This window comes from Lepisma saccharinum, chromosome 12, assembly GCF_977018435.1.
Source record: "Lepisma saccharinum chromosome 12, izLepSacc3.1, whole genome shotgun sequence".
In the NCBI taxonomy this organism is placed as follows: Eukaryota; Metazoa; Arthropoda; class Insecta; order Zygentoma; family Lepismatidae; genus Lepisma; species Lepisma saccharinum.
Genome location: NC_139240.1, coordinates 57,771,852 through 58,269,405, shown reverse-complemented (window position 1 = coordinate 58,269,405; position 497,554 = coordinate 57,771,852). Strand labels below are relative to the sequence as shown.

At 38.9% G+C, this 497,554-nt stretch overlaps 9 protein-coding genes and 2 long non-coding RNA genes across 17 annotated transcripts; 4 read left to right on the top strand and 7 right to left on the bottom strand.

The window, feature by feature from the left end:
- Nucleotides 1-32,523: 32,523 nt before the first annotated feature.
- LOC145996497 (uncharacterized) lies at nt 32,524-110,951 on the bottom strand. Its single transcript, XM_083132997.1, has 7 exons — nt 110,674-110,951; nt 100,049-100,200; nt 94,815-94,939; nt 93,954-94,104; nt 40,596-40,708; nt 34,284-34,409; nt 32,524-32,683 (listed from the first exon to the last, which is right to left on the bottom strand). The coding sequence occupies exons 1-7, from the start codon at nt 110,724-110,726 to the stop codon at nt 32,549-32,551; spliced, it is 855 nt and encodes a 284-aa protein (XP_082989123.1). The 5' UTR covers nt 110,727-110,951; the 3' UTR covers nt 32,524-32,548.
- On the bottom strand, nt 63,156-67,464 carry LOC145996496 (E3 ubiquitin-protein ligase sina-like). The gene is made up of 2 exons (XM_083132996.1): nt 67,373-67,464; nt 63,156-64,019 (listed from the first exon to the last, which is right to left on the bottom strand). Exon 2 carries the CDS (start codon nt 64,002-64,004, stop codon nt 63,186-63,188), a length of 819 nt encoding a protein of 272 aa, XP_082989122.1. The 5' UTR covers nt 64,005-64,019; nt 67,373-67,464; the 3' UTR covers nt 63,156-63,185.
- Nucleotides 110,952-114,070: 3,119 nt separating the features above from the next.
- Nucleotides 114,071-250,132, top strand: Idgf4 (Imaginal disc growth factor 4). Of its 4 annotated transcripts, none has more exons than XM_083132431.1 (4): nt 114,071-114,093; nt 224,010-224,127; nt 243,200-243,307; nt 248,779-250,132. In XM_083132431.1, exons 2-4 carry the CDS (start codon nt 224,016-224,018, stop codon nt 249,921-249,923), a joined length of 1,365 nt encoding a protein of 454 aa, XP_082988557.1. In that variant the 5' UTR covers nt 114,071-114,093; nt 224,010-224,015; the 3' UTR covers nt 249,924-250,132. The 4 variants fall into 4 exon arrangements, with proteins under 4 accessions (XP_082988557.1, XP_082988559.1, XP_082988556.1 ...); XM_083132430.1 differs by lacking the exon at nt 114,071-114,093 and adding an exon at nt 222,822-222,925; XM_083132433.1 differs by lacking the exons at nt 114,071-114,093; nt 243,200-243,307; nt 248,779-250,132 and adding exons at nt 222,779-222,925; nt 227,644-229,333.
- Nucleotides 126,926-147,802, bottom strand: LOC145996131 (chitinase-3-like protein 1). Its single transcript, XM_083132436.1, has 4 exons — nt 147,544-147,802; nt 143,493-143,629; nt 137,561-137,701; nt 126,926-128,379 (listed from the first exon to the last, which is right to left on the bottom strand). The coding sequence occupies exons 3-4, from the start codon at nt 137,682-137,684 to the stop codon at nt 127,181-127,183; spliced, it is 1,323 nt and encodes a 440-aa protein (XP_082988562.1). The 5' UTR covers nt 137,685-137,701; nt 143,493-143,629; nt 147,544-147,802; the 3' UTR covers nt 126,926-127,180.
- Nucleotides 187,186-199,328, top strand: LOC145996128 (uncharacterized). Its single transcript, XM_083132435.1, has 2 exons — nt 187,186-187,318; nt 198,771-199,328. The coding sequence occupies exon 2, from the start codon at nt 198,780-198,782 to the stop codon at nt 199,206-199,208; it is 429 nt and encodes a 142-aa protein (XP_082988561.1). The 5' UTR covers nt 187,186-187,318; nt 198,771-198,779; the 3' UTR covers nt 199,209-199,328.
- Nucleotides 207,592-213,548, top strand: LOC145996495 (regulator of G-protein signaling 8-like). Its single transcript, XM_083132995.1, has 2 exons — nt 207,592-207,801; nt 212,823-213,548. Exon 2 carries the CDS (start codon nt 212,832-212,834, stop codon nt 213,261-213,263), a length of 432 nt encoding a protein of 143 aa, XP_082989121.1. The 5' UTR covers nt 207,592-207,801; nt 212,823-212,831; the 3' UTR covers nt 213,264-213,548.
- Nucleotides 250,133-251,280: 1,148 nt separating the features above from the next.
- LOC145996493 (15-hydroxyprostaglandin dehydrogenase [NAD(+)]-like) lies at nt 251,281-274,443 on the bottom strand. The gene is made up of 7 exons (XM_083132994.1): nt 274,311-274,443; nt 266,769-266,907; nt 265,008-265,134; nt 259,548-259,654; nt 257,645-257,818; nt 256,033-256,187; nt 251,281-251,729 (listed from the first exon to the last, which is right to left on the bottom strand). The coding sequence occupies exons 1-7, from the start codon at nt 274,349-274,351 to the stop codon at nt 251,597-251,599; spliced, it is 876 nt and encodes a 291-aa protein (XP_082989120.1). The 5' UTR covers nt 274,352-274,443; the 3' UTR covers nt 251,281-251,596.
- A 23,370-nt stretch (nt 274,444-297,813) lies between these two features.
- LOC145996492 (15-hydroxyprostaglandin dehydrogenase [NAD(+)]-like) lies at nt 297,814-349,222 on the bottom strand. Of its 2 annotated transcripts, none has more exons than XM_083132992.1 (7): nt 349,102-349,222; nt 344,992-345,130; nt 319,530-319,656; nt 317,093-317,199; nt 312,037-312,210; nt 299,996-300,156; nt 297,814-297,990 (listed from the first exon to the last, which is right to left on the bottom strand). In XM_083132992.1, exons 1-7 carry the CDS (start codon nt 349,140-349,142, stop codon nt 297,858-297,860), a joined length of 882 nt encoding a protein of 293 aa, XP_082989118.1. In that variant the 5' UTR covers nt 349,143-349,222; the 3' UTR covers nt 297,814-297,857. The 2 variants fall into 2 exon arrangements, with proteins under 2 accessions (XP_082989118.1, XP_082989119.1); XM_083132993.1 differs by having other exon boundaries at nt 344,992-345,144; nt 349,102-349,198.
- A 4,639-nt stretch (nt 349,223-353,861) lies between these two features.
- On the top strand, nt 353,862-452,812 carry LOC145996129 (uncharacterized). 3 transcript variants are annotated; one of them, XR_014442752.1, is made up of 4 exons: nt 353,862-353,877; nt 372,420-372,545; nt 448,423-448,579; nt 449,729-452,812. It is a non-coding gene; the product is annotated as an uncharacterized LOC145996129 (long non-coding RNA). The 3 variants fall into 3 exon arrangements; XR_014442751.1 differs by having other exon boundaries at nt 448,423-448,601; XR_014442753.1 differs by lacking the exons at nt 353,862-353,877; nt 372,420-372,545 and adding an exon at nt 422,682-422,780 and having other exon boundaries at nt 448,423-448,601.
- LOC145996127 (15-hydroxyprostaglandin dehydrogenase [NAD(+)]-like) lies at nt 368,671-413,423 on the bottom strand. The gene is made up of 7 exons (XM_083132434.1): nt 413,300-413,423; nt 381,575-381,686; nt 380,346-380,469; nt 374,746-374,852; nt 373,799-373,972; nt 370,521-370,675; nt 368,671-369,008 (listed from the first exon to the last, which is right to left on the bottom strand). The coding sequence occupies exons 2-7, from the start codon at nt 381,665-381,667 to the stop codon at nt 368,876-368,878; spliced, it is 786 nt and encodes a 261-aa protein (XP_082988560.1). The 5' UTR covers nt 381,668-381,686; nt 413,300-413,423; the 3' UTR covers nt 368,671-368,875.
- Nucleotides 452,813-464,176: 11,364 nt separating the features above from the next.
- Nucleotides 464,177-478,758, bottom strand: LOC145996347 (uncharacterized). The gene is made up of 3 exons (XR_014442762.1): nt 478,634-478,758; nt 467,149-467,253; nt 464,177-464,685 (listed from the first exon to the last, which is right to left on the bottom strand). It is a non-coding gene; the product is annotated as an uncharacterized LOC145996347 (long non-coding RNA).
- Between the last annotated feature and the right edge of the window lie 18,796 nt (nt 478,759-497,554).

The window sequence follows — 497,554 nt, the reverse complement described above, 5'->3', positions numbered from 1 at the left end:
TTCTTTGCCAATCTGTGCATTACAGTCACCTAACAGAATTTTCATATCATACTCAGAAAATTTATCAAAGACCTGTTCTAACTCTATAAAAATCATCTTTATTATTATCATCTTTATCTTCCGTTGGTGCATGTATGTTTATTAAAATAATTTTACACCACCTACCCTGTAAAACTGCATATGATATCCTATCATTAATAAATTCTACTGTTTTAAGAGCAGAGATAATTCTATTATTTATGAAAAAGCCTGTTCCAAAATTATGATTTTCAGTACCACCATAGAAAAAAGTATAATTTTTAGTTTTACAATTCCCTTCTCCTGGCCACCTAACTTCCTGGACAGCTACTACATCTAATTTATACTTCACTATCTCATTAACTGTACACTGAAATGCCCCAGGCCGGTAAAGGCTCAGAACATTCCAGGTGCCTAATTTAATATCCTTATTCCTAATGAAGATCTTATCCTTAGTCCAGGGACCTCCCAAAGTAGTCCCCACCCGGAGATCCGAACGGGGGACTATTTTACCTCCGGAATATTTTACCTTGGGAACATCCATGGCCTTATATTTCTGTTTCTTGACATGTCTTTTTACAGTGCAGAGTTGTCAGCTCTACGCCTAACCCCCAATATGAATGGAGGAACTACTACACAAGACAAACACAAACATATTAGACAGCACAATTACTACACAAGACGAACACAAACACATCAGATAGCATAACTACTACACAAGACACACACAAACACATCACAACTATAACACAATATAAACATACACACACCACAACTACTACGCAATATAAACACAAACAAACACACACACACACACACACACACACACACACACAAATCATTATTAACAGGAATGAGATGGAAAAAATAATTCTGCCCGACAAAAGCAGTAGGTAAGCAGAAAAAATTGTTCTATATGTACTTATAGATGTGAAAAAAATTCAATTCATACAAAATACAAGTGTGCATCAAGTTGATATAAAAATTACACAATCGGAACCTGGGTCAAAATAAATATATATATATAAAGGTTTACCAATGTTAAAGCAAATATGATATAATGTAAACAAAACATTAAAAACAAAATTGTTGATGCGCAACAAAGGAAAAAAGTACTCAATGAAGTACTATGTAATGAATAGTGTTATGATTAATAATTTGCTTTGCAGGGTGTATTGTTCAATAATGATGTGGAATTGAGGGCTTGGTTGGACAAATTCTTTGCGTCAACACCAGGAGGTTTCTATAATAGAAACCATAGAAAATATCAAACAAAAAGTTCTGGTGGAGATGCAGGAAGTGATATATTGGAGAAGTCGTATTGGAAAGTATAACTTGACTGGACAGTGTTAAAAACGAGAAAATAACATCAGCAAGGAGGCTCTGGAATGGAATCCATAGTGAATCTTGACTAAGGACAAGGTGGAGAGTGAACCGAAGGATGAACAAAACTTGGGAGAAAATTCAAGATGATAATGCAGAACCGTGAACCGAAAAAGGAAATAACAGAAATATGTATATTTAATGCATAGCCCGCTACGATCCTTCCAGCGAAGCAAAATAAAACGAAAGCCAGAAATCAATAAATTAATTCATTCATGCAGCGTTTCGCCACTTCTTTGGAAGTTAAACTAGTGTTTCTAAATAGCTTACTTATTACAGCTGTTCTTGTTTAAACTTGCATTAAGGGAGGTTAGATTTTATCACTTTGTAACAATAGTAAGCATAACTTCGAACGTACGCAACGTAACAATTAAACATCCACTCACTACCAGCGTAAACGCACACAGGTGCACATGAAAACTCCGTCGAGCGCCTCTAGCGGAGAAATGTGGAGATTCAGCCAGCACACAAAACGTATTTGTGACGGTGAGAAGCCGAGGCTGGAAGGATCGTAACTACAAAAGTAAAACGGACAATTGAGATACTTTGAGCCTCAAGATCAGATCGAGAAGAAATCTGGGGTTTAGTTATGAAGATGACATTTGCAATTGGAAACCAAACTGTGCCAATTCTGACTTCGCTATCATCCCCAAATAAAATCAAGTGCATCTTTGCGGTCTCCAGGATACAAGACGACGTTGAAGGTGACTATTACTGATAAGAGGTAGAGAACATCACATAATCGGGAAAGAGAACATAGGACCTCCTACAACGAGCTCACGTATACACCAGGCGCATCCACCTCATCGCAATAAGCGAAACCTCAAGTACTTACCATAGCTGTAAAACCAAACTCCACGAAGCCAATCAACAGCAAAGATCACAACGTTTGATAAATGGTTTGCATGTTACCCTGTTACTATGTACAGTGGGACCTCAATTTTATGCTTTTCAGGGGACCATTCTGAAAAAACTTACAATGTGGTAAAATGTAAAATTAGGAAAATTATGTAGTGTTTTGCAATGTTCAGACCATCAAGATTGAATGAATAATGCAGGAAAATGTAAAATCGGGATTCCACTGTATTCGTGTTCACACAGTTTTCTGTTGAAGGAAATAAACTGCTCGCCATTAAAAATGCAACACCCAGAAGGAGTAATCGGAATCGGACGAAATGTGCACAGTGTGTAGAGGAGAGGTGCAGAAGGAAATGATTAGATGTTTATGTTCAAGGCCGTCATGTGCGCCTGCCACGCCATCTGGTAAGTGGTACCTGTAGCAGGTCAGATAGGTGCAGAAGAGCAGTGAAAGTGCATGGCCGTGAGTGTAGTGTGTTAAAATTGGTCAGCAATGCCACGTCGTCGAATACGGCAGCGATTCCAGCAGGTTTCCCAGTTCGATCGCGGCCGAATTGTTGCATACCGTGAATGCGGATTATCCTACCGTGAGATCGGTGCCCGTGTAGGACGGAATGCATCCACAGTGATCCGTGTATGGAACCAGTGGGTCCAGGAAGGCACTGTAGAGCGACGTAGAGGTCAAGTATGAAGTATGGGATGTTTTACAACATCCAGTGTTCCCACGAACCGTGCTTCGTCGTTTGGCGAACTGGGGATTTTTTTTCCCGGCGCCCACTGTTGCGGATTCCTCTGACGCTAGAGCATAGGCGTTTGCGTCAGATGGTGCCAAGACCGTTGTGCATGGATGGCGGAGTGGAATGCTGTAGTGTTCTCTGATGAATCCCGCTTCTGTATACAACATCATGATGGACGTACATGCGTGTGGCGGCAGCGTGGCACTAGGCTTCATGACCCTGCATCATCACACGGCCTTTATTGGGTATCATGGTATGGGGTGCCATCGCCATAGGTGTTCGTTCGCATCTCGTACGCATTCAAGGTACATTGAACAGCCAACGGTACATCACACAGGTTCTCACCCCTGTTGCTGTCCCATTTATCCATGCACTGCATAATGCCACTTTTCAACAGGATAACGCGTGCCCCCATGTTGCAAGGAATGTCCTCGCATTTATGGAAGCTAACCACGTGCCCCTGCTTCCTTGGCCAGCACGTTTGCCGGATATATCACCAATTGAACATGTCTGGTCCATGGTGGGTCGCCGGCTGGCCCAACTCAGGTTTCCGGCACGTAATGTTGAAGACCTCTGGCACCGTGTGGAAGCCGCTTGGGACGCCATACCGAAAGCAGACATGGATAGACTCATTCTGTCCATGCCTTGCCATGTTGCAGCAGTTATTGCCGCCCGTGGAGGCTGTACACGCTACTAGCTCCTTGGGGTTATGCAACCATGTTCTACGTGTCACATGTCACACCACCGAGCTCTAACTGTAATCATTTTCTTATCTAATATTAGGGGCATGCATATTTCGTTTTTGATGAAAAAACTAAATTTGAAAAAACACATTGTAGTGTTAATTTTTCATGTTTTTGAAAGGTGTGAGGTGCATTTTGTGACCATATTTTGTCACGAAATAATGCGAAATGAACTGTAAGAAGCGAAATTAACTCTTAAATACGAAATTCAGGGTTTATTCACAGATACCTTCTGAGGTCTGAATTATCCTGAGAGTTATGCAATTCCCGGAAAATTGATTAATTCTGCTGTTAATATTGGAGAAGCAAAAATGGACTCCTTTACACAGAAATAACTGTAAACTGTTTGTGTTATGCTGACAAAGTACAAACGTGAGTTCATTTGTGTGCCACGTTTAGTCAGTTGCTGTTGCATTATTAGAACTGTTGATTTATTTTTGAGTTTATAATAGTATCTAATAGTATTGTCAAACAGGATTGCAAAATATTTTTTCACCTCATACCTATTGAAGATATTGCAATGAAACTTGGCGGACTCGTAACGTATAGACCATAGTATTTTTCAAGGTAGATTATAATTGGGTACCTATATCCAGGGCTGGTCCAGGAGGCCTCAGTTACCAAAAGGGATTTTTCGGAGGGAAATTTCCCGAATTTTTCCTGATTAGTATCTAATGTCAAACAGGATTGCAAAATATTTTCCCCCTCATACCTATTAAAGATATTGCAAGAAAACTTTGCGAATGCATTACGTATAGACCATAGTATTTTTCAAGGTAGATTATTATAGGGTACCTATATCCAGGGACGGTTCAGAGGGCCCCAAAGTTACCAAAAGGGATTTTTTCAGAGGGAAATTTCCCAGATTTTCCCTTTCCTCATACTTGATGTACACATGAGAGTGGTACCATTTGAAAACCTGTTCTATTCTGAAGAGAAAAATGTATGAACCTGATACTCGGATGAATTGTGCTGAAGCAGTAGCTACTTAAAAATATTATTACGCAAACTAAGAAAAAAAGTACACAGTACGGGAAACCATTTCGACAGAAAATTTCACAGGGAAGGGGTTAATGTGTCGCAGACAACTAGTATTAGGACCAATAGATCATGGATTCATTAACAAGCTCTCCTAGCATAGCAACAAGATAATGGTGGTATGGATATATCGAGAATAATACCAATATGTGGTTTTAAGTTGCTGTCAAGTGCATTTATGAAGAATAAGCTTTTTTTAAGGTAAAATATGTTAACCACAACTGGTGACTCGGAGTCTTTTGCCAAAATTTGAAGAGCATAGGGTAAATTCCTAGAAAGTCGAAGGTACGAAATAAGTTGGATGGAGCTCAGTTGCATTTTCATAGAAGGGTAGAATTTTCTTGAACACCATCCTACTGCAGCGGGGGTTTTACATAACTAACACTTTTTATGCAAAACTCTACCTCTCAGCCCATGCCTTTTCATTATTAGTAGACAATATTTTTCAAAAACTGCCTCCTGGTGGCCACTAATGCAACTGCATGTTACGGGGAGAGGCGCGCACAAACAATAGCACAGTGGACAAGTGGCAGTGTTGCAAGCTTATGGAAACAATTTCCGGAATCTTGCTTCTGGCGTGACCCTATGGACACTGGATGGAACTAAATTTTTGGGAGAAGCCTGACAAAAGACCACTCTTTGAGGATATGTAATGCCCATCCCCCAATTTGGGGGGGGGGGGGATCTTGCAACATTTTGGAGTTATTTTCAAGAAATTTTGAAAATTGGCCATTTGACCCTGGACCCTTAATTGTTGCACATTTAGTGTTAGTTTCTCATTATTGCATTTAAAAGTGAAATATATCAATCTTGAAATGGATTCTATCATTCAATTTGCCAGAAAGTTTCCCACGATTTTGATCTCGCATGCCTTGTATTCCATTTGAGAAATTTTAGGTTGAATCTAAGATGGAGAATGTTGCGTGCAGTACTAGTCTCATAGATATTGCATGTGTTTCCATTCATGTCCAGTATTTGCAGAAATTATGTAGTTGGTTCCACTCTCTTGAATCATCCTGTATGAACAGGAAAATTTTCAGACCATTGGCAGTGATGTATGCCAAAGTGCCCACTGGATATGGAAGGCCGAGGTACTCTGATTTACCCCTTTCAGGTATTGTGGGAGATACATGAATTTTTGCAAATGCTGTAGAAAATGTGTAAGAGGAGTTTCCCATGCACCATGCTCCATATGTAGATGTGAGGGTAGGGCCCTACACTATCAATCTCTGCCATTTTGGAGGTGGTGATCAGAACCATGCTCCTGTGGCTTTACCCCCAAGGCTGAGAGAGCTCCACACTGCTTTGTGGGGACGAGATCGAAGAATTCCAACCTTAGATTCACCCAGCCTGGGAATTGAACGTGGGTCACCCACGTGGCAGTCTAGCACCCTTCTGATTAGACCACTGTGGAAAGTGGTTTTCAATATTTTGAAAGTGAGCTAAGACACGTCCACTTCCTTCATCTCGCTTAGGAGCATGTGGAACAGTTTCTGCCAGGCTCTTCCCTCAGTCAAATGTTGCCAACTTAGCTCTTTTGGAGCCCGATCTGGCTTTTTCATGCAATCATTTGGCTGTGAACGGGGGCGCCTGCCTCCATACCCCACTGTGATGCCATCACTGGCTCCGGGCCACATAGACCAACCTACCTTTGCCATGAGTATACATTTTGCATGTGATGTAGTTATATTGGCTGCATTGCCTCACCCCCTCTTATCTTCCAAGCTACTTTTTTATAGCACCCTGCAGATGACAGGAATCCTTTATTTTAGATTTTGTATTATTGAGATGGGTGATGCCGCCGTAAAACTTAAATAAATTGTCATTACTTTAAAGTTATCAGTAATAGCAGCACTCCCACCCCTTTGACATCTAAAATTAAAATTACCTAGGTATCTAGCTCCTTGAAAGTCAGTTTTAACTCAATGTGCAATTTAGCTCTTTTTATGTGCATCAGGTTTGGCAACACTACCAGGATGGCCGTAGGAGGCAAGGAGAAATGCATTGTGCTTATGGGAGTATTATTTGATTTATTTTCTTGGTAATATCAAACTTTTGATAGGATAGAGAAAGATGTCGATGGAAAGAGGGCAATTTGACGAAAGCTTTTGACTGGCGAAAAAGTCGAAACTTCCATTTGATTAGCTGCAACTTGAAGTTGAGTTGTTTTTTTCTCCATAAGGAATACATTGGATTCTGAAAATTCTCCCTCGATCATATTTTTCAAGTATCGTGTCTAGCTTAACCCTTGACTGGTGTGGTGGATTTTAGTCACGCTAGTAGTGTGGTGTGGGTCAAAATGTCCCAGGGTTTCTTTCCTTCATTTTGAGAGTATATGATCAAATAATTATAAAATTGCTTTTTTATTGATTACATTAATGTTAATTAAGTATACAAAACATAGTTTTACTTAAAATTCTTCACACTAAAATATTCAAAAAAATTTCAACTATTAAATATTTTTTATTGTTTACACACTAATATTTTTTTAAAATTTTGAACACACTAATGTTCAAGATAATTGTTTAGTATATGGAATTAAGAAAACAAACATGAATAAGAACACTGGCATTCATAAATTGGTTATGAATTGAAAAGTTATTTTTTATTGCATCACTTAACTTTGGTCACAGTACATATGTCACACAGAGGCAGTTTGCACTTAGAAGCTCAGAATCATCACTTGAATTTCCACATTATCATCGGACTTCATTTTCAATCAAACTACATATAGCGTCACAATCGTTGGCCAAATTATTGTTCAAATCTCGCGCCATAGCACCAAACCCCATAAAAAATGATAACTTAAATGATGCGCTGTGGGTCAGATTGACCTGAACTTGCTATTTACGAAAACAAGCAACTGCACATGTCATGTGGCAATACACACTGCAATAAACAGCTACTGAGAAGCAGAGTCCTCTGTTTTGACCTCTACCACACCAGTTAAGGGTTAATAATCGACAGAAAAAACTCTTCCACTTGCAACATGGGGAGAAATTCATACTCTTGCATATGCCCATTATTTTTTATTAGCATTGCCCATTCAGAACTGTGGAAGGAAATATTAAGACAAATTCCATCGGGTGGATGCTTGGCTGTTGTCCTCAGCATTATTGTCATGACCTATGGCAAAGTGGCCGTAACTTGTAGAGTACCATTTGCCCATCTTGGAAAACCAAGTCCCAAATCTCTGTGTTCATTTTCTAAGGAGTTATTCAGTATTTTATCTATTTTCGACTTGCAATGGACATCTTATGAAGTAGCCCTGGAAGCAGTCGTTAATTTTCAGTTACAAAAAAGGAGAGAAATTCAGGTAGTATTCAAACAGAATATCCAAAGTAAAAGATGTGTTAGATGTTCTACCATTTAATCCAAAGAATAAATGGTTCCACAGTTTGCAAAATTCCAGAAATTAGTTCATGTATGTGAGAGGTTAGATAATATAAACTTTTCCCCTAATTTCTAAAGCTTTTTTTTTTAAAACAAGGTGTGCAAAGGTTAACAGAATAACTATGCATTTCAATACACTAAGTGAATGAAATGTAAAGATAATGAAAAACTGTTGTGCTTAATATTCACTCACCTGGTGGATCGAGTAGATCACAATGATGATATGATAGTACAGTTGAACCTGAGTTGTATGTGTGCCAGGGTGAAGAGAAAATAACATGTATAACAGAATTACTTAGACCATATTTAGCAACCATGTCATATCATTATTAAAATAGTGTAATTGTATCTATTGTGAGGACCAACCTCCTTTTAGAAGGACTAAGTGTTAGAAACAGTGTGGACAATCATACCAGCAATTGGCTTGGAGGAGTTTTTTTTCCAATTTCCTTGAATTTTTTTTTGTTTTAGGGGATTAATTATATCAATTTATATTTAATTGAATAATAATTAGAATGTAAAGATATACGTAATACATGTTATTTCTGTCAAAAGTGGTAAATTGACGAATTTGCCACTTTATTAGTGAACACTTGGATACTAAAATACTACACTACAGTTTTACTACTACTGCCTGGGCCTTTCCAATGGCACAGTGGTAACGTCGTTGCCTTGTAACCAAGGGGTCCCAGGTTTGATACCCGGTGGAGCAACATGGTGGTTTGGATCCCACTGTAAACTAGGTCCAACCCGATTAGCCTTGCTGTGCATAAAGTGGATTTAAAACACCAAATCAATCATTCACTCGATGTACTCTAGCCTAAGGGACAAAAAATCTAATTTTTTCACACCACTGAAACATGTTGGTTAAGGCAGCATGTGTACAGGATGATTCAAAAGTTTGGAACCACGCATATAATTTCTACAGATATTACTATATATGAATGGAAACATATGCAATATCTAGAAGACCAAGTACTTGCATCTTTGATGTGTGTTACAAACCTCATTCTTCATCTTGGATTCAACTTAATTTTTTAAAATTGGAATAGCCGCATGTGACATCAAAGTCAAGCGAAATTTTCTGCCAAATGAAATGGTAAATCCAATTTGAGCTATCTTCAGTTGATTTCATGATATTGCGTGTGATAAGATAAGTTAGGTATGGACAGCACCTGATAGAACGTGCTCAATGTGTTCTTTTTCAGCTACACATCTGCAAACATCACTCCCAGTCCATAAGAACACAGTTGAGCTATTCAGGTGTAATGTTGTCACACAAAAATAATGCTGTAACATATATCTTATTGGAGTTGCACAAACATGTCATTTTACATAACCCCCAAAAGTTTAAGGGGAGTTAAATACTGTGAGCAGGTTGGTCATCCAAATGGCCAGGAAATTGGTGGCTGATGCGCACAAACAGGTGAGCGTAATGAGGGGGCATACCATTCTGCTGGAAGATGTCCAGGAAACCACCAGGTTCATTTAAGACACACACTCTTGCAGCAGCAAAGTAACTGATAAAAGTTTCAAAGACTTTTCAGTGCACCATACATCCTATATGATTTAATCCAATGTGGAGTAATGTCAATCCACCACGTAAGGTAGTGCCAGTGCACTCGCTGCAGTACAAGGAACAAACTAGGATGAATGCCATGCAATTAAGGACGACATTCTTATCTTTCACATGGAATAACTTGAAAACAGGGACGTAGCTAGGTATCAGTTTGGGGGACTCAAATGTCAGTAATTTATCGATCAAACCATTAAGAAATTTAACAACAACCAACATTATGTATGTATGTGGGTATATATAGATGCCGGACCCTGTGGCCGAGTGATCAGCACATCGTGCTGCGACGCCAGGGGTCCCAGGTTCGAATCCCGCTTGGGCATGGTTGTTTGTGAATGTCCATTCAATCCATTCATCAATTTCATCACTCACCCCCATCTTCGCAAATTAGCCAAGAGGCACAAAACGCGAAGTAAAATAAAATAAATCAATATATATATGAGAGAGTGAGATAAAGAGAATGAGAGAGAGACAGATGTTGTTAAATTAAAATCTACTCATATATACACGCATGCCACTCACCATCCTACGCAGGATGTATTTCTGTCGTAGGGGGCGGTAGAATTGTAAAAGTGGATAATACACACTCGGGGGGGGGGGGGTAAAATTATACTAAGAAAAAATAATAATCGTGGCTTATTTTAATGGGGGTTTGCTTGATTGAGTTAGCGTTTTAAGACCACTTTATGCACTGGAAGGCTAATCGTGACTGGTCCTACAGTTTAAAGTTTGATCCGAACCACTGTGTGCCTCTGCTGGGATCCAAAACCGGGAACCCTTGATTACAAGACGCGAAGCTACCACTGCGCCATCGATGAGGCCAGTATTTGGGGGTTTGCTTGCTTGATTGATTTTACTTCGCTTTTCTGCCACTTTTGGCTAATTGGGAAGATGAGGATGAGTGGTGATATGATGAAATTGATGAATGAACACTCACAAACACCCATGCTCAGACTGGAATTCAAACGCGGGACCTCTGGCGTCGTAGCGCGATGTGCTAACCACTCCGTCACGGGGGCGGCTAATAGGGGTTTGCATTTGCCACTTTTTTTTTCTTAGGTTACCAGTCCAAATTCTCTGACAGACCGACACCGTACAGCGGCATATTTATTTTATTTGTGAAACAAAGTTTCTACAGATTTCCCGTCATAAACCATTTGTGGAAAGAGTACATTCGTGATTCTATTGTGTTCAAGCTGACAGAGACAAATTTGAGGGTGTACCACCCCGCACACTTGTATTTAGGGTGTGACCAAATTGAGGAAGGATGAAAAGGAACGGACAGACTGTCGGCTAAAGAGAATTCTCTTTGTCGTCGGCATTCAGAGGCAGAAGGTCCACTAGGCTCTTTTCCACTCTCTTGTGTTTACAACCGCAGGAGGGTTTCTCTGACGTCAAGATGAAACTGCCTTCCGAGTGTCATATACTTCAGTACTACAAAGCATGTAGTGCTGTTGTTTCTTAGAGAAATGAGCAGGAGTGTAGATTTATAGACGCTAAAAACTTTTAAAACGGCAGGCAAATAGGAACCCAACATGATGAAAATACACGTACGCACTTGATGGCACAAGTGTTGACTTGATTGTTTTGTATTTTTCTTATATTTGCGACACTTTATTTACAGTCGGCTAATCACAACGAATATGATGAATAGTAGCTAGATGAAATTGATGATATGGAAAATGCTTGATTCAAAGAAAATAATAATAAGAAGAAATGTGAATTGGAGCACATTGGAGGGAAGAACTTTGGGATACATTTACTGCTTTGCTTCATTGTTATCCTCCCCTTTTATACCTACGATAATATCTAGTTCTCAAAACTGTATTTAATCGCGGCGTTGAGGACGAATGATGATAAAATGAAAGGACAATCACGAAGGAACATTGACAAGACAAAACAGAACCCGTCATAGGATTACACTGAGTCCATATACCGGAGGGTCATTAATCTTCAGCAATGTAGTCCACGGTATACTACGTGGAAGAAAGGTTGATACTTGAGCACCCTCCGTAAACATCACTCCCTATTATAAATAATATTGGTGTTTACTGGGATACAGCAAGCGCGGGTGTGTGTGTGTGTGTAACAAAATTAATCATTACGCAATACGCAAAACCATGTTGGTTTTGAGAGTAGAATTTTATAGAAGTGGATGTTGTCTTGTCTGTTATTTCAGTTTTCATAATGTAACATAAACGCCGACATAATCCTTGAGTGGTGTATACTTGCGCCAAGATAACTGAAACATCGGAACTACAGACTTCTCTTCCTCTTTCTTTCACCCTGGCACTTGTATGCTAGGGTTTCAAATGCGATGATTGATCTGTAATATGGGAATATAACTCCAATAAATCCTCAGCTTGACATCTCATATATATATAGTTTATACCAGAATCGAACCTAGCACCTTTAATTTCGAGGTGATCGTGTTACCCACTACTTTCAGGGAGGTCCCTGTCTGTTTTCCAACTGGTTGTGAACTTCAAGAATGATGACGCTGGATAATAAATTTTACATACGTTTATGGTATAATTTCTTAAAAAATAATCTTGTTTGTGACAGCAGAACTAAATATTCGGTGGCACTGGATATAACTGATTTCGCACAGTTATTGGCTAATTTTATTTTTATGCGTTAGCCGAACGTGGTTTTTTTATGCACCCAGGGATGCTACTTTCCTTCAACCCACTTCTACAGTTTTTACAAAATTCCGCTTCTGACATGTAAGCTAGTATGTTATGAAACCACATGCCCCAGGCTCTAACTCTGGTCAGGCATGGGTGTACTATGCTTGTCCCATCACCATTTCTTCAGTTCATCATACATCCTCACCGCCGCGATTAACGAAAGGCAACGAAAAATAACCAACCTAGAAATGGAATTAGAAAACGTTCTCTCAAATTGCACAAGTTGAGTACACTACCCCATGGGAAGAAGATTTCCGCTTCTGTGAGTAATAATTGATTGACTTGCTTTATTTTACTTGGCTTTTTGTGCCACTTTTGGCTAATTTGCGAAGATGAGGATGAGTGATGATATGATGAAATTGATGAATGAACACTCACTCACAAACATCCATGCTCAGGCTAGGATTCGAACTCAGGACACCTGGCGTCGTAGCGCGATGTGCTAACCACTCCGCCATCTTCCTTGAGTAATTATACAAATGATAACAGAAACCGCTTTAGAATTTGAGAAGCTAATGTATCTATAGCGTGTAGATCATTGTTAATAATTTAGTACATACTTCGTTATCTTCCATAAATGAGGGTTAGCTTATTCTTCATTATAGTCTTGTATTAGCGGCAATCCCCCTCTCCCTGAAGTTTTATCTTGCAACATCACGCACCGCACTATGACTGTCTCCGTATTCCGTAATCTGAGACAGGAATGAAAATTGTTTCCAAAGAGCTCCGGAATGAGTAACGTCGATCCCGAGGAACATTTGTTACCGCTTACCAGTCAATCTGCCGAATTTTGACCTGGCAGGGATGAAAAGTACATGTTCAAAAGACCTCCGAATTCCCTTAACGGGACGGGCTATAAAATCATTAGCGGCAGCTCCTGCGTTGCATCTGTTTTCGACAGGTAAGAAGTAGAAAAATGAGTACAAGTCTTGCTTTGGCGTTCATGCCGCGGAAAATTTGGGACCACTGTTTCAAACTGTAAGCAAAATTTACTGAAGAACAATTTTGCAATATTTGCTTTGAAATTAAAATTTCCAATAAAATACAGAAACATTTGCCGGGGCCAGTGCCCCCTCTAACGACGCCCCTGCTTCAAAACGATGCAAGATATCTTAAAATGGATTTCACCATTTGATTTGACAGAACATTTCACGACACTGATATGTTTTATGCCGGTATTTCAATTAAAAAAAAAGGGCAGTGATTGATTGATTAATTTGCTTTATTTTACTTCACTTCTTGTGCCACTTTTGGGTGATTGCGAAGATGGGGATGAGTGATGATATGATGAAATTAATGAATGGACATTCACAAACATCCATGCCCAGGCCAGGATTTGAACCCGGAACCCCTGGCGTCTAGAGCAATGCGTTAACCACTCCATCACGGGGGCCCGTAGCCAGGCAGGGGCCAGGGGGGCTGAGCCCCCCTGGAACTACCGTCAGCTCCCTTGACATTAAGTAAAACTATTTTCTGTAATTTGTTTGCAGTGAAAATGTAGACAGCAGATATTATGTTCCTCACAACTTTGATGAAGGATAACTTCAGGGAGCATGAACAGCAGCTATTACATTCGTTCATCTTATTTATAAGGAGAAGTGTAAGTAGCGGCAAGTATTTAGGAGATTCTCTTCTCTAGACTTCAGAAACTTTCTTCAAAGGGGAGCTTCTTTATCTAAACCTTCGTTGCCCCTGTTGCGACCTCCCATTTATACAAAAATCTGCGACTTTGATGTAACTATGCAAATTCCCTCCGCATCTGCGTCAAAGGTTAACAGCTCCCAAGTTTTGGGAACGAAGGGGAGTTTTATTGTTTCGGGAGGGGAGTGGAATGTATGGTAGGCCCTATGTTTGAATTTTGTCCATCTTTTCTTGTGTAATATAAATATCTGTATCATCAAACGTAGTATGGAATGTGCAGTAAGGGATGATTTCAGTAGCAGCCAATTAACACTTCAAGTGATATTTTAAAGGATATAGAAAATGTAGTATTTGTGTAATGTTTCTAAATTTTATGTAACTTAATGACTCCCTCCCCCCACACACATAATTTACCTTCATTTAACACTGTTAAACTTTTGAAAAATGGACTTGATTTACAAAGCCCCCCTGATAAGCCATGAGCCCCCCCTGGAGATCAATTCTGGCTACGGGCCTGCACGGGAGCCGGCTCAAGGATGCAGTGTTTGTTCTCCTGGATACAGCATGTGGTTCCATTCATGTACGGACAATGAAGGTAGAAATTAGGTGTCTTTTATACAGCATATATTGATACACTTGTACTAGGGACGTTCAATATATGTTTCCCTGTGCTATAAAATATTGTATAAAGCAATGCCATTAAAAAGAAGCACATGGTTGACAAGCGCCATCCTTCGTCTGCAAGGAACAACAATCGATTCGTTATCAGACGTGGAGGCGCATGCGCTCAAGTGCGAAAAGTAAATGCTTGTTCGGAAAACACGGGCTCGCGTCATAAGGAGTTAAGAAGCATGGATGCTAAGGGTATTCTGCTGATGGACTTTTTGGAGCGAGGAAGAACAATTAATGCTGACCGTTATTGTCAAACATTGGATAAACTGAAAAACGCAATTCGACATAAGCGACCAGGTCTCCTGTCAGCTGGTGTCATTCTTCTTGACGATGACGCTCGCCCCCACTCAGCAGTGCAATCACAACACAAAATTGAAGAATTGGGGTGGAAACGGCTGTCCCACCCTCGATACAGCCCCGATTTAGCGCAGAGTGATTTCCATCTTTTTCCGGTGTTAAAGTCTAAATTGCAAGGTTACCGTTTCGAAACAGATGAAGAAGTGAAGCGGAATGTGAGAATAGTGCTCAATAGCCAGAGCCCTGATTTTCTTGCAAAGGGTATGGACAAATTGGTGCAACGGTGGGACAAATGCCTGAATCTCTATGGGGATTATGTGGAGAAGTGAGGAAGGATCCTCCTACACATGTATGTATAGTTTTCTAATGTATCTTAAAAATAAAAAAAATTACAGCATACGGAAACTTATATATTGAACGACCCACGTAGGTTTAATTGTATCTCCTGCAACATGCTGTATAAAGAAACAAACTGCCGGAGTACTAAGTGAGGTGAGTGTACAGTGTTATCTGTAGATATGTAGGTATTATATGGTCGGTTCCACACTTTTGAATCACTGTATATTATATACCCCTAGGACCCTTATCCAGTTAGGGTGGACCCTGTACCTCCACCCAGTTGATTATTTCTGGCACCATTCCTACTACACCACTGGCAAGAAGAAATTAACTCACCTGAAGACGAGAGAGTGGGCTGTGTTAATAAAAATGAGCAGGACCTCCCTGATGGCGTAGTGGTAACGTCATCGCCTTCTAATCAAGGAGACCCGGGCGTGCAAAATCCAGGGGGGGGGTTCCCTCCCACTTAGGCCTCAAAAATCCCCCCCAGGGGCATTCCATGCCAAACCATCTAATGGTGGTTGCATGACCATTTTAGAAAAAAAACACATAAGAAGAGCACCCCCCGTCTAGGGAGAGAAGGAAAAGATAGAGAATCCCTCTTTCTTCCCTCTCTCTCCCCGTCTCTCTCTCTCCTCTCTCTCTCCCCGTCTCTCTCTCCTCTCTCTCTCTCTTTTTCCTCTCTCTCTCTCTCTTTCCTCTCTCTCTCTCTCAGAGGAAGAAAGAGAAAGAGAGAGAGAAAGTGAGTTTCTCCCCCCTCTCTCTTCTCTCTCTCACTCCCTCTCTCTTTCTCCTTCTCCCTTTCTCTCTTCCTCTCTCTCTCTCTTTCTACCTACTTTCTTTCTCTCTCTCTCTCTCTCTCTCTTTGAGAGAAAGAGAGAGGAAGAAGGAAAGAGGAGTCTCTCTCTCTCTCTAGGAAAAGAGAGAGAAGTCACCCCTCCCCCGGAAGGAGAGAGAGAGAGAGAGGGGGGGGGGACCCCTTCCCTGCCCACCCGGGCCGAGAGAGAGAGAACTCTCTCTCTCCCCTCTCTCTCTCTCTCGTCTCCCTTTCACTCTCTCTCTCTCTCTCCGCGAGAGAGAGAGAGGGGGGATTGGAGAGGAGAGAAGGGAAGGAGAGAGAGAGAGAGAGAGAGAGAGAGAGAGAGAGACATACGTTCGGGGAAAGGGGGGAATTCCCCCGACCCCCCCCAGAGAGAGAGAGAGAGAGAGAGAGACTGATCTTTCTTTCTTTCTTTCTTTCTCCCTCTCCCTTTCTCTTTCTTCTCCTTACTTACTTCTTCTCTCCTTATAGAGAGAGAGAGAGAAAAACTCTCTCTCCCTCCCTCTCTCTCTCTCCCCCCTCTTGCACGTCTCTCTCTCTCTTTCTCTCTCTGCCCCCTCCCCCTATCCCCTCCTCACAAAGAGAGAGAGAGAGAGAGAGAGAATGAAAGAAAGAGAGAAAGAAAGAAAGAAAGAAAAAACGAAGGAAGGGACATTTTTAGTACGTACGTTTGTACATGTTTCTAGATATCAAAACCAATGTTAAAAAGAAATTATTGTCTTTAGTTCTCCTGGGGCAGCCATTTTTCCAACATGGCGCATGGCTTTTTTTGCTCATATAGCACTTTTCAGAAACCTTAATATCTCAAGAACTCTAATATTATTGTTATAACCTTGACAGAGGGGCAACCACAATTTTTTTGTCTGGAGGGAGGGGCAAGTAACAGGATAAACGTACCAATAATAATAAATAATAATAATAATAGTAGTAATGGTGGTGGTGGTGTAGTATCAAAGACGTTATTGTCCTCGTAAATCACTCAAAAAGAGGGTAGAAGTCGGTAGGCCCGTACCCAGGATTTTTTTGAAGGGGGGAGGGCAATCCCGTAACCTTGGTTCTATATGTATAATATAAAGTTGTTATGAAATATATGTAATTTATTAAATAATTAATTAATATCTAATGTATTTATATTTATAAACATATATATATTTATATATTTATATATATATATATATATATAAAACAAATTAATGCTACATTTACTATAAACTAGCAAATTAATTACTTTAACGACTGGTTCAAAATGTGAAGAAATTAGAAGATAGGTGAAATGTTTTTAATAAGTGTTGTATATTATTTAATTAATGATTTTTATTAAAAATAACTAAATTTTTATACTTTTATTGTATCATGTTTTTATAATGGTGTAAATCTATGAATGGTCTCTCGAAAGGAAATATTTCCTTATCAGAGTTGTAGCTAGAGATTTCACCGCCCAGGACAAGAATGATTTTCGCACTCCCGGCACCGAATTTGCACCTCCCCCCACCTAGATGTAGCTGGCATACTTAGACATTGTAGATATTTTATGTACTTACTCTTTTCCATTCAATCCGATGAAAGAAAACTTAGCATTCAAGAAATGTGGCTAATAAAAGGGCAATCGATAGTGTATCCCACACCATCTTCATTGAAGCAGTGTGTGTTACTGTTCACATCTGCAAAGTCGATTGCAAATTAAATATAACTAGGTGGAGGGACAAAAAATGAGAAACTTTAAAAATACATTAGTTTCCTATTATATTAACATGTAAGTGTTTTATTCCCGACGAAAGGAGGTGAGAAGAGAGAGAGTACATGAGATGTATGCAACATTCACACACAGTCTGACATCATTCTTTGTTATTCCTTCTTTGTATGTGTTTATGATGTTATTCTTAGTAAAGTATGTTTGAAGTCCAAACTATCTTTGTTGTCATAACACAAACTCTTACCCTCGGAAAATTTTAATCGGGGAAGATTTTTAATACAACAAGATGGTTGCGAATTCGTACCCTGAATGTGACCACCAACGCTATGGAATTATCCTTATAATGAAGAACATGTCTGAATGTGAATTAACCACAAAAGGGACATTTTCTCATCAAATCTGCAGTTCGAAAAAAGTCAAAACCGGGAGTAAATGTGGTGAACTGTCCAGACCAAATTAGAACATTTAGTAGCTTCGCATAAATGGTTATAAAACTAAAATTACTAAATATAGTAGACTGCAGACTTCTGGAGTCTCTCTCCAGAAACAACCCATTCATTTATACAAGACGAAAGTCTAAATTCTTGCAAAATTTTAAAAATTATCCATATTATTTTTGTAGGTTTGCATCAAAATATTTCATGGCTCGAGGAGGGGGGGGGACATGGCCCCTTGGTCCCCCCTCCTGGGAACGGGCCTAGAAGTCTGTGCTAAAGCATTTGTGTTGGAAGAAACGATTTGAAATATTTTTTTTGTTTCAAAACGTCCAATTTCACCGAAAATGATAATCCTTATTATTACAAGTGTATTAGGCCTAACTGTTTGATTTGTGTGTGTGTGTGTGTGAATGAATCCTGCGAATGTCATGTATGAAAATGCATACCCGAGTTCATTAAAAAGCTTGTTCGGTATTTTTTTTTTGTACCATTGATTGGCATATTTTTTTTCGAGCCAATCTCTAGTCCATACTTTTTTATTTTTTTTAATTTTTAATAAGAGCACAAAGCAATAATTCTCCTCGTGGGCGTATATATAGCTCACGTAAGGGGGGGGGGGTTCAACTTTTGGTTCAATTAGGGTTCCTATATTTCATAAGTGATAATCCGGGACATTATTGACCGGTAGCTTGTTAGGGAGCGGGGGGCTGGACAGTGGCGTCGCGTGCGGTTCACATACGGGTGTTCACAATATTTTTTTATACTGAATGGAGATTTACTCCTCTCCCTTGTAACTTCATCTTCAATTGAAAAAGTAAGAATAACAGTTCAACTTATTTTCAACTATTTCCCACAAAAATCACGCTATATTTGAAATAATACATTTTTTTATTCAATTAACACCCTTTTAATTACGCAATTTACAATTAGTAATGGTTAGTGCAACCTAATTAGTATAACATGCAATCTCAGGTATGTACAATGCAAGACTACCATACTTCGCAATCTACTTTCTATTACACCGACCATTGTTAACCAACCACATTCATTCAGCATTGAAAGCACGTGCATCGTTAGCGGGACAGAGGGGAGGAAGCGTCCAGTCCAGAAAAAAAATATTTTGTATGTAAGATATTTGGGAATTATACAGAATGACCTCGCCCCGCCCACAATAACTCGGTTGGGATGCTTATGATCAATGTGACATTCCATATGTTCCTTCTTCCCTCGTGTTTCGTATTTTCCCTCCTAGCATCATTTTGCCATGGTTCAGAGAGATTGATTTTTGACCATTTAATGCAAGGGTTCTCAAATTTCTTTGCTTCGCGGCGCCCTTAGCGTTTCAAGATTTTTCCGCGGCGCCCAGAATGTAGCCCTCTCTAACACTTGCATCAGTCAGTTACTTGTAAGATTGCATGCCTTAAGTTAAAAATTAAACACGTATTTCAAATTCAGAAAAATTTCATATGTAAAAATGTACTAAATAAGCACATATTTGAAACATCCATAGCACTGACTAACAATTCAGTGAAAATATTGGAACATTTCGCAGCGCCCCTGCGCCCCTCAGGATGCCGCGGCACACTCTTGTTATTAACATATTTACCCGTCGTTGCCTTCTAATCGAGGGGTCCTCGGTTCGATACCCGTGGAGGAACTTAGTTATTCGAATCCCACTTAAAACTGTAGGTCCAGTCCCGATTAGTCTTACTGAGCATAAATTGGACTTAAAACTCCAAAAAAATCAATCAAACATATTTACCATCCTTGATCTTATGCATTGCACGAAACTAATCGTTCCAGAGGCAGTCTTTTTGTATAGCTATGTGCAAATGGTAACAAACGCCCAGAATGTGTCCTTTGCCCATCCATGCTTCGAGTGAATTGTTCAATTACAAGAACTGTCCGATGAAAAAAGAATAACAATTCTCTTTTAGATATATTAAAATATTTTTTAAATGTATCTATTACAAACAAGACTACTTACTGATTTGTCCGAATAAGTGGCCAAAGAACACACTCTAAATATGCACTTTCAATTATACATTTGCACATGAACTCCCTCCTGAAGGATAACCGGCAGAAGCCTATAATTGAGCTCTAGATATTACACAGAAAAAAATAAAATTCTCGCTGTGGGTCGAGTAATTGAACGCCACACACCGACGCACAATGCACTTAATAATGATATCAAGAGAAACTAAATTCTACATTATGCTGGCACTTACCTTTATAGAGGATACAGTTCCTTTAGTAATTTCTGTTGCAACCACTGTGGTGAATTTTACTTGTATTCTACCTCTTGTACAATGTAGAGGTCCGGCTGGTGAGGGCCCATCCTTTTTACTTCAGTTCGTTCTGCTTCGCTCATTCGCGAAAATGGAGTTTCTTTCAAACTCTTAACAGTATTCATAGTGTGCAAAACACAACACTACACTACACACACACACACGGCACAACACACACACACACACACGCACGCACGTCTGAAAGCCAATGCACATAAGGTCACCCAACCGCTTGCCAATAGATATCGCGCTCTCCAACAGTCGACACCACTCTAATCGCGTTTTGCCGGTTGCCGCCAAAGAGCATAGGCTTTTTTATTGCCCCGCAAAAGGAAGGGAACTTGACCTTTCCAAAAATAACGTGTCCCTTGCAGGTCTCCCACAGCAACAGTGTTGCCAACAACTGAAACGCAGAAGTTGCTAAATCTTCAACATGCGCTAAAAGTTGCTGAATCAAATTTACTGGTGAAAAATGCAAAATATATTTTTAAAAAGTGCTGTAAAGAACAACTTACATCAGGTTTATTCCAACCAATAAATTAAATTTCAATGTTTGTGCGTTTATATGTACATTAAAAAAATACTTAATTTCAAATGAGAATTTATGAATATTTCATTTTAACTTTCTAACTTCAAAGAAGAAAATATTATGTGTAGCAAAAATGCATCTCTAGTATTCTGAAAGTTATATTTTGTTCTTCACAATAAGCATATTCCAATAACGTAGAGAATAGTAAAAATAATTTACTAACATCAATTAAATTTTTTTACGGTAACAGCTATTTAGGCCTAGGACTCCATACTATTCTGAGTATAGTTACCAGAAAAATGCGCGTTCAATTGATGTAAATGTAGTCGGCACTTTCCTTTGCAATTTAATTCGGTGAGAGTTCTTCTTTTTTTTTGCATTAAAAACGTCGATTACTAAAAAAAAAGGTTGCACAGTCTGAATGGCCCTTAGCCGCACATGCGCAAATCATATAAACCTTGAAAGATATGTAACTCTGCAGACTAGTTTCTAAAGAAAAGTCGCTCGTCACTATTCCGTGAACTTTAGCGCCCACTGGAATTTAAAATCCGCCAGGTTTAGCGACTTCACACTAAAGTTTGCAACTATGTAGTGCAGACCGTCTCGAGTCCCCCTAGGCGTGCCTTGTATATGCTGCACTCTGGTGCCGAATGCAAGAAGTATTGCCGCTTGAATCCGGGCTCCCAGCACCATATGTTCGCACAGCCCAGTGAACACTTCCGCGGTATAGTGGCCAACAGCCCGTTAGCTGCCAGTTCACAACACACAACACAGCAATTGTGTTCATCGCAACCGTGCAACACAGGAGTCAGTGTTACCAACTAACTAAAAAAGTTATCAGACGTGAAAGACGTCAACTCCGAGTAAATTGTGTGTATATTTTCGAACATCAAAAAAGTATTTTTTTCAATTAAATATGTGTGTGTGTGTGTGTATGTGTGTGCATTTAATATGTACGTAATTTAAAACATATACATGAGTGTTCACGTGCTCATGCGAACATTATCACGCGACGCGCCTGGGGCTGGACACGATAAAGTTGTATGTATGTACTACTACTACAACATAATTGTCATTTACATCCACATTGTGTGGGAACTTTATTTGAAAACTGCGGACTGAACAGATAGGCACCCAAGCACTGACTCTTTATAATAAGCAGGTTACTATACAATGGAAGAGAATCGTAACTGAAATTCAGCACTGCTAGCAGACGGCGGCGCCATCGTGAAGTCAAAGATGTTTGAAGTACCGTCCGGCGTCTGTATCTCGTTAACTCTTGTATTATAGAGAGGGACTGGTTCAATGCAGAGTTAGATTGTTTTGTGAAATAAGCATTTTAAAACTGTCCAATTTTACGTAACTAACTCTCTAGCCTTCTTGAACCCAAAGTTTCATGGCTGCAGCAACACAGGCCTTCCATGTGTCCCTATCCTGAGCAAGATCTATATACTATTTTACCATCCCTACTGATTTCCTTTAGGTCCATCTTAACATTATCCCTCCATCTTCGCCTTGGTCTTCCTACTGGTCACTTACCATCAGGTTTCCCAACAAGAATCCTGTAAACTCTCCTTTCCTGTCCCATTCGTCGTACCAATTTTACGTAAAATTTTAAAATATAAATAGAGTTCTTTCCCACCCGATTCCAGGACATTTGTGCATCCCGAAGAAACTATTCGCCACACCGGGACAAATGATAAAATTCCGGGATTGTCCCTGAAAATCCGGGACGTATAGCGTCCCTAGGTATGATCTGGCTATCAAAATTCACTCTGCCACCACATGAAAGGTCACACATTTATTAAATTAAGTCTATCTACGAACGTCTAACTTGTCATACATAAAATGAGCAGAAAATGCTTTGAAATAGCTAATCCCAGCTTCTCTTTAAAAAAGAATTACAATATTGGAATTAGTATCTTCCTCCTTGCTACAAAATTGAAAATAACATCATCGGTGTTATTTTAATATTCGTATGTATGTACACTTAACAGTGCAGGGTTCATTAGTCGAGGATCTCCCGTTGGATTGAGAGGACATTATTTCAACCTCCTTAATGTTAAACACATCCTCTCGGGTGTTGAAGATGAAAGTGGGAGTGTAGTCAAGATCACCAACAATTTGTGCATATTTGAGTACAAGAGCTTGTCACAATTTTCTACTGCCTACTTTGCAAATCCTGGACATGTCTTTTCAATTACGGTTTGCCTCATTTTTGATTCAGATTTGAAAATGTAAAAAATATCAACCAGGCCATCCAACATTTTGACACACTGTTCCAATGAGTGAGGAATAAGCATTTCATATTGGAATAAGTTGTTGCAATTTGTCGACTGTGTTCAGAAAAACTTGGGTTCATTTCTACTACAAAATGGTCCAAAAATGGACAACAGTAAAGTTTCTACTATTCGTGTATACGATTTCACATGTCACCCTACCGAGTATTGATACTTTTCTGTCCATCTTGTGTCAAACAACTCGAGAACGTTACAGAACTTCCTTACATTATTTTACTTTGCTTTTTGTGCCACTTTTGGTTAATTTCCGAAGATCGGGATGAGTGATGACATGATAAAATTGATGAATGGACATCCACAAATGCCCATGCCCATTCCGGGTTTCGAACCCGGGACCCACGATGTGCTAACCACGGGATACTGCTCCTTTGAGAAGACTCGAGTGGAAAAAATTATAACTGATTTGACACTCTCAATATCGCAGAAAATCCACAGAAATGGACAATAGCCAGAGTTAAAATATGAGCTGAACATGTACACAAATTGCTATTGGACACTTCTCTGAAATTATCTATCTATCTCACCCCCTTAATTCTACCACACATTACATCAGCACCATCATATTCTTCACCCACTAAACCCAGAGAGAGTAGAAGTACTAATAGCTGAAGCTAACCCAGATGCAGTTCCAATCTCTAATAGGGACAAGTTTCAAATTCCGATCTATAGTTTGGAAAATGGTTTATCGACTTTCGGGATTATCAAACAGTTGGAAAATTTGAAATATTCAAAAAATTAGAACCTGAGGAATTCTTAAATTTTGAATGGTAACAAACCATATCGGGAACTTCTAATGAAATTATAATTTTCGTGCTATAAGTTCACAAGCAGCTGCTTCGGGTAGAAATTACATGTGTCATTACAGAATTTGTGAAATGTCAGGAGCTTTCTGAGTATTTTCCAGAGAAATTCCGAAACTGTCAGGAAATTGCAGACATTTGCTTTTCAGTCCCATCTGGCGTGTGGAATTAATTTCTTTCCCATCCGTATCCCGTTCTATACGCTTGTAATTTATGACAACAAAATAAGTCTGAAGAAATTTTTACGAACAAGTCTCTGTGCATAGCGGATAGAACAGGTAATCTGGTAATTTTACTGAACCTAAGGGTGGGTTGGACTCGTTGAACCCCCCTTAAATACTCCCATGATTCTCCTACAACATTCTTCAAATTGCTCGTCCATTTTTACAGATTGTCTGCTCTGCTCATTGTCTTAGGGGAACAAAAGTCTATCGACAAGTACGCGGTGACAAGCATCGTGTGAGGCGAAAACTCGCAGATGAATAGTCAGTCCAGCGCCAACTAGGACATTCCTACTGGAATACCAGTTCCGTGTGATTCGGACTTTAGTGAGAATTTAGTGCATGAGATGAGTGTACCTAGACTTTTCGGAGGAATGCTACTGTAAAAGCACAACAAACAGAATGAAAATGTTCATTCGTTTTCCGGGGAAGGGAGCAACCCCCGTCCCCCTTCCCGTGGATACGCCGATGATCCAGCGGGCAGTTCTTTCACTTTGCACCGTTAATATATTTAAAAGCATGGTTGTGCTATTTTGTTGTAAACTTTTACACGCTTAGTTCAAGGAAAAACTGGAAATTTGGGGGATAGTTTAGTTATTGAGTTCACGATCTGCATGCGACTTGCCACAAAAATCTAATTTCTGGGATTTTGGAAAGTAATAGAACCATTTATTCTCTGGATTGAGTGGTAGAATACGAGAAATTTGTTGGTTATTTTATAAGAAACAATGTAAATTCACTACAGAGCAGTGGCGTAGCGTGATAATACGCCCGTACGCCCGGCGTTCCCAGATTTAAAATTTCAAAAAAGCTTAAATGCTGTGATTATAAAGTAAAACGTGACTAATTTCATAAATGTTTGACCTTTATGGCATTATAATAGCTATTTTTCGCGATCCGCTTGCAACGCTCCACTCTCAACACTCGTTCTAGCATCTCTTTTCAATGCCTTTCCCGGCCGGACGCCGAGCAGGTTCGGCGTACAGGATTCTATATTCCTTGCTGCCTTTCTGGAGGGAAAGCTTCGATTTCTACAGCACGCGCGTAAATGCTCTCTCGTACGCCAGCGTACGGTACGGAGCAGAGAGGTCTACCGTGATTGGTTCATGTGACCCCCCTGACTTCTGATGCAGACGACAGCGGTAGAATTCCTACACGGTTCTTTGCTCTTCGCGCTCATGCAACTCGTGCTATGTGATGCTACAATACGCAATATTGACTGACGTAACTTTACCAATCTCAAATGTCAAATATACTGTTTCTTAATGGCCACTGCATTGTATAATTTATCGCACGAACAGCGATGTGCATTAGAAACTAAAAGATCAACACAGTTTTTGTCAAATAAGTTGGTGAAGTCCTCGTGGTAGAAATTCAGCCTGTGGCTGGTCTACAATTTAACCCGCAAAACTATTAATTTTTTTATTGTATTTTTTTCGTTATTATCTAACTACTTAATATTGTGTCAATGGAAATGTTTAGCATTCATTTGAAAACTCTTAACATCGAATGGTCTCTGGACAAAATTATTTTAAAATGTTTATCAGCATTCTCAAGATGTAATAAACAGTGGTCTGAATTACTAATCGGCACTGTTACGTCAGTAGAGTGTACGATATTTGGATCATCCACTCTGCTTTGCACAGTGCGCCAAGACGACAGAGGTCCCTGGTTCGAATCCCGGCGTGAGCACGGGTGTTCTTTGTCAGTGTCCCTTCATCAATATCATCACTCATATTCATATTCGCAATTAGCAAAAGTGGTAGAAAAGCGAAATAAAATAAACCAAATCAATCAGTAGTTGGATCATCCACAACAATGACGTCTGCTGTTGTTCAAAGGCGCTTGTGATTCAGGTAGGTTTTTAATGACTTGCGTCATGCAGAAAGATATTAAAAAAGGTATAGAACACCAGAGTTCAAAACATTTGTGGCATAGTGAGGCATCTAATTTTCTAGCTAAAACCATAGAAAAGTTAGGTTTTCTATGCTAAAACATGCAGTAAAAAAATCCGTCGCGCAACAGCCCATGAAGGGCCTAGGCATACCTACCGACTGCCGGTCTCCCTCCCACGCTTTCCTTCGTCACCTCTAAGCGTGGAGATCTTCAACCAGTATTGGAATAGTCGGGGGGTCAGCCCGACGTATCCCCAGCCTTTATAGTAGGTCTGAAAACCCAGCTGACTTCAGGCAAATAAACAATACCTGTGGCGACTAATACCATAAGTAAATTATTAAGCAAGAAAGGGCCGACTCTTCCTTCGGACTTGGCTTTCCCACCCGAAATGTCCATGCTACGCCACTGCTACAGAGTGTCAAAATTCAATGAAGTGTCAGTAAAAATTAAAGTAGTTGCTTAATTGGATGCACCAGGGTGATATAAACTCGTAATCTGGCGCGCCAATTTTTAATCATATCCGATAACGTTTTGTATCATAATTTTCTTTTGCTAGCTTTGGAGCTTGGGGAGGGGTGTCCCCCGCATCCCCCATTTTCTTTGAGTACTATTTGAGCCTTATTTGGATTGTAAACTTACTTTTTTAAAATGAAATGTAACACAGTCTTATTTATAAAAGTGACTTTTACAGTTTCATTTATCTAAATTATCCCCGATGGCGTAGTCCTCGCCTTGTAATCAAGGGGTTCCGGGTTCGATACCCGGTGGAGGCACAAGTGATTCGGATCCCACTTTAAACTGATCCAGTCCCGATTAGCCTTTTTGTGCATAAAGTAGACTTACAACAACAAATCAATCAATTATCTGGATTATCTATAAACCGTTGAACATGTATTCATGAACTACAAGCGAACTGTCCTTTTTCTTTTATTATTTTTTACAGTTGGGACGGTATAAAATTAACAATAATTTTCAGCAAATTATGATAAACCTCGTATGTTTAAATATTAGGAAGATGTTGAGAGAAGAACTTTCAACACTGGCCTCCGTAGCACAGCGCGGTATGACGCCAGGAGTTCCGCGTTCGAATCCCGACCTGGGCTGGCTGTTCTTTGTGAGTGTTCCTTCACAATTTCATAATATCACTCGCTCTCTTCTTCACGATTAGCCAAAGGGGCAGAAAATCGAAGTAAAAGTAACCAACTCAATCAAAGAAATTTTAACGTAAGGCCTTATGCTTGAAAAATTACGAAGCCCAAAACATTTGCTCATAAAAAAATGCATTTCAATTTTTAAACCATAATGTTGGTCAGTACTGTTCAAACATTTAAAGGAGTAACTGTTAGAGTTGCCGTTTCTCGAAAAAAGTAACTCGTTTCTTCCAGCATTGATTAGAACCTAAATATATTTGTGTCTGGCGTACGTACACTTGACCTACTCTTCCTGTAACAGGTGTTGTTTTGGAACGAACCTCATGCTCTACTGATAGTAAAGCAGCGCCTCCTGGTGATATAACTCGGGTAATCTGACAAGATTTTCGGTGCTGGTTATGTGCGTCTTGTTGTTAACTTGTGTTGTGCGAGTTTTTAGTGTAATATTCGAACTTATGTGGTGGGTATGCAGTACAACACGTTATTTATGTGTTCTTTGCTATGCCTGCAGTATTTTGTGAGAACTTCAGTACGTCAAACTGGTGCATTGGGTGCATGACAAACGCTGAACAGGAATGGACATGTAACGTATCCATTCAACAGGTATGTGCAAGGGCTTTTGTTTATGGTAACGTCAATTAAATAATATCACACAGGGTAAGATGATGATGACAATGATAAATGCACTATTTATGAAAGTAATGAAATGTTAAATTTATAATTTGATACTAAAAAAACAGTTAACGTAACTAGCTACTAATACGTATCTAATCACAGATGTACAGAAGTACGATACAACAAACTTACGTTATGAGTACCGCTAATCCGTTTAAACGATTCTGCTTTGTTACCCTAATGTAGTTCTTTACGATTTTTAGTTTTGTGAAACTAAGTTTCCGTGACGCAACAATAGAAATAGGCCTCTTAAGGATAATGCGGTAGACGATTTCTGAATTGGGGTAGGATGCACACATAGGTTTTAGGAATCTAAGGATTTCCAGTGTTCTTTTTACTTCCTCCAGCATTATTAAACGTAGTTCAGAAAAAATAATATCTTGACAAGGGCGCGTGGTGACATTTGGGGTTAGGCAAGCAACTGAATATGATTTCAATTTCACAGTTACCATTATGATACAACACAAGTCGGTTACGTATCACGTGACCCTAGTTGTTGGTGACATTATTACGAATTTAATGGCAATTTTCCTGCAAAACTATGACAAGGTATGGTCAGTGGCGGATTCAGAAGTTACAGTTGGGAGTGGGATAATTCACCTCACCCAGAATCAGTTCTAACCTACACTTGAACTCTTTTTATAAACAATATACTACCGTACTGCAAACATGAACCAAGTTAGAGATTGGAGTGTAGTTTTGCAAAAATAGGGGGGGGGGCAGAGCTCGAACAGATGGTTATTATGTAGTTACCATAATTCCACACATTCGTACGTTTAACTGAACGATCAGATATGAGAAGTAGCGTGAATAAACCTAGAAAACAAAAACATATTCTCGCTTCATTACCCTTTGGAGGTATTTTTCACAGTGGTTCGGTTCCAAATGTAAACAGTAGGTCCCAATTCAGATAACCTTATCATGAGCATAAAGCGGACTTAAAATCAAACTTTTAATTATTCTTGAGCCTGTTAAACTGGGTGATAAAAGACAGAACATATAAGTCTTCGAATCACAGACGTGCGGCGTTGCCGTGCTCTCCTTGACAAGGCGTTTCGCTCAACCACGCTGTCTCTTTTCCGTGCGAGATTTCGACATGGCACCGGTGCAGTGCGCTGCTATTGGCTATCGCCATATGCAGGAGATTTGACGCGCACTCTAAGCGTAGATTTCTGCACAGCTGCCATTGGATTGGAACAAGCCACGCCGAAAAAAGAAAATGCTGCAGATGGTTTGGTGAACAAGCATTCTGACCAATCACCTTTTGATTTTAGTAGTCCACATTGATATGTTTATAAGCAGGGAACGGGTTTATATGCAGTAAAAATGTGCTAAGTATGTAAATATGTACATATTTAGTTATTTTCAACAAAATGTGGAGTTAAATATGGACTTAAAATTATAAATATTGACCTTTTTAATAATATAAGACGCTACACGAGCTACATGAAATACAGTTTCGGCATTGTAACTATTACCGTGACTGTCTTGAAGAAAAAATCAGAAACGAATCCCGTACCCGTACGTGTGCCACAAAATCGATGCTTCTGGCGAGGCTGTCGGGTTAACAGTGCGCTGCTGGACTTGGGACTCTCTTCCGACGTTGCCAAAATGACAATTTGTAAATAAACAGGAATTTAGCGTTTTACAATAGCAAAAGCAAACAGCTGGGAGGTGTAAAATTGAAGAAGAAAAAATATTGTTCGGATGACAGAAAACTTGAAATTAACGGAATTGGAGGGTACAAAAAAAGTAGTAAACTTTCGTTTGTTTAACGTCGCTTCGGACTTTGTCAGTTATTCGCAAGAAATCCACTCAACTCTTTAGGACACACGGGGGTGTTGAGAAATGGGTACTACTTTACTATAGGGGTGACACCTATAAATAATTCATTTCGCACTTTTTTACATTACTAACGTACTATTCTGGGATGCGGAACATTCCTTTAGGTGAAATAATGAATTTCTAACGAAAATAATGTCTATTTCTTACATTTACGAGTACTTACTGTTGCTCTTTATTTCGATTCTGTAACACACATTACGACGAAAGCGTACTGGTTCATCGCGCGTTTTGAGAGTGTTTTGTCGATTTATGCAGTGCTGCAACCTTGTTCACCGAAAAAACCTACTTTCGTGCCCGGATTTGAAATTATGCTAATATCCCGCAAACCATTGACGTTAGCCTCACAAACCATTGACGTTAGCCCCACAAACCATTGACGTTAGCCACAAAAACCATTCACGTTAGCCCCACAAACCATTTTCCGTAAGGTTAGGTTAGGTTCGGTTAGGTTAGGCATGACTCGACACGTCATGTTCTAGTGAAAACACGGCGAGTTTAAAACACTCACTACGGGGTTTACGTCATCTAACACAGTGGTTTCCAACTTCAAAAGGTCCGAGGGCCAAAATTATATCCAGCAGTTGATAGGCGGGCCGCATTTTTTTTTTGGGGGGGGAAGGTTAAAAATTACAAAAATTGTAAGTACTGAACTGAAAATGTAGTACTTTTGCATGACCTAAATTTCTAAAATGAGGAAATAAAACAATGGAATTACAATTTATAATTACAATTTATTTCACAAAAACCCAATACTTATTGATGAATTGAAAGAAATTAAAACACACCATACAAATAAGAATCCTTCATAGTAAGTGTTCAATGTGAAGATTGAGCCCGATCTGCTTCTTTTATTAAAGTTGTATTTGAATTTCTGTATTTGAAAGGTGAAGCAGTGAAGAATCTGACAGTCTGCTTCTGTAGCGGTTCTTGATGAACTTCATTGAAGAAAAAACACTTTCACACGTGTAGCTATGTGTTGCCCAAAACTACGAAGGTTTGGAAAGCGTTCTTTTGAAAGGTATTTTAAAAACTCTGGCCCCTTTTCTTGCCTATTTTGAAGGAACACATCGCCTTGCAAATCACGCAATTCAAGTTGGAGAGAAGCTATTTTAATTTTCAATCTTACGTTTATTGGAGATATTGCTCATTTCGATATTTGCACAAACTTTAACAATCAGTCACAGTACAATCCGAGTTGGAACACTGGAAATCTCTTCGTACTTCGTGCGTAGTAAAACAGATCTCTATAGCGCCTCTCTGCAGTTTGTTTCTGAACACAAAGAGTGAAGCCTTCCCGGAAGCAGGCGAGTTCATTCCACATAGCGAAGGGATGGAATGCATGTGAAGAGAAAGTTACGTCACTTTAGATTCTTCTGATTATCATTATTCACTGCAAATTCAATTCTACCTGTGATATTGTCTTTCTTCACAGAGCATCCGTTCCTTCAGTAAAAAAATAACGTATTTTAATAAAAATAAATAAAATTAATGTATTTTGCAAACTGGCTTCGCGGGCCGCAGAAAAAGGCAACGGGGGCCGCCAGTTGGAAACCCCTGATCTAACACACGGAACATTGTGCTCTCGTGCAGAAAGCAAATGGCGGCAGCAGAAACAACGAGTCGGACAGAGATTTTCGCAGAAAACAACATGCATTCGCATTAAAATGGATCAAAACTACATTCACGAACTTCCACAACGCTACAGAAAATGATTTGCGTAAGTACTTTCTCCTGTGAAAAGTAAGAAATCCGTCAACCCTATAGTAAAGTGTTACCGAGAAATGTTCTGATGTAATATGTAAAACTAACTAAATTGTAAATAAATATGTAAAGTATGAGCCAAAACCTAATATATGTACAAATATGGAAAATAAAAACTGAATTTTTCGAGTCTACATACAAAATATAACGGATTTCAGCTTCATATATAGTAAATATGTATTTACATATAAATCCATTTCCTGTTTATAAGCATTATGCTACCCAACAGGAACCAATTTATATCGTATCGCTACAACAACAATCAAGAATAAGTATTGTTTTAAAAACAGCAGAGCATTGTTACCTTTTTGAAATACAATTTTGTTTAACTTACAGCTTCAGGAATACCACTATTTTCATAAATATTTGGCATGTGAGCAGTACAATTATCACTTCCCAACTTAAATTAAGGTCTGTTACTAAAATTACCTATGAGAGTACTAAACATTCCCAGAGGAGGAATTTGCCTTTCCCAGGTAAAGAACGAATTTGGATCTTGCGAATGAAAACCCAGAGGGAGGCGAGGAATGGATTTCCTACCCCCTCACCTCTCAGTTCAAACATTGGGATAAAGGTTTAATCTTCAGGATGTTCAAGAAATAGAGCACATCGAGGAAAGACATTGTATTGCCTCATACACAAAATAAGGAACTGTTACATTTTTCGTACATTTCAATTTAGAATGAAATATGTTCCTAGTAGTTCAACATATTTTTCTAAAAACAAGTAGAGTACTTTCTTTTTTAATTATTGAATTCTTCTGAAGTGGCCTGTGAATGATGAATCATCTGCATACCCAGCTATTTCTTGAGGTATGACCGTGCTCTCCTCGACCCCCGTGCAAGGCCGACACATGCATTCTAACGGAGCTTTGGTTACGACCTGAAAACAATACAGACATATTATGGATAACTGTTTAATAATAAAGTTGTGCAACCGTTGAAAATAAAGCACAAGCATAGTTGTTTGATCAAAATGAGCATTCTCATATACAGTACCTTCATTTGTTTATTTTGCCGCTCGAACGCGTGACCTTGTACTGGCCAGAAGCACACCGCTTGCCGGCGAAACAGTTCGTGGCGTTGGTGGCCCGGATTTATATGTGTGGAGGGCCAGGCCTAATATCGTGAGAACCCTTTATACATACAATTTATTGTATGGGTAATGAGTTTTCATAATATTATTATTACCACATTTCAATTTTCGTTTATTTTCTGATATTTCCAAAGACTTTTTCAAGTGGCGGTTCTAACCCCTCTTTGGACCAACTGAGAAGTTAGAATTTATTCAAGGTATGGAAATTTCGTGAAACAGTTTAAAATTATGGTTTAATTTAATGTAAAACGGTTGAAAAGTTGTATCTTTCTTTTTAAATGTGGTTGCAGTTTTATTTAGTTAAAACTTCATTAATTAGACTTCGGCTTGAATGTTACTGAAGTGCAAATTTTCATTAAAAGTTTTCGTAGACAATATAACTAAGTTATACCATTTCAGGGTTTTGAAATACTGATCATGTCTCGTGCCCTTCAGCACCAAAATGTCGCGGACTTTTGAGTATATTATGCGCTTTTTTTAGTATGTGGGCCATTCCATGTCAAATCAACCAATAAAAAATGTTTTTGAACCGTTAGAATTTAGATTTTTAAGATTTTTTAGATTTTTTATTTATTCATAGATAACGAAAACTGCCAAATTTCAGATTTTTTGGGCTCATAGTTGTTGAGGTATTGACTCAAGAAAGCAAAAATCCCAAAATATGACGACATTTTGAAATATTTAAACAGCAATAGATAAAAAACGATTTGACGTAGAGAACTCAAATTGGTGTCATTCTCTTCTGCTTGTAATTTTTCATAAACTCGAAAAAAGATTTATTGAAAATCTAAAAAACACCCCTTTTTTTTTAAAAAAAAAAATATATATGTTTTCAAGACATCAATTGACAATTTGTGTGCAAAATTTCATAATGGGACGGCAATGGGTTCCTAAGGAAACTAATTTCTTTGTGTTGTAATGTGTGTGAAATTTGCTTAATTTGTCGACTTCCATGTTAGAACCATAACTATAAGCTGACTGATGGATGTTCAAGTCTTCATATTAATCTATTTTATATTTTTTGGACTACAAGTAATATCAAAATTTATAATATTTATCACTTTTAATAATAGAGGTACATACATGTTGCATAAAAAATCTCATGGCATAACAATCGTAATATATAAATGTATAATATTATTAATATTTGAGGAGCTTTCAGACCGAAGTGACATGCAACAAGCGACACATGTTGCTTGTCCCTTGCATGTTGCTCGGGTCGTTCTCTCAATAATAAAGTGTATCATGTCGCCTCGGTCTGTTCTTTGCCCAAGCAAAGTGGGGGTCAACAACATGGTTGTTGATTTGTTGTTGCTTTGGTTGATTTGACATGGAATGACCCGTGTGCAAAAGCAACAATGTCGTTTCTTTAATTTGTAGTGCTCACCTTTCTAAACTTACGTTCACCTGGCTTGGCCTTCGGGCAAAATAGAGAAACGCTAGCTTCTCTTTCCCCACTCTCCTGGCAGCACATACACGATCTTTCCATCTGCCATAACTTGGAGCCAGAAACCTGCAATAAACATAAAGTGGCCGTTAGAATTCCTTAATCACAAGTCAAACCAAGTTTGCATACACTATGTAAGTTTTCTATTTAAAGGCTATTGTGGTTAGAATCGAAGGATGTCTTCGCTTCGAAAGACATATTTTTAAATAGAAACATAAGAATGCCGAAGCTTCTTCGTGTGGATGCATGTATGTATCTTTATAATCACTGGCGTAGCAGAAGAGGGGCTGAAGGGGCTACACCCCAATGTTGAGAAAATTAATATTTTCAAATAAAAGCAATGAGGAAAAAGGGAAAAACCAGAGTGATAAATATAAATTCGGCTTAAAGTAACCCCCGATTGAAATTTTTGAGAGTGGAAAGTTTTTAATATACGAAATATCTTATTGTGTAAGTCACCCGCCTAGAAAGCAGGTATGCTCTATCCACCTTTAAAATTCCAGCCCCTCCTGAAAAATCCTGTGTACGCCAGTGTTTAAAATATATATATATTACCTAATAATACTAATACATTGTTATTATGTTCTTATCATTATAGTCATGAATTTATAAGACACGATGGTCCTCCCCAATGAGTTACTGGAGACGAATGCTGTATTGTGATCAAGGGGTCCCGGGTTCGATCCCCAGTGGAGATTCCAATTTAAAATGTAGGCCCAGTCTCGATTAGCCTATCTGAGCATAAAGTGGGCTTAAAACAATTGGCTTTAATAACGATTCTTGGAATTTGTAGCTACGGCTTTCATCACAATTTCACTTTTATCACGGTAAGTTGCGCATAATACTATCGGAACAATGCACACATTTCGGAATTCATGAACGAACTATCCACGACCCAAGATTCTTATAAATAGGACGTTTTCTTTGTCAGATGATGATGCTTTATGAAGGAAAATATAGTATTTTATGCTACAATTCACTTTTTGTGACATAGCACAATTTCTGGTGATTTTTCACTTTGCCTAGCGCTTTTCTGGTAAGTTTTAAGCTGGAATCTAGAGCGTTTGTTCGCTGGCATTTGGCAACACTGTTCGTGTGAGATCCGACCACAGACTACACCAGACGCAGCAGACCGAAAGATCTTCTTAGCTTAAATGAATTTAGCACTTACGTACCTATCAGTAACGGGTTGATTTATCGCACAGGCAAAATAGTTGCAATATTAGTGCGTCATACGGTTACGTGGCTTCCGCTCTTGATACCTTTCAATGTCGATTTCCAGACATTCCGGACACAAAGTCTGCTGTTTTGGCTATAAGGCATTGCATTACTCACTCGCAAAACCCAAACGTATTGTTAATACGTGTGTATACAGAAAGCCAAGCTGAAAGATATGCAGTAAGTAAAATGTATGTGTCATGGTGGCGAGAATTGCACGATGATTCTTTTTAGTACGAGTATATCCTTAAAAACAACGGCATGTTCAACATCTTCCTTGGTATTCTGTTAGCAATCTTGTGAAACATATTCAATTTTGTTGCGTTACATCCCTTTTCTTGTCGAAGTCCTCAGAGACTGACGATGTTTTTGTGGAATCAGGCCCGTAGCGAGGGGTATGGGGGGTTGAAGCCTACGGCGCCATTCAAAGTTTTTTTTTTAAAAAAAGAAGTCAGAATATGCGAGGAGAAATCTACATTTGGCAGAGGTATTTTAAGTTTTCCAAAGTAGTAGTAATAATACGTTTTTAAAGATGTTCTTGCCGGCGCCCTTGGCGGAGTGGTTATCACATCGCGCAACGACGCCAGAGGTCCCGCGTTCGAATCCCGGTCTGGGCATGGGTGTTTGATGGTGTCCATTCATCAATTTCATCATATCGTCACTCATCCCCATCTTCGCAATTAGCCAAAAGTGGCAGATAAACGAAGTGAAATAAACTAAATCAATAATCAATAAATCAATTAAAGACGTTCTTCAGACACTAAGACATAATACTGAAATATTATTTGATATGCTAAACTTTTTTCTTTTTTAAAAAATGCAAATTACCAATCTTTGGTAGCTGGACAATTGCGATGACATATTAAACCTTCTATCAAATTGAAGGGTGACTTAACACCCCGTACAATACCTCTTACAAGAGAATTATGTGAAATATTGATATTTCCAAATGAACACTGATTCCTCTCACACTTTCTCCAGGCTTGAGACTGGGAAGGTAGCTTGTAAACGTACTTGCATTACAACCACTTTGGCGTGTTTAAAACCAGTGTTATTCCACACATCGTCAGTCATCACTATTTTCTCATTCTCGCATTTTTGTTATTACTTTTCTCGCTTCTTTTATTTCTTGTCAGCACGGAAGTGCTTCGTTAAAGTTGGCTGGGAATTTGGTTCAATCAAATTTTTGAACATGGGCTAGAGCCAACAGACACCTTTTGAAGTGACCAGTTTTCTCATATGTGCGAATACGCTTTCTAACTCTCTCGTCGATTTTATTGTCACGCTTCTTCCTTTTCTGACCTTCTAGATTAAGTTCCATCCGCATGTACTTGATGTTGGTGTCTTCTGCTTGGCTCTTGAGGCAGGCCATTTATTATGTTGTTCCAAACCTTCTACAGCATTATTAGTTCTGTGGCGCCTTTGGTTAGGTTAGGTCCTGATCATCGTAATTGTCCTACCATTATTTTGTAAAATGACGTTCACCGTCAAAATCATCGCAATTGTCCGTCATTTTGGCATAATCGCAATTGTTCGCCATCGCAACTGTCGATTCGAATCTTTAAATACAACCTATATTATTTTTAAATGAGTTTTCCTTGTTTTCTGATTTCAAAATTTGTGGGATGTAAATATCACAAACGACAAACCATGGCACAAGAAGAAAATATGGAAGTAGTCACATATGACGTCGGTGCTTGCTAGTGTGGCGCCGAGTGCAGGGGGTGCAGCAAACCACAATCTTGCCTAGGGCACCAAAATATCTAGTTACAGTGGAAGTAAAGTATATACATATATACTTTCTTTGTTGATTGATTGAGCTGGTGTTTTCAGTTTTATGCACAGTAAGGCTAGTCGGGATTGGACCTACAGTTTAAAGTGTGCCTCCACCGGGTATCGAACTCGGAACCCCCTTGATTACAAGGCGAATATAATTAATTATAAGACAGTGTTATAGCATTATTTCAATAATACATTAAGCAATGAACAGCGCTTGAGGTGGAAATTCTTAACTGGGGGGATGCTTGGTCGGCCCTTGGGGGTTAGCTGGAAAGATGCTCCTATGGTTTATCATGACGACAACGAGACAGCTGGGAGGATGCTTTGTGACAATTTTGCTATCTAGGTGGGACGACGACACTACCCCCCTTCCCATCTTACTTTTGAGTACTAGTGATGAGATAAAGCCGCTAAAATATTTCCATATCGAGAACTAAGGACAGTTTTAATCTTTTACACTAAGTACACAGCAAATGCATTATAATTACTATTTTACCCAATATTATAATTGACATACCGGGTGGCCAGAATTAAAGTTACCCAACTCAGAGCCCTCTGTAGCCTGTTTGAGGCAACGTAGAACTCTGAAATTTTGTGAATCCACTATGCAGGCCATGGGGAAGATTTGATTTTTGATTTTTTATTTGATTTAGTTTATTTTACCTCGCGTTTTGTGCCTCTTGGCTAATTTGCGAAGATGGGGATGAGTGATGAAATGATGAAATTGATGAATGGACATTCACAAACAACCAAGCCCGACCGGGATTCGAACCCGGGAGCCTTGGCGTCGCATCGCGATGTGCTAACCACTCGGCCACAGGGTCGGGCGCCATGGGGAAGAGGATGGCGATAAAAAAAAGTTCAATTTTCCACCACCAGGTTGAAATGTGGCGCTGTCCTTCCATGATGGGTTGTAATAATGACGTAAACTGCTCCCATTGGTTATGGATTTGACTTTACCTGGCAATCTTGCAAAAAACGAGAGATTATTTTCTCGCAACTTCCAGCCACTAACAAATGTCTTTCTAATTAATAACTCAGCTAAATCACTTAACTTAAAACACCTGACTCACGTTTTTCAAAATTCATTATTACAGCGCCACATTTCAACCTGGTGGCGGAAAATTGAGCTCTTTTTTATCGCCATCCTCTTCCCCATGGTCTGCATAGTGGATTCAACAAATTTCAGAGTTCTACGATGCCTCAAACAGGCTACTGAGGGCTCTGAGTTGGGTAACTTTAATTCTGGCCACCCGGTAGGTCCTGTTACATTTTTTATTTGAAGCTGCTCTTAGCGTTTTATCAGTAAATTATAATTACATAATTGTTAATATTTTACGTTAATTATTATCACACACACACATAATAGCTGCGTTCTAGGTGAGGCGGGATACACAATGAAATATTTCGTAAATTCCGTTTTAACTTTCATTTTAAAAGTTGTTCAATGACAAAAATGGTAATCGGGGGGGGGGGGGCATTTTACCATTTTTATTTACCCTAATTCTTACTGCTTCCATCGGAAAATTTTGATTTTCTGAAAATTTCGAAATGGGCTGCAACCACATCAGTTCCTCCCTTGTGTACGCCAGTGCACACATTTTTAGAGGAAATCAGTACATTGATACAGATAACTCCAAGTACAAATCGTTGTTGGCACATTATAAATTTTTTGAAGAGCCATCACTGAGAAAATTTTCACGTTTAACATCACGTACTGCTCATAACTCCAGTTGGAATTCCACATAATGTTTCGTAATCGTTTCTCTCTATTTTAAACTGCAAACATTTGATGCAGAAATAGAACATCCCAAGGAATGAACATAACTAAACAAAGCAAATGTATAAGAGTATAATGTTCAGTGTGTGAGTACAGTATGATAGGTACGGTTGCTTGTTTATGCACAGAAAGGCTTATCGGGACTGAACCTACAGTTTAAAGTGGGATACGAACCACTGTGCCTCCACCGGGTATCGAACCCGGGGCCCCTTGATTACAAGGCGACGACATTACCACTACGCCATCGGGGAAGCCCCCTTGAAAGGTGTGTGGACCGTACCATTCAATATAGTCATCTTGTGTTTTGCATAAAAGATGTTATTAAATCTACGTTATAATTATACACATTTATAGTCAGATTTATATAATTATCATAAAGGCAAATCATTTCTCAGTTTTATTGATCTATCCTGATTAACGTAATTGTTTATCTGTGTAGAGAAAAGCACGATACTGTAGGCAAAATAACGCTAACCGTGAAAAAATTTCGTGAGAAAATATTAGTGGGTTTCAATTTTAGAAACATCGTCATTGTTATTCCTTCATATAAAAATTGTGCTTCGTACATCTAACTTGATTTTTTACTATAAATCATAATCTTGTTGTAACAAGAAACTATTACATAATATACAGGGTGTGTGTGAAGTCCCGTTACCATTACAATCAAACATAACTCTAAAACCACATGACATAGAATAGGACGGTTTTTTGCAAAATGTTCTACAGCTCAAAAAGTTTTTTGCTTTTGTTATTTGATAGACATTTCCCTGGGAGATGGACAGTGCGTGACGGACCAATCACCTGGTCCCCGCGGTCTCCTGATATCACCCCCTTGTATTTTTTTTCCTTTGGGGGTACATCAAGGATTGTGTATACCACACCCTTGTTCTATATCTTGTTACACTTCGCAGAAGGATGTTGATATGCTGCAGCGTCAGTGGCGGCGGTTGGGTTCCGAAACGGGAGGGGGGGAAGGTGCCAAAACTGGTGGGGTCAAAGACAGTATATTTTCCTTTGTAGATAAAGTTTAGCATAGTAGGGGGGCAAAAGTGGCGAAAAGTGGGGTGCGCCCCCCCCCCCCCCATCGCCGCCACTGTGCAGCGTGTATGGGTAGAAGTGGAATATCGCCTTGACATCCTGAGGGCAACCAGAGGGGCACACGTTGAGGTGCACTGACGTATATAAAAACGTTTTGAGCTGTTGAACATTTGTAAAAAACCGCCTTGCTCTGTGTCGTGTGGTTTTAGAATTGTTTGATTGTAATGATAACGACACTTTAGACACACCCTGTATAATTAGGGCCCGCTTACAATTATTTCCAGTAAGTGCCACTATCCTTAACTGGCAAATTTGTGCAATGAATTATCACTATGGGAAGTCGGAACTAACATGCTATTTTATCATCCGATATTGATCGATAAATTGCGGTCTCTTTTCCCTAATTATTGTGATGGCTACACCAAAAAAGTGGATACCTGTAAGTAGCTAGTACATCTCCCTGTGCAGGCAAATGATGGTATTGGTTTAGGCACGCAACCTGGGTACTGCAACACGTGGATCACTGGCGTCACTTGACACTCGTCGGCACAGGAAAGATGAACGACGGTTGACAGCAGCAAGATGTATGTGGAACACAGCCGTCGCCATTCTGAAAGAAGATTGCACCATGTTATAATGGCGTCACTATTTAGATCTGCGTTTACTCCACGAAATAGTAATATATAGTAAACACAGAGACGAATCAGTGTTCGGAAAGTTACGTTTTAAAAGTAACAGAGTGACTCCTTTTTGATAACTAACAATAGTTACTCTTTCATGATAAGTGACTGAGTTGCTCCTTCTTGGTAAGTAACCTCTTTTTGATAAGTGACAGAGTTGTTATTTTTAAAAATAAGTGACAGAGTAACTATGGTTTTGATGAGTGACAGAGTAACTCTAATTGATGTGTGACAGAGTTACTATTTTTGAGAAGTGACAGAGTTAATCTTTTTGAGAAGTGACACAGTTACTCTTCTTGAGAAGTGACAGAGTTACTCTTTTTATGGGACAGGGTAACTCTCTCTTGATAAGTGACAGTTACTCATTTTCATAAGCGACAGAGTTTATCTTTCTTGATAAGTGACAGAGTTACTCTTTTTGTGAAGGGACAGAGTAACTCTTTTTAGACGAGTGACAAAGTTGCTCTTCCTTGATAAGTGACAGAGTAACTCTTTTTTGAGATAAGTGACAGAATTACTCCATTTTAGATAAGTGACATAGTTGTTCTTATCGATGAGTGACAGAGTAACTCTTTTTTATGAGTGACAGAGTAACTCTTTTTTATGAGTGACAGAGTAACTCTTTTTTGATGAATGACAGAGTAACTCTTTTTGATGAGTAACAGACTAAATCTTCTTTGATGAGTGACATAGTAACTCTTCTTTGATGAATGACAGAGTAACTCTTTTTGATGAATGACAGAGTAACTCTTTTTGGATGAGTGACAGAGTAACTCTTTTTGATGAGTGGCAGGGTAACTCTTTTTGATGAGTGGCAGGGTAACTATTTTTTTATGAGTGATAGAGTAACTCTTTTTTGATGAGTGACAGAGTAACTCTTTTTGATGAGTGACAGAGTAACTCTTCTTTTGATGAGTGACAGATTAACTCTTTTTGATGAGTGACAGTAACTCTTTTTATGAGTAACGGAGTAACTCTTTTCGATGAGTGACAGAGTAACTCTTTTTATGAGTAACGGAGTAACTCTTTTTTGTTGAGTGACAGAGTAACTCTTTTTGATGAGTGACAGAGTAACACTCTTTGATGATTGACAGAGTAACTGTTTTTTTTAGTGACCGAATAACTCTTTTTTGATAAGTGACAGATTGATTGAGTTGGTCTTTTAAGTCCATTTTATGCACAATAAGGCTAATTGGGACTGGACCTACAGTTTAAAGTGGTAGCCGAACCACTATGTGCCTCCATCGGGTATCGAACCCTGGACCCCTTGATTACAAGCCGACGATGCTATCACTACGCCATCGGGGAAGCCCTGATAAGTGACAGAGTTGCTCTTTTTTGATAATTGACAGAGTTACTCTCTATTTTAACAAATAACTCCTTTTGAAAAGTAACTCGCTTACAGTTACAGTTACTTTAGAAGTTACTGCAAATTGTTTTTATATACAGGGTGCTCGGAAATTCCCCTTACAAACTTCTAGGGCTAGTAGAGGGGACTGAGTAGACAATATTTGGAATAGGAACCCATGTCCGGAAACGTACCGTTTCCATGCTACAACCATGGCAATGTGTCGGATGTGCCTGTGTTGGTATGCAATCGGGTAGGCAGTACATGACGTCAGAAGATCACCTGATGGCACGTGACGTCTACAAATTGTTCCATTCCACTGTCGACACAGGTGTTGATCAATGAATACAGTAAACTAAGAATCACGAACCTTCCGACCCTCTGTAAACAACCGTCTCACTTCGAGTAACGTATCACTCCGCGTCAGCTGTTCATGGATGGCGCGGTCATCATATGCTGTTGTTCACCCGAATACGTTACATGAAAAGAAAACGTATTCCTATGTTTTATGACATCCCTACACATTGAAGCAAAATAAATTTTCGAAGTGTGATTAAATACGTGTTCTTGTTGAAGCTTTAAGTACAGGTATGAACATATTTTCGACTTCAAAAAATTCATTTATCTTAAACTGGGTTAACGGGTCCCTCCTCCCTCCCTTTTCTCTCAGTATGACGGGGCCAAAGTAAAACTAAGAGAGGGAGAGTCGATTCAGTAAATTCAAGCCTTTTCTTTTCCTTGCTACCCCTTCCACCAAGCTATTGCCCAACATTGTTGACATGCAGAGAATTATTTTTCTCCTTTGTCCAACAATGTCCCGCCAGTTTTAGCAGAAACTAGACAAAGATAAGCCGAAACATAAAAAATAGATTGTTTATCTCCATTCATTTCTCTTTCTTGAGCACTGAAAAAAAGCGACAATAAGAACTCACATTATTTATGCAAGGGAAAAATATTTACTTACTTTAATCCGATGGGAGAAGTTCGATGCCTGTCAGATCTTCATCACAACTATCTTCCGATTCACTTTCCCCGTCATTAACTTGGATAATGAATCTTTCCAAATTTAAATCGTCTGTCAGGTTGTCCACTTCCCACAATTTCCGCTCTTCGGTTTCAATGACATGCCGCACTGCGTCCGCCCAGTTACGCACCGAAATCTGAGACATTCCAATCTCAGTCAGTCTCTTGACCTCGTCCAACTTGAAGGTCTTGTTGTTGCGCGCAACATACCCTTTGACCTGAGCCCATATCATTTCAATGGGATTCAATCCGTTCTTTCAACGCACCGAAAACAGAAGACGCTGACGCACCACTGCACTCGGACACCAACTTCACCACCTCCTTCACTGTTTTTTCAGGATGCCACCGACAGAATGTTGCATAAACGTTCAGAACAATCTGCTTCTCGCCACTTTTCAACGGCTGTCCTTGTCGATGTTTCTGAAAGAAGCTCGGAGAACACGGAGACCTTCCTGCACGCATGGAAGTCGTCATATTTGAAACTGGCGCTACTTTCTTGCCGCTCACGTGATCAGTTGTAATTTATTCAATCATCGCGTATTATTATTATAAGCAAAAACCTTTAATGAAAAGCTATTTTAAAATTCATATTCCGGGATAATTTACATATTTTTCTAGCGTTGGCAAGCTTATTTAAAACGGACTATATGCGGCGGAAGAAATCCGCTATTAGGTTGTTGCCAACCCCAATACCTTCGCACTAAGTCGGTGAAGAAACTGAAGTGGTGTGGCAAATGTCGGCACATGATAATTTGATTTCACGATGTCAGTGAGGGTGCTGTGGGATGAAGGGACACAGATGGGCTGACCATAGCAGAGGTGTGCACCATCGATTGCGACCCTCATGACTGCAGACCTCACAAACACCCTCACACTCTGTAAGACTTGTGGGGGTTAGGGAGGGCAATGGCAGACCGTGAGGTTGAGATGAGGGCAAGACGCGAGAGAGGTATGGGTGGAGGTTGATTGAAAATGAACACCTTCGCTCTAGAAAGAAGAAAAACATGGTATTTTTTTTTTTAAAAAAAAAACCTGCAAATGTGCATTTTATATGTAGGGTGCAATAAAATGTGACTGCCTCTTACCGTCCTCTTCCCCCACTTTTCTTTCCAGTGACAATGCTTCATTGAGTTGCCGTTTTAGTCTCCCTCGGCGTTTTTGCTGCTTAACCCAGAATTTTAGATAGAGCTGAAAAGGGCATACGAGTGTTTTGGGATAGCATAACTTTAGAGACGTTGAAGAAAAGTCTGGAGCATGTTGAAATGTGTGACATTGAGGTGTAGATCCCCCACACTGTGACACGCACTTTATGTCATTAGTTACCGAGACGATGAATACGATTCAAGAACTTAGTTAATCAAATTAAATCTATCATTTTACTTATGTGCAATAGTAATAATAAATCATACTTTCAAACCCCAATGAATTTAATCAATAAACAGCTGTTTTAAAAACGTCATTTATCTCAATGTGTCATCGAATTCCCTAGCAGAGGTTATTTTTAGCATAAGACGACAGAAGAAGAATCATTTGGTACTGAACTGTCACACCCGGTAGGGGATAAGATCATGGACGTTCGTAGGATTTTTTTCCAGGGAGGGGCAAGGAAGGTATTTTTTCCAGGGGGTGCAAACAAGGCACATTTTCCCCAAGGGCAATAATTAACACACATTATTGTGGCTGAAACTAAATTGTATGTAAAAAATATATAATTTTGGTTGGATTTCATTTTCCAGGGGACATAGCGCCCCTTGCCCCCCCTTCCGGACTCCCATGGATAAAATATACATTTTGTTCTTTATTTTTTACATTTAAGACTTTATCTTCCACATTTGGGTAATCGTCTCTACTTGCACTCAGCCACCGAGCACCCAAGATGTATATTTAATTGTTCTTTTTAAGCTCCGTATCAAATTAACTCCCAACAAGTGATAGGGCCTCCTTAAGAGAAACATTGCTATAACGCGTCCGTTGACAAATAGAACGTCTCTGCATCTTGTAGGCTACGTAGATAATTTTATTGTCATAAGTTGGCAACACTGTTATGATACACGTGCTTTTGTTTACAGAAGGTCTTATGTTCTATGATTCTATTTTAGTACGTTTCTTTTTTGTTCCCTTGGAATTGTTACCAAATAAATTTGTTTGTATTATGGACTGAGTCACACGTCATTCACTTCTGTACCTTACCTAACACCTAATTTGACATGGTTGTAATAAATTATTACACTTTAGGTCATCAGGTGATCTTCTGACGTCATGTACTGCCTACCCGATTGCATACCAACACAGGCACATCCGACACATTGTCATGGTTGTAGCACGGAAACGGAACGTTTCCGGACATGGGTTCCTATTCCAAATATTGTCTACTCAATCCCCTCTACTAGCCCTAGGAGTTTGTAAGGGGAATTTCCGAGCACCCTGTATATTCTAGATCATCTATGTAACTTGCAGAGGGTGTCCAATGCTTTCATGCATGAACTGCACGCTTTGTGCTGATTTGACCATCTAAAAATTAATACCAATTTTTATTAAATCATAATAAAATGTTTATGAAAGTAAGAAAAATCAAAGTAAACCTTTATACTTGAAAATTATGCGCACAAAACGTTTGCTCGTAACAAGTGTAGGTATGTGTATATCTTTAAAAGTTCTTATCAAACAATAATATTGTTCCATATTCTTGGAATCTGCATTACTTTTGGTTCACCCTGTACAAGTTGAAATAAAATACAAACGAATGAAACATTCAGTACAGTAACGTTATTCTACATCTCTATGTACGTAAATGGTATTTGTTTGGAAGCTATAGCTATATTCTTAAAGTGGACCTCCGTAGCTGAGTGGTTACCGAAGGGCGCCACGACTCTAGAGGTCGAGAGTTCGAATCATGGACCGAGCATGGATCTTCTTAGTGAGTGTCCCATCATTAATTTCATCATCCTTATCGTCGCGATTAGCCAAACGTAGAAAAAAGCTGTTGATAACAATGGAAAAGAAATGATTTTTTCAGAAGAACCTTACGTTAGCATGGATTTCACCACACTTTGGAATAAAAATCTGGCAACGTTACTGCGTGACCTTGAGAAATTTTGAGTAACTATCTTAATTACATAGTACATAAAATGCTTACCAGACTCATTACTCCTGAGTGGCGCTGTCATCGCCGATGTAGTTGCGAAACTCGGGAGGTTTTCAATTTACATGCGTGTGTTTCATTCAGGTCGGTAGATGTCGCGTCGAGCACTGATATAAAGAAACTTCTGCATGGGGATTAAATACGACATCCAACATTTTCGTCCGTGAAATCTCGTGGCTTGCCGCGGCGATAACAGGCCCACCCAGTGTAGTGGAAAATGTGTTAAATGTGTGGAGTAATGCGAAAGCCAAGTCGTTTACTGCCATTTCGCCCATTATGATCCACATGAGGTCAGAACGGATAGACTTTGTGGGACGAAAATTCCAGCCAATATCTCGCTCGATACGACACAGTTCGCTTAATGTTCTCTGTGATTTTCCATTCTTCCTGGTTTCCTACTTTCGACCGCCCTCATTAGTGATGTAAACTTCTTTTTTTAGCAAGATAACCGAGGTTTTTGCTCTCTGATACTGAGTAGACTGCGCCATCGAATTTTTTTTTGAGGGGGGGCATTTTTCCCCATTCAAATAACATAAAATTCAACATTCATATATTTTTCTAAATGTAAAAAAAAAATATGCCTAAAATTAGGATGTCTACCAGTGAAGAAAGTCAAGAAATGTTGCGAACTTATATTGTTATATAGCCTACATATACAGTGGGATCCATAAGTATTCCTCAGCAAATTGTCCATGACTGTTTTCGTTGGTTTTTATCTTTCCTACACATTTTTAAGGACTGTATTTTTACATATACTGGTTCAAAGGTTGTAAGCAGATTGTTTGGTGTTTTGTGTCAGTTCTTGAAGCTCTCATTGCATAAAAAAAAGGGAGTAAACATGGTGATGGACAATTTGCTTGGTAATACTTATGGATCCTACTGTACTGGGATTTGATGAAATGGAATATTTGAACATGTAAAATTGTACTGAGATATGGATAATATTTGTTCACTTTGTTTCTTAAGATTTACATTCTTGTGTGCGTGAAGTTTTGAAAAACTATTAAATAAGGTAATGTGGCCTTTCTCCATCCAGGTTGAAGTCTGAAGCATTAATTTTTACATGCATTTTTAATAAAAGCAAGTCTAAATCTTTTGTTTAAGTGCAGCTTCAGTTTTCTTCTTAACCGACCTTGTGGTAGGGGGTTTTCATTGAATAAAAATATATATTTTCTTAATTTTGCAGCTGTGAGGCGTTTAAATAAATATTAAGGGGGGGGGGGGAAGTCAAGAAAAAGTCATGAAAACTCAAGAATTTTGGATTTGTTATTTTGGTACACCCAACGGCAAAAGAAATAGTAAGCAAATTGTCCATCACCATTTTCAATCAGTCAGTTTTCCACAATGTGATGATCATGAATTGAAGTAAAAACGTCAATAGGCAGAGGACAACATCTGCTTTGTATAAACAAAAATTCATTCTTTAAAACAACACAGGGTGTGGAATAAAGAGTAATGGAAATAGTGATAGACAATTTGCCTACTATTATCTTTGCCGTTGGCTGTACACACACTGAAAATTAACCATATAAACATAGTATTTAGGGGCAGAAGTGACTACAGGTGAGTTTGTGGACGCTGGTTGCGTCCACGCGGGTGGGGAGGGGGGGTTGTTGTGATCGGATACAAGTTGAATTACTTTATCAGTTAATCATTGCTGCTATATAAATAGCAATTTGTAGACATAGCAACATATCGCGAAGCGATGGGCGTTCTCTAAATTTGAAATATGAATGTAAATCGATACAAAATTTTCAGGCATCCGTCAGCAAAGGTATCATGCAAATTAAATACCGTATTTCTTCTCGGGATTTTTGATCTTCAAAATTTAGGTGCGTATTAATCCGAGTATATAATATGTATAAACAGGGGTACAAATATACAAGGCACCCGGTCGCCGTGGCGCCTGTGTATGATTGAATGAAACACCCTCCCTTGCCCGGGAAGAACAAATGCTACCACTACCTAAATAGAGGCGGCAAAATCTCCCTCGGACAAGCGAAATAGCGTTACGGTCCAGGTTAAGTTCGTGTGTAGGAACCGGTGACCAACAGTGCATAGTGATACGCCATATCGAATAAAAACAAAGACATATGTACTTTCAAATTACCACCTCTTTACCTGTAGCCGGGAAGCGGCTAGCTGCATACCTGAAAATCACGGGTAGCGACATGCATACGAAAATGATATAGCCCAAAATTAACATGAAAATAAAAAGTATATTCTATTCATAACCAACAAAAATGGAATCATTACAGGTCCCCACACTTGCACTCTCACATTCTCTCTCAGATTCAAACCTCATGGGGTCATCGACACAAGAAATTATACATGACATGTACAGGTTTTATGACGACAAGCCCTAATTATTGTATTCTCAATTAATTTTACCTTACTTTTTGTCTAATCAGGTCATTTGTGATTTTGCTCCAGTGCTACTTAAATCCTAGCCAGCCCTTACTTAAGTTCACCTTTTGTTTTTAAAAAAGAAACTAGTCGGCGCGGTGACCATACATTACTTGACCAGTATAAACAAAGGCGTCTCAACGGCAATTACATTCACGTGGGCGGACGTTTTCCTTTTACAAGACCTCACGTGGTTCCAAACATAACAAATAACCTCCGTTGAGCGGCTCAAACAATATACTCTCTAGCAGACGGGACTTAAACACTTCGCCGCGACGAGCAATTCACATTACCAGGCAAATACTTTAACAAATAATCACATATGCGACCGGACATAGCTAGCAGCGACACAGCGCTGACACATAAAAATGAACAAACCTCCAGTAGATTAAACAATTAAGTGGGCGGCGTTTTACTCTAATAGTACGCACTTTAAACAAATACAAAGGAGCACAAACAACAATGAATTTAAGATCATAAAAAAATATCACAAGGAATACGAAAAATTGACCTGAGACGAATAGATTACAAATGACAAGCGCGACGGGAGTTCGATATAAAATTTCGAGTTGAGTGAGCGTTTGCAAAATGTCGACGAATTTCAAGGGCGTTCTCTAAAGCAATCGGGCCGTCACGTGTTAAGGTTCACACAGATGAATACTTTACCATCTCTCAGCTTCCGGGTTGCATCCAGGCGTCTTTATGGGCGATTGAAACACATAGTATCCACGCGAAAGGTTCCTTTGGTCGCGACGATGAAGATGCGAGAAGGATTCAAACACCTAGTTTTCCGGCTCCTCTTCCTCTCGGGATCGGTGGATCTCCGTGGTATGGCGCGGTTCGGACGTCGCATCTGAGCGGTCGTTGTAGGCGTCGTCGGGGCGTCAACATCTCTCTCTACGTCTCTCTGTCGCGGCTGGTAGGCGTCGTCGGCGTCGTCGGGGCGTCAACATCTCTCTCTACGTCTCTCTGTCGCGGCTGGTAGGCGTCGTCGGAGCGTCAACGTGGCGGATGGTAGGCATCGTCGGCGTATCAATATGGCGGCGTTCGACGTTCTCTCTCTCTCCATGGCGGCGGATAGGCATCGTCGGCGTAGTTTCTTCTGACATCAGGCGAATCGACGTAACGCCCTCATCTCTCTTCTCCCTCTAGCCCGCCATAGTTTCCGGTGTTCCTCGTTTCTCAAAAATTATAAATGGCGTAAGGTAATCACGGAAACAGTTTCACTTCAACTTCCCCCAGCGGTTGAGGCAGGCGCACTCGTGTAGACTTACTGCCTATCACACACACTGGTGTTCGCACAACACGACAAAGTCCACTGTACACGAAAGGTAGCACGGAGCTGCTCTCGTTCCAAGAATCGCGGCAAAACTGTATATGGAGAGGTAGCACGGAGCTGCTCTCCCTACAAAGATCGCGGTAAGACTGTGTGTCGAAAAACCATGTCCTTCGTTTTATTTAGATTTTGAAAAACGACGCTATGCGATCGTTGAAGCGACGCTTCCGAAGGGGTCAGTCCACTTTGCTCTATTGTCTCCAAACTAGGACGTACCGTGTCTGAAGTTGACTTGTGCGGATTAAGCTTCCGCCTGGCTGTCGCCCATAGCTCAATAGCAATCGCTGTCCACAAACTGATCAATTAGAACCGATTTGATCTGGCGTCCGTAATTGTCGCTTGATCGTGACGAAACTCCACATATCCGTCCTTGCACACATGCCGCTGCGCTGGTATAAGTTTCACATGAATCTGACCGTTGGAAACCGAGATATTTGAATGTTTGTCATTACGGTCGAATTTCCTAAGCTTTAGACGCATAGCGTGACCCTTCAGGTGCTCACCCTTAACACAAGCGAATCTCCCGTTCCTCCCGTCGGCTTGGCAAAAATCAAATATGTAATCTTACAAATTAAAACACTTAACACTTTGAATAAACACGTCTTTTTACCGTTACATACATGAATAATAAAGATAATAAATGACGGTAAATCTGACTGTCATAACCTCGCCCCTCTCCTTCTTCCAAGGATTTCGTAAGCGTGAAAAATTCGCTCTACACAGGGACAGAATTTTTTTTGCTACAAATCCTTGAACACTCTGTATATAAAAATTGGCAAACAAATATATGAACACCCTGTATATAAATTGACAAACAAATACATTAACACCCTGTATATAAAAATTGACAAGCAAATACATGAACACCCTGTATATAAAAATTGACAAGCAAATACATGAACACCCTGTATATAAAAATTTACTCTCCGCACTGCACTGACACTGTGAACTTTCGGTTACTTAACACATATAATAACATCCTGAATATAAACATAATATGGAGAGTATATATATAAAACAAGAACAAGATGTGAGCATTTACGTGTCAGCTTGCATTCCTACGTCGCTCTTACTCTCGTACAGTGCTGTCCACTCTCTGCGCTTCTCATCGGAACAGTTCCACCTCTTGCAGTTCTCTATATGCTGGGGTGCTATGGCCTTCCCAGACGTGCAGTCCACTAACTCCAGAATATTGGCGGCGAGCTTGCTCTTGCAGAAGTACGGACCATCGTACATGAAAAAGAGCTTCTTGATTTTCCCTTCAATTTGAGAGCTAAGTCCGTGATTCTTTACGAATGCGAGGTCTCCAGTTCGAATCTCGGCGCCGTCCCTTGCCTGTCTTTCATTGGCCTTCCTCCTGGTTTCTCTCGTCCGTTCGACGGCCATCAGGATCTTTTGTTTGACAGTTGGGTCGCGGTTGTCCTCCTTCAATCCAAAGTGACGAACTACGTCTCTCCGAGGTGTGCTGCCGAATTGTAGCTCTGCTGGTGTGAACCCAAGGGTGTCGGATTCTGTGTTGTTTAGGAGGAGTACAATCGAGGTGACGTGCTTGCTCCATTCCTGATGCTGTTTATGGCAAAATAATCTCAAGAGGCGGTTCATTTCACAGTGCATGCGTTCGACCTTGTTTGCCTGCGGCCTGTAGCTCGGGGTCCATATGGGCTTCACTGCGTATGCTTCCAAAGTGTCCCTCCAGAGGCTACTTGTGAACTGAGCTCCGCGGTCCGTGAGTATGTAGCGCGGAGTTCCGAGGTGTACAAAGTAATTTTCAGTAAGCTTACGGAGCAACACTCTCGTCGCGGTTGACCTGACTGGATACGCAACTAGGAAACGACTGCATCCATCCATAACTGTGAATAGGTACTTCGTGCCGTCCTTGCTTTTCGGGAGTGGTCCCACGCAGTCTGCGAACAACACTTCCCGCGGTTTCTCTGCCACAAACGAGGTTGGGTTTTTTGCCGCTCTGACGCGGTTAGGCTTAGTTTGCATACAAATGACGCAATCGCGCACCCATTTCTTAGCGTCTTTCCGCATCCCTTTCCAATAATAGGTACTCTCGAGGTATCTCCACATTTTCCTCCCCCCGAAGTGACCTGATTTGTCATGCGCTTCCTCCAAGATTTTCTTTCTCGCTTCAGCTGGCACATATACCCTCAGGCGCTCCGGGTTGTGGACATCTGTCTTGCACAGGATCCCGTTCGCGACGACAAAATGCTCTTTCACGCGTCGCTGGCGACGTGGATCTGCGGGTTGCTGGTCTTCCAGGATACTGAAGTACTGTGCGAGCTCGGCATCTTCGTGTTGCATTTCTATAAACCGCTCGCGGCTGAAGGTGGTCAGGTACAGGGAATCGAACTGCATCAAATTTACGTGCACTTTTGTTAATCCTTTCCCCCCAACGTATCTTGACAGGGCATCAGGCACAACATTCTCTCGCCCTTTCACATACTCCACCTCGAACGAGTAGCGCTGAAGGCGATTGCTCCACCTCGTTAGTCTCCCACTCCAGTTTTTTGCGCGGTGCAGCCATTGGAGATTCCGGTGGTCTGTTCTCACAATAAAGTGTCCTCCGGCCAGATAAACATGAAAGGTTTCGATGGCCCACACCACGGCCAGGCACTCGAGTTCTCCGACGGTGTAATTTCTCTCTGCCCCCCCGCAGGGAACGACTGGCGTACTGAATCACACGTTTCTCCCCCTCCTTTTCTTGATACAGTACTGCGCCCACGGCCGTGATCGAAGCGTCGCACTGCACGTAAAAAACGTCAGAAAAATCAGCGTGGTAGAGGCGAAGCTGTTCACAGACGGCGTCCTTCAGTTTATCTAGGGCTCCTTGGTGTTGATCCGTCCACTTCCATGCCTTTCCTTGTTTCAGCAGTTCAAATAGGGGTGACGCAAGTTCGCTGAAGTTCTGTATGAAGCGCCGGTGCCACGTAAATATCCCTAGAAGGCGCTGGACTCCTTTCCTTGATGTCGGGGGCTCGAGCTTCCTTATCGTGTCAAACTTAACTGGGTCCTGCCTCACGCCTTGAGCGTCTATGATGTGGCCCAAAAATTGCACTTCCGGTTGAAAGAAAGCCGATTTCTCGAGTTTAATTGTCATTCCCGCATCTCGTAATTTAGTGAGGATCAGGTTTAGATGTTCGAAATGTTCTTCCACGTTTCTTGAAAAGCACAAGATGTCATCAACATACCACAGACAGAAATCTTTCACTTCGTCTCCGAGCACTTCCGCCATGGCGTTCGTGAAAGCTCGCACGCCGTTAGAGATTCCGAACGGAACGACGGTAAACTCGTATAAGTTATCCTCGAATCCGAAGGCTGTATAAGGCATGCTCTGTTCGCACAAGGGAACCTGCCAGAATCCGGATAACATATCGATTTTTGAGAACACGTGTTTTCCATGGAACAGTTGTAGGGTGTCCTGTAGTTTTAATGTTCTGACGCGTTCCAGCTTACACCTCGTATTTAGCGCGCGAAAATCTCCGCAAGTTCTGAGGCTATTGTCAAATTTCTTCACCACGAGTAGAGGATTCAAATGTACGGAGCGTGATTTCCTAATTACGCCCCACTCCAGCATCTGCTGCAGCTGCCGACGCACTTCCGGTCGATGCGTAAACGCTATCGGGTAAGGCTTACTGACAACTGGACTTTCTCCCTCGACACGGATTTCATGCGTATACTTCCGGCACTTTCCTGGCCTTTCATCAAGAACGACGGCATTATCCCTCAAAAGACTGGCGAAAACTTGCTTTTGACTCGCCGAGAGATTCTCACATGAAGCAACTGCGGCGTGCAATCTTTCCTGTACTCCTTTGTCGCGGTCGACCTCCGAACATAAAGCGACGACGGGCTGGAACTCGCCCTCTTCTCCTGCGCATGACCTCCAGAATTCGACGTTAAACTCTTCGTCGCGATTATTCAAGGTTACAAAGTGTCGACCGATGTTGAGCACAGACGCATACCGGCTCAGGAAATCCATTCCTAGCAGCAGGTCCACGGACAATGACTGGACCACCAGAACCTCAACCTCAACATGATGTTCATCCAGCGTTGCCTGCAGAATGGTGTGACCGAGAGGCCTCTCTCTCGCTTTGCCCGAGAAATCGATGAGTCTAAAGTCTCGTACGTGCCGAAGTTGTGGCCTGCGCACTCCCTTTGTCACGCGCCGCCAAGTTGCCTCCGAGCATAAGCTTGCCTCACTTCCCGTGTCTAGGAGCCCCATCACAATTTCATCGCCCACTCGCAGTTGTACATGTGGCGATTTCGAAGGCCAGCGGTCCTCGTGACTTTCCTCGGCTTCTTCGTCGGCGTGGATCTCCTCGTCCAGCCAAGCGGCACGAATCCTGATCGTCGTGGTCTTTGTTACATCCGGGTGGTTCGGCTCAAGCGAAGGTGGATCAGGTGTAGTCTGCCCCGCATCCGAGCCCTGACGCGAGACTTTTATTAGTTTCCCGGATGCTGGTATCCCGACGGTCCTGGCCTGGGCGAACCGCGTCTGGAATTCGGCCTGGTCTCTTCTCTCGCTGGGCTCCGTTGCGTCCTCGCTCCACGGCGTCCTGCATCTCCACGATCTGACTCCGGGCTGACCGACCTGCTGTCCGCGTGGCGCTGATAAAAGCCATCCCGGACTTGGCCGTTCTGAAAGAAGCTGTCGTTCCTCCTTGGCGACGCACGAGTCGGACCTCCACGCCGTCTCCTGCCTCGGAATGGGCGTCTTCGTTGCGGTGAAGGTGGATCTTGCAGCTGGCGGTTCCTTTCAGCCCCTGGAGCGTGGTGCTGTCCTCTCCATCCCTGCTGGACTAGATGAACGCGCGGGTGTTTATTCCGGTGCGACGAATCATCTTCCGGTCGGCGCCGCTTGCTAAACTTCTCACCCCTGGTTTTCTGCCTCTCCTCCTCGCACTGAAACAGGTTTTCCAGTGTGAGGGACATCGCGTCGGCGTCAAACACGCATGCTCCATTGAGGTGACGACGAATCTCGTGTGGAAAATGGTACACCAGAGCGGCTATTATCTCCGCCGTGGTCATTTGGGGTTGCAGAGACTTGAACTCATTGTACCGTTTCCAAAAGTACTGGGCATACGTGAGTCCTCCGCCCCTGTCGTATCGTTCGTTTCGCACCTGCATCAGCATCCTCTCGACCTGCAGGGGACGTTGAAAATAAGCGAGAAACGCTTCTTTGAACTCCTCATATGAATTGAAGTTCCCCTCGTTCCTGTCCATCCAGTTCTTGGCCCGGTCCTGCATTAAACCTTTCAGAATCAGAAGCCTATCCTCGTCTGTCAGACCTAACTCTCGGGCGGTGGAATTAAATTCCTCGAGGTACGTGGAAGGAAGAATTCTGTCAGCACCCGAAAATTTTTTGAAGTGCTTCCGGTATTCGGGCGGAAACAGAGCTCTCCTGGCGGACGATGGGTCAAAGTGTAAATTTTCCTCTCCCTGCTCGCGGCGCGGACTCAACCGTGGTGACGCAGCGTCTTCTCTTCGAAGGGGGCGGGGCGTTCCTGGAGCTCGCTGGTCGCTTTCCCCGTTCGAACAAGTGGCGACGTCGGCTGCCGGTGGTGACGTCAATCTGGGCTCCCGCGACGATTGTGAAGTGCCGCTGCTAGTCACGCTCAGTTGACGCACTTTCCTCTCGAGGTCCTCAATTCGTTCGGAGTTTCCTTCGGCTCGACCCGAAATTTCTCTCACTTGTCGCCCCAGGGCGTCTATGCCACGGTCACATGTCGCTTCCAGCTGCACGCATTGTCGGGCCATCTGCTGCATACCTTCCTCTTGGTCGCGCACGCTCTGAGACAGTGTTGCCATCTGGTTTTCTTGCCGGTTGATCCGCGCGTTGGTGTCGGCGATCTTGGCTTCGACCCGGGATTCGCATTCCTGTCTCGCGCGACGAGTTCTTGCGTTATCACCTCACCGGAAGTACGGATGGTCTCCTGGAGGCGGTCTTCCGTCACTTGCATCTGGGTGCTGATGGCCTCTATCTTCCTTTGGGTGGCTTCCATCCCGCTTCGCGTGGCTTCCATCTTAGCTTCGATTCCGCTTCGCGTGGCTTTCATCTCGGCTTCCATCCGTAGTAGCATCTCGATGATCTGTTGGGAGTTGGTACCACTGAGGCTAGCTGCTCCGTTGACCCGTTCTGCACCCCCCGGAGAAACCGGTTGCGCGCTGACCTCATTGGCTTGCCCCCCGCTGTTCGGTAGACTGGTTTCTTCAAGCGGACTTAACGGGACATCGCACCGGGAGCAAACGAGGCTAGCTGTGCCGACGTTTTCACTTTCTGGGAACTCCTCGCTGCAGACATCGCAAATCACCCTTACGTCACTCATGTTCAAGTTCTCGATGCGGCGGTTGCGCAATCTCATGAAATCAAAAATTCAACCCTCGGTCGATTCTCAATGCTCGCTGACAAGCGTAAACGTGAGCGCTCACAATATATACCAATATATATTTAAACAATTCACAAACGAAAAAAGATAAGGGCGGTCGATTCCCCTTTTGCCAGAACTCAACTTAACGCCTAATGCCATATGCCAAACAAAAATTTTAAAATGCCTAACGCCTTAAGTAGCTGCCCTACTACCTTGACAAAAATAAACGCCTAATGTCTAAATTACCACCTCACGTCAAAATAAAACAATAACGTCTCACAATGAAACACAGTTACATGACACCAAAATACGCCTGACGTAGCCCTTACAAAAACGACATATGCATCTGCACTGAGGGTGCTTTCGATTTAAAAAAAACCGGTCCCTGTTCGGGCGCCAAAAATGTATGATTGAATGAAACACCCTCCCTTGCCCGGGAAAACAAATGCTACCACTACCTAAATAGAGGCGGCAAAATCTCCCTCGGACAAGCGAAATAGCGTTACGGTCCAGGTTAAGTTCGTGTGTAGGAACCGGTGACCAACAGTGCATAGTGATACGCCATATCGAATAAAAACAAAGACATATGTACTTTCAAATTACCACCTCTTTACCTGTAGCCGGGAAGCGGCTAGCTGCATACCTGAAAATCACGGGTAGCGACATGCATACGAAAATGATATAGCCCAAAATTAACATGAAAATAAAAAGTATATTCTATTCATAACCAACAAAAATGGAATCATTACAGGTCCCCACACTTGCACTCTCACATTCTCTCTCAGATTCAAACCTCATGGGGTCATCGACACAAGAAATTATACATGACATGTACAGGTTTTATGACGACAAGCCCTAATTATTGTATTCTCAATTAATTTTACCTTACTTTTTGTCTAATCAGGTCATTTGTGATTTTGCTCCAGTGCTACTTAAATCCTAGCCAGCCCTTACTTAAGTTCACCTTTTGTTTTTAAAAAAGAAACTAGTCGGCGCGGTGACCATACATTACTTGACCAGTATAAACAAAGGCGTCTCAACGGCAATTACATTCACGTGGGCGGACGTTTTCCTTTTACAAGACCTCACGTGGTTCCAAACATAACAAATAACCTCCGTTGAGCGGCTCAAACAATATACTCTCTAGCAGGCGGGACTTAAACACTTCGCCGCGACGAGCAATTCACATTACCAGGCAAATACTTTAACAAATAATCACATATGCGACCGGACATAGCTAGCAGCGACACAGCGCTGACACATAAAAATGAACAAACCTCCAGTAGATTAAACAATTAAGTGGGCGGCGTTTTACTCTAATAGTACGCACTTTAAACAAATACAAAGGAGCACAAACAACAATGAATTTAAGATCATAAAAAAATATCACAAGGAATACGAAAAATTGACCTGAGACGAATAGATTACAAATGACAAGCGCGACGGGAGTTCGATATAAAATTTCGAGTTGAGTGAGCGTTTGCAAAATGTCGACGAATTTCAAGGGCGTTCTCTAAAGCAATCGGGCCGTCACGTGTTAAGGTTCACACAGATGAATACTTTACCATCTCTCAGCTTCCGGGTTGCATCCAGGCGTCTTTATGGGCGATTGAAACACATAGTATCCACGCGAAAGGTTCCTTTGGTCGCGACGATGAAGATGCGAGAAGGATTCAAACACCTAGTTTTCCGGCTCCTCTTCCTCTCGGGATCGGTGGATCTCCGTGGTATGGCGCGGTTCGGACGTCGCATCTGAGCGGTCGTTGTAGGCGTCGTCGGGGCGTCAACATCTCTCTCTACGTCTCTCTGTCGCGGCTGGTAGGCGTCGTCGGCGTCGTCGGGGCGTCAACATCTCTCTCTACGTCTCTCTGTCGCGGCTGGTAGGCGTCGTCGGAGCGTCAACGTGGCGGATGGTAGGCATCGTCGGCGTATCAATATGGCGGCGTTCGACGTTCTCTCTCTCTCCATGGCGGCGGATAGGCATCGTCGGCGTAGTTTCTTCTGACATCAGGCGAATCGACGTAACGCCCTCATCTCTCTTCTCCCTCTAGCCCGCCATAGTTTCCGGTGTTCCTCGTTTCTCAAAAATTATAAATGGCGTAAGGTAATCACGGAAACAGTTTCACTTCAACTTCCCCCAGCGGTTGAGGCAGGCGCACTCGTGTAGACTTACTGCCTATCACACACACTGGTGTTCGCACAACACGACAAAGTCCACTGTACACGAAAGGTAGCACGGAGCTGCTCTCGTTCCAAGAATCGCGGCAAAACTGTATATGGAGAGGTAGCACGGAGCTGCTCTCCCTACAAAGATCGCGGTAAGACTGTGTCGAAAAACCATGTCCTTCGTTTTATTTAGATTTTGAAAAACGACGCTATGCGATCGTTGAAGCGACGCTTCCGAAGGGGTCAGTCCACTTTGCTCTATTGTCTCCAAACTAGGACGTACCGTGTCTGAAGTTGACTTGTGCGGATTAAGCTTCCGCCTGGCTGTCGCCCATAGCTCAATAGCAATCGCTGTCCACAAACTGATCAATTAGAACCGATTTGATCTGGCGTCCGTAATTGTCGCTTGATCGTGACGAAACTCCACATATCCGTCCTTGCACACATGCCGCTGCGCTGGTATAAGTTTCACATGAATCTGACCGTTGGAAACCGAGATATTTGAATGTTTGTCATTACGGTCGAATTTCCTAAGCTTTAGACGCATAGCGTGACCCTTCAGGTGCTCACCCTTAACACAAGCGAATCTCCCGTTCCTCCCGTCGGCTTGGCAAAAATCAAATATGTAATCTTACAAATTAAAACACTTAACACTTTGAATAAACACGTCTTTTTACCGTTACATACATGAATAATAAAGATAATAAATGACGGTAAATCTGACTGTCATACCTGAATTTTCAAATTTAGTGCTAAAAAATACATGGTTTTTAAGATTTCGAGTTTGCATATGGAACTTTCCATTTAAAAATAACGTGCACAGCATGTGTTTCTTAATGTTCGTGCATTTTCTGTATCACGTGTATAATTATATCATGATAATAAACATGCCATTGTATTTTTTTTTACTGTTTCTAGCCGAATTTTAAAATCTGGTAGTGTTGGCGATATATTAGAATGCAATGCATAATTATTCATGCTGTTACCAGTTGAGCCTTCTTTAGGAAGGCACAAGAATTAATTATTTTTAATCCAATCCAATTCATTAATTTAATTTTAATATAATTAAGCCTTGTTTCCATATTAAAAGAACACTAAGTTTCTGAGCAAGGTAGTTTATTAAGATTGAAACGTTACATGTTAAGTATTTTTTATGGTCAGTAACTTAGTGTTTAATGTTTTAAGACCATATTTCAAAATGTGTAGCTTTAACTTAGTTGGATTCATGGCTTTCTTAGACCATATTTGAAATAGTTGGATTCATGGCTTTCTTAGACCATATTTGAAATAGTTGGATTCATGGCTTTCTTAGACCATATTTGAAATAGTTGGATTCATGGCTTTCTTAGACCATATTTGAAATAGTTGGATTCATGGCTTTCTTAGACCATATTTGAAATAGTTGGATTCATGGCTTTCTTAGACCATATTTGAAATAGTTGGATTCATGGCTTTCTTAGACCATATTTGAAATAGTTGGATTCAAGGCTTTCTTAGACCATATTTGAAATAGTTGGATTCATGGCTTTCTTAGACCATATTTGAAATAGTTGGATTCATGGCTTTCTTAGACCATATTTGAAATAGTTGGATTCATGGCTTTCTTAGACCATATTTGAAATAGTTGGATTCATGGCTTTCTTAGACCATATTTGAAATAGTTGGATTCATGGCTTTCTTAGACCATATTTGAAATAGTTGGATTCATGGCTTTCTTAGACCATATTTGAAATAGTTGGATTCAAGGCTTTCTTAGACCATATTTGAAATAGTTGGATTCATGGCTTTCTTAGACCATATTTGAAATAGTTGGATTCATGGCTTTCTTAGACCATATTTGAAATAGTTGGATTCATGGCTTTCTTAGACCATATTTGAAATAGTTGGATTCATGGCTTTCTTAGACCATATTTGAAATAGTTGGATTCATGGCTTTCTTAGACCATATTTGAAATAGTTGGATTCATGGCTTTCTTAGACCATATTTGAAATAGTTGGATTCATGGCTTTCTTAGACTATATTTGAAAAAAAAAGAAAAAAGAAAACCTAAGGAAAAGTTCTTTCTTACCCTGTGTATAAATATACCATGGTAGTAGTGTAATATGGAATGAACAATATGACAATATGAACTACTCATAATGGGATAGTTTATTTCTTCACAACTGATTGAAGCTGACTGAAAACTTTCCTTATTTATAAAGGAGTTACTATCGGAATTTTTTGTTGTGACCTCTTGAGGTAGACACTTTAGTAGTGTGCCCATGGATAAGGGTCTGAAGGAAAATTATAATAGCCGGCAGAGAGTAAAGGAGGAATTATCAGCATCACCAGAAGAAAAGAAGCAGTAGCAATACACAACGTTCTGAAGCATGAGAAAATACAAATATCTCTGATAGAGCCGCGGTGATCTAGTCGGTACGGCGTCTGACTACCACGCGGGAGACACTGGTTCAATTCCCGGGGTGGCTGATCTAAGGCCGGAATTTTTCCGACCTTGTACCCTCATAAAGCGCCTCTGGGTTCACCCAGCCTGAAATCAATGGGTACCTGAGGGGGGGGGGGTAAAGGCGGCCGGAACGTGGTGCTGATCACATCACCTTCAAAAAAATTCAAAATGACCGAGATCGAGAATATGTAGGCCCTACCCCATATATCCCCTAAATGTGCCTTCTTGGCACATTGCTTATACACATTGAACTTTACCTTACCATGATCTGAGACAGGATAGTTGAAGTGGCGGCGATTGGGTCCCAAAACCGGGGAGGGGGGGCAAGGTGCCAAAACTAGGGGGGGCAAAGACAGTATATTTCCCTTTGTAGATAAGATTTAGGACAGTGAGGGGGCAAAAGTGGCGAAAAGTGGGGGGGACTGTCCTCCATCCCCCCCTGCCAGTACCACCACCGCTGCCAAGGCCAACGCTGCAGTTGAAGCTGAGCGATGGGCACGTAGAGATGTCCGCTACAATCGACTCTCCCACCAAGTGCGAGGTGTCTTGCTGGTTGACTTTATGGAGCCCGGGACCACAATCAGTGCGGCTGCATTGCTGAGACATTGCGCAGACTACGCAGAGCCATCCAGAACAAACGGAGAAGCATGCTGTCTTGAGGCATTGTCTTGCTTCATGATAATGCCCGACCACTGGGAAGTGTTTAATCATCCTCCCTACATCTCAGACCTGGCGCCGAGGACTTCCACCTTTTCCCGGCGATGAAGAAGTGGTTGGGAGGACGGCGCTTCCACATAAACGAGGAGCTTCGGGACACCGTGCAGACCTGGCTCAACAAACAAGCGGCACCTTTTTTGCAGAGGGTATTGGAACGATGGTGCATCGGTACGAAAAATGTCTGAATCTTCGTGGTGATTACGTTGAAAAGTAGATTAAACGTGTACGTAACTTTTGTCAATACATCCATTTTGCTATTCACTGTAGTTTTGATTTCATGCCCTATCGGAGGTTGAAAAAAAATAGCCCTCGTATAATGCCATCATTATTACCATATATTCTGTATCAATTTCTTACAACTATAATTTCTTGCCTTGAATTTTTGGAAAATTCGCGTTGCAAACCTGTAATTATGCTTGAGTATTATCTATGCCATAAAGTAGTCACCATGTATTACCTTTTCCAAGTAAACTTGTGATATGAAGGCTGTATCCGAAGGGTACAAAGAGCAGTAAGTATGGTCTTGTCGGAAGTGTCGTCACCTAGTCCAGTCCGAAGGCGCCAATGAAACGGACCGTAGGCCATGAACGCACAGACAAAAGGCTGCGTGCGCTTGTGGTTAAAAATGTATACCACGAGCGCACAAAATCCATGGCGATGTTGCCACGTTGTGTCAACTGTTTGTGCCTTTTTGCTGGGTTCTTATAAGTTGACATATTATGTATCATATATTATGTGAATTGCTATATTCATAAAACCCTATTCCATTTAAATATCCTCACTATCTCATAAATAATTTGGCCTCGTAAGACGCTACAGAAGGAGGGAGACACCAGCAGACCCCAGAGACATAGTCGAACCTAACCTAACCTAACCTAGCCATTACACAATCATAATGTGGCAACGCAGCATTGGATGTTGTGCGCTCGTGGCACCTTTCATATACCACAACCGCACACTTTCACATTTTTGTGCGCTAGTGAACTGCACCCATTAAACGAGCAATTGAGACCACAGCGCGGGGCACGCATCGTTGCAGGCTTGAGTACTTGACTCGTGGACTCGTTGATTTGTTCATGGAGGTAGAAAGTCAGCAAGTTGTTGTTGTATGTATGAGAACATTTTAAAATGCTATGTGATTTCTATGGTGAACAAACAAGTGTTTAAAATGCGGGGAAAACAACGTGTCCTCAGTTTTATCTACTGATCGTGTTTGGCGCTGCAGTCGAAGTGCAATTCGAAAGACTTTCATAGCTGGGAAGTTAGTCTCGGAGGATGTTCGCTTCAAGAACTGTTCTGCACCAATCGGACGCGGCTGAAGTGTATATACTTTCAAAATAGAATTTATTGCAGAGAGAGTGACAATTAGACGAGCAGTGTTGCCATAGCTGTTACTCCTCAACATTCCTGATTTTGACCGTGAACTGAAAGTTTTGGGGTTTGTCCTTGTACCTCTGCATCAAGTTGGACGACAAAGAGAGGCAGCTGTTGTTGTTGACGATGCTGCTGTGGGAAACGTAGAGCGAATCCACTGGGCTAGTGAACACAGTCTCCTGCTGGCGTTCCCTGTCCGTTACCGTGAACTGGTAGTGATACCTGGAGGCCTCGCGTGTGGTCCCGAGCATCTGCAGCCAGAGGTTCCAAGAGCCTTCCTTCCCCTCCTTGCAGTAGGAGAAGAAGACCTCTTCCCAGTCGGCAACATTGATGACGACGAAGGGTTCGGACAGAGCGAACCTCCACTTCTTCTTGTGTCCCGAAGCCTCGTGCGCCGAGGCATCGTTCTGTCGAAGGCAGCTGGCGTGCTTCGTGTCCACGTGCTTCATCATGGCGCCCCTCCGTAGCTCGTCGTTGCACCTCGGTGCGGGGCACGTAAACGGCCTGTGCTCGCAGGTGCGTTCGTGCTGATTCCTGTCGGCGCCGCTGAGAATTTCAAGGCAGCCGGCGATTCGGTTCGAGCACGGAAGGGGCAGCTTGGCGATGATCTGCTCCGCCAGAAAGTTGCGGTCTGTCTCGTCGATGTCCGAGAACATCTCATCGCACTGCGGACACTTCTGAGAGTCCTGCAGGCAGCTCTCGCAGATGTGGTGATTCCGGACGCAGACGTAGATGGGGGACGTCAGGATCTCCCTGCAGATCGGGCACTCCAAGGTCCTCCACAGTTCCTGCAGGGCGGCCATGTCGAACACAAAATTTTCTGTAAGGCTGCCCATCTCCACTGTTTTTATCTGTAATTGTCATTTAATATAACTGGCTTATTTGCTTCATTCTCAAAAATTGTTTTATATTAACTGGGGATGGCACGAAGAAAAGTTGAAATTCTAAATTCTAGTATACAGGGTGTCCGGGCTAGGGGTACACAAAAATAACTGCTTATAATGCGAAAACTACTTCTTATATTGTCTCGTAGTGAAACTCAGTCGATAGATCTCAATAGTCCACTTTTACGATCAATAGTGTTGTTGAATCATGCATGCACAGAAACTATCTGGCTACCGAGATCTCCAAATTTGTCACCACTAGACTTTTTTGCATGGGGCTTCATTAAGGATGTTGTGTACAAGAGAAAAGTTTACGATTTGGCTGATTTGAGACAGCTTATCGTTGCGTTAATAACGCCTCAAATGCTGGTCAACACTTGGCACGAGCTTGAGTATAGTTTGGATATATGTCGAGCTACAAATGGTGCTCACATTGAGGTGTACGTACCAAGGTATATAAAACATTCTGAGTTACTTTGTGCAAAACGGGGACAAGAAAGTTATTATACAACCTCTGACAATAAAGTTCGGTGAATGATCCTGAATATCGAAAGTAGACGAATTCTTAATGCAACCTACCTTACTGTCCTTCGAAGTAGTCCCCTCCCATGGCTATGCACCGTTGAGAACGGCTGTACATGTCCTGGAAACTTTTAAAATAGTCTTCTTTCGGAATGGTGTTCAAGACCCTCGTCACGTTCCGTTGGATGTTCGGAATATCCTCAAATCTCTGACCTTTAAAAGCGATTTTGAGGCGTGGGAAGAGAAATGCATCTGGAGGATTCAGATCCAAATTTCTTGCAATGCATTGCTACAGAGGATATAAGCTGGTGTGTGAGGTACGACCCTGAAACGAAACGCCAAAGCATGGAATGGCGTTCTCCTGCATCACCCCGTCGGAAGAAGGCCAAGGCGGAAAAATTGTTGTTCCCTCCGGCAGGAATTCCTTGTGGATCATGCCATCACTGTCAAAGAAAGTGATAAGCAACGTCTTGATGCGTGATTTTTCCGCCTTGTCCTTCTTCCGACGGGGTGATGCAGGAGAACGCCATTCCATGCTTTGGCGTTTCGTTTCAGGGTCGTACCTCACACACCAGCTCTCATCCTCTGTAGCAATGCATTGCAAGAAATTTGGATCTGAATCCTCCAGATTTATTTCTCTTCCCACGCCTCAAAATCACTTTGAAAGGTCAGAGATTTGAGGATATTCCGGACATCCAACGGAACGTGACGAGGGTCTTGAACACCATCCCTAAAGAAGACTTTTCTAAACGTTTCCAGGACATGTACAGCCGTTCTCAACGGTGCATAGCCATGGGAGGGGACTACTTCGAAGGACAGTAAGGTAGGTTGCATTAAGAATTCGTCTACTTTCGATATTCAGGATCATTCACCGAACTTTATTGTCAGAGGTTGTATAAACTTTACAATGCTAAAGTATATTGTGGATTAGGCACACACAGGATATGTACTACGTAGAAATTTTCAGCGAAAAATGCAGGCTCGACCAGGACTCGAACCCAGGTCTCTGGCATACCGTACCATTTCTCTAACCACTGAGCTACCGAGCCGGCAAATATGTGTGTATTTTTGTATACCTCTAGCCTTGGCACCCTGGCAATAACACGATTCCAATCAATATTACACTCAAGTATATTGGTATGGACATATGGACTTTATAAGAAATTATACTTTATTTAGGGGTGGGCAAAGACACCCATATGTAAACCACCTTTCCCCGTAGTGCACCCTGTACTGCATTTTGCAGACTAGCGAGGCTCTGGTGTCTGGACTCACTGCCAGTCACTCCTCTCTGCCTTCCTGTTGTATCGTCCCTATACGTTTATGATTGTTTCTTCATCATCTCATCACCAGTGGCGTGCCTAAGGGGGGGGGTTGGTGTGGGTTATAACCCCACATTTGGCCCAGTATTCCTAAAAAAACATTAAATGCAGGAAAAAATGGCAAAATGAGGGCTGACTACTAAAAAATGTATACCTAACCCCCTCCTATCGAAAATGCTTAGCACGCCACTGCTCATCGCCATTCAACCTCAACTTCGCAATTAGTCAAAATTGGCAGAAAAATGAAGTAAAATGAACTAAATCAATCAATAAATCTTATTTATATTCATTGCACAACTAATTTACATATATTCGTTGCACAAACAAGGTTGAAAATTTATTTGCATAAATAATATTTCAATGTTCTTTGCGAATAATTCGGTGATTCAATACCACTATTTTGCTACTAGGTGTAGATCGCAATCTATCCGAAACATTTTGATCTGCATCATTCCAAAGTAAATCAATTGTTTGAAACGTGACAAGGAGTCACTGAAATAGGTAGGCGTCAGTGGTGCCCCCACTGTTTTCCACATTTTGCCCTGCACTATGGCCCCTCCTTATGTTAAGCCTCTTCTACCAAAACAAGGTAAACTCTCCATGCCTCCCCCCCATAGTTTTGGTACCCAATGGCCGCCACTGGTAGCAGAAATAATATTTTTGTAAGTGGTTTGGAAATGTTATTTCATGTGAAGAACATGAATGAATGTTCTATGTCAATAGATAAATATAATGTTTTTTATGCCAAAGGACTCAAGCTCTAACCCCTCTTTAAAAGCGCCTCTGACTTGACACTGGTAACATGCATGTTTGAGTGTTTGATCATTAAGGTTTCTTGTACTGTATCGTACCCATGGTATTGGGTAAGAAGTCACAAGTCTTATGTTATTCTTAACATAGCAGGAAGAAGAGAAAGAAATGCGGAATAAGGAATTAGGCAAACGTTAGGTTATTGACTTGAGAGACGGCTAGGGAATTAGCGTTGGAATCGTGACGAAGCGAGATCAGTTGGCGAGAATACGAGAGAGAGTAAGGACTACGATTGTGTGTGCGAGAGAAGAGAAATGGGAAGCGATTATTGGACAATGGTGCGTGAAGAGATTGAATTCTGACAGTAAGGTCAGACAAGTGACAATTGAGAGGACAAATGTGGAAATAACCTTCATCTATTTGTGAGGCAAGTGTTATCCTCTTCTTATCAATATCCACATCGGTTCAGTCATGGAGAGTACAGAAATCCAATTATTGCACATGTGAATTCTTCTGATATTCCTTTGAATGTAACCAAGCGAGTGATAACCATCTGAAAGATGAGTGTTGAATAACTACATCACCCAATAGAAGATTCAAGGTTCTTGGTTCGATCCCAACGCAGTTATAACATTGCGTTACGCTACTTTGTTTTTGTATTCATGATATGTGCCCTGAGTTGTAAAATCAAAGTTTTCCTGGCGAATATGAGGTGCATATAATCACTACATTTCCTCACCTCATATTTTGTTCGTTTCCCCCTGCAAAGGGATGGGGGCAGACGTGAAGGTCGGGGGTCTACATGGAGGCTCTTTCTGTTGCTAGGTTACCAATCATCAAGGTGGTATTGTTATATCTTCCTAACTGGTTTCAATTATTGGTTTAATTTCGTTCTGCAAAGTCCTGATGGCAGGTACAATCAGCGGCATTAAAAATAGGACACCTTGATCCTGAAATACCAGGGTTGCTAAAGGTCCAGGAATTTTAAATAAATTCAATTCCGGTCCAGGAGAGAAAATCAGCAAGCGTAAATGGGTTCTGGACCGTAAAGAACCTTTTTATCTGTAAAGTATTTCAATTCGGTCCAGGAACCTTTTTTCAGAATCAGTTTTAATAGGGTCCGAGTTCCGTATTGAAATGAAACAATACGCAACTTGAATCGAATACGGACCTGACGATAAACAATTATCCATTTGTGAGCATGAGAGATAAATCCAGGTGCTGGCTGTCTCGAGAATCTAAGGTACAAGGTAGAAATGGGCGAAACGCAAACGCTGCAGTCACGTTACCCATTCTATCGCGCTCGTTCCTTCCCTTGGTTGTAGCAACACTTTCCACCCCTGTTGTGATATCTGCTGAGAACACGGCAGCTTCACGTTACTTCATCGACGACTCCTATTGGCTGCGCTGCGGTTCCTGGATCGGCTGTCGGAGCAACACATGACGCCACACAAATATAGTCAGTCCATTGCGTTGTGTACATTGTACAGTAACTCTTTGACAAGGGAGAATTTGAACGTGGCCCACGAGAGAACAACAGCGTTATGATTTATTTCCTGCGATATGGTTTCTACAAGTACAACCGCAGTGTGACATTCCAGTGTAAACGTACTCGGGGACATTTTTTGAAAGCAACTTTCAATCGGCCAATCCTGATCTACGAATTATCAATAAATTCAATCCCTGACTGGAAGAGAAAATCAGCAAACGTAAATGAGTTCTAGACAGTGTATAAACCTTTTCATAGTAAAGCATTTCAATTCGGTCAAGGAACTTTTTTTCCGGATGAATTTAAATTCGGTCCAGGAACTTTTTCCAGAATGAATTTAAATTCGGTCCAGGAACTTTTCCAGAATGAATTTAAATTCGGTCCAGGAACTTTTTCCAGAATGAATTTAAATTCGGTCCAGGAACCTTTTCTCCGGATGAATTTAAATTCGGTCCAGGAACTTTTTCCCGGATGAATTTAAATTCGGTCCAGGAACCTTTATTCCGGATGAATTTAAATACGGTCCAGGAATATATTTTTCCGGATGAATTTAAATTCGGTCCAGGAAATTTTTCCAGAATAAATTTAAATTCGGTCCAGGAACTTTTTCCAGAATGAATTTAAATTCGGTCCAGGAACCTTTTTTCCGGATGAATTTAAATACGGTCCAGGAACTTTTTCCAGAATGAATTTAAATTCGGTCCAGGAACTTTTCCAGAATGAATTTAAATTCGGTCCAGGAACCTTTTTTCCGGATGAATTTAAATAGGGTCCAGGAATATATTTTTCCGGATGAATTTAAATTCGGTCCAGGAACTTTTTCCAGAATGAATTTAAATTCGGTCCAGGAACTTTTCCAGAATGAATTTAAATTCGGTCCAGGAACCTTTTTTCCGGATGAATTTAAATAGGGTCCAGGAATATATTTTCCCGGATGAATTTAAATTCCGTCCAGGAACTTTTTCCAGAATGAATTTAAATTCGGTCCAGGAACTTTTCCAGAATGAATTTAAATTCGGTCCAGGAACCTTTTTTCCGGATGAATTTAAATAAGGTCCAGGAATATATTTTTCCGGATGAATTTAAATTCGGTCCAGGAACCTTTTTTCCGGATGAATTTAAATTCGGTCCAGGAACCTTTTTTCCGGATGAATTTAAATTCGGTCCAGGAACCTTTATTCCGGATGAATTTAAATACGGTCCAGGAATATATTTTTCCGGATGAATTTAAATTCGGTCCAAGAACTTTTTCCAGAATAAATTTAAATTCGGTCCAGGAACTTTTTCCAGAATGAATTTAAATTCGGTCCAGGAACCTTTTTTCCGGATGAATTTAAATACGGTCCAGGAACTTTTTCCAGAATGAATTTAAATTCGGTCCAGGAACCTTTTTTCCAGAATGAATTTAAATTCGGTCCAGGAACTTTTCCAGAATGAATTTAAATTCGGTCCAGGAACCTTTTTTCCGGATGAATTTAAATAGGGTCCAGGAATATATTTTTCCGGATGAATTTAAATTCGGTCCAGGAACTTTTTCCAGAATGAATTTAAATTCGGTCCAGGAACTTTTCCAGAATGAATTTAAATTCGGTCCAGGAACCTTTTTTCCGGATGAATTTAAATTCGGTCCAGGAACCTTTATTCCGGATGAATTTAAATTCGGTCCAGGAACCTTTATTCCGGATGAATTTAAATACGGTCCAGGAATATATTTTTCCGGATGAATTTAAATTCGGTGCAGGAACTTTTTCCAGAAAAAATTTAAATTCGGTCCAGGAACTTTTTCCAGAATGAATTTAAATTCGGTCCAGGAACCTTTTTTCCGGATGAATTTAAATACGGTCCAGGAACTTTTTCCAGAATGAATTTAAATTCGGTCCAGGAACCTTTTTTCCAGAATGAATTTAAATTCGGTCCAGGAACTTTTCCAGAATGAATTTAAATTCGGTCCAGGAACCTTTTTTCCAGATGAATTTAAATAGGGTCCAGGAATATATTTTTCCGGATGAATTTAAATTCGGTCCAGGAACTTTTTCCAGAATGAATTTAAATTCGGTCCAGGAACTTTTTCCAGAATGAATTTAAATTCGGTCCAGGAACTTTTCCAGAATGAATTTAAATTCGGTCCAGGAACCTTTTTTCCAGATGAATTTAAATAGGGTCCAGGAATATATTTTTCCGGATGAATTTAAATTCGGTCCAGGAACCTTTTTTCCGGATGAATTTAAATTCGGTCCAGGAACCTTTTTTCCGGATGAATTTAAATTCGGTCCAGAAACCTTTATTCCGGATGAATTTAAATACGGTCCAGGAATATATTTTTCCGGATGAATTTAAATTCGGTCCAAGAACTTTTTCCAGAATAAATTTAAATTCGGTCCAGGAACTTTTTCCAGAATGAATTTAAATTCGGTCCAGGAACCTTTTTTCCGGATGAATTTAAATACGGTCCAGGAACTTTTTCCAGAATGAATTTAAATTCGGTCCAGGAACCTTTTTTCCGGATGAATTTAAATAGGGTCCAGGAATATATTTTTCCGGATGAATTTAAATTCGGTCCAGGAACTTTTTCCAGAATGAATTTAAATTCGGTCCAGGAACTTTTCCAGAATGAATTTAAATTCGGTCCAGGAACCTTTCTTCCGGATGAATTTAAATAGGGTCCAGGAATATATTTTTCCGGATGAATTTAAATTCGGTCCAGGAACCTTTTTTCCGGATGAATTTAAATTCGGTCCAGGAACCTTTTTTCCGGATGAATTTAAATAGGGTCCAGGAATATATTTTTCCGGATGAATTTAAATTCGGTCCAGGAACCTTTTTTCCGGATGAATTTAAATTCGGTCCAGGAACCTTTATTCCGGATGAATTTAAATTCGGTCCAGGAACCTTTTTTCCGGATGAATTTTAATTCGGTCCAGGAACCTTTTTTCCGGATGAATTTAAATTCGGTCCAGGAACCTTTATTCCGGATGAATTTAAATACGGTCCAGGAACCTTTTTTCCGGATGAATTTAAATAGGGTCCAGGAATATATTTTTCCGGATGAATTTAAATTCGGTCCAGGAACCTTTTTTCCGGATGAATTTATATTCGGTCCAGGAACCTTTTTTCCGGATGAATTTAAATTCGGTCCAGGAACCTTTATTCCGGATGAATTTAAATTCGGTCCAGGAACCTTTATTCCGGATGAATTTAAATACGGTCCAGGAATATATTTTTCCGGATGAATTTAAATTCGGTCCAGGAACTTTTTCCAGAATAAATTTAAATTCGATCCAGGAACTTTTCCAGAATGAATTTAAATTCGGTCCAGGAACCTTTTTTCCGGATGAATTTAAACAGGGTCCAGGAATATATTTTTCCGGATGAATTTAAATTCGGTCCAGGAACTTTTTCCAGAATGAATTTAAATTCGGTCCAGGAACTTTCCCAGAATGAATTTAAATTCGGTCCAGGAACCTTTTTTCCGGATGAATTTAAATAGGGTCCAGGAATATATTTTTCCGGATGAATTTAAATTCCGTCCAGGAACTTTTTCCAGAATGAATTTAAATTCGGTACAGGAACTTTTCCAGAATGAATTTAAATTCGGTCCAGGAACCTTTTTTCCGGATGAATTTAAATAGGGTCCAGGAATATATTTTTCCGGATGAATTTAAATTCGGTCCAGGAACCTTTTTTCCGGATGAATTTAAATTCGGTCCAGGAACCTTTTTTCCTAATGAATTTAAATTCGGTCCAGGAACCTTTATTCCGGATGAATTTAAATTCGGTCCAGGAACCTTTATTCCGGATGAATTTAAATACGGTCCAGGAATATATTTTTCCGGATGAATTTAAATTCGGTGCAGGAACTTTTTCCAGAAAAAATTTAAATTCGGTCCAGGAACTTTTTCCAGAATGAATTTAAATTCGGTCCAGGAACCTTTTTTCCGGATGAATTTAAATACGGTCCAGGAACTTTTTCCAGAATGAATTTAAATTCGGTCCAGGAACCTTTTTTCCAGAATGAATTTAAATTCGGTCCAGGAACTTTTCCAGAATGAATTTAAATTCGGTCCAGGAACCTTTTTTCCAGATGAATTTAAATAGGGTCCAGGAATATATTTTTCCGGATGAATTTAAATTCGGTCCAGGAACTTTTTCCAGAATGAATTTAAATTCGGTCCAGGAACTTTTCCAGAATAAATTTAAATTCGGTTCAGGAACCTTTTTTCCGGATGAATTTAAATAGGGTCCAGGAATATATTTTTCCGGATGAATTTAAATTCGGTCCAGGAACCTTTTTTCCGGATGAATTTAAATTCGGTCCAGGAACCTTTTTTCCGGATGAATTTAAATTCGGTCCAGGAACCTTTATTCCGGATGAATTTAAATACGGTCCAGGAACCTTTTTTCCGGATGAATTTAAATAGGGTCCAGGAATATATTTTTCCGGATGAATTTAAATTCGGTCCAGGAACCTTTTTTCCGGATGAATTTAAATTCGGTCCAGGAACCTTTTTTCCGGATGAATTTAAGTAGTAGGATTGGCTATAGGATAAGCACCACTTATAAGTGTAGAAAAAGAGAGGCTATTTGATTGAACAATCCGATTTGCCTACACTTAAAACAATGGCAAGAGGGGCTTATACCCCAATTCTTCAGGTGTGATATGCCCTGATTTTTTAAGAATTTTGAATTCAAGTGTAGAAAAGGTGAATCCTCTCAGACAGATTTGCCTACACTTAAAACAAAGGCAAGAGGGGCTTATACCCCAATTCTTCAGGTGTGATATGCCCTGATTTTTTAAGAATTTTGAATTCAAGTGTAGAAAAAGGTGAAGCCTCTCAGACAGATTTGCCTACACTTAAAATTATGTCAAGTACCCATATCATCTTATTGTTTATAGTGTGTTTTTTCTGTCAAAATCCCAGGAGACCCAGTAGAGTGTGGTGCATAGCCCCATGGTTTTTATTGCCTTGTAATCAGGAGGTTCGGGTTTGAGTCCTCATAAAATGTGAAGCCTCCCCTGATGGCAAAGTGTTAATATTGTTGCCTTGTAAACAAGGGGCTCGGGTTTGAGTCCTGATAAAATGTGTAAGATTGAAATACATGTGGCAAAATAATATCTCCATACGTGAGATTTTGAGAATAATTATTGCTAGTTGATATACAACTGATAGCCCCCAGATCTGAAAACCTGGTAAAAAGTGTTTTACAACAGCATAAAAAGAGCAAAATTATTTTATATTGGGGATCACCAGAGCCTAGTTACTGCTGTTGGGTATAAAAACACTAGCTCAGCCAAATACTATATATTCTTATTGCAAAACATCCCCGATCAATACAATAAGACATGTGCATGTGCCTGCATGTTCTTCTAATCTTTTGATCAGTCACATGCCCCGGCCGGGGCAATTAATTGCACGCCTGGGAGATTATATCTGCTGACATGCAATTTTCCCCGAAAGGACACAGTGTAGATTATATCTCTTGCATGCCTGTCCATCAGTGTCATTAACTCCAAGGTGAATTCTTAGTTGCCCGCTTCCATGTTTGCCTGAAAGAATTCAGTTGTGTTAATATGTACCTGAGAGGGGCTCTGTATATTTACTGCACATTTCAAAATCCCATTTTGAATTGTATTTTAGCTTTTCTGCAGAATAGGCAGAAGTACTGTGTTATTTGAGCTTCTCTGCAATATGCAGATGTGGTGTAGACATAATTCCTTGGCCTATATGTTCTATAATCAAAAGGCCACAGGTTCGAAACCTGGCAGAGTGTCTGAGCCTCCCTGACAGCAAAATGTTGGTATTATTGCTTTGTAATCAAGGGGATTCTGTGTTTGAATCGGCCCTCTAGAATTGTTCTGTGACTCTCTCATTTCTTACATCATAAACATATGATTTTTCCCCTATGAGAATAACACTACATATGGTGTCATCAGGTAATGCCTCATGGAATTCACAGATAATTTTAATGTTTGTCCTGTCATTCACCACAACCTGTTTTCTTTTTGAAGTGTTGATTACAAACATGGGTCTCTGTGCTTTGAATTCATCTGGTGTGTAATACATGTCAGTATTGCCAGTAGTGACCCTTTTGAATGCTGTAAATGCTTCATATAATTTAAGGAAATCATCCTTGGACATGTCTAAATTATAATTTTCTCTAGGAAATACCTCATTTCTGCCATTTTTAAGATATATGTTCTTGATGTTGCAGTTATCAAATCTACTTGAATTTTTTTCCTGATTATTGTGTCTTCCAGTCTGAAACAATACCACCACAAAATCCGGCATGTGATATTGTATACTGGAGGATGAATTTGTAGCATCAAACTCATAATAAGTACCAGATGCGGGCTTCTGTACACATTGATATGTATAAATTTGTAGAGGAATCTGTGGATTTTATATTATATCTGCTTTGTATTTAAGAGCATGACTGGCCTCATATTCAACAACTGGGATTCTTAGCTCCATAGTCTGAATAATGCATTTGCCTTCATCAGGTAGGGTATTGGGCAGAGCTTCCCCTGTAGAGTTTAATGTACTGTACCTCATCAAAGCATTATTATCATTGGCAGCTCTTCTAAATGTGATTCTTAAACCACCCTTCCACATAATATCTTTGTAATTTGAGAAGAATCCTGGCAACAGGCGCATAGGGAACAGAACTGTGTGGCTTTTAGATAATATTTTATCACCAGCCTCAAATCCACCTATTTTGTAGTAAGAAGCCTCGGTTTTGGATAATTTTAGTGTGGCCAAAGCTGTGGAGGTAATGCCGGGATAATCCACTCTGTTTATAACAACACCATGCTTTCTGATCTCAATTTCAGAGAACAGATGCGGTACAAAATTATCTACCAATCTTATATTTGAATTTGCCGGATAATCTGTTCCATCGAGCTTTACAACATCAAATTTGATGTATAGATCTGCTCTGTGGGGGTGTATAAAGCCATCCCCTACATCAAGATCAACCTCAATTTCTGTGTTGGGTTGATTTAAATTTGCAAATGTCCTCCTGTTTGGAGGGAATGATTGTAGCTCATAACTCTCAATATTTTCCATTTTTTCTTGTATGTATTTTTTATTTAAATATTAATCTCTATGATTGCAGTTGTTGTGGCTCCAGCAAAATCAACTAATTCTTCTTTTTCATTAGTGACCATCAATTCAATATAATCTATTCTATTATGGCACACAGGAAAATATAATGTTGGGGATGGAGTGTAGATGATTGGCTCCATAAATTCAGAATTAGGTTTGAATGTTGCAATGATGCCAGTTTGTTTGTGAGTGCCTATACCATTTGATTTGGTGATCATACCCTCGGCCACATTACAGTGAATATTCAGAGTTTCTATAGCTAAGAATTTAGGTATATTAATAGCAGTGTGTTTGATGCCTGGTTCAAGTTTTGTGTTGTTCTCAAAGCCTAACAGCTCTCCTATAGTACCCAGATCCACTGTTTCTGTAGCAGATACAATCTCTACTCTGTGAGTGACAGAATTTTGACTTAACACTATACCTCTGGGTAATTGAGCATTTAGAGTAGATAGATTATATTGCCCTGGAGTGATGACAATTTTTTGATCCCCTACTGCAATTTTGTTGTTGTGGTGTGTAATATTAGGGATCAAGTACATGCCATAAAATGCTCTGAGAGCTATTGTTTTGGGATACACTATATCATCATGCAATTTGAGTTTCAATATTGAATTTTGGCTGGTGAGATGGAATACCCCCATGATGTTTCAGATACCACAAGGCTTTTTGAAAATCTTCAATTGATGGTTTATTTATTTGAGACATATATCTCAGAACAGATAAACACAAATGTCCGCAATTAACATCTTTGAAATTTTGAACACGGGCATTATTGTAATAAAGATTAGCTGAATTTAGATATTTTATTAAATTTTCAGGTGGAACACCTCCAAATGAATCAAACACAAATGCCTCATTTTTTAAATATTTAAGATAGCAGATCCAGTGAGTGCCCTGATTTTTGTACTTATCCAAATTAACAATGCCACACTCTTTGTTGAGTGGTTGTTCTGGTAAAGAATCAGACATGTACACACCTCTAAAATGTTTGATGCCCAGTGGCTTGATTAAAGCTTCAATATCTTGGTTTGTAAGCGGCTCTTGTTTTTTTAAACTTATTCATGGCTCTCTTAACACCTTTGCCTTGTTTCTCCATGGCCAGGTTATGGCGCTTCTGCTCATCTAATTCTGCTCTATTTTTTTGGCATCTATTACTGTTTTTGCTATGGCAGCTGATCCCCCAGCCAAGCTCACAACAGCCCCAAGTGCTGCTAAGATGGCAGGGATGGTAAATATAAATCCCCCCACATGTGATTTTTTTCTTGATTGCTGTAATTTTTTTAATTGGGGGGTACTAAGCAACAATTTCATACCATGCCCTTTTGCAATACAAGAATTTTTTTTCTTGCGCTGCTTTTTGGTCAAAAGGCTATCAATAGGCCCAAGAGATTTGAGACCTGCATAAGGTATTTGATACATAACACCCTTGGCCTTCATTGTAGGTTTATTATATACATATTCACAGCCCCCACCCCAGTTTTTGTTTGGTGCTCATAGCTATGGTGGTTCCCAATGCTGCTATTTTTTCACTTAAAGAAGCATCTTTGCTTACAAATCTACCAAATGCAGCCTCTTCTAATTTCTTGTCTGCAACATGTCTCTTGTCAAGATCAGAATGTGTGTTGTATGCTATGTCATGGTCTCTACAAGCAGCATCTAGGGGATTAACACCAGGATCACCTCTGTTTAATCTATGGTCCAATTTTGTGCCTGGGCCACAATACTGATAGCCTGGAATGTGTAGTTCAAATGGCAGCTTGTTTATAATGTCATTAACCAACCCCCGGCCCTCAGAAATATTCCAAAATTTAGGTGGTAGAGTATTAATAATTTTTATGAGATATCCAATCCCCTCAGTGTCATTCACTATAAAATTAGATAATTTGGTGCTTATCATGTCCATAATTCCAACCTTTTCATTGTAAAAATTGTGGTTCCCAGCATTTTCCTCCCCAGCTATCACCAATAACCTATCTACAAGTTTCCTGACATCATCAACCCAGACAAATTCTTTAGGCAGGATGTTGTATTGTTTGATTCCACTGCCAGTCTTGATCTGTGACCATATGGGCTTGATTAAATTATTGTATTTTGCCCCACTGCTAGACTTGACTCTTTTTTGTGTGGGATCATTGTTCTGGTATAGAGCATCTGATTTTATTAATATTTCTTTGTAATATTCATAATCTTGATCTGTATAGCTGCCAGGCCTTTTCCTAGTCATCAGTTCCCACAATCCAGGTGTTCCGGGATATTTAACAAAACCACCTCTTTGTCCAAGATGAGATTCTGAATATACAATTATATCATCTCCCATAAATGTTACTCTGAAATTGCCAATTCTATGTATGATGCTACCATCACGCTCTGTGTCAGCATATAAGCCAAAGACCTCATCTTTGTTGTCTTTAGGTGTGGTTAAATATTTTTGAGCAAGAAGACCCAATTCAATAGGATCCTGAGTAGCTTCAATTCTTCGAGGAGCAATAGGACTAGGTGTATGAATACTGGAAAGTGGGGTGATTGGATAATCTAATATGTTCCTTGCAGCTACAGGTACAAGCTCTGTGATCAAATTTTGATTTTGCTCTGTAACAGTTTTGATATTTTTACCTAATTCACTAATAGCATCAATTATAGGCTGTTCTGTTTGTTTGTGTTTTTCATAAATTCCCCGGTTCTCTGATTTCCATCCCTTAAATCTTTTTACAAGATAATCTCTTAATTTAAGATCATCAATGATTGGCCTTTTCATGGTTATTTATATATGTTTCAATGTCTAGAAAATTGTTGATTTTATTTCTGTATTTGCCACTATTGGGTTTTCTTGTCATATCAATTGTGACAAACCCATAACTGTCCTGGTTCCAGCACCTACTGCAAAACTTGGAAAAATCATTGTAGCTCAAGTCACCACCTACATATTCATCATGTATGTGTTTGAGGTTGGTATGATCTTGATGAAACACACATATAAAATTGCTGTTGTCTCGGATCAGCTGCTTGGGTATTTTAGAAAAAGTCTGTGCCAGGTAGAAGCAATCAATGTTTTTGTGCCGGCCCTGTGTAAAGAAATTTCTAACCTTGTTTTGATTATCCAGTATAATGTCATCAAACACAACAACAGAATTATCGAGACAGTCATGAAGTGGCTTAACATCTGGTTCAAAAGTGGCTATATCCAATCCATCATATAGCTTAATCAGCTGCTGATATTTTAATTGTTCCAAGCTCTTAGAAAAAACATACAAGTGCCTGTTTTTCCAGTCTAACCAGTTGGGTGCCAATAAAAAATTATCAACCATTAGTGTAGTTTTACCACAAGCAGATGGCCCAACAATAAGACACCTAATATTATCAGGCAGCAAGTTGCCATTTCTCTTAATCTGCTGTTCAGGTTCTGGCAGCCTTTTTATAACATCCCAGGTGCTCATATTATTATTTTGTTTGCATCGATCCAGCTGTGTTCTGGAAGCCCTAGCCATTTGACAAATAACTTGTTGCCTTTTCTGCGGATGATTTTTTCTATGAGATATGTGTCAGGCTGTTTAGTTTTGCTGAGCTCTTCTTCATAGAATCTGCCTTTGAGAATTTCTCCTCGGTGATCTTTTATTATATATGTGTTAAGGGTCCCAGGTTTAACTTGAACCACTGTAAATAATTCAGTGCTCCAGTTTCTTGTAAAGCCTCTTTTGAATAAGTCCCTATATTTGCTGATTCTTACTTGATCACCCACCCTGTATTTGGCCTTTCTTGTTGTTGGCTGGTATTTAGGATAATAAACAGTGCTGATCAATTTTTGCTCATCAGATGAAGTTACTTCAGAGGATTTCATGTTGATTGTGGAATGGACCGAGTTGTTATATTTATGTAGAAGTTCTGGAAGAATATTAATCCATTTATAATTACCTTGAAGTGTAAATTGTTTATACATAAGATTTTTTAGGGTTTTGTTGAATCTCTCTACAATTGAGGCTTTGAGATCACTGTAACTCGAATAATGTTGTATTGCCTGGCTTTTAATAAATTGTTGAAACACTGAATTATAAAATTCTTTGCCATTATCTGTTTGCAAATAGCGCGGTGATCTTCCACTCTGATTGATGATTGTTCTGATGGCTTCTGTAACACATGTTCCAGTCTTGGATTTGAGAGGCACAGCCCAGGCAAATTTTGAAAATGTATCTATTACAGTGAGTAGATACTTGTAGCCCTTGTTGATTTTGTCTAAGTTTTTCAACTGTCCACTTGCCATTTCAATCAAGTCCCCTTGCCATAAATCATCTATGCCCTTTGTGACTACTGGGAGTCTCTTAAAATTATGTCTGGCCTGTCTGTGTAATTCATCAACAATAATTTGTCTAGACATAATATGTAAACAAGAATATTGCAACTATGGGGTGTTCAGCAGCTGATACTGCAGGATTTTCTAAATATAATTTGTCCCCTATTTGTATTTTAAATTCCAGAGAGCCATCATCTTCAACATAGGCTGTTTCTAATGTATTGGGATCTGTAAAATCTTCTAACTCTACACTGGTGATTTTTGCTTTGTTGTCAGCATTTGTTATTGATAAGGTGGGGTAGTGGTGTGCCTGTGGTTGAAGCCAATATTTGATCTTGATTGGTCTCAATGTGCCCCCAACAAAAAATTGGTAATAAAATTGTGCAGGGGACAGCATATATATTTTGCCACCTGGTGTAAATGGAGAATCATATTCTTTGTTGGGGATGCTGTACAATTCAAGAATTACTGTATGTTTTGGATTCTCGATTATGCCTGTTATTTCCTTTTCTGCTGTGAGCAATCTGCTTGTTACAGATTCAAGGTGCTCATTGATGGTCCTAACAACATCATCATGGCCTGGCTTGATTTTTATGTCCACAACAAGTTTTTTGTATTGTTGCACAATTTCTTGAAGCTGGGTGGCAAAAACAGATAGAGCATTTGCTTGATTGGATTCCATGGCCCCTAGCTGTTGCTTGATATTAGCTACAATTTGTTGCAAATTTTCAACAACTGCCAATTTTGAATTTTGAGCAGTAAGATCATGGACCTGTCTTCTGATATCCTCAAACAGGGCATGCAGTTCATTAATATGTTGATTGGTTGGTAGAGTGGCCACTGTCTGAGTGAGATGTTTGATCTCTGTCTGGATATTCTTGATATCTTCTGATTTCAATATGCGATTCACTGCCCTTTTAATATTTTTAAGTTCCTGTGATGTAGGAAGATTTGATACTGTATTTTGCAAAGATTCAAGTGCCAATTTTACATTGTTTAATTCAGAAGCATCAGCCACATTTTGCATAGCATTTTGGAGCAGGGCTATATCTGCCTGAGTGAGTGTAGATTGTTGTAAAATTTCAAGCTTTGTTTGAATATCATCAATCAAATGATGAAAATGAGATAGCTCAGATTCAGTGTTGAGGTTTTCAAGCTTTGTGATTTGGTGCTGGACACTAACAAGAGTATCTACAATACGGGGCAGGCGAGATTCTAGAGTTTCTTGTACATTTGCCAAATCACTTTGCACTGCTGCTATTGTACCTTCAAGATGGGTTATGGTACTTTGAATTTTTCCAAAATCTTCATATGTTTCAAGTTGCAGCTTAATATTTGCTACACTCCGAGTTATTGCACTCAAAGCATCAGAAGATGGCAAATTGTTCATAAAATTTTCAAGTGTCTCAATTTTTTCTTTAACCTCGGCTATGGCATTGTGCAGAGGATCCAGATTAGGTATTTGGAGTGATTGAATCTGTTCTTTTAGAGTGGAAATCACTAGATCAAAATCTTCTTGTGATTTTATGCTTTTGACAATTGTTTGGAGCTGTGCCTGGACATTATTTATTTGCTTTTCCAATTGTTGTTTCAATTGCTCAGAATTGGTGGCCTGGGTCTTAAATTTGGCTTGAAGAGCTGCTACAGCTTCTTCTAAACTTTGAAAATTATCCAATGTGGCCAAATCAGTATATTTCTGAAGCAACAATTTGAGTTCAGAATCAATTTTAAGAAGAGGGTCCATGCATTGTGATTGTAAATTTGTAATTTCTAATTGAAGACTAGCATTAAGTGTGGTTTGTAAAGCTTGTAAATCACTTCTTAATTTCTTGACTCTGACATCAAGCATCAGAATCTCATCACTGTGATCTTCATGCCTTATATGGCCAAATATATCATTAGGCATTTTTGTTTTAGTGGTTATTTATTATAGAGTATCTGATTCTTAATTCTATAAAAAAGGGTATAAGCTTGTCATATGATCCCGGGACCTCAATATATAAGCAGTCACCAGCAGAAACAGTATAAACAGTGCCAGAAATCATGTTTGAGTGCTTAATTCTATAAATATTTCTCCCTACTGAAATCTTGACATCACCCTCAGGGGTTGTAATAAATTGCAATTGCCCACCTACAGGTAATTGGTAATGCTTTAAATTATTGTTAAATATGTACAATGTTTTACCTGTTTCATCATCAACATCTGTAAGTATGCTGTTCAGATGAATAATTAAGAAACCACTCAGTTTAGATATTATATCAGAAGAAGGTTGTGGTGTTGGCAGCTCCATAATAGCCTGTTTTTTGAACCCAAATAAGTTCATAGGCATGTTTATTTATTTCAAATCATACTCTGTGTTTGGGCATTGATTGCCATTTTTCAAATCACAATGCCCCCATGGTAGAGTATGTATGCCACATGATAAAATGCATCTCTTATCATCATGTGGGTCCAGAGCCACTTTTCTTACAATATTTGTAGTCAATAAGTGATGCATACTCTGAATTCTATTTTCTGATGTTCTGATTGCGCTACATGATTTGAGGCAATTTTTGTAATCTTCAAATTCAAGCTCTTCTTCAACAGTCACTCTGCCAATGCCCTTGGCCTTTTTGGCAACAACACCACTACATGTTTCAAAACTGTACATCTTGGCTCTTAACCCAGCAAATGCCACAATAACATCACCAAGTGTCTCATCTTTTAACTTGCCAGGCACCTTTTTGTTGTGGTGTTGAATCTCTGTATGTTCACTGGTATCAAAATATTCAAACAATTCAGGCTGTGCCATATCTTGATAAACATCTTCTGTTTGAATATCAAGAACAAAACTATCTGTATCCATGTACATCAATTTTACACAATCACCATAAAAAGGTTTCAACACATCATAATACAATTTTAACATGTGTAATTTGGCCAATTCCAATATCACAGCCCCTACATAAATAGGCTTATCAAATTTAATATTTGTTTTTTTCATGTTGAAAAGTGCCATATTTTCATCATAAATTCTTCTATAATTGAAATTAGGCTTTGCAATCAATTTTTTGCTCCGGCTGGGGTCAGTAATTATTTTAACATCGGTATGTTTTCTGACATTTTCAATTGTTTTGCCATACACTGAATTGACCATCAATTTAAACAAGGTCTTGTCAAATTGGCTTATTGCTGATGTTCGAAGCTCTGTGTTTGTATCAATATATGGCTTCAACCATCTTGAGTGCCTGAACCTCAAAACTTTTCCAACTTTGGTCACTTGAACACCATGATTCATCAGGAACTGGAGGTTTTTGTAATATATAACATAACCCTGTTTTGGCTCCAGTGTCATCATCAATTTCTTTTGTTTAGAGCCAGGTGAGCACTGAACCTCGGGAATTGGGGGCAGATCAGAAAATTTGTTGTGTAAATCATCTGGAATTGTCAGATCAACCTCTAAGAACAGGCCATAGTCACTGTCATCAAAATTCTTAAGATCCTCAATGTTAAAATCTTCAACCCATTCAAGCCCTGCATATGGCAGTTTTTTCATCATGGCATAACCATAGAGGCTGTTTGCATCTACATACAGTATATAATTTGATGGCAGTGCTGGATCATAATCAGGAATATATTTGTTATTTGCTCTGGCATATCTCTGAGAACATTGCACCATGCCTCCTCTTATACATTGTTCCATAAACAGATACATGTCCTGATCTTGGATCAGATCCAATTGCATTTTAGTGTTTAAAAACATTGCAGCCCATGCTAGGCCCGGGGCACTGTAAAAATATATTGGATCTAGTTCATAATTTTGCATAGAAGATTTTCTGAATGCTTGAAGTATATCAGCTAAGAGGGTCACATCAAGTTTTAAATATGCCATGTGATAATCACCAAATGTCTGGCATTTTAAATTGTTCCACATCAATTGGGCATGGTGATAATCTTCATCAGTGATTCCAGATCCTCTGATTTTGCTGTAAAACTGTTGTTGTGGTGGCAGAGCACACTCATCAAATTTAGAAAAATCTGTAACATAATCATATGGATATACACCCTTCCGCCTAATTAATTTCAGGTCCTGATTTGGAAACAAAGCACATGTGATTTTGAATTGATCATCAGATAATTGAGTGGCCAGTGTAGCCAGGCTAGCCGATAAAATTCTGTAAGAATCAAGAAATCTTATGTGAATAGAAACACCATTAACTTTAATTATTTTGTTAATGGCAATATATTTCTCATCATTTTCAGCTAAAATATTTAAATTCTGCTTGTCAAACCCCTCGTACCTAATCAAATGATGAAAATCATAATTGGATGCACCGTGGCAAAATAAGGGGACAAATTTTGGTCTCTGCATCTGAATATTGCAGCTATCACACAAGGCCATTAAGAATTTACCATCTGTATGAGAATGGTGATGAACCTTGATATTTGTATCTGAAAATTCAGAATCACATACCGGGCATTTTTCTGCATTGTTGAAATCTTCAATCTGTTTTTCTGTTAAAGGCAACATGAGTTTTGATTTTAATAAAACATTAGATGCTATGCTATGGCACTCATTTTCTATTCTTTGTGCAAATTCTTTGATGGCATCTGCTCCCAAGTATGAATCTTTTTTAGTAACAACACCATCCTGTACAATCACATAATAAAAACTGGAAGGTTCATGTAGCTGGTATGGTGTAATTGAAGATTCTTCAGGATCTGGATTGCAGAATGCAAGAGGTTTGAGGTTTGATTCAAAATCACAGACAATATATGCTGGGTGTTCCAACAAGGCTTCAAACTTTTTGAATTTTACATTTTCACTTGGCTTAGGCATCACCATATGAACAGGTTTATAGTTGCCACAGTATTTCAGATGCTCAATTAACTTGTTTTTGGCAATTTCTGCATTCACTTCCCGAACCCCATTCACCATTTTCCTGCCATCAAATACACTTAAACATCTTCTGCACAACTTGAATATTGTATTGGATTTGTCTATTTGCTTTCTGACTAAAGCTTCAAGATTATGTATCAGAGTGTAATGATATGTGCCATCCCCTTCAATTAAGAGCAGATCAATCGGAACAGCAGATTCATCATCAAATATACTGATTCTGAGAGGATCTATCAAGCAATTGTCACGGCCACTAGAACAAGTAAAAAAATTAATAGATAATTGTTTGCCATTGATGTGCCTGGCCTTTTTTTCAAATTTATCAATATTCTGGACAGACATTGGATATTCTAAACCCTCCATTGCCTCATCAAAATCATGTTCATGTTGTTTGTAATAATTTATTCTCTGTGGATTCCTTGAAACTGGAAACAAAGCAGCTAAAATACACCACAAAAAGCATTTCTCATCATTATTTTCTATATTAACCACGGCTCTTTTGTTTTTGATATTGGCAGGTAATGGCACATAAGTGGAACCTTGTAATGGGTTGAATTCAGAAATATTAACATATAACTTGTGTGGAGATCCGCATAGGCTCCATCCTGACTCTTTTCCAGCAAATTCAGAGTGTTTAATATTCAATTGATCTATCAAACTGCTTATTATTTTGTCTGAATTTGCATTTGAATATACCGGTACAGTTTCTGTTATGTGGGGCTGTGTAAATTTTGTGCCATTTGGCTTCTTATATTGTGCAAACAATTTGAGGGACAGCTTATTAGACCCATTTTGTGCATTTAGAATTGCCTTCACATCAGGATTTATACTGTTCAAAAAATTCTCAATGCCACATCTTGGCTCTGATTCAAACCGGTAATCCCTTAATTGGCCATTAAAGCTGCTATGGATGGGTTCATAGCGTGGCTGCTTTGCCGGTGAAGCATTAACAGGTGTTTCATGCTTCCTTTTCAGACCAGATGTAGATGGTTGTGGGGGCAATGTTGATGACTGTACATAAGAATTACACTTATGCCATTTGTAATATGCCTTGCTTAATATTTTATGGCATCTTGGACACATTTTTGTGGCCTTTCTGCATTTCTTACGATCACAATTATGCCGGTGCCTGGCCCAATGAGAACTAGATATATTTTTATTACACTGATTGCAATATTTTTGTTTTGGCATATTTGTTGTTTATTTATATAAAATTTCTTGGTCCAAAAAAAAACAGAACTATGCCAAAACAGTAACTAGGCTCTGGTGATCCCCAATATAAAATAATTTTGCTCTTTTTATGCTGTTGTAAAACACTTTTTACCAGGTTTTCAGATCTGGGGGCTATCAGTTGTATATCAACTAGCAATAATTATTCTCAAAATCTCACGTATGGAGATATTATTTTGCCACATGTATTTCAATCTTACACATTTTATCAGGACTCAAACCCGAGCCCCTTGTTTACAAGGCAACAATATTAACACTTTGCCATCAGGGGAGGCTTCACATTTTATGAGGACTCAAACCCGAACCTCCTGATTACAAGGCAATAAAAACCATGGGGCTATGCACCACACTCTACTGGGTCTCCTGGGATTTTGACAGAAAAAACACACTATAAACAATAAGATGATATGGGTACTTGACATAATTTTAAGTGTAGGCAAATCTGTCTGAGAGGCTTCACCTTTTTCTACACTTGAATTCAAAATTCTTAAAAAATCAGGGCATATCACACCTGAAGAATTGGGGTATAAGCCCCTCTTGCCTTTGTTTTAAGTGTAGGCAAATCTGTCTGAGAGGATTCACCTTTTCTACACTTGAATTCAAAATTCTTAAAAAATCAGGGCATATCACACCTGAAGAATTGGGGTATAAGCCCCTCTTGCCATTGTTTTAAGTGTAGGCAAATCGGATTGTTCAATCAAATAGCCTCTCCTTTTCTACACTTATAAGTGGTGCTTATCCTATAGCCAATCCTACTACTAATTTAAATACGGTCCAGGAACTTTTTCCAGAATGAATTTAAATTCGGTCCAGGAACCTTTTTTTCAGAATGAATTTAAATTCGGTCCAGGGACTTTTCCAGAATGAATTTAAATTCGGTCCAGGAACCTTTTTTCCGGATGAATTTAAATAGGGTCCAGGAATATATTTTTCCGGATGAATTTAAATTCGGTCCAGGAACTTTTTCCAGAATGAATTTAAATTCGGTCCAGGAACTCTTCCAGAATGAATTTAAATTCGGTCCAGGAACCTTTTTCCGGATGAATTTAAATAGGGTCCAGGAATATATTTTTCCGGATGAATTTAAATTCGGTCCAGGAACTTTTTCCAGAATGAATTTAAATTCGGTCCAGGAACCTTTTTTCCGGATGAATTTAAATTCGGTCCAGGAACTTTTTCCAGAATGAATTTAAATTCGGTCCAGGAACCTTTTTTCCGGATGAATTTAAATACGGCCCAGGAACTTTTTCCAGAATGAATTTAAATTCGGTCCAGGAACCTTTTTTCCGGATGAATTTAAATTCGGTCCAGGAACTTTTTCCAGAATGAATTTAAATTCGGTCCAGGATCCTTTTTTCCGGATGAATTTAAATACGGCCCAGGAACTTTTTTCAATGAAACAATACGCAACTTGTACCGAATTTAAATTGTGCGAGAAAAAAAGGTTTCGGTCCGTCAGCGGAACCCAATAGAACCCATTAGAATTTATGGGTTCCTGGACCTTATAACAACCCTGTGATTCCCTGCATGGAATCATGCGTGTTGCGTAATTCTGCGGCGACAGCCGAACTTCTTATTGAAAAGTTTACATTAAAAGTTGGCTTATCGCCTTAGGAGTTGGGCAACAAGGATGTATTGAGGAGGGGGACAGGGGGTCCGCCCCCCGAAAGATTTATCAAGTACTAAAATTAAATAATGAAAAATATATTCGTTTAACCGTTGTTGTATAATTTCCTCTGAACTTATTAGAAGACAATGATTATATCAGGATCATAGGGCTTTGAGGGACACGAAGGACGTATTTAGGAGGGGCCCCATAGGCCCGGACCCCCCGAAACACTTACCAAGTACTAAAATTAAGTAATGAAAATATTAGCATTTGTTGTATAATCGATGGTTATTCATTTCCTCTGAACTTTTTAAAATCAGAAACTTACTTTTCTCCAACTACATGTGACATCATTTTTGTTATTCGATAAATATTCAGTTATTCATCTCTTTGCCAGAGCACTTGTTTTTATGTAAATTATTCCGATCTTAACTAAAGGTTAACTACGTAATGAATATGCACTGTTATATCTCTATTTTTATAGCTACAGTCTTTTTACGTAATTATGTAATAATAATACTCGTATAATATTAATTTATGTATTGTAATTAGTATTAATTTTATTTAATATAATTATTTTAATTTAAACATTTATTATTATTATTATTATTACAATAAAAATATTATTATTATTCCTGAGACACTTGGTTCGGACCCCCCCCGGAACATATTTCTAGATACGTGTCAGTTAGGCAACACACGAAACGCGTCGCAGGGAAGCCGATATTTAAGGATCTAGGTGTCACATTTGTAATGCCGGTGACTGTACGTACAATACTCTAAATGTATCAATCCAAGGTTGATGTACTTTTGGTGCTTCAATTTGCACAGTTAAACCCGTCATTTTGGGTTTATTTGAAAGGATCGTGTTTGATCCTCTCAAGTATGACACAGGATTTTTGTTTCGGGAGGGGCTGTGATTGTACACTGAGAGAACTAAATGCATCATATCGATTTATGCACCAGAATGCATCGATTGATGCACTAAAGTGTGTTTTATGGCTTCTTCAAAGAATCAGATTGACATTGATGCATTTGGTTGCATTTTTGTATGTCGTGAAAAAACACCAAAGTGATTCACTTGATTCAAGTTAGGACTTACTACGGTCGAGATGCACTTCAATGCATCATTTGATGCATTTTGATGCACCAGAATGAATCTTTTTCGATGATGCACTTAAACGTTTCGTCTGAGCTACAGAGTTTATGAAGCTCAGGCGAAACGTTTAAGTGCATGATCAAAAAAGGTGCATGTAAACGCATCAAGGTGCATCAAAATGCATCAGCTGATGCATTGAAGTGCATCTAGACTGAAAGAAATCCTCACTTGAATAAAATGATGCACTTTGGTGTTTCTTTCACGACATACAAAAATGCACCCAAATGCATCAAATGTGAATCTGATGGATTGAAGCCATAAAACACACTTTAGTGCATCAATCGATGCATTCTGGTGCATAAATCGATATGATGCATTTAGTTTTCTAGTAGGGTGGCGGAATACACAACATACTATTTCGTATTTCCAGTTTATACACTTAAATGTGTTATTGGGGGTCGAACATGTTTGTCTATTAACACATTTTAGGTTCTGTGTTCAATATACGAACATTATGTAAGGCAGCAGAATATTCAACATTTGCTTGTTTACCTCTGGTGGCAGTGCACACCCTGATCCCGTTTTGCTTGTTCACAACTTGAAGGTATTTTATTAACATAACATCTTGCTTCTGTGCTATTGCACTGGGCCTCTGCCTGCAAAGGTGATTGAGACAACTTGCTAGAAATAATAACAATTGTAACTGAAGTTGTATGTAAAGCCGGACCTGGATCATAGTTATGGACATTTAAACACTGACATCACGTGATGGCCATTTTGCATCTAAGTACTTTCGATGGCCATGCTGTTTTTAGTTAAAAATTGTTTCACACTCAAGGCTTTGTGCGCTGGCGCGTTGTCATGGTGAAGCCACCACTCCCCACAATTCTAAGCGTTTTCATCTCACTGCGTCATGCAGACGTTTCAGTACACGCCTAGAGTGCGCGTCAAATCTCCTGCATATGGCCTTGAACGGCTGAACAGCACCAGCGAATCACAGACGTGCGGCGTTGCCTAGTTCCGTGACAAGCCGTTTCGCTCAACCACGCTGTCTCTTTTCCGTATGAGATTTCGACATGGCACCGCTGCGGTGCGCTGCTATTGGCTATGCAGGAGATTTGTCGCGCACTTTTAGTTAAAAGTTTGACCGTTAGGAACGTATTATGCGTAAACAATGCCGTTCTCATCAGAAAAGGGAATCAGCATTGTCTTGACATGTCGCCCAGGGCGAGGTTGGATCTGCAAGTGACAATTCACCATTCCTGAAGCGGGAAAACCACTCTTAAACATGTGTTTTCCCCAGAGCAGCTTACTTGCAAGCGGTTTCAAGCATAACAACTATTTCCCCTGCCGTTTTCTCTAACAGAAATCAGAATTTCACAGCCGCACGTTGTTCAAACTTTTCAGCCATCACAAAAATTGACAAACAAGCGAGAGGTGCTTAAAAATAGGATTCCCGAAAGAGGCATCTAGCGGCGGAAGCATGAACGGGTCTGCCCACCAGAGAACGATTCCGGTTTTTTTTGGATCTCCCCACGTAATGAAGTTACAGAAATATGTAAAAATCAGAAACTATGCATGACGAAAACCACCCATAATATTAAACTTTATTATTTTACCTGCTGAAGTGGTAATTCTTATTCGCACTGATTGACCATACGTCTCATTTTGACCGGGACAGTTCCGTTTCAGAAGCATGTCCCAGTCGTCCTGTTGATATTATTAAAAATCCACCATTTGTCCCGTTTTACAAAAGTCTAGAAGTTATCTTGAGAACCAAGTCTAAATTTGAGAGACATTTCATGCTTTGTGTTCAGTTATTTGTAGAGCAGTGAATAAGCATGGCCAAGAAGCGTTGATACATGTAGTTTCAATACGGAATTGCAACAAGAATTTAAAGTTCCTGCGTCTTGACGCAAACTCAAATGACAAATCTCGCGTTGTATGTCGGATGTGTGGGGTAAGGTTTTCGGGGAGATTTATTAAACGGTTGGTGAAGAATAAAGTTGTTCTCAAGAAGATTTGTTCTTCTGCTAAATACTTCTTGCACTCTTCAATTTCAGCGTAACTAACACGGGAGGTTGATCAGAAGGACCCGAAATACTATATAGGTCATACCGAGATTATAATAATTATTACAGAGCATTCCCTGACATTCGCTACGAGACTCGGCGGCAAGCAGCCCGGCTTCAGCGCTTCTCTTTCCCGGTGAACGGGGTCCGCGACGGTCAGTAGAGTCGGCTATTAAAATTACAGTTTTCATATTGTGTACTAACCTTGAGTACAGAAGGTGTTGAAAATGATGTCCCTCTGCTGGAACACATTTCTGGCATCTCTCCAGGAAATTGGCATTTACACGTGCAAGTTCGTCTACTGCAATTCTCCCGATTTCTCATACAATACTCTCTTTTAACTCACGGATGGTGTGCGGATTGTCTTTGTATACTTTATTTTTTAGATTTCCCCATTTTTCTTTCCACTTTTATTCAGAACTGACCCTGTTACTCTAAACTTTTTTACGAGGTTTAATATTGTGGTCCTATGTGGAACTGGAACACCAGGAAACTTCGTTTCAAGACGTAGTCGCACTTCTCCACAATTCCTCTTTCCGAAGACACTCGACAAGATAAATCCTTTGTTGTAATGTAAACTTTTGTGGTGCCATATTAAGCCACAATCTTCAACACACTGACACGACACAACACAACTTCCAGGGGAGGATTATACTGGCGTCAGTCTGCAACGTCAACAGAAAGGGAAAGAGAGCGAAGGCAGGGAGAATGAGAAAAACTGACTGTAGCGTGCGACTGTCGCGGACCCGTTCACCGGGAAAGACAAGCGCTGATGCCGGGTCGCTTGCCGCCGAGTCTCGTAGCGAATGTCAGGGAATGCTCTGTACATTTTGACAATGGGAGATCATATTTCATTTATTGTTTATGATGTACCATTTATGTGATCCATCCTTTAATAAATAATAATAATATATTAATTATAACAATTTAATAATTAGTCCTAACCGATTTTTCACGAGAGAGGCAACTGTTCTCCTTGAGATGTTCCGTTTTTGGGTCAAAATATTATGGTCACCCTAGCACTAAATCATTACTGCTATTATAATTCTCATGTGTTCACGTGACAGAACTTTTTACTTTGAGACACTCCAGTGAATTCACATTTTCTCATACAAATTGTAATTTCATTCTAGTATAAATCCGTGAATACTAAGTGAAGTATTTTTGATGAACACTGAAATATTCGAGACATTGTTTGGTGTATTACTTTGGTTAGGTGAAATAAAATAGCTACAGGCAGAACCTTTCCCTTTAATAAGGATGGATATGAATCGAGAATGAACACGTCACCGAAGTCCCCAGGTTCGAGTCACGTCCTGGGTACGGGTGTTCTTTTGTGAATGCCTCTTCATCATTTATCAAATCATCACTCATCCTCATCGTTGAATTAACCAAAAGTGACGGAAAGCGACGATAAATATACAAGCACGTCCAATGGCGGCGATTTGGTGCTAAACAGGGGGGGGGGGAGCAAGAGCCGTTTATTTTCTCTTGGAAGACTATGGCATTAAGAGGACACAGTGCGGAGGAAAACAGTTGCAAACATTTGGGGGGCAACCTCCCCCCAAGCCCTCTTAATCGTCACCACTGATATACACCTACCTGATATTTTTTCTATGAAATCGATTTCATATCAAATACGTGATATTTTAATCTAGTAGTATTTTTTTAAATCTATCACTGCAACCAGTGATGTGCGTCTACGCGTAAACAACGATAATCCACACTCTACACGTAGACTATTTTATACACGTAGATGACGTAATCATTGTAAACAACATGGCGAAAGGTGATAACTTAGCAAAGGGCGATGTGGAAGTAAAACAAAATTATAGTGCGTATCAGTTGGTAATGTGTGAGAAGAACCTTTCGTACTCTTCCTTGCAAATTCGAACAATTTCTCACCTAGGAAAGAACACAACCTAGGAAATATTCTAGTGTTTTATGAGGAAAAGACTACTTTTGCCTCACGACTGCCATCTGTTGCTTTTTCTTGCATACAATTTATCTTCTTTCATAGTTGATAGAAGAGAAGAGAAATTTTGTTGGAAATAGGATTGTTGTCAGTTCATTAGGAACCAATATAGTTGAAAATGTCACTTTCCTTTCATGAAAGCCTTGAAAATTAATTTTAATGTACTTTAGATTGTCTACGTAGTCTATGTAAACTACAACCCAATGTAATCTACGTGTAGATTACGTGTAGACAACGCATGTAGACGTAAACGTATAGTATACGGCACATCACAGACTGCAACCTTCATGTATCAAATTTTAATCTTTTTGTTTATTGTTGTTTATGATTTACTATTGAGATTTTCTCTCTTAATTCAGCAATGAATGATCACAGTGATTACGTGTACACGAACTCACATCTATCATACTTGTTTGCTTGTTTTATCAATTAAAACATGATCAATCTGATTGCGTGTCCTACCGTTTGGAGAAGATTAAGTATATTTAAGGATATCTTTGAAAAACACTACATATGCTGACCAAGGCAGTCTATATTTCAGTAAAACTTAATAAACGTGACTTTTCAATCCTCTATCAGGGTCTTCCTCAGACTTGAAACCAAACCAAAAAGCTTCATTGAGTGTATTTTTCCGTCATGGAAACTAGGCTTAATCGTGTTACCAATGGATATCTTTGTGTTGACAAGTGATATTTTTCACAACTAAATTCTTCGATGTTGCAAACTAATTAACCTGATACCGTTATCATTATTTAGTTCATGAAGGCTCTTTTTATCACTATTGGGTTTATTAACCTGTGTGTTATAATCACCAAACAGAATGTTCAGGTCATATTTCTGAAATTTATCAAAAGACCTGTCTCAATTCATTATAACATTCACTTTTAATTATTTTTATCTTCTGTTTGGCCATGAATATTTATTAAAAATTTTTTGCACCACATGATACTCTTTTATTGGAAATTCTGCTGTTTTAAGAGCAATGATAAGTTCGTTATTTTTCAAGATGCCTGCAATTACTAAGCAATGCATGGGTCTTTCCCTTAGTCAGAAGCTCCTGCCAGTGCTTATTCGCCTGTATTGGATCTTCACCAAGTTTGATAAACTTGTTAGAGTCAGATGATAATCACCGTTTTTAGAAACTTACTAAAAACACACTGAAATACATATCCTGGAGAACAAGCCTGTATCGTGATGTCTTTTGTTTTTCACCATTGTCTAGCATATGTATCAAAAGAAGGAATATAAACTATGGTGATTTTAGCAATTTTCCATAGCAACGGCAATTTCCACCTGACTGTCCGTAAGTTTCATGAGCACCAATACAATATTCCATATCTAGGCTTATAACTTTTGGGCCACACCTCGTATATAAAATATACAAGGGGTGTTCAAAAAGTTAGACATGATCACAACAATGTAGGTAATCACTGATACAGAGCTAAGAAGAACACGGTTAAATTGTATCACTTTATTCTGTAATTACATAAACGCAGGGCTGGATGGCTTGAAGGAAGGGGGGTGTGTAGTTGCTTGCAGCTCTCAACATCATCGCGAGAATTCACCGCATTTGAAGCACTTGCAGTCCACTGGCTCTCTCATTTTGATGTCCATCGACTCCATTTCCCCGCGCAGACGTGAACCATCGGGGTCATAGCAGTGAGAGAGGGTAATATGGCGCTCTCGCAAGTAGCTCTCTCTGCAGCAGTAGCATTCCTGTAGAAAAAACAGCAAAAGAAAAGCATTTTTTTTTTCAGAATACACACTGTGTGGAAGAAAAGAGAAGAAGGCCTGTTTTAGACGAATACATTTTCCTCAACATTTATGCCGTGACCAAAATGCTACCGTGTAGAGTTAAAAATCTTATGGCATTTATCAAGGAATCTGTTCTATTTCCGTAGCATAACCAATTAGAAGCGCCCTCTGGGTCACGAGTGCACATGTAATGGCGGCCGTGTGAGATGCAAACAATGTATCACTTGGCATCTTTAAAACCCGATAACTATTCAACCAAGAGGAATAACGTTTCATAAAAAAAAAGTATTAGGTACAAATCAATGGCACTGCTTAAATACATACTCTATAAGGTATACAGTACACGCATGGAAGAATAAATGAATTGTTACAATTGTAAACCTGGAGTAAGCGTTCTCTGCACACATCGCATCGCAATCGCTAACCGGAATGTTACAGGAAGTGCTTCCGTGTGAAGTATTGTCTGCTATAAAAAAGCTATACAAATTTTGGAAGCATTTATGACAGCAAAAATGCTAAGGGAAATGCTTTCATCTAAAGCGGGCCCAAAAATAGTCTAAAAAGAATCACTTCACTCTTTAGGGATCCCATTTTATACTTAAAGTCCAGCCCCGATTAGCTTTTCTGTGCGTACAATAGACTTAAAACCCAGCTCAATCAACCAATCCTACCTTTAAGAATCCCGTTGGTGTGACAACGCTCGGCTGGACTTGAGAATTACAGGTGCCTTCGCACTTATTCACAGCGATGTCTCCATTACAAGTTCTTTGTAGACGTCCAAGTTCATCATACTCCTCTGAAAGACAATATTTTTATAGCAGAATTATTTACATCCAAACTGTACAACATTTCAAAATTTCAGATTTTACAGTGACAAAAATGTGGATCAAGTCACAAATGCAATATTCTAGTGTCGTAAATAACGTTATTTATCACAGTAAATAATTTTGTGCCTTGGACAGCAATTTCAAAGTTGTAGACCCAAATATCTACATTCCTAATGGTAATAATTGAGGACTAAAAGTGGTAAACGTGTTGGGAAATCGCTTCGTTCAGCACATCAACCCGTACCAACATTCACACTAGTGGCTTTTTACACGCTCTTTGAACTACTTAGAGGGCTACCAGCCACTTTTCACGTTTACCACATTATCAAGCATGGCACATTTCACAGTTTAACGTGGAAAAGGGTGTTTGAATTCTTGTGGCACTTACAACGTTTACCAATTTTAGTCTTCAATTAGACAGCAATTTTTATTCAGTGAGAAGTTGAGAAAATGCGTTTATGATCTTAAAATGGCTAAAATATGCGTGTAGAATTAAAGGATATAAAGGACAATAATTTAAGTAGACCCACTCACACACACACCATCATACACACACACCACATATACAGGGTGCATATAAAATAATATAGCAGTTTCAACAACTTTTTATTTCTCGTAGCAACGGGGTATGAGAACAAATGTTACATCGGTTGAAAGAAGAACTTTGAAATATTTTTTAGATACCCGCGAACTTTTACTTTCCCTCACTGCCGCGGGCGACGCCACTGTTGACAAATTGCCTCCCCAGCCGCGCCAGCATTCTACTTATCTACCGTGGGAGCCACGTTCTCCCGACCGCACTTCATTTATTATTTGACGGGGAATTCCGGGAATTGTGAATGACTTATTGGCTCCGGGAATTCTACGTAATTTTCTCCGTAGAAGTGGAAAATTGCTACTTTTTAAAATCCATTGTATTTATACATATTTATAAATGCTCTGAGGCAAGTTTTTCGCAGTTCAGCTCTTATTTTTATCAAGGAACAAAAAGAAAGCTGCGTGGAAAATAAAACTGAATTCTCTTAATAGATTTAATTTTGCTAGTGACCTTTGGAGAATCTATCTGACAGACGCAAGATCATTGCAAGATATCTTGATGTTGATTAAGTAAATTTCAGTTTGAAATTCTTGTACAATTAACAATTTTTCGTAGATTAGTATATCCTTTAACCAGTAAAGGCGATTGGGAACCAAAACTGGGGAGCGAAGACAAGGCTTAGCATTAAGAGGTCATAGTGCGGGGGCAAAAAGTGCACTCCTTTTTTAATCGCCACTACTGCCCGTAGCATTTGTGAATTGTTTGTGTATGTAGATGTATTACGAGTCTGAATATGTGAAATGTGAATTGAATTCGAATTTTTGGATACATTGGAATCACACAGACCCTTTATACAAGTTAGAGACGCGGTGGTGTAGTCGGTGGGCGTTTGACTTCCGCGCGGGAGACCCGGGTACGATTCCCGGGGTGGGTGATCTGTCGGAATTTTCCCAGCCCTTGTCCCCGCATGTCTGGGGATCACCCAGCCTGAATGTGTACCTGGGGGTAACCCTGGGTGGTAAAGGCGGTCGGAGCGTGGTGCTCATCACACCACCTTCAACATGGCCGAGATCGAGGATGTGCGGGGCGCTACCCCCACATCCTCTAAATGTGCCTTCATGGCACGGTGCTATATGCACGGGGAACTTTACATTTATATTGTGAATTATTTGTGTGAGTGGTGAGAGGCGGTAATACGTAAGGTTGAAATTTTTGGATAGTTCGCCTTGAACACCGTGAATTAGAATTTTATCATGGTCCTAGAGTGGCCACCCTGAAACGTGACGTCATAGAGTTAGGTACAGCTCAGATCTACCACCGACAAGAGCGAGAGACACGTGAGATTCTATTGGCTAGTGCCAAGAAGCTGAACAGAAATTAAACATGTTTCCTCCATGTGAAGTGCACACACTGGGTGACGTCAAAAGGAACAATAGCTGGAAATGTTGAAACATGGAGGCCAATGACAGCGTGTTTACCTTCGTTCACTGTTGAAGTATGTGTGCCTTGTAGGAATTCCAAGCTCCAACATCAACACACCACAGAATGCATTGATTGGTCATTCCTTCTAGTAATTGCATTCGGAATGAGTCAAAAGACAAAACACTCTGATGCATTAAACAGTCAATCACCCGTTTCATTGCACTTCACCCTTTGTTTCGTGCAAACAGGAAAAAAATCACTGTTGATGCTTGTGCAAATGGGCTGAAACTCTAGACGGAGCTTTCCAAGAATACCACTCAGGGAACAAGGCATTTGCATAGTATGGAAATATTCTCATCTGCAGGTTCATGCTTTCGATTATATGAACTTACCTTTCGAAAAGGAAAACTATGGAAAAGTAGTATTCCTTAGACTCATAGGCGGCTCTAAGTGGGGTTAGGGGTTCTTCCTCACCCCTCCCCCAAATTTCTACTGAACAGTTATCAAAATTCATCACGAAACAAAGTTTTATATGTAGGCTATTCTGGAAAAAGTAACAATATGAATTAATCTGAAAAATATTAATTAATTATATTCTAATAGATAAGAATGGATGTATGTGTGTATGTTTGTTCCAGCATAACTCTCGAACGCCTGGAGCGATTTCAATCAAACTTGGTACACGTATCACTTGCAATCTCGAAAGAAATACTGTGGGGGTAAGACACCCCTGGCACACCTAGGGGTGGGGGTGGGAAGGGGCTGACATGTAAAAATAATCGAATCGACCGATATTTGTATGGAATCCATAGTTTTCGGGGTCGCTAAGATGAATAGTGACACTCCCAATGCCGTTCAACTCCAAATTCATTTTACACTATAGTTAAATTTATTATTTTTTGTCTAATAGAAGATTGGGATAAATAAATACCCGGGCAACGCCGGGCAATCAGCTAGTGTTTAATATAGTTACTAATTGCATTAATGTTTAAATGCTTGTGAATGCATATAATTTGCATATTTCATCAACAAAAAATACTGGCATCTGTAGCCTATATGCTTCACAGACAATCAAGTCAAATTGTCATACATTTTAAAAGGGTCACACACGTAACATATTTTCGTTAATGCTTTTCTTGCATTCAGGGTAAGTCATACTACAGATAAACGTTTTTCATTTGTTAGCAGCCACCACAAAGCATTTTATAATTCTATAAAATCAGTTCTTTATGAATATTTTAATCCAATCTCATGTCTGGAAACTTACATTTTGAATTCAGCGTACTCTATTGATATACAGGGTAAAGGTAAAGGTAAAGTGTTCCCCTGTGCATAGCACCACGCCATGAAGGCGTATAGGTGTGCGGGGTGTGGGGGTAACGCCCCACACTTTCTTGATCCGGTCGTGAGTGGGGGTGATGTGATCAGCATCACGCCCTTGACCGCCTTTACCCCCCAGGGTTTCCCCCAGGTACCCATGTTATTCGACGCTGGGTATGCGCCGGGACCGCTTCCACCGTTAGAAAAGTTCCCGGATTTGAACCGGCCGGGGATCGAACCCGGGACCTTTAGCATGGTAGTCAGACGCGTTACCGGCTGAGCCACCGCGGCCACCTGATATACAGGGTGCAGGAATGAATCGGGCGATTTTGCAACACTGGATATAACTAGTTGTTGCATCAGAGGTAACACGTGTGACTGTCTTTACATTCACAAATAACTAATATTTACTTGATTTCTATTGTGAACAAGTTTATAAAATTAACAGGGAACTATTGAGATTAAGAACGCTGTATCAATGTCGATATTTGTTTTACGTTGTTGATTTCGATTAGTTTTTGTTATATGTAAGAAGATTGACTTAAAATGTCTTGTGTCATAAATCGAAAATGAACTTATATCAAATGTTATAAAGTGAAATAATATTTTGGAAGTTGAGTTGTGTTGTTTAATTCTTGCAATGTAAGTATAATAACATTATGAAAACGAGTTGAGCGCTGAGGACTTGCAATTTAATTTTAAAATTGTGTTAAAGTCTGCTCATCCTTCGCGTACAATGTATATTCAGTGTGAAGTATCGTTGCACACGTGACTTCAACCATCTTACAACCCCTGCTTTACGATTCAATTATGATGGAATCATCGAATGGGGCACAGGGCGCATTCGCTCTAAAAACAACAACGGGGATATTCTTTGTCCCTCCAGATCATCGGATATGTCAGCGTGAGATTAATTTCCTTTGGGTGTAATCGAAAGCAAAAGTCTTCCAACCAATCCCCACGCACCCTCAATCAACTTAAAGGATCGGATCCCGGGAAGAGGTAACTCAAGTGCCTACCCAAAAAACTGATAGTGTGTGTGGAACGAAATGGCAGTAACGTACGCTAATGAGAGGCTTGGCAAGCACGGCTTGCATAGTTTGTTTTTTTCAGAGTTCTCATAGCATATTTCATGTATTTGTTGCTTTCCGCATGTTATATGAAAGGATAAAATATTTTTTAAATCTGAAGGCATGAATCCGCTCCATTTAGAATGTTTTCTGCTTCCTTTTCGACTGCGCTGGTTCAACGTCGAAGGAAGAGAAGCGATTCGCTGGTAGAGTGTCTCTTCGTGGACTCGTGTCGTTTACGCACATTTCGCCTGGAAAGTTTACGCGGTGCTGTGGCCTGCCGAAACGCGATGCAGGAATTGCTTGTGCCTCACCCGCGGTAAGAGTTGCAAACTAGCAAAAAAGACCTTGCTAGAAGGTTGAAACGTTACGTTTAGTTTATGTTTTATAATAAAATAAATTTCTGCCTGGTCAGCATATTGAGTTTTTCATATCATGAAAACAAGGCTTAATGGTGTTACAAAATGTAAGGATTGTATTTCCATTTTATTTTGGTATTTTTCATCGGTGAAAAAAGTGGGTCATTTTGTCTTAATTGCCGCCGACCCCTGTGGCGGAGTGGTTAGCACATCGCGCTACGACGCCAGGGGTCCCGGGTTCGAATCCTGGCCTGGGCATGGATATTTGTGAGTGATATTTTCATCCCATCATCACTCATCCTATCTTCGCAAACTAGCCAAAAGTGGCACAAATAGCGAAGCAAAATATAGCAGATCAATGAAACTTACCTTTCACTATGTGGATCTCTGATGGTAGCGTTTCGCAGGCTTCATCCCCTTCGGCATTCGCCGAGGCTAAAGAGAGAACCAGGAGGGCGACTTGGGAAGCGAACACCGTGCAGGACAGGGTGGATGACATGCCGAGCTTCGAACCGGTCTCCCTGCAAAATAAGGCATAGACATGAACAGCATGCAACAGAAAATGATGATTGCATGTATGGTAAAGCTAGAGTATTCAAACTCACCTGCTGAAACTGGGAAATAATTGTGGTAAGGGGAAAGTATGTGGGAGTCAAGGTTTGTAGGACATTAACAGTAGAAAGGACCACTTGAGCCTTAGGTCTTATATTTCCTCTGTCACTACCAACCTTAATTCATTTCGGGTTTAGAGAACGTCGGATATAGTGAACCAGTTATATGTGGGTTCTTTCTAAAGTATCCATCTGTACAAAATAACTAAAGTAGATGATAACCAAGAACGTATTTATGGGGGTCCCCCCCTCTCCGGAAGACTTACTACGTACAAAATTAAATAAAGAAGTAATAATATAACTGAAATTAAGTAATGAAAATATATTTGCTGTTTAATCAAGAGTTATTTATTTCCGCCAAACTTATTGGAAGGCAAGGATTATATTGTGATCATACAACTTTGAATGACATTACCAAAGTAGATTTATGCAATATTTGTTACTACTTATAACGTAACATTCATAAAATATCACCAGGAACTTTACTTTTAGTCAACTGGATCTAACATTCTTTTTTATATTCAATAAATATTCAATTTTTATTTATTTGACATTAATTTCCTTGCCAGAGCATTTCTTTAAAATAATTTTGTCGACCTTAACTACACGTAAGCTAGATAGTGAATATGTGCTGTGCTGTTATATCACTCTTCTTATATTGTCCTCCTAATAAAAATATTAATTAATTTGAATACTTCAATTAATAATGTTTTAATTAATTTAACGTAATTATAATTATTTTAGTTTAAACATTATTATTATCAGACACTTGGTTCGCGCCCCCCCGAAACATGTTTCTAGATACGTGCCTGATGATAAAGTATTCATTATGAACTAACTAACTCTCTAGCCTTCTTGAACCGAGAGTTCATGGCTGCAGAAACACAGGCCTTCCATCTGTCCCTATCCTGAGAAAGATCTATATACTCTTTTCCATCCCTACTGATTTCCTTTAGGTCCATCTCAACATTATCCCTCCATCTTCGTCTTGTCCTTCCTAGAAGTCTCTTACCATCAGGTTTCCAAACAAGAATCCTGTAAACTCTTCTTTCCTCTCTCATTCGTGCCACATGGCCTGCCCACCTAAGTCTTCTTGATTTAATCATTCTAATAATATCTGGACATGAATACAAAATATGTACTTCTAAAATATGCAACCTTCTCCACTCACCTGTCTCCTCATCCCTTTTAGGTCCAAATATTTTCCTAAGGACCTTATTTTAAAATACTCTCAATTTATGTTCCTCTTTCAATGTAAGGGACCAAGTTTCGCATCCATATAATATTACAGGCAAAATTACTGTTTTGTATATTTTCACTTTTAGTTTTTTAGGTATTAAACGAGAAGACAAAAGTTTATGAAGAGAAAAGTAACATACATTTCCTGAATTAAGCCTGCTTTTTATTTCCTTTTTAATATCATTTTCATTTGTTAGTATTACTCCTAAGTACTTGATTTTGAAAACTGGTTCAAACGAGTTGTTTTCAGTAATTAGATTTTTATTATTACCTAACACTTGCTTTCGGCCTGTAAGCATATATTTAGTTTTCTCTTTGCTAACTTTCAAACCTATCTCTTTAGCAGTTTTGAAAAATATTTTAGCATTATTCTTAATTGTATTTACATCATACCCCAGTAAAAGTCTACATCATATGCATATGCTAACAGTTGAGTCACACCGTTTAATTTTAGTCCTTCGTTAGTTTCTTTTACCTTCCTAACAGCGTATTCTAAGGCAAAATTAAAGAGCAATGGAGATAATGCATCTCCTTGTTTTAACCCATCATGAATTGTAAATTTGTCAGACAATATTAATATCCACACGAATTTTACTTTCTCTTTCACTGGTGCATACTTTTTCAGTATTCCAAACTCTACTAATATATTATATAATTTATCTCTTTTGAATCATATGCTTTTCTTAAAATCAATGAATAGCTGATGGACATTTTGATTGTATTCCCACTTTTCCTCAAGTGTCTGTCTGATGTGAAAAATTTGATCTGTTACGTTTAAATCCACATTGATAATCACCTATAATTTCTTTAGCATATGGGATTAGTCTTGCTAAAAGAATGTTAGATAATATTTTATATGTTGTTGAGAGTAGAGAAATCCCACGGTAATTATTGCAGTTCATTTTATCACCTTTTTTAAACACAGGAACAATTATGGATTCTTTCCACTGTTGAGGGATTTCTTCTTTATTCCATATTAAACAAATTAATTTATAAATTTGACATATTAACGAATTCCCGCCATAATTACTAATTAACTCAGTTGGTATCAAATCAATGCCAGGCGCTTTATTTTTTTAGCCTTTTAATAGCATCTTTAACTTCAGTCAAGTTAGGTTCTGGAACTAAAGGTTCTGCTGTGTGTACTTCATTTACTTCTGATTTATCTCCTACATGAACATTTAAAAGGTCATTAAAGTAGTTCTTCCATCTATTTAAAATATCGCTTGGGCCAGCCAAGAAATTGCAGTTTTTATCTTTTATCAAGTTTATTTTAGGTTGCCACCTCCTTTCTAAATTCATTTACACCTTTATATAAATCTCTGATATTTTTATTTTTGCTGCCTGTTTCAATTTCGTTAATTTTACTTTTCAAGTAATCTCTTTTTTTACTTCTAACGTGCGGTTAACTTCTCGCTTTATTCTATTATAATTGCTTAGATTTGTATCATCAGAGTTATTTAACCACCTAAGTCTAGCCTGATTTCTTATTTCTATTAGATTATGACATTCATTATCAAACCATGGCTTACTTTTTCTTGGTTTACTTTCTTTAGCTGCTGATTCTATTGCATTACGTATGTGCTCACAATTCTTATTTACATCTGTTTCATTTATATTTTCATCATCATTTAAATCCTGCAAAATATCGAATCTATTTGACAGTTTAATTTGATAATCTTTCTTAATTATATCATAAGCAAATTTTCCTGTATTAAATTTTAGAGCTTTTAGATTTTGTTGCTTATGATTTATCACCGAGAGTCTTTCTCTTAATTTAGCAATTACTAAATAATGGTCACTGGCACAGTCAGCACCTCTATGTGAACGAACGTCAATTATATTTGTATGCCTTCTTTTATCAATGAGAATATGATCTATATGATTATGAGTTTTACCATCTGGAGAAGACCAGGTATATTTATGGATATCTTTATGTTTAAAAGTGGTACTTTTCACAATTAAATTCTTTGAGGTTGCAAAATTAATCAATCTTATACCATTATCATTACTTAATTCATGAAGACTTTCTTTACCAATCGTGGGTTTAAATGCCTCTTCTTTGCCATCTATGCATTACAGTCACCTAACAGAATTTTCATATCATGTTGGGAAAATTTATCAAAGACCTGTTCTAACTCTGCATAAGAATCATCTTTAATATTATCATCTTTATCTTCCGTTGGTGCATGAATGTTTATTAAAATAATTTTGCACCACCTATCTTGTAAAACTGCATATGATTTCCTATCATTAATACATTCTACTGTTTTAAGGGCCGAGATAATTCTATTATTTATGAAGAAGCCTGTTCCAAAATTATGATTTTCAGTACCATCATAGAAAGAACATAATTTTTAATTTTACAATTACCTTCTCCTGGCCACCTAACTTCCTGGACAGCTACTATATCTAATTTGTACTTAACTATCTCATTAACTGTACACTGAAATGTCCCAGGCCGGTAAAGACTCAGAACATTCCATGTGCCTAATTTAATATCCTTATTCCTAATGTAGATCTTATTCTTAGTCCAGGGATCTTCCAAAGTAGTCCCTGCCCGGAGATCCGAATGGGAGACTATTTTACCTCCGGAATTTTACCGTGGGAACATCCATGGCCTCATATTGGTGATTCTTGACATGTCTTTTTACTGTGCAGAGTTGTCAGCTCTACGCCTAACCCCCAATATGAATGGAGGACCGCACCTGTCGTTGATCATCGGATCCCTCGGATCTAGCTGGGAGGATCACATTGTAGTCCACCAACCATACCACACTTCTGCCAATTGTGGGACGCTCATAGAGCCATGACAGGACAGCTCTGTACAGGGTGGCTCAATAAGTCACCTAACACCCCCAGTACAAGGCCACTGCGGCATGGAACGTGAAAATGGCGATGACCAATCGTTATCAGGCCAAGGGGGAACCACATTGACGTCACCCGCATGGTCGGCAGCCATCTTGATGCCCGCCATCTTGAATTCAACTTCAGAAATTTAAATGGGAAGGGGGCCGTGCGACATATCAAAATGGGCTAGAATTTCACCAGGAAAACAACTGTGACATTTGTTTTCACCTAACTTTAAATTTAAAGGCGATTTCCGCATGGGAGAGTGACACGTCCTTTCCTTTTTGCTTAAATGTTTATTGTTCAAATAATCGTTAGTATGTGATTATGTGGTATTTATTGTTAGACCAATCACTGAAAATGTCCGGATATTGACTTACCGGTATGTACATATCTTGTAGTATTGGTTGGCATGGGAATTACGATTGTGTTTTGTCTTTACATAAAAGTTTAAAAGAGTGATGATGTGAATTGATCCAAGGTAACTTAATATACTATAAGGTAGCGCCATCCGAAAATTGCCGATCATGCACGAGCGTGTGACGTCATGTGGGAGGATCGGTTATGCTCGGTGCCCCTTCGGTTATGTTCGTTCGGGGCTTGGCCGAAGCAAACGGCCGCTATCATTTCTATGCGAGTTTCAGAGAGGGAAAGTGTTTCATTACTTTGAGGGGTAAATATTAATTATCATACTTCGGGATGGTATTGAGGAATTCCTTTAATGATTAGTAACATAATTAAAACATGCTACTTTTAAAAGAGGGAAAATTGCACATGCAAACGTATTGTAAAAATTCATGTTTCTGAAACCTGACCGATATATTACAAAGAAGGTTGTCCGTGTTCCCATTAGAATTTCAGATTTCATCATTTCATAAATCGTATTATGATTTTAATAAGAAACGTTGCATGCTAAAGAAGAATTGCATAGTGAAAGAGTTACAAAGAAAGAATTGATTGACAGATTTGGTATATTTTTGCTTTTCTGTCTTTTTTTAAATGTGAAAGGAAAACCCATAAGAGGATCTCTTTCTTTGTTTCCACAAGCCGGCCTCCTTGGCGTAGTGGTTAGCACATCGAACTTCAACGCCAGAGGTTTGGGTTCGAATCCTGGCTTGGGCATGGATATTTGTGATTGTTCATTCATCATTTCATCACTCATCCCTGTCTTCGCAAATTAGCCAAAAGTGGCACAAGAAGCGAAGTAAATGAAGCAAATCAATCAATCAATATTTGTATTCACATATACTATCACATTTACTAAATTCTCAATTTTCTCATTAAGGACAAATCAATGTCTTACCCGATTAGATTCGAATCCGGGACCCCTGGCGTCGAAGCGCGATGTGCTAACCACTACGCCAAGGAGGTCGACAGAGGCCTCCGAGGTACTACGGGCCTCACAGAACGTCACAGGGGTACTATCGGATTATAAATTATGGATATTAGAGATTGGATAATAAATAAATAAATTATATAATATATAATTTATATATATAAAAACACCCGTTCTTTATTTATAGAATCTCAAAGAGAGCGATAGTTTGCCAAACTAAAAAATAATCCTATTTTGTTCTCACGATGATAAAAATAGAACGCATAATCAAAAATAAATTGGTAACTATAGATTGGCACAGAATTGAATAAGCCGAATTTTGATGTAACTCGTTTTTATGTGGTTCTACTGATTAACTTTTAATTGGAGTCCAAACTTGAATATCCGTAATTTTTAATCCGATAGTAGTCCGGTATAATCTAGTTACAACATTTAACACAACGCAGTACAAAAGCCTAATATTTAGTTTTCTGACTGAATAGTTCCTTCTTATTCCTTCAGAACGTTGCAATCATTTCCAGGAACATTTCAAATTTTACATAACATCAGAAAGTATTAAAATTATACTGCTATACTTAAAATCTAATCTTTACCATTCTCCATAATGTAACTTTATTTTTGAAATTATCAAGTGAAAGAAGCAATATTCAATCTAGATAGAATTTTACTCTGCATTTGAAACTTACTCTAAATTTGAAAGAATTCCCAACCTTCTTCATATATTTATTTACTGTACAATAATTTACGCACGGATCAAAGTTCCACATGCAAAAATTTTTTGGAAAGTTTTATGTGGAGGAAGAATGATGAAATAGTTTGTAAGATAGTAGTTTCAGACTTTGAAAACGCAATTCCAGTTTGTAATTTGCAGATATTTTATTATTTCTCTGGTTCAAATTTGGCTGCAAGTTATCGTTGTCATAGTTCTAAATATTTTTTTTTTCGTATTAAGAACTTTACATATAAACGCGTGCAGAAGTCGAGCCAAAGTGTACAAGTACTAATTTAACTAAGTTAACCTACTCGAAATACTTGATGAGTACTAGGAACATCAAACTTAAATGTCTTAACCTACTAATTCAAGCCTATAGAAATAGATTTATGATCACACGGTAAATGAAACGCTTTGAGAATATCAATGAAAATATCTTAGTTTAATTAAACAATAAAGGAGAAAAGTTACATGAACTCACAATGATTGACCGTGCAACTGTACGAATCATTATTCGTTAAAGGACTTTGTCCGCAGATTTTCCATTTCCATTTCCATGTGTGTCTGAGTTGTATAACCGGAAAATATACTCCAAGGCTGATATGCGACACACATTTGTACATTAACGAAGTAACTTGCATTACACTAATCTTAGATCTTGCTCTTTTTGACAGAAATGTACTACAAAGAAATAATGTAACATCCATTGGTTTATATTGAGTACAAGGGTACAAAATTATTCACAATATATTTGTGAAATACCAAAATTGAATGAAGTTGCAAAAATTTCAATGATGGGTGTAATATTCACTCATTCAATATTTACCATCGTGCATACAACGCTATGTAACTCGAATTGAAGATGTACTAGGTGAATTTCATTTCGAATATCGTGAAAGTTAGTACACGATGTTTGAAATGCCCATTTCCGACAACGTTTTTCACAATAATGTGAACATACAAATCATAATCAACATCGGTCTGTGTTAAAGTGTTAAATGAAATTGTTAATAATTATAAATCCGACTTACATAAAATGTACATAACAAATCAGTTAGGCTCACTACGTACTTCGCACTAGTTGAACACATTTTCAAGATATTGATGACTTTTCTTGTGGTACTGTCGGTTAGGTTACGTTGTAGATTTTGAACTTCTTTATTCAGTTAAATCAGGTTGATAGAGGTTGTTTGTAATCTTTAATTTATTTGCTTCATTATGCAGACGTGTGTTTCTCCTTTGTAAACGATTGAATATGTTTTCCAACAACGAACCATTGCTTGCAGTTTGTGCATATACCTTCGTCTATATATTTTTCACTTTTCTGCCAGCATAGTCTTAAGCTTGTTTAGGGCACGTCTCCTTATTGCATATCTTTCGTAGCGTACATCTCTGCAAACCTTAGCAACACGTCCTACAAGCGAATCATATTGTGAAGATAAGTGTTTAGGAGAACTACACCATTTCCTCGATTATTTGGACCTAAAGTAATTGGGTGTAATTTTAGCGATGGCACTGCAGTTGGCTTCTTCATGTTCTTTGGTGGAAAATACAGAAATTCTGCTTTCAGATCTCGCACATAGTCTTCTTCACAATAATTGGCACTGCACACTTGCGTTTTTTTTACATTTTGTCTACAAACATGAATCCAATGTTTACTTACGCAATTATCGACTGGAAATCTATGATATTTTATGTCAGTTCCTTTAGTTTTCTGGTTATAGTTTTCATAGCTTGCTACAGCACAATTAGATATGATTGCAGTCTACAAGTACAAAAATACAATAAAAATAAATCGAACGCTACAAAATCAACAACCTGCTTGTTCCGATTTTTGCGACGTGTTAGTAGCTAAATGTACCCCACACTAAACTTACTGCACATTATCACATAGCAACGAGCACCGTCAAACCCGATCCTCCCAGATGACGTAATGCATACGTACTTCACATAGCAACGAGCACCCCCTGGAATTGATCGTGTCAAGAGTAGCATATTTCCTTTTTCACTGATCTGAACGAAAATGCCACTAACACGTGAGGAACGGATTGCCATCATATTGATGTCAGGGGACACCTGAAAGCCATGGTGTATGCTACGAAAATCAGGGATCTGGCCCACTTGCGCACACGCATTGTGGATGCCTGTACTGCAATAACTCCTGAGGTTCTTCAGAATGTGGTAAGGTCATGGGAGAGACGATTACACGTGTGTGTTGCGCAAGAAGGACGTCATATTGAGCATGTGTTATAACTTTGTGGTATTGTTAACTCTGTAACAATTAAAGTTAGGTGAAAACAAATGTCACAGTTGTTTTCCTGGTGAAATTCTAGCCCATTTTGATATGTCGCACAACCCCCTTCCCATTTAAATTTCTGAAGTTGAATTCAAGATGGCGGGCATCAAAATGGCTGCCGACCATGCGGGTGACGTCAATGTGGTTCCCCCTTGGCCTGATAACGATTGGTCATCGCCATTTTCACGTTCCATTCCGCAGTGGCCTTGTACTGGGGGTGTTAAGTGACTTATTGAGCCACCCTGTAGATCCCAACAGAGCTTCACTATGCAAGATTCAAATAAAAAATGGTTTGCCAGCATTCTACCCAAACCGCAATCATGCAAGTCGTTACAAATAGTAATGCTTCCCATATCCGTCTAGCTACGTCTATTTCCGGCTCTAAAGTGCTGCATTTCGGAGTTGAGGTTGAACTCTGGTCGTTCTTGAGATCATCATGATGCTCTGGGCTACGCTCTGTTGGTCTTTCATGAGAAATCTGACCAAATGTTTCCGCCAAAACTCCCCAAACAAAGGCGCTTGGAAGCAATGCTGTTTTCAGTGCAGTAAAGATACAATCACTGTATTTGGAATAACTTGATCCAAACTACATCTGGAAACAGTGAGCAGTACGACTTGTAAACGTATCTCCGTTGCTTGTTCTTCATATGGGTGAGTTGAAAGTCATGCTTGATTTGCATTGTAATGTTATTTGTGTACAAGGGCCAATAGTTTGGAAGTAAAACATAACGGTAACAATAACACGTTACTTTTGTTGACTTACTCAACTCTGTAACTGTAAATATTCATTTATACGCATTGATTAGTGTGAGCAAATACTTTGTGCTTTGGTGCACAGTGTAGAAACACTTTTTTTATCTAGCACAGGAAAATGTATCTCAAATGAGCTTTCAGTAACCCCAGTGTTCTTTTTCAACCTCTGTAGAGAGGGCTGTATTTTGTACATATATGTGCTGAGTGTCCCTTTACAGCCTAAGCTTTTAACCAAGGTAAGGAGAAGAGATCTCCTGAAATTTTGAGAAAATAATTTTTTTCCCCAAATAAAATCAGTAAAGAACTCAAATAAAAACAGATTGGCAAACTCTTTAAAATAACCCCATTTATGAGAGTTTAATGTTTTAAATATGCGAATAATCTTATTGTGTATGTCACCCTTTATAAAAAAAACAATCCTGCGTACGCCAGCGATCACGTTGCTTAACGTCTAAGGAGGTGAAGTGGAAATGAACTGGCTCAGTTGTCTGATGATTAGAAGTTCAATCCCGGATGGTGTAATGGTAACTGTCGCCCTGTAATGAAAGTACACACTGGTTCGGATCAGGCCCCACTATAAACTGTATATTCAGTCCCGATAGCCTAGCTGAGCATAGTTAGCTTTTGCGAGTGCGATGTATAATATATACCCCGCGAAAGGCACACCGAGTTGCACCATGTATGGTTAGTGCACGGCGTTTACAATTGCAACAATAAATATATTGTTCAATACGTGTACTATATACGCTATAAAGTATGTATTCAAGTTGTGCCATTGATTTGTACCTTATACCGTTTTATAGGAAACTTTATTCCTCTCGTTTCAGTAGTTATCGGCTTTTAAGAATGTGAAGTGATACATTGATTACATCTCACACGGCCGCCATTACAACTGCACTCGTGACCTAGAGGTCGCTGCTGATTGGTTATGCTAGGGAAATAGGACGGATTCTATCCTTGAGAAATGCCATAAGATTTTCCACTTTACACGGTAGCATTTTAGTCATGACATAAATGCTAAGAAAACTGCTTTTGTTTAAAGCGGGGCTTACACAAGCTTGTGCAAGCCTTGAAAACATGTAGGAGATAAGAGAAATGACAAAATAATGATTCTACTATCACATCAAGTCATCTAACCGTATGCACAAGTCCCACCTTTGCAAGTACAAAAACCACAGAAACATTAATGAACAGTACCTTCTAATCCGGCTGTTCTGTCGTCCGTTGAGCCAACTGCAATCCACTAGCATAGGAGGCGAAAGAAATTGGCTGAAATACTGGAATCGATTGTACAAGCTCCGCCCCTAGCACTACTCTGGGAAAACAGCAATTTACTTGCAAGGGAACTGCCAAAAAAGAGAAGGAAACGCGAAAGAGAAACGGAAAAAATGACATTTGCCATAACGGATGATCTATTGAAGCCCCCCTGATGAAGCAACAGGGAAGGACTCTCGACACCCTACCAATGCAATCGTGACGGGGCGCTGCTTACGGGAAACTCGAGAACTAAAATGGGAACAGCAGGTGATGTATTGGTTTGTTAAATATCCTGCAAAGAGTGCAGAAGCGCGAAAGGATACATAGAGTGCACTTTTTTTTTTGTTTGCTTAATGTGAGAGACGAACAATGTTGATTGACTTCACGTTGGGAAAGTCACTCTGCGAAGTGGTGAACAGTGAAGGAAATAACGGGTGAAAATTTTACTCTCAACTGACTAGGAACAAGTAGTCTAATCGGGACTTGGTCTTCAGCTTAAAATGAGATCTGATATATTTAAATGTGGCCTCACTGGGAAACGAACAGTATTATCGGGGACAATGCTTTTTCTTTTTCTGGGAAGAAATGTTCCAGTACTCTTCAAGTTCATTTGTTATTGTCTTCATCATAAGATCTACTCAGAATATTGTGGTACGTTCATAAGTGTTCACGTAGTTGCACGCACACACACACATGTTTCATTAATATAAAATATTAATTATTACAGAGTGGCTACTTACCTGGAATTCCTTGAATTCCGAGAATTATCGGCTCCGCGAATTCTGCGTAAAATTTTCATTCGATGTGAAAAATTGCAACTTTTATTAATCCAAATCCCATTGAATTTATACATATTTATTAATGGGAAGTTTTTCACAGTTTAGGTTTTATTCGTATCGAGGAAGGAAAAGAAATGAAAGCTGCGAGGAAAATAAAACAGAATTAGCTCAATCCGATTCTTAAGATCCTTTGCAGAACAACCTATCAGACACGCGGAAGATTATTGCAAGATAAGATATCTTGAACTTGATTAGGCAAATTTGAGTTTGAAATTATTATACAATTAACAATTTTTCGTAGATTAATATTAAGTGTCTGGAAACATTTGTTACTTGTGTTTGTAGATGTATTTCGAGTCTGAGAAGTGGTAAATGTAATATCTGCACCTTCAATTAAATATTTTAAATGTGTGCATATATATGTACCGTTTAATTTAATTATACTTTTTGGATACTTTGGAATCGCACAAACACTTTATATTAATATATTTGTGTGGGTGGTAAGCGTCGGTAATACGAAATGGAGAAAACATCTGCTCCTACCAATGATTTTTTTGGAAAGTTCCCCTTGAAAACCGGGAATTATACTTGAATTTTATTCTGGTCCTAGAATTGGCTTCATTCTCACCTATAGAAAGGTGCCCTTACGGCGTACCATAGAAAAAAAAATAGCCCTGATCTGGGATTTACATAAATGAGGAGACATTGTAAAAAAATGGGGTGATGTAGGCCCGTATCTAGGATTATTTTTGAAGGGGAGGGGGGGCAGATCCGAAAATGTGGGAGAAAGAGGATGCTGTTGGAGTATGGACGTCCGGAAGGGGGGACCAGGACCCCTCGTGGACAACGGACGTCAACTTAAAACTATATACTTTAGACACACAATTTCAATTCAGGGATTAGGGGAACAGTTGCCCCCCTACTTTTGCAATTTTTTACCCCCGTCTTTGTCTTTGTCTTTGTAACTGTCTTTGTCCCCCCCCACTCCCAGTTTCGCCACTCAATCGCCTCCACTGACAGTAACTTATGTTTATTGTTAAATGGGCGTTGCAGGAACATGGTAATTTATTTTAATTGCATTTATTTCAGTTCGTGATCATCACATTGTGGAAAACAGACAATAAGAAAAATGGTGATGAGCAATTCACTTTGGCCGTTGGTTGTACATAGCAGTGCTAAATCTTAGAATTTTTTCTGTTCGCTTGGTTTAGTATGTTTATCACAGAGGCATAAACAAAAGGGATTTTCGTTTGCAATCCCTACTACTTCTAGATGCGATTGTTGTAAGTGGGATGCCAAAACTTCAGTTCCCGTGAAATCCGGGTCTTACCTCCAAAATACAACCACAGCGAATGATTCTCATCCTACGATTTTTCTTTGTACTCATTTGAATATTTGAAGAGTCTCAAATCGATTACAAACCATATTGCGTTGTAATTTGAATACGCCATGCCTTCATATATGTATGAACGGGGCAACGCCTGTGGGGAACCACCCGCTAGACGATTTACGAGCGTCTTAAACATAGGACGAATAATAATGAACATTTATATTGATCACATATCATATATTATGTGATTTTAAAACTTGTGTACTGGGCATGCCAGTGTATTTAACATACGAAAAAAATAAGGAAGTTTTACAACCAGTACACAAACTCCAAGTAGTTAATTGACTGGGCACTACAGTTTATTGTTGAGAAGTGATTACTGCACCCAAGCCTTTCCTTTCGTCTGTTTGCTTTGCACTCAAAGTCTCAAGAAGCTGTTGTTCTTGAAGGCTTCTCCCATTGACTTCAGGCATAGGAGAATTCCATTCTGATTTCTTCTATACAGAACAATTGTGGATAGGAAGAGTGTGTTACTGAAATATCAGCTACACAGAACATTATCATGCTACTAAAACCACATTTTGAAGGTTTGCAATTCGCAAAGTTCCAAATTTTTAACAATATTACAATACGATTAAAACATGAAAAACTTTATTCATTAACAGTATTGTGGCGAGTATTTAAACACAAGAAAAAAAATGATTAGTACTCTTTAGTGTTAAATGTGAAAATCACACGTTTACACATAGCATAGACATGATGAATATTTTTATGTTAAGGATGGATATGCTTGATTGTCGACGTAATCTTAAAATTCACACACTACAGCATTCCACCATTACACACGATAAAATATATGAATGATATGTGCCTTCAGTGGAGGATGTAATTCATATATTTGGGATATAGTCTACTGTGTGCATTTTTATAGGTCAGCACAAAATAATGTATACCTAGTTGGAATTATTGCTATTGTCTTTAAAGTTTCATTTCCTTCACCTGTCACGCTATAAGATGTGCAACATGATTTGGTTCCATTAAGTACTGAAACTCATAAATAATTTTAGTTCATTAATATATTTTTTTCTTTCAGAAATCAGAAATTTCGAAAAGGATAATTGTAAGCTTAACTCAATCTTCATGTTTTAGTTGTAGATTACATTTTCATATTGAAAGAAAGCTTAATAGCATCTTTTTTTCCTTTTACAGGGTACTGTAATGTATCTACATCTTCACCTCTCTCAACGAAAGGTAAGTTATTAAGTAATTTGTTATTCTTCAAGCTGTTGTGCATTTTAAGAAGCATCTCGACGCAAGAGTAGCTTATGTTGTCGCTCAGATGATGTATCGGCTTTATACTCCTGGTCCGTATTCCAGGCATAATTACAAGTGGAAGCCGTTTAGAGCGGCGAAAAAGTTAAAGTCGATCGTCAAGCAAATTTAACTCAAAGTCTTGCCTTACTATTCTTGCTAGCCGCTGGCATTGCCAGAGAAACGACCTATTTCCATCTGCGTAAGTAGGTCGCGTGGTTCAGTTTCCGCAAACTGCCGGTTCCTTCGCGGCTGATAGTAAGGCATGACTTCCTTTCAATTTGCTTCATCAGTGACTCTAGTTTCTACCCCATTCGTAGGACGCAATTCAGACATTTGTGGAACACCGTGTGCAGCTGGTGTTTTTAAAGAGCATCAAAAGAATAACATTATATTTTATGCGACTGTGTTATAACACCATTAAGCCTTGTTTCCATGATATGAAAGACTCAATATGCTGACCAAGGCAGAAATGTATTTTATTTTATTTTAATACATAAACTAAACGTAACGTTTCAACCTTATAGCAAGGTCTTCTTCAGACTCTGTACCAAGTACATAGGAAATAGAGAAGAAAGGAGAAGAAGACATAATGAACTGGAATGGGGGACTAAAGATAAACAAAGAATGGAAGAAGGTGCTAGAAAGAGTGGAAAGGACAAGAGCGAAAGAGGAGAGAAGAAGGAAGAGGAATGAAGAAAGAAAGGAAAATTGCGTGAGATAAAGAGTCCAACCACTTTCCAGATGGAAGGAAATGTTTATCTAAATCGCCTGTCAGGTGAAAGTACAGTTAACAAGGGAAGGCCACCTGCTGGAATGTTCCAGAAAAAAACAACTTTCTTATAATCTTGTGTCTGGAGGGAAGTGATTTTTGTGTATGTATATCTTCCTGTTTTGTACCTTTTTTCATTTGCACTTGGTACAGAGTCTGAAGAAGACCTTGCTCTAAGGTTGAAACGTTACGTTTAGTTTATGTTTTAAAATAAAATAAATTTCTGCACGCACTGCCGCGCTTTGCAACAGAAGCTTATTTTTGTTCGGCTGCTCTGATGTTGCATAACATTACATATTGTAAACGTAAATTGTCAATGTTGCTTGCTGCATTCTTATTGAATGGGCCTATTTTACTTTCCTTAGACAAACAAATATCTTAACAAACTGTTTATCATCCATGTTGGAAGATGATAACAGATGTTCGTAGCTTTTTGAGAAGAGTGCGCCTTTTGCACTGTTTCTGAGGATGTTTTTATTGTTTTGGTACCTTTTTGATGCATTGTATTTGTCCTGTGTAGGTCTCTTTACAACCTTGCACTTTTAACCTTTCTCAAACGGTTTTTTACATCCCTTTTTTAACTTTAAGGTAAGGTAAGAGTTTTAGAAAAGAGAACTTACCTCGTACATTTTGAAGGGTGCAAAAATGGCCATACGTTCGACGCAACCAAAAATTTTAACTCATTCAATTCATGCTACCAACCAGTGCCGGATCTACAACCCGCGGTGCGGGTGGGGGGGGGCGGAGACGTAAGCCTGTAGGGGGGCGGTCAGTCATTGGCATAGTACAGGGTTCGCATATGCGTATGTAAAAATTAACGTAGTTACTCAGGGGTACAGAAACGAATACAATATACCTTGGTATGCAGGTAAAGGTAATGTTTGCTGTGCATATAGTACAGTGCCATGAAGGCACATTTAGGGTATGTGGGCCCCTCATATTTTCGATGTCGGCAATCTTGGAGGTGATGTGATCAGCACCACGCTGCGGCCGCCTTTAGCCCTTCTCCCCCCCCCCGGTACAGCCGGCAGCCGATGAGAAGATCGCTGAATGAAGGGAGACGGGGCACAGAGGGAAAGGGAGGGTCAGGTTCATTTGCAGAATTTAGGGGTGGTTGGGGGTGGTCGGGGAGAAGGAAGTCTTGTTTTCTTCTTGGCGGGTCATTGTCAAGGACGAGAAGAGTTCTGGCGGAAGAGCACCTCCCCCACGCGAAAGAGTGGAGTCGCCTGGCAGTACGTCACACCTCTTCTGCCAGCGCTCTTCTCGTCGGCTGCCAGCTGTACAATTTGAGTTGAAACTTGGTGGGTCCTAGAGCCGCATTATACCGCGTTTGTTAGAACCTGTCCCGTTTCCCGCGCTAGCGATCGCTCGACAGTTTCGGTGCCAATGAGAAACGAGGAAAAAATCGTCTGCTGGGCAGCGAGGAGCGAATGGAAGCCAGAAGAGAGGCGCTTACGTAGACGCTGTTGCGACGTTGCGTATTTTAATTTGCTGCCTGGCTTTGACTTTCCCCAGCACGGAGAAAAGCCAGCGACCAGCTAGCGCGGGAACCGGGACAGGTTCTAACAAACGCGGTATAGTACCGTGCCATGAAGGCACATTTAGGGTATTTGGGCCCCTCATATTTTCGATGTCGGCAATATTGGAGGTGATGTGATCAGCACCACGATGCGGCCGCCTTTAGCCCTTCTCCCCCCGGTACAATTTGAGTTGAAGCTGGGTGGGTCCTAGAGCCGCATTGTGTGGGGACAAAGCCGCAAAAATCCCGACCTAAGATCACCCACTCCGTGTTTCCCCCGTGGCAGTCAGACTATAATCAAATGAGGCTAGAGTTCCACGAGAAATGCAGTGGTGAAGATTTCTTCAACCTATCTTTAATCAGGAAATAGTTACGACTGCATGATTGTAACAATTGTATCATTTTCCAGGTGTAAGAGAGCAGTGTCATATATACTATATCACATCACGTGACATCACCTCCTTCCCATTTAAGAATTGTGAGTTGAATTCAATATGGCGGCCACCAATATGGCGGACGTCCGCTTGGAACACACCAATGTGTTTCCCCCTAAGGCTAATCTGTTTCTATCATGACCACCCAACCTAACTCCTTTACTGTTTATAGGGGATGTTATGGGACTTTGGAATTACTCACTAGGCCCTTATATGACTTTGTCAACATGAGATCAATAATCATACACACACACGTATACATTATATATGTATATACGTTTCTTTATAAATGATTTGTGTGTATGTATGTAAAAGTAGCTAGGTAGAGGAGGCCTTTGATAATATTTTTCTGGGGGGGTGGGCAAGCTTTATAGATCCGGCACTGATACCAACAAATCTTCATTGCTGATTATTAGTTCCAACATTGACCCCAACCACTGCGAACTTAGTTTTTTTTTTAGGAAGTTAGGCTATTTTCCACTATTTCTCGCGCGACAAATACCGATGTTATTACTCAAGTGTAACGGCAGGTGACTGCTCGATCTCCAACAAAAATGCGTCACTTCGCTCGGGAACGCAAAACGTCTCTCTCGCGACAAATATCGATGACACGGCTCCTGGTTGACGGTAGAAGCGGACTCGATCTCCCGCCAGAACCCAGCAACTTTGCTCGGTGCAGCAAAACGTTCCCATGGTGGGAAACATCCATTTACATGTGGTTTCACGCAGCTGTCGGAATTATTTCACGGAGTTTTATTTTGGATAATTCTTTGAAAAACGTGCACTCTAAGTATGCTTAACTATGTTACATTTTTTTAAAGCCTAAAGCATAAGAATAATGGATTTTCGTGGTATTTTCATTCTTTAAAGCACAAAATGTGTTGAAATTCGCGAAGAGGTGAGAATTCGCATTTTATGGCAAATTTGCGTTGTTTCGCGATTTCGAAGGCATGTAAAATGTCGCTGCATATCCATAAACACTTTTTTTGTAGCAGTTATCGCATTTGCGAAAAATCAAGGTCCCTGCTAATAGTAAGTTCTGAACTGCTGTTCCCAGGTAAGATTTCTGACAGAAACACATTCCACCTTGATAGAGTTGTGCAGAAAATTCACTGCAAACAGCGATATTTTCCTTTTCTTTCCCACTTCGTTGTGGCAGAGTGCATGATCACTTCAGGTACTTGAAGGGTAAACAATGACCTTCATTCATTTTTCAGAAGCGCAATGTTTGGTAACGTAACTGACTCGTCACGATACTCAAGGATGTCTTCACACAAGGCAGCTTCAGAGAGGATGAGGAAGGTTTGTGCAATCTGCGTCATTGCAGTGTACTTACTAACCTGGTATACTATTGATCTGGACATATTTCCATCCAGAGTTTGTAAATACCCTCCCGCATCAAGTTATTATAGGAGTTTTGCGCATGCGTGTTAGTAACGTGATCATGTGACTTCGTATATTGTTCAAGTTTATCAGTGCAATCCTCTGTGAGGTGAAAGGAACATGAAAGGAAGTGGGCAATGTCGGCGAGGGGGGCATGTGCACCCCCCCACTTTTGCCCCCGCACTATGCTAAACCTTATCTACAAAGGGAAATATACTGTCTTTGCCCCCAGTTTTGGCACCTTGCCCCCCCCCCCCCCTGGTTTTGGAACCCAATCGCCGCCACTGGAAGTGAGTAATACTGGACAGCATGAATGCAGAGGAGAGGAAATCTTATGCCATGTTTGTTGTTACTCTCTTCAACCTGACTCATATTATATTCTTCTTTCTTCCTTCTGTATGCCTGTACATTCACACCTCAAGTGTGTCGAATTTCAGACATAAAGTAATAAGCAGGACTTAGAAGTTGATAAACTAACAATTTTCAAAAAAAATTACGTGTAAAGTTTGTTTAGATATTAAACGTTCTTGAATTAAATTTCAAACAACCGGATGTTACACGGTTTAGCGTAAACTAAATCTAAAGATAAGTGCAATTATACGTTTTATTTGGATCTAACAGATTCCTTCCTCTATGTATATCTATCATGAACCATGCCAAAAAAATACTTCCACTTCCTACACTCTAAAGTGTGTGGTGCAAAGTAGCACCTAGTGTTGTCTTACAAATAATTACTAAGATTTGGTGTAACAGGTCTTAATGAGAAATTGGCTCTGTTCAGCACCGTCTTTGATGTACCAAGCATCACCAAGTTTAGAGAGCCTCCCTGATGGCGCAGTGGTAGCGTCGTCGCCTTGTAATCAAGAGGACCCGGGTTCGATACCCGGTGGAGGCACATAGTGGTTCGGTACACTTTAAGCTGTAGGTCCAGTCCCGATTAGCCTTACTGTGCATAAAGTGGACTTAAAACACCAGCTCAATCAAAACCAAGTATAGAGGCGTTGAACATTTGATTAAGTGTCATGTTACAACATCACCATCCATTTTGTCTTGTTACACTGGCTGTCAAAGACCAACACTCGGTTAGGTGTCATTTGACACCACGATGGGAATATTTCAGACCGAAGCGACATGCGACACATGTCGCCTGGGAACGCACTAATCAACTACAAAGTTTCACAACGTAGCGATATGACATTTAGCACAACCCAGAGTTCGATTAATGAAACCCTCAAGCAACACGTGTCGCCTGCTGCTTGTCGCTTCGGTGTGAATTCTCCCTTACACTAGCACCTTGTCTTTTTACACCACTAGCTGTTAAGCACCACTAAACATCACTTGATACCGACCGAGGGCTAAATCCATCTTGCCGTAAACCTAAGGATGCGTATTGTTCAGTTTTGATAGCTACCACATTGACTGAGATATCTTGTTTATTAATGAATTCGGAATCGTCAAGTTGTTTTATTTAATATTACCGTATAATAACCACACATTCTTTAGTTATATTTTTAATTCTTCTGAAGATACATCAATACATCCTTTGCATGTTGAATTCATGTGTTAAGTACCAATTATAACTCCATTAGTACCAGCATTTGTCACGTGATAGCATAAAAGGAAGGAAGTCATACTATTTTACGGCACTTGATAAGGATAAATCGTTATTTATAATTTTTGTTGATATCGTGGAGTGCTTCTTGAATAACAATATTTTTTATCTGTAGCTCATGCATTGAAGGAGATTTGGTACAGTCTTATCTTTCCATGTACATGACCAATGTTTTTACTGTTTTTATCACTCCAGGACAGATATTTCAAAATGGTAAAACACAAAATTATGGTAACTCAATTAAGCCTTGTTTTCATGTTACAAAAACACTAAAGCCGCTGACCAAGGCAGTTTTATTTACGTTAAAGAACACTATAGATATAACGTTGTTACCCTGTATAAGGGTCTTCTTCAGACTAAGAAACAAATTCAATGCATTTGAATTTGTGACACATGGTATATGTTTTTTTTACACATGTATAATGTTTTTTTACGTAAATAAAACTGCTTTGGTCAGCGGCTTTAGTGTTCTTGTAACATAATTATGCATAAAATGGTCATTATTGCTTGTTACATTTCAAACACTAATCTAGCACATAGCGACTTGTGAACTTGAAGCTGTATTTTGTCTTTGTCATTTGTGGCTGCCAATATAAAGTTTGTTCTGTACTGTGTATTGAATTGCCTCTCTGTGACAGTCTGCTGTGACTATTCACTCATTGTATGAATACTTTTAATATTTTCATTGTATACAGTGTGTGAAATTTTGCTTTGACGGATACCATACCTAATGAATTCAGGTGTAAAAAAAACAATATATTTACAAGGAATTTATTTATCTTTGGAAGACAAACGCAGGACCTTGCCGAGGAAAAAATCCGGAAGGGATACAAGTCATAGTTTTCATAAACAATAACTATGTACACTGGAATTCAGTAGAATTGCTCGGAAAATTGTCCACAACTATTTTCATTAATTTTTCTCTTACATCCTATGTGTTTTTAAGCGATGGATTTTTACGTATGCTGGTGCAGAACTTATCAACAGCTTGTTTTGAGTTTTCTTTTAATTCTTGAAGCTCTTATTTTGTCAAATAAAGTGCACGAACATGGTGATGGACAATTTGCACGGTGATACTCATGGATCCCACTGTACACCTGGTCATTATTATTTCATGTTATTTCACATGTCCTTCTGTGTGTTGAGAGCACCTTTACAAGCTCAGTTTTTAACCTGTAAGGAGATTTTTAGTTAGTTATGGTAAGATGCTTGGTCCGCTTGCTTGGTCAAAATTTTCAATCATCCAACCCAATCATTCAATCAACACAGTTACGTTTTCCTCAACAAAACATCTCATACATGATCTTCCAACCTTCCTTCTACCAGCAGATCTTGTAAATGCGGACTTCTTACGTAACTCTCTGGAATATTTCTAAATTCATGCACGTCAGCTACTTCACTCGACTTATCGAAAACTCCAGCCAATCTTGCAGTTGGGCGGAACTATCATTTATCGAAATAACAACCTCACTTTGACATATATTAGTAACGGGGAAACCACAAGATTATCCGAAGAATGATTTACGATCCTTATTATGTAACATCCATTTCATGAATAGTCTTAGCGTTTCACACTCTTTGATTTTTCATTTGTCACTTCAACGCACCAGGAAAATATACAAGGAAAAGTGCACACGTTAATGGGTGTGTTAATAAGTGAATCCTGAGTCCGGATTTTCCTGTCCTTTTGTCCGAAATTCAATTGCGATAACAAGAAACTCTCTCTTGGGTAATAACCTTCATCCTTAGACTGTGAAGAGGAAGAGAGTTTTCCTTCTTCTGAGCACACTTACACTGACCGGCAACGAGGAAAGAAATGTGGTATATGCATAATGAGACTCCCCGATGACGTAGCAACTGGTGGCAGCACATCCAATTTAAACTGAAGGTTCACTCCCGATTATCCAATATTTGCATAAAGTGGACTTGAAGAAAAATTCAAACATACAAGCATAATGATAAACGACCGTATTGCATGAGCACCTTTTACACCATGGATAGTGAACTTTGTATTTTAAAATTGTAATTGTTGCGTAAATATAAACCTCAATTGTTTCAAGTTTGTTAGGCAACACACGCCCATCTACACACATAGATGCACGTCCACCGTATTGCGCGTCGCCTTGTAATCAAAGGGTTTCGATACATGGTGGAGATACATGGTGTCCGATCTGTGTCTTTCTCATCAGATAGAGATCTCATGAGATCGTCTAACTCACCAGACAGAGATCTTATGAGACAACGTCTAACTCAACAGAGATATTATGAGATAACGACTAACTCAACAGAGATATTATGAGATAACGACTAACTCAACAGAGATCTTATGAGATAACGTCCAACTCAACAGAGATATTATGAGATAACGTCAAACTCAGGGACGTCGTTAGGGGGGGGGGCGCGGGGGCACCGGCCTCCCGAAACGTTCATGTGGCCTCGGCAAACTGTTCTACATTTGCTGAAAATTTTACTTTGATGACAAATATTGCAAAATAGGATCTTAATAAATTTTGCTTTCAGTTTGAAACACTGTTCTTCAATTTGAGTTTCACGAACCCCCAAGCAATACCTTTCTTTCTTTTTTATAATTCAGGTAATGGTTTAATTAGAGTGACAGGTGTGTCACGGTGAGCGATTCTGTGTTGTTTTGTTGTTTAATTTTGCATGGGAAAGAGTCGTCTCACAACATTTTACTCCTAAGCTTCGTAATTGATAATTTAGTTTTAGGCATCTTGGGAAGCAGTGTCGAATTTATGCAAATGCAGAGAAGGAGTAAGGGAGGGGGGTTCAAGACTTTCATTCTGCATATTTTATTTTTTCTTGAAAGTTTATTCACACGAAGTTACACAAATATTCGAAACTAACGGCATGCTAATCTTAATCTTCACTACCAATATCACTGGACATTTTATCTAAAAGAAAATTGCGTAACACGGTCACTATTGCAGCTCAACTGAAACAAGTGGCGGACAGAGCGGTTTGTGCTGGCGGAAGGAGATGCCTCAAAGTGTGACCATCTGTTCATTGGATCCCAAAAATGTTTATGACCTGACCTGTCTCCGTGTCGATGAGCAAGGGTCCTTGTGCTTCACCGTGTTTAATGGTTAAATTGATGAAGGGATACTTACAAATACCCATGTCCAGGCCGGGATTCGAACCGCTCCCCTGACGTGATCATAAACCGCTACGAAACCAGAGGTCCCAGGGTCGGACCTTGGACAGTTATGGTTGCATCATGTCTGTCCCATCGCCATTTCATCGTGTCATCATTCAATTTCATCATCGCATTTAACCCAAGAGGTAGAAAAATGGTATTAATAGCTTGATAATTGATAATGGTTTGATAGAAAAAATCTTACATTTTGGTTTTGGCCCCCCCCAAACGGATCAACCTAGCTACGTCCCTGGTCAAACTCAACAGAGATCTTATGGGATAACATCATACTCAACAGAGATCTTATAAGATAACGTCAAACTCAACAGAGATCTTATAAGATAACGTCAAACTCAGCAGAGATCTTATGAGATAACGTCAAACTCAACAGAGATCTTATAAGATAACGTCAAACTCAACAGAGATCTTATGAGATAACGTCAAACTCAACAGAGATCTTATAAGATAACGTCAAACTCAACAGAGATCTTATGAGATAACGTCAAACTCAACAGAGATCTTATAAGATAACGTCAAACTCAACAGAGATCTTATAAGATAACGTCAAACTCAACAGAGATCTTATGAGATAACGTCAAACTCAACAGAGATCTTATAAGATAACGTCAAACTCAACAGAGATCTTATAAGATAACGTCAAACTCAACAGAGATCTTATGAGATAACGTCAAACTCAACAGAGATCTTATGAGATAACGTCAAACTCAACAGAGATCTTATGAGATAACGTCAAACTCAGCAGAGATCTTATAAGATAACGTCAAACTCAACAGAGATCTTATAAGATAACGTCAAACTCAACAGAGATCTTATGAGATAACGTCAAACACAACAGAGATCTTATGAGATAACGTCAAACTCAACAGAGATCTCATAACTTAACGTCAAACTCAACAGAGATCTTATAAGATAACGTCAAACTCAACAGAGATCTTATAAGATAACGTCAAACTCAACAGAGATCTTATGAGATAACGTCAAACTCAACAGAGATCTTATAAGATAACGTCAAACTCAACAGAGATCTTATAAGATAACGTCAAACTCAACAGAGATCTTATGAGATAACGTCAAACTCAACAGAGATCTTATGAGATAACGTCAAACTCAACAGAGATCTTATGAGATAACGTCAAACTCAACAGAGATCTAATGAGATAACGTCAAACTCAACAGAGATCTCATACGTTAACGTCAAACTCAACAGAGATCTCATACGTTAACGTCAAACTCAACAGAGATCTTATAAGATAACGTCAAACTCAACAGAGATCTTATGAGATAACGTCAAACTCAACAGAGATCTCATAAGATAACGTCAAACTCAACAGAGATCTCATAAGTTAACGTCAAACTCAACAGAGATCTCATGAGATAACGTCAAACTCAACAGAGATCTTATGAGATAACGTCAAACTCAACAGAGATCTTATAAGATAACGTCAAACTCAACAGAGATCTTATGAGATAACGTCAAACACAACAGAGATCTTATGAGATAACGTCAAACTCAACAGAGATCTTATGAGATAACGTCAAACTCAACAGAGATCTTATGAGATAACGTCAAACTCAATGGAGATCTTATGAGATAACGTCAAACTCAATCGAGATCTCATGAGTTAACGTCAAACTCAACAGAGATCTTATGAGATAACGTCAAACTCAACAGAGATCTTATGAGATAACGTCAAACTCAACAGAGATCTTATGAGATAACGTCAAACTCAACAGAGATCTTATGAGATAACGTCAAACTCAACAGAGATCTTATGAGATAACGTCAAACTCAACAGAGATCTTATGAGATAACGTCAAACTCAACAGAGATCTTATGAGATAACGTCAAACTCAACAGAGATCTTATGAGATAACGTCAAACTCAACAGAGATCTTATGAGATAACGTCAAACTCAACAGAGATCTTATGAGATAACGTCAAACTCAACAGAGATCTTATGAGATAACGTCAAACTCAACAGAGATCTTATGAGATAACGTCAAACTCAACAGAGATCTTATGAGATAACGTCAAACTCAACAGAGATCTTATGAGATAACGTCAAACTCAACAGAGATCTTATGAGATAACGTCAAACTCAACAGAGATCTTATGAGATAACGTCAAACTCAACAGAGATCTTATGAGATAACGTCAAACTCAACAGAGATCTTATGAGATAACGTCAAACTCAACAGAGATCTTATGAGATAACGTCAAACTCAACAGAGATCTTATAAGATAACGTCAAACTCAACAGAGATCTTATAAGATAACGTCAAACTCAAAAGAGATCTTATGAGATAACGTCAAACTCAACAGAGATCTTATGAGATAACGTCAAACTCAACAGAGATCTCATGAGTTAACGTCAAACTCAACAGAGATCTCATAAGTTAACGTCAAACTCAACAGAGATCTTATGAGATAACGTCAAACTCAACAGAGATCTTATGAGATAACGTCAAACTCAACAGAGATCTTATGAGATAACGTCAAACTCAACAGATATCTCATAAGTTAACGTCAAACTCAGCAGAGATCTCATGAGATAACGTCAAACTCAACAGAGATCTCATTAGTTAACGTCAAACTCAACAGAGATCTCATAAGATAACGTCAAACTCAGCGGAGATCTTATGAGATAACGTCAAACTCAACAGAGATCTCATAAGTTAACGTCAAACTCAACAGAGATCTTATAAGATAACGTCAAACTCAACAGAGATCTTATGAGATAACGTCAAACTCAACAGAGATCTTATGAGATAACGTCAAACTCAACAGAGATCTTATGAGATAACGTCAAACTCAACAGAGATCTTATGAGATAACGTCAAACTCAACAGAGATCTTATGAGATAACGTCAAACTCAACAGAGATCTTATGAGATAACGTCAAACTCAACAGAGATCTTATGAGATAACGTCAAACTCAACAGAGATCTTATGAGATAACGTCAAACTCAACAGAGATCTTATGAGATAACGTCAAACTCAACAGAGATCTTATGAGTTAACGTCAAACTCAACAGAGATCTCATAAGTTAACGTCAAACTCAACAGAGATCTTATGAGATAACGTCTAACTCAACAGAGATCTTATGAGATAACGTCTAAATCAACAGAGATCTTATGAGATATCGTCTAACTCAACAGAGATCTCATAAGTTAACGTCAAACTCAACAGAGATCTTATGAGATAACGACTAACTCAACAGAGATCTTATGAAATATCGTCTAACTCAACAGAGATCTCATAATTAACGTCAAACTCAACAGAGATCTTATGAGATATCGTCTAACTCAACAGAGATCTCATAAGTTAACGTCAAACTCAACAGAGATCTTATGAGATAACGTCAAACTCAACAGAGATCTTATGAGATATCGTCTAACTCAACAGAGATCTCATAAGTTAACGTCAAACTCAACAGAGATCTTATGAGATAACGTCAAACTCAATAGAGATCTTATGAGATAACGTCAAACTCAACAGAGATCTTATGAGATATCGTCTAACTCAACAGAGATCTCATAAGTTAACGTCAAACTCAACAGAGATCTTATGAGATAACGTCAAACTCAACAGAGATCTTATGAGATAACGACTAACTTAACAGAGATCTTATGAGATAACGACTAACTCAACAGAGATCTTATGAGATAACGTCTGTCTGACGAAATAGAGATCTCACATCTAAAGGCGTGAGTTTTTTAAGTCCACTTTATGCACACAAAGGCTAATCGGGACTGGAAGTGCGAACTGAACCACTATGTGTCTCCACCGCGTATCGAACCCGAGACCCCTTGATTACAAGCCGATGTCGTTATCACTGCTCCATCGGGAAGGCTCATATCTAAAGGAATATAATGTTTAAAATTTAAGTAATTGAGTATAATTTATTACACATTAAGTAAAAAATATATTTGAGCTATTCAAATTGCAAGCTTATACATATATAAACGCTCAGATTTTTTACAGGTTGCGTATAAAAAATAATAAACAAATAATGTAATTTTGTTCAAGCAGTCTCATAACACTCACTCATAGAGTCGCCTTACTAATATTTGAGAAGAATGTTTCACATTCATGGTAGGATTGAGTGTTGGTTTTGGCGGGAATATTTCCTATTCCCGCACTCTTTTTCTTCTGGATTTTTTTTTACTCTTTCCTTTAACCTTTGTTTTGGATCGTTGACTCGAAGAATCTTTTTCGTTTACTCGTATCCTGTTCTTTGGATGTCCTCCCGCGTCTTTCTCAACTGTACTGGAGGATTTGTTTCTCCTTCGCTTCATTAGAACTTTCTTGGCGCTGCGGACCAATGGGAATCTGTCCCTGGTGCACACACCTCTGAAATCGTCCATGGATAGGTCGGAAAACGCGACTCCCCCGTATCTATTCTTCCAGACATACTTTGCCTTCTTGCGTACGAACCAAGGTTCTTCAAAGCCGATCCAGTCAGATCCACGATAGGCGAAAGATCCCATGTTGGGGGAACTCCCTGAGACCCACCCTTTGGCTCGGACAATGTTGCAGATCTCGTTGTACCCGAGGTAACCCTTCAAATCCAGAAGCGAGGAGTTCATCCTGCCAGGCCACGTCGCAGGGGTCGGTGGATCAAAGGTATCTCCCAGGAGATTCCAGCTGATCCCGAATGTCGGTATCCCCAGGATGAGCTTCTCACGTTTCATCCCACGCGAAACCCACGACTTCAAAATCTTCTCGCCACTAATATCCGTATGGCTTGGTCTCTTTATCTTCAGAGGGGACTGATAGTCAGCGACGAACTTCAGCCCATTAGGAATCAGGAAATCGTACGTCATCAGATGAACCTCGTCGATGTTCGACCACCACGAGTCTAGAACCTTAGAGTGCCTACTACTCAATGCCCTCCCGGATACAACCACCGAGAACGTAAGCTCATTGGCTCTGAGACACTTCCCAAGCTCGATCACCAATGTAGACACAGCACCGATGTCTCTTTCGTGAGACACAAGTTCCCAGTTCAGTACGAGACCACCGAATCCATTGTTCTTCACGAAACTCGACGCTAGATCCGCAAACCTTTCTGCCCAATCAGAACTCTTCGTCCCGTAGAGGAATTCGTAAAAGTCCTTGGCTTCTTTACCCGACCACGCACCAATTCCCAGCAGTAGATTCAGGTGAGGATTGTTCTCCTTCATGGAATGCAGCGCGATGTAGTCAAGCTGATCCGAGCTGTTGGCTGGCGTCAATGAGTAAGTGCGTGCATCCAGATAGGCCGATGTGTAAACGATGTGTGTGCAGAGTTTTGGGTTTATGTCCATCACAGTGAAACGCCCGTCCCCTGAAATGTACAAAACAAAAGTGATAAGCGCTCTAAAACAAATTTTGGTATGGTGTTGAAGGTCTATACTCTGTCCAGGGAATCTGTGGAGTAAGAGCCGCGCATAATGGTAGAAGGGGAGAAAGCGAGTGGGCGGGGCGAAGCAGTACGCACTGCTGTGAACAGCTGGTAGCTGCAGCCGAATTTTCCTCTTCATGCACTCACTTCCTATCTCCCGTGTTTATTGGTCGAGCCCGCTAGAGTTGCTACTTGCGCAGAGACTTGTTCTCGTTCGCTTGCTCCAAGAGATTCCCGGGATAGGGTATAGGAACTAAAGGAACGTGGCAACTATATTTTCTTTTTCTTATGCCATGGTTTGCACCCTATAAATTTTGAAACGAGGAAACAAAGAAACACTCATTAAAAATAATATAGCTTATATTTGAAGATTTGTAGTTTGCATTTCTGATTTTAGATAAGTTCAGCACATTTATGAATATTTAAATTATGCCTTAGCGTCTCTCGCCCCCCTTGTCCGTGGTTGACGGACGACCTGCGGCAGCTCATGGCAGCCAGGGATCGAGCCTACGGCAAACATCGGAGGGACGTAAAGCGCGGCCAGTCGGCAAGTGGCAGTTTCGAAAGTTTCAGAATATTACGAAATCGTTGTAACCAAGAGGTCAGGAAAGCAAAGCGTCGATTCGCGAACGATCTTCTGAATTATGAGAAAAAGTCGGATGTTATTTGGAAAAAACTGAAAACTTTAGGGGTTGGTAAACAAAAAAGGAACGATCAATTAAACTTCTCCATAGAAATGTTGAACGAATATTTCAGCGAAGTTCAAACACTGGACAATAATGTAAGGGAAGAAACAATACGAACGATTTCGACCACCGTTCACAGAACCGCACCAAAATTTTTCTTCTCGCCCATTCGGCCAGAACACGTTCAGTCAGCTCTCAATAAAATAAAATCCACTGCTGTGGGAATAGACGAAATCTCTGTTCTAATGATTAAAAAAATTCTCCCGTACGTTCTCGTTCCTATAACAGGCATTTTTAATTTCTCCCTGTCCTTCGGCATATTCCCGTCGATTTGGAAACTGGCTAAGGTTCGCCCTCTGCCGAAAACAAACAAAGTTCTCAGCCTCGGCGACCACCGGCCGATAAGTATTCTTCCGGCTCTGTCCAAAGCTCTCGAACACGTTGTCGGTAACCAAACGCGTAATTTCTTATCACGAAACAATCTAATGAATCCCCTCCAATCGGGATTCCGGCGCAACCATAGCACCTGCACGGCGCTCATCAACGTGACGGACGACATAAGACACGCCATGGACATTAAAGAAGTAACTATTCTTGTACTTCTGGACTTTAGTAAAGCTTTTCAGACTATTGACCACGACATCCTGCTATCCAAGCTATCCTTCCTGTACAACTTCTCTGACCCAACTGTAGCTTGGTTCCGTTCGTATATTAATGAACGCCAACAATGCGTCTTCAACTCTGGTGAGAAATCGTCGTGGCGATCAATCAGCGCCGGTGTCCCCCAGGGAACCGTCCTCGGTCCACTCCTCTTCTCTCTGTACATTAACCATATTCCTGACGCACTCGAACACTGCAAATATCACATCTATGCAGATGATGTTCAGCTGTATTTGTCATTTCCTCCAAAGAATATTGAAAATTCAATTCGCGATATAAATTATGATCTGAACAAAATCAGTACTTGGTCAGCTAATCATGGGCTACTAATTAATCCTTCTAAAACCCAAACTATTATTATAGGTTCACAAAAAATGCTTTCAGCATTTGAAATTTCTTCCCTCCCGCCCATAATGGTCTTAGGGAAAGCTATTAAATTAAGTAAAACAGCCAAAAATCTGGGCGTAATGTTTAATCAGCATCTCTCATGGTCAGATCACGTAAATTTAACTAGTAAAAGAGCCTTCGCTGCATTACACGCTCTTGTTCGGCTTAAACATTTTCTACCCGTTAGCATTAAAATCAAGCTGGTGCAAGCACTTGTTTTTCCACACTTCGATTACTGCGGTTCTGTCTATTCCGAATTACCAGATGATCTCGCTCAACGTCTTCAACGAGTACAAAACACCTGCGTCCGCTTTATTTTCGATCTGAAATATAGGGACCATTTATCCGTTTTCTTTACAAAGCTAAATTGGCTCAAATTAATTGATCGGCGAAAGGTACACAACCTCACCCTTCTCTATAGGGCAATCAGTTCAAAGGAACCGGCTTATCTCTCGAGCAGATTCTCAATGCTTTGCGAATCTCACAGCCTTGACACCAGATCGCGAGGGAGAACTCAACTACTCATCCCCCTTCATAACTCAAATTTTTATTCAAAATCTTTCACCGTTTCTACTTCTCGTCTTTGGAACTCACTGCCCCTCGAAATCCGAAACTCATCTTCAGTATATGTCTTTAAGACGCAATTAAAACATTTTTTATTGGGCACAAATAGTTAGCACATTATATTTTAGTGATAAATTGCATACAGTTAAGCACTGAACAACACTGAAAATCCTTATTCACCTTAATATTTCAAATCCCTGACTACTGTCATGAATATCTGATTGTGTGTGTGTGTGTATGTGTGTGTTTTGTTGTATGTTCGTGTGTATAGGTTAGGATTTTATTCCCATATGTATTTTTTTTCTTATCATTTTTTTCTGTAATTTTTTCTTTGTAATTTTATATTTCTCTTTTTATATTTTAAAATTTACCTTTCTATGTAATGGTTTAAATGTTGTTGTAAACATGGTTAAGTGGTAGAAAAGGCTACAAAGCCTTAACTTCGCCATGATAAACAAGACGCAATAAATAAATAAATAAATAAAAACGTGCTATTACTACTACTTTCGGAAACAGAAAATTCCAACAATGTTACCAGAATATAAACCTACAAATAAAACAAGAAGAAAAGGTTAAGAATAATAATCAAAATAAGTTCTCGGTAGAAAGAAATCGTAATTTAAAATTATTCAACTTTTCTTGAAAAAATATCATCGTTACAAACTATGTATTACCATGATTCTAAGTATAGAAAATATTTATAAAACACGACTGATATCTCGGAAAGAAAATAATTATAATTTGACTTTTCTTGTTTACAATGAAGCAAAATCGTCAATTCAAAATTGTCCATTTTTGCAAATGTCTTTTTCAATAACAATAGTCATATATTATTTAACCTCTCTTGACGAGAAGTAAAATTTTGAATGGCGGCCTAGGCTTCAGTCACTGTAGCCTACCCCTTGCTTACGGGACTCGGCACAACGCAAAGATTCAGTGATAAATGACGTCAAAGTTACTAAGTGATCCAGAGCACGTCCATTGATAGTTCGAGGTCTTGTTATCACTGTATCGGCGCCACGATTATGATGATAAAGAGTGTAAACAACTTTGTTCTGATCATCAAGAGATATTGTGTCACCGGGACATGTGCGAAAATGAACGTATTCCCACAGTGAACTACTTGAGAAATTATCTAACGTAAGGGGTAGAGATGTAGTGGTTGTCAGTGATACAAAAGTTTTAATATAAACTTAACTGAAAGCAGCACAGGAGATATTAACGCCACTATGAATCTATTTTTTTCTTTTCAAAAACTGCCACGTAATTTCAAATTCTGAAAGGTTAGTCTCTCCGAAGAGTCAGCGGAGCAACGTCGCGCATAACGGTAGAAAGGGGAGGAAGCGAGTGGACGAGATGAATATTTTTCGAGTCTCTGGTACCTTCTACACAGCCCCGTATAGCTAAATATTTCGGCGCCCTAAGCAGGATTGTAGTGTGGCGGCCCCCTACACTATCAAGCAACGGCATTTTATGTGCGTCCTTCGATATTTTCTTCTTATGCCACGTTTTGTGGTATTTACATTGCAAACTTTGAAACGAGAAAACAAAAGACAAACTAATTAAAAATATTTAGGTTACATTTGAAGATTCGTAGTTTGCATTACTGTTTTAAGAAAAAGTTTAGCACGTTTAAGAATTTTTCAGTCATGTCGTAGTGTCTGTTGAAGAACATCTTTGAAATCGTACTATTACTACTACTTTGGGAAACAGTAAAATTTCAGCAGTGTTTACCAGAATATAAGCCTTCATATAAAAGAAGAAGAAAAAGATTAAGAATAATAATAAATACAGTGTGCAACCTGCTCTCAGTAGAAAAATTGTAATTTAAAATTATTCAACTCTGCTTGAAAAATATAACATCGAAATACAGTCTAACAAATTATTTATAAAACCAGACTAATATTTCAGAGAGAAATACTTTGATTCTCTAGAATAAAAAACAATAAGTAGTGTATATACAAAGGATTGAATCAATGCTACTACAGCTTCTATAATAATTGAATCGTTCATTTCAGAAACCCCCCTTTCAAACACTTCTGGCGAAAACGATATTTGTATAGTTTCATACACGGTTAGGTACAGTGGGATCCATGAGTATTACCGTGCAAATTGTCCATGACTATTTTCAATTTATTTCTCTTACATCCTGTGTTTTCTAAGCGATGGATTTTTATTTATGCTGATGCAGGAGTTGTCAACAGCTTGTTTTGAGGTTTCTTTTAATTCTTGAAACTCTTATTGGGTCAAATAAAGTGCACGAAGATGGTGATGGACAATTTGCACGGTAACACTCATGGATTCTACTGTACGCGGTTACATGATCGATTTCTACATCAAACAATGCGTCTTGGCAAGGGCTATATTAAACTGTACAAATATAGTTTTCACCAGAAGTGGTCTGAAATAAACGATTCAATTAATGTGACTTGTGCTGATAATAATATTGAAAGCCTAACGATTACTAGTATTGACCCTGTATATCCAATTATTGATAATAATTGTGCATGGCATTGAATCTATGCATGGCGCTCTAGGCTTCAGCTCCCCTAGCCTAACTTTCGCTACGGGCCTGACATCGTTAATTCCCACACTGGCTACGTAATTTGTTTTCAAATTCCGTGTCTGCAACGTGGATTGTGAATGTGTAGGCATAAAAATAACAGATTCTCCAACATTGTTGTGCATTACTAGGAACACATTCAGTTTCGAACCAGTCAAAAACTATTTCCTCCGGAATAAATGCCTAGTCATAAAGTCTAGGAACACAAGGCAACGTCGCAGCAGAAATATTTGTTGAATGAGGCGGTCCTCTTCATACTGTTTACTCGGCTGACACGACAAGGGGGAAGTTTGGCCAGCTTTTGTGCCAGGCGTCTGCCGAACCTGAGGATTTTTTTAAAACCAGTAAACCACGTGACGCATCTACGACTGAAATTTCACTGTTGGTTGGAACTACACTTAACGCACCAGCTGTATCTGCCGTTTTATATTATGCAATTGCGAAATATTCTCCTTTTCATATCGTTCATTATTTTATTTCCTCTATCTCCTTTGTTTTGTTTTTTCGCGCTGTATTTAGAAGTCTCATTTTGTAGTCACGTCACGAGGCATCACTATGTTCTCTTCCCGCCAAAACGTTTGACGTAACAGCGTGCACGTGACGTGACCAATCAGCTTTAGTTACATGCTTCAGATGCACTATTTGATTGGTTTATATTACAAGCCTGCCTCATTTTGTGTCCACGTGGCATAACTCTGTTCTCTTCCCGCCAAAACACTTGACGTAATGGCGAGTACGAGCCTCAAAGAACCAATAAGTTTCAGTCACATGCTTCAGAGGCGATATCTGATAGGTTCATCCAGTGGCGTGCTTGGTAGTGAAGTAGGTTCATCCAGAGGCGCGCTTGGTAGTGAAGTTGCGATTTGGCGGGAGGATGAAAGATATCTTAACGAACGAACCAGTTCTTTACATCGTGCGCTTGTGTATAGAGACTAGTGCGTTGTCTTTAGTAAGAGAGATTCCGGGTGAGAGCCCAAAATGTCTGTGTTAACCGAGCTACATGAGACTTGATGAAGTAGGGAACTTCGGTCTAGAATACCAGATAACATCGGTGATGGGACTCGATGCGTTAACCACGGGTCACCGAATGTGAAGACACTTGCAAAACTTGGCCCTAAAAAGCTTGTTGCACCACGTAGTTTAGTTTTATGTTTTATCGTTTGTGTAAAGGCTGTTACGTGCCTAATTGGCTGAACACAATCATTCACCTGGAATGAATTAGTTACCGGAAGCGGCAACAGGTGGCAGCACGACAGAAAAGTGGAAAGAAAGTTGATTAACGAAATCGGAGGAAACAAAAGATGATTGTATCGATTATAGCAAACGAAAGATAAATGAACACGGATTAAAAGATTGTATACAAAGGATAGGAAACATGAATTGAAAAGGAAATTACAGTGATTAATAATATACACATAGATTGGATGTATAGCAAAGTAAGGAAGTCGAAATGTCATTTCAAAACCGCGTCTTTCGATCTTTGATCGAATCTTTTCTTCGGTTACCTCTGGCGAGGAGTATATCGCTAGATTTTTGTTGATTTGTCCTTAGTGGCGCTATAGTTATCTTTAGCCGCAGCAAAGCACTACGGTTGCGCTAGCCATTTTAGACGCACTGGGCCACAGGTAGCGCTTTTGCTTAGCGATCCTGGGGTTTCCCTTGTTGGCTTGAGATAGGAGGTGGCGCTATATCCAGATTTGTCGCCCCTGAATATCTTTGAGCTTTTGTGCAGGTCTCTATGCCTAAAGAAAGGGCATAAGGAGAAATAAATGATTGCTGTAAATAGAGGAAATAGATGATTGCTGTAAATAGAAGAAAGAAGAAGTAGATGATCCATTCCTTAGAAGAGGTAGAAGAAAGAAGAAGTAGATGATCCATTCCTTAGAAGAGATAAAAGAAAGAAGAAGTAGATGATCCATTCTTCAGAGGAGATAGAAGAAATAAGAAGTATATGGTCCGTTCTTCAGAAGAGATAGCTAAAAGAAAAAGTAGATGATCCATTCTTCAGAAGAGAGAAGAAATAAGAAGTATACGATCTATTCTTCAGATGAGATAGAAGAAAGAAGAAGTAGATGATCCATTCTTCAGAAGAGACAAGAAATAGATGATTGCTGTCATTAGAAAGAAGACGAAGTAGATGATCCATCCTTCAGAAGACCTAGAAGAAGAAGGTGACCAGGTTACTAGAAGAAGAAAGAAGCAGAAGAAGCCAATTTGCCTTCCATCTAAGAAGAATCTAATATATATATAAAATAAATAATCCTCATATATAATCTCTGTAAACTGTGAAGATTTTCAGAATATAGATCCTAATTTCTTATATCCTTTGGCATATATCTGCTTTTTGATTTACATTCTCAAAGAAAGAACCTATTACCCTGAAGATATTGTAGCCGTGGTATATTAATTTAGGCAGTGCCCACGAGGACGTAGCAAGGCCGGTTGTTCTTTTCGGCACTATTTCATTCATAATTTCCCTCCCATTATTTTTCGATTAAGTTACTGAAACTAACTACATAATCTAACAGCTAAAGCAAAGAATACATAAAGGGACGTTCCACGAAAAGTGGTCCCACTCCATGTTAACAACAAAATGAATTAATATGGAAATTATTATTGTTTTTAATTGCATTAATCCTTAGATGTTTGTGAATTCATGTAATTTACATATTTCATCAATAAATGTTACTAGTATCTGCAACCTACGTATATACTTCACAGACAAATTAAGTCAAAATTTGCTACATTTTTAAAGCGTCACACACGTGATACACCTTTGATAATGCTTTTCATGCATTCAGCCTATGGCAGTGGTTCTTAAACTTTTTTTCTCATTGTACCCTTTAGTCGTAACTAAACGTCTAATGTACCCCACCATAAGTTTTCTCGGAAAAGTGGATTTTTGGGATTTTTTTTTGGCTGTCTGATTGGTGGGGCATTTTTGATATGTTGGAGGCGTGTATTTACTACAATAGAGCAAAATGGCGTTCGGGCTGTATGTGGAAAGATGGTGAACAAATAAACATTAGAATCCTACGTTTATTATTTCGTCTTTATGATTAGTTGCAAAAATAAAAATGTGAAACACGTGTATGATAAGAAATGTATAATAAACTTTAATTTTCAATATTTTTTTCCATAGTTATTGAAACAGAATAAAGAAGAAAAATAAGTTTGTAAACAAACTGTCAAACACTATTTTGGAGTTTTTTTTTTTTGTAAATCCTCAGAGTTTCTAGTGAGAAGGATGTGCCTGCATAGCCTGACACAATTTCCTGGTCTGGTTGTGCGCTTGAAACTTTCAATCGGAAATTCGGCTCCAAATTTAGTTTATTATAGATTTCGAATGAGTATTTTGGTACAAAACACATGAAAAACGAATATCAGCCTATTTTCCTGTTCAGTGTTAGAGCTATGAAGTCTGAAACAATGAAGTCTGTTCTACACACCTGTAGCAAAAATGTTGTCTTGTGGGTATTCTCGACATTTCTCTTCCGAGAAGATCGCGTACCCCCTTAAAGTCGTTCTTGTACCCCTGGGGGTACGCGTACCACAGTTTGAGAACCACTGGCCTATGCCATCATACCAAAGTTTTTTTTCATTTGCTAGCAGACACCACAAAGTACTTCACAATTCCATGAAATCAATTCATTATGAATATTTTAATCCAATCTCAAGTCTAGAACCGTAAATTTTGTGCGTAAAATGTCACACATGTGACGCTGGAATGTCCCTAAATATGACCATCTTACCAGGTAACCTTGTCACAAAAAGGTCTGTATCTACACTGTGACAAATCATGAGATGAGGATCGAAAGTTGACCTGACCCACCACTATGGCGCCATCAATCACTTTTACAACGGAGCTGTAACATCTGTGTGTAGAACTGTAATCTGTGCTTTTGCTATCTATCTGCGATACATGTTTCGAAGTAATAGTAAGTAGCGCGAAAAATAACGTTCCCTAACTAATGTGTGATCAGTGTGAATCAAAATTGTGGTTGCGAAGAGTGCTTATTCATAAAGGAACGTGTGTCTGTGAAAACACAAGGATCTCTCGTGCATGGTGCATCCTGACCGCCTTTGTACGTATTTGTACTGCCTGGTTACACACACTGCCACGTGTGTGTTTGTGTATGCTTCTAGGCATATTTACAGTTAGCCAGCGAGTAGCTTTCACCGTCAGTATACAATTTGCACGTGAAAACTCCTCACCAGACATTGCATTTTATGTACATTATGTACACTCCCATCTATTACGCACCTTTCCTCCATTTGGATCTGCTGCTTACGTAACAAACGACTTTGGCTGTATCCCTGGTTTCAACAACGACGGAGATCGAAATAAACAATATCGCTGCGACTAGCAGCTTCCATAGTGTGGACATCTTTCTGCCAAGGAGTCCTGCAAAGAGCGAGAAATAGGAATTAAGTTTATTGGCGTCTGAATGGGGGGGGGGGGATCGAACCTGTCCGTCGACATGGTTCAAGTTATGAAAAATCTTATGATATATGGAATAAAAAACACATGTATCCAAATTACTAACATATAGTTCTCGCTGCAACTTAAAACGTTGCAAGTGAACGATGCCTCAGTGTATGTTGTATATTATTGTGTTTAAGTTTGAGATATTATAATGTATCGTTAATGTAGAAAATAAAATAAAAAATGAATGAATTACTAAAGCAATGGCACGGTATGTCAGAGACCCGGGTTCGAGTCCTTTAAAAGAAGTCAGTTTGACGTCTTACTGCCACGCGGGAGACCCGAGTTCTATTCCTGGGGTGGGTGATTTAAGGTCGGAATTTTTCCGGCCTTGTCCCCGCATAAAGCGGCTTTGGGGCTCACCCAGCCTCAAATCAATGGGTCACATCACCTCTAAAGTGGCCGATATCGAGAATGTGTGGGGCCCTACCCCCATATCTCCTAAATGCGCCTTCATGGCACGGTGCTATATGCGCGGGATATTTACCTTTACTTTGACCAAAGTAAAGAACAGCCTTAGTTTGATAAAAGTTGAGTGTAAAGTTCGTAATTCCAGTTGTCATAGGATATGTACGCACATTATCATGGAACATTCAGCAATAGTTTAAGTATTAGTATTTTTTTCAAAAAATTATTAATATATTAAAAGTTAACACAAGAAATGTATAATTCTAGAGTATGTACACCATTGCAAAGTTGTCACACGTTAACATTTCTTTACATTGGATAGGCTACTTCGGTTTGTAAATATTCCACGGACACAATTAGCCAATACCTATTACCAAACATAATCACAGCAGATTTTGAGAAATTTAGAGCTTTATAAGACAAATAATTTCCTCATAAACCTTTCGCAACATGCTGTCCCAGCACCAACTAGTGTCAGCGGCTTGCACCTTTTCCCCGTCATAGGTTTGTGACGTCATTTCATTGTTCTCTATGGTAGGACAACGAGTACTAGACGAGACAATCCCCCTAAGGGACCGGGTTTAGCTAGAGTATATTGGTAAAACCAAAGATAACATAATATTGGAAGACGATACGTGACTGTTGCCAGTTCAGAGAGATACTTCCTTACTGTTTACAAATCATGCCAATCTCATATCCCGAAATTACAATCCAACTATTTCGCAAGTCTCCGAATCGATTACGAACCAAGATTCAGAGAACTTGAGATCTCGTAATCCACATATCTAATCTTCAGTCTAGGCTGTATCAAAGAAGCCACTGCTTACATTGTCTTAAACAAACAGTTGGATCTGTGGTTACTGTTTCAATTGGATACCTGTGACTTACTTCAAAGGAATTAAGCTACTTTGTATCCAGCATTGCAAAAAAGTTTAATTCCAACAGATGGCGCTTGTGCGTAAAGTGAAGTGGACCACACTTACAAAATAAGTTGAAGAATTGGCAAGAAGTTATGTTTATTTTAAGCTTCCACTCTGTGCCAGCTCAATTCAGTTTTTAAAGTTCACTTTATATAGAGAGAGCTACTTGGAACTAGACTTGCAGTTACGTATTAATACTAGAATCTTGTGCTCATACTAGGATTAAACCAGAAATCATCACTACAATTGTCCAATGTAGTCACTGAGCGAATTAAGGTTTTGGGTATGCAAATTTGTATATGTTGCAAAACATCAGCACTATGTCATGAAAACTTAAATGAAAAACAGCTTGCTTGAATGTGATGAACTCTTGTCTCGGCTTGGTGGCATTGGTCAGTTCCAGAATAGTATCCTTCTTTAATCCACAAGGCTGCAATATTTTTACGGCAGGGAAATATTTGATGACTGAGCCATGAATGATGAATGGATACGAATGATTTTTCAATTGTGCTTCTTACATAGTTAAGAAATGATATACTATGTGGTTTCAATCCCATTTTCTTTGAGGGGGATGAAAACAGGTAAAATATTGAGCTGTGGAGGATTCTACAGATAGGCCATACATATTTCTTTTTCACGCTTTACATAACATTTCTACACTTCCACCAACACAGTGCTAAAACACTAATTTAAAAAATACACATAAATCACTTAAGACGCAACAGAAAATATTTCAAAACATTATTAACACTTCATATTCGGTCGATCCTGCACATAATAACTTTCAGAAAGTACTTCTCTTTTACTACTGAACACGTAGAATTATAGATTTGTGACTTCGTTTAATACGTATATGGCGCATAAACCTCTAATCCCTGGATTTCATGTAAACCTTACAAAGATTAGATAGTTTTCCAGAAATCAACTCTAAAACATTCTTTCCTTGTGCTGGCTTTTCTTGGTAGACTCGCCTCATTTAGCAATTTATTAGCTTTTTCCTCATACGTCAAATGAGCAAAGGATGACACGTGACGTATACATTGCTCGATTGAGTAAAGTCGCATTTTGTAGTCTCTCGTGCAATAGTTTCGAAATGAAAAGAATATCTAACAGCAAGTTTACAGAACGTGAAACAAAATAATATATATAAAGGAAATAATAATACTCGTACATTCGTTGGCATTACTCAGATTGTAATTGCAAAAAGGTTACAAATCTAACTTGACAATATATTTAAGCAGTAATTGAATTTACATAGTAATTAAGTTTTTCCACTTTTCGATCGGTTGCTTGTTTTCGTAAATTTCATTCTGAAGGGAATTTTATCCTCAATTTAGGTGAAATGTAGTATTTATTAAACCATTACATTCTGACATCACGAGATGCGGAACACCAAGGCATGCGGTTCCATGAAAGATATCATAAAATCAGTATTTACACTGCAAGAGGTTTTTGCATATTGTCAACTATTTCAGCAAATCGCCTTTAGCCCACGTTGTTGCGAGTTATCTAGTTCTACAGATCGCAATGATAGAAACACAATATATATTAATTATTAGTTAGTATCTTGAGACGGTTGCAAATAGCCGACAGTGTTGGTCCAGACATTTTAACAAAACAAACGACATAAAAATGAAATCGAGATTTGCTATTTGTATATCAGGAAACCGATATAAAATGAACAAAACACACAAACCCCTTATTTCAAGACCCTCAAAGCAAATTTGAAGAATATATAGTCGTCAGTTTGACACTCACTCACTCAATTATATTTTGTTCATCATCTTTCTCGTCTATACTACGTGAAGAAGTGACTTGACAGTCTACCTTGAGGAAAACAACTTCCTCTCTCTGGGTCAGAATCCAAAATGCGCTGCCTAAAGGGCTGCGAGGTTGCACAGAGGCATCCTTATTACGTCATTGCGGAACCGATTCTATTGACCTCTGGTGGCAAAATTAATAATGATTCCATCAATCTGGCACAAACGAAACGGAAATATAACAAAATGACGGGTCCGGGCGCACTGCGGTCCATAAACGTCAAAATCCCTGCGACTAAAACAAATTCAAATGTCTCCATGCGTAGTGAAATTTATTTGCCGTTGACAACACCGACAGTGGTGCTCGCGTCGGACTGAAGGAACTACGTCGGGCTCACGTGACTTCTTAGTTCCCGAGTCAAGAGAAAAACCTTGCAGGCTTCGACGCCTGTGGATTCTTGTTGAGGAGGGAAGCTCGCTTGCTCAATGTCGAACACCTGGCTTGACAAGAGTGTTGCATATTATTTTAGGGGCGACTCTTTGCAGACTGGCTTCTTCCGGGTCTCGTGCTAGCCTCTGCTTCTTTATATGTGAGGATGAAGCAGGTCTTGATTCACGAACAGTTACAGTGTCAACTTACGGCCGCGAGCACCTCGCTTGCCCATAGCGCAAACACTGACGCGGCGATCTACACTTCAATGGATCGCTCTGTAGATAATAATTTAAACGATCATGTGTTTGAACTAATTGTACAGATACGAGGGTCATTATTTATATTTTGAGCCTAACAATGAAAAAACAGGAATTTGGCATTGAAAACTGCTTTATTGTTTTTCGAAGTATTCTCCTTTATGGTCAATACACTTTTGCATTCGTTCGAACCATTTGTCAAAGCAGTTTTTCCAATCTTCTTGAGACACCTCCATAATATGGTTTTTGAACGCATCAACGGCGTCTTCCGCCGACGAAAATCGTTGTCCACCCAATTTATTCTTGACATTCGGGAACAAGAAGAAGTCATTGGGTGCCAAATAAGGACTGTATGGCGGATGACCCATCAATTCGATTTTTTGACTGTTCATAAAGTCGGTTGTTAGACGAGATGTGTGACAGCTGGCATTGTCTTGATGAAGAATGATCCGACGGCGTTTGTTTGTTTTCCGTATTTGACCGAAGACCTCTGGCAAACAAATTGTTGTGTACCATTCAGAGTTGACCGTTCTACGTTCCTCTAAAGGCACAGTTGCCACATGACCAGTTTTCCCGAAAAAAACAGGCGACCATTTGTTTCGATGTGCTTCGAGCGCGAACAACTTTTGTTGGATTGGGTTCATCTTGAAACACCCATACAGTCGACTGCTGTTTACGTTCCGGCTCATATGCATATATCCATGATTCGTCACCTGTTACAAACTTATATACGTCTTTTGAAGCACCACGATTGTATTTATTGAGCATTTGTTTGCACCAATTGACGCGAGCGTCTTTTTGAGTTTTTGTCAAATTGTGTGAGATCCAACGAGAACGTACCTTTGTCACAGCTAAATGATCATGTAATATTTTATATATGCTGGTGGAACTAATGCCTATGGTTGCCTCAATCTCACAGTATTTCACATGACGATCTTGCAGTATTAGGTATTGCACAGCATCAATGTTTTCTTGAACAACAACTGATTTTGGACGACCTTCGCGAATCTCGTCGGTGAGCGAATGCGGCCACGATTAAATTCGTTATACCAGCGTTTCACAGTGGCAAAGGATGGGGCTTCATCGCCAAATGTGGAAGTAAGTTGATCGATGCACTCTTGTCTTGATAATCCACGTCGAAAATCGTAAAAAATCATCGCACGAAAATGTTCACGAGTTAATTCCATTTTATTGTTGTCGCGCAATCTCCAAGGCAACATAAACAACACAAATGAAGCTATTGACAAAACATTTGAAGTACGTTATGGTCAATAATGCCAGACGATTCCGTGCAAACGTCAAATCGCGCCTAACTTCAATCAGTGTTGCCAAGGCTCAAAATATAAATAGTGACCCTCGTATATTCTGTATTCTGAAGATATATTGGATGTTTTTGATTGATTGGTTGATTTGGTGTTTTAAGTCTACTTTATGCACAGTACGGCTAATTGTGACTGGACCTACAGTTTAAAGTGGGATCCGAACCATTATGTGCCTTCACCGGGTATAGAACCCGGGGCCTCGTGATTGCAAGGCGACGACGCTACCACTGCGCCATCGGGAGGCTTCATATTGGACGTGGTGGTGTATCTGGCCATTGCTGTGCTCAGCTTTAAGCAAAAGCAAGCAATTGGTGGTGGTGGTGATGGTAGGGTAGTCTAATGACATACATAACGAATGATAACTTCATACCGATCTTTAACCCGCCACTGATTATATCAGTTGCGTTTCACAGGTAACAGCATCAGATTTGTATTACAAAGTTATAATTTTGTTTTTATATAAAGACTTATCAAGTTAACAAAGGGGAAAAATCTGACAAATACTTCATTATAATCCCATCTTAAAGATACAATCACGAGAACTCTTCAATGAGTGTGCCAAATATTGATAATTATAACTGATAAAGACGGTGTATAAAAATGCACTTACCTTACTGTTCCGACGAATTCCGCGAAACTCGTGCAGAAAATAACTCTTCTCGGATGTTGTTGATTATTCGTGACATGTCGCACATGCTTGGCATAGCAGTTGGGCCTTATAGTTTCTTATCTCTACGAAACTGTGATCTGCAAGACAGATTATTACTGATAAAATATGCACTAATGCCTGATAAACGAAATAATAACGAATAACTATAATGTTCAAGGGCAACTCTTGATTTAACATGCATAAGTCACAGTGGAAAATTTTGACTTTTATGTGCTGGGAATACTGAAATTATGTTCTAAAAATAGAAGAATGCTATATGTTTATGTCATAGTCTGTACTGTCATTTATTCTAGTCTGAGAACTCTTTCCATTTCGTACACGATGTGTCACTTGAATGTATTATTACTAGAAATGTAAAGTAGCTGGAGTTCAGAAGAAATTAATTAGAAAGTAAGGGCAAAAAACCAATTCGTCTTTTTCTTTTGCAAGACCACAATCAAGTGAAATCGATTATTACTATAGTGAGATGCACAAGTATTGTTTGGCAAATTGTATATGACTATATTCATCCACATTTCTCTTGCATCCTGAGTTTTTTGAAAGGACTCAATCCGGCTAACGGATATCAGGATTTCAAATTATCCGGTATCCGTTTCGGATGTAACGGATAATCAGGATATTCGAATATCCGAAGGTTAGCACATCGCGCTGCGACGCCAAGGGTCCCGGGTTCGAATCCCGCTCGGGCTTGGTTGTTTGTGAATGCCCATTCATCAATTTCATCATTTCATCACTCATTCCCATCTTCGCAACTTAGCCTAGAGGAACAAAACGCGTAGTAAAATAAAACTAAATCAATCAATCAATCAATCAGTCGAATATCCGAATAATTCGTATATCCGGATTTCGGATAGAACAGATTTGATGAAGGATTTGTAGGAAATCCGTACAGTAAAACACGTAAATGACGAATAAAATAATGTCGACAGCCCGTAAAACGAATAAACGATAAAAATGTTCGGAAAATGCAAACATTCGGATATTCGGACATTTCTGATAATCCGAATATCCATACATTCTGATAATCCGAATATAGGATATCCGGATAATCTGAATATCGGATATTCGGATAATCCTCTTATCAAAATATCCGATATCCAGATATTCAAAATCCGAATAGAAAATTATCCAATATCCGGATTTAACCATCCCTAGTTTTTAAGTATGCTGGCACAGAGTCTGTCATCAGATTGCTTGAAAACTGTCATTTGGTCAAACAAAGTGCATGAGTATGGTGATGGAAAATTTCTTACGTAATACTTATGCATTCCACTGTACACTCGCCTCACTTAGTAATGCTATTATTCGCTCCTATGTAGAGTCGAATTAGTTTCGGAACATCTCCAGCAGACTGCGCGAATCTGTCTAGCGAGCCTATTGGGCGTGTAGAACATGAACAAGGGGCTTAGCGGTAGGTTCTGGGTTGAGATTACGTCAGCGGCTCGCTTGGTTAATTGGTTGCTTCGAGAGTTGTGACTCGTTCCGATGCTTCAAATGCATAACAGTCAGAGATGTTACGGAAATAATCTCCCTCCACAGCATTTTTGTCCAGGGTGAAGTTCATTCGACATTGTTTGATAGTTTCCAAGTACAAATTTATATTGTTTTGTGTAATTAGTCATTAATTCATCTTAGTAAGAGAATGAACTTTTCTAATTAATTTTATAAAACGTTAAAATTAGTCAAAATTGCGCTGTGTAAATTATTCAGTTGACTGTACATTGAGGCTACCATTTTTCGATTGCCCTACTGCAGTGTGTAGTTTGAACACAGAATTAGTTGTAAATTCTGTCACCAAAATGTACTGATCTTTATCAGTAAATGTGGTTAGCCACTTTTGGGACCCTTGTAAATGTGGTGAATGATTACAATAATTTCTCTCTAGCATTATCAGGGCCCCTCATTTCACGCTCTTGATTACACTGAAATTGCTCTTTAACATTAAGCTTGTATTTTTTGTTCACAGATGGCAGCAAAACATTAATTTTTGTTCGTTACAAACAAGTGCTAACAAGCTACAAAGTTGACCTGTATTTCATATTTTTTCCGATCATAGTAACTGAACTTTAAAACATATCAGACAAGTATGGAGTGTGATTAATTTGGCACTAATAATTCCCAGTTTAAAGTTCATCTCTTGCAAATGAATGACTTCGCTATGGATACTGATTGGTACGGTAAGATATAACCATTCTGTAATTCCTGTCAGTGTATTTGTTTATTTTACATCATCTTCTGCCACTTCTGGCTAATCGCAAAGATTTTTATACGAGCATAATTTTTGTTTTAGGTGGGTCTGGTGCGTGGCACATCCAGCTTTTAACAAACACCAAAACTAAAAGCTAGGAGCTCTAAACCTGGCCCTTGTAACGTAACGATTCCTGTCCTACAATTCCGCTTAGGACTAATAATGCATATGTCGTTAAATTAGGAGAGCCAGGTTTAGAGCTCTAAGCATTTAGTTCTGGCGTTTGTGAAAGCTGGGTGTGCTCCGCACCAGACCCGTGCTAGGTAGCTGTGCTTGCCACAGTAAAGTGATCTCAACAATCGAGTTGAGAGGCTATATATTTTACTTAAAGCTCACTTCAAGTTTCTTTGCAAATCAGTTTTTAACTCTTGAATATCAGTTTTATGTAGTTCATAAAACTAATTAAAGAAATCCTTAATTAACATTTGGATAGTCCTAGAGTGTTACAGCTGTCAAACAACGTTGCACTGTTTGCGTTATCTACTTTGAGATTTTACTAAACTTTAATACATGAAAATTTTGCGTAAATCAAAATGGATTTAGTGAGAGACTTATTCGGACATACTGACGACCTTCGTGGAGCTACGAAGCTACGACAAGAATTCCGGGTTCGAATTCCGACCATGGCATGGGTGTCCTTAGTGAGTGTCATCATCATATTTTCACTCCTCATTGTCGCAATTAGCAAAAAGTAGCCATAAAAGCGACGGTAAGTAACAAAAATGAAATCAAGTTATTAGGAATATCAATTCGATGGATGATGGATAACTTCTAGTCTGGTTCCAACAACTTTGAGCATTGTTGCCAGAGTTCTAATTTCTTTCCAACATTAGTGATAATTTCCGTTCTTCACTTTTTTTTTGGAAAGTGTATGGAAAATGTAAGCAACTTTTTCAAAATATAAATATTCTTCGTAATTTTAGCGAGCATATACATATTTCGTAAGGCTTTTAAAGTCAAATATCATGCAGGTTTCTAGAGACTGTCTCTTTTCTCGTCTTCAAGCGTAATTTTGCTGGCGGTGTCCGCAGTAAGACTTGCATATTCACATTTCACGTATCAGCTGTTCCCTAATTACCATTACGAGTGAAAAAGCGAGTCGTTATTAGTCGAACAAGACATTTAATATCAGAGAACTAACTACGTGTTATTTTACGTTTATTTATTATTTCCTTCTTCGATTTTTTTTCTTTTCAGATAACGTTTCCAATGGTGTAACTTGTTAATGACAAATTACCGTTTCTTTGTACGGGAACGTTTTTTTTAAATCGTCTCCATGCATACTAGTTTTGGAAAGCCTACATGTATACTGGTCTTAATTGTCTTTGTATTTTTATACAATTCCAGTTTTCTAAATATCAATTTCTTTGTATTACGTTTAGTAAATACATTTAACATCGTCGTCACAATGCGTATAATTTTTTCTTGTCTTTCAATTCAAGCACAATTGACAATTATTAACTCTACCAGTTCTTTTATTTTCCACTTTAAAACTGTAGGTCCTGTTCCGATTATTCTATCTGATCATAAATTTAATCAAATTTTTGTTCTCCTTGAGGTGGCCTCAATGCGAAGAAAAACAGTGTTTGGTAAGTATCCGAAAACGTTTGAATAACCTAGTTGAAACTAGGGCTAGGAACTTCTTATTTCTGTTGCGTACGGTACAAAAACAAAAAAAAACAAACAAAAAAAACAAAAAAAAAACACTTGCAATAATTTCACTGTTTAAGTATACTTGCTTACCTTGTACGATCTCTTCTGTAGAAAAATACTGTCACACTACTTTGACGAACTCAATACCACGATATTCGGCCCTTCTTGACCAGAACTGAAGATTTTTACTTGAACGTAGAAACACAATTCTTTTAACAGCATGATTATTATGCTCACTCCAACATTTAAATGTGATATTTGAGACACAGGTGCCAGACGATGTGTAAACAACTTCAAACTCTCGCGCCAGTGATACCAGATCGGTAGCGTAGCTCACACGATGTTCTTCCCATTGAAGTTAACGCGTGTGTGATTGCCAGTTTGCCCCAATGAGGTGGCAGTGTTGGGTAAAGAGACGGTTCACATAGATTTATCGCGAGTCTCGCGACACCTGTTGGCAGGTTCGTAAATCACTAACGGTCGTAATCGTTTTCCGTTTCGGTTTGTGGTATATCTGTGGGTCTCATCTACATTTTATGTTTTGTGGGTTTGGGGGGAAATAAAAGAAAGAACATTGTACAGTGGGATCCACTAGTATTGCACGGCAAATTGTCCATGACCATTTTCATTAATTCTTCTCTTACATCCTGTGTGTTTTTAAGCGATGGATTTTTATGTATGCTGGAGCAGAAGTTGTCAACAGCATGTTTTGAGTTTTCTTTTAATTTTTGAAGCTCTTATTGAGTCAAGTAAAGTGTACGAACATGGTGGTGGACAATTTGCACGGTGATACTCATGGATCCCACTGTACAATATTCTCCCCTGTACCTTACACACTTCGAAGAAACAGACTGAATCTTTTACATGAACTAAGGGTCCGTTTATGTAAAATTTGTTTTGGATCCTACATTATTATTATTAACAGTTTGTTATTATGCATGCTCTGTATTAATAACACTTCTAAGCTTTAAGATATGAACACATCTTATTAAACTTAGATAAAACAATACACTTAGATTAAACAAGAAAATACTCTCGAAAAACTATTCCCTTCTGGCTTTCATGGCAGCAAACTGATAAATGAGACACTCAAAGTCAATTTCTTGCAGGACATGAGCATTCGCTGTGAAGGATGCCAAACTAGAAAGTCTGCTATTCGACTCTGAATTTCTGAAGGCAGTGTTAATTATTTTTAGAAGCTAGTAAAAGGCCTTGCGATGTTGTTTTATTTTGCTATTGTCACAATATTAAGGCATTTTAATTGTCGATGGTGGTTATCACTTCTGCCCCTTCAGAGTCTCATTTTTGTGCGGCCTCTAGGCTCTAGCGTATGACATTCGCGTACATCAGATTAAATAGGCTTCATAAAAAGTATTGTAAGTTTGCTGGAGCAAAATAAATTTACCACAATAAATGACCGATTTTCGATCAATGGCGAAGTTGCTAAAAGGATCATGTCAGGAAATTTCAATGTATAAGTTATGCTAGCAAATGCATTTATAATTCACGAAACAACAAGGGAGGAGAAAAAAAACTCAAAAATAAAGAAAAATGCAATAAGAACAGCTAAAAATACTGACAAATGACCTTAATGCCAAAAAAGGCCGAGAAATGCTACATAAAAATAATGTTTTCTGGTTCTAACTGAAGGGAAACGGACTGTTTTCAAGGCTCAGAAAAGCAGTGTTGTTCAAGGTCCAGGAACCGATAAATTTTATTGAGTTCCGTAACAGGACCGGAACCTTTTTTCTCGCACAATTTAAATTCGGTCCAAGTTGCGTATTGTTTCATTGGAAAAAAGGTTAGTGGACCGAATTTTTAATTGTTCCTGAAAAAAGGATTCCGGACCGTATTTAAAGTGATGCGGGAAAAAAGGTTCCTGGACCGAATTGAAATTCATTCTGGAAAAAAAGTTCCTGGACCGAATTTAAATCCATCCGGAAAATACGAGGGATGATCGGAAAAAAAAAAGGTTACAAAGCATATAACTTTTGTTTTATTCACTGTAACGTAACGAAAATGTATGTGTAAATTAATAACATGTTTGTCTTGTTGCGAGTTTGAGGACTTCGGATTCTGACCATGTATACCCGAGAAGCGGATATTTAAAATGGTGACTCGTCTAGAAACTTGGTCAAGAGTAGAAGTGAGGGCAGTGGTGCGGTTCCTGTGGGCCAAAAACACTACACCTGCTGACATTCATAGGCAGATTGTGAAGGTGTATGGGGAGGGGACAATTTCAAGGCAACATGTAGCGAAGTGGTGTCGTGCCTTCAAAGAAGGACGGACCAGTATTGTTAATGACAACACTGGACACGGCGGTAGGCTCAGTACTTCAACCACTGACGTGAACTGTGCTCTTGTGGATAAGTGTATTCGTGAGAACAGAAGAAGAACATTACGCTCACTATCAGCTGAGCTGGGACTACCATTTGGTTGGCTGGCCACCATTATCTGACATGTGATGATGTCAAAAGAGCTGCCTCACGATGGCTACGAGAACTTGACGGGGATTTCTGTGCAACCGGTATGGAAAACCTCATCTACCGTTGTGACAAGTGCTTGAACAAAAAAGGTGATTACATCGAGGACTAGTGTTGAGTGCCCTCCATCATCAGGTGTGTTGATCTTCCAGCTATGTCTAACACATACGCCATAATAGGCTTTGTAACCTTTTTTTCCGATCATCCCTCGCAGTTCCCGGACCGTATTTAAATTGATCCGGAAAAAGGTTCCTGGACCGAATTGAAATGATTTAAATATGAAAAGGTTCTACAATGTCTAGAACTCATTTACGTTTGCTGATTTTCTCTCCCAGTCCGGGATTGAATTTATTTACAATTACAGACCAGGCTTGACCGTTTAAAAGTTGCCTTCTAAAAATGTCCGCGAGTACGTTTTACATTGTAATGTCACACTGCGGTTGTAGAAAACGTAGCGCAGGGAATAAATCAAAACGCTGTTGTTCTCTCGTGGGCCAGATTCAAAAACTCCCTTGTCGAAGAGCTACTGTACATAACGCAGTGGACTTATGGCGTCACATTGAGTTCAAACAAACCCGTCACGTGTTGCTCCGGCATCCGATCAAGGAACCGCAGCCAATAGGAGCCGAAGATGAGGTAACGTGAGGCTGCTGTGTTCCCAGCAGATATCACAACAGGGAACGGCAGTGCTGCTACAACCAAGTGAAGGAACGCGCGAGAGAGAATGGGGCTATATGGAAAGTGGTAACGTGACTGCAGCGTTTGCGTTTCGCCAATTTCTACCAGATTCTCGAGACAGCCAGCACCTGGATTAGTCTTTCATGCTCACAAGTGGATAATTGTTTATCGTCAGGTCCGTATTCGATCCAAGTTGCGTATGTTTCATTTCAATACGGAACTTGGACCCTATTTAAACTGATTCGGGAAAAAAGGTTCCTGGACCGAATTGAAATACTTTACAGATAAAAAGGTTCTTTACGGTCCAGAACCCATTTACGCTTGCTGATTTTCTCTCCTGGACCGGAATTGAATTTATTTAAAATTCCTGGACATTTAACAACCCTTCAGAAAAGTAGATGATTTGTCATCACCTTCCAAGCCAATTTATGAAAGAACATTTGTCTTTTCATGTATGTGAAATTCAACCAGAAATTTTTTATTGGGAACAGGCTATTGATAAATCTTGAATACTACAAACAATAATAATAATTATCTTTAATATCATAGTTATAATTGATGCAATAATAACTATCATAACCTAATAGAAATAAACCAATTTATTGGAAATTTTTCCAAGTGTGTTGGCGGATCGGTTTAACCTCCCCTCCCGACGCCCATTCTGACTACACCCCCAGCAAAGCCAATGAAATTGCATTCACTTCACAATAACCCAAAACATTAAGTATTAAGTACAAGAAGTTAGTACTTTCCCTGCTAGATGTCAGGAATGTACATGAGTAGTATCAAAAATACTTTAGACCTAACAATAGACCCTTTAATTGACATTAATGGCTTTTTTATTCATTTTCGAGGGGTGACGCTATTGTTAATTAATCTAGCGCCACGTGGCGACACGTGTCGGGGGTGGAGGAGGAGATGAGTCATCGATGACTCATGCACACGTGTGAGTTTGAAATTAATGGTTTTCCATTAGTGCACAAAAGATACTATTATGTATTCCGTTTTTGACCTAAGCTAACACTATTGTTGTATATTATATATGCGTTTCTGCCGGATATGAGTCACAGATGATTTATACTGACGTTGGAGTTTGGAATTAATGGTTTTTGCCATTAAGGTACAAAAGACACTATTGGGGAGTTCGTTTTCGGACTATTCTAACACTATTGTTGTATATTATATATGCGTTTCTGCCGGATATGAGTCAGGGGTGCTTTATGCACACGTGGGAACTTGGAATTAATGGTTTTTCCATTAATGTACAAAAGACATTTTCGGCCTATTCTAAGGCCATTTTGGCGTCGGTGGTGAGTCATATTTGGTATAATTAAGGATCCGGATTTACCCGTATTCAACCGGTGCCGACGCGTTCGATCGGAGGTAGAAGATATTATAACACATGTTCGCTTTAAAGGCGAAGAAATTGAACGATGTATTCTATATGAAAACGAAGTATGCGAGCGGAATCCATGTTAATAATATTAACCTGTTACGGAAGAACCTGTTATGTGGTTGCATTGATCGGCACCCTCAAACCGCGCGCGTTCATGGACACGCGTGGGGAAGAAAGGGGCGCCATTGTTACGGTCCCCTTCGCTTGGTCTTCTTCCGAAGTTGAATGGAAGTCAAGTGTCGCCAAATTTTTACACACGAGTATTGATTTTCTTTGAGGTTCCAATTTTATTTGGTGGAAGTAATCTACGCGGTATTTCTGCCGCCTTTCGTAACATTGCAAAGACTATTTGACCAAAACCGTAAGGAATTTGGCTGAACTAGGAACATTCAGTTCCAGTATCTACAAGTTAAAGTGGATGGCATCCACTATTTGCCCTTATTTCTGGGTTGCGAACCACAGACCATTTGATTATTGGGTTATAAACATCAGGATTCATGTAAAATTGACCAGATGTTTTTACTGTTAGAGACAATATTTCGCATTTTTGTGTATTTTTACTCAGAAAACGCTATTTGAACGATTCAAGCAAGAGTTCGCATGGCAATTTAGACACACAAACTGTGTTTCTTCAACTTTAGCTGAAATTTAGGTTTATTTTTAACTCTAATATCACAATTTCTTGTATTCAGGCAACATTTTTTATTAAATTTTGGACTCACAAAGACATTTTTCAACTTTTAACTTGTTATTTTAAAAGTTTATTTCCATTTTTTACTCTAATATCACAATTTCTTCTATTCAGACAACATTTTTTATTAAATTTTGGACTCACAAAGACATTTTTCAACTTTTAACTTGCTATTTTAAAAGTTTATTTCCATTTTTTTTACTCTAATATCACAATTTCATCTATTCTGGCAGGAGTGTTTATTGCAGTTTAGACTTGCAAAGATAATTTTTTCAACTTCTTTTATTAATTTTTCTATTTATTGCCTTTTGTATCTTATATTTTTAATTCTTAACTTTGAGTTTTGTTCTTTATTTAAAAAAATTCTCTAATCACTAAGGAAGAAGTACTTTTAAGTAAAACTGTACCCACAAACTTTATTATTACTATTATTGTTAGTATTATTATTATTGTTGTTGTTGTTTTTGTTTTGATGTAGTTGTTGAATCTTGTTGTTGTTAGGGTTTATTGACTTCCACTACGCTATTTTTGGTTTGCTTCGTAGGAAAGTTTGTTTATTTTAGAGTTTCCTTGGTATTTTCTTACTGTTAGGGTAGGTAAAGTTTCTTAAATATATGAGTAGGGTTCCATATATTCTTGTTCTTGCATGTTTTTCATATGATGTGATCACCACAACTCTCCAAGTGCTTTTACTGCATGTTTCCATTTTTATTGAGGCTTAGTGATTCCTAGAGCCACTTTATGCATGAGAGAAAGCTTGAAAATTTTGATCTCAGATATCCGTCAACCTTATGTCAGAGTATTTTCGAGTATATTTTAGTCTTATTATGGCCCACTAGAATATCACGGCTTGCTTTTTTTTTAAGTATGTTGCGCAGTTATTGTATTTTTGCTTTTGCTTTCTAGATAAACTGTATGAAATGTTTAATATTTGTACTTTTTGCACTTATAAGAGGCCAAACTTTTACTGTAACTAAAATTATTATGTCTCTGGGCACTGAAACCCCTTTACCAAGAGTACTATAACTGCATGTTTATTAATATTGTTTCTTTCATCCCTCAAATATAACAATTTAACAATATAATGACTAATCACAGGACAAGTCGATGTTAGCAGATGACTACGTGGCTCTTAAGTCCACCTGCCAAACTTTTCTTACCATGCTATTTACCCTTATAGTCTTTTATTCGGGGTACGTTTCAAGTACTATTGAATTTTTGAGTGTTTGATTAACACCAGGGGTTATTTGTATCTGTTATGCTTTATTATTTGAGGCTTCTTTTTTTATTCTACAATCACTATATGTCCCTGAGAACTAAATTTCCACTGACTGAAGCTTAAAGCTTACGCTCTGCAGCATGTTGAATGGTTAAGCACTGGTCAATATGAATTTTACAGAGGCTAGTAGGAGGCATAGGAACACACGCCAGAGCATTATTAGCGTGCAAGAAGCACTTTCAGGGAGTACTACGAGGAAACGAAGTTGATTTTTTTGAGTGCTTTACCAGTTACACAGCCAATATTTGCTATTTCAAGTAACTACATGTACCAGAACATTTTACAGCCCAACACTAACTAGACTTCAATTTATACTATATTAGGGGCTAAATGTAGCAAGAACAATGATTGTACATATTTTTGAGAATCCAACTATATCAGGATTTTTTCTATGTAAGTATATTTTTATTGATTACTAACTTTAACAGACCAATCAGGAAGACAACAAAATTCACTAAACTTAGTACTATAGTGTAGGTGATTGCATGAAAAGTAGAAATTATAACATCCACAAGATTTCGCTTTTTTTGCTTTTGTGACTAATCGTGACGCTGAGGATGAATGGATGGCCAAAAATCTTAAGGACTGGATGTATTTTACCACTACAGACGCCTATGTAGAAACACTAGAGTACTGTTAGCTTTCAAAATTGAGGTTATACTGTACTGTTTCTTAAATATTTTGTACTTGGCACGTTATAGTTATATCCATTTCAGGACAAATATTGCTAAAACTCTCAAATTTACTGGTACAAGTTGATATTTCTGCTATCAGAGGAATTAACAACCCTATTTTACAAACAAATGGTATTGTTTACACTTTATTTACTTCAATCTGAGACTAATATTTTACAGTAATTGAATCATTCAGCCCTAGTCAATACTTTACTGCATCAGAAAGTTCGTTATTAATCTAATAAGTATGCTATTTTGGGATATTCTAATGCAAACGTTGTTTAATTCACTGGTTATAATGCAAACGTTTGCACAAATTCGATATATTCACTACCTTCAAACCAAACAATTGTACTTATTTAGCGCATTTCATTTATATTTCTTGTAATTAACTTATGTTTCTTATAATTAACAAACTAAACTAATTACTTTGGCATGTTAAAAACCTTATTTTTTACTATTTCCTATTCTATCAGGTTCTATATTGCTGTTTTTATCAATTATGTAAGACCACACTCTGGTAAATGCCTATATATTCTCTTTTATACACACGCACGCACGCTACACACACACACACACACACACACACACACACACACACACACACACACACACACACACACACACACACACACAAACACACACACACACACACACATTTACACACTTATACGAACATACATCTGACGTTTTTCAATATTTTGCTATGAAGTTTGCATCCACGCTATTCAAACAAGGGCAGGCAATGTAGTATTTATGAGTATTAGTAATCCCAAAGTGGTGTTTTTTGTGTCCAAGTTCAGATGAGAGTCTGCTATGTGCCTTTTGCAGGGGATTGCATGTGAAGTGTATGCATATTGAGCATTATTGAGTGTGTAGGCTTCCAAGTTTTGCTGTTATTTTCCTATAATTCTGCGAGACTGTAGAGAGTTCTCCCTTTTCAACCAGTTTTCTTTCATTGATTGGATACTTTTTGGGAACTTAGCAGTTTTTTATGTTATGAAGCAGATTGTTGTAGAATATTTTGCATGGTCATTTGTGATATTGAGTGCCTGCTGTAACGGAAGTAAGTATCTTTCCTTCTTGTGTTGATGTTCTCGTGTAGGTTTCCTATTTTCGGTCAAGTTGCAGTAGGGAACTTAGCAGTTTTTTATGTTATGAAGCAGATTGTTGTAGAATATTTTGCATGGTCTTTTGTGATATTGAGTGGGTGCTGTAATGGTAGTAAGTATCTTTCCTTTTTGTGTTGATGTTCTTGTGTAGGTTTCCTATTTTCGGTCAAGTTGCAGTACTTAGAATAATCACTATTGTCTTATTGATCTACGAAGCTCCTTTGAATAATCATTTGCATGTGACCCTATACTCCACGCTGTACTTTGTTCTGGGAGCTATCTTTTGAAGCCTTGGCATTCTGCTAGTACAGTATTATTATCGTAGAGGTAAATTAGTTCGTGAAAATATGTATTTTTCTGATTAACTATAGTCGCTTAGTTGTTCTAGCAGGTATAAGTAGTTACTGCTGATGTTGTTAATTTTCTATTCGCAGGGGCTATGTATGATGTAGCGTATTTGTGTTGGCTGTCCCTTTTATGCCTATGTTGTTGAGTTTCTCCATAAGCATGTCCTGTATTACTCTATTCTATGCCTTGTTGCTGCTAGATATCTGAGGTATGTTGCTGGTTCATATCTGATGTAGCTTGTTTGACTATCTATTATTTTTGCTATGGCTGTGGCTATTGATGTCCCTTTCTGAATTCCATGTTGGTTTCTGTTTATCCTTGTTGCTGCTTGTTATCTGAGTTAGGTTGTTTGACTGCAGGACTTTCCTTTTTTAACTTTATTGTTGATTGCTGTTTTGTTTATTTCCTTATTTGTTTTTATTTGTTTACTGAATCGATTTGTTTTGTGTCTTGTAATATTATTTACTATAGTAACAAAATTATTTTTAAAAATTGATATTTATCAACATACTTGTATATTTCTTGTTCAGTATTTGTCAAAGTTAATAATTTAAGAGTACAATTCTTCTGCTATTTGAACTTTTGTACAATTTTGTTATTGTTGTTAAAATAAATATGTTAGTTGATATAAAATTACAGTAAATTTTCATGAATTTATATATTAAATTTCAAAATAGTGTTACTTGCTAAAGATAGCGGACAAAATAAATTAAACTTTGACAAATACTGAACAAGAAATATACAAGTATGTTGATAAATATCAATTTTTAAAAATAATTTTGTTACTATAGTAAATAATATTACAAGACACAAAACAAATCGATTCAGTAAACAAATAAAAACAAATAAGGAAATAAACAAAACAGCAATCAACAATAAAGTTAAAAAAGGAAAGTCCTGCAGTCAAACAACCTAACTCAGATAACAAGCAGCAACAAGGATAAACAGAAACCAACATGGAATTCAGAAAGGGACATCAATAGCCACAGCCATAGCAAAAATAATAGATAGTCAAACAAGCTACATCAGATATGAACCAGCAACATACCTCAGATATCTAGCAGCAACAAGGCATAGAATAGAGTAATACAGGACATGCTTATGGAGAAACTCAACAACATAGGCATAAAAGGGACAGCCAACACAAATACGCTACATCATACATAGCCCCTGCGAATAGAAAATTAACAACATCAGCAGTAACTACTTATACCTGCTAGAACAACTAAGCGACTATAGTTAATCAGAAAAATACATATTTTCACGAACTAATTTACCTCTACGATAATAATACTGTACTAGCAGAATGCCAAGGCTTCAAAAGATAGCTCCCAGAACAAAGTACAGCGTGGAGTATAGGGTCACATGCAAATGATTATTCAAAGGAGCTTCGTAGATCAATAAGACAATAGTGATTATTCTAAGTACTGCAACTTGACCGAAAATAGGAAACCTACACAAGAACATCAACACAAAAAGGAAAGATACTTACTACCATTACAGCACCCACTCAATATCACAAAAGACCATGCAAAATATTCTACAACAATCTGCTTCATAACATAAAAAACTGCTAAGTTCCCTACTGCAACTTGACCGAAAATAGGAAACCTACACGAGAACATCAACACAAGAAGGAAAGATACTTACTTCCGTTACAGCAGGCACTCAATATCACAAATGACCATGCAAAATATTCTACAACAATCTGCTTCATAACATAAAAAACTGCTAAGTTCCCAAAAAGTATCCAATCAATGAAAGAAAACTGGTTGAAAAGGGAGAACTCTCTACAGTCTCGCAGAATTATAGGAAAATAACAGCAAAACTTGGAAGCCTACACACTCAATAATGCTCAATATGCATACACTTCACATGCAATCCCCTGCAAAAGGCACATAGCAGACTCTCATCTGAACTTGGACACAAAAAACACCACTTTGGGATTACTAATACTCATAAATACTACATTGCCTGCCCTTGTTTGAATAGCGTGGATGCAAACTTCATAGCAAAATATTGAAAAACGTCAGATGTATGTTCGTATAAGTGTGTAAATGTGTGTGTGTGTGTGTGTGTGTGTGTGTGTGTGTGTGTGTGTGTGTGTGTGTGTGTGTGTGTGTGTGTGTAGCGTGCGTGCGTGTGTATAAAAGAGAATATATAGGCATTTACCAGAGTGTGGTCTTACATAATTGATAAAAACAGCAATATAGAACCTGATAGAATAGGAAATAGTAAAAAATAAGGTTTTTAACATGCCAAAGTAATTAGTTTAGTTTGTTAATTATAAGAAACATAAGTTAATTACAAGAAATATAAATGAAATGCGCTAAATAAGTACAATTGTTTGGTTTGAAGGTAGTGAATATATCGAATTTGTGCAAACGTTTGCATTATAACCAGTGAATTAAACAACGTTTGCATTAGAATATCCCAAAATAGCATACTTATTAGATTAATAACGAACTTTCTGATGCAGTAAAGTATTGACTAGGGCTGAATGATTCAATTACTGTAAAATATTAGTCTCAGATTGAAGTAAATAAAGTGTAAACAATACCATTTGTTTGTAAAATAGGGTTGTTAATTCCTCTGATAGCAGAAATATCAACTTGTACCAGTAAATTTGAGAGTTTTAGCAATATTTGTCCTGAAATGGATATAACTATAACGTGCCAAGTACAAAATATTTAAGAAACAGTACAGTATAACCTCAATTTTGAAAGCTAACAGTACTCTAGTGTTTCTACATAGGCGTCTGTAGTGGTAAAATACATCCAGTCCTTAAGATTTTTGGCCATCCATTCATCCTCAGCGTCACGATTAGTCACAAAAGCAAAAAAAGCGAAATCTTGTGGATGTTATAATTTCTACTTTTCATGCAATCACCTACACTATAGTACTAAGTTTAGTGAATTTTGTTGTCTTCCTGATTGGTCTGTTAAAGTTAGTAATCAATAAAAATATACTTACATAGAAAAAATCCTGATATAGTTGGATTCTCAAAAATATGTACAATCATTGTTCTTGCTACATTTAGCCCCTAATATAGTATAAATTGAAGTCTAGTTAGTGTTGGGCTGTAAAATGTTCTGGTACATGTAGTTACTTGAAATAGCAAATATTGGCTGTGTAACTGGTAAAGCACTCAAAAAAATCAACTTCGTTTCCTCGTAGTACTCCCTGAAAGTGCTTCTTGCACGCTAATAATGCTCTGGCGTGTGTTCCTATGCCTCCTACTAGCCTCTGTAAAATTCATATTGACCAGTGCTTAACCATTCAACATGCTGCAGAGCGTAAGCTTTAAGCTTCAGTCAGTGGAAATTTAGTTCTCAGGGACATATAGTGATTGTAGAATAAAAAAAGAAGCCTCAAATAATAAAGCATAACAGATACAAATAACCCCTGGTGTTAATCAAACACTCAAAAATTCAATAGTACTTGAAACGTACCCCGAATAAAAGACTATAAGGGTAAATAGCATGGTAAGAAAAGTTTGGCAGGTGGACTTAAGAGCCACGTAGTCATCTGCTAACATCGACTTGTCCTGTGATTAGTCATTATATTGTTAAATTGTTATATTTGAGGGATGAAAGAAACAATATTAATAAACATGCAGTTATAGTACTCTTGGTAAAGGGGTTTCAGTGCCCAGAGACATAATAATTTTAGTTACAGTAAAAGTTTGGCCTCTTATAAGTGCAAAAAGTACAAATATTAAACATTTCATACAGTTTATCTAGAAAGCAAAAGCAAAAATACAATAACTGCGCAACATACTTAAAAAAAAAGCAAGCCGTGATATTCTAGTGGGCCATAATAAGACTAAAATATACTCGAAAATACTCTGACATAAGGTTGACGGATATCTGAGATCAAAATTTTCAAGCTTTCTCTCATGCATAAAGTGGCTCTAGGAATCACTAAGCCTCAATAAAAATGGAAACATGCAGTAAAAGCACTTGGAGAGTTGTGGTGATCACATCATATGAAAAACATGCAAGAACAAGAATATATGGAACCCTACTCATATATTTAAGAAACTTTACCTACCCTAACAGTAAGAAAATACCAAGGAAACTCTAAAATAAACAAACTTTCCTACGAAGCAAACCAAAAATAGCGTAGTGGAAGTCAATAAACCCTAACAACAACAAGATTCAACAACTACATCAAAACAAAAACAACAACAACAATAATAATAATACTAACAATAATAGTAATAATAAAGTTTGTGGGTACAGTTTTACTTAAAAGTACTTCTTCCTTAGTGATTAGAGAATTTTTTTAAATAAAGAACAAAACTCAAAGTTAAGAATTAAAAATATAAGATACAAAAGGCAATAAATAGAAAAATTAATAAAAGAAGTTGAAAAAATTATCTTTGCAAGTCTAAACTGCAATAAACACTCCTGCCAGAATAGATGAAATTGTGATATTAGAGTAAAAAAATGGAAATAAACTTTTAAAATAGCAAGTTAAAAGTTGAAAAATGTCTTTGTGAGTCCAAAATTTAATAAAAAATGTTGTCTGAATAGAAGAAATTGTGATATTAGAGTAAAAAATGGAAATAAACTTTTAAAATAACAAGTTAAAAGTTGAAAAATGTCTTTGTGAGTCCAAAATTTAATAAAAAATGTTGCCTGAATACAAGAAATTGTGATATTAGAGTTAAAAATAAACCTAAATTTCAGCTAAAGTTGAAGAAACACAGTTTGTGTGTCTAAATTGCCATGCGAACTCTTGCTTGAATCGTTCAAATAGCGTTTTCTGAGTAAAAATACACAAAAATGCGAAATATTGTCTCTAACAGTAAAAACATCTGGTCAATTTTACATGAATCCTGATGTTTATAACCCAATAATCAAATGGTCTGTGGTTCGCAACCCAGAAATAAGGGCAAATAGTGGATGCCATCCACTTTAACTTGTAGATACTGGAACTGAATGTTCCTAGTTCAGCCAAATTCCTTACGGTTTTGGTCAAATAGTCTTTGCAATGTTACGAAAGGCGGCAGAAATACCGCGTAGATTACTTCCACCAAATAAAATTGGAACCTCAAAGAAAATCAATACTCGTGTGTAAAAATTTGGCGACACTTGACTTCCATTCAACTTCGGAAGAAGACCAAGCGAAGGGGACCGTAACAATGGCGCCCCTTTCTTCCCCACGCGTGTCCATGAACGCGCGCGGTTTGAGGGTGCCGATCAATGCAACCACATAACAGGTTCTTCCGTAACAGGTTAATATTATTAACATGGATTCCGCTCGCATACTTCGTTTTCATATAGAATACATCGTTCAATTTCTTCGCCTTTAAAGCGAACATGTGTTATAATATCTTCTACCTCCGATCGAACGCGTCGGCACCGGTTGAATACGGGTAAATCCGGATCCTTAATTATACCAAATATGACTCACCACCGACGCCAAAATGGCCTTAGAATAGGCCGAAAATGTCTTTTGTACATTAATGGAAAAACCATTAATTCCAAGTTCCCACGTGTGCATAAAGCACCCCTGACTCATATCCGGCAGAAACGCATATATAATATACAACAATAGTGTTAGAATAGTCCGAAAACGAACTCCCCAATAGTGTCTTTTGTACCTTAATGGCAAAAACCATTAATTCCAAACTCCAACGTCAGTATAAATCATCTGTGACTCATATCCGGCAGAAACGCATATATAATATACAACAATAGTGTTAGCTTAGGTCAAAAACGGAATACATAATAGTATCTTTTGTGCACTAATGGAAAACCATTAATTTCAAACTCACACGTGTGCATGAGTCATCGATGACTCATCTCCTCCTCCACCCCCGACACGTGTCGCCACGTGGCGCTAGATTAATTAACAATAGCGTCACCCCTCGAAAATGAATAAAAAAGCCATTAATGTCAATTAAAGGGTCTATTGTTAGGTCTAAAGTATTTTTGATACTACTTACATGTGCTGCTGACATCTGATGTCGAAATCAAGCACTTCTTGGATAAGAAATTGTGAAAGAGAGAATGACAGAGGATTCTACTAGTGTCCAAAATTAAAGCAACAAACGGAAATCCTTTCCTCGTGTGATTTTCTATGTCGATAAATTTGCCAAGTTTAACCTGTTGCTATCGTGAATTTTTTTGTTGATAAACCTTGCAGGGGTGCCCACAGGGGGGGTTTTATGGCGCAGGTTGCGCCATCAAGATTTTTTGGGGGGGATTTTTCCCTTCAAATAATATAAAATTCAACATTTATATCTTTTCCAAAATATATGTAAAAATTTTACACCTTAAATATTTAATCCATTAGATGAAGAAATGAAACTGTTTAGGGCATTTTCGAAAGGGGGCGGGGGTATCGAACTCCTATATATTAGGCCTTAATTGACACGTGGGTTCTGAGGGGGATTCTGAATTAAACTTTGCGGGGGACAGCATCCAACTCTAGGTCTTAGATTATGGCGAGTACTTTAGTTAGAGGGGGATTGAGCATTAAATTGAAGGGGATATCCAATTCTTGTGTATTACTATTGTCTTAGACTGTTGCGGAAATTCTGGTGTGGAGACTGAGAATTAATTTTTTGGAGGAGGCAATATCCCCTCTTCAATATCAACAGTAAGTCTAAAATTGGCATGGAAATTTTGGTGGTAGGATTGAGTATGAAATTTAAAGGGGGAGATAGAAAGCTCTTGATAAAGTGTTAAATCTTAGATTGTCAAGGGATTTCTGTAGTGGAGAAAGAGTTCGAACATTACATTTTGGAGACTGTATTAACGATAAGGCATCCACACGTTTTCGACCCCGAATGTGCCAAAGGAAAAGCTGGAAAAGGAAAAGACTAAATATCTCGGGATCTTAAGGAAGTATTGACACTTCATTAAATTAATATTCTTCAAAGCCTCCGAAGAAATGGATGTAAAAATTTTCTTGCTCGCTTCGCTCGCAATAATTTCTTGCTAGGATGTGTGTTTGGTGCTTTAATGAGATGAATATGAAGTTTTTTATACTAAAGCTACATTACAAGACAAGCGATGTTCTCGATTGATTGATTTGGTTTTCAAGTCCACTTTATGCACTCTAAGGCTAATCGGGACTGAACCCACAGTTTAAAGTGGGATCCACGCGATATTCTCGATTATGATGAACGATTTTAGGGGTGATCTTGAGTGATGGCACCACTGTTTAGGGAGGAGGGGCAGATCAATTATAATGTTCAGTAAAGCTAAGGAAAAAGTTACTTTCGGTAGATACGCTGTCGTAATTAAATATTTTGTGGGGATTACGATATGGTTTACGGGCGCGAATGATATGATTTGGGGGAAACGCATGACATGATTTTTGGGGGGATGCGTCATTGGCCTTGGATGGGATGGGCACCCCTGAATCCTGGCACATTAAAGTTAGTTTATTTTCTATCTTAAACTTAGTTGTCTATGACATCATAAATATTACTATCACCTGATCGTATTATGTGGTCAGATGGACACACGGTAAAGAATTTCCGTTTGTTGCTTTAATTTTGGACATTAGTTATGTTAAACCCCTTCCAGTCCGGTTTTCGCCCACAACACATCACCAGCACAGCACTCATTAAAGTGGTGGATGACGTAAGGTCAGCGATGGATAAGAGATATCTGACAATGCTGGTTCTCCTCGATTACAGCAAAGCCTTCCAAACCGTCGACCACGATATCCTGCTGGCAAAATTGTCATCTTATTTCAAGTTCTCCCAACCCGCTGTTGACTGGACTCGATCATTCTTAGCAGCCAGACAGCAATGCACATTAGTTTCTGAAAATAAGTCGTCATGGCTGCCGATAAATTGCGGTGTTCCCCAAGGAAGCGTTTTGTCTCCGCTACTGTTCTCCATGTACATAAATGATATATCGGAAACATTTCAATCAATGAATTACCATCTGTACGCTGATGACGTCCAATGTTCCCTAAAACAAACATCAATATGGCCATCAAAGCTCTAAACGCTGATATTATGAACGTCTGCAATACAAGTGGTCTCAGGCAAACGGTCTACGAGTAAATGCTGAGAAAACTAAATGTATTTTAAATGGCTCACGGCACCTCATATCCACAACAGCGAAGTCCTCCATCCCGGACATTCTTGTAGACGGAAAACCCATTTCACTATCACTTTCGGTCAAAGACCTGGGAATTGTTGTGGACGAAAACCTCACCTGGAGTGACCATGTGAAGGCCATATGCAAAAAATCTTACGCAGCATTACACTCACTGTACCGCCTAAAAAAACATCTTACCACAAGAGGTAAAGAAAACACTTGTGGAATCGCTAGTTTTGTCGCAAATAGACTACTGCGACTTGACGTGTGTTGACCTCAACGGTGAACTAGCAAGACGTCTACAGCGAATACAAAATGCATGTGTACGTTTTATTTATAACATCAAATATTTTGACCACCTTACCCCAGCTTTCAAAGACCTAGGCTGGTTCGACCTTTCAACACGCCGTCGCTTCCACGCTCTTACAGCGCTCTACAAAATAGTGCATTCAAGAGAACCCCCTTACCTATTTTCACGATTTCAACCCCTAAGCCCAGCACACACCTTTGCTACCCGTTCACGAAACAACTCCCTGCTCACCATCCCCTCCCACAAGGCAGCGTTTTACGGAAATTCCTTCACTGTCACTGCCAGCAGAGCGTGGAACGACCTCCCCAATGACATAAGAAACTCTTCTTCTCTCGGCAATTTCAAATCAAAATTAAGAAAGCATCTTCTGGAGGCAACTTACCACTACTGAAATCAAGGAAAGAAAATAGAATGAAACCTTTCTTGATCTAAATTTGCAGGCCAAACACCGAACGACTTTTCTGTATTTTAAGTATTTTTGTTATGTGTGTGTTCATGCTGTACGGGCATTTTTTTACGTTTCTTACAGTATATATGTGCATTTTTGTGTTTTGTCTTTTTGAGTTTTTTCTTCATTCTTTTTTGTGTTTTTCTCTCTTTTTGTGTTTTTTTTTTATTTTCTTTGGTACTTTGATCTTTTATATTTCGCAAACTGTTAGATATTTCAACTAAATTTGTAAAATGTGAAGTAGAGATGGTTAAGTGTAAGAAAAGGCTTGTGCCTTAACTTCGCCATCCAAAAGAAGAAGTAAATAAAAATAAAAAATAAATAAATAATTAGTATATAAATGATTGAGACGAAAAGTGTACAGCAGGGGTACCCAAACTTTATCGTTTCACGGCGCCCGTAGCCCATCCAGGATGAAGTCTTGATATGATCCATATTTTATGTGACGTCACAAGTAGAAAATATGTCACTAATATTTTATTTTGTGAAAGAAAGCGTAATTTCCTTGTTATTCTATGTAATATTGCTCCTTATTAGTAATATATATATATTTTGTTTAATGTTTGTTGTATTTTATGCTGTGTTATGAGTAGTTTAATGTATCTTTGTTTGCAAGAGTGCTCTATACGAATTTGTATTTCTAAAGATGTATAGATGTCAGTTTTGTTGATAGTAACCTTTTGTAAATAGTGAATGATTCATCTGTACTTGAATCTGTGTTCTCGAAACAGTATAAAAGCGAGGATATCGCGTAAGAAATATCACACTTTCGCCACGGATCGTCGAAGCTTTTAGAACTAAAAAGAACTCCTCGGTGTTGTGCATACATCTTGGTATGGTAGTTCGGGGCGCAAGCTAGGCCTATGTGAACATAGGATGGCCATGCATTGATGATATGCACAATACTGCAACCATTCTACGTCAAATAATAAAGATAGCCTAAAGATTAATTTGGAAATAAAAGGCTAAAGAGCAATTATTGGCTCGGTTATCATTGCATATCTCTTGGTGTGGTAGTTCGGGGCGAAAGCTAGGTCTATGTGATCATAGGCTTGCCGATAGCCACGCATTGAGTTTTATGCGTTTTAATTGAGTCAATTGATCAACAAAGCGAAATCCTCGCCTTCGTTTCAAGTATAGTTGCATTATAATTGCAATAAATAAAGAATAAAACTTTTCAGTTTATACATACGACAGTAATGTGGTTTTATTTCTCTGTGCTGTGAATATTGTCTTTGCCCAACACTATCCCTGTACCTGAGAGGAGTCTGTGTACTTCACCGAGTCTCATTGTTCACCGCTGAGTATTATTAAGTTAATATTAATAGTAAAATAATACGACGCGTGAAGTCATTGTCTGCCTTTTAAAAAATTGGTACGTGTCAGTCTGAAGTATATTTAAAGCAAGTGTATCTCTTGTTAAAGTACTCAGTTTTCCCTAGTACTAGGGGTTTTTCATTGAATAAAAATATCTATTTTCTTAATTTCCAACTATACCTAAGTAAGGGGCGATTAAATAAATGTTAAAAAAAAAGTCAAGAAAGAGGAAAGAAAGATCAAGAAAAAGTCACGAAGAGGTCAGCATTTTGGATTCGTTATTTTGATAGACACCCTGAAGAGGCGCTTTGGAGGTAGAAACAGCTCAAGAAGAAAACTCGATTGCTGAATGTTAATAATGAGATCTTCGAACAGGGTGGCTACGCACTGGGAATTCTGCGTGAATTCTACATGAATTTTTCTCCGTAGACGTGAAAAATTGCAACTTTTATTAATCCAAGTCCCATTGAATTTATACATATTTATAAATGCCGTGAGGCAAGTTCTTCACAGTATAGTTTTTTATTTTTATCGAGGAAAGAAAAGAAATCCGCAGGAAAAATTGAACAGAATTCTCTCAATTCGTTTACTTTTTTTAGTGTCTTTTGCAGAACAGTCAATTTGACAGACGAAAGATTATTGCAAGGTAAGATATCCTAAAGTTGAATAGACAAATTTAAGTTTGAAGTTCTTGTACAATTAACAAATTTTCGTAGATTAGTTTATCCCGTAAGATCCCTTACTTGTGTTTGAAGATGTATTTCGAGTCTTAATGTGGTGTTCCAAAAGTCCCCCCCCCCCTTTGAATTGTAGACAAACCTGCAAAATGTTATTTTAACAGCATGCGTATGATGAGAGGTTGGTATACCATTAAATCAGAAAAATGACCACCATTTACTTCAGAGGATCTGTGTGCACACCACCATTTTCATGGCACATGTATTCTCTTACACGTATTGCGAAGTGCACTTTCGCCCCATCCTGTTGGAATCAGATTCGACCAAGAAGACCCAAACGTTCCAATTCCGGTATGTACCTCAATGATGTGTTCAGAGACAAATGGATTGGGCAATTGTGCGAGGATCGCCAAATTTGCCAGCACCTCTGAAATGCCCACCCCGAAGTCCAGATCTGACATCTTGTGATGATGTGCTATGGGGGCACATCAAACAGAAAGTCGACCATAATCGTTATCAGACAACTGAGGCACTTCAAGAAGCTGCTCGCTGTGCGTTTGGGGGCGGCGCCAGAAATTTTCGACCGGGTGGGCAGAAGCTCTAAATTGATAAATTAGGATGGGCAGTACAAACGTAATGCATTATGTGGGTTTGACTAACATATATTCCACCTCTCTCTTTCTCTCGCTTTCATTCGAGATCTCCCTCTTACCTTGCGTAGAAAGCGATTTGAAAGCAAGGAATTCGTCAAACATAATCATCGTATCCCGTAATTCGTATCTTTTTCACAGATTACACAAGTATGCGACCAATTTGCTTCAGCGAAAGTAATTACATTTTCAGAAAGCTTTCCATCAGTGATGACAGAAATGACATTTCGTTCCTGCTCATCACGTCAGGTTTTTTTGTACGCTTTTTCAATTTCTAACGAAACCGCCTTTTTGCTCGTATAAGACAATTAGTTAGGATATATCTACTTAAGTAATTTGCAGTTAATTTCAATTTTGTTATAAGAAACTTGGTGTCCAACAATGGCCTGATATTGACTTTCAATAATGCCCTGATATTGGCTTCCAACAATGCACGAGTATTGCTGATACAACAATGTCTACCTATTGTTTCAAAATGCACGTGAAGAAAATACTCATTTCTTCACTGGCGTTTGTTAGTTTCATATGGGCAATGCTGCTCACTTGTTGAACTGTTTTTCTGTCTTGGATTTAATTGCTTTCAGGTGGTCTATATGTGTTTTGTGTGAGCTTATCGAGGAAACCTAGTTTTGAGATTGTAGTGTGAAGTGGTGCTGAAAAATGTCTCACCGGGCGTGTAGAAATCACCCCGATAGTTTCTGTTACACTTGTGGAAGTTATATGTTGCCAACACAGAGGAGAAATATTACTTCTTTCAAAAAATAGGCCTACTTGGCATATTTTGGTGTTCTTCTAGGCGATCAAGACAAAGCCTGGCCACCTCTTTACATATGTAGTACGTGTTCAGTGAACATGAATCAGTGGGTGAAAGGAAAACGCGCTTCACTTCAGTTTGGTTGTCCATTGGTGTGGTTGGAACCTCGAGATCACACAAGTGATTGTTACTTCTGTTTATGTAACGTGCAAGGCATAAACAAGAAGAACAAGAAATCCGTGAAATATCCCAATCTTAGATCAGCCATCCGCCCCTTTCCACACAGTGATGAACTGCCAATCCCTGCACCTACGCAGCTGGAGGATAACAGTGGTGAATCAGAAGAGACCTCTGAACACGAACATGATCCTTCATTTCAAACAAGTGGACCTTCTTCTCCTCGTCTGTTCACACAAGGTGAGTTAAACGATTTAGTTAGAGACCTGTATTTACCCAAAATTAGTGCTGAACTTCTTGGATCGCGACTCCAAAGAAAATAATTTACTTGCTCCGGAAACTGCGTTTGCTTGGTACAGACATAGGGAAAATGAACTTGTACATTTTTTTTTCAAAGGTGGATAAACTGGTGTACTGCAATAACGTGGTAGGTTTGATTGAAGCCCTTGGAGTCTAGTATAATGCTGCTGATTGGAGGTTATTTGATGACAGTTCGGTGATGAGCATGAAAGCAGTACTGCTTCATAACGGCAACTTGCTGCCCTCAATACCTCTAGGATATTCAGTAGTTTTGAAGGAAACGTACATAAACTTGAGGTTCATGTTGGAAAAGATCAAGTACAACGAGCATAACTGGGGTGTTTGCTCTGATTTAAAAGTGTTAACAATTGTTCTTGGTCAACAAACTGGTTTTACTAAGTATCCCTGCTTTATATGTTTCTGGGATAGCAGAGCACGAAATGAACACTGGACGAGAAGACACTGGCCAAAACGTACTGATCTTATACCAGGACAGAAAAATGTTGTGAGTGAATCTTTGATTCCTAAAGATAAAGCTGTCCTTCCTCCACTCCATATTAAGTTAGGCATCATGAAGCAATTCATAACAAGTCTAAGCCAGGAAAGCAATGTCCTTCAATACCTGAGGTCAAAGTTTCAAAAAAAATCTGAAGCCAAAATTCAGGCAGGTGCATTTGATGGCCCACAGATACGCATTCTTATGAAAGACCAACATTTCGCTAACTGCATGAATGAAGTGGAAAAATCAGCGTGTATGTCATTCAAAAGTGTATGTGAAAACTTTCTGGGCCACAAGAAATCAGAAAACTACGAACAGATTGTTGACGAAATGCTACAAAACTTGAAATTGTTAGGGTACAGAATGAGTGTTAAGTTGCATTTCTTGAATAGCCTTATTGATTACTTCCCTGAGAATCTTGGTGCAAAAGGTGATGAGCAAGGTGAAAGATTCCACAAAGATATCAGAACCATGGAAACAAGATATCAAGGACGGTGGAATGAGACCATGATGGCTGATTACTGCTGGTGCCTCAAGAGAGATATTTCTGTCAATTACAGTAGAAGCTCAGTGAAACGGCACAAAATATCTTATGTTTGATCTGTTAGGGTTCACTCACACTCTATGAACTTCACTTTATGATGGTGCACTGACATCAATGACAAAACTTGTATAAAATATTAATTCCTATGACTTATTGTAATACTTCAGTTTCATTGAAAATACTCCAAACTTGATTAATGTAAGTAGTTGTATTTGTGGTGGGATAAACTCACGAAAGGAAGAGCATCCCCTCAAGCAGATTTGCTACACTTAAAACTTGCTTAACATGAGCATATGAGTTTTTTGAGCAAGTGTGGAATCTTGTCTAATTCAAGATTTTTGTAAAAATGCCCTCGGGAATTTTTCAGAAAAGAAGAGCTTCCTCAGATTGATTTGCACATACTTACAAAAGTTGCATCAGCCAGATTTTTGTTCATAAACTTGTCAATTTTTGGCTATACCAGAAATTAAGCTTATAGTATGTTTTTCTGTCAAAATCCCAGGAATCTTGAATTGATATCTATTGGGTTCTGAGACCGAGTGGAGCGTGGTGCATTGCCTTGTAATCAAAAGGTTCGGGTTTGAGTCCTCATAAAATCTGATGGCAAAATGTTAATATTGTTGTTTTGTAAACAAGGGGCTCCGGGTTCGAGTCCTGAGAGATGTGGCATTCCATACGTGAGATTTTGAGAATAAATACTGCTAGTTGATAGCTCCCAGATCTTAAATTTGGTAAAAAATGTTGTACAACAGAGCAAAATTATTCTCTATTAAGAATCACCAGAGTTTTGTTATCTGGGTAACAACAATACGGGCGAAACTGCATAATCAATACAATAGAATGGAGGTCAAGTAAACATTGCATGTTCTTTCCAATCTTTTGATCAGTCCCATGTTTCGGCCAACAATAAATTATTGCATGCCCGGGAGTTGTATGCCAGCAGATATAATCTATACTGCGTCTTTTCAGAGTTATTCATCATCAAAGAGTAATTGCCTTCTTTCTGTATGCCTGAGTGATTATATCTGTTGATATTACCTCTATTGTGTCTTTTCCGAGGGAAATTACATGTCATTTGTCATGGAACTCAAAGAGAAATTCTTATCTATACTATGCCTTTTTCAGGGACCATCCATTATATTGAGGAATTGCCTTCTCGGATATTGTCATGCAAAGGGTTGATCTTGTCGCAACAGAATAATTGCAATGGCAAATGTGCTGTGTTAGTAGGTAAAAGCTTTTCTGCTCGTAAGCATAGGTGCTATAAAATGGGTAGGTAATATATTTTCTGACGGTAAAGTATTGTTTTATATCCAAAGGGTTTCTGTGCTTGAATCGTGTTTCTAGTTCGAGTTGCTGTTTTAAGTCTATTTTATGCACAGTAAGGCTAATCGGGACTGGCCCTACAGTTTTAAAGTGGGATCCGAACTACTTGTGCCTCCACTGGGTATCGAACCCGGGACCTCTTGATTACAAGGCAATGACGCTACCACTGCGCCATGGGGGAAGCCCTGAATCGTGCTTCTAGAATTGCTCCGTGACTCTCTCATTTCTTACATCATAAACATATGATTTTTCACCTATGAGAATGACGCTACAAATGGTGTCGTCGGGTAATGCCTCGTGGAATTCACAGATAATTTTAATGTTTGTCCTGTCATTAACCACAACTTGTTTTCTTTTTGAAGTGTTAATTACAAACATGGGTCTCTGTGTTTTGAATTCATCTGGTGAGTAATACAGGTCAGTACTGCCAGTAGTGACGCGCTTGAAAGCCGAAAAAGCCTCATATAATTTGAGAAAATCATCCTTGGACATGTCTAAATTGTAATTTTCTCTAGGAAAAACCTCATTTCTGCCATTTTTAAGATATATGTTCTTGATGTTGCAGTTATCAAATCTACTCGAATTTTTTTCCTGATTGTTGTGTCTCCCAGTCTGAAACAGTACCACTACAAAATCGGGCATGTCAAATTGAATACTGGAGAATGAATTTGTAGCATCAAACTCATAATAAGTACCAGATGCAGGCTTCTGTACGCATTGATATGTGTAAAATTGAAGAGGAATCTGTGGATTTTTTATTATATCCGCTTTGTATTTAAGAGCGTAACTGGCCTCATATTCAACAACAGGGATTCTTAGCTCCATAGTCTGAATAATGCATTTGCCTGCATCTGGTAAGGTATTAGGCAAAGCTTCTCCTGTAGAGTTTATTGCACTGTACCTCATCAAAGTATTGTTATCATTTGCAGCTCTTCTAAATGTGATTCTTAAACCGCCCTTCCACATAATTTCTTTGTAATCCGAGAAGAATCCTGGCAACAGGCGCATGGGGAACAGCACTGTGTGATTTTTAGATAATATCTTATCACCAGCTTCAAATCCCCCTATTTTGTAGTAAGAAGCTTCGGTTTTGGATAATTTTAGAGTGGCCAAAGCTGTGGAGGTAATGCCGGGATAATCCACTCTGTTTATAACAACACCATGCTTTCTGATCTCAATTTCAGAGAACAGATGCGGTACAAAATTATCCACCAATCTTATATTCGAATTTGCCGGATAATCTGTTCCATCCAGCTTTACAACATCAAATTTGATGTACAGATCTGCTCTGTGGGGGTGTATAAAGCCGTCCCCTACATCAAGATCGACCTCTATTTCTGTGTTGGGTTGATTTAAATTTGCAAATGTCCTCCTGTTTGGGGGGAATGATTGTAGCTCATAACTCTCAATATTTTCCATTGTATGTATTTTTATTTAAATGTTAATCTCTATGATTGCAGTTGTTGTGGCTCCAGCAAAATCAACTAATTCTTCTTTTTCATTAGTGACCATCAACTCAATGTTATCTATTCTATTATGGCACACAGGAAAATATAATGTTGGGGATGGATTGTAGATGATGGGCTCCATGAATTCGGAATTAGGTTTGAATGTTGCAATGATGCCAGTTTGTTTGTGAGTACCTATGCCATTTGATTTGGTGATCATACCCTCGGCTACATTACAGTGAATATTCAGAGTCTCTATGGCTAAGAATTTAGGTATATTCATAGCAGTGTGTTTGATTGCTGGTTCAAGTTTTGTGTTGTTCTCAAAGCCTAACAGCTCTCCTATAGTACCCAGATCCACTGTTTCTGTGGCAGATACAATCTCTACTCTGTGAGTGACAGAATTTTGACTTAACACTACACCTCTGGGTAATTGAGCATTTAGAGTGGACAGATTATATTGCCCTGGAGTGATGACAATTTTTTGATCCCCTACTGCAATTTTGTTGTTGTGGTGTGTAATATTAGGGATTAGGTACATGCCGTAAAATGCTCTGAGAGCTATTGTTTTGGGATACACTATGTCATCATGTAATTTGAGTTTCAATATTGAATTTTGGCTGGTGAGATGGAATACCCCCATGATGTTTCAAATACCACAAGGCCTTTTGAAAATTTTCAATTGATGGTTTATTTATTTGAGACATATATCTGAGAACAGATAAACACAAATGTCCACAATTAACATCTTTGAAGTTTTGAACACGGGCATTATTGTAATAAAGATTAGCTGATTTTAGATATTTTACTAAATTTTCAGGTGGAACACCTCCAAATGAATCAAACACAAATGCCTTATTGTTTAAATATTTAAGATAACAGATCCAGTGAGTGCCCTGATTTTTGTACTCATCCAAATTAACAATGCCACACTCTTTGTTGAGTGGTTGTTCTGGTAAAGAATCAGACATGTACACACCTCTAAAATGTTTGATGCCCAGTGGCTTGATTAAAGCTTCAATATCTTGGTTTGTAAGCGGCTCTTGTTTTTTTTAAACTTACTCATGGCTCTCTTAACACCTTTGCCTTTTTTCTCCATGGCCAGGTTATGGCGCCTCTGCTCATCTAATTCTGCCCTATTTTTCTTGGCATCTATTACTGTTTTTGCTATGGCGGCTGATCCCCCAGCCAAGCTCCCAACAGCCCCGAGAGCAGCTAAGATGGCAGGGATGGTAAATATAAATCCCCCCACATGTGATTTTTTTCTTGATTGCTGTAATTTTTTTAATTGGGGTGTACTAAGCAACAATTTCATACCATGGCCCTTTGCAATACAAGAATTTTTTTTCTTGCGCTGCTTTTTGGTCAAAAGGCTATCAATAGTTTTAAGAGATTTGAGACCTGCATAAGGTATTTGATACATAACACCCTTGGCCTTCATTGTAGGTTTATTATATACATGTTCACAGCCCCCACCCCAGTTTTTGTTTGGTGCTCATAGCTATGGTGGTTCCCAATGCTGCTATTCTCTCACTCAAAGAAGCATCTTTGCTTACAAATCTACCAAATGCAGCCTCTTCTAATTTCTTGTCTGCAACATGTCTCTTGTCAAGATCAGAATGTGTGTTGTATGCTATGTCATGGTCTCTACAAGCAGCATCTAGGGGATTTACACCAGGATCACCTCTGTTTAATCTATGATCCAATTTTGTGCCTGGACCACAATACTGATAGCCTGGAATATGTAGTTCAAATGGCAGCTTGTTTATAATGTCATTAACCAACCCCCGACCCTCAGAAACATTCCAAAATTTAGGTGGTAGAGTATTAATAATTTTTATGAGATATCCAATCCCCTTAGTGTCATTCACTATAAAATTAGACAATTTTGTGCTTATCATGTCCATAATTCCAACCTTTTCATTGTAAAAATTGTGGTTGCCAGCATTTTCCTCCCCAGCTATCACCAATAACCTATCTACAAGTTTCCTGACATCATCAACCCACACAAATTCTTTAGGCAGGGTGTTGTATTGTTTGATTCCACTGCCAGTCTTGATCTGTGACCATATGGGCTTGATTAAATTATTGTATTTTGCCCCACTGCTAGACTTGACTCTTTTTTGTGTGGGATCATTGTTCTGGTATAGAGCATCTGATTTTATTAATATTTCTTTGTAATGCTCATAATCTTGATCTGTATAGCTGCCAGGCCTTTTCCTAGTCATCAGTTCCCACAATCCAGGTGTGCCGGGGTACTTAACAAAAGCACCTTTTTCTCCGAGACGAGATTCTGAATAAACAATTATATCATCTCCCATAAATGTTACTCTGAAATTGCCAATTCTATGTATGATGCTACCATCAAGCTCTGTGTCGGCATATAAGCCAAAGACCTCATCTTTGTTGTCTTTAGGTGTGGTTAAATATTTTTGAGCAAGAAGACCCAATTCAATAGGATCCTGAGTAGCTTCAATTCTTCGAGGAGCAACAGGACTAGGTGTATGAATACTGGAAAGTGGGGTGAATGGATAATCTAATATGTTCCTTGCAGCTACAGGTACAAGCTCCGTGATCAAATCTTGATTCTGCTCTGTAACAGTTTTGATATTTTTACCTAAATCACTAATAGCATCAATTATGGGCTGTTCTGCTTGTTTGTGTTTTTCATAAATTCCTCGGTTCTCTGATTTCCATCCCTTAAATCTTTTTACAAGATAATCTCTTAACTTAAGATCGTCAATGACTGGTCGTTTCATGGTTATTTATATATGTTTCAACGTCTAGAAAATCGTTGATTTTATTTCTGTATTTGCCACTACTGGGTGTTCTTGTCATATCAATTGTGACAAACCCATAACTGTCTTGATTCCAGCACCTACTGCAAAACTTGGAAAAATCATTGTAGCTCAAGTCCCCACCTACATATTCATCATGTATGTGTTTGAGGTTGGTATGATCTTGATGAAACACACATATAAAATTGCTGTTGTCTCGGATCAGCTGCTTCGGTATTTTTGAAAAAGTCTGTGCCAGGTAGAAACAATCAATGTTTTTGTGTCGGCCCTGTGTAAAGAAATTTCTAACCTTGTTTTGATTATCCAATATAATGTCATCAAACACAACAACAGAATTATCGAGACATTCATCAAGTGGCTTAACATCTGATTCAAAAGTGGCTATATCCAATCCATCATATAGCTTCATCAGCTGCTGATATTTTAATTGTTCCAAGCTCTTAGAGAAGACATACAAGTGCCTGTTTTTCCAGTCTAACCAGTTGGGTGCCAATAAAAAATTATCAACTATTAGTGTAGTTTTACCACAAGCAGATGGCCCAACAATAAGACATCTAATATTATCAGGCAGCAATTTGCCATTTCTCTTATTCTGTTGTTCAGGTTCTGGCAGCCTCTTTATAACATCCCAGGTGCTCATATTATTATTTTGTTTGCATCGATCCAGCTGTGTTCTGGAAGTCCCAGCCATTTGACAAATAACTTGTTGCCTTTTCTGCGGATGATTTTTTCTATGAGATATGTGTCAGGCTGTTTAGTTTTGCTGAGTTCTTGTTCATAGAACCTGCCTTTGAGAATTTCTCCTCGGTGATCTTTTATTATATATGTGTTAAGGGTCCCGGGTTTAACTTGAACCACTGTAAATAATTCGGTACTCCAGTTTCTTGTAAAGCCTCTCTTGAATAAGTGCTTATATTTGCTTATTCTTACTTGATCACCCACTCTGTATTTGGCCTTTCTTGTTGTTGGCTGGTATCTAGGATAATAAACAGTCCTGATCAATTTTTGCTCATCAGATGAAGTTACTTCAGAGGGTTTCATGTTGATTGTGGAATGGACAGAATTGTTATATTTATGTAGAAGTTCTGGAAGAATATTAATCCATTTATAATTACCTTGGAGGGTAAATTGTTTATACATAAGATTTTTTAAGGTTCTGTTGAATCTCTCTACAATTGAGGCCTTGAGATCACTGTAACTCGAGTAATGTTTTATTGCCTGGCTTTTAATAAATTGTTGAAACACTGAATTATAAAATTCTTTGCCATTATCTGTTTGCAAATAGCGCGGTGATCTTCCACTCTGATTGATGATTGTCCCGATGGCTTCTGTAACACATTTTCCAGTCTTGGATTTGAGTGGCACAGCCCAGGCAAATTTTGAAAATGTATCTATTACAGTGAGTAGATACTTGTAGCCCTTGTTGATTTTGTCTAAGTTTTTCAACTGTCCACTTGACAACTCAATCAAGTCGCTCTGCCATAAATCATCTATGCCCTTTGTGACTACTGGCAGTCTCTTATAATTATGTCGGGCCTGTCTGTGTAATTCATCAACAATAATTTGTCTAGACATAATATGTAAACAAGAATATTGCAACTATGGGGTGTTCAGCAGCTGATACTACAGGATTTTCTAAATATAATTTGTCCCCTATTTGTATTTTAAATTCCAAAGAGCCATCATCTTCAGCATAGGCTGTTTCTAATGTATTGGGATCTGTAAAATCCTCTAACTCTACACTGGTGATTTTTGGTTTGTTGTCAGCATTTGTTATTGATAAGGTGGGGTAGTGGTGTGCCTGTGGCTGATGCCAATATTTGATCTTGATTGGTCTCAATGTGCCCCCAACAAAAAACTGGTAATAAAATTGTGCAGGGGACAGCATATATATTTTGCTACCTGGTGTAAATGGTGAATCATATTCTTTGTTGGGGATGCTGTACAATTCAAGAATTACTGTATGTTTTGGATTCTCGATTATGCCTGTTATTTCTTTTTCTGCTGTAAGCAATCTGCTTGTTACAGATTCAAGGTGCTCATTGATCGTTCTAACAACATCATCATGGCCTGGCTTGATTTTTATGTCCACAATAAGTTTCTTGTATTGTTGCACAATCTCTTGAAGCTGGGTGGCAAAAACAGACAGAGCATTTGCTTGATTGGATTCCATGGTTCCTAGCTGTTGCTTGATATTAGCTACAATTTGTTGCAAATTTTCAACAACTGCCAATTTTGAATTTTGAGCAGTAAGATCATGGACCTGTCTTCTGATATCCTCAAACAGGGCATGCAGTTCATTAATATGTTGATTGGTTGGTAGAGTGGCAACTGTCTGAGTGAGATGTTTGATCTCTGTCTGGATATTCTTGATATCTTCTGATTTCAATATCCTATTCACTGCCCTCTTAATATTTTTAAGTTCCTGTGATGTGGGAAGATTTGATACTGTATTTTGCAAATATTCAAGTGCCAATTTCACATTGTTTAATTCAGATGCATCAGCCACATTTTGCATAGCATTTTGGAGCAGGGCTATATCTGCCTGAGAGGGTGTTGATTGTTGTAAAATTTCAAGCTTTGTTTGGATATCATCTATCAAGTGATGAAAATGAGATAGCTCAGATTCAGTGTTGAGGTTTTCAAGCTTTGTGATCTGTTCCTGGACACTGACAAGAGTATCTACAATCCCAGGCAGGCGAGATTCTTGTACATTTGCCAAATCACTTTGCACTGCTGCTATTGTACCTTCAAGATGGGTTATGGTACTTTGAATTTTTCCAAAATCTTCATATGTTTCAAGTTGCAGCTTAATATTTGCTACACTCCGAGTTATTGCATTCAAAGCATCAGAAGATGGCAAGTTGTTCATAAAATTTTCAAGTGTCTCAATTTTTTCTTTAACCTCGGCTATGGCATTGTTCAAGGGGTCCAGATTAGGTATCTGGAGTGATTGAATCTGTTCCTTTAGAGTGGAAATCACTAGATCAAAATCTTCTTGTGATTTTATGCTTTTGACAATTGTTTGGAGCTGTGTCTGGACATTATTAATCTGCTCCTCCAATTGCTGTTTCAATTGCTCAGAGTTGTTAGCCTGGGTCTTAAATTTGGCTTGAAGAGCTGCTACAGCTTCTTCTAAACTTTGAAAATTATCTAATGTTGCCAGATCAGTATATTTCTGAAGCAACAGTTTGAGTTCGGAATCAATTTTAAGAAGAGGGTCCATGCATTGTGATTGCAAATTTGTAATTTCTAATTGAAGACTGGCATTGAGTGTGGTTTGCAAAGCTTGTAAATCACTTCTTAATTTCTTGACTCTGACATCAAGCATAAGAATCTCATCACTGTGATCTTCATGTCTTGTATGGCCAAATATATCATTAGGCATTTTGTTTTAGTGGTTATTTATTATAGAGTATCTGATTCTTAATTCTATAAAAAAGGGTATAAGCTTGTCATAAGATCCAGGGACCTCAATATATAAGCAGTCACCAGCAGAAACAGTATAAACAGTGCCAGAAACCATGTTTGAGTGCTTAATTCTGTAAATATTTCTCCCTACTGAAATCTTGACATCACCCTCAGGGGTTGTAATAAATTGCAATTGCCCACCTACAGGTAATTGGTAATGATTTAAATTATTGTTAAATATGTACAATGTTTTACCTGTTTCTTCATCATTATCTGTAAATATGCTGTTCAGATGAATAATTAACAAGCCACTCAGTTTAGACAGTATATCAGGAGAGGGTTGTGGTGTGGGCAGGTCCATAATACCTTGTTTTTTGAACCCAAATAAGTTCATAGGCATGTTTATTTATTTCAAATCATGCTCTGTAATTGGGCATTGTTTCCCACTTTTCAAATCACAATGCCCCCAAGGTAAAGTATGTATGCCACATGATAAAATGCATCTCTTATCATCATGTGGGTCCAGGGCCACTTTTCTTACAATATTGCTAGTCAGCAAGTGATCCTCACTCTGAATTCTATTTTCTGATGTTCTGATTGAATTCTGGGATTTGAGGCAATTTTCATAATCTTCAAATTGGAGATCTTTTTCCACAGTAACTCTGCCAACGCCCTTGGCCTTTTTGACAACAGCACTACATGTTTTAAAACTGTACACCTTGGCACTTAACCCAGCAAATTCCACAATAACATCACCAAGTGTCTCATCTTTTAACTTGCCAGGCACCTTTTTGTTGTGGGGTTGAACTAATGTATGTTCACTGGTATCAAAGTATTGAAACAATTCAGGCTGTGACATATCTTGATAAACATCTTCTGTTTGAATATCAAGAATAAAACTATCCGTGTCCATGTACAATAATTTTACACGATCACCATAAAAAGGTTTCAGCACATCATAATACAATATTAACATATGTAATTTGGACAATTCCAATATCACAGCCCCTACATAAATAGGTTTATCAAACTTAATCTTTGTTTTCATCATGTTGAAAAGAGCCATGTGCTCATCATAAATTCTTCTGTAATTGAAGTTGGGCTTTGCAACCAATTTTTTGCTCCGGCTGGGGTCAGTAATTATTTTAACATCGGTATGTTTCCTGACATTTTCAATTGTTTTGCCATACACTGAATTCACCATCAATTTAAACAAGCCCTTATCAAATTGGCTCTTTGCAGATGTTCGAAGCTCTGTATTTGTATCAATATATGGTTTCAACCATTCTGAGTGCCTGAACCTCAAGACTTTGCCAACTTTAGTTACTTGAACACCATGTTTCATCAGGAACTGGAGGTTTTTGTAATATATGACATATCCTTGTTTCGGCTCCAGAGTCATCATGAGCTTCTTCTGTTTAGAGCCAGGTGAGCACTTAACCTCAGGAATTGGGGACAAATCAGAAAATTTATTGTGCAAATCATCAGGAATTGTCAGATCAACCTCTATGAATAGGCCATATTTACTGTCATCAAAGTCCTTAAGATCTTCAATATTGAAATTTTCAACCCATTCAAGCTCTGCATATGGCAGTTTATCCATCATGGCATAACCATAGAGGTTGTTTGCATCTACATACGTTATATAATTTGATGGCCGTGCTGGATCATAATCAGGCATATACTTGTTATTTGCTCTGGCATATCTCTGGGAACATTGCACCATCCCTCCTCTTATGCATTCCTCCATAAACAGATACTTATCTTGATCGTGGATCAGATCCAATGGCTTTTTGGTGTTGAAAAACATTGCAGACCATGCTAGGCCCGGGGCACTGAAAAAATATATTGGGTCCAGTCCATAATTTTGCATGGAAGATTTTCTGAATGCTTGCAATATATCAGCTAAGAGAGTGACATCAAGTTTCAAATATGCCATGTGATAATCACCAAATGTCTTGCATTTTAAATTGTTCCACATCAACTGAGCATGGTGATAATCTTCATCAGTGATTCCAGATCCTCTGATTTTGCTGTAAAACTCTTCTTGTGGTGGTAGGGAACACTCATCAAATTTAGAAAAATCTGTGACATAGTCATATGGATATACACCCTTCCGCCTAATTAATTTCAGGTCCTGATTTGGAAACAATGCACGTGTGATTTTGAATTGTTCATCAGATAATTGAGTGGCCAGTATGGCCAGGCCAGCAGATAAAAATCTGTAAGAATCAAGAAATCTTATGTGAAAAGGAACACCATTAACTTTAATTATCTTGCTAATAGATATATATTTTTCATCATTTTCAGCTAAAATATTTAAATTCTGCTTCTCAAACCCCTCGTACCTGATCAAATGATGGAAATCATAATTGGATGCTCCATGGCAAAATATGGGGATAAATCTTGGTCTCTTGATCTGAATATTACAGCTATTACACAGGGCCTGTTTATATCGACCATCTGTATGAGAATGGTGATGTACCTTGATATTTGTATCTGAAAATTCACAATCACATACCGGGCATTTTTCTGCTTTGTTGAAATCTTCAATCTGTTCCTCTGTTAAAGGCAACATGGGCTTTGATATTAATAAGATGTTAGATGCTATGTCACGGCACTCATTTTCTATTCTATGTGCAAATATTTTGATGGCATTTGGTCCCTTGTATGAATATTCTTTAATAACAACACCATCCCGTATAACCACAAAACAAAAGCTGGAAGGTTCATGTTGCTGGTACGGTGTAATTGAAGATTCTTCTGGATCTGGGCTACAGAATGCAATAGGTTTGAGGTTCGATTCAAAATCACAGACAATATATGCTGGGTGTTCCAACAAGGCTTCAAACTTTTTGAATTTGCAATTTTCACTTGGATTGGGCATCACCATATGAACAGGTTTATGGTTCCCACAGTATTTCAGATGCCCAATTAACTTGTTTTTAGCAATTTCTGCATTCTCTTCACAAACACCATTCACCATTTTTCTACCATCAAATACGGTTAAACATCTTCTGCACAACTTAAATATTTTTTTATATTTGTCTAGTTGTGTTCTCACTAAAGCTTCAAGATTATGTATCAGAGTATAATGGTATGTATCATCTCCTTCAATTAAGAGCAGATCAATCGGAATAGCAGATTCATCATCAATTGTACTGATTCTGAGAGGTGCTATCGGGCAATTGCCAGTAGAACAAATAAATACATTAATAGATAATTGTTTGCCATTGATGTGCCTGGCCCTTTTTTCAAATTTATCAATATTCTGAACTGACATTGGATATTCCAAACCCTCCATTACATCATCAAAATCATGTTCATGCTGTTTGTAATAAGTTATTCTCTCAGGATTTCTTAAAACTGGAAACAAAGCAGCTAATATACACCACAGAAAACATTTCTGGTCGGTATTTTCTATATTAACCACGGCTCTTTTGTTTTTGATATTAGCAGGCAATGGCACATAAGTGGATCCTTGTAATGGAGTGAATTCAGAAATATTAACATAGAGCTTGTGTGATGAACCGCATAGGCTCCATCCTGACTCTTTTGCCGCAAATTCAGAGTGTTTAATGTTCAATTGATCTATCAGCCTGCTTATTATTTTGTCTGAATTTGCATTTGAATATACAGGTACAGTTTCTGTTATGTGGGGATGTGTAAATTTTGTGCCATTTGGCTTCTTATATTGTACAAACAATTTGAGGGAGAGCTTATAAGAGCCATTTTGTGCATTAAGAATTGCCTGCAGATTAGAATTTATACTATTCAAGAAATTCTCAATGCCACATCTTGGCTCTGATACAAACCGGTGATCCCTTAATTGGCCGTTAAAACTGCTACGGATGGGTTCATAGCGTGGCTGCTTTGCTGCTCTGGCATTAACAGGTGCTTCGTGCCTTCTTTTCAGACCAGATGTGGATGGTTGTGCAGAGCAAGTATCTTTATGTGTATATGTAAAGTATTGCATGCTGTATTTTCTATTGCATTTGGGGCAAATTTTTGTGGGAGTTCTGTATTTGTCTGGGTTACAAATTTTTTGGTGTCTGGCCCAATTAGAGCTGGATATATTTTTATTGCATTGGTCGCAATATTTTTGATTCGGCATTTTTACTGTTGTTTATTATATACAATTTCCCGGGTTTCAATTCAAAACTTTATACTGAATAAAAAATATCAGTTGGGTTCAGCACTGTACTTTGTATGTATGTATGTATATATGTGTGTATACACTTAATATTTTTGGCTTTGGTATTTATATAAAATTTCCTGGGTTTTAAATCTAATCTCTATGGATTAATATTATTAATATTAATCTTATGACAGGTTGTAAAGCCAATAGCCCACAAGTGGAAAATCATTCACACTGACCCAGCGCAAATACCTGCACGAACATGCATATCTTGAATAGCAATAACCTTGTTATGTATAACAGGCTGGGACAAATATAAGCTTGACTCTAAATATGAGTGGATTACAACAAATATCAGATTTTATATTGTTCAATATGAATTTAAACCTGTAAGTATGAGAAGCACTGTATCAACACGTCTGTTCTCCTCAATCAGTCTTACAATACTGGCTGATGCAATATTCGGGAATTTCTGTAAATACTGACGCTGAGGAAAAAAATCAATACTACCGTCTCGGGAATTGCGCACATTGCCACAGAGGGGAAACATGCAAATACGGAGCAATTCTAGAAGAGAGCTCTGCATATTACATTGTTTTAATATTAGATATGCAAATTGAGGTTGGGGTCCAATTAAACTTAAACTGGAAGTAAATATGTATGTATATGTATGGGTTTTTGCTTAATTTCTGGTATAGCCAAAAATTGACAAGTTTATGAACAAAAATCTGGCTGATGCAACTTTTGTAAGTATGTGCAAATCAATCTGAGGAAGCTCTTCTTTTCTGAAAAATTCCCGAGGGCATTTTTACAAAAATCTTGAATTAGACAAGATTCCACACTTGCTCAAAAAACTCATATGCTCATGTTAAGCAAGTTTTAAGTGTAGCAAATCTGCTTGAGGGGATGCTCTTCCTTTCGTGAGTTTATCCCACCACAAATACAACTACTAATGTACATTAATTTTAAAATGATATTACAAAAGAAAATGACGTGATAGGAGAATACTAAAAGCAGATCTGAATTCAGCACACATAAGTTTATGTAAATCAGTTCTTACTTGCAGTGAAGAAGATAAAAAGTTTCAAAATGCATACTTGTGTTATTTGTGCTGTAAGTGTGACCTTTTCGAACACACTCAAATGTCAACCTCCCTCTGGAGTCAATGGTGGTCATTTGTGTGATGTAATGGTATACCATCCTCTCATCATACACATGCTGTTAAAATAAAATTTTGCAGGTTTGTCTACAATTCAAAGGGGGGTAATGGGACTTTTGGTACACCCTGTATATAGCACACATATATAATGTGTGTGTGTGTAATTCTTGATCTCAAGTTGACAAAGTCACATACAAGGGCCTACACGGTGATTCAAAAGCCCCTAAGCACCCCCCATAAAATGTAAAGGAGCTAGGTTGGGTACAATTGTTCACGATGGAAACAGGTTAGGCTTAGGGGAACCACATTGCTGTGTTCCAAGCGGACGTCCGCCATATTGGTGGCCGCCATATTGAATTCAACTTAAAATTTTTAAGTGCGAAGCTGGTGATGTGCATAGGCGCCGATATCTTCATAGTTTGGAGGAGGCAAAGCTAAGTAAGTTGGGACCTAATACACTTGAGTTAATACAATAACGATCTTTGACAGGGTACATCCAACTTTATTAGCTGGTCGAAAAATTCACTGTACTACTGTGATTATGTAATTATACAACACAATACTTTACATGTAACATTTGAGTGAGAATTTGATTATCATATTCGGTTTATAATACTTATTCCTACAATCATTTATAGGAGTTTATCTTCACACATATTTACGTAAAAAAGGAAGGCCCCAAGATAAAATTTTCAACCAGGCGAGGTCGATTTTTGGCACACTGTCACTTCCCGCCTCAACGTTCTACCCTGATCCCACTACTTTCCACCTTTGGCCAATAAAAATATGACCGTGTTGTATATTTACGGTTTTAACGACGAAGAATAATAGCCTTGTTTCTTCAATGCCTTATTGTCAAAGAACGTGTATATTGTAGGTTGGTATCAAAATAACAGTAGTATCTTACTTTAAATTGCTACATGATTTTGCAATATACATTTGTCATTGAGAAGTAACTTCAATTGATTTTTCCCAACACAAATCCAACTCTTCATAAAACAAATATCCACATTTATGTAATCAGAAATAAGGGTTTGGCCCTAATAAATCGGGACGCCCCGGTCTGGCGCCGCTGAGGGCGATGCCCCGGCAATCGCTTGGGTCACACACACACACGTATTGTTTTGATCGTTGGTTAAGCATTGGTATAAATATGTAACACTGCAACTTTCAGCCACATCAATGCAGTATGAAGTAGCACACACATGTTTACAGGTACATGCAAAAAAAAAAAAAAATACTAATCCTGATTATACTATATATATAAAGCAGTGGCATATTGAAAACATAATATTTTCAACTTCTGCTTGACTTTTCCGAAGGGAATCAGAGGTGCCTGTTTTGCAATGGACTGGCTCATTCAAGAGCATGAAGACTGCAGTATTCCCATGGTTTTTCCTCTATTCGCACATATTCATTCATAATATACCATACGTTTTCCTGCACTTTAGTCATTGTCGGTTTGAAAAAGGAAATAGTGAAATAGTAAACGCATAAGCACAAGAAAGACTGAGTGATAGTCCAACATTATTGATTCTGCCCATTTCAGACCAGAATCTTACGTAATTCCCCGCCTGTTGTGTGCCAAGTTTCTGTGAACAAAAGTTTTGTAATATGTTGAAAGTTATACTTTGGGTCCCCTTTAGGGGTGGCCAAATGAGAACTGAATGTGCCCTGGTCCCCCTGGCCCTCCGGTTTCGGCGCCCGTGGTGATGTGATATACTGTATGTATATGACATTACTTTCTCACAGCTGGAAAATGATACATTTGTTACCATCATGCAGTCATAACTTTTTCCTGATTAAAGATAGCTTGAAGTAACCTTCACCACAGCATTTCTCGTGAAATTCTAGCCTGATTTGATCTAAGGTTGGAATTTTTCCGGCTTTATCCCCGCATATAGCGGCTCCATGGCCCACTCAGCCTCAAATCATATGGTACCCGGCGGGGGGAGGCGGCCGGAGAGTGGTGCTGATCACATCACCTCCAAGATGTCCGACATCGGAAATATGTGGGGCCCTACCCCCCACATACACTAAATGTGCCTTATTGGCACGGTGTTATGTGAACAGGGAACTTTAACTTTAGTTGTATATATATATATTCGTTTCTGTACCCCTGGGTAACTAGGTTTAATTTTTACATACGCGAACCCTTTACTATGTCAATGGCTGAAGGCCTCCTAAAGGCTTACTTGTCCCCCCCCCCCCGCACTGCGGGGTTTTGCGGCTTGTAGATCCGGCACTGATGTTTGGAATTGCAAATCTTAACTCCGTACCTTAAATTAAATATTGTAAATATATGTACCGTTCAATTGAATTGATTTAGAATTTCTGGATACATTGGAATCACACAGACCCTTACATTGTTAATATATTTGTGTGTGCATGTGTGTTAATAGTGAGATTCGTAATACGTACATTGATGTAGAGAAAATATCTGATTGTATACCCTTGAATTTTTGGAACGTTCACCTTGAAAACAGGGAATTATACTTCACTTTTGTCATGGCCTTAGGGTGGCAAATACATTTCCAAGTTTTTAATTTCTAGTGTTTTAACAATATTGCTTAAGTTATTAACAGCATACAAACCGACACTTGAAAAGAGCTTAATGATCAATAAAATAAAATTACAATCACATTTTATACACTGTATTCCCCACGTTCATGCTATCATTAATATATGCGTTTCATCTTTTCAAAATGCCTTCTCGATTGTAATATGCCTCATTTGTACCAATTATGGGTATATCATCATCACTTGAGGATTCTAACACCTTTTTTTGTTGCAGAAGTTAAAATATATTTAATGGTAACATAATACTAATGAACTTCACAAAACTTAGCATATGCCCTCTGAAAATTTTGGGACTACGAATATATCTCTTAGTTTTATCTTCAATTCTCATTTATCGCAAACTTCACTTCCTTCCCTGTCCACTCTACGATAGCAGCGCTCTGAATCATGGGAGCTTGGGTTTATTTTTGGAATTCGCCCGAATGAAATCCTGCAATGACGACAGTTTCCGCTGCGAGGATGCTCAGTCGTCCAAGCAACGTTGTTCCGGGAAACAAAGTGCCGATATATATTGACTAAGAAATTGTCATTCTGCCTCTGTAGCATCTTAGATCTGCAAGAACTGCTGTCGGTGCTGACGCAAGGAATCTTTGCTGGTAAATTTTGTTGTGTGCCTTGTTGCATGCGATTTTGAAGATGCACGTGCTACACTGCTAACTGCCACGATATTTCAGATTGACGAAATTAACACTTTTCTTTTTTAAGGAGCGAAGTTGCAAAAAAAACTATCCCTCGTCTCGATTCTTAGATTCACGCTTGCAAGGGCGCACACATGGGGGGCAGAACGGGCGCTTGGCTGTCCCCCCTCCCCGAGATATCTAGAAAAAGTTCAGGTAATTCCAATGGTGAAATTGTAGCGATATTTTATTACAAATAATTAGTACTCGGAAGTTTATGAAAGATCATTTTTTTCTGAGCCTTACAAACAATGCTAAACCTTATATCAGTCCGTTTCCCTTCAGTTAGAACCAGAAAAAACAGTTTATATTTCGATTATTTTTTTTTCATTTTTCGGGCTTTTTTGGCTTTTAGGTGATTTTCAGTATTATTTGCGGGTTTTGTTGTTTTTTCTTCACTTTTGAGTTTTATTCTTCTTCTTCTCCTCTGTTGTTTCGTGAATTTTAAATGCATTTGCAAGCATAACTTACATGTTTACATTTCCTGACATGGTCCATTTAGCAAGTTCGCCATTAATAGAATATGCAGCTACGGTCAAAGGAAAAAGCTCAATATTATTCTTAATTGAAATGTGTCAAGCCTACTTTGAGGTTCCGTTCCTGGACAACTATAGGGTATTCCGTATAGGACGCCGAATTAGACAATTAAATAAAAATAGGGAAAATATCATGAAAATAGTTATATTCCACATATTTGTAAGCAGTAACATCTCCCATTTACGTATGAAAGACAATGTCAGGCATATGTCCACCCCTACTGAGTCTGCATGCATTTATACGCTCCACAAAATTATTGATAATCCTCTCGCAGATGTGCGTCCCGATGCCTCCAATTACCCGTATGGTTTCCGCCTTCAGTTCCAAAAGGGTTCGTGGTTTGTTGGCGTACACCTTGATTTCACAAACCCCCATAAGAAGAAATCACAGGTGTAAGATCACACTCCATCTACCAAAACCCACACCACACAGTCGTTCTCAGTGGATGGATGGATTTCACGCTCCTGGATTATTCGAGGATTTTCGGCAGGAAACCACAACAAACGAGTCAAAGCAATTGAGGCTACATTAATCGGCATGACAACAGATGCTAACATTGGTAAGAACAGGTCCGCCAATCTCGAAAGAAAGCAATAGCAAACGATACAAACTCGGCTTCCTATACGGAACACCCTTTATTGTCGCTTGATCTGTGATTTTAAAGTAAAACTAGTCAGTATCGTATCATACCTTTAATGATACGCTATATATAATAAAATATATACTCTGATGTAAGCGAAACACAACTGTATCGTGAATGGCCCACTTTGAAAGAAAATGAATGATTTATGCAGAAAAACCTTGAGGTATATTTTATGTAACCTTGAAGTTAAAAGTAAAAATAACACTTAGTTGCTTCTATAAATTTGCTTCGATAGTTTAAACACATAAACAACAGGCTTTACGAATTATTCAACTACTCTCGTATGATTTATGAGAAAATCAAACTTTCATTTTCAGTGAAAATTACTTTTGGGACATTTTTTCACCATTTTTAGGTCATTTCACAATAATTTTAAGGTCATTCTACGGTCATTTTTTTAGGTTTCGACTTCGTCTTGATTTTAAACAACTCTTATTTCGCGGTCTCGTCTGATACGCCGATTGGATGACGTGGCGACAACGCTTTCGGCTTGTAATAATGGTCTCACGGGTTTGCTTCCTGTGGAGGCACATGGCACAGTGGTTCTTATCCCACTTTAAGCCGCAGATCAAGTCCTAATTAGCTTTACTAAGCTCCAAACTAACTTCTATAATTCCCAATGGTTGGCCTATTTTTTTGTTCCTCTTTTTAAATTGATTGAATTACTCTTTGTATCATTCCCCAATGTATAATTTTCAGTCAGCACCGGCTCCAAAACAGAATCGCCCATGCCTAATTCGTTTATGGGTCATTCTGCGTCATTTCAACGAGATCATGTCACCCACCAACTCCGATTTCAATGAAACTTTGTATACACCCTTCCCTTATGGTTGGAAGAAACCTCCAAATTTTATTTCACTCGGTCTCAAACGGTTTTCATTTTACAGCACTTCGAAAGGTCATTAAATCAATCTGACCCTCGACTCAAGATACCGTTGCTGACATTTTATTCTCTTCTCCTTCACCAATGATCAGATCTCTTTGAAATTTTACACAAAGTTCAATGAAATAATGAGGATTTTAGAAAATATACATCAGCACTCAAAGATTTTTACAAAAGCCTATAAAAAGACTAATAATGGACTTGTAGCCTAAATTTTGTGGTGGGAAACTAGATTGCGAAAACCTGAATTTTCAGCATGTGGTCTTGATGGAACCAAAAGTTTTTTTGATGTTGAAAATCATTGCAAAGACATGCTCTTTCTCTACAAAGAATGAAATTTATGGTTCTTTTACTCCTTCTAACAAACATTTTACGTTTCTTGAACATTGCGTAAAATTTCAGGGTGTATCCGTATCAAATGGTCCAGCACTGGTCGCTCGACCATTTTTAAAAATTTTCATTTGTTTGTCGTTGTAATCCCTGTACAAGGGTATTTCAAAACAGGCATTACTTTTCTAAAACTAGACTTAGTTTGAAAATGGTTGCCATTTTTGTTTCATGACTTGCCACATGTTTGGCCTTTGCAGACAGTTGCGATAATTATGATAATTCAGCTAAGAAAAAATATAGAAATCTGGGAAAAAATTGCTTCCAGTTCATTTCAGGCTACATTTTATGTTCCGTACCTTTTTTCACCATATCTAATGCAAATGGCTGAAATTTAGGATCAAAACTGACTGATATTCAATTTTGAATGCAAACCAATGTATAACATGTATATTTTTAGTAGGTAAGCAATGAAATATCAGAGTTATAATTTCTTTAGAGGAAACATATACATCCAAAGTTTCAGCAGAAAATATTTTAGCTCTGTTACTGGTTTCCACTTTGAGTTGAACCTCTTTGAAAATGCTAATTTTTATCAAAATTTGGGCCCCAAATTTATCTGGCTAGAATGGTCTTTGCGATGGCGTAGTGATTACGTCGTCGTTTTGTATTCAAGGAGTACCGGATTAGATACCCGGATGCACATAGTACTTCGGATCTCACTTTTAATAAACTGTAGTTCCAGTCTCGTGCAACATACTCCAGTTGGACACCAGTGGTCGATAAGTTACTCCGCTACTCCTTTAGTCAGGAACATGAGAATATTTGCAAATCATCGGGGCTTGCTGGGCAGAAAAGAGACACAACACAGTATTCAAAGTTAAACGTAGTTTTTATAAGCACTTCTATTTCCTATCGTATGTGTACTTACAAGCAAGGCACAGATTTGCTTACGTTTCTGCCTGAAGAGGAACAATTCTAAATCATATTAAATCACATCACAATCACTAAAGACACTTTCTTAATATAGAATTAACGTTGGACGAGACAAACATAAATACACGAAAGTTTCTGTACTTAATTATTATTTCGAGTATAGCCAGAATGAAACGAAAATAGTTACCATTACATTTTTCCGGCATTAACTGTTACCACGTTCTTGTTGATTCTTTACCTTCACCTGTTTTTTAAACTCAGTCTGTCGTCAGGTGAGATACATTCAGGTGTGTTCACTTCCTCTGCTGATATGAGAAAGTGACGTCAACACGAACAGATTATGACGTATTTATACACATCTACACAAGTTCCAAACACAACTGTATCAATCTAACTATAATTATCTGTGACAACTTGAACATTATTTGAAGTAACAAACATTTTAAAAATCTTAACGTCTTGCAAATATAAAACCTTAAACCCTCAGGTTCGTTACACTCGATTAGTCTTCCGTACATAAAATGGACTTAAAAATGAAATCAAACCAATATCTGGTTGGGAACATAATAAAATTTGATATTCACAGCATAAAGAGGTACCTGTAAAAAATGTCGAGATTGATATTACATGGATAGCAAAGTTACAACAGGGGGAAGTTTGGCAAAAACAGGCAAATTTACGTTATTATTCACAATTATAATATACAGGGTGGTCCAAAAAAGATGTTACCACTTATATGGGAGGTTGAATTATTGATATTTATTGACGATACTACTTATTTGGGAGGTTGACTTTTGGTTATGGTGGATGGTGAAGGACGTGTTTATGCTGTGAAACCTTCGTCAGCGAATCACCAATGTGATACAGTCCGTGCCTGTCGCTATGTGTCACAGAGTAATCGAGAGCACGATTGAACGGATGCATGTGTGCATCGAGAACGGTGGCGCCCAGGTTGAAGGTGTTCACTGATTGAATGATGGAGCTGAGCCAAAACATAAAAAAAAACATTAAAAAATGTATTTCACAAATCAAACATAATGTCAAAGGTAATGACAACAAAATAAACATAATAACTCAACCTCCCATATAAGTGATAACATCTATTTTTGGACCGCCCTGTATATACTTTTAATGAACTATCATGCAATTGCAACTGTTGTACGTAGTAATTAATTGCAACATAGGAATGGCATAGTAAACCCGTTAGTAGCTATTATCAATGAAAAGGTGTGTAAGGCTGTGTGTCAAATTTTTTTCTGCTGAAAATTTGGATGTATACGTGTCCTCTAAAGAAATTACAGCTCTGATATTTCATTGCTTACCTACTAAAAATATACATGTTATACATTGGTTTGCATTCAAAATTGAATATCAGTCAGTTTTGATCCTAAATTTCAGCCATTTGCATTAGATATGGTGAAAAAAGGTACGGAACATAAAATGTAGCCTGAAATGAACTGGAAGCAATTTTTTCCCAGATTTCTATATTTTTTCTTAGCTGAATTATCATAATTACGCAACTGTCTCCAAAGGCCAAGAATGTTGCAAGTCATGAAACAAAAATGGCCGCCATTTTCAAACTAAGTCTAGTTTTAGAAAAATAATGCCTGTTTTGAACTACCCTTGTACAGGGGTTACAACGACAAACAAATGAAAACTTTTGAAAATGGTCGAGCGACCAGTGCTGGAGCATTTGGTACGGAGACACCCTGAAATTGTACGCAATGTTCAAGAAACGTAAAATTTTTGTTAGAAGGAGTAAAATAACCATAAATTTCATTCTTTGTAGAGAAGGAGCATGTCTTTGCAACGATTTTCAACATCAAAAAGCTTTTGGTTCCATCAAGCCCACATGCTGAAAATTCTGGTTTTCGCAATCTAGTTTCCCACCACAATAATTAAGTTACAAGTCTATTATTAGTCTTTTTATAGGCTTTTGTAAAATTCTTTGAGTGCTGGTGTATTTTTTTCTGAAATCCTCATTATGTCATTGAACTCTGTAAAATTTCAGAGATATCTGATCATTGGTTAAGGAGAAAAGAGTGAAATGTCAGCAAGGGTGTCTTGAGTCGAGGGTCCCAAGAGTGACAGACAACACAGATTTAATGACCTTTCGAAGTGCTGTAAAATGAAAAACGTTTGGGATAGAGTAAAAAAAAATTAGGAGGTTTCTTGCAACCATAAGGGAAGGGTGTATACAAAGTTTCATCGAAATCGGAGTTGGTGGGTGACAAAATCTTACGTTTTTGCGTTAATTTGATGTGGAATGACCTATATTGGAGTATATGTGTTAAGTCCACTTTATACGCAGATAGGCTAATCGGCACTGGACCTACAGTTCAAAGTGGGGTCAGAACTACTGTGTGTATCCACCGGTTATCGAACACGTGATGCCTTGAGTACTAGGTGACAACGTTACTACTACGGTATCTGGGACCACATACCTATTCGTAAACGACATAAAAGTTAGAATGCAATCCCTACTATTTATAACTGTTTGTGTCAACATAGTATTTGCATCTATGCTACTAATTAAATAATTAATTCAGCGAAGTTTGTCTTGTTATAAATGCTTGTGAAATTAGGCTAGGGAACTATAATTTTCTATTTATTGTGGAATTATAACATATTTTTATGTGGTTATGATACACACCAACACACTGTACAATACTTAAATACCCACATGTATAACAAGATATATGCTGTAGGTACCTGATTGCCGCATAATGTTGAAATATACTTATTTATCTTTCATGTATTGACATAATATGATTACATAAAATCCCCTATCACAAAGATTAAACAGTGTTGCATGAAATGCTTCAACTAATCGTACACCATGCTTTGAAACTAAGGACTCTAACCTAATTCCTTACATTCACCGAATTATTTAGGAAAGCATTTCACTTTATGTATAATACAGAAATTGTAACAAAAATTTGCTTTGCTTCACAAAGCAGCGAAATTGTAACCAGTTTTATCGTTTATAATGGGATTTATCATTAGCTTAACAAGCTATTTCTTTCTTCTACTTTTCTATTTTCTCTTTTCAACCAACTCTTTCTCCAGTTCTGTTGCCAGTTCAAAAATTCTCCTTATGTCTTCTGCTAGTCTATCCCTCTTTGCTTGTGCAGCCCGAACTATTGCTAGATTTTCCTTCTTCCTTCTTGCAGTCGCTTTCTTCCATTCATCAAGCCTGATCATTTTTTGAAGAATTTCTGCCTTCCTTTCCAGTATTGCTACATTCATTTCTTGTTGGTTTTGTCTTTTATCTATCATTGCTTGCAAGAAACGTGAATACCGATCTTTGCTGTCCCCGAGTACTGTTAAATCTTTTAACTTTTGTAGTTCCTTATCTTTGTTGTTAATATCTACCTTTCCGAAACGATCATAGATCCTTTGCTTGTAACTTCCTACTCTCTGGTACCACATCAGAACATCATGTGGAATAAATGCACGCCATTTCTTTCTATGTTGAGACAACGTGAGAAACTTTCTTCCAATCTCTTGAGCGTCAACTTTACCAGCATTGGATTCCGAAATATTAGAACATTTCACCTTACTTGACTCATGTTGCTTTTTATCATTCAGAAATCTTGCACTAATTATACACGACCTACTTTGTAATGGCCATGTGACTATCCGCTTCAACATTGTGAAGGATTCTTCCAAAAACTGTAGTTAGAAAACAAATAACCATGAACCATTGATCTTAAATTCAGTTGTTGTATGTTGCCATGGTGTTTACCACAGATGAAACAATAAAGAATGTTAACTAAATGGAATTATTCCGTACATGAAATGTTACTATGGATTCTTGATGGTAACATTTCTGTAGACTATTAAAACGTAAGTACTGGGTTATGGGAACTTATATATAGGAATTAATATTCGAAGTAAAACATGTTATTGTACAATACATATCTTATACCTTTGTATAGTGTGATATAGTCTTAGCTGGATATAATTAAAACGGACATTTATATTTATCAACATTTATATTATATTTACATGTAATTTATATTTATAACATATTCATCATCAAGAAATTTTTAGAGCTTATAAAAATCCTTATTTGATTGATAAACATGATACTTAATATAATAACTAATGCGGCACTAACTTAAAATAATACATTAAAAGTCAAAGGCACAAATCAATACAGATGGGTTGCTTGCTTCGTTGTCTAAACATTCAGTTATTGTAAATATTTGTACCAACTTGTGTACCAACTTGTACTTTTGTACCAAACTGTCAAATAACAGCTAACATCACACCATGTTATCAATGTAATATCAGAAATAATAATTTTCCATTTAGGAACTTTGTACTTGTGTGCGACAATGTATATTAGCTCTACTATTTCATCCATGGTCCATAATTTTAATTTATATACAACATTGTATGAAAGATTAGAGTGGTTAGGGGTGGATAAATCTTGTGCTTGAACAAGGATGTATTTATAGGGGTCCATGGAGTCCGCCCCCCTCATGAAAGACTTACCAAGTACTAAAGTTAAATAATGACTTGTTTAGCATTTGTTGTACCTAGTTATAATCGAGGAATGTTTTATTTCCGCTGAATTTACTGGAAGGCAAGGATTATATTTGGATCATACGGCTTTGAATGACACTACCAAAGAAGATTTATGCACACTACTACAGGGAGGTTATTTCAGTTGTTTACCGCCAGCGTGTCGGCCGGTCGGCGGCCCCTTCATGCAACAGGTCCCGGCAAATTGCGTTACAGGAAGTTCGTAACAGAAACAGCTTGTTTTGTAATGTTTCCACTTTTCACAATTACAGTTACAATTACAACTGAAATAAGCACGTACCTTGTCGTAAGGATGCTGGAAGAGGTGTCCTCTCAAATACAAATATTTCTGGCACCTTATTTCTGACATCTAATCTTAGATTAGACATCGATACTTTATCCTCAGTTGACAGAAAGGGAAGACAGCATCCCGGCGCATAAAGCAAACCGAAAGCGTAAAATGATATTTAAAAGTAATAATAATGATCACTAACATCCTGTGATATAATAGATGTTGAAAATGACCTCCTTCAACAGCAATAAAACACGTTTCTTAGGTTCAAGATATCCTGTCTCTCGTAATTGCCTGAGCACTTTTCTGCAAGAGTTCGTTTTCACGTAATTATCGTACATAAAAACGCTTTGTTCAAGACTATATTTGTTTAGCGGAATAACTAACGAATGAATAACAATTAACACACAATAAAGCACTAGCACTGAATAGCAGACGAACTCAATAACACAGTATAAACAACGCGCGTACTGATAAACTCAAACAGAAGTGAACATAGCGTAGACTCACTACGTCTGGTAGCCGACAGTGTTGCTAACCATTTTCCGGCAATGTCCCTACAGACGTAGTCATAATCTCCCTACAACTGACCAAATGTCCGTACGCCAAGTAAAGTTTTGCACCTCATGAGCGTGCAAAACAGAAGATAAAATATACACATTTACTTACCAAATCTTACTGCTCGGTGCTTCCACAATCCATGCTCTCCAAGTATGAAATCAACAGTGTGGCAACGCTGTAGACAGCGTAACAAATTGCGAACGTCAATTGTTCATATCAGCAAATATGGCTACCATACTTGTATGCTGAGAATCATTGCGAGAATTGAAAAGCTTATTTCACAACTTCTACACATTAATGAACAATTTTTTCACCTCACCCCAACATGTTAACTTGAGATAAATCATCACGACTAATTATTTCGTGAGTATAAGACGTAGCATAGAAATTAGAGAATGGTCCGGTATTGTAAATTCTTGCCTTAATGAATAATAGGGGTCGAGAATTAACGACTTTTTAAAGTGACCATTCGTTATTTCCCGACTGCTCGGGATCCCGAAAAGTCGGGAAGTCATTTCCCGAAATCGGGGTCGGGACGGGAAATTTTTTTCCCGATCCCGACTTTTCGGAATCCGCACACCCCTAATGAATAACGTTGAGTCATTTACTGTTGATTATGTTATTTGAAGTCATACATGCTGCTGTGAAGAGATAGATGTTGGTTGGTGGTGCTATATTTCCTGCAGTCTTTAACAATTCTGGTCCCATTCTATTTTCCTTTTTTGTTTTTGTATCTCTTAACATTGAAAATATTCTTTACGTTTCCGCGTTAGAATGTGGCAATGTTAGCACTATTTTCGCGAGAGTGGAAATGTTTTCAAAAAGGAACTTGCCTTGAAAGTTTTTGGTAACCGATAACATGTTCCAAAATTCTGATGGAGATTTGTTACTTACTTCTTTTTTCTCCTCCTCGCTAAAGTATCCAGATAAACTAATCCATTCATTCCAAACCGAGCACGAAGAAAGTGCAACTGACTGGCGAGTAAGCTTTGCACCTTTGCACAATAAAATGTTATTTTCCAAGATTGAAAAAAGTCCCTACGTTTTCCCTCATTTGGCAAATCTGTCCCTACGGGGCGAAATATAGTGAAATAGTCCCTATGCGTAGGGACATGTCCCTACGGTTGGCATCACTGCCGACAGATGCAGTATGAAGCGCCCTCTCGCGGCTGACAACTCCCCGATAAGCTGCCGGCGCTGTCGCGACAACTGAGGATAAAGTAGCGATGTCTAATCTAAGATTAGATGTCAGAAATAAAGTGCCAGAAATATTTGTATTTGTAAGGGTACCTTTTCCAGCATCCTTGCGACAAGGTACGTGCTTATTTCAATTGTAATTGTAACTGTAATTGTGAAAAGTGAAAACATTACAAAACAAGATGTTTCTGTTACGGTCTTCCTGTAACGCAATTTGCCGAGACCTGTTGCATGAAGGGGCCGCCGACCGGCCGACACGCTGGCGGTAAACGCCTGAAATAACCTCCCTGTACTTATAATAATATGGATAAAAATATTAATCAGGAACTTTACTTTCGTTAAATGGATCTAACGTGCTTTTACATTATTCAATAAATATTCAATTCTTTACCTTTTTAATAATAATATTCTTGTTAACAGTAGTTTAATACAAATTTTGACGCTCTTAACTACACATAGCCTAGATAATGAATACGTGCTGCTATATCTCTTTTGTTATACCGCATTTTTACCTGATTGATTTGCTTCATTTTACTTCGCTTTTCTGACACTTTTGGTTAATTGGCGAAGATGGGATGAGTGATGATATTGATGAATTAACACTCACTGACATCCATGACCAGGCCGGGATTCGAACCCGGGAACCCTGGCGTCGTAACGCAATGTTATAACCACTCCGCCACGGGGGCCGGCGGTTTTTACCTATTCATGCAATAATAACAATAATGAATGTATATTATGAATAGACTTATAAATTACATTAACGTATTTATTTAAATATATCATCCTTGTTATTATTATTTCCCATAAGGATGATTCGGACCCGCTCCACAAAATATATTTCTTGATTCGTACCTGTATTCGAACTATGCACTTAAATTGTTTTTTTTTTTTCATTAATTTTAAATTTTCAAAATTTGCTTATTGTTTCACTTGTTAGCTTAATTATGATCAGCCGGGTTCAAGTAGAAACGAAATAAGATAAATCAGGTGTTAATACTCCATTAAAAGCAACAAGCATTACCATTGTTAATTAATGCATGTATAATTTCTCCGTTTGTTGCATATTTTTAGATGTTTCTCCATTTCCTATATTTTTCAATACAAAATGCTCCACTGAGTACAAATCCTGCTCAAAAAATATTATTGATACCCTCGTGGCCAGTGGCGTGCCCAGGATTTTCAAAAAGGGGCGGGGGGGGTCGTATACTTTTTAGTGGCCAGTTCTCGTTTTGCCATCGTTTCCTGGCTTTGGCTTTCTCTTTTTAGAGATTCTGGGCCAAGGGGGAGGAGGTTATGACGCCAACCAACCCCTTTTGGGGGCACGCTTCCGCACGTGACATTTTAACGATATCGCCTACAACATTGTGGCTTGAAACTTGTAAAGGATGAATGCATATGATTTGCCAACCTGCTACACTCTAATGTCAGAGTCCTTCAGTAAATGTATTTGTTGTTTCAGTTGTAACAGATGGCTCAAACTTGGAACTCTATTTTGAAGCACACAGACACGCCCAAACTGAGGGAATGGACAGAAAGCTTAAATAATGTCTTACCAGGTGCAGGTGAAGATGGATACACTGCCTTCAAAGCTTTCCTCGAAGCATCCAGTCTGAAAGAAGATGTGGGGAAGTTGGAATTTTTAATTTTAATCGCTACAGTGCTGACATCTGATGATAAGTTGGAAGAAGCAAATAATTTGTTTGAAAATGTGAGCACTTTATCAGTGAATATCAATGCGGGCATTTTGGAAAGATTAAGACTGGGAATCAACGAGGAAAATGTTGTGGAACGAATCACTGACGCTCAGAAGGAGATGAAAACACAGCTTACAGTGAGCTATGGCAAGTTTGTGGAAGTGATACTAGAAGAATTTACCAACAGAGAAGTTACAGAATAATGCAGATATGTAGTAAACATAAAGATCACAAGTAAAGTGATGAATTATTTACCAATTATATATAATGTTATAATCCATTGCTCTTGAAAATTGATCAATAAAGATTGGCTGATATGTGAACTGTAGTGTCTTTTCAATTCGATGTTTCTTTTAAATAGCATGATTTAAATTGGACTTCTGTACTTCTTACTGTCACCTTAAATGCATTTACTTACTCTTTCCTGTAATAATAACAGTGGCGGTTTGTGGTTCGAAATGTTAGTGGTTGCAGTCAGTGACGTGACCAGGAATTTGGAAAGGGAGGAGGGGGGGGTTACGTATTCTTTATAGTAGTCTACCCTTATTTTGCCATCATTTGAATTTGAATTTTATTTTCTTCCGTTGACCCTTGATTGAAAGGGCATAGAAAACGTCAAGATACATAATGAATAATAATTAGTTTAGGACATCATAACAAAAAAGAAGAAACATTCTGTAGTACATTACATCACTACACCAAAGTAAAAATTGAAAAATACACTTCATTACACTACAATAAAAATAAAAACTCATTATCATTGTTGCATGATTGAAATAAGAATACAATTAAAATACATATTGTTTAGTACATTGGCCTTCTTTGTCTTGTTCCATGAATTCTCTAATACTGTAGAGATCTCTCTCTGTCAAATATTTTTTTTTTATTGTTTGTATTTGTTTAGTTTTTGGAGATATCAGTTTTATGTCATGAGGCAGCTGGTTGTAGAATATTTTCCCGGCATTCATTGGTGATTGTTTTGAGATATTGAGTCTGTGTTTGTTCTGGTAATAATTATCTTTCCCCCTTGTATTGTGGTTGTGTAATTGGTTATTTTTAGTCATGCTTCCAGTATTTAGAACAAACGTTATAGCCTTATAGATGTATAGGGAGTATATTGTCATTATTTGTTTCTCCCTGAATAACTCTTTGCAAGATTCCCTACAGCCTAGTTTGTACATTACTCTAAGTGCTCTCTTTTGAAGTCTCAGTATTCTGACAGTATTATTATAAAATGATCCACCCCAAGCTATCATGCCATATTCAACATAGGGGTAAGTAAATTAGTCCATAATATATGCATTTGTTAATTTCTACTTGTGGTTTGATCTGACGAAATATGCTGAGCTAAAATATAAAGCTGTTGCTGGTTAGCATTTTTACAAGACCACTAGCTTGATTAGTGGTATCTGTGTTCCTAATTTCCTCCCCTTTCAAAACAGCCCTCAAGCACCCTGTTATTTCCTTTCTGTACTGTTGACGCTTCTTGAGTGAAAGTTCCACCTTGTGGGAAGAGATCGAAGCACTGGATCGCTGCGGACTGTTTGAAAAAACCCTGCATATTAGTTGTACGTTTGCAAAAAAATATCCAACCATTTCTATTGCTGGATGCTGCATTCATCATTATCAAATTCAGCTGGCGTGCATGGCAACAGGGGCGGCTGCTCCTCAAATGGCAAAGCCCCCATCTCTACTCCCTCGTCCCCCTGATTTCCAACATGTATTTTGAAGTGCATTTGATTTATTTATTTCTAGATTTTAGTTTATTATTAATTTTGAACATCTTCATCTTCTGTCGATCCTCTGGAGATAAACACAAGTTTAATTTCATGAAATCACTTTCTTGGATATGCAATACATATATAATTATAAATCTACGCCTAAAATTACGCTAATGGGATTTCCCGTGCACACTACATACGCCCCTGTTTCATACCCATGAATAAAACAGTGTCTTATCAAGGCTCTTGCCCCCTTCCCCCACTAATCAGAGGGTCTGCGAACGAATAATGTAATTCCTTTAAAAAGAGTTTAATAATGATAGAAATATTGCAAGAATATTGTAAGAAACAATAATTGTTGGTTTGCACACAAACACGAAATATCAACTACAACATTCAGCACAGAAGCCAAAGGAAAGTACCGAAACATCAGATGGGATTCAGGAAAGGAACTGGGACAGTAGATGTATTAGCGACACTAATTTTAGATATATGGCTATCTTTCATACGGCGGGAATTTTGTATCGTAGTTTTTCTCGATCTAAGTAGCGCCTATGATTCTGCCCTTCCAGATATACTGTTACAAAAAAATGGAAAATAATGAACGTTCCACGTATTTTTATAAAAAGTATTCTTGGATTATTATTGGCACGTAAATTGTACATTCGATATGGAGGACAGTTATCCACCGCACGTTATACACATAAAGGTCTACCACAAGGCGCAGTGCTGAGTCCCATGCTATTTAATATGTACACGGCAGATTTAGGTTCAAAAATTCTTCAACACACTCGTCTATTACAATATGCAGATGACATTGTTATATGCACTAGTAGTAAAAATATTCAAGAAGGGGCTCAAAAAATTAAAAAATCTCTGGATGAATTATCGTCATGGTGTGATATCAATGGAATTGAAGTAAATCCAGATAAGTCTTCGGTGGTAGTTCTTAATAAGAAGAGATCGCATTCATGCATATCAATAAATATAAATTGAAAAACTATTAGTCAACAAAGAAGTCATAATTTTGTGGGACTTATATTAGATGAAAAACTTAAATGGAAGTCACAAGTAGAACTGGCACAATGTAAGGGATCTCAAGTGTTTAACATAATAAAAATGTTGACAGTTAAGAAAAAGTGGTGTGCTGATCCTAAATTATTACATCAGGTCCATAAACAGATGTTAAACTCAAGACTAGAGTATGGTTCCTTTATGTACAATGATAATTTAAGTTGGGCTTTTAACACGCTATCTTCTATCCAATATAGCAGGTTATCCAGGATTTATGGCCTTTGGAAAGGAACTCCAAAACAAGCAACTTTCGTAGAAGTGGGAGATCCACCATACAAACTTAGAGTTAAATATCTTGCGAGCAAATTTTTACTTAAGAAAATTGCAAATACGACATCTCCGATCATACCAAAACTTCAATTGTTAGACTCTTTGATGCTCAACAGACGTACAACAAAATATAAATCCAGATTACCTATACTATATTATGCTTATAAGGACATTAATAAATTTCAGGCTAATATTATTCGTTTACCTAATGCACCATGCTTCATGACAGACTACTTTAATATGATATCTCCCATGAGGATTCATTTTCCTGCCTACCCAAGTAGAGTTTTCAGGAAGACAATCCCTACAATTTCAAATAATATATATCAAGACTACATACATTCAAAATTACAATGTGAATATCACATATATACAGATGCTTCAAAATCAACGTCTGGAAAAACAGGAGCAGCATTTTACTGTGATAATTCTGCAGAATTCAAAATTTTTCCTTTGTCATCGTATCTGTCCATTTACACTGCAGAAGCTTTCGCAATACGACAGGCGTTGCTTTATGTACAAGAGAAGAAGTTTAATTTAGTTATAACAGCAACCGATTCAGCCTCTGTGCTAAATTCTTTACAGTTTGCATCATGGTCATTTCATACGGAATGGTACATTGTTAACATAAGAATACTGACACTGAAATTAATGAGATTGGGATATGATATCAACTTTATTTGGACCCATGGACAGCGAATCAAACAATCCAACGGCCGCTTTCAATAAAGTTTCCGTCCGTAGTTCTGGAATCAAAAAGTAAAAAAATACTATTTACTGACTGACAAAGCTTGTGTACAAATACTGGCACTTAATGCGGTAAGGCCTACTATTCTATATAAGAAAGAATTCCAAAGGAATGTTGGTTTAAACAGATTCAACTCTCCCGGAGTTCCCTCACAACTATAATGCGCTGGAGGTTAAATCACACTATCGCCGCAGCTCACCTTTACAAGAAGAATTTAGTGACTTCACCAATTTGTTTGTGCAATGAATATATTGCAACTCCGAACCACATTATATTTCAATGCAAACTTTATGAAACTTACAGAGAACCATTTTTACAGGGATTGTACAGGAGTGGACATCAAGCGCCACTGACACTGCCTTGTTTACTGACTTCACCTTCATCCTCGGTAATCTATATTCTTACAAAATATCTTAATAAGTCGAATATAATTCTGTAAAAGTGTAATGAAATTTGGTAACTATTTATTATGAAAGGAATAATTGTGAGTAAATATTATGTGCATACATGTATATATTACCAAAAAAAGGTAAAAAGGTAAAGTGTTCCCCTGTGCTTAGCACCACGCCATGAAAGCGTATAGGGGGTGTGGGGGTAACACCCAATTGATAAATTGTTAACTGGTGCATGGATTTTGTCCACAACCAATAAATATTTTATATATAAAAAAAAAACAGAAGCCAAAGCGTTCATAAAACATCGAACCATACTCCGCAATATTAATTTTATTTATTTATTTTTCTGGCAGTAATTGAAAGGTTAATAGTGTAAGAACATCACACCACGAATTTATATATTTTGGGGCTGAAGCTCGATAATACTGCGATGATGAAATCGAACGATCAACTGATGAAATGGATGCTTTCACGTATTGTCGCAGTGCTTTACGCCATCTATAGTGATACATTTATTATTTATACATGTACGCATGGACGTCCGCAGAATTTTTCCCAGGGAGGGGATGCAAGATATTTTTTTCCATATGGGCAAAGGAGGCATATTTTCCCCTATAATAGTGATGCCCCCTCAAAAACACACTGCTTCAGTCTGAAATTATCATGTTCCTTTAACGCACTTATTATAACAAAAATTACTGGTACTGGAATGAAACAATGTGTGAAATACTGTATATAATTTTAAGTGGACATTCATTTTTCAGGGAGGGGCCATAGACCCCTTCCGGGCGTCTATGCATATACGTATTACGTACGGCCCTGAAGACAAAAATACGGCCCGTGTGCTATGCGTGTTCGGTTGCGTCAGGCTGATGAGTTGGCAACACTGGTAGGTGGTGGCATTCTCCCTGCAACCTCCTGGCTCCCATACAGCGAGATAGGGGAGAGGCAGGTAAAGCCTGAGATTTCCATCCCGTCAGGCCCATAGCTAGAGGGGAGGCAGGGGCAACTGCCCCCCTGAGTGACTTATTTGCCCCCCTGTGAAAAATACAGAACACATTCCTACCTGGAATTCTCACTAATCTTTACAATTATATCATGTGTTACTCTAGCAACATAACAAAGATTTTGTGATTTATTAGGGTGTATGGGATTCCGTATAATGTCGTATCAGGATTGGGGTGGGGGGGGGGGGTAATTCCCTTCCAGATTCAGGCTTCGGGAAATGATTTCGCAATTTTTGGTATCTAGAACAGTTATCACATTGTGAGTAGTCTTGTATTAAAGGTGCCTAATGTGTTTGGATGTTTTTCTTGGATGTGTTGGTATGAAGTTTGAACTACTTAAATTTTTGTTTCCCAAGTCTACCTTTTGGTAATAGTGATTCATGTGGTAGAGAGAGGGAGTGGATATTTGATTTCTGTTACTTAGCGTTGCTTTTCTGCCACTTCTAGCTAATCGCAACAATGAGTGATGACGTGAAATTGATGAAGAGACACTCATAAACAGTGCCGCAACCGCAGGGGGCATTGTCCCCCTTCCGACCTTGGACGGAAGTCCATTCTAGGGGAAGCAAACATTGAAGTAAGAAAAAAAAAGACTAGAAGAATCTGAGAATAGCAGGACAATCGGATACTCAGGATGGAATTAGTTTTCACGTGTTCCTTGCATTTTTCTTCCAGACGGCCAAGGGCACTTGCAAGGGACACAGAGGGGCAATTGCCCCCCACTAGATTTCCAATTTTGGGCGATTTGGGGGGAGGGACGCATGACATGATTTTGGGGGGATGCGCCACTGGCCTTGGGGGGGATGGGCACTCCTGGGAGGGGGCAAGTGCCTCTGTGCACCCTGCTATATCTCCCAATGCGACACAATATATTAAAAAATTGACCCCTGTAGGATTGACTTCGCCCCCCCCCCTAAGAATTCCTGGCTAAGGGCCTGCATCCCGTGCAAGGATAAACAAGGACAGAAAATGATTGGGAAAAAATTAATTTAAGATTAAATTGTGTAACTGTTATTCACTACCAAATATTTTTAATAATTATGTTTGTAAGTCAAAAATATGTGGTGGTTGCGCAACGTTGCCACCTAAGGAGCAGCCGCCCCTGAATAATAATAATACTAAGAAGCAGACTTAATTCAGGAAATGCATTTTACTTTTCTCTTCTCGTATAATGTATCTAAGAACTAAAAGTTAAAATATACGAAAGAGTAATTTTACCTGTAGTATTATATGGTCCATTACATTAAAAGAGGAACATAAATTAAGAGTATTTGAAAAAAATCCTTAAAAAAATATTTGGACCTAAAAGGGATGTGGTAACAGGTGCGTGGAGAAGGTTACAGTTTAGAACTGCAGAATTTGTATCCCTGTCCAGATATTATAAGAATAATTAAATCAAGAAGACTTAGGCGGACAGGCCACGTGGCACGCATGGGAGAGGAAAGAAGAGTGTACAGGATTCTTGTTGGGAAACCTGATGGTAAGAGACCTGTAGGAAGGCTAAGACGAAGATGGAGGGATAACGTTGAGATGGACCTAAAGGAAATCGGTAAGGATGAAAAAAGATTGGATTGATCTTGCCCACGGTAGGGACAGATGGAACGCTTGTGTTGCTGCAGCCATGAACCTTCGGGTTTAAGAAGGCTAGACAGTAGTAAGTATCTGAGGGCTGCTCAAAAATCTATTCAACATTGTGGACCTAGGAGTATGAAAATTTAAGGTTGTTCTTGTGGAAGTTTGGAATCCATCATAGAAATATGGGACTTTATGGAGTGTATATGTATGTAAATTACCTAGACCGACTCCCTGATGTGGTGGTTGATGTCTATCATCGCGGGGTTCTGGGTTCGATCCCAGGGTGAGACAAGAGTGTTTCAGTGTTTTCCCAGTCTGTTTTCGTTTCCTGTCGATCAACCTAGTGATTTAGAAGGCGACGCAAAATAATTACAAATGCCCATTTCTCAGTGTTCCACCTGAGGCAAATGTGTGTGTGTGTGTGTGGAAGGGACTTCAGAAATGCCTTTCCACACATTTGGAAAGTTTTGTTACCTACCCGTCAGCAGCTACTTCACATTCTGTGTGACAGTAAAAATATAAAGAGAGTATGTCAGTTTGGGTATACAGTAAAATATCATTAATCTAGACCGCGATAAGTCGGACTTTGCTTAATCCGGACAGGCAAAAAAGAAGGCAGATTGCAAGGTTTTAAATGTGGCTAGAAGTCAACAAGAGAACTTCCTAAAGAAAAGGCAGTCAACCTCTTAAATTCTGTTTCCCGCAGACTTTGTACTATACTGTATAGTGTATTTAGGCCTATGCCCTTTAAATACACCATAATAAACGCGTTTTGTTGCTATAAACGGAGTTTATTGCACTTTCTACTGTTCTTTTGGCTTATTTCAGTTAATCCGGACTTTCGTTAAACCGGTCAACTTATCCCCCCATTAGTCCGGATTAACGAGATTTTACTGTACTTAATAAAATCCACAGTCATCGGTTTTGTATAATTTACAGAGCACCGGGATATCCATATTTGCCGTAGATTTGATTTTCCACTGGTACTGTACGTATATTTCTATTCAAATGAAGTGACACAATCGATTTAATTCAGCCAGCTCGGTGGCCAAGTATGCTAAGTGGCCGAAGTTGTAGGGTTCGAAACTCGACCTGGCCATGAGCGATCTTCGTTAGTGTCCCTTCATCAATTAAATCGAATCATCACTCGTCCTCATTGTTGCGATTCGCCCATAAATTGGAGCAAAATGATTTGATTGATTTTGATTTCGTTAATTTTATTTCGCTTTTCTGCCACTTTTGGCTAATCGTGAAGACAAGATGAGCGCTGATATGATGAAATTGATGAAGCGACACTCATTAAGAAAACCCGTGCTCAAGCCGGGTTCGAACCCGAAACCTCTGGCGTCGTAGCGCTCTGTCCTAACCACTCTGCCACGGAGCTCTGCCATTTTATGCACAGATAGGCTAAGACAAATACAAATACGATTTAGTTAAAAGATTCAAGCAATATTTCACTTCATGTGAACAGGAGTGTACAATTATCATACTTCCCCATCTTATAAAGTTGCGACACAGGAACTGCTTGCTGAATATTAAAGAATGCAATTATAGCATACAATTCTCATGTGGGGGATAATGGTCTTTCTCTGGTTGGGAACGAGCATAGTAAAACCGAGCCTGTGAAATGAAAATTTCCCCTCCCCCCATTTCAATTCGAACATTGTTACTTGTAAATACGCCCCTTGTAGCGCCAACAGCACAATAAACGTTGACGTTGAATAAACATACAAAGAACAAACGAAACATGTTCTCATTGACGAGTTCCATTTTATCGATTTTTCGTGTGACGTCACACGTAGCAAGAACAGCTGCGTTCGGACGCTACCACCAACAAAATGTGCAGCAGTGTGTGTTTCCTGTGCCTGAGGTTAAGCAGCTAAATTGTTTGGGTATTCGTTGTCCAGGCACATTGCATGAAATGTGATAGTGAACACTCGATTCCTGTCTCCACGATTCTCCTTTGTTTTCGTCGTGTTCATGTCTGAACCCTAAGAAGATTAAAGGTGAGTCAAGTTCTGTTATGTTTTAGCTCTTAGCGAACTGTTAACCATTTAGCCAAAAGCAAATACTTCCTGAGTTAACAAGTGATATGGTTCACCGCATGCCCAAACATCAAGCTGTGAATGCGTTTTAAAGAAAGCATAGTTGTAGCTTTGACTGACGTAGTAATAGTTGACGTATTTAGCCGACGCCTTCTTATAAACAAGGCCCGAGTAGAAATGCTTTGTTTACATGTAACGTCATCAGTGGTAGGTCACGAATCATCCCATGATATCAGCGTTACGGTGTGTTTTGTTATTTTTGCCACTCTTGATTGATCGCGATGATGAGGATGTGCGATGATGCTATGATGAAATTGATGGAAGGACACTGACAAAGAACACCCATGCCCTGGCCGGGATTCGAACCTGGGATCCTTGGTGTCGTAGAGAAAGAAACGTGGAAAGAGAGGGAGAGAGTAAGAAAAATGGTGATATGTTAAGAAAAATAGAAGCGTGGAAGAGAGACTAAGAAAGATAGAAATGTGGAAAGAAAGAAGAAGAAGAGAGAGGGGGAGAAACGTGGCAAGAGAGTGACTAAGAAAGATAGAAACTGAAATGAAAGAGAGAATAAGAAAAATAGAAACTAGAAAGGGATAGAGAGGGGGAGAAAAATATAGAAACGTAGAAAGGAAGAGAGAGAAAGAAATATAGAAACGTGGAAAGAGAGAGAATGAGTTAGACACGTGGAAAGAGAGGAAGAAAAGGAAAAAATATAATTTGAGTATTTACAATCACGGAAGTGGTGCCCCCTTGAAAATATTTTTTGTTCCCGAACTAAATTCTGTGCCAACCCCATGCACTGATGACGTAGCATGTATATACACTATACAGTCTCCACTGGCATATCAGATATAGTACTTCAGCTGGTCGTTGTGCAAGAACCTTCTTGCGGTTAAGACCTGCCTAGCGGCTTTTTTCTAGAAGCCGTTTTAATACCAAATAGAAAAAAAATGGATTATGTAGCAGGAGTCACATTTATCATATTTAATATACCTCGAATATCACATAATGTGGCATAAACTTGCAATTTTCTGAGGCAGACTTGTCCCTTCTGGCTTTTTCTAACTACAGATATGTAATTTGGAGTATATTGAAATATATGTATATCAAATATCAACTTATTTTTACAAAATGTTTCCAATTGGTCCGTCCGTCATGTCAACAATGGAATCATTGTTCATTTATCGCTAATTACTACAGATATAAAAATGATAAGAAATACCAGATTTTAATATAATGACTATAATATGACTAAAAATAATTTGTTTTTGCAACACCATGATAGAGGGTTGAAAAGTAACGTTGTTAAGTGTATTTTGTTTCTGAAATATACACTACCTTGGTCTGCATGACGAATATATCCAAATGTCAATCTAGAGGCTTTTTTCTAGCTACAGATGGGGCATTTCCATTGTCACGGATGGGACACGTGGACTACATTTTTTGTATCAAAGTAACTATTCTACTGATAATTAAGCAACATTTGTCTTTCATTTTGTGTGCAATGAAATATGAAACTTAACACTCACTGTTGATTAAGCATAATTTCCCTCAAAATACTTTCACACATTTGTAGCTACAAGTGAACACTTTTGTGTCACGGGTGTGACAGGCGAAACACTGCCTCTTCACATAATAAGAAATATATTTCAACTTCTGTGAATTGTCAAATGTTGAAAAATAGATTATTTAAGACAAAGAGAGAAGGTAATTGACCTTTGAATATTCTAGTAGAGTTGAGGGGAAAATGTAACAGATAAAGGAGAAATTAATTGTTGTTTCGTGTCACGGGTGGGACACAATACAAAACAAAAGTAAATCAAAAATTTAAAATGAAGAATGTTTAAAATACCTTCAACCTTCTAACTTAGTTATGTATAATACTTCTTGAATTTCCATGTAAATGACAATTTTAGACTGTTCACTCACAAGATAGGATAAAGTTACAGAATTATATTTAATTTTAAAAATTGAGGTTTAGGTGCACTTTCACATAGAATGTCCCAAATATGTAATTGCAATATACTGAAAGATACATCAAATATCAACTTATTTCTACAAAATGTGGGAACATTTTCCGTTCGTCATGTCAACAATGGAACCGTTGTACATTTATTGCTAATTAATACAGATACACAAATGATAAGAAATGCCATGCCAGGTTTTAATATGATGAGTAGGGCTAGGATTTTCATGACTTAGTAGGGTGATTTTGCCAGTAGTCAGCCTTTTAAGAGGCAGTTTTATTTCAGTGATTTCGCGTGAATAAAAATCCCAGTACATTTTCTAGTAATCAGGATGTAAATAAAATGGAGAATTGCAGTTTTATTATGTCTGCAGTATTTATTATAGCACAAATAAACCACAAAACATTGCAATTAAGCTCACATTGTAAAGAGAGCAAAAATCCCAGTACTCAGCCACTGAAATTCAGAAGTCAGCCATGGTCAACACTAGTAGTCAGCCTGCAACTGCACAAAGATAATAGCTTGCCCCAGGTCAGATATTGTTTCACAGAGCTGTTTTTTAATGCAGAAAACATTTTAAGAGAGTATATATTTAAAAATGAAGGTTAACTTATCATGTAAGTAACATTATGTATGCCTAGTAACATTAAAGAGGTATACTTGTGGGTGACATTAAGACCACCTGACTTCACACGGACTTTTTTTTTAACATTAAGGATAGGCCCTAGTATAGGTTTTATGAAAGAAAAAATACTTTTGTGAGAACCATTCATTATTTGGTCCAATTAAGCACACTCTGGGCAGGCAAACACTTGCTGAGATACATCTCTATAAGGCAAGTTACACAGCTCTATACATTTCAGGTGGAACCAGCGAATGCAGTAATCACAACCAATGTTTTTAAGATCATCATCTTCGACACTTATTAAGAGTAACTACCTATTCCTGATTCACTGTGTGTCAGATCAAAAGTAGGCTCCAGAAGTCCACTGGTAGTTAGTTACTTGATACATTCCAGGCGCAAGATTTCCCAAGTCAGAATCAATCTGATTATCAGCAGAAAGGCTGTCTGCATCATCTGGTGGAACAAGGAGAAACTCATGCATTTCTGACTGAACACAGGTAGGGGCAAGAGAGTCTGTTGAAACGCATGCAGTTTCATTTTCTCCTGAAGTCACTGTTGCACTGCTGATTTCTTCAACAACTGCAGCCACATCAATGCCTCTTCTCTCAAGTCTAGCTTGGAAGCGTTTAATTACAACAATTGCAACTTCACATTGTTGGTTTCACTTGAATATTAGTATTACCTTCTTGCAAGTTTGTGGTCAAAGACATCTGCTCCAAAGCATTCTGCACACAGTTTGTGTAGTCTACGGCCTTGGTGGCTCAGTCGGTAAGGCCTTCCCTACTCCCCTACACCCTGGCTACGGGCCTGCTCTGCTTTATAACATGTGAATGAATGGAAAAGCATGAAAAGTAAATTATTCTTGACCTACTCCCCTCATTCAGTTACTTGTAGGCTAATTATAATATGACTACAACTTCCAGCTTACAATTTCAGTATTTTTCTTATTTTAATATGTGCTCATACCAAATAAACAATCTGCTTATCAATGCAATTATTGCGACAGGTGAAAGAGGCACTTTATAATAGCTAGAATTTTTAAATGCCTGTGATTTTCCTTCTTCTGCAGAGGGGGCTGAATACAGGATAAGCTGGCACCAGTAGTCAGCCACTTTCGTGATATGGGGGCTGCCCACTGGAAGGATTTGTCTCATAGCATTTTAAACAGAACCATGTTACAGGGATTACTGTTCTATGTCCAGAACATGGTAAAATAGTCCCAACGAGCCAATCAAGGTTAAATCCAGTAGTCAGCCCCTGGAGGCTGACCACTGGCAGGAAGCCAGAATTCACAACCCTGTACTCACCCCCCCTCCCCCTGTCGGTAATTCTTCACTAAATAACCTTGTTACATATTTGTTATCACAGTTGCTGTTGTTACTTTTTCGTTAGAAAAAACACGTGCTTGCATCAGTAACACACAGCTCCACTGGATGGTTCATTCCGCCTTTCACACAAAGGCTGGCTGACTACTGGAATATGGTTTTCCAAGTATGTTACCAAGTATAGAGACAAGGTTTAGTGGCGGCATTATAAATGTACATTTTTCTGTGATGTGGCTGACTACTGGAGGAGGCTGACTTTAGGAACATCCACCCTATATTTTTTTTTGGTAAGAGTGATGAGTTGCCTAAATATTTAGAAATTTATATTGTGAAGAAACTAATTGAATTAAGATGCTTTTTAAGGACATATTTTGGTATATTGGGCCATTTGTACGCGATAGAGCATATTTTGATGGATTTTCTGTCATATTCAACATATTTTCGCTTTTTCAAGAAATATACAGTCATTTTCGAAGTGGATTCGTTCTTACTGCCATGTTCACTCGAGGTTTTTTTTGACAGCAGCAAAATCTTTTTCATTTCTATTTGAAAATTTTTAGAAAGTATTCATTGTGCATTGCAAGTCAGGGCCCATAGAGTGAACTAAAATTAGTACGCATGTGAAAATATTTCAGCATATGTTAGATATTGATGTTTGAAACAGTCCAGTTATAAGGGCATATTTTTCAAATTATAGTGCATATTTTGTAACATTTTTGGTCATAAGAGCATATTTTATTTTGCATATTTTGTTGATTTGTAGGTCGTAAAAATCCTACCCCTAATGATGAGTTATGGAATATCTAGATCGAATTTTGCAGGCTAGCGAGGCTCTGTCGTTTCGACTCACTGTCAGTATAATCCTCCGTGGAGCTTGTGTTGTGTGCTGTTCTTGTATGTTTGCCCTTTCATCCATTTCACCTTATCACCATTCATACTCATCTCCGCGATCAGCCAAAACTGGCAGAAAAGCGAAGCAGAACAAATCAATCATGTAGCACATTGTGGCTACAGCTAAACTTATTATCAACATCATATCTTCTATCTTCTTCATTGTTGTTTCAGATATAGCGAATGGCTGAAGACTTAGATTCCATTCTTAGAAGAACGGACACCTCCATACTGAGAGAATGGACAGAAGGAATAGACATGGTCCTATCCAGTGATGAAGGAATAAGTGCCTTTGAGTCTTTCCTGAACTCGTGTGGTCTGGAAGAAGACACAGAGAAACTAAGATTTTGCAAAGAAATCAGTACAGTGCTGACATCTGGTGATAATATGGTGGAAGAAGCATCCAGAGTGTATGACACCTTTGTTTCAACCTTAACAGTGAATATAGACTTGGGAACGGAGGAAATTATGCGACAAGGAATCAATGAGAAGAACGTTGTTAAAATCGAACAAGCATTTCGTTTAGCTCAGAACGATATGAATACGCAACTTGGATGCGCCTACGGAGAGTTCGTAAGCCAATTAGCAAACTATCTACAACGCCATGGGCATTAAAACAGTGTGCACATTAGTGAAGAACTATATTATTAAGCTTAATTTGTGATTTCAATTTGAAACTTTGACGTTTTACACCTTGTAACTCTTAAGAAAAGAAGCACCTACCTATATTTTCATTTAATTAGTAATTTTATAAAATTATTTTTATACTTCAACACTCCTAATTTTTAAGATGGGCACTGTAAGTGATGCATAGAGACACTTGAAATGCTATCAAAACAGGCAAGTTCATGAACTTGTTATTTAAATGTTTTTGTCAGTTGATGTGAATGGGCATTAAACATTGACAATAGATGTCTTTCTGAATTTTGTGTTGTAAATGTTGTTCTAATCAGACACTTACCTATAAATATATTTCGAGATTGGTTCGAACCAAGTGAAAGGTTTATATAGTACGTTGATATAATTTATAGATCTATTCATAATAATATGCAAATTAATTGATATTCTTATTCTTACATGAGTAGGTAACAAGGCGATATAAGAATAGATATACCGGGTGGCCAGAATTAAAGTTACCCAACTCAGAACCCTCTATAGCCTGTTTGAGGCATCGTAGAACTCTGAAATTTGGTGAATCCACTATGCAGACCATGGGGAAGAGGATGGCGGTAATAAAAAAGATAGTTCAATTTTCCGCCACCAGGTTGAAATGTGGCGCTGTACTTCCATGATGGGTTGTACAAAAAATCACGTTAAGTGATTTAGCTGAGCTATTAATTAGAAATACATTTGTTAGTGGCTGGAAGTTGCGAGAAAATAATTTCTCGTTTATTGCAAGATTGCAAGGTAAAGGCAAATCCATAACTAATTGGAGAAGTTTACGTCATTATTACCACCCATCATGGAAACACAGCGCCACATTTCAACCTGGTGGCGGAAAATTGAACCCTTTTATCGCAATCCTCTTCCCATGGTCTGCATAGTGGATTCACCAAATTTCAGAGTTGTACGATGCCTCAAACAGGCTACAGGGGGCTCTGAGTTGGGTAACTTTAATTCTGGCCACCCGGTATATCAGCACATTTTTTATTATCTAACTTACGTGTAGTTAATATCGCTAAAATTTGTTTAAAAACAACTGTCCTGGCAAGGAAATTAATGTCAAAAGATAAAGTTTGAGTTTGTGTTTTAAGTCCACTTTATGCACTGTAAGGCTAATTGGGACTGGACCTACAGTTTAAAGTGGGATCCGAACCACTGTGCCATGAGCCTCCAGTCAAAAGATAAAGAAATGTAATATTTATTAAATAGCATGAAAGGATGTGTCCAGTTGATATGACTATTGAGAAACTGTCCTTATTTTCAAAGTTTGTTCTAATCACGCTTTATAGACTGGAACTACGATTTAAAGATTCGATTCACTGTGCGATGTAGCTCCAGTTGGATGATTACAAGCGGACAACTTGCCACTGAGCCTTCGGGGAGGCCGATACCAATAACGTTTCCGAAGAAAGAATAACAAGGAAAGATTCCCACTTTGAGTTCCAACAGAACATGGTAATTCCGTTACTGTTTCTGTACTTTCATCTAATCCTCTTATCCTCGTCATCGAGGTAGAATGGTGACGTTAAATTCACAAAAATACTCTTTGTGACTGGATGTTTGTTGAAATATACTCAATAGTTTAATAAGTTCAAGCTCCGAGGCGCTGAAAAATCTGGGAAAATCTTTATCTGCATTTGGTTCAACTATGAAATATAGCAGGATACTGATGCTCTGTGGCTGCAATACATGAGGATGCTCGATATTCTTCTGAATTTCATTAAAGCCGAGCGTATTAGGAAGTGGAGTTACAACTTCAATCAGTTACGCATATCCTTTATTTTTGCTGCATCAGGGGCAACGTCTGATTGGATGAAAGAAATGCCTGTACTGGACTCGAAACCAGAGCCTCATCGTCATGGCGAAAAGTGGTAGAAAAGCGACGCCAAGTAAACGAAATCAAGTCAAATCAAATGAAAATACAAAATGAAAACTTAGAAAATAGATTTTTAAGTAATAATCATCCTCTGTGACAGAATGGATATCGGGAAATTTTCGTCAACCACTTGACATCCGCTAGACCGAGACATTTGTTTGGAAAGAAGGGACTCTCCCAACAAGCAGGAAGCAGCCCAGATAAGCGAATGATTGTGACTTCAACTTTATTTTTGAACTCGGAGGGGTATTGTCTGAGTACAGAGAACTACGCATAAGGCCCACTTTATACAGAAGCATTTCCTTTCCACAATCGCATAACAATTCTTCTAACATAATTTTCTAATCAAGGGGTCCCGGGTTATTGAACAGTTGTTCGGATCCCACTTTAAAACTTTAGATCCAGTCTCGATTAGCCTATAAGACCCTCCTCGATGGCGCTGTGGTAGCGTCGTCGCCTTGTAATCAAGGGATATTTATTTATTTAAGCAATTGAACGCGACAGCTATATTACCTATTTATGGCGTTCATTGTACAATGGATAGTTGAAATGCATTTTAACTCAAATTAATGCAATATATATAATTTACATACATAGATATACACATAGAAACACACACACACACATTTAATAAACATACAATTCTCATATTCTATTGTTTTTCATATGTTTTAAAATTGTTCATTTCAGTTTTGATGTCGAAGAAAATAGATCCACATTGTTTTTCACATTTAACAATATCGTTAAATGCCATACACATACTCCAAATTGGCGATATTTCAAGTGCACTGGTTCTACTGCGTTGGAGGCTAAACAGTTGCTTTCTTGGTCGTAACTTACTTGAGGGGACGTACAAATCCAGCTGTGACAGGGCTAATGGAGGTTTTAGTGTGATTATTTAATATTTTGTGAAGGAAAATGAGCTGGTGCATGATTCGTCTTTTGCTAAGTGTTGTTAAGTTGGAATATCTGAGATGGCTCACGGGATTCCATTTGAGGGTAACTACCATCTAATTTGTATTTTACAAGTCTCAACAATTTAGTCTGGATTCGTTCTATTTTGTTTACGTCTTGCTGGATTTGACGGTGCCATGATGTGACAATTACTTTTGTCACCAGTCTTTTTGTAGTTTATGTGAGTGTATTTTAGAATTTCGTAAATACTCTTAACAACTTTCTGTAGCCAGTTGTGCTTTTTGGCTTTTCTTGGATTTTCGGTTCTAGACGGCGAGGGTAGGAAAACAATAGCGAGTTGTGGAATTTTTGACACTAAGGGTGACTTTTACTTGTCCAGCAAATGGAACAACGTCCGAGCTGCCGACCGAGGGGGAGTTCTTTCGCAACACGTGTGAGGACTGCTCTGTTTTTTTTTCTTCACCCCCAAACCTCCCAAGTGGACAACGAGCCTGGAAGAAAGACCACCGTCCAGCATTTTTTCTAAGCTAACGAACTGCGAGGCGGTTGATTTTTTGAAGTTTCAAGTTTTCCTTAAATACCCCTGGACTCCAGAGGACCGACACAGTTTACCGCCATATTCAGACCGAACACCATCTCCGCGTCACTTTGCGCGAGTTACGGAACTTTGCTTTGTTTTAACCTTTCGACCGCGTCGTGTTAATTGTCGTGAGAGTGTGATCACAGTGACAGTGCCAGGAATTGAGGCCGTGTTAATTACGTGTTTCACGTGCTCCATGTGTGTTTTTCCCTTTTTTGCAAGGAGGAACATTGAATAACCATGGGCGGTTAAAAACTACGAGAGGGACGGGACCTTCGGGTTTCCGATTACTGCTGCCATGAAGCCAAGAGAAGAAGCCACGACGCCTGCTTAAGTATACGACGCCTTAAGTCAAGAGAACCACACCACGACGCTTGCATAACGGCGTCTGAGATGAAAGCCACGCCGCAGCGACAACTCGCATTGCCAACCCAGATGAGAGACGACACTACCACAACGGTGAGACGGATGTTACGCCGAGAAAAGAAGAAGAGATAGAGAAGAGAGAGAGATGAAACGACGTCCGCCCTTAGACGACCCGACGCCCTGCGTATCCCCGAACGGCCATTGAAGCCACGATCGGATGCAACGCCCCGAGCAGACAGATGGAAGCGAGGTGCTTTTTCCGCCCATCTTCGTCGCCGCGATGGAAAAGGGAAGAAAAATTAATGTTACGTCTAAGTCGAAGAGACAGTTTTCGTCCGCCAGGAGGACAGACTGGCATAGCCACGAGTGTCGTCAGGACGCCGCTACGAGGATCGTTGACATCAACGAGGACCACACCGCCATTGAGTCGGTATAGTATCCTCCAGTTTTCTCTTTATGTGTGAGAGTGAACATTTGTCCACCTAGGTCGCCACTGGTTTGTCATAACACAAAGCGAGATGAAATCGAACAATGTTGCCTGCAATTACTAATTATTTTGGCCAATCAAATCAAAAGTACTATAAATCTTCATAAATTAAGAACCTATTTCGCTCACCCTTCGAAATTCTATAAACGTAAAGACCTACGATTTGTTATTGTTTTCCTATTCTCGCGCCGAGTATTTATATAATTAATTATTTGACTTTTACCGTGCTCTTTGATATATATAGGTATTAGAAAACTAGGTACTAAATAGTATAGCCGACTTAATCATTTTTAATATATATCCTAGTTTATATTACAGTCGTTTGTATTATCAGCACTCGTGTACTTGTAATCAAATTTAGTGTATGTTTTTCTTTTTGCATTGTAGTGCCTCAACAATGTGTAATGTCGATTATTATTTACTTTTGTAACTATGACGCCTAGCTAATCGCGTCTCATATGTGACAGAGTGCTGGCCGCGCGTATTTACATTGAAAGCAAGCCTAAGGGGCTAATAGAAATCTCAAATTCGAAGGTACACGGGAAATAAACCAAAGAGGCGGTTAGATATTTTATCATGTAATGGTATATTGTGTTCACCCCTGCAGCGTGTGTGTGTGTGTGAGTGCATGATGGAATGAGAGCGAGGGGATATGTACAAGTAATGTGTTATATTATCATTGTTGTGTTTATTTTTGCCGAATACACGTATATATTCGTTATCCTACAGGTGTTTTTGATTCATTTATATGTATGTATAGATGTATATCCTCGTATGGTCGATATTTTTGGTTTTAGTCCTGAGTTTGAAGCTGTATAGCTTGTCTCCATTGACCAGAAGGGTTATAGTTTTCTATTATTACAACAATTATTATTATTATTATTGCTATAAAATGAATAACAGCACCACTTTATGCACGACGTGGCTTACCGCCGGAGGTGTAAATAACCGACCCGGTGACATGAACCTGGAATTAAACCGTTAGCTGGTGGTAGGATTCGTGTTTCCTTAACCGGAGACGCGAACCAAGGACCGGCGACCGTCCAATCGGGCGGCCGCGGAACCCTGAACCTACGGACCAGCGGTAGAGTAGTTTGGCACCTCGAACTGGGGACTTCGGTCTCCCGGACGAGTGGTCAAACCCGTTACAATAATACACATGCGTATTCGATTTTCGACCTGACGTAAGCATTATAGAGCATCATTAAGCTTTCGACACTTTTGAATTCCTTGCATGTACGCATTATAAATCCCAGAAGTTTGTAAGTCTCGTTTGTTATAAAGTTAACGTGCGCGTGAAATGTAAGTTTAGAATCAAACAGAACTTCCAAATCTGATTGTTTCTAGTTGTTTTAATTTTTGCTTTTTTATGCAATATACGTATTTTATTGGGATAGTGTTTCTAGTATATGACATTTGGTAACATTTTTTACTATTTAAGATCAGTTTGTTGTTTTCGCACTATTCCACAAGGTTGTTAATGTCTGCTTGTAACTCGGCGCAGTCACTGTAACTGCATACTTTTTTGTATATTTTTAAGTCGTCCGCGAATAGTAGCTTACCCGATTGATTCAAATGTTCATGAAGATCGTTTATATACATAAGAAAGAATAAGGATCCAAGGTTAGAGCCTTGGGGAACTCCGGATGTAGCCTCAAATTCATCGGAAGTAATCCCCTGAAACGTGACGTACTGTTTGCGGTTTGTTAAGTAAGACTGAAATAGTTCTAATATCGGATTCGATAGATTGTAAGATGTTGATAACGAGAGATCACTGATCGTATGTGATAAGAAACGTGCTTATAAAGAATTTGCTCAAAGAGCTTGACCGGTGCTACCAGAATTGATATCCACCTATAGTTCTCTACATAATTTTTTCTATTTGATTTTGGTATCGGGGTAATTTTTGATAGTTCCCAAATGTTGCGGTTGAGAGCACTATAGAGCGTCTCAACCTTAAAAGTCAGTATGGGTTAAATAGAGCACGGCGTTGCCAGATCAACAAACGGAGTCGCATCGAGTCGCTGTTAATAACTAATGATTGCGACAAATTTACTTCCTTAATATCGTATAGAAAATCTTCAAAATCTATGTATTTTGATGTATTTTGGAAAGAAACTATAGTTACCTCAAGATTTGCATGTAAATGTTTATATTTCGTCGTAACTATGTACTATTTTACATTTGCATTATATATGTAATACACGCAACTATTGTTACTAATTGCGTTGAATGTTGTATCCTTTACATAACCAGAATTAAATACATGCAAAACAAACATTAGGATATATTTTTACGGAAAATAAAGCACACTGCACTTCCTAGGAACCGCGGCACCTGCCTGCAACTGAATTGTAACCTCGGTGGCGCGCAATGAATTTGATACGCGAGACAGTCCGCATAAACAAACTAAGATTGCGAAATAAATAACGGTGCTGTGGAGTAACAAGGCATTCTAAAAATAACTTCAAGCAACGTTCAACACTTTTCTCGCTTGGTCTGCACGTGTAGGCCTATCGCGACAAACCGAAAAGTTTCTCGCTAACCAACTTTTTCGTGTTACGGTCTGATGATTTATACAAAATATCCTGTATATACATAGCTATAACTCTCTTCGTAAGCAAATTAATTCATTCAGGCGAAGAATATCATATCTACAAACACCATAGATCCCATAGAAAAAAAAAAACTGGCGAAGTTGTTCAAGCGGTTTGATATTTATGGCTTTTGAAGTATTTACTAGAAAAAAATTAAGCGTTTTGCAAATTTGCATAATTATGTAAATTTCAGATCACATGAAATTGTGACAGGTTATATAATGCCGTCATTAAATAGAGCATAAAAAATTCTACAGGATAATGATTTCACTGAATTTTTTTACATTTTGTAAATTTTGTAACATCTGACAACGCAGCGGTGGTAGAGAAGGACAGAGCTATTGGCAAAACTCATGTACTAGAGAGAGAGGGAAGTACTCCATTTAAGGTTGAGACACTCTATAGATTGAACAGCGGGGGGGGGGGGGGGGGTTATTTGAGTATCTCGCCGCATCCTTTAAGTATATAAGGCGGGATTTTATCGGAACCAGCAGATTTTTAATGGCATCTTCGATTTCTTTCAAGACTAATATCTGATAGATTTAACTTATCGATTTCACTGTAAGATTGAATATTCAAAGTCGTATTTTTCCCATTATCTTGCTGGTACACCGATTGAAAATATTTAGCAAACGCTGTGTTACATCTGGAGTGTCAGAAAGTATTTTACCTTGATATTGAAAAAGTTCTGATCTTGTTTTGTTTTTTTCATATTTTTGGCAAAGCTTAAATTGATATTAGGGGCATTTAATATGTTACATTCTGTACTTGAAATATAATGCGTATATGCCTTTTGTATCCCTTGTTTAACAATGTTCCTAATTCTTTGAATTTCTGTTAATGATATTCAGCGTGGGAAGCGTTATTTTTCCATTTTTCCTGTGTTATGCTTTTTTCTTGATATTCTTAATAATTTCCCGTGAGAACCAACTCGGAAATTTCTTTGCTTGAATTTTTATTGCGGGTACGCATTTCTTGAATACGTCATACACCATATCATAAAACTTATCAGTAGCGGCATTAATATTAGTGTATTTCTTCAGGTCATCCCAATTCACAGCTCTCATAAGATTATGCATTTTTAAGAAATCTGCATTCCTAAATTTATAGTTCTATTCTGTCTGATGTGAATTTTTTATGATAGGTATAAGTTGTCTTGGAGATGTCAATATTTAAAGCTGGATGATGAATGTCTTCTGGCACGAGAGAATCGGATTCCCTTGTTATGCTATTAATATTACTTAACACTAAATCTAACGTTCGTTCGTTATAATTTTTTATGTCATTGAAGCTATTTAGTTGGTGGAGTGACATGAAATGACTCAATTCTACGCAAGTTTCGTTTGAGAATAAGAGATTATGATACGCCCCTGTTATCTGAGGGAAATGAAAGTCCCCTGCAATAATAACGGTAGATCCATGCTCATAAAGTGATTCTAAAGTTTGATAGAAGAAACTGTATACAGATCGACTCGTATTTGAGGGGAAATAGGCTACACAAATATACATATTTGTTTCGCTGATTTTTACCAACAAGTAATTTATCAGAGGGTCAATTAATGGAGTTTCTATTTTGATAGCTCGATATGCCCTGTTCACAGCTAGAAGTACCCCCCCCCCAAACCTTTGTCAGGCGATTCTGCATCGCGATCCCGGGTTCGATACCCAGTGGAGATACATAGTGGTTTGGATCTAATTTTAAACTGTAGGTCCAGTCCCGATTAGCTTTTCTGTGCATAAAGTGGACTCAAAGCATCAAATCAAACACTCCCCCAACACACAATTTAGAAGGACAGTACACTTTTTTTTAGTAGACAAGGCTTAGCATCGAGAGACCATAGTGCGGAGGTCAAAAGTTGTAGAGGAGGGGGGCAACTACTCCCCCATGCCCTCCCTAATCCGCTGTCAATATTTTCAACTAATATGATACGGTAAAATACGTTTCATAACAAGATTATTTGACAGACCAAGTCAAAACCGGCCACTTCGCCTAGCATATAGTCCATACCAGAAATTTTCGTAGATACCTGGTGATAACATGTTAAATTTCATCATTTTCTGTTCATATAAACGTGCACTTGTAGCACAGCCATTGCCCCTGATGCAGCAAAAGGAGAACATTTGCGTAACTGATTGAAGATGTAAACCCCACTTCCTAATACGCTCAGCTTTAATGAAATTCAGAACAATATCGAGCATCCTAATGTATTGCAGCCACAGAGCATCAGTATCGTGCTATCTTTCATAGTTGAACCAAATGCAGATAAAGATTTCTCAGGATTTTTCAGCGCCTAAGAGCTTGAACTTACATTAACATCTACTTCTGAGTTGATCAGGCCAACGATTACTGAACGTGTCTCAGACATATGTTAATTTGCAATGCACTTTCCTTCTTGAAGGTGCGTGGAGGGTGCTACATAAACTATGAAATGACCCCTAGTCGCTCTGGCTATGGCTCATCCTCATCGTCGCGATCATCCAAAAGTGGCAGACAAGTATAGAACGCTAAGAATAGTTCTTGGCTTGTCCGTGGTCCGGAATGGTGTCGCGCCCATCGCTTCCGATTTTCTCGCTGTCCGAAAATCGTACGACTTCCGTTCTTGAACTGGCACTAAAATGTGTGGTTTCTAGACACGTGACCATCGATGAACCGACAGAGAGAGGAAGGTCAGTGAGTAAGTTCCTCGAGTGGCGCAGAGGAAGTGAACAACGAAAATGCAAGATGCAGTCGACAAAGAAAAAGCGTGCAGTTAGAAGCCTCTGAAAATACACTACTAAGCACATTTCATTCCGGTAAGTATTTGTATTCTATTGCATTGTTATTTGGTATACTTCAAATGTATTTACCTTTCTTGGATATGCTTAAGGATGATTCATGAAATGGGTGAGTGATCATCCAAATGATAATGGATTCCTCCACATTTGAGTCAAAATATTCAATCTTTGCTGAAAAACCAGCACACGGCCTTGCATATTAAAACATACTATTTATTTATTTATATGCTACGTAAGTTGATGTATAAGCGATGATGATGTATGGTGGATTTTGAAATGAAGGAACGAAAGTAATGGAAGGTCCATGTCATACCAGGATTCGAACGTGGAACCGAATTATTTAAAGATATAATAGATTCTGATATCGAATTCTCTTACGAACGGATACATTAAGCAATTAATAACATTTACACACACGTAGAGGGTGTTCCAAATATGTGTGCACAATTTATGAAATGAAGGAACGAACATAATTGAAGATCCATGCTATACCGTGGCTTCGTGTTAAAATGTAAGAAAATGTATAATTATTTTAAGATAGATTCTAATAGTAAATTTCCTTATATACGAATTCATTCAGCAATAAATAACATTTACATACACGTACATACAGGGTGTTCCAAAAATGTGTGAAAACTTTGAGTATAAAGACAATGCTTAATATGCATGTAAGTTTTATGATCAAAATTAAAGACAACGAATGGAGAATTTTTATAGCAATTGCAGATTTTACGAAAAAAATACAATATTCTTCCGTTAAATTTTAAGTAACAGTCTTCCTGTTAATTTACAAAAACGGAACGCAAGTTTCTTATCTAAAATTAAGTATGTTATCATGAATAAAATATGCACACACCATAAATATATTTTAATTATGATAACTATTTTAATGTCCGTTAACACTTTAAAATCAGCCACTGTCATTTTTCATGGTTGTTTTACAGCAGCTGAAATTGACTGTCTTCGACTGTCATTTCTTAAGTCTACTTATTACCAACACTGTCAAATACAATGCATAAATAATTGTTAATATTACTTTTCTGTTTTACATTCGAAACTGATTGAAAATACTATATCTGTTCTACTATGATTTATTTTGCAGTTTGCAATGCAAGTCCTTGTGTTGGCGACTGTTGCATGCTTGATCATCTCAGCTGCAAATGTTTCGGAGGGCAAAGTTGTAGTCTGCTACTACAATAGCCAGTCGTTTTACAGGAAAGGTAAGTAGCCTAATAATATGATTACCTATTTGCTTTTAAAGACACGAACATGTAGATATCAGAAACAAAATATTTGAGATTTTGTCATTTCGTTTCAATTGAGATTGATAAAACGTGACACAATATTAATTTGTGTTCAGAAAGTTACTTTTAAAAAGTAATTAAGTTACAGTTACTTATTTTAAAATGTAACTCCGTTTCAGTTACTTATTTTAAAATGTAACTCTGTTACAGTTACTTATTTTAAAATGTAACTCTGTTACAGTTACTTATTTTAAAATGTAACTCTGTTACAGTTACTTATTTAAAATGTAACTCAGTTACAGTTACTTATTTTAAAATGTAACTCTGTTACAGTTACTTATTTTAAAATGTAACTCTGTTACAGTTACTTATTTTAAAATGTAACTCTGTTACAGTTACTTATTTTAAATGTAACTCAGTTACAGTTACTTATTTTAAAATGTAACTCTGTTACAGTTACTTATTTTAAAATGTAACTCTGTTACAGTTACTTATTTTAAAATGTAACTCTGTTACAGTTACTTATTTTAAATGTAACTCAGTTACAGTTACTTATTTTAAAATGTAACTCAGTTACAGTTACTTATTTTAAATAACTCAGTTTCTTATTTTAAAAAGTAACTCAGTTTCTTATTTTAAAAAGTAACTCAGTTTCTTATTTTAAAAAGTAACTCACAGTTTCTTATTTTAAAAAGTAACTCACAGTTTCTTATTTTAAAAAGTAACTCACAGTTTCTTATTTTAAAAAGTAACTCACAGTTTCTTATTTTAAAAAGTAACTCACAGTTTCTTATTTTAAAAAGTAACTCACAGTTTCTTATTTTAAAAAGTAACTCACAGTTTCTTATTTTAAAAAGTAACCCACAGTTTCTTATTTAAAAAGTAACCAACAGTTTCTTATTTAAGAAAAGTAACCCACAGTTTCTTATTTTAAAAAAAGTAACCCACAGTTCCTTATTTTAAAAAAGTAACTCACAGTTTCTTATTTTAAAAAGTAACTCAGTTGCAGTTACTTATTTTTAAAAGTAACTAAGTTACAATTACAATTACTTATTTAAAAAAGTAACTCCGTTGAAGGTACTTATTTTAAAAAGTAACTCCGTTGAAGTTACTTATTTTAAAAAGTAACTCAGTTACTGTTACTTATTTTAAAAAGTAACTCAGTTACTGTTACTTATTTTAAAAAGTAACTCAATTACTGTTACTTATTTTAAAAAGTAACTTACAGTTTCTTATTTTAAAAAAGTATCTCACTGTTTCTTATTTTAAAAAAGTATCTCACTGTTTCTTTTTTAAAAAGTAACTCACAGTTTCTTTTTTAAAAAGTAAATCACAGTTTCTTTTTTAAAAAGTAAATCACAGTTTCTTATTTTAAAAAGTAACTCACAGTTTCTTATTTTAAAAAGTAACTTACAGTTTCTTATTTTAGGAAGTATCTCAGTTGCAGTTACTTATTTTAAAAAGTAACTGTTACTTTTTACAGTTAGCTACATTCTGCTGAAAATATTCTTGCAAACAAATTACACACAATGAATGTTTATTAATTGCATTAATCATCAAATGTATTTATTAGAGCTTGTACCCCCTGACCGGAGCAATAAAACTCCCCTTCCTTCCCAAAACTTGACTTTTGACGCAGATGTGGAAGGAATCTGTATGATGACGTCAAAGTCACAGATTTCTGTCTAAACGGGAGGCTGCGAAGGCACAGACAAAGAAGATCCCCTATGAAAGAACTTTCTAAAGTCTAGAAAATCTTCTAAAGAATTGCCACTACTTACACTTCAGCTAAAACAAGATGAACGAATGTATATAATAGCTGCTGTTCATGTTCTCTGAATTTATCCTTCACTAAGTTGTCAGCAAAATAATATAAGCTGTCTACATTTTCACTCTTCACTGCATACAAATTATACAAAATGGTTTTATCTAATCTCAAGGGGGCGGCTGACGGCAGTGCCAGGGAGGAGGCGTTGAGCCCCCCTGGCCCCTGCTTGGCTACGGACCTGGTTGAAATTCATACTTTGCATGATTTTTAAGCCTTCAAAATATCTATGAAAGTACAATATAAACAAGTATTTTAGCTGTAGTCCAGGCAATTTACACTTTGACCTGGGCAAAATTGCTTCAGAAGTTTTTGTTAAAGTGTTTCTAGCTCAGAAGTCATTGCGGAATAAAATATCCAAAATCAGACCACTTGAAAACCCCCGTGAGTTAGCATTAAAATTACTTAGTTATCATCGAATCCATAAATCTAATTTCTCTATTTAAAAAGAAAACTTTTTTGGAAGTTAATTATTTGGAAATTAATGAATTATGAGAATCAATCAAATATAGTTAATTCGCTACGATTGGTGAAGAGTTCATTTTATCTTTCATAATGTACGTATTTTGATCATATTTGTTCATGTACTCGAAGTACTATAGTTCATACTGCAACAACTATATCAATTTTATAATTTTATAATATATATCGTTATGAAAATCAAAAATCAAGGGTTGAAATGTAATGTCACAAATCGAACATTTGTTATGCAAATATAACCATGTCTAAAATTATTATCTTGAATATTATGACAAGTTAATACATTTTTTTTACAAAGGTACATTTTAATTTCAAGAATGCTATTCAGAAAGACATTATAGAATAATAAGTTTCATATTTTAATTTTTGTGTTGACACATGCAATTTCCATTTTGAATGATAAATATGTATTACAATTCCGTGAAATATAGGTATAAACTTAATAATATAAGTTGCTAGATTAATTATGAAAGTAAATAATTATACAGTTAATTGGACACTCTAAATATAGTATATGTATTTCAGCTCGAATTTTGCATGATTAGGCTAGAAGAAAATAACATAGAAATGTGCTTAATCTTAGTAATTATTAAATATTTAAGTTAACAATTTTATGATTATGTATTTTACAGTGGAATACACAATTATTTTTCTGCAAATTATCCATGACCATTGTCATTAATTTTTTTATTGCATCTTACGTGTTTTTTTAAAAAATGATTTTTACTTTTGCTGGTGCAGTGATTATCAGCAGATTGAGTTTTTTTCAATGCGTAATACAAGGACCATAAACATGATGATGGACGATTTGCTTCGTAATACTTATGCATCTCACTGTACGTATATTTTGTATATACCTAGTGAGATACCAATTAGCTTCATTACTTTTGTTGTAAATGTATTATATTGTCAATCTCAGCTTTTGAAGTGGGAATTATTATGTTTGTTCGGATCTTGGAGATAGCTGGGGAATGCTTCTATGATTTGACATGGCGGACAGTCAGTCAGGTGACATACTTGCATTCCACCCTACTTCTAGCTCTGGCTAATCTAGAATTTCGCAATTAACCTGAATCCTGCAGATCATAGCCAGAATCTGATGTTAATGAAGCAGAAATTAATGTATTTCTAGTTCTTGATTGGTTAAGAATTAAATTGTCCGCTAATTCTTAGTTTGTTTCTTGCAGGCATTGCCAAATACACAATCAATGATATTCCTCCGAACCTGTGCACCCATTTGGTATATGCATTTGCTACTCTAGACATAAACACATTGGACTTAAAGACTAGTGATCCGTATTTGGACCTTGACTCAGGGTTAGGCTACTACAGGAAATTCACAGAGCTGAAGGCCTTAGATCCTAACCTGAAGACTCTGTTGTCCCTCGGAGGCGCTAACAGTGTCAAAGGTCTGTTCAAGAAGTTAGTAGGAGATCAGCAAAGGATTGTCCAGTTTTCAAAACAAGCGGCGCAGTTTTTGGAGACCTATGGCTTCGACGGGCTCGATGTTGACTGGGAATTCCCGACCAAAAGTGACCGCAAAGGGTTCGTGTATCTGGTGAAACAGTTGAAGAAAGTTTTTCTCAGTAAGGGACTCCTCGTAACGGCTGCTTTTGGAGGGACTGTCCGATCAGGCTATGACGTGCTGGCCCTCAAAGATTATCTGGACTTCTTCCACATCATGTCGTACGACTATCACGGCTCGTGGGAACCAACCAGGGCAGACCACCTCGCTCCTCTGTACAGGAGGCCTTCGGACTTCGGCAACTACAATGCCAACGCGACGGTGTACAACTACATTGCAGCCGGTGCACCACCGGACAAGCTTGTACTGGGAATACCAACTTACGGCCGTACGTGGAAGCTCACTGGAACGCAGACGGTACCTCCAGCTCCAGCAGACGGTACTGGAAGTCCTGGACAGTATCTACATGCCCGTGGAGTACTATCGTACTATGAGATCTGCGATAATGTCCTGAAGAGGGGGTGGACCAAGGTGGACGATCCTGAGCGTCTAATTGGCCCGCATGCCTACCAGCTTCCTCAGTGGGTTGGGTATGACGACCCCAATATGGCTAAGATAAAGGCTGAGTATGCTAAGATGCATGGCCTTGCTGGTATCATGTTCTGGGAGATTTCTTTGGATGACTTCAATGGTATTTGCAACCTTGGACAGTACCCGATTATCACCAAGGGTAAGGAGCCCCTTTGATAGACCATAGAATTGTACGCTGCAATATACGTAACTGTGACCAACTGTAATATGTAGCTCAATTCATTTTGTGTATGTAAGTTAGAAACCATGTACTTGTGTCATTTAATAACATAACCGAAAATTGGCCTATAACACGTGTTCTTTCTGCACATTGATAGTTCATGGAGTGAACGGCACGACTTCTTGACACATTGAAAGGTTCGAGAACAAAATTGGTTTGTGAAAAAATGCTGTGTTTTCCTACAATTACTTAAATTTGATTGATTGAATTAGGTTATTTCACTCCGCTTTTCTGCTCATATTAACTAATCGCGACGATGAGGATGAGTAATTATATGATGAAATTGATTGACACTCACACAGAACATTCGAACCCAGGACGCTTGGTATCACCTCGCCACTGTGGTCGATACGAAGTTTTCAAATCGTAAACTACTACCTACATTTGTATTGATATATTTACTTCCTGTTTTTATCGTTACATTTAGTAATTTATCCACCCCCTTTACACCTCCCCCAAAATTCAACGCTCCTTAAAAATTTTTCAGAAACGCCCAATTTATGGACATTTTATTTCCAAATTTACCCTTATATCCCTCCTAAATGCAAACACCATACCCCAGATGAAAAATTCTGTACAAGCCCCTGTTTATATTACTTCCAGTTACAATGCTTACTTGTAAAGTCTTGGGAAGTCACTGTTACAAGTAACCGTTGAACAATTGACTCCATGTCTCAGGGCTCCGCCCACCTAGAAGCATAGTCTAAACTGCTATAGACGGACAGGCCCCTAGCCAGAATTTTATTTCGGGGTGGGGCTCATCCCTTACCAGCAGCCACCATCAGAAGGCGAAAAAGTGGGGTGGGGTGTATGAGCCCTGAAGATGAATTTCTCAGTGTATTACAACTTATAGCACAAGATGAGTAATCCTGCTATTACCACTAGACACTATTTAAATTTGATATCTGTAGGATTTCGGTGGGCTTCACCTTCTGCGTCCTCTCCCTGGCTACATGTCTGTAGACGGACAATTACAAGGTAGCAATCTAGAAAAAAATGACTCCGGGTAGGGTATATATAGTTCTTTAACTAGCAGCAGAATGTCTTTTAAAAAAATGTCAATATTTGCGAAACTTTTACTTCACGTGCTTCGAAGTTGTAAGTCCACTTTATACACAGATAACCCAGCTAGGTTCCTTCGTACATTTTACTTTTTCCAGTGGTCAACAGATGGCACAATTCCTAGTCTCCCCTGACATCTTCTGGCGAAACCTGGAACTTTCATGCGAAGGCTCAGAAGTACAAACTAAACCTTTCCTCGTTTTCCATTTCATAATGACAAAACATACTAACAGATTGTAATATCAGCGTTGAAACTGAAATATCTCTCATAAGAGGGAACAACATTTGTTCCTAAAAATCAGATTAGGAAGTTATTGTATTCGGAGAATGCAGGAGCAGCAGCAGTGGCGGCTACTTACGTGCCAGGCCCCTTAGCCAAGCAGGGGCCAGGGGGGCTCAGCCCCCCCCCTCGTAACTGCCGTCAGCACCCCCTTGACATTAGGTAAAACTATGTCGTGTAATTTTTTGCAGTGAAGAGTGAAAAATGGAGACAGCTCACAACTTGAAGGATAAATCCACAGAACATGAACAGCGGCTATTACATTCGCTCATCTTGTTTATGAGCACAAGTCTAAGTAGCTGTAAATATTTAGAAGATTATCTAGACTTTGGAAGTTCTTTCATAGAGGGGAGCTTCTTTACCTGTACTCTCGCTGCCCCTGTCGCGAACTCCCATTTTAACAGAAATCTGTGACTGATGTCATCCACATTCCTTCCACATCTGCGTCATCTCCCAAGTTTTGGTAAGAAAGGAAAGATTCATTGCTTCGACCGGTGGTGAAATGTACTGTAGGCCACTGCGATTGAATATTGTGCATTTTGTGTGTGATATAAATATCTATCATCTACAGTAGTATGAAGTGGGATTTCAGTATCAGTCAATTAACACTTCAAGAGATGTTTCAAAAGATGTAGAAAAAGTAGTATTTATATGATATGTATACGTTTTATACACGCACACAATTTAGCTTCATTTAATACTGTTAATTTTTTGAAAAAATGGACATGGGTTTACAAAGCCGCCCCCCCTGATAACCTGTGAGCCCCCCCCCCTTCCACCCGAGATCAATTCTAGCTACGGGCCTGGATACCGTGCCATAGCACGTCTCTCGATTTGCTCAAATGAAAAGAAAAAGGGACAAATTTCATAGATTTAAGAAGTTCAGTAAAACCCTGAAGTGAAATGAAACTTCTCACGTTAAGAAGCTCAAAAATTTGCAGCGCGCTAAGTTTTTTCCGCACGCTTTTTAAGCTATTGGCTTCACAGCACGTTTTCGCCACCTCGCGGTGCGCCTGAATTCCCCTCGGTTCTTGAGGGGGAGGTAGCTATAATCAGCTCGGGAAAACCGTCTTCTTGCTACCCAGATCCACAGCACGGTAAGTGTTGTCATCTCAGTATAATAAGAAAGTTTGCGGATAGCTTCACAGATTTTGACACGAATTTTTTTTCGCGCAGTTCATTGTCAAGCAGTCATTGTGAAGGATCAGTTATGCTTTGTTATTTCAAGCAGTGGCGTACGGGAGGTTGTCTTTGAATAGCTTTTAAAATGAAGATTTAAAGCGGTGATTGCAAAATATTTTATAATTTATTTCGCCCCTACCTAGAAAGTAGTTATGTGACATCGACTTTAACAATTACAGCCCACTCTGAAAAAAAAATCCTGCATACGCAAGCGGCTCCAAGTGAGTGTGTATATGTGTGTGTGTGTGGGGGGGGGGGGGCGATAATTGTAAATGCAAGGAACAACATCTACCTGTATGACGCATCTTTGAAAAGTCACGAGCCACCGCTGAGGAGCAGGTTCAAATCAGTTTTTTTTTTTTACGTTTTTCGACAGTCAGGAGAGGCTAAAGCTGCGATGGTACCTTCAATGAAGGGTGCTTCCACTCACACCCTTATCTAATGGTAAAAATAATGAACTTTAATTAAATAAGGACTGTATCTAAGAAGGGGTGAAGGAAACTTGAACCCTATCTTGTCATTAAGTTTATTTCGATCAGATGTAATGAAATGTAAAATTCCATATCTACTACTACAGAACAATAACTAATCTGTTTAATCATAGATGGCACTTCGATCAAGGTATAATAATACGATGGAGGGATTTATCTTTCTTTGGTGCAATATGGCTTTTTAAACATGCGATTCATTAAATATTTCATTGTTTAAAATTGTTTTCGAAAATAATTTCACGCCATTTGTAAAGTGAACATAACTAGATATATATCTTACAAAACTGTAGAATTATTTGCATAATTATTGTACAGATTAACGAATATTTGTGCGCTAAGTACAAATGAGTGTTACATTTCTGTAGTTAATAGAATGGGAACGAAATAATAAAAATAATTTAGTAAACATTTCATGTGTGTGAGGAGAACGTACACTCATCTCACCTACTATTGTCGCATTTTGCTTCTACAGCATTATTGTCCAATGTCGGCCGAACTGCATCTTGGGCAAAAATGCTGTATAAATAAGAGAGTTGTTGCACTAATAAGTGAGGTGAGTGCACGTGTGTTTATATATATATTCATAGAAACGATTTTACTTTCTACGCTGTTTTTAAACACGCTTCCCTTGGTTGATTGCGAACAAATGAGTAGGCTAACATTTGAGTACATTTTTGAATCAAGTAACTGTATCTCTGTTACTTTTAAAAAAGTAATTTTCGGAACAGTCACATGACGATTAATTATCTCCACTTTTAGTCAGGGTTGATGAAGGTCCAGGAATTGTAAATAAATTCAATTCCGGTCCGGGAGAGAAAATCGGCAAGTGTAAATGGATTCTAGTTCGCAAAGAACCTTTTTTTTATGCTTAAAGTATTTCAATTCCGTCCAGGAACCTTTTTTCCGGATCGATTTAAATACGACCCCCAGGAACCTTTTTCCGGACCAATTTAAATCCGGTCCAAGTTCCGTATTGAGATGAAACAATACGCAACTTGGACCGAATTTAAATTGTGCGAGAAAAAAGGTTCGGGTGCTTTTGCGGAACCAAATAGAACTCATTAGAATCTATTCCCATGGATTCCTGAACCTTAACAACCCCGCTTTATGTTTTACGATGATTGTTTATTGTAGTAGTTATTATTTTGACACTAAGAATTTGTATTATTTGTAACTAATATGGTTTGTTTCTCCAACGGGGGTGACTTCATATTTTATGTAAGGTGCTAGTAGCCCAATTACTGACGTACCAATACCATCCTTGCGACATTGACAACTTTTCCACATGAACTCGTGCTTTTCTAAAGTTATGTATGCGAGATATAATCTAGAAAATCGTTTAAGTGTTACATTAAGAAACATAGCACATTAGACAGAGTACATTTCTTAACCTTTAGAAATTATTTATTTATTTGTGCATTATTTCTCTCCTGTTTAGGGTATGCGAACCTCAAAGGTATTTGCAGTGGGCTGGGGTTGCTTACGAAACATTTCTAAAGACGAAGCTCTATAGCCGTGAAGTGTGCTATTAATTTGAAGTGCTTAGCGAATGTGACGTCACTTTTAAGTTAACCAATGCTCGTCTATCTTGAAATATTAGCGTCCCCAAAACTCTTTCAGCATCTACTTTGTCCACAAACGCTTATTGGAATGTAACGATTCCTTCAAGGTTCCCAAACGTAGATGGCAGCACATTCGGTCGATTCGTGGAACTTAGAACCTTTGAAAACAAGCTTCTCATTAACAGACTCATTAACATTCTTTAACTTCAGGAAGTCTATGAACTTTTTCCTGACTTTCCAAGAACATCATGTGCTGGAAGTTTCCACTTTTTGTGTTTGTACTGCCATAACGACCATAGATATTCATAGATCACAATGACATTAATATAAAAAGGACCTTTACTTTGTGTAAAAGGACAATTTTTTTAACTCCATCGTATAAACGGCCATGTGATGCGATTAAATGCATAAATTGAACTCATTATATGAGGTTATTTCAAAGAAACCAACATTACACGTTTAATGGTGTCCCATTGAATCACTGGTGTATCAAGCTTGATTTAATTCGTTTCTATATATACAGAGAGACATCAAACAATGTATTTTTCACTTGTCAATATATTTGCTGCAGTAAAATGCATCATCAAAGTGTCCTTTGATGTATTTTAAATTCTGAGTGAGAGTTCAAGGACTAGATCTAGTTTGGTGATTTATTTTACGTCGCTTTTCTGCCACTTTGGCTAATCGCGAAGAAGAAAATAAATGTTGATGAAATAGATGGACAATCACAAACTTATATGAACAGGTCATAACACAAGATGTGACGCCAGAGCGTCGTTTGTCTGCAACAATGTCTACCCCTTACTCTCCCCGCAACGGTTACAAATGTAATAAATGAACCAGTTCGAACATGAGTGAAAATTAATATCCAGTTCTTATCTTTGTGCCATGCTCGCATGGGCGTAACTACTGACCTAACGTTCGTGGGGGATTGGTGGGGGGGGGGGGGCCAGAATCAAAAAGTTTTCTATCTCATAAAAATAGCGCCCAGGACTGTTTTGCTAAGTTTGCGAGATCATAAAAATTACTCATTATTTTGCTTTCATATCCTAGGAGGTTAGCGAAAGTATCATTAACTTGAAAATTTTAATAAACCTGTAATTTGGGGGTGGTGGAGCAAGTGCCACGTCGCGTTACGCTTATGTATGCTCATTACTAGGGATTTTGAAGCAAATGCATATTTTTTTTGGTAAAGGAAGAAACGTTGCATAAGTAGATAGGAACGTGTTTTACACGTAACTGAATAAATTGGGATTCCTTTGTTAGGGCATATGCATTTTTCTACATTCTGGTGAAAGAAGGGGCATTTGCATGCAAATGTAACCCTTTGAAGGAGAGAGGTTCCCGACTCTCGTCTCATTGTCTTCAGCGTAATTCTGAATGACTGTTTTTGAAGAAACAAAGATATTGTTGATACAAGCTGTTGTGTAACAATTCAGCTCAAATAATGTGATTTCCCACTATCAGTAAATACATTGTCGCCAGACGGATTATTGTTAATAAAACAAAGGGTACAAAGTTTTGTGCTCTGTATCGGACATTTCGTCAGGGAAGCAATTTGCACTCCATGGAATTGAATGTGACTTAACAGCAAGTGATATTGTTCATTTCAAGTACACTCCTCTTGTGTCGGTGGAAGTCGAAGAGAAGTTTTTCCATGTACAAGGAAGGTTCTCTTGTTCGACAACCATTTACTTTTGAAAATATGCATATGATTTTCGTTGTGTACTGCAACTCGGTACTTAAAGTGTAAAAGATGACAAAAAGTGAACTTGATTACTTGTACAGTGGGATCCATGAGTATTACCGTGCAAATTGTCCATGACTATTTTCCATTAATTTTTGCTTACATCCTGTGTGTTTTTAAGCGATGGATTCTTTTGTATGCTGGTCCAGAAGTTGTCAACAGCTTGTTTTGAGTGTTCTTTTAATTCGTAAAGTTCTTATTTCGTCAAATAAAGTGCACGAACATGGTGATGGACGATTTGCACGGCAATACTCATGGATCCCACTGTACTACCATAAGCAATGAACACGTGATAGATGCTGTAACGTTAATGTGTAATTTGAATTTCTCCCTTCGTAGTTTATCAATTTGTTTTATAGGGCATTTTCTTGGATGTATTAGGTCATAAATGTATTTTTTTAAAGGTCATTTTTTGACAATTTTAAGGTCATCAAAATCCTAGCCCTACATTACTATAGCTCTCGCCACGAAAACAGTCCAGGCAAGGTCTTGCCCTTGCCCCTCCACACCCCTGCCCCCCAGGGTTGCCACACTTCTTCTAAGCTGCTCAGTCGACACTTCGCGCGTTGTACACTTCGCAACATCTTATTTGACCGCCCTGAAAAATTTCAAAGTCCGGAATTCGCAGATACTATCGACGAATCCAGAAAGGAGGATAACAATAGACGGAACCGCAAACCAAAACCTTTAAACCTGGAGTTCTTTTACAGGCACGACTTGGCGAGGCAACGGCTGCTGAATAAGTAGAAAAACTCTCCCCACTAACACCCCCAACTTAGCTTGGAACATATAAATTCATTCTTCATAGGTATACCCCTAGAACCCACACCAAAACCTACCCCAACCCATCCCGACCAGAAGTAACCCGCTGTGGTAAACAATCTGGTACCCACAACCATCAAAACCCATTAAAATGAAACCATAATACAAACTCCACTGACACTGTAGTGCCCAGGTTTTCCCCCCTCCTTCGGGGGGTTTTTCCTGGGGTAAATAATGTAAAAGTATACCCGCACACGTATGTTGCGTTTAATTATATTTGGAGGTTTTTACTGCCAATTTATGCATGCGGCAGGTTTTTTCCTCTGTCACGGAAAAAGCTCTTTGTATCTTTCCTCTCTTCTTTCTTCGCCTTCACTTTCGCCTTCTAGTTATACTTCCGGTAAGTGCCACACCAGGCAGACACCGTTTGATAAATACACAACTAGGTGTGCTTTCTTAGGTATTCCCTAACAAGCATGCTATGGAGGGCCCCGAGGGGGAAGGGAACTCACTCAGAGAACCCTGAACCTTAGGGGGACGCATACAAGACGAGCGTAGCTGCAGACCTGTGCTGAGCCCCACTCACCCCGGCGTGTCCTTTGGGGGCCGGGAAAACTTAAAAATTTCTGATTTCTGATTTCTGGCAGCATAGCGCTTCAGAGCCAACTAAGGGTAGCCAACTTTGCAACATTTCTTCTTCCTGAATGAAAACGCTCTTGTGATTTCTTTTTTCATTCTTTCACATTCCATAAAGTAAAGATACCCTAAAGCAGTAATAAAATATATCAGTAGACAAAAAAATGTTAAGTAGAAATACGAATGTTGAAAATATTTCAAGATTCTTCGTTCTGAATTTGAAAATAGGAAAATGTATGTGCATTGTGAAACACTGAACAGGTTCTCATCCACCTGGAACATTTGAATGCAAAAAGGCAAATTCATGATGATTTTTTGCGAAATGTTTAGTAAAGATACCTTGCACAACACCAAACGATTCTGCAAAGTGTGTCTTTTCCTTGGTTCTCGGCGAAAAATGGTTCGAAACTCCGGCACAATGTTGCTTCAACTGAGATTAACGTGTTTTACTGAGATTTCTGTTAGCAATCTGCTAGAGTAGTTGGGTAGATGACAGCAATTTCGCTTTTTTTTTACTGTTTACGTCAAGATCGAAACATCGTAGGTTCAAATCCCACCCTTTCCTTATTATTTTTTCCTTTTTATTTACCGAGTAGGAAGTGTTCTAATAACGTAATATAATATTATATGATATTACTGTAAATATTTATGCGATGCATGCTCAGTGGCGGCGATTGGGTATCAAAACTGTTGGAGCAAGGTGAGGGAGAAGGAGGGCAAGGACAGTTTCTTTCCCTTGGTAGATAATGTTTAGCATAGTGCTGGGTCATCTGCCCCTCCACACTCCATAAATGTCGCCACTGGGCATGCTTCAAGTAATGCTTCTACTAATGTTTTTAATCTTTCAGTGATTGGCAGGATTTTAGGAAATACTTTTCCTTTCATTCAGCTGTTATAAGTTAACACATATTAAGAACTTACATGTCAACTTTCTGCATCCAAAAATACTGGACATAAATCCCATAAATTTCAACGGAAATATCCAAGAAACGTAGATAAGCATTCTCGTCCAAAGCCGTTTACTTCCCGATAAAGATTTTGCAAAGAAGTAGGTTTGAACCTATGACCTTCCATTCCATAAGCAAACGATCCCCGTACACCACACGGTTCACGTTATTTTATGCGCTCGGTTCGGATTCCACTTTAAACTGTAGGTCCAGTCCCGATTAGCCTTACTATGCATAAAGTTGACTTAAAACACCAAATCAACCAATTCATCTCCTTCTATGATACTGTAGTCGGCCAGCATCCGAAAATACAGTTCTGCTTCGCGTACACCAGAGTATAATTGCATTTAATATTGTGACTAATTTTACTTTAAAACTACAGATTAATTCGATAATAGTGTCCAGAAAAAGAACCTCAAAGTACATCTTCACACAAAGTATTTTAATCCATTGCCAAACATTTCAGTTAAGAATAATATTATGCTTTTCCATTGACCGTATTTTCGATTCATGGTGAATTTGCTAAAAGGACCGTGTCAAGAAATCTAAATATGTAAGTTTTACTAGTAAATGCATTTAAAATGCACGAAACAACAGGGGAGGAGAAAAATAAACCTCAGAAAATAAGTAAAAATGCAACAAAAACTGTTAAAAATACTGACAAATAAACTAAAAGCCAAAAAAGGCCGAAAAATGTAAAATAGAAAGTGTTTTCCGGCTCTAACTGAAGGGAAACGGACATGATATCAGGTTTAGCATTGTTTTTAAGGGTCAGAAAAAACTTTGATTTTTCATCAACTTCCGGACCCTAATTAGTAATTATGACCATTGAAAATGTTGGAGGTAGCTTACTTAAAATTTTCTTGCTGAGGGATCGTATCGTCCCAAATCTCCACTTCATAATATAGAAAAACATCAAGTTCATATTTCGAAAATGACTTGGAGTTTTCCACCACGAAAATATGTTTTTCATAGTTTGAAGTTAGTTAGTATTATCTTTCAAGGTTTCCATTGTTTTAATTTCACACATATTTTATATTTCATACGTTGCTCTCTCTTTTCATACAGTCTTTGGAAAAAAACTGAAGTTTCTTGTCAAACGGGGTCTGGTTCAAATGACTCCTTTTCGCTTCCTGTTCGTACTTTAAACAAACAACAAAATACTTCTCAAAACACGGAAATTTTACACAATTTACAAAATTTGACAAAACGACAATAGATATGTTCATCATTTTTCCCTTTCAGCGTTTCTCGATTTTATCTGAATTCGTTCCCTCATGAAAATTGCCATGAGGAAATAATAGATATGACATTATGTGTGAATTGGTTTCTTCAAACTGGTAGCAAATTTTAACACGAGCTACGTGGAGAAGAGGTAGCGTGCTTGATTCTTACGAGGGAGGTCGTAGGTTCGATTCTCCACCTAGGCAGGATTTTTTTCAGGAGTATATCGTTGGGTATAAAGTTTATCCACCGTGCTAAGAAGTTAACATTGGTCTCTGTATTTCACGAGAGGAAAGGAAATAATAAGAGAAAGTTATTTCAATGATAGGAGGAAGTCACAGGCCACGTGGAATGCGCAGAATCAAGTTACGTAGAGCTAAGTCTGTAATGGTGGTTTCGAATATTGCAAAGTTAGTGGGGAAAGTTGGTTATATCTGATACTCGTACTTTCTGTTCAAAGAAGACAAATATTTTAGATACAAAGCAGTGAGGAATTAACGATCATTATGAGGTTTTGAATTTTTTGTTTGTCACTCACTATATAAATACTTATTAATAGTTTCTTATCGAATCGGCCTCCGTCGCAATAACAATTAATTTATGTTAATTAGTATTGACAACAGTCATTACGAAGGAACGGACATAAAATTACCAATCTTACCAATTTGAACTCATTAAACGCTCTCCTTCGTTACAGTACTGCACTACATCACTACTTAACATAACTGTATATCTTTCTTTAGTATATCGAAATCAAATAATCAATATTTTAGGTGTCAGTGAAGAACAAACAATACATAACTTAAATAACATTACATTTTGCATCCTGAATACATATATGTGATTTGTGAATTAATCATGATGTGTGTTTAACACAACATATGAACAATAACTAAAAACAGAAAAGTTTTAACTTTAAATCCTGGAAATCTCCAACTACTAAGGGGAAATATGCACAGAAGGGACGTCCCTCAAGTGTGCATCGGATTCATTTTTTTTAAATATTCTAATATCAACTGTATATGTTCAGCAAACAAAAAAAGAAAAAAAGAAAGAGGAGAGGGTGGGATTTGAACCCGCTACCTTTCACGCTTGATGAAAAATATGGATAACAGCGCCTAACCAACTGCTCTACGTTAACTTAATGATTTTATACCCTTAAAAACATGTTGACGTTTATGAAGACTCCCACCTTCCTGTGTTTGAAGCACATTTTCTCGACAAGTCGTGCAAAATATTTGTTTTTGAGAACTGTTCGATATTATGCAAGGTATTGTAAATAAAATGTCGCATAAACTCCTCACAAATTTGCTTCTTTCTGCACAACCGTGATGGCAATTTCCCCCAGGTGGAGAAAAACTCCATTCAGTGTTTCAAACCCCCCAAATTTCAAGTCGAGCAAGCAGAATCGTAAATATCGTTCAAGGTTCTTTTTCCAATTTATTATTTCTGTTTGATTGCGTATTATAATAGCGGTTTATAGTTTCTAAGTTCATGGAAAGTGTTAAATTGAAAACCTGTCACCGCAGCGTTTTTCGTCTAGTGGAAGGACTTACTCAAAGTTGGCTACTCTCACCTGGAGCTGAAGTGCAATGTTGCTAAGTTTACGATTTCGGGACTTAGAATTCTTTCGGGGCGGTCAAATAAGATGTTGCGGAGTGTACGTATGCGGTTGATTTCGACGGTTGAAATTGTTTGCTCACTGGCAACACTGTAGGTGGTTGGCGTGACCTTGACTGGACTACTTTTCGTGGCGAGAGCTTTAAGTAGTGCCAAGATAGTATTTCTTATTTTTCATTGATACAGAACAGCTAATTATTGAGATCTGTATCATACGAGACATTACAATGAAGGGCGCGGACTGGTGAGCCAGCGTCAACCAATCTCCAGTTATCTTCGATGAGGACTGAAAATTCCTCAAGTTCTGTGTCAGAACTAACTCTGGATTGAGTAAGTTTGTCCTTCTCTTCATACCTCCAAAACGCATGCCTCGATAATATTTTACACCTTCAACGTACTTGACTTCTCTTCATGAATAACTCATTAGCTTCAACAGAGCATCGAAATGAAGCTGTTTCAGGAATAGTACTTACGTCAAGGATGAAAATTGTTCCCGTTTAGCGTACTTAAATCTGTCAACAACTTCACAAAGCAGTTATAGGTGGCTCTGGTGTCTATTATTCAAATAGAGTGACAGCGTTGAGAAGATTATAGTGCACAGTGCGACTTGGAAACAGCGCATTTGTGGTGCCATTGAAGAACCGGTAAGTGTTTAATGATTTTCTTGGTTGTTAGGTATTACGGGCCTCCCCGATGTCGAAATGGTTACTTCGTCGCCTTGCAATCAAGAGGTCCCGGGTTCGATACATACCCAGTGGGGGCACATATTCTTTCGGATCCCACTTTAAACTGTAGTGCCAGTCCCGATTAGCTTACCTGTACATAAAGTGAACTTCAAACGAGCTTCAAAACAAATAAGTTTTACAATTATACCAGGGGTTCCCAAACTTTTTCGTTTCACGGCGCTCTAGTGTTTTAAGGTTTTTCCCCGGCGCCCAAGTCAGAATGTATGACTATCTAACACTTGTAATGCTCAGTTAGTGCGGTTAAGTTCTTGCCGTAAGTTAAAAAACATAAACATTTTATGTGTAAAAAGTACAAAACAAGCACAAAGGGGAAGGAAGAGTAAAGTGGCCACTTCAAGGTTTGACGAATTCTTATCATACCTTTTTCATCAGCAAAGTTATAGAAACATAGACCAATAGTAAGTATAATAACTTTACTTCCAATTTCTAATTTATTTTTTAAAATTCTTGTTGCTTAGAAATGCACACGTTACTTTTTTAAAAAAAAAAGTACGAAGTGGCCACTTTGGGTTGGGTAAAGTGGCCAGCCCCTTCCCATTTTACCTGCATAGGTAAATGAACAAATCACATTGATTCAGAGTGTATTTAATCAACACAAGCTGAAGTAATACACATTAAGAATAAGTATTATGTTTTTTAAGTATTATCTTAAGTATAAAACCTTTACAAGATAAAGTAAATAGTAATTCGTAATCAATAGTCTATCAATAAAGGATTAGGCGTAGGCCTATTTGCAAAATTAGCACTCAAACTCATCTTCTTCGTCACAACCGACGCACTCTTCATGTGCCCACTTCTTACATTTTAAACATCTAATTCATCCTTCATTGCCTTTCGAGTCTCTCTGTTTCGTGGCCACTTTGCCCGGAATGACGCCATTACAAAAACTGTGGTCTAACGTCTAACCTACATGACTTAGCGTTTTCAAACACAAACACATCATTTAAAAGGTTATTTCACACTGATCAAACAGCACAAGAGCATATAATTATAACACTATTATTTAGCTATAATCAACAATTTGTAGCACTTAGCTAAAATCAGACTTGCGAAAAAACATTAACTTAGAGCATCCGTGGCGACTGTTTCGCCCGGCTCCCGCGTGGCGGAAGCACTATACAGCGAAGAAAACTCACATGGCCACTTTGCCCGCACTGGCCACTTTACCCTTCCTTCCCCTATTTAGAATAATTGTCATTTCAGTTAAAATATTGGAACATTTCGCCGCCCTCCTGTAAGCCTGTGACGCTGCGGCGCACACTTTGGGAACCACTAAGTTATCGTATAAGTTTAGGTAATTTCACTATTTTAAGTCAACTTTATGCTCAGATAGACTAATCGGGACTTTGTCTACAGTTTAGAATGGGACCCGAACCTCTGTGCAATCGCCTCAATCACAAATCGGATTTCGGTACGCTTTGGTCAGAAAGCACAACCGTTAGCCACTACGATATGGAAAGGCCATACACATGAACACTTGTACTTCTTTTTAGAAAGTATATTAAGTTTTCATGTTCAGTAATGATTAGTAACGGTTGGGAGGAAAATATACTGGTGTAAAAATAACTGTGTAATCGTAAGAAACTAAAAAAAATGCAACTATTTGTCAAACAGTTTGAACATGTAATAATTCTCACGACATAATTAATTTTGATAAAGAATGAAATAAGATACACGAAAAGAAATATATGCTTTATTTTAATAAGAAAATAAGTAAAAATCACAGCTGTTAGACCAAACTTGTTCCTCTGAATAATACTGAGAACAATTTATAAATGTTTTTATAAAAAGCTTTACAATTTGAGATTTAAACGTTTTGTGATAGGTATTGTAATGTATCGCGATGTTTGAAACGACTGAAATAAAACTTTATAACAATCATATTTTATTTCGGTATGTGCTAATTCTGCATGCTACACCCTGATCATTCATTGTTGTCTGAGAATACTCTACACAAACGAATTCTTCCCTAATTTACCTCAATCTATACTTACATCAACTCTTCCTCAAGACATCACACCTTCAGCTGTGATTTCATTCTGGCCTCTTACCATTAGGCTTGCATACAAGCCTCTTGTAAGTTAAGTCTCCTTTTTACACATAGCGCCATATATTTTTCTTGTACGTATTATCATTTATTGTAATAATGTTATTAGTGAGAATGTGCTCAAGTTTTGCACTTCATGTTAATTATTTTTTTTATTACAGGGATGGCGTTATTAAAAATTCTCTTCCTTCTCGTTGCTGCATTTGCCACAGTTCCTGCTCAGAAGAAAGTTGTTTGTTTTTATGACAGTAAGGCGTACTGGAGAGATGGTAAGTTGTATTACTATTATTAATTATTTATTTATTTATTATTTAGCATGGTTGTTAAAGGTCCAGGAATTTTCAATAAATTCAACTCCGGTACAATACTCCCTGTGTATTGCTACCTCCATTTGGTGCAAGGTACATAAATCTTAATTTTAAACCTCAGCTAGAATATCTACAGGGTAGGATTCTTTGTAGACAACGAAACCAGACAGGATGCCTTCCAATGAAGACGTTTAAACGTAAATATTATTAGAACACAGGATACATGGAAGAGGAATATTTACATGATAAGCTATACTTCTGTAATTTTCATTCACAGTCATTTTCATCTCAATATGTTTTTATTATTTCTTTTCTCGATTTGAATATTCTTCTATATGGACTTCCTTCTTAATGGACGATCTGGATATCGACTTCCTTCTTAAGGTACAGTCTGGATCTGAACTTCCTTCTTAATGTACGATCTGGACTTTCTTCTTAGTGGACGATCTGGATCGGAACTTCCTTTTACGTAGATGGTTTGGATATGGACTTTCTTCTTAATTTCCTTCTATTTCCACCTTTTCTACGATTTGGGGATTACTTTATCCATCTTACAGCTTTTCCCCTTAGGCTTTGGGAATTAAACTATTTTCCTCCCCTGTGGCTGCGATTGGAACGCGCCAACAGTAAATATGTCCAACCTAGGGTGTACTTGGTGCCAAACGACTGACACGCGCATCCAAGTAGGTGCTACGGCTGAAACGCGCAACCAAAAGTGCTGTGGGGCGTCGACTGGAACGCGCCGCCACTGGGGTAAACAAAATTTCCACTATTAGAAAGGTAAATCAAATCAGACAAATTCAAGATCTGTTCAGACACAAATTTGTAGCAGTGCTTTGACTTCTTTAGTTTTCTGATGAATTTACATATGGTCACTAGTTTGATTTATCAAGTATATACATTAATTTATTTATTTTATATTTATTCTTTTTCTTCTTATAATATATTCTATTGTTTTTCATCTTTCCAATATGCTTTGTTCTTATTTAAAAAGTTATTCAGATATATTATGCTAATTCTTAATCTTGCACGCCTGGTGCTGCCATCTCTGTTCCTCTTTGGCAAACTATTTACATTACTTGGTCCTGTTGGGTAACAGTATGTAGCACCGTGCCATGATGGCACATTTTAGGGGATGTAGGGATAGCGCTCCACACATTCTCGATATAGGCTACTTTGGAGGTGATTCGATCAGCCCCACGCTCCAGCTGCCTTTAACCCCCAGGGTTGCACCCAGGTACCCATTGATTTGAGGCTGGGTGAGCCCCGTAGCTGCTTTATGCGGGAGAAGCCGGAGAAATTCCGAGCTTAGATCACCCACCCCGGGAATCGAAGCCAGGTCTTATTGAAATGAAACAATATGCAACTCAGCCGAATTTTTTAATTGTGCAAGAAACAAACAAACAAAGAGTTCCGGTACTCTAACGGAACCTAATAGAACCCATTAGATTTTATGGGGTCCTCGATCTTTAACAACCATGCTTTTTTAGTTTTCAACAGTATTAGTTAAGTCTAGGAGTATTTATATTTATTTTGCTCTCGGGATGAACACTCTTGACTTTTCCGTTTTTCCGTTGCTTCCAAAGATCAGTGGCGTTTGCCCTTTTCTACATTCTAGCCTGTTTACAATGTGTGTCCGGAAATTCAGATTATCCATACTAGCTGGATATCCACACTATTAAGATTATCCATTCTATCTGGATATCCAAACTATTAAGATTATCCATACTATCGGGATATCCAAACTATTAAGATTATCCATACTATCTGGATATCTAAACTATTAAGATTATCCATTCTATCTGGATATCCAAACTATTAAGATTATCCATGCTATCGGGATATCCAAACTATTAAGATTATCCATACTATCTGGATATCTAAACTATTAAGATTATCCATACTATCTGGATATCCAAATTATTAAGATTATCCATACTATCGGGATATCCAAACTATTAAGATTATCCATACTATCGGGATATCCAAACTATTAAGATTATCCATACTATCTGGATATCCAAACTATTAAGATTATCCATACTATCTGGATATCCAAAATTAAGATTATCCATACTATCTGGATATCCAAACTATTAAGATTATCAGTACTATCCGGATATCCAAACTCTTCGAATCATCCGTATATTCGAACTATCCTGATTATCTGGATAATAAGATACCCGCTCTATCCGCTACATCCGATAGATTGATTTGCTTTATTTTACTTCGCTTTTTGTGCCACTTTTGGCTAATTTTTCGAAGATGGGGATGAGATGATATGATGAAGTTGATAAATGGACACTCACAAACATCCATGTCTAGGCCGGGATTCGAACCCGGGACCCCTGGTGTCGTAGCGTAACTCCACCACGGGGGCTGGCCGCCACATCCGAAACGGATTACAGATACCTTGAAATCCGGATTGATGGAAATGTGGCACCTCTAATGAGTACTAGTCACAACATTGGCATATAAGCCAAATAAATGTAAGTAATGTTTTTTAAAATTTATTATCTTATTAACACTATACCCACATAATATATTTCTTCTTTTATTAGTTACGGATAGGTCACTGTAATGTCACTTGTCAACTAACAAACAGGTTCGATCCACATAATAAATATCCCACTGTACAGTCACAGACACTTTTGGGTTGTAACAGTTCCAATCGTTACAACCCAGAAGTGTCCGTGACTGTACCAGCACTTGGCATTATCTCAGTTCTCCAAGTTATGTACAGGGTGTCCCAATAAAATGTATACACATTTTGAATGATTATAGCGTCAGTGGTTATTAAAATAAAGTTAATTTTCAAAATTTAAAATAATTCACAGACATGAATAATTTTCTGTGTCAAACACCTACTTTCAAACTGAAGAAAGTTCTGGTCCAGGCACTGCTAGAAACGCGGAGGAATAGAATCGCAAATATCAAGAATAATTTCGTTCTGTATTGGACGCAATCTCGTTCAATAGCTACCTTCAATTCGTCGACTCTTGCCGATTTTCTCCTGAAACTTTATATTTTATGCATCCCTGCACAAGAACAGACTAGTGGCGTGAGGTCTGGTGAACGCAAAAGGTATTATTCTAAACCTCTTCATCCAATCCACCTGATCCAGCACATTTTTCCAAGTACCACTCACAAAACGATGAGGATCATATGCATTGAGCAAGGACTCTTCTTGGAATGTAACTCTTTCAAACCAATGCTTCAAAATGCAATGAACACTTGATTTTGATATTCCTGTTAACGTCTGTATGCATTTTTATGGGACACCCTGTATATATATTATATCCCTGGCATCTCTGGAGCAAGGCAGAGCGAAGCTGAGAAGACTGGTAACTTCCCCACCCTCCACGCAATCCCATTCGCTCTCACGTGTTCCTTGGTGGATACCTGGGACAGAGCATGTAGTAGTTTTCGAACAATCGATTGGCTCGATTGCTCAGTGAACAGACAAACAAATGGACCAATCCGGAAAATCTTCTAGAATTAAGTTTATTATTTTTGTATCTTTTCGTACACCACGGTCAGTGATGTGCCGTAATCTATAAGTTTACGTCTACATGCGTTGTCTACACGTAATCTACGCGTAGATTACATTGGCTTGTAATTTACATAGACTACGTAGACAATCTAAAGTGCATTAAAATTAATTTTCAAGAGTTTCATGAAAGTAAAGTGACATTTTCAACTATATTGGTTCCTAACGAAATTAAAAGAACCCTATTTAGAAAAGAATTTCTCTACTCTTCTATCATCAACTATGGAAGAAGATAAATAGTATGCAAAGAACAACAGATGGCAGTCGTGAGGCAAGAGTGGTCATTTTCCCTTAAAACACTAGAATATTTCCTATATTAGGTTTTTTCCTAGGTGAGAAATTCTTCGAATTTGGAAGAAAGAGTGGGAAAAGTTCTCCTCACACATCAGCAACTGATAAGCAGTATAATTTTATTTTAATTTCACGACGCACTTTGCTAAGTTATCACCTTTAGCCATTTTGTTTACATAGATTACGTAATCTACGTGTATAAAATAGTCTACGTGTAAAATGTAGACTATTGTTGTTTACGCATATCACTGACCATGGTACAAGTTTGTATATTTACTTCGATCTGAGATATCGAAGGTTAAACGTGTATCGATTCTTGATTTTGACGGTATCATTGCACCAAATATATAAATTCAGAACAAGATCATCTATATCATATTATATTAGTATTAAGCAGATCATCCTGCCTACTAATTTTTATACTTATATCTTTAGTAGTTTTCGAGAAGTTTATATTCTCTGTCCAGGAGTCTCCGGACAAGCGAATGAAATCTAGTCTTGTGCACGAGGAGGTCTTGTTTATCGCACACCGTATTCAACACTGTCGTCTACTGACATCAGCGCGGAATGCCTATGTTGTTGGTTTAGTTCTCTTTGTCTAAATACAGTGCAGTTTTTTTGGGCTTGCAAAAAGGCATTGTTTGTGCTAAGAGCTCTACACCAAAAATGCTTAACCTAACAACGAGACGTCATTAGACAACGGTGTGCGATAAGTGAGATCCTGCATCGAAGGTTTTAACTTGTTCTCGTCTTTATTTTTAGTGTGTTCTAAATTAACAATGAACCACACACATTTTTATGTATCCTTTAGTTGTACTTACATGCAGAGGCGTCTCGTGAACGCATGCGGTGCATGCGCGCATGCGTCAATTGTGGGAAAAAGGACAGCTTGCTCTGCGACGACATTCATGAGCATTTCTACATTCTAATTTCTTCATATAGGAGAAGTATTTATTTTACACGAGAGCGCTGAACTAAGCTTATATTACATTTCTTGGATCTGAAGTGACGCATGCATCAATTGTGGGAAAAGAATTATTACTTTCTTCCACTTCAGATCCAAGAAATGTAATATAAGCTTGTTGAGCGCTCTCGTCTAAAATAAATACTTCTCCTATATGAAGAAATAAGAATGTAGAAATGCTCATTAATGTCGTCCTTTTTCCCCACAATTGACGCATGCGCAGCATGCACCGCATGCGTTCACGAGACGCCTCTGCATATAAGTATGTAGCAAGTGCTAATTAACTAACTCTTTAGCCTTCTTAAACCCGAAGGTTTATGGCTGCAGCAACTCAAGCCTTCAATCTGTCCCTATCCTGGGCAAGATCAATCCAATCTTTTCCATCCTTACCGATTTCCTTTAGGTCCATCTCCACGTTATCCCACCATCTTGGCCTTCCTACTGGTCTCTTACCATCAGGTTTCCCAACAAGAATCCTGTAAATTCTTCTTTCCTCTCCCATTCGTGCCACGTGGGCTGCCCACCCGTCTTCTTGATTTAATTATTCTAATAATATCTGTACAGAAATGCAAATTCTGCAATTGTAATGTGGCGAAAGGAATAATGTATTTTCTCTATATTTTCTAGCTGCCATCAGAATGACCGCTCAGGACATAGAAGTCCCACTCTGCACTCACATAGTTTACGGGTACGCCATGTTGGATCCAAACAGTAATCGCATGATTGCTTCTGATGACTATCTAGATTTGGAATCTGGAAGGAACAACTACAAAGAATTCACCAATTTGAAGCGGATGAACCCAGCTCTGAAGGTTCTGCTGTCTGTTGGGGGTCCGTCAGAGTCCAAGAATAGGGACATTCGGGATAAGTACTTGGCTCTCCTGAGGGATTCTGGTAAGCGTTCAATCTTTGTGAACTCTGCTGAGTTCCTGGTGAAGAAGTATGGATTTGATGGGCTCGATCTTGCCTGGCCTTTCTTTGAGGATTACAAGAAGGAGCGTAGCACCGTTGGGGGCTGGTGGCACGGGTTCAGGAGGAAAGTAGGTGCCACTGAGAGTCGAAAAGATGAGCATGCAGAAGAGAATAGGGAGGGTTTCACATCCTTAGTGAGGGAATTGAGGATGGCATTTGGTCCAGGGAATCATATGCTGACGACATCTGTTCTCCCATTGGTTAACGGGAGCGTCTACCATGACGTCCGCGCTCTAACACCCTACCTCGACCAGATCCACCTCATGGCCTTCGACTACTGCTCTCCAGATCGGCAGAAAGAAGAGGCTGACTTTCCGGCGCCTCTGTACAAGCCTACAGGGCGAGAGGAAGCACCGAATGTTGACGCGACCGTTAGATCATGGCTGGAACAAGGTACCCAAGGCTCCAGGATAATCCTTGGAATTCCAGCGTTTGGAAGATCCTGGACTCTGTCTGGAGAAGAGAGCACACCACCGGCTGAAGCAAGTGGGCCGGGTGAACCAGGACCGTTCACCAAGAAACCAGGGCTTCTTTCCTACTACGAGATCTGTACGAATGTCACAACTCCTGGTGGGTTGAGGAACGTTAAGGATACATCGAAAAAGACGGGCCCGTACGCTTATAAGATTCCTCAGTGGGTGGGATATGAGGATGTTGACTCTGTGGAAACCAAGGCGCAGTATGTGAAGATCAAGGGGCTTGGTGGGGTCGCTTTCTATGACGTAAGCTTGGATGATTTCAGAGGCCTGTGTTCCGGCACTCGCTTCCCTTTGCTGAAAACTGCCAGAAGTCATCTTTGAGATACTTTCGTGTATTACGAATCTGTCCAAAACTCTGATATGTAATTGGCTGTGACATGTAACGAATTCTCTTTCGTCAAATGTATCATAATATAACACACAAAATAATTGAAATGATAAATGTATGTGCCGGATTCTGAAATAAGTGTTCCCTGTGTATTAACAATACATATTTAAAACTAAATAAACAAACATCAGTGGTGTATTAATTCGTTAGCATTATTATTATTTTTGTCGAAAGATTTTTTTCTATTTCAGTCTGTTGGACGTATGTTTTCCAAAATATTATTCACTTCCTGGGACAAATATACAGGAAGACATAGTGGTAACGATAATCAAGAGGTCCCGTGTTCGTATCCCACTTCAAACTGTAGGCCCACTCTCAATTAACCTATCTCAGCATAAACTGAACTTCAGAGAAACTTTTACTTTTTGGAAAATGTAGATATCAGTAGCATCCAATGATTTGTGACACGTGGTTGCATACACGCAAGATAAATTGGCTGATTTTGGAGGGCTTCTGGGGCTCATGAGCAAAACATTATTAAGAAAAGTTGTTCCCTTTGATGTCCCCTCCACACGGTTACAGTTTGTTCTTGTTGACATGTGTATGTGTGTGTAGCTAATTTAGACTGAATCTACAGTTTAAAGTGGGATCCGAACCACTATGTACACACACCGGGTATTAAACCAGGAACCCCTTGGTTACAAGGCGACGGGAAGTTATTGTAACCTTAATAATATAACTTTGAAGTTCATTTTCTATCGTTTGACTCCAATAGATTGCTGTAGTATTTTTTTTATATACTACATTTGTTTTCTGTGTGTTAATCATCGACAGAGAGAACCGTTGTATAAGATCTTTTCTTAACTTCAGCTAATAACAGTGGGACCTCGGGCCGCCTCGATGGCGCAGTGGTAGCGTCGTCGCCTTGTAATCAAGGGGTCCCGAGTTCGATACCTGGTGGAGGCACAAATGGTTCGGATCCCACTTTAAACTGTAGGTCCAGTCCCGATTACCCTTACTGTGCATAAAGTGGATGTAAAACACTAAATCAATCAATCAAACAGTGTAACCTCGATTTAACGTTCTGCAGGACACCAAGAAGAATGAACTTAAAATGTGTAAAAATGTAACATGCTTCAAAATTTAGTAACTTGGACCACATATATTGATTGTAAAGTCCAGGGACGTAAAATCGGGTTTTCACTGTAGCTTTCTAAAACAACCCACCTTCTCTTAACAATATTCTAGCACCTGTTACATTTATTGAAGAATGGAATCTACCCTACTTGTGTACAAACAAGAAGTTACTTAATCCAATACTGCTATGTTTAGAAATTATACAATATCCTATTGTATTATAATATTAATTTTTTAATACTTAAGAAGAAAACAATTTCTACAAAATATTATTAGCGAGAAACCTTAAAGCACAACTTTGTTTCAAACATGTATGAAGAAAACACATTATCATCAACACTTTCGGACAGTATTTCGACACACTTATAGCAAAATCTTTTACTAACATTTCCAACTTGTGTAAGTTGAAATTCTATCTAAATAACATTTTTCTCAGGTGAAATTGAAAACAAAAGAAGCTAGTGAGAACGAAACAACTTTCTATGAGAACTGGAACAAACTTGTACGTAAAAATGTTAACTCGAAGCTTTTACTTGGCATCCCTGAAGGTGCGTCGATCTGGGACTTTCACCTCATAGTATTCTCCCCCCTCTGCAATCCAACAAGTTCCACTTGGGGCGCACTTCAGGATCCACATGAAGCAGTCTGAGGTTGTCTCAACCCTGAAAATGATGAACGTTGACTGTTCTTCATAAAATGTAAGCGCAATGTTAATATGAACACAAACAATCACGTGACTATGAGAAATAGTACATTTCATACGTGTTAGTTCTGGTGCTATTTTGCTCATGAATATATTGGTCGTAATTAAGGCCCTGATTTTTATGTAATTACATATTTCTCCCTTCGTATGTAGCCAAGCAAAAATGAAAGATTACAATGTTACGAATGATACATGTAATTTTCATGTTACATATTTTTACATATTTTGATGCTAAATACATATTTTTACATAAAATGCGTTATTTATACCATATTTCTGGTTTCATTGAGTAAGCAGCTATAATTGTGGGACAAACAAACATTCAAACAAATTATCGCACTGAATGTACTTTTTATTTCTCGCCGTTTTGTTCATTAAATAACATTTTTCTAAATGCTTCTCTTGCGGTGAAAAATATGTGACAAAACTTGCTAATCAATTCTATACTGTTGTCATTCACGTTATCTATTTATCAGATAATGCAATGCAATTTAACACATTAAAATTTCATTATTTGAAGATAACTTCTTAATATTGAGGAAAATAATATAGTATAATTACATTTTTACTGCCAGTAACATAAAGAACAGTACAGAAATGAGATTATAACTCCATTAAGCCTTGTTTCCATGATTATGAAAAACTAAATATGCTGACCAAGGCAGTAATTTATTTTATTAAAAACATAAACTAACGTAACGTTTCAACCTTCTAGCAAGGTCTTCTTCAGACTCTGTATCAAGTACAAAAAGTTGTACTTGATACAGAGTCTGAAGAAGACATTGCTAGAAGGTTGAAACGTTACGTTAGTTTATGTTTTTAATAAAATAAATTACTGCCTTGGTCAGCATATTTAGTTTTTCAGAAATGAGATGTTATGCGTATATTAGATGTTATACTTAGATATTTTATATATATTTCAGTAATTTTTTCTACACATTTATGAACAAATTTCGCATGTTTTGCCTACATAAAAGTTCGGGCTTACTCATAATATGAAGTTTCACAACATGAATAAAACAGCTACGCTGAGTGGTAGGGCTTTATCACATGCATTATATTCCTAGACCCAATTCGATCAGTCAATAGGAATGCTCAGAAGCCAGGTGATTTGCATTGACTTACGTTGTCACAGCTGACAGAGAATAGCATGTATTCATGTAAGAACCAAGGGCGTTCCGAAGGGAGGGCTAATGGATCACCAGCTCCCTCTCCCAAATGCATGGGCCAAAAATTAACCCTTAATTGGCCGTTGTATCTTGTGGGATACACTGCTTTCGATGCGTTCTTAAACGATCTCTGAGCTTGAGTTGAGCAAACGGGCAGTGTGGATCGTGAGATACGTGCGTTTTGACGATTCTACTCGTGTGCCATCTGTTGGATGTTTGTAGAACTGCATGCACAGTTGCATGGAGAGGACCATGGCATCTTGCAGTAGGAGCTCTAACAATGGGGTGGTAAGTTTATTTCTTGTTGACCTATTTTTATTTAATTTTGTAAGACGTGAGCATGAAATAAATGTGTATCGAAGTTATTAGAAAACTTCTAATATTTATAATACTTGAAATTGTTACCAAGTACGTTGTGAGCCAGTTCTTTATTTGTGTGTATCTACAGGGATACATTGCCCAAAAAAGGACAATTTCACCTTATCACATTCTAAGCAAATACAGAAGGAAATACATGTAGAATGCATGTTCTCTTGAACATTCTGTGTACTCTACCATTGCTTTTGCTCAGTATAAATGTCGTATTTTATGTTGTTGTAATTTGTAGGGTTATTTTCTAATATACAAATGTTTTTTTTTTACATATGAAGATATGTAGAAATATAGTATCATTGTAAAAGAAATTGCATCGTGTCTCGTTCTTTTTTCTCACTTTAGTTTCTCAATATTGTCTCTTTCTCTTTTACTAGAATATTATGACAGCACTTACGTTGACTCCACTTTGAACAACATGAATAGTTACATCATTTGTAAAATAATAATTTCCACTAGAGTATGTGCATTTGAATGAAATGGAAAATATTTTGTTAGCATTTTACATTTGTTTTCATACAACTGCCTCTTCTTTCACAGGATATCACAATACCACCATGGAAGTTTTATGGTTCCTCCTGGAAAACTGACCAAATCGGAAGAGGGAAGACGAAAGTAAAAGCACGGATTTGTGATAATTTCAGATCATGCCACATTTTATTTTCAAATTTGAAAATTGAAAACCAGTAAATGTATCATGTGAAGAGATACATCAATTTTGACACAGGATGACTTTAGTGCATCTTGTATTTCTTTCAAGGATTAGAAATTACAATTATCCAACATAAATGCAAACAATAACATAATTTCTTATTTCAATTTCATTTCTTAGAAAAGAAGAAAATCATTATCTACGATGACTCAATAATTTGTTTCCAGATTCAAGCCGTATTTTCAGAGGTGTTCTGTACAATGCTATGAGCATATCTGTCAGATCCACGCCACCCATGTGGACAGAACAAACTGTGACTCTGGCTAGCTCTTGTATATCCAAAGATCGTCGTGATGTCGAAGCAAAAGGAAGAAAAAAGTTTGAAAACATTGAAAACTTTCAGGATGGACATAGCTAATGGTCTCATTCACTCACATACACCAAAACGGGGAAGACCATCTCAAACAGACTTACCACAGAAATAAGTAAAGCATCGAATAGCACCACCTCCACTTCAAGATATAAGATATGACAGTGTTGGGCATTGGTCAAAAATTACAGAGAAAGGTCTTTGCATATTATGTGTCAATGGTTGACAGGTTCAAAAACAAGGAACTGCTTTTCAGCATTTAACCAAAAGTAGGTAGAAGATAAATAACAAGCATATGTCTGTAAAATGTTATGTAATTGGTGATTGTAGCACATTATTATAACACAAAAATACTTAATTTTACGTTTTTCTTCATTTTCTTACTAAATATATTTTTGAATATTCATTATACTAAGAAGGAAATGTGGAACGATTATATTTTATATGGTACGATTCTAATCATTGTAGGAGCACTGTTTACCTATGTATAATTACATGTATGTCTCTAATGGGCAATGTATCTCACAGGATACATTATGTATCTCATTATGTAATACATAAATATGTAAAAATAAAATATTTTTGTCATAATTATACTGAAAACATAGCATGTATCCTATTAATTAACTTTTTTCAGCATGTCATATATGTTTGCCCGTTTAAGGGTTAATGAAAAATTGGGTAATGTATAAGAATATAGGTATTGTGTAGACCACGATCTTAAAGTAAAATATCTCGACTAATGGGGAAAAATATTCCTTACTAATTAAACTGTTGTCAAATGGTTAGTGCTCTTGCCTTTGGTGCGAGCGTTCCTGGGTCCGATTGAAGGTGTCGGTGTCAAACATTTCAGCTTTGGTTCAGCATCGTGAGGGCAATTCATGACCTACTTGAAAGAGCGGGCTCCGGTGTCGAAAGCCAGAAAATAGCGGCCATGGGATTCGATGCTCTGACCACGCGTCACCTAGCGAAAAAAACACTTAGTGGACCCTGGCCCTTTACTTAGAGGGCTGTTGCACTATGGAGTTTAGTTATCAGGCGTCTTGCTGCCCACCCCCTAGTGTGTAGCTTCCAATTTGTGATGTCTACCTGGTGAAAGCATATAATCACCAAAGATATCGCACAATCTCCATCGCTGTTCCTATCTATATGCCTTTGTAGGCTCTGGAATGCATTTGTATATTGAAAAGTGACTCCAACATATGAGAGGACACTGACGTAACAGTTATATAGCATTCCTCCGTGGCGGAGTGGTCAGCACACCGCACTACGACGCCGAGTGTCCTGGATTCGAATCCAGGCCATGGGCATGAGTGTTCTTTGTGAGTGTCCATTAATCAATTTCATCATGTCATCCTCATCGTTACGATTAGTCAAATCAGGCAGAAAAGAGACGGTAAATAAACCTCCCTAAATAATGAATCGGGCAGGAAATACATTACGAACGGTCTGCTGGCTGTTGAACGTCCACGAACGGTTTTAATTCTCGGGGAAACATTCTTCTCGTGTGCCGATCCGAACCGAAGTGTGCCGACCGGAACCGAAGCGTGCCGAACAGAGCCGAGCGCTCGTAATGCGTTACTTCTCTTTTGATTTTCTTAAAATCAATTTGACCGATGCTGGTGCGTGCGAAGCCGACCTATCGTAATGTATTTTCTGCCTAAGAACTGTGGAAACTTGGAATTTGGCTTCGACTTACTTCTGAGGCGGAAGTGCGGCAAGATCCTTCCCTGCTATTTCGCTCCACTCTGCATTCATCTGTCGCTGGTGGGCGTTTCTCACCATATCTGTGTCTGTGACGCCTGGACAGATGGCGCACACTCGGACGCCAGTCTGCTTGTGGTGCCACTCATCCTGGGGAAACAACAGGAATAATATCAGTGTAAGGTCTCGTTATGAAATGACAGCGCCATAAGTGAAGAGATAGTAGTGTTGGCGTTGAGGCAGCAGGAAAGGTTTTCCAAAGGTGGTCAAAATCGAGAAGGTGTGTTCGAGATATTGATGCCGTATTTACCGTTGACGTGTCTTCAGAAGAAAGAAATGTTGGAAAGGCGGAAGAGATAGGAAGAACGTGATAGAGTATGAAAGAGAGACGAAAACAGAGGTTAATTTACACATGCATGAGGATCATCACGAGGATGCACAGTAACATACTCTTTCATGATGTCAGAGCATCCATTTTCATAATGTAAAAAAGTTTATAAACAGTTGAGGGTTGATAATCAATTATGACAATACAATCGAAACACCTTCCAAACTTAAAAATAATTAGGGGAGAAAGAGCAGAGAGGGGAAGGAAACACATACGAATATAGACACGACAGACAGCGAGAGAGAAATAAACAAGCAAGACTGAGAGGGGGGAGAATGATAAAAGAAAAAATATAAGAGTACTAGAATAATAAGAATAAGAAAAAGAAGGAAAAGAGAGAAATATAAAAAACAGAAAGAGGAAGAAAACAGAATAATGAAAGAGAAAAAATAAATAAAAAAGAAAGAAAGATAAATCCAAAGAGAAAATTAAGAAAAAGAAACGCACAGAGACAAAGAAAGAGAGAGGAGAGGAATATAAATCGAAAGAGAAAGGAAAAGACACGCAGACGGAGAGGAAATAAGAAAGAAGAGACAGAAATATGAATCCAAAGAGAAAGAAAAAGTAACACACAGGGGCAGACAGAGAGAAGAAAGAAATATAAATCCATAGAGAAAGATAAGGAAAAGAAACGCACAGAGAGAGATACAGGAGAAGCAGAGAAACAAAGAACAATAAGAGAGGGAGTAACGAAATAAAGAATCGCAGGAAAAGTAAATAAAGCAAGAGAGAATGAAAAGGAGGAATAATGAAAGAGCGAGAGTAAAATAAAAGAGAAACAAAAAATTAAACCAGAGACAGACAGAAAAAGGGAGAAAGAAATGAATAAGTAGAGAGCAAGCAAGCAGGAAGCAAGCAATAGAAGGGCAGGCTAGACACGAATAGATTCATGAGTAATGATATAGGGTGCGCCATAAGTCAGTTGTCACCAGCAATCGTTAGACTTTGTTTTGCCTAGCGTAGTGGAAGTCAGTTGTGAACTTGACTAGTGCGTATTACCCATAAGTCAGCGGACACTACCAGTTATTGGAGTCTCGTGTGAGGTTCTGTGTGACATTGATTGTTTGTTGTGTGGTGTTTGTGTTTGTTGTTATTGCACCAAATGCATTTTTGACAACTGACTTACATGTAAAACATTCTTAAACTAAAATTTTCACGTCCATGCTGCAACCGGACACAGAATTATGATACAAAGTTAATTGTAAGACATTTTACTTACTCCAAGCGATCTAGTGAATCCCACGACAAAGTGTTTAGTGGCCGTGTACACAGGCGCTCCTCGAAAAGGTTGAAAACCCAAAATGGACGCATTGTTGACTATAAGACCTCCTTTCCCGCCATTTTTCTTGCTCATGAAGTCCAAGGACAGGAACGTGCCTCGTACTGTCCCTTGCTAAAACGATGTAGAAAAAAATTAAAACGTTTTTAACCCTTAAACGCCGTGACTTTACATTGTTAAAACAACTTATTCAAAAATGAATTAAAAATACTCAATTTTTGACTAAATCTGCCTCTCAAACTAGCTCCGACCCGAATTTAGTCAAAAGTGACTACATGCAATTAGTAATTCATTTCAGTGTGTGATAGTCAAATGTGAGAAAGCAATTTTTCTAGTAACATTTAGTCAAATTTGAATAATTACGGTTTCTCAAGCTTGGGTCGTTTATTTAGGATGATTGCCCATTCCAACGATATTGAAATACAGTAAAACCTCGTTAATCCGGAACTCGATAAACCGGACTTCGCTTAATCCGGACAGGCAAAAGAAAAAAAGCAGAATGCAAGGTTTTAAATGTGGCTAGAAATCAACAAGAGAATTTCCCAAAGAAAAGGCAGTCAACCACTGACGAAATTCTGTTTCCCGCAGACTTTGTACGGCCTATGCCCTTTAAATACACCATAATAAACGTGTTTTGTTGCTATAAACGGAGTTTTAATGCACTTTCTATTGTTCTTTTAGGTTATTTCAGTTAATCCAGACTTTCGTTAAACCGGTTAACTTATCCCCCCCATTAGTCCGGATTAACGAGGTTTTACTGTAAATGCACATTTGGTGCGAAACTGTCACTCTTCGCCTTAAGGGTTAATGTTATTTCTATTTCTGTTTTCGAACGTCTCTTTTCTGACTCCTTGCTTAATCTCAACCATGATGATGAATGAAGAAGTGCTGACATTGTTGACGGGACAAACACAATGATGATTTACCGAAATTCGAACCTTGAGCATCTAGCTTCATGGTGTGGTTGGATGACCACGACGTTAATACATTTAATGAATGTGCATTTACCCATTGTCTCAACTTATGCATAGAACGAAGGCTGTTTTGCACCTTTTACGCTGCATGGTGTATAGTCACGGACACTTTTACGTTATACCGAAACAGTTGATTGTATTACTGTTGTTACAAATGTTCGTGACTGTACAACTCTCACCTCAAACCCATGAAATAACTCCTACATGTAGAGAAGGCATATAGAGGAAGGGCAATGTCGATCATGTTGTGGTGATGTGATCAGCACCACGCTCCGATCACCTTTACCCACTCTTGTCCCCAGGTACCCAATTAGAGGATGGGTGAGCCCAAGAGCTGCTGCATGCAGGGACAGCGCTGGAAAAGTTCATACATATTTTCATTAGAGCTTTTCATGCATTCAGGCAGTGTCATCATACCTTTTTTTTCATTTGCAAGCGGACGCCATAAAGTATTTCATAATTGTATGAAGTTCAGTTCAATAGTCTTTATTCTTGGGTGAGGTTCAGAAATTGCTGATCAGTTAATTATGAATATTTTAATCCAATAGCATGTCTAGAACCTTACATTTTATGTGTGAATGTCCCACACGTAACGCTGGAATGTCCCTTTACTGCTTTTATTTCAAAATTTTGAATTTCTCAAAATTTCTGGATTGACCGGTCTTAGCAGTTGTTTCAAGCAACGTTAACTGCAATTCGTAACTACTTTTTGAAATGAATAATTGTAACTTGGTTACTTTTTCAGGTAATAAGTAATGTAATTCCCTTTCTCTAATTGTAAATCAGTACAACAAATTTAATGAATCCTATCAAAGCGACAATTGGGAAATACCATATTGTTGACAACAATCGAAGTGATTTGAACTTACAGCATTAGTATCGACCGTTTCATACCACCGCTTGTCATTGAGGATGCCTGCGTTGTTCACCATAATGTCTGGACACCCGTATCTTTCCATTGTTTCTGAAATCATAGCTGAAATCATAAAAATACGCCATTAATAAAGTTTCGAAGAAATTGAACGTGTGGTTTTACTTTTATAAAGAGAAATCTGCATGCAGGCTAAATTACATATGCAAAAGCAATTCCAACTGACTAATGACAGAATAATGCCTGAGTTGCCCTACTCAGACTACACATGGGCGGAGTTTGAGCTTTTGCTTTGGGGGGGGAGACTCTGGAAGAAGCATATGACGTACCTGAGGGTTATTGAATATCCCCTAGTGTATAAGGGGTCCGGAGGCCTTCACCCGGAAATTTAAAAAAACAACAACTTAAAAACACTGAGTTCTAGGCCTTTTAGATTTGAAAATGTTAAATTTCCTCGCTTAAGTAAACAAATATTAATTAGTATATTGGTTGTCAGTTTTAAAAGAAGCAAAACAGTACGATTATTACATTTTGCATTTCATTAATTTTTTATTGATACAATACTCGTATTACTTTAAAGAAGTTACGGTACAATAGTAAGCTTCAGAAATTTTAGAAAAATTAAATTGAAAAGTTCTTTTGATGCCTCAGCAGTAACTGTTACTCAACTCATCTAAGACCCGCTATTGCGGCGCAATTTCCGCACATGCCATCATGCGAAACGTCAAGATTTGCGGTATGGCTTCATAACAAAAATGTAGGAACTGAAATTAATCATGTGTTTTTTTTTAGTCGTCTTTAAATTGGAGGGTCCAGGCCCACTCTGGCCCCTCCGGGCCTCCGCCTATGAGACTACAGTTATACAAGTTGAATTTGAATTATGCACACTTTCTCAACTAACCACCCCCCCCCCCCCAAAGCTTTGTTGCATGCGAAGCTAAATTCAACTGGGTGTAGTCAACTAACAGAAAAGGCTGGCTTACCCAGGTATCGTCCTCGCCTTGTAACCAAGGGGTTCCGGGTTCGATACCCGGTGGACACATGTAGTGGTCCGGATCTCACTTTAAACTGTAGGTCCAGTCCCAATTAGCCTTACTGTGCATAAATTGGTCATAAAACCAAACTCAATCAAACTAACAAAAATATGCAAGCTTTCACTGCATCGTATCCATGGATTTCAGCAGGATTATTTCCAGGGAGGGCCAAGGAAGATATTTTTCCGGGGATGGGCATGCATATTTTTACCCATAATAGTCTTGTCTCCTCAACCCCCCAACCCACAAGTCTGAAGTTATCATGTTCCTGCAACGTTTTTTTTAATGATTAACATACATTACTGATTGAAATGAAATTATATACATGAAATACGTACATACATACATGCCGACCCCCGTGGCGGAGTGGTTAGCACATCGCGCTATGCCAGGTGTCCCGAGTTCGAATCCTGGCTTGTCCTGGATGTCTGTATGTGTCCTTTCATCAATTTCATGATAACATCACTCATCCTCATCCATCTTCACAAATTAGCCAAAAGTGGCACAAAAAGCGAAGTAATGTAAAGCAAATCAATCAATCAATCAATACATACATATATAATCAATTCATCCGCCCCATAAAAAACCAACAACAAAATTATATAAATTGTCCCTTAAATGTGCACGCTACTTTTCCTAAATACAATTGTTCATGCATTTAAGAGAAAACCGTTTAGCAGCAGTACTTCTCTCCCTGGCAATTGCATTACAGAAAACAAATTGCGAACAAGAACATTTTCAGATCCAAAGTTTTGCAAGACGAAAACAATATTGATTTAAAATGGCGCAAAATTTTCATGAAGCGCCATGGAATTCTCTTCTACAATTTTTCTTTCATTTAGATAGTTCGGCGTCCAGGGCCAAGTCCCGCCGACCCCTAGCTACGGCTCTGAACTTGACAAGGCTGTACGAAGCAGATACGAAGACAATTTTACGAAATGTATTTTATTTGTATAAAATTTGAAATCGAGGGGTTAATTACAGCTCTGTGTGCCCCCTTACAGGTGTCTTGGCCGTTTGGAAGAAATAATGCAAGAAAGACGTGAAAACTAATTCCATCTTGAGTATCCTTTTGTCCTGCTACTCTTAGATTCTGCTAGTCTTGCTTCCCTTTACTTCAATGTTTGCCCCCCTAAAATTGATTCCCGTCCAAGTTTGGGGGTCAATGCACCCTGCCCCCTGTGGTTGCGCAACTGCACCAAAATACTTCATTTTCTTTAAGAGTATAATATCGTTTAATAACAGCGATAAGATTCCTCTATCTGCCACGTCCTCTCACGTGAGCATCTGCCAGTTTAGCACAGGGTAGAAACAATGAGATACCTCTGGGCACAGATCAGGGTGACTAACACTACGAATATATGGAAAGAAACAATAGATTTAACCCACTACGGAGGGTACAATTCGTAATATATTCTTGAATAATCATGTACAAGTACTAGATAACTTTAAAAATCTTTTCATACAATATTTTTTCTTCTATTTTATTTCCTATCAATTGCAGCCAATCTTCTTCTTTGGGCTTATTCTTCTTGTAATTACTAAGGCTTCTTCTTCTTGTAATTACTAAGGCTTCTTCTTCTTATAACTACTAAGGCTGGTTCTTATAATTACTAAGGCTTCTTCTTCTTGTAATTACTAAGGCTTCTTCTTATAACTACTAAGGCTGATTCTTATAATTACTAAGGCTTCTTCTTCTTATAATTACTAAGGCATCTTCTTCTTATAATTACTAAGATTTCTTCTTCTTGTAATTATTACATACTGTATATTTACATCCTTATTTACAAATTCCTGATGCTACTTAAGTTTCTTAATCTATGTAACATCATCCTTTCCTTATTCTTTATTTACGTCTTTTGGTTCGTTCATTGGTCTTGCTAATGAGTCTTTTAGATCCTGGCTGGATTGATTTTTACTTGTACGTGGATCATTAGATAAGCTTCCCTTTGTATCTTTGTATATACTTCCTGGAACCGTATGTATATCTAGGTTCTGTAGCTTATATCCACGTTCTTGTTTGGAAACGTCGTGCAATAGACCCAGTGGATCATAGTTGATGATTGGAGGTTGTATGATTTCTCCTCCTTCCCTTTTTCGTCTTGCCAGAATAGATTCTCCTCTCTTTTCTCGTTTCTTTGGCATCACCTTATACCGTGCGTCCATTTCAATCTTCAGCCGAGAGATCGGGAGAAGCGTGGCGGGCAGCGCTGACGGAGATGCCGACATTTGCGGCCTGTAATGCCTGTTTATTTTTATGGACATATGCAGACATTTATATAAATATTGCAAAACGAGCACTAACCTGTGTTATAAAAGTTGTTCAAACTGATATCCACCAAGTGCCAAGTGTGTAGACTTTCGGGGAGAATACGTTGAATAGCCTGAAACTTTCGTGCCTGTAGCTAAAGTCCTGGGTCGGGCCGATAACTTATCAGTTACCCTCGTAACGTGAATCTTGCGGCTGGCATTCCAATCCTCTCACTGACACAACACACATACACACTGCAATAACACAAATAAGTAAAACGGCAAGTAACCAATAATAACACTCTTGCGCACAGTACGAAATTAACACGATCTTGGTTTACATCTGCTCGCCACTATATTCACAGCTATGTCGCGAAGGAACAAAAAAAACTCGAGCTCGGAGATTTCAAATTGCAAGGAAGCTCACGAACACCATTGACTTTTAACGGTTTCGTCTACAGCGTAATCTTGATACAGTGTTGCACATTCGAAACCTCCAAACGATCCCCATCGACACAAAACTCTTTCAAGGATATAAACTTAAGCAGGACGTTACTGGTCAAAACTATGATTAAAATGTTTTATAATCTGTGGCTCTTAACATCGTTTCTAAAGCATATTTTTTTGTGTATATAAGGGCAGAACTTGGATGAATTACAGATGATAAATTATAACACAGGTTAGTGCTCGTTTTGCAATATTTATATAAATGTCTGCATATGGCCATAAAAATAAACGGGCATTACAGGCCGCAAATGTCGGTATCTCCGCCGGCGCCGCCCGCCACGCTTCTCCCGATCTCTCGGCTGAAGATCGAAATGGACGCACTGACGGAAATATTAAGAAAATCGATCTCCCAGATAGACAAAGAGAAAGGGGTTAGTTAAAGATCGCCGCCTTAACTTGGAGCTGCAATAGATGCGCCTACCAAAAGTGCTTGGGTGCCTGCCGTGAGATGGCGCTACACCTGGGACAAAACAACCCAAAAGCCGCACGAAACTCTCAGCTCGTGGGAACCGTAATGGACCCAGAATCGTAATTTCTTTACTTTTGTATAATGATCACTTATGCTATTACTGAATATTAATTACTCTTTCCACCTTATTTATATCCTGTTATTGTGCTAAGTTCATTTATTTATTTCATTATAATTAGTATTATTATCTACAATCATTATTTCACCACATCAGCGCTTTCCCTTTTTTCTTTTTACAATGGTAGCAGTTTTCTTGAGTGCTGCCATCTCTAGCCCACTTTCTAAACTGTTTTATGCATTATCAAATATAAGCGTCGTTCTTTTTGCATGCTGTCATCTATGATCCTCTACCTCAAACAACAACAATGCAGTTTGTGTACGTGACAGTTTGTATACGTGACATATCCTACATTTCTAGGTGAAAATAAAATAATATAAGGGCATAGACGTCTGTAAGGGGGGCAAGGATGGCCATATCTTTCCCTTAGAAAACGAATGTCAACCTAAAAGTACATTTACACACGTATAATTTGATTTCAGTCATAATAATTTATATTAATTATTATAATGGGGATGCAGGAATACGTTAATTTCAAATTCAAGAGGTGTTTTTTGAGGGGGCAACACTATTATCAGGGCTGCTTGTCCCTCCGTGGAAATAATCTGCGGATGTTCATGATTAGGGAGATATTTGCCCCCCCCCCCCGCCGTGCGCACGCCTATGCCACCGAAGTAGGCGTCCATATGTATTAATAGGTTAAAGCAGCTTCCCAAACACCACAACATTTATGGCTAACCACATTTCCTTTAGGCAAATTCCACTCAACTTGTGTCTTTGATTGATTGATTTAGTTTATTTTACTTCGTGTTTTGTGCCTCTTGGCTAATTTGCGAAGATGGGTATGAGTGATGAAATGATGAAATTGATGAATGGACATTCACAAACAACCAAGCCCGAGCGGGATTCGAACCCGGGACCCTTGGCGTCGCAGCGCGATGTGCTAACCACTCGGCCACAGGGTCCGACTCAACTTGTGCCTTGTTTCTATATCTTGTGAGGAGGAAATAGCCTACATGCTAAACCCCTCAACGGTTAGGCCTATACTTGCACCCTTCACGGCTCCTCCATTACACACTCTTGCCAATTTGAAATACAGGGCGTTACATTATAAATTGCACGAAACTTGAAGCTTCTTACTGGCAAAGTCACCATGTCTTGTGACGTCACATTTTGTGAAGAAGATCTCCGCACCCTCCTTGGCACATGGTTTGATCTCCTCGATTGTTTTCGCTCCAAGCTCATAGTTGTAGTCACTAGCACATATCTGCGGATAAAGAATGCTTTTCACAATTATCAGTGAAGTGCTAAACCACAGAGTATAGCACAATAACCAAACGAAATTTCAAAGCGGGGGGAAAACAAGGCACAGCAAAAAAATTAAAAGTCAACTTCAACAGAATGTTATTTCAAGGAGTTCTGTAACCTGTAGTTTATGTCAACTTCAGATTAGAAGGTTCACAAAACGATATCACAACTCTTAAAGCCTCCATGTTATTTAACAGGGTAGGAAATTTTCATAAGAAATATCACAGCGCTGAGTAACCGAAATGCCCTTAACGAACATGTATCTTCATTATGCATCTTCTAAAATAAGCGCAGCTTTATCTGCATTTCGTCCTCTGAGAATGTAAATGTTCTATGACCAATTTTTCATTTCTCAGGACAGACCCTTATAGTTTGACATGATACATTTATTGAACATTTGTCACCATTGCGCTGAAAGTTTGTATCACTGCAAAGGCTGATATATTGAAGCCTCTCTAAAAAAAATAGTTGTTTGGTTATGTACTTATGCTATAATGAATTACTGAAATCTCAGAACAGTTGAACGCAACACTGACTTTGATTTGAGAGTGCCAGTGTTGTATCTATAGCCACATAGAACAATCGGTTTTAGAAGTAATTTATTGTTTTGCTCTATTTTACTTTGCCTTTTGTGCCCCTTTTGGCTAATTTGCGAAGATGGGGATGAGTGATGATATGATGAAATTGATGAATTAACACACACAAACATCCATGCCCAGGTCAGGATTCGAACCCGGGACCCCTGGCGTCATAGCGCGATGTGCCACTCCGCCACGGGGGCCGGCGGTTTTAGAAGTGATATTAGGTAGTTGTTCTGTAATGGAGATGAAACAATTTCATTCTAAATTTGTCACTCGGTATCAAAGTAAAATAAATAAATTCAAGCAATCAACTACTGTGATTCCACTATTATTATTTTTTTGTCTGTTAATAACAAAAGAAAGAACAGAAGTCCACTACTCTTCTAAGGATTTCCCACAAGTGACTGAGGTTAGAATGTAAATTGTTTATGTCATATTCAGATGGCGCTTGTGGTTGGTTGAGTGAAATAGTCAAAAGGTTGGAGTTTTCATTCTCGTGGCTGTTTCCAATTTTTTTTTAAATGAGTTAAAAATACACTCAATATTGGTTGTACTTGTATGTAGGCATCAGACGATAGCAGAGACGAACCAATTGCATCCTAAATAGACCACAGTCAAAATGTCTCGGATTTATTTGGAGATAGAACATTTTCATTCTCAATGGACGATTTGCTAGTCTTAATCTGCATTATTGTTCACTACTGAAGCATTTTCAGCTTGGACATTCAGAAATCTTGAGTGAAATTATATGTAAGAGTTTAATTTCATTCTTAAAAAGACAGAACCTAAAAATTGAACGTTTTGGACAAATGAAACATTTTGAAGAAGGCGTATATGACGTAACATATACGATCCACGTTGTGGAAGTGCACGGAAGCAGCGCCCCGTTGGCAGAAATTTGAACTACGCCGGTCTCGCAATTTAAGTGGAATTACAAGGCAGAAGGCGATAGGAGAACCACATTGTCACATTGTCACATTATACAGAGTTTGTTGATTTTGTTCGAACATACCCTGCAACCGGCTTCAAGCAAGTACTTGCACATTTCCAAGCCTATCCCATCTGCTGCTCCAGTTACGCACACAATCTTCCCTTTCGGGTCCATGGGTATATCGCCTGCACTGCAACTCGAAGTGAATCGAAGAGGTAACCTACGAAAAGGAAGCATAAAGCAAGGTGGTATGTACAGTTCGTTTAAAATATTGTGGTTTAGTGATATCTTTTCAAACATTGATTCATAAGGACACTATACCGCGTTTGTTAGAACCTGTCCCGTTTCCCGCGCTAGGGATCGCTCGACAATTTCGGTGCCAATAAGAAACTAGGAAAAAATCGTCTGCTGGACAGCGAGGAGCTAATGGAAGCCAGAAGAGAGGCGCTTAAGTAGACGCTGTTGCCACGTGGCGTATTTTAATTGGCTGCCTGGCTTTGACTTTCCCCAGCACCGAGAAAAGCCAGCGATCAGCTAGCGCGGGAACCGGGACAGGTTGTAACAAACGCGGTATAACTTTTTGGAAATGCCGTACAGTGGGATCCACTAGTATTGCACGGCAAATTGTCCATGACCATTTTCATTAATTCTTCTCTTATATCCTGTGTGTTTGTTTTTAAACGATAGATTTTTATGTATGCTGGAGCAGAAGTTGTCAACAGCATGTTTTGAGTTTTCTTTTAATTTTTGAAGCTCTTGTTGGGTCAAGTAAAGTGTACGAACATGGTGGTGGACAATTTGCACGGTAATACTCATGGATCCCACTGTACAACATTAATGCTTTCTATGAATTATACAAAGTTGATATGAATTATATATATTAATTTCAGTCGGCGTTTTTTTAACACATTTTTAAATTGATTGTGGTTATTGAGTTCAGGTAAAAATATGTACTGTATGTACTGAAAATATTCAATATCAATGCTACTGTGAATTGGATTGCTAAGTGCACGATATTATTTTATACGTTTTCTTCTTTCAATGTGAATCTTTTGTTTCCAAATGGATATTTTTCATTTTCTTAGCTAATTAATGGAAAACAAAATGCTACAAATTTATACATTTTTTTAAGGGCCGGTTTTTCAATGTTCAGTTAAGGTTCATGTTAGCACGTAACTGGAAGTTAGTGAAAATTGCGGGTTTTCAATGTACAGTTAGCTCGTAACTGGAACTCTGGTGGCGATTATCTTTACTGGTACTTCTTCTTGCAGTTACCAGCCTAACTGGAAGTTACGAAGCAACATGGATGCCTCGTGCAGCTATCGAAGTTCCACACTCGCAACTTCACTGTCAGATTAAACAAGATATGATTCATAAAACTTTTAAATTCGTACAGAAAAATACTTATTTTGTTTGGCAGAGCTTACCAACGTCCATGCAAATATGGAAATTAAGCAGCGTAGTTGCTAGAATTCACTTGGCAAAGTTGTGTTAGAGAATTTGTGACCAGGATATCTGGTCTACCAGGCGCGACAATCTACAAACAGTAATGTGGTGTAGTGGTTACAGGCACCACCTTTCGGAGCGTGTTGTGTTTTGTAATGCGAGTTCGAGTCCTGGTCAAGGGTATTTTTTTTCTTGTCAATTATTTATTACATGTGTTGCATTCAATTCACGCTTTATTGTTGAATGATCTTCTCAGATAAATATTACTGTAAATTTTAAAATTATTTTTACTCGTACCTTCATATTTCTAGAAGTTTAGAAAGCTTGCTTACTATTAACATGTTTTTTCGCTCAACAACATGCATAGAGAGGTACAAATCATGCAGTCAAATGTACAATATTTACATGTTAATAATAATAATAGTGTTTATATCAACAAACAGGTATTATTAATGTCTCGACTTTCGAGTTCTTCACGCTTCCTGCGCTCAGGCACATATCCAGAGGGGGGCTTAGGGGGCTCGAGCCCCCCCGAAAGTTTTAGGTTTACACTAGATAAAATGAGGTTTTTTGTTTCTTGTGGTGTGAAATAAAATAATGTGACAATAATTTAAGGAGAGAAATAATTATCGAGGAAAGACGGAGAATGTTCCGTAACCCTGTTATTGATAACAGCACATATCCAAGATGGTGCACAGGGGGCTCGACCCTTTCCCCAGGATTTTTTTCAGTTAACGTTAGATAAAATTAGGTTTTTGGCTTCTTGAATAATGTGAAAATAATTTAAGGAGAGAAATAATTATCGAGGCAAGACAGAGAATGTTTTATACCCATGTTATTGTTAATAGCACGTATCCAAGGTGGGGATGAGATGGCTCGAGTCGCCCCCCCCCCCTCCCTCAGGAAATTTTTCAATTTACACTAGATAAAATTAGATTTTTAGCGTCTTGAATAATGTGAAGATAATAAATGTATAAATCTGAGAGAAATAATTATCGAGATAAGACGGAGAGTGTTCTATAACCCTATTATTGTCAATAGCACGTATCCAAGATGGGAATCAGGAGGCTCGAGGCCCCCCCCCCCAGGATTTTTTTTCTTTTTACACTAGATAAAATTAGGATTTTGGCTTCTTGAATAATGTGATGATAATTTTGGGAGAAATAATTATCGAGACAAGACGGAGAATGTTCTATAACCCTGTTATTGTTAATAGAACGTATCAAAGGTGGGGTTGAGGTGGCTCGAGGCCCCCCAGGATATTTTTTATTTTACATTAGATAAAATTAGGTTTTTGGCTTTTTGAATAATGTGACGATGATTTAAGGAGATAGACAATTATCGAGACAAGACGGAGAATGTTCTACAACGCTGTTGTTGATAATATTGCACGTAAACTTTTCTTGCGCTTTCGGTGTTGTCGCAGCGCACTTGAGCACTATGGAGAGACTTGACAGCATTTGGAAGCTGCACAATAAAGGTAGCGCCACACGTAGGGCGATTCGTTGTAATTTCTAATCTCTGGAAGGCGGGAAAGGCTACGTTCTTGAATGAGAGAAGGAGTCAACTACTGGCAGTATTAACGAATCGTTTTATCTGTGGAACGTTCTACAATATAATGAGGAAATAAATACGCGGATTCAATTTTTCGGTTGATCTGTACAAAGAATCTGCTAATGAGATTTCAGAGGTAAGTGTGACAATTCATACAGTCGATTAGTGATCAGTCAGCGTCCTCTGGTTGCTTTATAAGATATAGTGATTCGAAAATGAAGACATTGACAACAGCAGAACTTCCAGGGCCTCAGTGTAGTGCTAGTTCGGGTCGAGGGCTGAAGAAATCAAGGCCTCTCTCTCTTTCTCTCTCTCGTGAATATTTCAGCAGTACCGGATATTGGATTGGTTTATTAAAACAGAAATAAGCTGCATAGATCAACTGAAAATCAAAGTTTTGAGTGATGATTTAGTTTTGCCAGAACTAAATTTCGTGTATGCAGTCCGAGAATTTCATGCTATAAAAAAATACTTTTGTTTAAGCCTACTGGGTTCGAAACACATTCAAACACTTAACTACCATAAAGAGACAGCCGAAAATTTTATGAATGTCGAGAAGAGAAAGCAAGAAGATGTTGCATATGTAGACATTTCAGGCGGAAACTGCAGGCTCTACCAGAACCCGAATCAGGGCTCTACCAACTGAGCCACATAGCCACCTTTGACTTCAACCGATATTTCGTTAAAATGTCTACATAGTACATGTCCTGTGTATATCAAATCGTAAGGTGTTGCCTGTATAGCGAACAAGCACAGAAAATATAGGAGAGAGAAGAAAACTGAGGAGCATTCTCACCGGTTGAGGAGATTTTATTTATTTTGTGGTCAGCAAGAGCTACTACTTCGAGGTGACAATGACAGTGGCCTAATAAGGGAGATTTCACACCGTGTCGCCTGAGGATTTCAGAAGTCGAAATTAGGTTTGTGCGGCCTTTTGTGTCGCTACGGCGTGAAACGTTGCTGTTGATTGACCCATTCCAATCGACAAGTATCGCGTGTCCTTCGGTCTGAAACCTTCCTAAGTCTTGAAAATCCAAGTCACAAGGATGGAAAATTAGGGCCTTGTTAAGGTTAGGTTTGAAGGCAGGCAGACGACAGCACCCTAAAGGATAATATCCAAACCTGCAGAAAGAACGCATCTTACTTTAATCTCCAATACGGAATGATAAAACTTCTGGTGAGTTGATTTTAAAAAATGTGTCCGAGATAAAGAGTGGCGTGCCCAGGATTTTTGGAAGGGAGAGGGGTTACGGATACTATTTTTGGTGGTCAGTCCTGATTTTGTAATTTTTTCCTGTCTTTGACGTTCTTCTTCTTATTTTTTTTTTAAAAAATGGAATACTGGGTAAAATGGGGTTATGACCTCACCAACCCTCCCTTGGGCACGTCACTGGAGAAAAATGAGTAAGCATTTGATCATACTGGGAGACGAAACATTAGATGTGTTGGGAACGGAAGGGTTTTCACTGTGCATTAATTTGTTTCGTGATCTAGCTATATTCGTGAAGACTTCCTTTGTTTCGTACCGATATATGACAAGACAGCGGAAGCTGTGACAGGCATTTTTGAACACTTGTGAGTGCTAAGGCCTGAATCTGAACAATTTGATGGGTTTCGGCTTTTATAAGAGCTGCAAACATGGGAGGACAAGACACGTTAGTGGTGTTCAGGCTCGAATCAGAGAGAAATATTCGAGAGCTGTCTGCGTCCAGTTCGCAGCCCACAATTTGAATCTCGCGTTGTCGAGTGGATTGTCCATCCCGTGCATGTGTAACAGCTTCGTAAAAACACTCAAAGACACCATAGATGTTTTTATGCCTGATGAGAAGAAATGGACAAACACACATACTGAGATGGTTCCGGCACACAATGTTAATGCATGGAAACAGAGGAGTCGAGTGGTAAAAAATGTTCCGCTTTCACGTTCTGATTAAAATGACAGCCTTACAGTGGCGACGATTTACTCCCCATTTTTTTGCCTCAACATTATGGCCTCTTATTGTTAAGCCTTGTCTACCAAGAGAAAGTAAACTTTCCTTGCACCGCCCTCCGTCCCCCCCCCCCCCGTTTTGGAACCCAATTGCCACCACTGGTCTTAAATATGCAATTCTGAAGTTCTTACTATACCCCTTAAAAATGGTGTTGAGCCCCCCCGAAAGGAATTCCTGGATACGTGCCTGTCTGCGCTTGAGCCTCATAACATCATTTCCCCCACGTGGAATTTGCCTTTATTAGAAGAAAACCAAATTTGTAGTGCTGTCTTTCGTTAATTTATTTCGTAAGCATCGCAGATCGATTTCCTGTAATTTCCGTGCTTCAGAATTGCCAACATACTGTTTCGGAGAACGAACCATGGTTTAGTTAACTGGTAGTTACTTTCACATTGAAAAACCCGATGTTGGTTAAGACTGGCTGTTATCTCTAACTGGCAGTTAGTTAACAGAGAGACTAACAGGACATTGAAAAACTGGCCCTAAGTAGGATAAATAATCTAAAATTGAGAGTTTCTTAACCGACCGTTGTATATATTTAAGAGCAATAAAAATCGTTAAAAAAATGATTATATTAAGCCTCTCCTCTTCATAACGCATTTTAATATAGTTTTTGTGTTATTGCAACTGTTCTTACAACTCTTCAGGCACTAAACCATTTTTAACTCCAGTTGTTTACTTTTGGGCCTAAAGTTGTAGTTTAGTTGTTCTTGTTGTTGCTATTTACCTCTCTGTGTTGTCTGTTTTAGACAGACTACTTTTTTACTTGTGTATTTACTATTCATTATTATCGGCAGTTTATCATGCCTGTTGGACAAAACAGGGAGAAAGCACATCTTTCAAAAAAAAAATGTTTTTCCCTCGAGTTTGAAAATGAAGATTTCAACTGCAACGAGGCATTCCACGAAAAGTGGTCCTACTCCATGTAAAGAACAAAAATGAATCAATAATGAAGTGAATATTGTTTTGATTGCATTAAAGTTTAAATGTTTTTAAATGTATAGCTAATATTTGAATATTTCACCTACAAAAATTACCAGCATCTCTAGCCTACATACTTCACAGACAAGTGAAGTAAAACTTTCCTACATACTCTAAAGCGTCATTTTCGTTAATGCTTTCGATGCATTCATTCTGTCATCATTCTCAAGGTTTTTCCATTTGTTAGCAAACACGAGAGAGTACTTCGGAATTCTATGAAATTAGGGTAAATGTCTGTTATATCGGAGACACATTGAAATCGGATATTTTGTGTTTCGGATGGTTCGTACTTACCAATTGTGTATTGCGGAACATAGTTAAAGGTGCCATTATGCTTCTTACACGAAAATAACTTCGATTTTTCACATTACGAGTAATTCTTTTGGTTCCTTTCTTCCGTTGCGGAACATACAATATGGCGCGCACAGCTGTGGATCATCGCGCGTTGTGCTTGTGTTTTGTCGATATGGAGTGGGTATGCAGTGTTTCCAACCTTCTTAACCGAAAAATACTTACTTTCGTGTTCATTATGTCATCACAAACCATTGACGGATAGCCCCAAAAACCATTCACGATAGCCCCACGGACCATTTCTGGCAAGGTTAGGTTAGGTAAGCATAGTTAGAAAAAATCTCGTAAAAAAAGGCACGTTTGGAAACACTGGCGAGACCGCGTGACTTTCGACGCTCGCGCCATCTGCAGGTACATAATGGAAACAACGGCATAATGTTGTCGATTTGCACAAAATGCAAGTTTATTATATCAAAAGTGCTTATTTCTTGTTGTGCAGCATTCTACGGTGAGAAAATACCTCCACGAACTTTCAAAATGCTACAGAAACTCATTTCCGTAAGTAGTTTCTTCTGTAAAAATAAAGAAATGTGTCTCCGATATAACAGACATTTACCGAAATGAGTTCATTTTTTTCTGAAATGAATAGAATATTTATTTCTGAAATGCGAGCCCTCAGGCAGTACGTATACACACCAAGTGTTAGTTTACAATTATGTAAAGAGATAATGTTACATGAATAACTCTATATCCATACACACATATACAGGGTAGAGTTCGTGTTCACTCTACAGCAAAGGAACGTTACCGTAATACATCTATACAGGATGGAAATCACAGAAATCACTTCTGCCCCGGATACTGTCCCCCTATCCTCCCCCCTTATCCCTCCTATGTCACGTCATACCCTTCACTTTCCATTAAGGCTTGCTTATCGTTGCTTACAGATAGTCTTGAGATAGATACCTAGGACTCTGATGTCACGTCCAATCTTATGTCTAGAACCTTACATTTTGTGTGTAAAACGTCACACGCGTAACGCTGAAATGTCCCTAACACATAATAGTCAAAAACTTTGATAAGTATCGTAAGATAAACAATTCCATTACAGGATTTTTTTTATTCTTTGTAGTTTGCACAAGTATCACTAGTCTTCCCATTTGTTCCAACTTTCCGACTCACAAATTTTTCCTCCACGATGATTACCGATTATATTTCAAATACAAAATAAAATTATGAATTACGATTATGAATATACCATAGCCATTACTTGGGTAATTGAAATTACGAACTTTAATACAAAACACAACGTACGACTAATGGAAAATACATTTCTGTAAATTTGTATAATTCAACTTACCATCGGAAAGGTAGATTTCGTAATCTTTTCACAGCCTGCATGATGAAACAGATCTTTTTCTTAAAGAAGTCGAAATTTTTGAGATCTATCAATGTAGAACAGCAAGCTTTGCAAGTTCAGTCATGGTTATCAGATTTTAGAAACGTTGTTCAAGATTAATAGATCATGGTTGAATTGCAACATGTAAAACCGCGTTCATTGGTTGTCGTAAAAGTCACCGTAAATTTAAAATATAGAGATTTTTTTTGACCCTATCAACTGTTAGTCGATTTTGGTCATCTTTCTGAGTTTTTTGCAAAATGTATTTATTTCACTATATACTTATTTTTCACAACAATGAATATATACGGTTTGTTAGATCGTCAAATTACATCTACTTGCATATCCATAAATAAGCCATATAGTGGGAGGAATGGGATCCGTGAGCAGGGCAGTTAGAGATGTAGGGAATGGAACTCCATGGCGACGCAAACCATTATATAATTTAACTCATTCTCTGTCGAAATTAGGACATTGTAAAAAGAGATATGTGGCATCTTGATTAAACTTCTCCACATTTGCAGGCTTGTTTTGCTGTAATATGTAATCGTGCTAAATGCTCATTAGTGCGAACATGACCTGTACGTAGACGTATTATAAAAGTAATAATAACTGATCTTGGAAGATTATATGAGTAGTACCAAGGCTTGTTTTGTGAATGTTCTGCAAGCCATTTATATGTGTTGCCCGCGGATTGAAATTGTTCCATACACCACTGTTTCCATTTATCTTGAAGTTTATATTTAACTCTTGGGAGAAGATCCGTGTATGGAAGTCTCGCAAGTGAGGTAGATTCCGATGATCGGGCGGCTTTGGCATATACGTCCACACGTTCATTTCCCGTGTTTACTTGGTGAGCCTTTACGTAACTAAACTGAACGTTGATATTTCTTCCATTAGCATACTGGGAAGAGAAGTTGATAATGTGTGATTATATTTCACAGAAGAAAGTTGCGTGTACGTCATGCTTTAGCATAAAATGTGGACGATCTTTTCTATGGTAAGATCTGTTGATTTTACAAGTTCCTGAGTATGGCAATGCTTAGTGGCGTAGCCAAGCGTTTCATAACTGGTATAGTTGTTTAGAACCCAATTATATATTTTTACCATATTTCCGCGTATTTCACTTGTTTCGTTTTTTAAAACATAAACTGGGTCAAGTGAGGAGCCCACAAATTCCACCCTCGATTGAGTAGTGGTAATGCTATTGATTTCGATTTCCTGGCCCTATCTGTGCATAAAGTGGACTTTATGAACATTATGATGGAATTCCCCCACCCCATACTGACAATACAGGGCATTTTAATCTGCCGTACGCACGAAATACATTAACGTGTGTGTGTGTGTCTGTGTGTGTGTCATGGCCGTAGGCAGGAAAAATATTGGGGGGGAGTTCATTCATAATTGTTCTCTTGACGTTGCCAGAAATTTGAATAATATAAATAATAACTAACTAACTCTCTAGCCTTCTTAAACCCGAAGGTTCATGGCTGCAGCAACACAGGCCTTCCATCTGTCCCTATCTTGAGCAAGATCTATATACTCTTTTCCATCTCTACACATTTCCTTTAGGTCCATCTCAACGTTGTCCCTCCATCTTCGTCTTGGCCGTCCTACAGGTCTCTTACCATCAGGTTTCCCAACAAGAATCCTGTGAACTCCTCTTTCCTCACCCATTCGTGCCACATGGCCTGCCCTCCTAAGTCTTCTTGATTTAATTATTCTAATAATATCTGGACATGAATACAAATTATGTAGTTCTAAATTATGTAACCTTCTCCACTCACATATCTCCTCATCCCTTTTAGGTCCAAATATTTTCCTAAGGATCTTATTTTCAAATACTCTCAATTTATGTTCCTCTTTCAATGTAAGGGACCAAGTTTCACACCCATATAATGCTACAGGCAAAATTACTGTTTTGTATATTTTAACTTTTAGTTTCTTAGATATTAAACGAGAAGACAAAAGTTTATGAAGAGAGAAGTAACATGCATTTACTGAATTAAGCCTACTTTTTATTTCCTCTTTAATATCATTTTAATTTGTTAATATTACTCCTAAGAATTTGAATTTGGAAACTGGTTCAAACGAGTTGTTATCAATAATTAGATTTTGATTATTACCTAACACTTGGTTTCGGCCTGTAAGCATATATTTAGTTTTCTCTTTGTTAACTTCCAAACCTATCTCTTTAGCAGTTTTGAAAAATATTTTAGCATTATTCTTAATTGTATTCACATCATCCCCCAGTAAGTCTACATCATCTGCATATGCTAACAACTGAGTCACACCATTTAATTTTAGTCCTTCTTTAGTTTCTTTTACCTTCCTAACAGCATATTCTAAGGCAAAATTAAAGAGCAATGGAGATAATGCATCTCCTTGTTTTAACCGATCATGAATTGTAAATTTGTCAGACACATTAATACCCACACGAATTTTACTTTCTGTTTAACTGGTGCATACTTTTATCATACTAACAAGCTTCTTAGGTATTCCAAACTCTACTAATATATTATATAATTTATCTCTTTTGAGCGAATCATATGCTTTTTTGAAATCAATGGACATGATGGACATTTTGATTATATTCCCACTTTTTTTCAAGTGTCTGTCTGATGAGAAAAATTTGATCTGTAGTTGATCTGTTACGTTTAAATCCACATTGATAATCAACTATAATCTCATTAGCATATGGGGTTAGTCTTGTTAAAAGAATGTTAGATAATATTTTATATGTTGTTGAGAGTAGAGAAATTCCACGGTAATTATTGCAGTTAATTTTATCACCTTTTTTAAACACAGGAACAATTATGGATTCTTTCCACTGTTGAGGGATTTCTTCTTTATTCCATATTAAACAAATTAATTTATGAATTTGACATATTAATGAATTTCCACCATATTTAATTAACTCAGCTGGTATTAAATCAATGCCTTTTAATAGCATCTTTAACTTCAGTCAAGTTAGGTTCTGGAACTAAAGGTTCTGCTGTGTGAACTTAATTTATTTCTGATTTTTCTCCTACATGGACATTTAAAAGGTCATTAAAGTAGTTCCTCCATCTATTTAGAATATCGCTTGGGTCAGCTAGAAAATCACCGTCTTTATCTTTTATCAAGTTTACTTTAGGTTGCCACCCCTTTCTAAATTCATTTACACCTTTATATAAATCTCTGATATTTTTGTTTTTGCTGTTTGTTTCAATTTCGTTAATTTTGCTTTTTAACTAATCTCTTTTTTCACTTCTAAACGTGCGGTTAACTTCTCGCTTTATTCTATTATAATTGTTTAGATTTGTATCATCAGAGTTATTTAACCACCTAAGTCTAGCCTGATTTCTTATTTCTATTAGATTATGTCATTCATTATCAAACCATGGCTTACGTTTTCTTGGTTTATGGTATCCTATACTTTCTTTAGCTGCTGATTCTATTGCATTACGTATGTGCTCCCAATTCTTATTTACGTCTGTTTCATTTATATTTTTATCATCATTTAAATCCTGCAAAACATCAAATCTATTTGACAGTTTCATTTGGTAATCTTCCTTAATTCTTTCATCAGCAAATTTTCCTATATTAAATTTTAGAACTTTTAGATTTTGTTGCTTATGATTTATCACTGCGAGTCTTTCTCTTAATTTAGCAATTACTAAATAATGGTCACTGGCACAGTCAGCACCTCTATGTGTACGAACGTCAATTATACTAGTATGACTTCTCTTATCAATGAGAATATGATCCATCTGATTATGAGTTTTACCATCTGGAGAAGACCAGGTATATTTATGGATATCTTTATGATTAAAAGTGGTACTTTTCACAATTAAATTCTTTGAGGTTGCAAAATTAATCAATCTTATACCATTATCATTACTTAATTCATGAAGACTTTCTTTAACAATCGTGGGTTTAAATGTCTCTTCTTTGCCAATCTGTGTATTACAGTCACCTAACAGAATTTTCATATCATACTCAGAAAATTTATCAAAAACCTGTTCTAACTCTGCATAAAAATCATCTTTAGTATTATCATCTTTATCTTCCGTTGGAGCATGTATGTTTATTAAAATAATTTTGCACCACCTATCTTCTAAAACTGCATATGATATCCTATCATTAATAAATTCCACTGTTTTAAGAGCCGAGATAATTCTATTATTTATGAAAAAGCCTGTTCCAAAATTATGAATTTCAGTACCACCATAGATAAAAGTATAATTTTTAGTTTTACAATTCCCTTCTCCTGGCCACCTAACTTCTTGGACAGCTACTACATCTAATTTATACTCAACTATCTCATTAATTGTACACTGAAATGCCCCAGGCCGGTAAAGGCTCAGAACATTCCAGGTGCCTAATTTAATATCCTTATTCCTAATGTAGATCTTATCCTTAGTTCAGGGACCTCCCAAAGTAATCCCCACCCGGAGATCCGAATGGGGGACTATTTTACCTCCGGAATATTTTACCTTGGGAACATCCATGGCCCTATATTGCTGTTTCTTGACATGTCTTTTTACAGTGCAGAGTTGTCAGCTCTACGCCTAACCCCCTATATGAATGGAGGACCGCACCTGTCGTTGGTCAGCGGATCCCTCGAATATAGCTGGGAGGATCACATTGTAGTCCACCAACCATACCCCACTTCTGCCGATTGTGGGACGCTCATAGAGCCATGACAGGACAGCTCTGTAAATCCCAACAAAGCAAAATGTTGACCATTTCACTCTGTTAGTTGACTAACTGCAGTGAACAAGTCACTGGGCGATGAGGTCGTCACATCCCTACGCCATGATTAATTAAAAGTAGAGTAGCAACATCATTTTATATACGTTTTAGGATACTATAATACAAAATGGTTTGCTTTCTACACACAAATAATAACAATATATAATAATAATAAATTATCATAATTATAAACCAATTTTATTCCAAAATAAAATAATAATAATAATTATCATTATCATTATTATTATTATTATTATTATTGCTGTTGTTATATCCTTGAGGAGGCTTACTCAGTCCAGCAGTAGATGAGTGAATATCCAGCACAAATTCTTTTTTTTTTTCATACAGTGTACTGAAATGCACAATTAATATACTTTGTTATTAAATTTTAAATACCTTCAAGAAAATGCTTTAAAAGTTAGATGGAAATTTTAGTCATAAAGGTTTTGTTGTTTGACCTTAAAACTTAATTTTTGGAATTTTGAAACCTATGTAACCAGTTTTTTTTTTTTTTTAAAAAAAACTTAGCCCTGTGCATGTATTGTAACCGCAATCGTGATCGTAACGCGCTACGAAACTGGAGATCCGAGGTTTGAACTCCTATCAAGGGGGATTTTCAACTTTATTGGACAGGGAATTTAAAAGTTGAAAAGGAATTTTGGGACAATCATAAGGGAATTTTTAGTCTGACCCAAGAATAATACTGGCAAGTGGGCAGCACAAGTGAAATTGAAGGGGTCGCGCGGGTGGGCTGCAATTCCGAGATAAAATATTGTTTCGCTCAAGTTTCAGAATTCCAAATTTATGAAAATTCTAGATGGATTGTTTCAACATTGTCTCCTTGTATTTCTTTGAAACTTTGAATAATTTTTTTGAAAATGAGTTACGGGTTTTGGTTTCTAAACTTCCATTAATCCAAAATGTGAGATGTTGCGGGGGGGGGGGGGGTTGAAAACTAGAAACTCCCCCCTCTAAATACGGCCATGTTGTGTGTGTGTGTTTATGTACAGTAGAGTACTGCAAGAGACCATTTTCTCTCGCTCACACTCGCTCGAATCTCCCACCCTCGAGCGTATACAATGGAATATAATTTTATTGTGACAATGATCGTAGACACACATATACAGGGTGTTTCCGGGCTGATGATACAAACTTTCAGGGATGATGGAGAAGGGAACATGTATCAATTTGAGATAAGGAACCCTGGTCTGGAAACGACTCAGTCGAAAGTTATAAGCGAAAATCGGTGTATGAAGATGTAATGCTTTTATTACCTGCACAAGTTTCACAAGCTGCTACATTCACAACAGTTGTTCACAGTGGCGTCCCCCAGCTTCGCTGCAGGCGTGACATCGTCGCACAAAGTTCTGGCGTACCCGTTGGAACAACCCCGGGGTCGTTCGAACAATGTCACAGGCAGCGAGAATTCTTGCCAGGAGATACTCTTCAGTCTACTACAGGTGTGTCGTACACAAGACATGTCACAAATTATAACACCATTAAGCATTGTTTCCATGATTATGAAAATCTAAATATGCTGACCAAGGCAGTAATGTATTTTATTAAAAACATAAACTGAACGTAACGTTTCAACCTTCTAGCAAGGTCTTCTTCAGACTCTGTATCAAGTACAAAAGCAACAAGATACAAAAACAGGGTATTATATATACACAAACATTACTCCCTCCAGACTATTTAGAAAGTTGTTTGGAACTTTCTAGCAGGTGACTTTTACTTGCCAACTTTACTTTCACCTAAAAGGCTAAACACAATTACTTCCATATAGAATGTGGTTGGACTTATAATCTCACGCTCTTTTCCCTTCATTTTTCTTCCTTCTCCTCTCCTCTTTCTCTCTTGTCCTTTCCACTCTAGTAGATAGTAAATATGCCTTTGAGCACAGCTTTGATTTCTTGACCAAACGACCACAAAAAGTTGAAAAACTCACTTTCTCTCCCTGTTCCGCGCCTTATTTATTGCGCTGACGATGTTTCACGGGCGCAGAAAAGCAGTGATGAGTGAAAGATGAGCTCTCATCCTCTCATCCTCTCATCTTCTCATCTTCTCATCTTCTCATCTTCTCATCCTCCAAAATGTTTGTAGATCGTGACCTTTGTAAACCTCTCTCTCGAGAACGATGTGCCACACACACACACACACACACACACACACATACACACATACACACATACACACATACACTCACTTTCTCTCCACGTTCCGTGCCTCATTTATTACGCTGGCGATGTTTCAGGGCGCAGAAAAGCAGTGATGAGTGAAAGATGAGCTCTCATCTTCTCATCTTCTTATTCTCTTATTTTTGAAGGACCAAATGTTTGTAGATCGTGACCTTTGTAAACCTCTCTCTCGGGAACGATGTGGCACACACATACACACGCGCGCGCGTGTATCATTTTCTCTCCCTGTTCCGCGCCTCATTTATTGCGCTGACGATGTTTCACGGGCGCAGAAAAGCAGTGATGAGTGAAAGATGAGCTCTCATCCTCTCATCCTCTCATCCTCTCATCTTCTCATCCTCTCATCTTCTTATTCTCTCCACCTTCAGAACATTGTCGTCAACATTAGAGATGAAGTTGGAGTGCTGGAATCAACGGGAACAAATATTTATATATCGTGACCTTCGTAAACCTCTCTCTTGGGGGAAGGATGTGGCATATACACACGCGCGCGCGTGCGCGTATGCCTTTTATTATTTCCGTATTGTAACACAAACAAACAAACAAAATAATAATTGTTGTTTTTTAGGATACCTGGCCCCTATAACCTCGCAAGGGTGCGTGGTGCCCAACCAAAAAGTAAAAAAGGTTCTAATGGCTGCGGTTATAGATTACCGCACCTCTGTAGAGTTTCACGTGTTTTTTTTTTCCCCCAAACTTCCATGAAACCCTACAGAGGACCTCCGTAATGCATGCAACGTGTACTAACGACTCTAGTGTTATTTTGATGTTGTAATATTTTTGGATATAGAGTTTTATTGTGAGATATAGATAAAAATAATTATGTTTATTATAATATTTTCTTGATGAAGATGGAGAATGTATGTGTGTGTGTTACAAATAAAGTTGCATGCTTTTTTCTAGTGTGTGTGTATGTGTTTTTGATGTTTCGACAGCATCTGAAACGATAAAAAAAGAAATTTTATTGTTAATTTTCTTGTGTAAAAACAACAACAAATTTTTGTGCAAATTTTCTGATTTGTCTCGTGCTATAGTGCAAAAAAGATATTGTAACTGATAACTAATGAAATTGACATTTGTAACTGATCTGAACTAGTGAAATTCGTATTGTGCTATTGTAACTGATTGTGCTAGTGCAGAAAATTTCTTATTTGTGCAAGAAAAGATGTTAAAAACTTGTTAAAACTGCTCTGTGACCCTCTCGTTCTTCAGGTCGTAGGCGAAGGACTTCTCTGCAATCAGGATGACACTGCATAGGGTATCCTCGGGCAAGGCATCGTGGAACTCGCAGACGACCTTGATGTTGGTTCGATCTTTGACCACAACCTTCTTCCTCTTAGATGTGTTGATGACGGTCATGGGTCTCCGTGCTTTGAACTCGCTGGGCGTGTAGTACATGTCCACGCTCCCCTCGGTCACGCGTTTGTAAGCCGAAAACGCTTCGTAAAGTTTGAGGTAATCGTTTTTGGTCACGTCGAGGTTGTAATTCTCGCGCGGGAACACTTCGTTGCGTCCATTCTTCAGATAAACGTTCTTGATCTTGCAGTCGTCGAACTTGCTGGAATCTTTTTCCTGATTCTTGTCCCTCCCGGTCTGAAAAAGCACTACGACGAAATCTGGCATGTCAAACTGTATGTTGTTGAACTGCGTCGTCACGTCGAATTCCATGTGACTTCCCGACGCCATCTTCTGCACGCACTGGTAACCGTGAAAGTGAATCGGTACCTGCGGACTTTTCAAGATCTCCGCTTTGTACTTGAGGGCGTAGTTCGTTTCGTATTCCACCACCGGCATTCTCAATTCCATGCTTTGGATGATGCATTTCGCTGCTTCGGGTAGAGTGTTGGCTATCGGCGTGGTGCCGTCCGGACCCAAAGTAGCGTATCGCATCAGTGCGTCGTTGTCGTTGGCCGCTCTTCGAAACGTGACCCTCAGTCCTCCCTTCCACATGATCTCCTTGTAGTCCGAGAAGAATCCTGGAAGCAGACGCATGGGAAAGAGCACCGTGTGACTTCTCGTCGATATTTTGGTTCCGGCTTCGAATCCTCCCGCCTGATAGTACGCTGCGTCTGTTTTGGATAATTTCAACGTTCCCACTGCCGTCGACGTGATACCTGGATAGTCTATTCTGTCGATGACGGTGTTGTGTTTCCTCACCTCCACCTGCGAGAACAGGTGAGGCACGAAGTTGTCCACGAGTATCAAGTTTGCTGCTGCGGGAAACGCGTCTCCGCTTTCCTTCTTCACCACGTCGAATTGAAGGTAGAGGTCCGCTCTGTGAGGATGAATGAACCCGTCGCCTACGTCCACGTCGTATTCGATCTCCCTGTTCGCTTCGTTCAGATTGGCGAACGTGCGACGGTTGGGAGGGAAAGATTGCAATTCGTAACTTTCGATTTGCTCCATTTTCACTATGTATGGTTATTTATTATATGTTGATCTCCACGATGGCAGTAGTTGTTGCACCTGCGAAATCCACCACGTCTCCTTTCTCGTTCGTCACCACCAACTCTATGTCGTCTATGCGGTTGCGACATACTGGAAAATAGATCGGCGAAGAGGGCGTGTAGATGATCGGTTCCATGAATTCGGAACTTGGTTTGAAAGTGGCTATAATTCCCGTCTGCTTGTGACTTCCTAATCCGTCCGAGGATTTCGTGATCATTCCTTCCGCCACGTTACAGTGTACGTTCAGAGTCTCTATGGCCAAAAATTTAGGAATGTTTGTTGCCGTGTGCTTGATGCCAGCTTCGAGTTTTGTGTTGTTCTCAAAACCTAAAAGTTCTCCTATGGTGCCCAGGTCCACGGTCTCCGTCGCCGACAGGATTTCCACTCTGTGCGTGACCGAATTTTGAGAAAGGTACGTGCCTTTGGGTAATTGAGCTTGCAAAGTGGAAAGATTGTATTGTCCTGGCGTGACGACGATATGTTCGCTTCCGACGCTAATTTTGTTGTTGTGATGCGTAACATTAGGTATGAGGTACATGCTGTAGAATGCACGCAGAGCCACGGATTTAGGATAGACGATGTCGTCGTGCAGCGTGAGTTTCAAGATTGAAGATTCGCTCGTGAGATGGAACACGCCCATCCTAGTGATGCTGTTTGAGGTTCCACAATGCTTTCTGGAAATCCTCGATCGTAGGGTTATTTATTTTAGAGAGAAACGCGAGCACGGAGAGGCAGAGATGACCGCAGTTCACGTCTCCGAAATTTTGAATGCGTTCGTCGTTGTAGTATATAGAGGTTTTGCTTGTTTTCAGATAATGAATTAAATTTGTAGGTGGAACACCTCCGAAAGAATCGAAAACGAATGCTTTATCATCATTTTTGTGGTAACATATCCAATGCGTGCCTGGATTTTCTTGACCGTCCAAGTTGACTACTCCGCATTCTCTTCTTTTAACGCTTGAAGGTAACGAGTCGGACATGAAAACTCCTCTGAAGTGTTTGATTTGTAACGGTTCGATCAGAGATTCAATGTCTCGGTTGGTGAGTGCTTCTGTTTCTTTTTTTTTAAACTTCTTCATCACGCCCTTCCCCTTCTTCTCCATGGCCAGGTTGTGACGTTTCTGTTCTTCCAACTCGGCCTTGTTCTTCTTCGAGTCGATGACGGTTTTCGCGATGGCGGCACTTCCACCGGCCAAACTTCCCACGGCCCCCAATGCTGCCAGGATGGCGGGGATGCTGAATATGAAACCTCCGATCTTTTGCTGTTTCCGCGAACGCTGCAATCTTTTCAATTGAGGTGTGCTGAGCAGTAATTTCATTCCGTGTCCTTTCGACAAGCAAGAACGTTTCTTCTCGCGTTGTTTCTTGGTAAGTAACCCATCGAGGGCACCTAGATTTTTTAGATTGGAGTATGGTATCTGGTACACGACACCCTTGGGCTTCATGTTGATGCTCTATGTGTTATTTTCACGGTATGTTATTTATATATATATTCTGAGATTTTTTCTTGTGTAGTTTTTTTACGGTATGTTATTTATATATTTTCAAGGCCTCGCAGTCGTTACACAAATTCTATTACGTGCTTCGTTTTCTTGCCAAGAAGTTCCTTTGTCCCCTTGTACACGATTCGAGTTTTGTTCTCGATTAAAATAGATAGCTTCTCGTCGGATAACATGTTAGCGTATCGATCTGGTAAAAATAGACTGTATTGTGCGTTGAGCAACAGGCATACCTTGGGACCATACTGGGTAGAAACGATTGAACCGGAAGTTATCGTGTAAGGTTTGTCGACTTCCAATTCCTGAATTTTTACATACTCGACTGACAAATTTAGCATTTGTTTTAATGCTTGGAGATCACTCATTTTTTCAGTCGTCATATCAAAGAAAAATTTCAGAGTGTTAGAGAGAAATTTATTTTTTTCACGATGTGTGTTATTTATATATACTTTTTTTCATGAGATTTTTGTATCGAAGATTTTTGTGTGTGTGTTAGAGGAAGAAAGTCCGTGCTTCCGAAAACGCAATGATGAGCGTAATGATATCTTCCGTCTCCTGCTTAGACTTACACCAATCTACTGTGTACCGTCTTCTTCCCTGCCTTGCCTCGTGCAATTCATCTAACCTATCGTTTAATTTTTCCCCTGCGGCCAAAAGCAGAATGTTGAGATCACCGCACCTCAGGCCGCTGATCTCCCGAAGATGGTCCTTGAGAACTATTTCGCATCCCATGTGAAATGCCGGCGTCGTTTTAGCTATGATCACAAGTTTATTAACATCTCCGTTAACTACCTTTTTGAATATTTTAGATAGTAGTTCGTGCGGCAAATCAGTTATGCAAGCCATGTTGTTTTTTTTACTGTATGTTATTTATATACCCCACCCCAATTTTTGTTCCGTGTTCATGGCGATGGTGGTACCCAGTGCGGCGACCCGTTCACCCAGCGATGCGTCTCTGCTCACGAACCTTTCGAAAGCTGCGTGCTCTAACTTTCTGTCTGCTTCGTGACGTGCATCCAGATCCGTCTGCGTGGTGTTGTAGGCGATGTCGTGATCTTTGCATGCCGCGTCCAACGGATTCACACCCTTGTCTCCTCTCTCCAATCTTTTCTCGAGTTTGGTACCCGGTCCGCAGTACTGGTAGCCAGGTAGATGCATCTCGAAAGGTAACTTGTTGATGATGTCGTTCACAAGTCCCTTTCCTTCGGCCACGTTCCAAAATTTCGGAGGCAGCGTGTTGATGATTTTGATCAGGTAACCTATGCCCTTGTCGTCGTTAACGATGAAGTTGGAAAGTTTCGTGCTGATCATGTCCACGATGCCAACCTTCTCGTTGTAGAAATTACGATTGCCTGCATTCTCTTCGCCGGCTATCACCAACAATCGGTCCATGAGCTTCCTCACGTCGTCCACCCAAACGAATTCTTTGGGTAACGTGTTGTAGCGTTTGACGCCGCTGCCTGTTTTGACCTGGTTCCAAATCGGTTTGATGAGATTCCTGTACTTCTCGCCGCTGCTCGATTTCACCCTATTCTGCGAGGCGTCGTTGTTCTGGTATAAGGCATCCGTCATGATCAGAATTTCCTTGTAACTTTGGTAATCTTCGTCGGTGTAATCTTTCGGCTGCTTTTTGGCAACGAGTTCCCACAGTCCCACCGTACCGGGGTACCTGTTCCAACTATCCTTGTCGCCTAAATTGACTTTAATGTCGTTGCCTTCGAAGGTCACCTTCGATTTCCCAATCTTCCACACCACACCGCCGCCTTCGCTGGTTTCCATACTGGGATACAATCCGAACACTTCATCCTTGTCGAATTTCCCCGTACTCAGGTAGTCTCGTGCCAAAGGTCCCAACTCGATTTTATCCGAAGACGACGACGTGCTGCCTATGGCTCGACGTCGTGCAGGTGCATCTTTCAGTTCGAACGGCGTCGAAGGAATGCTCGAAATAGGCGTGGGTACAGCGTAACTTTTAGCTGCGAGCGGTACGAGTTCATTAATCAAATTTTTATTTTGTTCCGTGACACTTTTAATTTCTTTACCTAGACCGCTGATGGCATCGATCACAGGTTGATCCTGACGTTTCTTCTCTTCGTAGAATCCGCGATTCTCGGATTTCCAACCTTTGAAGCGTTTCGCGAGGTAATCGCGAAGCTTGAGATTTTCGTCTTCAATTTTTCGTTTCGTCATGACGTTATTTATACACGTCGTTTCTCACAACGTTGCAACGTTTAGAAAGTCGTTGATTTTGTTTCTGTATTTTCCGTCGTTGGGTTTCCTCGTCATGTCGATCGTCGCGAATCCGAAATCGTCACCGTTCCAGCAAGTAGAGCAGCAGCATTCCAAAAATTGATTGTAGTTCATGTCTCCGCCTACGTAGTCATCGTACGCGTGCTTGAGGTTGGTGTGATCTTGACGAAACAAACATATGAAATTAGCGTTGTCGCGTACTAACTGTTTTGGAATTTTGGAAAACGTTTGAGCTAGGTAAAAGCAATCCATTCCTTTGTGACGACCTTGCGTGAAAAAGTTGCGAATTTCATTTTGATTTTCCAGGATGACATCGTCGAACACAACGACCGAATTTTCACGACAATCGTCGAGTGGTTTTATTTCCGAGGCGAACGTTGCAATGTCCAGACCATCGTACAGTTTCATCAGTTGCTGGTATTTGGATTGCTCCAAACTTTTCGAGAACACGTACAGGTGCCTGTTCTTCCAATCTAGCCAATTTGGTGCGAGGAGAAAATTGTCCACGAGCAGTGTCGTTTTCCCACACCCCGAAGGACCTACGATCAGACAGCGGATGTTGTCGGGGAGCAATTCGCCGTTTTTTTTCTTCGTTTGACTTTCCGAATCAGGTAAACGTTTCACAACATTCCACGTACTCATAGAATCACTTCGTTCGCGTCGATCCAACTTGTTTCCGGAAGTCCCAGCCATTTCACCAAAAGTTTGTTGCCTCTCTTGCGCAAAACTTTTTCGATAAGGTACGTGTCGGGGTATTTAGTTTTAGAGAGTTCCTCCTCGTAGAAGCGCCCCAATAAAATTTCACCGCCACTGTCCTTTATTATATACGTGTGACGGTTCCCGGGTAGAACTCGAACCACGGTAAAAAGTTCAGTGCTCCAGTTTCGTGTGAAACCCCTGTCGAACGTTCGCTTCAATTTACTAACCCTCACCTGTTCTCCAATTTTGTATTTAGCTTTTTTTGTCGTGGGCGTGTACTTTGGACAGTAAACGCTAGAAATTAAACGTTGCTCGTCAGACTTGGTAACGTCAGCTGGCTTCATGCCTATCGTTCCGTGCCGTGTGTGATTATAGTCGTTAACGAGTTCCGGAAGAATAGTGACCCACTTGTAGCTTCCCTGAAGCGTGAAGCGTGACCACATGCGCGATTTCAGAGTGCGATTGAATCTTTCCACAATGCTGGCCTTGACGTCACTGAAGGTCGAGTAATGTTGAACGTTGTGTTTCCGAATAAACTTTTGGAATACGGCATTGTAAAATTCCTTCCCTTTGTCCGTGTGCAGAAACCGAGGTCGTCTGCCGCCGCTTTCGCGAAAAATTGTCTTGAATGCTTCCGTGACGCATGTTCCCGTTTTCGCCTTCAAAGGTAGAGCCCATGCGAATTTCGAAAACGTGTCTATGACGGTGAGGAGGTACTTGTTGCCCTTGTTCAATTTATGTACGTTTTTTAACTTCCGCTACTCATCTCTACGAGGTCGCTTTCCCAGAGGTCGTCGATTCCCTTGGTTACCACAGCCAAACGTTCGTAGTTACGGCGTGCAGGTTTATGCAATTCTTCGACGATGGCTTGCCTTGACATTTTTTCTTAGAGATTACGTTTCAAGAGAAGCACAAGCGTGATGGGATTCAAAGAGGGTGGCACTTCGCTCGTGTTTTGAACGATCAGCTTATCGCCGGCACTCACGTCGAAAACGGTAAGATCTTCGTCTTCGTGTATTTCATATATGTTGCGCGTTTCGTTCCAACGCGCCAGAGGAATGTTTCCTGCTTTCTGGACACCACGATTCGATATCAAAGTCATAGTGGGAACGCTAGCTTTTCTACCGTGAGACCAGTACGAAAATTCGTTTACCTGAATCGTGCCATCGAGGAGAAACTTGTAGTACGGATGATAAGGATGCAGCATGTACAGTTTGTTACCTTCGACGAAGGTGGAGATTCTCTGTTGATTAGGTACGCTGTTGATTTCGATGGCTTGCAGAGAATGCAGTTTAGCGAATTTAGTATCGACGCTAACGAGGTTGCTGTGAAGCTGACCCAGTGTGTTTTGTACGGGGACCAAATGCTCGACTATGGTATCCGTTACGGTAGAAAATGACGGTTTGATTTTCACTTCCACGTTCAACTGCTTGTAGCTTTCGTTGAGTTCTTGCAACTTGGCACCGAAAGAGGCCAGCGTCGATTCCTGCGTTGATTCCAGCACTCCAACTTTATCTCTGATGTTGACGACAATGTTCTGAAGGTTCTCGATTTCATTCAATTTCGAGCTCTTCTCGGTAAGATCGTTCACGATGATTCGCATCTCTGTAAACTGCGTGTGAAGGTCGGCGACGCTCTGCGAAGTGGGCAGCGTCGACACCAGCGAAGCAAGTTCGTCTCGAATCTGTTCCACGTTCGCTGTTTCCGTTTCCAGTCGTTTCAGCATACGTGATATGTTCCTTTTCAAAGCGTGTAATTCTTTGGAGGTGGCCACTTTACTCTCGAGATCGCTCAACGAACTTTTGATGTCACTCGAATCGGATAGTGCCGTCACCGCCGTTTTCATTTTTCCAAATCTTCGCTTGAAGGCACGCTCGTTCGTAACGATTCCAAGTCACCCTGTATGTTGTCCAGTACGTGATGAAAATGAGTAAGATTGGATTCGACGTTCAAATTTTCCAAATATTGGATCTTCTGCTGAACCGTGCTTAACGTGTCCTGAATACTCGTCAACACACTTGCTTCAGCTTGAATATTTTTAATTTCTTCGTTGATCAATTCCAAGGACGCCTGAAGCGTAGCGATGGTGGTTTGAATGTGTTCGAAATCTTGATAGGCCTCCAATTGAATTTTTATGTTCGCGACGCTTTTACCGATGACCTGCAGTTCGTCCGACGATGGTAGGTTCGTCATTGTATCTTCCAAAGTCTGCAACTTGGATTTGATTTCTTCCAACGTGCCGGTGAATTCTTCTTGTAATTTAGAAACAACGACCTGCAAGCGTTCTACATCAATATCATTCACGACGGTTTGAAGTTCAGAGAAATTCTTTTCTATTGCGGAAGTTCGCTCTTCGATTTCAAGTTTCAATTTTTCCAAATCTTCATTTTTCGATTGAAATTGCTGTAATTTGGCCAAATCATTTTGAAGCGAATCCATGCTCAACTGTATATTTTGAATGTTGTCGTAAGAAGGTACGTCAACATAATTTTTTATCAGCGTCTTCAGTTCGGAATCGATTTTCAGAATGGGGTCGAGACATTGCGTTTGGAGCGTAGCGATTTCCGACTCTAAACTTTTGTTTAAGGTCTCCTGCAAAGCGATCAAATCGGTCCTCAACTTCTTAACTCGAACGTCCAGCATGAGAATCTCTTCTGCATGGTCTACACGCTTGGTGTTGCCGAAAATGTCGTTAGGCATTTTTGGTTAACGGTTATTTATAATAGGATAGACGATTCGTAATTCTACGAAGAGAGGAATAAGTTTGTCGTAATCTCCGAGGAGTTCCATGTAAAAATAATCTCCTGCAGACACATCGTACGTAATATTAGAAAGCATCTTGTCGTGCTTGATTCGAAAAATGTTCTTGCCGGTAGAAATTTTGATTTCGCCTGCGTTTTCCGGATTCACGGTGATTTGAAGTTTCCCGTCGATCGGAATTTCATAGAAATGTAAATTGTTATTGAAGACGTAAAACATCTTGCCCACATCGTCATTCATTTTCGTCCATATACTATTAAGATGTACAATTAGTAGACCATTGAGTTTAGATAACACGGAAGGTAAGAGGTTATTGAAATTTGGTGATGCATTGTCCATGTTGCTTTGTTTGCGAAAACCAAAGAGATTCATTGTCCTTGTTAGTTATTTAACACGTTGTGCATTTGCCATTCTTCAAAAAACAGATGGAGGAAAAGAGGAGCCCTTGGGCGATGAAAAATAAGAGTTGAATTTAATGAGCCTCGTTTTGGAGCAGGCTTAACAACATAATAACAGCTTGCAACTTTTCATCGCCCGAGGGCCCCTCTTTTCCCCCGTCTGTTTTTTGAAGAATGGCAAAAGACACAGCGGACTTCATGGCTATGGGGTTACAGTTAACACACGTCACATTTATCGCTTCCATTGCAGTGGCCCCACTCTCTCGTGTGGATTTTACAATCGAGAACACGTAACTTGTTGTCTGTTGCATCCAATGCTACTTTGGTTACGCGCGTCGTGTACAAATCATGCAATTTACTTGTAATGCGATGATCGGCGCTGAGTTGCCTTTTACTATGAAAAAGGCATTCCTTGTAGTCTTGCATGCTAAATTTGCTGGTACTTATTTTTCCCACACCCTTCGCTTTCTTGATCTCTTTTTCTTCTGCAATCTTTACACAGTACATTTTGGCACGAAGCCCCGCAAATTCGCTGATGTACTTCCCGCCAACTTCATCTTTGAACTTTCCTATGGTCATTTTGTTTTCTGCCGAATGTAAGTGATGGCCTGATGGTAAGTTGCTAAAATCAAACAGATACTTCATCTTAGTCAGATCACGTTCGAGGTTTGGTGTGTTTTGGATTAGAAAAATGAAGCTATCCGTGTCAATGTAACATATTTGGATGTTATCTCCATAAAAAAGTTGAAACTGATCGTAGTACGATTGGTACATGTGCAATTTTGATAGTTCAAGGACAGTGGCACCTATGGCAATCGGCTTGTTGAGCATCACTTGCTTCTTGTTCTTCTCGACGAATACTAGATTCTCGTCGAAAATGGTGAAGTTTTTGAAGTAGGGGGACGCGACGATCTTCTCAAATTTCTTTTCGTCCGTGACCAACGTTGCGTCGATGTAATTACGCACGTTTTCCATCGTCTTGCCGTAGATGGCGTTGTTAAACAGTTTGTACAGATCCTTGTCTACAGGCGATGTCGATTGCGCTCTGCGGCGCGTGTTCTCGGCTATGTAGGGTTCCAGCCATTTGCTCTGTCGGAACTTCAATCCTCTATGAACTTTCTTCAACTGCAAGCCGTGACTTATGTAAAATTGGAGGAGTCGGTAGTGCAGAATGTAATTCCGCTTGTTCCCCATACTTAGTATTAGTTTTGGCTCCGATGATCCTCCAGGTGGCTTCTCTTTGGTGGGGGCCAGGGCCAATCCGTGATGTTTCTCGTGAAGCCTTTCGGGATAATCGAGATCGACTTCCAAGAAACAGCCCCATTCATTATCTTCGCTCCAGTTGAGAAAATCTTCGCAGGAGAGTTCCTCTTCGGTCATCCACGCGTAGTCGCTGATGGGAAGACACTGGGACATGGAGTGGCCGTACAGGTTGTTGACATCCCAGTAGACAATATAGGTGTTGGGCTTCGATGCATCGTAACCAGGCGTATGAGGATTGTTTGCCCGAGCATGGCGTCGGGGGCATTGGACGATGCCACCGCGTATCGCACTCTCCATGAAAGCATACTGTTCCTTCTCTGCGATGAGTCCCAGTTCCACGTTGGTATATTTCATCATCGATTCCCAAGTCAACCCCGGCGTCGTGAAGAAATACGCAGGATCCAACTTGTATATTGCGATGCATCTCTTACGAAACGATTCGAAAATGTCCATGAGGAGAGTCACGTCCAATTTCAGATAGAGATCGTGATAATCGCGAAAAGTTTGGCAATTGAATGCCGTCCATACACTACGAGCGTGTTCGTAGTCCTCTTCGGAACAGACGTCCTCCGTGAGATGAGAATAAAATGCCTCCCGGGGTGGGAGTTCCGTCTCGTCAAATTTCTCGAAATCGTTGACGTACTCGTAGGGGTAGACGCCCTTGCGACGCAACAGATTCAAATTCTCATCTCTCCCCGAAAAACATTTTTGCTTGGTGGCCACAAGATCTTCGTCGCCAAGTTGAGATGCAAGGCTTGCGAGGCTGGAGGACAGGAAATTGTAAGAGTCCAGGATTCGCACTTCCACACTTCCTCCTTCTTGGAGAGGGATCCACACTCTCACCGCGATGTACTTCTCACTCGTTCTCGGAATGATGCTGATTCGAGAAGTTATGTTGTAGAGCTCTTTAACGAAGAGATGCGTATCGTACTTCTCCGTGTAGTGCAGAAACACGGCAACAAAATGCGACTCCTTAATCTTGAGATTGCACAAATTACAGATGGTGCTCAGAAATAATCCATTCTGGTGGTCATGGTGGACGACCTTGTAATTTTCGGCGGTGAAAGCCTGGTTACACTCCGCGCATCTTGTTGCCGCGTCATGTCCCCGTTGTTGTTCCGTCGTGAGAGCAGGTGGAGAAACGTAAGAGCCTTTCAGGCTGGGTGCAAGTTCTCTCGCGCATTCCGCCATCTTCTTAACAAAATGTTTTGCCGCATCGGGTCCGCAATACAGGATGACATCATTCAATTTTTCTCCGTAGATGGAGAAACTGCAAGGCTCGTGGTGAAAAATTTGGATTGTGCTTGAGGTAGAGGGATCAGGGTCGCAAGACGTCATGGGAACTTGGAAGCTTTCAAAGTCGGCATAAAGGACAGCGGGATGGTGGAGAAGAGCCTGGTGTTTCTGAAATTTCATCTTGGTTCCGGGTTCCGGCATGACATCTTCGGGTTCTGCATTCACGGAGCCAAAACACTTGTGCTGTTTTTTCATCTTCTTTCCCTCGCGAAAAATTCTCAAGCATCGATCGCAAATTTCGATCTTATCGTGATCCTTGGTGATCTGTCTTCCTACTAATCGTGAGAAATTCCGTATCAAACTGTAACGGCCATCTACAAGCAAGAGTCGAATTACATTATTCCGGCTTCTAGCAGGTCTTAACACACGAATGTTGTCGCAATCGTCAACCCCAAACACAGAAATATTGATATCTTCTCTTTTTTCCTCTCTATAGTTTTTTTCAAATTGATTGATCTTATTCAGAGGCACAGGATAGGAAATTCCTCTCATCATATTCTCGTATCTTCCCTCATATCCTCTGTAATTGGACAGGCGTTGGGGGTTATTATTTGCTGGGTGTAATGCGGCGATGACAGACCACAGGAAACTCTTCGCATCGTTACTTTGTATGTTCAACACTGCATTTTGCTTTTTTTTTTGCTTGTTTTTTTGAGCGCTGCGTAATGGTTTGAAATTGCAGACTCGAAGTTCTAACGCGTGATTCTCACCGCAAAGAGTCCACCCACTTCCTCTACCTTCAAAGTCTTCTTCTTTTTCTCCCAAGTGCTCGAATAGCCGTGTCACAATTTCCTCCAGATCCTCGTTATTGTCATCGTGTAAGCATTCGCACCCTACGTAAAAACTAAAAGTGCTTGACTCGGACGAGACAACTTTCTCATACAGCAGGGTCAAGACGAGATGAATTTTAATTGCAACATTGACGAGGCAATCACGTAATTGATCAACTACCCGCGATTTCACTTTGTCCAGGAAGATGCTCGAGTCACACTTTTCACTTCCAGATTTATAGGTCATGATGCGTGCACTTTTATTCAAAGCACCGCCTTCATGCCCATCAATGCGAGATTTCTTTGCCGGCGGGACTACGACATCATGATCCAGTAGACGACATTTTTTCAAATGCCTAGCAATGTTAGGTTTAGAAATTAATATTCCACAGTTGCGACATGCCACTTTCCCGCAAAGACCGGAGGGACCTGGTTGCGATTCCATTTTTTCCCTCTGTTATTTATATATATATATACAGAGAAATTTTTTGGGGGGTTGTGGTGATGGTGGTGGTGGTAGGGGAAAGCGCACTGAAACAGAAGGAAAAAAAAGTTGAAAAATGTTAAACATTTTTTTTTCCTTCCACAAGTACATATATATATTAGACGCGAACAGTGCACACACTGTTGTAGGAGGTGTGTGTGTCAATTTTTATGATTCCTCTGAATATGTGTGTGTGTGTGTCAGACGCAAAACAAAATAAATATATATATATATCATGAAAAAAAACTTACCTTTCAAGAGAGATAGAGAGACTTCAAAAACTTGTAGCTCACTAAAACTTCCACGATGATATATATGTATACTGCCAGACAAACAAATTAAGAAATACTGAACTGCCACAATTGACGTTCACCTTTCAAGAAAAATAGAGAGACTTCAAAATAAAACTTGTAGCTCACTAAAACTTCCACGATGATATATATGTATACTATCAGACAAACAATTAAGAATACTAAACTGCCACGATTGAGGTTCACTATGATAATGATGTACAAAAAGAGAAACTGGTGCGTTATATAGGAACCGCGACCCCCTTGGTGAAAACACAATGAGGGCTATAGTCAATGTCCTAGCAATGAACGCCGTTGACACTTCCACCTCATGCGTGTTTATCATGGTATTCGATCGGGGAGTTTGTTGCCGTTTGTGGTTGCCGAGGGTGGAGTCGTCCACTGCGGAAGGGGATGGCAATGAACCCCGTTGACACTTCCACCTCATGCGTGTTTATCATGGTATTCGATCATTTTTTTCCTCGCATCCTCTTACAGATTCGCTTCGGGCAGAAGCGGATGCGAGATAATTAGGTTCGGGGAGTTTGTTGCCCTTTGTGGTTGCCGAGGGTGGAGTCGTCCACTGCGGAAGCGGATGGCAATGAACCCCGTTGACAGTTCCACCCCATGCGTGTTATGTGTGTGCACCACATTGTTCCCGAAAAAGAGAGGTTTACGAAGGTCGCGATATACAAACATTTTGACCGGGATTTGGAAAATTACAATAAGGTGCATTCATCCTTCAAGAATAAGAGGATGAGAGGATGAGAGGATGAGAGCTCATCTTTCACTCATCACTGCTTTTCTGCGCCCGTGAAACATCGTCAGCGCAATAAATGAGGCGCGGAACAGGGAGAGAAAATGATACACGCGCGCGCGTGTGTATGTGTGTGCCACATCGTTCCCGAGAGAGAGGTTTACAAAGGTCACGATCTACAAACATTTGGTCCTTCAAAAATAAGAGAATAAGAAGATGAGAAGATGAGAGCTCATCTTTCACTCATCACTGCTTTTCTGCGCCCTGAAACATCGCCAGCGTAATAAATGAGGCACGGAACGTGGAGAGAAAGTGAGTGTATGTGTGTATGTGTGTATGTGTGTGTGTGTGTGTGTGTGTGTGTGTGTGTGTGTGTGGCACATCGTTCTCGAGAGAGAGGTTTACAAAGGTCACGATCTACAAACATTTTGGAGGATGAGAAGATGAGAAGATGAGAAGATGAGAAGATGAGAGGATGAGAGGATGAGAGCTCATCTTTCACTCATCACTGCTTTTCTGCGCCCGTGAAACATCGTCAGCGCAATAAATAAGGCGCGGAACAGGGAGAGAAAGTGAGTTTTTCAACTTTTTGTGGTCGTTTGGTCAAGAAATCAAAGCTGTGCTCAAAGGCATATTTACTATCTACTCACTCTTTCTAACATCTTCTTCCATTCTTTGTTTAACTTCAGTCCCCCATTCCAGTTCATTGTGTCTTCTTCACCTTTCTTCTCTATTTCCTTGGCTTCCTTCCATTTTCTCACTAGCGTTCTCTTCTCCCTTCCTATCTGCTTAGCCTCATCCCACTTTATGTCATGTCCTGTTTCTCTCGTGTGTTTAAATATTGCATTTCTCTCTCTCTTAAGTCGAACATCATCCCTATGTTGTTTCAACCTGTCTTTCAGACTTTTTTCTTAAGAGATAGAGTGGGATGAGGCTAACATACCAATAACTTTTATTATCTTTGTATACATCAGCACTCGAAGGGGAGAATGTTCTTGGGGGTATGCTTCATCGAGCCATGGGGTTAGTTGTGGGGGGGGGATGCTCATATGGTTAAACATGACGACAATCAGACAACTGAAATGATGCTTTGTGAAAATTTTGCTAGCTGGGAGAGGGGGGATACCATCCATAAGTTTTTCAACGAAAAATATTCGATCCACGTGTCATGCTTGTTCTTGTGAATTCTCATGATGGCCTGTGCAATCTCCACTTGATAGGCATGCTAGGCAGGTTGTAAGATATAGTGAGATGCATAAGAATTACTAAGCAAATTGTTTATCACCATGTTTATTCTTTTTGTCTGACGCACTGAGAACTTCAAGAAATGAAGCAAAATATCAAACAAGCTTGTAATAACTTCTGTATCACCATACGTAAAAATAAAATCCCTAAAAGGTACTAGGATGCATGAGAAAAATTATTGAATGTAGCCGTGGACAATTCACCAAGCAATACTTATGCGACCCACTGTACACTTGTCCACGCTTTACGTAAACTGGCATAATACTGAAAGTAGAATTGTTATCAAGTAAAAGGAACTTTCTCCCAAAATTATTTATTATTCAAATAAGTTAAAACTCTATTTATAAAGAAGTTTTAAAGTTGAACCAATGAGAATTCGAACAACATATCAGGTAGAATTTTCGCTTGAATATTTTACTTGGAGTCTCTGTAGGTGCGTCGATCTGGTATAATCACTTTGTAGAATTCTCCTGCTTCACAAACCCAGCAGCTTCCACTTGGGGCGAATCTGATGATATGCATCAAGCACCTTGCTGTAGATTCAACTCTGTAAACAGAGAAACGACCATTGGCTAATATTTCTAAAGTTATCACTAGAGAAATGAAAAATATTAATTCTGAAAGCAGTGTGCTAATTATCGGGGGGATGCTGGGGAATTCCCCCACAAATAAAAATATACCCCCACAAAAAGAAAATTATTTTATCCCCTTCAAAGAAAATGGAACTCAAACCATAAAGTATACCATTTCTTAACTATAAGAACCATAACTGCCTTCTGTATTAAAGGATGACATAATTTTGCAACTGACCAACTTCATCGAACATGTATTAAAGTGTTCTCAATAAATTTGTAGTTGGATGGACATTGTTTGAACTTAGCAATGGAAATTTGATCAAGTTTTCGGTGCTACTATATTACTGGTCGCAGCTCCAACTGGCGTTTGACCTTGATGGCTATTTCTGGCGCGTCCTGTCCCCCCAATCATTTTCGTGGGTGTGTGGTCCGAAGGGTACCAACAAACTCAGTTGCGAAGTAAAAGCTGAAGGGATCACATCTCTCTCCCGAAGCAACGTTGCCAAGCGTACTTCTGTTTTTGCCACTTGTCTTTATATGACTGTGTGTCAGCCTGTATTCCGATCTGTGGGTGGTCCTTCCGGAAACTTCAACGTTCAGGACCGCGTGTGCAGTTGTACCATCAACCCCCGCTGATTTCTGGTGCTGGCAATACCGTTGCCCGACAAGACTCTTTCTCGCCTTACGGTACGTTTGGCAACATGTGGTGGACCCAAAGCTCATTTGTTTCGTCCCGCGAACAACGTTCGGTACCTTGTGACTCGAAAATGCCTGATCTCAGTCCAAGAAAATTCAACTGATCAGTATAGTTCGATAGCTCTTTTTGTGTACGAGTTAGGGTTTTCTCAGAATGTAAATATAATGTTCCTAAATCACACTAAATGTTATCATAAGATTTAATGACGTAGGTTGGAACCAATGTTCTTACTTTGAACCGCAAGGCAATAGTTATACATTTTGCATACGTAAAAAAAAACCTACACCCAAAATAAAATCACAAATAACGCCATTCAGTGGGCATCCCCCGCCCCCCCTCACCCCACACACACTAAAAACAAAAAAGTTTAATTCGCACAGTGTATAAATGTTTTCATATTTTTAAATTACACAGCGTGACATGAAGTAAGGAATCTGGCTAAATTTATGAAGTTTCCAGATGGAATTGTAGGCAAATTTTGATTCCGGTGAAAAGTGAGTATGCAGTCAAAACCGCCGAGTAGTAAAAAAAACAACAAAAAAGAAAACTCCATAGCTTTTTCCCTTGTGACTGCCCAAATTTGACAGCCTGACAGGGGGACAAATTTCACCGGGCAAAAGTGACAGGAAGGGGCCAATTTGCCCGGGGGAAGTAAGAAGAATTATCATTAAATGATAATGCGCTTCTTTCATGTTCTCACATTTCCAAAAACACTTTAAAATCCACTTCCGTTGCTCAACGGAAAGGTTCCCAGCCATCTTGTCAATTACTTGTCACTACTTGCAACTGAACTGAAATGAAAGAAAAACAAATGAATGACAACAAGCACTAATCATGACAGATCCAGATACAAGTTCCATCAGGTTATCTGTAATACTTTCTCTGTTATTAACATTCAAATAGTGTAAACCCCTTTGTGGGACACTCTGTATATCGACGTATTCTCCGAAATCTCATCTTTGCATGGATGTACGAAACACATCTCAATTTTGTTTTGTAACTGCTGTCACAGTACTTAAAGCTACCCCTTGCGATGGAGATTCCTATGCTAGAGAGCACGACAAAACCACGTGACAACTTTGTTTGGACACAAATCGTGCTCAGTTGTCTGTTGTGGTGCATCACTGCTGATAAAGACACCTCCCAAACACGAAAATCACCGGAAAGGCTCGAAGAAGCCTGCTTAAAACATCGTACAAAGTATATGCAATATCAAGGCAGGCAAAGGATGAGCTATTCTTAAAATGTGTGGAAGTTGAGAGCGAATATTTTCTACTTACGATTGAAAGGGAAGGCCAGCACATTCGTCATCTTCGTCTTCATTTTCTCCCAGTTGCGAGTATATCTTATGACTGTGAGAACCTGTGGCCAAAATAGTGTCTGTGAATCCAGGACACATGACACACACCCTTACCCCGGTCTGCTTATAATGCCACTCGTCCTGGAAATTAACGGGAAATAAATTCTAAGTATGAAATGACTATGAGGTGGTAATGTGTATCAATGGCAGAAACGAATAGAGCCAATCCAAGTAACCACCACCGTTGGGCCAACGTCAGTTTTTACGTGGGAAAGTTTGGGTTTACGTTGGTTGGCAAATTGACATTGGTCTCACGTTGGGCCAACAGTGGTTGCCAATATTTGCCCAACCATGGAAAAGTGAGTCAAAATCAGTTTTAAAAACAACTTTCCCATGCTAAGGCAACTTTCAGCAGTATGCTGTAAATGATAGAATGTAAAATAAGCGACATGTAACAGTGTTCCTTTTCGAATATTTCAGTCACAGCACATACTGGAAATATATTGAAATAAATTGAAACTATTTTTAACTTGCAGTCACTCATCAGTCCTTTGTTAGCTGCCATGGCTGAAAGATGTGTTCGGAATTGCTTATTGTTTGTCTGTTTAGCTGCAGCAGAAAGAACATCTTACAGGTATTCTTGTGAAGGTGTGTAACGACCGCCATGTTAGGCAAATTTCAGTCGTATATTGGCATTTATCTTATTCGTATACTTTCAAGTTAAGAACTTGGATTAAATCATTCATACTTAATTGTTTTCATAATTTATGTATATATTTACGTTTTATCTTATGTTATAATATTATTCGCGTATTTTTGCAACATTTATTCAGAATTTATAGGCTATTAATTATCCCAAATAGCTAATATATGCAACGTTTTCATTGTTTTTCAAATCCAAAATTGTTAGGATTATTTCTATCTTTCACGCAAATTTTGTTGTTTAAGCACAAGTTAAATACATTTCTTCTTAATATCGATTTTTGTTCAACAATGTACAAGATTGAAGTAATTTGTCTTCGTTATAAACTAAATCTTTATTTAATCATTTTTTATGTGCAAGTGCAAATTTGAATTATTTGGTAAAATCAGTTTAGTTATTTCTATATAGTTTAATATTTTAATATTATAGCAAAGTATTTCTCCCTCGTTTTCAATAAAATATCGTTTTCCTATTGGCTGTTTATGTTAGGAGTGGGGGAACCACGCTACGTGTTTATGGCAATGTAAAAACGTCCACGTTGGCATTTTTAATTGTTGCCAACCTGACCTTTAACTTACTATCGCTAATTAACATTGATCTGTTATATAAATTATCAGTTTTTCTTGTGTTATTTTATGTTATGAGTTTGTATTATTGCAAGATAGAACAATCTGTTATGCTGCGCCTCGCGTGAGGTTGGCAGTTGAGGTCTTGCTATTACCAGGCTGTCCTAGAAGTCCTGCACCATACAAGGGGGGAAATGAAACGCAGAATATCAGAAACAAAGACAGACTTTATTCAGCAAAGTACAGGTCTTCATGTTCGATTACCTTCACCCACCTCTGCGACAACAGTTCAATCTCATGGCGATACCAGGTGGCAGGTTTAGGATTGAAAAACTCACGACAGGCAGAATTTACCTCATCATATAAATTGAACTGCCGACCACACAGGAAATGTGAGAGAGAGCGAAGCAAACCGTAATCCGATGGTGCAACATACGGACTATAGGCTGGATGAAGTAACAACTCAAACCCGTCAAGCTCAGCCAGGTGTTGGTCACTCTTCGAGACCCGTGACTCGGAGCATTGTCAATTTGCAGCAGTAACCTCTTCCTACTCGTTAAGCCAGGTATTTCTCGTTCAGAATGGCATACACTCGGCGTAATTGTTCAGAATACAGTTCACCTGTTACAGCACGACGTGTTGGAACAAACTCATAATGGACAATCCCGTCAATATTCCACCACACACACAGCATGAGCTTTTTCCCAAATCTGTCCTGTTTCACATGGGCGATGGCCTCCTGTCCTCTTCTCACCCACTATTTACGTGTATCAGGGGTTTTCAGAAACACCCACTTCTCGTCTCCTGTCACAATTCTCCTCCAAAATCTAAGATCACGCGGGTTTTGTAGCCATGTCTGGCAAATTGAAACTCTGCGCTGGGCCTACACCTCTGTCAGCTCGTGCGGACTTTGTCGGGGCCGTTTATTGGTGTAATCCATGTCATGCAAGCGACGGTTTACAGTCGATTTGGATGCCCCAACCACTCTTGCTAACACACGTGTGCTGGATGCTGGTGTAGCATTCACAGAATCCTGCAGAGACTCGTCAATGTCTATCGGAGGTCGTCCCGCACGGGGCTTGTCCGCGAGACGTAGATCACCTGAAGCGAATTTTTTAAACCAACTGGAATCTGTCGATCGATTCACCATTTCTTCGTTCTCCACAGGACAAATTTCCTCCGCTGCCACCTTTGCTGTTAGTCGTTTTTTCCATAAAAACGTAGCACTGCACGAAGTGCAATTTGGTCCTCACTCATCGTGCCCACTTTAACTTCACGGGAACACTCGCTACACATGCAGTGCGTGCCTTCACTTGATCCCACCAACCTGTCCTCTATGCTTGCCAGCAGCCTTTCACCGGTGTCTCCACCTACCCTCGCAAACTTCACCTTGTGGAGCTCAGTGTGCTGTTGGTGCAGGACTTCTGGGACAGCCTGGTAACTGTGAAGGTGGTGCGCGGACTCTCGTGTTAAATAAGTTGCTTATCACTGCCTGCGAGCGTGCATGACCCAACAAATTATAATTTTAACTTGTGCGAATCAGTATGTACGCGTGCGATTCGTGATTAAAGATTTTGGACATTTTAATTATAAAGTATTTGAATTCTATTTACTGTCACGTGTCGCAATTCGGTGGTTTCCTTCCTGGAGGAAGGGTGGATCGTCTTAATCCCGATCCCTGGGTGAGAACTGGTGCTTCCAACTGACCAGCCGGAGCAAGAAGCGGTGTGTTGTCAAGTCGGATCTCCATACCCTGGAGTTACGAGTGGTGGCACGTCGCAGATGGTTAAACAATGTTATGTGCAGACTAAATTCCTGAAAGGTGGTAAACTAAGTAAACTTTAGAAAGTTTTTGTGCTATCACTTGAAGGTATGGTATGGTGCCTTGCAAACAATGATACCATGTGAATGAGAAAGTGGTGTGTGTGTTTTTTTTTTCATAAATAATGTGTACTATTGTTTACATTTGGCCTCACAATAAATTATGTATATATCAGAACACAAACATATCCATTCTTTAGTTTTCAGTACGTTGGGCCAACGTAAAACCATACCTTGGCCCAACGTAAAAACCACGTGTTGGACCAACGTTGGAACCACGGCCAAAATTACCGTTACCATTTTCAGTACGGTTGGCCCAATGGTGGGCCAACCACGTTTGGTTACTTGGGAACTCTATAGGGTGTCCAAATGAACAATCAGGCGTTTTGAATTCAAGTTACTTTATTACATTCTGATTCATGCTTGGATGTAACGAACTTAATGGAAGTGCAATGTTCAAAACGGCGCATGACACGTTGAAAATTCAAACATTTTAGATTCAAACCCACATGTTTCGAACAACTTTCTATTTTTCGCTATCTGCACTAATAACTGCGTTATCCTATGCGACTTGACTTGTGAATCACCCTGTACTTCTAAGAAGTAAAAGTGTAACTATCAGATTCGTGTAGGTTAATTGCAACAATATTGGGTTTACATTTAATTATCACTTTTGTTACACTTTTACTTTTGAATGATAAGGATATATCCTTCAAAATATGCAACCTACTCTAGCCTAACCTAACCTAAACTAAACTAAATCTAACGTAACTCCCGATCGCCTTGGCATTTCAAAATGTTGTGTGTTCATTGAGTTGAGGTTTTAAGTCCACTTTATGCACAGTAAGGCTAATCGGGACTGGACCTACAGTTTAAAGTGGGATCCGAACCACTATGTGCCTCCACCGGGTATCAAACCCGGGACACCTTGATTACAAGGCGGCGACGCAACCGCTGCGCCATCGGGAAGGCCCTTGTGTGGTTATTGAGTAATAGCGTATAAAGGCACATGATTTTTGGAAAATAATTAAAAGATCCTTTTTCGAGAAAAAAAGGGGTACCAAAATTTTTATTACACCATCTTCAAAAAAAAAAAAAAAAAAAAAAATCCCCCGACATGGGAATGACATATCTCGTGTGAATGAGCTCTTGAAGACTTTTCCAACGCGTCTGAATCACTATACTGTATAAGGGACCTGATTGTCGAAATATTGCAATTTAAAATTAACAAGATGGTGAGAAATGGGTCGAGATCGCACATTTTATACCCGTGTAATAGGTGACCATTTCAGTCTGCCAAATTTCAAATTAATAAGGCTGAGGACCTTGTTGATTTCACATAGAATGATCCAACTGCCCTCTGACATGATCGTACATACGGGGAAGTAGGATATGAATTATAACACTTATAAAGCCGTAACGACATAAAGGGGGGGGCAGAGTGGGTCTTGCTCCCAGAAAAGCTCCTACTTTTTAGAAAAAAAAATTATTATAAAATAATGTCATTATTGCCACGTACAGAATAATGTATTAAATACGCCTCCCGATGGTAACATTGTCGCCGCGTAATCATGTGGTCCCGGGTTCGATACCTGCTGGATGCACATAGTTGTTCGGATCCATTTTTGAACTGTAGGTCCAGACCCGATTAGGCTTTCTGTGCATGAAGTGAACTTTAAAAAAATAACTTGTGAAGATATATACTTGACGTACATTGACCTCAACTGTGAACTAGCAAGACGTCTACAGCGAGTACAAAATGCATATGTGCGCAATATTTATAATATCAAATTTTTTGACCACCTGACCCCGGTTTTCAAGGACCTAGGTTGGTTCGACCTTTCCACTCGCCGCCGCTTCCACGCTCTTACAGCGCTCTACAAAATAGTAAACTCACGAGAGCCGTCCTACCTACTTTCTCGATTTCAACCCCTAAGCTCAGCACACACCTTTGCCACCCGTTCGAGAGACAACTCTCTGCTGGCCATCCCCTCCCACAACGTTTTATGCAAATTCCTCAACGGAACGACCTCCCTAATGACATAAGAAACTCTTCTTCTCTCGGCCAATTCAAATCAAAATTAAGAATTCATCTTCTGGAGTCATCTTACCAGTACTGAAAACAGGGAAATAAAATCAAACCTTCGTGTAAACTTGTAGGACCAACACCCACCGACTTTTTCTGTAATTTGAGTATGTTTGTTGATTATGTGTTTATGTTTTACGTGTATTTTTTTAAATTTTCTTAGTGTGTATGTATTTTTCTGTTTTTATTTTTTATGTTTTTTGCGTATTTTTCTTTGGTTTTTTCTTTTTTTGGTATGTTAAGGTTCTTAGTGTTTATATATTTCATTATTTGGTATCTTAAGGTTTTTGGTTTTAACAGAAACAGTTCGCTATAAAAATCAATTTATAAAATGTAAAATAGAGATGGTTAAGTGGAAGAAAAGGCTTGTGCCTTAACTTCGCCATCCAAAACAAGCGATAAATAAAATAAATAAATAAATATGTTGATTTTCCTGTACCCTTTCATCTGGCAATGTGATTGTGATACCCTTGTAAAAATTATCTTGCGTCATTACTGTTTAAAAATATATATTTCCAGTGGGGTCTCCCCGATGGCGCAGTGGTAGCGTCGTCGCCTTGTAATCAAGGAGTCGCGGGTTCGATGCCTGGTGAAGGAACAAGGTGGTTCGGATTCCACTTTAAACTGTAGGTCCAGTTCCGATTAGCCTTTCTGTGCATAAAGTGGACTTTAAAGAAACCATCAAGCTCAACATACAGGGAGTCCATAAAGTCCTGCAAAAAACTAAAACTCTATATTTTGTTTTTAAGGGGACACGAAGGTGCGAACCTCCGCCACCACTCGCCACTCTCACTTCTTATACCCTCTCACTCAGCTATCGTTTGTCGTTGGTGCTTCTGCTGAGTGCGGCATTCTTCGTGTCCCGGAGTGAAGGATATACTTTGGAGTGGTTAACTAGGTTCTGGGAATCTCCGCTTCTACACCAGTTTGAATAAGAAGATAAGCGAGTAATATAAATGTCGGTACCTAAGATAAAACCGAGATGTTTGAAATTAGAGTTTGAGAATCTAGAGAAGTTTTCGAGAAGCATGCATAGGTTTAATATAGAATAAGATCCAAATGGTAAATATAAAATAATATATAATACATAAAATATAGAGAATAATAATTCAGGGTCCAATAGGGCCCGTAGAAAACTGGAGTGCCCTTTAATGAAGACCACAACATCCGCTCTAGTGTTGGAATCAGGTCTGCACTACGAATCTGCTTCGAATTCTTCCGACTGTTTTCCTCTAATGGAAATTACGAAGAAACGTCCTCTATTAAGGGAAGTTGTCCTGTCTCGTAGTACCTGATCTCTTCTTGCTGATGATCTTCCTCAGTGGTCACAGTAATGGCTGATCTCAGTACCCGAGTTGATCTCCTAAGTACATCCTGAACTGCGACAGTTCCACGTATAGTAGAGCCAGGACTGGTATCTCTTTCTGTGGGGTCTGATCTTCTATACTCGAAATGCTCATAGCTTGATATTATATCCGCAAGCTTGTTGACGATATTGAAGGTCTGCTGGCAGCTCGCCATCTGCTGGAATGAGCCTCTTCTTAAATTGGTCCTCAGACGCCGAATTCGGACGTCGTCAAATTTCTCGCAAGTTAAAAGGGCGTGTTCCGGTGTATCTATTACTCCACATTTCTGACACTTATCATCAGATCTTAATCCGAACCTCTTTAAATAGGAACCGTAAGGGCCATGCCCTGTAATGAAATGAGTAATACCCTTTGATGGTCGGAAGAAGGAGTTTTTAGGTCTTATCTTCGCCAACGGCAGAAATCCTTTGGTACGTCGGGAACCGGGATGCTGTTCCCATTCCATCTTCCAGGCATTTTCTAAGTGTTGATCGATGTCCTGAAATGTGTTGAGGTTTTGACCAAGAAGGGCTACGATCTTATTATGCTGCCCTTTCCTCAGCCAGTATCTGGCTGCATATCTCTGAACCTCGAAATCGAGTGGAAGAACACCGGCAATTGCTATTACAGCAGCTGTAGCGGACGTCCGAAAGGCGCCCAGTATTCTCAGGAAGATATTCCTCTGTGCTGCCCGTAACTTGACTTTCACATATTGGTTGAGGGTCATCATTGCCCAGGTAGAGGATGCATAACATACTGTCGGCACGAACACCGCTCTGTAATATAGCATTGCTGTGTCAAAAGGCAGCCGGTACGCCAAATTACCCATGCTCATAATGTTATGCATAGTGGTTTTTGCTTTCGTCAAGACATTAACTATGTGAGAGCGAAAACACAGTTGTGTCTCGATTAATATTCCTAAGTACTTGACTTCCGAGGCAGCTCGAATAGAACAATTTCCAAGCTTTATTACTGGAGATCTCTGTAGTTTACCTTTTAACAATATCTGATGGGTTTTTTCGGTAGCTATTGTTAGCTTACTTTTCGATGACCATTCTTCAAGCCTTAACATAACATTATTCGTCTTCGTTTCAAGGTCTCTACGATTGTCGGCACTGAAGATAATTAGTAGGTCATCGGCGTATGCAACTACATCAGTTACGTCAGTCATGTGCATGAGCTCCACCAGAATTGGCTCCATCGTGATATTCCAAAGTATGGGTCCCAATACGGAACCTTGCGGGCAGCCTTTATTGATATTTCTATTTATACTGGCTGTACCCCATGTGTATTGGACACTCCTATTGCTTAAGTAATCCTTTATAACGTTATATAAAGCCATTGGTATGTGAAGCTTTTGAAGTTCTCCAAGCAAGTACGGCCACCAGACGTTGTCGAACGCTCCACTTATATCAATAGTTATAGCAAGGACATATTTCCTGAGATCTTGTTGTACAATCTGTGTCACCATATTGATTGCATCCTCAGTGGAGCGTCCCTTCTGGAAGCCATACTGCCGTTCAGAGTTGTTGCTAAGGATTAATCTCTCGTTTAAGCGTTTGGCAATAAGTCTCTCAAAAACTTTACCCAGGGTGTCCAATAAACATATCGGCCTGTATGACTTGACGAGAACTGGGTCCCTTTTAGCATCCTTTAAAAAGAGCACAAGTCTGGCCAATTTCCACGTATTGGGAAAGATCCCCTGGAGTAAACACTGATTATAAAGTAGCTGAAGGTCACCAAGTAAGTTGTTCTTCAAAATCTTGATGACTTCATTTGAAATGCCGTCAGGACCAGGGGCACTCCTATTTCTCAATCTATCGATAATAAGTGCAATCTCCTCTTGAGCGAAGGGTATTACCATCAGTTGATTGTTGTAGTTATTATTTGCATTCGCTCTGATGATCCGCTGTTCTGGAGTGTCTTGAAGAGGATCATCCAACGGAAGTAACTTTTCCATCAAGTAGGAAACGGCTTCGTCCCAAGTCTTAGTATAAGTAGTTTCACTTTTCTTCATTGGGACGGGAGCAAACCTTTGCCTGCTCCTCTGCGAGGCCATTCTGTATGGTTTCCCCCAAGGATTTCTTTCAATCTCCTGCTGAACGAACCTTGACCATGATTTCACTTTGTACTGTTCAATAAGGGAAGAGTAGATGTGCTTGGAATTCCGATATTTTTCCAAAAGGAACAACCTGTCTCTTTCTGTGGCAGCCTTTTGGTAGCGCTTTCTCAATCGACGGGTGACACTCCTACGTGTCAATATATACTGGGGCCACTCATGCTTGGGTGAGCTTTTGGTGGATTTGGGAATTGATCGAATTGCTGATGTAATAGCATTTGTAATAGTTTTTGCAATATCCTCAGCCAGTCTTCCTTTACTCATAGGATTTAGCTGAAGCTGATTCGTGACCAGTGACCTCAGAAGGTCTTGATCTCTGCTACTCCAGATTCTCTTGATGTAGTCATTATTAAGTGTGTGTCTTTTCATAAGTTGGATATTATAACTAATCAGATTGTGATCACTAACCGTTTGGTTGTCTTCTACCTTCCAATTGACAACAGACATCCTCCCTCGGTGATTTGTAGTAGTAACATCGATATTTGAAGTCCCTCCTCTATTATTGGAATAAGTAGGAAACTCCGACCTGCGATTTATCACACTTAAGTTTTTGCTTGCTATAAAATCCTCTAGTTCTTGTCCACGATCATCCAGGATTTTGCTATACCAGAGTCTGGACTTTGCGTTGGAATCCATCGCTACCAATAAGTTGTTGCTTGATAGGTCCGTGACAGTCTTATCCAAGATGTCCAGGTAAGGTTTAATGGGATCTTTATACTGACAATATAAATTTGCCAGTACCCATCTCTCAGTCCCCAACGTTATTTCCACAACTATACAGTGAGGGGTTGAGTAATTGAGGTGCCAGAATACTTGTAAATTAGAGTTTGAGACAATAGTTAGAACTTTTGGATTGTCTGAAACGGCATATGTCCTCATTTTCTTAGGCACACTTACTGCTTTACCCTTTTTAGTATAAGGTTCTTGGATAAGTGCTATATCAACATTTTTGGTATTTATATAGTTGACCACTTCTTGAGTGGCCAATTGAGAGCCCTGAGCATTTATTTGAATAATGCTTAGATTTCCAATAGTTGTACTTAGATCAGTTTTGGTAGAACTACCCATAATTAATCTTTGAGATGGCTCTGTCATACAACTCTTGATATGTTGGGCAGTTATTCCTAATACAGTTTCTGGATCTGTTCTTGCAGGGTATACAAATACGTACGTTGACAGTCGGACACCGTTCTTCGGGATGGGCTCCATCGCATTTACCACAGGTCTGTTCTTTGCCGCAATGTTTCTTGATATGGCCAAGATCGTGGCAGTTGTAGCACCTTGGAACAGATATATAGTCCTTAATATTTACCACTTGAAAATGGAGATAGAGCTGATTCCAACCAATTATCAAATTCCTCATGGCCGGAGAAACCTCTATAACAACATGAGAAGAAGTTTCCCTTTGCCTGCCAGTCCTAAAACGGATACTTAAATTATTCTCCATTTCTTCTTTGGACATTGTTTCTTCGAAGTTCATTGTATACAACTCGTCGAGTAATTCTTGGTCTTCATAGGATTTGGGAACCTCGTATAAGATAATTAACGGGTTTCTCTTTTTAGTTGTTTCCATCTTTAAGCCTTTCGAGTGAAGATTTTGATTCTCGAGCATCCGCTCCAACTCATTTTTTGTTGCTAGCTCAACTATAAGTAGGTCTTTGACGGGTCTCATACTAGTGATGCGAATCTTATCCTGAGCAGGTCTTATACTTGAAGTAATATCTTGCCTTATATCTCGAGGAGTTTTGTCCTTCGCCCTAATGAATAACGTCGGTTTAGAGGCTCTAGAAGGCCTGGGAACATCAGGTACTGTGCAGTCCTTCTTCAATGTATCTGCATAGGACTGACTACTGCTCGACTGGCTCTCGTGTGAATTTGAGGAATATTGTCTACCTTTTAACTCATCCTGCAACATTTGCTTATCCTTTCTCAATTCTTCATTGACGGCCTGGGCAACCTCGAGACTGGTTCTCAGGTCTTCATACTCTGCCAAGAGCTTGCTCACTAACTCGGTCATCAAAGTTTTGGTGGGTATCGTCAACTTCTCCCGAGCGATACCTGCTTGCAGCTCATTAACGTGGAATCTAAACATGTTAGCGATTTCTCTATGCTGATTACCTATACCTGCTTGTTCTTCCATTATTATTTGGTCCCCATTCTCTGGTGCTCGCCTCTTGGGTGTGGGAGTGGAGGGACTGTCCCTTGATCTTTTGTTGGATCTTTCATTATCCATTTGACTTTATCACAACACAAACACAATCATTATAACAATACCTCTAAAATTAATAATATCCATTTCTGTCTTCATCCGAGACACACACTTTAAAACTCCCCAGGAAATATCAATAAATTAACAATCACACACACATTAAAATTCCTAGGGGCTAAAACTCTATAACTTGAAAACTATCAAGTTTAACAAGATATTTTGTGTGTACTTACAGCAAGGTTCAAAGTTTATTTCCTGCTTGTTAGGTTCATCGCCAAACCTCCAATTGTGCACCATTCACGTCCAAACACTGTTGCAGTCTTTTTGTGAAACCAAGAATTGCGTGCTGACGGTGTTCTCCTGGGATATTCAGAATCACATCTCTTATTTTTTTTCTTTTAGGTCATCCAGATTAGCTGGTTTCTGTGAATACACCTTGGTCTTTACATGTCCCCACAACCAATAATCGCAAGGTTGCAAGTCTGGTGATCTTGCAGGCCAAGGTGTGGGCCCTCTTCGGCCAATCCATCTACCTTGAAATTGTTCGTTAAGAAACTGCCGAACTTCAAGGGCAAAATGCGGCGGCGCCCCATCTTGTTGCATGTGGACGTCATTGATGATGCCTAACCTATTAAGTTCTGGCACAAGGAATGTTTGTAGCATGTTCAGATAGTTGTTGCCATTTACCGTGTCATCCTCTAAGAAAAATCACTGACTGAATCACATCGTCACTCGATCCTGGCCTTCCACTGCGTGGCAAATCTGACACACTTCCCGTTGCCTTGAACTTTTCATACCATCTCTTGATACTTGAATTTGCTGGGGGTGGTTTTCCATATGTTGTCTGGAACTTTCTCTGCACTGTAACACAAGATTTTAACTCTGCAAACCACAGAACACACTGTGCCTTTTCCTGGATGGACGCCATCTTAAGTCACATGATCACGTGATTACCAGTGCAAGCGTCACTGAGCAGTGTGGCCAGAACAAAACTTTAAACTTCCACCCTTCTCACCCAAAAAATGTGTATTGTTAAACGCAACAGCTAAAAAGTTATAGAGTTTTAGTTTTCTTGCAGGACTTTATGGACTTTCCAGCATTCCTTCCACACTACATTTTGTAGACTATCATCAAATTCCCGTTACCACGAAATTATTTTCAGTCAACTTACCCCAATGGATCGACTGAATCCTACTTGGAAATGCTTAGTGCCTACGTAGACAGGCGCTCCTCGAAAGATCTGAAAGCCGCATATGGACGAATTGTTGACGATAATCCCACCTTTCCCGCCATTTTTCTTGCTCATGAGATCCATGGCTAGGAACGTACCACGCACAGTCCCTTGCTGGAATAAGATAAATTAGAAATTCAGCGTGAAGTTGGTGTATTACTGATTGTACAACATAATCTTAGACATAATTTATGCAAATAATAGTAGTTCTTATAGATCTCATTATATTGCACGGAGTTGCGGCGATTAGGAGGGGCAACTGCCCCCCCTCCCAACTTTTGCCCTTGCACTTTGCTAAACCTTATGTACCAAGGGAAATTAACTGTCCTTGCTCCTCCCTCCAGTTTTGGAACCCAATCGCCGCCACTGATTTGGTAAAAGGGGTTTCATCTATTTTTCTTTATATTTGTAGCAGAGTTGTTAAAGGTCCCGGAATTTTAATCCAATTCCGGTCCAGGTGAGAAGATAAGCAAGCGTATATGGGTTCTGGACCGTAAAGAACCTTTTTTTTATGTTCAAAGTATTTCAATTCGGTCCGGGAACCCATTTTTTCCAGATCATTTTAATTACGGTCCAAGTTCCATATTGAAATGAAACAATACACAACTTGGACCGAATTCAAATTGTGCGAGATAGAAGTTTCCGGTCCTGTAACGGAACACATTAGATTTTTTGGGTTTATAGAAGCTGTTGGTGTGAAACGGGTGAGCTTCTCGTAAGGGATCGAAAAGCCAACCTCGTTTCCGCGTAGTGCGCGCCGGGAGCCGTCTCTTGCAGGCCAACGAGGTTCTGGCGCCTGGCACCACGGCCAGGATAACCCTCTGTGGGGTCGTGTTGTCCCGTGTTCGTCCTTGTGTGTGCTGACACTGCCGAGTTGCCTGCGTAACCTCCACCACGTAACGCAATGTTAATACTGCGTTGGGATCGAGCCAGAGACCCAGAATCGTCTATTGGGAGGCGTAGCTATTCATAATTTATCTTCCAGATGGTTATCACTCGCTTGGCCTAATTGTTTGTACAGTGTTTGGGTGTTTTGTGTACTAATTATCCGTGCTTTGTGCACTACTGTACAACTTTTATCCAGTAACGGCGCTGATCAACAATCTCTCTCCTTCGTTTTACAGTACGTTTGGCAACATGGGGTGTACCCAACGCTTATTTGTTTCGCCCCGCCAGCAACGTTCGGGTGCTTTGTTACACGAAAATGGCCGATGTCAGTCGAAGAGAATTCGACTGATCGCTGATTCGTTGGTTCCCAGCCGCCAACTGGAAATGCGACCATTATACCTAGGTGGTAGTTTGCTCGTCGAAATCTCAATGCAACGCTATGAACCACAGAAAAAAACTTTTATTTTTCAGTATAGATGCAACCACATATCGCATCTTCACGGAATACGCACTGAAGAAATTAGCATGCTGCGGTGACGGAATCGGCACAAACATGTTCTGAATTGAGGTTAGTCACTGCAACACAACAAACCAGCAAAATCGTCGTATGAGAACCAGAGGAACGAAACTCCAAAAATGCGGTTTACAGTTTTGTTTAAGGGCACGGGGAACAGTTTCAATGTCCAGCCAGATACGAGGTTTTAAACAGCACCTCCCCCACCGGCGAGCTGGTGATAGAGAGGTCTGTGCGCTGGGTGGTTGTAGGAGAAGGAGAAAACTTAGCATTACGCTTATGGGATATTATTTTACTTGTTCTCTTTGGAATACCAAACTTCCGATGGCGCAAAAAAACATGTGAACGAAAAGAGGACAAGTTGAAGATTTGATTTTGTCTTCGGAAAAGTCGAAAACTCCCGTTTGATTAACCGTAACTTGAAGTTGTTGCGTTTTATCTCTTTAGAAGGAATGCATGGGAATCTGAAAATTCAAAAATCGCTTCCGCTTGCAACAATAGTCGGGTTTCTTTTTAGTAGCTGTGCCAGTGTTGCCAACCTCTTTTCGGCAATGTCCCTACAACTCACCAAATGTCCCTACGGCAAGTAAAGCGACTAAAAAAACTGAATGAATGAATCAACCAATCAAAATCCTAAAAGTTGTATCTTTTGTATCCTACATTTTAACAGAATTACACGTCATTTAACGCTGATATTTTTCAATAGACAAGGAATGTTTTGGAATAAAATTGTAATTGTAAAATTCTTCATTCATCCATTTCGTCTTATTACCCCATCGTTGCGATTAGCTAAAGGTTGTGCACTTGTGCTGCTATAAGGTTCCTTCGTCCATAACGTGAGCAATGACTGCCTCTGAAGTTGAGATACACGTTTCTTGTGAATATCATCAGGTACAGGCGCCACCCACCCTTTGAACACGTCTTCTTCAAGCCATGCGTCTCGGAACCATTGCTTTCTTGATTGCTGTTTTCCTGTTTAGTCGAGTTCACCACGAACTTGTCTTTTGACCATGCCAAATCAACACAGCCCCCAACCTGACCATCTCCGATCACATCACCCCCTTTCCTTTGAAATTTTTGCGTTGAATTCAATATGGCGGTCAACAATATGCCGGACCTTCGCTTGACACACACAGCTAGAGATCTGCCTGTGTCTAACCTATTTCTTTCATGACCAGGATAACTTCTTTACATTTTGTAGGGGGTGTTAAAAGACTTTTGACTCGTCATAGTTCATGTAATGAGGCTTTTATCAGTCACATAGTTACACATATTATTTTGTATCTTCTGATCCCATTACAGTTCCAGAATGATTTTTTGATATGTTTTAGAATATGGCATGAGGGACCAAATATATTTTTTTCACTATTTTTGGTGATGACATGTTTTGAGATATTCAAGGTCAAAGGTCAAGGTCACGTGACAAAATTATATTTTTATCCAAAGGTAGGCTTGTTATATATCGCTGGAAAGCTTGTTCAATTCCCTGTACAATAAGCTTTATTTGAGCTTCCTAGGCGAAATAGTGGCGGAGTTACAACACATTTAGTATAGCTAAGCGGGGTCAAAAGGGCAATTTCTGCTAACTTTGATCTTGAATAATTTAACAATTACAAGACAAACGAAACTAAAAAATTTCATAGTTACTAAGTTCCATGCATAGTTTCAACTCCCCAAATTTCATGAAAATCGGAAGTGGTCATGTTGGGAATTGCACATATCTGTGTTGATTTGGCATGGAATGACTCTTTTCTCTTTAGGTGTAGAAGCCATGCTGCAACTTACAGCTATGAACTTTAGAAGCTAGAAACCCGCCCAGAAACACCAGTGACCAAATTACGATTGTACAGTATTCGCACACACACGTTACGTAGTTATCGTACCGACCAAACTGCAGTTTGCAACTGCAATGCAAGATGTGTCAACACAAAGGGAAACTAAGAGCGAAGAAAGTGCAACTGACCAGAGAGTAAGCTTTGCACAATAAAACGTTATTTTCCAACATTAAAAAAAAAAAAAAGTCCCTCATTTGGCAAAATCTGTCCCTACGCGGGCATCACTGATGTGCCCATTCTGACGAAACTGAAATAAATTCACACACTGTGTGTAACTGTTGCTCTTCCTTAAATAAACTCCTCTGAAGAGCTCTATTTTGAGTCAGGTCGACATAACTGCACTTCTAATCCCTAGCAGTAAGGCGGAGTCACGTATCTCCAATATACTGTTTTTAAGAATCAGACATATTACTAAAGAAGCTCCCACCATATTGATAGAATTAAACTGAAGGCACCTTTACCAAAACAGTAATTGCTACCTTCATTTGGTGCAAAGGTACATAAACCTTAATCTTAAAACTCAGCTACCCCTACAGGGTAGGGTTCTTTGTAGACAACGAAACCAGAAAGGATGCCTTCCAATGGAGACGTTTAAACGAATATATTATTTAAACACAGGATACATGGAGTAAGAATATTTACAGGATAAGCTCCTTTCTTCTATAATTTTCTCGTTTACAGTCAATTTTCATCTCAATATGCTTTTTATTATTTATTGTCTCTATTTGAATATTCTTCTATTTGGGCTTCCTTCGTAATGGACAGATCTGGATCTGGACTTCCTTCTTAATGGACGGTCTGGATCGGGACTTCCTTCTCAATGGACGATCTGGATCTGGACTTCCTTCTTGTCTTCTTTGTGAACTTCCCTCTGGATTTCAATTTATTTATGTTTTGACTATTTAACGAATTCCTTTATCCTTTTCCAGCTTTTTCCCTTTAAGCTTTGGGAATGATACTAATATCCTCCCTTGCGGCTGCGATTGGAACGCGCCAACACTAACTAGGTACAGTGGGATCCACGAGTATTGCCGTGCAAATTGCCCATGGCTATTTTCATTTTTTTTTCTTACATCCTATGTGTTTTTAAGCGATGGATTTGTATGTATGCTGGTGCAGAAGTTATCAACATCTTGTTTTGAGTTTTCTTTTAATTCTTGAAGCTCTTATTGGGTCAAATAAAGTTCACGAACATGGTGATGGACAATTTGCACGATAATACTCATAGATCCCACTGTACAACAGAGTGTATACTTGTTGCAAACGATTGACACGCGCATCCAAGTAGGCGCTACGGTTAAAACGTGCAACCAAAAAGTGCTGTGGGGCGTCGATTGGAACGCGCACGCCACTGATGTAAACAAAATTTCCACTATGAGAATGATAAATCAATCAAACAGATGCAATATCTGTTCAAAGACACAAACTTCTATCAGTGCATGGACTTCCTTAATTTTCATATTAACTTACATATGATCACTGATTTAATTTATAAAATGTACATATTAATTGATTATTTCATATTTATTCTTTGTCTTCTTATAATATATTCTATTGTTTTTCATCTTTCCAATTTGCTTTGTTCTTATTTATAAAGTTATTCACATATATTATGCCAATTCTTAACCTTGCACGCCTTGTGCTGCCATCTCTATTCCTCTTTGGCAAACTATTTACATTACTTGGTCCTATTGGGTACGTAACATAATCCAACAAATATAGTGGGAATAGCTTATTGTTAACAACAATTTCAACTTACCGCATTAATGTCGACTGTCTCGAAATATTGATGGTCATTAAGAATGCCTGCATTGTTGACCATTATGTCTGGACACCCGTATCTTTCTGCTGTCTCTAGAAACATACCTGAAATGTGAAACATCACCCAACTTACTCGCTACTGCCACAAGCAAGGATAGCGAATTACAGTTTATGTAGGGTAAAAGAAGGGATGTTCGCCATGCTGGGACTTTCGTCGTACTTGTGGTTTTTGTAATCGTAGATAGAAACTATAGGTTGGAAACACTCACTGTTGTCTGTAAAAAATCAAGTAACATGTGCCTTGTTTCCACTGAAAACTGCAGTGTGGTGAGCGAACTAGCAAGCAAGCAGTACAGTTTGGAATGCGCAGTTGCGTCTACACAGAAGCCAAAGAAAGGTCCCGAATTTCAATACTACGTTGGAAATTGTCATTTCGTGGCAGATAAGAATTATTTTTCTTCCTTTTAATTATTGATATCGTATCCTCAAACCTTAAGAATGTCGTGAAAAGATTTGCTTTGGAAAGCGTGCATGTACAGTCCGGCCAAGGAAGACGAAACTACCTGCAAATGACGATTCCAAACGCGAGTGGGAAGCAGGGAGAAGCACTCGCCGAAATACCTTGTGGTATTTCGCTTGCGTGGGTTCGCTTGTTGTGTTTATTGCCGCTTTCTGTGTTGTGTTTGTGATGGCTCTTACAATTGGCAACAAACAGTTTCGAAGTGGAATGAGGAAAATTGGGACGTTTTGGCCCCCGTTGCACATTCTACAAAACACCCTCGTTTTGCTAGAAAATGTCACAAGCCATTCAGTTACTACATTTATACTTATAATACTATGTACAACAATATTATTATTATTAAATACTATCCTGATTAATGTTGTGTACATTTTTGCTAATTATCATATTTACTAAGAAGATCAATTTAATTGAATGATCTAAAAAAAAGCTACTGCTTTAAAACAAGTCTATCTACTAATGTGACGATATGAATACTTTCCTGATATGTTCTGTTTGCTGATATAGTATATGACTGGCTTACCTAACTCTTACATAATTCGTAAACATCTCTGTATTTATTTTGGCGGCGATGTTCCTACGTTGAAACTTCATTGCTGTATCTACTAGGGATGGCCAAACGGATCCGGATCCAAAAGTTCCAAATCCGGATCCGAAAATCCCGGATCCAGGTCCGAAAGTTCCGGATCTGGAACCAACCGGATCCGGATCTGGCCATCCCTAGTTTCTACAGCAGACGATATTCAAGGAACCCGTTTTCTGTCCAAAGCTCCGTCACCCCTATTTAGCCACTGAACGCGTCCGGTTGGCGCATGCGCACTTCCGTCCATGGTCTCGGCTGGCAGCCAGACAGTACAAGTAAACGTAAGTTGTTTTCTTTCGACAGTGCATTTGCTGGTAAATTCGCCAGATTAACAGAAAATGTGTCGAATTTCCCTTCTTACGGGCGATCTTTCACACACAACTTGTTCACAATGCATATGAACATTTAGGCCTATGTTTCTTAAACATGTTTGTATTGTATCTATTTAAGCAGTTTTTTAGGTCTTCTACACTTTGTTGTCTGAGTTATTGGCAACAACTTGGTATTTCATACACTTAAACTGACGATAAAATGATAAATAAGTTATATGGCGAATTTCCCAGCATGTGGCGGGAATTTCTCCACTTTTTCTCATTTTAGTAATTGTAATATTACGTCATAAGTATAAGTAACACAGTATTTTTGTTATATTCCTCATAATCCACAATGACTACTTTTAGTATCGTATAAATTTTATCCTCCTTCTTCCCTAATTCGTTTAGAAGGAAAAAAATGAAAAGCATTTTGGTGGCGAACTTCCCGTCCTTTACCCTAATATACAGATTCAAATAGAGAATACAAATTTACAAATTTGCATGTTCGTAGTCCTAATCCAGTGGCGGCGATTGGGTGCCAAAACTGGGTGGGAGGGGGCAAAGACAGTATATTTCCCTTTGTAGAAAAGATTTAGCATAGTGCAGTGGCAAAAGTGGTGAAAAGTGGGGGGCAACTGCCCCCCTCGCGCCCACTAATCGCCGCCACTGCGTATTTGCCACTGCTGCTACAGAAGAATAAGTATCAATCAACTAATGCAATATATGACGTCACTTCCGCCCGCCGAAGGTTAAACGTGCAAGATCGTGCAGCCGACTTGAACTTTTGTATGGCACGCCGAACTCTGAATGAGTTGAAATTTCGCTGTCTTAGTTGTTAGTGAAAAATACGAGAGGATCCAAATAAATTAGGTCTAATGCGGGACATTCCGGGAAACACGGGAGAGTTGGTCACCGTACAGGCGTAACTGGGGTTAACAAACCACCCAATCCTAGATAAACCTCGTCAGTCCTTATTCACTTACGTGTTCTAGAGTGCACAGAAAAGGGCAGTACTTACATTCAAATTCGCGCTGTTTTCTTACGTCACATTTTGTGAAGAAAATCTCGCCACCATCCTTAATGCTTTGTTGCAACTCTCGGATTCTCTTCGTCCCAGCTTTATAATTCGCGTCACTTGCGCATATCTGAGAATAAAGAACGCTATTAGTGATCATGACAGTAAAGTGACACAAAGAATGGTGGTTACATGATTTAGGGAGAATTCACGCCAAAGAGACAAGTAACATGCGACACGTGACGCTTGGAAGCGAACCCTCAGTAATCAATCAACCTTTCGAAGCGAAGAGACACGGCAAGATGCACGTGTCCCATGTCGCTTACGTGTCTCTCGGACTGTGCCGTTTTCTCAATATCGTGAAGCTTCACTCCAACGAGCTGTATTTAGACTCTAGAAGAGACCCCAACCGGAAGCCTTACAACGTGTTTAAAGCCAAAATTTGTTGATATTATAAAGGATCGATATGGACAATCAGGAGTGCCCATCCCCCTCAAAAGCCAATGGCGCATCCCCCCCCAAAATCATGTCTTGCGTCCCTCCCCTCAAATCATATCATTCGCGCCCTTAAACCATATCGTAATCCCCACAAAGTATTTAATTAGAACAGCGTGTCTACCGAAAGTAACATTTTCTTAGCCGAACGCTATACGTGATCTGCCCATTCTTCCTAAACAGGGGTGCCGATCACTCAAGACCGTTCATAAAATAGTTCATCATAATCCCCCAAAATAGTTTGGATGAATACGTAATAATTGATGTCTATTTGAATGAAATACCATGTTAAACTGTCCATATCTTTTTATTATTCGATTTTCGAAAAAAAACAAACTTAAAGCTAGCACATTGGTTGGTTAAATGTAGTAAATTATATTATGTAAATATGCATATAAATGACTGTGAGTTTGTTTGTAAAACTCAGTTTTGTGTATTTAACAAAAATTGTTGCACAACTTAAGATAAAGATAGAAAATTCAACCTTGGCAAACCAAATACTATGCTCCGGCAGTATGACCGATTCAATTGTTGTTTCACGAGACATTACAGAACCCTAGCTAGAAATTCTTAATCCCCTGGCGATAATATAATATAAATAATATTGCTTATGTCTTGAACTGCAGCTATAGTATAAAACTTCACATTCACCTCAGTAAGGCGCCAAAAACACATTCTCGCAACACATCCTTGCGAGCTAAGTCATTTGCAGGTTTTCAAGAATATTAATTTAATGGGGTGTCAATACTTTCTTAGGATCCCGAAATATTTAGTCTTTTCCAGCTTCTCTTTTGGCACGTTCCGGGTCGAAAACGTGTGGATACCATATCGCTAAATACAGTCTCCAAAATTTAATGTTCGAACTCTCTCTGCAGTACAGAAATCCCTTGACAATCTAAGATTTAATGTTTTATCAAGAGCTTCAAATCTCACACCTTAAATTTAATACTCAATCCTACCACCAAAATTTCCATGCCAATTTTAGACTTACTGTCATAGGCGTAGCTGGAACTTTATATTTGGGTGTGCACAAAGAAAAAAATGAGGTATTGTACCTTTTTAATAGCATATTTTGCAACACAATCACTTGGCTCTTTAACTGCACTGATATTTGTCAAGGAATATAAATTCACTAAATGACAGTGTTGAAAATTTCTGAATATATGTAGTAGAAAAAATCAAATTGCATAGAAATTACACACACAAAAATGTTCATAAACGTTACAAACAAATACATCAAAATACACGTAGTCTATAACAAGAGACGTCTGTCAAAAGGTGCAATGTTCTTAAACTCATCAATAACTTCATTTACATCAATAGACTAAGCTTTTTCCTGTTCCACAAATAGCAAGAGCAGGGCTTCCAATCTATCCTGCTTCTGAGTTGCTCTTAATTTAGTTTTAACTTAGGAAAGCTCGGAGAAAGGTGTGTAGCTTGTGACAATGTATAGAAGAATGGTGCTGCAGTACAGAGTAGAATGCAGTAAATATCTTCCTTCTCCAATGACAATAAATAATCGAAAATCTATAGACACTCGTTTCATCAGCGATAATTCACACGTTTGTACCAAGTAATGACATTTTCAACTTCTTACAAACTGCCGCTTATTTTCTCTCTTATTGAAATATCTGCCCATTAGGGTGTGCCTAGGCACACCCGGCACACCCCGTAGCTACGCCTCTGCTTACTGTTGATGTTGAAGGGTGGATATTGCCTCCTCCAAATAATTAATTCTGTCTCCACACCAGAATTTCCGCAAAACTCTAAGACAATAATAATACACAAGAATTGGATGCCCCCCCCCAATTTAGTGCTCAACCCCCCTCTAACTAAAATACCCGCCATAATCAAAGACCTAGAGTTGTACACTGCCCCCCCCCCAACGTTTAATGCAGAAAACCCCCAGTACACACGTGTCAATTAAAGCCTAATTAATATGTAAGAGTTGGATATTTCTCTCCTCCCCCTTTCGATAATACCCTTGAACACTTTCTTTTTATCATGTAATGGATTAAATATGGTGCATTTAAGGCGTAAAAATTTACATATACACCGTGTCCATAAATATACTGTCATACTTTAAAGTGGTATTACGTCGCTTTGGATAATCGTATTTAAATGAAATTGGTGACATTTGAAAGAAAACTTCAAATAATTTTTTTGTGCATGTCAACAATGGAGATCAGTATCAGCAATGGACAACAATGAAAGAGATCAAACGTAGAAACTGAAATAAATTCACTCCTGACAACAATGGACGATGCGGGTTCATTGTTGGATATTTAGCAGGCAGGCAGGTTACATGTGAATCTTTTCCTTTAAACTTGGGTTGTTATTACAGAAGATTTAAGAACGTAGTTGGTGTGTTTTAGAATATCATTACACACGCAGAGTTTGATGAAGGTTCAGCGTGCGGATTGAAGTCGAGGTCACCTTACTTGACGGTCTGTGACTTTTTTTATGGAGTTACATAAAAGATTGTGTCTATGTACCCCCATTGCCTCAAAACAGTATATTTATGGACACGCTGTATTTTGAAAAATATATAAATGTTGAATTTTGTATTATTTCAAGGGAAAAAATCCCCCACCCCCCAAGAATCTCGATGGCGCAACCAGCGCCATATTCCCCCCTGTGGGCACCCCTGTGTACAGTACAATGTTTTAAGATTTAAACACAACGTTCTTTTTGCTTTATCAAGTTTTTTGATGCAGTTATCGGCTGTAATTTTTTGCCTTTAACATCGTGAAAAGAGGCCGCGTTTTCGTCAATTACTACGTGACTGCTTTTATTTGAAGAAAAAAAACAGCATATTCAGGCAGTTTAATCCAAAATAGATCAGTCAACATGGTAAAATACTCTAGTGCATTGTTTCTCAACTGCCGGGCCGCGACCCGATACCGTGCCCTCGTATCAACTATACTGAGCTGCGAAATGTTCTGCTGAAAATGGTTGACAACTATCATAATCCCAACATCATGTTTGAGATGTAAGTTTTCGTTTTTCTAGTTCATTTTATGCACAAATATACTTATCAGGACTCGACCTACAGTTTATAGTGGGACCCACGCCGTGGCTCCACCGGTTATCGAACCCGGGATGACTTAATTACAAGGAGACGACGTTATCACTTCGTCATCCATAGTTTTATATTTGTCAACAATCCTACACGTAATCAAACTATTATTGCTCTTTATGATTATGCTAGAATTTATTTATAAATATTTAGTTTCATAGGTACATGTTAATTCATGCATAAAATCTTAAATACTGTAAAGGTTTACGAGGAAAATACCTGTACATGGTTTCACAAAGATTGAGAACCATTTGTCTAGTGTTTAGGTATTCGCTTAATGCAGGCTTCAAAGTCTAGCGTATGCAGTTTGAGGTCAGTGCATATTATTTCTCAGTTTTCTCACGCACAACATACCTCTCCCGAGTTTCAATAACTTGCACAAATTTTACAATGCGATTTAGATGTAACAATGCCTCTTGTTACGTTCTTTTCGTGTGACTAATAAACTGATTAATGCGATTATATCGGTACCATCGCAAACTGAGCAAAGAAACAAGTGTCGCTTGCCGCGTGTTTCTTCGGTGTGAATTCTCCATAACAGTTGCGAAACAAATTTATCTTTCCGTTGTTGAATGACAATGAGTCGTGGACTGTGGAAGCGAATTGCGCTTCGACCGCAGCGCCGAATACGATCAGTAAATGAAACTAAGGACACATTGTTTTCCCCGCGTTTTAAACATGTTCTTCACCACATAAATCACATAGCATTTTCTAAATTTCTTACACTTACATTTCAACACATTATAAGAACTACAACCAACATCTGGCTGACTTTCGACGTCCACTATTTCAAACAAGTGAACAACGACTGCAGAAGTCTAGCAAAGAAGACTGCATTGTCGAGCCCTGCATGCAGCGAACTCTAATGCTCGTTTAATTGGCGCTTTAGCTAGATGACGTCACTTGCGACAAGACTGTACTTTCGGACAGAGCCTAAAACTTCTATAAATAAATATTTATGCTTCATTTTAACACACTCATTTCACACACTCCCCATACACGCCATGTTAAAAAGAGTAAAGCAGTGTTTACACCGAATGTTACCAACAAATATTATCAACTTCTTGTTACCAACACTGTTAACAACAGATGTTGTCAACAAATGTTGGTAACCAGAACACTAGTTTGACTTCATTTTTGTTCATAACTTTTGTTAACATTGTGGTTGCATGACCTCAGTTGGCTGCAAGATGCTGACTGTGTCAGCATGTGTTATTTTGGGGCAAGAGAGAAGACCAAGAAGATTCTGGGTGAGACCTTCACTGCGGGCAAGAGCTAATTATAGCGGAAGTGACCTGTTGGTTTTTGTCTTTTAAATTGTGGATAAGTTTGGTCCCAAAGGACAGGCTTCTCGCGGAACTATTCAACTAAGTTCAGCATTTGATCCTTTGACCACTCCATCTCACTCAAAACATTTTCAATGATAAATAAATTGCAAAACAAAACACACCTCGCACTCGCTGGCTGGCTGTCACTGGCGTGATGATGGCGCGAGGAGAAGCGGGGGAAATGTTGCTAACATTCTTTGATCTTTACCGTCTTCTTGTGGATAACAAAATTTCTGTTGCCAGCACGGGAAATCTGCAGCTAACAAATTGAGAAGCGTTTTTCGAAATGTTACCAACATTTGTTGGTAACATGTGTTAGCAACCCCGGTGTAAACCCAGCTTAAGCTACACTTTAGTAAACTGCGCAAGTGGCGTGTTAGTCAATTTATTTCAGTCATTGTATTGTAAGTGATCACTTTGTCATACTTTGCAAAAACTTCTTGTGTGAATTTACAGCTCAGGCCTATACCATTAGATTAATCAAGGAATAATAGTGAGCATATCAGTAGAACCCAACCTTTGTGTAAATATCTTGCGAAGGAGGAGAACTATGTCAGAATAATCGAATCCATAAGACACGACAAATGATAATAATAATTAAAAAAATAAAAAGTAAAAAGAAACCTGCAGGGCACAACAGATGAAGGCAACTAAAGGCCGAATCACACGGAACTGGAAATCCAGTAGGAATGCCCTAGTTGGCGCTGGACTGGTTACTCATTTGCTAGTTTTCGCCTCACACGATACTTACGATACTTCTTACCGTATTGGTCGATAGATTTTTGTTCCCATAAGACATTGCGCAGAGCAGACAATCTGTAAAGATGGACGAGCAATGTTGTAGGAAAATTACTGCTTTGTACTTTTATTAAAAATTAAAATAAAAAAAAGTATGGACTAGAGATTGGCTCGAAAAAACATATGGTAATCAATGCATACCGAACAAGCTTTTTAATGATCTCGGGTATGCATATTCACACTTGAGATTCGCAGTATTCATTAAAAAAAAAATCGAACATTTGATATTAATACGCTCGTAATAATAAGGATTTTCATTTTCGGCTAATCATATTTGCCATGTACACATCTCATCGTTTTGCATAAATACCTAAATATTAATGAACTGAACACGAATGCACTGCACTTCAACTCTTTCGAGAAACTAACAAAAACAGCCAACACTCTGAACCCACAGACAAAAAACTCTTCTTTGCAAACTCACTGATTATCTTCACATGTCCAAACTTTGCTGTGATTGGCTGTTCCACAAGATCCAGTCGAGGAAAGCCAGTAGCAATTAGAACATGGCCTTTTCCTCAAAACCAGTCAAGCAGCCAGCCATCGTTTCCGGTCAGGTAGCCAGTTCAGCGCCAACTAACTGGACTTCCAGTTCCGTGTGATTCGGCCTTTGGACACCATCATAATTCATTTCAAGTTGCACAAAAGCCGAAAGCTTGTTATTTTTATTGTTAATAACATAAATTCAAACAGAATAACTACAGTATAAGCTGCGTTTTTTTCTAAAAAGTGGGATTATATTACAGGAACTAGAGTCGTTTTCACGTTCAGAAGACACAATGGGCTCTTATGGGCAATGTTTTTCTTATGGGAAATACGAGCGCGCTGTTATGAAATTTCTGGATTTACAAATTTAGCTTAAGTAAAATCGGTACCTGCAGTTTTGCAGGAAATTTTGTAGAGAATACGATGGTGAACACAAAAAACTGGTAACTTGCTTACATAATTTTAGATAAATTAAAAACGCAAATTTTCCGTGAAAACACAATTTTTACATTGTTTTCATTCCTAACGTTGAAACATGCCGTAAAATTGAAGCATTCATTATTAAAAAAATTGACACTGTTTTTTAATTGTCATAGGTGATGGTGGTACTCAGAATTTATCAATACTTTAAAGCATATTCGCATTAAAAAATATTCAAATAAAGTATGTGGAGATTTTTTATATTCGTGCAGTAGAAAATGTCGTCGCTGGCCATTTTTGTTCTGTAATTCCAAGTAAAAACTTCCAGCGACAAAGTTGTGGAGAAAATAATGAAATTATTTTTTATAACCACTCAAAGGTTCCCAGAAATATTACTTCCATGAGTAGTAGTATTTACAATAGGATGAGCGCGAGAAAGTACGAACCCCCCTCAAGCAGCTTTGGCCATACTTAAAACTAGCTCAACATGCCCATATGAGCTTTTTGCTCAAGTGTGGAACCCTTGCCTAATCCAACATTTTTGTAAAAATGCCCTCGGGAATTTCTCAGAAAGTATGACCCCTCTCAGATTGAAGTGCATATACTTATAAAAGGCACTTCTGAGAGATTGTTGTCCATAAACTTGTCAAAAATATGCCCCTCTTGGGGCTACACTTAAAACTAGGATACACACCTACCCACACACATACATGGTTTAAGTTTAATTGGATACCAGGTTCACTAATATTAAAACAATGTAATTCTTCTAGAATTGCTCCGTGACTCTCTCATTTCTTACATCATAAACATATGATTTTTCACCTATGAGAATGACACTACAAATGGTGTCATCTGGTAATGTCTCCTGGAATTCACAGATAATTTTAATGTTTGTTCTGTCATTAACCACAACTTGTTTTCTTTTTGAAGTGTTGATTACAAACATGGGTCTATGTACTTTGAATTCATCTGGTGTGTAATACATGTCAGTATTGCCAGTAGTGACACGTTTGAAAGCCGAAAATGCCTCATATAACTTGAGGAAATCATCCTTGGACATGTCTAAATTGTAATTTTCTCTAGGAAATACCTCATTTCTGCCATTTTTAAGATATATGTTCTTGATGTTGCAGCTATCAAATTTACTTGAATTTTTTTCCTGATTGTTGTGTCTTCCAGTCTGAAACAATACCACCACAAAATCAGGCATGTCAAATTGAATGCTGGAGAATGAGTTTGTAGCATCAAACTCATAATATGTGCCAGATGCAGGCTTCTGTACAGATTGATATGTATAAAATTGCAGAGGAATCTGTGGATTTTTTATTATATCAGCTTTGTATTTAAGAGCATAACTGGCTTCATACTCAACAACCGGGATTCTTAGCTCCATAGTCTGAATAATGCATTTTCCTGCATCTGGTAAGGTATTAGGCAGAGCTTCTCCTGTAGGGTTTAATGTGCTGTACCTCATCAAAGCATTGTTATCATTTGCAGCTCTTCTAAATGTAATTCTTAACCCACCCTTCCACATAATTTCTTTGTAATCTGAGAAGAATCCTGGCAACAGGCGCATCGGGAACAATACAGTGTGGCTCTTGGTTAATATTTTATCACCAGCCTCAAATCCACCGATTCTGTAGTAAGAAGCCTCGGTTTTGGATAATTTTAGTGTGGCCAAAGCTGTGGAGGTAATGCCGGGATAATCTATTCTGTTTATAACAACGCCATGCTTTCTGATCTCAATTTCAGAGAACAGATGCGGCACAAAATTATCTACCAATCTTATATTTGAATTTGCCGGATAATCTGTTCCATCCAGCTTTACAACATCAAATTTGATGTATAGATCTGCTCTGTGGGGGTGTATAAAGCCATCCCCTACATCAAGATCAACCTCAATTTCTGTGTTGGGTTGATTTAAATTTGCAAATGTCCTCCTGTTTGGAGGGAATGATTGTAGCTCATAACTCTCAATATTTTCCATTGTATGTATTTTTATTTAAATGTTAATCTCTATGATAGCAGTTGTTGTGGCTCCAGCAAAATCAACTAATTCTTCTTTTTCATTAGTGACCATCAATTCAATGTAATCTATTCTATTATGGCACACAGGAAAATATAATGTTGGGGATGGATTGTAGATGATGGGCTCCATGAATTCGGAATTAGGTTTGAATGTTGCAATGATGCCGGTTTGTTTGTGAGTGCCTATGCCATTTGATTTGGTGATCATACCCTCAGCCACATTACAGTGAATATTCAGAGTCTCTATGGCTAAGAATTTGGGTATATTCATAGCAGTGTGTTTGATGGCCGCTTCAAGTTTTGTGTTGTTCTCAAAGCCTAACAGCTCTCCTATAGTACCCAGATGCACTGTTTCTGTAGCAGATACAATCTCTACTCTGTGAGTGACAGAATTTTGACTTAACACTACACCTCTGGGTAATTGAGCATTTAGAGTGGACAGATTATATTGCCCAGGAGTGATGACAATTTTTTGATCCCCTACTGCAATTTTGTTGTTGTGGTGTGTAATATTAGGGATCAGGTACATGCCGTAAAATGCTCTGAGAGCTATTGTTTTGGGATACACTATGTCATCATGTAATCTAAGTTTCAATATTGAATTTTGGCTGGTGAGATGGAATACCCCCATGATGTTTCAAATACCACAAGGCCTTTTGAAAATCTTCAATTGATGGTTTATTTATTTGAGACATATATCTGAGAACAGATAAACACAAATGTCCGCAATTAACATCTTTGAAGTTCTGAACACGGGCATTATTGTAATAAAGATTAGCTGAATTTAGATATTTTACTAAATTTTCAGGTGGAACACCTCCAAATGAATCAAACACAAATGCCTCATTGTTTAAATATTTAAGATAACAGATCCAGTGAGTGCCCTGATTTTTGTACTCATCCAAATTAACAATGCCACACTCTTTGTTGAGTGGTTGTTCTGGTAAAGAATCAGACATGTACACACCCCTAAAATGTTTGATGCCCAGTGGCTTGATTAAAGCTTCAATATCTTGGTTTGTAAGCGGCTCTTGTTTTTTTTAAACTTATTCATGGCTCTCTTAACACCTTTGCCTTTTTTCTCCATGGCCAGGTTATGGCGCCTCTGCTCATCTAATTCTGCCCTATTTTTCTTGGCATCTATTACTGTTTTTGCTATGGCAGCTGATCCCCCAGCCAAGCTCCCAACAGCCCCAAGTGCTGCTAAGATGGCAGGGATGGTAAATATGAATCCCCCCACATGTGATTTTTTTCTTGATTGCTGTAATTTTTTTAATTGGGGGGTGCTAAGCAACAATTTCATACCATGTCCCTTTGCAATACAAGAGATTTTTTTCTTGCGCTGCTTTTTGGTTAAAAGGCTATCAATAGTTTTAAGAGATTTGAGACCTGCATAAGGTATTTGATACATAACACCCTTGGCCTTCATTGTAGGTTTATTATATACATATTCACAACCCCCACCCCAGTTTTTGTTTGGTGCTCATAGCTATGGTGGTTCCCAATGCTGCTATTTTTTCACTCAAAGAAGCATCTTTGCTTACAAATCTACCAAATGCAGCCTCTTCTAATTTCTTGTCTGCAACATGTCTCTTGTCAAGATCAGAATGTGTGTTGTATGCTATGTCATGGTCTCTACAAGCAGCATCTAGGGGATTTACACCAGGATCACCTCTGTTTAATCTATGGTCCAATTTTGTGCCTGGACCACAATACTGATAGCCTGGAATGTGTAGTTCAAATGGCAGCTTGTTTATAATGTCATTAACAAGCCCCCGGCCCTCAGAAATATTCCAAAATTTGGGGGGTAGAGTATTAATAATTTTTATGAGATATCCAATCCCCTTAGGGTCATTCACTATAAAATTAGACAATTTTGTGCTTATCATGTCCATAATTCCAACCTTTTCATTGTAAAAATTGTGGTTGCCAGCATTTTCCTCCCCAGCTATCACCAATAACCTATCTACAAGTTTCCTGACATCATCAACCCACACAAATTCTTTGGGCAGGGTGTTGTATTGTTTGATTCCACTGCCAGTCTTGATCTGTGACCATATGGGCTTGATTAAATTATTGTATTTTGCCCCACTGCTCGACTTGACTCTTTTTTGTGTGGGATCATTGTTCTGGTATAGAGCATCTGCTTTTATTAATATTTCTTTGTAATCCTCATAATCTTGATCTGTATAGCTGCCAGGCCTTTTCCGAGTCATCAATTCCCACAATCCAGGTGTGCCGGTGTACTTAACAAAAGCACCTTTTTCTCCGAGACGAGATTCTGAATAAACAATTATATCATCCCCCATAAATGTTACTCTGAAATTGCCAATTCTATGAATGATGCTCCCATCAAGCTCTGTGTCAGCATATAAGCCAAAAACCTCATCTTTGTTGTCTTTAGGTGTGCTTAAATATTTTTGAGCAAGAAGACCCAATTCAATTGGATCCTGTGTAGCTTCAATTCTTCGAGGAGCAATAGGACTAGGTGTATGAATACTGGAAAGTGGGGTGAATGGATAATCTAATATGTTCCTTGCAGCTACAGGTACAAGTTCCGTGATCAAATCTTGATTTTGCTCTGTAACAGTTTTGATATTCTTACCTAAATTATTAATAGCATCAATTACAGGCTGTTCTATTTGCTTGTGTTTTTCATAAATTCCTCGGTTCTGTGATTTCCATCCCTTGAATCTTTTTACAAGATAATCTCTTAACTTAAGATCATCAATGATTGGCCTTTTCATGGTTATTTATATACGTCTCAACGTCTAGAAAATCGTTGATTTTATTTCTGTATTTGCCACTATTGGGTGTTCTTGTCATATCAATTGTGACAAACCCATAACTGTCCTGGTTCCAGCACCTGCTGCAAAACTTGGAAAAATCATTGTAGCTCAAGTCCCCACCTACATATTCATCATGTATGTGTTTGAGGTTGGTATGATCTTGATGAAACACACATATAAAATTGCTGTTGTCTCGGATCAGCTGCTTCGGTATTTTTGAAAAAGTCTGTGCCAGGTAGAAGCAATCAATGTTTTTGTGCCGCCCCTGTGTAAAGAAATTTCTAACCTTGTTTTGATTATCCAGTATAATGTCATCAAACACAACAACAGAATTATCGAGACATTCCTGAAGTGGCTTAACATCTGGTTCAAAAGTGGCAATATCCAATCCATCATATAGCTTCATCAGCTGCTGATATTTTAATTGTTCCAAGCTCTTAGAGAAAACATACAAGTGCCTGTTTTTCCAGTCTAACCAGTTGGGTGCCAATAAAAAATTATCAACCATTAGTGTAGTTTTGCCACAAGCAGATGGCCCAACAATAAGACACCTAATATTATCAGGCAGCAAGTTGCCATTTCTCTTATTCTGTTGTTCAGGTTCTGGCAGCCTTTTTATAACATCCCAGGTGCTCATATTATCACTTTGTCTGCATCGATCCAGCTGTGTTCTGGAAGTCCTAGCCATTTGACAAATAACTTGTTGCCTTTTCTGCGGATGATTTTTTCTATGAGATAAGTGTCAGGCTGTTTAGTTTTGCTGAGCTCTTGTTCATAGAATCTGCCTTTGAGAATTTCTCCTCGGTGATCTTTTATTATATATGTGTTAAGGGTCCCGGGTTTAACTTGAACCACTGTAAATAATTCAGTACTCCAGTTTCTTGTAAAGCCTCTTTTGAATAAGTGCTTATATTTGCTGATTCTTACTTGATCACCCACCCTGTATTTGGCCCTTCTTGTTGTTGGCTGGTATTTAGGATAATAAACAGTCCTGATCAAATTTTGCTCATCAGATGAAGTTACTTCAGAGGGTTTCATGTTGATTGTGGAATGGACCGAGTTGTTATATTTATGTAGAAGTTCTGGAAGAATATTAATCCATTTATAATTACCTTGAAGTGTAAATTGTTTATACATAAGATTTTTTAAGGTTCTGTTGAATCTCTCTACAATTGAGGCCTTGAGATCACTGTAACTCGAGTAATGTTTTATTGCCTGGCTTTTAATAAATTGTTGAAACACTGAATTATAAAATTCTTTGCCATTATCTGTTTGCAAATAGCGCGGGGATCTTCCACTCTGATTGATGATTGTCCTGAGGGCTTCTGTAACACATTTTCCAGTCTTGGATTTGAGTGGCAGAGCCCAGGCAAATTTTGAAAATGTGTCTATCACAGTGAGTAGATACTTGTAGCCCTTGTTGATTTTGTCTAAGTTTTTCAACTGTCCACTTGACAACTCAATCAAGTCGCTCTGCCATAAATCATCTATGCCTTTTGTGACTACTGGGAGTCTCTTAAAATTATGTCTGGCTTGTCTGTGTAATTCATCAACTATAATTTCTCTAGACATAATATGTAAACAAGAATATTGCAACTATGGGGTGTTCAGCAGCTGAGACTGCAGGATTTTCTAAATATAATTTGTCTCCAATATGTATTTTAAATTCCAGAGAGCCATCATCTTCAACATAAGATGTTTCTAATGTATTGGGGTCTGTAAAATCCTCTAACTCTACACTGGTGATTTTTGGTTTGTTGTCAGCATTTGTTATTGATAAGGTGGGGTAGTGGTGTGCCTGTGGTTGAAGCCAATATTTGATCTTGATTGGTCTCAATGTGCCCCCAACAAAAAATTGGTAATAAAATTGTGCAGGGGATAGCATATATATTTTGCCACCTGGTGTAAATGGTGAATCATATTCTTTGTTGGGGATGCTGTACAATTTAAGAATTACTGTATGTTTTGGATTCTCGATTATGCCAGTTATTTCCTTTTCTGCTGTAAGCAATCTGCTTGTTACAGATTCAAGATGCTCATTGATGGTCCTAACAACATCATCATGGCCTGGCTTGATTTTTATGTCCACAATAAGTTTCTTGTATTGTTGCACAATCTCTTGAAGCTGGGTGGCAAAAACAGACAGAGCATTTGCTTGATTGGATTCCATGGTCCCTAGCTGTTGCTTGATATTCGCTACAATTTGTTGTAAATTTTCAACAACTGCCAATTTTGAAGTTTGAGCAGTAAGATCATGGACCTGTCTTCTGATATCCTCAAACAGGGCATGCAATTCATTAATATGTTGATTGGTTGGTAGAGTGGCCACTGTCTGAGTGAGTTGTTTGATCTCTGCTTGGATATTCTTGATATCTTCTGATTTCAATATCCTATTCACTGCTCTCTTAATATTTTTAAGTTCCTGTGATGTAGGAAGATTTGATACTGTATTTTGCAAAGATTCAAGTGCCAATTTCACATTGTTTAATTCAGAAGCATCAGCCACATTTTGCATAGCATTTTGGAGCAGGGCTATATCTGCCTGAGTGGGTGTGGATTGTTGTAAAATTTCAAGCTTTGTTTGAATATCATCGATCAAGTGATGAAAATGTGATAGTTCAGATTCAGTGTTGAGGTTTTCAAGCTTTGTGATTTGTTGCTGGACACTAACAAGAGTATCTACAATACCGGGCAGGCGAGATTCTTGTACATTTGCCAAATCACTTTGCACTGCTGCTATTGTACCTTCAAGATGGGTTATGGTACTTTGAATTTTTCCAAAATCTTCATATGTTTCAAGTTGCAGCTTAATATTGGCAACACTCCGAGTTATTGCACTCAAAGCATCAGAAGATGGCAAGTTGTTCATAAAATTTTCAAGTGTCTCAATTTTTTCTTTAACCTCGGCTATGGCATTGTGCAGAGGATCCAGGTTAGGTATTTGGAGTGACTGAATCTGTTCCTTTAGAGTGGAAATGACTAGATCAAAATCTTCTTGTGATTTTATGCTTTTGACAATTGTTTGAAGCTGTGCCTGGACATTATTTATTTGTTCTTCCAATTGTTGTTTCAATTGCTCGGAGTTGGTGGCCTGGGTCTTAAATTTGGCTTGAAGAGCTGCTACAGCTTCTTCTAAACTTTGAAAATTATCTAATGTGGCCAAATCAGTATATTTCTGAAGCAGCACTTTGAGTTCTGAGTCAATTTTAAGAAGAGGGTCCATGCATTGTGATTGTAAATTTGTAATTTCTAGTTGAAGACTGGCATTGAGTGTGGTTTGTAAAGCTTGTAAATCACTTCTTAATTTCTTGACTCTGACATCAAGCATCAGAATCTCATCACTGTGATCTTCATGTCTTGTATGGCCAAATATATCATTAGGCATTTTGTTTTAATGGTTATTTATTATAGAGTATCAGATTCTTAATTCTATAAAAAAGGGTATAAGCTTGTCATATGATCCCGGGACCTCAATATATAAGCAGTCACCAGCAGAAACAGTATATACAGTGCCAGAAACCATGTTTGAGTGCTTAATTCTATAAATATTTCTCCCTACTGAAATCTTGACATCACCCTCAGGGGTTGTAATAAATTGTAATTGCCCACCTACAGGTAATTGGTAATGATTTAAATTATTGTTAAATATGTACAATATTTTGCCTGTTTCATCATCAACATCTGTAAGTATGCTGTTCAGATGAATAATTAACAAGCCACTCAGTTTAGACAGCATATCAGGAGAGGTTTGTGGTGTTGGCAGCTCCATATTAGCCTGTTTTTTGAACCCAAATAAGTTCATAGGCATGTTTATTTATTTCAAATCATGCTCTGTCATTGGGCATTGTTTGCCACTTATCAAGTCACAATGACCCCATGGTAAAGTATGTATGCCACATGATAAAATGCATCTCTTATCATCATGTGGGTCCAGGGCCACTTTTCTTACAATATTTGAAGTCAATAAGTGATCCTCACTCTGAATTCTATTTTCTGATGTTTTGATTGAATTCTGGGATTTGAGGCAATTTTCATAATCTTCAAATTGAAGATCTTTTTCAACAGTTACTTTGCCAATACCCTTGGCCTTTTTGGCAACAGTGCCACTACATGTTTTAAAAGTATACACCTTGGCACTTAACCCAGCAAATTCCACAATAACATCACCAAGTGTCTCATCTTTTAACTTGCCAGGCACCTTTTTGTTGTGGTGTTGAATCCTTGTATGTTCACTGGTATCAAAATATTCAAGCAATGCAGGCTGTGACATATCTTGATAAACATCTTCTGTTTGAATATCAAGAATAAAGCTATCCGTATCCATGTACATCAGTTTTACACGATCACCATAAAAAGGTTTCAACACATCATAATACAATGTTAACATATGTAATTTGGACAATTCCAATATCGCAGCCCCTACATAAATAGGTTTATCAAACTTAATCTTTGTTTTTTTCATGTTGAAAAGTGCCATGTGCTCATCATAAATTCTTCTATAATTGAAGTTGGGCTTTGCAACCAATTTTTTGCTCCGGCTGGGGTCAGTAATTATTTTAACATCGGTATGTTTTCTGACATTTTCAATTGTTTTGCCATAGACAGAATTAACCATCAATTTAAACAAGCCCTTATCAAATTGGCTCTTTGCAGATGTTCGAAGCTCTGTATTTGTATCAATGTATGGTTTCAACCATTCTGAGTGCCTGAACCTCAAAACTTTTCTAACTTTGGTCACTTGAACACCATGATTCATCAGGAACTGGAGGTTTTTGTAATATATGACATAATCCTGTTTTGGCTCTAGAGTCATCATTAGCTTCTTCTGTTTAGAGCCAGGTGAACACTTAACCTCGGGAATTGGGGGCAGATCAGAAAATGTGTTGTGTAAATCATCAGGAATTTTCAGATCAACCTCTAAGAATAGACCATAGTCACTGTCATCAAAATCCTTAAGATCCTCAATGTTGAAATCTTCAACCCATTCAAGCCCTGCATATGGCAGTTTTTGCATCATGGCATGACCATAGAGGCTGTTGGCATCTACATACACTATATAATTTGATGGCCGTGCTGGATCATAATCAGGCAGCATAATATGCTTGTTATTTGCTCTGGCATATCTCTGGGAACATTGCACCATCCCCCCTCTTATACATTTCTCCATAAACAGATACGTATCTTGATCGTGGATCAGATCCAATTGCATTTTAGTGTTGAAAAACATTGCGGCCCATGCTAGACCCGGGGCACTGTAAAAATATACTGGGTCCAGTTTATAATTTTGCATGGAAGATTTTCTGAATGCCTGTATTATATCAGCTAAGAGGGTGACATCAAGTTTCAAATATGCCATGTGATAATCAGCAAATGTCTTGCATTTTAAATTGTTCCACATCAACTGAGCATGGTGATAATCATCATCAGTGATTCCAGATCCTCTGATTTTGCTGTAAAACTCTTCTTGTGGTGGCAGAGAACACTCATCAAATTTAGAAAAATCTGTAACATAGTCATATGGATATACACCCTTCCGCCTAATTAATTTCAGGTCCTGATTTGGAAACGAGGCACTTGTGATTTTGAATTGATCATCAGATAATTGAGTGGCCAGTGTAGCCAGGCTAGCTGATAAAATTCTGTAAGAATCAAGAAATCTTATGTGAATAGGAACACCATCAACTTTAATTATCTTGCTAATAGATATATATTTCTCATCATTTTCAGCTAAAATATTTAAATTCTGCTTGTCAAACCCCTCGTACCTGATCAGATGATGGAAATCATAATTGGATGCTCCATGGCAAAATATGGGGACAAATCTTGGTCTCTTGATCTTAATATTACAGCTATTACACAGGGCCATTAAGAATTTACCATCTGTATGAGAATGGTGTTTCACCTTGATATTTGTATCTGAAAATTCACAATCACATACCGGGCATTTTTCTGCATTGTTGAAATCCTCAATCTGTTCCTCTGTTAAAGGCAACATAGGCTTTGATTTTAATAAGATGTTAGATGCTATGTCACGGCACTCATTTTCTATTCTATGTGCAAATATTTTGATGGCATCTGGTCCCATGTATGAATATTCTTTAGTAACAACACCACCCCGTATAACTGTATAACAAAAACTGGAAGGTTCATGTAACTGGTATGGTGTACTTGAAGATTCCTCGGGATATGGATTGCAGAATTCAAGAGGTTTGACGTTCGATTCAAAATCACAGACAATATATACTGGGTGTTCCAACGAGGCTTCATACTTTTTGAATTTGCAATTTTCACTTGGATTGGGCATCACCATATGAACAGGTTTATGATTCCCACAGTATTTCAGATGCTCAATTAACTTGTTTTTAGCAATTTCTGCATTCACTTCCCGAACCCCATTCACCATTTTTTGACCATCAAATTCAGTTAAGCATCTTCTGCACAACTTGAATATTGTATTGGATTTGCCTTGTTGTTTTCTGACTAAAGCTTCAAGATTATGTATCAGAGTATAATGATATGTGCCATCCCCTTCAATTAAGAGCAGATCAATCGGAACAGCAGAATCATCATCAAGTGTACTGATTCTGAGAGGTGCTATCAAGCAATTGCCAGTGGAACAAATAAATACATTAATAGATAATTGCTTGCCATTGATATGCCTGGCCCTTTTTTCAAATTTATCAATATTCTGAACAGACATTGGATATTCTAAACCCTCCATTGCATCGTCAAAATCGTGCTCATGCTGTTTGTAATAACTTATTCTCTGAGGATCCCTTGAAACTGGATACAGAGCAGCTAATATACACCACAAAAAGCATTTCGCGTCATTATTTTTTATATTGACCACGGCTCTTTTGTTTTTGATATTAGCAGGTAATGGCAGATATGTAGAACCTTTTAATGGGCTGAATTCAGAAATATTAACATATAACTTGTGTGGAGAGCCGCACAGGCTCCATCCTGACTCTTTTGCTGCAAATTCAGAGTGTTTCATATTCAATTGATCTATCAACCTGCTTATTATTCTGTCCAAATTTGCATTTGAATATACCGGTACAGTTTCTGTTATGTGGGGCTGTGTAAATTTTGTGCCATTTGGTTTCTTATATTGTGTAAACAATTTGAGGGAGAGCTTATAAGAGCCATTTTGTGCATTTAGAATTGCCTGCAGATCAGAATTTATACTGTTCAAGAAATTCTCAATGCCACATCTTGGCTCTGATACAAACCGATAATCTCTTAATTGGGCATTAAAACTGCTACGGATGGGTTCATGGCGTGGCTGCTTTGCAGGTCCAGCATTAACAGGTGCTTCGTGCCTTCTTTTCAGACCAGAAGTAGATGGTTGTGTTGATGATTGTGCAGAGCAAGTATCTTTATGTTTATATGTGAAATATTCCATGTTATATTCTCTATGGCATTTGGGGCAAATTATTGTGGGAGTTCTGTATTTGTCTGGGTTACAAATCTTTTGGTGCTTGGCCCAATTGGAGCTGGATATATTTTTATTGCACTGATTACAATATTTTTGATTCGGCATTTTTGTTGTTGTTTATTATATACAATTTCCTGGGATTCAAATCAAAATTCTATGCTTAATAAAAAATATCAGTTGGGTTCAGCAGTGTGCTTTGTATGTGTGTGTATGTGTGTATGTGTGTATACACTTAATATTTTTGGCTTTGGTATTTATATACAATTTCTTGGGAATCAAATCAAAACTCTATGCTTAATCAGTTGGGTTCAGTGCAGACAAAAAAACTGCATAGCTCTATGTCAATTAGTTCTTGAGATTTTGTATTTAGGAACCACTTTGACCCCCCTGCCAAAAATTGGCTTTTATTGTATCAGTGTATATTGTCTCTATGACCTTACTTGGGTTATTCCAGTGCAGACAAAAAAAACTGCATAGCTCTATGTCAATTAGTTCTTGAGATTTTGTATTTAGGAACCACTTTGGCCCCCCTGCCAAAAATTGGCTTTTATTGTATCAGTGTATATTGTCTCTATGACCTTACTTGGGTTATTCCGCCAAATTATATGCTTCAAGTCTCCTATACTTTGGTGGAGCCTGTTCAGGTTCTATCCCCCACTTGTGGGTTCCACTGCCGATCCAGCAATGGTGAAGAATCTGCACTGTGCCCTGGCTTATATAGATTTACAGAGCCAATAGAAACACTGCTTATTTAAACGTAACACATAATCGCATTATGTCATAAGCAACCAATCAGAAAACACCACATAATCACATTATGTCATAACCATTTAATCAATTAATATTGTACAACATGATGCAATAGAAGTGGACCGGGAAGTAAATATGTATGGATGTGGGTGGGTGGGTGTGGGGGTGGGTGGGGGTGTATTCAGAAACATGAGCTATTCTCTAACATTTTTGCCGAAGTACTTTCTTCTGAGTGTATCCCGTTTTTCTGCTGAGCGTACATGCAATCCATACCGCAGCGCCATGCCTCAGCGCCGGGGAAGCGGAATTGTCTGGAACTAATCGATGTCAATAGGGAGAACCGCGCTGCGGCGATCAGTTGATAGGGAGAAATTACAGGCAATAGAACTGCCGCTCCAAATATTGATCCCATTGCTTTGGGGCCGTCATGCGCACATATTGTTCAAGTATTGATCTTATACCCTCTCGGTGCTTGATTTTATATATGAATAGATTACAACAAACAAGCTGGATGTAACAAATGCAAAATATCCCAGTTTCAATTCAATCCATTTATCTGAATTGAAGAAACCAACAATTCACATATCCCCATATCATTGTATGCTTGCCCTATTAGTACCTCTTTTGCTGTTGTGCTCAATTAATTTTCACTAATTGGCAATTTTCTTGAAGAGGCCTAACAGAACAAGATATGGCGGTATGAGAAATATGTGAATTAAAGATATTTTAGCAATATACGACGTCTTAAGAAAGGCATATTCAGCTCCAAAGTACTTTGTCTAACACTTACTACCATTCCCTATTACTAGCAGAGAGAGTTAAAAATATTGACATTGAAAAAAATTGACTTGTTCCCAAGTGTTCACCGAGTTCAGACATTTGCACATAGATGGCCCTGTTGTTGTTGCTTATCAAATATATGGAATATCTCTAAAACAGGCAAATTTTGTTTACTGTTTTCTACAATTGGCAATACTGACATGTATTACACACCAGATGAATTCAAAGTACATAGACCCATGTTTGTAATCAACACTTCAAAAAGAAAACAAGTTGTGGTTAATGACAGAACAAACATTAAAATTATCTGTGAATTCCAGGAGACATTACCAGATGACACCATTTGTAGTGTCATTCTCATAGGTGAAAAATCATATGTTTATGATGTAAGAAATGAGAGAGTCACGGAGCAATTCTAGAAGAATTACATTGTTTTAATATTAGTGAACCTGGTATCCAATTAAACTTAAACCATGTATGTGTGTGGGTAGGTGTGTAGCCTAGTTTTAAGTGTAGCCCCAAGAGGGGCATATTTTTGACAAGTTTATGGACAACAATCTCTCAGAAGTGCCTTTTATAAGTATATGCACTTCAATCTGAGAGGGGTCATACTTTCTGAGAAATTCCCGAGGGCATTTTTACAAAAATGTTGGATTAGGCAAGGGTTCCACACTTGAGCAAAAAGCTCATATGGGCATGTTGAGCTAGTTTTAAGTATGGCCAAAGCTGCTTGAGGGGGGTTCGTACTTTCTCGCGCTCATCCTATTGTAAATACTACTACTTCCATGCATTTGGAGTTTCTTTTTAACCCGAACCGCGCGCGAAGTAAGGAGACGTTGTCTGGCCATCTTGAGCCGACTCACCGCAGCATTCCGGCTATCACCACCAAGTTTTCGAGTTGTTATTTTATTTCCATTCAGTAAAAATATGAACATCATGCAGTTTGTTATAATAGAATTGAAATTACTTACATTTAATAATTGAAAATCATTTCCAATGCTGCTGTTGTGAGCAACATTAGTGCTGTCGCAAATACACGTTGTTTTCGTTTACATTACTGTCGACATTAATACTGAAATGAAGATCACCTTTCAGTTTCCAACGAACACATAAATTCATAGACACCATATTAACCTTTGAAAGGCTTTCCAACACGTGACAAAATATGGGGCTTCAAGATAGAAATATGACATGGCTTGCTTGAGTCATTCACGTCTTATCAGTTCACGTGGGCCATAACTCATTTGTTTGTTTGGGTTGCAACTTGAATCTAACCCATGTGCCAGGGTCCCCTTACTTGAGTGAGAGATCTGCTTTGGTCTCTTTAGACTTTTTCCCTCTCCCGAAAAAGTGTTTTCAGTTGTGTGAGCTCTCAGTGATTTTTACTTTTTTAAGTGATTTCTGAAGTGTCATATTCGTGCATTACACTCGCGTGTGTAGTGATCGCAATGGATCATAGTAAAAAGGGTAACTGTAACGTTCACAGTATAATATTAATAATTACATATAATTATCATTATATATACAAAATATGTAACACCTTCATTGTGAAGGAAGGTCATCATTTCCCGGCAACATGAGCTTGCGCTGTATTGGCAACACTGTGCGGTTTCTCCATAAGCGCCGTTGTGTCTTCTGAACGTGAAAACGACTCTAGGTTATAGCTATTTTCATATTCTACCACTTAACAACCAAAGAATAGAATGGTTCCACAGTTTTCAAAATTCCAAAAGTAAGAGTTTTACGTAAGAGATCACACAACATAAAATTTATTAGTAAAATTTCCCCCCGACTTTTAAATTATTTTTTTCTAACCTGTTTTGAAAAAGTTAATAACAAAGTAGAAGAATTATGCATTTCGTACACTAACTGTATGAAATGTAAAAAATAATAATAAAAAATAACTATGCTGGATATTCACTCATCTGGGGAGTCGAGTAGAAAATTCCCCCTAGTAATAATAATAATACATTTGGAATAAAATTGGATTATTTTTATTAGTTCATAATAGTTATTATTATTGTTTCTAATATTCAAGTTTGATCTATGCCTTCACCCCCCACCCCCTTACCAAAATTTCTGGCGACGCCAATGTTCCGGTTCATTTCGTGCCCTGTCTTTGATTCCTTACCTCATAGACATTTTGTGGTAAACTGTTAAATTTGTGTGCAAAGGCAAAACCGATACAATTCTCAGGTAATTGTGTAAAGCAAGACATACGATTTGTTGTCTGATATTCAAAACGAAACACTGCATTATACAGGGTAATTATATAGTTTCTATACATTTTAGAGATATCGTGGCAAAATACATTTCTTTTGCAGGTTATGTAAATCAATGCTAACAGTAGAAGAAAGAACAGCCGTTGTTCGTGCTCGTCTGCGTGGAATGACGTATGAACAGGTGCGGACGAACTTAGCGCGGAAATTCAGAAAACCAGGCCCCACCAGGCTGACTATCAATAACCTGGTCAACAAATTCAAGCGAACTGGTGGTGTTGTGGATGAAGAACATTCTGGTAGGCCAGACATAACACAACAAATTGTGGAAAGTGTTCAGGACGCGATCGCACATAGCCCACCTGATCCAGCAGGAGACTCAGTATCCATAATGCCATCACCTACCAACTGTAACGATTGAAAAATTTTTGGCAAATCTTTTTAATATTTAATAGCCCTCGTATAAATTCATTTGGAGTTTTAATCTTTTGAATGTACATTTTTATCTTTTATCTTTGTTAACATTGTAACGCAGTTTCGGCCCAACGAGAAAGAACGCAAAGCAAGTAGAAGCTTGCGTTGTTTTTCTTCCTTAACAACAATGAGTTCTTTTCGTTCGGCGCTGCGTGGGTTTGTAAATAAGTTTAGCTTGCATTGTGTTTCTGGATATGTCTTTTGGAAAGGGTAATTGTTAGATGCTAAAAATAACTTTTCAGTTTGTCGAAATCTTTTGTTGAGAAATAGGATTGCGCAATCTCGCAAGTATAAATATCAGCGTTCTCGCTGGCAGATTAATTCAGTATAGCAGTAGATTCCGGAATCGTTAGGTGATTAAATCGCTTGTCGAGGTCCAGGGCTGGGAGAACACAGGCATTGTGAGGGGAGTGGCTGGTCAGCTCTCCCTTCTACAATGTCCTGAGTTTTCCGTAAGCCACCTTTCTGGATTTGTGCTGGTCAGCATGATCCTTAAAGGGGATTTTGGCAGGCTTGTAAATAATTTGATTTATACATAATTAATCTTAATAATTTAAAATTTTGTTTCATAAATTCTATCGAAGTTGGCACTGGTCAGTGTGACTCCGGTATAAATTCAAGTTATACTTCCTTCTCGTCGAGTTATTTGTTTTAATTCTTAAATCATTTTGAATTCTCCTGGTCAGGAGGTTCATTTAAATAAATTTGTTTCTTTGATACTTAAATCCGAGAGCATACCTCTGGTCAGAGGATGTCTCTTAAATCTAATAACTTATATAGTTTTACGTCCGTTTCTAAAGTCTGAGTATCCGGAACGTTTAATGGGTTTTCTTATTTTGGTTTTATGTTTGATATAATTTTGAAACAGTTATAATAGGTGACCGGTCGAGTAAATGTTTTTATAGAAATTCGTTTTATGTAAAAGTCTATTGTTTTGCTTTTGCAATGTAAGTAGCCAAAGAGGGTAGACAGTGTCCCCTGTTATGTTATGGAATTCCAAGCGAACATTTGTAGTTTGTGGCCGAGAGATGGCTTTGGTAATTGGGTAGAGACAGGCTCCCCTTATCTTTAGTTATGAATGTTATTGGAGGTTGGCCCCGAAGAGGGTAGTATACCTCGAGAGTTCTAAAGAACATAATACTGAAGTGAAAATATGACAGAAGCACAAATAGATATTTACGGAAAGAAGTTTATGTAATTTTCTTTTGGTTTTGGTTAATGGAAATTGTCGATCATCACTGTTAATTTGTCACCTGTTTATTGAAACCAAGTTAAGCTGGGATATGGACGATATATATATATATATATAAGAGGGAGCTCTCTGGATTGTATTTTATGAGAAAGCAAGTTTCAGTCTATGTTTTTCGGAAGTTATTTGAACAGAAATTAAATTTTGGCATTGTAAATTTTTCTCGATCTGAAGATTGTATACTTTCTTTTATCCTAACATATATATGGATTAGTAAATAAATTTATAATCGTTATTTGGTATTTCTTTGAAGTAAGTTTGCCTAATAAGTATAAATTAACTGACTTCCTTTTGGTTGGAGAGGTGTCCCGCCGTTACTGGTCAGTGAGGCGGAGGCCTTATCAATCCAAAGGACGCCAGAATTGATTATGCTGATTTCAATCGCGAATCGTATGCGTATCCTCACTGGTCAGTGGGATGCGGGTGCGATTGCGGTGGAGTTCAAGCATGAGAAAGGGCTAATATAATTTGAAGTCTTGGTTATGTAAGTGTAAATTTAACTTTTGATTATATTATTATCTTGAAACAGACCCTTACCCGAACTTTGGGATGCGGGGTCTCATGCCCCGCAGGAACTGAGCGTAGTCGTGGCATTTATATATTTATAACCGAAAGATATTTGGTAGGCAGCGACGCCCGGTCTTTGTCTGTCGAGGGGACCGAGCCGGTGTGTCGTGTGTCTTGGCAACGGGCTATCCGCCTACTTGTTGCACAACTGTGGCTCATAGCACGGTGGATCGGGGAACACCAAGCTCCTTCCTGTACACCAACAGGATGGGGCACCACCCCATTTTGACATCATCGTTCGAGATCAACTAAATCAAGTTTCTCCAGTAGATGGCTTGGTCGTGCCTCGCAAGGGGAGTTGACCCCCATAGACTTTTCCATCTGGGGGTTTCTCAAGTCTAAGATGTACGAGGGGAAGATCCACAGCGTTGCCAAGTTGAAACAACGCATTGCGGTCGCAGTTGCTGAGATTCCACCAGCTACGCTGCAGAAGGTGTTTCGGGTTGTGGTGGATCGCTGGGGTGGTTATACTGATTTCGTGTCGTACTGTATGTTTCAGAACATACTGAATTTTGTGCAAAAAGTTCTGTTAATGCAGAAAGAAATCTGAATTGTTTGAACATACCTTGCATCCAGCTTGCAGCAAATGCTTACAGATTTCGAAGCCTATCCCATCTCCTGCTCCCGTCACACATGCTACCTTCCCTTTCGGATCCATGAGCAACTTGACAGGGTCGCAACTCGACATGGCTCGACCAGGCAACCTGGGAAAACAAAACTAAAAACGGAAGTGATAATGGCAAACACGATTCGTCACAAAATTTTATTTTGACATTAACGTTTGTTGTGAAAAACTCAATATACTGACCAAGGCATAAATTTATTTTATTTTAAACGTAACGTTTCAACCTTCTAGCAAGGTCTTCTTCAGACTCTGGACCAAGTACAAATGAAACAAGGTACAAAACAGGAAGATATATATACACACACAAAAATCACTCCCCTCCAGACACAAGATTATTAGAAAGTTGTTTCTGGAACATTCCAGCAGGTGGCCTTCCCTTGTCAACTGTACTTTCACCTGACAGGCGATTTAGCTAAACAACAAGGTAGTTGGACTCTGATCTCACTCTCTTTCTCTTTTCTTTCTTCATTCCTCTTCCTTCTTCGCTCATCTTTCGCTCTTGTCCTTTCCACTCTTTCTAACACCTTCCATTCTTTGTTTATCTTGAGTCCCCCATTCCAGTTCAGTGTCTTCTTCTCCTTTCTTCTCTATTTCCTTGGCCTCCTTCCATTTTCTCACTAGTACTCTCTTCTCCCTTCCTATCTGCTTAGTCTCATCCCACTCTATGTCGTGTCCCGTTTCTCTCGTGTGTTTAAATATCACATTTCTCTCTTCCTGTTTTGTACCTTGTTTCATTTGTACTTGGTACAGAGTCTGTAGAAGACCTTACTAGAAGGTTGAAACGTTACGTTTAATTTACGTTTTAAAATAAAATAAATTTCTGCCTTGGTCAGCATATTGAGTTTTTCATATCATGGAAACAAGGCTTAATGGTGTTATAACGTTTGTTGCAAAGAGTACGAGGAAGGCGTGTGGTAGGATTTTTCCATATTAAAAAAGATTGTATGCTAATTTGCATCACAAGTATAAGCCCGTATAGTTCGCTGCAGTTTTTGACACTAGATGTAGTGCAGGTGTATCACCGTGTCAGGCTGGTTCAAGGAAATGACGTTCAACTGAGTAGACGAGTAGCGGTGTTCAAGTTCAAAAGATTTAACAAATGCATCTCTGCTGCTTCAAACGTTCATTTGATTAGTTAGCACGCATCACGTGATCATGCACCACACACCTGATTCAACAGATTCAAGCCCTGGTTTACAAAAGTGACAGGTGCAAGGAATGTGATACAGTGGGACCTTGATAACTCGTACCTCAACATCTCGAATTCCTTGATCAGTCGAATTTTTTGTAATCTCCTTGAATTGCCCATAACACTCAATACTAATTTTACCTCAACAACTCGAATAAAACCTTGATAAGACGAATTTTTGTACAATGTATGGGATGCCGTTCGAGCTCAATAACTCTGAGGTAGAGCATGAATAACCTCTATGAGTCGAAGTTAAATTCTAATCACCTCTATAACTCGAAGTTTTAGTCGCACGGACCTCAATAAGTCGAATTGTAGGGTGCGTATGTACAATGTCAGGTGATCAACAATCGTCTCGGGACTTGAACTTCCTCACCCTGCCGTGTATGTAACCATTATTGTTAATATGCTTAGTGTGCGTTCCGACGTTCAGAAGGGTCAGTAAACGTTAGACCTCTATAACTCGAAGTCGGCGATTTTGGCCCTCAATAACTCGAACCTTGGTAAGTCGAAATCCTTGATACCTCGATATTTTTCATATTCACCTCCAGTTCGAGTTATCAAGGTAGGACATACAACTACTAAAAGTCATTTACAAAAGATTCGGATTGTACAAAATCCAAACTGTTTATGTGGCAATAAGGAAGATGTGCACCATAGTGTAATAGATACATACAAGAAAGAGAGATATTCTACAAAACACTTATAAACTGTGCAATTCCTCTTCCACAGTGTTTGAAATCTTTGATTTGTGAACCTAACCTTACAGTTGGACATATATTGTTACCTTTTTTTTAGAAAATGTGGCATAACAGTTTACTGAGAGTAATTTCTATCAATAGTGTTTTTAATAATGTATACAAAGCATAAAATAAATATGTTAAGTTTATGTACAGTACATAGATATGGGAAAAACTGCCAAAGCGGTAATCCCCCCCCCCCCCAAAAGTAAATAATTAAATAAAAAGCATACATTACACCGCTCCAGAACGAAATGCAAACAGTGCAGACACCAAATCATAGGCATAGCTACGTGGTGTGCCGGGTGTGCCTAGGCACACCCTAATGGGCTGCTTTATCAAAGAGAATTAAAGACAGATATTTCAAGAAGAGAGAAAATAAGCGGCAGTTTGTAAGAAGTTGAAAATGACATTACTTGGTACAAATATGTGCATTATCGCTGATGAAACGGGTGTCTTTAGATTTTCGATTTTTGATGTAATTGGTGAAAGAAGATATTTACTGCATTCTACTCTGTACTACAGAGTATTTCTTCTATACCTGTCACAAGCTGCACGTGTGAGAGAGAGCTTTCTCCAAGCTTACCCAAGTTAAAACTAAATTAAGAGCAACTCAGAAGCAGGATAGATTGGAAGCTCTCCTCTTGCTATTTGTGGAACAGGAAAATGCTTAGTCTATTGATGTAAATGAAGTTATTGATGAGTTTAAGAACATTGTTCCTTTTGACAGACGTCTCTTGCTATAGATGACGTGTATTTTGATGTATTTGTTTGTACGTATCATTTATGAACATTTTGTGTGTGTGTAATTTCTATGCAATTAGATTTTTTTCTACTACATATATTCAGAAATTTTCAACACTGTCATTTAGTGAATTTATATTCCTTTACAAACATCAGTGCAGTTAGAGAGCCAAGTGCTTGTGTTGCAAAATATGCTATTAAAAAGGTACAAGACCTCATTTTTTTTTCTTTGTGCACACCCAAATATAAAGTTCTAGCCACGCCTATGCACCAAATACACTACTTGACACCAAATCAACGGAGTAGATGACTCGGTGTTGCATCGTGTAACCAACTACCAGATGCGCGAGTGGAGAGTCAAAAACTGCGGCGAACTAGAAGGGGCTATTTTGTCTTATGACTGTGTACAAGGGAATGCAAATGCCTCTCTTTTTTGCATTAGTTATCTATGAGAATTCATTCGTTATCATTTAGACTAGCAGATTGTAAAATTTCTCTACTCTTTACTTGTTCGAAGCTTACAAAAGTGGACAATATTATAGTCCTAAAGTAAGATAACTTAAACTGAATAAATTAAATTATTTATAATTTTATTGAGTGAAAGGTATTAACCACGATTCTCAAAGAAAACAAATTAATATATTTTTTAGATCCATACAACAGTCTTAGGACTAACTTTATATAGTGCAAAGCAGCCGTAATTTTCTCTGCATAAAAATTAAACGAATGACTGCTTTAGTGTGGAAATGTGCATAGCGAATTGTTTAAACACATTGCATATTGTTTCTAAAACGCTACATAATTAGAAATTGTGTGTGCTAACTTGGGAAAATAGGGGCCCTCTTTTAAGCTCTATTTAATGAATATGGGAAAAATAAAGATTTTTCTAAAAAACTTTCCTGAACAATCGTAATATTTTAATGTTAGAGAGAGGGGGGAAGAAAACTTTCTTTGTGAGATGTTCAAGCTGTGATTGTACAGAGGAAAGTAGTGGTACGTCACCAAATATTTCTTCAGATTCTACAGTAGAACTAATTAAAACATTAATTAAATGTTAATGAGTCCGGCCGTGAGTTTGTAATGGAGATATCTTTATACAAAAGGTACAAATTACTGTAGAACTACCGAAACCAAATATTAGCACTTGCTTGAAACTACTGAATTAGTTATAGTTCGGACTTTCAATTATAATAAAATGATTGATTTTATTCCTTTTTTTTTTTTTACTTTTGAACCTTGGAAGTGGTGCTTATTTCTTTTTTATGGGAGCTGATAATGCAAACCTGACACATGCATGTCACTAATATTACTATTCAGTGGAAAACGTAGGGTCTACGATCAAACATATATTTGTACATATTTGTTTTGCCAACTTACCACCGGAAAGGTATATTTCTTAGTCTTTTCACAGTCAACATTATGAAATATTTTTGATAAGAAGTCACAAATGGTCCAAAATTTGATATAGTTAGAGTTTAACACTCAACTCAAAAATTTTGTTAATCTGAGATCAAGGAACGTATGTAAAGGATAGGTCAATTAGGGATAGTGGATGAGTATTGGTTAACGAGAAAGGTCAATTGATGGCATGTGAGTGCTTAGGAAATACAAATATAGGTACTTAAAATTCGACATAGTCCTTGTCTGCAACAAAAAGAGCGATATATCAACAATAAAACGATAGTAAAATGTGAAATAGAAATAGTGATATCGACGAACAGTTATAGGTAAGGATGTCGAATCGACCCTTCATAATACAAATATACAGGGTGTCATTTTAATGGCGCCCACGCACCACAGATTCGTATAGAGGACATCAAAACAAACAACTTTTCTCCATAAAATTTTTATCGTTCGTGCATCATTTCGGCGCATAGTCGTTCAAAAAAGCCCGTTTTGCCGCCTGAATGCTGGCAACCACACACAACATTTTATTGCATTTGTGACGTCATATCCCGTCGTGTTGCGATGTGTTCCAGGGTTGCCAGGAACACACATATGCTGTGAAAAATGACATAGCTATAATCAGCCACATTATGTACCATAAAACAAAACGAGAAAACACATTCTGTAACCTAACAGAAAGTAAACAAACGATGCGAAAAATGGTAGAAAGAAAATAGAATTCAAGTGGAAGTGGTCATATCGATTTTTTTCTCAGCTTACATGTCAAATATTTGCAAATCTAAGTTGGTATCTAGTGCGTCCATTTCGATCTGCAGCCGAGAGATCGGGAGAAGCGTGGCGGGCGGCGCTGACGGAGATGCCGACATTTGCGGCCTGTAATGCCCGCTTATTTTTATAGACATATGCAGACATTTATATAAATATTGCAAAACGAGCACTAACCTGTGTTATAACACGCAAAAGTTCTTCTGTAATTCATCCAAGTTCTGCTCTTATATACACAAATAAATACGCTATAGAAACGATGTTAAGAGCCACAGATAATAAAGCATTTTAATCATAGTTTTGACCAGTAACGTCCTGTTTAAGTTTATATCCTTGAAAGAGTTTTGTGGCCATGGGAATCGTTTGGAGGTTTCGAATGTGCAACACTGTATCAGGATTACACTGCAGACGAAACCGATAAAAGTGAATGGTTTTCCTGAGCTTCCTTGCAATCCGAAATATCCGAGCTCGAGTTTTTTGTTCCTTCGCGACTAGATGAAGACAGAGTTGTAAATATAGTGTGTATGTGTGACGTGTCAGTGAGACGATTGTAATGCCAGCCGCAAGATTTACGTTAGAACAAAGATTTTTTATGTATGACACGTACGTGAAAACAAACTCGTGTCGAGACGTGTGTAGGTAATTTGTACAGAAATTCCCATGCGTTTCAACTCCACGCAGAGATACGGTTAGACATCTTGTCCTTAAATTACGAGAAACTGTATCGTTAAATTTTAAAACACCTAAGCAAAAACGACGGATTCTAACCGAAGCAAAACTCGATGATATTGGTGCAGCGCTAGAACGTTCTCCAAACAAACCTCTACGCCGTGTTTCACAAGAGGTGGGCGTGTCAAAATCATCGGCACATACAGTCACTAAGCTACTAAAATTAAAACCATACTCTTATAACACAGGTTAGTGCTCGTTTTGCAATATTTATATAAATGTCTGCATATGTCCATAAAAATAAGCGGGCATTTCAGGCCGCAAATGTCGGCATCTCCGTCAGTGCCGCCCGCCACGCTTCTCCCGATCTCTCGGCTGCAGATCGAAATGGACGCACGGTAGAATTTAGTCTATCCACTTCGTCCTTCTGATACTAGTTGTCTGTGACACACTGAACAGATGGCAAAATAGAAAGGAAAGAACTCAAAATTCCAAAGGTAAGCAACACAATACGAGGAGCCGATTGGTTATTACAGAGAATAAAATCAAGCGAGAAAATTTTATTTTGATGCTATACAAATGCATACCCTGACTATTTTTCTACATAGTCACCATGACGCTCCAAACATTTTTAGTACCGTGGAACAAGTTTACCTTTTACCTTTACAAGTAGACCCTCTGCGTAGAAATCTGCCGCCTGGGATCTCAGCCAGTCGAGAACTGATGTCTTGAGAACTTCACTATCATCGAAACGTTACGAAGCAAGCCACTTTTTGAGGTGAAGGAACAGAAAGTAATCACTTGGGGCAAGATTGGGACTGTATGGTGGGTGATTAAAACGTTCCCATCGGAATTTTTGAATTGTCGCAACAGTACGGTCAGCTGTGTGTGGGCGGGCATTGTCATGAATAAGCAGAATTCCAGACCGTAACATTCCTCTTCGCCGGTTTTGGATGGCACGTCGCAGATTAGACAGTGTTCGGCAATACACATCTGCTGTGATGGTTCGTCCCGGTTCCAGAAATTCCACGAGGATTACACCTTTTTAGTTCCAAAACACAGTTGCCATGATTTTGCGATGTTGTTTGCTTGTTTATCTTCGGTTTCGATGAATCGGAGTGACACCATTGCATGGATTGCTGCTTCGACTCACTAGTGACGTACAATATCCAGGTTTTGTCTCCAGTCACTATGTGAGAAAACAAGTCATCCCCATCCTTCTCCCAGCAGGCCAAAAAAGCACGTGCTGATTTCGTTCTTTCATCTTTGTAAGTGTTTGTCAACATTTTTGGCACACACCTCGCACACAGTTTGCGATAACCCAGATTGTCCTTTACAATTCGGTGCAATGTTTTATCAGACACTTCAGGAAACTCCTTGCCTAGATCAGTAATGGTGAAACGGCGATTGGATCGCACTTTCTCATCAACACGTTGTACAAGGTCGTCCGTCTGAACACTAGGTCTGCCGCTCCGCTCGTCATCATGAACATTTGAACGTCCTTCCCGAAAAGCACGGCACCATTGTCTTACCTTTCCTTCACTCATTACTGTTGGTCCGTAAATGGCACACAATTCGCGATGAATGTCAGGTGCACGCAATCCTTTTGCGTTGAGAAATCTAATCACCGACGTCACCTCACATTTGGCGGGGTTTTCTATTACAGCAGCCATTTCAACACCCTGCTACTCGCACGTACGCACCCCCACACTGAGAAATATACCTCTGTTGGAGGCACAGAATACTAAAGCATGCTTCCGTGCACGCGCAGCTTCGTCAGTGTTGCCAGTCCCAAGTAAAAAATTATCGGACCTTTTTTTTACATGTGCCTCGTATAATGTACATTCAGGGCATTATGAGGCAAGTGGCAAAAATGGTTGAAAATAAAGGGATATGAGTAGTAGTAAAACAATCTCTCCGACGACTGTGTTTATCTACGCACCGGGATACATATGTAATAGTTTGCAACTGTGAACAGGGCAGTATATTCGCTACTGATTCATCATTAGATTGTTACTGTGGTTGTACGTATTTTAGCCGTAATGTAACAACGTCAACCTCGGATACTTCCGTTATCAGCACAAAAGTACCACAAGGTATCTGGACACAAACCTGCAGATAACAACCTTGCAACGAGATTTGAAAATACTGTATTTGACATGTAGCTGGGTGTAGACAGCCACATGTAAGCTGTAAGTCCAATAAAATTTATTGTTGTTGATATTTGACATGTAAGCTGAGACAAAATCCGGTATTGACACTTAATTTTGAATACGTGTTTTAACATTTCTCATATCGTTGGTTCACTTCCCCCTTCCCCTGAGATGACTGCTGATCTTCTGGCTAGAAGGCCATGATGTTCGGTCTACTGGACGCGTTTCTCGCTTCGTTCTACAGCTAATAATGTGGTTGGTAGTTTGTCATTTTTCACAAAATTTGTGTGTTCCTTGCAACACTGCCGTGCGCTGTTTCGCCGCAGGAAATGACGTCACAGGTACGATCAAATATTGTGTTGGGTTGCCATCATCTAGGCGGCAAAACGGTCTTTTGTGAACGGCTGTAGCGTCGAATCGATGCACCAACGAGAAAAATGTTACTGAGAAAAGTTGTGTGTTTTGATGTCCTTTATACGAAACTGTAGTTCGTGGGCGCCAATAAAATGACACCCTGTATATTATACATCGTTGGAGAGGGTATGAATCAAGGATTCTAGAAATGTAGGATTTATGGTGAAGAAACAATTGGAAGTGGAAAAAAATATAGTTTTTAGTTTGAGGAACCTCCATTAAAAATGAAGCATTATAAGCCTAATTTGCGTGAAGATGTAAGTTAAATGCCTAATTTGTTATATATGGGTTGTTGGGTTTAGTTATCTTAGCATAAATAATACATTTACAATGCATTTATGCTAAGAGAACCAAACCTAACGGACCTAACCTAACAACGTAGCCATTCCTCGGGAAACATCACGACGCAAGGTTGTCCTCACTTTGTATGATAAAGAAGACAAGTGAAGGTCTCCCTTATCGCACAACGATCAGACAACCTTGAACAATAAAATAACCAAAAACCATATTTTTCCCAAACGAATTGAAGGAAAACAATTTAAAATAACGAAAATAATTTACAACTATTAAAAAATAGAAACTTCAATATTTAAAAATAAAATTAAAACCATAAATACGGATGAAAACACGAAAAAAAGTTGAATCCTAGTGGAAATTAGCATCTATACCCACGTTAAAAACCAAGGTTCGATCTGGCAATACTGTGGGTTTACAACATGAATGTGGATACAGGAAAGAAGCTATGGTAAGTAATGTAAGATAGTTTGTATTATTTCATAGAACAGGAACATCCAATTGAAATATGCACAGTGCCAAATCGAAGCTCGAATTAAGTACTACGAGTGAACATATATTGTTTTTACGCAGAAATGGTAAAACACATGGGTGGATTGTGCAGAATAGCCCAGTTCGATGCTAAACGGGACCTCCGTGAAAGTTGAAACATATACAACTATATTTTTCAGAAAAAATAAGAACATCATTCTTATTGCTTTTATTCAATCATTCCTTTATTTCGAACCTAACAGCTTTTATGCCGTTTTTTGTCCATAACCATACACATATAAAATGTACAGAATTGTTTCACATTAAAATGATCAGTCCTTCACCCCCTATTTTACAGATATTAGATTTTTTTTTTTTAGAAAAAAGAAGAACACTTTGCCTTTTACAATTGTATGTTACACTTCCTTAAAAATGATAACAAACTATAACCAATCCGCACATCTGGATTAACAACTAAACTTAACAAATTAATTTGTAAAGACTCTTGTAAGAAGATTTAAGAGCCTGTAATACACTTTGCGAGTCAGTAAGTATTTAGAACTTTCGTGAATTTAATTTTTGGACATATATTCAAGCTTGGTAAATTGCGTAAGATTCTGCTGTAAATATTGAACAGTCTTGTGGAAGCCGAAATAATAGGTCTCTTTTATGTTGTGGATCGTACACTGCACATCCAACTCCTGACTCACTTTTAGATCCATCTGTGTATATGAAATAAAAACTTGGCCATTGAGTAAAATATTCCGATATGTGAGAAAAACGAGGGAAATGAATATTATCCAGAGACTGTTGAGGATAATCTAATGAAAAACAGGCCGTGAACGCATATGTAGAACATCCTGGTATTCTTGACAAAACGAATTATATAATTCTATCCACATAGCAGATTTTCTATTTGTTATTTTTCCTGTTTCATGTAAGTGTATCATATTTGTTAGTACATTATTGAAAGGGTGCTCACAATATGATTTCACTTTGAAGAGCATATTTGCTGCTAACATCTTCTGTCTACATGAAATGGAACATTCACCCTCTTCCATGTATACTACTACGTTTGGAGTGCTGTTCATAACGCCTAAACATCTTCTCAAGAATTTCCTTTATATGACATCAATGGAATTCAATTTTCCTTCTGTCAAGTTACACATTGCCAATAGAGAATAATCTATCATAGGCCGAAAATAATTCTTGTAAAATAAAAGCATAACACGTGGATGACATTCCCACTGAGTATTTGCTATTGCTTTGAACAAATTAAACACTTTCTCTGATTTCACTTGTATTGCTTTAATTTGGTCCTTCCACGTTAGTTTTTCATCCAAGATGACACCAAAATTTTTTACTCTGGATGTAATGGGAATTATTGTTTTGCGAGACATTGAGTGAACTATTGGAGGTGTTCCCTTTTTACTAAAAATTGTAATATTAGATTTTTCCATTGAAATCGAGAGTTTTTTTTACTTCCAAGCCACTTTTGCACTTCCAATATTTGTTCCTCTAAAACAGGAAAATCCGTATGAATTTGTGTCGTGGACATATAGATACAGATATCATCTGCATATTGAAGATAATTGACTGTAGGAATCAATTTCCTTTTCATCCCAGTCATATATATGTTGAATAACAAAGGACTTAAAGGACTTCCTTGAGGTAACCCTTTGCAGGCTGAATACGGTCCTCTACTTTCACTGAAAAAGGGGAAATATACAGATCTTTTACTCAGTAACTTCCATAATATCAAAACATAATTGTGAGGTATTTTTAGCTGTTGTATTGTTTGGATTAGGATATTAATATCTACATTATCATAAGCTGCGCTTACATCTAAGAATGCAGCTAATACAATTGCGTTTCTTTTCAGTGAGTCGCAAATATACGAGGAAAGCGTGATTAATCCGTCTTGGCATCCTACTACCTTTCTAAATCCTATTTGTTCGAACTGAAATATGTTTTGGCTTTCTAATAACCATTCTATTCTCTTTTGTATCAGTTTCTCAAATATCTTTCCTATAACTGACGTCAAAGCTATAGGTCAATATGATTTACCTACTTGAGGGTCCTTGCCTGTTTTTAAAATTGGAATAATCAACTGTTTGGACCAATCTTCTGGTACTTTTCCATTATTTAAGAATTTATTAAAAATTGTGGACATCGCCGTTAACGCTACATCTGGAAGGTGATTAATCATCGAATAAGTAATTCCATCCATCCCTGGAGCAGATTCTTTACTGTTGGCGATAATTTCATAGATTTCCTCTTTTGAAATTGGAGTTGCAAAAACCTTTCGCCGAACGTAGATTTGATGTGTAACTACATAATTCATTTGGTGTTTCAATTACTCCGTCTGGCACTGTAGGTATGAGTTTCTGAATAAATTCAGTCTTCCAATGTGATTTTAAAGGGACCACATTTGCTATACGAGGATTTTTGAGCGACCTAAACTTTTTCCACACATATCCTAATTTCATGCTTGGGTGTAAATTTTCACAAAATAATTTCCATGATTTTCTTTTTGCTTTTATGCATAATCTCTTCGATTTGGCCGTAGAGCGTCTGAATGCTATCCAGTTCTCCGGATTTGGTTGACGTGAGTATATTCTTGCTAATTCGACTCTATGTAGTTTTGCTTCAGCACACTCTTCTGTCCACCAGTATATCTTTGGGAAGTATTGCTGACTACTTTTTATCACCCTGGGACAACTCAAGTCCATCGCAGCCGAAATTATTTTTACAAACTCCTCATATGTAATATTATCAGGTTTTAATCCATCATCCTCTGAGAAATAAATATTTAAAAGTTTAGTATAATTAGACCAATTCCATTTACGAATAGTTAATATTCTTTCGTTTGTTGCATGGCAATAATCCATATAAAAATAACATGGATAATGATCGCTTGTTCTCAAGTCCATATCAGCCTCCCATGTAAAGTCTGCACAATACTTTTCTGAAATTAATGTTAAGTCTATAGATGACGGATTACTTCCATTTCTAGGCATATGAGTAGGTGAACCATCATTTATTATAGTTAACTGCTCCGCCTCCATCCATTCAACAACAGTTCGACCCAACTTATCTGCTGCCTGTCGACCCCACAATGGGTGGTGGCAATTGAAATCTCCAGTTATGATTAATGGAGTCTTGAATGAACTAATCATAGACCTAAAATGCTTCACTGCAATTTTTTGCGATGTGTAAGAAGATGGTATATAGATCGAGATAACGGTAATATTTTATTCAAAATTTGCACTTGTATTCCCACTACTTCCACTCGGTATTCTCGAAGAATCACTAAATTGGGATTAAATGATATGGGTTGGAATGCCAGACTTTCATGTACAAATATACCCACTCCTTTTCCGCCTTTTTGATTAAGTACTGCGTGATAATTTTTTATTTCAATTGAAACTCTTCCATCCCCCCATACTTCACACACACATATAATGAGAGGATGATGCTCTTCTATCAGTTTCATAAGTTCAAGTTTTCTTGAAGGAAACGAGCATAAATTCCATTGCACAAACAAAAACATATTTTGCATGTGATAATTTATTGATTATTATATTTAATGTTGAGCATCTTCATATGATTCAAGCTCTTCAATTAGTTTCAATAACTGTGAAGTAATATTTCCATAATCGACTAGAATATTTTTAATTCTCTGAAGATTATCATCCACAGTTATGTTCGACGTTAGTTTCGCCATAACTTGTAATAAACTAATCATTATTTGCTTTTGAGAGTCATATTGTGGGATGCTAGTCCGTAATTTTCGTTTTTCCGTTGTTGCCACTGACGTTGGACTGCTTTGGGAATTTAGTAAAATATAATCTGGTCTTTCTTGTTCGTTTTGGGTTTTAGGTTTGTCACACGACTTCAGATTTTGCATACCTTTATTTATCATAACCTCTTTACTTTTAAATATCTTACCAAGTCTTCGATCAGCATAATTATTGTTCACGTTGTAAAGTTGAGGTTGAGAAGATTTCCAAGAATATAAGTTTCTTGATGTCCCTGATTCCTCATCTCTTAGAGTGGCCAGCACCTCATATCTGTTACCTGTTGTAATTACTGAACTTGGAGCTTGTACAAAGGAAGACTCTGCTTTAGTTGTTTTTAACACTGGGAAATCTTGTAGTATGTTTGCATAAGAATAATCGTCTCTTTCGGTCATAAATGAACTACTAGAACTAACTTTTCTCTTTGCTTCTTGATATGAACAGCCCTCATATGCTATTACCTTCTGAATTTCTCTTTCCTCTTCCCACTTACTGCACGACCTCTCAGTTGCAAGATGATTTCCTGAGCAATTTTATGCATTTAGGTACTGCAGCACATATATCATCATGTTCATAATCACCGCACCTTGGACATATCGCTTTGGACTTACAAACATCCTTTGTTTGAGAGACACGGAAACAGTTCCTGCACTGCATCACAGATTTTATTTTGGGTTGCACCTGAAATATGTTACTGAGTAGCTTTACATGCGAGGGCAACCTTTGTGATTGAAACGTTACGCTGATCAATTTGGTCGGTTTGAACATAAATTCCCGATTTTCTTGATAAATCTTCTTCTTCATTCTTTCCATTTTGATTATTGGAATATTTCTCTCAGCCTCTGCTTCATCTTGTACTTCTTCTAAATGTATATGTAACGGTAACCCATATATTAGTCCCATTCTGTGTAAAAGACTCTTCGGGATTTTGACATTTACCTTATACTTCTTCTGAAATTCTTTGTTCAAGTAAAAGTCATTTGCATCATTGGATGTTAAAAAGTAAACCTTTGCACGATTAGAACCCGATGCCATAACATAATTCACCTTAATTCTAGCTACCCTTAGGTGACTACCTAACATAATAGCACTAAAGCTACCAGCATTGTGTTCCACGCCTTCAACAAGAACAATGTATGGGCCATCGTGCCCAGGATAGTATAAGTCATTTTTATTTATATTATCCTTTGATTGCATTGTACGCTCTAATACGTTTGCTTTGAAAATGTTTGGAGCATTTACAGATTCCTCCTTTCCACTAACTTTTGCTCGATTTCGTTTTGTGTTCTGACTTTTTGGTTGCTTAGCAACCGATTCAACATCCATATTTTCTCCGTCTTTATTTGAAGACGTGTCCTTTTTTACTTCCACTACTTCATTCATCTCCATTTGGACGTCCTCTCTGCTTTGATTAATAATTTCCTCGCTAGACATTTCCCTCACTTGACTGAAATCTGTTGAATTTCTTACAAGCAAGAAACTTTATCTGGATGGCCCAAAGCCTTCCATGCTATCTAGATTTTAACACTGATTTATCTTCTAAATCACAAGATTATTTAATATTAACTTACGTTTCAATAAATGTACTGTCTTGTAATGACACAGAACACTTTTACAATAAAAACGATGATTAAATCCACAATTTAAGCTTGAATTTGTCTATAACTATATATTACGCAACTAGCTAATATTTCACCACAGACTATTCTCTTCAGGGGGGGCCACTCCGCGACTTGCACGTTATTGGCTAGAGCTTGTGACGTCACCAAGCGGACACGAGCGGTTGAAAGCTATGCGTAGAATGTAGCAGATGGCCCATGAAACGCTGTGTTTTCATGCATCTTTTGATATTATACACCAAAGCTGTTAATTTGATTTGACAGCAAGAGATCAAATACGCGATAGAAGAATACATTTATTCCAAAACAATGCATAGTTTATTTTTTGCGTGATATCTTGTCCCTGCAGGCTGTAGTCCACTGCCGGCTTTTCTTTCCAGCTAACCTATTGCATTTATTTTAAATGTCTCATTCTAAGGAAAGTTCTTGTCCGGGCATATTCTGATATGTCTTTTTACTGAATGTCCTGGAATTTCCCTTTAATATTTTTACGCTACTTTTAACATTCTCCAGTTGATCGCCACGATGAGGATAAATTTGTTTTTGTAATTTAGCGTCTTCTTCCACTTTTGGCTAATCGCGACGAAGAGGATGAGTGATGATTAGTTTAAATTGATGAAGGGACACTCGTAGCAGGCACGTATCCAAGGGGGAGCTTAGGGGGCTCGAACCCCCCAAAAAGTTTTCTGTTTACAATAGATAAAATGAGGTATTTGGTTTCTTGTGGTCGGAAATAAAATAATGTGACGATAATTTAAGGAGAGAAATAATTATCGAGTCAAGCACGTATCCAAGGTGGGAATCAGGGGTCTCCAGCACCCCCTTCAGGAAATTACGCTACATAAAATTAGGTTCATGGCTTCTTAAATAATGTGATGATAATTTGAGATAAATAATTATCGAGGCATGACACAGAATGTTCTATAACCCTGTTATTGTTAATAGCGCGTATCCAATGTGGAATCAGGGGGCAGGAGCCCTCCTTAAAATTTTTCAGTTTGCACTACATAAAATTAGGTTTTTGTTTTCTTGAATAGTGTGCCGATGATATAAGGAGAGAAATACTTACCAAGGCAATACGGAGACTGTTCTATAACCCTGTTGTTGATAATATTGCATTAAAACTTTTTTTGAGCTTTCGGTGTTGTCGCTGCACTATGTAAAGACTTGTCAGCATTTGGAAGCTGCAAACGTAGCGCCACACGTAGGGCGATTCATGGTAATTTTTTAATCTCTGGAAAGCGCGAGAGGGAAAGTTCATGAATAAGAGAAGGAGTCGAAATACTGGTAACATTAACGAATCGTTTTATCTGCGGAACATTCTAGAATATAATGAGGTTAAAATACGTGGCTTCAATTTCCAAGTTGATCTGTACAACAGAATCTGTTAATGAGAATTCAAAGGTAAGTGTGACAGTTCATTCATACTGTCGATTGGTGATCCGTCAGTGTCCATTGGTGGCTTTATAAGATCTAGTGATTCTAAGATGAAATGGACTAAATACCGTAAAGTAACGAAGTCTACTATTAGTTCCAGTTGGGGTCCAAAGCTGAAGACATTGACGACAGCGGATCTTCCGGAGCCTCAGTGTAGTGCTAGTTCGGGTCGAGGGCCGAAGGGATCAACAACAATCCAACAATCAACAACCAACAATCTGTGTATTACTCTGTGCTGTTTGTGATCCACATGGATTTGTGATCATCCCTTCATCCATTTCATCTACTCACCATTCATTTTCATCTTTGCGATTAGCCAAGAGGTAAATTATACTTGAAATAAAACAAAAGTAATACAAATACAAAAAAAAAATAATGGAACGATTATGCTGTTACGTTTTCCTGTATTTTAGGCACGTTGCATTTACCAGCCAACAGTCAGAGATTGCTTTTCGGTCGAATGATACTTCTAATAATCGGAGGTAAATGCAAGCTGAGAATTATAATTTGGTCTCTTATCCACCTGAGTTGAGGATCTAAATTTTTAAATTTTATTTGTAACAATATTTACTACTGCGAGGAATTAAAAAAAAAAAGGAATTTTGGCACTGGCTTCCTATTCTGCAATAGTTACATTTGTTGTAAGAACATAATACATTAATTTACTTTGTATAAATATTACATTATCCATCGCTTTTCCTAATTAAATCTCATACCATATCCAACACACACATAAAATGTGTTTTACTAATAATACAGTGCGCAATTAGAAAATAAGTCTTGTGAAGCAACACAAATATGGCCTCCCCGATGGCCTAGTGGTAGCGCCGTCGCCTTGTAGTCAAGGGGGTCCCGGGTTCGATACCCGGTGTAGGCACATAGTGGTTCGGATCCAACTTTAAACTGTAGGTCCAGTCCCAATTAGCCTTTCTGTGCAAAAAGCGGACTTAAAACGCGAATTCAATCAATCAACACAAATATGAAATATTAAATCTATTTTTTTTATTTGGTTTATTTTACTTCACTTTTCTGCAACTTTTGGCTAATTGCGAAGATGGGGACGAGTCGTGATGATGAAATTTATGAATGGACATTCACAAACATCCATACCCAGACCGGGATTCGAACCTGATTTCCTTGCCAGGGCATTTGCTTTTATACAAATTTAGCGATCTTAATTACACGTAGGCTAGATAATGAATACATGCTTTTATATCTCTATTCTTACACCGATTTTTACCTACAATATTAATTTAATATTTATTAATTAATATTATTTTAATTTAATATAATAATAATATAATTATTTTAATTTAAGCGTTTATATTATTATTATTATTTCTGAGACACTTGGTTCGCCCTCCCCGAAATAAATGTTTAAATACGTGCCTGACCAAAACTGTTAATTTAATTTGATAACAAGAGATGAAATACGCGATAGGAGAATACATTTATTCCAAAACAATGCATAGTTTTTATTTCATCATACATTATTTTGCGTGATTTCTTGTCGATGTAGTCCACTGCCGGCTTTTCTTTGCTGCTGACCTATTTATTGCATCTGTTTGGAGAGACTTATTTAAATGTCTAATTCTAATGAAAGTTCTTGTCCGGACATATTCTGATATAACTTTCTCGTGAATATCCTGGAATTTTTCCTTTAATATCTTGCACAACGAAGTCATAACGCTGGGAGCATTTGCATATCTTTCTCCGTGGAAAAGTGCAAATGCAATCTCAAACTGTTTTATGGTGTCCATCCATTGATCTGATGGAACTGTAAGCCCTCCACGAGATATAATGGCTATCCAATCACTGTCACTGGAACTTTCGTCAGGAATTGGAAATGTTGTGCCTGGCTTTCCCAAATGTTTGTTGATATGGCGACACTTGTGTGCGATATATCCACCAAGATAACGCAATGCATCCAAATTAACGTCTTGATCACATTGTAAAGTTGTCGAGTCTGCATGTAAGGTCTCATGTGAAAGTAAGTCTAGATCTACTGTAACCTGTAACGTGTTCTGAAAAGATGTTACATTTTTCTCATCAACAATTCCTATAAAAAGTTCATTAGTTATAAAATCTTTTAAGTTTTCTTCTTGATCTTCGGTAGTTTCTGCACATTCCTGGCGTTTTTCAGAAGCAGAAACTGGAGCACTTGTAGAGAGGGGAATGTCGTAAGCATTTCCTGTCATAATGAGCAACCGAATTCTATTGCGCACCTCGAAAGGTGACGGGCAATTATGAAAAATGCCAAGACCTCGGATTCGTGAAAACAAATTTTCTAAACAGTCCTGGTTCAGATGGGAGGTAAGAATATATGGTACGTTGAATGCTTTGACTTCTTCGAATAAACCAATCACAAATTTTATTGATATTAGGAAACCTTTTTGAAATGGAAGTATGCTACTTCTCTTTCCGACACGCAATTGTGAGCAAATTTCTGCAAACCTCTTTATGGTATTTTCTTGACTTTGGATATTAAGACCGTAACCACTACGCAATGGCGTTTTGTTGTCGTAAGGACGTCTAGAATTTAATACGTCGAAGGCATCATTTACTAGTTGGAAGAACTTTGCTTCACGGTCTTTGTGTAACACATGTTGTATGGCGCATGCTGTGTGGCGAGATAATAATCTTGCAGCCATTTTTACATTTTGACGGGCACGACCTTTCACATTTATGTGAGCATCTGTTATGTGATGAGTTACTGTCAGTTCTGATGCCTGGCGTTCCAGAAGTTCTTCTATGAGACTTCTCTTTATTACTGTACCACTGGGTAAAATAAATTCCTCGTCTAAAAAATGGTTTCGCAAAAGCTTTAGAAGATGGGGGACGTCGTAGAAAAACCACACCTTCCTGTTAGAGTCAACAGGGTTCGAAAAAAAAGTTTTCGATGTATCAATACACAATTCCTTCGCCACCTTGGCATTCTTTCCCCCCATATCACACGTGACTGCTACAATTTTCAAACCTGATTTCTCACATTCTTCGATAATATTTTGAAGCAATTTACTTGTCATGGTTATATCAAAATCATAATACACAGGTTGCTTCCACTGAACGCACAAACCTCTAAGCATGACTACTTGGACATTATTATGTGGTCCTAATATTTTATCATCACACGAATCGTAGCAGATGCGACAGTCAATATTCATTTCGTCAAACGAAAGTACAGTAAGGCGTTCCATGTCGCTAAAATCACTTGTTTTAGCTTTCAATAAACATAACACTTCATTTAAAACTCCAGGTCTGCATTTAAATGATTTAGTCCACTTTTGAAGAGTTGAACGTCCAGGAAGTGGAACGTTACGTTTTCTCAAAAATGAATATGATTTTGTTGAGAGAGCCCTCAAAGCTAATGCATTTGCAATGTCTTCTGAATTCCACCTCACTCGTTTCCCTTCATTTAACAAGCACTTAACCTGCCCTTTTGTAAAACACCTGGACAATATTTTGTATACTTCCTTATTCACTACCTTGTTTTTATAAGTCTTTGTCAATAGCACTTTCCGTGCATTCTTCACAGAACCTAAATATTTTGCTTTCTTTAAAGCTGCATCGTATTTCTTTAACGCCGTGTCTTTCGCTGAATTAATCTTCTTTAAACGTTCGATTTCAGATCTTAATTTGTTAATTTCCTCACGAGCTTCAGTAACTTCCTGTAACTTTATGATAGGTTGAGTATTAGTCATTTGACTGCATTTTAGTTTAATTGGTGAGAGTCCCTTTAGCTTCGACATTGCCCTGATTCTTATCTCTCTTGATTGAAGGCGCTGTCTTCTTGCTTCAACCTAAAAAAAGACAATATTGTAAGTATCACAATAATTGCTAAGTTCATGGTGGGTGAGAAATAACTCTCTATTAAAACTTAAATGAAGTCATAGTCATGCAAGGTGGTGCCCTTTCGTATTTTGCACGCACTGTTCGTGACTGACTCGACATCAAATTACCGGGACGTTGGCTGGGTTGTCGCGGTCCACATGAATGGCCAGCAAGAAGCCCTGACCTCACCCTACGTGACTTTTAAGTGTTGAAGTGGGCGAAGGAAGAAGTTTATAAAACAAAGCCAAAGACTTTGGATCAGTTGGAGAATTGCATTCGGCATGTTCTGGCACATGTGGAATTTTAACAATTGTGCCTATGTGAACTTCTAGCACTTGTAAAGTTGTGCCATTCTACTGTGCGACGTATAACTGGTTCCATTAAAATCGATCAATTAATATTATGGTTATTAAATATTTCTAATTATGAGTTATTTTTCACCCACTCTGTAGTTTATTAACACTTTCATACAGATGGTATGTATTTGTATGTTAGCTATTTTACGTTACTCTTCAGATTCTCCAAGTTGATTGCGATTAGGATGATTTTGTAATTGTGTTTTTGTTATTTAGCATCTCTTTCCTTCCATTTTGGCTAACGATGAGGATAAGTGGTGATTATATTAAATTGATGAAGAGACACTCACAAAGAACACTCATGCCCACGCTGGAACTTGAACTCTGGAACTTCGGTATAAAGATGGAAAAACCGGGTCTTCAGCGTGGCAGTCAGACGCCTAACCGACTGGACCACTGTGGCTCATTTGAGCTTATATAAAATAAATTCAATTCAATCCAGAAACACAAAGTATTAGATTTTGTATGGTGTCTTTAAATTATATATTTATTTATGCTATGATAAATATATATTGTAATGTGACTGACTCTTTACGTTTTTGGTGCTTGTTCGCCTTCCCATGACAATATATTGTGTTATAATATTATAATTAAAATATCATTGATAGAACTTTATTCGTTTTGATACGTATGCATTACAATGATTCGCTTCTTTAGCTATTATCTACAACCTCAATGTTTGACGAGAATGTTCAAAGGATGTGCAAGGGCAAAACGTCTGTTTTATAAGTCGTATATTAAATTTTCTCAACTAATTGTATAATACAAATTTGTCTACAAACGAGCACAATGTGAATACAAGTGTAAATTAAAATTAGTGTTGGCTATCCACGGGATAATCAAAGTATTTATTTCTCGGTGATGTTTGAGCTTCAAAGCTGAAAGGGTCTATATTACTCTCAATATTTAGTAAATAAATAACCAGAAACTGAGTTTTGATCGTGTAGTGGTTTTTAGAAGTTACACATGTGATGATGTGGAGGGCGTTTGGAGTAATGTGGAAATAAGTCTGAAGTTTGGAGAAACAAATTGAACCTCTTTAATTTGAATAATTTATGAAAAGTTAATTGTGCAACTCGTAAGTTGCTGCTGTCTAAGGCATTTTAAAAGCGTGGATAATAATAAGGCTGTTAAACATAACATTTCCAACCCAGTATTAAGACCAACACTAAGTATGTAACAATAAAATTGTAATGACCATTCTTGACCTATCTCACACGGGTAAGGGCAAAGAACCATTACACAATCTAAACTTAACTTTACATTGATTTGATTTATAGAAATGCATTACTTACAGATTCTTGTGATGTGCTTGGCATTCCGTGCCAATTAGGAACGTGCTGATTTGGAACTGCTTCGGCTCGAAGTTCTTTTTTCAAAGGCAACCTTAATAATTCATTTTTCAGGTCTCTTTTGTAATCTTCAGGTAAAAAGTGAACTGAACATACACGTGAATTGTTAACGTTAAACTTCTCTCTTCGTTTGCAACGATTCACCCATTCCTGCTGCAGCAACTTATTTTTTGGGAAGCAATGGTATTTTATTCCAGACGATTTCCTTCCATTATTTTTGCACGTGGCAACAGAACAGACAAGATGATTTGTACTCATTATACGGGCACTTCAAGAAAAGGTGCGTACACATAAAAATCAATACATTTATGGCAAGCTTCCGTAAACGCTAACGAAGTAAATTCCATTCTGTCCGCTTAATGACGTCATAGCGCGCACAGCATCATGGGAATAAATCTCGGAACCTCGGGAATGGCATACCTTATAAAGGTACCTTGTATTCTCTTATTGCTTTTAAGACAAGAACTAAAATGCTGAACTCCGTGCCACAACAAACATATGAGTGGAAAGCAACATTTCATTGGATGATGCGTAATGTAGTAGTTGGATGTAGTAAGCACCAAGGTTATTAGAAGTATAGGTTGGGCCAATCCGTTGTTTACTCGTAATGACGAAACGACGGTAAGAGGTGAATTTATCCATGAAATGAATTCCAAATCTATGCGCTAGTGTTGCACTATGCAGATAGGAAACCATGCCAGAAACTGAACACACGAAATCGAGTACACAAATGAGCATTTCCACCCATTTACATTTTGTGGCTTCAGACAAATTGAAAATAAATATAGATAGGTACTTATTGTTATGCGGGACAGAATATTTTTGATCGGAACGAGAATTTTTTTTAAATCCCGACATTCGGGACGGGAAATATTCGCAATTTCTAGTCAATTTAGTTCAGCACAAGATACATCTTCCAAGTACGTTGAACATAATATATACATTATATACGTTTTTCAAAAGGATTCTTCGGTCACCGAGCTTTGGATTCGTGTGGAAACGCTAACGTGAATCATGCTAATGCTAGAATCCGCAGTGCGGATTATGTACGTAATCTGAAAAGTCAACTTTTAGGTTTACATCGAAGAAAGATCCTTAAGCAAGATACCTTCGACTCCTTATTATGAGCAGGAATGTAGGGAGTATAATGCTGGTAAATACTTCGCCTACCATTTCTTTGCCATTGGTGTACAATTCTCTCTCGCTTTTCCCTACATATTCACATAAAGCAATAAAAATATAAACTGCTAACTTTTCATTCCATTTTGGTTATTTATTAAACGGTACGTGTTTGTATTTATATTTGATAAATTTACTTTGCTCTTCCGGCCATTTAAGTCAATTGAGATTACGAAGAAGTAATAAAATAGATGAATGGCCAATCACAGTTCCCCTTACTTACAAGAGCGATCACAAGAAAAAGAACCTTCCTCCTCTTCCGTTCAACTCGGACTATAAGAGAGCTGCTCCACTCTCCCCTCCCCTCCACACTGGAGTACGGTGCACAGGAGTCGCGAGTCTGCACAGGTTTCTTTGCTTGTGGCTCCACTAACTATAATAGTAATATAAAAATGTACACTCACCTCACTTAGTTATCCGGCAGTTTGTTTCTTTATACATCATATTTGGAGAAGATACAATTCAATCTATAGGTGTACACTGTATATAACACACCTTATTACTGACTTCCTTGACCCTGGATGTACAGGGACAAGGAAATGAGCATAATTTTCTCTTCGGAGAAGATGTTGAACCTAAACCAAAAATAACACAAATAATGAACTCGACAATGTAAATTGATGAGATTTAGTAAATCATTTGATGAAGTGAACTAATTCTGAGTGGACTAATCGCAAGCTCAGACCCTATTACTTCTTCATGGTATGTGACGTAAAGTTCCCGCCCAACCGTTTGACGGCGTTAGTGGTTATCGCATCTCCTTTTCCACAGCCTGTAGTACACATCCTCATCTAGACATTGTTCTTGTTCTGGTGTTTAATATCTGCATACAGCAACACTGTCGTTTTGTCATTTCACGTGACTTCACATTGAAGTGATGCATTCACTTGGCCGGTTACACGTCATCGCACGCAAAAACTTCAACCGTTACCATGGTTTTGGGCCAGGGCTGGTAAGCACATCGATTTTCACTGTCACGGTCAACTGGCTTTCCACACTGGTAATGTGTGTATTCCAGTACGGTTTATATTCATTCTTTATAAGTGCCGATATTTAAGTATTTCATAGAATTAAGATAATATATTATAATTCAATTACTAGTGGAACAAGATTATTCAGTTACATTTCAGCAGTTTTATAAACATATTGTGTGGACAGTGCGCGCAATTACATTCTTATATGAAAATAAGAGTAAACTATGTTTTTATACAATTTATTGTAAAATCACATTTTGTACGTACAACGCATGTTTCATTATGGAGCTTATTGATAAGCAATTTCGATATTCAATTCAACATTTTACAATTCATTTCTGGTTGTTCTCTTCAGTTAGAAATTTGCTGAAATCACTCTCACTTGACGAAATTGTAGTTTTGTAACTGAGATGTATTGTAAAAACCATGTTTAATTGGCTCTCAAAGTGTGCCTGTCTGGAATGTTGACCTCATATACTGGTTCACCACCTTCGGAAACCCAAACAGAACCAGTTGCACCGTTCTTAATGATATGGACTAATGCTTGGGCCACGTTCTCAGGCCTGGAAAATAAGAAATTTCTGTTTAGTGCATAAATGGCACAAATGTTAATAACAAGACATAAGTAATTTCAACTTGAAATCCGTGGCGGAGTGGTAAGCACAGGGCGCCACGACTCCAGGGGGACCCCGGGTTCTAATTCTGGCTTGGCCGTTCTTTGTGAGTAGATGCTTTCATCAATTTCATCATATCATCACTCATTCCCATCTTTTCGATTAGCTGCTGATTGATAAATTTTACTTTGCTTTTCTGCCACTTTTGGCTAATCGCGAAAATGAGTATGATGAAATGAATGGACAATCACAACATCAACGCCTCAAGGCTCGTAAGGTCGATCAGTTGCTTCTTTAATATATACGAGGGCTGCATACTTTTCGTCTGATGAATTTATGATGACTGGATAAGAATGATTTTTCTATTGTGTTGCATAGTTAAGAAATGGTACACTATATGCCTTCAGTTTTCTTTGAAGGTGATAAAAACAACATTTTGTGATGAGGAAATCACTTATGAGCCACTGCGAAGGCTTTTGCACCCATCTGCCTGCGAACTGAGTCCATTGTCCAACTTGCTGGTGTGGTAACCATGCACAGGGATATTGAATTTTCATTTGCAGAGAAATTTCTGTAAGTTTTTGGCTAACAGAGCAAAAAACACTCCTCTTTACTGGTGCAAGTGTGTAGAGGAGGCGCCATCTTTAAAATAATAAAAATGACGTCTTGAAGCTCACTTGATCAGTGTTGCAGCCTTTAGGTCGTTTTGTAAATACCACTTGATACCTCATGAAAATTTGAGCTGTACAGGGTGTATCATAAGTAATAGCGCAAACTGACACAGTTGAAAGTACACGATAATAGAAGTAAAAAAGCCTCAGTAAACATGGGTCCGCAAACGAGCCGTGTTCGAGATATTTGCGAATGTGTGGTTACAAGCCGCCACTGACTTCATTGTTTGTAATCGTCGTCCTAGTTGGTAAAATGCTAATAATGTGTGCGAATGTGTGGTTACAAGCCGTCACTGATTGCATTTTGTAAACACCGAGTGCTTTACTCCTTGCGCGTTTCGAGGTTTGCTCTTTGTTTACAAAACAGAACATTTCCGAGAGGTGGCGTTGTAATCAAACAGGATGGATACAATCAGTACAGAGAATTGTACTTGATGACCAATTTCAAAATGAACCGGGGGTGTTCGAAAGAATGAAACTCAATGCGGAATCGCGTACAGTATTGCATCCAGATGCAAGGACGACATTTTGAACACCTCCTTTAACAGGTACGAGTGTACAGTAATTGTAACATGTAACATACTAACGTTTGTTATAGTAAGTACGTAGTATATTCAATAAAAGCAATGAGATCTCCAATGACTTTTCTTACTGTATTATTAGCATTTTACCAACTAGGACGACGTTTACAAAGAATGAAGTCAGTGGCGGCTTGTAACCACACATTTGCTCGAAAACGGCTAGTTTGCGGACCTATGTTCACTTAGTTATGACTCGTTCATATACTCACTTTTGTGCAGGAAGAGCAGCTAGATCCTTGCCAGAGATTTCGCTTGTCTCTTGACTCAGCTGACGTGTGTGGGCTTCAGATATAAGCGTTGTGTCTGTGACTCCGGGGCACAGGGTGAGTACTCTGATTCCGGTTTTCTCCAAGTGGTATGGGTCCTGGAATAAATAGGATCACAAAGTTGTAGCATTGAAATTGAGACTGCCTAATGGAAGAAGACAATCGTTTGTTTCCACAACAAAAAGCAATTTTCAGTCTGCAGATGATGTTTCATATGAGCAAATATGTTTATCCGGAAATGATAAAGGATTCATCCGAATCATAGTAAAAATGTGTCATTGATGATTGACTAATTCAATAAAGTATTTTTAGAAGTGTTATCCTCAGTATAACTATGATCTCAATTAACGAATGTTGACATTATTAATACTAACAATGCCGACCTACGTGGCGGAGTGGTTAGCACACCAGGGTCCCAGGTTCGAAACCCGGCATGGGTGTTCTTTGTGAGTGTCGCTTCATCAATTTCACCATATCATCACTCATCGTCATTGTCGGGGTTAGAAAGAAGCGGCAGAAAAAGCGAAGATAAATAAAAAGAATCAAAATACATTGTTAAAAAAGGTATCCCCGATGGCGCCGTCGCCTTGTAGTCAAGGGGTCCCGGGTTCGATACCCTGTCGAGGCACATAGTGGTTCGGATCCCACGTTAAACTGTAGGTCCAGTCAAAATTAGCCTTACTGTGCATAAAGTGGACTTAAAACACCAACTTAACTAACTAACTAACATTGTTAAAAAGAAATGAAACGCCAAATTACTCTCTGACATGTGCTTGTTACATAGGCCTTGTAATCAAGGGGTCCCGGGTTCGCTACGCGGTGGAGGCACATAGTATTGGTTCGGATCCCACTTTAAACTGTAGGTCCGGTCCCGATTAGCCTTACTGTGCATAAAGTGGACTTAAAACACCAACTCAATCAATCATAGGTATGTCTTCAAGTAGCATGGTTACTCAATATTACACGTTCACAGTACAACAGGAAATGATTGATCGATTGGGTTTATTTTACTTTGCTTTTTTGCCACTTTTGGATAATCGCGAAGATGAGAACGAGTGAGGATAGGATGCAATTCATGAAGGCGCACTCGCCACGGACTCCCATTCCCAGGTCGAGATTCGAACACGGGACCACTGGCCTCCTAGCACGCTGTGCTAACCACTCGACCACGAAGGCCGGCAGGATATATTAATTTAAACATTTTAAAAAGTACAAAATATTTTCAAAATCTAGCAGTAATGTTTTCACAAAATGGGAACGAATTTCTCTTCTAAAAATATTGATTTGAATTTCTCTTAATGTATTTTGTTTGTTATTTTAACATGGCATAACCAAACCTTAACATGTTATGGATAGCATTCATATTATTTACTCCTTTCATTTTCAAATTTGTCTCATTTCTGGTTGGTCACTGAATTCACTATCAAAATTAAACTAATTTTGAAACATAATTAATCTTTGTGCATGGAATTAAGTGTTTATTAAATGAACAAACTTATTTATATTTGGTTCAGATATTTCCATAACGCAAAACAGTTACAATTGCTCGTTATATATGAAGGGTTCGTGGGTAAAACATGTTGATATTTTGGTCATTGGGATTAGAAACTATACTGTCGATAAATTGTTTTCGTGTTATGTTTACCAAATTCAGAATCATTGTAAATTGTATGCGAAAATTGAAGGATGGCTCTTTTTACTATGTAACTCAATGATGATCAAAATGTCACTTAACCATGTTTTACTCCCGCCCCTTCAATGAGCTGGTTACCTTTAGAACATAGCTAAAACGAGCTTAAATATCTGTACAGTAATGTGGAATTTATAATTCTTTATTGCAAGTGAATCAAGAGGAGTAGTCAGTCTACTTACTGCCTTTTCTTGACGAAGATACTACATCGAAAGAGAAGCAACATGGCGTTTATATTCCAGCAAGATGGAGGGCATCCAATTCCCAAGGCAAAATAGGTGAGTTGTAGCAAAAGTTCTCTTTCACTCTATTAAGTGTGCCTTTATCTAAGCAATAGTGTACTGCAAAAGCTGACATTTCGAATTTTCTTATTTGCTTGTATACCAATTGTATATTCCGATGTAATCAAGGGGTCCCGGGTTCGATACTCGGTGGGGGGGCTCATAGTGTTTCGGATCCCACTTTAAATTGTAGGTCCAGTCCACTGTGCATACAGTGGACTTAAAACACCAACTCAATCAATCAATCTGTCTGATGTCTGCTGTGCAAAATACGCTAACAGTACTAAACCTATTCACATGTTGATTTCTGCTATTAGATTCATAAGTGAGCAGGTTAGAAAGGTTGCGTGTATCTCCAAGTTGCTATAGCTAGCCACTCGTATATTAAGTACTTCTATTTAATATCAATCCCGTGTAGATGTCAGCACTTGAACCTTTAGAATAACAATGTGATGTCTGGCCAAGTAATAATGTCTAAATGAAGGCTACAAGACTTCAACAAACTAATATTCGAAGTTGAGTTCTGATCTAGAAAATTCCTTGAAACACATTAAAAAACTCGGATGAATCTTCGGCCGTGTCTTGTTATTATTGCTGTTTTTTTTTAAATTAAGACTTATGTTACATCAACATCGTACTTTATTGTACTTTAGTACAACAACAGGAACTACAACATTACAAGACCGTTCACTGCTGGCCACCTTCGTATTTACAGTGGTGCCAGTATCTTCTTTCTAAAAGTCACTGTTCGCTACACATATATTACAAGCCGACGCCAGCGAAGACTTTTGTCCTCTCTTTTTGAAACGCACCGCTGTGATATTGCAAATTTGGAAAAAATACACGTGCTTAGAATTACTTCTAGAATCTAGAACATTCACGTGAATTATGGTGTGGTTTGCTTGCGCTTAAATCTAGATATTCGCAATGGATTCAGAGGCTTACGTAGGCACGATATTATTGACCGTTTCCAAGTCGCACTGTTGCAAGAGTGATCATTCTATACTCTATCCCAGGAAACTCTGGAGCAAACGAACGAAAACTAGTCACTGCGCTAGCTCGACCAATAAACGCGTGAAAGCGGAAAGTGAGTGCATGAAGAGGAATGCGGGGCTGCAGCTGTTAGCAGAATCGAGTACTGCTTCGCTCCGCCCACTCGCTTGCTCACCTTCTCTGCCTTTATGCGCGGCCTTGCTCCACATATCCCCGGGACAGAGTATAGAAAGAGAACATCCGTGCAAAATACATACTCCGTATGATCGACTAAGTCCCACGACTCCGTGCTTGACTGCTGCGTAGACTGGAGCTCCTCGGAATGGCTGAAGTCCCAGGATGGATGCAATGTTGACAATGGTACCTCCTTTGCCACCTTGCTTCTTGTCCATGTGCTTGAAAGCCAGGATAGTGCCACGTGCCACTGCAGTCTGCAAAAGAAGTACATAGTTGAGAGACTGAATGGGGAGGCTTGCTATACATCCCGGATTTTCCGGTGCCAGTGTCCCGTAAAGTTTCTTCCGGTCGCGCTAATGTTCCGGAATCGGGTGGGAAAGCAGAAATGATTGAGACTATACTTTCATTAACAAAATTTCTATTTAAAAGCGTGAACGTATTTTAAAAATGCTTGCACAAAACAGTCTAACTGTACATTGAAGAGCTCCCTCTGAATAAAACAACAGTTAAAGAGCTACAAGTATGTGCTGTAGAGATCTTTGACTTTATGACTTCAATACACTGGCCGACAACATTTAGTAATAATTGTGTTTTTATTTCCTTCTGTTTGCAATGCTGAATGTCATTCTCTTCCATTGCATAGTTTTCTTTATTTACTAATTGCATTTCTATACATTGACTATTATGTAAGATACAAAATAGTTTTTTATGTGTCATCTAAACAAAGGCTACAAGATTGCGTTTTCATTTTCTTTGGCATTGTTGAAAATCATTTGTGAAATACCGTATAGCATATTTGGAACCCTACGGTAGTTTCAACTTGTACATATATACTACTTTGTCGAGTCCCTCCCCCCTGTCCCCTCAGGTTTCCGGTTATCTGCGTTCCTTTCAGCTGAAAAAAACTTGCGGGCGATAGTTAAAAACAAGAAATCCCTTCCTGTGAGGGAAGGTGGGTTAAGCCTTCGCTGTATAAGAGATTCATACAAACATTCCAAAATAAGCATTGAGGAGGATTGATATTTACCAGGTCGATTGCTATTTCCAATTCCCACAGTTTGTCATTCAATATGCCAGCATTGTTCACCAAGATGTCAGGTTTTCCAAAGACCTTTTCAGTTTCTTGAAACAGAGCTGAAAGAAAAAAACAAGACAGTTATGTTTCCTGGCAGTTTGTTCTGGTTTTCTTTAGCAATATTTTCAGTACCTTGTTCTTAATGACAATGCAGAAGTTGTCACTTGACAAGAAAAGGATACGAAAATATAATGAGTAGAAGTGAGAAAAATAGATGGAAAAGGTCAATTTTCGTGGGCAATAAAACTAAAACATTCTGTTTTTATCTGGCTTTAAATTTTGGCGTGCGACACCCTAAACCTAAGGGAACACGAAAGTGCTTGCATTGTTATCAGCTCAAGAATGACATGGACAATAGCGGTTCTTCCTTCCTTTCTACAGCTTCAGATGTAGCGATTGTCCTCTGTAACCAATACGAAGATGATTTATCCTCCGAATTCCTGATCAAGTTCTAAGTTTCAGGAATGTGCTTAAATCTGAAATCACCTCAATAACATACATAAGTGCTTTGGCAAAGATTCTTCTCCTTGAGAACTCCACACTATGTCACGTGCCAGTTCCGACGACACAATGAAAAATGCAAGGAAGAACTGTTTCCCGAGAGCAACGATAGATGGCAGCGCGTCACATAAAGAAGAGCAGAGCTCATTGTAGAAACTAGGAGCGGAGAAGAGCGATTATACAGGGTGTTTCTAAAGGTCGTTTACAACGCTTGGGGGGTGATTCCTCACACGAAAACAAGCAAGAAGTGTGAGTAACATTTTTACGACTGAGGCTTCGTTTCCGATATAGGAGCCTCGCAAAAGGTGACAAAGTGAACGTCACACTTAACTAGGACGAATACTATCACAGATAGAGAGGCGGTTCCAAGGGAATCATAAGGAATCGTATGTGCTCAGTCCGGAAGTCACTATGAAGAGTTCACTGCACGCATGCGCAATGGAGTCCTCAAAGGAATTGGGGATTTCCAGCAAGAACAATGCATGGAAAGGGTATGTAACGCAGCAAGAAGGACCGTGACAATGAGAAATGCGTTAAAGACAACACATTCCGACCTCAAACATCAAAACATGAGCACGGAACACAAAATCCGAAAAGTTGAGCACGGTTGCATACCCCAGTTACACGCGAGGAATGAACGAATCATGTCATGTGACATACGAGAGACACATTACTCCACCAGGAGGAGGAAAAGAAAAACACAATATCAGATGATTGCGACAACGTGTATTTTTACACGCGACAACTACGTAATACCCCCTCCCCACACGCACAACAAACAACAAATGGTACAATGTCTTACGCACAGACACTGTACACCAACTGAAGATGTCACTTTCAGTCGTCCCAGACGTGTTGCAGGTGCTGGGATATGATCAGCAGTTCGCTCTAGGTTGTCATACGCATTGAAAAGTACTAGTATGTTGTATTGAAAGAAGTTGACGTGGTGGGGTGGGCAAGTCAAATATCGCAACAATTGGTCTGTGATGTTCGTACGGTGATACGGCCAATTTGTGCAGTGTGTCAGTGTTAAACAAAAACGATACTTTGTAGTTCCAGCTCCATATTACGCAGATTGCTGCGTATACGACCCAGAAGCTAGCAGACATGCATCTTATGTATGGGGAGGCACGTGGTAATAGCCGTGAGGCGAGGCGTCTTTATGGAGAACGCTTTCCACATAGACGTTTACCGTCTCACGCCTTCTTTCAGGTAGTGGGCAGTCGACTGCGTGAAACAGGGTCAGTGTTACCACCGCGGCAAGAAGTTGGAAGACCCCGAAGTGTACGCACACGTCAATTTGCAGAAGATGTGTTAACAGCGGTAGCAGAACATTCTGGCACTCGCTCGGGCACGAGACACGTCTCATGTGAATGTTTGGCGAGTGTTGTCAGAGGAAGGAATGCACCCTTTTAAACTGCAGAAAGTACAAGAACTGTTACCTCGTGCATAAGCTGGACACAAACCCTCACTTCGGGGCAAAGGTATTGTGGACAGATGAAGCCATTTTCACCGGGATGGATGTCTTCATTAGTAGAAACAGTCATGTCTGGGACTTTGACAACCCACATGCACTTTTTGTGGCCCATCACCAGCACAAGTTTTCAGTGAATGTGTGATGCGGGATAGTACATGATCATTTAATTGAACCATACATTCTCCCTGTTCGCCTGAATGGTCGCACGTATCAGGCATTTCTTAGTGAGGTTCTGCCGAAACTGTTGGAGACCGTACCTTTGCCACTGCGGCAAGAAATGTGGTACCAACACGAAGGGGCACCAGCTCGTTTCGATCATAATGTAGTACATTTCCTGCATGATGTGTTTCGCAATAGGTTCATTGGTAGGAATGAGCCTGTGCCTTGCCCACCGAGGTCACCAGATCTCAACCCTCTCCATTTTTCTTCTGGGGAGAAATGAAAACCCTCGTATACGACACACCTGTCACATCAGCTGAGGATCTCGTTGCTCTCATCAACGTCGCCGCCGCGACGGTAGCAGATGCACCTGGCTTGTTTGCTCGTACTCGACAATCCTTGATTCGTCGCTGTCATCTCTGCGTAGAAGTGAACGACAGACATTTTGAAAACCGACTGTGATTATCGCCCTCGGCAAATCCCAGTGAGAACACTCTTGGTATTGTTCCCCACCCCCTTTGTGTGGTGAAAGTGACATCTTCAGTTGGTGTACAGTGTCTGTGCGTAAGACATTGTACCATTTGTTGTTTGTTGTGCGTGTGGGGAGGGGGTATTACGTAGTTGTCGCGTGTAAAAATACACGTTGTCGCAATCATCTGATATTGTGTTTTTCTTTTCCTCCTCCTGGTGGAGTAATGTGTCTCTCGTATGTCACATGACATGATTCGTTCATTCCTCGCGTGTAACTGGGGTATGCAACCGTGCTCAACTTTTCGGATTTTGTGTTCCGTGCTCATGTTTTGATGTTTGAGGTCGGAATGTGTTGTCTTTAACGCATTTCTCATTGTCACGGTCCTTCTTGCTGCGTTACATACCCTTTCCATGCATTGTTCTTGCTGGAAATCCCCAATTCCTTTGAGGACTCCATTGCGCATGCGTGCAGTGAACTCTTCATAGTGACTTCCGGACTGAGCACATACGATTCCTTTATGATTCCCTTGGAACCGCCTCTCTATCTGTGATAGTATTCGTCCTAGTTAAGTGTGACGTTCACTTTGTCACCTTTTGCGAGGCTCCTATATCGGAAACGAAGCCTCAGTCGTAAAAATGTTACTCACACTTTTTGCTTGTTTTCGTGTGAGGAATCACCTCCCAAGCGTTGTAAACGATCTTTAGAAACACCCTGTATATATTATAGTAAATGCAAAATATATAAAGGAAGAGTATAAAAATTATAGAAGAAGTGAATAAAATGTTGTATATAGCCAATTAAGATAATTAAGAACATGCTCGTATATGAAACAATTAGGAAAGCTAATAAGTGAGCAAATGATTCAGAAATGTATCTCCTTTCTGATCCTAGTGATCAAAATTTGATTTAATACCTCTGACAAGGAGAACATCGTCAGCTTTTGTGTTTGTCCGTCCCTCGGTGGCGCTGTGTCAAATTAGACGCCCCGGAGCATTTACGGTTACGCTTCTTATTAGACGCACTGGGCCATAGGCAGCGCTTGCTGTTAGGGATCCTGGGCTATTCCCCTTTGGGTCGTTACATAGGAGGTGGCGCTACTGTCAGTTTTGACGCCCCTAATCTTTCTATAAGTATAGCTTATGTCGTTTGTATAGTGCCAAAGAAGCGGGGAAAGCGAGCGCATATATGTAATAAATAAGATTAAAGGAAAGACAATACATTAGAAGAAAGAAAAGAAGAATAAGCCTTTTCCAAAAATAGAAAGAAGAAGATTTCCTTTCAATTATACATACATACCTATATAAGAATATAACCGACGTAAATTTGGAATCAGCATATATATATATATATATATATATATATATATATATATCAATGTATATACAAGCTTCGCTATATTTTTTCTCTGTATTGTGTACAGTTTTCAGAATATAGATCCGCATTTAACTATATCCTCTTGGCTATAAAACACTTTCTTATTTGGAATTCTCGAATAAAGAACCTATCCCCTGAGATTAAGATATCTGTAGCCGTGGTATAAGTTTATTTTAAGAAGTGCACTAGAGGATGTTGCAACTAGCTTCCAGTGTCCTGTACCGCCTTCTCTTTGTTTCTTACTCTTCCAGTAACGGTCACTACAGAAGAACTATCTTTCTCAAAATTGGAATTTTCGAAGAACCACTGGAAGATAGTGTACAGTAATAGCTTATGATTGAGGCCAAATTTAGCGGACTCAGTATTCTCACTGTTGAAAGTTAAAGGGCAAAGTAATTATACAGGGTATCTATAAAAGAACTACTGGGTTTTGAAGCTAAATATTCTATTAAAAACTGAAACTCAGGCAAAAGTAAATACATATTTTTGAAGGTAATGTTATCACATTTTGTTTACAATGTAGTAAATTCCAATGTGTGCCCCGTTTGTAGCACGGCACACATCCAAACGATAATCAACTTCTTGCCACGTCCTGGCCAACATGTCTGGGGTGATGGTTGCCACAGATGCGATAATTATTTGCCTTAGATGATTGATATCTTGAATTTTCTCCGCATAAACCATGTTCTTCACATGTCCGCATAGGAAAAAGTATAAGGGACTAAGGTCCGGACTTCTTGGAAGCCATGGAATAGGCCCTTTCCTTCCAATCCACACTTCCAGTTTCTTTAAACGCCTTAAGCCATTGACGAATGGTTTTGTCCGAAGGCTAAACACCACCATACTCGCGTCGAAAGTTCCGCTGTACAGTAAGAACAAATCCAGTTTCTACAAGTGATATCACAGACTGCGCCTTCTGTTGTGGCGTCGTTGTTGCACTGAACTGCACTGACTGGGTTCGGCTCGGCCACTTCAAGGTCAACGCTGCGCAGCGTTGCGAACCTTTGTTGGAATAAACTCCAAACGGCGTGAATAAAACTTGATGAGCTACTGATTTCAAAGTAATTAACTAACCTGAGTTATCTAATACGGTTTGCGCACTATTATTGTTTAAAACCCCGGAGTTCTTGTATAGATACCCTGTATATTTCAATATGATAATTTGCTTGATGTATCCTTGAGGATTTTTTATCGAAATTTCAAATTTAAAGAACGGATGGGGGCCTCGCGATATGTTGCTACGCCACTACATGTAACGCAATGTAGTAATCTCACTAGGACTCCTTATCTCGCGTTTGTTTGGGGGGAACTGCAATCATGGACTTATCGCGGGAGGTGAACGTGTGATAATTTCTGTTTTTACTTCCACTTCAAGAATTTATAATTTGGAGGCTGCAATAACAATGCCCCCAAAATTATCTTCGTCTCGATAGTTTACTGGTTATCATCACGTTAGTGCGAAACCAGAGTTTGCAAGGTTATTTCTGTGATTGTCTTGTCGTCAATTTCACTATCGTCCTACAATGATAAAATCGCAAAGTAACATATATTAAATACGATCTTTCCTACCTTCGAATTCGTCCTCTTTCGTAACATCACATTTTACGAAAGCAACTTTGTCATCTCCAAACTGTTTCTTCAGGTCCTGGACTGACTTCTTGCCCTGTGTTACGTTGACGTCACTCACAACTACCTGCAAAATTACAGAATTGCAGAATATTTTTTTATGAAATATTAATGCCCATGCAAAAATGCAAGTCACATTCGAAATTTAATATGAATTTGCGAATGTATGTGTACATACTCAATGCATGAATATAAGGTCACTCATAAATTCTGTATGGAAAATGGAAACTACATTTAAAAAATGTTTGTGCTCCTTCAACTGGTTATTTGTTTTGTTGAATTTGACTTATGTTGTACAGTAACGGACACATGATTCCATTGAAAGTCAGTGGGTTTGTTACAACCCAGAAATGTCCGTGACTGCACCAATGTTTACATCTACATAGAACGTCAAAAGAAGTAGACAGATGTGTGGTGACGCACTGCAGGAATGAGTTAGCCACCCATACATTCACGCTTTTAAAATACTTGTATATAAACTTATAATTTAAAAATATTACAGCAATGTCCATGTACTTACCTACGCTTAAAGATGTTTGATTTAATTTCAGTCCATAGCTAATTAGCTGTTATTGTATAATTGAAAATACTTTATTTGTATATTATCTTCAGATACTGATCAATGAAAGATCCATTATGGATTTCGGTTAGGGTGAGTTTGAAAGACGTACACCGGGATCCGTGAATGAGATTCAATATAAATTTCAATTGTCTAGTTTGTATATTTAGCTCACTATGGTGATTTGAGGCTGTAGAAATCAGGCAACACGATTTAGAAAACCAAAAATAGTCTTTACTTGATTTTGTGCGTAGTCTCTCCTAGATTTGCTTTGAAATTTATTACCACAAATGGTATTACTAACACCAGTAGAATGTGCAAATATTTTCTCGAAACACGGGTTTTAAAAGGAAAATATTATCCCTTATCCAAAAATGCTTATAGGCAGTTGAAATTCAAGTGTGAGGGTGCTGAATCGTATGATTTCGGACAATTCCACAGTTACCAAAGAAGAAATGACATTGTTGTATAGTCACGAACACTGCCGGCTTGTAACGATTCCATTAAAAGTCAATGTATTCATTACAAGCCGGCAGTGTCCGTGACTGTACAACTCTTATAAACTACAATAAGCTAGCTGCGTGCTGCTGTTAGAAATGCAATATAATCTTACTTTGGCGCCATTTTGAAGCAGGGCCGTGCTATAGGCCAACCCTATTCCTTCTGCTCCCCCAGTGATGACGGCAATTCTTCCCTTGGGGTCCATGATGCTTCAAATCGTCAGCCTAGAAAAGAAGCAAATATGTTACGAGAGGCAACGCTTCACACAATTATATTGTAATAACTAAGGACCTGACAAATTCGCTTAAAAAAGCAAGAAGAAAGCACTGCATAAAATCTCAGTAATAGTGACAAAAATTCTGTTAAAAATCGTACATAAGATAACATTTGTGCATGTAGTGTATAAAGCGTCTGTCATTTGCGTATTGAAGAATTTTGTAACACTGGTATTAAGTTTGTCTTGTTTTTTGGCCTATAGACCTAATAACAATAAATATGGCATATTTTTAAAGGCAATATTGGCCAAAGGGAAGGTTATGAAGCAATACACCTTTTGACATGCTGCCAGTACAGTCGCGCGCATTTCTGAGTTGCAACGACCAGGGTTGCAAACAGCATTGAAGCAACCCATTTTCTGGGAAACCCCATTCCTCCGGGGAGGTGGGAGTCTGGTGACGTCAGTTTTTGACCTCGACGTCGGTGAAATTCAGCAGCGCCATCTCTTATTCTGCTAGGCAGAAGAAGTGGAAGCAAAAGTGCGAGTGGTGCTCTCAGCGCCTCTCAACGCATTATTCCGAAACTTCTTGCGAGAGGCCGTTCCCAGTGGGAGGTCCTTGCACCGGTTTTCCTGCCTTCGATGAAGATCTGCTTATATATCTTTATCTGTGATTGAAGTAAGCCCTCGATGTCTGACCTTGTGTATAGACAACCCAAATAGCATTGCAATTCTGGCCAATCACAGGTATACAACTTAATAGATTGAGCAGTGGTGCCAGAAAGAAATACGAGATGAACATTGTCGGACGTAATCATCTCGTGTTCTAGACAAGGAGTAATGCTGGGTCCCACGGTATGCTTGTTTATTTAACCCTATATTACCCGTGCCGTACTAGAACCTTACTTGCCTGAGAGGGTAGAGGGCTAACAGGCCCACACATTTTTTCACCACTAAAATTCAAGCAAACGTTTTGTAATTGAATCAGTGCTTCCTTTGTTGATTATATATGTGCAGTTATTTATTAATTATAATAATTACTAAAATTACCATAATTAATAAATACCGGGTGTCCCAAAAGTCCGGTCTCATAGAGAAAGTCGGAAAAATTGAAGTAATAATAATTTCTTGCAAGTAAACGAATGTAGATGAAATGGATGCCAGCTTTGGAACGTGCACTATGCAAGAGAAAGCCGAAATTGTGATTCCGCATGCCTCAGGTCTCTCTCAACGACAAGCACGTGATGAATTCTACCGTCGTCATCCAAATAAACAGAAACCTGGACAACGTTCTACGGGGCTTCAACTGATGACCTCATACAAAACATTTGTGCTGCACTGCATGTCACGCTATCACACCAACAATGTTACGCATTTCCAATCTCGTATCCATAGCTGTAGGGCTCAAGAGGAGCATTAATTTGAATATTTGTTGCGGTAATGCTTCTCCTACCAGAAACAAAGGCTATTTTATCAATTTTCAACATTCACCACTTCAAGACTTCCGACTTTCCATACGAGACCGAACTTTTGGGACACCCTGTATAATAGCCAATTATTGCATGAGTGAAACACACATATTTTACCATTCACTAAAACTCACAAAGATCATAATAATTTTTCATTTTTTTTGTTTATAGAGCTGCAGTTGTTTGTTAATTATAACAATTACAAAAATTATCATCATTACCAACCAATTGTACTCTGTGACTGGCATCTGGGTCTAGAATGACACGCATCAAAGATGGCATATCATAGGCCCACCAACTGCATTTTGCCTCCTATTTGCATCATGTTTTTATGAAAAAGGTAATAGAGAATATTAGGAACACCCTAGGGAACAATGTACTAGGGCAAATCAAAAAGTAAGTTACACCCCCTGTATAAAACAAACAAATCACATTAGAAAGAAAATAATTATTGGACAAAAATGTATGAACATTTAACTTTTTTTTCGGCATAGTCACCAAGGTATTCCAAGGACTTTTCGAATTGTGTGACAAGTTTTCGATTTCATGTGTGTAAAAATTCCGTCCAATGTCAATTGAGTTGACTTTTTTGCTCATCGGGTAACAATTGCGGCACCCAGTGGGAGCACAGTTTTCGATACACCCAACTGGTCATGGCTCAGTTTACTTGCAATCTGTTTTAATTTTCACGTGGCTTGGCAAGGATGATTGCATTAACACGCTCCGTTTTGTCGATAGTGTTCACAGTTGCAGACCGCCCGACACACTGTTCGTCGTTCACATTTGTTCTTTCCTCTTTGAACATCTGGCAACATTTCCTGATCACGCGGTGCGACATTGCTTTCTCACCTGCACCTCGAGAATTTGGTGACGGATTTCACTCCGATTATGCCTTCGTGCCCACAAACATCGGACAACGGAGCGCACCTCAATGTTGGACTTTTTGATTCGACCACGTAATATATTTTAATATATTTATATACAAATATATCACTGTACTGAAGGAAAATAATACATAGAACAACATCCAACACCCTGGAACTCCTTTCTTAGAAGGTGACCGCATTGCTTCTGTGCCATCAGAGAGTCCTGATTCTTTCATATGGACAACGCTTGTGTCATCTCCTTCTCTTAAAAACATCCGATGATGGGGTGATTTAAAATGAGAAAACCTTTATCGTTACTGTATCGGATCTAATGGAAAGTTAGAAATCAATAACTACTTCTAATTGAGTTCGGTTTCGGATTTAAAATATAGCACCGTGAACTATGTAATTTAAGCGTACCGGCTAAAACCACCAAAAAGAAAACAAAAAAACAAAAACAGATTACGCCTATTTCTAAATTTGGTTACGACGTATCCTCCAGTCATTTCAGCTATTTCAGTGTTCCTGGAAATTAAGATGATTTTCACCAAGTTTCTCTTGTAGGAAAATGTAATATTTGAAGCAGTGGCGATAAGAGGAATTTGAAAACAGAGGAGGGAGGGAAGGATATTACTGAACTTTAGAGGTTATGGTTAAGTTAAGAGTTATTCTTGCAATCTATTCGTACATGGTTGGTTACCAGTTACTTCCCAGATAGCACATAAGCTTGTGGCAAGCTTGCGATAGCTTCCTTTTAGCTTGTCAAAGCAAGCTTGACATGGCAAGCTGGACGTAAGCCTGATGCATGTGATAACTAGCATGATAGGATGCATTTTTTAAAAAATAAAACAATACAGACACCCATTTAATATAACAATAGAGATATTTACTAAACATAAGCAATAGTAACAAAATAAAATAAAACCGAAATACAGTGGAATGATTTCCAGTGTGAATAAAGCACCAAAGCTTTTATTTCATGCGGATTACACTAGATGGCAGTGCGACTCAAATGTAAAACAAACGTAAGTTTTAGTAACAAAAATAAGGATAACTTTGATTGTAGTTAGTGAAGAAATGTGTTTTATTATCCTTCGAAAGATGTGAATATTGAAGTTGCAACGAAGATCAGAAAATAAAATGTGGTGAATAAAAGTGAAACTCCCACGATAAATATATTTATCCCAGACTATATAATCAGGAGCTAAGTACTGCAAAGAGAAGGTATAGGTAATCGTAAGTCGGTCTCTCTTGTGTCACGCATCGTGGGCCAATTATTCCAGGTGGAAGCCGTAAGTCTGGAACGGACAAACGGTACCAATTGTGCCTATACGGTGGTTAGGTGATTGCGAGGAACCTTTTTGGTTGAACACGTTGAGTGGAGCAGACATACGACTTGCACTATTTTTTTAAACTGTTTTCCCTTACTACCTTCATCCTTCCTCTTCTTTTGTCTTGGGCTCTACAATTAGTTTGGAATTTGGATTCGCTTCTTTGGATTGAGTTGTCAGTTGGTTTGAGTTTGTGCCTCTTTTCCCATAGGATTTGCGTTTGTTCTATTGGATCATATAAACAACTCACGGTTGTGGTCTTCTGATATGCATCATGGTCTTCCTGCAACGCTGCTACGACAGCGAGAAGGGGTGAAAACCTTCACCGGAGGTACTAAACGGACGGACGGTCCAAACTCCGAGACGATGCTCGATTCACGAAGTACCAATGATCCAATGCAAACGTCCAGCTATTCCACAAAACACCGACGTCGCAATTCCTATGAAGGATTACCTCTACCTCAACGTCAACGATCTAGATCACCAATTAAACGAGATACAGGAAATACAGCTCATGCAACCCAACTAAAATCCAAACAACAGGATAACAGCTTATACAACTTCCTGCTCACCAATTACGACACCAAATTCAATACAGCAAAACATGTGTTCCAACAAACATCTAAGTATGTACCAAGGGCACAAATTGCACAAATACTGTTCACCCGTAATGGCATCATATTGAAATCACCAGATCCAGACTTTGCAAAACTAATTAGAAACAAAGCTTCTTTTGAAATCTATGGAGCCAAAGCAAACATCCAAACACTAAATGCTTCCATTCAAAAACAACCACCACCACCACATAAATCCCCACTACTATCAGTTGTCATCAGGGGTGTAGAACCTAGTCTAACAGACGAAGAGATTTTTGAGGAACTGGAATGCGAAGGTGTACAAATCTGCAAATGTATCCGTATTCGCAATAACAACGGACCCACATACATGGTGCGGGTCCTAACAGACTCACAAAATGCTGTAGACACCCTACTACACAGTGGAGCATACATATACAGACGCAGGTACAAAGTTGAACCATCCCGTTCTCAACAACCTCTTCCATTGCGGTGCGAAAAATGCCAACAGTATAACAAGCACACTACTGCTGCATGTCCAAACCGAGATAAATGCGGATACTGTTCAGGACCCCATTCAACCAGAGAATGTCAAAACCAAACTGCTGCACCAAAATGTGTCACATGTACGGAAAACCATCCTACATACAGTTACAAATGCAAAGCCAAGCCAGATGCAATACCTGAACACCCTGATCTAACAGTTCCCCTGCGCACCAATGACACTGCTACAGAACCTGACAATTCACTACGACATCCAGTAACAGTGGAAGATCTAATACGTTTCTTCACCCTGACTCTCCAAAATGTGCACCCATTTTTAAGAACGCACATATTAACCCAAGTAACAGCATCTGCAAAAACAATTTTCAACTTGCAACTCCATGCAACATACTCTGGTCCTCATGTGCATTTCCACATATCCCACTTGGAAACTGCGGTTTAAGGTTTTGAATATGGCAGTACGGAATATGTATAATTTTCTATTTTTAAATATCCGATCCGTTTCTAAACGAAAAGCTTTATTGCAACACCTGCTTTTGGAAGAATCTGTTCACTGCTTTGCGCTAAACGAAACCTATCTTGCTCCAAAAATGATCTGTCATATTCCACCATACAACATCTTACGCCACGATGGTCCGCCGGGCTTAAGAGTAAACGGCGGCACAGCAATTGGAGTAGATAGAAAATTACCATATCGAACAGTTACCTTCCCACCAAACTTCCACTTGCCAGAACATACTGCTAGTACCATCTACTTTCCATCCCGGGTCGTTACATTTGCTACCATCTATGTAAGACCAGGGGAAACTATTCCATACCAATTCTTTCAACATATCCAAACCCTTAGCAAACATTATATCATAGCAGCGGACATCAATTATCATAGTCGAACCATGCAAGACAAAACAAACTTTTTACAATTTCTGGACCAAAACACTACAGCAGAATTCCATGTACTGCCCAGAGCCACACGTCCCATAAGTAACACTACCCCTGACGTTGTTATAACATCAACATCTCTAAGTGCCTGCTTGAACATATCTGTGCTGGATTCCATCGGCAGTGACCATGACCCAGTGAAAATTACCTTAAATCTTAGTAACCGCAATACGATCAGTACAATACAACCTCGAAAAATCTGGTGTTACAACAAAGCGAACTGGGAGGCATATAGTGAAAAGCTACAGAATGCTTTTTCTCACCCGCATCCACCACCAAACAATTCAGAGGAACTCGATACGGCGGTGGAACATCTTACTGCTCAGATTACCAGTGCGGCAACCACTAACATACCTACGACCACTCTCAATAGTTACAAACCAAAGCTACCTCCGCAATATCGTCACCTAATCACAGCATCACGACGAGCATACAGGGACTACCTCCAGACCAGAAATCCCGAATCCCTTAACTTACACCGTCAAAGGCTGCGTACAGTTCATAACTATATAAAAGCTTATAAACAACGTCGATGGATTGAAACGTGTAACCAATTGAGTGACGAAAGCCATCCCACAAAATACTGGAAACGTTTCAAGGTGCTCACTGGACAATCCAGTAGTACTCCTTATCCGATAACAATCAAGGACGCATCTCTAAACACAGACACTGAAAAAGCTTATGCCTTCGCAAATGTCTTGCAAGACACTTTCACTCCAACACCACAACTAGCTCCAAATCTCCGCCTCCTGACCAAAATTGACAGAGTCACCAACCCCAATAACAGGCAACTGCAACCCAGCAATACGCACGATATAGATCCTAATAATGCTCTAACTGTTCCTATTACAACAGACGATATTATCAATACTGTGCTAAGGAAGAGAAACACCGCTCCCGGCTTGGACAATATCACATACGTATTGATCAAACAGGCCCCGCTTGCATTGCTGTCCTTTCTGGCTATTATATACAATTTTATCCTCCGCACAGGACACTACCCGACAGACTGGAAGATTTCGAAAGTTCTAATGTTTCCAAAGCCACACAAAGATAGTACCAACCCAACAAACTATCGACCTATTCAGCTCACATCAACATTTAGCAAAATATTCGAACGCATCATTGTTCGACGCATACACATGCACTTACAAGCCCACAGTTTACTTCCGTCGCACCAAGCAGGCTTTAGACCTCAACACAGTGTCCTTGATAATTTGTTAAAACTAACGACTCGCATCACAAATCACTTCAACACTTCCAAACCATCCTGTCTAGTACTATTCGACCTGGAGAAAGCATTTGACAAAGTATGGCATACTGGACTCATTTACAAGCTCCATAAATTCCAACTACCGCTTTGCTATGTCAGATTAGTACACAGCTTTCTAACAAATAGGGTCGCTTATGTCACTGTAAATGGAGCGATGTCATACCCCATTTTCCCTTACTCTGGCGTTCCACAGGGTGCTGCTTTATCACCATTACTCTACATACTATACGTTGCCGATATGCCAAAACCCCCACAAGTTTCTATCTACCAATTCGCTGACGACACCGCATTTCTCGCCTGTTGTTCAACCATCCAAGCTATAAACAAAACTCTCCAACCAGCTATAAACTCCTTCCAAAGATGGTGTGACACATGGCGTCTCACAATAAATGCTCTCAAAACACAAGCATTGGTGTTTCTACAGACAGGCTGTCGCTCGAAGATCCAAAGGAACCCAACATTATTAAACATCAAAATACGGGGAACGCCAATTCTGCCTGCCACCACTGCAAAATACCTAGGAGTCATATTTGACTCCAAGCTAACATGGAAACCTCAATTGCTCAACATCGTCCAAAAAGCTACAAATCGTCTGAGCTTGCTCAAACGGCTAATTGGAACATCCTGGGGACTAAACTCCCAGGTTGTCCTACATACCTACAAGGCTTTCCTTCGACCAGCAATAATTTACGGCCACACTGCATGGATATCAGCGCCAGACTCATTCTATCACAAACTACAAGTTATGGAAAGACATGCTCTTCGTTTGGCCTTTAGAGTAGTCCTACCAAGTCCTACACGACTACTGTACGAGCGAATAACCTTCCCGGAAATCACAACCCACATCGAAGCCATCCGTCACAAATATATAACTGGTCGAATGAACTCGCACCATCCACAACTTCTCAGCACAATGTACGAAGATGCTCTACACGACTGCCTTCCTACTTACCACTGCACACCATTACAGCATCTCTTAACCATGTATACCTTCCTGATAGATCCACAGCATCCTGATTATCAGCTGTATATAATCCATCATCCTCCGGAACTACGGCACGTGATATATCCAACACATGCCGCACCATAGCAAATTATTACTTTCCTAACAAGAAATTTTCCCACTACTGCATCAATAACATCTAAGTGAACTACCCCCAGAATAAGTAAATTTGTACCACTTCAATACTGAAAACACACTTAGACCATCACCTTGCAAGGGAAAAATTTATGAAAACAATTCACTTACCAAAGAGAAGGTGTAGCCTTCTAAATGGAAAACGAGGACAAAAAAAAAAAAAAAAAAAAAAAAAAAAAAAAAACTGCAAAGACATCAAGGTATAGGTAATCGTAAGTCGGTCTCTCTTGTGTCACGCATCGTGGGCCAATTATTCCAGGTGGAAGCCGTAAGTCTGGAACGGACAAACGGTACCAATTGTGCCTATACGGTGGTTAGGTGATTGCGAGGAACCTTTTTGGTTGAACACGTTGAGTGGAGCAGACATACGACTTGCACTATTTTTTTAAACTGTTTTCCCTTACTACCTTCATCCTTCCTCTTCTTTTGTCTTGGGCTCTACAATTAGTTTGGAATTTGGATTCGCTTCTTTGGATTGAGTTGTCAGTCGGTTTGAGTTTGTGCCTCTTTTCCCATAGGATTTGCGTTTGTTCTATTGGATCATATAAACAACTCACGGTTGTGGTCTTCTGATATGCATCATGGTCTTCCTGCAACGCTGCTACGACAGCGAGAAGGGGTGAAAACCTTCACCGGAGGTACTAAACGGACGGACGGTCCAAACTCCGAGACGATGCTCGATTCACGAAGTACCAATGATCCAATGCAAACGTCCAGCTATTCCACAAAACACCGACGTCGCAATTCCTATGAAGGATTACCTCTACCTCAACGTCAACGATCTAGATCACCAATTAAACGAGATACAGGAAATACAGCTCATGCAACCCAACTAAAATCCAAACAACAGGATAACAGCTTATACAACTTCCTGCTCACCAATTACGACACCAAATTCAATACAGCAAAACATGTGTTCCAACAAACATCTAAGTATGTACCAAGGGCACAAATTGCACAAATACTGTTCACCCGTAATGGCATCATATTGAAATCACCAGATCCAGACTTTGCAAAACTAATTAGAAACAAAGCTTCTTTTGAAATCTATGGAGCCAAAGCAAACATCCAAACACTAAATGCTTCCATTCAAAAACAACCACAACCACCACATAAATCCCCACTACTATCAGTTGTCATCAGGGGTGTAGAACCTAGTCTAACAGACGAAGAGATTTTTGAGGAACTGGAATGCGAAGGTGTACAAATCCGCAAATGTATCCGTATTCGCAATAACAACGGACCCACATACATGGTGCGGGTCCTAACAGACTCACAAAATGCTGTAGACACCCTACTACACAGTGGAGCATACATATACAGACGCAGGTACAAAGTTGAACCATCCCGTTCTCAACAACCTCTTCCATTGCGGTGCGAAAAATGCCAACAGTATAACAAGCACACTACTGCTGCATGTCCAAACCGAGATAAAAGCGGATACTGTTCAGGACCCCATTCAACCAGAGAATGTCAAAACCAAACTGCGGCACCAAAATGTGTCACATGTACGGAAAACCATCCTACATACAGTTACAAATGCAAAGCCAAGCCAGATGCAATACCTGAACACCCTGATCTAACAGTTCCCCTGCGCACCAATGACACTGCTACAGAACCTGACAATTCACTACGACATCCAGTAACAGTGGAAGATCTAATACGTTTCTTCACCCTGACTCTCCAAAATGTGCACCCATTTTTAAGAACGCACATATTAACCCAAGTAACAGCATCTGCAAAAACAATTTTCAACTTGCAACTCCATGCAACATACTCTGGTCCTCATGTGCATTTCCACATATCCCACTTGGAAACTGCGGTTTAAGGTTTTGAATATGGCAGTACGGAATATGTATAATTTTCTATTTTTAAATATCCGATCCGTTTCTAAACGAAAAGCTTTATTGCAACACCTGCTTTTGGAAGAATCTGTTCACTGCTTTGCGCTAAACGAAACCTATCTTGCTCCAAAAATGATCTGTCATATTCCACCATACAACATCTTACGCCACGATGGTCCGCCGGGCTTAAGAGTAAACGGCGGCACAGCAATTGGAGTAGATAGAAAATTACCATATCGAACAGTTACCTTCCCACCAAACTTCCACTTGCCAGAACATACTGCTAGTACCATCTACTTTCCATCCCGGGTCGTTACATTTGCTACCATCTATGTAAGACCAGGGGAAACTATTCCATACCAATTCTTTCAACATATCCAAACCCTTAGCAAACATTATATCATAGCAGCGGACATCAATTATCATAGTCGAACCATGCAAGACAAAACAAACTTTTTACAATTTCTGGACCAAAACACTACAGCAGAATTCCATGTACTGCCCAGAGCCACACGTCCCATAAGTAACACTACCCCTGACGTTGTTATAACATCAACATCTCTAAGTGCCTGCTTGAACATATCTTTGCTGGATTCCATCGGCAGTGACCATGATCTAGTGAAAATTACCTTAAATCTTGGAAACCGCAATACGAGCAGTACAATACAACCTCGAAAAATCTGGTGTTACAACAAAGCGAACTGGGAGGCATATAGTGAAAAGCTACAGAATGCTTTTTCTCACCCGCATCCACCACCAAACAATTCAGAGGAACTCGATACGGCGGTGGAACATCTTACTGCTCAGATTACCAGTGCGGCAACCACTAACATACCTACGACCACTCTCAATAGTTACAAACCAAAGCTACCTCCGCAATATCTTCACCTAATCACAGCATCACGACGAGCATACAGGGACTACCTCCAGACCAGAAATCCTGAATCCCTTAACTTACACCGTCAATGGCTGCGTACAGTACAAAACTATATAAAAGCTTATAAACAACGTCGATGGATTGAAACGTGCAACCAATTGAGTGATGAAAGCCATCCCACCAAATACTGGAAACGTTTCAAGGTGCTCACTGGACAATCCAGTAGTACTCCTTATCCAATAACAATCAAGGACGCAGCCCTAAACACCGACACTGAAAAAGCTTATGCCTTCGCAAATGTCTTGCAAGACACTTTCACTCCAACACCACAACTAGCTCCTAATCTCCGCCTCCAGACCAAAATTGACAGAGTCACCAACCCCAATAACAGGCAACTGCAACCCAGTAATACGCACACTATTGATCCTACAAATGCTCTAACTGTTCCTATCACAACAGATGATATTATCAATACTGTGCGTAGGAAGAGAAACACTGCTCCCGGATTGGACAATATCACATACGTATTGATTAAACAGGCCCCGCTTGCATTGCTGTCCTTTCTGGCCATTATCTTCAATTTTATCCTCCGCACAGGACACTACCCGACAGACTGGAACATTTCAAAGGTTCTAATGTTCCCAAAGCCAAACAAAGATAGTACCAACCCAACAAACTATCGACCTATTCAGCTCACATCAACCTTTAGCAAAATATTCGAACGCATCATTGTTCGACGCATACACATGCACTTACAAGCACACAGTTTACTTCCGTCACACCAAGCAGGCTTCAGACCTCAACACAGTGTCCTTGATAATTTATTAAAACTAACGACTCGCATCACAAATCACTTCAACACATCCAAACCATCCTGTCTAGTACTATTCGACCTGGAGAAAGCATTTGACAAAGTATGGCATACTGGGCTCATCTACAAGCTCCATAAATTCCACCTACCGCTTTCCTATGTCAGATTAGTACACAGCTTCCTAACAAATAGGGTCGCTTATGTCACTGTAAATGGAGCAATGTCATACCCCATTTTCCCTTACTCTGGCGTTCCACAGGGTGCTGCTTTATCACCATTACTCTACATACTATACGTTGCCGATATGCCAAAACCCCCACAAGTTTCTATCTACCAATTCGCTGACGACACCGCATTTCTCGCCTGTTGTTCAACCATCCAAGCTATAAACAAAACTCTCCAACCAGCTATAAACTCCTTCCATAGATGGTGTGACACATGGCGTCTCACAATTAATGCTCTCAAAACACAAGCATTGGTGTTTCTACAGACAGGCTGTCGGTCGAAGATCCAAAGGAACCCAACATTATTAAACATCAAAATACGGGGAACTCCAATTCTGCCTGCCACCACTGCAAAATACCTGGGAGTCATATTTGACTCCAAGCTAACCTGGAAACCTCAACTGCTCAACATCGTCCAAAAAGCTACAAATCGTCTGAGCTTGCTCAAACGGCTAATTGGAACATCCTGGGGACTCAACTCCCAGGTTGTCCTACATACCTACAAGGCTTTCCTTCGACCAGCAATTATTTACGGCCACACTGCATGGATATCAGCCCCAGACTCATTCCATCACAAACTACAAGTTATGGAAAGACATGCTCTTCGTTTGGCCTTCAGAGTAGTCCTACCAAGTCCTACACGACTACTGTACGAGCGAATAACCTTTCCCGAAATCACAACCCACATCGAAGCCATCCGTCACAAATATATAACTGGTCGAATGAACTCGCACCATCCACAACTTCTTAGCGCAATGTACGAAGATGCTCTACACGACTGCCTTCCCACATACCACTGCACACCATTACAGCATCTCTTAACCATGTACACCTTCCTGATAGATCCACAGCATCCTGACTACCAGCTGTATAATATCCATCATCCTCCGGAACTACGGCACGTGATATATCCAACACATGCCGTATGACAATCAGTTTTTGTCACCTACTTTTTTATCCTAGGTTTTCGTTATTTTATATTTTTCTGTAACCTTCGTATCCTCGTGAAGCTTCGGTAGAAAAACACCACGTTTCTGAACCTTTTGTGTTTCTCTGCTTTTGTCAACTTTTCCCCCTTTCGGTCGTAGGAGCTCGGAACCAACAATGTGCTGTGATAAATCTTTCACTGTTTTTTGAGCGACTTTTGTGCATTTGGCGACGGAAAGTCAACTTGGGAGGCCAATTACTGAAGGAACATGTTACGTACCGGATGAGGGTAGAACTATTCTTTTCACCCCATTTTAACGCAACACGTGTGCCCCAAGAAGCTGGACCAGGCAAAAAATGGACGCTTGACCACCAACGTCGTAACTTCAGATTCCCGCGCCTAAAAGTCAGTCCGTTGTATTCGAAGTTTCAAGCTGTCTTTATATAGTGGCAGAACGAACAAACACATACAGTCTACCGCCAGTTTTCGAACCGACAACACCTCTGCGACAGTCGGAGTAAAGATTCGGGACTTTGTCTTTTTCTACCGCGCCGTGTATTTTATCCTGCGTGAGTGAGTGACAGTGACTAGTTGTACGAATACGCAGTGTTAATTAGTGACCTGTGCACTGGATTCGCGTTATTCGTTTTGTGACGAGGAACATTAATACCACTATGGCGGGCTAATCACGAGAGAAGGAGGGCCTTGGGTCTTCCTAGCCTGCATGAAGCCGACAACGCAGCAGATCATCGCTCAGCGTCGCGACGCCACACCACTAAAACGCCGCCACAAAAGCCACGAAAGCCACAAATGACGCCCACAGCCCGATTAGAAGCCATGAAATGATACCGCCGAAAGCCTCCAGTCGAAACAGCATTCCGAGAGTACTTGGACGCCGACACCGACGCCCGACGAGAATTCTACGGAGAGAGAGAGAGAAATTGGAAGATGAAGCGACACCAGCCCACACTTAGATCTACCGTCTAGAAGAGAAGATTGAGATAATGAAGCGACACCTACTGCGTCTTGAGACGACGCCGACGTCCCGCGTGAGATTAGCAGCGAGAATCCAAGAGTACCCCCGATAAAGGAACTTCGCCCGTTTTTTCGCCGTCCCCCCCAGAGAGAGAGAGAGAGAGACGATGCGAAGCAATTAATCGCTCCATTACGAGGCCGACAAGATGATCGCCGTAATGTTGAAGCGTAAAAGGAAAGTGTGTCAAAGAAGATTGCGAAGTGCCGCTACAAAGAAGTAGCGTGGGGAAGTGTTAGTGTTGCAAAGAGGACCGCGGATCGACGTCCCGCCACCGTTTAGAGGACTACGGTAAACGTCGCTGAAACGTCTAGAACGCCGAGATGGTATAGTATACTACTGTTAATTTTCTATATGTGTGAGTGATCATCTACCCAAGCCTCCAAAGATCGGCCGTCGGACGAAAAGATACCTGTATTTAAAGTTAAAAGTCGCAAAGGTATTGATTAAATTATTTCTTGCTAACACCATCTAAATTCCACGACAATTGCTAATTCGGAAGATATATTCACAGCATACTGTTGTTTTCCACGCTCTGCGCCGAGCTGTTGAGTAATAATTTTTATTTATGTCACCTTATATGCTTCACTCGGTAAAATATTTGATTAAAAACAGCATAAATCGTGTATCTCTTGCATAGATCACCTCTCAAGTTTGCTAAGTGAGGAAGTAAATTAACTTCGTGCTATTTTTAATGTATTCATACAACAGTGTCTTCATTTTTATTCTGTAAACATGTGTGCCTTGCAGTTGATATCTAAGCCTAATGTTATTGAAGTTCCAAGGCGCATTAGTGATAATTCTACCACAATTATTTAAATGTCTAAATAAATTGCAAGAATAAAAAGTTTACGTGTCATGCCCGTTGGCAGAATGTAATGAGCACGTGCAGATGAAAGTTTAGTATCTTTAATTCTAAGCACATTAACGTCTTCGGGCGCAGTTTAATATTCCTATGAAGAACTAAATATTGCATGGTGTCTAAAAAGGGCCAATGTACTTATCTTAATGTAATTATTCCCCTGCGGTATGAGAGAGTGTGTGAATGCTTGAATGATAGTGAGGGGTTGTGTAATGTGTCTATTTTTTGTGTGTTATATAATATACATTATTGTTATATATGATTTGACTATGATTTGTGTTTAAACATATAGTATACTTATCCTCATAACTGGTGGTATTTATATTTTAGTTCAACGTTAAGTCAGCAAAGCATTTCTGCTGGCTAACATCAATTATTATTATTATTGATTACTATTATTATTATTCAACGTCACTTTATGCACGAGTCGGCTATTCGTCGGGGGTAAAAACCGATCCGGTCACACGTACCCTGGAATCAAAACCGTTAGCTGGGCCCGACACCTAGGAAGGGGACTTCGGTCTCCGGACTAAGTGTCAACCTTAGGTCATGTACCAAAGGTCCCGGTGAGAATGCCGCACCATAGCAAATTATTACTTTCCTAACTGAAGTAATATTCCCACTACTGAATAAATAAGATCTAAGTGAACTACCCTCTGAATAAGTAAATATGTACCACTTCATTACTGAAAACACTTAGACCATCACCTTGCAAGCGAAAACATTTATGGAAACAATTCACTTACCAAAGAGAAGGTGTACCCTTCTAAATAGAAAACGAGGACAAAAAAAAAAACTGCAAAGAAAAATTGATTACCAGTGTATAGTTTCAGATTGATTAGTTCATGGAACTCTTCAGCCTAATTATTGCCTATTTTGGGGAGCATCAAAAAGTTTTATAAGCTGCAAAGAGAAACTGTGATGTTTCAAACATGGGTGTTTGTTGTTAATTAGCCCCAATTGTTTCTAGTTTTGCTGTTATGCATATGTGTGTATACAATGTACATTACAGCCATGTTTAGACAGAGATATATATATAAATTTAGCTTAAAGATACACATTATGGCTTACTTCGAGCATTGCATTCAGAAGCTTACAGCTAGTTATGAAAAGCTTGATGCAAGCATGCCTTGGCAAGCTTGCTGCAACTTCCAATTGTGGTAACTAGATTGCTTAATGCAAGCTTGCATCCAGCTATAATAGCTTGCCATGGTAAGCTTGCTTCATGCTTGCAGCAAGCTGTCTGTGCTATCTGGGTTGTGGTAAGTTTGCTTGTAGTTTGTCAAAGCCAGTTGGATATGGCAAGCTTTAATCAAGCTGGCTTTGAGCAGCTTTCTGTCACAAATTTGGTTGGTGCAAGCTTGTCACGTCAAGCTTGCTGTAATTTTAACACGTGGTAACTACAGTTGGCTTGATTCAAGCCTGATGCAAGCTTACAGCTTGCTAATTATACATTTGCAGAAAGCTTGTTCACTTTACATGAAAGCTTGTTTCAAATATGAAGCAAGATTACTATGCGGGAACAACACTGATCTGAAACGAAGATCAAATCAAGTTTGCTGTAACACGGAACACGTGCTTGAAAAACTGAATCCATGTAATTGAAAAACTAGAAACCATTTAACACGTTATCTTAAGAAAATTCACAGAACTGTCCGGTTAAAAAGCAATAATCATTATCCACCGATAAGACAACTATATCCCTAAGATGTAGGTTCGTTCTTCTGGAGCATTGACCTAGCTGCTTTGATTGTGCATGCAAAGGCATGTTTGACGGTTAACGTTCAACCTTAAAGATTCGATTACACTGATCTTTAAAAACGTGATGCTTTACTTTCTAACATCAATATGCACGAATCTGTTATGTCGCTGATATTTCGAAAACCAAGATTGTATTTGACCTTGTTGCTCTGTTGTGAGATATTCCTGAAAATAAACAATTCCAAGAAGTCTACACTAGATTGATAACTCGGAATCCAAACATGAAGTTCAAGGATGCAAGTGTATGCAAATTCTAATCTTATTTTTACGCATGGCAAGTTTGCGATTGAGTCATAAATTGTGTCATAGCAATATAAAAATCATGTTAACCTTTTTGTCTTTACGAAGCAAATATACCGGGAGGCGCAACCATCATCTGATTGGTAGTTAATGAAGAGTAGTTTTATAAAAAAGGAGATTAATCGGGACTGGACGTGGGCGTCGGGGGGGGAAGGGGTATCGACCCGTCAACTATTTCCCCCTATCTGTAAATTGGCATCGTTCATTTCAAGTTACAAAAAAAAATGCTTTTTTATTGTTAATAATTGAAAATTTTCAATTCAAAAAAAATAACAAAGTAAAAAAATATTATAGATGAGCAAACCAGGTTATATTTCCATATGCTATACCATATAATCCAAAGAATAATTGGTTTCACAGTTTTCAAAATTCCAAAAAATTAGAGTTTTATGTTAGAGGTCATAAAACATAAACTTTGACTGAAATTTCCCCTCTACATTTTAAAGCTTTTTTTTAGTAAAAGTTAATAAAGAACCGGAATAGCTATGCATTTCAGTACACTAACTGTATGAAATGTAAAAAAAATAATAACTAAAAATAGTTGCTCGGAGTAGAAAAATCTCTCCGAAAAAATAATTGTAACGAATTTGGAATAAAATTGGTTCATTTTTATTAGTTTATAATAGTTATAATCATAGAATTATATACTAATTATTTATATTTCTAATATTCAAGTTTTATCAGTGACCTACAAAAATTTATGGTGACGTTCATGTGACTGGATTACACTTTGGACATGCACCTCTACACCGAGAGTGGAGGGTCAAGTCACTTTATTGAAATATGTAGTTCTACTAGAATAAAACATGAAAGTACGTTTATTAATTATTATAGAAATGAAGATTTAGAGAAAACAAGATCCGCTTTCCCTTATTTGGCTTTTGTTCAGCAATTATAGTATTTCTTCAATGTTTACGAATTCGTATACTACGATTTATTGATATTTGATGTCATGTCGGTCGTGTGTGAAGTTGATCTACCTACTCCCCCCCCCCCTTCGCGAGAGCAATTAGACCTATCGTAAAAGAGGTTATGTCATGAACTTAGCGATGAAATCTACTTAAAGATAACCCTATAGTCTTTGCGCGTGTCAAAAAGCAAGTCTTTCCTGAAGGAACTGCAAAGTCCTTGTTACCCAATCAAGTTACAGATTCAATGTCATTTGTCATATTTCCTTAACATGACTAGCAATTCTTTTGAGATTACAGTGAGCATTCTTAATAATACACAACTATAGATAGATATACATTACAAAATCCAGTATTTTTAGCTGACAGTATTATTAGTGTAAAATAAACATTTCCACCTTGAATTTGGTATATATGATCGCACCACGTTTGAAAAATGGCGTAATTTTCAATATGTCATAAATCGCCAAGCCTTGTGCTTACAACAGGGACATAATATATGTTAGTGAACCAATGCTTCTCAATGTTTAAAGACATTCTCCCATGTAGAGCACAAATTGCAATTAATTACAGTTCCAGAGATCCGTTTTAAATGTTGTAAAACTGAAATGAACGGTTGTAAACATGTTTCTGCGGATTCTGTAGCAGTCTAAACTCTGCATACTTAGTGAAGGGTGGAAGGTGTGACCTTTATAATCCTCTGTGGTGTGTTTTGTTCTGTACCACTGTATTTGCGATTGTCTTTTCATGACTTTCATTGTTATATTTCATTCTTATCTTCGCGATTAACCATAAGTGGCAGAAAAGCGAAATAAAATCAAAGGAAATCAATCAAGCATACTTGTGGAAAGTTTGTGGTTCGTCCAACTTGTAATTACTTAACACCGTGTGAATTGAATGTGCCCAACATTCTTTGTAAGGGGGATATCTGGGGGGGGGGGGTATTTGAAGATGGATGAAGGGGAGTCTCCCTCTGATCGCAAATTTTAGCCTTTGGAAAGTTTTTTTCTTAAAAACACCTCAACGCTTTGGAATTAGTTGCTGGAAACCTCACCTCACCACTGGAAATTTCTTCCACAACTAGAGAGATGGCTGCTAAGCGTAAGAATGGGTTAATTAATGGTTAATTTTGATTTCCTTGACTTTCTATTTAAATTCTTGCCATCTTATGTATCCGACGTTGTTTATGGGAAACTCAATACTTAAATACTAGACTATACAGGGTGGCTCAATAAGTCACTTAACACCCCAGTACAAGGCCACTGCAGCGCGCAACATGGAAATGGTGATGACCAATCGTTATCAGGCCAAGGGGGAACCACATTGACGCCACCCACACGGTCGGCGGTCATCTTGATGTCCGCCATCTTGAATTCAACTTCAGAATTTTAAATGGGAAGGGTGTCGTGTGACATATCAAAATGGGCTAGAATTTCACGAGAAATGTAATGGTGAAGGTTTTTACGACGTATCTTTAACCAGTAAAATGTTATGACTGAATTCTTGTACCAATTAGCTCCTTTTCGAGGTGTTAGAAAAATGCCTTAAAATTTGTTTAGCGCTTCGGTAATGCATCGAGATCAAAGTGACGTCTAGGGAGAGAAGTTCGCATGCCATTGCACACGATTTTAATCGGATACATCCACGAAGAGTTGCGCATTATGAATGGTTGTCGCGAACCATTTACAGTGTGACGCTTCCATTGAATTAAAAGTCCTTCACAGTGACAAGGCTAATGTTTATGTTCATAAGGAAGTTCATAAACAGAATATTCGATGCTTTTTATCTGATAACCCATTTTCGACAGATCAAAGCTGAATGGTTAGTGCTGGTAAGTTAATGGTGTGGCGTGCTGTGTGGAACACGATTGGTTAGTCAATTTTTCATCAACGGAACCTTAAATGCTTAGGGCTACTTGGATTTGTTAAATAAACAGTTTTTTTCATCCTTGCTTATGGAAGAAGGTACTTTTTACAGAGTTTTTTGAATAGTAAAGAACACCAGAACACTTATGGGAACGTTATGAACCAGTTTTTGTCCGAAGTTAGTTATCAGATGACAAGGGTCAAATATTCTGTTTATAAACTTCCTTATGAACATAAACATTAGCCTTGTCAGTGTGAAGGACTTTTAATTCAATGGAAGCGTCACACTGTAAATGGTTCGCGACAACCATTCATAATGCGCAACTCTTCGTGGATGTATCCGATTAAAATCGTGTGCAATGGCATGCGAACTTCTCTCCCTAGACGTCACTTTGATCTCGATGCATTACCGAAGCGCTAAACAAATTTTAAGGCATTTTTCTAACACCTCGAAAAGGAGCAAATTGGTACAAGAATTCAGTCATAACATTTTACTGGTTAAAGATACGTCGAAAAAACCTTCCCCATTGCATTTCTCGTGAAATTCTAGCCCATTTTGATATGTCGCACGACCCCCTTCCCATTTAAAATTCTGAAGTTGAATTCAAGATGGCGGACATCAAGATGGCCTCCGACCGCGTGGGTGGCGTCAATGTGGTTCCCCCTTGGCCAGGAAATGATTGGTCATCGCCAATTTCAAATTCCATGCCGCAGTGGCCTTGTACTGGGGTGTTAAGTGACTTGTTGAGCCACCCTGTATAATAAAACTGCAGTGAATGCTCCATAAAGCAAGGTCTCAATGATTGCATAGTGGTAACATCATGGCCTTGTACGATACCCGGTGGAGGCACATATCGGTCCGGATCCAACTTTAAAGTATAAGTCCCGATTAGCCTATCTGTGCATAAAGTGCACTTAAAACACAGCTGTCCCCTTAAATTCTTCCTTTTCTTCATCTAACGGATTAAACGTACACCTAGCAGCAAAAGTGACTGGGAATTAGCTAAAGAAAATATGTTCTGATTACCTATACTCACCTCGCCTCATCGCACATATTGCAGCATGATGCCAAGGTGTAAATTTTATACATATACTGTATATATTTTTTATATAAAAATGTATATTTTGATCTGGACGACATACATTAGTTTCACGTGAACAAACTTCACTAAAATTAAATTATTTTAACATCTTTACTGAGTGAAAATATTCTGATAATGCTGTTTTAAAAATATGAGACACTTGGGGTGGGGCTCACTAGGCATCGTGGATTAGCTTTCATTGTCGATCATAAGACAAAAGATTGAATTATTTTCAATGTAGCATCATGTAATATAGTGAAATTTCGTTAAACAGCATGTAATATGTTTCTTACGAATTAACGGAAACCACCTGTTTACAATTTTTTTCACTAATATTCGTGTAAATGGATAATACTTCTTTTGGGGAGGGACAAAACATTACCGCAGACAAACATTTTTCGCACATAAATGAACAAATCAGTATGAAGTGTATGTGTATATATATACGAATATGTATATTCACATGTATACGTGTGAATTTCGCACTGTTTAGCCTAATAATAGTGAGACTTAATTTGGGCACCAGTGGCTTATCGCAGTAAGGATGATAAATTTAGGATAACCGATAGCTTTCCTTTCTGCTATAAAATACATTTTCAACCAAGCATATTATATTTTTTTATGCCCTTACAACTGCAAACAGAAAATTCTAATCACTAGAAAAATAGAAACTGAACTACCAGATTAGGAGAAAACCTTCATTAGCTTGAATAGTACAAGGCATCGAAGGGTACACGACAGGTAAGAAAATAAGCTTGCGACACTGACTTTCAACCTTGCAACGAGATTTACAAATAACTTGACATGTAGGCTAAGAGACAAAATCAAATATTACCACTCTCGCAAAATTTGTGTGTTCTTTGCAACCGTGCACTGTTTCAACGCAAAACTGATATCACCGATGCGATGTTGAGTTGTCAGCATGCAGGTGGCAAAGGGGCTTTTAGGAACGACTGTAGCGCCGAAATGACGAACTAACGATAAAAATGTTAGTGAGAAAAGTTGTCTGTTTTGATGTCCTATATCTGTTTCTGTGGTCCGTGGGCACCATTTAAATGACACCCTGTATAATATTTTACAGTTTGTTGTATTAACCTGTCGAACCAGTTTTTACATTGATTCAAATTACATGTATGTATTTTCATGTTCGTGTTGTAGTGCCACCCTAAATTTATTATTTTTTAAATTTTTTTATTATATAATTTTGGCTTTTCGTTTTTATTTTATCAGTTAGTTTACCAGTTTTTTCTCAAAGTCGCACCCAGTCCCTTGCTTGGCATGGCGAAAGGGAGAACCGGGCTCTTTAGGCAAGTTACACTGGCTAGGGTGTCCTTTCTTTTTTCTTATTTTTTTTTTCTTAGTTTTTTCTTCCCTTTTGGTATTTGTGTGTTTGTGTGTGTGTGTGTTAGAGCCACTGTACAAGGCTAAAACCGGCAACATTGGAAGAACACAGGGGAAGTTTGGGCGTCTTTGGGGAAAGAAAGGACACAAGGATATAGAGTGCGAGGAGTGAGGAGGTGTATTTTGGAAGTGTGGCTAAACTTGGCGTATGTGCATACTGCGATGCAAGGAGACACGTTACTAAAGTAGGTGAAGTGTGATTGTTGAGCAACTGACAACACCGTGCAGCTGAAGGAGCGGTGTTTTGTTCCCGTGTAATTTGAACTACTCCCGCGTGTTAGTCACAGCATGTCGCCGGAGCATCGGCCACCAAAGTAGGTAAAGTGCGATTTGTGACAGTCCACACTACAGTGCAGCAAGGAAAGCTGTGTTTTAATTTTGTGTAAATGGAACTACTTCCGTGTGGTTACTGAACAATACGTGAAACAGATCACACCATGTGACTGGACGTCAGCCAGCCTGACCTGAAGCCGTGAACAGTCCTCTTTTATCCCCTTCAACAACGAACCACAACCATCCTCCATCAATCTAAAATAGGAGCAGTGTGTGTAAGGAAGTGCATCGCATAAGTGACAATAAAAGGTAAGGGATCCCAACAAACATTTACTTATGGCCATAAGATACATAAAGGTTATTTTGTTACTTGTGTTTGTATTTGTATGAGCTATGCCGGGTTAATATACATATTTTCTTAAGATCAATAATAATCTTCCGAACAAATTTCATGCTATTTAAATATTGCCCCACCACATCTGGCGCCCAACGTGGGGCACGATTACCACCGATGTTTAGGCTTAAACAAAAGAAAGGACAATTTTTGTTCAAAACTTTATCAGTAAAATTAGCATATTTTCATCTTGATATCAGCAACTAACTTATGTTGTCAGTAGCCAGTATCAGTCATGCTTTGTTTAGCTTTCAAACTTATTTTCCGGTTTGTCTTTTGTCAAGCCACCCAAGCGACTGGATTGATGAAATTTTATTTAAATTGAAGGGGAAGTTCCTTACATTCAGGCACATCATTTGGCCAATTTTCTTAAATATTATTTTTTCCTAAATAATGCTGGTTTCTTTTTTCTTTTTTCTCTTTTTCTTCTTAACGAAGGGGAGAAATCCACTAAAAACAGTAATGCTTTGTGAGTCATTTTTTTTTTTTTGTAAATTTCGTTTATCATAGTTTTTTTTAGGCATTTATAGAGTTATTTTATGTTTTCTTTGTATTGTTTGGGACAATCATGGTTTTAACGAGGGAGCAAACGCGAATTTCTAGTTTCATCGAGGCTAATCAGGTCACAAACAATTTAGAAGAGGATGTACAAAATTTAGGGAATTTAGAACGGGATACGGAAAATACTGGGGACAGGAGTATGGAGTCTGAATCTGAAAGGGGGGAAGCTGCCCCGATTACATTAAATGACCTCGCAAGAATGATGATGGATTTCAAGCAGGAAATGAGAGAATTACGGAGAGAATTTAGAGAAGGGATGGAGGAACAGGCGCGTCGGTTCGAAAAGTCGCAATCTGAAATGGAAAGAAATCTGACCCGTAGGATAGATAATGTGGCAAAAGGTAGCGCAGGGACACGGAAAATTGTGGATCAGCTTGTCGTAAGAACCAGTACTTTAGAAGAAACTGTAGGAAATATAAGCGAGGGATTGGCGGCTGTTTCTGGGTGCGAACCGGAGGTATGTAGGCAAAATGCGGCCGAAATAAGGCAGTCTGTAGCAGAGCTTCAGGAAAATGTAGCAGAGGAAGTTCGACAAAATGTTGCGCAGCAGATTAATGGGGTTTTGCAGCGTCATGAAAGTCGACTAAAAAATGATTTAAGGGAAGAAATAGAAGCATTAAACGCCCGCTTGAACGAAGTCCAGGGTTCAGGAGAGGCGAGCGAACAGTTGCTCGCGCTATCTCCTGCGGCGAGCAGCGATAGTAGTACAACCCCAAGTAATGTGTACTTGCACAGGGACATGCGCTTACCAAGCTTTTCTGGTTCGGAGAATGAAGTGAGAGCCAGCTCTTATCTCATGGAGCTGGAAACTTACATAAACCTGGCTCGAATCCCGGCTGAACAGCAGGTAGGCGTGGCGAGCTTGTCATTAAAAGGGGCCGCACTCAGCTGGTTCAACGTTAACAGAAAGCAATGCAGAGATTTTGCCACCTTCAAGGAGCTGTTTGCGTCGTATTTCATATCTGAAGAAAAATTATTGCGCCTGAAAGCTGAGATTTTTACGAACCGCTATGTTGCCGGGGGCGGGAAGACTTATTGTGAGTACTACATGGAACTCATCGAAAGGAATGCCATCCTTCCCGAACCCCTGAGTGAAAAGGCCTAGGTTCGATTGGGGATAAAGCAACTTCCCCCGTTTGTGCAGAGGAGTTTCCTTGGGTTGACCATCGACACCAGCAGTCAGTTACTCGGGTTACTGAAAGAACTTCAGGAAACAATGAACTGCGGTGTTTCGAGTCAGTCATCCCCACGTCATCGTCCTAGACCCATAAATTTTATGGAGGCGAACCCAGGCTCAGGCAACTCCGAAAGGGGAGCTCGGTCACGGGGCAATTACAGCAACGGACGCAGGAGAGAATTTGACAACCCTCGCAACCAACCTTCTCGGGGGAGGGAAGGTTTTCAGCGAGGAAGACGGAGCCCAAACCGACAAGTAGGTTGGACGTTTGGCAACGATGGAGAAGGCGGGGGATGGAGTGCCCGAGGGGAAGGATCACCCCCAAATTTCCCTAACATAAACGCCATGACTTTTGAAAGTCAGAGTGGGAGGGGGCCTCCCCCTCCTGACAACGAAGCATGACAAGGGGAGAGCACGTTGAGCGGGGGCTTTGCGAGTCAGGTTGAGAGTTGTTTACGTCAACCCGAAGAAAGTGAGCCTCAGGATAGCCAAAGGGATGCCGACTCGTGCGAGACTGCTGAAAAAAATGTATGCTCGGTTTTAAAGGAATTTGTAGAGGAACCCCAGACCTCGAAAAAAGAGACCCCAATATCGTTGCCTGAAATTAATGTGATTATAGAAGGAAAGTATTATGAGGCAGTCGTGGATACAGGGGCTACACATTCATGCGTTAGCGAGAGTTTGTGGCTGGAGTTATTGAAAATTAACCCACGGTTGCCCTGCCTCACCGTAGGCGGATTGAAAGTTGTTTCGGCATTCGGGACTAAAGCTTCAAAAGTAATCACACAGACGTATTTAAATATGAATTTTGGAGGGACTGGAATAGATGTAAACTGCTTAGTGATAAGAAATTTAGTAAAGCCGATTTTGTTGGGCACTGATTTCATGGAGGATAACCATGCAATCATGAATTATGAGCAGCATTTTTTAAAATTAAGAACTGAGAAGGGGTACACAGAAATAGAATTTTCAACATTTAATGAGCCAGCGGCGTGTCAGGAGTTGCACAATTTCCGAATAGTTTACTCTTGTATGGAGCCTATTTGTCGTTGTGGGGACGAAGTTATGTCAACCATGGGTCCTGTGGGTCCGAATACAGGAAACGTGTGCGGGGCTGAAGGATGTAGCTGCCGGCACGAGAAGGAGCCTGCGTTTTTAGTAGAGGGAGATCAATTTTGTGAAGAAAATCACTCGGTGGTTAGGGAGAAAGGAGGACGAGAATCTGTCGAGAATGTAATGGAGGGAGATGTACACAATGTGAATGTAATTTCAAATGAAGCTTTATACGAGAGGGACTCCGTGAATAAAGATCAGCCGCCAGATTCGTTTAGAAGGTTTGAGAGAGGGACCAATGAATCACAGAGCCACGCGATAGAAGAAACTAGGGCTACCAACACCCAAATTTACGAGAGCGTAGAAAGGGCACAAGGGTTAAGTCCTGAACAAAAGGGAAAATTAAGAGAGCTGCTTTTCGAATATCGCGAGATATTTGATAACAAACCAGGGTTGGTCCGTGGATACGAGCATGAAATCGACGTAATAGATGATAAAGCTTTCACTCAGAAAGTGTATCCCATTCCTTACCAGTACCGGGAGGATGTAAGCAAACAAATTAAGCAGTGGTTACAGTGGGGGATTATCAAAAGAGCAAAGGCACGATTCGTGAATCCACTTGTTTGCGTGAGAAAACCGGGAGGAAAATCAGTCAGAGTTTGTCTCGATTCCAGGGGTACCAACTTGAGAATACAGCCAGAATACGACTCCCCCCCTTCCATAGTAGAAGTGCTTCAGAGATTTGAAGGAAAGAAATATATTTCTTGCCTTGACCTATCGCAATTTTTTCTCCAAATCGGCCTTAAAGAAGAACACCAGCAATATGTGGGTTTTATGTACGAGGGCATTGTGTACACATTTCAGAGACTCTGCTTTGGGTTGAAGACAGCGTTAGCGAGCGCTATAAGGTGTTTGCGGCAAGTGTTGGATGATGAAACTTGTCATTTCATGGCGGCCTACTGTGACGATATTTCTCTTGCCGATGATGATTTTTCGGACCATTTGCAGCATTTGCAAGTCATTTTTTCCAAACTGAAAGAAGCAGGGTTAACGCTAAAATTAGAAAAGTGCCAGTTTGCGAGGCAGGAAGCTTCGTTGTTGGGATGCAAGGTGTCGTCCGACGGGATAAGGAAGGACCCAGAGAAACTACAGACCGTCAATGATTTTCCCAGGCCAAAGAACGCAAAGCAACTGAAGTCGTTCTTAGCCCACTTGCAGTTTTACAGGATTTTCCAGGTGAATCATTCAGAGCTCACGGTGCCCCTTCTCGAACTCCTTCGCAAGGGAGCGGCGTACGTCTGGTTGCCTAAGCACCAGGAAGCATTCGAGAAGATAAAACGTGCGTATTTGCAGGATGTGATAATCCGTAGCCCTCTCCCTGGAAAGACGCTGTATCTGGAGACAGACGCTTCCGACAAAGCTATCAGTAGTCTGCTGTACCAGTTAGAAGATGGAGGGGATCCTCGGCTGATTGCATGCCACAGCCGCGTCCTCAGCGACTGCGAATCGAGGTACACAATAACGGAGAAGGAGTTATTAGCTATTATTTATGGCATACAGAAAAACACCGTGTATTTACTGGGAAGAAAGTTCACTGTCAGAACGGATCACAAGGCGCTACAATTCTTATTCACATGCAGGTTAACAAACCCACGAATAGCGAGATGGATATTGTTCCTACAGTCGTTCGATTTTGATGTCCGGTACATCAAGGGTGAAGAAAACATGGCGGACTTCTTTTCGCGTTACCCTAGCGGCACAAGGAGCGCTACCGTTTACGAAATAAAGGAGCCGCAGGAGGTGATAGCGAACATACACTTCAAGCCATCGCCTGAATTGGTAGAATTCATGCGAGAGTTGCCAAATCGTCAACAAGAGGACCCTGAACTTGGGAGAATAAGAAATGAGATATTGGAATCGGGAGATGGAAAAAGGGCGAGAAAGCTCGATGATTATGCCGTGAAGGATAGAATATTGTGCAAAAGAGAGCGAGGAATCTTTAAAGTGTGCGTTCCGAAGCAAGTTGCCAAAGAGCTAATCGCATTTTATCACGGTCGGGGCCATTTCGGACAAAAGAAGACACACTGGGCTGTTGCTGAACACTTCACGTGGAAAAAGATGAAGGATCAAATTAAAAGGTTTGTCAACGAGTGCGACCTCTGCTTGAGGACAAAGCACCTTAATTACGAAGTGAAGGGAGCGATGCATCCCGTGATCGCCGACAAACCGGGAGCGGTGATCTCGGTGGACCTGTACGGGCCGTTGCCAAAGGCTAGGTACGGCTTGGAATATTGCCTCGTTATGTGCTGCTTGTTTAGCAAATACATCGCGATATACCCTCTGAGAAAGGCCACCACCAAGGCCGTTTTGGGAAAAGTGAACGAATTTTTGATAATGTGTCCCAACGTGAGAACTATTCTCACAGACAAGGGCAGTCAGTTCACCTCGAGACTGTGGAAAGAAGAGCTTCAGTCGAGAGACATCGAGGCACGCTTTATAAGCGCTAAGCATCCTCAGTCGAACCCCGTCGAGCGATGCATGAGAGAGATCTCACGCTTGTTTAGGCTGTGTATAGATGGGAGCCACAAGAAATGGCCGGAACACATCCCGGATATGGTAAAGTGTTTAAATCTGGCGGTTCACACCTCCACAGGCTTCGCTCCAGTGGAATTGTTTTTCAACAGGAAACCGGACGACGAGATCAAGAAACTTTTTAAATTGCCCTCATTGAATGATGACCCACGCTATGAATGGAAGCTGCTGAGAGCAAAGGAAAACGTAGAAAGAGCGGCCGAGAACCGAAAAAAGCAATATGACAAGGCAAGGCTCACCTATTTCGAGGCAGGAGATATTGTTTTAAGAAAGTCATTTGCGTTCTCGGACGTGCAAAAGGGAATTTGCAAGAAATTTGTGCACCTTTACGTGGGCCCATTCCAAATAAAGAAACGGGTGGCACCAAATGCATATTTGTTGTGGGACTTTCAATGTAACAAAGAGGCTGGAGTGTATAATACATCGAACCTGCGACCTTATGCATCGGCAAAGGGACAAGGACAACCTGCTGTTCCGAATACAAAGGGACCCTCGAGAGCGTGAACCCAAGTGGTTGGGGAAGAAAAGGCTCTGGCCTGCAGAAAGGAGGGGGAAAAAGGTCGAAGCTAAAACCCCTCCCCTTTTTCCTTGCACCCTGTCGGGCGAGGTTTACCAGGCAGGGGCATAAGAATCAATGGAGAAAAGGGAGGCTGTAAATAATAGGAGTAAACATATTTTAGGAATGCAATTATATAATATTTTTTTGGGGTCATTTTAAGAGTGATTATTGCTATTGTGAATGCTTTTAGTGGATTTGTTTATTTTTTTTATTTTTTATTTTTTTGCGTAGCCGGGGGGAAAGAAGGGGCATTACCCCATTTTAGCCTTTATTTTAAGTTTAAGAAAATAGGTTCAGATAATTATGATACTATTTTCATATTCGTTATCCTAATTATCTGAGGGGGGAGATGTAGTGCCACCCTAAATTTATTATTTTTTAAATTTTTTTATTATATAATTTTGGCTTTTCGTTTTTATTTTATCAGTTAGTTTACCAGTTTTTTCTCAAAGTCGCACCCAGTCCCTTGCTTGGCATGGCGAAAGGGAGAACCGGGCTCTTTAGGCAAGTTACACTGGCTAGGGTGTCCTTTCTTTTTTCTTATTTTTTTTTTCTTAGTTTTTTCTTCCCTTTTGGTATTTGTGTGTTTGTGTGTGTGTGTGTTAGAGCCACTGTACAAGGCTAAAACCGGCAACATTGGAAGAACACAGGGGAAGTTTGGGCGTCTTTGGGGAAAGAAAGGACACAAGGATATAGAGTGCGAGGAGTGAGGAGGTGTATTTTGGAAGTGTGGCTAAACTTGGCGTATGTGCATACTGCGATGCAAGGAGACACGTTACTAAAGTAGGTGAAGTGTGATTGTTGAGCAACTGACAACACCGTGCAGCTGAAGGAGCGGTGTTTTGTTCCCGTGTAATTTGAACTACTCCCGCGTGTTAGTCACAGCATGTCGCCGGAGCATCGGCCACCAAAGTAGGTAAAGTGCGATTTGTGACAGTCCACACTACAGTGCAGCAAGGAGAGCTGTGTTTTAATTTTGTGTAAATGGAACTACTTCCGTGTGGTTACTGAACAATACGTGAAACAGATCACACCATGTGACTGGACGTCAGCCAGCCTGACCTGAAGCCGTGAACAGTCCTCTTTTATCCCCTTCAACAACGAACCACAACCATCCTCCATCAATCTAAAATAGGAGCAGTGTGTGTAAGGAAGTGCATCGCATAAGTGACAATAAAAGGTAAGGGATCCCAACAAACATTTACTTATGGCCATAAGATACATAAAGGTTATTTTGTTACTTGTGTTTGTATTTGTATGAGCTATGCCGGGTTAATATACATATTTTCTTAAGATCAATAATAATCTTCCGAACAAATTTCATGCTATTTAAATATTGCCCCACCACAGTGTATACCTTATATAAATGTAGGCTGTAGAAAGGAAATCTTAAAAAAAAACTACTAGGGGCACACATTGCAAAATGATGAATGGGTACTAAAAAAAGTACATGTAACCCCCACCTTCATTCGAAAATAAAAAACAATTTGATTTGACTACTAAGCCAGAGATCCTGGGTTCGAATCTTGGCTTGGCCATGGTGTGTGTCCCTTCATCAATTTTATCGTATCATCTTTGCGATTAGCCAAAAAATGGCGGAAAAAGGGAATTAAAATAAATCAAATCAAGCAATCAATCAATGATTTGATTTCATTTTTGTTACTTAGCGGCGCTTTCTGTCACATTTGGTTAATTCCGAAGATGATACGATAAAATTAATGAAGGGACAAACAAAACAAAACACCCATGTCCAGGTCGGGGTTCGAACCCGGAACTCCTGGTGTCGTAGCGTGCTGTGATAACCACTCCCCCACGGTTGGTTGATTTGTTGTTTTAAGTCCACTTTATGCACAGAAACAAAACAGGTAACAAAACACACTTTTTTGTAGTTTCTTCAATAATATTAATTTGGCTTTTTTGAGTTCTGAGATACATTTTTCGCACCGAGGGACGAGAAGCGCGTGAAAAAAAGTGTTGCATATGAACTCTGGCTTTAACAAGACAATAAATATTGTGATTTGAAAATAATTAGAAATGTGAGATTGATTGATCTATCTCTGCTAGACTAGCTACACCTTAGTGCACGTCACTGGAACTATAACGAACATAAGGTTGGATTTCTTGAAGTGGTTTGAAGCTTTTGTACAATTGATTATGTTTATGTAGTGGAATCTCAAAGTTAATAGCTACGTCGCCACCTTGTAACGAGGGGTCCTGGGTTTGGTACCTGGTGGAGGCACAGAGGGGTTCCTATTCCACTTTAAACTCTATGTCCAGTCCCGATTAGCCCATCTGTGCATAAAGTGGACTTTGAAAAGGTTTATAGTCGTAGAAGAAACCTTGTATATGAAAGTGATCACTGTTGTGAAATGGATATTGAAATAATGCATTATGTATCCATGATGATACATACATAAAACTAAAAATACACTTGTCCCTCATTAAATGAATGTCAATCTTTTGAACTCATAGTCGTATCTTGGCGGGGACAAGACGACACTCCCCCCAAATTTTCAGGTTTATTGCTTTTGTTAATCTTCTGGGATCCAAGGAGCAAAGTACTAAAGAGTAATATTTGTGATTTCACAAATGTAACAGTTATTTAGCAAATAATCCTCGATGTTGTTTTATGCCATTGAAAACTTTTCGAGTTTGCCCCACCTTCACAAAGTTAAACCTTAAGTTTGATTCTGACCCACCAAAATTAGGTTTTAAGTTACGCCTATATTTGAACTGGTTACATTACATGCTTTGCACCCTAATGAAAACGCTGGAATCAACTCCAACCCCCCCCTTCCCTTAAAACTGAAAGATTGCAATTTATAATGAACGAAATAACATCATGCTTATGTTCGCTTAAAAATTACTGACGCTGGAAAGATCCCTAATAAGACAATATACACATATATACACATTTCTTTTAGGGTGTTTATTCGTAGCAGTGGCACAAATAAGGCTTTACTTTCAAAGTTTAGTCATTGTGATACTGTGCAAAACGTCAAATGTGAAGTGAACCAACTCACCTTTCAAATATACTGCTGTGAATGCTGGCAGCGAACAGGGCCTGGCAACAGTTGCGCCTTGGCTATATGGAAACGATGGCGCGTTCCTATTGGCTGCAGCGTTGATAATCTGCGTTAAGTAACAGGAAAGCCTGGACAACTACGAGCTATTTGTTTTCAAGGGCACAAATGAAACGATCATTTGGCAAGACATACAAGAACATCTGGTGTGACACGAGTTATGATGCCTTTTAATTAAAAAAATCAACGGTCTAATGTAATCCTGGTGAACGTGAGGCTGAGTAAGAATATTTCATCGCGTACTTTGTCGTTGAATGCTGGCAATGTTTTGACATGTTGAGTACCCAATCCAATAATGCTTCAGAGTTTTTATGAGGAACTGACATCCTGTCATCTTTCACAGAGCGAACAGTTGATGTAGCATTCATATTGAGTATTGATCCTATGTTGTGTCGATATTACTAGAATGTGTATACTTAATCTCTAGGGTCAATGAAATTTGTAGATGCTTAATGTTGAATGTTTGTTTAATTTTGTTGCCCTTGATTTCATTTATCCTTACAACTTTCTGCAGTTTGTTTTTTTAAAGCTATTAATTAATTTTTATTCTTTGTTATTTTCCCCTTGCTTCCTTGCCACCATGTTTAATTCTCTTTGTTATTTTTTATTCCTCTCTTAATCTTTTTAGTTAAATTATTCCTTGTTCTCTTATGCTCTTTCGCGTTTGATTATATTTTTTGTTTGTTCCTTTTTATGCGACTATTTTAACTTTTCTGTTATCTCTCGTTCCTTTTCACGTTCAGTTATCTTTATTTCTTGTTCTCCTCTGATTCTTGTTTAATTAATATGATATTCTTTGTTCTCTTATTCATCCATGACGGGAGTAGTTAGTGCTTTACGACGCCAGGTCAGGGGTAACTAGTCCGAATCCAGGCCTGGGATTGGTTATTTACGAGTCCCTTTATCAATTTGATCATGTAATCACCGATTAGCCAAAGGTGACAAAAAAGCGAAGTAAAATAAACTAAATCGATCAGCCAAAACCTTCTTCCATGATTACTTTTCACTAGAAATTAACTAATTTCCTTCTCTGTATTATGTAGACTAACGAGGGTCTGGCGTCTGGATTCGCAGCCAGTATAACCTTCCGTGGGCTCGTGGTGTGTGTTGTTTTGTGTGTTTGTGACTGCCCTTTCATCAAATTCATCTCGTTTCATCAACTTATCGTTTCAAGTATCTGAGAGGGAAAAGTACGACGTTAAGGAATCAAAGAGTACAGAAACAACCTAATTCTTAAATGCGAACCATTAGAAATACAATACATTTCATTACGTGGCTCGAATCTGTGCATATGCATAGGAATTGAACAAATTGCATAAATAGAAATTAGACCTATTTTGGGACACAATGTGAATTTGCTCAATTTCATCCTGTGTGGTATTCAAAGCCACGTTTCGGCTATCTTGTGACATTAAGTCAGATATTCAAGTGAAAAGTACTCAAGAGATAAGAAGTTAAGGGAAAGGCATTCCGGATCGAATAGACTTTAACTGTGTATTTAGCATTGGCAGCGATTGGGTTATGATCACTGGTTTGATTTATCAAGTATATACATTAATTTATTTCTTTTATATTTATTCTTTATCTTCTTATAGTAGATTCTATTGTTTTTCATATTTCCAATCTGCTTTGTTTTTATTTATAAAGTTATTCACATGTATTATGTTAATTCTTAATCTTGCCCGCCTGGTGCTGCCATCTCTATTCCTCTTTGGTAAACTATTTAAGTCCTATTGGGTACGTAACACCAACTATCAGAAATTAACAATAAAAAAATGCATTTCTGTTCATTTTGTAACCGAAGCGACACGACCAACTGCACGTGTCGCCTGTGGCTCGCGTGTCACTCGAACTGGGTCGTTTTACCAATACATACATAGTGTCGTTTCGGTGTGTTGTTCGCGCTTCTGAGGTGAATATTTTGCTTTGGGGAGAATTTACACCGAAGCGACAGGCGACACGTGTCGCTTGGGAACGAGTCAATCAACAGCAACGTTTCTCACCGTAGCGACATGACAGGTTGCACAAGCCTACGTTCGGTCGGTGAAATCCTCAAGCGACACGAGTCGCCTGTCGCTTTGGTGTGAATTCTCCTTTAGACTGAAGAGGCCCATGTCGCTTGTCGCTTGCCACTCCGGTGTGAATTCTCAGGGGATCGCGCGGTACATGCCGCTTGGGAACGAGCCAATCAACAGCAACGTTTCACAACATAGAGGCGTGACAGGTCGCACTAGCCTGACTTCGATTGGTGAAATCCTTAAGCTACACATGCAATTCGGTGTAAAAATCTCCCTAAACGCAAGCATTCACCGTGCATGTGCTACAAACAGACCGAGGCGATACGATAAACGCTATTGGGAAAACGGACCAGCCTGAGTGACACATGCAGCTTGCTGTGTCGCTTCGGTTCGAAAAGTTGCATTGATTTCTGAGGGTTCGGTCTGAATAGAAAAATTTCATACCGAAACAACAAGCGATACGTGCCGCTTTGACGAATTCACCAATGCAGCCTTGTGCGATCTGACTTGCCGCTAAGGCAGGTGTAAAAGTTGGCTGGCTCGTTCCGACGCGACATGAGTCGCGTGTACATTCGATCTGAAAACTTCATTATTTGACCCGACAAGCTACACAGGCCCCTTCAGTCAGATGCAAAAAAATTAACCGTAGATGCGCCACCAACAAACTGAGGCGATACGATCGACTGTATTATGAAAACGGCTCAGTCCGAGCGACACGTGCAGCTTGGCGTGTCGCTTCGGTTCGGAAGGTCTCATTTATTTCTGATGGTTGTTTTTCAATCGACACGTCTCCCTTTTTCCATGTCTGAAGTCTCTTTGTTCGTTCAATGAATTTATATTCCACAAAGTTCTCAACACACATAAACATTTGCAATAGTTATTTTTAGGAAACTTGCGAACGATTTTTGCTATTCAGATGTGTCACAATTTTGAATTTAAAATTTTATACGTACCGTTAATAATAATACCACTAATAAAATGACAACAGAAATGCGTGTATAATGAACGTAAATGTGTTGTAAGCATGTTTATCTGGGGATCTCTAAATTCCTTCTTTTTTTAAAAACATTTCTTGCCACTTCTATTGTTGCATCCGAAAGCTGCGTACAGAGGCATAGCTTCTTATTTATTATCTACTCGCAGTGTCACTGGGATGTACAGATGGTAAGTATGCACTATAAACGAAGATTCCACGCTCATATCCCCACTTCCAGCACTGTATCAGCTGTAACTGTGGAACATCCCAAGATGGCGGTTTTACCTCACCCCCTTCCCCTCACGGCTTCATTCGTCTCGCCCAGAAAACAAGCTTAGGCTCTCTCTACACCTTCTATACTCTAAGTCCTTACTACTTGTTAGGGAAAGGGCATCTGCTTTTCAATTTCTTGCTTCGTAATTTCCTTATCCTGCCATCCATCAATAAGATGAACTATCCGTTGCGCTAAAGGCAAGAAGAATAAATTATAAAACAACCGATGATATGCAAGACAATTAGGAAATTATGCAGAAATATGTCTTATTACGAGAAAATTGAAGAAATATGTTGCAAAAGCACGAAATTTTTAAATATGTCAAAATATGCCTTATCAAGATCGTATATTTCGACTGACTGTCATCAGATATTTTAATATATCACCCCAGTATTCGATCCGATGCCAAATAAAGGCCCTAAAAAAATTAATTTCTACTCTTACGGCGGCCGATCCTAGTGCTGCAAGGGAAGTGGGGAGCGGGAAAGCGACCAATCCAGCGCGATAAGAAACTCAGCAGCCAGAAGAACGAGGTTCACGTAGTACATTTTCCCACCGCGTCGTGTCTCTCGGCGCCACTGCTGTTGTCTGGTTGGTCTGCGGCGAATTCCCCGCTCCTCACTTTCCTTGCCAGAACTAGGACCGGCCGCCGTAAGAGGGGGAAAGACCTATAGTAATGACCAATTTTCAGATTAATTTATTTGATTATGCATTTTGTGCAAAATGGATACTTAATCATTGTGAGGGGTGGTAGGACCCGTTAAAACATTCAATATGCCGATGTCCTTACACCCCATTATAGGCTAGAAGGTTTAGGATGGCACAGTTCGCGCCAAATAGTATATTTCCGTCTGTTAGCAGAGTTTCCCGGGCATCACGTGTGTCTTTTCATCCAATGGTAGATGCCAAGGTATCTTTATTAGGTAGGCCATTCCCGAGGTTCCGAGATTTTTCCCCACGATTCTGTGAGCGCTAAGACGTCATTAAGAGGACAGAATGGAACTTACTTCGTTAGCGTATACGGAAGCTTCAGATAAATGGGTCGATTATTTACTTATACACATCTTTTCAATGCCGGTAGAATGAGAACAAATCACTCTGTTTGTGCTCTTGCCACGTGCAATAATAATAGAAGAAAATCGCCTGGAATAAAGTGATCATCGCTTCCCAAAAAACAAGTTGCTGTAGCAGGATTGATTCAATTTGTTCCTCCAAAGTGATATTCCAGGTTATTCAGGAAAAAAGCTTGCACAACAGTTTTCAACTCTTGTTTAGACTTGACGCCTGCTTTATGGACTCGCCTCTTCAAAATTGCCTATAAATGCTCAATGGGACTACAGCTTACAGGGACAAGATATCACGCATAATAATGATAAAAATGTCTGAAAAATAAACTATGGAATAAGTGTATTCTTCTATCGCGTATTTGATCTCTTGTTGTCAAACTAAATTAACAGCTTTGGTGTATAATATCAAAAGATGCATGAAAACACAGCGTTTCATGGGCCTTCTGCTACATTCTACGCATAGCTTTCTTCCGCTCGTGTCCTCTTGGTGACGTCACAAGCTCTAGCCAATAACGTGCAAGTCGCGGAGTGGCCCCCTCTGGGTAGAAGCCTTGGAGGCAGCACGTGCTTTGTTCTGCACATATCAGGGGTCGCCGTTTCCCTCGCGTGGGGAATCTGGGTCCTTTGTTGCCGCATTGTCATAAACGTGAATGTTCTGCTTGCTGAGATCGCCACGTTTGCTCGTTTGCGCAGAAAACAGTGGCAACAATGCCATGCAGACGACAGACAAGGTTTTGGCGGGAGGCATGCCAGGTTAAACCTTCTGCCCTATAAGCTCGAGACGAACAGTGGAAATTATAATATGTTTGAAACAGAATAACAGCATAAATTATGTTTTTGCAAATAATCTCTCTCTCTCTCTCTCTCGCTCTCTTTCTCTCTAGTCCTGGGACGGATTTCACTTTTTGAACACCTGATACCATAGCAACAAACAAGGTCGCCTTGCAAACAAGGGGTTCCTGGTTCAAGTATGTTGCACGGGGTCAACGAATTTAGTATTAAGGTGTGTTTTATACAGCGTATATTGATGCACCTGTAGATTGAATTGTATCTTCTGCAAATATGTTGTATGAAGAATCAAACTGCCGGAGTACTAATTGATGTGAGTGTACAACGGATCATTGATTGATTTGATTTGATTTGCTTTATTTTACTTCGTTTTGTGCCACTTTTGACTAATTTGCGAAGATTGGGATGACTGATGATATGATGAAATTGATGAATGGACATTTTATTACTCATTTCGGACAAACACAAACATCCAAGTCCTAACCGGGTTTCGAACCCGGGACCCCTGGCGTCGTAGCGCGATATGCTAACCACTCCGGCACGGGGCCGTCTGTACAACGGTTCAGATCTTGTTTTAAGCTGTAAGTCACGTCTCGATTAGCCTATCTGACAATTAGAGAACTAATATATACAGGGTGATTTCGAACTCCCATTACAAACTTAGGGGGGTGAATCTAGAAGGAAAAACAAGCCGAAAGTGCCATGTGGCAAAATTACGAAAACGGCACCGTGTGGCTGCCAGAGCCGTGAGAAAATCGGTTCACACCTCTTTCAAAGAGCAATAACGTCTGAATCACGAAAGATACGAAGATCGGCTCTGGCGGAAGTGGAGGAAGTCGTATCCAAACAATATCAGGGCGTTGAAATTGCGGCGCTTTTCGTAATGCGCAAGGGGAATCCCCAAAGGAAATGGGGAATCCCCACTGCATGTGAGCGGAAACTCGCGCGAAATGGAGAAAGACGACGAGGGAACATGCTGTCACAGGACGGTCGAAAAGTGACACATGGAGGGAGTCCCCAGAGGAGCGCATGAAGTGCGACAAATGGAACATGCTTGGACAGTGACTGTCGCGCATCCCAGACGGTACGCAAAACGGAGTGATGGATGTACACGTGCATGCTACGTGGAACGCAACGTGCAATTACAATTGCGATATGAACCACTACGTGCCCCCTCGCACCGGGAATTCGTTGAACCCGGGACCTCGGGAGTACAAGGTCAGCCGGAAGTCGGCTCTCTGAGGAGCAGCACCAAATACGTATCCACGTGCCCCACGAATGCTGGGACACGTTCGTATTGTTCTGTACTACATTACTGCAGAGCGTGTAGAGGTATCCCATGCGAGTCCGACGTTAGTCATTAACGTTCTCACGTGAAGGACATGGAACGGGAGCGACCAACCCGTACTTACTGACGTTCCTTCCCGTTCGTAGCCTCTGTGATGCATGAAGGTGTGCGGTGACGTCATACTAGGAGTCACTCGCTATCCCTGGTCGAAGTTGACCCTTGCGCCCTCTGGGTATTGCAAGACTGTATGGAGAGAGCGCTGGACGTGACACATTGGTTGAGTACGTACACACGACGTATCTTCTGGGAACATTACGACGTTGTGGGTGTGTGTGGACGTGAAAACTCCCACGATGGTGCAATACAGTTTCGAGGAGTATGCAGACATGATGCTCATTTACGGGGAAGCGAGATGCAATGGAAGGGCTGCCCGTGCGATGTACCAGGAACGTTTCCCGGAACGTGTGACGCCATCACACACCATATTCGAAAAAGTGAACCGTCGTCTTCGTGAATCTGGAACATTTGTTGTGAGTAGAGTGGACACAGGTGCCCCAAGGACGAGGCGCACGCCTGCGGTGGAGGAGGCAATTCTTCATGCTGTGCACGAAGACCCTGGTACGAGTACCCGAATCGTAGCGCGGGATGTTGGTGTATCTCAGTCTGTAGTGTGGAATGTCCTTCATGATCAACAACTGCACCCATATCACTCCCAGAAGGTGCACGCCATGGGTCCCACAGATTTTGAACCACGTGTTCGCTTCTGCACATGGTTTGTGCGTCGTTGCGTGAATACGGCTCAGTTTCCACAGTTGGTGCTCTTCACGGATGAAGCGAAATTCACCAGAGAGGGTGTTTTTAATTCCCGCAACAGCCATGTGTGGGATGAAGAGAACCCATTCGCAACGAAAGCTCGTGGGTTCCAGCAGCGAATGGGCATCAACGTCTGGGCAGGAATACTGGCCGGTCGTTTAATTGGCCCATACGTACTTCCCACCAATCTCACAGGTCGTACTTATCTGATTTTTCTCCAACAGACATTGCCCGAGATGTTGGAAAATGTGCCATTGGCCACTAGGCAAAACATGTGGTTCCAGCATGATGGGGCGCCACCCCACTTTGCACGGGACGTACGGGACCATCTGACCCACAGATATGACAGGCAATGGATAGGGCGTGCCGGGCCCGTGCCGTGGCCCCCACGATCTCCCGACTTAACGCCCCTGGACTTTTTTCTATGGGGGCGCATGAGGAGTCTCATTTATGAAACCCCCATCGAGTCTGAGCATGACCTGGTTGCTAGGATTGTGGCAGCAGCGGACTTCATTCGAGAGAATCCACTGGTCTTCAATCGTCTGTATGAGAACATTCTTCGAAGGTACAATGTGTGCATCGATGTTGATGGTCGTCATATTGAGCCCCTGTTGTGAGTTTCCGTTCTGCACACGCCAAAGGATGTTTTCATACTGTCCTTCGCAGTGCTTACGTGCTGCATTCCGAGTTCATCGTCGTTCCTTCATACCATCGGTAATGAACAGAAACATCAAGCAGCAATGATTCAAGATTTAGCACAAGTTGCCTATTTTTCAGGACAAAGGGTCAATATCTGTGTTACTGATTTTTATCTGTTTGTGCTACTCTCTGTTTTCCTTCCGCCAAAGTGATACTGTACATTCCAATGTGAAACCCTTCATACGTACGTGCCAATTTCTTTCCTTTTTTTTTTTTTTTTTTTTTTTTTTTTTTTTTTTTTTTGTGGCTGTGCCTTTTAGGGAGGTGTCCCTGCATACGTGGGGCACGTGGATATTTGGTGCTGCTCCTCAGAGAGCCGACTTCCGGCTGACCTTGTACTCCCGAGGTCCCGGGTTCAACGAATTCCCGGTGCGAGGGGGCACGTAGTGGTTCATATCGCAATTGTAATTGCACGTTGCGTTCCACGTAGCATGCACGTGTACATCCATCACTCCGTTTTGCGTACCGTCTGGGATGCGCGACAGTCACTGTCCAAACATGTTCCATTTGTCGCACTTCATGCGCTCCTCTGGGGACTCCCTCCATGTGTCACTTTTCGACCGTCCTGTGACAGCATGTTCCCTCGTCGTCTTTCTCCATTTCGCGCGAGTTTCCGCTCACATGCAGTGGGGATTCCCCATTTCCTTTGGGGATTCCCCTTGCGCATTACGAAAAGCGCCGCAATTTCAACGCCCTGATATTGTTTGGATACGACTTCCTCCACTTCCGCCAGAGCCGATCTTCGTATCTTTCGTGGTTCAGACGTTATTGCTCTTTGAAAGAGGTGTGAACCGATTTTCTCACGGCTCTGGCAGCCACACGGTGCCGTTTTCGTAATTTTGCCACATGGCACTTTCGGCTTGTTTTTCCTTCTAGATTCACCCCCCTAAGTTTGTAATGGGAGTTCGAAATCACCCTGTATGTTTCGTAGGTGTTTCCCTCATACGATAATAGTACCTAATTATAAAACTTAATTCCACCACAGACCTGTATCCATCCTTGTTTATGAATGAAGGTTGTTACGTAATCTAGAGTTGACGAGCTGTATCTCTGCGGGTGACCTTGACTAATTTGCGCAGATACATGTCCGTAGATGCTACCTACTCGCCGATGAGTGGTCGACAGCTCTTACAAAGTTAGAGGAGAATGACACCCATTGGCTAAGGTAGCCGGTAGCTCCTCCCTTTGCTACTGCGCAGCTAGTCGTGGTCAAGGTTCACCCGCAAAGATACAACTCGTCCACTTTAGTTTTCGCCTTGCAGACGATAACTACGTCCAAGAATCATAGCCTGCTCTTATCTGCCCTCTACTGGCAGTTTACGAAAACAGTGCCTCAGTTCTCGCTGGGAAACCTGCTATCGGTTGTCGTCACGTCTTCGAACATGCAAGTGGCTTGCAGTACAAGGTTGGGTTCTCGCGAATCCATAGCTTACATGGGCTGCCTTGATAACTGTTTTTGACTGCACGGAGTATCGAGTTTTCGTCGAGTGAATCCAGGTATCTGACAGATACACATTCTTTGAGAGTAAATTAGGTGCATGCTAATTAATGGGGGTTTCTTTCCGTCCATTTTAAAATCTACATTATGTAGGCATTGCACATTCGTCTTTACTAAAAGATTTACAGTGAGTGTAAATAGTGTTTGGACACCATTGATGGTACGTAAACAGGGGATCCGCTCAGGGTTGTGGGTGCAGGTAGGAGAGTGGAATGAAAACCACATTATTCTACCTCATATACTTGTTTATCTGATACAACAGGAAAATACAAAAAAGAAACCATCTATAAACAATAATAACGAAAATATCACTTACTTTGAACACAAAAGTCTTTGCACACTTGCCATTCTTGTCCATATTTTCTGCAAGAAACGCAAGATTTAATATTTTGTTGGATTTACTTTGGCACGAATCACTGCCTGGAGCCTGTCTGGTACAGATTTTACCAGATCTGCAGTAATCTGAGGTGAAATGGCGTTCCATTCTTCCTTCAATACTAATTTTAGGTCTGATTTGTTGGATATATTTCTTTTTCTTATCTGTTTCTCTAATACATTCCATAAATTCTCTATGGGGTTCAGATCTGGTGATTGAGGAGGGTGTGAAGTTGTTTTGGGGTGTTACATAACAGCCACACATTTTGTATTAAGGGCGGTATGCTTAGGATCGTTGTCCTGTTGAAACAAGTAATCATTATCCAAGTTCATTTGAGCTGCACTAGCGCTCAAATTATTCTTCAATTTATCAATATATATGTACTGGTCCATCGTCCCCTCTATGAAATGCAACTTGCCGACCCCGGCAGCACTCATACAACCCAGAAGCGTGCGGTAAGGAAAGGCGGGGCAAGCGCCGCTTGCGTTGTTTTTTAAAACACTTTTGATATCTTAAGTCCGTGTTTTTCAATGCCTTTATACACATTAGAATGGAATTTATTTACTATAAGATATTTACATTGCAGAATTTTTCAATTCCCCTATTTTCTGTTCTTTTGGCTTGAAACATAAACTGGCTGCACCCTTGACGACGCTGGGCGATGCGGCAAGACTGACCGCGTTAGGAGAAGAGGACTGCTTGCCTTTCTCCCCGCTTTTCGAGTGACTTATGCAGTTCTTACATGGTCACTGTCCATCCCCGTTCACGTCCACATGGGGTACAAGTGTTGCTAACTTCCAGAATTTTCTGTGCATCCGTAGCACCACCTCACGCAGTACGATTTTCATGTTTGAAACGCTATCGTAATCAACAAATTACATTATGAAGTTAGCCAGTGATCACCAGTCATATGCTATTTATAAGAAATGAAATCACAGCCGGTACTTGAACATATTCGTCATGTGGTCAGTTACTCTGAAATATGGAGGGTATGTAACACTGCAGGTAGGGTGAAGAAAAGGAAGGTTAATTTAGAAGCGTGGATGCTGCGGATGCGTGTTGTTTTTTACTGTGATATTGTGCTGTTTTTTCTGTTCTTTGTGTCTTGCTTTTGTACCTGGTTAAAAGTAGGATTCTACATTGAAAATTTCCTCCATGGTTGACATACCAGACGAGCCATCGATTTGCAGTGCTGCAGGTAAGGACTTGATTAAGGACCTTCTTTCAAAACCATACAGTTCGAGAACATATGGTGTAAAGTTGGAGCTTGAGATTGTGAACCATGAGCGACCGTGCCCTGAACTGTGCACAGGCAGCTGCCCCCCTGAGAGCCTGCTTTGCCCCCCCTGTGAAAAATTAAGAACACATTCCTACCTGGAATTCTCACTAATCTTTACAATTATATCATATGTTACTATAGCAACATAACAAAGACACTTATTGATTTTGTGATTTAGAGTGTATGGGATTCCGTATAATGTCGTATTAGGATTGGGACGAAAAATTCCCGTCCAGATTCAGACTTCGGGAAATGATTTCGCAATTTCAGTATTTAGAACAGTTGTTACATTTTGAGTAGCCTTGTATTAAAAGTGCCTAATGTGTTTGGATGATTTTCTTGGATCTGTTGCTATGAACTTTGAACTGCTTAAAGTTTTCTTTCCCAAGTCTACCTTTTGGTAATAGTGATTCATGTGGTGGAGAGAGGGAGTGGATATTTGATTTTTGTTACTTAGAGTTGCTTTTCTGCCACTTCTAGCTAATCGCACCAATGAGTGATGACGTAAAATTGATGAAGAGACACTCATGAACAGTGCCGCAACCACAGGGTGCCAGGGGGCATTGCCCCCCCCCCCCTCAGACCTTGGACGCAAGTCCATTCTAGGGGAAGCAAACATTGAAGTAAAGAACAAGACTAGGAGAATCTAAGAATAGCAGCACAATTGGGTACTCATGATGGAATTAGTTTCTATGTGTTCCATGCATTTTTCTTCCAGACGGCCGAGGGCACTTGCAAGGGGCACAGAGGGGCAATTGCCCCCCCTCGATTTCAAATTTTATACAAAAAAAATACATTTCGTAAAATTTTCTTGCTCGCTTCGCTCGGGCGGCCGGAGTAGACTCTGGAAGCCAAACAATCTATTTGAAAAAAAAAATGTTGAAAAGAATGCCATGGCGCCCCGCAAAATTATTTGCGCCCTATTAAAACAATGTCTTTCTATGAAACTTAATATGAAATATTAAAAATGACACTGTAATCCAAGAAGTCATTTATCAATCAAGGGATTCCTATTTGTTTGTCAGGTGTCAAAACATGTATTTCAACTATAATATAATACAATTCACACAATATTTTGCAAAATGGTTAACATAACCAGTAGGCAAACATTGTCTATAGTGATGCAAGAGTCTCCCCTTTGAAGAAAATAGTCTGTGGGGGACTAAGGGACCCATGTTTTACCAAGTACAAAAAATGTATTACAATTTTTTTCACAAGTCTACAGTGTGTAGATAATACGTAACCATTATTATTTAATTAATTCCATTTTTCTTGCATAACACAACACAATGGTGTTGTTGCATTCTCGTTAGATTTATTTGTGCGTAAAAATATTGCATACTGGAAACTAAGAGGGAAACATTATGAAGCATGATTTATAAAGAACTCCCTTAATCAGATTTGCAGAGAGGCCCAAAGCTGTTAACATTTTAATCATCTATTAACATTATCGACCTGTAAATATCAAGTAGATACAGTCCATATTAGCCTATTTATGTTAAACTTTATATTCTTTGACAATCTGGAAAGGTCATTATCGAAATATTATTTGATGTTACTCGAAGTTTTTTTTTTTTTTTGTTTGTTGCAGTTTGCCAGTTTCTGTTACTTATCTCTTTGAGGGAGGGGGCAAGTGCCTCTGTGTACCCTGCTATATCTGCCAATGCGACACAATATATTAAAAATTTGCCCCCTCTAAGATTGACTCCCCCCCTACAAAGAATTCCTTGTTACGGGTCTGACTGTGCATAACCAAACCAACTAAGAAAGATGGGAAAGTTTTCATTAGGCAGTTTAAAACATCTGAGTACAACAATATTATGTGGTTATGTGGCAGCAATGATCTTAATAAATTATTTTGTTGGCCATGTGTTTTGTTCAATACAAATTTAGGACCATGGAACTATACAGGCTACAGTGACTTGAGCAATGTTTATAATGCAGTGCAAATACATGAACGCTCCCAGAATCACATCTGCGCTTGCATCCAACTGAAGACAAGTCATGATTCATAATTCTAGCCAAGTAAGAAACCGAAACCCGTCCGTTTATTTAAGATCGAAACTTTATGCTAATAGGATGTTTATTATTTTCAGGGTTAAAAAAGAACGTAATTTAATTTACAGTACCCCCCAAATATGAAGTAAATCATTATTTTCTTCATGGTTGAAATTTACAAGTTTATATCGAGAGGCTGTTTTTCTTCTTTATAAATCGTGCAGCGAAGATTTGATTTTAGGTATGTATGCACTTCACACACTCAAGCCCGATACGTCACCATTATGCACATTATTGTAAGTAGGGATGTGCGTAGGCCTATATTATATTTGAAATTGTTATGGTCAGTTTATTGGTAACTTTTCCAGCAAATATAAAGCCAATAATTTTAGTGTGTGTTGTGCTAGTTTCATCTAGGAAAATATAAAATAGTTATTTTGGAATAACCCGATGTTTATTACCTTGTGGTAAGACCATATCACTGGTAAGTCTTTTGCACGTTTACTGATATATTGCATACCTTATCATTTATACTACAATCACATTTGTTCGTTATATCTTGCAAATACGTTTTCACATTGATAATTAATATACAGGGTATCGCAAAACTCTTTCAACAACGCTTGGGTGCTGGTAGATATCATAAAAACAAGTAACTTTTCCCTATAAAGTTTACCTCGAAAGCGCTTAGTTTCTGCGCTATAAGCGCTTAAAATATATCCTGTACGTATGCAACCCAACACAGCAAACGCTTGCTCTTACATAACTACCCGGGGCGCGTGGCAGGGTTGCCACTAGCGTGTTAAGAGGGACGGCTTGAAAACAACAACTTGGGAGTCTTGCCTGGGCAAGATCCAAAAACTTAATAATACTTGCGATGTTGTAAGAAGCATTGACAGTATAAATTTACCAAGACAAATACAGAGGTTGTTCGCTTTATATCAGACCATTTTCGATTCGGTGCTGCCACCTGGCGTAGCCTATCATGCTGGAAGTATGGGTCTGCTGGCGGGAGCAGTGTTGTCTGATCTTGTAGGTGCGTGAGTGTTGGTAGTGAATGTTATCAAATGGCGCCGAAAATCAACCGGTATTGGGAGGGTTACGTAATGGCCCTTTTCCATGCTAAGTTTTCATACGTACGCATTGTGAAACACTCGGGGTGACTACTGCGAAAGCTATTGTGGCCCGTTACACACAACAGGCTCTCCTTGCGAAGCATTCACCCACGAAAACCACCAGGTGAAGGGCTGCAAGCAAAGTGTCACATACCGTGACATTGACGGCAAGGAGCGCAGCAACTTTGTTCGTCAGCGCAGGGAAAGTTTCCCTCGTGGCTTTATGGTTGTGACGGGATTCGGATATGAGGGTAAGTTGATGATACGCAAGGTGGACAAAAACGTGAAGGTGAATGCCAGATACTTCCAAGATTCCATTCTGACACCTATCTATCGGAGAGACATCCCAAAATTGTATGGAATGGACGCGAACCAGGTGATGAATCATATAGACAAGGCTTCGAGTCATACCGCCAGAACATCACTACGTTTTTATCAGGAAATGGCAGAGGAATTAGGAATTCGTGTCATTCCGTTTGAAGACATTCCTGTGAATAGCCCAGATGCCAGTCCAATGTATTTTTCCGTCTTCAACATCGCCGCCCGCGCACCCTGGATGGTCTATGGAAAGCTTGCAGGAAGGAGTGGGACAGAATTCATATGCCTGTCCTGCGCCGGAGCTTTCTGCAATGAAAACTGCGATGCCGGGCGATAGTCCGCAATGCTGGGGGTCCAATAGAACATGATCGGTGGTGACGGCGTGATATCTCTTAAGGTGAGTACCCGTCAAAAATGGTCGGATATAAAGCGAACAACCTTCTGTAATGGGCAGACTGAAATTAAAGATTACTCATTATAAAATATCTCCAAAATTGATTCATTTGGTTTATTTTAATTAGCTTTTCTGCCAACTTTGGTTAATCGCGAAGATGAGGATGATATGATGAAATATCAAGTGACACCATTGTCTAGGCCAGGATTTAAACCCGAGACACCTTGCGCTGTAGTGAGCTGTGCTAACCACATCACCACGGAGTGTTTCGTGTATCATGCAATATCAACAATTGCAAGGGACACGTGAGATAGGGGAAATCCACGAACGAACAAATGTAAACATGTGTTTGCTGCCTCGTTTCGAACACGCAGACTGTAATGTTATTACAATTTATTTATTAGAATATTGTGAACAATCGCTATTGTCAATCAAATTCGTTATAAAAAGTAGGCTGAAACAAGAATCTCCGGCAGATGAATATTCTTGAGCCACTTCGGTGACAGTACGTTTAGTGATAACTAGAGCCCGGAAGTTTGGCAAAATGCCTCTTTTTATCTACTGCATATATTGATAAAATTTTTCCGGATATATGTTTTTTATGTTGTTTCGAATGTTTTAAAGCCTTTTCATTTTGCCTATTTTGCCTATTTGGGACCCCACTGCCTATTTTTAATTATAATGCCTTTTTTTGCCTTTTTTCAATACAATTTGACCTTTTTTTTAAGAAAATGTGTATATAAGTAGTGTCAATATGTACCTCTGACTGCAACTCTGATTTCTTGACCAAACGACCACAAAAAGTTGAAAAACTCACTTTCTCTCCCCGTTCCGCGCCTCATTTAGTACGCTGACGATGTTTCACGGGCGCAGAAAAGCAGTGATGAGTGAAAGATGAGCTCTCATCCTCTCATCTTCTCATCTTCTCATCTTCTCATCTTCTCATCTTCCAAAATGTTTGTAGATCGTGACCTTTGTAAACCTCTCTCTCGAGAACGATGTGCCACACACACACACACACACACACACACACACATACACTCATTTTCTCTCCACGTTCCGTGCCTTATTTATTACGCTGGCGATGTTTCAGGGCGCAGAAAAGCAGTGATGAGTGAAAGATGAACTCTCATCTTCTCATCTTCTTATTCTCTTATTTTTGAAGGACCAAATGTTTGTAGATCGTGACCTTTGTAAACCTCTCTCTCGGGGGGAAGGATGTGGCACACACATACACACGTGCGCGCTCTCATCTTCTCATTTTCTTATTCTCTTATTCTCTTATTTTTGAAAGATGAGTGTATTTTATCGTAATTTTCCAAATCCGGGACCAAATGTTTATATATTGCGACCTACGTAAACCTCTCCTCTCATCTTCTCATCTTCTCATTTTTGAAAAATGAGTGCACCTTATCGTAATTTTCCAAGTCCGGAGCCAAATGTTTATATATATCGTGACCTTCGTAAACCTCTCCTCTCACCCTCTTATTTTTTGAAAGATGAGTGTACCTTATCGTAATTTTCCAAGTCCGGAGCCAAATGTTTATATATATCGTGACCTTCGTAAACCTCTCTCTCGGGGAGGGAACGATGTGCCACACACATACGTGCGCGCGCTTATGTATTGTAACACAAACAAACAAACAAATAATAATTGTTGTTTTTTAGGATGCCTGGCCCCTATAACCTCGCCAGGGTGCGTGGTGCCCAACCAAAAATGTAAAAGTTTTCTAATGGCTGCGGTTATAGATTACCGCACCTCTGTAGAGTTTCACGTGTTTTTTTTTTTCCCCCAAACTTCCATGAAACCCTACAGAGGACCTCCGTAATGCATGCAAGGTGTACTAACGACTCTAGTGTTATTTGATGTTGTGATATTTTTTGGATATAGAGTTTTATTATGAGATAGATAAAAATGATTATGTTTATTATAATATTTTCTTGATGAAGATGGAGAATGTATGTGTGTGTGTTACAAATAAAGTTGCATGCTTAATTTCTAGTGTGTGTGTATATGTTTTTGATGTTTCGACAGCATCTGAAACGATAAAAAAAGAAATTTTATTGTTAATTTTCACGTGTAAAAACAACAACAAATTTTTTTGTGCAAATTTTCTGATTGTCTCGTGCTATAGTGCAAAAAGATATTGTAGCTGATAGCTAATGAAATTGAGATTTGTAACTGATCTGAACTAGTGAAATTCGTATTGTGCTATTGTAACTGATTGTGCTAGTGCAGAAAATTTCTTATTATGCAAGAAAAGATGTTAAAAACTTGTTAAAACTGCTCTGTGACCCTCTCGTTCTTCACGTCGTAGGCGAAGGACTTCTCTGCAATCAGGATGACACTGCATAGGGTATCCTCGGGCAAGGCATCGTGGAACTCGCAGACGACCTTGATGTTGGTTCGATCGTTGACCACCACCTTCTTCCTCTTAGATGTGTTGATGACGGTCATGGGTCTCCGTGCTTTAAACTCGCTGGGCGTGTAGTACATGTCCACGCTTCCCTCGGTCACGCGTTTGTAAGCCGAAAACGCTTCGTAAAGTTTGAGGTAATCGTTTTTGGTCACGTCAAGATTGTAATTCTCGCGCGGGAACACTTCATTGCGTCCATTCTTGAGATAAACGTTCTTGATCTTGCAGTCGTCGAATTTGCTGGAATCTTTTTCCTGATTTTTGTCCCTCCCGGTCTGAAAGAGCACTACGACGAAATCTGGCATGTCGAACTGTATGTTGTTGAACTGCGTCGTCACGTCGAATTCCATGTGACTTCCGGACGCCATCTTTTGCACGCACTGGTAACCGTGAAAGTGAATCGGCACCTGGGGACTTTTCAAGATCTCCGCTTTGTACTTGAGGGCGTAGTTTGTTTCGTATTCCACCACCGGCATTCTCAATTCCATGCTTCGGATGACGCATTTCGCTGCTTCGGGTAAAGTGTTGACTATCGGCGTGGTGCCGTCCGGGCCCAAAGTAGCGTATCGCATTAGTGCGTTGTTATCATTGGCCGCTCTTCGAAACGTTACTCTCAGTCCTCCCTTCCACATGATCTCCTTGTAATCGGAGAAGAATCCCGGAAGCAGACGCATGGGAAAGAGCACCGTGTGACTTCTCGTCGATATTTTGGTCCCCGCTTCGAATCCTCCCGCCTGATAGTATGCTGCATCCGTTTTGGATAATTTCAAAGTTCCCACTGCCGTCGACGTGATGCCTGGATAATCTATTCTGTCGATGACGGTGTTGTGTTTCCTCACCTCCACCTGCGAGAACAGGTGAGGCACGAAGTTGTCTACGAGTATCAAGTTTGCTGCTGCGGGAAACGTGTCTCCGCTTTCTTTCTTCACCACGTCGAATTGAAGGTAGAGGTCCGCTCTGTGAGGATGAATGAACCCATCGCCTACGTCAACGTCGTATTCGATCTCCCTGTTCGCCTCGTTGAGATTGGCGAACGTGCGACGGTTGGGAGGGAAAGATTGCAATTCGTAACTTTCGATTTGCTCCATTTTACATGTATGGTTATTTATTATACGTTGATCTCCACGATGGCAGTAGTTGTTGCACCTGCGAAATCTACCACGTCTCCTTTCTCGTTCGTCACCACCAACTCTATGTCGTCTATGCGGTTGCGACATACTGGAAAATAGATCGGCGAAGAGGGCGTGTAGATGATCGGTTCCATGAATTCGGAACTTGGTTTGAAAGTGGCTATGATTCCCGTCTGCTTGTGACTTCCTAACAATCCGTCCGAGGATTTCGTGATCATACCTTCTGCCACGTTGCAGTGTACGTTCAGAGTCTCTATGGCCAAAAATTTAGGAATGTTTGTTGCCACGTGCTTGATGCCAGCTTCGAGTTTTGTGTTGTTCTCGAAACCTAAAAGTTCTCCTATGGTGCCCAGGTCCACGGTCTCCGTCGCCGACAGGATTTCCACTCTGTGCGTGACCGAATTTTGAGAAAGGTACGTGCCTTTGGGTAACTGAGCTTGCAAAGTGGAAAGATTGTATTGTCCTGGCGTGACGACGATGTGTTCGCTTCCGACGCTAATTTTGTTGTTGTGCTGCGTAACATTAGGTATGAGGTACATGCTGTAGAATGCACGCAGAGCCACGGATTTAGGATAGACAATGTCGTCGTGCAGCGTGAGTTTCAAGATTGAAGATTCGCTCGTGAGATGGAACACGCCCATCCTAGTGATGCTGTTTCAGGTTCCACAGTACTTTCTGGAAATCTTCGACCGTAGGGTTATTTATTTTAGAGAGAAACGCGAGCACGGAGAGGCAGAGATGACCGCAGTTCACGTCTCCGAAATCTTGAATGCGTTCGTCGTTGTAGTATATAGAGGTTTTGTTCGTTTTCAGATAATGAATTAAATTTGTAGGTGGAATACCTCCGAAAGAATCGAAAACGAATGCTTTATCATTGTCGTTTTTGTGGTAACATATCCAATGCGTGCCTGGATTTTCTTGACCGTCCAAGTTGACTACTCCGCATTCTCTTTTTTTAACGCTTGAAGGTAACGAGTCGGACATGAAAACTCCTCTGAAGTGTTTGATTTGTAACGGTTCGATCAGAGATTCAATGTCTCGGTTGGTGAGTGCTTCTGTTTCTTTTTTTTAAACTTCTTCATCACGCCCTTTCCTCCTTTCTTCTCCATGGCCAGGTTGTGACGTTTCTGTTCTTCCAACTCGGCCTTGTTCTTCTTCGAGTCGATGACGGTTTTCGCAATGGCGGCACTTCCGCCGGCCAAACTTCCAACGGCCCCCAATGCTGCCAGGATGGCCGGGATGCTGAATATGAAACCTCCGATCTTTTGCTGTTTCCGCGAACGCTGCAATCTTTTCAATTGAGGTGTGCTGAGCAGCAATTTCATTCCGTGTCCTTTCGACAAGCAAGAACGTTTCTTCTCGCGTTGTTTCTTGGTGAGTAACCCATCGAGGGTACCTAGATTTTTTAGATTCGAATATGGTATCTGGTACACGACACCCTTGGGCTTCATGTTGATGCTCTATGTGTTATTTTCGCGGTATGTTATTTATATATATTCTGAGATTTTTTCTTGTGTAGTTTTTTTACGGTATGTTATTTATATATTTTCACGGCCCCGCAGTCGCTACACAAATTCTATTACGTGCTTTGTTTTCTTGCCAAAAAGTTCCTTTGTCCCCTTGTACACGATTCGAGTTTTGTTCTCGATTAAAATAGATAGCTTCTCGTCCGATAACATATTAACATATCGATCTGGTAAAAATAAACTGTATTGTGCGTTGAGCAACAGGCGTACCTTGGGACCATACTGGGTAGAAACGATTGAACCGGAAGTTATCGTGTAAGATTTGTCGACTTCCAATTCCCGAATTTTTACATACTCGACTGACAAATTTAGCATTTGTTTTAATGCTTGGAGATCACTCATTTTTTCAGTTGTCATATCGAAGAAGAGAAAAATTTCAGTGTGTGTGTTAGAGAAATTTAATTGTTTTTTTCACGATGTGTGTTATTTATATATACCGAAGATTATTTTTTTCACGATGTGTGTTATTTATATATCAAGTTTTTTGACACGTATATATATTATTATTTTTTTAACAGAGGAAGAAAGTTCGTGCTTCGGAAAACGCGAGGATGTGCGTAGTGATATCTTCCCTCTCCTGCATAGACTTGTACCAATCATCAGTATACCGTCTTCTTCCCTGCCTTGCCTCGTACAGTTCGTCCGACCTATCGTTCAATTTCTCCCCCGCGGCCGAAAGCAGAATGTTGAGATCACCACACCTCAGGCCGCTGATCTCCCGAAGATGGTCCTTGAGAACCATTTCACAAGGGATGCGAAATTCCGGCGTTGTTCTTGCTATGATTAGAAGTTTATTAACATCTCCGTTAACTACCTTTTTGAATATTTTAGATAGTAGCTCGGGTGGCAAATCGGTTATGCAAGCCATGTTGTTTTTTTTTACTGTATGTTATTTATATACCCCACCCCAATTTTTGTTTCGTGTTCATGGCGATGGTGGTACCCAGTGCGGCGACCCGTTCACCCAACGATGCGTCTCTACTCACGAACCTTTCGAAAGCTGCGTGCTCTAACTTTCTGTCTGCTTCGTGACGTGCATCCAGATCCGCCTGCGTGGCGTTGTAAGCGATGTCGTGATCTTTGCATGCGGCGTCCAACGGATTCACACCCTTGTCTCCTCTCTCCAATCTTTTCTTGAGTTTGGTACCCGGTCCGCAGTACTGGTAGCCAGGTAGATGCATCTCGAAAGGTAACTTGTTGATGATGTCGTTCACGAGTCCCTTTCCTTCGGCCACGTTCCAAAATTTCGGAGGCAGCGTGTTGATGATTTTGATCAGGTAACCTATGCCCTTGTCGTCGTTCACGATGAAGTTGGAAAGTTTCGTGCTGATCATCTCCACGATGCCAACCTTCTCGTTGTAGAAATTACGGTTGCCTGCATTCTCTTCGCCGGCTATCACCAACAATCGGTCCACGAGTTTCCTAACGTCGTCCACCCAAACGAATTCTTTGGGTAACGTGTTGTAGCGTTTGACCCCGCTGCCCGTTTTGACCTGGTTCCAAATCGGTTTGATGAGATTCCTGTACTTCTCGCCGCTGCTCGATTTCACCCTATTCTGCGAGGCGTCGTTGTTTTGGTACAAGGCATCCGTCATGATCAGAATTTCCTTGTAACTCTGGTAATCTTCGTCGGTGTAATCTTTCGGCTGCTTTTTGGCAACGAGTTCCCACAGTCCCACCGTACCCGGATACCTGTTCCAACTATCCTTGTCGCCTAAATTGACTTTAATGTCGTTGCCTTCGAAGGTCACCTTCGATTTCCCAATCTTCCACACCACACCGCCGCCTTCGTTGGTTTCCATGCTGGGATACAATCCGAACACTTCATCCTTGTCGAATTTCCCCGTGCTCAGGTAGTCTCGTGCCAAAGGCCCCAACTCAATTTTATCCGAAGACGTGCTGCCTATGGCTCGACGTCGTGTCGGTGCATCCTTCAGTTCGAACGGCGTCGAAGGAATGCTTGAAATAGGCGTGGGTACGGCATAACTTTTAGCTGCGAGTGGTACGAGTTCATTAATCAAATTTTTATTTTGTTCCGTGACACTTTTAATTTCTTTACCTAGACCGCTGATGGCATCGATCACAGGTTGATCCTGACGTTTCTTCTCTTCGTAGAATCCGCGATTCTCGGATTTCCAACCTTTGAAGCGTTTCGCGAGGTAATCGCGAAGCTTGAGATTTTCGTCTTCAATTTTTCGTTTCGTCATGACGTTATTTATATACGTCGTTTCTCACAACGTTGCAACGTTTAGAAAGTCGTTGATTTTGTTTCTGTATTTTCCGTCGTTGGGTTTCCTCGTCATGTCGATCGTCACGAATCCGAAATCGTCACCGTTCCAGCAAGTAGAGCAGCAGCCTTCCGAAAATTGATTGTAGTTCATGTCTCCGCCTACGTAGTCATCGTACGCATGCTTGAGGTTGGTGTGATCTTGACGAAACAAGCATATGAAATTAGCGTTGTCGCGTACTAACTGTTTTGGAATTTTGGAAAACGTTTGAGCTAGGTAGAAGCAATCCATTCCTTTGTGACGACCTTGGGTGAAAAAGTTGCGAATTTCATTTTGATTTTCCAGGATGGCGTCGTCGAACACAACAACTGAATTTTCACGACAATCGTCGAGTGGTTTTATTTCCGAGGCGAACGTTGCAATGTCCAGACCATCGTACAGTTTCATCAGTTGCTGGTATTTGGATTGCTCCAAACTTTTCGAGAACACGTACAGGTGCCTGTTCTTCCAATCTAACCAATTCGGTGCAAGGAGAAAATTGTCCACGAGCAGTGTCGTTTTCCCACACCCCGAAGGACCTACGATCAGACAGCGGATGCTGTCGGGAAGCAATTCGCCGTTCTTTTTCTTCGTTTGACTTTCCGAATTAGGTAAACGTTTCACAACATTCCACGTACTCATAGAATCACTTCGTTTGAATCGATCCAACTTGTTTCCGGAAGTCCCAGCCATTTGACAAACAGTTTGTTGCCTCTCTTGCGCAAAACTTTTTCGATAAGGTACGTGTCGGGGTATTTAGTTTTAGAGAGTTCCTCTTCATAGAAGCGCCCCAATAAAATTTCACCGCCACTGTCCTTTATTATATACGTGTGACGGTTCCCGGGTAGAACTCGAACCACGGTAAAAAGTTCAGTACTCCAGTTTCGTGTAAAACCCCTGTCGAACGTTCGCTTCAATTTACTAACCCTCACCTGTTCTCCAATTTTGTATTTAGCTTTTTTTGTCGTGGGCGTGTATTTTGGACAGTAAACGCTAGAAATTAAACGTTGCTCGTCAGACCTGGTAACGTCAGCTGGCTTCATGCCTATCGTTGCGTGCCGTGTGTGATTATAGTCGTTAACAAGTTCCGGAAGAATAGTGACCCACTTGTAGCTTCCCTGAAGCGTGAAGCGTGACCACATGCGCGATTTCAGAGTGCGATTGAATCTTTCCACGATGCTGGCCTTGACGTCACTGAAGGTCGAGTAATGTTGAACGTTGTGTTTCCGAATAAACTTTTGGAATACGGCATTGTAAAATTCCTTCCCTTTGTCCGTGTGCAGAAACCGAGGTCGTCTGCCGCCGCTTTCGCGAAAAATTGTCTTGAATGCTTCCGTGACACACGTTCCTGTTTTTGCCTTCAAAGGTAGAGCCCATGCGAATTTCGAAAATGTGTCTATGACGGTGAGGAGGTACTTGTTGCCCTTGTTCAATTTATGCACGTTTTTTAACTTGCCGCTACTCATTTCGACGAGGTCGCTTTCCCAGAGGTCGTCGATTCCCTTGGTTACCACAGCCAAACGTTCGTAGTTGCGGCGTGCAGGTTTATGCAATTCTTGGACGATGGCTTGCCTAGACATTTTTTATTATTTTTAGAGATTACGTTTCAAAAGAAGCACCAGCGTGATGGGATTCAAAGAGGGTGGCACTTCGCTCGTGTTTTGAATGATCAGCTTATCGCCGGCACTCACGTCGAAAACAGTAAGATCTTCGTCTTCGTGTATTTCATATATGTTGCGCGTTTCGTTCCAACGCGCCAGAGGAATGTTTCCTGCTTTCTGGACACCACGATTCGATATCAAAGTCATGGTGGGAACGCTAGCTTTTCTGCCGTGAGACCAGTACGAAAATTCGTTTATCTGAATCGTGCCATCGAGGAGAAACTTGTAGTACGGATGATAAGGATGTAGCATGTACAGTTTGTTACCTTCGACGAAGGTGGAGATTCTCTGTTGATTGGGTACGCTGTTGATTTCGATGGCTTGCAGAGAATGCAGTTTAGCGAATTTAGTGTCGACGCTAACGAGGTTGCTGTGAAGCTGACCCAGTGTGTTTTGTACGGGCAACAAATGTTCGACTATGGTATCCGTTACGGTAGAAAATGACGGTTTGATTTTCACTTCCACGTTCAACTGCTTGTAGCTTTCGTTGACTTCTTGCAACTTGGCACCGAAAGAGGCCAGCGTCGATTCCTGCGTTGATTCCAGCACTCCAACTTGATCTCTGATGTTGACGACAATGTTCTGAAGGTTCTCGATTTGATTCAATTTCGAGCTCTTCTCGGTAAGATCGTTCACGATGATTCGCATGTCTGTAAACTGCGTGTGAAGGTCGGCGACGCTCTGCGAAGTGGGCAGCGTCGACACCAACGAGGCAAGTTCGTCTCGAATCTGTTCCACGTTCGCTGTTTCCGTTTCCAGTCGTTTCAGCATGCGTGATATGTTCCTTTTCAAAGCGTGTAATTCTTTGGAGGTAGGGAGATTGGCCACTTTACTCTCGAGATCGCTCAACGAACTTTTGATGTCACTCGAATCTGATAGTGCCGTCACCGCCGTTTTCAATTTTTCCAAATCTTCGCTCGAAGGCACGCTCGTTCGTAACGATTCCAAGTCACCCTGTATGTTGTCCAGTACGTGATGAAAATGAGTAAGATTGGATTCGACGTTCAAATTTTCCAAATATTGGATCTTCTGCTGAACCGTGCTCAACGTGTCCTGAATACTCGTCAACACACTTGCTTCAGCGTGAATATTTTTAATTTCTTCGTTGATCAATTCCAAGGACGCCTGAAGCGTAGCGATGGTGGTTTGAATGTGTTCGAAATCTTGATAGGCCTCCAATTGAATTTTTATGTTCGCGACGCTTTTACCGATGACCTGCAGTTCGTCCGACGATGGTAGGTTCGTCATGGTATCTTCCAAAGTCTGCAACTTGGATTTAATTTCTTCCAACGTGCCAATGAATTCTTCTTGTAATTTGGAAACAACAACCTGCAAGCGTTCTACATCAATATCATTCACCACGGTTTGAAGTTCAGAGAAATTTTTTTCTATTGCGGAAGTTCGCTCTTCGATTTCGAGTTTCAATTTTTCCAAATCTTCATTTTTCGATTGAAATTGCTGTAATTTGGCCAAATCATTTTGAAGCGAATCCATGCTCAACTGTATATTTTGAATGTTGTCGTAAGAAGGTACGTCGACATAATTTTTTATCAGTGTTTTCAGTTCGGAATCGATTTTCAGAATGGGATCGAGACATTGCGTTTGGAGCGTAGCGATCTCAGACTCTAAACTTTTGTTTAAGGTTTCCTGTAAAGCGATCAAATCGGTCCTCAACTTCTTAACTCGAACGTCCAGCATGAGAATCTCTTCTGCATGGTCTACACGCTTGGTGTTGCCGAAAATGTCGTTAGGCATTTTTGGTTAACGGTTATTTATAATAGGATAGACGATTCGTAATTCTACGAAGAGAGGAATAAGTTTGTCGTAATCTCCTAGGAGTTCCACGTAAAGATAATCTCCTGCAGACACATCGTACGACATGTTAGAAAGTATCTTGTCGTGCTTCATTCGAAAAATGTTCTTGCCGGTAGAAATTTTGATTTCGCCTGTGTTCTCTGGATTCACGGTGATTTGAAGTTTCCCGTCAATCGGAATTTCATAGAAATGTAAATTGTTATTAAAAACGTAAAACATCTTGCCCACATCGTTATTTATTTCCGTCCATATACTATTAAGATGTACAATTAGTAGACCATTGAGTTTAGATAACACGGAAGGTAAGAGGTTATTGGAAATTGGCGATGCAGTGTCCATGTTGCTTTGTTTGCGAAAACCAAAGAGATTCATTGTCCTTGTTAGTTATTTAACACATTCGAAACATACGGAGGAAAAGAATGAAAGGGGGAGCCCTCGGGCGATGAAAAGTTGCAACCTGTTATTATGTTGTTAAGCCCGCTCCAAACCGAGGCTCATTAAATTCAACTCTTATTTTTCATCGCCCGAGGGCTCCCTCTTTCATTCTTTTCCTCCGTCTGCTTTTGAAGAGGAAAAAACACAGCGGACTTCATGGCTATGGGGTTACGGTTAACACACGCCACATTTATCGCTTTTATTGTAGTGCCCCCACTCTCGCGTGTGGATTTGACAATTGAGAACACGTAACTTGTTGTCCGTTGCATCCAATGCGACCTTGGTTACGCGCGTCGTGTACAAATCATGCAATTTACTTGCAATGCGATGATCGGTGCTGAGTTGCCTTTTACCATGAAAAAGGCATTCCTTGTAGTCTTGCATGCTAAATTTGCTGGTACTTATTTTTCCCACCCCCTTCGCTTTCTTGATCTCTTTTTCTTCTGCAATCTTTACACAGTACATTTTGGCACGAAGCCCCGCAAATTCGCTGATGTACTCCCCGCCAACTTCATCTTTGAACTTTCCAATCGTCATTTTGTTTTCTGCCGAATGTAAGTGATGGCCTGATGGTAAGTTGCTAAAATCAAACAGATGCTTCATCTTAGTCAGATCATGTTCGAGGCTTGGTGTTTGGATTAGAAAAATGAAGCTATCCGTGTCAATGTAACATATTTGGATGTTATCTCCATAAAAGGGTTGAAACTGATCGTAGTACGATTGGTACATGTGCAATTTTGATAGTTCAAGAACAGTGGCACCTATGGCAATCGGCTTGTTGAGCATCACTTGCTTCTTGTTCCTCTCGACGAATACTAGATTCTCGTCGAAAATAGTGAAGTTTTTGAAGTAGGGTGACGCGACGATCTTTTCAAATTTCTTTTCGTCCGTGACCAACATTGCGTCGATGTAATTACGCACGTTCTCCATCGTCTTGCCGTAGATGGCGTTATTGAACAGTTTGTACAGATCCTTGTCTGCAGGCGATGTCGATTGCGCTCTGCGTCGCGTGTTCTCGGTTATGTACGGTTCCAGCCACTTGCTCTGTCGGAACTTCAATCCTCTATGAACTTTCTTCAACTGCAAGCCGTGACTTATGTAAAATTGGAGGAGTCGGTAGTGCAGAACGTAATTCCGCTTGTTCTCCATGCTTAGTATGAGTTTTGGCTCCGATCCTCCAGGTGGCTTCTCCTTGGTGGGGGCCAGGGCCAATCCGTGATGTTTCTCGTGAAGTGTTTCGGGATAATCGAGATCCACTTCCAAGAAACAGCCCCATTCATTATCTTCGCTCCAGTTGAGAAAATCTTCGCAGGAGAGTTCCTCTTCGGTCATCCACGCGTAGTCGCTGATGGGAAGACACTGGGACATGGAGTGGCCGTACAGGTTGTTGACATCCCAGTAGACAATGTAGGTGTTGGGCTTCGATGCATCGTAACCAGGCGTATGAGGATTGTTTGCCTGAGCATGGCGTCGGGGACATTGGACGATGCCACCCCGTATCGCACTCTCCATGAAAGCATACTGTTCCTTCTCTGCGATGAGGCCCAGTTCCACGTTGGTGTATTTCATCATCGATTCCCAAGTCAACCCCGGCGTGGTGAAGAAATACGCAGGATCCAACTTGTATATCGCGATGCATCTCTTACGAAACGATTCGAAAATATCCATCAGAAGTGTTACGTCCAATTTGAGATAGAGATCGTGATAATCGCGAAAAGTTTGGCAATTGAATGCCGTCCATACACTACGGGCGTGTTCGTAGTCCTCTTCGGAACAGACGTCCTCCGTGAGAGAAGAATAAAATACCTCCCGGGGTGGAAGTTCCGTCTCGTCAAATTTCTCGAAATTGTTGACGTACTCGTAGGGGTAGACACCCTTGCGACGCAACAGATTCAAATTCTCATCTCTCCCTGAAAAACATTTTTGCTTGGTGGCCACAAGATCTTCGTCGCCAAGTTGAGATGCAAGGCTTGCGAGGCTGGAGGACAGGAAATTGTAAGAGTCCAGGATTCGCACTTCCACACTTCCTCCTTCTTCGAGAGGGATCCACACTCTCACTGTAATATACTTCTCACTCGTTCTCGGAATGATGCTGATTCGAGAAGTTATGTTGTGGAGCTCTTTGACGAAGAGATGTGTATCGTACTTCTCCGTGTAGTGCAGAAACAGGGCAACAAAATGCGACTCCTTAATTTTAAGATTGCACGAATTACAGATGGTGCTTAGAAATAATCCATTCTGGTGGTTATGGTGGACGACCTTGTAATTTTCGGGGGTGAAAGCCTGGTTACACTCCTCGCATCTTGTCGCCGCGTCATGTCTCTGTTGTTGTTCTGTTGTGAGAGCAGGTGGAGAAACGTAAGAGCCTTTCAGGCCGGGGGCAAGTTCTCTCGCGCATTCCGCTATCTTCTCAACAAAATGTTTTGCCGCATCGGGTCCGCAATACAAGATGACATCATTCAATTTTTCTCCGTAGATGGAGAAACTGCAAGGCTCGTGGTGAAAAATTTGGGTCGTGCTTGAGGTAGAGGGATCAGGGTCGCAAGACGTCATGGGAACTTGGAAGCTTTCAAAGTCGGCATAAAGGACGACGGGATGGTGGAGAAGAGCCTGGTGTTTCTGAAATTTCATCTTGGTTCCGGGTTCCGGCATGACATCTTCAGGTTCTGCATTCACAGAGCCAAAACACTTGTGCTGTTCTCTCATCTTCTTACCCCCGCGAAAAATTCTCAAACACCGATCGCAAATTTCGATCTTATCGTGATGCTTGGTGATCTGTCTTCCTACTAATCCTGAGAAGTTCCGAATTAAACTGTAACGGCCATCTACAAGCAAGAGTCGAATTACATTATTCTGGCTTCTAGCAGGTCTTAACACACGAATATTGCCGGAATCGTCAACCCCAAAGACAGAAATATCGATATATTCTCCTTTTTCCTCCCTATAGTTTTTTAAAATTTGATTGATCTTATTCAGGGGCACAGGGTAGGAAATTCCTCTCATCATATTCTCCTATCTTCCCTCGTATCCTCTGTAATTGGACAGACGTTCGGGGTTAACATTATTAGCTGGGTGTAATGCGGCGATGACAGACCATAGGAAACTCTTCTGATCATTATTTTGTATGTTCAACACTGCATTTTGTTTTTTTTGTTTTTTTGTTTTTTTTTGAGCGCTGCGTAATGGTTTGAAATTGCAGACTCGAAGTTCTAACATGTGGTTGTGACCGCAAAGACTCCACCCACTTCCTCTACCTTCAAACTCTTCTTGTTTTTGTGTCAAGTGCTCAAATAGCCGTGTCACTATCTCGTCAAGATTCTCGTTATCGTCATCGTGTAAGCTTTCACACCCTACGTAAAAGCTGAAAGTGCTTGACTCGGACGAGACAACTTTCTCATACAGCAGAGTCAAGACGAGATGAATTTTAATTGCAACGTTGACGAGGCAATCACGTAATTTATCGACTACCAGAGATTTCACATTGTCGAGGAAGATGCTCGAGTCACACTTTTCATCGCTTCCAGATTTATACGTTATGATACGTGCACTTTTATTCAAAGCACCCTCCTCATGCCCATCAGTGCGAGGTTTCTTTGCCGGCGGGACTAGGACATCATGATCCGGTAAACGACATTTTTTCAAATGCCTAGCAATGTTAGGTTTAGAAATCAACTTTCCACAGTTGCGACATGGCACTTTCCCGCAAAGACCGGAGGGACCTGGTTGCGGTTCCATTTTTTCTCTCTGTTATTTATATATATATACAGAGAAATTTTTTTTGGGGGGGGGTTGTGGTGGTGGTAGTGGAAAGCGCACTGAAACAGAAGGAAAAAAAATTGAAAAAATGCTGGACATTTTTTCCTTCCACATATATATATTAAACGCGAACAGTATGTATGTATGTATGTATGTGTGTGTGCACTGTTGTAGGAGGTTAAAAATATGCGACATGTAAGTGTGTGTCAATTTTTTATGACTCCTCTGAATATGTGTGTGTCAGACGTAAAACAAAAAATATTAATATATCATGAAAATAAAAACTTACCTTTCAAGAGCGATGGAGAGAGACTTCAAAATAAAAACTTGTAGCTCACTAAAACTTCCACGATGATATATATGTATACTGCCAGACAAACAATTAAGAATACTGAACTGCCACGATTGACGTTCACCTTTCAAGAGAGATAGAGAGACTTCAAAATAAAACTTGTAGCTCACTAAAACTTCCACGATGATATATATGTATACTGCCAGACAAACAAATTAAAAAATACTGAACTGCCACAATTGACGTTCACTATGATAATGATGTACAAAAGAAGAAACTGGTAGGTTATATAGGAACTCCCCTCCTTTTTCTCCTTCTCTTCTTCCTACTCCACGCAACTCTCTTTGGTGAAAACACAATGAGGGCTATAGTCAATGTCCTAGCAAATAAAACCCTTGTTGACTGATTTATTCATGCTATATTTTTTCAACAAAAAACTTTTGTGATACGCACAATATCCTGTGGGGGACAAATAACAATAAACGGGGCGTTGACAGTTCCACCCATGCATGTATTGTCGATCATTTCCCCTCGGCCTCTATTCCACGCCCCGTCAGGGTGTGGTGTGTGAAACGGGCGGCGACCCCAGCACAAAACTCAAAAGCGGAAGATGCTGCTGTATTCGCTTCCACCGCATCCCCCTCTGATTCTATTGTTATCGGGGATGTGATGGATTCTTCATTCAGAACCGTGGGAAAGCTGAAAAAAATAGAATCTCTTCGGCGAAAGAGGATGCAAGGTGAATGGGTTCGGGGAGGGGTTGCTGTGGATAGTTTGGTCCGTGATGAAAATGTTACATTGGGCGACGAAACACAATTGCTCCACAGGGGGACAGGAAAAATTCTACCGAGCGTCGCTATCCACGCGAACATTAGAAATTGCCTGAATGCTTTGGGAGAGAGAGAGGCTTAGTATAAGATTATCGATTTTCGTTTTAGAGAATAATCTATGTAAGATTCTAGCATCGAGAATAAACAACGTTGATTGAATTTTTGACAACATTCGCAGTACAAATCTAAACTCGTAATGATTTCGCCGTTACCACGCACCCCTGGCGAGGTTATAGGGGCCAGGTATCCTAAAAAACAACAATTATTATTTTGTTTGTTTGTTTGTGTTACAATACGGGAATAATAAGAGGCATACGCGCGCGCACGTATGTGTGTGGCACATCGTTCCCTCCCCGAGAGAGAGGTTTACGAAGGTCACGATATATATAAACATTTGGCTCCGGACTTGGAAAATTACGATAAGGTACACTCATCTTTCAAAAAATAAGAGGGTGAGAGGAGAGGTTTACGAAGGTCACGATATATATAAACATTTGGCTCCGGACTTGGAAAATTACGATAAGGTGCACTCATTTTTCAAAAATGAGAAGATGAGAAGATGAGAGGAGAGGTTTACGTAGGTCGCAATATATAAACATTTGGTCCCGGATTTGGAAAATTACGATAAAATACACTCATCTTTCAAAAATAAGAGAATAAGAGAATAAGAAAATGAGAAGATGAGAGCGCGCACGTGTGTATGTGTGTGCCACATCCTTCCCCCCGAGAGAGAGGTTTACAAAGGTCACGATCTACAAACATTTGGTCCTTCAAAAATAAGAGAATAAGAAGATGAGAAGATGAGAGTTCATCTTTCACTCATCACTGCTTTTCTGCGCCCTGAAACATCGCCAGCGTAATAAATAAGGCACGGAACGTGGAGAGAAAATGAGTGTATGTGTGTGTGTGTGTGTGTGTGTGTGTGTGTGGCACATCGTTCTCGAGAGAGAGGTTTACAAAGGTCACGATCTACAAACATTTTGGAAGATGAGAAGATGAGAAGATGAGAAGATGAGAAGATGAGAGGATGAGAGCTCATCTTTCACTCATCACTGCTTTTCTGCGCCCGTGAAACATCGTCAGCGTACTAAATGAGGCGCGGAACGGGGAGAGAAAGTGAGTTTTTCAACTTTTTGTGGTCGTTTGGTCAAGAAATCAGAGTTGCAGTCAGAGGTACATATTGACACTACTTATATAAATTACTTTTCTCCCAAGAAACGTTGTTGGCATTTATTTTTCTTCCGTTTATTATGTGAATAATTTTCGCCTTATTTAAGTAATATTGAACTCATGCATGTTTCAACATTGCTGAAGGAGAAAAGTGTGAGAAAAAAGTATTTCATGCTGAGTCAGGATATTGCCTTTCCGTTAACATTTCCTTGTGCATGATTGACTGCTGAAGTGGATAGGTTGATTTCGAACACAAAGAAGATATTTCTGAAACCTCCCTCTCGAACCCGAAAATTTAAGAAAGTTGCATCTGAGCTTAGTTTACCTCCGCAACCAGTCTTGCTAACAAACTTGAAAAAATCAGTGAGGTGATAGATGCTCTTCCAGAAAATGAAGCGGCTTCAATTCGTGAAGTGAAAAAACTCCTGTGCTATTCAAGTTTATTTTTGCACATTATGGTGCATTGCCAGAGACAATTACAATTATAGCATCCATGAAAATCTACGAGGAATCTATGCAGCAGAAGATGGAAGTGCCAGGAGAAAAGGGGTCAGCTGTTGTTGAAAAGTGCAAATGAGGACTTGAAACAATTGAAAACAATTTGTGATATTCTTAAAGGTGAAAATGCTGTTACCGATATGAATTCAGCTACATTAGCTTGTTTTATGTATGCTCCAATAACTTCTGTCGAAGTAGAAAGATCATTTTCTATTATGAAAAACATTCTCTCTGACAGACTACTATCAATGAATGTTGAGAACTTTAAAAAACACCTTGTAGTTATGTGCAATCAAGACGGAGAAAATTGAAATGCTCTTCCCAATGTAGATTTTAACATTTTGCCAGAAATTATAGATAAAAGTAAGCGACTTCCAAATGTGCCTTTTTTCGGTTTATTTTGCCTTTTTTTTCATTTTTAGTGCCTATTTTCCACATTATAAATGCCTTTTAGCCTGCCTATTTTAACGAAAATAAATGCCTGAACTTCCGGGCTCTAGTGATAACACATGATATCTCTACCAAATTTTCCGGACAAGAGTTCCGACCTGGACAACGGTGTCACTGGATCTTTCGTCGTCGTATTTACTATTTGCCTGAAAGTGCAGAAAAATGACGTACAATGAGAAGAATAGAAATTCACAAGAATTATCCCGGAAATTCATCTAATGTCAAAACCCCGCTCGTTTGCTACAAAACGTTGTTTCTAGGGCGAACTAAAAGTTGACATTTTTGTGCCTTCCAAAAATGTTACTCTTATATTTCAATGTTGATATCAAGTTGCTACAAAAAGGTAAAGGTAAAGTGTTCCCCTGTGCTTAGCACCACGCCATGAAGGCGTATAGCGGGTGTGGGGGTAACGCAACACACTTTCTTGATCCGGTCGTGAGTAGGGGTGATGTGATCAGCATCACGCCCCTAACCGCCTTTACCCCCCAGGGTTTCCCCCAGGTACCCATGTTATTCGACGCTGGGTAGGCGCCGGGGCCGCTTCCACCGTTAGAAAAGGCCGGGGATCGAATCCGGGACCTTTAGCATGGTAGTCAGACGCGTTACCGACTGAGCCACCGCGGCCACTATTTACAAGTTGCTACAATCAATGTACAATTTATGACGTGTACTCAATGGTTTCCTTTTGATTATTTTTTTTCACGTTCGATGATCAGAATGCGAACCAAAGAGACAAAATGAGAACTAATTCCCACACATGAAAAGAGTGTAAATTACGAGGATTTCTCTTGATGTACCAATATCAAAAGTTAACGTGAATTGCGGAACAAACTAGTACAGGCAGTAGGCACCGAACTCACTGTAATTCCTTTCAATAAAATGTTAATTTCTTCCTACAACTGATTTAAGAGAGCATTCAAGATGAACCAGTTTGACTGGAGGGAGAGAGAGAGTTTTTAATTCGCATGTTCCTAGTATTGCAAATAATCGTTGGAATTTTCTTGAAAACCACTTTTAAAACACACATTTTTTCTTACATGCATATCAGTTGTCGCTAAAATTTATATGTTGCCATTGTTTTCTGAAATAAGCTAGGGGTCTTGAGTTCGAATCCCAGCTTGGACATGGATGTTTGTGAGTGTCCATTCATCAATTTCATCATATCATCACTCATCCTCATCTTCGCAAATTAGCCAAAAGTGGCACAAGAAGCGAAGTAAAATAAAGCAAATCAATCAATCATTAAATTAAATGAGCCTTGCAATTATTTCCTTACGAGACGAACAGGATTAGCAATAACGCTAGCACAGATAGGAATAATTTTCAAATTAATTGTAATAACATTTCAGTCTGCGTGTTCGAAACGAGGCAGCAAACACATCATGTTTACATTTGTTCGTTTGCGGATTTCCCCTATCTCACGTGTCTCTTGCAATTGTTGATTTTGCATGATACACGAAACACTCCGTGGTGATGTGGTTAGCACAGCTCGTTACGGCGCAAGGTGTGTCTGGTTTAAATCCTGGCCTAGACATTGGTGTCATTTGTTATTTCATCATATCATCCTAATCTTCGCGATTAACCAAAGGTGGCAGAAAAGCGAATTAAAATAAACCAAATCAATCAGTTATGGAGATATTTTAGAATGAGTAATCTTTAATTTCAGTCTGCCCATTATTTGTCTTGGTAAATTTATACTGTCAATGCTTCTTACAACATCGCAAGTATCATTAAGGTTTTGGATCTTCCCCAGGCAAAACTCCCAAGTTGTTGTTTTCAAGCCGTCCCTCTTAACGAGAAACGCTAGTGGCAACCCTGTCAATTGTAAAACACAATTTGACCTGTTTTAAATTTAATTCTAGTTTGTAGAAGTTGTATGTCATCATTCATGGTATAATTTGAATATGTTTTAAGGTGCAATCATCAGTGTAAGAGTGATTCATCACAGAAGCTGTTCATGCTATGGGACTTCGAGAACCAAGAAAGGAACATCATCAACAGACATCATGAATTGGATGGATTTAGAAACATGATTCATCAACATATGAGATATTCTTCACGCTGTTAGAAGGTATGTTGGGAGTTTCCAGAATGTGAGTTCATAATTACAAGTATTTTAAGATACAAAGTAATAGTTAAGAAGAAAATTGGGAAGTCTACGAACTATAAATACTTCTGTAAAACACACAAGAATAACTGCGCTACAGTAGCAATGCAATCATCCTCAAACAGTCTGACCGTCCTTTCTCTCGATATCACAAACTGTAGAAAACATCTGATTAAAGTGATATGAAATATATCAGTTCAATTGTCCCATTTGTCCATCGGAACAACCTCATATTTATTCATGGAGCACATTGCGATTGCATGCTCCAAGAACAACTACAGCTTACTGAAATTGGGGCAGATGAAGTTGGAAATAAGTTGTAGATGCTATCTTCTTCTGCCTATGTAACTGTATGGAATCACTAAATCAGAGAATCTATACAGTTTCGAGTTTGAATGGTATTTTGTTTACTTTCGGTTTGCTCCACAGTTTCCGAATTCAATATTAGATTCTATGCTGTTTTTTTTTCAGTTTGCTTTATTTGCTTAGTTTATTTTTAAGTCAATTTTATGCACAGTTAGGTTAATCGAGTCTGCAGCTGCAGTTTCTAGTAGTGTCCGAGCTACTATGTGCCTCAATCTGATATGAAACTTGGGACCACCTGCTTCAGATACCTTACTTGGCTTTTCTGATAACATTAGCAAACTGACTCATTTATCACTTATTAGTCATCAGTATTCAGATAAGATTGTTGATAGTAAATAAAATATATATGTAGTCAACAGTTAAGTATCAAATGTTGATTTGAAAACTATACACATATTTAAAGGACAAAGTATAGATTGAAGAAAAAACTAGTTCCACTCTTGAAAACGTTGCCTGGTTTTGTTTGATTCATTTAAGGTGTGGGTTTAGTACCAATCTTCATGAAAAATAGTGATATAGACAATAGAAAATTGCTAGTAATTAAAATGAAACAATAGTACATTCAAAGGCTTTTATTTTCCACTCTAAACAAATTAGTTATTTGAGTTCTAACAGAACAAGAATAAATATTATGAGAAACAAACTTAATGTACTAACGTTTGTATACAAATACAAATCATGTAATTTATATTTATATTTAAACACATTTTAATTTGAATAAAATAGTTAATTCTCTCATTTTTTTAGGCTTTCCGTGGGTGGAGCAGGTTATATCTGCAGACAAGCTTCGATGACAGCATGTGTATATAGTCTACCTTTCTTCAAGTGGATGGTTTTTATGTCTGATTGAATTTTTCCGATTGTAACCAAAATGTATCTGTTGGAAGCAATGTTTGTGTCAGTATTGCAATCTAATTTCGAGTAATTTGAGTGTCCGAGACTTGATGACAGCTGAAATCTAAACACATGTATTGACTAAAACATCGGCATCACATTGTGCACCATAGGATCATCTTTGCCTTCACCTGTGTATGAAACCCATATCCGTCGGATGGTGCTTGAATACTATATTGGAGTAATATCACAACAAATTATTATTATTATTATGTGGTACTTCTGTGGTTACACTGCATCTCACAGTGGGACAGGCGACACCAAAAGTGGGACAAAACTTCAAAACAATGAGAGGTGTTGCTGCCAGAAACGCTCCCTAAGTTTCCACATCAAGTTGACTTAGTGTCAACCCTCTAACCTAGATTGGCAAGCACCCATTTTTAAATATGAGCACCTAAAAAATGTGCTACCAGATATTTCATTTTTGCAAATTTATTAATTTTAATGATGAATAAAAAATCTTACCATACTCAAGAAACTTGTAATAATTTGTTTGCAACAAATATCACAATGCAAGCCTTGGCATTAGATAGCTTTCTAAAGCATATGCTACTTGAAATATTAAAGTTTGGCATGTCAAGATATTCCGGAGTTCTCATGTTACCTTCTTTACACAAAGTTGCTCTTCAGTACAATACAAATATGCTCGAAGTGGAAACATTAGGATTATAGAAGTTTAATTTTCTTCAAAAGTTAATATTGAACTCTGAATTGCATTTATATCCTTGAAAGCATTTACTTGCTGATATATTTTTTTCTTAAGTAGTTTGAGGTGCATTTTTTTCCAGAAAGAAAGCTGTTATAAATGCTAAAATGAATAGGAAATGATGTGAAATATACAATGAAGGACAAATTCGACCACATCTTTCAAGGATAAATGGTGGTATTAAAGATTTATTATTTGCTGTGCTTCTGTTGATCATGGAACCTATCGTTCCTATGGTTCATGGAGAAAAAAAATGTCGGTTACTCAATATTTGAGGTGTTCTGTAAATTTTCCTAATTTCACTCATTATCGTTAATATATTTCTAGATCTTGTTGGAAAGATATGAAAAATAGGTTTACAGATGCTCTTTAATTTTGCCTTAGAATACGCTGTTAGGAAGGTAAAATAAACTAAATTAAACGGTGTGTCTCAGCTGTTAGCATATGCAGATGATGTAGACTTACTGGGGGATGTAAATACAATTGATAAGTATACTAAAATATTTTTAAAAGCACCTAAAGAGAGAGGTTTGGAAGTTAGGAAAGAGAAAACTAAATATATGCTTACAAGCCGAAACAAAGTGTTAAGTAATAATCAAAATCTAATTATTTATAACTCGTTTGAACCAGTTTCCAAATTCAAGTACTTAGAAGTAATACTAAAAAATTAAAATTATATAAAATAGGAAATAAAAATCAGGATTAATTGCATGTTACTTTTCTCTTCATAAACTTTTGTCTTCTCGTTTAATGTCTAAGAAACTACAAGTTAAAATATACAAAAGAGTAATTTTGCCTGTAATATTATATGGATGCGAAACTTGGTCCCTTACATTGAAAGAGGAACATAAATTGAGTATTTTAAAATAAGATCCTTAGGAAAATATTTGGGCCTAAAAGGGATGCGACGACAGGTGAGTGGAGAAGGTTACATAATTTAGAAGTAATATATAATTTGTATTCATGTCCAGATATTATCAGAAGATTAATTCAAGAAGACTTAGGTGGGCAGGCCATGTGGCACGAATGGGAGAGGAAAGAAGAGTTTACAAGATTCTTGTTGGGAAACCTAATGGTAAGAGACCAGTAGGAAGACGAAGATGGAGGGATAATGTTGAGATGGATCTAAAGGAAATTGGTAGGGATGGAAAATAGTATATAGATCTTGCTCAGGATGGGGACAGATGGAAGGCCTGTGTTGCTGCAGCCATGAACCTTAGGGTTCAAGAAGGCTAGAGAGTTAGTTAGTACCAAAAAATGTTAAGTAATACAAACTATTACTCTGTACACTATTTCTTGTTGAGGTATTTCATTAAAATTAGATTTTTATCTATGAGCAGGGTTCTAAGTTGAGGGTGGGTGAGTTGAACGGTTTCCCCCAGGTAGCAAAAGTTTCATAGAGCATCCGCCAAGTTGTCTCGTTGCCACATATTAAATCATAGGAACATCCCCCCGATAACATATTCCACTGTCGGTGCTAAGAACAACATTGAATTTAAATCATCAACACGTAAATATTATCATGTTGAGTTTTCAATTGTTTTCTATGCTTAATATCTAAATCTATCTTTGTCACATACTTCGAATGATTGTAGTTTTTGAGAACATCATAAGAAGTCTCCCATATCTGATTCAATGTAATTTTGACACAATATGTTCAAATAAATGTCTTTAACCAAAGTTACCTTTTTGATTTCTTATTTCAACAAATAGATCTTGTCCAACTTTTGAGACGCTGTCCCACTGTGAATTTCAAAGTACCGTTACATTCATGCACATTGTGTGTGTGTGTGTGTGTGTGTGTGTGTAATGTAGATATGAATGATATTTGGATCATGTTATAATGGAGAGATGGAAATAATGTACTTGCATGACTCCTTTCCAGAGTTGCTTACAATCTTAATTACCTTTTACCTACCTACCTATTTATTGTAAGTCCTTTGGTATTTGCAATTGCTGATGTACTGCTTGTGTTCATCTGTACTTTATGATTAATCTTAATGTAATAAAGGAAATGCTTCCTCGTGGTGCTTTCTGGCCTTTGGACGTCATTGCCAAAGGCCATTTGCAAGATTCATTCTTACTTCCTTGGAAGGAGATGCACAGTTTATTTCCCTTTCCTCCATTCAGTTTGAAAAAGTATATACAAATCTTGGTAAGTGAACATACATACAACACAGATATGGAATTGTGATCAGTGTAATTAAGGTGTTAGTTGAAATTGGTTAAATTAAATTCGTCCAGTTCTTGTGTAGTGTAAATCAAATGTTATTTCTCAGTATGAAGGCTTCTCGTACGATTACATTTTGTAAGAAAGACACAAAATAACGTTATAATAGTTTGTGCACAATATTCATTCACTTTTGGGGCTATTTTAGGTCTTGTAACTAACAGTACAAAAGGATTAAATATAAATTCACTCTGTGAAAGTCAAAATGATTGCAAAATTAATTACATTCAAAGTAGTAATGACCATTTGTGTTGAAGTAAGTATTTTTGAGCTTAAAATGTAGTCACTGACACTGCCGGCTTGTAACGATTCCATTGCAAGTCAATGTATTCATTACAAGCCGACAGTGTCCGTGACTGTACAAGCAATGACAAAAATAAGTAAATTATCCATCCCTACTTCTCTCGATATTCTGTGAATGCGAAGGAGAATGTTGTCCCGCTATTTACGTTATTTCAATTCATGATTATAATTTTGTTGAAAAAAAAAAAGTGAATGAAATTTTTAAAATGCAATTTGCCTATTAGTTTTGCTCTTGAGTGTACTAGAATTGAAAGCTATGAATCTCAAATATTGACGCAATGAATGTAGAAGGGGTAACGTGGGTGTAAGGGCGAAATATGTAGTCTTCAAGTCTTCAGCAAGTCTAGAAGTTTGAAAATGGTCAAACAAATAATTATGCAAATTCCTGGTATAAAATGTTTCAAAATATAACGAAATTGTAGGCTAAATGCAGAAAATAATTCATAAACTTTCATATTGTATCATGTATGAGAAACTACTACATCCAACTACAAAGATTATAGGCAAATTGCCCATCCCATTTTTATTTTTTTAAAAAAATTTATATCCTGTGTTAATTTAGAGAAAGGAAAGCTGATGGTAATGTGATCATTAGTCTACTTGTCAAAATTATTGAGGGTGCTCTGAAATAACTGAAATAAATGAATGAATGACTCACTCCCTCACTTTTTTAAAAATAAGAATAAAAATTACGTCTTCCTATAGCAGTTTTTAAGCAGCTATTATATTCCTCATGCAAATGAAATGTAACATGAAAAACGTGTCTGCTCATTTGCTTTTTTTATATAACAACATTTTTATTTAAAAGTAGGCTATGTATTTACGTAACAGTTTTATGCCGGACTCTGTAGCCGAGCGTGTTGGGTGGTCGGCTCAACTCGCTTTGATCCGGAGGTCTCGGGTTCGAGTCCCGGCGAGGGCATGGGTGTGTTTTAATGTCCGCAACAGACTTGTAAAGAAAGGACATGTGACGGGTGCAAAGAACCTTAGTGTTGACGTACCCATAAAATAGCCAATATTTAACAGTTTTATTTAATTATTTACATAAATGCAAACACAAATCGCAGGCAAATAGTTTTACCTTTTTGTTCTTGCTACAATATTTCACTTTTTAAATTTAATTTTGCAATAATAAATAAACACACAGCATGCCGTGCTTTAGCAATAATGCCTTTGATCATAGCCGTTCCCGCTTTCGCAATACAGATTTTCATAAGCTTTCCTTGCGTACTTTACTGCAAGCCAGTGTTGAATAAACTCATAAACTTTAGAATTATTTTCCCCTTATTCTTTGGACTAGAGGAAGAGATTTCGAGGATAACTAAATATCGTACACATCAATATTGCCTGAAAATAAATCATGTGTTTTGCTGGCTCCGTTCATAGCCCCCCCCCCCCAAAGTTGATGGTTTAGCGGTCTCAGCCCCCCCCCCCCAAATTTGATGGTCTAGAACATTTCAAATGTGTATTTAAAGTTAAGTTCATGTGGCACAATTCAGAGTAAATTTTACAAGAGAAGCAAAATAATACATTATATCCTCTTAAGCAAAATTATTTGAGGGGCTCTGGCCCAGCATCATTAACATTGGGGGGGCTCGAGCCCCCCCCCCAAGCCCAATGGAGTCTGCGCCTATGTTAGTCTATTACTTTTGCTGTTGGGTGTACATATAAATTTATTCCAAAGCCGCCAAGTGGTATGCCTCATGTCGCATTGAAAAAATTTCACTTTTTTTTTTGTATTAGAAAAGTAGTATCTTGCTAAATTACTTGTGTGGGACAATTGTTGAGAGACGTGATATCAACTATGGTTTGTATGCCGCTGATAGTCCTCATGTAAGTCAACGGCAAAGATAATGGTAGGCAAATTGTCCACCGCTATTTTAATTGCTTTTTAATCTACACCCTGTGTTGTTTTAAGGAATGAAACTAGGTTTGTTCGAAGCAGGTATTGCCCTCTGCTTATTGACGTCTTTATTTTAATTAATTGTCATCACATTGTGTAATTCAGACCGAATGAAAATGTTGGTGGACAATTCGCCTACTGTTTCTTTTGTCGTTGAGTGTACTATATGCTAGATAAACCCGGAAGAACAAACAATTGAACATCCTAACATAAATAAGGAAAAAAAGAAAAAGGGTGCTGAAAAGAATTGTTGAAATTTTCTATTACTACCCGCCATGCTCATGATGGGGAAATAAAAACACAATATGAATAAACACGCACGATGATGTAATTATATTGCTGTCGCTAGTGCTGGTAAAACTAAGCGTGTCTCGTGCGAAAATTGTATAATCTATGAGAGAGAGAGAGTTCACAGATTACTTCAATTTATTACCCATTAAGTAGCGATTCAATTTTCCAGTCTATGGTCGCCACATATTGCCATAGTTTGTATATGTGGGTTACAACGAGCTATCTATATATAGCGCTTTGGTGGGTTTATGGTTTCTGCTTCATATTATTATTAGTATGTACTAGGGATAGCCAGATCCGGATCAGTTTGGTTCCAGATCCATGGGACCCGGATCCTAAATTTTTTTGGTTCCGGATGTGGACCCGTTTGGCCATCTCAAATGAGCGCTTCTTTGGAAAGTAAGAATGTGTTTATAACATAGTTCCTGACACCGAAACCACGTAAATATATCATAGGAAGAAACGGGGGGCATAGGGCCCCTCTATACACCTGCCAAATTTCATGGAAATCTGAGGGTGACTCAGGGGTCAGATCCTTACGTCAATTTGTCCTAATCTTGACATTTGAGGCGGGGTTTGTCCCCTAAAACAGTTTTTTTAGCCAAAGCAAAAAAAAAACGCATTTCTTCCTTTGGGCCCCTCTTTACACCTACGAAGTTTCATAGAAATCGGTGGGGGGGACAGGGGTCAAATGCCCACTTCAATTTGTCCTCATTTTGACATTTGAGGGGGATTTACACACTAAAACAGTTTTTTAGCCGAAACAAAAAAAAAAGCATTTCTTCCTTTGGGCCCCTTTATACACCTGCCAAGTTTCATAAAAATGGAAGGGGGACACAGGGGTCAGATCCTCACTTAAATTTGTCCTCATCTTGACATTTGAGGGGGTTTTGCCCGCTAAAACAGTTTTTTAGCCGAAACAAAAAAAAACACGTATTTCTTCCTTTGGGCCCCTCTATACACCTGCCAAGTTTCATGGAAATCTGAGGTGGACACTTAGATAACCTCCCTTGTTAGTTTTACTCTTTGTAATAATAATAATAAAACTGCATATATTATAATGTTTTATTTTAATTTTTAAAACTGTAACTGTAGAACAATTGTATAATTTTTGTATAACATTTCTATCTTGTTAAATGTGTTAAAGGGTTAATCCTGGAATGGAATCTGTCACATTTATGTGCGTTTCCATTTCAAATACATTCGAATGAATCCATATTCGTTTCAATAGCATTTACAAAATCACCTCTGACATTTTATGTTAAACAAGTAAGATTATTTTTGTGCACGAGTGTGCGAGCCGATGCGGTAGCAAAATATTTTAGGAACAACAAAAATCTTGTAGGACTAACTAATGAAAAATTTCTTTGTAATCGAAGATCATAATACCTTTTAAGGTGTGGTAATAATATAATGGGATTGAGATACGAAACTCTCGGATCTGGATCCGGATCTAGATCTGGAACTTTCGGATCCGGATCCGTTTGGCCATCCCTAGTCTGTGCGATACATTTACGGGAGTGACGCCACCTAGTACTGTTAGAAAACGTTCAGTGCACAGCACGCAGCACAGATCGTTGCTGACTAGGTGAGGAGATTTCCGCATTTGTCGTTCATTTGTTTAAAATCACGGAGGTAGAAAGCCAGCAACACAGGTTAAATGTACTTTAGAACTTTATGGACCAGCAAATTGTTGGTTAATGTGTGGAAATGCTATGTGCAAGAACATTTGAAAATGTTATGTGATTTCCATGATGGTAAAACAAGTGTTTAAAACGTGGGGAAAACAATGTGTCGTCAGTTTTATCTACTGATCGTACTTGGCGCTGCAGTCGAAGTGCAATTCGAAAGACATTCACTTCCAGCCCACAACTTCAAGACTGCACTGCAAGACTATTCTAGGAGAATGCTCGCCTCAAGTACATTCGTGCAGCTTTCGGACATGGCCAGAGTCTATCCATGGAAATCATCATTTCCAGCAATGGGCCTGGTCAAAGCAAACTATTGTAGGTGGCAGCAGCCCACGCTTTTGATGGGCAATTGTTCTCCCATTTAAATACATGGGGAATTTGATGCTGAACGTGCTGCTATTACATTAAATTTGAAGTGTAATTTCACCTGAAGCTCAGAAATTGTGTCAACATGATAGTTGAATAATCTAACTAACTATCTAGCCTTCTTAAACCCGAAGGTTCATGGCTGAAGCAATACAGGCCTTCCATCTGTCCCTATCTTGAGCAAGATCTATATACTCTTTTCCATCCCTGCCGATTTCCTTTAGGTCCATCTCAACGTTGTCCCTCCATCTTCGTCTTGGCCTTCCTACAGGTCTCTTACCATCAGGTTTTCCAATAAGAATCCTGTAAACTCTATTGAATAATCATTGCTATAAAAATAAGATTTTTTAAAAGACGATCGTCAACAACAGAAAATATATCGGAACTGAAAGAAGCCTTAAAAATTGCACAGCACTTGTTTACGTCACTTCCAATTTTCACAATTTAAGTCCTGTATTGTTGTGAATCAGGTAAGGAATAATACATAATTCAGCTCGACTTACTTTAATGTTTACAGTTTTTTATTATAACGGACGCTTTTCTTTCTTACGTGATATCATATTTTTGGGTATGACTAGTTTTATAGTATATACGTACATATTTATCGAGAATAATAATTATTAAAAAAAATGTTTTGTGTTCTGTTTCATTTCTCGCAACCTCTACGGCTTTCATATTTACAGGAATTGTAATTTTAAAATTATTGTTTCCAAAAAAAAGGACGAAAATACAAGGAAAAATGTCTGCTTGTATTGAATTGGTTTGCTTTATTTTACTTCGTTTTTTGTGCCACTTTCGGCTAATTTGCGAAGATTGGGATGAGTGATGATATGATTAAATTGATGAATGCACACTCACAAATATCCATGCCCAGGCCAGGATTCGAACCCGGGACCCCTGGCGTCGCAGGGCTGCTTGTAAATACAATGAAAAAATATGTTAGTATTAAGTTATCGGATAGGGCATAGTGTATTCTCGCCGTTGAATTACACATACGCGCAATCAGAAAAGAAAAACATATTGAGTGTAAAAATCTTAATTTTTGGTATTATCGACCCGTGGCAGCTACGGACGAACGACATTACGTTTAGAGTGCTCTTTGTGCATAAACATGCTATATTTTGCCCGTTTGAGCTACCCTGTCGTTGCGCTTTCACGTATTAATTATTAGTTTAAGGAGAATGTAATTTTCGGAAACACATGACTTGCTACATAATCTTAAAACTTTACTAAACCCATTTTAATTATCGATTTACACGAGAAATTCTTACCTTCGTTGATAATAACGTTTGAATAGTCATCCCATCGAGCTCCGATGAAAAGCTTAAGGTATCCAAATGACGAACGAAATTGTTTAGACACAGCAGGGGTGGCGCCTCTAGCGGAAAATTTTGGCAATGAACAGTCACATTGAAATAAAATCATCTTTAACTTTACCAGATATAACGTGATTAAGGTCAAAGTGTCATTCTGTTATATAACTGTATTAACAGTGCAATTCAATAAAGTAGAAATGTGTACAAAAATAATTAAACTCTTAATATTTGAATTGAAAGTCCATTGTGTTCTTCAATGTGAAACATTGAGAAGGTTGGAGCATGGCTTGGTGGCTAGCGTAGCTGCTCAGTAATCCAAAGGTCCTAGGATCGAATCCTCTTTGATTTTTCAAAGACTTTGTATGAGAAATGAAATTAAAATCTTATTATTTCAATTCAAAGTCCACTGTGTTGCGCAGTGGGATCCATTAGTATTACCATGCAAATTGTCCATCACCATGTTCGTGCACTTTATTTGACCCAATAAGAGCTTGAAGAATTAAAAGAAAACTCGATACAAGCTGTGGACAACTTCTGCACCAGCATACATAAAAATCCACCTCTTAAAAACACATAGGATGTAAGAGATAAATTAATGAAAATAATCATGGACAATTTGCACGGTAATACTCATGGATCCCACTATACAAGTATCAGAAAAAGTGAAATTTGGAGCATGGCTTGGTGGCTATCGTAGGTGCTCCGTATTCCAAAGGTCCATGGAACCTTCTTCAAACGAACGAGTTCTTCAATTTATTCTCAGCGTACACCGATCGAAGTCTCGGTGAAGAAGATTGCAGAGAGAGAAATAATTTCAATTTACAGACCTTGCTATGAAGATATAGCAGAACATATCGATTGCGAAGCAAGTGGCAGCTTGTAGGCTGGTGGTTAGCGCAGCTGTCCCTTGTGCACAAGTTCGAAGGATCGAATCCCCGCATCGGTGGAACTTTTTCAGTAGGTTTTTAACTGGCATTATTTCAATTTACAGACCTTGCTATGAAGATATAGCAGAACGTATCGATTGCGAAGCAAGTGGCAGCTTGTAGGCTGGTGGTTAGCGCAGCTGTCCCTTGTGCACAAGTTCGAAGGATCGAATCCCCGCATCGGTGGAACTTTTTCAGTAGGTTTTTAACTGGCATTATTTCAATTTACAGACCTTGCTATGAAGATATAGCAGAACATATCGATTGCGAAGCAAGTGGCAGCTTGTAGGCTGGTGGTTAGCGCAGCTGTCCCATGTGCACTAGTTCGGAGGATCGAATCCCTGCATGAATGAGAACTTTTTCAGAAGGTTCTCGAGAGAGAGAGAGAGAGAGAGAGAGAGAGAGAGAGAGAGAGAGAGAGAGAGAGAGAGAGAGAGAGAGAGAGAGAGAGAGAGAGAGAGAGAGAGAGAGAGAGAGAGAGAGAGAGAGAGAGAGAGAGAGAGAGAGAGAGAGAGAGAGAGAGAGAGAGAGAGAGAGAGAATTTATTTCAGCAGCTGTCACATGTGTACAAGTTCGAAGGATCGAATCCCCGCATGAACGAGAACTTTTTCAGAGTCTGAAGGGCTAGAATTTATTTCAATCATTCTCACTATAGCTGAATAAGTAGGAGAAAAACTCTACGATTAAGCGTCGACGCCGTGGTCCAGTGGGTATGGTAGCCGACCATGAAGCTAGAGTTCCGGGTTCGATCCCGGCAGATGGTGAAAAGTTGGGAGAAAAGAAGAGAGTAGGCAGAGGTGCTGGGTTCGATTCCCGGCGAAGCTTAAGAGGTTGGAGGATATAAGTTAGCTGGTTCGATTCCCGGCGATGGAGAAGAATGGAGGAGGGAGAAGAAAGGAGAGAGAGATGTGTTGCGCGTTGGAGTGCTGTATTTCGAGTGTGTTAAGAGGCGCTTTGGCTAGACTATTTTAATATGGGCGTTGAAGAGGTTTGGTTCGATTGTGTTAATATGAGCGTTGTGGTTAGATTCTTAATATGCGCATTTGGAGAGCTTTGGTTAATTGTGTTAAAAAAAAGGAAAACAAGTTTCACATACATATCTATTTTATTCCATTTCAATATTAATACACCTCAAAAATATAACACAAAATTATAGTTGGTAAAGGCGAGATAATTATTATATTTTAATTGTTGAATATTTTATTTAACCCATAATTGGTATAAATTTGGAAGTATATAAAAAAAGGTAAAGTGTTCCCCTGTGCATAGCACCACGCCATGAAGGCGTATAGGGGGTGTGGGGGTAACGCCCCACACTTTCTTGATCCGGTCATGAGTGGGGGTGATGTGATCAGCATCACGCCCCTGACCGCCTTTACCCCCCCAGGGTTTCCCCCAGGTACCCATGTTATTCGACGCTGGGTGGGCGCCGGGGCCGCTTCCATCGTTAGAAAAGTTCCCGGATTTGAACCGGCCGGGGATCGAACCCGGGAGCTTTAGCATGGTAGTCAGACGCGTTACCGACTCAGCCACCGCGGCCAACCCGTAATTTGCATAATTATTTGCTTCACTATTTTCTAAAATTGCTTGAAATCATGGACGTCCGCAGGATTTTTTCCAGGGAGGGGCAAAAAAAAAAAAAAAAAAGTATTTTTTTTCCAGGGGGCAAACAAGGCACACTGTCTCCAACAAGAGTTGTTACCTAAAAAAAACATTGCTTAAATTTGAATTTATGATGTTCATGCAATAATTAACACATTATTGTGGCTAAAATAAATTTTTGGTTGAATTTCATTTTCCAGGGCCCCCCTTGCCCCCCTTCCGGACGCCCATGCTTGAAATTAAATATTATTTTAGCCTTACGTCCACGCTACACATTCTACATTAATTGCTTCCATCGTTAATATTCATAATTTTAAACTTTCGTACACTCGAGAGCAAAATTCATAGTAACCGCATTGCCTATTACCATTTTCAGTCTTTCAACAATATTATCATGAATTGAAATGTAAATAACCAGACTACTAGGGGTGTGCGGGATCAGACACACAGAACTGAGGAAAAAATGTCAGTCCCGATCCAGACTTTGGGAAATGACAGAGACTTTTCGGGATCCCGAGCTGTCGTGATATACCGAAAGGGCATTTTTAGAAAGCAGTTGATTCTCGAAGTTTTCCGCATTGTAAATGTCTGGAACTTATCGAGAAATGTTAGTTTTTGTAGTAAACTGCAAAGATAATGGTAAGCAATTGTCCACCGCCATTTCCATTGCTTTTTTAATTCTACATCCAGTGTTGTTTTAAGGAAAAACACTATTGGTTCGAAGCAGGCATTGTTCTCAATTTATTGAACTCTTTATTTCAACTAATTGTAACCACATTGTGTAATTTACACCGAATGAAAATGGTAGTGAACAATTCGCCTAGTTTCTTGCCGTTGGGTGTACCAGAAATGCAAAAACAATGACAAAGTGAAAATGACATTTCAATTCGAGATTTCCAGAGATTATAAATTCAGACTTTCGGGACGAAAAATTCGAAAGTTCTGTCCCACACCTCCCTACGGACAACACTATTTGATTCACATCCACAGAACATCATGACATGAAGATAATTAGGGATGGACAACTTGTCTATCATCATCATCTTTGCAGTTCATTCTACATTTTAAGCTCAAAGATATTTTGAACACAAATGGTCATTACTACTTTGAAGGTCATTAATTTTGCAATCGTTTGGGCTTGCACGGAGTGAATTTATATTCACTTCTATTATCTTTTCTATTCTTTGACCTAACATCGCCCAAAAACTGGATATTTATTCAACTATTATAAAATTATTTTGTTTTTTACAAAAATTAATTATACGACAAGACTTCATACTGAGAAATAAATTTCAATTAAACTACACAAGGACTGAATGAAAATTCATTTTTATGTCTTATGTATGTTCACTTACCAAGATTTCTGTATACTTTGTCAAGCTGGATGGAAGAGGGGGAAATAAACTTTGCACATCCTTCAAAGGAAGGTAAGAGTGAATCTTACAAATGGCCTTTGGCAACGACATCCAAAGGCCAGAAAGCACCACAAGGAAGCATTGGCTTTATTACATTCAGATTAATCATGAAGTACAGATGAACACAAAGTACATCTAAAGAAAAGGCTCTGTCACATTAGCCATTACAAATACCGAAGGACTTACGACAAATATTTGACGTTCCATAGGTAGGTTAATGTCGTGAGAATTGAGGAACTCTGGATATACAATTCATGCAAGTACACTACTTCAACCATTTCTCCACCATAACATCATCGAAATATAATTCATACATTACACAAACACACATGTATATGAACATAATGGTACTTTGAAATTCACAGTGGGACTGCGTCACAGAAGTGGGACAAAATATCTAATTCTTGAAATAACAAATCAAGAAGGTAAGTTTGGTTAAAGATATATATTTTAACCTTGTCAAAATTACATTTAATGAGATATGGGAGAATTCTCATGATCCTCTCAGAAACTACAATCATTCCAAGTATGTGACAAAGATAGATTTGGATCTTAACTATACAAAACAATTGAAAACTCAACATGATAATATTAACATTGATTTAAATTCAATGTTGTTCTTAGACAGCACCTGCAGTGGAAAATGTTATGTCCGAGGGATGTTCCTATTTAACATGTGGCAAGGACAAAACTTGGGGGATGCTTTGTGAAACTTTTGCTACCAGGAGGAAAACCATTCCCCGCATCCACCCTCACTTCGAGCGCTGCTCTGAGAAAGAAAATCTGGATTTCATTAATTACTCTGTATACTATTTCTTGCTCAAGTATTACATTACCATTATTCATCAGATTTGGCCACACAAAGCCATTTTTCACAACATTAAACAAGATTTAGAATTGTATGAACAACAATGAGAGAAATTAGCAAAATTTACAGAATACATCAAATATTGAGCAACTGGCACATTTTTCTACATCAACTATCAAACAATAGATTCCATTCATTATAAATATTAGCATTGCAAGTAGTGAACACCACCATTTATCCTTGAAAGATGTAGTAGAATTTGTTCATTACATTTGCCACATCATTTTCTTTTCATTTTAGAATATATAACAGCTTTTTTGTGGGGGGAAATGCGGGGGTGTAGCCTGCACCTGGAACGTTATTTTTTAAAAAAATTCAGCATGCAATCAGTGTAAGTACCTTCTAGGACATAAAAAAAAATTCAAAGTTCAGTATTAACATTTGAAGAAAATTTAACTTCTATTCTAAGGTTAAAATACATATAATCCTGATATTCCCACTTCTAGAGCATATTTGTATCTAGTACTGAAGAAGAACTTCGTGAACATAAGGTAATATGAAAACTCTGGAATATCTTTGAATGCCAACTTTTTAAATTCAATATTTAAAGTAGCATATGCTTTGGAAACTAATGTAATGCTAAGACTTGCATCAGATTTGATGCAAACTAATTATTACAAGTTTTTCTGATTAAGGTAATTTATTCAAAATTAAAATTAACAAATTTGCAGAAAAATAGGCGCTAGCACTTTTGTTAGGTGCTGATATTTACGGGGTTTGGTTGTCCATCTAGGTGAGAGGACTTGAGCAGTGTTCTGGCACCAGCACTCTTACTGTTCTGAAGTTTTGTCCCACTTTTGGATCTCCTGTCCCACTGTGCCAGAAAAGTATCACATAATAATCATCTGTTGTGAGATCACACCAATAATACAGCACCATACTGCGGATATGGACTTCATACACAGGTAAATGCAATGATTCTGCTATTGTGCACAATGTGGTTTGTAATGTTTACGTCAATACATATGCTTTTATTTCAGCTGTCTTCTAGTTGCACATACTCAAATTGCACCAAAAAATAGATTGCTACACTGTTCCAAACATGTCATCTGCTTCCAACAGATACTATTCAGTTCCAATCGGAAGAATGCCAGCACAGAGACAAATAACGTCACTTGAAGAAAGGTAGACTACATCCAAGTGCTGTCATCGAAGTTTGTATGCAGATCTAACCTGCTCCACCCACGGAAAGCCTAGAAAAAAAGAACGAGAGAATTTACTGCAATGAGTTATATTACAATTGAAATGCGTTTAAATATCATTTATGTCAATAACATATTTATATGATTTGTATTTACATACAAATGTGGGTACACTGACTTCATTTCTTATAATTTTTACTTTGTGACAACTCAAATAACTAATTTGTTTCGAACGTAGCATTGTTTCATTTAAATTATGAACAAGTTTTTATTGTCTATCAATATATTTTTCATGCTAAACCCACACATGAAATGAAAAAATATTAACAGGCAATGTTTTCAAGAGTGAAACTACTTTTTTCTTCAATCTCTACTTTCTGTTCTTTTAATGTGTGTGTAGGTTACAAATCAACATTTGATAATTTTAACTTTTTACTACTTCATACATATTTTATTTGCTATTAACAATCTTATCTGAATACTGAGTGTCTCAACTGTTAAATGGGTCAGTTTGCTAATGTTATCAGAAAAGCCAAGTAAAGTTTCTTAAACAGATGGTCCCATGTTTCATGTCCGATTGAGGCACGGTGCAGACTCTATTAGTCTACCTGTGCATAAAGTGGACTTAAAAATAAACTAAAGAAATAAAGCAAACTGAAAATAAACAGTAAACCATCTAACATTCGAATGCAAAAACTGTAGCATCCTTTCTCTGATTAAGTGATTCCATACAGTTACATAGGTAAAAGGAGAGACCATCTATAACTTACTTCAAACTCTATCTGCTCTAAAAAGAAAGCATTACTTTTCCCTACTTTCAGTAAGCTGAAGTTGGTTTTGGAGTATGGAATCGCAATGTGTTCCATGAATCTGGGCTTGTTCCAATGGACAAACGGGAGAATTGAACTGATGTACTTCATAACACTTTAAGTCGGTATTTTCTACACTTTGAGATATCGAGAGAAAGGATGGTAGGACTGTTTGAAGATTATTACATTGCTGGTGTAACTAACAGTCATCCTTGTATCTATTACAGAGGTATCTATAGTTGGTAGACAGAATACACATGTGCAATTTTCTTCTTAACTATTACTCAGTACACCTTAAAAAGCTCCGGTACCCCTTTCTACACCCTCGATTTCAGGCACATTTCAAATATTTTCACGAAAATATTTAGTTCCTCATAACAAACAGTGTTTGCAAATAGCGCGGAAGTTAATTTCTTAGATCTACGTGCTACGACACTTACTTCTTTTATGAAATTAAAATTTCTTGCGTAACGTCAAAAATGTTTTTCAGAACTTCTATGATGGCGAATGATGGATTCATGTCACAGGCGCAAGTCTGAAGATTTCGGATCATCGATTCATGTCACAGGCGCACGTCCGATTTTTTTCTTTTTCTTCTTATGATTGACTTGTGCAATGGGAACATTTGCGATTGCGATATGTTATTTGTGTGATATATTGGCGGGTTGGACATTTCAGGCATTGGATTTCATATATGCGACTTCATAAATTGGAATTAATTATTTCTTTTTGGCAACTGCAGGCCGTAAAGGGGAGAGTTGTTTTTTTCTAAATGACTTGTGGGATGGGATAATTTGCGACTTCTTATTTTTATGATCGGAAGGGAGTGGAAAAGGACAACAAGGACTTTCAACGTAGGAGTTACTTCATTTTTGGACTTACAAATTGAACTTCGACCCACAATTCAATACCTGGCCTTGGTAAAAAGAGGTAAGTTACCTTCTTAGGTAAAATTTTAGCCTTCATTTTTGGTATCTTCATGTGTCAATGCGGAAAACAGTGAGAAATAGTGTTGGGGGCAGGTGACTCCGGCCAATTTCTTACATGCCTTTAAAAGGTACTCTATAAAGGCGGGTAGCCGGAGCGTAGCGTAGCGGAGGCGGGGCCGCGGTAGCGGAAGGGGGCGGTAAGTCAATTACTCCAGGGGCGGAGCCCGGAATCGGTGGGAAATTTGGAATCAACAATTTCAAACGACAAAATCTCAACTTTAAACGACTGTACAGTCGTAAATACTTCTTTCCGCGCTCCAGTTTTTTTATATTCACAATTAGGATCACATAATCTTCATAATGAAAGAAAATCGAGGGTGTAGAATAGGGTACCCGACCCCACAAAAACATTTACTAATAGTTCGTTCAGTACTTAAATTATACATTAACGATCAATGTGACCACAATTTTTATAAAAAAATAATATTTTATTTAAAAAGAAGTATTTGCAAGATGGCTACGTGCAGTATCCGAAATTTTCTCAATAAATAAATAAATGGTAGGGTTTGAAATATCTCAGTAAACGCACGAAAAATTTACCAGCGATATGCTCTTACCACAAGGTAAGAAACAGAGTTATTCCACGATAACTGCATTTCATGTTTTCATTCATGAAAAGAGCACACCCTGTTTTCAAGCTATAAGTACACTCTAATAATATTGGCTTCATATTTCCTGGGAAATTTATCATTATCTGATCAGTTCTACTTACTCACTGATCGTATGCAATCAGCTCTCTACGGTAGAAAGTGTCCGAACTGTTCTTTCCATCCATGGAAATCTCAGAATTCAGTCGCAGACGAAGTAGAAGAGATGAAAAACTGTATGGAAGATTAAAAAAAGATTTTGAAATTTTGTTAGCAATTTTTATGTTTCCAAATATTCCATTTTATCAATTCCCAGTACAGGTTTATAACAATGTAAATTCACTATACTGTAAAAAGTAGAAAATATTCTTGGACCACAAGCATAATTTCTTGATTTTTTCTTGACTTTCTTCACGTTCTTGACTGGTAGACACATTGTTCAAGTTTAGAAATAGAAATTAAACTTTAGTTTTTATTTGAACAATCAAAGATTCTTCAATTTTTATTTTTTTCCAACAACATAGAATAATTGAGAATTTAATTTGAATAAGATAATTTGTCCAGCCTAGTAAATAGGAAAGATATGCAAAGGTATCGAAACTTTGACCACATGCAGCCGAAAGACGATCTAACATTCAGTACTCTGCAGATATTAAATTTTATTTTATTCTACTTTACGAAATAATAATTATGTATCATTTTACATTGTAGAAGAATTTAATGAGATTCGCGTATACATTAATTGAAATGTGTGGTGCTCATAGCTGGTCTCTTTGTCAAATATAATTGGGGTCCTAAAAACGATGTTAGGGGATGGACCAGATAGTACGGCACTCGCGATTGGCCTCTTCTGATCCGGCAGGGCCACGAACTAGGTCGGGAATCGACCACTAGCTGGGCAGTCGGGAATGTAGCGGCCCATTCAGGAATTCTCGCAAACCAGACAGTCTGGACTGGAACACCGGGTCTGGTCAAGTCGGGAACGTGTACCTTAGATAGGCCGTCAGCAGGAATATACCATGGGCAGGACAGGTCGGGACCTCAACCACGCCTTAGCAAATATGACGCGAACGGCATCTGATTGGCTTAACCAATGTTACTGTGCTTTTATTGGTGGATTTAATTTTTTTTTTTCAGACGATTTTGACACTGTTCAATCACAATATCTGTGTAATCATAAGGATTAGACACAATTCAACAATGTTGGAAAGAAAAATCAGCAGAAATAATGTTCGAGAACATTTTCTATGAAAAAGATTTAACTTAGATACTAAATGGAGGAAAAATAAGTACGGCTAATGCCATAAAAATAAAAGAACTTTTGCTAACGCTGCATCTAGTCAACAAATGTGACACCTGGTGGACTGTTTAGTTATTAACTTTCTGTTTTATGTGTAGAGATATTCACACACTTTTTAACATACCATTGACTTCACAGCCTAAAACACTTACATCACTTCAATATCCAAGCGTATAGAAATATATACATTTGTATTTAAATCCGAAAGAAACGGACTATATTTTTCAGGCACTAGCGTTGTAATTGAGATGTAATATTCGACATCTCGATTATTAACTGCTAGTTTTTTTTTTAATATAAAATTCTGTCCATATTCAGTAATGCTTAAACTTCAACCTGGTCACTCAAAAAGCACTACAACAAAGCAAACTGTGGTCACACCTAACCTAAACTGTATACACTTCCACTTTCTCTGTTAGGTTGTCAACGAGTATACAGATGAGACTTATAGCACAGTAACAGACGAAAGCAATCAGTGCCGCGAATATAAAACTATTTCACACATTGATGCATAAAAAAAAAATAACTCGAAGTCAAGACGGGACGACGAGTTGGCCAGCCGGGTATATATAGTCCACGAGAAGCCGCCCAGGACGAAACCAGATCGTGCCTAAATGGACGAATCCGCGATCATGCCAGTCGGGGTAGAGTCCAGGAGCGCCCAGCCTGGGAAGACCATCACGAGCCAGCTTGGGACGAGATCACGACGGGAAATTATGGAAGTGAAATGACAAGGTATATCGCATCAAGACATGAAGCTTTTCGCAATACAAAGTAATGAAGTAGCTCTGAGAATATATTAAATATAATAGTAGTATTTCAAAAGACTGGTGATCAATGTTCCTATACCTTAGTTGGTTGTAATTCTTGTTCTGGACCATGAGTCACATAAAACTACATTTAACACAATCCTTAATTTCTATCCCTAAATTTAAGGGATAAATAAATTTGTATCTATCTCAATATGATTTTTTTCAAATAAGGAATTACCGTCGTATCCTCTTTCAGTGAATACTCATATTCAATTCAATTCTGATGCTTAATTACCGCTTCTATTTTTATTCAATGAAGTATTTTTATTACAATCTTATTCCTTTCAGTTTGATAAACTTATAACATCCTAGTTCAATTTTGAAATTCAGGTTCTCATTCTTTAAATACTTTGCATGTGTGTCTCATTCACAGGCAAAATTGTTTTCTTATTCTTATACCCAACCTACATAGAAACTAAAAACCACCACCACCACACAACCCGTAACTACTGTGCACCCTCATGCAAGTCTATACTGGCCAGTTCTACCTGGTTGAAATATTACCAGGACATATAAAGGAAATTCAGTGTAAATTATACAATACACCCATGTGTATGTATCCAATATTCACGATAGTTAACTATTGCTGGACCTATTTACGATCCTGATTCATCGAAAAGCACAATATCTTGTTTAGAATTCATTCAAGAAAGAACACTTAGATTTTAAAGTAACAATAAAATGCCAACGCAACTTTTGTCTGTATCTCCAAAATTCCTCCTCTTCAAATGCAGTTTATCTGGTGGGTGAAAGCAGTAGACTTCCTCAGCTGACTGGACCAGGAATGTTCATTCCAGAACTGCTTCTCTATTTTCGTGGACCCACTTCAGCATCCCTCTCCACAATTATTTGGCAACCTCCGAAGCAACCATCGCATGAACGGGTGATGCACCATTTGGCAGCATATGAACAGGAGGCTATAAAAGGAAAAAATATACATTTCAAATTCAAAATCAATTTACAATTTCCCTCCCATCCCACATGTTACCTAATTACAAGTATCCTCCCTGAATTTTAAATACATCTGTAGTTAACATGCAAACATTCCTCGCTTTTCTGGACTCTACATGTTTCATGTTTGAGACAATCTTCAAGTTCCTGTTAAGATCAAATCTCTGTCATTTCCCGATGTCATCAACATACAATTGCAAAGATTTACCACAAAAGTTATTGAAACGATTAGGCACATAATAAACACAAAAAACTTTTGCCACGAGGGCTGTAACAAAAGTAAAATCATCTGAATTAATCCTATATGAAATGCCTTACAAGTATCAGCTTTGAAAGAATTATCTTACTTGAATATGTATATATTCTTCCTTGTATGTGCAAGCTCGATACTCATGCAGAAGTATCCACTTTGCAGCTATACAATCCAACAATCAATTTTTCAGATCGTATTGATACATTTCTTCAGTCGTGTGTTGTTTACTGGATGTGCAATAAAAGTCCCAATGGCTTCGGTGGCTGATATGATAATCCACCCATCTGGAAAGATGGCTTCCTCTTATCTTGAACACTGCTACATTATTGTCTCCTTGGGAAGTTTGATTTCTAAATCCGAACAGTACGCTGACAGTCGAGGCTCTGGTTCTTCGATTTCATCAGATTCCTGAAAAGTTTGAGGGATAATTAATTAATCGCAACAACTCGTAAACAGAGTGTTGATTTTTTTATAATTAACACAACCCAATAAAGATGCAACTAATGATCTTTATATTAAATGTTTATTTTCTTTTTAATAAAATCTACAGAAGTTTAATGTAATTTCACAAAAGTACTTTTTTTATATTAGATTATGTTTACATGAAGCTATAAGAAATAACTATGTGTCAGTTTATCATTAAATATCTTTTTAGATAGAAACAGGCATTCAATTTCAAGAAGTTTATTCAAAAAACTAAAACCATTGATTTACAAGGACGTTCAGAACACTGGGGTAAGATGAAGTAAAATGCTAAAGCGCCTAATAAGAAAGGGAGGAAACTACTTTTGCATGTTTATTTTACTTCTCTTCCCAGGCGCTTTGGACAACCGGCGAGGGGTACCTTCGACCCTCTGTACCCCCGCGAGAAATGGTTGATGATTTTTGTATCATTTGTGAAGATTACGTTCTATACGAACGATTTGTGTTGTTTTTAGCACTAGGAGATGTATTATAGTGGAGTAATGAGAGGTTTTTTTGGTGGTACTTTTATGACGTCATTTTCATCGTTGCCATCTTCGTGTTCTGACGGGGTTCTTGCTTTTCGCACAACACTACGGCAATCTAGCGTTCAGACGTCAGACGAGGAATGCCTACGAGGTTAGATTAGGCAACATTAGCATAAATACAAGTCATTTAGCCTAAAATTAAAATGTATTGTCACGTGACGTCAGGACAGAAGGTTATTCAAATGTTTGTGCGATAAGTGAGACCAGTTATCTACAGGGCACGCGCTTGTGGTGAGTAGACTGATTCGTCTGCCACTTCACACATTTCGCCCTTGCGACAACGAATTGGAAACTGTATGCTTTCTAGGTGCGTATATCATTTATCTTGAATTAGGTCAAGATGATAGTAATTACGCTTTATCGTTGTACACTTCGCAACATCTTATTTGACCGCCCCGAAAGAATTCTAAGTCCCGAAATCGTAAACTTAGCAACATTGCACTTCGGCTCCAGGTGAGAGTAGCCGACTTTGAGTAGGTCCTTCCGCTAGACGAAAAACGCTGCGGTGATAGGTTTTCAATTTAACACTTTCCATGAACTTAGAAACTATAAACCGCTATTATAATACACAATCAAACAGAAATAATAAATTGGAAAAAGAACCTTGAAGGATATTTACGATTCTCTCGACTTGAAATTGGGGGGGGGGGGGGGGGTTGAAACACTGAACAGAGTTTTTCTCCACCTGGAGGAAATTACCATCAAGTTTGTGCAGAAAGAAGCAAATTTGTGAGGAGTTTATGCGACATTTTATTTACAATACCTTGCATAATATCGAACAGTTCTCAAAAACATATATTTTACACGATTTGTCGTGAAAATGTGCTTGAAACACAGGAAGGTGGGAGTCTTCATAAACGTCAACATGTTTTTAAGGATATAATGTCATTAAGTTAACGTAGAGCAGTTGGTTAAGCGCTGCTATCCTTATTTTTCGTCAAGTGTGAAAGGTCGCGGGTTCAAATCCCACCCTCTCCTCCTGTTTTTTCTTTTTTTGTTTGCTGAACAGATACCGTTGATATTAGAATATTTAAAAAATGAATCCAATGTACACTTGAGGGACGTCTCTTCTGCGCATATTTCCCCTTGAGATTTCCAGGATTTAAAGTTAAAACTTTTCTTTTTAGTTATTGTTCATATGTTGTGTTAACACACACATCATGATTAATTCACAAATCATATATATGTATTCAGGATGCAAAATGTAATGTTATTTAAGTTATGTATTGTTTGTTCTTCACTGACACCTAAAATATTGATTATTTGATTTCGATATACTAAAAAATATATACAGTTATGTTAAGTAGTGATGTAGTGCAGTACTGTAACGAAGGAGAGCGTTTAATGAGTTCAAATTGCTAGGATTGGTAAATTTATGTCCGTTCCTTCGTAATGGCTGTTGTCAACTCCCTCACCACCATCTTACCATGCGTCTAAACTAATAGTAAATCGCTAATTAACAAATAAATTGTTATTGCGACGAAGGCTGATTCGATAAGAAACTTCTAAAAAGTATTTATATAGTGAGTGACAAACAAAAAATTCAAAACCTCATAATGATCGTTAATCCCTCACTGCTTTGTATCTAAAATGTTTGTCTTCTTTGAACAGAAAGTACGAGTATCAGATATAACAAACTTTCCGCACTAACTTTGCAATATTCGATACCACCATCACAGACTTAGCTCTATTAACTTGATTCTGGGCATTCCACATGGCATGTGACTTCCTCCTATCATCGAAATAACTTTCTCTTACTATTTCCTTTCCTCTCGTGAAATACAGAGACCAACGTTAACTTCTTAGCACGGTGGAGAATCGAACCTACGACCTCCCTCGTAATAATCAAGCACGCTACGTCTTCTCCAGGTAGCTCATGTTACAATTTGCTACCAGTTTCAAGAAACCAATTCACACATATTGTCATATCTATAATTTCCTCATGGCAATTTTCATGAGGAAACGAATTCAGATAAAATCGAGAAACGCTGAAGGGAAAAATGATGAACATGTCTATTGGCATTTTGTAAAAATTCCGTGTTTTGAACAAGCAATCGTTTAGTTACGAAGTATTTTCTTGTTTGTTTGAAGTAGGAACAGGAGAGCGAAAAGGAGTCATTTGAACCAGACCCCGTTTGGTTGGTTGATGAGTTTTATGTCCACTTTATGCACAGTAAGGCTAATTGGGACTGGACCTACAGTTTAAAGTGGAATCCGAACCACTATGTGCTTCCACCGGGTATCGAACCCGGGACCCCTTGATTACAAAGCGACGACGCTACCACTGCGCCATCGGGGAGGCCCCCAGACCCCGTTTGACAAGAAACTTCAGCTTTTTTCCAAAGACTATGAAAAGAGAGAGGAAATAAATATTCAACGTATGAAATATAAAATATGTTTGAAATTAAAACAATGGAAACCTTGAAAGATAATACTAACGAACTTCAAACTATGAAAAACATTTTTGTGGTGGAAAACTCCAAGTCATTTTCGAAATATGAACTTGATGTTTTTCTTCATTATGAAGTGGAGATATGGGACGATACGATCCCTCAGCAAGAAAATTTTAAGTAAGCTACCTCCAACTTTTTCAATGGTCATAATTACTAATTAGGGTCCGGAAGTTGATGTAAAATCAACTTCTTTTCTGACCCTTAAAAACAATGCTAAACCTGATATCATGTCAGTTTCCGTTCAGTTAGAGCCGGAAAACACTTTCTATTTTACATTTTTTCATTGCATTTTTCGGCCTTTTTTGGCTTTTAGTTTATTTGTCAGTATTTTTAACAGTTTTTGTTGCATTTTTACTTATTTTTGAGGTTTATTTTTCTCCTCCCCTGTTTCGTGAATTTTAAATGCATTTACTAATAAAACTTACATATTTAGATTTCTTGACATGGTCCTTTTAGCAAATTCACCATGAATCGAAAATACGGTCAATGGAAAAGCATAATATTATTCTTAACTGAAATGTTTGGCATTGGATTAAAATACTTTGTGTGAAGATCTACTTTGAGGTTCTTTTTCTGGACACTATTATCGCTTTAATCTGTAGTTTTAAAGTAAAATTAGTCACAATATTAAATGCAATTACACTCTGGTATACGCGAAGCAGAACTGTATTTTCGGATGCTGGCCGACTACAGTATCATAGAAGGCCCACTGTGAAAGGAGATGAATTGGTTGATTTTGGTATTTAAGTCAACTTTATGCATAGTAAGGCTAATCGGGACTGGACCTACAGTTTAAAGTGGGATTCGAACAGAGTGCATAAAATAACGTGAACCGTGTGGTGTAGGGGGGGTCGTTTGCTTATGGAATGGAAGGTCATGGGTTCAAACCTACTTCTTTGCAAAATCTTTTCCGGGAAGTAAACGGCTTTGGACGAGAATGCTTATCTACGTTTCTGGGATATTTCCGTTGATTTATGTCCAGCATTTCCGGATGCAGAAAGTTGACATGTAAGTTCTTAATATGTGTTAACTTATAACAGATGAATGAAAGGAAAAGTATTTCCTAAAATCCTGCCAATCACTGAAAGATTAAAAACATTAGTAGGAGCATTACTTGAGGCATGCACAGTAGCGAAGATTATGGAGTGTGGAGGGGCAGATGACCCAGCACTATGCTAAACATTATCCACCAAGGGAAAGAAACTGTCCTTGCCCTCCCCCCCACCACCTTGCCCCATCAGTTTTGAAAGCCAATCGCCGCCACTGAGCATGCATCGCATAAATATTTACAGTAATATCATATAATATTATGTTACGTTATTAGAACACTTCCTAGTCGGTAAATAAAAAGGAAAAGATAATAAGGAAAGGGTGGGATTTGAACCTACGATGTTTCGATCTTGACGAAAACAATAATAAAAAAAAAGTGCTGTCATTTAACCAACTACTCCAGGAGATTGCTAACAGAAAGCTCAGTAAAACACGTTAATCTCAGTTGAAGCAACATTGTGCCGGAGTTTCGAACCATTTTTCGCCAAGAACCAAGGAAAAAGAGACACTTCGCAGAATCGTGTGGTGTTGTGCAAGGAATCTTTACTAAAAATTTCGCATAAAATCATCATAAATTTGCCTTCTTGCATTCAAATGTGACTGCAATTCTTTCCAGGTGGATGAGAACCTGTTCAGTGTTTCACAATGCACATACATTTTCCTATTTTCAAATTCAGAACGAAGAATGTTGAAATATTTTCAACATTCGTATTTCTACTTAACATTTTTTTTGTCTACTCATATATTTTATTACTGCTTTAGGGTATCTTTACTTTATGGAATGTGAAAGAATGAAAAAAAATCACGAGCGATTTCATTCAGGAAGAAGAAATGTTGCAAAGTTGGCTACTCTTAGTTGGCTCTGAAGCGCTATGCTGCCAAATTTACGAATTCCGGACTTTGAAATTTTTCAGGGCGGTCAAATAAGATGTTGCGAAGTGTACATGTTTCGATGATTTTTTTTTAACGCCAGGGGTGTTAGTTTTGCTTCCGCGGACCATACTTTGTGATCAAATATCTTCGTTATTTTTGGTTTCCTAACACTGGAACCATTTAAATTACGTAAAACATTGTAATTTAGGCTTCGTAATCACGAATCTGCAGTTAAAATTTGGCGCTCACGTCATGCACGGGTAGCCCCACAAACCATGCACGGATAGCCCCACGAACTATTCACGGTAAGGTTAGGTTAATTTAGGCAAACAGTTAAAATTTGGGGTCAGGAATATATATTTACGCCAAGAGTGTTAGTTTTGCTGCTGTTTGGGAATTTTTTACGGGAAAAATGAATGAAAGTAGTCCGGAATAGGAGTTTCTTGTGCTTACGCGGGTCATTCTTTGGGATAAAATATCTTCTTTATTTGTGGGGTACTTGTTTACTATCCGTCGGACAGATTTCTACAGAAGAAACTACTTACCGTAATAAGTTCCTGTAGTATTGTCTAACATCGGGAAGGTGTTTTGTGTGAAATTCAGGTAAGTTTTCCGTATCCTGGAAACGGATTTCTTCAAATTTAAAAGTTTGGGGCTCATTTGGGGGCAGGTGACTCCGGCAATTTTCTAACATGCCTTTTACTTTTAAGTCTATAGAAAAAGCCGGGGAGCCGGAGCGGAGGCGGGGCCGCGTTGGCGGCTGTAAGTCAATTACCCTGGGGGGGGGGGGGAGCCCGGAATCTGTGGGAAACTTGAGTAAAAAATTTCAAACGAAAATAATTTTTTGTTTAAATTTCGCACTGATTCCGGAATAGATAGCCCCAAAAACCATTCACGGAATGTTCCGCGAAGCAGATAGGTAAGTACGAATGTCAAAAATATGAGTGCAGAAATACCACGATTCGAACCTCAGACCTGGACTAACTAGACGAAAGAAAAGACTGCTCTCAAGCGCTCGGAAGGTGTGAATAAGTGTCTTCCTGGTCAGATATTGGCGACTTATCGAAAAAATTTGTTATTTAAAAGTTAGGATTACAGAAACCACAAATCATACGAGTTTGTTTCAGACGTCTGGAGCGATACAGATGGCCGCAGACATCGGTTTTTCTTGTAGGCTTCGAACTCAAATGTTTAGATTAGCAAAAAGATAAGGTTGGTCTTGGTGGTGAATTAATTCACACGATCGTGCTAGGTTAGGCCAATTAGGCTGTACAGGTTTTACATTTCATTATAGTTTCCTGTGTCGCTTTGTTGAAAAGGAACTCTTTCACTTAACGAACTGGAACAATGTAATTTTCATGTGTCAAACTTCCGGATCAAATATCTAGAGTTAAAACAAATTTAACGATTTTTCCTAACTATTATGGGAGTATTAGGAAATGCTTTAGAATACTGGAAACGATTGTGGAAGTAAGATTGAAGCTTGGAAAAACTAATGATCACAGACAACACGCTGTAAGGAATCACTTAGACAAATAAAAATCGAGCCTTGTAGAAAACGTCTGTGCATCATGGTTAATTCGTTAAACAATCTGAACTTGGGCCGACCGTGAGCATTGCTGTTTCGTTGACGTTCCCGCAGGAGCAGCGCCAAGAGTGACTGGCCACAAAATCAAGTCAACCCAAGCTATCAAATTGCGATTGGTAAACTTTGTGACCAAAATAGAATTAACGTGCATAGGTAATAATGAAAATAATGGGTAACACAACACTCGAATTCAGCATCTCTTAATTACGGATGTCATCAAAAAATTTAACACATTTGCAATGCAAAATTCGAATTTGTGCAGGCTTTTATAGCGATATTTAAACTTTTTATTTGATACTAATTCCTTATTTAGATGACGTAATAATGCGAATATATTAAAATATAACGATCCACTCGTAACAGAAAGCCTGGTGCCACCACTGGGGTTCCACCAATTAAATAAATGCAATACGGAAAACTTAGTTAACAGATATAAAACAAATTTATGAACATGAATTCGCACCTAATATCACGCCAATTATTATTGCAAAGCTTTCCCTATTAAAGTAACCAAATAAACATGTAAAATAAATCTTTAATGAGACACTGAAGTTTAGTGAAATAGTTATTCCGATACAATACGTGCTGCTATGTGATTTTTTTTCCGCAAGTCAAAACGATTATGTAACTCTGCATGCATGGATTTTCAAATGTAACGTACGTAATCTTCATGCTGTTAGTTGTCAAATAAGGGTTCATTTATTAACAGAAATAGTCTCGGAATGATAGCAATTGTCCTTATTTGGGTACTGCAAGTATAGGAGCTATTTTTAGTTACAAAAATGTAGTTAGCTGTTATGTTTAATTCACGGAACTGCAGAAATTTCACTTATCTAATAGTTTGATTTAGATGTTGACAGGGGCACGTGGGAACGACTGAAGACCGGACCCCTCTCCGATTTTCATCATATTTGGCATATAGGCTTCCTAATCACGAATCTGAAGTTAATAAAAGTTGTCGGAAACTTCTAGAAATTGCAAAATAAGTTAAAATAAGGCGTTAGTTTTCGGAATGGAAATCGTCGATTTTCGCGAAATTCTTTGTCTCACAAGCAAATATATAATATATTCCTGATACTACCACGACACCAAATTTTAACTATGTTTGCCTAACCTAACCACACGTCAATGGTTCGCAATTATTTTGCAATTTCTAGACGTTTCAGACAAATTTTAACTTCAGATTCGTCATTAGCAGGCCTCAATTAGTAAGTATACTAAATATGAATAAAATCGGACAGGGGTCCGGTCATCTTGAGTCATATCACGAATAAAATAAACATGTAATTGCATATATCGAAACGGAAAATACACCATACTTTACCCATTACTTCTTAGCAGGCAGGCACAGGGCTCGTTGGTGTTACATCGTACGGCGCTCTGCAAAGAGCTGCTGCGTGGCCAAGCGTGGCCGTCAGCTGACTGCCTGTTCAGTGATGACAGCTCCATTTCCAATAAATTCCCTCTTAAGTACAGAACATTTCCCTCTTTCTAACAAAACATTCCCTTATGGAAATGAAATTTCCCTCGATTCGTCAGAACATTTTCAAAGAACCAAGATTCGTCAGAAGTGTAACGGGCTATGAAAATAAAGAGCACTGATATTCCAAACAGCAGTATCTAGATACAATTTGCCACAAATATAAAACATTAGACACTCACTGAATAAGTTAAATGTCTGCGAACCAATCTCGAGCAGTATCATGAATACACAAAAATGATAAATTCCCAAATCTTGTTAAATAAATACAACGATTATACACTGAAAGGAAATCAACGCCATATGGTAAGGTAAAGTTCCGCGTGCAACATAGAACCGTGTCATGAAGGCCCACCCCTCCCCCACAGGATTTACCCCAGGTACCCATTGATTTAAGGCTTGGTAAACATCATACAAATATCACGAATAAAATCAGCTTTCAGCTCAAGACACTGGGAAGAAGAATACAGATAACTGACAGAAATAAGCTATACTAAACTAGCGACGTTGATGTAGCAGGGCTCGGATTTTGATGACATTTCATCTTTTAACTGGTGCAACGTAGACATTGCTAACTAGCACAGAAATCCTGAACACGCTCCTCAGGTTGAAGAAATGTAACACCATTAAGCCTTGTTTCCATGATATAAAAATTCAATATGCTGACCAAGGCAGTAATTTAATTTTATTATAAAACATAAACTAAACATAACGTTTCAACCTTATAGCAAGGTCTTCTTCAGACTCTGCACCAAGTACAAATGTATCAAGATACAAAAACAGGACGATTTATATACACAAACATTACTCCCCTCCAGACTATTAGAAAGTTGTTCTGGAACATTCTAGCAGAATGGAAGAAGGTGTTAGAAAGAGTGGAAAGGACAAGAGAGAAAGAGGAGAGAAGAAGGAAGAAGAATGAAGGAAATAGAGCGTCAGATAAAGAGTCCAACCATATTCTAGATGGAAGAAATATGTTTAGCCTTTTAGGTGGAAGTACAGTTGACTAGGGAAAGCCACCGGCTAGAATGTTCCAGAACAACTTTCTAATAGTCTGGAGGGGAGTAATGTTTGTGTGTATATATATCGTCCTGTTTTGTACCTTGTTACATTTGTACTTGGTGCAGAGTCTGAAGAAGACCTTGCTAGAAGGTTGAAACGTTACGTTTAGTTTGTTTTATAATAAAATTAAATTACTGGCTTGGTCAGCATATTGAATTTTGAAGAAATGTAATTTTTTGGGTCATTTTTGGTCATTTTTTACCATTTTTTATTTTTAAGTCATTTTTTAAAAAAATTGTGTCATTGCATGCTGAAACACAAGAAGTTCAACAATTTCTGTTTTGTCTGAATGTTATCTTGCGGTACTTAACTACCAGCGCAACAAAGCCTGTCAGAAAATCGCGAAATGCAATATTATCGAGTTTCTTATTCACAGTCCGTACAACACACCAAGGTGAAGAAGCAATTGTTAAATTGTTTGTCTTGGAATATATACTATTTTCAATAAGCAGATTGAGTTTTGTACGAATTTTTGGGTCATTTTTCAAAGAATTTAGGTCATCAAATTCCGGGCCCTGTCAGGTTCTCTAGAAACATCCTTTCTCAGTGTTCAGTTAAAATTTGAAAAATTTTCTGTCGACTGGTTCTTGAGAAACCGTGACCAAAGTTAAGCTTACATGGAAAATTCTCAAACTTTTCGCCGGAGTAGGAAATCGCCTCAACAGAAGACATAATTTAAAGAACAAAATTGATATATTTTTTTCTTAGTTCTCTAATGGTCAGATAGGCTAATCGGGACGTGACTTACAGCTTAAAGCAAGATCTGATCCTTTGCACAACGTACTGTCACCTTTAACTGAACCAGGAACCCCTTGTTTGCAAGGCCTGGAAGTGTTTGACACTTATTATAATTGCACTATTCGCCTGGACCTTAATGGGGTGTAAGGACATCAGCATAGCCGAGAATAAGGGGATGTTTTAACGGGTTCAACCGCCCCCGCCCCCTCACATTGGCCAAGTATCCATTTTGCTCAAATTACATAATCAAATAAACAAATCTAAAAAATTGTTATTACATTGGTTAATAAGTTATTTAAAAGTTTAAAGTTGAATATTGTAAAGCTGAAAGTTGAAAATTATGTGTTCATATTCTACAGCAAATTGTTTGTGGATTTCAGGATAGCCCAATGGTTACAGTCATATCCTTGTAGACAGAACTTACAGATTGGGACTGCAACTATCTGTTGCTGGGATAGTAAGGAAAAGTGGACCCACCCCCTAAATGCGTACCTGCGTGAATGTGGCCAAACTAGGCCCAAAACTTTCACGACCACCCTGTTAATCGCGGTCCATCCGTGAGCTATGGAACTCCTCGAGCGTGAATGGGGCGCACCCACCAAACTTGGACGGAAATTAATTTAAGGGGGTCAAACATTGACGGTCAAGGGCAACTGCAGGGGGGCACAGAGGAGCAATTTCCCCCGTCGATTGCAAATATTATGCAAATAAAAATACATTTCGTAAAACTTTTTTGCTCGCACTGCATTTCTTACTCTTTTCAAGTTCAGAGCCATACGCACGGGGTGGAGGGAGTCGGCCCTGGCCGCCGAACGATCTAAAAGAAAAAAGTTATAAAAGAGAGAATTCCATGGTGCTACGATAAATTATTTGCGCCCCATTAAATCATTATTGGTTTCAGTTTGCAAAAAATTGCATGTAAAAATTGTCTTGCTCTCTTCGCTCGCAATATTTATTATGTGGTGGATGAGTTAATTATGCAATTTATTTAAATAATACATCTTGTACATATATGTATTAATGAAACTTTGAATACGTGCACAATTTAATGTAAGCATGTTGCAAATGTATTTTCTTATTTTACATCGCTCCATGTTGCATGTGTAAAATATATGTTGTACACGAATGTTATACATGTTAAAAGTAAAAAAAATAATTATATTGGGAATGCATTAATCATGCATTTTCTGTTTTTCAAAAATTAAGTATGTGTGCTTGTTTTTCATTATTAATGTGAAATCGAAAGTTTTGAAAAATATTTCAAATCGTTTGTTCCAACAAAAATGCTTTAGCACCAACTTCTACTCCCTTTTTTGCCTAATATACAAGGATAGTAACGTCTTTGAAACTATTACTATAATAATAATAATTTTATTATTATTATTGGTACGTTTATTCTGGTACTTGCCCCCCCCCCCGCAACCCAGACAATCAGAAAATCAGCAAGCGTAAATAGGTTCTGGACCATTAAGAACCTTTTTATATGTAAATAATTTTAGTTTGGTACAGGAACCTTTTCATTTTCTTTCGGATCAATTTAAATACGATCCAGGAACTTTTCTCTGTATCTATTTAAATATAGTGGAGGAACCTTCTTTCTGGGCCAATTTAAATGCGAACCAGGGACCCTTTTTTTCCGGATGAATCTGAATACGGTGCAAGTTGCGTATTGTTTCATTTAAGAACGGAAACTTGGAACGGAAATGAAAACAATACGCAACTTCGACCGAATTTAAATTGTGCGAGAAAAATTAGAATTTGCGGAACCAATTAGAATTTATGTACCCTGCTACAATACGCCACCGTATTCAGTTCATTAAGCGCGCGTTAAATAACCATGCAGGCTAACATTTTCGCCAAAGCGAACACATTATACGCTTAATTTCCTCCAAACAATTTGCTGATGCATTAAAAATCAGACACGCAATTGTTAAGGAGTTGAACGTTATCTTGTGGTTTTGTCTATATCCGCAACACCTCGATCAGCTGAGGACGAAACTGCTGCGTAAACAATGTCGCTGAAGATGACAGACGGTCGTTGGATCATCCGGCTTCTGTTCTTCTTTGCTGAGCCTCAGGGTGAACTACGAAAGCTCTCCAATTACATAGATACAGCTGGAGTCAGATTCTTTTCATAACAACTCCAGCTGACCGCGTGAGTCCAGTTAGTGAGCCTACCAACAGTCCAGAGCGCGAGCAACAGGGATAGCGATAGGTGCTGGGTAGAGATGACGCCAGCGGCTCGTTTGTTGATTGGCTGCTCAGAGACTTATGACTCGCTTCAAAGCTGCCAATGCAAAACAGCCAGAGATGTTACGAAAGTAATCTCACTCAGGGTGTCTACCAAAATAACAAATTCAAAATTTCTTGACTTTTCAGGACTATTTCTTGACTATTTATCCTTTTTTTAACATTTATTTAATCGCCCCCTGCTTAGGCGTAGTTGCAAAATTAAGACAATAGATATTTTCATTCAATGAAGAACTGATACTACAAGGTCGGTTAAGATGGATGAGATTTAGACTTGCTTTAATTATTAATGCATGTAAAAATTAATGTTTCAGACTTCATCCTGGATGGGGAATGGCCACATTACTTCATTTAATATTTTTACAGAACTTCACGCATACAAGAACGTAATTCTTAAGAAGCAAAGTGAACAAATATTAACCACAACTCAATACAATTTTAGATTTCCAAATAAAGTAAAACTTCTCCTAACGGACACCTCTGAATAGCGGTCACCTCTAAATTACGGACATTTTTAAATTCCCCGCCAGAAATACATGGGGTTTAATGGCAATATAACTTCTCAATAACGGACATTCTTAATAACGGACGCGGACACTGAAAACTACCTCCCCAACGCAAATAAAACTTCTTAATAACGGACAGCCTGAAAGAAAACGGTCGCAATTCCTGGAATTTGACACAACAATGGCCAGTATTTCGAACTAGCGCGCATTGTTTCATGTTACACCGAACGTATTTCCTTGTGTGTCACTTCTGCTACGATGTCGAAGAAACGCATTTTGAATGCAGTAATTTAACAAAGGATTACACTACGTGTACTGTATTTTCTCTTTAGAAATTTGTAATGTATGTAGGGATACTTTAGTAAATTTAAATTCACCGTAGTACAGTATTTTGTTCCTTGAATGTAGGAAAAAAAACATCATGTTCGTAAAGTTACGTACCCTATTGTGGAACATCCTACACTTTTAGCTGAATAGCGGACACTTCTTAATAACGGACATTTATTATTCCCCAGGCCTGTCCGTTATTGAGAAGTTTTACTGTATTCATTTTTATCAAATCCCTGTATACAGATATATAACAAGGTAAGTTCAATATACTGTAAAAAATAGCAAAAACTCTTGATCAAAACAATATTTTCTTGACTTATCTGTTCATTTCTTGACCCTTTACTCGTATAAGTGTACAGGCTTCCAGTTTTAGAAACGAAAAAAATTATCAAAACAATTAGCTACTGGGAAGCAGTGGCGTCGATTGGATTCCAAATCTAGGGTTGGGGGGGGGCAAGGTGCAAAAGTTGGAAGCAAGGGCTGTTTACTTTCCCTTGGTACATAAGGTTTTCCATAGTGCGGGGCCAAAAGCGGCAAAAAGTGGGGGGCGGGGGCAACTGCCCCGCCTCGCCTCCCCTAATCGCCGCCACTGCTAGGACAGTATTTATAGACACTAAAAACTAGGGCTAGGAAGTTCACCTAAAAAAATCTTCAAAAATATATTTATAAATTATGAAACAGTATTTGGATAATTCGATAAAACCTATTCTTTGGTGGTTTAAACTACCCAAGCAAAGGGTAAAATGTAATGTAGTTTCCTTTATTTTTACTTTAAGGTTACTTAAGGTTTATCTGAATAAGTCATTCTCCTCCATTTGGAGTGGACCTTGAATTACACAGTAGTCGATGAGGATATGAGAATATAGTTGTCTTTCACGTGCATCATTTTATTTAATGTTTTGACTAATTTTACTTTAAAAACACAGATTAAAGCAATAATAGTGACCAGTAAGGGAACATCACAGTACTCTTTGCCCAAAGTATCTTCAGTATTTAAACCATTGCAATTGATTCGAGTTTTAAAAACACATATATTGTACCTTTACCATACTTACAATTTTAATATGCATTTAAAATTCATGATACAGCCGGGAAGGAGCAAAAAAACTCAAAAACTACTAAAAAATGCACCAAAAACAAAAAAAATACTGGAAAATGACCCAAAAGTAAAAAAAATATATTAGAAAAAATACAATATAAAAAACAATGTTTTTCGTTACTAACTGAAGGGAAATGGACTACAATCAGGTTTAGCAGTCTTCAAGACTCAGAAAAAATATAATGGTTTTTCATCAACTTCCAAGCTAACCTATACAAAGGCAAATTAGGTCCCTAATGTAACGCTAAACTGATGATAATAGGTGTTACAAAAGACAGAAATAGTCAGTGAATAATTTCACATATATCTATTGAATTTTTTAAATATTTTACTGTATTTTTCTTAATTTGTGTCGCTTTTCTGTTACGTTTTGTTAGTCAGGATGAAGATGAAGTTATGAAGGAATTCCCGGACCGGGAATTGAACCCGATTACTTCAGTAAATAGGTCGTGAGTCGATCATCGATTTGGTTAATTTTGCTTCGCTTTTTTGTGCCACTTTTGGCTAATTTTGCGAAGATGGGGATGAGTAATGACATGATGAAATTGATGAATGACCACTCAAAAACATCCATGCCGGGATTGGAACCCCCGGGACCCCTGGCGTTGCAGCACGATGTGCTAACCACTCCGCCACGGGGGCCGGCCCGTAGTAAAGAGAGTTGCAGTATCTGTTAAAAACAATTTTGTGAAATTCTTTGTGCTTTCACAGGAAATTAATGATCAAAACCAAAGTCGCAACTAGGATTTATTCTGTTGGGTCCCAATTAAATGAATTATGACAAAAATAGGAATTAAAAAAGGTAAAAATGCCTGAATCACAGGAAACTAGATTTCCTGTTGATTTTCCATTTGGACTGGCTCAGCTGCTAGTTTTCGCCTCACACCAGGAGCGTATATTAGGCTAGATAGGCTATCTGCGAAGCCTGAAGTCTAGAGAATAAAATACAGGAAAAAAATCGATCAGAAATTGTAAATATTATTCATATCAGTGAGATGATGATGCTGATTCTGGGGTTGGCAATCTCACTTCTTATGAGTTGGTAACCTGATTTCCTATGAGCTGGCAACCTGATTTCTTATGAGTTGGCAACCTGATTTCCTATGAGTTGGCAACCTGATTTCTTATGAGTTGGCAACCTGATTTCTTATGAGTTGGCAACCTGATTTCTTATGAGTTGGCAACCTGTTTTCTTATGAGTTGGCAACCTGATTTCTTATGAGTTGGCAACCTGATTTCTTAGGAGTTGGCAACTTGAATTCTTAGGAGTTGGCAACCTGATTTCTTAGGAGTTGGTAAATTTATTTCTATTCTCAGGCTGTGTCCAAAAGGTACAAAGTACATACTTGAAGTACAGTCTTGACGGAAGTGACGTCACCTAGTGCAGTTCGAAAGCGCCAAGCAAACGAGTGTACAAGACCAGAGGACGCAGCACACGAGCGGTGCACACTTGCGATCTGTGCTTGCTTTTCATTTGTTAAAAAAATGGACGTCTGAAGTCAATCAGCTGGTAGTTGTAGTTCTTCCATTGTGTGGAAATGTAAGTAAACAAGTTTTTAAAATACTGTGTAATTTTTTTTATTGGTTTTATTCATATATGCGTGGTTTCTTTCTTCTATAGTGAGAAGGTGTTTAAAAGTGAGAAAACAATTTCTTTTTCCGCGATCGTAAACCATGTTGCGGAATGTGTGAAAATTAATTTGAAAGAGCAAATTTCTTTCATATTTCTATAATTAATAACGTGCTGTGTTGTATAAACTGCACGCCGAGTCATGTGTGTGTTGTTCACGGAAAACAAGAGTGGCACATACAGTCGATGTTTGATAATTTTAGTTTCGAAGCAACTTTTGTTGCATTCCTCACTTGTGTTGGCGCTGCAGTCGAAGTGCAGTTCGAAAGCTTTCCGCTTCCAGGCTTCAAGACCGCACTGCGAGTATGCTCTCGAAGTATGCTCGCTTCAAGTATGGTCTTGCAGCTTTCGGACACAGCCATAGCCTAGGACCACGTGGCATAGTGAGATATCCCAGATATCGGACTCGGTATACGCCACAGCCTCACACTATACTTGTTATTGTACTTGTCAATATTCTTTTGTTCCCACAAGGCATTGCGCAGAGCAAAAAAGATGGACGAGCCATTTGAAGAACGTTGTAGATAAATAGCTATGCTGTTATTAAAAATCAAAAGAAAGATATGGTCTGAAATTGGATCGAAAGAAAATATAGTAATCCAGGTGTACTCGACAAGCTTTTCAATGAACACGGGTGTGTATTCATACATGAGATTCGCAGGACTCATTCATAAAAAAAATATTTGTTCAACTAAATATGTCAAACATTTATACACTGGTAATAATAAGGATTTTCATTATCGGCTAATCACATTTGTCGTGTACAAATCTCATCGCTTTGGATAAATTCCTAAGATATTAATGAACACGAATGGACATTATCTGTGTTCTTTTTCTTTCATCGAGAAGCGAACATCACTCGGAAACAGAGTACTGCAAAGTCTAGCTTTTGCCTACCCGTGCTTCTTGCTCCGCGAGAACAGGTTTACCTGCTCGCCTGCCCACTGCAACGAGTCGACTTGCGTCTTTACCCGGGTTCCTCGTCTTCAAGGTGTCCTTCGCTTACAAGGTACCTGGGCATTCAACAAGACCCGGGCGCCTGCAAAACCTGATGGAAGGAAACAGCCCTCCGGCAGCGTGTCGCTCCAGGCGTTTCTTCACCACGTGGACAGCTACAGCCAGTGTTTCCTACTTACCTAGATCCTATATCCTACGAAGTCCTAGGAGGAGCTCTCTGCTCCAAGGAGAATTTATATACTTAGCGATTTCAGTTCATTGTAAGCAGTTTTTATCTTATTGCCAGGAAATGCACGAAATATTACAGCTTCATTTATTTAAATGAATGATCGGGCAAATAAAAAAACTCCTCATCGAAAACTAATTGTTTTTCATTACATGGTGTCTTAACCAGGCACGCAGTGGGGCAACCACAGGGGGCAGCGGGCATTGCTCATTAACTTTCGACGAAAATTTAAGTGTAGCGGGGTTGGGCAAGGGGGGCAAACATTAAAGTACAAGAAAAACTAGGCTAAAGGATACTCAAGATGGAATTAGTTTTCATATTTTTCTTGTATTATTCCTTCCAGACGGCAAAGGACACATGCAGAGGAGAACGGATCGGGCAACTGCAACCCCTTGATTTCAAATTTTATAAAAGTAGAAATATATTATAATATATTATACAGTCTCATCAAGTTCAATGCCGTAGCTAGGGAGTAGCAGAGGTCGGCCCTGGGAGCCGAACGATCTAAATGAAAAACGTTTTAAAACAGAGAATGCCATGGCGACCCAATGCCAACTTTGCTATCAATGTTGGTTTGTTATGAGATTGATTAATTGATTATGTAATGTATTTAAATATGCATTAAGGCAACTTTGAATACGTACAAAATTTAGTGTTAACATTTTGCATATGTATTTTCTTATTTTACGTCGCTCCATGTTGCATATGTGAAAAGAAAATATTGTACATGAAAACTTTACATGCCATACATTCGGAATGCATTTATCATGCACTTTCTTCCTTACAAAAACAGTTTGTGTGCTTGTTTTCCATTATTAGCTAATGTGAAATAAAAGTGTTGAAAAAATATTTCAAATCCTTTGTTTCAACACAAATACGTTAGAACCGACTTCTACCCACCCCCTTTTTGCATGATTTATGAGAATAATAATGTCTTTGATGTTACTTTATTACTATTATTGTTATTGTGGTTGGCATGTTTATCCAGGTACTTGCCCCTCCAAAAGAAAATTCGTGGTTGCGCCTCTGCAGGCCCGTAGCCAGAATTGATTGGCGGGGTTGGGGGAGATCTCATGGGTTATCAGGGAGGGCTTCATAAACCAAGTCCATTTTCAAAGGTGTAATAGTATATTTGCAGACTAATCCAAGCAATCATTCACCCCAATCTAAACTCTCACCCCATCATACTCTCCCCTCAAGCTTAAAACAGTTCTGGATACCAGAATGGTTGTCCCTCCTGTACATAGCATTTCCTATAGTACTATCTATACGATAACTAAAACTAACCAGAATGGTTGTCCCTCCTGTACATAGCATTTCCTATAGTACTATCTATACGATAACTAAAACTAACCAATAAACTAACATAAACTAATCCATAACTACTATTAACAAGTTTAATTAACTACAAATCATACAAATGCACAGTAAATTTACAAGAAATCTTTAAGACTTGTTCCGGTCACCAGAACGGTCTATTAAAATAATACAAACTAAAAATTATTAAATGTAGCTATGTATAGAATCTCCATGTATTTTATTTTATTTTTTTGTAATTGTATTTTATATATGAAAATAAAGATGAGAAGAAGTAGAATAAAAAGGCGGGGGAACCGTTAAAATTCAGGAAACTGACGTCCTGGTTTATTTAAAGGTACCAGGACATTGAGAGCATACCCTCGAAAGTACGCGGGTGGAGGCGGGCTACTTCGGGAGGTTTCCCCCTTTAGATATGTATATGTGTATGTATATGTGTATGAATATGTATGTGTGTATACATTCTAAAGGTCAATAAATGTTTTAAAATGTAATAGTATTATATGAAAGTAAATTATATGTGTGTGTTGTGTGTGTAGCCTAATCATTAAGTTAATATAGGACACAAAAAATCTAGAAATATTGTTCAAATACTTACAATATATTTTCAATATCTTCCCATTCATAGCTGAAGCCGAGAGAAAATATTCTAATTACTACCTGCTACTTTGACTTCGGCTCGTAAATCAAATGAAATCATTTTACGCCTATCTGTTCTTTGTATTCTGTGAATTTAACCTTTATCAAGTTTTGAGTAAAATAATATCTGCAGTCTACATGTTCACTCGTCACTGCAAACAAATTTTACAAAGTAGTTTACCAAACTTCAGAAAGGGGGGGGGGGGATAACGGCAATGCCCTGGACCCTGTCTGGCTACGGCTCTGGTGTTCGCAGTAGAACAGTGTGTTGCTCTACTCGCGACCTCGGCATCGAACGTGGCATGTTCCAGTAGTACCCTGGATTATTGGTTGTTTACACCATATTCTTATGGAGCCTATACCACGGAAAACCTATTTCAATGTGTGTGGGGGCAAAAGTAGCAACATTCTTAAATCTCATTTCATTGGCGATGTGGCTTTGAGTTCCCTTTCTAAGTAGTGGAAATCTATTGGAGTTGGCAACACTTGCAGACAGGTGAACGACGGTGGAGTTTGTACTCGAAGCAACTACGTCATGCAGAGGGAGGGGCCTGCAGTTGAGGGAAACAACGAAGCAGACGACACCAACATCAAGTACATGCGGATGGAACTTAATTTACAAAGTCAGAAAAGGAAGAAGCGTGACATTAAAATCGAGGAGAGAGTTGGGAAGTGTATTCGCAGATATGAGGAAACTGGAGACTTCAAAAGGTGTCTGTTGGCTCTAGCCCATGTTCAAAAACTTGATTGAACCAAATTCCCAGCCGAAAATATCAATATTTCACATAATTCTCTTGTAAGAGGTAGAATCACCCTTCAATTTGATAGAAGATTTAAAATGTCGTCGCAATGGTCCACCCGTCCTTTCACTTCTACGTAACTGTGTTTCATCTCAATAGTCAGGCTACAGCGCCTGTAGTCAGGCTATCCGCTAAACTTCGCTCTGATTGGCTGCCCCCCATAATCTAGCAGAGAAAGCCAGTTGCATTTAGAACACGACAACTAGGGAATTCCTACTGGAAAAACAGTTCCGTGTGATTCCGCCTTTAAATCGTCCGTTCTTGGTCCCTTATTCCTTAACCAACTGGACCGGGAGCTTATTCAAAGATCTGGACAACTGCCCTTGGACACGCTGGCGTACGCAGAGGGGGGGCTGAAGGCGCTACAGCCACCTCCGAAATTGAGAAAATGAATATTTTCAAACAAAAGTAGTGAAAACTAGAAAGTAGCTATGCACTATACACCTTAGCAATTCCAGCCCCTCCCGAAAAAAAAATCCCGCGTGCGCTAGTGTTTAGAGAACATTAAATTATACAGCGTGTCCACAATGAGACTCCAACATTTTGAAAGTCTATAACTTTTTCATTTTAAATTGTACAGCTGTGATTCCGGAAGCAGCAGAAGCAGAAACTCAAAAAGTTTATGTGGTAACGTTTTAGTACACGCAATAGCCGTAGTGGCGCTGCAGCACTCGATTGTTTGAAAATGGAGATTCTAAACGAGCGTGCACAGGTTCATTCGAAAGGAGTCCACAGATGTCAGTAAGACAAGCAGTGAAGAACTGTGTGAACTGTCGACCGTTTCATACCAAGTTCTCTCGCTGCTTGTCTTACTGACGTCTGTGGACTCCTTTCGAATGACCTCCGCACATTTTCTACAACCTGTTCCTGGATTCTGGGTTTACCACCACAGTGTCCTTTCAAAACATTGCCGGTCGCCAAAAACTGATCACACCACTTCTTTATAGTCGTGAATGTCGGAGGATCCTTATTGTACACACGACGAAAGTTTCGTTGCACTTGAATAAGTGATTTCGTTTCTGCACACCACCACACAACCTGTGCACGCTCGTTTGGAATCTCAATTTTCAAACAATCGATTGCTGCAGCGCCACTACGGCTATTGCGCGCACTAAAATGTTACCACATAAATTTTTTGAGTTTCTGCTTCTGCTGCTTCCGGAATCACAGCTGTACAAAGTTATAGACTTTCAAAATGTTGGAGTCTCATTGTGGACACGCTGTATGTCTCTACGTTTCATCTTTACGCGTTTTGCAATTTGCAAACTCAGGGATAACGCGATATCTTGAACGATTTTAAACCGCTCTTCATTTCTCGCACAAATGTGACATTCGTACAAGTTTGTGGCTGGAAAAACTCAAAGCATCACAGTCCGAGTCAACAGAAACTGATTCTAACATTCGGTAGATTACAGTTATCAGTTCAACAAATAAAAAAAACGATATCAACAAGTAGGATAATGACAGGTTGGGTCGTAAATAAATGGCAAGGGCTGAACAACGTTCACCTTCTTTTATTTATGTATATGGCTTTCGTCAGCCCCATTCTAGAATTCAGTACTGTGATCATGGGCGGCCGCAGTGCGGAACTAAGGGGGGTATTTGCCTCCCCCCGAGATTTCTGTAAAGAGTTAATGTAATCAGTGGCGAAGCGTGGTGTCGCTGGAAGGGTAGGCACAGGCGTGTGAGTTCGTGTTGTTGGTGCGACTTTTTAAAAATATAAAAAAACTATAACCTTTAAAGTTATTTTTGACAATGTAACAACATATTCTTGCATGTATCAACGTACCTGAATAGTAACGCTTGATGTGTGCTAACTCGTAAATCGTATTTATTCATTTTGTTGGAAATTGATGCTTTAGATGTCATTCGAGTGGCAGTCCTCAATGTTCCGATGCCCCTTCTTTCTTCCTATGCTCGGTAGTAGGTTTTTTTGCTTGTTTTTGTAGCATTCGAGAGTAATATAAGTCATTATTCCGCTTTGTCACTTCACGCTCACAACAATGAAAGCCGGCCCCCGTGGCGGAGTGGTTAGCACATCGCGCTACGGCACCAGGGGTCCTGGGTTCGAATCTTGGCCTGCGCATGGGTATTTCTGGTCAATTTCATCCTATCAACACTCTTCCCCATCTTCGCAAATTAGCCAAAAGTGGCACAAAAAGCAAAGTAAAAAAAAATCAATCAAAGAACAATAAAAAATAAATGAGCGAAGAGAAAAAACAAGATAAAATATAACAAAAAAAACGAAAACAACGCAACAGGAGTAAATCGAGAAACTAATGAAAACGCAGAACACTGGGATAAAAACATTTTTTTTCGCCCTCGGAACAAGTTGTCTTTACCATTCTACCCTCACCTTCCCTTTCCCCTCGTTGGACACCCAGCGCTGGAGAAGAAACAGATGTGAAGCCCAGTTTGTACCGTGCGTCCAGCGTTGCCAACCTCCCAATCAGGAAAAGTGTGCTGATTAAACTCTTAAATTTTGCTAAATGCAACTAAATTGTGCTCGGATGACTTAGGTCTTAAGTTCATTTTATGCATCTATTTTGGGGGCCGTTGTGATGTGAACATGCGTTGTTGATTAGTTAAACAATATTGGTAATTTCCTTCATTAAATTAGTTACAATATAATTGGTTCAATGTAACGCTTGAAAAAGTTTGAGAAAATTCGAAGACTACAAAAGGCGCCGTTATCTGTGACCCCAATTTTCTAGCAATTTCCTTCAATAAAATGTTACTCGTGAGCTAAGTAAGGAAAGATAGAGAAAAGATGAAAAGAAGACGGTGGACCAGATGTAGCTGGATCGGCATGCTACCTTTTTCTTTGAAACAAATAAGATTTGCGATTATATTTAAATTTATTTTTTCAAAATATATTCCTCTGAATTCAATTTATCTGTCTCCCAGGGGTGCATGTTTATATATTATGCTATATTTTACCATTATTCCAAACACAGGGTGTTAGGTGCCAATGAAGTTCAAATTGTACTACGTTTAGCACAATTATGCTAGGGTTGGCATCACTGCGTGAGGCCGGACTCACCGTGTTCATTTCGGGCTAACGCGCCCCTGAAATTATGCTTTCCCGCATGAATCACATAGAATGCTATGGGACCAGCTGAGGCCCTTCGGAGAAGTGGCTCAACATGCGACGATATAGTCTCTTGCAGGGATGGAAATTTGTGGAAATTATCGTAAGGCCTAGAATTACAGTTTTTTGCATTAAGGCGTCGTTTAATGGAATTATAAGTAATAAAATAATCCGTAATCGCCAATATTAGGGTAGGCCCGGCCTCCTGGCCTCTTATGACGCTTCGCCACTGAATGTAATTCGAATGGTGAAATAGTAGATATATTTTATAACAAAAAGTATTATTATTATTGTTATTATTAATTGAAGTAGGGTTACATTTAAGCTTACAGTCTATTTTACACTGATTATCTAACTATAAAAAACAGCTTTTTGTCCTACATGAATTAATGGTAAGTATAGAGTTATGCAAATTGTAACTATATATAGATGTGCAGAATATGGAAATTATCAATGTATGCAATTCTAAAAGAAACATAAGTAGTAATTACAGCAACAAAAATAAAAACAATTCTAATAGTAGGGGAGACCGAGGCACTTTGTCACAATTTTCACATTTTATTTTTTTGTGGCTCTCACGTAAGGCCGAAAATTATAATTTTTTACATGCAAATACTTAGTTATCTTGTGCACAACATATGTTCCTCTGTACAATGTAACTCATACTGAAGTTGACTTATTAACTCTTCTTTATCATCAATACAGTTGTGACAATGTACCCCATATGCGGGGTAAGTCGTCACAATATCTAGGGCAACTTGCAACACCTCTAAACGAGTACAGTTGGAAGTGATATCTAGTAGGTAAAAGAGAAAGCAGCGCCAGCTCGCTGACGTTTAGGCTTTTCTCACAATTGCTACTGTGACAACGTGCCCCTTGTGACAATGTGCCCCGGTCTCCCCTACTAATAATTATTAGTACTATTAGAATAATAATAATAAAATTTCTATGACTCTGCCCCCCTGAGAAAAAGTCCTGCGGGGGTAAGGTACCCCGAACCCAAATATAGATTAATACTAAAAAATAACCTTCACATAAAATAAATAAGAAAAAGTATAACTTGACTGTGATATTGTAAAAAGTTATAAAATTGAGAATATACAAAAACAATTTCTTTCCTACTTACATTTTAGATTTTAATTATTTTATAGTTATTCTATTGAACAAATTAAAACTTGAACCCCTTTCATTTACAAGAAACAAAAATGATCATAAATTTGTAACGAAAATCTTAGAAGGTAAATTACTCTGTTCCCAAGCTATTATTCACAATATCTATTCCAGCTATCGTGTAAGAACAAAAGAAGCGCCATTAACAACCTGTAAATAATATAAAACAAATGTTTTTTTTCTAAACTACAGTATATTGTCAGCAATTATAATAATTTTAACTTATATTAATCTGTATTTTAATGTATTTTTTTATTATACTTTGTATTACTCATTTACATCTTAGGTTAGGCCTCCCCGATAGCGTCGTCGCCTTGTAATCAAGGGGTCCCGGGTTCGATACCCGGTGGAGGCACATAGTGGTTCCGATCCCACTTGAAACTGTAGGTCCAGTTCCGATTAGCCTTATTGTGCATAAAGTGGACTTAAAACACCAAATCAATCCAATCGAACACATCTTAGGTTATTACATTATCAAATACAGGGGTGCCAACCCCCCCCCCAATCTCGACATGCGTTCCCCCAAATCATGTGGTAATCCACATGAAGTATTTAATTACGATAGCGTGTCTACTGAAAGTAACGTTTTCTTAAGCTTTATTGAACACGATACTTGATCTGTCCGTCCTCCTTAAACAGAGGTTTCCATCCCCCAGTTATACCGTGGATGCATTACCCCTCAAAATATTTTGGTGAATACGTAATAATTCATTTTATATTAATATAATAGCCTGTTAAACTGTCCATATTTGTTAATGGTTCAAATTTTCGAAATAACGGAAAGCTAACAATCTCAAGTGTCATAATTATATAAATATGTATTTAAACAGTGTTTGTGGTTGGAGAACAAGATTTCAATAACCCACAATTTGGGTATTTAACACAAAGTCTTATACAACTTAAGATCGAAAATTACAGAACCCTAGCTAGAAATTCCTAAGGGAATATCTTCTTCAAAAAACTCACCCCCTCTGATTGGGTAATTACATTGTTTTTATTAATCCATAGCAATAATTACATGGACTTCATCTTAAGTGCAAATTACCCTGCAACAATAAGTTAGAAATGCGAATTTGACACTATTTATTTTCCTGTTTTATCGAGTAATGTGCAAGGCGTTACTATGAAGTACACAGTTAGTACAACTATTGCAGCATAGCCTGCAGGGAATCAATAATACAATAATATTGCTAATAGAACCATATCATCAAAATGACTCACCTGCTTTAAATTATGGAGTATATCGACACTAAACATTATATTTTAAGAAATTATACAGCGTGTCCACAATGAGACTCCAACATTTTGAAAGTCTATAACTTTTTCATTTTAAATTGTACAGCTGTGATTCCGGAAGCAGAAGAAGCAGAAACTCAAAAAGTTTATGTGGTAACGTTTTAGTGCGCGCAATAGCCGTAGTGGCGCTGCAGCAATCGATTGTTTGAAAATTGAGATTCCAAACGAGCGTGCACAGGTTGTGTGGTGGTGTGCAGAAACAAAATCACTTATTCAAGTGCAACGAAACTTTCGTCGTGTGTACAATAAGGATCCTCCGACATTCACGACTATAAAGAAGTGGTGTGATCAGTTTTTGGCGACCGGCAATGTTTTGAAAGGACACTGTGGTGGTAAACCCAGAATCCAGGAACAGGTTGTAGAAAATGTGTGGAGGTCATTCGAAAGGAGTCCACAGACGTCAGTAAGACAAGCAGCGAGAGAACTTGGTATGAAACGGTCGACAGTTCACACAGTTCTTCACTGCTTGTCTTACTGACATCTGTGGACTCCTTTCGAATGAACCTGTGCACGCTCGTTTAGAATCTCCATTTTCAAACAATCGAGTGCTGCAGCGCCACTACGGCTATTGCGCGCACTAAAACGTTACCACATAAACTTTTTGAGTTTCTGCTTCTGCTGCTTCCGGAATCACACCTGTACAATTTAAAATGAAAAAGTTATAGACTTTCAAAATGTTGGAGTCTCATTGTGGACACGCTGTATTATTAATAAATATCGAGAATATTGATTATGTCTTGTAATACAGCTACAGTATAATTCTTTACAATCGTCTCATGAAAATGCCAGACACGCATTTTTGTAACGCAATTCTGCGAGCAAGAACATTTTTATATCCATTTCTTGCAGGCTTGCAAGACTATTAATTTCATGGGACTTCAATACTTTTATAGGATCCCTCGATATTTACTCTTTTCCAGCTTCTCTTTTCCCGTGTTCGGCGGCGAAACTTGCACATACCATATCGCTAAGTATAGTACCCAAATATAATGTTAGAACCTTAAAGAAATCCCTTGACAATCTAAGACACTTTATTAAGAGCTCCATATCTCCTCGCCTCAAATTTAATATTCGATCCTTCAACTCGTAGCGTGATATACTCAGTGGAATTCTTAGGAAGAAAAACTGTAAAAGTAGGGTGAAAAAAGCAAAGTTGTACGATGTATAAAAAGCCATGTTTAGTTCTTCTAAAACCTTCCAATTATCGAGTTCGTGTTTTAATTCACTGTATGCACAGTAAGACTACTCGGAGATCCGAACCACTATGTGCCTTAACCGGGTATCGAACCCGGGACCCCTTGATTGCAAGGCGGCGACGCTACCACTGCGTCATCGAGGAGGCCGAGAAAAACTTACAATTAGTCAGTAAAATTAATATTGAGGGACAAGGCCTGCGAAGAGTTCTTTCATCATTCGGTTGCACGTGGTCATCACATCGAGTCCCATAGTTTCGAGAGCAGAATTTGCTTCCATATTGCTTTCAAGTACTTCCCAAATTGTCCTCGCGATGTTGGAACAGCACAGAAATTTTGGAATTAGCAGGCACATACCCAGGGAAGGTACTCGGGCTGCAGTCCTTTCCCGAAATCCTACAAATATCTGATTTTAATAATGTGTAGTAGTAATTAAATTTACTTCATTAACAGGATGAAAC

Excerpts from the sequence above, each read along its gene's own strand:
- Idgf4 (XM_083132431.1), top strand. The coding sequence starts at position 224,016 with ATGCAAGTCCTTGTGTTGGCGACTGTTGCATGCTTGATCATCTCAGCT. Across the intron at positions 224,128-243,199 it reads CCAGTCGTTTTACAGGAAAG|GGATGGCGTTATTAAAAATT; the intron begins GTAAGTAGCCTA and ends TTTTTATTACAG. Across the intron at positions 243,308-248,778 it reads TAAGGCGTACTGGAGAGATG|CTGCCATCAGAATGACCGCT; the intron begins GTAAGTTGTATT and ends TATATTTTCTAG.
- LOC145996495 (XM_083132995.1), top strand. The coding sequence starts at position 212,832 with ATGGCTGAAGACTTAGATTCCATTCTTAGAAGAACGGACACCTCCATA.
- LOC145996492 (XM_083132992.1), bottom strand. The coding sequence starts at position 349,142 with ATGTTGACTGTGAAAAGACTAAGAAATATACCTTTCCGGTG. Across the intron at positions 319,657-344,991 it reads TGCTGCAAGCTGGATGCAAG|ATATGCGCAAGTGACGCGAA; the intron begins GTATGTTCAAAC and ends CTTTATTCTCAG. Across the intron at positions 317,200-319,529 it reads AAAACAGCGCGAATTTGAAT|GTATGTTTCTAGAGACAGCA; the intron begins GTAAGTACTGCC and ends TTCACATTTCAG.
- LOC145996496 (XM_083132996.1), bottom strand. The coding sequence starts at position 64,004 with ATGGGCAGCCTTACAGAAAATTTTGTGTTCGACATGGCCGCCCTGCAG.
- LOC145996493 (XM_083132994.1), bottom strand. The coding sequence starts at position 274,351 with ATGCAGGCTGTGAAAAGATTACGAAATCTACCTTTCCGATG. Across the intron at positions 257,819-259,547 it reads AAACGGTCGATACTAATGCT|CAAGGGACAGTACGAGGCAC; the intron begins GTAAGTTCAAAT and ends ACATCGTTTTAG. Across the intron at positions 256,188-257,644 it reads GATTCACTAGATCGCTTGGA|GATGAGTGGCACCACAAGCA; the intron begins GTAAGTAAAATG and ends TTGTTTCCCCAG.
- LOC145996131 (XM_083132436.1), bottom strand. The coding sequence starts at position 137,684 with ATGTCCACACTATGGAAGCTGCTAGTCGCAGCGATATTGTTTATTTCG. Across the intron at positions 128,380-137,560 it reads CAGATCCAAATGGAGGAAAG|GGGACGGGCGTTTCACTGTG; the intron begins GTGCGTAATAGA and ends TGTACATTTCAG.
- LOC145996127 (XM_083132434.1), bottom strand. The coding sequence starts at position 381,667 with ATGGACCCCAAGGGAAGAATTGCCGTCATCACTGGGGGAGCAGAAGGA. Across the intron at positions 374,853-380,345 it reads GAAAGAGGACGAATTCGAAG|CTCTGTTTCAAGAAACTGAA; the intron begins GTAGGAAAGATC and ends TTTTTCTTTCAG. Across the intron at positions 369,009-370,520 it reads GCTGCTCTTCCTGCACAAAA|GCCTGAGAACGTGGCCCAAG; the intron begins GTGAGTATATGA and ends CTTATTTTCCAG.
- LOC145996497 (XM_083132997.1), bottom strand. The coding sequence starts at position 110,726 with ATGCTAGTGGATTGCAGTTGGCTCAACGGACGACAGAACAGCCGGATT. Across the intron at positions 94,940-100,048 it reads AGAGATCCACATAGTGAAAG|AGGAGTATGATGAACTTGGA; the intron begins GTAAGTTTCATT and ends ATTGTCTTTCAG. Across the intron at positions 34,410-40,595 it reads GATGTACTAGCTACTTACAG|GTTTCTGGCTCCAAGTTATG; the intron begins GTATCCACTTTT and ends TGTTTATTGCAG.
- LOC145996128 (XM_083132435.1), top strand. The coding sequence starts at position 198,780 with ATGGCTCAAACTTGGAACTCTATTTTGAAGCACACAGACACGCCCAAA.